Genomic DNA, 574,604 nt, shown 5'->3' with positions numbered 1-574,604 from the left:
AGCCACTTAGACTCTAGAACTTCTGCCCAGGTGCTTATCAGCAGCGTGCAAATAATCCTGCATTTCTGTGGGAATAGGCTGCACACAAGATGGAGGCTTGTGCTGACTGCAAGAAAGAACAAACTGAAACTTGTAAGTAGTTGACATGGGATGGAGTTGTCAGAAGCACATTGAAAAGAAGTAGTGTAGAGGACTGAGTGCGCCCTTATTGATAGTCTGAAAAGGCTATTATAAAAGAACAGATACCAGTTTGTTTGTTACATGTTGGGTGAATTTTTCCAAGACGGACATTTGAAGACTGTTCAGAGTAACTTCTGTTCTCTTTCTGAAAGTTCTTTCAGATTCTTTCAGAGAAAGAACACAGTCCTGCAATGCAAGCAGGTTAAGAAGGCTTAATGGTGAGCCTGTGACATAACAGGAGTTAGGGGTAATTTCTACCTGTTGGCTTCCTGGGGAGGCTGGCGAGGCTGGCCATGGGTATTAGTGAACTCAGAGCTACTGAAGTTAGAAAAGCAGCTGTTCTAAGGAATTGCTGGAGTCTGGGCCAGACATCTTACTCTTTGTGTAGTGCTGAGCTGTCTGTAGAATTTCACTGCTTGGAAGTATTTGTCCCTGCAGTAAGTCATGTGCTGCTGTTATTGCACCTAAAGTAGTATTGTTATGTATGGCATATATAGTTTACAGCTGCAAGCATTAATCTTCTCATTTATTTAATTCTCAGATTCTGTTGAAGTGTAACGAGTTGAAAATTATCCACCTTGTGGAAATACAGTGTATGCAGAACATCAGAAGAGTATATCTAAATTGAATGAAAACAACACTGATTTTTGGGGATCTGGTGGATTCCGATGGTAAGATAGAAAAAAGGAAGAACAGTTGATCAACCGAACTTCAAAACTAAGCTGACACATTTTTCCTTTTGTACTGCATACTGATATCAGTTAGGTGTAGCTAGCTATCCTTTATTCTTGATTTTGATTTTTTTTAACTCAGTGCAGATTGAACAAGCTATGTATAGCCCATGTCCATTCTTGTTCTAAGTAGAAATAGTTTTATTAAAGCTTGGTTATGCCTGAAAACAAATCTGAACAAATTTCACAGTAGTCTCTGAAAGAAAGTTATGCATTAATTCTTTGAATTTCCTCTTAAATTTACATATATTCCTATTTTGTCCTTTATATCATATGGAGAAGGTGTTTTAGAGTGCAAACAGGTTCTGGACTATAAAGACTGTAGTGCTGGATATATGCACATAGGAACTTTTCAGTAAATATATTCTTCTAAGTATGCTTCAGGGCCAGAAGAGACAGTCTTACATGTGTTTCCTTGAAGAATTTGTGAACTACTCAGATGTAATGGCACCAAGGGTATCATAAACAGGTATAGGTCAGTTAGGGGCAGAATTTTTAAAGAATTCCTTAACTGTTCCCCATGTATGAATAGACATTCATCCTCAGCAGCAGTGGAGACGTAGCTTTGTAGTGCATCTGAGAACCATACCTGTTGAAAACCTCACTCCTTGTGAACACTGGAAGCCAGACTTGGATTTTAAAACCGCCACTTTACCAGGAGATTAAGTTCTATGGGAAATTCTTCATAAAGTAAATGAGAGAGCAAAGGCACGTACCAGTTTACCTTGTGTTAGCTGTTACTGAAACAAGATCTGAAGCTTCTGAAGGTCTGGGAGTAACCAAAAGTCCAGTCGTCGTCTATGTGATCAGGGGATTCTCAGCACATTTGGCAACTTAGGTAGAATTTGAAGTAGTTAACATTTAAGGAGTGTACAGAACCTTCTGACTTGAAAGGGCTGAAGCTTCTGAGAGTCTTGTTCCCACTATTTTCAAGCTGTTTGTGAATTCTGAACATTTACTTTCTTGAAAGAATATTCTATGTCTCACTCTACTTGGTTTCTTCCCTAATTTAAGAACATTTGCATCATTAAACCCAAAGGCTGGGCATGTTACTTAAAATTGGGGCTGAACTCCTGAATGGCCAGGCAATGTAGGTGTGTTTGAGATGTAAAAAGAGCTTGATGTGGGAAAGAACTGTGTGTGTTATCTCAGGAAAGAGTGAAAATACTAACCAGTCATGTTAATATAGTGTACAACAGCAGCAGCTGTGTTTACAGTTTGAAAGTAATGTTTATATTGAATTAAAGAATAAGTATTTAAGTCTTCACCAAGCAATGAACAGGAAATTAGAATTTTGCCTCATCAGGAATGATATAATCTTATGTCATACTATTTACTCTCACTGCTTACAGTGTTTTTGTGCAGAATGTTGATATTCTGCTATACCTACTTGTTCCTTGAGCCTCAGTACAGAGGGAGGCTCGATGGCATTACTGCCATGCTTTCTCCTGCATGACACCGATCTGTCACTTTTTATTTTCCTGATAGCCTCTGGAGGGGCCTTTCTTGGCTTTCTTTAGTCTTAGAAAACTGTATGCATGTTTGCTGCTGGAATCCTCTTACTACACTGAATGAAATGGATTAGTAAAGACAGCTTGCTGATTAATGCATAGCTGCCTACTACTACTCACAGAAAAGTGCTCAGATTTGAAGAGAACATGGTGTAATGAAGGATGAAGGGAAGAATTGCTGGGTACTACATTTTTTTAAGTCTATCTATACAGTGGCAATACTGTAAATTTCAATTTCTACAGCATTGTTCATTCTTCAGTCGCTTCAGTGTTTTGTGTAGTGTGTAAAAGAGCTAGCATTAGAATCAGAAGCTATTTGTGCATCAAAACACATTGCACAGACATGAAATAATTGTGCTTGTGCCAGTTATTTGATATTAATGCTGAGGTAACTGAATCAGAGAACTGAATGGAAGATTCTAGCTAAAAGGGCTGAAAAAGATTGAAAAATCCAGGAATTCTTTACAAGATTGTGAACATATTAAGCTTCTGCAGTTAGGTAACATTACTGTAATAGTGAATATACTTAAGGTATAAATGTGCAAAAATCTTGTCTGATGATATACTTTGTAAATTAGTTGTGAAACGTTACCACCTTTGCACCAGAAGGTAGCAGCACAAAGAATTAAGCTCCAGATAGCATTAATGGAAGAGTATGAGAAGTTTGGCTAATATCATCAGAGAAATACTGTTTGAAAAGGCACTGTGGGCTCTTTTATGACTATGCAGAACAAATAGCTTCTTGTTTTCAACTGAACCTCTCGATTCCTCTATTTTAGGAGCAGGAAAGTCATGTAACATTTTCTGTTGAACTCCATGAGAAGAATTATTCCCAAATGTGGACGGTAGGGCAGTAGTGAATTTCCTGAAGGTCTGCCTTGCAGTAAAAACTGATGTGCACAACCAGATAGAGAATGACAAGTTTGTTCTGCAGTTGTAAGTGCTTACAGACATGTTTTTGATCCACATACATGTGACTGGGGTAAGGAAGTGAATTTTGACTGTTGTGACCACGCACTGGTGCCAGTGCACTGACTGATATTCCAGGAAAAAAAGGGACTATGCCCTTTTGTCTTTTTGAGACCAATTCTTTTCCAGATCTGATATGTGCAGTACACTAAAACCAGGCTGAACTAGAGGTATGCCTGGAATCCCTAGGGTTTCTTTATTAGCTGAGAGGTAACTTGGCATTCACTTGTATCTGGCAGGGAGCTAACAAAATAAACAATGGAGAGACACAAGTTCTGCCTTTGCAGGCACTAACTTATGTTCTGCTGGAATGCTGCCATGGGCTTCAGTGGGAACAGTAATTGGTCATGCGACTGGGGGAACACTACCAAGCAAGGAAATGCATTATTAATGGGACAGAGTTTGAGAAGTGGTAGATAAGATAAAGACACTAAGTCACTTTCTTGGTGTGGGCTTTGTCTTTTCCTACTTAAAGAAGTATCACCGCGGCTTCAGAAATTTTCTGCGAGCCTGAACATTTTAATATGAAGTTCAGCATTTGAAAACATGCCAGATACTCTGCTGTCCCAACCAAACATGCAATTACTAATTTGTGGTTACAGAGTTGTTCTGCAAAGAGAGGGAGTGGAGTTAAGTGAACACGTACAGTACTGAGAAGCATTAATAATAAAAAAAGCCATGCCATTCCAGGTGTGAGCTGGAGATGGCAAATAGAGCAGGAAGAGTGTGGGAGCTGGACTTTAAAATAATAGGTAACAAATGTACACAATGTTGTTTGAAGCTTCAGGCAATGGCATTGCTGGAAATGAGTCTCAGTGAGCATAAACAGAAGCGTGCTATCTGGGGAAGAGGGTCTGAGCAAATGTAATTCCATCTCAGAGGAGTTCTTGAGACTGGGAAGGCATGCAGAAGAAGAATTAAGAGATGCCTAGATCATTGCAGGAGAGGTTGAAAGGGCTTTTCACCTGATTGGGAATCACCTATTCAGATAACAGCATCTTTGTGGTTTGGGCAAGTTGCAGCTGAGGACATTTGAGCCTTACTGTGACTTGTACAACACTGATGGTTTCTATTTTATTCTCCCCTTCATTCACAACTAACCCCAGCAACTTTGTATGGCACATACTACTGAACTGTACAACTTTGGGGCTGCTGAGGAGCTTAGTTCTGTTGGTGGGAGAAATCTTATTACCAGGTAGGAAAACATGTGGTTTGTTCTGTGTCTTAGATAAGGGAGGGCTATAACAATAACATCTCTTACCAGAAATGTCCATGTCTGCAGTCAGGAAATAGACAGACAAAATATTTGCAGATGGAGTTAAAACCAATTAATGACCTGCTGTATAACTGAGGGAAAAAAAAATGGTTCAGTTATCTAAGTTTGCTGACACTTTCAAAACAAAATGATGACTAAATAGTAATGCATAATGCAAAGAATGAGTGGTACACCAAGATGAATAGGATTTAGTCGCTGTTTATCACAGTTAAGCCATAGCCTGAATGCTGTAATGCTGATTACTTAAATTCATTGTGCAGACAGTATAATCTAGCAGTTAGCAATGTGCCTGTGAGAAGGAAGAAATTGTTTCTGTCATTTTAAACTGAACTGTAGTCACAGTGATTGATGAAATTATCCTTTCTCCTATTTTACAGATTAAAAAAAAATTATAATAAGTCTTTTGTCTGAAGCAAAGTTATAAAGCCCACTGAATTCTAACGTTGTACTGTCTAAAATATTTGGAAGAACTGTGAAATTCACCACCACCAATGAACTCCTTTTCTACCTCCAGTTTTTCAGTAATATCATGGCAGTTAACCTGAAGTTAACATTTCTCAAACTGAAAATGCTTATTATTATGCTTATGATATATTGCTTATGATAATAGTAATAATAATTATTATTATTCCTGTAGATTCTAATAATAATTATTATTATTCCTGTAGATTCTAAGCTCTTCGAGAGCTTTCTGTTTGCTGGATCCAGATGATCACACAGCTCGTTCCATGGTAAATGCTCTCCCAAAGTTTTCCATCCTACTGCCATCAGATGAATAAAAGTATTTAGTGCCTTTCAGCTGCCAGCCATGGAACAACTCCTTTAGCAAAGGTAGGGAGTGTTGTTTGCCAGACATGGAAGCTAAGGCACAGAAAGTTTAAAAGATTTTTCACCCTCAATTTCTGAATTTTTTTACTTAGTCAAGATGCTTTAGAACGCGTTCTTAATTGTTTGAAAATACTGAGAAGGCATGTTTACATATGAGAAATACTTGTGGATTTTCAGCCTAGCAAGAAGAGCAGATCCTAACAAATAAGGTCTACAATACTCCTTTTGCTTCATATGCTGTTGTCTGCTGAAGTGGATCAGCATTTTTTATATACATGCAGATGGGTTACAGTGATTGCTTTTAACCTTTCAAGCAGTTTTTGATAGAGCTAGACAGTAGGAAGTATAAGTGTCAGATGCAAAGGATAGGTAGTAATGAATCTTCAAAAATAATGCTAGGTGAAAGAACTGGAATAATTTGGCCATTGCACACCTGTTGGAACCTTTTCGTGTCAGTGGTACCGAATTTCACCTTCTGTTCATAGGTGGTGTACTTTCCCTTCCATCTCCCTCAACCAGTTCCCTCTGAGTCATGCACATTCTTCTTCACACTCTCAGCAAGAAATCAGAATGGGAAAGCATAAAGTGCAGCAGTAAATCAGCTTCCTATCTGGCAGCTCTACTCACCAGCAGCTGGTTATGCACAAGTAGCACTCTTTGTTCACTGGTGGCTTTTTAAAAAACTTTTTAGATAGTGTTTGCTGTATGTACAATGAACGTAAGGAATAGAATCACATGAGAAAGTGAATTTTTTTAAGTCCTCTTTCTCATAAAAGCCACAACCATGACTTATTTGTGCTGTTTGAAAACTGCCTGTGAGGAGACAGAGACGTGAAAAGCTGTAGTGGATATGACACGGCTGTGATAATGAGAATGATTTGATATGCTCAATACAGACTTGCCTTGGAGTAAATCACCATAGAAATCCAGCTTGCGTTCAGTACTTAAGGAAAGTCCTGAAATCTTGTTTTGCTTTGTAGCAAGCCCATAGGGTAGCATTTTCGAGAGGTCAGAAGAGACAGATTGCAGAACTAAGGCGGTACTGCTGAAAATGCTCAGGAATTGTCAATTTTAAAGAACTGTAGCCATAATTTATTCTCTCTTGCTGTCGTCACTCCGAAGGGAAGGAGAAAAAATGAATTGGTTTATCTGTTGTCACAGCAGTATGGGAGGCATTAACTTCTGGAAAGCAAAAGGCAGATATAACCTTAAATGCTCCTATTCGCTGAAGTAAGGAAACAGCAAGATATCAGCTGTGCATTATTTAGCATCGAAAATCTCTGGTGCTTCTAATGAGAAAGGAGGGAAAATACTCTCAGAATAAACACACTTTTAATTCTGGCAGTAAACAAAATAACTGCAGATCAAAGACCCACAGCGAGAAGAAAGAACACTTGAGATAACAACCTATTTATAAATAACCTGAGGCAGCCACTAAAATGATGAAAAAATTAAAAAACTTTAAAAAAATCAACCCCTCCCCCCAACTAACTATTAGAAAAACAGGAAAAGAGGTATTTTGAAGCAGATTTCTTTACTGATGCTGCCACCCCTGATATCAGTGTATCTTTTTTCTTGATTAGTACATGTGCTCAATGGTCATGGATTATCCATTTGTTTCTGTATATCCCATTGGTGTTACAGATAATGCTGGTCTCAGTGAGAGAAGTGCTACCAATTTACTGCTTCATACTTCCCTGCTACATTATTTTTCTATCTTTGTTCATGTTTTGAACATCTGAGCTGTGATCCATCTGTTACAGAGATGTTTATTCTTAGTCCAAGGTGGAATTTCAGATTTCTGTTTCTTGGTTACCATTTTCCTTCATCCAAGATGTATGTATTTGGACATATGATACTAAGACATCCTGCAACTTGAAAAAAAAAGTTCTGTCCTCTGAAATAGGCCTCTGAACACAGCTCAGCTGTATGTCACAGCTTACTGGCATTTATTTCAGTGGATCTGTTCCTGCAATAAGTCATCCTTACTCTATCATCTGTATGTTCCATACACCAAATATACATTATTCATTGTAAATATACAGTACATGGGAGACTGATCGTCTCGCTTGCTCTAGTGAAGTGGTATCTTAAGGCTACCAAAGTCAATGCTCAGGCTGATTACTGAAGTAGGGCTTTTTGCCCCTGTTCTCTTGTTTGCTATGAGTCTCTTAGATTCACTTGTTTGTATGAATCATTGCAACTGATTGTGGCCTGGTCCTTCACCCAACTTACTGCTGTAATCCCAGCAAAGCTTGTTGATCAGAAGTCATGCTATACCCTTAGGCCCAGTTCTCTCTGATTTCCATCCTACTCAAAGGGAAGTCAAAAGGCAGCGCTCTTACGCATTTACAAGGCATGAATGAATATTTACAGTATTTCCTCTAAGTATTCAGTCTTACCTCCTGGGTACAAGCTTCTCTCTTCTGATTGCTCATTGTTTTGTCCTTAACCATTCCTGTTCTGTACATCTAATCTCCAGCTCCAAAAAGCCTCATAATAATGAAAGTGTACGTATGCTGTCTATGCTTTGAGGCAAGAACATCCACCAAAATATTGCTCCATGCTGGCACAGTGCAGTTCCTTTACATGCAGAAGGCACTGCTGAGGTGAAGTACTACAGAGGAGCAAAAACACATGGACAGTCATGTTTGTGAGCACCAGTGCAGCCTATACAAAGAGACAGATGGCACAGTTGCAAGGTATAATGAGAGAGAAGGAATGGGGGGAATGTCTAATGTATGCTGAGCGGGTCCGTGTAATAAAAAGTGAATCCTTTGAAATCACACTGGTAATGCTGATACAGGAGGTTAGAGAGACCTGTGAATTTCAGGCTTGTCGGTGTATTACTTCCAAAACCTGAAGTAACTGCATCATACAATGTAAGGACTATATACATTCTTCTACGCTGAGCTGCTTCCAGTTTTTATCAGTCCTTTGTTGCTTCAGATTATAGTTCTCATATCCTAATGGCTGATTCCAAGACATTCCCTTTTCAACAGCCTTTTGGAAATTCCCTGGAGTCTGAGGTCAGCCAGAGTTGTATAGTCTGCTAACACCAGAAACCTTTGTAGCTTTCTTCTTTCCCTCTGAGAATTGGCTTTATATTTGATTTCAGGCTTTCACCAGTGATACAGCTCCCTGTATAATGCTAATCCAGAAACAGCCTTACATTTTGCCCCCTCCTTTTCCTCTGGCTATTCCATTTGAGTTGATAGTGATCACTAATGGCTTAGCCTATTGCTTGTGCTCCATCAGAAGTCCTGCCTCGACAGCCACACTCCATTGGATAACTGGGGGTGACACTCACTGACAGCGTAACACCACTGGGGATTGGATTAGCCAGGCATGCAGAAAAGCAAAAGTGCTTGTCTAGCCTAATAAAAATACAACTTGGAGATGGAAATAGGGCTCAGCTCACCAATCCCAGTATACTCTTCTCTTCAAAATCTTTCCCTGCATAGGTATTGGTCATATAATTTGTTTTCATGTTATTCTTAAAAGTAAGAAAGAGGGTAGAAGAGCTTTGTTTGGATCGGCGCAGCTGATCTTCCTCAATCAGGGTATGGTGCACTCTGCATTTCTTGCAGGTGGAGGTTTGGAGAACACATTCTAAACAGGGCCGTGGTCCCAGCTGTTAGTATGAAAAGATAAAAGATTGCTCTGGGCTGGTCTATTCTGTGAGGAGTGGCTCAAGCATATGTTGCACTGCAACAAATGAGAGGCAGGATTTGCAGCTGGGCAAAAGGACTGAAGCCATTGCTTATTGATTAGAACTAGTTTCTGTCTGAGAGCTTTGCCATAAAGCTTGGGACTCTTCTATAGCTATTTAAGAGGCTTTCATCTACCCAAACTGTTCTTCTCTCACATTAAAAAGAAAATGAAAAAAAAGTCATGGATGCACAGAGCTTGGGAAATTCAGTTTAGGAGCTGACGAATCAGTTCAAGGTCAGTGTCGGGTGAATTTATTCAAGAGAATAAAATTACACAAATCAATTTAATTTATTCTTCAACCCACTTTACAGTAAACAGACACAGTGTCAGTAGGGTCCTGGAACTTAGTTATCCCTCTCTAAAAACTTCCAACTCCTTCCCTGAGGACCCACCTAAACCCTCTCTGAACACATCCTGCAATCCTGTCAGAGGCAATTGGCTTACCAACAAACAAGAGGAAGCCCAGTGTGCCACCTCGTTATCATTATGTTTTCAGGGAAACCAGGATGACTAAATCCTTCCATGAGATACTAAACTTGGAAAGTTCTTTTATTTTTAACTCCTGGTGTAGATAAATATCACGCTTTTCTCCATGTGTGCTGATTTCTGTGGCGCATGCACTGACGTTTACATAAACAGTACATTTCTGATTCTACGAGGTGGAGAATAACCTTCATCAAGAGAACTCAAATCTGCTGATGGTCAGGTAAGTGACCTCAGTGAAACATTAAGGGCTATCTCCTTCAGAAGATAAGAATAAATAAATACATAAAAAGAAACCCAAACTTCCCCAGTAACCCCTATGGCACACTTATAGTTTAAAATGAACTTGTGAGAATGAATTGACAGAGATACTTCAACTCATGGTCTTGAGTACTCTGAGAAAACTTAATGGAGAAATCCTTTTTTTGCAGATGAGCAGTTAATGAAATTGATAGATTTCCTATTTATCTTGAACTTGAACTTATTGGCCATTCCTTCTCAGTTTGTTACTTCTCAGGACTGAAGGTCCTTTGTGACCTGCTGTATGGAACCTGCTTTAGCAGAAGGCTGGGCTTGATGATCTCCAGGACTCCCTCCCAACCCCTGCAATTCTGTGATGTTTTTTTTCCTAACAAATCAGTGGTGTAGCTTGAGAAACTGAAATTGTGAGTTTAAACAAGGCGGTGTATTGAGAGCAATTGCTTTCCTCTTTCCCATCTCTGATTGCTGAAGGGAAAGAGCCCTAATCTATCAGAGCCATTTATCTCAATCAATATATGTTCCTTCACTCTCCATGGTTGCAGCATTCTGCATGAACAGTTCCCATCCAGTAAATTTCCTTGCAGCCAAATAGGAAGCCTTGGCTTTATGCTCAGTATTGAGTTGATCTCCATTCCTTACTAATTGCTTGTATGTTTCAGGCTAGGGTAGGAATGGGCTGTGAACCAGCTGCATGCATACATGCATGGGGAGAGGAGCAGGTACCCTGGGGGGTCCTGGGGAGACTCTAGGGCATGCTGGAAGCCTCTTGGGCAACATGGAAGACACATGAGAGCTCTGGGAGTCTTGTAGGGAACCTTACAGCACACTGAGCAGCTCTGGGTGCTCTGGACTGCTCCAGAGTACACTGATGGGTCCTGAGAGCCCACTAGGGCACACTGGGTAGAATCTAGGAGAGCCTAGAGGATGCCTAAGGAACTCTGAGAGTACTCTAGTGTGCCCTAGGAGGTCCTGAGAGCACTCTAGGACACGATTGAATACCTTTAGGGTACCCTATAGCAAACTGAGTTACTCTGGGTGCACTCCAGCATGCCCTAGAGTACAGTGATGGGTCCTGGAAGTACACGAGAGCACACTGGAAAGCCTCCAGGGCACACTAGAGTACTCCCAGTGCTCTCACATGTCCTCTGCGGTGCCCTAGAGTACACTGGGATGTCCTAGGAATACTCTAGGGCACACTGGGAAGCCAAGAGAGCATAGGTGTCCAATCATTAGTCTTGCCTGAGCCACACTGAGTAAAGAGGAACCGTCTTGGGCCGTACATACATAAGTTGCTCCAAAAGTAATGCTTTCTTTTTATTCCCATGGAAATTACAGTGAGCTACAAAAGGCACAACACTACTATTTGATGGAGCAAATTTTCATCTACAAAATACTGTTTCTTCAACATAGTCACCGCAGTTAGCTATGCATTTTCACCAGCAGTGAACAAGAACCTGCATGCTGCAGCAGTGGAAGTGATCCATTGTTGTCACTGATGAAATGCACACTCCCTGCCTCACTGTACTGACTCCCACTCATTTATCTCCGTACGCATCCAGCGAGTATCAGTAAACCTCAATAGTGCCATTTTTTCTGCGTGGAAGAATTTAATGGCACGCCTTTGTTTCATACATATTTCCATGTCAGACCACCCCTCTGCTGCCATCTGTCACACAGCAATAGCATGTAATGGGATATTGATGGGAAAGTTCAACCTCTATGCCATCCCGTCAATATCCAGCTCTGACATCATGGGCCAACATCATAACATAGGAGACATTACTTATGGAGCCGCCCTTGTGAAATATGCAATATCATTAATATATGTGACAAAATATTTTAGTATTTTTCATTAGATACTTTAAAAAATGAGGAAGATAAACATAAAAGTAGTGGGGTATGTGACCTGGTTTTTTGTGCAACTAATGCATCAGGCTCATTTGATGGCAGTGGCTGCTGTTCTTAATGAGCTCTCAAGGTGTTTGTCAGAAATTTTTGGTGAAATTTTGCTCTTTCTGTACTTTGTCCTTGACAATTATTCACGAGAGCACATACTGCCAAAAGTTGTGACATGAATAAGGCATGACAGTGAAGCAAAGGATATCTCTCTTTGGTTGGAGAGGTCTTATGAAAGTCCCGAAGAGGCATGATGGAGTTCTTGAGTTGCATATCTGATGGCAACTCTGTACATTCCATTTGAAAACGTGCAGGTAATGTGTATATATACATATACATGATGACAGTGTGAGAAAGAGGGTGGCAGCTCTGTGAGCTATGCCACCGTGTGGGTTGGACATAGAGCACACTGAGGAGTTCTTGGAGCACTCTACAGTACTCTAGCTGCCCTTGAGTACACTGGTGGGGGTCTTAGGTAGCCTTGAGGGCACCCTAGAGCACACTGAGGAGCTCTCACTGGGGAGCAGGCTGGGCCAAAACCTTTGGCAGCAGTAACTGCAGCCTCAACTGACTCAGACCCATTTGTGTCTCGCTGCCTCTCACATCCCAGCCGAGGTATCCTAGCAACTGTGCACCAACTGCCAGGTGGCACACAGTGCTTTTTGTCTTCACAGCACTCAGCCATGTCTCCTTTCACTGAAAATCCCTCTCAGGATCTCTCCAGACACCAGGTGCCAGATCCTGGAGATCTGCACGCTCAGCAAGAGGAGAGCACCTCCCCGCCTGCTCTAAGTGCTCCTGCTGCTGCAGCAGCTGCCCAGCTTTAAGCCCTCAGGACCAGAGTGGAGTGATGCGATTCATCAGACTGTAAGGTCCCAGTGGGACTCCCCACTGTCTTCAGGTCCAAAGTAAAGCAGTGCAATGCCAGCATGGGGTGGAGGTCTGCCAGAGCTGCCCATCGTTACTTGAGATGTCTTTTATTCTCGATAGGGGTGACTTGAATGCAGAGAGCAATTCAGATACAGCTGAGAGCCAGTAGAATCAGGAGCTTGTGATGTGTGGTGGTGTGCAGGGTTGGGCTTGATTCTTCGGGGTGCACGATGTGTATGTGTGTGTACATGCACAAAGCAGTTCTGGAAGGAGGTGTTCTGCCTAACTGGTTATCTTGAGAAACGTGGGAAATTGTCCAGGCCGTTGAAACTGCAGTGCTTCTGGAACTCAGGGTGGGCTGACTGTGTGGTGCCACAGGCTGGGGCACACCGCTGTATCCCAGCTTCATCTGCTTGCCCTGCTCCTTGAGCTGTGGGTGTAGCAGAGGACTCTGAGAAGTTGTAACTGTCTTGGACAAATGTTAGGATATGGGAACAAATATCTGGCATTTACAATAGTTTTTCTCTTGTGAACTCTAGGAGAATTTTTAGGTTGCAGGCTCAGGTCTGGGCTCTATCATGTTAGACAACTGGTAAACAGAAAAGCTGAACAGAAACAGAAATAGAAGCAGAAGAGAACATGTTTGTTCCATTAAACTTATTCAGCCAGAATCTGAGGTCTAAATTCAAAAGCATCATTTTGAGTCCTGTAGCTGGGATGCCGTTTTCCCATGAGGATCTTTCTCAAAGGGACTTCCTCCATTAAACCAGTGATTTTGTGCGTTTTCCTTCTTTTTCTTTTGCTATTTAGTTGCTCACACACTGGATAAACAGTTTCAAAGTGCTTTCAAAATCTGAAAGACGTGGATGTTATATAAGGGAATCTTGTGAAGTGAGGTACTTTCCTTCTAAAGGAATTTCTTTTTCATTAGCAAGTCCCTCATTACAGGATTAAAAGCTAAGCTCCTTCCTCCCTCCTTGCTTCCCCAAATTAGGCTTTCACAAGACCTTTTATGTGTTTTTTCAAGTGTCACGGGTCTCACCTCTGCTGGCAGAAACTTAGATGTTAGTAACACTAATTACTTCAAACCAATCAACTACATGTAGACAGGAAAGTATAGGATTCCTCTTTTTCCACTTTTTTTCCTTTTTTCTTTTTTCTTTTTTAAGCTACAATTACTAAGTGTAATTGAAGATATTCAGAGACATATTGTTGAGGAATTTCATTGACTTTAAGTCCAGGTGAGTCTAGATTTGCAGAACAGCCCTCCTCTCACCCCCAGAGATCTTGCTCATAAATTCTCGTACCAGTGTTCTGAGGAGGGACATAACTTTCTAATGGAACCTCGGGCATGTTAAATCCCCAGTTCTGCTAAGAAGTTGTCCAAAATGAATACCATATCCTCTGGAGATGTTCTTTTTATTACAGGACTTTCTGATACGGGGCCGTGGGGAGAGAGGACGTACATTCTCACCAATTATGAGAGCTCAGAGTCGGCGTGAAGGTTCTCATCCATTCGTGTTCATGTGTGGCTGTAGAATGAAATTGCTTTGTAGTACACTCTTCTTCAGCACAGAAGCAGTCAGATAAGTATCACGTCATAATGCAGAAACATCTGCTGGAAGATTAACGAGAAGATTAATGGCCATGCTCTTTCTGCTTCATTATCTCTACTTTCCATAGAAGACATCACTGCAATCCTCGTGATTTACTGTGGAGCAGAAGGGAGTCAAAAGTAGGATCAAATTATCTACACTGAGAGCTGGATCTTAGGGTCCAATCATACCTCTAGCAACTGCATGCAGGGAAAAGCCTTTTATTCAGTGATCTCTGAACATGCATGGCCACACTTATGGTCATGTTTTCTCTTACCACAGATCTCTGAAGGAACTTCTGGGTGGAAAAGCAGGACAATGGGCAAAGAGCTGTAAGCTCAAAGGTCAGCCTCTTCTGTGTCCTTTCCTTTCTCTGAAGTGTCTATATTACAGGCAAGTTGATAGATAATAATAGTTAATGTAATAATATTCTAAACTTCCTACTTACCCTTTTCCAGTCCCCACTTAAACTGTAAATGAGTGAAAGAAAAAAGAAAGAAAGACAGAAAAGAAGCAGAGAATACTCCCAAGAATAAGATCCCAAGAGTGTGAATAGCTGTTTTTATCAGACTGAATAGATACCTGCCAGATGTATAGAAGCTGGAGCGTGCAAGGTTAGGCAGCCTGGCGAGTATGAATGATGCAGAGACTGTGATGAATGCTGAGCATTTTACAGGGTCTTACACTCATAGGACAAAATATGCACAAGGAAAGAGTTTTGTGCCTCAAATGGAAACAGAGCTCCTTGTATGAAAATGTCTGAATTCCAGTATTGATGGTTTTTCTTGTATTCTGTACCTGAAAAAAAAAAAAAAAAAAAAAAAAAAAAGAGCCAAACAATGTTTAGTGCTCTTACAATTTTCTCCTTTAATGAGATAATTTCATTATTCCTTCATTTTGGATTCTAGAACAAGCAGAAAGCAGAATAACAGTTAACCTGGACTTTCTAAAAATAGACTAATTTACATTTTTATTAGTATGTCTGGTTTTCTAGACAAGGATTAACAGTGGTGATACAAATCAACACTGGTTGAAAAGCAGCAGATTCAGTATTCCTGGGTACCACGAGGATATAAAAATAAAACTAAAAAATCTGGTGTTGGTTCAAAAGTTGGAAAGTGGGTGAACAGCTGATGAAGGCAGTGAGTTGTAGTGGAATGTAACTGGTGTGCTAATGGTATCAAGTCTGTGTGTGTGTGTGTTCTGTGTTAGTGAACGTGGGGAAAAAATGCAAATGTGATGATGTAAGAGATGTGAGTCGGGGACTGCGTCAGGCTGGTGAACAGAAAGACCTGAATGACTTGAAAGAATACGCTAACAGAAACAGAGTCCTGTGGTGAGGTCTTTGCAGAAGGGATAGGGAGGTGCTAATATCATTGTGCTGTGTGCAGTTCTGACAGTGGGAATGTGCAGGATGTTCGAGAAATGTAGCTGGAGCAGCTTCAGATGGAGTGAATGCAATAATCAGGGTGCGAGTGCTTCGTGCAGGCAGATGGAACCTGTCATCCATCTGAAAAGAAACCAAGGCATTTGAAAATGTCATCTCTGTTATAGGGGTAAGCACTCGGGGTCACAGCAGAAAGAACATCCAGTTTTAGCTGAAGGATAATGCTTAGATAAGAACAGGGGTTTTGTTGGCCCAAGAAATCAATCACTTGGAAAGTGAGGCAGGGTTTGTGAACGCATAAATGATCATGTGGCAGAACTGCCTGCTGTAGCAGGTTTATTTGGATGATCAGGGTGACCTATCAACAGTATATTCCTGAGGCCCTAAAAAGAATGTATATATATTGCATATGTAAATATAAATAGGTAGGAGATGGCTAATTTACAAGCATGAGTGTCTGATAAGCACCCTGGAATTGATACACACTGCTGTAGCTACTGATCAGGAAGTTGCTAAAGGAAAAGCTGTGATGTTTGCTGAGTCCAATAAATTTGTTTGTGAAAGACATTTATTTGTAAGTGGGTTTGGTGTGTAGAACAACATTAGACTGGAAACTTCTAAGCTGATTCTCCTCTTCCTGCAAAGACAATGGAAGAAACTGAGAGATGGAAGAGCTTTTTAGGTGAAAGACCAACTTTCTACTGTTTATTTTTATACTCAGTGCCATAGGGCCCAGTTTATATGGCAATATTCCAGGTGTAGCAGTAAGGCTAACAGTTACTTTGGTATTCGAGTACAAAATGATGCTATTAGAAATTTATCAATGTGTATGTTTATTGTCTCTTTACCAGTTTAATACTCTGAGACATTAAACTGACTTATTTCTTGTCCATGACTTCAAGTTACAGCATACAAAGGCCTTTCCCTTCTTACCAGAAAAAAAAAAAAATAAAAGAAGTGCTTGGTCTTAATGGAGAACATCTAAGAAAACAAAACAAAATGAGAAACCAACCAAACAAATAGAAAACCCAAAGTGCACGAACTGCAGTCTTGGTTCTACTTGTTATTTATTATCATAATGAAAGTACAGTTCACTATTTCCTTGAAATGACTGAACTAGGTCTACTTGGGTGAGTATTTTGTGGTAGGGAATGATTTCCCTTTTGTGACATAAGTGTTTAACTGCTGGCAATTGGTTTTTGAAGAGGAGATGAGGGTATGATCAAAATGATAGATTGGAGAAGAAAAAAAAGTGGTAACTGCATATTATTGGTGTGTAAATAATAGGGTCAGAGGTGTCATTGTAGGGATAGTAAAAAGAAAATGGAGTAGGAGACTAAGATGAGAATATTGGAGATGAATTACAGAGAGGTGATGGAGGAATACTGGGAAAGATCAGTTAGGTATTCTGCAAGCAGAAGCAGAAAATGGTATTTGGTGCAGGAGTAAAGACTCAGCTGATGAGTGTCTGAAGCAGCTGATGAGAATCATTGGAAGTTTTGGAATTAGCTGTTAATAACTCATTATCACTCCAAAGAGAGATGTCAAAATGGCCAAATTATATATTTTTTAAATTGCTCAGAACCAAATTGGGAATAAAACTTTTATCATTGCTCTACAATCTGGAAAATAAGTACTCTGGCCCACAAATTTGGATAAATTTTGTCACTTCAGGATTGAATAGTAAAGCAAATGAGTCATATTCTTGATTTAAAAGAATATGAACCAAGACATTGTCACTTTCTTTGCAACTATTTGTGCAGTCTGAACTTGATGACTCTAGAATGACTCAGGACAAGTGGAGCAAATTCAGTGTGACAGAACAGAATCTACTCTGGCGTTTTCTGAGACATAAACCCAGATCCTACCATAATAACTACACTGAAACTGTATTCTGGATTCAGAGTAGTGAATAATATTATATATGGCCTGCTGACTTCTTTGCCACTGTATTTTTGATTTTGCTTGGTGTAAATAGATTTAACTATTATTGATAGATAGACTACACTTACAGGTGTAAAATATTCTTTGTGGTACACTTTGTCTTTCATTCCAAGTGCTTACAGAATGTCTTAGAACCCATCTGTAATACTGTGGGGCCTGGGGCCTCCAGCACAAGAAGGAGGAACAGGTCCAGAGGAGGGTACAGAGATGCTCAGAGTTGGAGCACCTCTCCTACGAAGAAAGGCTGAGGGACCTGGACTTGATGAGCCTAGAGAAGAGAAGGCTCTGGGGAGACCTCATTGTGGTCTTTCTCTTCCTGAGGAGAGCTTCTGAGCAGGAGGGGCAGCCAGCCCATGGCAGGGTTTGGGGCTGGATCACCTTTATCTTCCCTTCCAACCCAAGCCATTCTATGATTTGTGTTTCTTATGGACAGGCCAGAGCTATGTGCACGAGCTATCAACAGAGACTTTGTCTTTCCCCCCTTATTTCCTCAAATAAATACTGCTCAGGTTCATAAGTGGTGCAGTAATCCCCAGCCACATCGTGCAGCATTTATTAGCTCTAACATAAAATTGCTGAATGAGCAAATATGCTATGAGGAAACAAAAGATGCTGAGACTAAACAGGTATGAACAATTTACTTTTCATTTTTGAGTTCTGTAGTAGATATGTATGTTATGTGAAATAACTGTAGTAAAACTCACTAAACATCTGAATGAAACCATCAGCTGTACAGCAACTGGAAGTTAAGTTTTAGAATGATCTACACAAGCCAGCGTGTGTGAAGTTGAGGTACCACAAGTCTACTCTCTTTGATTTATACCTGTCATCTTAGTCAGTGGTCAAAGAGATTAATAAAGGCTGCCAGTGTGGGCTCACTGAGTTTTGACTGATGTCAAAATTGCTTGAAATTTACTGTTTTTTTTTTTTTTTTTAATGTCTTCGTATTAGAAAGGAAAAATAATTCTTCAGTGGGTATCTATCTGTCTTTAAAATGTGACTTCAGTCATACTGACCCATAACTTTCTGTTCAGAAATCATTTTTCCATCTATCTAATTAAAAAAATGTTACATTTTGCTTGGCAAATTCTTGTTTCCCAACTGATGCTACTAATGCTGTAGTCTATCAGAAAATACCCGTGAAATAAGACATTCAGAGCATCACTAAGTGTGTAAGAACACGGCATTTAGATGAACCAGGTTCTGAGCAAAGGGTAAGCAATTCAGACACTGAGGATGAATAGGTGGAGCGCTGAGCTCTGATCCTCGGTGCGTGAGAATATAACAAACTCCAAAAGAAAGAGCAGGAGAATCAGTCACTGGTCTCTAGCTAGATGGTTCCAGTGTGTTGCTCCTGTTTCCTACATGGCTGCTTGGTATTTACAGATCTTGATATAGCTGAGCTATTGTCTTCCTTCCCTGGGATTTAAATACAGAGGGTTTCCACTACGTTCAGTGGGTATGTCTGAGTGAGAACAACCACCTCATGATGATCATTCTGTTTAGGGCTGCTTTTCTGGATATACGTTTTGATGAAATGTTTTGGAACTTTCAGGAATAGAAAAAGAGTACCAGCCTAGCAGTCATATTTCTGGATTGGTTTAGCGGAAGAACTGTCACTTTGAGTTAATTTTGGTCTAATTAGTTTCTCTTCAAAAAGGACATCTCTCGTAGGTCTGAGTATGAGCTTTCGCTGTGGCATTTTGCATAGCTTTTCCCTTGCCTCTAAATGAAATTACTACAGTTTTTCTGCTCTATGAATATTAGCCTACGTAACTGTTTAGTTCTTAAATGGTATGGCTGCAGGAAGAGTTCAGAAAAGTGGTTTAAAATAGATCGTGTATATGCAAATAACAGTAGTGTGGAAGATTTATGACTTATTCATGCGGAATAAGAGAAGAGACAGCAAAGCAGAGCAGGAAGAATAGGAAATGTAAGAGTTTGGAACCTGACGGAGGCACAGAATTTCTGTACTTAGAAAACTGGTATCAGATGTACTGTGGGCTGAGCAGCAGCGGCAGGAGAGCTTTCTGTGAACTGGTTCTACCAACCAAGTGCAGAAATCAGCAACAGTCTGTAAGAAGTGAGAACCTTCACAAAGTTCTTCAGTATTAGGTGATGATATCTGATTGGATTGCACTTTGTACACCATCATATATATACTTGCAATCTATTAACAGAGTTATAAGCTGTTGGCTTTTTTATTTTTTTTCCAAATAGACTTTATGGAGAGCACCCGTCTGCAGGAATGACTTTATCTTCTTTTAACTGTGTGTGTTAGGAATTGCCCCCCTGACAAGAGGTGTTTCTTTCTGTCTGCCCACCATATTGAGTGTACAGCTATGAGAGCTGAACACTTCTGCTAGCAGAGTTCAGTCATTCCCTAATTCTGGCTATAAAACACTAATGTTTTAGCATGGAAACGAGGAAGTACCCCTGTTTTAAAAACATGCATCTGGTAGTCGTGAGGTTCTAAGAACCATCCTAATGTATAGATATCAGAAACTGCTTTTGAGACTGCTTGACCAAACTGTGCTGTGAGAGGACAGCCGCTCGCAGACCCCATTTGCTAACCGAGTGCCCTACTACCCCTGGCTGTGCTGATAAGTGCCCCACTGTGCTCTTTGCAGCACTGATGTCGTGCTAATGAAGGGCTGTCTCACTAATTCTCTGCTCCTTTTTCCCAACCATCTCTGAAGTAAATTAATGAAAGCAAGTCTAGACTGATTTCTTTTTAAGACTGCTCAGACGGGCTCTCTCTCTCGCTCCTGTTTTGTCAGCATCATATTTAGGGTTTTATTCTCTGCAAGTAGGGCATCTGTTAATCTGTCTTCCATAAAATCAGTCACATATGAGGACAAAACAGTCATAGCAAAGCACACCTGGCCAGAAAAACAGGAATGGTAAATTTGCACCTTTATGTCCCTGGTAACGCTATGTTAGCAACAAGTCAATTCAGATTTCTGCTACAATGATTTCCATCTCTTAGTTTTGTTAAAAGAATTTGCTGGAGAGCAGCTGCAGTTTTGTGTTTCTTGATTCCATCCATATTTATTTTGAGTAGACAAGGGATTGAAGGGCCAACACCCTCGCTGAATATGCTGGAATCAGAAGAGATTGCTGCTGTCACCAATTGCATTACAAGAGAGCAGTGTGGAATGCATGCGTTAGCACTCTTGAAGACCAGTGTCTTAGGGCTGAACTGCATTGTCTTCAACTAAAAAAATGTTGTCACATGAATTACTATTTTAATCGTAGAATTATAGAATCGTAGAATGGCTCAGGTTGGAGCAGCCTGAAAGATCACCCAGCCCCACCCCTGCCATGGGCTGGCTACCACCTACCAGCTCAGGTTGCCCAGGGCCCATCCAACCTGGCCTTGGGCACCTCCAGGGATGGGGCACCCACAGGCTGTCCCTTCCTTCTGTGGTGTCTGCTGCACCACTCAACTTGGTGTTATCAGCAAACTTGCTGAGAGTGCACTCAATCCCACTGTGTGTGCCATTGATAAAGATGTTGAAGAGTTCTGGTCCTAAGATCCCAACCTTCTGGCTGTGAACATCCAACCAGTTTTTTATCCATGTCCAGACCAGGCTGGATGGGGCTGTGAGCAGCCTGGTCTAGAGGGAGGTGTCCCTACCTATAGCAGTGGGGTTGGAAGTAGATGATCTTCAAAGTCCCTTCCAACCCAAACCATTCTATGATACCGTGACTTCAAATCTGTACCTCTCCAACTCAGAGATAAGGATGTGCTGTGGGACCATGTCAAAGACCTTGTACAAGTCCAGGCATATGACTTCAGTTGCCGTTCCTGTGTCCATCAGTGCTGCTACTTCATCATAGAAGGACAGATACAGGACAGGCTAGGCACAATTTGCCCTTGAAGCCAAGAAGTTTTTATAAATTTTAATGCCGGAAAGCATTGAACAATCTAATGTATTTTCTCAACCAGCAGAGCCTGATACACTTGAAATAAGAATAGTGCTGCTCTGACACTCTGAGGCATTATGTGGGCTAACAGGAAGCTTAAATCTTTCAAGTCCAGAGAGAGAGGCTCCCAAGATGGTAATTTCAGAGCAATCTGAGAAATGAAGGGAATAGGACAGAGATTATACAGTGCTCAAAGTCTTCAAACAAACAAACAAACAAGCCCACAAGACCTGACAATTATAATAATTAGAAGAAAGACAAAAAGGGAGACATTTCCCTTAGCAGAGGACAATTTTGTGTCTGCCCTGCTTTATGGAGGACGTGCTGCTTGCTCAGGGCTCTTTTTCTCCTCAGAAATTGAAGAAGATTCATTCTGCAAGAGACAGCAAAGCCAAAAGTAAAGGTGTTGCTGTCTGCCTAGGCAGATTTGGGGGTTCCAAAGTTCTCTGGCGGCAAAGGGAAGAGAATGGCATTTGAAGTAGAGTGGTGTTTTTCATTGCAGCTAGAACTAGCCACCTGCAGGCGGTCTTTCCTCCAAGTTGTGGGGAGAATGAGAATGGCAGTTGCTGGTTCTTTTTCTCTGCTGGATGGGGGAGAAGAACATAGAAAAATATATCATCAGAGGCAATAATCCTTCAGGAAATCATTGGAACCCCAAGTGGGAGACTTGATTTTTTAGGGAGGTTCTCTCCAAATAGAATATTTGGATTTATTCTGTACTGCTAAGTTTGCATGGTGGAAAACAAAAAGCCAAATATAGAACCGTGACAGCTTTTGCTAAAGATTTTGGAGGAAGGCAAAAGAGATAATTAGGGAACTGCTCTCAGTTTTCTCATCCAACCTGTAGCAAAATATAGAGATATTTTGGAGGTGACTGATGAAATTCAGAGTGACGCTGAGGTGCCATGGCTATCTATACCTGTACCTAAACGTGTCCTGATCACAGGTAACACATACCCTTGTGGCAGAAATCTTTCAGGCTCTTCTAGGAATGATCTTGGCTCACTTTTCTGTCTGATGTTGGCCATGTGTCAAGGCAGATGGAAATGGCCTGTTACAGGATGCTGTGATCATCCATCTGTGTCCAAGGAAGGAGACTGCTCTGAAATGCAAGCTCTTCCCCTTGGCAATACAAATTCATTGGTCCTAATATGACCCTGGCCATTATTCTGTGACTTCCATCAGTGATTTTAGCCTGGTGGGAGCCCTTAAATTGCATCCCTGGAGGCTGCAGACTGTACTGAATGTGTAGTACTGGAGCCCCAAATTGGAGACTTGTAGACTGCAGCAGTACAGATAAAGAATATTGGAGTAATAACTTGTTTTGTTGTGTCAGCTACACTGCAGAGCATTTCTATTAAGTTCCAAGTGGATTCTCCAAGCACTGACTCCCACTAGGAAAATGAAGGTGTTCAGTTTTATTAGGAAAAAAAATAATCACAATAATCAGCTGAGTTAAAGCATTTATGCAGTTAATGGTTGGATGCCAGTCCATGCTCCATCTATTGGTGTGATGAGCTTGAGCAGTCCTGCTTTTCATGGCTCGGTCTCTGGGCAGTGCAGATTTGCTGTAGTAGCTCCTACATAACCCAACAGTCAGCGTGAGAGCATGGCAGGGGCAAAGGGTTGTGACTGTTCCTGGTGATTTTCAGCTGCTCTGACAGCAGAGCGTGGCCACAGAGGAGTGGTACAATCTGCTCTAAATTGCACCGAGACTTGACTGTGGAATAGACCCAGGACTGAGGATGTGTAAAGAGCATCCTGCTGCCCTTTACCCCTCGGCTAGAGTTGAGCAACGCTCAGTGCAGCTGGACGTCTCACCCACCCAGACTGATACAATAACCGGTCTGTGAGAATGTTCATACCAATTAAATCTTATCATCAAATCATTCTGTTCCATCACTCCACTTAATTAGCCATGGTCTTTGGTATTTCAGCAATGCTGTGCCATGCCAAAAAATGAAAGTATTCCTCGTGCTGTACACACCCAACAACTGTCAGCTGGAGTCCGATCAACAAATATTTCTCCCGCGCCAGAGCAGTATTGCTAGAAAACATGATCACCCACTTCTGGTTTTTCAAACCAAAATGAGTTAAAGGCCATTCTTTTCTCATCTGGGTGATCAGCCTCTGCTGTATGAAAAGAGGCGGGTTTCTCCTCAGCTCTCTACTGGGTTTTGTGTGACTCACGACAATTCATACTCACAAATAAGACGCAGCTCCCCGAGTGTTATTCGGTAGTATAGCCTTTCTGTTTATGAAAGACAGATGCAGGAAGGCTGTGAAGAAGCTTGTGTTAAGCACCAGTTAGCAGGCAGTGGTGTGAGTCAGAACCACCACTGAGACCCTTTTCTGCAGCAGGTGCCACTGACTTTGTGAGTGCATATTAGACGAAGGTCTGACCTCATTTGATTTTTCTGTGATTGAAAACATCCAAACCAGACTGATCATCTCCCTCTGCTTTAATGGCAGAAAAAGAAAGGGGGAAAAAAAAAAAAAAAAAAAAGCCTGGTTTAGCAATCTGTGTGCTAAATGGGTGGAATTTTCTTTCTTTCCAATTGAATAGCTCTTGTGAGTAAGTGTGGTTGGAGAGCATTGTGGCCTGCAGAATCCAGCCTGGGAAGCCTGGAAGAGACAGTGAGGGGGACCATTAGGAACGAATTAACAAAGCATTGTAAAGATTAGTTCCCTGATACCCACTGCTGCTGAGATGCATTTTCACTGCCAGTGAGAAAGGGGCTACCAACCTGCCATTTGACAAGAAATCAGTTAATTCCGTGGAAATATGATCTATTTTAATAGCACCACCACAAATCTGTGCTATGCCATCTGAGGCATTTGTCAGATGTGACAAGGCACTCAGCCTATTTTTGTCATGCAGCAAATCCTTTTTCCTATTCTACTTGTGGTTAAGTCCCATCCTTAGATATGAGCTCACTCCTCTTTCACTTACATGGAAATGTTGGGCAAATGTCTAAAGGTAGAATTTGGCTGTGATCTGAATGGATGACAACAGTAATCTTCTTGGAGATAGGGAACTCAAAGGACACAAACAGGTGCTGCTGAACATCTAACCTGCATAGATGTATTCATAAATCAGTCATGGTGCTTGTTGCATCTTACAGTGCCAAGATATGTTCAGAAGTTTGTCCATACAAGGGTAAAAGTGGAACCTATTTCTCTTGATTGCCCATTTAGAACCTTAATCGTAGTGAGAGACTTTCTCTTGCCAAGAAGTCCTGTTCATGGTTTCTGTCTGCTATATATTACAGGTGGAATGTGCTTCTACTTACTTGTCTTCCACGTGAAAGCCTCTCTCTTGCTGTAAACCACAGCAGAGCTTGCTAGAATGTACATTATCAATAGTAACTCCTATTGCTATTAGGCTTCCAACATGCTTGTGGACCCATGGCTTTACTGAAAGCTATGGAAAAGCGCACATTTATCTCCACAGAGCCACAGTTTCATTTTCAGGTTGTGGACCTGAGCCTGAGATGCATGAGGCCTCTGTCCCAAGTGACTTCAAAATACGTTGGTACACCACTAAAGCAGCACTGAGTTCAGAGCAGGCCCCTCCTCTCTCTTCAGGAATTTGATTGCTTTTGCACCCCTTTGCTGTTTTTTGCTGCATAAGCCCAGCGAACCAAACCAGACCCGCATTCTCTGCAAGAATTTGCCTTCTTGATCGTTCAATCTCCAAATCAGCCACATGAGTTCAATAAAAATCCTTTTGATTTTTCTCCTCGTGATACAGGCCTCCTTGCATTGCAGTTTCATTGAGACAGGGCCGTTACGTCTGCAGTCAAATATTCACTCTTAAACCTTTCCCCTCGCTTCTCTTGCTGAGACTGCCAATGTGTGGAGATTTTTTGGACTCCCAGGGGTGATTAGCAGCTGGCACAGCCTTACTATGCAAGTAGAGTTTTGAGTTTCCCCTGCTGTTGCTTTAAGCTGAATGATCTCTGCGTTGGTTAGATAATGCGTGGAAAGACCTTTTACTCAGAAGTCAAGCTTGGTCAGGTGCAGGGTGTCCCAAACAGCTGTCACTGTGCAGAGGCTCTCATGCTTGCTGGGGCATGTAAATGTCTTCCCTCCCCTTCACAGTGGGCTCTAGAGATCTCTTCATTAATAAATGTAAGTCCAAATAATGAACGATTTTGGATGATGGATGGGCGGTGTTGTGCACACACCCAGAATATGTCATTTCCAATGAAAAGGAAAGCAATTGTTTCCATATGTTGGCACACTCGTAATGTTGGTGTTGAGCCAGTTGTCTGGCTGCGATCAGGCAGCAGCATCTTGCAGTGATGGAAGATTATACCTTAGAAGTGGGGTGCTAACTGGCCGTATTCCTTAAAAGGATATAAACACTGAACACTTACCCAGGATGTAATTTATGGCCCCAGTATGTTTTGACTTTACATAGATGAAAAAATAGCCCTTTTGTGTATGTGTATATGCATAAAAATTCCTTCCTTCTCAACCCCCCTCCCCAAAAAGGAATCCAGTAGAACAATAGCTGATGCTGCTTTGTGTGCTAACTTAGCTGCACGGGCTATTGCCTGCCAAGACTGAAAAGAATTCACCCTTTCTGAAACCAGCTTCTTGTAGGTATTTCAACAGCCATTTGACAGCAGACTCTCTGGTGGTAATTAATAGACATAATTTGATTTTTCTGAGATCTAGCCTTGTTAGGTTGCTCAGCTGAAATGCAGATTCTTTGAGCAGATTTGAGGAGATGTCCTGCACCTACCATACCTATACCATACTATACCATCTGTGTGGTTTTTATTTTTGTTTTATATTCTGTGAAATGTCAATCTAGTTGCACATTACTCCACAAATAGATTAATACAATTTTCAAACCTTAGAGATGAATCATAGAATCACAGGATCATAGAATGGCTTGAGTTGCCAAAGACCTTAAAGCCCTCCCACCCCCAACCCCTGCCATGGGCTGGCTGCCCTCCACCAGCTCAGGCTGCCCAGGGCTCATCCAACCTGACCTTGGGCACCTCCAGGGATGGGGCACCCACAGCTCTGGACAGCAGTGCCAGGGTCTCACTGCCCTGTGAGTGAAGAATTTCATCCTAACCTTTAACCTAAATCTCCCCTCTTTTAGTTTAAAGCCTTTCCCCCTTGTCCTATCTGTATCAGACTGTGTAACGACCGTCCTGCTTTAACTCCCTTCAAGTACAGGAAGGCCGCAGTGAGGTCTCCCCAGAGCCTTCTCTTCTTCAGGCTGAACAAGCCCAGCTCACTCAGCCTGTCTTCATAGGAGAGATGCTCCAATCCTCTGAGCATTGATTTCATGACTGACGATCATGAAATAACACCATGCTAAGGCCTTGCTACCTCCTGCTGCATCAAGCACCTAGAGAGGTGCTAAGCTGAAGGCTGCTGGATAGGATATCTTTAACATATAAAGAAGATCCCCAAGTGCCTACAGCTTCCTCATCCACCTCCACTGGGGCAAAGCTGCCTGATTCTGATCCAGCCATCAGCAAAGATCGATGCATCCTTCCTGAAGCGTCCACAGCAGCAGTGCAAAACATGCAGTGAATGTTGCATGTGTACTGTGTGACCCCATTTAAAGAACACTCCGGCAGGTTTTGAGAGAGGTGTGGACTTCTTCCTGTGTCCTTTTCAATGATCTCAGCATGGAGCTTAAAAAAAGGCAATCTTTCACTCTCTGAATTGCGAGCAGTTGTCAAGCTCCTAGTTCTGCAGCCAAAAAAAGCTTTTGCAACTGTGAGACACAGTGGGCAGGATCGTTCCAATCACTGCAGCAAAGCTAATTCCTCCAGATGTGAATAATGAACATATCAAATCACTTTCCAACACATAAAATACAAGGAAATGAACAGATAAGCATTGTAACTCAGTCTGGAGATGTTTGCAGTGATGTTGGAGCACCTTGGAGATGCGTATTGACTGTCCTTGTGATCCTCATCCTTCACAGCTCGTGTGCATGTGGACTACAAAGACAACTGTAGTTCTCTTCCTGAGATGTCTTGTGCTGATGTAAAACGAAAGAAGGAAGGCCAATTTGTTTTTCTTCCTTTCAGTTGAGTTTCCAGGTCTTAGGTTACTTATTGGAACTGATATTAAAGCTCTCTACTGGAATATTTATGTATTCTGAATTTATTTCTGATACCTAAAATTCTAATGGGAGATGTGAATGGATGTCTTTTTATAGAAGATTAATTTGAAAAATTAATGTAATGAAATATATTAGGTTAGATAATGCGTTTGGTAGCTAACAAAACTTATTTTGTGTCTATTTCACAGATAGTTTTGGTCTTCCATGCGGTTGTTCAGATAGTGAGGAGGAAGTCCTCACTACTTTCATGTGAGTCATATGCACACTCATAATACCAACAATGGCATTATCACATATGGTTTTGAGCAGTTCAGATTCCATCCTGTCCTGCAGAAAGACATCTTCCATGCAGCAAAAGAACAGTCTGTGGAACTGATAGCAGTACTGTATTCATAGCAACTACCATGGTTGATATGAACGTATTTTCTTCTGTTCTCCAGTATGAGAATTGAGAACTAGAATTTCCACCTGCTTTTATTTTTCAGGCTTATAAAATCTTCCTCAGTTGCATTTCTAGATTCAATTATTATACACTGCCATCAGGAATTAGATAGGCAATTTATCAAAGTAAATGCTTCCTTCTACATCCATAAGGAGAGTTAATTCCAAATGTGTGTCATTCCTGCACAGGAAGCTGTAGCTTTCCCCAGGCATGCTTCAAGCTTTTAAGGCTTCTTGGGCAGCATGAGTCTGTGTGTGTGTGTAGACCAGCACCAGAATCACAGAATCACTGGGTTTGGAAGGGATCTCAGGAGATCCCCCAGTCCGACCCTTGCTAAAGCAGGATCTCTACAGCTCTAGAATTGCCGAATGAGTGGCCCAAAACTGTCAGTGCTCTACTTGAATGTTTAGATCTGCTCTAGCTTCAGAATCATCTTAGTACCAATTAACTACTTTCAGCATATTAACTATCTTCAAACAGCGCATTTCTCAGTACTGACTGTATGACAGCCTAGCAAGCTGCACCCTGTTAATTACAACCCCGCTGGGACAACTGGTTTGCAAAAAGACTGGCAAATCCATTTCATGGAGAGGTGTGCCTGCTCCTCCCTCCCTTCTCCTGCTATCCCAGGCACTTAGGCTGCCAGTTGTGCTGACCTTGAGGAACTCACACTGAGGACCTCCGTTTCCCTATCTTCTCAGTGGCATATCTTATTTCTTCTACTATTTAACTAAGGATTTGGGGTTATCAGACTTAAAGATTTGCATTCCTGATCTGGCCTTTGCTGCTTTATGAGGCGGATGGGCCACTATTTCTGTATGATGGTGCATGTTACCAAAATAAATTTTGAATTTATTCCTTGAATTAGCTGGTTTGGTTACTGGAAGCAGTTTAGCTGTAGCAGTGGAGAGTTTGCAGTAGGCCAGTTGTGTTTCTTTTATGGTTTTGGTTGTTACTGGTTATTTTTCCCTCAGGAAGTGTATGACCTTTTGAAGCATGTACTTTTTCATAGTTAATAGTAGATGCTGCTCATTATACCCATGAACTGTTATTATCAAACATTCATTACTGTCATACGTACTTTTCAGTAGGAGTAGAACCTCTCAGAAGATACAGATCTTGGTCCAGCCTTAGAATAGCAGTAAGTCAGCATCTCTTCATGTGCTGCCAGCAGTATCCTAGGGGTGTCAGCTTGTAAACTCATGTGATTCCAGCAGTTCTCCTGCATTCAGGGCTTGTTTGTTAAGATTTTGTCTGCTAGTGACTCTAATGACTTATCTGCTACTACTGTGCAGATGGAAGAGCAGTGTCCTACATTTCAGCAGTGGCTCATGAGACAGCCTGACCCACTTGAGACTCTTGAAGGAGTCCTACTTTTTGGAAACCCCTAAGCAGTTGCCCCCCACTGGATCTGGCCCTATGCCGTGTCTCAGGCTGACAGTTCCAAACCGCTGGTCATTTTGGAGAATTTGGTGTGGGGCATTTGAATTGAGCCTGACGTTCGTTCCTGTCATCCCCTCCCCTGGATATGCCCTAGTTCAGTGTAATAGGTCAATCAGTGCTTCATTAAAAATTAACAGCGGAAAATTTTCATGTTCACTTAGAGGGCAACACCGTTGTGTTGATGGATGAAAAACTGCCTGAAATGTTGCTCATGAAGATGTGATGGGAAGTGGAACAGCATCAACGATGGTGCAGTTTCTAATTTGTCCTGCAGAGGGGGCGGGTAACAGAAAGAGGTAAAACTGCATCCCCCACTTTGTTTCCGTGGGGGAACAAAGGTACCCTAAGAAGGATAGTGCAGCTGCCAGAGGGTCTGACGGCCCTTTCCTGGCGTGCGCTTTGAAAGTGACCACGCTGAAATGCACTTCCTACACCTTCACACCTGGCCTCATCCTCACCTCAGCAACACCTCTGCTCTGCAGCCAGGTCAGTGGTGCTGCCCCTCAGCAAAGCCATGAGCTCCCATCACACACACAGCTGTGGCTGAGTATCCAACAGGCTGTGGTCGATTCCCTTTGTGGTAAATGTGGTCTTGCTGTCTGTCAATGTGCCTTCAGCAGCCCGAGGACAGCAGCTGACACCTCTTTGGTGCAGAGCATAGCATGTCTTCGTGGGTTGCTCTGGAACATGTGGTGTGAGTCCTATGACGTGGCATTCATTTTTCATTTCCATTTGCAGCTCCTGGAGCACCCAATGGCTCAGTGCAGTGGCAGACCTCCTTTTAGCTATCAATACGATGCCAAAAAACCCACTGGTGAGCCTATCTGAGGAAAGGTGAGACAATGTGCATCCTGTATGATTAATAACATCCAGGAAGGCGGAGGAGCACATTTATCCCAGAATTTCCGACTGTCTGTTTAATACTGAGATCTGTTGTCAGATGTTTTAGAATTGCTAGCAGTTAATATTAATGGCATGCTCTTTTGTCCTGCTTGTACATGCTCCATCTTTGTGTTTGTGTCTACTGTAGCACCCAAGGCTTCCTGTAGTCTTGATAAACAACAACCTTATGATAAATCACACGGTTTGGATTTCTAAAGGCTCTGTTTATGTTTTGGCTTCACTGAACCCGACCGTCTTCGCGTGGAGAAAAGCTGGAATGAGTACGATGAGAACAAGGGCGAATGTGTAAGGGTCTGTTTTGATCGTGTGTGACAGTGGGGGGCAGGCAGCCCGCAGCAGGGGGCTGGAGCACGGTCATCCTCAAGGTCCCCTCCAACCTAAGCCATTCTGTGATTCTATGAACTTCTGCCAGGCCTTGGGAGTTTGTAGGTACGGTTATGCATTTCTTAATAATCAACAACTCTACAAATACGACACCGATCCGTAGAGTGGGATAATCTTCAAGGAGATCCAAAGCACAAAATTTAGTTGTCACAAATATTTTGAGAGATGCGGGCTCTGTTTGTTTTCACTTCTGTTCGTTTGGAAAAAGAAAATCTCGTGTGTCGCTGATGAGCAAAAGCATTCGGGATGCAGTCATACATCTCCTGGCCTACAAAAGCAGCAGTTCAGAATTGTATCCATGGCAACCTGTGTAGCAAGAAATGAAATCTGATATGAATAGACTCGTACAGAGGAGCCGTATGCAAGTCACACACTCTGTGAGGCAGAGCGGTTGAACCAGGGAAAATAAGATGCATTTTCTTTTACTTGTTGCTTCTTTCCAAGTATTCCCGCCGTGCCCCATTTCATGAATAAAATGGGCTGACAAACCAGCTATTATTCCGTTGCCTTCAGCTATTCGGACCTGGTCCAATGGCCGATAGAGACGCCGAGAAACAAGCGCAAGCTTTGCCAGCACTTGAGCTAATAAATGAACTCAGCTCACAGCTGCATCTACGAGCTGCTTATGTTCCCCTGGTTAATGTCAACCTTGTTTCCCTTTCCAGCGACATGGAGCTTTTGTGTGTGCAGAGATAAAACCAGCAAGTGGTCGATAGTTCCTAAGGGAACAGAAATATTCCTGAGTGCTAGAGAGTCATGTTCCGCAGAATGGCCAAAAACAGAGAGAGGAAACTCAGTGAAAAGCCGAGTGACCTCACCCAGCCTCTTCCTGCAGAATTCCTAGGAGACGGTAGGCTCTGAAAATCACTTATCAAAACCAGACGTCAGAGAAACAGCAAAGGCATGGCCCAGAATTCCTGTGCGAGGACACGAAAGTTCAGGCGTTTCTCAGACAACTGCAGTGGATGTCTGTCCCGCTGGGGAGGAGCCCTTTGCAGTGCAACGCCCTTCGGTCCATGGGTTTCCTACTGCCCGTAAAAACATGCAGACCCTGGTAGCACCGTCAACAACTGACACAAAAGCAGCCTAGAGTCAGGCCAGTGCCTTTGCTTATTCTAATATCAATAAGGCCAAACACACGCTGACACCAGCGAATTGTTGGAGGGAACACAATACTCCTTTGACATGCTAACAGCTGCACCACACTTTGATGTTTCTAGCAAACTCTCTAAAAGTTTATCAGGACTTGTTTTTTAGCAGTGGAATTTCGCTGCCCTCTCTGGAGCATCCCCGTCTCGAGTCCTTCTTAGCATTTGATGATTTTTAAGTTGATGCTGCTGGTTAGAGATGGAACTCACTGCGATTCTTGAAGAGGTACTTCATTTTTTCAGATCATTTACAACTCTTTTTCTTTGCTTCTTGCTAGGTCTTTGACATACGTGATTTTGGAGTAGCCCATCTCTTTGGATGGGTTTCACATGCCATGTGGCGTCAGCTTGGGATAAATGGAACCTATTGTTGCTTCCATAGGAAACAATGACAGCCAAGAGGGACAATTTGCTGCAGTCCACAGGAATGCAAGAATAATATGTCACTGCTCTCTGCAGCTAGTGAGGAGAAACCATTGGAAGCAGACCTTCTGAGAAAGAAAGAATGCTTGTCTGAAACATTTTGTCTTAGAGCACATTAAACAAGAAAACAGCTAATTTACTGTAGGTTTTCCCTCCATACTAAAAGAAAACAGTTATTCAAAAGACCAAAAGGCGTATTTTATTAGCAATATTTATCCAGTATTTTTCCCTGCACTTTTCGCTGATATGCTCAACAGGTTTTTCCCTGCATTCATGTGTCAGGGATTCTCAAAATCATGTCAAAATTTTAACTTGCAGCTTTTTACAAACCCTACAAGAGCGAGTTATTGCCTGTAGCACTCAGACTGGCTCCTCTTACACACCCAAGGAGTTCATGGGTGCTCTCTGCTGCAGTGAGAGTAGAGAAAAATCAGCTATCAGTCAGCTTTCTACTCTAAGACAGGCGTAGTTCTCCTAGCCGTGGCAATCCTTCTATATCCACCTCCTTTACAAGCGTTCCTCTCAAAGTCAGATAGGAAAATAAGAAATAATCTTTGAATATATTTTTTTAATTATTTGAGATAATGTTTATTTAGCACTTTAGATCCTCTGTGCTATAGCCAACACTCAAACAAATCTATACTTCATGCTGTGATAATTCTTTACCTTTTCCTTCAGTTGACAGCCTAGTGTATGAAACCTCTCTAATTTAGCCACCAGCTGTGCAGACTCAGCTTCCAGTGGCATCGGTGAAAACTGCACTTGTTTACTAGCTGCATCTCCACCACCAACATTTGAAGGCACAGATCTTGCCAAAGAGATCAGCTCTTGTAGAGAGGAGATTTTCCTGATCCTGTTTGTTAAAACTTTTCATTTCTTATGAACTGTAAGTTTTAAAGAAACTTTAAGGTTCAGATTGGATATTAGGAACAATTTCATTTCCAAAACTATGGTCAGGTGCTGGAGTGGGCTGCCCAGGGAGGTGGTGGGGTCATCATTCTGGAGGTGCTCAAGAAATGTTCATGTGTGGTACTAAGGGACATGGTTTAGTGGGGAAATGGTGCTGGTGGGTGGACAGTTGGGCTGGATGATCTTGGAGGCCTTTTCCAACCTTGGTGATTCTGTGATTTGTATCATGTGGCAGGGAGGAGTGGTGAAGACAAATTAAAACACAGTGCAAACACCAACACAGACTTTGGGCAGGAGGAGACGGCCTTTTGGGACACTAGGATGTTTTAAATAAATGTGCAGTGTCATTCCTCACATGTCAGCACAGAAGAACATCCCTGCAGGCATTCAAGGCGTGGATGTGGCTCTGGGCAGCCTGGGCTGCTGGTTAGAGACCCTGCACATAGCAGGGGGTTGGAACTGGGTGAGCACTGTGGTCCTTTGCAACCCAGGCCGTTCTGTGATTCTGTGAGTAAAATGAGCTTGGCACTGATTTAACTGGGTGTTTGTATAACATGCACACAGATCCTAAAACTGTGTTCATGTGCCATTAAGTTTTACAAAAGACAATCTATATATGATCTCTAAAAGATAAACGCCAGAATTAAAATCAGTGGAAGAACATCCAAATAAAGCCTTTTTAGTCTCATCAATACCCAGAGCATCTTCACTGAACTACTTTGATTTTATCACCTCAGAAACACCTGAACTCCAATCCTTATCTGTAGCCCTGCACAATGCCAGCTGTGTTTTCTAAAATAAAACTGCATGAAAGGGTTTCTCTCTCATCTAGAGCTTCTTAGAGCCTCTGTCAATGCCATCTCACCTTTCTGACTGAATTCTGTATTCTGCAAGTAAAGGAAATATCATTAGAAGCATTACTTCAAATAATGAAGAAATGTCTATTATGAGATAAGAGGGCATGTTGGTGACAAATTAAATCAGAAAACTTGTTGCCATAGGGAAACCATTAGGCGTGCTGTGCTGAGACTGTGTGATATCTCTCATTAAAGTTAAAGGAAAGTCGATGTCACCTGAAAAAGAGTTGGACAATTAACATGTGTCATCAGAGGAGTCTGAAGGAAGTCACAGTCCTAAACTTTACAATGAGATGGAATCAGCAGATGCCAGCGTTAGATTTCTCCCATTAAGACAAGTATAATTTTGAAATGATCAACAGTTGTTATTACTGTCTGTACAGCAATAGAAATGGCCAGACTGCCTAAATCCTTCCCAGTATAACTGGTTCCTGCTCATGAGTAACATTGCTACTCATAGCTTACATGAGTAAATGTTTCCAGGCTCTGATTCATATTTCCTACAAGCAGTGCACGTTGTGTGGTTTAATTCACACACCGTAATCAAACTATAAATACACACTGCACCACCACCCCGAGTACCTGTACTCCAGTCTTACTGATGGCTTCTCCTCTGTATCAGACCCACATTTTGAAGACATTTCACCTGTTCTGAGCTTCTCTAGTGGATTCAGAGTAACGTACTGGCTCCTTTGAGATGTCCTCTGCTGTGCACGTGGGAAGATCTACTACCCAAGTATATTTACCTTCTCTGCTTTGTAAGCTCGATACAGATTTGTTGTTCCATTGATGCCTTTTGTTTTCATTAAGTGCTAATGAAAGCATTTCCCTACTCACTGTATATATGGAGAAATCATAGTTCCATTTCATCCATACTATTTACATAATAGATGTGTTCTGAAAATACGTATGTTCTGAAAGTAGCTTTAAGTGACATCATAAATATGCAATACTTACATGCAAATAAACTATGAGAAAACATTACTTTCTCCTAGGGTGTCTAAGAGTCAGCTTGCAGGTGAAATAACCTAAGGTGAAAATAATCTGATCTTTGAAATGAATGAGGAGATAGCTAATGGTCACATCAATCCAGACACTTTCATGACTGAGACCTGCAGGAGCTGCAGTTACAGTAAACTGGACATCAGTGGAATGAAAAATCAGTCACTGCAGCTTGGAGGCCTAAGCCAAAGTATGTCCAGCCAGAACTGCCCCATGTGCATCTCCAGAAGCTGCTCTGCTCCTCCAGCCTTGGATCCCCCAGGGGTTGCTCTCAGGAAAGTGTTAGACCAGAAGAATGCTGCAAGGAGGAATTTTATGAGTGCACTCTAGCAGAAGGCTCCTAAGCCTTCCCTCACAGATTTAGGGATGAGCGTGGGCTGTTACTAGGAAATGAAGGCAGTGTAGAAAAAGCATTGGTCTTATATCTGTCCTTATTTTATTTTATTTTTTTAATCAGATGTCTTGTGAGCCAGAGACTAAAAAAATACAGTAAAATCTTTGAAATGCGCTTGCGTTTTAGGATTTATTTTATTTTATTTTATTCTGCAGTGGATACTAGAAACAGAAGTTACTGGTGTTGCAATCTAGAATGTGCACTTGAGCCTTCAAAGTGTTCACTGACTTTCTGTGACATTTGGATGTATTGTTAGGAACTCAGTCATAAGGAATGCCCTTAGAAGCAGTGCTGCCCAGTGTATCTGGGTCATTGCTCTGGAGCTGAAGAATCCTTCAAGGCAACAGTGAGAGATAAAAGCAGTTCATTTGTTCTCACAGATCACCAGCCCAGCCTACAAGCAACCATGCTCTCAAGGTGAGGAGATGCAGATTATCTACCTCCATCCAAAAAAAAAAAAAAAAAAAAAAAAGAAGAAGAAGAAGAAGAAGAAGAAAGAAAAGTAGGATGAAGGAGAATTGGTGGCTGCATTTGTTGCTTCCACCAAATTCACACCCTGACCATCATCTGAAGTGAAATTCAGTGTGGAGAGGTGCAGAAAATCCATCTGGTCTAGGATTACTCACCCTTTAGGGACCAGATAGGCTGTGCTGTCTTTTGCCAGTGGCAAGGCTCTCATTAGCAGAGTAACTGTACAGAATGTGTACAGGCCCTACGAGGAATTTTAATGGCTAGGGATGCGTTAGTGTTTGCAATCCTGCTGAGAAGTGTCCTTGCACTCATGCAGACCACCAGCCTCTGTCGTGGTGTAGGTGATGGAAAGCAGCAGCATCTCACAGTGAACTCAGCCTACCATAGGCACGGTCCAGCACAAAATAGCAAAGCTGGTTTCTTGTGGTTTCAAGCTGTCTTCTTTGCTCCTTCACACAGCTTCCTCCCCAGGCAGTGAGAAGCTCTTGCCAATGAGGTGTCAACGTCTTTCTGAATATTTAAATATAAAAGGGGTTTTTTTGTCCTTAGTTCAGTGCAGTAGGTAGGAGGCAGGTAGGTAGATGTGTGCACCTTTGTGATGTGAGTCACCAAGCTGCCTGCACACCTGGACAAGCCGTGGTCTGTGGAGTCGGAAGGTCTTGAAAGGAAAGATGGAGGTGGCATGGACATGGAGGTGGCACAACATAGAGGTGGCAGCATTCAAGCTTTTTTACATTTGAACCACGGAAGGAAAGCAGTGAATGATTAGCTATATTATTGCTGTAGCACTGATTTAACAGAACTTGTAAGATTTGATCGATACGGTTGTGATAGTGAATTTCTGAAACCTCTTGGTGCTAACCAGCAGTTGTGTATTTGCAATAGATTAGTCTGTCACTTGTGAGTCTAAAACGTGTTGTGCTGCACTGAGCTGACAGGTGCTTCATGAGGTTGGTTTTGCTTCCAGCCCATTGGCACGCTCGTCAATTCTGTCTGTCTGTAATATGAATGCCAAAGCAGCTGAAATCCATAACCTAATGGCTTGTTACCAGACTTTATGTCCAGTCATATGCTGGGAATGGTATCCCGCCTTAGGCCGTGATTCACAAAACCACAGCACTGAGAGTGTGTTTCCAAGGAGGGCAGGCTGCTGTTTGCATCTAGCAGTGCAGGAGAGGTGAAGCTCTGCCACTAGATGCAAATAGCAGTCGTAATGGGAACTTCACTTGTGAAGAGCAGTGAAGCAGCCCAAGTGTTAGTATTCGGGCATTATGTTGTGCTGTTGTTTTACCTGCCAGCTTAAGCAGTGAGATCCTCATATTTCTGTGATGTGTGGCATTATCTGAGTGCATCGTGGCAGTGGATGGTCAGCGTGTTTAATAATAAGCAGTACTGCTCAGAATCAAAATCACTTGTAACAAACCATCAAGTCTTTCCCAGCCAATCTTTATAGGCTGGGGTTGAAGCCAATAGAAATGCATCAGTTGGAGTTGGATCAGTCCCTGTAACGACACTTTATGTTCTCATTGTCTCCAAGGGCTGTGGCTTTCATCTAGTTGCGAGTTAATGAAGTTGCAACATTGGTTATTCCAGGCTAACAAAAGAGTGGAGCCTCAGTTTGATACACATCTCTCATTTGTAATAAGTAGTGGGAGCAGGACAAAACTGCAGCCTTTGAAAAAGAACACCGTCCTGCCATTGCATTTCTTTGGCATGTATCAATGGGGTTTAAGCTGTGACCCATGGAAGTTCCTACTAGAACTCTTCTATGAATGCAATTGCTGTCGCTGCACATGAGAGGGGAAGTGGTTTGTGCAACCACAGAGTATCTATAAAACACTGTGGTTCTAACCACGGGTGAAAGTGGGGAATGTCTGGTACAGAGTGAGTAAACAGCCAGGGTAATGACTAATGAGCCTGTTAGAGTCAAGATGTGTAATGTTTGCTCTAGGAGATTATCCTGTCGAACAAGTGCTGGTGAGCTGCTCACTGTCTTGACCAAGATTTTATTTAAATTCAACAGTACCTAAAAAGTTACATTTATGGAGCGCTCTGTGGGTATTTTAGAATTCCTTCCTAGCACAGCTCAACAGTGCCTGAGCTCTTTACTCTGCCTTCAATCCCTCTCTGTTGTCCTGCGAGAGCAACATTCTTCACTGGGGAAGATATTTGTCAGAACTTGAGAGGAGTTGTGAGAGCAATGTGATTGCTAAATAAGACTAATATTTCTTCAGTTTTTAATGACAGGAGAAAGTGAAGTTTACAGAAGCCAAGCAGCAGTTCTTATGCTGCCTGAGGCTTAGCTAAGGTGAGCATTGCACACAGGTTTGGCACTGATCTCCTCACTTATGTTCCCTTTGATCTTTCTCTGTTTCTTCCTCCTTTTACTCTACTGTCTGTGGAATGTCTCTGAAGGCAGTGTGAGCACCATCTTATACAAGGAGCACTGGGCTATTGCTCCATGCTGTCTTGCAGATAATAATATGGAGAAAATAGTAAGACATTCACTGTAAAAAACAGTTAAAACATTAGTATGTTTTAAATGATTTTTATCTCTAGGCTGAGTGATTTCTTAGAACACTGCAAGCGAATGATTTTGGAAGTTTGGGTTCTCCCTAGCAGAAATAGTGGAAGGAATTTGCTAGAACAGAATGGTTGGTATCTGTATTTAAGCACTCAGCTTGGACTCAGAAAATCTGGGTTTAAAACTGGTAGCTCTGAGCTTCCCCATCCACACAGTGAATGTGACCCCATTCGTTCTTCTGAGCATCAGCATTTTGTAGGGACAATACTCTGCTGCATTGCAGGAATCTTGAGATCTTGTCATTAGTTTAAACTACCAAGGTACTACAATTATCACAGAATCACGGAACCATCTGAGCTGGAAGGGCCCTTAAAGACCATCCGATCCAACTCTCCTGCAGTGCACAGGGACACCCACAGCTCCAGCAGTGCTCAGACCTTGGCTGTCTGCGGGGATGGGGCACCTCCATCTCTCTGTGCAACCTGTGCCACTGCCTCACTGCCCTTATGGTAAAAACCTCTTCCTTATATCCAATCTACATCTCACCTCTTTTAGTTTGAAACCATTTCCCCTTGTCCTGTCACACAGTCCCTGTTGAAGAGTCTGTCCCCTTCCTTCCAACAGCCCTTTCAGATTCTGAAGGGCCACTCTCCAGTCTCCCCAGTTCCAGTAATGTTGGCAATATGACTAGATTGACTGTGCCAGCCATGCCTAGCTCTAATTAGCTGTACTGCAAATCTGCTGATGCAATAAAATGTTAAACAGAACCAAAATCTAAATCTCAGGAAGTGTCTCTGAATATTCTAACGTACATCTAAACTGCTGCCTCCCAGTCTCCTTGGCTACAGGAGCTTATGTCACTAATTGGTCAATGAGTCTACAGCACCAAGGGTGACGTGGATGCAGCTAGAAGGCAGCAATTACAGCTTCTGAGATTCTGTGAAGAAATGGGTGAGAACTGACAGTTGGGTGTGTATTCAGAGAATTGAAGGCAGGTCTAATGAAGATCCTTGTGTTTGTTCACATAGATCTGCTGCCTATTGAGGAGGAGGCCAGGGCTGCAGGATTACTGTAGGAACTGCATTTGGTAAATCAGGTGACAGAATCATTCGCACAGACCAAAAATCTTTTGGAGAAGCCAGTTTTGAATGCTAGATGCGCACCTCACTTGCATGTGCTTGCACTTTCACATGGTGCAGAATTTGTCCTTGGAGTAGAGGAGGTGTTTGCCGTGTATCCCATGAATCACTTTGTTGCTTTCTTTGTAACAATTTAAAATAGTGAGTCAACTAATTGAGCTTGGAAAACAGTTTAATCCTAAACATAGGGCATCTTTTTTTTTTTTTTTACTGTCAATAATGCTGCTTCATGTACTATTCACAGATGTTAAAAAACACATTTGTAAGCTGTCTGATCTAGGAATGTGTGGACCCACAGCAGATGAGTATTATTTTGCAGCCTCCACCCCTGTGACTTCCAATTTGCTTCATCTCTGTCTTGTTTTATTACCATCTTTACAAACCTTCAGACAGACGGAGATAGAATTTGCTGAAATGATTCTCCTTATGCAGCTAACCTGTAGCAAAGATCCGTACTAGGAGCTTGTAACAGCACAACAGTGCATCCATTTCTGTGAGACAGGGTGTTCAGAGAGAAAACAGCAACCCTCTTCCTTTGTCTGACAAGAAACTTCTAAGAGCTGAATTCGGATAGCAAGGCCTCATCAGTAAAGTTAGCCTGACCTTAGTTCAGGGTTGGGGAGACTTCCCAGAGTGAGAAGCTCTGTGCCTGTAAGGTTCTGGTGTAGGGCTCTGCTGTGGCCTTAGGGTGCTGCTTGATGGCTGCAGAGATGCACGGTGGTGAGTTCATTATTCCAGCAGCCCATGGTAAAACTCTCTTTAGTACCTACGACATTTTTGTGCCTGCTGTGTGAGCTCTGACACTGGCTGCTGTCTCCTACACTCCTGTTTCAAAGGAGGAACAGTCAAAGTCGGGTTGTTCTGTTGCACAAAGCCCTGTCCCTGCGGAGTGAGGCCGTGCACGGCACAGGATGGTCAGCCTCTTTTCTGACCTCCGTCCCATCACCTTCCTGATAGCTTTGTAAGTAGAACCCAACAGAAGGGCCCATGGCTGGCTCATGGCTGGCCAGTGAAATCTTGCTGTTTTAATCACCAGTGCATTCCACAGTTCTCTGCTGAAACAGGGGCATGCAGATAATGGATATTTTGTGTCAGTACTTTCTGCGTATTGAGCAATATATTTCCCTACTTACATGTCAGAGCTTGAAATTATTATTCATTTTTAATGAGCTATAGCATGCATAGCTAATGCAGAAGCTTAATTTTAGGCACAGATTTTAGTTTTATCCAGTAGGAAACCATGTTTCTTGCTGCTATGAGTTGGGTTGAAACAAGGAGTCGATTGTTTGGTGGTGGTTCCAAGGTGCAGGTAAAAGTAATTGTCCTGGTGCCTGAATATCAGCTGGTAGATGCTGTCACGTATGAACTGCCACATGTACAATGTAATGGTCTGTTCCACTGGCAAATTACAGAGCCTCCTAATGGCTCACACCCCTGCAAGCTGGAATTAAAAATAAATCATCTGAAAGTGGGACTAGCTCAGTTAACAAAGAAGCAGAGTACTCCAGTGTGGCTGGAGTGCCACTGTGTTCATTGACATCCTGTTATCTGGTAGCTAGAGAGCTTGTTCTAGCTGAGCTGGTTGCCCAGCACTACCTACTGAGGATTTACAAGGGCTGCTCTGACTATAATACCTCCTGTTTTATGATGTCAGTCCACAAAGTCAGAGACTGGTGCTATGGCAGTAAGGGTTGAACATTCCCACCAATATTCTGTTCCATTTTGTTGCTGTGTGACAGATGGCAGCAGAGGGGCAGTTGGACAGAATGATGCTGGTGTGGAGGTGCAGATGAAGCAAAGGTGTGAAGCTGAATTTCTCTATGGGGAAAAAAAGGCACCACTGACATTCTTTGATGCTTGCTGAATGTTGATGGAGACCAGCCAGTAGATGTGAACACAGGGAGGGGTGGGTGACACATTTCAGCAATGGTGACAGTGGGTCACCTCCACTGGCGCAGATTTTTGTGAGTGTGGCATGCAGGTTCTTGTTCATCATTGCAAACATGGATAGGTAATGGTGGTGCTTATGTTGAAAAATAGTGTTCTGCAGTACTCTATCAAACAGTGCTGTTTTCCCTTTGTAGCTGTAGTAGTTTCCGTGGAAATAAATAGGAGGCATTACTTTTGGAGTAACCTACATAGGATCTAAAGACCCTACCCAGTGGTAAATTCAGCAGTATAGTTGCCATGCTAAAGGAAAGTGCCTCCCTAGCTCAGAATTCAGCCTATTTGGTCAAAACCTGTTTGATCAATTTGTAAAACCATAAAACCTGATCTTAATGTTCCGGTGGTAAAAAGTTTTGACAATGTTGGATGAGGGGTCCCAAGGAGCACCTCAGTTTTAATGGATTCTAGTGATCCGAGTCCTCATCTGCTTCATAGCAGTTGCTATTGTCAGTGCATCTCAAAACGTCACAGGGTACAAATGTAAGAGGTCCAGCTCTCAACCAAGCCAGACAACAAGATTCTAGACAACGAGACAGAAATGCAATAAGAGGGGATTCTCCCTGCTTTGTTTTCTGTTTTCTGTTGTATCTTTACCTGTTTGGCTCACCGTGATGTGATAGTTCCTCAGTTCCCATTCCATGCTCTGTAGTTAGTTGGGAGTATAGTGTAGACTTCTCTTTGTTTCTCCTAGTTCTGTCTTTTATTTTGTTGTTTATTTTAAAATTTCCAGCAGTGAAGGATAAGTTTAAATTACTGTATTTACACTGATTGCAAGTGGCAGAGCAACATCAAGGCCTTTCTGCCCCTGGAGCCTTTTATGGCTGGTAAGCATATTTATTCATCTAGAAGCACCCTTGTTAATGCTCCCTGTCCTTTCTAGTTGTTTATTCACTCATTAAAGATGAGAAACAATAGGAGGTGATCTTACAGTAGCACCAGTGACACACTAAAATTGAAGAGCTGTGCTTCTAAGAGTTCTGCTCTCCTTCCCTAGACCAAAAAGAAAAGAAAGACCTGAGCAAACTCAGTAGGTAGGAGATATGATATGAAGCTCGTTTAATTCATGTAATTAAATACAGAGGTTTGCAAGATGAAAGGGGACCTGGGTAAATTAAAAGAAAAGCCCACGTGGAACGTATCCATCTCCTGAGCAGATTCATAGGAATTAAAATGATGTGAAGCCTTAGCATTGAAGCAAAGATAAAAATGGCTGGGTATGAGCCATTGGCCAGAACACACTTCTGGTTTGAATTCAGCAGTGAGTAAAATCTCTGTGCTTACAGCCTTACATCAATGAAATGCAGCAGTAGCTGTCTTTCCAGCATAAAGAAAATAACTGTCAAAGTCATTCAGAATCTTTCTGCTACAATTAGATGGTGCTGGATTGGGGTGAGTGTGTCCAAAAGACATGTGCCACCATTTTAGCTGAGCAGGAAGACCACAAGACACTTGGGACTGTGTTCTCGTGTGTCTCATCCCTGGAATAAAGTGCAGCAGGGTGGGTGAATGGCAGGACTTAGTGGTCTCTTCCAACCTTAATGGTTCTGTGATTCTGTGATTCAACGAATCAGAAACTTTTGCAGTGTTGAAATCAAAGCAAATAGAGGGAGTGAAATGTGCAGAAAATGAAGGCGCATTGCTGTGAGAATTATAGCAAAGACACTGAGACAAACTCAAACCTGAAATAGGTGAGGGTGATTCACATGGACTTAAGTGGCAGCTGAAGCTGTTCAGACTTGTGTAGAGATTGGGCCAGTTTAGCTTGAATTATTTTCAATGCCACACGTGAGAGCATCTCTACTTGCTCAGGGAGTGGTTTTCTTTGCAAGAAGGCTTTTGTTTTGATCGTTGGGATTTTCCACACTGCCAGCTGAGTTCAAGGCACTTCAGCATCTGCAAGGCACCATCCGTGAGTGTCAAGGAGATCCGGAACTGAGGGCAATAAGCAGATTTTAGAGGAAGAACACGTACTTGACTTTGTGCATTTTCCTTGTATCCTCCCTGCAACAAAAGTTACCGCTCCATCCAGATACACGTGCAGGATGAGCACGTCTCCATATGCACTCTGAGTTATGCTTCAGTTATGGGTCTGTACTGAACATGAAGATTAGTCCTTATTAGTAATGAGCAGAGATTCCCACGTTCCCAGGGAGTGGGACACGTTAAGCTTGGCAAAACTTTATGAAATTAAGATGATGAGTTGATCGTTAGGGTTTACTGCTAATTAATTTTCAATGTATGGCTAGCCTTGTTCCTGTCTCAAAAGAGCTTTATGTTCCCACCAGCAGCCATAATTTTCGAAGCCCATGGACCAGTGTTGTTCATTCTAATGAGGAAAGGGTTGCTTCAGCACTGACAGATACTGCAGAGACTGTGAGCAAATGTGCTCTGCTGCAGTATTTCCCCCCTGGAAGTCAGCACGTAGCTGCCTGCTGGTGAGTTTACACGCCATCATTTACATCCTTTACACGCGTTTCTTTCTCTTCTGACTGCAAGAACAACTCAGCCTTCTCCATTAGACAATTCTCAGATATTAATTGCAGGTTTATTAGCTGGCTCAGAAGTGTTCATTGGTGTGAGAGCCGTAGGGCCTGGCTTTAAGCAGTGGAAGAGCACCCCAGTGAGCTCGATATGGCTAAGCATTTCCTGAACAGAGCTGCAAAAGAGGTGAGCATCTGGTGGAATTAATGGCCTGTAATTTTTCTGGAGGTGATTGCTGAGTGAGAACTGCTGCAGCAGAGCAGAGATCAGAAGGGTGAGAACAGGTTTTCTTTTTTCACCAAAAAAATGTAAAGCGAAAAAGAAAAAGTCACACATGGAGGCTATCTTAAGACATTGATATCTCCCCAAAGTTTCAGCTGACAAGAAGAGATTTTATGAAAAATTCAGGTGGGCTTTGCCAATAAATGACACAGATACGCTGCCTGCCACTTCCAATTTTCTCCCTTACCTCAACTTCTAACTCTTGTCCTATGGATCTGTTTCAAGTTACACATATTTTTTCAGACTTTCAACTGAAGTATTTCAGCTGTTTGTATTTCAGCTGTTTCTTACGTGCATCCTATCTTATGTGTTGTTTGTTTGTTCCAATAGTTTGTTAAAATGTACTGGCATGCTGTTGCTTAGGAAGGCTGTTAGTACAGATCTGTCGCTTTACTGCTCCAGTGGAATTAGCCCAAGTTTAGTCATTACTGAACCTCAAAACACCTGTAGTGTCACCTACTAAGGAGACACTTGTTAGAGATTGCCAGCCAAGCTCAGAGAAGAGTCTGTTTGCAGTAACATGTTCAAACACAGGCACACCTGTGGGCAAGCCTCAGTACTGATTCCTCTTCCAATTGATGGGCAAAAGCTGTGAATTATAAAATACAGGGCAACAGGGTTTCCTGTCTTCTTACCAATTCCTGGGCTCCTGTACTAGCTGCAGCAAATGAAGAGAGATAGGAAGCTCATTGGAGACAGGGGATGGAAATAAGAAGGAAAAGTAATGAGAGAAGTAGGTGTGGCACTGATGGGTACACAGCTGGGATTTAAGACCAACACAGGTTTTTTGGAAAGAGTAAAATCTGGAGCCAAAGGTGAGCAAAGAGAAGAATCAAAGAAAATACAAATCCTGAGTTTGGCTATGTAAAGAGAGATTAGAAGCCAAAGCCTGGGGTCTGTGCGAGGGGTAGGAAGCAGTGGGGTATCTTTATTGAGAGCACCGAAGGCAAAAAATGCAAGCAAATGAGAAATGGTGTATTAAGAGCTAAAAGGAAGGCATGTATTAAAATGAGGAGAAAAGTATATCAGCCTGTTGCTTTTTGGGGACCATATTTCCTGGAAACACAACACTGGAGTCCAATGGAAAAATAGTGAGTAATAGCAGATAATACAAAAAAAAAAAGTCTGAATTAAAATTGTACAAACGATTGTTTGGAAAGAAGTGGGGTGTCTGCAGCTCAGGCTGCTTCTTGGGTGGAGACCGTAGGCGCTGAGAGGTGGGAAGCAGGCCTGGCTGGGCCAGGTCCCATGGCCTCTGCTGCATTCAGTCATGCAGGGCTCAGCTCCTCCCAGGCACGGCAGCCAACAGGCACCGCTCCCTTGCTGTGCCTGCAGTAAACAGCAGTGTTTTTCTGGAATATCTGCACAACTAGTGTGGGTTTTCAGAGTTCTCCACTAAATGTCCATGAAAAGATTTCCCCATTTCTGCACAAGTTGGCTGGATGTTCTTCTCAGACCTGATTGCCCACCGATATTATCAGGTCTCAGCGAGATCCTCAGCTGGAGTAAAGCTGCTCTGCTGCATGTAATGAAGTCCTGCCCACCACAGTCTGAGGAATGCCAATACAGTAGGAAAATGCCTGCCTTAGGACATGTTTTCGGGTTGGATTTTAGGGCAAACTTTTAGCATAGTTGAAGAGGTGTGTAGGAAAAGACAGGGACATTGTGGAGGCTGTGGCTGTCAAAATAGGTCTTGGTGCTGCGCTGGGACTGGCAGATGGGCTGAGCAGTCCTTTGGGATCCTTCCCACTTCTGTTTTTCTTTGAGTTCAAGGCACTGTAAGGTCAGACTCTCCCCTTTGCTTTTTGCTAATGGCAGTTTTCCAGATGCTTTTATCTATATGCACACACGAGAAAGGTTCTGTCCTGAGGAACTGAGTGAGGCTACCAAATCCAGCCAGCACTCTGACTGCAGGTCTTGCAGGGCTCTCTCTGTGATGCATGCATTCAAAGCCTGCTGTGCGCACAAACTTTTTGCAAAATACTTAAGAACTGTCCTAAGCACTTCTTCACCCAGTGTCTCCAGTGCCACAATTTCATTCCTTGTAAGTATGGGCAAGGTGTTAATATTCTTGGCTGGCTGGCAACCTTACGAATACCTTTGACATCGAGCTTGGCTGTGTTTCTTGTTGGGTCTGCCAAACGTTTTTTAGATGTCAAGCTCTGGGATTTATATGCTGGGAAGCACATGATATTCTGAGGACGTAGAGTTAACCAGTTTTGCACAAAATGTGCTAGTTACATAAAAGTCATATTTTAAAATGAAATTGGTGCCTTATGGAAAATCCTAAGTAAAGAACCAGGATCTGGAGCTCTGTTTATGCACAGTGCAGATGCATCCCTAGGGTTGGCTTTGCAGGCTTCTCTGCCCTTGTACGTCACCATGCTTCAAGTTCATCCAAGAGGTAAACAGCTAACTGAATTTCCATCTCCACTCTCCTAAAGAAAACGTTATCTGTGGTGGATTCTATTTTGTTTTCCACTCAGGATGTCTGTGTGAGGATCTCATTTCCAAAAGCCTAGGTAACCAAGTAATGCTAGGCATTTTGAAGCTTAGACTAATGGCTTTCTCCCCAGATCCCCTGAAGTTCCATTGCTTTGGGTTCGTGAGCAGAAGAGAGCTTTATTTGAGGAAGATGTCCTGCTCTTCACTTGGTCCACCCGCTCGTTTCACTGCCACTGTTGCTAGCTTTGAACTTCCAAATCCCTCCAGAAAAGGAGGTTGAATTGTCTGTCAAGAGATTGCATAAAAAAAAGACAAGTGGGCCAACGTTTTCCATTTGCCCCTTAAATTTTGAGCTTTCAGAGAGATGCATTTTCAAGTATTTTTCTACCACTAAGAAAGAAAGTAAGTGTATATAAAGTGTATTTTTTATCTGATGGATAGAACAGCATGACCTGTAAATAGAGCTGATACTCTCACACAATCACTCGGTGCCAGTAGCTGGGTCTTCAGAAGGAATGTCGAGGATCTGACAATTTCTATTAAAACTGCAAGAGCTGCAACACAGCAGCTCTACTGTCTCTGTCAGAAAAAAAGATGGCTGTGGGATAAAATGCTTATGATCTCTATTGGCAGGAGTTCTCTGTGTGAGCCTCTTCCTGGATCAGAGTCCCCACCAGAGAAGCTGCTGTTGCTCATCATCATTACATTAACGTAACATCTCCCCTGGTCCCTCAGCTTTACCTCAGAGAGGGGTAAGTCTTTAAAATGAGACAACTGGAAAACTGAATTGTGATAATACGGTCTGGGGGTGGCAAGATGTGAGTCTGTCACAGAAAATGCTGTTATTTCTGATAACATCTTACCTGGGACAAGGATCGCTTTCAGAGCCTTTGCAACCTCTTGTATGGCTGAAGTTTTCTATATCTGTGGTTTGCTGTATGGACTGCAAGGCTCGTGAAAGGCTGTGTTCAGATGGTGACATTACCTCACCCCTGGATCAGTCTCTAAGTTGTGCCAGGGGAGGTTCAGGCTGGCTGTCAGGAGCAATTCCTTGTCCCAAAGAGCGGTGAGGCAGTGGCACAGCTGCCCAGGGAGCGGTGGGGTCACCTGGAGGTGTCCCAGAGCCGTGGGATGCGGCACTGAGGGACGTGGGCTGGGGGTTGGACTGGATGATCTCAGTGGTCTTTTCCAACCTTAATGATTTCATGATTAAGTACAGTGTCTTTCTTTATCAATTGTTATTATGTGCACAACAGAAGTATATTCATTGTAACTTTATTTTAGTTACTAGAAAGTAAGATATTCCCAAACAACTGCTGAGGAATGGAAGCTCGTGTTACCATTCTTGCCACCAGCTTTTCTGAACTGCAGAGAAGATTTGATTAGAAGCTTTTATGAATTTCAGAGAGTGAAGATACATTGGATGGATATGCCTTCGCTGTGGAAGTAGATATGAGTTATTACTAGGCACGTTCCACAATGGAAAGTCTTAATTTCTAGGTGGATGTGGATTCACCCTGAACATGTCTTTGTTTACCTGTAGGATTGCTTCCTGCTTTTTCTTATCAAAGACATTCAGCTGTGAATTAAAATAAAGAGGCAGGCTATGATGTTACTGTCCTTAAGGGATGTGAGGAGGCCTTCTTGCAGTGCTCTGAAGGAGCTGAACAACTCTCCAGGGTTGTATGAAGTAACAGACTTCCTTACATAACTCAGTTGTTAGTTCAACTCCCTTGAAGCAGGGGGAATCAGAGCTACCTGACCTGTTTTGAGTGATGTTTAGCCTGGTTTCTCATAGAATTGCACATCTGTGTCCTTCTCTTCCCTAATATCTTTTGAAACTACTGGCCAAAGTCAACAGTATGTGGTTGGAAGGAAAGATTTTTTCAGTGGTAATTAAGCTCTTAGCTTTTACCTAAAAGTAGGAGGTCAGGGAGAGGGTTGGCTGGGTTTGAGCATCTACACTTCTGCTTGTAATCTTTTTACTCTTTCATTCATTCTTTTTTTCTTCTTAGGTTCTCTGAGGATTTTAATATGGTTTTAGAAAGAATAAATATCAGAATTCAACTGTTTGACTTGAAGATGAAAGTAAGGCTTAATTTGTATTCACCTGTCAAATGTTGGAAGTGAATGAAGTGTGTGCAGACTTTTTATCTCTAAGAAGGAACCACCGTGATTGTCTGGTTCCCATCACATGTGTTCTCAAAGTTCCATGAGGAATTTCTTCTTCTGGACAGAAGTTTATGCTGAGGCCAGAGGACCACTTTCAGTAATGCATTGTATTCTAAAATTTGCTAGAGACCTCATGATATCTCAGGACATCCCAAAGTGACTGATTCTAGTAATTGATTACTCCCAGAGGTAGAAAATGTGCGTTTTATTTCTAGTGAATTTATCTACTCTCAATTTCAGTTGATGGATCTTGTATTTTCCTGATTGATTTAGATCTGAAGCGTATCCTGTATTCAGTACATAGAAAGCCAAGTAGGTCATTTCTTGACCTCTGCTTGATAAATTAGATTAAATATCTTGATTTGATAGATATCATCTTGTAAACCTAGAATCATTTCACATTACTTTCTGCTCCTTTCCCCATATTCCACCTTTTTTTCCTTCAAAAGTAGCCCTCAGAAGCGGGGACAGCATTCCAGCATAGTCACAATAATGACAGAAGTAGCAGCATTCTTTCCTCCTGCAGAACAAATGAGGTAGTTGAGCCAGATCCTTCTCCTGTCATAACATGAAGGTCAGTTGTGAAGATTTCTGAATATGTGAAATTAAATAATTTAGTATTCCTACCTAAAGAAAATAGCGGTGGAACAGATCATAGAATCATAGAATCATAGAATCATAGAATCATAGAATGGCTTCGGTTGGAAGGCAGCTTAAAGCTCATCCAGCCCCAACCCCTCGCCATGGGCTGGCTGCCCCCCACCAGCTCAGGCTGCCCAGGGCCCATCCAACCTGGCCTTGGGCACATCCAGGCATGGGGCAGCACAGCTCTGGGCAGCAGTGCCAGGGCCTCACTGCCCTCTTAATGAAGAATTTCTGCCTGACATCCAATCTAAATCTCCCCCTCTGTTAATTTAAAGCCAGTCCCCCTTGTCCTATTGCTAAGATAGAGATGAGCATATCTCTATTGATTTCAGTGACCTTTATGTTAGTTACGAATTGGTTCTCTGGTAATAAAATATTTAGGTTCATCCAGGATAGAAAAATCATGAATGTTTTCACAGAAAGGCCTTCTGAGTTTAAAAAAAAAACAAAACACAGGGTAAATTCCACACTTTTCAGCATACTGCTGCTTGAAATATGAATAGCTTAGGCATCCTCCTCTGCCCCAGACCAATAAATCAAAAACAAATACAATGTTGTGAAATAAGAGCATTTGTGCCAATGAAATTATTCCAGGGAACGGCAACCAGAGACACAACGATCTTTCAGGTGAAGTGCATATATGTGCATAAAATTTTTTTGCCCCAGTGATTATACGTCAGGAGAGCACCAGAGAAATACGAACAAAGGACGAGGTTCTGTTTTTCAGCTTTGCCTGTGGAAGAATCCAAACTTTTTGTCAAAATCAGCACTTCATTACAAGCTATTGAAGCCAGTTTAAAGCTTCCATTGAGAGCCATTCGCTGAGAGCATGAGTCACTGTCTGTGTGCAGAATCATGCAGTGATTGATGCGGCCAGCGAAGGGCTGTTAGCAGAGAGCCTTAAAAAAGATGGAAGTGTAGTTTACATGTTGGGCACAATTAATCCCGGGTGTAATTCTAGCTGAAATTCTTTATCGGTCCTGAGTTGGTGGCAAATTCAAGTTTTAATTGTGCTGCTGTGATGCGTCTCTGTCTGTGGCTGTTGCGATCAAATGGCATTTTAAGGACACATTCATTGGCCTAGAGGTGTTTGCTCTGTTCCAGGCAATATGCAATGCCCTCAGCGTGTTCCTGTTGTTGGCTGCTTGCTCTTGAGGCAGCACAGAGACATCCAAATGTTAAGCGGGGTCTCTTGAAAGCACTCTGAAACACTTCTGCAAAGCCCTTGCAATACGTGCAGCACTGATTCTGCTGGCAGGGCCGGTGGTGCTTTCTGGCAACCTGCAGCACAGCCGCGGTTCTGCAGCTCTGTGAGGCTCCAGCCCTTGTTGCTGCCTGCTGAAGTGACCCTTCCCTTGCACAGCTGCAGCTCCGTGCTTGCGGCGTCGTCCCTGGGTGCTCTCTGCTCTGTGGGAACACTGCAGAGCGCAGTGATACTTCACGTCCCTCATCTTGCTCCCAGCTACATCCATCCTGCCCTGCACTTCCTTCAGCTGCCCCTCTTCCCGCTGGGGATACGCACTGATAATCTACCCCCAGGGACTCATCTGGACCAAGAATATTTAGAAATATCCGTCATCCTTTTAAGAATGCTTCTGATTCTGGAACTTGCTCCCATCTAGGCTCGCGGGGAACAACCGTTCCAAGTAGGGAACTATCGAGACTGCTTTCCAGTGTTAAGCAGTTCGAGGTTATAAGTCAGCAAACTGCAGCTACTGTAGAAGCAGTAAAGCATATAAGAAAAATGGGTAAAATGAGAACAGAGCTAAGAATAAATAGGCCAGGCAGCCTTGAGTACTAGCTGAGGAATAAATGAATTACTGCATTGTTGCCAAACCCGCCTCGCTGCTTGGGCTAGCAGAGGTCAGAGCTGCAAGCTACAGAAGATGGCAAAAGACAGTCTCCATTCATTAAGCAATGAATCTGCATTATCTCAGCTTGAACTGTCCCTTACTGTAGGACTGATTTTCCTCTGAGAGCTAAGGCCAGATTAAAGCAAGCATTTATTCATTTGCATTCCATTTCTGGATTGCATGGAGCATGCCGGAATAGGAAAGTGGATTTGTGAGGATGCTCTAGTGCAAGGTAAGGAACAATCAGGACAAAGTGAGTCTGGGAGGGAGCTGCTCACCACTGAGTGCTTCCTACGGTACCTTGGTGGGTTTTGCCTTGGTGGGTGCAGAGCATTGGTCACACAGCCTTTCTGAGGTCTGCGTCCCCTTCTGAGACAACTGGAGAACCTGGGAGGCAGCCACGAAGCACGGCGCTTTCTCTTGCTTATGTCTGATGCAAAAGCACAACTGAACCATGAGCAGTGCAAGAGAATCTTTATGTGAGGTTCAACAAATTCTGCTTTAGCTCCCATGAAAACAAACCCTGGCCCTGCAGGACAAATGTGGCACATTGGGTTGGATTGTTTCATTAGCAGAAGGACTGAGGTAACAGCTAAACTAGCAGGGCCTATCTGTGAGGCTCCAGGGAGCATGGGGCGGGTGGGCTTTTCCATGTTTTATTTTCCTATATGCTCTTATTAATATGCCTTACTCTGGCTCTCAGGGTTGCTGCTAGAACAGGAAACTCGTTCTTTCCATGGTCCCCTTGCTGGGGCCACTCGTGTTAGTTACTGTCAGTGGTCATGGTGTGTTACCAGTGTGTGGATGGTGAGCCCGTGGCCCTCAGAAGTGCTGGCTGGAGGCTGTGGCTGCTCCTTCTGATATTACTAGATTGGAATCTGATGGGTGAAAAGCTGTGAAATCTGTTTCCCATCCCCAGACCTATTAGTTGCTGGGACCCAACTGTGACTCCTTGTGAAAGGGCTTTAGAAACAAAACAGGAGTACAAAAGAGTTCTGCAATGTTTATTTGCGTTGTTGACTTGCACTGTATTCACAGGAGGAAAAAAACATCCCAGGCTTCTGCTTGAACAGAATCAGAATCCCCAGGTGTGCACGAGGTTACCACTACTAGCAGCAGTTGTGCTTTATTGCTTTTTTTTTTTTTTTAGGTCCCCTATGAATCTCTCATTCTAGAAAGAAAGAGAAAATATCCAGGCTGCCCCAAACGACTGCATTCTTATGTCATTGTCCTTTGTCATTTTCTTTCACTTTGCATATTTATAAAAACGTAACTGCTGTATGTAGATTTTTAATCCAAGTGAAACGTGTGCCCTGAATTCTTTACCTTAATTGGAAAGGTATTGATCACTTTCTCTGTTTTCACCATGGGCCCGATCCAAAGCTGGAGGAAGAACATTCCAGCAGTCATCAGCTCTGGTCTGTGTGTGACAGACACAGGGCTGGCTTTTTGCACGCAGTGGGAACAGTGGATTTTCCATTCTGTTATTTTCCTTTGTCAAAGGACATGGAGTTTATACCAGGTGATTTTTTTTTTTAAATTATTTATACAACTGTATCCTGATAAGATACAACTTCCTCCAGCTTAAACATAGCGACTGTTTGTTTCTATAGCATTCAGCAATGTTTAGGAGGCTGGGGGAGAGCTGTAACAGTGCAGTGGATGCTTTTCAAGAAATCCCCCCATTTGTTTTCTTCTGAAAATATTTGGTCAGATTCTGATCTCGGTTGCACACTAAATCAGCAGAACTGTCTCATAGCCACCAGTTGGCCTGAGTGTAAAGCAGCTGCCAGCAGTCCCTACAATAGGAGCAAGGCTGGAGAGATCACCGCTCTTTGGGAGAAGAAACATTTCCTAATGCACATTCTTTCCATTTGGATTGTATAGATGACAGTTCCTTGCACCACCAAGATGTGTTTTATGTAACCCCAGCCTTGGGTTTTGTTCAGCATTAGACCTAAACCTGGATCTAACCATTGCTGCATGCTCAAAATCTTCTGAGCTGAATCCAAACATCATGAATTCAGGTGATTGTCACAGCACTGTGTATTTTGAATAAGTAGATAGATGTTCCAGTCAGTTCCAGGCATTTCAGGGGAAAGGGGTGATAATTTATCTTTATCACCCTGTATGTTCCATCCTGAAATTCTGGCTGTGGGCTCTTGTCATATATAAATACCATTTTTCTATTCTAGGCTTCCATTTGCTAGAAATAATCGAACCACTGCAATGCATTGATTTGTAAAGTGCCTTGCAATATCTTGAGTGTGAAAGCAGCTAAAATCAAATTCTGGTCTGTCAGCACCTTAAAAAAAAAAAAAGTCATCTCTGTGCTGAGAAAATTATGATGCTGTCACCTGTTTTTGAGCTGACATCTTCCAGTGGTATCACAAACACTCTAACAGTGCTTGGGAATTGGCAAAAACACTATAGCCAGTCTTGTATTTATGGATCGTGTCCTTCCCATCAGCTTTGCAGGCTTGCCTAGCAGCCTTTTTGTTTTCTTCCCAAGATCGAAAGCCTTTTGTAATAAACTGGATTGACAGCAAAATCAGGAGATTCAGATTTTTTTCATGAAAGCCAAATTTCACTTTTACTGCAAAGGATCCCATACAGGTTTGGAACTGATTCTTATTGAGGACTAGGGTACAACACAGTGTTTTCTAGACCGTTACAAACAGTCGTGCTGAGAGCATGTTTGTAGAGCTACTGATCAGAGGTACAAAAGTGGTGCATAACCAGCATCCTTTAGGTGCATCCTTCAGCTTGGATATTGGGAGCAGTTTCATTGCAGGCAGTGGCACAGCTGCCCAGGGAGTGGTGGGGTCACCTGGAGGAGTCCCAGAGCTGTGGGGATGTGGCACTGAGGGACGTGGGCATGGTGGGATGAGCTGGGGTTGCACTGGATGATCTCAGAGGTCTTTACCAGCCTTAATGATTCTGTGATAACTTTGGATATGGCTGGTGAGGCACTTTGCATCGGCCAGTGTTACTATGGCTTACTGCAGTTTGCTCAGTGTATAAATTTTACATTTTAAAAAAATATAATATAAAATTTTACATGTTTTTACGTTAAGATCAAGAGCTTATAACAGTAACCTGGATAACAAAAAAATCATAACCTTGGAAGAACAGATGTATACACAATTAATTGGAAATAAAGGTGCCTTCCAAGAGGTGGGGCTCATGGAGAGGAAATACACAAGAACCATTACTAAGTTCTGCCATGTGTTGTTTTGATGGTTTTGTTTCTAGAGGATGAATATATTAAACAAACCTAAATTGCCATAGACTCTGGCAGTTCTGATAGTAATACACACTTGAAAGGCAAGAATAAAGCATTGTGACCTCTGGCTATCCATAATAAAGATAAGAATCGAGAGTAAGAGCCAAAGAAACTAGCCAAAAATTGAGAGTTAATTCTGCAACTCAACATCCCTCTCAGCCATCCTCTATTTCTACTTCGTGATGAGATTTCTAACAAATGCATTGGATCCTATAGGCATAGATGAGCTGTTAATATCAGAATATTAGCAGACTTTTCCAAGTTCTCCTACCTTATCTGGTGTGCTGATGAGGGAGCAATCTTCTCTCACTGCAGGTAGGGTTTGTAACACTTTCACAGGATCACAGAATCCTGCAGCTGTTCAAGGAGATGGTGAACATGGTAAAGTTAGTGTTGCCAGGTACAGCCTTGGAGAAGGAAGACCTGGATTCATATCCTTACTACAAACTTCAGATTTTTTTTTTTCCTCATCTAAAAGCAGTGTTTGGGCCTTGCATCCAAGCACGTAAATTTCAAGAAGCATTTAAAAAATGCTGCACTGATAAGGTAGAAGCAATATTTTGCTGCTTTGGATAAGGAGCAAGAATGCGTGAGGTTTCGGGTTCACTTCTTTGGGTGAATTAGCAGATTCATTACTTTGGATTTTGGCAAGTAACTATTTATAGGATGATCAGTGAAGCTGGCTTCAGACTTCATTTATAAATAGATGAGCATACATTTTCCTTCTATGCCAGAATTTTCTGAGCTGCAGTTTCATGCTTGCCTTGTTCTGATGAACATTGCTAGTGAATTGTGGAAGGGCATCAATAGAGGGCTAATGAAACTGCATTCAGCAGTAGATTCACCTTCCCAGTTAGCAAACACAGCTTATCAATTCCCATTTTGAAAGTGATGGAGGAATTGTGGATTCTGTTTGCCTGCACACAGGCAAGATGCTGATGACCCTACTGACAATGAGACTTTGGACTTCTACAATACTTAAGCATGTTTTGTGTGCAGTTTGAAAGTCAAATGTTATGAGAGGATGACTGAGAGTGGAGTTTAGAAGAAACCACAGTCCATGCTTGTAGCCACTAACATCCGGTTTTGGCTGTTTCTGCCTTTTTTGCCAGCTTCCCTCTGAATCTCACATCACCGCAAGTTCTTTGTGATCGGAGCAGTCCCATACCAGGCAGACAAAGACTGAAGTTACTGTGCTTAAACTCCTTCCATAGGATGAGAGGGAAAGGCCTCAAGTTGCACCAGGGAAGGTTCAGGCTGGCTGTTAGGAACAATTCCTTGTCCCAAAGAGCGGTGAGGCAGTGGCACAGCTGCCCAGGGAGCGGTGGGGTCACCTAGAGGAGTCCCAGAGCCGTGGGATGTGGCACTGAGGGACGTGGGCAGTGGGTATGGTGGGGTGGTTGATGGTTGGACTGGATGATCTCAGAGGTCTTTTCCAACCTGAATGATTTCATGATTCAATGATTCTGTGATTCAATTTTCTTGGTATTCATTGCTGAGAGTTCAAAATAAAGAAGGCACATGTGGTAGGCCAGTACATTTTCAAAAGAGCACTCTTTCTTGGAAGCAGGTGAGAGATCTCTACTAAATGATGTTCAAGATTTTGATCTCAGAAGAGGAATTCTTCTGATGCACGAGCACATGAGCTGCATTGACACCTTCTAGTACATAGAACTCAAAGTGCTCCACAAGGGTTCTTTTGAAAGGGAAAGGAACTTATATGTCACAGAAGTGTTCTGTATTACTTGCTCCTCATTAAATGTCAGACTTTTGGGGAAAACATTTAGTCTGTAATCAAATGTGCGTGTCCAGGTTGTACGTGCAAGCCTGCAGCAGCTCTCATTTTGCTAGCTAAGCCCTAACAGCAGGATAGCCCTGGTAGTGCACAGCTTGGTGTGCTGTGAGTGCTTCTCTGCTTTGCAGGGCGGTTTTGTGCATTGCCCTTGGGCCCCCACTGCTGCAGCCAAGCTATTATTGGTGCCTGAGCTGGCTGGCGTAAGCCTACTTTGTGTCTGTCTGTGCAGCTTCAGGCATACCTTTGTCTGCAGTTGTAGACATTCTCTGTGATAGGGTTTCTGCCGTGTGGAGCCTGCAGGTCATGCAAGTAGGTCCCAAGATACTTATTCTATTTGTTAATGTACTGACTCAAACACAATGGAAATATCTGCAGGGATGTTGTGGTACGCTGGCCCTGTGCCTCCCCCAGTTCTTGCTAATGCTTCCTGTTCCTCCCCAACGCTGCAGGCCCAGCACCAGGACTCCTGCCAGGACTCCTCCTGGACGCTGAAGATTGCTGTGATGCTGGCACAGAGTGCAGGAAGGCCATCTTCTCTTCACGCCGTCAGCATTTCCACCGCTGACTTTGGTGGCGTGGGAAGCAGAGAGCAACTGGTGAAGGCCAAGGCAAAGGTCTGTGTAAGTGCGATATGCTTGGGTAGTTTTACAGGGATTGATGTATTGCGCATATGGCAGAGCAGGCCCTAAGCACATTGGAGGCTTGAGGTAGAGAAAATGGTGATGATGGCATCTGGGTGAGGGGAGTAGCTGGTCAGCCGTTCAGGCCCAGCACGTAGTCCAGGATCACAGAGTCACAGAATGGTCTGAGCTGCAAGGGACACCTAAAGTCTATGCATTCCAACCCCTGCAGTGCACAGGGACACCCACAGCTCCAGCAGTGCTCACAGCCCCATCCAGCCTGACCTTGGCTGTGTGCAGGGATGGGGCACCTCCATCTCTCTGGGCAGCCTGTGTCTCTGCCTCACTGCAGAAGATATAGTTTTGTGAAGAAATGTGTGCAGTGGAGAAGCCATTGTGCTGCTAAACAGGCTGTGCATGCAGTGAGGAAGTGATTTTTTTTCCTTTAGGCAAATTATTGCCCATCTTTGATTTTCCTTTCACAGTCTTGGCCAAGTCTGCCAAAGTCAGACAAAGCACGAGTCTAGATCTGTGCCTTTGAGCTTCATGATGGATATAAAACAGGGCACTTTGGGTGGAGGAAAGGTGTGCCTTGTGTGAGGAACGTCTTCCTCCTCAGTCACACTGCGAACCTGTGTGACTGGAATCCAGGTAACACTTTTCTGACAACGTACTGCTTTTCAGTGGTAGAGCTGGGAACATTTTGTCGCAGGGTTCATTTCTTCTTCTGTCTTTTTTGGTACCTGTCACCAACCTGAAGCAGAATTTTTCTAGTTTTAGTGTTGCCTTCCCAGTTATGGCTCTTTCAATATGTGATCTTGATCTGCAGGTTTTGTTTCCATTTGAGATATCTAACTGCAAACTCAGTTCCCACAAAGATACGACCGAAATGCTCTAAATCCTGAAGAGAGTAAGAATCCACGTGAAGCCCTTTCAGTTTGTTTCCAGGTTATCTAAGGTGTAAGCTGCTTCAGGATAATCTCTCAGAGATTTTGGAATGTGTTTACTTTGACACACCCCCAGAGTGTCCTCCTCTCAGTGGAGGTGTTAATGTGTGTGTGACTGGTTTCTGTGGGGACAGAGTCTGACAGTGCTGTTGAGCATAGCAGCATAGTAGATTTGCAAAAGAAAAAAGGAAAGATGTGATATTTCTCCATTTTCATGTGAAGTGGTGGGGTCACTGTCCCTGGAGGTGCTCAGGAACCATGGAGGTGTGGCACAGAGGTCAGTGGGCATGGTGGGGTAGGCTGGATGACCTTAGAGATGTTTTCCAGCCTTGATATTCCATGATTCATTTGCAATAAATCCATAGCTCTATGGACAAAATGCACAAGAAGGACAATCCCCAGGCTTCCAAATCAAGGCTAACTACAAAGTAATGGGCAGAAAGGGAGTGACTTCACTTAACATTGCTTTGCTGACCCTTTCTACTTCATTTAATAATGGTTTCTAACAGTGCCACTCTTTCTATTCCTTTCAGTTTGATTAAAGGAAGGAGGGAATGTGGCCACCAGTGAACGATTTGTGTGAATTCACTTGCTGAAATTAGGAGGTGCTGGCATTTTCACTTGTAAGTATTCCCACTTTGTCTCAGCTTCATAGGTTATGGCTTTCTAACTGTGCAAGCAGAATATTCATGCTGAAAATACTGACAAATAGTTGCAGGCATTTTTTAACGAGAATAACATTCTCTCTGTCAAACCCAGAGATGCTGATTTCAGCTATCACTGGTAATCACATTTGGGGCTGCCACATTCTTTACAAAATGTGGGCACTTCTAAAGGGAGAAAGTGACTGTAAGTAACTGGGATGACTGGTTGGAGCCCACAGTATCCCTGCTATTCTGGTTTCTACTTCTTCAGGCATTCATTCCTACCCGGTTATTTCCATGATAATCAATGGCCCACCCATTTTTGAGCTACGTGGGTTAAGACAGACAGAATCTTTAAATGCACTGAACATTCTCGCTCATTCCCATCTATTATGATCTTTTTTTTCCTGCCTACCTGTATGAGAGATATTAATAGTTGAGTTGGAAGATGTATTTTTTTCTGACGTTTCTTAACATCCAAGGGGTCAAACAATTTTGTATTTGTATTTATTGTGTGTACATCATCGGGTTCTCTGAATTCCTGCTGCTGATAGCTGAAGTAAAAGCTACATTCATGCTGGATCAAAACTCAGCTGAGCGTTATCCTTCCAAGCCTGAAGCATTGTAGAGCACGTACACGCAGGCACTTGCTAGTTTTCTGTCCATAGCCAAGTTATCCAGCTTTTTTCCAAGAGCAGAAGCCTTCCTGGGTTAATGGAAATTCTGATCTGTGAAATATTTTGAGATACAGTCCACGTAATTCAAAGAGTAGGATTTTTCATGTTCCTTGGGGCAGATTCAATGAACATTTTGCTCAGGAGCAGCGCAGATCCTGTCTCAGTACCACTGGTAGGGGCATTCAGGAAGGTATGGACAAGTTGTTTTCATTTTTTTTCTTTGTGTATCGAAATTCCTCAAGTGTCTGAAGTGACTGACTTGTCCTTTGTTACAGTGGTGGATGAGAAATACTTGTGGCGGAATTATTAAGATTGTTAAATGAACAAAGGCTCATTTTATGTTTTCACTACCACTACCAAATTGCTATGTTCTCACTGCATAGAAGCAGGTACCTCCTAGTATTTGCCCAGAAACCTTGATCGTGAGCTCTGATCCTCCAAGATGTTGCACAAGCGAAGAACACAAACGTGGCCGATTTTCAACACTTGCACAAGTTGACTGAGCTGCTCTGTTCCCAGCACTAGGTACGGAACACCACAGTCAGCTGACGTGGGTGTGACTCTGGTCAAAATTCATGTAGGTTTGACAATGGTAGGATATTTTCAAGGGAATAGGGATTTTTTCCCAAGTTGAAAGGACTTGAGAACATGAGAAGGTGTGAGGTTACGTACGGTTGGCAAGCTAATGGTAGGACCAAAGTGAGATGGTGGAAGTCTGCATGAGAGCATCACATGAGGGGCAAATAAAGGGGGAAAGCCCAGCTGAGCAGGGTGTTCAGGGCAGCGAGCTGCATGACAAATGTGGCAGGCCTGCTTGATAGTAAGTTAGAGGCTCTCCCTTTTGTATGCTTTGAAGGAATGGCTGGCTGGAAAGACAGGCAAAGATTTTCACTGGGGTAAGATAACTCCCAAATGGAGAGGTAGATCCCAAATGGACAGGCTCTTTCTGAATACATGTGTTACGTGTTTTAGTTTTATGGGCTGGGTTCGCCTTGCAGTGAGTACAGAGGGAATCATGACAGTTACTGACTGGCTGGGGAACCGGGTGCAAGGAGGGGACCGGGGAAAGGCAGCCCTGGAAACGGAGGGAGAGAAAAACATCCCAAAGAGCAGGGCTGATAACGCTGTCACGATGGAAACGAAGCAGTATTCCACAGACCAGGCCAGGAAGTGGATGTCACGAACCTTGGCTGAGCGTCGGAGCCAGATAAGGGAAAGCCGAGGGTGGGCTCGGGGCGGGGGGCTGCAAGCAGCACTAAGGGAGCCGGGAGGAAAGAGGGAAAGAGGAAAGGGCGGCGGGGGACGGGGGTGGGCCGAGGCCGCACGGAGAAGGGCAGAGGGGAAGCGCGGCACAGGACTGGAGATCCAGGGACCGGGCGCGGCTGTTTGCGTGGGAAGGCGGCGGGGCCGACGCAGGGGATGGATCCGCAGCGGAGGAAGCGAGAGCCGGGCCGGGCTTCCCACGGGGAATGACAGAGCAGGGGAGCGCGGCGCCGGAGGAAGCGGATGCCAGGGGAGAGCCAACATCGTCTCCGCGATAGGACAGAGCGGCGAGGGGGAGGAGGAGGAGCGTGAAGCCCGGGGCGAGGGAGCCTGCAGATAACCGTAAGGAAAACGGCGAGGGCCGGGGCCGCGTCGGGGCCACCTGCCGGCTCCGCAGCGCTGCCGCTCGGCGCCTCCGCAGGGCCGGGACCGCGCCTCGGCGCCGCCCCACCGCCCGACCGCCCCTCGGCCCCGCCCTTCGGCCCCGCCCCTCGCCCCTCGCCGCCGCCGCGGCCGTGCGGGCGGAGCGCAGCGCAGCGCAGCGCGGGGGCTGCGGGCTCCGCCGGTCACTCCGCGCCGCAGCCGAGCAGGGAGAGCCGCCGCGCGGGCAGCACAGAGGTAGGGCCGGCCGGGCTCGCGCGTCGGCGCGGACGTCCCTCCGCCGCGGCGGTCCTCTGGCGGCTCCGCCGCAGCCTCTCTCTCCTCCCCGCCGCAGAGCCGAGCGGCCCGGGCCCCGCGCCCGGCAGCTGTCAGCGCGGAGCCGCCCCGCCCCGCCGCGGCCTCGCCTCGCCTCGCCTCGCCCCGGGGCCGCCGCCCCGCCGAGGGACCGCCGCCGCCGCGCGCCTTATTTTGGTCCGTCCCGAGCCGCGGTGCGGTTCGCGCCCGGGAAGGCGCTGCGGCACGGGCGGGGCGCGGGGCGCGGGCGGGGCCGGGCGGGCGCTGCGGGCTTTGTGCTGCCGGGCCGTACCTGCGGGCATCGGGCCGTACCTGCGAATACCGGGCCGGGCGGCCTCGCATCGCCGTGTGCGAGACGGCCCGGCGCTGCGGCGGAGGGAGGACTGCTGCGGGGGGAAACATGGCAGGCTGCGCCGGGCGCCGTAGGGTCGCGCTCGCTCGGCGCCGTCCTTAGGTAGAAAGCCTCCGCGTTCAGTGTTTGAAGCGAGACGAGCCCGAGGCGGAACGACCGTCCTTTATCCGGCTGTGCAGCGTTCGGAAATGAGTCGGGAGCTCTGCTCGCCGGTGTCGGGAATAAAACAAATCCCGTCGCCGGTTCGGCCCCGGGTGTGCATTGTCCTCAATGACGGCCGCGGAACAAAGATCCGAGCCGGGGCGATGCCGGCATTGCGTTGTGAGCTGCGCGGGCCATTGCGGAGCCTCGGCTGGAGGGTGCCCGGAGGCTCGGGGGGGGGGGGGGAGAGGGGTGAAGGTGGGGGCTCGCGGCTCGCGGCTGCGTAACGAGGCAGAGCCGGCGCGGAGCGGGGGGGGGGGGGGGCGCGTTTCGTTATCGCATCCCGGAGCGTCAGCTCGGAGCTGAAAAGGAGGTCGGCTCGGAGGAGAGGAGATCGCTTGGCGTTTTCCTGTAATGCAGGTTAAGTGCGGTAAAGGACGCTTGCTCGGCAAAGCAGGACGCGGCGTTTGGGGATGAAATAGGAGCTTGCAGCTGTTTTGATGGCCAAAAAAAAAAAAAAAAAAAAAAAAAAAAAGCATTACGAATGCCGTTTCATCCCCATTGTGGCGTGAATCCTGCGGCTGCGGGGTGGCCGTGAGCTGCTGAGCACCGCCTGCACACAGAGGTGGAACGGAGGGGGCAAAGCGCTGATGCTGCGTAGATGGAGACCCCGGTGCTGCTCCGGGCTGCTTTCAGCCGGCATACCGATCTGCTGTGTGAAAGATGCTCTGTTTTCCTTTCAACGTATAGGAATTTTCATCAGTTAAACCCCCTTTATTGGAGAGATTTATTTTTAATGGGGGTCAGTTGCAGGATTTAATATTTGCAGTTGGATTACAGCGTTGTATTCCATTTGTGAGGAGGACATATTTGGGGAGTATTTTGTGGAACGAGGCTGAGGTCTGTTTACGCAGATGCTGAGGGCTCACTGCAAAGGGTATGCAGACTGCTGATCGCTATAGGTGCCTAAATTCCTTAGTCATCCAATCTGGGCACAAGTGGAAATCCAGCCCAATAGCTGATCGCTGCTGCCCTTCCCCATGAGTCAGCTCCAAAATGCAGCCCAGACTGCTGCCTGGCTGCAGGCCTCCCTCTCTCCTGCTCGCTGTTCTGTGGTTCTGGGAAAACCACTGCAGTCAGCCGTGCTCGGGCTGTGGGAGGTGGATGGGCTCAGCAGGGCGAGGAGCCATTGGCAGCACTGGGGGCTGTTTTGGCTTGCAGTTAAATGAGGGGTTGGGAAGCAGAGTGCTGCAGGTTGTTTTCCGTGCTGTGTGATGCACACCGTGCATGGACACTTGGCCTGAGAGCAGGCTGCCTCTCAGTGATCCACGCTGCACAGGGCTGTGTGGGGCTGCTCTGAAGCACAGGCTGGTGTGTTCACTCTCCACCGATGGAGCTGCAGACCGTGCCATTGCAGTCAGCCCTTCCCTCTGCGCGAGCTCGTGGCGGTGTGCCCGAGTCAAACCGGAGGGACTCTAGCCTGCAGTTCTTCAGTATGAAAATCTGCTTGTCTTCTCTGGCTTTCTGCTGTGTTTACAACTTAGAAATCACCTTGTGTCTGGTGGTTATCACCAAGGAGCTCTTGCATGGCAAGGCAAGCGCTGGAGTGAAATGTGTGCGCTGTCAAATGGCACCGAGCTGCAGAGGCTGTTCTGCAAGGAGTCCGCATTGAGGACTGCTGTTCCCCAGCGTTGTGCTTTTCCACATGCGGTTTCCATTGCCACATCTTGATTATTACTCCTAAAATGACCTGTAGCTAATCGTTTTTCTGATGAACAAGGGTACAGTGCTGCCACAGCCAAAGTTGGACCTTCAAGGCTTTGCCTTCCTCCAGTGAAAAGAAGGTTATGGAGATTCTGCATGTAAGGGTTTTGGTTTTTATGCTCATCTTAGTAGGTCTCATCTTATTTAATGGAGTGATGCAATTAATTCTATCTATTTGAGCAGTCCTCTTTTTCCCCCCCTGATTTGTCCAATGTTATTTCTTTTTCATCTATTGGCCCATTCCACATCCAATTGGTACTGTCCATTTCTCATTAAAAAGCCTGACTTTCCATGGGGAAAACTTTCCTATGTGTTGTTGCTTGGTGGTTGAGTTCAGACCAATCTTATAGCTGATAAAGATGGCAAGGGAGGATGCTCTTGCATCTGAAGCCATTATTTCTACTATTCATAGAATCACAGAATGGCCTGGGTTGCAAAGGAGCACAATGCTCATCCAGTTCCAACCCCCTGCTGTGTGCAGGTCACCAACCAGCAGCCCAGGCTGCCCAGAGCCACATCCAGCCTGGCCTTGAATGCCTGCAGGGATGGGGCATCCACAGCCTCCTTGGGCAACCTGTTCCAGTGCCTCACAACCCTCTCTGGGTGAAAAACTTCCTCCTAATATCCAACCTAAACCTCTCCTGTCTCTGTTTAAGACCATTCCCCCTTGTCCTATCACTGTCCACCCTCACAAACAGCCATTCACTTCTTTTCTACTTATTCACTATATAGGAGAAGGTATACAGCCATCTGATCTAGGTGATCCTAGTGGTCTTTTCCAACATTAATGCATCTGTATTTCTGTAGTTGTTCTCAGGGATGGGAATGTCTTTGTATGGCCAAGGACACGTTAAGGTTGAGGAGTGTCTTGAGCTCTTCTTTCTCTGCACCATTAATATTTTTTGTGCCTCCTCTGAACAAATTTTTTGGTGCTAAGTGTGAACTCCTGAGGACGTTTCCCCTTTCTCTTCTCATTGCACAAATGCAACTATTTCCACTACTGCCAGAGAAATGCGTTGTGCTGCTGTGTGCTCATCTTCATTTCACCATCTCCTGAAGGCACCGAGCACTGGGGCTACAAGACGAGGCAGTGTGTTGGTTTGATTTATCCTCCGTGAAGGGGAGAGCAAGGAGTGAACAAAAGAGGCATGAAAGCCTCGTGCCAACAGATGCTAACACACACATGTTCGTGCTGCGAATAGTCGAGCTGGCCATACCACTCGTGCCATTGGAACGGGAGAGGTGTGCCATTAATACACAGGCATCTAAAAATACACTGCTGTGAATCTGTTCACAGGTAAATGTTCCAAATTAAGTAGCTTTTCTGTTTGCTGGAGTGCAGATCGTGTACTGTTCTTTTTTGGGAAAAAGAGGCCGCCTCGTGAAGCTGCACCTGCTGGGCACTTGACCTGTTGTCTGTGGAACACAGACAAGGAATTTTCTGACATCTCAGCTTAGTTTTATTGTAGTTTTATTATTGGAATAGCCACCACGCTCTATCATTTTGTTATTTCCAAATCAGTATTGTTGTGAGAGAGAGGAGCGATCCCTGGCACAGCTTTAGTGAAGGATGGGCAGCACTGGTGCCCTGTGCCAATGGGGATGTGGCAGGCTGCGTGCGATCTGTCAGAGATGGGTGGTTGTGTGCTTAGTTAAAAAGAGCCCATTTGGCTGCCATTAACTGCTGGGAGGTGTGACTGGGATGAGGAGATGCAGCCTAGAGCAAACAAAGCATGTTTTTTTCATAGAATCACAGAATGGCCTGGGTTGCAAAGGAGCACAGTGCTCATCCAGTTCCAACCCCCTGCTGTGTGCAGGTCACCAACCAGCAGCCCAGGCTGCCCAGAGCCACATCCAGCCTGGTCTTGAATGCCTGCAGGGATGGGGCATCCACAGCCTCCTTGGGCAGCCTGTTCCAGTGCCTCACAACCCTCTCTGGGTGAAAAACGTCCTCCTAATATCAACCTAACCCTTTTTTGTACTGCTTCATGACCGGATAGCACCGATGTTAAATGTGAAGTAGCCAACTTGAGGAGTGCAGTGTTCGTGAGTGGTTGTGGTCCCTCCCAGCCTTCATCCCTTTGGATTACAGACAGTCAAATTCTTTTTTTTTTTTTTTTAAGCTGGTTTCTCCTTGCTGGGGGCCGGGCAGCCAGCTGGGTGTGCTCTGCTATAAGGTTACACTGACTGTTGAACCTGAGCTGGAGCAGCAGCCTCTCCTGGGCCAAGCCAATAGGCATCTCTGGGAGGGCCCTCATCTCCCCTGCAGGTCTCTGCTCCCAGCAGCATTACAGCCCTACATACGCCCTCAAGGTCTTCTGCAGGGTGTTGTGAGACTCTCGACTGCCCGGCAGTCATTCAGATCTGCTTGGATATTCGGTTCCTGTGAGTTACGCTATCTGGAATTAATTCTATCTTGCTGTTGGTTGATTTATTATGGAGTGGCACAGAGTGCCTGCTTTTGGTTCCTACTTTGGCATGATGAAAGAGGGCCTTGTGCTGAGAAGAGCAAAAAGCTGTCTGGGTGTTTTGTTTCGGAGGGCACTGCTTGTGCTGGCTGGGCAGCTCTGCAGCCCGGTTTGCAGTGGTGATAATTTGTGGTTACTGCAGTAAGCAATGCAGAGCAAATCGTACTGTTCTGTGCAATGTGACCAAATGCTTATTTTTTCTGCTCATTCTGTGGATCTCGTTTAGCGCCTAGATGCCACAAACACTCCTGCTAATTAAAGCAAGTGGCTCCTCTTCTTTTTGCCTTCAAAGGGGAAAGGGTGCTGCCTGCTGGATCTATGTTGACTTGATGTAGTTGAGTTTATTGTAACACCTCCAGGTTTTTGTTTGGGCATCTGAGTTGGAAAGCATTGGCTTTTGTCTGTAGGTAAACTAACCATGAGATTTCCTTCCCAAGGGCTCTCACCGACTTCTCTCTTGGTGATACAGCTGAGGGTTTCAGGGTGATTTCCAGCCAGTCTCTGTGGATGGAATGCTTTGCGCTGATGGGCAGCTCATGGCTCCGGTATGCTACCAGCAAATCCATTTGTAGCACTGCTGGAATGCAGCATGAAGCTGATTATCTTAGTCTGGAGAAAGCACGTTCTGCCTCTTGCTACCAAGTGAGTGGTCTTTTGGTGTGCTTCTTTGAGCCTGGATCTGCCTATGGCAGTCAGCGGGCACTCCGATATGGGAATTTTTTTAATGCTACATTTAGAGTACTGCGTTTTTATTGCAATTTGAAATGCTGTTAGGAGGCCGGATCCTAAATGTGAAAGAAACCTCTGGTTGGTGTTGGTGGAGCTGTGGTGGTTTGTAGCAAAGATCTCGTCTTTGTGAGTTCTGATAGAGCAAAGGCTGGCGCCTCTTGTGTTTTACTCTTCCATGTTTTTGGCATCAGAGAAGATTTTTCTGATTGTTTTTCTCATCTGAAGGCTGATTGTACTGAGCGACTTCTCCCTAGTAAAGGGTGGGCCAGTTTATGTGGGAAAGTCTTAGTCAATGTGTCTGAGAGATTAGTGGGACTGTGCCGCAACGAGCGCTGTGCATTACGCACCGGAATGTGCTGGGCATCTGCCAGAGATTGGAAGCAGGGCTATGCGACAAGCACGGATGCTGTCACACTCTCCCTAAAATAGTACTGTGGATAACAGGAGATGTGGAAAGTTATCACTTACCTCATTTTAGCACAAATGCTTTCCTAAAAATTGATTACAGACTGAGGGTTCAGGAAGATCCTTTTGGTTATGTATTCTGTTTGCATCTCAAGAACGTTGTGGTCCCTCTCAAGCCTTTAACCAAGGGCAGGGCAGGAATGCAGGTAAGAAGAAAAAAGCTAGAAGGAAAAAAAAAAAAGAAGAAAAAGCTGGAAGAAAAAAGCTACAGAAATGAAGCACAAGCCCTGCAGCTCAGCTTGAGGAAGCTGTTCATGCGCTATTCGCTGTTCTGACTGGGAAATGAGGTGGGTTTGTGTCCTTGTGTAGGTTAGGAGCAGCATCCTCCCATTCATCTTGTCACGGCGGTGAGATGAGCTCAGAGCCTCAGACACGCCTCGGCTGCTTGGTGGGTGTGGGATTTTGGAGCATGGTGATGGATGCAAGCAATTGGAATTTGGATATTAAAACATGCAGTGGTTTACCACTGCAGGCTGCACGTGGTTTTGTTTCAGGGTAAAAATAAGCACGTTTGACTTTCAGTCTTTTGTCAACTTAAGAATCTGATCATGTGGCTTTAGCCATTGGCGTAAGCCATTTAAACTTAAAACCTGTGATGCCTGAATTAGTTTCTTATGGGGAGGAGATGAGTGGGTTAGCTTCTAGGTGGGATGGCGCAGGGAAGCGCAGGGGCCGAAGGTTTGCAGCAGGGCTGTAACGTCCTGAGTCAGCTGGTGGCTGTGCTCAGCACTGCTGGGCACCTGCTGTAGAAAAGGAAGGCCTGAAATAGCTGTTCTCTGGGTGCTTGCTGCTGTGGCTGCGGAGACTTGGCAAGGAGCTTGGTAAGAGAAAAGCAGAAATGTTGTGGAGTAATGAGGTCCGGAACAAAAAGTTCGGACTACCTCAAGCCGTGACCTTTCAGCATGTGTGGATTTCAGGCCTATGATGTGCATTGTGCTTTTAAAAAGGCGAGTGGATTACCTCATTTGTGGAAAAATACCTGCCAGCTTCTGATGTGCGCTAGGAGCCTGGCATCTGTTCAGCTCTCAAAGACTGCGAGATGCGATTCTGCCATCACGTCTGGACCACAGCTGAAATCCCTGGCCCCAACTATTAGGTCTACGTGGCCCATGCTCAGAGGAAGCAGGTCTGTGTGTTCCCCCCCTGAGCTTCGGTGCTGGGAGGAGGCTCCCTTAGCCCCGAGTGCACTGCTGCCTGGGGAAGGAGGGCTGCCCTGCAGGCCCTGGATGAAGCAGGGTGCGATGGTTGTTCTCCAGGATTGGTCTGTAGAGAGGACGTGGCATAGCAGATACACCACGGGGGGATTCCCTGACCCCAGCTGGCCCGCTAAGCCAGCTTTGCAGCTTTGCATTGCTGGAGTGTGTCAAGTAGCTTTGTTGCTGGTCAGGATGTGGCTCCAAGGAAGGTGTGCTTGCATAAAACACAAGTAAAAAAGGCAAATAAAGTTAAATAATAGTAATAAAATACAGTCCATTTGGCACGTCATTGAGATTCATGTTTTTCAGTCTTGTATGACTTCTCGTGTTGTTTCCATGTATTTGCAAGTGTAAAAAGTTACAGAGATCGCATGATTTAAGTAAGAGATGTGAAAAATGGGTAGTAATGCTTTAATCTGCCATGGGGACCTGAAAGATGCAAGTTATCTTTAGAGATCTGTTCCCATCATAAGCGAGACAAACAAGAATATAATGACTTCAAGGTGGATTAAATGTTTCTGACGAAGATTTAAATATATATGACCCAGGCAAGTGGTGAAATAACTGTTGTGCAGTACTGACTGTCAGCCAGATCGCTAATGAATTCACAACCACGTTCTTCATTTTGTGTGGCAATGACAGAAGGACCCTTGTATTCTTTTTGTAATGCTACCAGATTTTCTTTCTCTGAGATGCTCAAAGGTGAAGAGATCTGAATCCTCAGCTGTGCCAACTTGCAGAGCTCCATCCAAGCATGTGAAGCTGTGCTGATTGACACTGTCCTGGTCTGTAGATCCAGGTTTTACATCATCTTTATATAAAAAACTTCTTTACAGTGAGGTGACGGAGCACTGGAACAGGCTGCCCAGGGAGGTGGTGGAGTCTCCTTCTCTGGAGATGTTCAAGACCTGCCTGGATGCCTACCTGTGCGACCTGGTGTAGGGAACCTGCTTTGGCAGGGGGGTTGGACTCGATGATCTCAGGAGGTCCCTTCCAACCCCTACAGTTCTGTGATTCTGTGATTCTGTGAAAAAATATGCAGAGGAACACGTCTGAGGTGAGATGTTGCTCATTTCCACTTCTGAACCGTATTACAAATGTAAAGATTGCCAGAGATGCAAAAAGGATCTAGAGATGCTTGTCGAGGTGCTCTTTGGAATAGGCTGAGGCAAAGAAGAAGTTCTGTTGCCTTAACTGGGGTCGTCTTGTACACAAATGGAAGGGATGCCATGAAGTCCTAACGATCTGCTTGGCAGGTGAGGGCCACATGGGCATACCAGTGATAGGTGGAGCCGGGGCTGGCGGGGCCATGCCAGCCATTTTAGAGATGTTTCTACAGCTGTTGCCCGCCAGCAGGAAACAATGCCGGTCGCTTGGAACCGCGTTGGCTCAGCGAGCTCGGGGGGGTTCAGAGAGTCACAAAGTTCCTCGCATTCCTGGCAGAGGGCACAGGACCTATGTGTCACCTTAGGGGCAGTTTGCAGGGCAGTGTGTCCATGTTGTTGCAGCGTGCTTTTCACTGAAGAACAGCTGCTTTCATTTTTAACTTCTGCTTGTCATCAACTGCTGAAGAGCCATGGAAGAGTTTTGGGCTTGAAATTAGGTCTTGAGACTATTAAATCGGTTCCTGTAGCAGTCCTACCCTTTAAGGTTTTATGCATATTTGATATAAGCACATCTCTTTTCTGCTATTTAATAGCTTGGCTATCACTTTTTGCTCCAAAGAGAGCTGGGAGGACGCACAAATATATAAAACGAGAACAGAAATGAGGTTGTATTTTTAATGCTCTATTCTGTGTATTAATCAAAACGTTGCTCTTTATAAAAGACAGAAATGCTTGATGGTAACGAGTGTTGAAAAATGGTCACGATGCAGGCAGCATGACTGTTTTATCAGAGGGGAATTTCCAAATTGCATTCCAAGCATGTTATTAAAGGATTAGATAGATGGGCGATTCACCTTGAGCTAACTGTCCTGAAACTGTGATTATGCTCATAATTTGTATAAACAGCCATTATGCAACCATTACTGTAATAACAAACCATATTTTGAATTTCCTTTGTGCTTCACAGTGGCTTACATTCTGATCAGAAGTACTAGCAGTATGAATTTGAGAGCTCTTGAGGGAATGTGTGTGTTGGTTCTAAATGTGGTGAGGCCCTGGCACTGCTGCCCAGAGCTGTGCTGCCCCATGCCTGGAGGTGCCCAAGGTCAGGTTGGATGGGCCCTGGGCAGCCTGAGCTGGTGGGGGGCAGCCAGCCCATGGCAGGGGTTGGAGCTGGATGAGCTTTAAGGTGCCTTCCATTCTGTGGCTCCAAATTGCTGTTCTTGACGTGTCCATGTGAGGCTCATGTCTGTGCACATGGCTTGGCAGAGGAGCTCGGGGCCTGGCAAGGAGCGTGGTGCAAGGCGCACTCTCTCCCTGTGTGAGACCACGATCACCGAGCTCTTGGCCATGCCAGAGGTAGACCTGCACGTTTAACACGGCCGTGTTTGTGCTGCGTGGTGTCCCAAGAGGTCCCTGCCTTCCTAATTTGGGTGGGCAGTGCTCTCAGCAATGAGCTGTTACTGGGGCATTGCTGTGGGCTGAACCCGGGCTGTTTTCGGCTCTTTGTGCACCAGTGCTGCAAAAAGCTCTGAGTTTTGTTACTGTTGGGTTGGATTATTTTTCTTTTTTAGTAGGAAGCACAGTCCTAGTGAGTGTTCCTAAATAACTACTCGTGCAAAACTTCTTTGTTTTGATCCGGTATTCTAAATTGCAATCTTTTTTTCTCAAAGCAGAAAGTACTTTGGGTCACCTATGTAGTGGAAAAATACTCAACTGTAGTGAAATAATAGCACTCTTTTTTCTCTGGATTGACCTTAGTGTGTAATAGTAGATGGGAGTGTTTTGCATGTTGTTTCCTCCCTCGATTATGTTGATAAAATTACAAAAAGCTTCCCATTTTTGTTATTAGGAACAATAATTCTTGTTCCTTTGGAAAATCTTTCCATCCTGTTTTTGACATTCATTGACTACAGCCTGGAAAATGCTGGTATTTTTCGGAGCACTGAAGTCATTTTCTGCATTCAAGCTGAAGGGCACTGCAGCCCAGAAATGCCTTTGGAAGCGCTGGGTGTGTGTTGAAACACACGTGGGGTGGGGAGGCTCCAGTGCTTCGGATGGAGTCCCAGTCACTTATTCTGATATTTTGGGCCACGTAAATGTGGGGTCACAGCAGAACGAAGTATCTGAACCCCCTCTTGGCAGGATTCTGTGCTGACAAAATCTACTGTTTATCTTCACAGCTGCGAAACCCTCTGCTTTCAGGTGGAAACTTAGCATCCAGACTTGTTACATCCTTTTTCATGCTAACATACTGCAGTAATAGCATTAGCAGTCTGTTCCTGGTGCTGCAGCACTGATACTGTATCAGATGCAGCACACTCAATCGTTCTGCTGGAGTTTGTGCTCATGGAAGGACTGATGAGCCAGTTTCCAGAAGTGACATGCTAAAGGAGGCGATGTTTCAGGTCTGATCCTAAAGGTCTTTTCTATCCTCAATTGGTTCAATGTTGTCTCTGTTGTGGGTGACTGGCACTTGCTGCTCATGGGCCTGGGTCTCTTTGGCAATGAAAAATTCTCCTTGAGCTGTTGTACTGAGATATCTCACTCTATGGCCTGAACACAAGGTTCAGATGCTGATGGTCTGAGAGCCACACAGAGCAGCCTTAATGGGAGCTCCAGGAGATAGAGTGGCAGTGGTTTGAATGCTCAATAGCATAATTAGTATTAGCATTGTGTTTGGCAGCGTGTCGTTTAAAGCTGTGACTTTGGTGGGGGAATGGGATGGGATGTACAACTTCTACCTGAGTTACTGGCTGCAGAGGAAGGCTGCGGGCTGGCTGTGCAAAACTGACTGTGTCACGGTCTTCTCTGTGATTGCCTCCCACTGTATTGCAGTCCCACGACTTTAGGTCATCCTGAAGTCAGTGCATTGCTTAAAATAGGCAATTCCTTCCATGATTGCTATTCCAATTCCAGTACTTAAATATTAACCCTTCTCTACAACACTTGAAGTAGCTGTGAATAGAAACGTTCTTGAATTATCCTTACCAGGAAGCTACGTACTCAGGGTGCCAAATGTTTGCTCCCAAGGCTGGAGCTGTGCTGGAGTCAAACCCCCATTTCTTCAAGTCTCGTCTGCTGCAATTGCTGAACAGGCAGCAAAGATGAGTGGGAGAAGGAAAGAAGCAGAAAATGGATGAAAAGACAGTGAAGAGTATCTAAAATGAAGCGAGGTTGGGGGAAATGGACCAGGAGGGATGCAAGAGAAAAAGGTGATTTAAAATAATAACAGCAATTACAATTCATTCACAGACCTTCATTGTGCCAAGGTAGGCAGTAGGCAGCCATACAGTGCTGGCCATGCAGGACCTGCCTCTCTTCTCTGCAGTCTCAGCCCTGTGTGTTATGGCAGAATATTGCAGCAAACCACTAATTGCCTTTTGGGAGACCACTGGCAAGGGTGGGTGCAATCTGAATGCTTGTGCTTGGTAGGAAGATCAAGGGCTTGGCAAGCTCAAATGCGTGCAGCGAGCGCTGCATCACCAACCTACGTGCCATAGGAATGCATGGATGAAAGGTGGGCGTTTAGGTCTTCTTCCCCAGTGGTGTTGTATGTTAGTTAATGTGAAATGGAGTAATACAAAATCAATTTCAGCCATTTTCACCACTTTCTCAAACTTGCCTAGGTCACCTGTTGATGTAAGTGGAGCCAATGTTGAAGAAGCCTGTCTATTTGAATCAGATTTGTATCAGATCTGAGGGATTTAATACTTCTGCCTGTATTTATGCTAAGCAGAAGTACTGTCCAAGGCAACGCTGCATAGTAGATGCTGCGTACTTGTAGGTTGTGCATTTCTGTCAGTATTTGTTGAAATTTTGCAGGTCTGTTGGTGATGGATCTTAATGCCCGCTGTGCTACCAGCATCACGTTCTCTGCTTGGTTTCGTTCCTCTGATTCACTGTCATTCGAGTACACTTTTGTTCATAAGGAAAAGCGTGTGGAGGCAGTTTTCTCTACAAGCAGTGGTCAGTGTGTGCCCAGGCTGCTGCTGCTGCAGTGTCCTGAACATTTTGAATGATTTATAGAAATGTGGAAGAATTTGAGACGGCATAAGGGACCTTAGCTTTCGTGTCTGCTTCTCACTGACAACCATTAACTACGTAGCAACATGAATCAGATCTTGGGAGGCTTATTTTAGAACCAGCTCCTGTTTCTTGTCTCCTGAGCACTGATTCAATTATAAGGAAAAGAGCAGTGTAAATAACTGATGGGCAGTGTATGTGCTCTGTGACTGAAGGTCCCCCCATAAACCTCAGGCTTGCTCTGCAAAGGCTTATGGGCAGGTTTGCTGTGCTCATGATCCCGCTGTGTCTGAGCCAAGCCTCCACCTGGGCTTCTGCATGCCATGCTGAGCCCTGCATGGCTGGTTCTGCCTTCAGAGCTGTTCTTCTGCTTAGAATAGGTGCGTTGGGAGAAACACGGGGGTTGGAAGGGATTTGTGGGGATCCTTGAGCTCGACCCCATACTAAAGCAGGTTCCCTACAGCAGGTCGCACAGGAAAGTGCCCAGGCAGGTCTTGAATATCTCGGGAAGCTTTACACTGAGTAACTCATAATTTATGACTGCAACAAAGTTAACTGTTTTGAATAGCTCAAGATGATGACCAGCTTTGTAAAAGTGAGCAAAATTGAAAAATATGTAAATAAAGGTGCTGCTACTTTCTTCTGAAGGGAAGAAACCCAGTTGCTTAGGCGTATGGGTGCTCTCGGCAGGGTTAAACTGTCTTCAACTTGCTTATGAACCATTTTTATGAAATTAATAGCAGATTGTAGTGGGAGGAAGGATGGGGAGCAGTGCTGTCTTTGTGAAAAAAAATCTGCCCAGCGATAAGGCTGTAGTTCCTACAGATCTTCCAAAACATCCCTAGCTCTTGCTGATGCAGAATTTTCTGCTAATCTGTCCGTGGATATTTAAAAGCAAAGTATGGATGGGGGTCATTTTGTCTCAGTTAAAATATGTGTGGGTCTTGCCTGAGCCCCATTCTGTCTGCTCTGAGCTGGTGAGCCTTCAAAGAGCCTTGGTGGGGTGGGGGCTCTGCAAACCCTGTGCAGGGACACAGCTGCCGTAAGTGGCACTGCTCGTGTTGATGAAAGGGAAGAGCTGACAGCTGTGCCTTGGGCTCGGAGCATCACAGGCACAATTCATTCTGATAGGAGCTGTTGGTATCTAACGCCTGTGAAAATGGAGCTTCCAGTGTTATGCTGCAGGTGAGAGAGCTGCTCTGGTTTTGAGCCTCTGTACTGTCTGCTTCCCTTCTAATGAGGCACATGGAGAATTACAGGAACTGTTGCTTGGGGGGATAAAAGCATTGCTTTGATATTTTCTGCTACTTGTGTTGATGAATGATGATGAGAATGATTTTTAACCCCTCAGATGAAACGTCTGATTTAATGCTGTTCAGCTTTTGTGCTCTATGTGCAGCAGCTGTGAGGTTACTGCTCTCCATCCCCACGTTCTGGGTGCAGCAGCTCAGTGTGTACTGATGGTGAATGTGGTCCATAATGTTCATGGTCAGTGCCAGAAATGCTTATTCTAAAGGGTAATGAGCTTCAGGAAAAACAGCCTGTTTTAAATCACCATCCGTGCTCACTGTTGCTGCCATTTGTATCCACTTACAGTGCTAACTAAGGGTTTGAAAGTGCCCAGAAATGTGAGAGTGATTTTGAGTTCTGTTTACTTATTATTTTGCATAGAACATATGAAACTTTTGAATGGTATGCAGTTTGAATGCATGTGAAATCTTTGTAAATACCCAGCACAGCTCTCTTGTGTCTGCAGTTCATGGGTAGTTCAGCCATGGCAAAGTCAAGCAAGCACAAATCTCCTTGATGCTGGACTGCACCATCTGTCTAATCTATGTGTGTCAGAGATGGCTTGTTTGGGTCTTTTCTTCTACAGCCTGTTCTGGAGAGATTGCATTACAATCCCTAGTCGATGAGTATTTTCCTCTTGATGTTTGTAACTTAGATAACAAACACGTTTTTCTTGTTAGTTTTGTAAGGTGCGTTTGGTAAACAGGAATGTGGTAGTTGGTACAAACCTCTTGTGGTCATGGTTAACCAGGCTGCTTGTGCAGCTCCAGCACCTTTCCAGCAGTTGCTGAGGACGATGTTAATGTGGAGTAGCTGAATGGAGGAGTGGTACTGCCAGCTCTCTGGGGCACTGAGCACCGAATGTAGAGTGTAGGTTTGTCTGTCGCCTGGGGCTTGTTTCTGATCTGCTGCTAACCTGAGAAGGTTCTGTTCTGTTCATCCAGAACTTGACCTTGGTTGCTGGAATGTAGGAAATGAGCATTTGATTGGATTAGCTGTTTTGTTTCTGTTTCCTTTTAGCAGTTTGTGTGAGCTGTCCCTTCTAAATGCCGCAGAAGTGCAAGTATTGCAGTATGACAGAAATAAACCCTGAGTTTTGCAGGTAACCTTTTCTTCTGACGTCTTTCTTTCCAAGAGCAAAACGGTGCAGTGACACAAGTCCTTATGGATCACAGAGGATGTAAATGTGGCTGCTGTTCTACTGGCAGCTCCTGCTGGGGGAGAGGGAGCTCCAAACCATGCAAGGCCATCTCCATGCACAGTGAGAGCTCACGTGTGGCTGCAGAAGTGGGGCTGCTATTAAAGGCAGCAGATGTACAGTCTGCGTTCATCATTACCCTCTCAAGAATACCGGATTACGGAGTTTTTCCTGAGTTGCCTGTTTGTCCTTAGCTTCCTTTTCCAATCTAAAAACACTACATTTTTGTGCATTCAGTTCCCTTACTGCAGTCTACCTCTCACCTCTTCCTCCTAGCATTGATTGGAAGTTTTCCCCTTTGTTTATTTATTTTTTTTATCTTTGCTTGCATATGCTTTACGCAGAGAGATTCCTGCTCTCCAGACAGCTGAGCCTGATGCACGATGCCACGCTGGAGGGAGAGCAAGCCGTCGTCGTTCAGAATTAAAATGGCTGAATCACTGCATGGTGAGGCACTGTGTTAAGATGGAGTCAAGCAAGCAGATCGCTCCACAAATGAGGGGGCAATTTTGCTGTTGCTGTTGAAGCTCGAAAGCCTCTTTCTGTATGTTGCGTTGACATCGATGCTGTCGTGAATAAGAGTGTTTTATATAAAATTCCACTTCAGAGCTTCATTCTGTCCTGCCCGTGATATCAGGCGCTGTGCAAATGGAAACTATCGGCAGGATCCTTAGGGAAAAACAGGGTGAAGTAATGCTCGAAGGTCTGCTTTCACCTCTCAGTGTTTCACAGTGCATATTTTTTAATGGAGAGTATAATAATAAAAAACCTAGAATGGTGTAATCCTGAGGCTTATATTAAAGCTTCTTATCAGTGCATCATGCAATTCAAAACACTCCGTTCATATGTTCCTTTTGAGACCTGAGCCAATCCAGACATTTTCTGCTTTTATTATTCCGAATTAGGGTGCTTTAATTACGAGTGACCTGATTTGAATATGGACTTGGCTGATTTCATTTCAAGCATTGATTGCCACGCACTGGATGGGTCGCGTTTCTGTTCTGTGCCTCTCACAGCTGCTCTCCTCACTCCAATCTGAGACGTCACACCTCTCTTCTCCATGATGCTCAGGGAAAGAGCCTTCATGTGTGTGCTGGGAGAGGAGGGCTTTGCCCACTTTGGAGTCCGGAGTGCATGAGTGCATCCCACTGAGACTGTGCAGTGAGAAGGGCAGCCCAGGACCAGGCACAACCCACCAGGCCTCTGGAAGCCTTACAGCAGTGTTGCACCCCGCTAATGAGCCGTTACGCTGCATTTTTTGTAATGAGGAGTGTTGGGCTTCTTCCAAGTGCATGCAAGCTACAATTGTAACAGGAAAACACAGCTGGCTGGGGAGCAGGGAGAGCCAGAACATTTGATCGTGAGTAATTGTTCCGCTTGAAAGATGTCAAATGACAATGGATGTCATTTGGAACAACTGATAGGGTGACTCTGTACCATGTTGGAATTTCTTCCAGTGGCAGTAACAGAACTGGTCCTGCTGCCTTTTTGGCTGTAGAGCCAGTGGCATTTCGGAAATCCTTCACAAATGACCTTTCCTGGGTTTTGTGGAACAAAGCTCAGGATTTCCCTGGAGAAATAATGCATTTAGAGCCTGAAAAGACCACAGAGGGAACATTCTCCTCCCAAGGCTTGTTTTTCAACCCAAGATGGCTTCTAGAGTGATGTGCAGGAGAAGGGAAAAGCAAGAGGAGAGCTGGAGAGCTGCCAGACCTTTAAAAAGACACCGCAGTAAACAGCAGTTAGGTAGAAAATGATCAGCACTTTGCGACTTGCTGTGTGTTTTTTTTGGTTGGTTGGGTGTTGCTTTTTGGTGGTTAGTTTTTTTGTTTGTTTGTTTGCAAATCTGCAGGTGTAAATCTTTGGTATTTGGGAATCTTGGTTTTTACTTTTAAAACAGAAATAAGGTTGCAGGCAGTACCATTTATCTGCAAGCTTTCCTTTGTGGCCGTGTCACTCTGTCGTACTTAAGAGGCCCAGAGCAGAATGAGAAACACCTGCCTTTGTTATTTTTTGAACAATTACTGAGCCTGGCTCAGTGCTGCACTTTTGCAAGACAATTCATAAAAATGCATTTGTAGTGTCAACCTCTATGCAGTGTCTTGTGTGACAAAGAGTTACTGGCTGGTTCTTTTTACACTTGGATGTGATTTCTCATTGTACAGTGAGCTGTGATCTGGAATCATTTGCTGTCAGACTCTTCCTTCTGCTTTGTAGCTGGCCAGCTTCTACATATGCCTGCTGATGCCTTTGGGGGTTAGCATTTCAGGATATCTCCTTTGGGTATTATCCTTTCTCAAGAGTTAACGGTTAGTACACATTGACATTATTTATGTTTCCCATTTTCATCCCAAAAAATGGTTTTGTGTTTGTCAAGTCCTAGGTAGGTCTTAAGCAAGGAGAACTAGTCTGTGGTTTCTTCTTCAGCCACTCACATCCATCTGAGAAGGCAGCGTGGGGGAGAAGCTGCTTATTATGGCTGAGCAAGCAGCACACATCACAGGCTGGTTGTACGTGAACTTTGCTAACACTGATCATCTTAGACCTTTTGTCAGCACCCAGGGTGAGTGACAGAAAGCGAAGTGTGTCTCTTTCAGTACCTTCTACCTCTGTGGGAGTTGGGTCGTACGCTTCCATAACCCAAGACAACCAAATGCATCAATTTCTTCTAAAGTGCAGAGAAAAGGAGGAGGGTTTCCAGAGCAAGCCCTGAATGCAAGGAAAGTGAATAAGGAAACCATCTCTGTGGTGGAACTGAGTACTACTGGCAATAATGACCATGCTGTAAAATGGTCATCCTTGGAGGCAGTTGGTCATATTCAAACCTGATATTAACAAACATCACGCACATAGGCACGAGGACAACAGTAACATCCATCCAACCACCACTGATAAATGCAATGCCATTGTGCTTTGGCACTCCACACAGAGTGGGTTCTGGGGGCTCTTTGCTGATGTTGAGGGAAGCAGCACTATTTCTCCACAATTTAGGAAAGCAACAGAAGATTGCACTGCTTGCACACTTGGGAAAGAATCAAGCAGAACTGAACTAGCTGAGGATTTGAGGCCATTGGTCCATCTGGTGGAAAGAGCAGAAAGCAGCTTACTGAGAAGTATTCGAGGAATGGAGACAGTGTGCAGTGGAAGTGTTTCCTCACTTCATTTATTTATGAAGAAAGAAGGTAGAATGGGTGGTTGTTTTCTGAAGTGACAAACGTTGGCTTGCCCTTCATGGCAGAGCAATTCCTGATGTGCAATGGAGGAGGTTTTCTGGATTTCTTGTCATTTTTGAACCTTTCTTTTTGACATCTAGATTCTTGGGGGTGGAAAGTTTGGACAGATAATGCTGGTCTTCATGGTCTCTTCTCCATAAGTAATGTAGAGATGGGTGGCAGTACGTGGCATTGGGACATCTGTCAGCAGCCAGTTGGTGAACAGGAACAAACCCTTGAGTCTTTCTGTCTGTGTAAAGAGAATTTTTAAAGTTTTTTTTAACCAATAGCACAGTTGCAACTGATGGAGTCTATTTCAGAACTGTAGGGAGAAGCAGGAAAAAGTGCATCTCTTTATTTTTCCAGCTCTTCAAATTTACTGGGTGTCCATTTTTTTTTTCTGGAGGGAACCAAGAATCTGAATCTTTGGTGAGGCCATGGCCTTCATGCAGTATGAGATGTGTAAGGCACATCGTCGTAAAGGGTGAACTCGTTTCAGGAAGAGCTCATCTGTGCCTATGGGAAAGGTGAAGGGAAACATCATGTTATCGGACTGTGCCAGCACGTGCTTGGGGCATGGAGGAGCAGGGCTGGGTGCTTCTTACTGGGCAGCACTGGGGCAGAAACATCAACCTCTGCATCCGCTGCTGTGCAGGCAGTCAGCCTTCTTTTGTGATTTATCCTCCTTTGTAAATTTGTGGAGAGCAGCCAAATGGATGGACCGCGTTACGCCATTTTGTGCCGATGGAAAGGCAGCGCTCATGATGTAGGTTGAAACGGCAAAACCATTACAGGTCAGTCATGGAAATGCCAGTGATTTTCTTGTGTTTTTACTTTTTTTGTTATTTGCTGTTGGCTGCAGTGCTTTGCACCTTCCCAATGCTTTGTGGAATACGTTTAATGAAGCGAGGTTCAGAAGTTTGGCTAGGGTTGGGCTCCTGCTGCTTAACCTGAGCATTGGCCTTTGCATCTGTACGTCCTGGAGAAGCAGCAGTCCCCAGGGATGTGGAGCAGATGTTGGTTGCCAGTAAATGGGGAAAAATTGGTGATAACAACGAGGCATTTTATTTAGCACAGCGACCTTGGGAGGAGGAGGCATTTTATCATGAATTCTAAATGCTGAAGGTTTAGGATGATGCATCTGGCTGAGTTCTGGGGAAATTAGATAAGAATGGGGTAGTCTGATTGCGTTAGTTGCCAGATAGTGAAAGCAGCAACTAAAATCTTCTTTAAAAACAAAGTGACTCTAAAGTGGGTGCTGAAAAGTGAAGATTGTTAACAAGAGGAGGCAAATGGAGTTCAGAAGTTATCAATTTTTGCACGAGGAATTCTAGAATATTCTTCAGGGGTAGGGCACATAGTTATTATATTAAAAACTCGGAATGCAAACAGGTGATGGAAGCAATATGTAAGACACTGCCCAGTGGGTAGAGCTTGTGAGGCTTTAACATCTGTACCCAATTATTTAGCTCCTCTGGATCTTTCTTTTTTATTTTTATTTTTTGCTGCAGCACACATTTCCCACTCTGAACTAATAGTACATAATAATAAAACCTTGGGCGTTTGCCAGCACAAACAGGGCTCTGGCTAACTTCTGGAGTGTTGGTGGAAGTAGAGAAGCAATGCAGCTGTTGGGTTGGGTACGTGCCAGCTGAGGATCTATTTCCCAGACCAAAAAAAAAAAAAAAAGCAAAAACCCTCAGATCAGAGTGAAGTAACAATCAGATATTTTTTGTATGTTGTTGTTTCGTGCTGCTTTTTCTTCAGCATCTGCGGCTGCTCTGTGTTGCGAGTCCAGGGTTTGTAAGCAGGCATGGTGCTTTGCGCATGGTAACTACTTGAAAGTGAGTGATTGCAGAAGAAATACAATGTTTTTGCTTTAGATATTTCCTGAGTACTTCAGGAGATGGGGGCTAGTGCTAGAGTGCTGCGTAGCGTGGCGTTGTTTCCCTGTGAGGTCAGCGGGAGGGACCACAAAGCTCTCCAACCCAACGCTGTTATTTTTTTCTCTCTTTGCAAAGCGTTTTCCATTCCCTAGGTGCACAAAGCCAGCAAAACCTCGGTGCGCACATGACGCGGTGCTTGCGGTGCCAGAAAGCTCTATAACAAAGCCCCAATAACGATGGTTAGACATTTTGAAACTGCAATGCTGTTGTGCTGTGTGTGCCTGCTCTCCTCAGGGCGTTCGGAGCTCCGCAGTGGCCCCAAGAGGAGTACCTCTGGCTCCAGGCACCTGTCAGAGCCCTGCTTTTGGTCTGCTGCCTTTTGCAGTTATTTATTATGCTTCCCTTGCACTGTTTGTAAGTAGTGGTACTGCCTTAAGGTTTTGGGGGAAGTGTGTAGCGGTCCCAGCAGAGCAGCAGACACGGGGTGGGTGTTACGGGACTGCCAGCCCTTTGCACAGGGCGCCTGGTGCACAAGTGTGCAAGGCAGAGCTCTGTCAGCCACCTGTCACCAGCAACCTGGAAGGATTCGTTGCTGTGTCGTAGAAAATGATAAATGTCTCTGCCTGACACAAAACAACATATAGGGACCGGCTCTGCCCTCCTCAAAAAGGCAAACAAAACAAAACCCTTATCTGAAGCTGAAACATCAAAGAACCAAAATAATGACACAAGCTATTTAAGATACAACTTTTCTGGGCCGTTACTCCACATCCATCATCTTATTATTTCCCAGGGTTTTAAATTCTGGCCTCTGTGCTTTTTCCTCCCAGGATACATCTCAAATTGTTTGGTCACAAATGCCCCGAATAACAAATTGACTTAATTTAGATGGCATTAAGGCTCTTTAACCCATTTCAAAGGGCAGGGATGCACTGGAGACCTCCAGGCATGCATTTCAATTAAGGCAATAAGGATATATATTTCTTTGCCTTGCCCGACAATTTTATCTATGCATCAGATAAAAGTTGAAGGGGAAAGGTTTCTGTTAGTCTTGTCGGGAGTTGGCCAGAAAAATGTGAAGAATGTAGAAAGGAATTAACAGCTGGTGTCCATTTAAAACTTCAGAGAGGGCAAACAGAGGCAGAACACTTGGCTTTACCTGCCATCTTCCTCTGGTTTGTGCACGTGTGCTCCTCGAAGGTCAGCCGAGAAGTGAAGTGCACTGTGTGCATGTGGTGGCCTTAATTCTTCTGCCCAGGGGTGTAAGAGGGAGTGAGGTGCTTTGTTTCCCCCCCTTTGGGAACCAGCACTTGAGCCACGTGTGGTTAAGTCCAGTGAGAAATATTGTTGGCCTGGGAGGGAGCTGTGCCTTCCACTATATAACCTGGTGCTCGACTTGTGGGGCTACTGACGTTTTTCCTTTTTACTGGAGAAGGACCATTCAGCAAATAGCTTTCAGCAGCGTTTCTGCTTTTGCATAGTCAAACTCATACATGTGCACAGAGGACCTCGACTCAAAGGGGGGGGGGGGAGATGATTGCAGAGCTTTGAAATGAAGCCCTGTGCTCAGTGCTGCGACAGCTGCAGGCTCCGGGCTGTGCTGGCTGGGTTCTGTGCACAGCAGCGTGCTGCCTCTGGTGAGGAGATACAGTCAGCCTGGCCTGCTCCCTCTCTGGCCAAACCTGAGGGCACCTGTCATCCCAGTGCCATGCTGGAGAAAACTCTGTTTTTTCAAAATCTGACTGGTTTGGTCTTACAAAGTGTTGGCATCCCAGAAGCAACACTGAGTGCTGTCAATCATAATCTCACCCACATAAAAATCATCCCATTTCCTCAGTAATTCTGAGTAATTTACTGAGTAATTTACTTTCACTAGAAAATGAGAAGCTGTGACCCACGTGGTCCTGTAACAGGCTCCAGTGCTGTGCTGGCCCTGGCCAGTGAGAGGCAAAGCTTTGTGTGACCTTGACTGTGACTTGGGTTTCAACATCTAAAGGAAATGCTCCTTCTGGAGCTGCCTTTGAGCCTCCTCTGGGACCACCGTGCTGCCTGAAACTAGATTCTTTACTAGGCCAGTCCTTCATCCAGCCCCTGGGGTGATGAGCAAAGCTTCATCTTTGGTTAAAGCAGAGCCAGCAGAACTAGGGGGGTCATGGGATTGGGACCAAGTGCCAGGAGGTGGCCAGGCAGAAGTCACCATGGGACACCACCAGCTGCACTGTGATGATGCCAAGTCTCCTTTTTATAAGAGACTCAGGGTACTGGGCTGGGGTTGTCCTTTCATAAGTTGCTGCTGGAGCTTAGCGTGCTGCTGAAACCAGCTCTTATTCTAACTGCACTGCATGTTGTTGCCCTATGAAAAGCATTAGCAAATCTTTCCTGTCTCAGAATCTGTTTTTCGTTGTTGCTATTTGTTTGTTTGGTTTCTGCTAATTCAAAACCTGCTTACTGTGGAGCAGGTTATTTCTTCCAGGCTGGCCCTTTAAATTGCTTCCATGCTCTGCCTGCCCGGCTGTGAAATATCTCAAATAAACAAAGCTCAGAACAAAAGCCCACACAACAAAACATCCTCTTCTCCCTGGGCGTCTCCCTGGGTGCGGTTTCCCAGCTCTGCAGTTGGGAGACAGAGCCAGAAGAGCTCCATCTCATTCTTCCTGTCCTGGAAGCTGTCAGCAGCAGTCAGTCCCCTGCCCAGCCTCTCCTGGGAAGCAGGAGGCAGTTTGGATTTCTCCCTTTGGCTGAGAGCGATGGAGCCTTTCCCTGCCCTAAGATGAATGGCTCCAACCCAGGGGGCTTGTCAAGGTATACAACAGCATATCCTGAGGTTGCTGCCCATTTTTGTGTCCTTCCCTTTATGTGTTCAGCCTCCTGTGGCCAGGTGGGTGTCGCATCCTCCCTGGGGGATGCAAGCAGGCAGTGATCCCAGGGTTCCTACACATCTATTGATTGATTGAACATACAATGGTTGAACATACAATGCTTGTGCTGAGCTGTGTGTTATGCCCTACTGCTCCCTGGACGTACATCCAAATCTAGAGCACCATAGTCTGGTGCTAATTTTTGGTTTTTTTTCCAGCTTGATGGAATCATTATACCGCATCATATTCTCATTTCATTCTTGTTCCTGAGACAATGTCTCAGGGCTTAAAGTGCTATTTTGATCAAAAAACAGTTTTTTGCTGTCCTCCTTTTTTGTTCCATGCATCTTAGCTACAGAATGTTCCAGTAGCTGGGCAGCGGCACTGGAAAATCACATTTTACCTTCTGTGTACAGGCACTCCTGGGTCTGTGCTCCTGACCTACAGTCACCAAGTCAGCTATGCACATTTATTAACTGTCAAAGAAGTTGGAAGATATATCAGTAACGGAGTTAGGATGGGTGGGGTGGAGAACTGGAGAGGAAGAATAGAAGTGCGAGAGAGCCAGCAGTTGGCAGGCTGAATCCTCAGGGCTGTTTACTTGGCAGCCCTCCCCCTGTAAGGAGGTCAGAGCCATCTCAGGTTGCAGAAAGAGGAATTTGCTCACGGATGTCATCGCGCTGATTGCTGCAGCCAGCTTCTGGTTAGCTCTTGCGTTCACACGTTCCGAAGGTAGGCTCGGTTGTCCTCTCATTGCAGACTTCTCTTATTACCAATTAATGTAATTCCTAGGCATTGCTTCTACATCACACCCTCTTGGTAGGAGCAAGAGATGAGGCAGAAACTTCCAATTCCAGCTTTATGTTTTGGTCACATTGAACAACATCTCCAGTCCTTCTCCCCTGCCCAGCAATTTGACTGTTGCTGTCCTTAGTCAGGTTAAGATGCAAAGTTGTAACTGGTGAGCACAGGTATTCAATCACCATTATTTGATCAAGTGACCTGACTTTATTTCCCTAAGACTGTTTCCCTTTAGATTACAGGCTAGCCAGACCCTTGAGCTGCGCTGTTGCCACAATGCCCACCAGCAGCCTGGGTGGCTGGATACCACCTGGCACTGCCACTTTGCTGGAGCACTGGATCTGGAGAGCGGTCAAAACAAACAGTGATGTAGCTGAGGGCATTCAGGTTGTCTGGAGCTGCCTGCCAAGTTAGGGTCATGGCTGGAGTCAAAATGTGAAGGTTTATCCACTGTTCTCCATTCACAGACGGTGATGCCTTCGTTCAAAGAAGAACCACCACAAGTCTGACAGGCTTCAGGAAGTGAGAGCGTCATCTTTTGTGTGTGGGCTTTTTTATTTAATTTAATTTTACTTTTTCTGACACAAAAGTGTCTTCCAAAGGTCAGGGCTCTGTTTCTTGTAAGCTCTGAGTCATGGGAGGGTAGAGACCAGAAAATGGGAGACTCTTTTCTGAGGGCAACAGTTTTTTCAATGGAACTCTAGTCTGGGTAAACAGTTGAAAAATACTAAGCAGAACTCTGATCAGTTCCAGCGAAGAAAAAGGTAAATATCACCATAGCCTGTTGTCCTATATATTCACATTCTTTTGGTGAAGGTCAACCCACAGATCGCTCTAAAACATGCTAAATATTGTCCCTTAAAGTCTGTGACTTTGTAGCTTAGTGAGTAGAAGGAAGTTTCTTTGGAAGCTTCTTAACAGTGTTGCAACATGTCAGCTTTTATTTCTGCCAAATGGTGAGGCAAGATGTTCTGGGCACCCTCCACCAGATTTAAGATCCAGCAGAGTCATGCATGAATACTTTCTACTGTGTTGTTCAGAGATGCTTGAAAAATGTACCTTTGCTCTGCTTCATGATGAGGATGGAGAAGGGCTAAATGCAGAGGCTTTTAACAAAATCACAAGGCTGTTCAAAATCTGAATGCTCCTTTGAAATAAGGTCCCATCTCTGTGCCATGTCTCTGTAAGGATTTCCAACCAGGAATTCATAAATATGGAGACACAGATTTCAGAGTATGTTTTTGCCTTCCTGCCCCCTCCATTGTCACTGTGAAACAACTGAGTTATGCTTAAGCTGAAGTGTGTACCAGAATAAACATCTTGACAGTTAGAGTCTATGTAGTAAAGGGCTTTCTTGTAGTTCCAGAAGGGACCGAGCTGAGCAGGAGCCTTTCTGACTTCAACCTCCATTGATTTCGTCTAGTTGACTGCATTCTCCTTACAAACACGAGCATGGTATATATAATGAATGTGTCATTAATCCAGGCTGCTCCCTTTAACGCTGTTAACTGACTGCCGTCAGTAGGCTTAACTGTGTGAGCTGTACCAGTGGCAGCTGCTGGCCTGCTGACAATCATGTGGGTATGCCAGCTGAGAGTTACCAGTAACCCCACAGGTCAGTGCCCACAGGTGCACAAACACATGCTGCTTGTGCTGTACAGCCCTCACAGCCCCGAGGACACCATTGCAGTCGCTGTACAGAATACAGTCCCTGTTTCTGCTATTCGTTGTTCACTTCTCAGTTTCAAAGGGACCAGCTGTATCTGCTTTTGGACTGTCAACCACCAGAGCATGTCTGCAAAGTTAGGCTAACCAATTTGGCAGGTTTGTTTAAAATGTGTAAGCTCGACTTGGATTTTATTTCATGGGAGTATTTTCATTGAGCCTAGGTTTTTTAAAAGGTACCTTCTGAGTGTATGGTGTCTGGCCAGCTTATCTTACACAGCAGTACACTATTTTCTCAAAACAGAGGTGAGAGGCTACTGCCTGGGATAGCCAAGATGACCAGCAATAGGTTCAGGCATGGAGGAGTGAAAGAAACTGTAGTGAGCGGATCCCCCAGGATTTTTTTCCAGCTAAGTTATTTGCATGGAAGAAGGGTGCTCCCAGATATTTGATAACAGGCTGCTTTTAACCCGCTTAGGAAACATTCTGAAGATGCTGAAAGTGATTTTTAAAGAAGGAGGTGTTGGTTTAGGACTGCACAGGTTGAAATCTGGGGGTTTCTTTTTTGACTTCATTACAAGCAGGCAGTAGGATGGCAGTTCTAGAAAGTGCCCCGTTGATATTTTGTAAGTCAGAGTTTTGGATGTTGAGTTGCGTTCCTTTTGGCCACATTGTGTGTTAAGATGGTTTCTCAGATGGAGTGATGCTATGTGTAACCCATAGGCATCACCTGAGCAGCCATGGGCTAGCCCTAGCTAAACTGCATACCCTGTTACAGAATGACTCAATGGCATTTGGCTGTGGCTGGATTCGTAGTGGCAGTGTTCAAGGAAAACAGTAAGTCCATGAAATAAAGGCAGAGCACTCTGTGTTTCGCTTGAAAACTGGCTAATGATGTTGCATTCTTTAGGCCTTGGAGTAGCATTCACATTATGTGGAGTTCTATTGACACAATCCTGATAGAAGTTAGGTGCCTCCATGTGTAACTCAATGCAAACCACCGTCCTGTGCACGTATCTCTGTACATTTTCCTTTCAGCAGAGGTGAAAGATGGCTGGATACAAGTGTGCTGGTTATCAGAGCCTTCCCTGCTGCCTGCCCCAGCAGCCTGACAAGCTGTTCTACTTCTGCATTCCTCAGGTGTTGAGGGGAAGAGGAAGGGCAGGCCCAAAAGGATTTGGTTCTCACCCCACCCTTAAGTTCTATGTGTGGTAATGCTCTCTATGGCCTGATTTTGCACTCCTCTTCACTAACTGCTTTCAAAAATCTGCCTCTCTCTACCTGAAAGGCCTCAGTTTTCTTTCAATTAATAATTCTAGAGTCTTTAGGAAAAACTGTTGAAATCCAGGTTTGCTGGGTAGTAGATAAGGATCTGGGTGAAGTTGTGTAGACTAGAACGTGGAGAGAATCAGACTAGAAAACTGCAGTGGTTTGTGCCTGAATTGAAAGTTGTCAAATACACATTTGGTTTTGGTCTATCAAGTAAGTTTTGTTCCATGCTGGGCTGTGAGTGCTACATTTGCTGAAGCATTTGACATCTTTGTTCTGTGTGCTATACGTATCGATCACAGGTGCCACTGAAAACACCAGGGCTTCTGGTACAAAGTAAACTGTAGTTTTGTTTACAAAGAGCAGTGTGAGCACCTCTTGAAGTGATTTTGATGCCTAAGTGATGAGTCCCAGTCTCCCAGCTAGAATGTTGCATCCTGGGGACTTCAGAGGAAAACTGAGAGCTTGCAAAACTCCAAGCTCCCATCTGCTGGCTTTCAGATGACGGGTTATTTGAGATGTGGGAAGTCGACCTCACAGTGTGAAGGACAGGCTGCGTGATTTTAATGACCTTTTCCCCCTTTTCCAACCTGCATTGACAGCAGAGTCTTCAGTCTTGCTTTGTTTGTGCATTCCTGAAGTGTCTGTGCCCTACACACTGATTGTGGCATTTGACTCCCCAGTAGCACAGCCTGTCCACCCTTTTCCTGTGACCTTTCAAGGGACTTTCAGCTCTCAGCCCCCGCATCCCAGAGCACGCGGGGCCAGAGGAGTCTGCACCAGTGAGAGGGTTGACTCGTAGCAAACAGGAAGGCAGAGACATAATTTGTGAAGAGCTTTTAGGCCGGAAAATGCAGAAACACTGTGATTCTGTAAAAAAAAAAAAAAAAAAAAAAAAAAAAAAAGATGAGATCAGGATCCAGACCTTGCATGTCAGAGAGGATGTTGCAGGTCAGGGGAATTAAAGCCTTACCATAGTAGTGCCTTTATTGTTTTACAGCTGGATTAGCAGTTGAAACAAGAAGCCCAAATGTCAGCAGTTGTGTTGTTAAACCACACTGTGAGGATGAGGTCTCTCTCCCTTGTGTACCGCAGCTCACGTAACACCAAGCAGTTGTCTCAGGGCTGAGCGTGAGGACAGGATGGGAGGCAGCTCCTTCAGGTGTCAGGTTAAGGAACGAGTGGAATGGAGGCATGTGCTTTCCAGTCTTCCTGAAGTTTACGTTAAAAACCCTTCCAGTTCCATTGTTTGGTAAAGTTCTGGTTTCTGTTTTCTTTAATACTCGCAGCATTTGCGCTGTGGGGGTGTTTGGACTTCAATGCAATTCTGCACTCAGATAGGAGCTTCTCCTAATGTGTCCCTGCTGACTTGAGTAGTCCAGTTCTGTGGAAGTTAGTAATCTCGCCCTGATGAGGAGACAAGATGTATCTGGATTCTGGAAACTTGGAAGGATTTCCAGATCTTCTAGTTCAAATATGAGATTCAAAATGACACGTTAGAAATATTTGCTGTCTATTGAGCTGCTGTTAGGAGAAAGCTGAGTATTACTCAGAATGAACATGAAGTCTAGTTACTTCTTAACTAGATTTTCTTCCTTTCTATAATAATAATAATAGGTACTCCAAGTGAATTTGTTGCTTAAGAGGTGGATTAATTGCCCTGGTGTGAGTCAGCAGTGGGAGAAAAGCAGTACAGGCTGGGGCTGGAAGCATCTGGAGGTGGAAGACCTGTAAAAGGGATAATCAAATTAATTTCTGTGCTTGTCCAGCCTTAGTTTTCAAAACGTCCTACCAGAAAGGAGGCAGCTGGTGATGTTGATGTCTTCAGTTTACATACCTGGTATATAGGACGTGGGGATAAACCACTGTCATTTTTTACAGCAGTTGCTCTCATAGCCCCACGTAGCCTAGTAACCCCAAGATGCAAGTGCCTGTGTCCCCTTGTCAGCCCTTTCAGCCATTCAGTTGCAGTGCAGTTTGCCTTAACTGTCAGGGAAACTGCAATAGGTTGAACTGTGAGTTAGCCAAGGGATACACTACTTACATAAGTAATGAGAGCATTTGGGATCGCTGTTCAAAATATGTTTTGTGTAATCATAACATCATAAAACCTCCTGACAATCTGTGAGGTAATAAGGGTAATGTGAAACTAACAGCAGCTTAGAACATTCAACAGGAGAATAGTAACTCTTGAAGGAATAATGTTTACTTTAAAGATAAATGCAACTATTAAGAAGTCATTCCAGATGTGTGGTTATGGCAGAACCTTAGTGATTAGTCTTAGCCCATATAGTGGATTACAGTTCTGCACTTGAAAGTAGCCAGTGAATTTTTTAAAAATGAATTCATTCTTCAGATGGTCTGAATAAAACTATTTTGTATTATCTGAGAAACAAACAGAGTAGAATCTACTTTATTTATGAAAGTAAATACGGGAGGTCTGACCCTTGGCTATTGTCTTTGAAAACTATCTGAGAAAAAGCTTTTCTGGTAGCTGGTTCTTTCTTGAAGTCATTTATTCTTTTTTGAAGATAACGCCAAGCCTTGCACTCCCAAATTATGCAATCTATATTAAAGAATGCTTTGAAATGAAATGGTTTCATCTCTGTACTCTCATAAGATCATCTGGTGTTGTGTCAACTCAGCAGAAGGCAACAGTGTGTTATAGTTCAACGGTGAAGACAGAAGACTTCAGTTACAAAATCTTTTTGCATCATGACAGGTCTGTGCCGAGTGCTTTGGGCCTGGAGTAATTGCATGCTCCTTATTAGTTCACCTATCCCTGTAATTACCTGCTAAAGTTTCCAAGGCCTTGGTGCATACAGTGTGGTCACGTAGGTTTAAGAGGACATGGACAAAGTGGGAAATCCTAGTGCATATTTTCTGCTTTCATGCTCTGTGTAGAGGCTGTTTAGAGTGTCTATCTGAATTGTAATGAAGTTGGGACCAGCCATTTCTGGAATGCCTGGTTATTTTTTGTCTTTGTATTCTGACGGTGAGTTGGTTTGGAGTCTTCCCTATTAAGACTGCTCAGGATATTGGCAGCTGAAAGTCTTGTTACATTTGATCTCCATAGAAAACACTGTTCCTTTATTAGGTTGGTATTCCAACTTAAAGCCAGGCTGGGATTTTTAAATTACAGAAGTTGTAAGTAAGCTGGAGTGCAGGCTTTCTTCTGTCCACGTGCTTCCAGCCTGCAGTATGTATTCCATAATCATTTCCTACAAGGGTGTTAGTAGGCACTTTTCACATGAGTGGAGAGTGCTGCAGTAAGCTAATGGTAAACAGTGCAGCCCCTCTTCTTTGTGCTGACTGATCTCTGTTGAGATCATCAGGCAGTGGAAGTGTAACCAAATAAATTACAGCAGTTCAGTGCAAGTAACACGTCAGGCTTAAAAAACGTATGGATGCATATGAGTAATACATATATATGTTACATGGGCATAACTTTTCACCATATGTCTTTCAAGTGCAGAGCTAGTTTTGTGGTGTCAGATCACATATGAGGTTATTAATAGTGAACCTGGCTCCATCAGGAGCTCCAGAAAAAAGTTTTTCCCTGTAGGGCAGCTACAGACAGTGGCGGTGTTTCCATCTGTCAAATAGGCCATCCGTAACTTAAAAACAGAACTTGGTATTTCAGCTCAGCCCAACTGCAGGAGTTGCAGTTCAGCAGTGTGGAGGTTTCTGCCAGAGCTTGTGTTTGGCTCCTCATGCTGCTCCCTGCGGCACTGGGCCTTGGGCTGGACCACAGCTGCCACAGGACTCCTAAGAGGAACGGTTTTCGGCAGGAACTTAGGGCTGTGGTGGCACGTTATGTACTTGGCTTTACTTTGGAAGAATGCCTGGTGGTTTATTTCATTTAGAATTCAGTTGTGGTATCTTCCTCTCATCATTGAAGGGCTTTGCTGCAAGGTACTTATTTCTATCAGCGCACTGCATGTCTTCCACACCTCCTTGCTGTGGCTGTTTGTTCAGTTGGCATCTGAGAGAAGAGAGTTAGTGGAAACAGATATTACTTTTAATATAACAGTTTTACAGGGCCAGCACAAAAATGCAAGTTTTCTAACCCTGTAGGTGTGGGTAACAGGCCCGTTTCGTTGCTCAGTTTACCTTTATTAAGTTGGAAGGTAGACCTAAAGGCCATGTGGTCCAATTCCCCTGCACTGAGCAGGGACATCCACAGCTCTACCAGTGCTCAGAGCCCTGTCTGGCCTGACCTTGGCTGTCTGCAGGGATGGGGCACCTCCATCTCTTTGGGCAGCCTGTGCCACTGACTTTACTTGTGCCAGTGCCTTATTGTCAAAAACTTCTTCCTTATGCCCAGTCTAAATCTCCCCTCTTTTAGTTATAAACCATTTCCCCTTGTCCTGTCACACAGATCCCTCTAAAGACTCTGTCCCCTTCCTTCTTACAGCCCCTTCAGATACTGAAGACCACTCTCAGGTCTCCAGGTCCTTCCATTCTCCAGGCTGCCCAGCCCAGCTCTCTCAGCCTGTCTGTGGCTTGCAGCATCTCTATTGAACTAGCACGTGGCTGCTCCCAGTTTTTAGGGCCACTGCTTTTATTTTTGTGGTTCGAGCTGCTGCTTTTTCAGGGCACATTGCCTCCTCCGTCGAGTGATTATGGATGCAGACGGTTGGAAAGGCTGGGCCCGGCGCTACGAAACAGCCTGACTCTGCTCGTTGTTTATAGCAGGGTTACTGCACGGGTTTAATTGGAATTAACCCTGATTTCTGCCTGCGTGCAGGAATCAATGAGAGGCTTTTGTCCAGGCTGGAGGCTGGATCGGGATCAGCGCGCGAGCGCCGTGCAGAAAAACGCCTGGTGCCGGTGGGTCTCATCCCGTCCCCTTTCTCGCTCCATCCCTTTGTTTACGAGCGGCGGCCCAATCCCGTCGCAGCCGTTCAGCCCGCAAAGAGCCCGCGGTCGCGGCTGTGCTGGAAGGTGTCGGGCCGGCAGGGGGCAGCACGTCGCCGCCTCCTCGGGCCGCCGCCCCTGGCTCCGCGCCCGCCTCTGCGGGGCCTCCGCAGCGCGCTCGGGCCGCCGCCACCTGCCGCCGCCGGGCGCGTCGGGGATGGGCGGGGCGGGGCGGGGGGAAGCGGCGCGGTCCGCCATGGTGATGGCGCTGCGCGGGAAGCGCGAGGCCTGGCTCCGCGCTGAGGCGAAAGGTGCGGCGTCGGTGCAGCGCCGTGCGGTGACCCGCTGTCTGCTGGGCTACTTTAAACATCGCAGGGGCAGCGGCGGGAGTGAGAGCAGAAGGAAATAAACAGCTTAGCGGCCATTTATAGCATCCCTACTCTTCCCCTAGAGGAGGTGTTAGGCCGTCTTATACCTGCACTGCGGATGAGCACGTGCACATTCCAGTCAGAAAGCGGCGAGAGCGTGCCAGCACGGCCTGCTGCACGGAGCAGCTCGTGTGCGAGCTGTGCTGCTCGGGGGTCAGAGCCTGCTGTGTGTGTCACGGGCCGGCTGAGGTCGTGCATGCATTGCCAGGAGCAGACACACAGTGTGCGTGCAAGAAACGCTGCTTCAGGTCTGTGTTAAAAGGCTTCTGCTGGTCAAATGCTTATGCAGCTACAGTGACCCGAAAGGAGGCTGTGTGAGGCGGGGTCGGCCTCTGCTGGCAGGGAACGGCCATAGGACGAGAGGGGATGGCCTCACGTTGTGCCAGGGGAGGTTCGGGTTGGCTGCTAGGAACAATTCCTTCTCCAGAAGTGATTCTGCACTGACACAGCTGCCCAGGGAGCGGTGGGGTCACCTGGAGGAGTCCCAGAATCATGGGATGTGGCACTGAGGGTCGTGGGCTGGGGGTTGGATTGGATGATCCCAGTGGTGGGATTTTTTCCACCTTTATGATTCTGTGATTCTTGAGCATTTAGGTATTTTTTTTTCCATCAGAATTTTCACCATTTTGTTAAATTGTTGGGGTTTTCTTTGCACTTCAGGATTTTATTAGCTGACTTGCCTGTGTGACCATAAGCTTCGGCCAACAGTGATGGATCTATAAAAGACAGGCTGCTCTTGGAAATGGTGATTATGAAAGTGTCTTACTGCACCATTCAGTGTATGTTCCACTTCCATTGTGTGGAGTCCAACGTGACAGTTCTGCAAATGTCTGTGCATAGAATCACAGAATTATTGAAAGGGCCCCTCAAAAGCCATTTGCTCCAACTCCCCTGCAACGATCAGGGTCGCCTACAGCTCTATCAGTGCTCAGAGCCCCATCCAGCCTGATTTTGAATGTCTTCAAGGATGGGGCCTGCACAGCATCTCTTCAATCTCTTGAAGTTTTGCTTTTATCAATAAGCAATAAGAACCTTACGACTTACTTCCAGCGTATGTTGTCTAAATCCATCACGCTATGTACTTTTGTTTTCCAGAGGATTTTAAGAAGAATCTGATGCTGAGAATAGATTAAGAGGACTCAGGATGACGACAACAGTAGCGACAGATTACGACAACATTGAAATCCAGCAGCAGTACAGTGATGTCAACAACCGCTGGGATGTCGATGACTGGGACAATGAAAATAGTTCTGCTCGACTGTTTGAACGCTCTCGCATCAAGGCCCTCGCTGGTAAGTGCTCATCACAGAGGCGAAACTCTGATGTACTATATGCAAGTGGTAGTGCAGGATAGTCTGTCTTCAGTGCTGAGCCTTGTTGGTAAACTAGAGCTGAAATTTTCCTGAGGACAAGTGCAGTTTGACTGAAAGATTTTTGATATTTATTCCATCCAATGACATCAGTAGGATGCAGTGGTCTTATATTGTTTTTGAGGATGTGCTCATATATGATGTCTCATTTAAAAAAAAATAAAAATGCTAGAATCTTGTTTAATCTGTTCCTGAAACTACTCTGCTAGATTTTGCTGGCTGGTAAGTGCAGTATATGTAGTTGGAAGTATAACATTTCCAGTATTCTCTGAAGGTTCACATAGATAGCCATCTGTTTGATTCTGAATGGGCCCTTCAGAGGTGTTGGTGTTCTTTCAGTCAGACCAGGTGACTGCAGTGATACAACATAATTAACACTGATTTTCTCTGGCAACAAATGACAACAGTGCATACCCGAATATAAGTTTCTGGGTATCAAAATTCCTGATGGATAAGATACCAGTAACTATTCCATCTTCCTATTAACTTTCCAAATAAATTGCTTGAAATGTCAATTCCAACCGATATCATTTAGTTTTTTTGGAAGATGCGTGTGCTTTTTTTATGTTATAAATAAGCCCTTCTTTGTGTAAGAAATTCCTGGCACTTTTTTCACTGTAGTATTATATTTATAATATATTAATTATTCATATTTAGAGTATTTCACTATAGTTATATATTTAGAATTTTGAATTAGTAGCGTAATGCACATTTTATTACTCTCATCAGATATTAAATGTTTGGGTTGTGTGTTTACATTGTTTTGGTTGGTTGTCTGTGATTGGAAATGACATCAGTTTGCAAGAAAAGAAAACCTGAAGGATAACAAAATTCTGCTTCAAAATATCTCCATTTAGAGATGTTCAGAGCATCGCACCTGTCCTGAAATGGAGGAATGTGGGAGTTGGTGATGGTTGTTATTTAGTAACTAAAGCTGAAGCTATTATTTTTTTCCCCCAAGAAGCAGAGCTTCTGTAGTATGTGCTGTCATCTACTGAGTTACTCTCATGAGCAGAGAAATTAAATTTGAGCGGGTCTGCTTTTCCTTAAAACATCTGACTATTGCGTATGGAGGTTGTACATTAACCAAATTTGTTTATGCAACAAGGAGATTATGTCATGTCCTCTCAGCTCTGAGGCATTGCCCTGCAAAGCAGTTTTTATGCATTCTGTAAATGATTTCCTGACTCTTATGATAGTGTGCCCACATTCCTGACCTCTGAACAAAATGCCTCGGTGGTGTGTGGGGCATACTGTAAGCATGGAAAACGGCTCAAAATCTGCTGAGCTTTCCACTGCTGAAATTCTAGTTACAGAGTCTGTTTTAAACTCAACATTTTATGACAAGTTGAAGCAGGTTTATTAAGTTTGCTGTACTGAGACAAAGGTATCATGTGTTTAATCTGTGATTCCAATGAGACTGTCTGAAGCGTGGCGTACCCTTTCTCCTATTCTTGCCAGCTGTGGGAATGCATTAGATGCAGAACACCTTTGTGTGCCAGGCTCAGGGCAGGATCAAATTTGGAGCTGAGTAACAGGGAAATGAAATAGTTCGTGCAGGTGGGCAAAGAGCAGATCGTGTAACCCTTGTTGAGGGAAGTATCTGTATCAGCTTAATGGAGCTGCTTGGGTGTGTGTTAGTTAGGCTTTCCTATCTTAAGAGGACTTGTTAAATACACAGCAGCTCATCACAGTGTGAATTTGCAGTTACAGGTAAAACGCAAGACTTGGGATGGGGCTGTGCAAAGTGGGGTCAGAAGTATCCTGATAGATTTTTATGAGGGGAGACTGGTGTAAACTGGCCTAAAACAAGAAGAATCTTGACCTGAGTTTTGTAGTGTGACCTCGTCTCAGGATAAACTGTGTTTCACTCCTGCAATGTTAGCAGGTGTGGGCTGTATTACGTTCTTGGTGTGTGGAAGTGCTTTGGTAGGAATCTCACTCGCAGGATTCAGGCCCCACATCTTGCTCTTACTGCTGTCTGTTGTTGCACTTAATTTTACAGCAAGCAAAGCTTCCCACCTGAGTAATGAATAATAAAGATGAAACTCTTACTTTAGGAGGTAATGCAAGGAAAGTACTTGAATTATTTAGTCAGCCTAGAACAAATACCAATTTCAAAGCAAATAATTTTGCTGAAGATTTGATTCAGAGCTATATATAACCATTGTCCTAGAGTATGATGCATTTTCTTTTTTATAACTTCATGCACGACTGTTTCAGTTTGATATGCTTCCTGCCTGCAGTTCTCTACCCTTAGTGTTGATAGTACTGCGTGCTGCCAAAACATGCAGCATACTACACTGCTGCAGCACTGCTTGAAATCCTAATGATGATGCAGGGAGAGAGGAATGAGGACGGGGTTGTGCTGCACGTTGCAAGTTGCAGTTAAAGACTAAGCCGTGTTACTTCTTGCACCATTCAACGTATGTCTTCTGGTGGATAATCTTTCCTTGTGTCTCCCCAGAAGGGCAGGTGCTTCCATGTTGTAAGCACTGGGGAATTGACTCTCAGCCTGGAGCTGGGGTACTAATTATTTTTCTCACTGTAGTCTTTGACCCTTTGAGACCGACTCCTTTTGAGGTGTCTTGTAATTCAGCTGCCTGTCACTGGATCAGACACAGTAATCACTGCGTGAAAGTCTGGGCTTGTCTGTGCCGTCATTTCTTTAATGGGCAGATTTCACCACTGAGGCAGAAGTGGTCATGCACCATCTGCAGGGCCCAGAGTCTCTGAAGAACAACCAACTCCAGTCTGACTTAAAAGGACGGTGGTTCTTTTTATGTCACCAGCATCATCCAACACCCTGAGTCCCAAGGCAGCCATTTGAGACTGGCTGTCTTCCGACAACAGCAGAGGTTTCTTTCCAGAGGTTATTCTTTCCAGAGTTGACTGCCTGGTGGTGTCCAGCTCTTTCTTTTAGTATGTCTTCTTTTTCTTTAACTGATGAGGCAAATCAAAGAAACGTCCCTGTCGTGCGTGTTCTGAAGCATTATCTGATGTAGCATTATCTCCTTATCCTAGTATAAGAGGTTTCAAAATAAAAAGCTCTTTATTCCCCCATTGATAAGATGCAGAGTATAACTGCCACAAGCATTATATGCTGCCTGACTATTGACTACGTATTCAATGTGAAATTTTTTTGTTACTGCTTTAGTTTAGTAATGCTTCTGTCCACATTCTTCATCAAGCTGTGAAATGCCTTTTCTGTAAAGCTTCCATCTTGTATTAATTCTAGTCTGCTGTAATTCAAATGAAGCTTACTTCCTTTACCTTAAAGGCCAAGGATAGAGAGCAGATAAGCAAGAAGTGCGTTCTGAGCCAGAACTTGATATTCTGTTTGGCCCCATCTTCTAGCAGGATGGTGAAATATTTAAAGAGCAGTGCAGGAGATGGTGGTCAGAATAATCTATGGTCAGAACAATGTGTTGGAGAAAAGCTTAGTTAAAGCAGGTAGGATAAATAGTGATAGAGAAGCATTAATATCAGCACAGCAGCTAACTGATATTATCAAAGAGGTCTGTACACTGCGAATACCATAATGCTAATGATGGATTCTGTTTAAAACAAAGAAAATTGCCTTGGAACTCAGCTTTCAATCAGAATTCAGATTTGAAGATATACAACCAGATTGATTGCCATTCACGTTGAACTCACTCACTGTGCAACCAATATGGGAGAAGGGTAACTGATCCCTACTTTGTAAATTAAGAAACCCTACTGTAGGAAATTGTCTTTCACCTGTCCTTGTTCTCCTGGTTCTTCAGAAGGTCTTGCTGGAAGACCAGGTAATTCTACCTGCTCTGTAGAAGCCAAAAAGATATCATGTTTGTGCAAAATTCTTCATTCACAAACCTCAGGTGTTGGGTTTCGGCCATCAAGGACCATTAGCTAACAAGATTCGCTGTGCAGCACCTTGGCTCTCAGAGCTCTTAGGAAAGCCTATAGAAGCTGTTCAGTTGTTCAGCAGAATTTTTCACACTCCTTCTGGAACTGTGACATTCAGGTGCGCCGTGCTCACCATCACAGGGATGATTTCAGGCAGTTTAAGAATTATCCTCCAAAACTTTCCCTTTCTTCAGTTAGCTAATTCAATATTAAAAAAAGTCTTCACTTTTCTGCTTTTCATTTGTATTGTCATCTGTGTTCATCTGAGTGACCAGAAGGTCTGTGACTGTCTGGTGTACCAGAGCTGTCTGGTACATGGATAAAAAATAGTTTCAAAGTTGATGAAATAACAGAGGCGTATCTCCTTAGGGCAGAGCAGGGGACACTGTATGTTCCTTTTACAGCTCCTAGCTTACTGTGCATAGCTCAGGGCACTTGATAATTTTGCACTTCATGGTGTTCATGAGCCTCATAGGGGAATACAGGTAAAAAGACTGCTCTTGGAGTAGAGCTTTCCTTAGTGAGCCCTCTTATGCAGAGAAAATAGGATTGTAATTTATGCCAGCAACTTAGATTCTCAAGAAGCAAAAAGAGAAAGCTGCTGAAATTGTTTTGAAGTTACATTGTTGAAATGTTTCCTTTATAGAATAGAGGAATACCTGCTTCTTGAGGATTAAGGAAAGGTGAAGAAAAGCTGTGCTAGGTCTCACGTCTGAGACCCATTAGCCCTATCCTCAACCATTCCCCCAACAGCACCGGCGCAGAAAGTCAGCAAAAACAAAACCCAGAAACCCCAGAAAGGGAAGCTGCTGTGCACCCACTGCCCTGCTGTCCAGCATCTGTCTTTTAGCAGAGTTGTTACTGCTTCGACTGAGAGAGGAATTCTGCGCAGCCAGAATGAAGTTTTAGGTCTCAGGGGTTTTTTTGTTGGTTTTTGTTTTGTTTTGTTTTAAGATGAAAAGCGATGTTTTGGCTTTTAAGATAATACGTGTTTTTATTTATTTTTTTGGCTTTGAAGGAAGGAGCGTGCTGGGAATCAGCTCTTGCAATATGTTTCATAAATATCTGAGGTATCTAGCATTTGAAAATCAGCTCTCTGATTTTTACTAAGGATTGTTTAAGGAAAGGGAAACCTGCATCATACTGATTCCTGTCAATAGTGTGGAAAGTTGGGAGGTCAAGTCTGGAGGGCATGTGCAGGGTTCAGCTGAAACAGAAATGACCATGCAGCAATGAAACCACAGATGCGTCTCCTCAGCATGGGCCTGGATAGTGCTGGTTTTAGACATGGTTTTAAGTCCAGCTTTAAGCAGCCAAAGGCCCAGTACAAACTTGCTTTCAAGTAGGTGTGAAAGTGCATACTTTTAAAAATCTGATTTTGCTCAGAAGTTGACAAAATTATTTCACCAAAAGCTTTTGTAAGTGTGGACATCACCCAGTGCTTTCCTTCTGGATTTTGTTTGGAGCAGTTCCTCAGCTGGAGTTCCTAAGCTGCTGTACTTTACCAGAATCTGCAGGAGGCTCATGTTGAGAGCAGGAGTAACGTTTTTCATATTACGTGTCGTGTAGACATCAAGGGGGAAAGTGTGGTGCTGCTGAAGCTGCTGTAGTTAGCATGTCACTGCAGTGCTGCCTGTGCCTACTGGTGAGCACCGTGCTTTTCTCATAAAGCAAGGAAAGCTTAGCCCATCTGTCACTGGTGATTAATGCATTTGCTCTTGAAGTTGCTTGTGGAGGATTTTTCTGAAACAAATCACACAAAAAAAAAACAACCAAACAACCCAACAGATAATCAATAATATTTTATTCGTAGCACTTTAATTTTAAAGATCATGAATAGACCAATTTCAACCTGTGAAGGCATCATTTTGTCCACACAACATAAAATTACTTTCAAGTGAACAACTTGATTCAGTGATATCCCATCAAAAATGTAATCAAGTATAAGGACCATTTGTATCTCACTGCTACAGTAATATGATTTTGGTATCCGTTCTGCATAGTTTGAAGTTTTCTTCTCTCTTTGAATCAATGGGTAGTATACAAACAATGTGGAGATATTAACCAGATCTTTGCAAACTGACCAGATACCAGATCCATGGGCCAGTGGAGCTGCCTGAGCGTGGAGCTAGGCTTGTGGAGAAAGTTGTGCTGAGTGTAATTTGTGAATTATCTGGAATCATACATGCTTGTCTACTTGATGAATGGTATTTGTGATTGCATGGTAACAGAGTGATGCATGAAACTGATTGCATCCTTGTGAATAACTGATCCAGCAGACCTTGCTCAGGCAGAACGAGTGGAACTGGAAAATGGGCGTTGATCTGCTTAGGGCTGGGGGTGGAAAAGGAGCACTTGCTGGCAGCCTCACAGTGTGGAAAGTCTGACAGCTGCAATCATTTTACATCTCTGATTACATTCTTTCAAGACTAGGCAATATCCAGTCAGAGATGCACTCGGGAGAACCTAGCATCTCACCCGTGAATGAGGCTGTTCTGACTGATCTCTGAATCCCAGTAAGTCCTTGGACGAGAGCACAGGTGGTACAGTTTCTTGTGGACATCTGCAGATGTGTGCCAGACATGTATTCACAGAAGTCTGACTCTGTGCTAAGGTCAGCAATGCAGTAATTTGGCAAAATAAGGTAGAAGAACATTTTTGTAGTAAATGTAGGACATCTGACAAAGTGCTGCAGTTGAGAAGTGATGAAATAATAAAAAGCCGTCTGGACTTAGAGTAAGAGGAAACCTGATGTATGTACGCTGTGTGTGTTCATATGCATATCTACTTTTAGGATCTTACCAATGAAATACCTGTGAGGGTAATCCTGAAAGCACAGGTAAATCTGCTCTGTCATACCTTGGTGTTGGACTCGTGGTCTCTGTGCTAACCTTCATGCTGTGCTTCCTTACATGCACTGATTTCTAGGTGTGTTGCTTAACTCCCACACTGGCACGGCACAGCTCTCTCCTGTCTGTTGTAGTTTTCATCATCCATTCATCACCACAGCATTGGGAAAGAGTAAAAGCACCAGGGGATTTGCTTTTGGCTGCTTGCAGAGATGAGATGAGTGACATGCAGCGTTCTGCGTCAACATCCAATGAGCAAGGAAAGGCAGGGTAGGCTTTGTGGAATCAAACGCTGCCTACTCCAGCTGCTTAAAGAGAGGAAGCAGCCTCACTGTGAGATGCATTCTCCATAGTGAGAGCTGAGCCAGGAGCAACAGCAGAGCTGGGGCAGAGGTTGGTGGTTTGGGAGACCAACCAACCAGCTTGTCAGTTGGTACAGATTGGCATTTTCCTGCTGGCTTCTGTGAGACCACACTGACTTCCATCAGCTGGGAATCTAACCCATAATGGCCACCATAGGAAACCTGATCATTATAGTCTTTATAGTCTTAACCTTTGCTGTTGGAATCAATGCTTTAGAGATACTTAATACAGAGAAACCATGGGGTAACTGTTAATGACCCTTCACTGAGCTAATGTGAGTGTTCTGTTTATTTTGCTGCATCGTCTTATTGGAAAGGATTTCTCTCTTAAAGAAATTGTGTGCCAATAATGGCAATGTCACTTCTTTAATTTGTGATTTTAGCGGGGATGAGCTTGGTTGTGGATGCACTTCAGAAATGAGTCATGAATCTACAATGTAATAGATGTCTTTCCACAAAAGATGTGTATGCAGAAAAGAGTGTTCTTGTCTTACATCCTCAGCGCCTAACTAGCAATGTCTCTGTGTTTATTTTATTTATTCAGCCAAATCTGCAATGTGCCGTGCATTTTTCCTTCTATTTGTTGCTTGGATACTGCATGAAAGTACTCCCTGAAGTATAAATAATGTCTAACAGAGCATACTGCAAAGCAAACTGCAGTACAGGATTAAAAGATGTTTACTAATTTCTGTTAACCTTGGAGTTCTTCTAATGGAGAAAGATTAGTGATGAAATCATCCCCTCGGATCAGAGCTTTGATTCATATCTTGAAGTAATATCCTGGAGATATAAACCCAGATTGCCTTGATGGGAAGAGGCAGAATGAATAGGAACAGAGGCAGAGACTGGACTAGCACAGAGGATGAAAATTTGCTTCTGAGTGGCACTTTTTCAGCTTGTAGCATTCTTCCTATTAGCTTTGATCTCTTTCAGTGTGCAGTGCCAACCCTTTTTTTTCCTCCAATCACTTTGTATCTGTATGTTGCACAATGTGGATTTTTTTAAATTTTGTTTTACTTTCTGTAAATGTTATTAAGCCTTTGGGGTGGATGTATGTTGCACACAGCAGCTCTTGTACATGTGGGAGAATGAAACGTGGCTTGTGGAATAATAACGTTCTGTCAGACAATTAGTATTTAGTCAGTTGATCATGAAACTTTCTTTCTTTGCACTGACAGGCAGTCGCCAGATGATGAAATGTGGGTGAGATTTGCTCTTGAAAGAAGTGTTTCATTTGTGTTGACTCTAGAAACAAAGCTTTCCGCTCGTCGTTCTGCATCTGGGATTAAAAACAAACAACACCAACAAGAACACAACTTCCAAACTTCTTTTTCTAACATCTCTCCGTTTTCTCCCCAGTTTATTTTGAAAGAACTATAGGAACAGCTCATGCCTGTACCTATGCTGTTCTGGAGCTTTGTTGCTTAGGTATAAGAGGAGCTCAGGTTCTTTATGGAGCTCAGTTAGGTTCAGAGGTTTCTAGTTTAGAGGCTCGAGTTTCTCCGGTTACGGAACAGGCAGAGCAGAAAGGTGCCTTCTTATTTCTTTCCCCTGAACTTATCACCTACGAAGTGGCTGGTCACCGTTAGGATATATTTACAAGCATTAATACAGCCTCCCTGCTTTCCCTACTATATATGGGAAGCAGGGGAAATGGTAGAAATAAATCATCTGGCTTATGGAGATTTATAAAGATCAGTGTGTCCTGCTTATTGTTTTCACCCTGTTTTCATTTGGCTCAGTAGCTACAGAAGATTGAATTTGCATGCCCGAGTGATTATGGTGCAGCAACAGTGCATCTCCTCCTCTGTTTGTGGTCTAATTCTGGGGGGAAAAAAAAAGAAAACAGGACAAGTGGAAGAAAAGATCAAGGAGCGGCGAAACACTTTCTTCTCCCTACATATAAACGTGGGTGCAATTCAGTCAGAGAAGGAGAGGGGTTGAGGATTGAGGAGAGGCAATAGAAACATCACCTTTTAAAATAGCATGCTGAAACTTCTTCTCTGGAATCAAACCGAGAAGTGCTTTCACACCAAAATTTCAGAGAAAATGAGTATCTTAACTGTATGTTTGTGTGCCGTGCTTGATTTTAATAGACTTTTTAGAAGAGTTATTCGTCTAAGTCTGGTAGCAAACTGAGTGCATTCTGTGGGCCAAGGAAAACCTGCAAGTGTCATTTTTGGGGTACTTCAGGGGTTCTTCCCTGCTTTGATATGGGAAGCAATACAACTCAGAAAAAGCCATTTAGACTGGAATACACACCAAGAGAAGCCACGGCCTTTTCCAGACACGAAATACTAGAATAGCTCTTCTCTGCAGGCTTTTCTGGCAAGTGTTCCACTGGTGCGCTTAGCAAGGACATGCTCTTGCAAAAGTCATGTCAACTTTCCTGTTCATCTGGGAGTTGTGAAAACTGTTCACTCTGAAACTCGAAACCAGGTGGAACTGACCCAGTTTCAGTAGTAGGTTGACATTATGGGCAGATCTGTCAGTTTTCCCGAAGGCTTTGAGCCGCCTTTGTCACCGCATGCAGGTTCATCCTGAGCCCAGGTCTGTGCCAGGGGCCAGAGCTGAGCTGCTGCAGGCCTACCGGGCCTGGCCGGAGGGAAGTGTGTGCAGGTCCTTTAGTGACAGCAGTCTCTGCGGTCTCCTGCTTTTCAGTCTGCCCCTTTCCCTTCCACTTCGATGCCCTTGGCTCTCCCAGACGTATCAGGAAGGCACTTTGAGGAAGATTCTGTTTGCCACTGACCTAAAACTCCCTTTAAACAGGAGAATTAAATTGCAGTTCTGACATGGAAGCATTACGACGAGAAGCTCTGTTTAGTTTGTGTTCAGTTGACCTTCTGAGATAGTTGCCAAGTGTCCCAGGGAATGACAAGTTGGTAAGAGGAGCAGACCTGCTCTGCCTGTACCTGCAGTGGTACAAAATGAAGTTGGCGCAGCGACTCGTGCTCTGTGTGTGGGCTGCTCCTCTGCCTTCCAGCAGCTTGTGTGTGAACTGCAGGGAAGGCAGCTACCTCCTCAGGATTTTTCTTATGCAAATTGTCAAATGTGATAAAAATAAGTATTTCCAGAACAATCCACAGCAAAAAAAAACTAATATCTTTTTTTACTGGACCTATTGCATATGTAAGGAGAGATTCTCCTTTTACTGTGCAGACTGAGGTATTGGCAAGAGGAGTGAAGAAAGGCAAATGTGATGGGAGTTTTCAGTTCTTAACTGTGGCCTTGGAGGGGCTGTGTAAGAACTTCAGTCCCTCTCAAGAGAGAATCAAATGTTATATAGATTTTGTGGCATTTTAGATTAATAAATCATCCTTTTTATCTTGCAATATTTTTTCTAGTTAGTCGCCACACAGAGAATTTAGAAGAGCAAATAAGAGTAAGAAGGAAAGACAAGGGTGATGATTAACCAGATCTGTAATTATTGTAAGCTCTGGTGTGCACTCTGCTTTCCATTAGAAAGATAACTGTCTTTCGTGAAGTTGTAAAATCACATCTTTGTTTCAGAACACAACAGTGTAAAGCTTGCATTTGTTTTATAGTATATATATATACCCAGGGAACATTTTGTGAATTACCTTCTTGGTTTTTCACATCTGCAATAAATGAATGTATTTTGTGGGTGGGCCTGTTTGGATATTGTGTCCACCGCAAACATTGCCTTCACTGTCAACCCCATAAAGCCAGCCAGTACTGGCTGACTTTATTGGTGGAAAACAGCACAGAGTGATGGTTGGCTGAGGTTATCAGGCAATTTCTAGCGACGTGCTGCCAACCCAGCAGTTATTTTCTGCAGAAGAGTTATGAACTGGATCCTTAGCCTCAAAATTAGAATTTTTTGTCTGTACTTCTTTTGACAATATGTTAAAGGTTTGGGTTTTCTTTTGGCTGAGAAAAGTGGTGGTTTGGTTAAACCTTAGAAACATTGACAGAGATTTGAGTGGCAATTTTGCCAGATTTAATGTCTGTTATTTTCCATAGAATTGCTTTGTGATAAAAGCAACAATTCAGCAGCAGTTCTGTATAAAAACGGATCCTGGGTCAGATCCTTTTTGTTCTGGGGAAAGCACCTGCCTCCAGATGTTGCTTCTATATTCCTGTTACTGTAATCAACCTCTTGTTCTCCTTGAGGCTTTGCAAAGCTCTAATCACATCAACTAAGTCACACTTTGCATTACTGCATGTATTTATGGCTAAGTGGATAATCACTTGTGCTTTTATTTAATAACTCCTAACGAGTGCACAAGTTATGCAGGCCATCATTACCAGTCGTGCACCATGGGAGAGGTACAATTCAAAGAATACAAGCAGAAACTTGTATTTCAGAGCTGTAAGAGGAAAGTGGGAGCAGAATTTAAGAAAAGAAATCCCTGCTTGATTACTAGAAGTTAACACATGATTTCCCCCTTAGTTTTCTCCAACACTGCAATCAGTGATAAATTGCACCGTGGACAATTTCAAGCTGGGTTGATTTGATAAGCAATGGCCCGAGTGTGACTTAAGTTATCCTATTTATGGCCTTTAAAGTATTAATTCCACTCCATAACAAATAATCTAATTAGCATTGTCAAGGGCTTAGTCAAAGAGAAGAAAGAGAATGAGTGAAAACTAGGTATACAAAAGGGCCTTGTGCATGTGAGAACCTTGTAACTGATTCAGTGCTTTGCTACAAACAGCAGTAAACTGGTCGCAGGGTCACTAATTTGGAATCAACAGCAAATGACTGCATTAGGTCTGATGTTACCCAAATAAAAATGGGCCCGTTTTTAAGAAATTGCTACATACACTTGTGTAGAGTTTCACAGATACAGGCAGGTCCCCATTTTGCTTTGCTCTTGTACTGAATTAATACCAATCTGTTAAGTGGAGCCTTCAAAATGTCCACAGGAGGCCCAGCAGAGCGTAAGTAACGCTCTGGCAGATGAGTCGGCAGCACCCGGTGATTGGGGCCATCCCAAGGAGCTGATATCATCATTAATGAAGTCTGTCACATCTGTTGCTTGGGGACCTGTTGTTCTGCCCACATGCCAACCTGGATAGTAGATAAAATGAGGTCAGAATCTCACAGTGACCGATGCTGAGTTCTCCATAGCATCCTAGCATCCCTGTGTCAGATCTTGAAGAAAATATACTCGGTTCCAGCACAAATTCTTCCCTTTTCCTTTAGCTTTTCCTTTGTTTGTGGTATAGCTTACACTGCTTATCCTTGCTTCAGTTCCTTCACTTTTTCATGTAGCACTGTGTGCAGGCCAGAACTGGGGGAAGGAACAAAAATGCTCAAAATCCAACTTTTGTTCAGTATTTCTTGGGAACTGTAGGCTTACCACATTGAGCTGTCCCACAGGGGATGATCTGAGGAGTGAATTCATGCATGTGTTGTTAATGTTTTACGGCAGGGTGGGGAATGTCGCTCTGTGTTTTATATGGGTCAAAGCCAGGTGACTATTTTTAGTTTTTAATGTTTCATTTTTTGTAATATGTTATTTTTCAATATTTCTGATAATGGCCATGTGCTTTGTTGTGTCCCCTGCCAAAGGCGCTGGGGAAGCTTTCAGCTGGGGAAGAGCTTCTGGCTCCTGATTTATGGCCTTAATGATGTTAAAAACACTCCAGCTCTCCTGTCACTCTCTTGGACCTTATGGCTGCTTCACATAGCAACACCTGTTTGCTCAAGGTGGGACAGCAGTGAGCCGATACGCCTGCAGGTAGGACCTGGCTGCCTGCCTGTTCTCGAAGGGAAGGGTTTCCTTTAATTATGACATAGGTCAGACATTGCAGGCAAAACTGCCATTGGTAGAAAGCTGCAGGAAAAAATCTGCAGCTGAAATGAGCCTGTCCTCATGCCCTTGGAGCTATGGAGGAGTCTGCAGTTGTATATGACCAGCTCTGTTTCCCCTTGTCCCCCTCCCCCCTCCTGGAAGTCAGGTGGCTGGCAGCTCTCTGCACAGCTCTCTGCGCTGGGGACAGCTGGCTGCACAGGGATTAGCAGGGGAAGGTTTAGCAGGAACACGGGGCTCACCGTGCCAGCACCAGCACATTGTTGTCCCTGCAGCAGCATCCTGCCCGCAGCAGCAGCGAGTACAGGTGCTTCCTCAAATCTCCTTGTGCTTATTTGGGGGCACAAGCCTGCGGCACCTCGTTCCATTGTACAGCAGTGTTCCAGCTGTAGACGGTCACTTTCTTCTCTGGGCAGCTGAATGGGCTTTGGGTAGTACTGAAAAGGTTGGAGGCCAGCTTTCAAAAAGACCAAAATGCGTTAGGCTCTACTTGAGGCCTACTGTAGCACCAAAAGTCTCATCTAAACACAGCTATACTGTTATAGAGGGGTTCACTGAAAGATGCTGGCAGAGGCCCTTCTGCATCAATACAATAAGGAACTCTGGGATGGGAGTTAGGTTTTTGTTTTAAGCAAACCAGTGTAGTTAAAGGCTGTAAATATTTTAAGTGTATTTATGGCCTTGGGAGCGATGTGCCAGGCACTTTCAGCAGACTGTGGATTTATTATTTTTTTGGAAGCCCCAGCTTCAGCTGGGAAGTGCTGCCTTCATCCCTTCTCCCTGAATTCACGCCACTCACAGCCGGACCTCTCGCTGCTTGTTCCCACTCTCACTCCTTGTTCCCTGTCCGTCGGTGCCACCCACTCGCCTTTCCAGCTCTCACCTCTCTGGAGCCAGGGCTGCAATCAGCCCGTGGGTGCTTTGCCCACAGAAATTGTCCTCAGAAATTACTATCTGACTAAAAACTTGTGAAACTGCAGCATCAAAACAAAGGCAACATTTTGAAACATTTAAGGAGGAGATGGAGTGGGAGGAGAAGAGAACATTGATTCAGTTGGGAAGGAATTTGGAAATGCAAGAAATGAAAAAAAGAGAAAACGTTCGCGTGAATGTTTTAGCAGTTCTAAAAACAAATGGGCAAACGATGCAGATTTAGAATATAAATGCAGAACTGACCTTTTCATTTCACTCTTGTGTGTGAGTGAGGGAAGGAGCTCACGGCCCCAAGGGAAAGCTGACCCATCCTAAAGCCAACTCCAGGAGCTGCACTCCAGCAGGCAGAGCGAGCACCTGCGCTCACGTGCACGGGACATGTCAACATCTTCCACGTTGGCAGCGACATGAAATTGAGCGAAAGGAACTGGCTGCTTACAGAACCCCTTCACAAAGGTTTCGTTTGTACCCAGCATGCTGGGGAGCACGTTTTTCTGAGTCCTCTCCTCGCCTGCTGCTAAATACTGAATGAGTGCTTCTGTGCGCGTGTTGCTTTTTCAAGCGAACGGTATTGAAAATAAATGAAGAGAAGTGCCCTCCTTTTCAAGCGATAGTAATCTGAGACTTTTCCGTTACATGAGGCTCTCCACAGAAGCGTGTAATTCCACCAGCTTTGTTTAGGAAGACTTGTGCGGTGCAGCGGGGCGCGGGCAGCCATCCCGCACGCGGCCCTCGGCTTGGGTGCTGCCGCCGCGCCGGGCGCTTCCAGCGGAAGGAGCCTCCCCGGCGTCCCACCGCCAGCCCCGCTCTTCCCCAGCTCCACCGCCCCTTCGCCCTTGGTACAGCCTACGTTTCCTCCACCGTGTGCCGTATGGTAATCGAGTGACATCAGCCTCCGCCCGGGCGGCTGCTGATTATATTACAAACCAGCCGTAAGGTCTGAGGTGTGCGCGGCTCCTGGGAGCGCTGCTGGGACGGCTGCGCGTGGCTCCGGGCTGAAACGCAAGTTTGCTTTTCTTTAGGTTAGTTTCACTGGACCTGGGCGTTTGAAACCAGATTGAAGCGCTGTAGTGGAGCAGAGAAAAAAAAAACAGAACAACCACCACCAAAAAAACTCTTCCTGGTGCTTTAAGTTTGAATCTGTTACAGAAAACGTGCCGCCAACCCACACCGCTGGATTTTGAACCGGAGCTGCTATTTGCTCGGGGCTCAGTGAGAGCGTTTTCTCAGGGACCGAAGCCAAACTTCAGAGGAAGCTGGGATTTACCTGGATGTGGGGTAGAGAAACCCGTGGTTTCTTTATGCTGCAGTTCATCGTATCCCTGTGTTACCTGTAAATGGAATTACAGAAATCAACCAGTATGCCTGGGCCGTTGTCCCCAGGATACGCAGCTCAGGTGCCCTATAACTATAATCAGTTAGAAGGAAGATTCAAGCAGTTACAAGGTAAGCCCGTGCTGTTTTGTGTGTTTGTTGTTGCTTTTTTCTTCCTTTTGTAAGTGTTGCTACGATATGATCCCAGTAATATGTTAGCCTGGGCTTGTTCTCCTTGCAGGGAGGCAGGAACGATACAGAGTCCAAAAACAGTGCTACAGCACAAAGCTGTGTGTGCTTTTAAGAGCCACTGTGTGACTTTTATCCCTCTGAAGGTGTCCTCGGTCTTACACAGCGGTGCAGTGCAGTCCAACTGTGAGCACTCAGCATTACAGATGAGAAGCAGCCCCGACCAAGTCAGTCGGAACAATAAGAGGGAGAGTGAGGAAGTGGTCTTTCTGTTTGTTTTCGCCTTAAATGAGAGATAGTCCTAACTGTGGATATTAGTCGTGAAATCTAGGCTTTGTTTGGGTGCAGTGCAGCAGCTCTAACTGCCTGTGTACCTCCTGTAAAGAAGAAAAGGTAGCTTGATTTTTTCAAACCAAGGGTAGTTGCATCATTTCCAAACAAAACGCCTTGCTCATGTTGATAGTAGGTTACTCTGAAAGCTTTTGCATACTTTAATGTTCCCAGCTTCCTTCATTTTTTACCACTTTACTTTTAGACAGAGGCAGTGTTCTGCAGTGTCTTCCCATTAAATTCTCTATTTGTGTGAGAAGAGAAATCAGCTATTTCCTTTGGGGAATGGGATGTGCTTGATAGGCTAGGCCTCTGAGCTGGGCTGGAAACCCAGATTGCTCGTGCTGCAGTGGAGCAGGATTGTGCCCAGTGCATCTCTGCATTGGGCACGGGAATATCGACACCACTGTTTCTGTGCAAGGCAATTCTCAGGAATGAATGAGCTCTGGCAGTGCAGTTCAGAATCAATCAGAATTCTTAACCAAAACCAAACATCCTCCTCCTCCGTAGCCATGTGACTGTAAATAATCCCGGAGCAGCCCAAGCACAGTGAAGTTCATCCCTTCTGAGCATGTTTCTTATTTCACGCTGATCTGTACCACAAGTGTGGTCCTGTGGTTCCTGTTGGAGAAGGAGGAAGAGCCTTGGTTAGCTTGAAGAATGTTCCCAGTTGTTGGCTTAAGGAGGGAGGCAAGAAAATCTTTCATTCATAGTACTTTGTTTATCTTGTAAACTGGCTCACAGTAATGGCTGCGTTCTGGATGCAGTAAGATAAAATGACAGCATTTTAAGAGCTGATAACTGAGACATTCCTCAGGCAAGCATGGAAAGTCCAGGCTCCAAACTTACACATGAGGGAATACATACATTAGAGGCTTTATCTTGGACATCTGTCAGATCTTAGGCTGCGGTACTTGCTTAAAAATGAGCGAGGTAAGCTTGCAGCACGGGGGGAGAACTAGTGGCTCCCACCTCTTTCTGTGCTGGTGAAGGTAGCAGCCAGAGGAAGGCAGATTTTATCATTTTCAGGTCACTGCTTCAGGAATCCATTATCTGCATGTTTACATGACGTTGAAAGAAGAAAGCAAACCGCAGTGTTGAAAGCACAGAAAGTGAGTTTACCCTGCAGTGGAATGCAGTGTTGACTTTGGGGGGGAAGACTGCAATACTCCTCTTAAATTTACGGCAGTTTCCTGTAACGAAGAAGATAACACACTGTGTTCTGAAAGCATAAGGAGGGACTTTGCATTAGACCATCCCTAGCTGTTTATTCATGTTGCAGAGGGTAGACAGGCTTGAAAACGAGTGCTGACGATGATCTCCTACAGGGTGGAGCTTAAGTACAGGAAATGTTTTAAATTATGCACTAGATACTCCATGAAATGCTAAATAACCGTGCAAAATATTTCGTGCTGCAAAGGGAGTGGCCCGACTGCTGACAAAGGTGTCTTTCCTTGGATTAATAGCTCTCTGTTTGAGGAATAGCTGAAAGCCATTATTTGGGAGTTGTAGACCCTTGTGTACTTGCTGGAAGCTCCAGTGAGACTGCAGGGCACTTGTGGCACTGCAGACTGCTCGGTGCCAGACCCAGCAAGGGTGAGCTGAATACGTGTATAGTACTCTTGAACTGCAGTTTTATCATCGACTGGAAGGCGTACAAGCAAATAAGATCAAGTCACTCTCTGATTCCTCAGGTAGAGGGTTGGGTGGGTTTGGCACGGAGTTTTGCTTAGAAGGAAAAAGAAGCTGGGAGACAACGAGTTCTGCCCCCAAATGCTAAACGAATCCTGGTAAACAAGTTAGCCTGGCAGGACAAAGGAAATTCAGATGCAAATTCAAATGACCACTTAGGCACTCTTACATTCCACCTCTGTTAAGTGCCTTGAAGTGGTGATTTTTATGGAAACTTAAGAAACTTGGCTGAGGTGACAGAGCCTTCTGAGCAGATTTTCCAGCCTGCACCTGGAGTTGCCTTGCAGAGATCCCTACTCCCATACGCTCTGGGGAGGGCAGAGAGGAAAGATGCAGCAGAAGATGCCGATACAAATGGATCTGAGGATCGAGGCTGCTTTGTGTTTAAAAAAAACCCTGAAGTCTTATGTGGAGATGATGCAAATAGCGGAGGTGCCTATTAAAGTGGCTGTGACTGGAAGAGGAAAACTAGATCATCTCCAGGACTTCTGAGCATACTTAGTCCTTGTGAAAATGTCAGTGCAGGTGTGAGAGGAAAAATGCTTTAACAAGTCCTGTTGTCTTCAGTAAGCTTTGTCAGTTCTGATTATAGTTAGTTCACCCTGTCCTGGAATGATAGGTGAGAGATGGTATCAGCGGTTGCAATCGTTTAAACCTAGGCGTGGAGTTTTGGTTCTCACGACCAGTTGTTCAGTAAAAAGAGATCTGGAGTAGGGCTGCCATAGCTCTGCAAGTAAAGACAGGACCCCAAAGCTTGTTTGTGGAAAACGTGTTGCCATGTTGCTTATGCAGGGCATGGCAGTGTAGAAATTCATCCTGTTCAGCTGAGCAATTACATGACAGGCGTAACAGATAAGTTATAACTGTAAACCAAGGCATCACCTGTGGTACATTAACACTGCAGGATCCTGTGGCTTGGCGGGGATGTGGAGTTGGCAGGAAGAGGTTAATGCAAGTCAGGAATTTGGAATTAGATCCCCGCAGCTGCATCACCTTCCCCAGCAAGGGCATAGAGTGCTGGTGCTACAGGAGAGCAGCTCTCGTCGCCGCACACGGACTCCTTCTCACCTAGCTAACGGGGCTAACGGGGTGTTCATGAACACTGCTGGCACTCAGCCTTTACCAGCTCCTGTGGTGTAACTGGGAAGTTGGGTCAGAGCTCTAGGAGTGTGCCAGAGGTGCAAGATTTCCTGTGGTAATTACAGATTGAAATCCTGGGGGAGGGGCGTGAGCTACATTTGTGCTCCTGATAAACCTCCAGAGGAAGGCCGGCTCCCAGTGGAGCTCTGTGCTGTGCCGTGCAATATGTTCTGATGTGTTAGGTTATTTTAATGTTGCATTTCAGATAGGAAATACCATTTCTTGTCTGCAAGAGTCTCGTCCCCATTTCCCTGCCTATGCCCAGGGAGGACTGGGAGCTACCACTGAGATGTGACCGGTGAGCTGAAGGACCAGGCCTCGGGTGGGGCGGTGAAATCTGCTCTGCTCAGGATCCTCCGGAGTTATGTGGGTGCCCTTTGAAAAGACACTTTCAACAGTTGCGTTCTTTGCTGCAAGATTTACGTGTTAGAGGATTTCACAGTCGCTTGCTAGCAGTGACCTGCATAGCTACAGGCAGCAATTGCTGAAGGATGTCCTACTTTGTCTACCAAATTGGTCACTGGCATTTCTTGTCATGGTAATTTTCCCTAAAGGGGAAAAGGAGGAAAGGCTTAATTTCAGATGAAATGTGTCTGGTTTACATGCTTTTTTCTCCCCTCTCAGACCTATTTGAATTGCAAATATGTTCTTGTTCCTGTGGCATATTTTGCTTGATTTTTCTGCTGTCGGCAACCCTTCCAAAATCTTCGTGTCACATCATAGTTCAGTCTTCTCTTTTCAGAGAACACAGAGGCACAAGCTAAACTGTTGGAAGGTCTGTCAGAAATGCAAAGGATTACATGACCTCGAATGCGTTTCTGTGTCAGCTGGGCCCTTACTCTTTCTGTCGTAAAGTAGTTCTGCAGGCGTATTTGAATGCTGGACTCAGTTTGGGGGCATTTTAGCTATCTGTGACTTAGAAGTTGGCTGAATAGTGGTCAAAGTCTCCTTTGTCTAGAAATGTTTCAAGCAGACACTTGTTTGGAAAAGGATATAAAAAGTGTTCTTGCCAACCAATGGAGTGTATAGTTTTGGGATGTAACTTAGAGGAAATGACCCGGTGAGTGTTGTAATTAACATCTCCAGGTTCTCCATTGAGAGGCAAATCACTTGTTAGGAATTGTATTTTGTTCTTGTCACTTTCATGCCCTTCCATTGGATAGGGACTGCTGAAATCAGCATGGTCAGAAGTGAAAGCCATGTTTTAGTGGCCATCTTTGTTGCTGGTTAATTTTGTAACATGTAGACCATCTTATTTTGCTCCCACACTTCTGTAACTTTGGCTTAGGCGACAGAAAGCAAGCTCACATGGAAGGATCTGGAATAGGGTCTGTGAAGGCTAAGTTGAAAAACACCCAGGAAATAAAAACGTTTGAACACTTCACTCTCATTATTTTCCAGTCATGATATTAAAGCCAAAATAAATGTGAGATTTTTAGGAAAACTTTACAGAAAGTTCGTGCCAGAAGTTTTCTTTTAGAATGAATGTGGAGAAATCCAGTCTAAGATGTTAGTGCTGCCTGCTTTCCATTTTACAGGGTGTACAGGGCAGCATGGCAACTCCGTAACTGCTAGATAAAGTGCTGCTGCGGCTCAAGGTTAGCTAAATGAGGGCTAAGGTGTTACTGTTAGAGACACACCGAGATTTGATAATATCCCAGGTTCTGAAGAGAATGGTTGTGTCCTCATTCTGAAAGTTCTGAATTCTTTATGGCGTCTTCAAAATTTTGAGCAGTTTCTCCTTTTGATTGTAGGTTTTATGCTCGTGAAGTTGTAGAGGGCAAATTTAAACAGCACACGGTAGAGTATTTCTGTTAATGCGGTCAGTAATGATAGAGTTGAAAAAGTAAATGTTTAAATTGGATTTGGCTCCTGACTGAAATAACTGTGAAAACTCACAGCTTGGAGCTGTTGCCTCAGGTTTGTGTGGTAGTCTCTTCAGTTTCTGATTGTTTACAATGTTAGTTTTTATCTATTTGGATAAAGAACTTTGTTTTCAGCCAAACTCCAGCTCTGGAAAATAGTGGAAATTTTTGCATTATTTTTTTCTAAGTTGATTGCTGTGCACCTTTGTGGCTCTGATATTATGAAGTAAACAAAGCTTGTAAGCAGATATTGTCACACGTGACTGTCAGGTGATCTTTGAATACCACGGGGGCCACTGGTTGCCTTCTGGAATGGTAAGGTGATCTGTGGGCTGTAAGGCCCGGAGCTCTGCACATCTGGAGATACTGCAACTTGTTCTCGTGTGGGAACTGGCTTTTGTGTTGCTGCACTGACTGCCTTCGCTATGCTGAGTGCCACAGAGAATCCTGAGGTACCTTAGGCATGTTGTAACCACACAGGAGTGTCCAAGTCCAAATATTTCTTTTGTCCAGGAGCCCCATTCAAATTGATTACAGTTTTTGCCAGTGACTTCTGTGGAAAGAGAGGCGGTAAAGAAGAATGTAGGTGGTGGTGAAAGGGTCATAAAGAACCAGACCTATAGGCTTTCATTCCTCAGCTCTTTCTCAAATCTGTGTTGTGATTTCCTCCTTTTTCTTCTTTTCTTTTCATCTTTGTTTTCTGTTGGATGCATGCTTTGACTGTGAAAATGGATGAAATGCTAGCTGAGCCAAGGAGAAATGCTGAAGAAAATCAAGTTGCAGCTTTGCAGCTGACAAAATCCGAGTTTCCTATTTCCTGTAGTAAGCTGCTCTTCTGTGATATCTTAGTGCAGGACAATGGGTTTGGGCAGGTATAAGTAGTCCTTAAGCTCAGATTCTGTCTTTTCTGGGAGAAGTTGCTGTAACGTTATGAGGATGTTGATTTGAGCCAATTCATTGAAAGAGTATTTGATTGCCAACAACTCTGAAGGTCTTTCTGTTCCTGTTTCAGTAGAATGAAGAAGTATCAAGTATTAATAGTGGAGTATGGTAATGTTGGTTTTTCATTATGTGAAAATGAATTTTCTTTATTAGATGGACAGGTTTGGGAAAACTGCTAGGCCAAATTCTGGAAACAAGTCTCTCTTTAAAAGCTGCGGTGAAAGAGAGAATAAAATAAATAAAGGTTTAGAACCTACTTTTCTCTTCCTACAGGAAAACAAATATGGGATTTCATTTGGAGGTTAGTGCTGGAGGTGGGCAGGTGGCAGGCTGCTTCCCATCCAGATGGAGGGACATAAAGACTCCAGAGATGGAAAGTTAGCTACTAGGTGTTAGCAAGCAGCTCCCCTCCCAGCGTGAAATATGTTGGCTGTTGCTGAGCAGAAGATCATAGAGTCCTGGAATGGCTTGGGTTGGAAGGGACCATCTTAAGGATCTTAAGGATCATCTTGTTGCAGCCTCCTGTGTGGGAATGTCACTGGGGGGCAGGCTGCAGAAGGGATGGCCTGGCATGCAGGGTCCTGTGCTTCCCTGCAGCAGAGCAGGAGGGCTTTTCTCCTGATGTGGTTTTCAACATGGCATCCTGTTCCCATACTGAATGGAGCTGGATTAGCACCCAAAGGAGTTCTGGCCTTAAGGTCCTCTGCAATACCCCGAGTGCGGTTACGGAGGGCATGCAAGGACAGTCCAACATTGCTGGTCACTCTTAAAAAAGCATAGAGCAGAATCCTTGAATTTCTTTCAGAGGGGAAAACACAAGCGCGACGGTGACCACTCATGCTTGTGACTTTGATGTGGAGCCTGAGGTCACGGTGGCCGGGAGAGCCCACATTAACACAAAGCCCTTGTGCACTTGCTGCTGGAACGCGGGTATCCCGGGCTGAGAGCCTCCTTTGTTGAAGGGGAACAACTGTAGCCAAACTAATATTAACCGCTCTCCCCGACCGGGCTGAATGCCCCACTGTTTCACTTAGAAAGAAGCTGAAAGAAAAAGGCCCTTCAGTTTTCGGGGAGAGCAGTGCAGCTGAACAGACGCGCATGGACAAATTGTGGCATAGTCTAGAGGCCATGTTCATGGCTTCTCAAAGGTCTTGTGAAAGGTCTGACATTAGCAAGCCGCCTTTTCGTGAGATAGCTGGGAATGTAGATATAATGCCATGTTCAGTCAAGCTGGGTTTGTTCATAAACATTAGGAACTGGAAGTCTCGGAAGCATGGCCTGAGTTATGCGTACATGGTGAGTTGCTCACGGGTCAGTCCTCTATTTGATATGTGCCCTGGTAGAATAGTCAGTCCTGCACAGCAAAACTGTATCGAGGTCAGGGAGGAAGGCCACAAATACGATTTCTCATTTGGAAGTTTTGTGTATTTCCTGTGTAAGCAAACAGAAGTAGTATGGTCCGAGATGGCACTGCACAGAAATCACGTTTGTTGTTGCTTGCAGAAAGTGCCACTGCCTTGGTGATTGTCACAATGGCAAACATACCAGAGGGCTGCTTTGGGTTTGGGTGGCTGGCTTTTTTGTTAGGGATTTTCTCATGTCTGTTTTGGTTCTGTCAGAGTGGAGTTTTTAGGTAGAATCCCTAGGGAATTAGAAGCAAAAGAGACGCTGAGCAGTGCGGTGCCAAGGTACAGCAATTAACTGCATTACCTCCGCGCTCTGTTCACAAACAAGGGGTGCCCTCATGTCTGTGAGGATTCAGCAAAACAGTGAAACAGTGCCCTGTTGCAAAGAGATTAAGAGTCTGAACAAAAGAAATGCTGGCTGCCCAGATTTTGCTCAGTAAAAGCCCCTCTGCTTTAAGAAAGATATCTAAATGTATCTCGAGGGCTTGGCAGGCATTCCAGAAATCTGCAGAGCCCGCTTCTCTGTTCTGAGCCCCACTGAGGGTAACGAAGCTGCTCCCTCGTTCTTAGATAACTCCTCTGTGGGATCAGCTTCCAAGCTGACATCGTCTGTTGGGTTCAGGCTTCCTCTTCCCCTCACCAAAAAACACCAAGAGTCCAGTTCTCACTGTTTGTTGTGCCCGAGCAGTGTTTCCACGTTTTTGAATGTGATTTGTTTCCAGGAAAAACAGGAGAGTGATAATAGGGCTGTCTCATCCGCAGTCAGATAACTATAGTTTGTTTTGGGTAATTATTAATTCTGCATCTCGTTTAATATCTTTCCATGGTTATCTCCAGGGAAACTGACTTACTCTGGTAGTGCAACTGCCCTTTCTTCAGGGTGTGTTCCTCCTCTCAGCCTTTCCACTTTGCCTGGCAATATAATGAAAGTGACTGCTCTGAAATTGCGGATGTGACTGTACTTTGACTGCATGAGTAATAGTCGTTATGGAGTGACAGTTCTGTACTGCTCTGAATGCACAAGGGAGGTGTCTAGAAACGGTGGTTTGGTTCTGAACTTCTGACCTCTGCCTTGTTCTTGTGCGCTGGGAAGCTAACCCTACCTTTAAGTGCTCAGCATCACAAGCAGATTAAAGAAAGAGAAGGCCAGGCCCAGAGTACTCAGCATGTCTTCAGTTACATCGGTGAGGGATGGCTGATTGAGGCTCCAGTCTTGAGCCCAAAGTCTGAGGGAAGGGTATCAGTAAATATTTTATCCACAATGGTGGGGATCACATTTGCTTCCTTAGAGGTGAGTTGCACCCCTTCCTTCTTTGCATTCCCCACCAATTTCACTCACCTGACAGATGTGAGCTGTACTTTGTCCCCATGGTCTTACCTGGTGACGAGTGGTATTTTGCTCCCAGCACAAGAAAGCCATTGCAGAAAATTGGCAATACCTCTAGGCTATTCCCCAGCAGTGCCCCAGGTGACATCCTGGCCAGAGTCCCTTCCACGTGTGCGCTTGGTGACCCAGCAGCTTCTAACAGATGCTTGTGCAAGACATGGTTGGTTGTGCCTGTTGCTGCAGTCCTCATGCAAGCGATTCACAGCAGAAACTTGAGGCTGTGGCACATTTTGTTCCACAAATCCGTTGCTGCTCATGTATTATTGAATCCTCTTCTCTCTCCACGCCTCCTTTCCCTCCAAATAAACTAAATAAAATAAATAAAGATGCCTGATAGGATATATTATGAAGTCCCCACGGGCATGTGATGGGTGCCTTCCAGAGGGGTGGAGCACAGAGCTGTGCTGTGTTCTGGGCTGGTTGTGCTGCAAGGACCAGCACCTGCCTCTTGTAGCAGCACAAGGCAGCAGCCAAGAAGGGATTTTTCTTCTCTTTGTTTTGCCTGAGCGACTGAAATGTCACTGTGTGACTTCTGCAGCACCTGGTCACAGGCTGTCCTCCACCTCTTCTCCACTCTCCATGAGTGTTGCCCATTGCAGTTGTTTCCTAGGAGACTTTTCAGCTGTACATGTGAGCTACCTAATGCCGGAGCACCTTCTTGGGTTTGGTGCCATTGCACGTCAGCTCTCCAGTTTAGCACCTGTTGCCAAGTTTAAATACAATTCTGTGGCACCAGCTGCAGATCACTTTAGATTCAGATGTGTTCGTGGTGCTTTTTCTTGTGCACTTGAGTGAAGTTGAAACGTGCTTGTACATTTGGAGATCTGGAAAACACTGTGCTGGTTTGGGAATGCACAAATAAGGTGCATGCAATCTGCATAAGATGCCGTTGATGCATTTTCATGTTCTGTAGTCCTTGTGTCCTGCTGGATTTCAGTGAGTTTCCAGTGAGTTTATATTAGTTACATTATTTCACAGCTGCCTGTGTATACCTGCATCTCTGTGCAGTTTGCCTATGAAGGTGCATAGGATTATTTTTGGGCTGCACAGCAGTGTATTTTTGGGGAGGAAGAGGCCAGACAGAAGAGCCCACTGCAGTGCGTTGAAGGCCATTTGGTCATTTGGGGTGTTTGGGTGCTTCTTCCATTGATGGCGCTGCGCCGATAATGTTTAGCAGTTAAATGGTGCTAAAAAATTAAAGGAAGTGAAGGGAAATTATTGGGAGATAACCTACACAGAAGCTGCACCTTTGTACCTGTGCAGAGCGTTTCAGTTTGCCTAGTCAGTGCATTGCACAATCCAGAACGACTCACGAGTCCACTGTAAGACTAGAAAAACAAGTGATGTTTCTGAACGAAGATGCATATTTAAGATGTTCAAAGTAAAATTTTACTCAACTAATTCCTCCAAATTTGCGTCACTTTTTAGATCTCGGAGATCATCTAGGGTTTCAAACAGAGGGAGTTTTTGCATTTTCCTGCTATTGCTTTGAAAGTTATTCTATGGGCAAATTATACTGTACTTTATGTATCTTTTCTTCCCCCTGCTCTCGCACGACTCCAAAGACTAACGTGATTTTGCTTAAACATGCCCCATTGTTCCACCAAAGCAAATCAGTAAAGGACCTTTGGATCAGAATCAAACAAGCTGGCAGGAAAATTCTGAGGTGAGGAATTAAAATTTATGTGCAGCTTTGTACCTCAGAAGTCACAAGAAAGCAAGTATGGCACGAAAAGACAGATTCTTATTTTCTTAATTAACGTGTGGATTTGTTAAAGAAGAGCTTTAATATACAGAGTGGCTGACTGGAGTGTATGTTTGTGTTAAAGCTGTGGTTCCATTTTCTGGAGCTTTACAGGTGAAGGCACAAGTTCTGCTGTTCTCAAACAACAACCCCAGGACTCAGCAGGAGCTCTGCATGATGGGTTTGCAGATTAGAGCAAGAGAAGATTAGGGGTTTTTCCTCTAATGCTTCTTATTAGCAGTTTGTTTTAAATCTCATTAGATTTCATTCATTTTAAAAACTCCTTTCTTAGAAACAACTGCACGTTATAAATACCATTGGTTCCTTCAGTGGCACAGTAATTGTCGCTGTAATTTACCCTGTCTTTATGGGTGTCAGGCCTCCCGCTTTCCTTGTGGGGGTGCCTCTGGGATTTTAGCTTAGCTCTCCATGGAGCATGCTGAGCCATGGCCTGGCTTAGCTGTGCCACTGCTGCTTTCCTTCAGAGCCCGTCAGTGCAGCGCAGTGCGGCTGCCTCTGCGCTACAGCCTGCAATTACCAATAATAAATTGTTCTGTGACCATGGCAACTGGATGAACTGAGCACATTGTTCAGCAGGGCTATAAAATCAGCCTGTTAAACTGGAACTGTTATTAATCCCCGATCAACACGGTGGTTGTTTAAATACGTGTTCTTCTATTTAATATATTTCTGCGATAATGAAAATTGTAATTTAACAGCAACTAATTATAATGATAACATCTCTTAGCACTCAGATTTAATATTTTGAGAGGACTAAATGCATTCATCATAGATTTATTTATTTTCTATTCATGGTTTTCTGTCATTAAGGTGAAATTAGATTTAAACATGAAACCAACAAAGGTTTGGCTTTTCTTTCATCTATTCTGACTGCAGTGAGGTTTTAAAGGAGCACGGTGAAAACACAGCACAGCTTTGACATTTCACTCTATGTAATGTCTATGCCTGTGCCTCAGATGAAGGAAAAGACCCTGCAGCTCTCTGGAATCCCTCAGTGGGACTGAATGGGAATGCTAGCTGTTTGTTTTCTGGCTTGTGTTTGTTTAAACTTGCTAAAATTCACAGAATCGCAGAATTCCTTGGCTTGGAAAGGACATGAGGAGTTTTATTAGGTCCGACAAACCTCTTGAAAGCAGTGGCAGTTTGAGTGTTGCTTAGGGCCTTGCCCAGCAGGGGTGTGAATACCCCATGGCTGATGAGGCAGGGTCACGGTGGGCCCCGTGCTGCTATCTGAACACCATCCTGGCCGAAGCCTCGGAGCTCGCCTTGCCTGCACACACTCAGCCTTGCAGCAGCAGGTCAGCTGCCGTGCCTCGTGCACCCTGCGAGCTGCTGTCCCTGCTGCTCCTGGCTTTGCTCGGTAAGGGATGGGTGTCAGGATCCAGTTCCTCATCTTCACATTGAGAGCCCTGCCCTTACTGACTCACCTCTGCGTAACAGTTATAATTTCGTATTTCCAAATTCCTAGATAAGGAGGATCCCAGCCTGCCCACATAGTTGTTTTGCAGAAACAGCAGGTTACTCTCATTCTTGTGTGAGAATTATTGCATCAACCACAGCGAGGGTTAATCTTAAAAAAAAAAAACAAAACACAACACTCCTTCATCCTACCTTCATTCCTCCTCCTCTAAACAAGTAGAATGCACTGGAAAAAACACTTGCTGGGCTTGCTAGGGACAGAAGGAAATAGACGGTCTGTACTTAGTTGAGTGCCCATTGTCTTCTCTGTGTGTGCCAAGCCTTGCCCTCACCCTTGCTCCTAATGCTATTCAGCCAGTGAACTGGGCATGAATTAAAAATAACAGCAGTGCCCTCTTCCAGAAAAACCCTGGCACTTCCCTGCATTATGCTCTTAATGTTTTCTAAAGGAAACTGCAAAGACCCCACAAGACCGTATGTGCTTGAAATAGTTCCGTGACCTCAGGCTGGTCATTGTTCTGTGGGAATTCCAGCGGCTTGGGGCAGCCAGCACTTTTTCCATACTCCTGAAGAAGAGAACTGTCTGCTATGCAAAGGGAGAAAATGCCAGCAAAACACATCAAATAAGGCATTTGTGTCCTTTTATTTTCAATACAAATAACACTGAGGTATTTTTCATGCTGTATTCTAAAGGATCTCCATTCTGAGCTACATATTTGGCACTCCTGAGGCCACAAAGTTAATGTCTTTATTCCACTTTATTTTTGTTATTTTGCTGTAAAAACGTTATTAATGTACTTATCCAAATACAGCGTGAAGGTGAGGTACTGGTCTATCTAATGCTAAAGGAGCAGTTCGCTGATTTATGCCAACATACAGAGAGCGGAGCAAGTATTCTCTCCAAATCTACTTAAATACATCAATTTGATTGTCAGAATTAAAAATAATTTTAAAAAATCAGCTGAGTTTAATCTGCTAAACCCAGATGACTTTCGCTTACTTGGCTTTGGGAGCCTTCACAGCACCTTTTTGCAGATGGACACAATCGTTCTTCTACATGAATCAGAAGCTGGCTTTTGGAAGGGTTATTTCTGTACTGCTGACACCAAAATGCCATAAACCCTGTGTAAAAATAAAGACAATGGGGGGAGCTGCCCTTCCAGCCCCGTAATGCCTGGCTGGCTCCCGGACATTGTTCTGTGCATCGCTTCATTGTTCCAGGGAGGGTTAGTGACATCAAAGAGAAAACTGCAGAATTTTTTTTTCCACATGCTGCATTATGTAGCTTTCCCTTTTTTCTTTTTCAGAGCATTTTCAGCAGTGAAAGTAGTCACATGCTGGCTGTAATGTTTAATAGAGAAGGGTAGATATTTAATAGGATTTAGAAGCTGGCTGGTGCTTCCTAGTGAAAGAGAATGGCGTGTTGTGCACAGCCCTCCCCTGTGACCAATGATCTCCATGTGGAAGGGCTGGGAATGCAGCAAGGATTTTGCTCCCAACAAAAATCACCAGCTAAACACGGTACAAACAGAATCACCTCTTTGCTTTGTCATGTTTCACATTCGCATTCAAGTTCTTGTCTAAGTCATGTTCGAGCATGTAGAACCTGGCATAGTCTCACCATTTTTAACTGGGAAGTTACACTGAAGACTACTTTGCGCCATAAATAACCATAGCAAACACAGGCTACTTCCAGCAGCAGCAGCATCATTCCTCTGTGTTAAACAGTCTGACGAAAACCAAAGGAGATGCTGTTCTAATGCTCACCTGGCTCTTTCTGAGCACCAGCCCCACGTGTGGCACAGCCATGCTGCCTGCACAGGACGCAGGCTTATTTCCTGCAGGTCTCGCTCTGCACTGTTGCTTGCCTCTGCATGCTTGTGTTGTTACCAACGTCTATTTCCTACATTCATCTCCCTTCTTTCCATTTTCATCCTATCCTGCCTTCGGTCCTAACCCATGATCTGCAGCTGGAGGGAACCATCATCCACTGTTCAGTTCTGTTGCCTTACTGCTGAAGGGGAAATGGCCATTGGGCATTCAAATGTTGTGAGAAGCTCATTTCGTTCCCATTCCTCTAAGAAATTAGTAGCCCTCCTCCTGGCCAGGCGATCCTTTTTCCTTCCATCATTTTCTTTCTTGCAGATCTATTCCCATATATTTTATTGCAGACTCTGTATGTCTAACCAATACCTGACTGCAGTTCTTATGTGTTGTCCTCTGTAGGGTTCTGGCCTCATCCACCGGCGCAGCACTTAGGTGACAGAGTGAAAAGGCCATCATTCTGGGAGTGTTTCTCCAGGCAGATGTTTCTCTCCTTAGCTGCACCAGTACAGGCACACAGAGGTGTTTCTTTCCCCCTCAGTATCATATTTAGCACTGCAGCAGCTCAGCAACCTGCGGAGCCCTGCAGTCAGGCCCTGCCGCCCTGCTGAGCTGTGGGGTGCCTAGAAAGGGCAGCCTGAGAATCCCTGGCCCTCCTCTGTCTTGCACAGATATGCGAGGGATGGGAGCTGCCAATGTTGCTCTGTTCCCACAGCACTGCCGGTGGGTAAAAACCTCCAGGCTGGGATTTGTGAGACTGGTGGCTGCTGAACTCCATATCCTCATATCTTTGAGAAAACACACAGCAATATCCTGCACCCTGAAAGCCTACAGTAATGGCAACATTGTCCTGTGAAAGAAAGCTCTGTTTTTCTCTCTGCACAGTTAGCCGAGGTTACGATCTGAGGAATTCAGGGAAGCTGTGGATATTGAATATCAGCAGAAGTGGAGTGCCTGGAGCAACTCTCATCTGATCTCTGAGTCAGTATGTGTTTAGCAGTGCTTCATGTAGGGTGCACGCTGGCTGCGTTTGTTGCTGTAGTGAAAAAATAATAAGCCAGAAAAATGACTTCCAGCATGGAAAGAAAAAAGATTTAAACCTGCAGGAGGTCAAGCATTTGCAGTTAAGAATTAAAATTGATCCTTACTCTGCCTTGCTCAAGGTGTGACAGGGGCACGAACACACCGGTCCTGCAGAGATCGTGCGGGGCTCAGTGGGGACGATTTGTGGTGCCTCCAAACCCTGGGCTTGGCCAGGGCAGCGAGCACTCAGGACTGTCCTCAGCACTCGCTCTTGCTTTCGGCTTCCCTTTTATGCACTCATTTCTCTATTTATTCAGCTCATTTCAGAGCACTCCACTGCTTATCAGATGTGGTGCAGAGGCGTTTTCAGTGCAGGTGCTGGCAGGAGCTTTTGCACTCTGAAAGCTGTTTTACCTGTGCTGGGCTGGCAGCGGTGAGCACCAAACAGTTGCCATTCAGTTCTAAACGGATTCAAGGTCAGGGTGTTGAAAATGTGGTTTGACTGGTATGGAAGGGAGCAAAGTGTCTGGAGGCTGTTTATAGCAAACAGGCGGCCGCACAGGTAACCCTTGCCACGAGAGCGGTTGGTGGTGGTGTCAAGAAAGGGCTGGGGCTGATAGCGCTTTCTGGCATGCAGGAGCAGCCTGTCCTTCTCTCAGCCAGCTGTTGGAGCTATGCATTTGGCGAGGCATTTAGTACAGGTTCTCCATGATTCTGGTCCAGACCATTTTGTTCACTCAGCATGTGGAACATAGAGGGGATGGAGCCCATGGCCTGCTCTCACTGCAGTGACTCGGGTGGGTCAGTCAAAGCTGACTACATTTGGGTCAAGTGCTTTCCTCACTGAATTAGTAGAGGCAGAAATGGTGGAAAAGGGGCTTGGATGGCTGCTTGACATCCTGGCCTGGGCTGGCTTATGTGGATTTTGGGGAACAAACTCTAGCTTATTTACTGAAGTTCTAAACAAAGTAGGTCCTTGATTTATCTCAGTCACAGAGCTGGAGCTTGCAAGCTGCCATGTGCTAGCGGTATTGTCAGGAGGGTTTCCGCATAAAGGAAATTTCCTTCCTAGTGTTGCTTCAAGATAAGTTGGATTCTCTATTATCAATACTGCTGTTAGAGCCCCTTCCGTTTTCCTGCTGCGCATGTTTTGCATGTCGTATGTTTCTCTTTACCCTTGGGAAACAAATGTTTTCACAAGCTGTAGGCCGCTTGGAGCCCCACCCGTATCCTCTAGTTTTAATTAATCTTCAAAACCTAAACATGTGGTTTGGAAGGAATGAAGGACATCTGTCAAAACGGTCACAGGAGGTGCACAAATAATGCTTCAGAGCCCATCCCTGGTATCGTCGCTCATGGGTGCACCTGGCTCCTGGGGTGCATGCAGGTTTTTGTATAGCACTGTGTGTTGAAATAGCTGTAGTTGTGTTCTGTGTCAGAGCTGCACCAGCATCTGCACGTGCTATGACCTGAAATTACACAGCAGGAAAATGCAGTTGATGGGTCTGAAAGGGCTGGCGAAAGCATTGCAAAAACTTGCAGTCATTGTGAAATACTGTGTGGAAGAAACGTCATGTAGAAATAACTAGGAGGGGTTCAAACACGACCAGCCTCAGTCAGACGGTTTTTGAAACACGCTGCCTGTTCCTGCATCGTGGAAGCATCGGTGGGGAGGGCCTGGGCCCAGCACCTGACCCAGCAGCCAACTGAGCTGCTCAGGCACACGAGGAGAGGCAGCAGCAGGCTCAGCTTGTGGAGACAGTGCTGGAATGGCTGAAGCTGTTGTCTCTGAGGAGACTTGGAGGTTATTTCTGTCTGCAGCGCGAGCGGGGAGCAGGCTGCTCTGCAGAGGGTGGGTGGGGATGAGGTGTGAGGAGACCAGAGCGAGGGTGGGGAGTGGAGGGGCCAGAAAAACCAACCGAACCCGTGAACTTCTGCTGTAAACAGGAACTGGAGGCCCACAGAAAGACACACAGAGGAAACGGGAAGGTAAAAGGGGAGAGGCAGCAGCTGTATGTGAACTAGACTAAAGGAAACACGCGTAGTGGTGCCGAGCTACCGAGGCATTGAGGCCCCCCAGCTGTACAGGGAGTGCTCCCACCCTCTCCCTCACCAAGAAGTTGGCGTGCTTAAGGATGCTCAGGCAGCATGTATGGAAAGGAGTCACTCTCCTGAACTTTCTCAGGCTTTTACCGCTGAGTCCGTGCTGCCTGGAGATTGCGTGGCCATGTCCCCCCATAGGGCCGCGAAGTCATGCTGGGGTGGGGAGGTTTTGTGGAGAGCCATGGGGCCCCTGGGCCACATTGGCGCCATTCACGGAGGGACTGTCCTCCCCCACTGCAAGCACCGCCCTTGCTCAGCTTCTCTGTTGCCTTCTTTTGACTCCTTTGACAACAACAGAAGATCCTATGTTGCTGCCAATTAATGGAACGGCACCAAGGTTTTCACAACCTGACACGGCATGTCAGTGTTTCCTACGTTGTGTCCTGTCTGTTTGAAATTAGGCTTTGATCCTTCATCTTTTTATTAAAAACACATGGATGTTCTTCCCATTGCTTTTCTTGTGATCTAAAGTGAGGGGGATTGTTGGTAGCCATAGCTTTTGACCAAGGATTTTTTTTAATGGATAGCTTCATAGTGATATCTGATAGCTTTCTTGTTTATCTAATATTTTCTGTGTCCAACTTTATCTTTAGGACACTGTCTGCCCGTTTTTCTCTTCAAGATGAACGTAACCACAGGGAACTCTGAATATGTTGATTGTGCAGTGATTAAATAAACTTGCTGAGCTGTTCTGGGGCTTGCTTAATCCACTGGAGCTGGTAAAGGGACATGGTAATTTCTATTGGGATTTTCTTTTAAAGGCGCCAACCATTACAAGGTTTTTAGTTCTGTGACTCATTCATTTCAAGAAACATTGCAACTGAAAGCTTTGGTAGACAAACACTTATGTGGATACAATATTCCCAGGAATGTGCTATAAACAGCTCAGAAAGAATGTATTTAGGGTTAGTAGATACTGTATTTAAATCACTGCCTGGATAGATGACCATTTCCACTGGTCAGAAGTGCTGTTTTTTTTTTCCTTTGGTCCAAGATTGCACTAGCTGAGCTGTTACACCGCTGGTGTGAATTGCAGTGTGGTTAGAAGATGCTGCAGCTTTTATTTTAGTTTCCTGATGTATAGCTGGGTAAGAGCTGTTATGTGTGGAACAGTTTCAGTGCATTAGCTTTGGGTCACTTCCTACTACATGGCCAAGTAGCAAGAGTAAACTCAGAAATGCAAGGGAGGAAGTGAAATCTTGGGGTGGGGTTTGCATAAACCATAGGTGAAGTGCTGATCTGCTCTCAGATCCCTTCTCCTTGCCACTGTTCTACTATATTACTTCTTTCCTTACTGTTCTTTTTCCTTGGGTTAATTTCCCAGCTTTCTGTCCTCTTCAGCCTCTGTTGATGCCTTGGTCATCAGGCTTTTGTTGCTTCCCTGCAGTCCCATGAGTGGAATGCTGAAGCTGGTAAGGCACAAGCTGGGGTAAAGCCCTGCGCTTTGGCCTCAACAGCCTCACGCAGTGCTGCAGCCTTGGGGCAGTGGCTGGGAAGCTGCACAGAGGTAAAGGCTGTGGGGCTGTTAACTTTGTGCCCAGGTGGCCAAGAAGGCCAACGGCACCCCGGCGTGTGTCAGCAGCAGGAGGTGAGCGGCCCTCCGCACTGCCACTGGTGAGGCCGCACCTCCAGTGCTGCGCTCAGCGCTGGGCCCTCACTGCAGGAAAGACACCGAGGGCTGCAGCGTGTCCAGAGAAGGGCAGCGGGGCTGTGAGGGGTCTGGAGCACAAGTGTGATGGGGAGCGGCTGAGGAACCGGGGCTGTTCGGTCTGGAGAAGAGGAGGCTCAGGGCAGACCTATGGCTCTGCAACCACCCGAAAGGAGGCTGTGTGAGGCGGGGTCGGCCTCTGCTGGCAGGGAACGGCCATAGGACGAGAGGGGATGGCCTCACGTTGTGCCAGGGGAGGTTCGGGTTGGCTGCTAGGAACAATTCCTTCTCCAGAAGTGATTCTGCACTGACACAGCTGCCCAGGGAGCGGTGGGGTCACCTGGAGGAGTCCCAGAGCCGTGGGATGTGGCACTGAGGGACGTGGGCAGTGGATGTGGTAGGGGCGGGTTGGTGGTTGGACTGGATGATCTTTTCCCACCTTTATCATTCTATGATCATACCCCCCCACTCTGTAGAAGCGCATTGCAGCCGGTGGGCACGTGCTGTCTTATGAAAGAGGGCATCCACTGGAACTCTGTGCAGTCAGACATAGACTTTGCATTCCTCTGCACTGTCATTGGCATTTTCTGTGTTTGCAGCTGCACGCTCGGAGTTGACAAGTTGGACATGTTACATTTTTGTTTAAGATTTATCAGTCTGTATGTCCTGTTTCTGAATGCATCAGCACCATTAAAGAGACCTGAGGAGGTTTAGATGCTCAGCTGCTTGGAAATGCCAACTGCTTTCTTTTGTAGGTCTAATTATGGACTTAGGATTCCAAGTTTGAGCACCTGTGTTTTGATAAATTTGGTCTGTAGTAGTTCCCAGCTCAATGAAATGACTTTCTGCTAACAAGGAAAGGCTTCATCCAAAGCCCTTGGCAAAAGAATTTAACCACAAAGATGTCTAAAATTTTCTGTCTGAGAGTTCTCAGCTTGGCAGATAGCTGTTCAGGAGTTTCTGAATTAATGTGTACTATAGTGAACCTGTGCATTAAGACAGCTCTCACATGCAGTGTTTTCATGTATGAGCAGTTGTGAAAGACTCTGGGAAGAGAATGTGGAAAGAGGCCATTTTTCCATGGTTAAAATAAATGCAAGTCTACCTCAAACATGCAGTTATGGAAGAGTTCATTATGATGTTGTGTAAATACAGTTACAAATGCTGAATCTGCAACCAAATACTGTAATGGGGGAAAGGGGAAGTAAATGAGAAGTTTGTTCTCTGCTTTTTTATACCTGTGCTAATCCAAAGAGACCTTTGCTATTTCAAGGGATCTGTTGTGGATTTGACTTGTATTTGAGAGCAGAAGTTGCCCTGTTCTTCCTGTGGTGGATGGTAACTCTTGAGCTAACTACTGGGCACTTTGATCAGTCCGAAGTGGCTTTTACATCGCAGCTCTATGGCTGACCTCTTCACACCTTGAGAAAGCTGCTTACATGAGCAGCATGCAAGTCTGCAATCTATACTCCAGATTTATTCCATAGATAGTAACTCAGTAAAATCCCCAGTGATGAAATGGAATGTGATAAAACAGGGAAAAAGGTGGATTTCTGATGAGAAGTCACATTTTCTGCAATGACTTGGCAGAGACGAAGCTGGCTTCTTTCACCTAAAAGACAGGATGTGTCTGAGCATCACATTCTCATCTGGGTACATGAAATGTGATTTATTTTGAGTAACACTGTGTTGTTTTCCTAACAGATGAACGTGAGGCAGTTCAGAAGAAGACTTTCACCAAGTGGGTTAATTCCCACTTGGCACGTGTGTCATGCAGAATTACAGATTTGTACACCGACCTTCGCGATGGAAGGATGCTCATCAAACTCCTGGAAGTTCTTTCAGGAGAGAGACTTGTGAGTGTTTGCTTATTAATATTCATTGTGGCTTTCTTCTTCATTTGTTTTGGTGAATGCTTGACCCAACTGAATATTGAAGGTTCAACACTGCAAGTGTCTTATGTATTAAATGAGGTAAGAAAGGTTTATTATTTCAGGAACAGCTGGATCCAGACACCATTAAAATATCTTCCTACTGGTTTAGGTAAAAACCAAAGGAAGTCTTATTTGAATGCTTATTGCAGGTGAGAGACTGAGCATTTGTGCAGCATGTTGCTGCTCCTGTGTCTGACAGAGGCAGGCCAATAAACAGTCCTCGTGAAATGCCAGCCCAAGGCCTGGGTTATCCCTTCTCCCCTCCCTAGAGTGTGCTGCAGGGGAGTGAATGACAGCAGGTTGGAGAGGGCCAGCTACATGCTGGGGCTCATTACAGCGCTTTCACTGTGCCATCATCCATCACATCCCACTACTCAGTAATGCTCCTGGGTGTACTTGAGTTTATTGCAGTAGATAAGGCTTGGAATTTTTTTTGTTATTGTTGTCAGAGAAATACCTAAAACGTATTTAATAAATAAATTCCTTGGAAAAGAAAGAAAATCCCTTTGATATCGGGTTGTGGTGGTAAGTAAAGCTCTCTAGTGAAAAAAGCTGCTGCATGACAGGAAAACTGTGTGATGAAATGGCTGAAGAATATCACTTTTTCATTCAGTTCCTTAAAATGATGGCTGTGCTCTTAACTATCTAATTTAAAGCAATCTTTTCAAAGAAATACAGGTCTTTAGCTAAGACCTAAGGCTATGTGAGGTTGCAGCTGTGTAATCGCTTGTCATGGAGCAGTCCTATTAATGAAAGCTCCATGGGCTAAAACCCTGGGTAATGAATTGAACATATGGCCTACAATGTAGCATCTGTATAGTGAAGCAAGAAAGGGAGATTTCCAAATGCATCTGTGAGGTTAGAAGGAATCTCTGGCATGCAGGACAGTATCCTGTCCCAGCATTGTGTGGGTTGTGGTAAACAATCTCAGTGCTCTGCTATATTTTGCTCGAGATGCGTTTCTCTCTGCGTCAAATAATTAACTTTGGTGAGGTGTTAGGATTGTCATGTCACTGCAGGGAGCACCAAGATCAGGTTTTATTTGTACAACATGCTCCCATTATTTGAGGATCCTGGCAGCATTCTGGCACCTCTGTTTAGATCTCTGTACCTACCTGCCAAGATTTCACTTTCAGTGTCAGTTAGCAGCAGTGAAGCTCAGACCAGCCGTGTGACTCGTGCTGCATGATTCATTTACATTTTTTACTGCAGGTTTCAAAAATGCAAACAAGGCTTATGCAAGCTGGGTGGGAAGTGTGCAGGAGTCACCCAATGAGACTGCTGGATCTGAGTTCACATCATCCTCAGCATATTGCATTGGCAGCTGTCTGCACTACCACGAATTCCTATTTATTGTAGCTTTGTTATCTCAGGATGGAGGACAGCAGTCTCTGTTTGAACAGTGCATTCCACCACACCTTTCTCTGCAAACAAGAGTACAGATAACGCAATGCACTAAACTTTGAGACCATTGCACACAGCACAGAAATTCCAGTAGGATTGGCACATAGCATACACCTGCTGATGTTCTCCAGCCTGTTGGAATTTGTTGTGCCTGTCACTGGTTAAGTTCTGACATTGCCGTGCCACCCAAGCAGAAATGTGAAGGCAGTATCTTATGCAGAAAACTTCAAATCAAGACAAGAAATATCAAATTTTAAGGAAGCAATGAACAATCCCAGTAACTCATCTAGATCATTATTTTAATATGATGTGTTTACTGATGCACTGGAACAGGAATTTTATGCACATATTTGAGTCCAGGATTCTGGGGCTGGATCCCATGGAGCAGAGCTGCTGTGCCATGCCCTCTGGGACGCAGCCTTTCCCTCACCCCCGCCTGCCCTCCCCTGGCACAGCTCCATGCCGTTCCCTTGGGCCGTGTTGCTGTCACAGAGAGCAGAGCTCAGCGCTGCCCTGTGCTCCCTGTGAGAGCTGCAGCCCCCACCAGGCCTCCCCTCAGCTCCTCTGCTCTGTGCTGAGCAAACACAGGACCTTCAGTGCTCCTCATACGACTTCCCCTCTGGACCCTTCTCCCGTGCTCCGTAGCCTTCCTCTGGGTGCTCTCTGATGGCTTTATGTCCATTTTGAACTGCGGCCCCAGAGCACAGGCAGTGCTGGCAGTGAGGCTGTGCAGCACAGGCCCGGTGCCCCCAGGGTACGGTTGGCCCTTCTGGCTCCAGGGCACACTGCTGGCTCAGGTTCAACTTGCTGCCAGCCAGAACCCCCAGATCCCTTTGCATGGGGCTTCTCCCCAGCCTCTCGTCCCCCAGTCTGTGTGTATAGCCAGGTTTGCCTTGTCCCAGGTATACGATCTGGCACTTGCTCCTGTTAAATTTCATATAGTTATAAGTGAGCGTGAGTTACAGTGGCTGATGTGGGGCACTCCAGTGTGGCAGCAGGTACAGTGTGGGCCAAGCTGCTGCTGAGTGCAACCACACTTCCCCATGCCTGCTGCTTCTGCTGCTCCCTCAGCTCCCTCTCCCCAGTGCAACCTGCAGGAGTCCATTAAACTTGATTTGGTGGTGCCAGCAGGTGAATGGATCCAGCATCATCTCCACTGAGAGCCTCCTCGGAGGGACTGTTGCACCCAAAAGCAGTATTGGGTTCATGGAACTGCTCCCTTCCTTGACCTGAGATCCGACTTTCTCTACTCTGTTCTCCAGCCTCTGGAAGAGATCAGTGCCAACTGAAAGTTGATGGTTGCTCTGGAGCTTACTTGTCCAGAGCAGCGCCTTGCTAGCGAGCATTTCTTGTGATGTGCTGCTACTTCAGCTGCTGTTTCTAGGGGACATAATTTAGCTCTGGCTGAAACGCTTCCCCTTGAATGCAGTCTGAAAGGAGGATTTTGCCTGAACTGTTTCCACAGCCAGTTAACTACATTCATTGCAGAAAACAAAGAAATTGTGTCAGTTAGTAGTTTGTCTTTTATCTCTGGCCACTTCTCAGTGAACACGGAACAAGCTATTCATCTGTAACCCCTATCTGCAGAACAAATTTGCTTCAGTTTTCTTCAGTTTTACAGCTGATTTTTGCACGCTGCTAGCACACTCATGGCTTTTTTCATTTGCACTGGGCCTTCATAAAATGGTGTTACTTTGGTGTGGCAGTTCCTCCCAAAAGGAGTCATTTGGAATAAACTTTGAATGTTAGTTTCACACTGCTTATCTACTTGAGCTGACAAAAAAATCACTTTTCTTTCTGAGGGTGTTTTATTGACTAGCAACCATCCAAACTGGAGTTGACTTTTCAGAGATCTGCATCTGTATTTACAGATCCTCTCTGGAGTGTTTGTTACCTGTCAGCTGTCGGTTAGTTGCGTATCTTTGTAGAGCTGTCCTTTTCAGTATGGAAGAGCTTGTACTGGAGAAAAGAGCAGCTTAGGAAAATGTAATCAGTGTGGTGTGAACTTAAAACAAACAAACAAACAAATCTTCCAGGTAGCGAGTGAGTTGCTGAAGCGCCTAGGTGGAAAACATGAAGGAAGGAAGCAAGTAAAACATTTCAGAAACAAAATGAAATTGGTTGCCCAGTGTATGTGGCAGAGGTCTGGGATGTTAGCAGTCCCAGGTTAGCAGATTTGACATGTGCTGCCATTATCCTTGAGATGTACACTGGTGGTCGAATATGCAAGACAAGTGCATGCAGTGTTGGTGGCCAGCAGTGGGCTTCATGGACGACTCAGCTTATTGGACTGAAGTTACCATGCTTTTTGGTTTTTTTTAATGAACAGTAATACATGCTTTTCTTCTCCTTTGTACCTTCTAGCCCAAACCAACTAAAGGAAGGATGCGCATCCATTGCTTGGAGAATGTTGATAAAGCCCTGCAGTTCCTGAAAGAGCAACGAGTGCACCTGGAAAACATGGGATCTCATGATATTGTGGATGGGAATCACAGACTGACACTTGGCCTTATTTGGACTATTATCCTGAGATTCCAGGTGAGGATGCATGCATTACATGCATACCTGTACACGTTTGAGTTTTCCATACTTACTTGTAGTCGGTTTTATCTTGCTTTTTAAGATTGGAGCATTCCTAAACCCTTCAACATGATAGGAGGTAAAGGTGCTTGGCATCTGATGAGGCATGCTCCAGAGCTGAGGGGAGAGAGTGTAACTTCAAGATCTTCTGTGGCAATCAGTGAGAATTAGGTCAGAGGTTTCCTGTGCAGAGGGTTATACTTTTTTATTTTTTAACTTCTAACAAATATGAAGCTCCTGTCACAGGTATATAGAATCATAGAATGGTTTGGGTTGGAAGAGACCTTTAAGACCATGTAGTTCCAACCTCCTGCTACAGGCAGGGACACCTCTCTCTAGACTGCAGTCCCATCCAGCCTGGCCTTGAATGCATCCAGGAAGGGGACATTCACAGCGTGGATTCACAGGGCAGCCTGTTCAGTGTCTCACCACCATCACAGTAAAGAATTTCTTCCTAATATCTGGTCTAAATCTGCCCCATTCCAGTGTAAAACCATTTCCTTTCATCCTGTCACTACTTGCCCGTTTAGAAAGTCCCTCCCAATTTCCTGTAGACCCCCTTCAGGTACTGGCAGGCCTCTGTAAGATCTCCTCAGAGCTTTCTCTTCTCCAGGCTGGAGAGCCCCAAGGAGGTGCTCCAGCCCTCTGATCATCTTTGTGGCTCTCCTCTGGACCTGCTCCAACAGTTCCATGTCTTTCTTGTGTTGGGGCTCCAGAACTGGACGCAGTGCTCCAGGTGGGGTCTCAGGAGAGCAGAGCACCTCCCTCGACCTGCTGGTCACGCTTCTCTTGATGCACCCAGGATATACACACATATATATTATTTAGGAGGAAATGCCACTCTCATCTCTTGTGGTGATTGTCATTAACTCGTCTGACTTTGCACTGGAGCATATGAAGGGTGCCTGCAGGAATCTTTTAGCCTCTCAGCAGAAGGCAGTGATTTCTCGCTTTCCTGCAAGTTGCACATTGCTCTTTGCCTTCTGTCAGGAAAGACTGGAAAATCCTTTTGCAAAAAGCTATAGTAAACAAATACAAGCTCTTTATTTTAAGGTTTTTCAGTTTTTTTCTAAATGTTAAGATGTCTGCCTAACTTTCAGCAACTGCAATGGGGCTTCACAGGAGCTGCGATACATTTTTTAAAAAAACAGTAAATCACATCCATAACATCAGATATGTTTGGCCATATAAATGTTTTTCCCTCCTTTAAAGTAATTGAGACACAGCCTACCATCTGAGATATCTAGTTGCTACGCTGCTTCGGATGAGCACTATTCCCATATTCCTTCCAAGTGTCCAGATCCTTTTTCCACATTGTGCAAACATCCTTGCGTTTGAGTTTTTCCATGATCTCCTTGCTCATCCATGCAGATCTCCTGACACCTTTGCCTGATTTCTTTCTCTTAGGGATGCAGTGATCTTGAGCTTGGAGGAGGTGGTAATTGAATACCAACCAACTCTCTTGGGCCCTCTTACCTTCCAGTACTCTAACCCACGGGATACATCCAGACAGGTCCTTGAAGAGATCAAAGTAGACTTCCCCTGAGGTCCAGGCTTGCAGTCCTTATTGTCCTTTTTCTTCCATACAAGACCCTGAACTCCACTATCTCATGATTTCTGCATCCAAGGCTGCCCCTGGCTTTTGTATCCCCAACCTGTCAGTCTTTGTTCATAAGAACAAGGTCTAGAACACCTCTTTTCCACCACCTGCACCGAGAATTTATCTTTGGCAGACTGCAGGAGTCTCCTGGATAGCTTGCAGCTCACGGTGCTGCTTTCCCAGCAGACATCTGGGTGGTTGAAATCCCTCATCAGGATGAGAGCCTGTGAGTGTGATGCTTCTTATAGCTGAAGCAAGGAGCACTTGCCAACAGCCTTCCCTTGGTCAGGTAGCCTGTATCATTCCCCAGCCACCAGGTGTCCTTTTACTGGTCTGGTCCCTAATTTTCACCCACAGCTCTCAACCTGATCATGGCTGTATTTCGGAGACAGCTTTTTTCAGTGCATCTGCTTCTTAATATAGAATGCAATTCCCCTACCCCTCCTGCCCTACTTATCCCTTCTAAACAGCTTGTAGCCCTCAATCACAGTATTCTGGTTTGCAGGGTAAAACTATGGTGCCGTGTAGAACAGGGTTTGCCTTGGCAATTGGAAATATTTTCTGCTGAAGTTCAAACTATAGACCAAAAAAACCCAGTAATGTTCCAGTAAAGGGCATATGAAGCTTTCACTGAATATTCTTAAACAAGGAAGAGGCTGCACATTCTTTTAATGTGCTCTTTGGGTCATCATAGACTTCCTTTGCTACTTACGTTATGATACAACGTCCTTCATCATTTTTAAGAAAGAGAAAAATGTGTTTTCTCAAAGAAAAGTTTTTAAACGTCTTTGTTAATTTCAGATCCAAGATATCAGCGTTGAAACTGAGGACAACAAGGAGAAGAAATCTGCTAAGGATGCACTGCTTTTGTGGTGCCAGATGAAGACAGCTGGGTGAGTGTGGATTAAGTGATTATCTCTAAAGCTTCTACAACGTTTTGAGTTTTCATTGAAATCATTTTAAATGGGCAAATACATACATCTCCTTAAGTGGATTTGAACTGGGAAAGTGCACTGATGTTTACAAGTCAGAAAATTCTGATTTATTAGGTTAATTCTGTGTGATAAACACAAATAAGTATATAGTAAATGCTGACCCTCCTACTTTGAAGAAATAATGGTGTCAAGGTTTTTGCTGCCATCATTTCCTTTTTGCACATATAATGATATGGAGACATCAACTGTTCCCCAGCCTGCAGTGCCCTTAATGATGCAGTAGTTGAGTCCCTGGTAAAGAATGATGTGCCGTTTGCTTATATCTGGATTTTTACAATCAGAGTGAAAGTGAAGTTGATGTGTACTGGGTTTCTGCTTTTCACGTGTAGTCTGTGAAATATCTAGAAGGAACAGAACTGTTCTGTGGAATTAGTCTAACTTTCCCTTTTGATTACAGCGTGAGCAGGCTGCAGGCAAGCTGATAATTTCTGTGTTCAGTCTGTATCAGTGTATATTGATTGATTAGGTTTTTCTGAGCATAAGAAGCTGCTCTCAGCTCTGTTGCCTCTTAAGGCTTTTTTTTTTTTGATTTTTCAATGCTCAAAAATAAAATTACTTCTTGTTCAATGGCATAAGATATGGATGTGTCTCAGGTGTGCTGAAACATGTATTCTGGCCTTCCAAAAGTATTTTTGCCCTCCAGGAATAATGCTTTTTCTGTTCACATTTACTCAAATGTAGTGGGATCCACCTATCATGGTGGATATCAGCAAAGGTAGAGGTTTGTCTCTTGCCCTGGTCAAATCTTTGACTGTGAACTAGAAGCTGGGGACCCAAAATTCATGACACAGATTTCATTTTGAGAGCTGTAAGAAAAATAAACCAGTGGTAAGCTGGCTTCATGTTCTCTGAATTTACGATTTAGCCACATGCGTATAAATTCCTCTGGGCAGTAAATAAGATGCTCTTACTTGTAGTGCCTGATTAGAAAACAGTTGTGATGATAGATTGTCCATCGAGGGAAGGAATGGCACACCATCAGCTTTACAACAAACACGTCACTCCTGCCACCAGCCCTCAGCAACAGGTTGCACAGAGCTGCAGCGGAGGTGCTGTATTCATTGTGTTCTCTTTGTTCTGGCAGTTACCCCAACGTCAACATTCACAACTTCACGACAAGCTGGAGGGACGGAATGGCTTTCAATGCACTGATACACAAGCACAGGTATGTGTGGGGACATGTCCTGGTGGGTTTTGAAAGCTTGGTCTGCTGAAGAGTGCACGGTGTTTTGAAGTTACCGTGCAGCTTGATTTTAAAACCTGTGGTTGAAGAATTACTTGAGAGTTTTACAGCAACTCGCCTTTCACTTTTTCACTCTTGTGTTTGCTGTGAGCTCATCTGGGCAACAGCTTCTCATACCGCGAGTTGCGTTTTGTTTCTTTCAAGAGAATAAAATATACACTCTGTTTGGTTCTGTGACTGACTCATTGGAGGAGAAGTCTTTATACCTTACTGCGTAGCCAGTTACGAGTTCTGAATTCACAGGCCAGGAGAGTGGAATGCAGTGGCAGCCTGAAGAGGAAAAAAGTCACTGGGCAGCGATTATAGAATCTGGTGCTAAAGTTGGACAGAAATTCAGTGCCACTCATTGGTGAGCTCGGGTGGTGTCAGTGGGATGGCTTACATGCTCACCTTGTCTGGAGGAGAGACTGACTTCCCATAGCTGTCCACTTGCCTTTGTCCCTGGTAAACTGTCATTATTTTTTGTGACGCGCTAGGTTCTGCTGCCCTGCTAACTGCTAGGTGTTACTTCATTCTTTTAATTCTCACACTGAAATGCATAGAGGTACTGGGCAAGTGAAACCTTGGCAGCATGAGAGGCCAGGTTTTCTAGGGATGGCACGTTCTATGTCATTTGTTCATGGAGGGTGGAAATGCTGTGCTTTGGCAAATCTAAAGAATTTTTCATCCTGTCTAGGCCTGATCTGATTGATTTTGACAAGCTGAAGAAATCAAATGCACACTACAATCTGCAGAATGCTTTTAACCTTGCTGAGCAACACCTTGGTCTTACTAAGCTCCTGGACCCTGAGGGTAAGAATTCCTGCAGTTTTAACGCTTTGTGGGCTCTATTCTCCCACCTTGTCAGAGGATGCTGTTTTGTGATTGCTTTTTGCATTGAAGAGCAGCTAGCAGGATGCTGCTGACTCACTCAGCGATACAGCCAGAGAGGGAAGGAGAGAGTGCAAGATGTCTCCTGCAGAGGACTGAGCAGTGGAACCAAAACAGCCCTAAATTCAGAATTTATATTCCCCCATCTGACAAGATCTCTGGACTGGCCACGTATACATAAAATCATTCCAATTAGAGGCATCCTTAGAGGTGTGCTCTGAAAAAAATATTTTTGTTTCTCGTCCTGAACCAGAAGATGACTAACGTGGATTTCACCCCGTAGTGAGCCATTTCTTTCAGACTCTTGGTGAGATTTATCCCAAGCATTTGTGAGGCTGTGCACTCACGTGCATCGGAAGGAATGCTCACAACTCCAGGACAAATTTTTTCTGTTACAGGGCAAATAAATAGGGGCCATGAGTCTGGGCAAGTTTCTTCTTGCTTGTTTTCCAGTGCCTCGTAATTGCTACAGAAAAAAACCGATTTGTTTTCCATCTGTGTATCTCAGAAGATTTGCCTGGACAGACATGCCATTCGTTTTGCATTTCTCCACATAGTGATAGAGCATTGAAGATGTCAGTCAGCAATAGGTCTGCTGCCTCACGTGGACACTGGGGAGGTTGTTCAGCCGTGCAGTCTGTGTCAAAGTCATGGACTAGATGCTAAGGCCCAAAGATCTCCAGCCCCAGCTTTAGCCGTGGTCTGCACTGAGGTGGATAGAGGAATACTTCTTAGTGACAGAGTGTACAGCATTGGGTAATCCAGAACCAGTCCAAAGCTGCTGAATGTTTCTGATCAGGACATAAATCTTAGGACTTGAACTGCCACTGAACCCATCTCTCTGACTCTCCAACCCATTCTTGTTGTTATTAGCTTTGTTGTTCTAGTCCATGCGCTCCCACTGTGCTAAGACAACTTTCGTTTGCTTTGCAGATATCAGTGTTGATCATCCCGATGAAAAGTCAATCATCACCTACGTGGTGACATATTATCACTACTTCTCCAAAATGAAAGCTTTAGCTGTTGAAGGAAAACGCATTGGAAAGGTTTGCAAATTGAAGTTATAAGTTATTGCAAAGCAATTTAAATCTTTCTGATTTTAGGGTTTTTTTTTTCCTCTTGAGTGTTAAACCTTAGAGAGTCCACTGTGTGGTAGTTCTTAGTTTTGCTTTTGAAATGCATTTTGAATGTTAAATATTCCCATCTGACCACGAGGAGTACTTAATTTCCAGCTGCCTCTCATTAGAAAACGTTTGGCTGGTGTTTTCTTTTTGCTTGTTAATTTTGCATCACTGCTGCTTTGCCTTTCCCATTAGCTGCTCCTCACCCTCTGGGTCTTCTGTCTCTTCTGAAGCCCAGAAAAAGTCTCTCATTGAAAAAACATGCTGTTGTTCTCTGCCCTTTGGCAAAGCTGCCCCCATCTTCACAGCTGGCAGACTGGATGTGAATCCTGTTGTAAGCTTCTGCTCTGCCCCTCTGTTGCCTTGGGATCATGGGAATTCAGCACCAAAAAATGCAAAGTCCTTGTACCTCAGGGAACACAGGCGCTGTGGCGCTCAGGGTGAGCGCCCTGATTCTTTGAGTAGCTTGCTGGATTTGGATGACTCCGCAGTGTGCTGCCCTTGTTACTCATCTTATTTTGTGCTGCTTGTTGCAGGTGCTCGACAATGCCATTGAAACAGAGAAAATGATTGAAAAATATGAATCGCTGGCTTCTGACCTTCTGGAGTGGATTGAGCAAACCATTATCATCCTCAACAACCGCAAATTTGCCAACTCCCTAGTTGGTGTGCAGCAGCAGCTGCAGGCGTTCAACACCTACCGCACAGTAGAGAAACCACCCAAGTAATCTTCATCTTAGCTTAAAACAACAGCGGTCTTGTTTTGTTCGGGCAGTTGTTGATTTAAAGAAAATACAAACGCATAGAAGTGATTTTAATCTTGGCCTAGGAGTTTGTTTTTCTGAGCATTACTAGATATCACATTTCTAATGGGCACTGACCATTGTTACTTGGATTCTATTTGTTTTATGCTATTTGATACGCATGTAGCAATAACAATAGCAGTAATAATAATTGAAAACAAGTGTGCTGTTTGCAGGATCTCATGGTACTGGAAGCTATCACTTCACAGAGGTGCCTGTCTTGTAATGCAAGCAGTAATAGTATACCATATTGGTATGGTAATATCACCATAGCAGCATATAATACCAAGATACAGCTATTAAAAGGCTCTTACTGTTTTTCTGTAATCAAGAGGAAGTGTGTCTGGCTTCGTAAAACATAGCTATCTTGCTAAAAATGATACAACCAAAGCCATGCAGATTATTTCTGGAGAGTTTATTTTAGCATTACGTTATTACACCTGTTTAGTATTTTTGTCTAATATAAGTTTTAATGGATAATAATTACAATCAAAAACATTACAGACATCCTCTAGATTGCAGCCTGTTCCCCAGTTTGTTTGTTTCCCAGGCATACAACTCAGGAAAGAGAGTGGGAAGAGTTTATGGAGTGCAGTGGGCTCTAAACAAAACTTCAGTTTCTTGGGTTGATAAAATAGGACAGTGCATGTAATAGAGTAAGAAAATATGCAGCCTTCTGTGCCTCAAAGAGGTTTAAATCTAAACTGACAGACAGCTGACTCCTGTGAAGGAGTGTGTTTGTTTCTGCTTGACCCAGCTGATTGCAGGGGTGAGGGCTTTCACACAAGATTCAGGTGTTTATCTGAGTACTCCATTCATGTCAATATTTTAAGGAAGTGCTTGATAATGCCTTGGTAACCATGAAAGCTTTATTGTAACACTATTCCTTTGGAAAATTTTGTTCAGGTTTACAGAAAAAGGAAACCTGGAAGTGCTGCTTTTTACCATCCAAAGCAAAATGAGAGCCAACAATCAGAAAGTCTACATGCCAAGGGAGGGCAAACTCATCTCTGACATAAACAAGGTAAACTGAGGCAGCCCATCCGTTGCGACTCAGTTGGTTTTTCTTTTCAGTGTCTGTCTCTGCAGGCTTTGCGTGCTGGGACGCTGTGAAGATAATATCTGCTGTCTCCAAGGCTCACGTAGGGACTGTAAGGGATGGGACAGGTGGGGGGATCTTTTCCTATATCTGAAACTCACTGATAGGAGCTGAGTCCCTGGATGGCTTCAGTATTTCTAAGCTCTTCCTCATGGAGAAAAGCGCGCAGTAGTTCCGAGCAGTCAGTTATGGATGTAGTAGCTCTTGTTCCTCTGGGGTCCTGGCTATTAATCAGCAGATAGTAGCAGCAATATCTAGGTATTGCATCCTTACTCATTTAGTTTTGATGAGGTGTGTCCTAACAAAGCTCCCAACAAGAAGAAGGCTGTTTGAGACCCAGCAGAGCCAAGCGCAGCAGCGGGCAGCCTGTGTCATTCAGGCTTATGGAATGCTTCTGCTTTCCATGGCTCCAAGCAGGGAGCAGAACTGGCCTTTATCTGCCTCTCAGCCCTTCTGTCCACAGCATGGGAGAGTAAAGGAAGTACTGTGACTCATGTGGATTCTCTTTTGGGATTTAAGTAGCTATTTTTTTTATGCTGGTGCAGCCGACAGAACTGCAGCAGAGCTGACAGACTCTATCAAGGATAACAAACAGCTTAGAACTGTGAGCTTTCCTTATTTGTGTTTGATAATGTTTGGCATTCCCAGAGCAGCTGTTTTGGGTGTCTGTGGCTTCAATCTGCATCCTAGAGAGCAGTAAACTGCATGGCTCTCTGTTTGCATTAAGTCCTGTGCCTGTGAATGCCTAAAATACTTTGAGTTTCAGGCAGTTTCACATCTGTTAAGATTTAGCAGAATCTGGGGTAGTTTATGTTGAATTGTGGGTATTTTTGTTGTTTGTAAGAAGATCTGAAAGGTGATTAGCTGGCTTTCAATGTGCTTCTAAGACTTTGTTTTTATAGAATTAATGCCATGCATGTGAGTAACTTCTTGCTTTGGGCGAAAAAAAGGACTCTGATGCAGCAAAAGAAATTTGGTATTTGTTTTCCTTTCCAATGGGGATGTGACAACAAGAGCTGTAAACTGATTTTGCACACAGATATCTAATTGTCATTTCCTAAAGGAAAAAGATAGAATTCCTTCTTTGAAAATAGCACTCAGAAGATTTTGAAAGAGTTGTTCTCTTACATGTTCAAGTCAGGTGGTTTACCTGAGGTTCAATGGAGGCAAATAACAAATGAACTCAGGAGACTGCATCTGAGATAAATAAGGCTTATACCTCTTGCTCAGAAAGGGAATGAATGAATGGAGACCAAAGTTTAAGTCCGTATTAGCAGACAAGGTGTAAGGCCAGCCAATATAAACCAGATATTCTGGCACGTAAGTAAATCAGCCAGTTCTGTGAAACTTGATGAAGGGACTTCAGTACTGATCTCGTGTGAAGCAGACGTGATTTATGGTATGAATGTGTATTTAGGAGGCGAGTGTTTGTTTGTTTTTTACTTTTTTTTCCCTCCACATCTTCAGGCCTGGGAAAGACTGGAAAAAGCTGAACATGAAAGAGAACTGGCACTGCGAAATGAGCTCATCAGACAAGAGAAACTGGAACAACTTGCACGCAGATTTGATCGCAAGGCAGCTATGAGAGAAACTTGGCTGAGTGAAAATCAACGTCTGGTTTCTCAGGTGCCTTTCAGAAATTGTCTGTGTGACTTAAATGATTCCAAGTACTTAAAGGACACAGTTCTTGCAAAGAGGATGGTTTTTCTCCCGTGCCACTCATTTTACTGAATCTGTGTATATTTATATGTATTGCATGTCTGTGCAAATGTATTTTTAGAGTATACATTACTGACCTATCTTTAATGCATTTGACATACCAGTCTTGGAATCTATCAGTCTGTAGTCAGGAGAAGCTCGTAGAAATAAACACCCACAGTTGAGATTTTTTTACCTGAATGTTCAGGTCAGTTTAATGGAATTTGCCCAGTTGTTGTTATTTACTAGCGATGGATTTAAAACAACAACAAAAAAAAACCAAGAAGATCCTGATGGCCACTGTGATTCTTTCCCCGAAGGTTATGTCTCTGATTTTATCAGAAGAGTTTTCAGAGCATTTTGAGATCCTCAGTTGCTAACAAGTGTGTTCTGCACAATCAGAAATCCCTTAAGTTTGAGCATGCCACTGCTGTCGTTACAGGATAACTTTGGCTTTGACCTTCCAGCAGTAGAGGCTGCAACGAAAAAGCACGAGGCCATTGAAACAGACATTGCAGCATATGAAGAGCGAGTCCAGGCTGTGGTTGCAGTTGCGAAGGAGCTTGAGACTGAAAATTATCATGATATCAAACGCATCACTGCAAGAAAGGACAATGTTATACGCCTGTGGGAGTACCTCCTGGAGCTGCTCAGGGCACGAAGGCAACGGCTGGAAATGAATCTTGGCCTACAAAAGATTTTCCAGGAAATGCTATACATTATGGACTGGATGGATGAGATGAAGGTAGATGTTATCTATCTGAGAACATGGAATAAATATTCTAGAGAGGTGTACAGGTCTTTTCTTGGGTACATTTTTAATGCTCACTTTGCCTTTCTGGTTTAGTGGGCAAATTCATAAGCAGTGAACAAATTCCTTTTACCTATAAATGATGATGTTTTTTAGAAAGTGAAGATTAAAAACAGTAAGGAAAAGGAACAGGCTTACTCCTATAGAAAGCCACTTTTCATATTCATGCCTCTGTGATAAGGACTAGAAGCTTTGGTCAGGCTTGGGTGAGGGTGAAAGGGAGTTAGATGAAATATCTTCAGCACTGCGTACATGGAAATCTAGTCACCTCTTCATCACTGTGCTTTAAAAAGCATGAAATATTTTCCTGTGTGTTTTGCTGGGACCTTAGAAAGGCAGGAATTCTAACTTTTTTCTTGTCCTTCATCCTGCAGAACTTGTAAGCTGTCTGTAGTTCAGTAGCAGCTTATGGTACCTGCACAGAGTGCATTGCATTGGTCCTGCTGAGCTAACTCAGCTTTTCTTCATCTCAGACTTAGAACTGTGTTAAAGAGCACGGTCAAGTTCTTCATGGTTGTTAACCCTTTGAAAAGTGTTGGTTCAAATTCCCGTCAGTCACATTCTGCTTATGTTTCTGGTGTTACTTTGGATTTAAATCATTGTAAAAATAGCGCAAAGGAGTAATTAAGGAACAAATAGCTCATGGCCTTCAGCTCATTTTACTTGCCTTTTACATTTTGATCAGGTGCTTCTGCTGTCACAAGACTATGGCAAACACTTGTTAGGAGTCGAAGACCTGTTGCAGAAACATGCTCTGGTGGAAGCTGACATTGCTATTCAGGCTGAGAGAGTGAGAGGGGTCAATGCATCTGCTCAGAAGTTTGCCACTGATGGAGAAGGTAACTAGCAGCCAACGTGTCCTTCTTAGATGTAATTATATATGGGGTTCTCCTTGAGCCTTATTAGTTCTGCAAGGTGCATTACGTTGAGTTCAGAGCTTGAATAGGAAAATCCAGCATTATTTGTTCCTTTTCTCCCTGTGTCAAAGATTAATTCAGCCAGGTAACTCACTCGAGATTTCAGTTTGCCTAGAGTGTCACGTTTTTAACCAGCAGCTGCTGTAACTTTGTAACACTAATTCCATTTTGTGTTTCTAGTACAAACATTAAGAAATTATGGAATTGAGTAAGTTTTTGTCTTTTAGATCTTTCAAAGTTCCAAATGAAGTCTGGGTAGTTCCATTGCTTCAGGAAGCTGTGGATTCTTTACTGTAAACTTTGCGGATGGAGCTATTGGGAGTTAAGAGCTCGCATGTGTGTCCCAGATGTAGAGTGAAAATTGGTGGGACCTTGTTGTAACCTACATTCTGTATCTGAACAGGTTACAAGCCGTGTGACCCGCAGGTTATTAGGGACCGCGTCGCTCACATGGAGTTCTGTTACCAAGAGCTGTGCCAGCTCGCAGCTGAGCGCCGGGCCCGCTTGGAGGAGTCCCGGCGCCTCTGGAAATTCTTCTGGGAAATGGCTGAAGAAGAGGGTTGGATCAGGGAGAAGGAGCAGATCCTTTCGTCTGATGACTACGGGAAGGACCTAACCAGCGTCGTCCGTCTCTTGAGCAAACATAAGGCATTTGAAGATGAAATGAGTGGTCGCAGTGGCCACTTTCAGCAGGCGATAAAAGAAGGTGAAGACATGATTGCGGAAGAGCATTTTGGGTCTGAGAAAATCAAAGAAAGAATTAAGGACATTCGGGAGCAGTGGGCTAACTTGGAACAGTTATCTGCCATTAGGAAGAAACGTCTGGAGGAAGCCTCTCTCCTTCACCAGTTCCAGGCTGATGCTGACGACATTGATGCGTGGATGTTGGACATCCTCAAAATTGTCTCCAGCAACGATGTTGGCCATGATGAATATTCCACTCAGTCCTTGGTCAAGAAACACAAGGATGTTGCTGAAGAGATTGCAAGCTACCGGCCAACCATTGACTCGCTTCATGAACAGGCAAAGGCTCTACCCCAGGAGCATGCCGGGTCCCCGGATGTGCAAGGCAGGTTGTCTGGGATAGAAGAAAGATACAAAGAGGTTGCTGAGCTGACTCGGCTACGTAAACAGGCTTTGCAGGATACCCTTGCTCTTTATAAGATGTTCAGTGAGGCAGATGCTTGCGAGCTTTGGATTGACGAGAAGGAGAAGTGGCTGAATAATATGCAGATCCCGGAGAAGCTGGAGGACCTGGAAGTGATCCAGCACAGGTGAGAATGGCTTTACCAGGAACTTTGGGGAATACTGGATGGAAAGTTTGTTTGCACCAGCTACCTTTGTCAACTTGCCTATGACTTCAGTTCTCTAATGCCTTTGTGATTTTTACTTGTTTTTTCCAGATTTGAAAGCTTAGAGCCAGAAATGAACAATCAGGCTTCCCGTGTTGCAGTCGTGAACCAAATTGCAAGACAGCTAATGCACAGTGGCCATCCAAGTGAGAAGGAGATAAAAGCACAGCAAGATAAGCTCAACACGAGGTGAGTGCCAGCCTAACACTCAGGAAAATGTGACACTGCATGAATAAAATACAGTGAGGTCACTTGTATTTCTTATATGTCTTTTTTTAATATATTCTGGTATTCTTACCTTAAGTATCTTCAAAGAAACCCTTAACTATAAAGCTTCCAAAGCAAAGAGAGCTGTGTCTTTGCAGTATTTGATTAGCAGGTGGAGTTCTGCAATTAACTTTAACCAGGTCCTGTATCAGTACCCCAACTTGAGAGGTGGAAGCTTAGCATAGTGGCTGTTATAACAAAAAAGAAACCAATGTAACATCTTATCTAAATTAAATCATTTTCTGGCTTCACAGTCCACCGAGACAGTGTGTTTAGTGTGAAAATCAGAGGTAGCTAGCAATTTTTCACTAAAGGAAAAGTTATACTTGGAAGGACTCAGTGTTGCTGATACTTGGCATATTCTAATAAATGCCATAGCTTTGTTAATAGCTTTTTTGATAGAACTATTAATAATATGGAAAGAACTGAAAATAGCATGAATAAGTTAGGTTATTTCATGGCTTCACAAGCTGATTTGAGTAAGTGCTCACTCAGTAATGTTGCCGGTACTCTTTTCCCTTGGTGTACACACGTCTCGATTTATCTGCCTTTTTCTCCTCATAAATTTCAGATGGAGCCAGTTCAGAGAACTGGTAGACAGGAAGAAGGATGCCCTGATCTCTGCCTTAAGTATCCAGAATTACCACCTTGAATGTAATGAAACCAAGTCCTGGATCAGGGAGAAAACCAAAGTGATTGAATCCACACAAGATCTGGGTAATGATCTGGCTGGAGTGATGGCTCTGCAGCGGAAGCTGACGGGCATGGAACGCGACCTGGTAGCCATTGAAGCTAAGCTCAGTGACCTGCAAAAGGAGGCAGAAAAGCTGGAATCGGAGCATCCTGACCAGGCACAAGCTATCCTTTCACGGCTTGCAGAAATCAACGATGTATGGGAAGAAATGAAGACCACCCTGAAGAACCGGGAGGAGTCTCTTGGAGAGGCAAGCAAACTGCAGCAGTTCCTGAGAGATCTGGATGACTTCCAGTCTTGGCTATCCAGAACGCAGACTGCAATCGCCTCCGAAGACATGCCGAACACACTGACAGAGGCTGAGAAGCTGCTCACTCAACACGAGAACATTAAGAACGAAATCAACAACTACGAGGAAGACTATCAGAAGATGAGGGACATGGGTGAGATGGTGACACAAGGGCAGACTGATGCTCAGTACATGTTCTTACGCCAGCGCCTGCAGGCTTTGGACACTGGATGGAATGAGCTTCACAAAATGTGGGAGAACAGGCAAAATCTCCTTTCCCAGTCTCATGCCTACCAGCTCTTTCTCAGAGACACCAAGCAAGCAGAAGCATTTCTTAACAACCAGGTGAGCGATCGAGATCCACTTTGTTTCATTTATCATAGAGTCATAGAATTCTCATCAAACTCATTTCCACACGTTAGCATCATATACTGCAAGGAGCTAACAGACGAGATTGTTCAGCAGGAGAGCTAAGAACAGATACATTATTATCTTTTTTTTCTTAACTGCATTTAAATAAATTAACTGCAATTTGCTCTCTGTATTTACTTCCAACTGTTCTTAGGAGGCCTTTCTTTTGCTATGTGGTGAATCTATTTACAGAGTATACAATACAGTCTGAGTGCAGTACTTTTATCCCTCTGATTTGTGTTTTAAACGCAGGAGTATGTTTTGGCACACACAGAAATGCCCACTACCTTGGAAGGAGCAGAAGCTGCTATTAAGAAACAGGAGGATTTCATGACCACCATGGATGCGAATGAAGAAAAGATCAATGCAGTTGTAGAGACGGGCAGAAGGCTAGTTAGTGATGGGAACATCAACTCTGATAAAATCCAGGAGAAAGTGGACTCTATTGATGACAGGTAAGGTCAGAGTGATGGCAGAATGTAGCTGTTTGTGTTTCATTTCCTTTCTCTGAGAGATGGTACTTTATTGGAATCAAGAGGCAAAGCGACATGCTAGAAAATGTCTGTTGCAGACTGTTTTCTTTGTCCCGTGTAGAAGTAGGAACTGTAATGTTCCAAAAATATGCTTGGCTACCTTAATTAAATGTTACCTCTCCCATTTTCTAGAGACTTAGGGAATGAGCTCACTACCCAGAATTTGGCTACAGGAGTGTTGCCACATAGTTCTTGGAGTACTATCAGACTTCATACTCTAGTGGAAGCTGTAGCAGTAGCTATACTTGATTTTACAAGCCTTAAATTTCCTCTGCTATCTCCTAGCTGATTCAGTTACAATAATATATCCCTGTCCTTCCTGTGGGGAAGGAACGTGGCTCCTCAAAAGTGTAATTGGCATTTTATCAACCCCACCTACTTGGCTTTAATCGTGTTTTCCAAGTTGTCTGGCCCTTCTGAAATGAGATTAGAAAGCCTTGGTACAAATGCAGCTTTCATCTTAGAAAAAGGTTTTTTGTTTTGTCTCTTCAGCTGTGGTGTGACTGCTGTAGACATTTTAAGAGTTTCATTTTCTTTTGGAACCGAATGTTCAGTTTTGATGGCTATGATTTATAGTTCTGTCTTCATTTGGTTTGAATAGTAGTGGAATCTTTCAAAGTGGTTTTCGGCCATGATTATCAGAACACAGCAGTAAGTTCCTGCAGAGCTTTTATGTCAAATACTACTGACCACCTTCTGTCAGAGTTGCATCCTTCTGCAGCTAGGAAGCTCAGGCAGAAGATGTTGTACCTTTCCTGTTTCAGTAAACATTTACACCATGTGTGTACCTGCTTTAGCTGTGGCCCAAGGCTTTAAAAAAAGGTGAATGTCCCTGTCTTCAGAGCTTGTGTGAGCCCTCTGGCATCCTAACCCCTAGGATAGCTCACATTTTCATTCTTTCTCTGGCCAGCTTGACTCCCTTTAGATTCTTTAGATTCTGAACAGAATCTGCAAAGACCAGAAAAAAGAAATGATGTGAAAGCAACCTAGGATCTGAGCTTGTTCACTTACTTGGGTTTCCATCCACAGCCACTTAGATCCCAAGTCCAGGCACATGCGGGTCTCTTTATGTGACAATAACAATTTCCTTTTCTGGAAGACAATGCTCACAGATAAAGGAAGCACTTACATGTGCCTTTTGTTCAACACTGGAACACAGTGAGCTTATCCAGTCAGCACCTTTGTTTGTTCTCCATTTCCTTAAAGCAGAGATGTGTAGAGGGGCTCCTTCTGCCCGTCTCTGTGGTGCTCTGATGCCCATTTCCCAGCACGGCTTCTCCTCTGTGTCCCTGTGGCACTCTGGTCAGCCACCTGGGCTGTCCTGTGTGCTGCACGTGTGCTGCTCCCACTCAGAAGGGTGGTTGAGTCTTAGAGGCTGTATTTTATTTTTAAGCTCACTTTTGTTTTCAGCGCATTTCCTCAATTCCAAAGCTATTTATGCAGAGTGCTGCAAAAACCATCCGGTGCACTGCTATCCAGGAAATCCGTGTGATTGCTCTCTGAGCCTGTAAGGATGATAAGCCTCAAGAACAAAGCCTTAGGACTGGGTGTAGTGGGAGTGGTAGCAAAGGAAGCCTCTGGTTTAACAAAAAATTGCTCTCCCTACCAAGCTCCTGTCTTTTGTTATAACAAAAGACAAAACCAAACAAACTCAAATATGTGCAGTGGCTCCATGCTTCCTGTGTTCTTTGTAGTTTTTTATATTGTTAATAGTAGCTTTTTTTACAGTAATGCTTGCAAGCTAAGCCACTGCCCATTGAGAGAGCAGACAGCATTTCGGGGCAAAGGCTTACCACCTCAACAGGCATGGGAGGCATCAGGAAGGAGAAGAGGCTGCAGAAGCCGAGTGAAACTTTGTGGTAGGAGATGCAACTTCTACACTGTCTTTTAGTGGAGATCAAAATTAAAATAAATGGGAATAGGGACATGGAGAAAGCAAGAGAAGGAGAAGATGGGTTTGAATAAAGCTACCGCAAGGAAAGAAAGTGAATTGGAGCAAGCCATCAGCACACTTGTGGCACACAAGATCCAGTTATCCTGCCATAAAGAAAGTGGCAAATCCAGGTTTTGTGTTTGTACGACTTTCTGCTCAACAGAGAAGTGAAATAATTTTTTCTCCTTGCCCATTCAGAAGAGAGAATGCCTGCTGTTAGCTGGAGCAATTAAATAAGTTAGAACTGCCATGCATATATCTCAGTATTCTTAACAGGCAGTAGCATTCATGCTTTGTGTAAGATTTATTAGAGGCTTTGAAACCCACAGGTTTACAGTTTAACCACAAGAGATGTTGTCAGTTTTCAGCATTGTTAGCCTTCTCAGGGGCCTCTGGGGAGGCAGTCTGGGAGCACTGTGGCAACTTTGGTGCTCTGCTCTTGGAGTAATTTCAGTCAGACACATCTTCATGCTGAACATACATCATTTCCCTGTTCTGGATTCTTCATATTGTTGCCAGAAGAGGAAGACACCCCATGCTCTGTTTCCTACCTTCTGTTTTCCTTGTAGGTCTAGCTTAGCTTGGACACTTGGATCTGAGGTAGCCTCATCACTGTATACAGAGGAAGGTATCTATTTAATGTAAACCTGGACACTGCTATAATTTAAGTAACATAAGCGATTATTTACTTGAGAAAGCAGATGGATTCAAGCAGTCATTCTAAATAACTGGAATCTGAAGAGCAAACCATTCTGTGCTGGTGTGGGCTTTTCTTCCAGAAGAGTTCTAGCAGATCAGTGAGAGCATTCATTGATAACCCAGAGTACGGCAGGATTGGGGTTCCTGGCCCTTCCTTGCTGCACACCTCTCAGAAGAAAAGGGCTTTAATAGTAACAACAGCAATCAGTTGAGCAACCTTTGTTAACAGTCTGCATGCATGAAGCTTTGAGCTCTTCTCCACCTCAGGGACACTGCAGTGCTTGGGTGGAGCTGCAGTTTGGGCCATCTTGCAGCCCCACTGTGCCCAGCAGGTTCAAGAGCAGCCAGGGAAGCAGCGTGACTGCAAGAAGAGAATTCTGGAACATGTTGCTGGAACTTCTAGAGAACGACTTAGGGAAAACAGACAAGGAATTAATGATGTTAGATGTAGCCAGTCTGCGTAAGGAGAACACACTGAATGGCTTCTTACGGCCATTTATTCCCATGATGAAAAGATTCTGTGATGAAAAGATAGGAATTCCTTCCTGTTCCAGCAGTGTCCATCCTCAAAATATCCCAACCACATCTTCAAGTATCCAGTTGAAACCTTGCCGCAATTGGACTCTGTTCTTCTTCAGAGAATACTCATCACTCAGCCTCACCCCAGGCCACCTTGGACAAAGAAACAACCTTTTAGTTGCTTAGCTCTGAGCACCCAAGATCAGATTTATTTCACTGAAGAAAAAAAAACAGAAGTGTTTCATCATCTGTATTATTTCCCTGCATGTTTTCCCTTCAAAGTTCACGAAGTTTCCAGCGCTCTGTGGGAGATATTTTGGTCAGTTTTTTTAAACTCCGGATTTCTCAACACAAGAACTTGTCTGTTCATTCTTTATTCAAATCGGTGTCGTGAAAACTCTTTCAGTTTCACAACTTGTGCCCTTTCCAGAATACTTGAGTCTAGAATGTAATCCACCCTTAAATCTATGAGATCATCAGGATAGAATCACCCAAACAATTCCTTGCTTCATTTCAGCAACTGGAATAATGCACTGTATTTGCCCAAGCATATGTACATGAGCCAAGATGGAGCTGGATCAAACCCACTGATGTCAGCTACCTTGCAGTGGTTTTTCCTAAGGCACAATTTGTGTGTCCTTTCCTTTGTACTCTGATAACACCTGCCAAAACATCAAGATTACCTGGGCTTGGACTCCAGCCTCCTGCTTTGACAGCTACATGTGTCTTCCCTGCCATCTGATCTGTAACTCCACTGATTACAGCTACAGCTGTACCGATGCTGCTTGTATTGAGACAACAGAGAAGCTGTTTGCAGTCCTTTGAACAGTTCTCTCCTATTCCTCTGTCTACAGCCCTATTGCTTCTACGTAAAACTTATCCTCAGGTTATCCTTGTGTTTCTGAAGGCACTGCACTCTTCCCAGAGAGTTTGCTCTGGAGATTTGTAGATCAGGAAAAGTGGTACATTAAGCCAGTTTTGTCAACGTAATTTATGGCCCTCAAGAACGTTGTGAGCCTCTGGAGATTTCTGCTAATGTGGATTTATTTAGCTATTGCTCTTATGTTCTGAGATCATCTTATAAATTGCCACCCTATAAAATGGTTTCCTACTCTCTATCCTTATTAATCTCATTCTATTATGTAGCACAGTGGCTTTTTAAGAGCAGACACAATGAATATGATCAAATCTTACACGGTGAGCAATAAACAAAAATCATCTTCTTTACTCTGCCTCCTCCCTCTACATTGCTGTATAAATAACAAGGCTGCTGAATAACAGGGGTAGCTATTCCAAATGAAGCATCAGTCAAAAACACGTTCAGTGCTACGTGGGGAATGGGCTCATCAGGCACCATGTCTGCTTGGAGAGCCCACCGCGTCCTGTGGGATTGGGATGAGCACCATCCATCCTTCCAGGGGATGCAGTTAACAAATTGAACGTAGGGCTTTTTGTCTAACCTTTGGTTTTCCTCTCCAGCGAGTGCTAAATGCTCTGAGAAATACGTTCCAAGGTGCATAATGCTTCCATTGGCAGAAATACGTAACCGTGTCATGTCAGGTTTGTCAAGTACAGCATTTGGAAGGTTATATAAACGACTGCAGCTTTGTTACCAGAAGGAGGTGCAGAGCCATCGAGGAGGTATATTATGAAGAGCATTACAGCAAATAGGCGCCGTGCAAAGGCTCCGTAGCGTGAGGCCCCATTGCTGCAGTTTTGAAGATTGTTTTCGTATGTTTTTTGGCAAGCAGTCTGAACTTTCCTATGGTCTTGAAATTAATGCTCCAAATTCTGTACGTAACGCTTGTGAAATCCCGCTGATTTCAAAATTTTCCCTGTGTGTTTAACTGGTCACAAAAACAGATACGTGCTGAACTTAAGTAACCACACTAAATAACGCGTTCACGTCTGAACTTCAAACATGCCCTTCATTAGGAAGGTAATTAAAGGCATGCCATATGCTTATGAAACGTATGTATCCCAGAGAGGCTACAGAAATGAGCAGCCCGATTTTGCATGGAATGCCTATTTCAAGATTGCTCTTCTTTTTTTTGGCTAGGCATAGGAAGAACCGTGAAGCAGCCAGCGAACTTCTGATGAGACTGAAGGATAACAGGGATCTTCAGAAGTTTCTTCAGGATTGTCAAGAGGTAAATAATCTCCTTTCAGTGGTATCACCATTAGCTACATCCTGCGGAAAAGCATCCCTACCGCCCATATGTTTGGAATAGTCAGTATTTGGCAATCAAGTCATCCAGTGGTGTTTAGTATGTAGTAAACAATTCACAAAACAAAACCAGACACCTAGAACTCTCCACATTAACCTGTTGGTTGTATGAACTGGTTTTTCTCCAGCTGTGGTATAAGTTAACCACCCAGAACATGGTGGGATTAGCACTGAGCTGTCATGCTAAGAATTTTTCTAGGGCTTTGTATATATATCAGGCCTGATCCACGGTATTTCTTCAAGTGATTTGTACGGAATGCTAGTCAGAAAAATAGATGCTTATTAAAAAGGAGAGCAGATATAATGGGGGTAGTTTTTAAGGTGTGATTTACCTGAGAGTTTGCACGTGCTTAAGATTGTTAAGAACCACGACATTGAAAAAAAAAGTCAAAACCAGAAATCCTTTCCAGATTTCCAGGTGGCTTACTTGGACTCTTCACTCTGAAAGCAACATTTTACGGTTCAAATAGCCTTGTTCCTAGCATGAGGAATTGAGTGAGCAATTTTTAGGATATTTCCTGCAATACTGACAGGTACTGAGGATGGCACAGGCCTTGCCTGTGACATGTGTTAAAAGCTGGCTGTCTGTACCTGAAGCCTGCAAAGAAAGGTGACTGTGGGGAAAATGCTTTTAATTTCAAGTGCTACTGCATTAGCATTATGGTTTAGCCAGCCAAGGGAGAGTGGAAGTCACGGCAGTGTGTCTAACTGGAATTGCCCCACAGCTGGGATTTTGTACAAGTAATCATACAAAATGACACTCACAAACTGGGCAGATGATGTTTACTGCTTGGTTGCCTGGATGCAGTCTGTCTTCCTGCATTGCGTAAGCTGAACAGAAACTTGGCTTAAATGTTCCTTCCTTGGTAGTAAAAACATGACAGATTAGCAAAAATTCTGCTGTTATTAGCAACAGCTTCTTCCTTCCTCTGTAACATTTCTAATACAAAAATCCCCCTGGTTCTTGGAGCAGTTCTAGCTTCTGTGTCAATGTGGTGTTCCCCAGGGTTTTTTTTTCCCCCAAAGTCACTGAAAGAAAAAGGAACACATAAAAGCTCCAATGTCTGGCCACCTGAATGCCTTTTCTCGTGATTGTTTTTCTCCAGCTACTGAAATCTGGATGTCTCGACTGAGCTTTTCAAAGATAGAATGTACAATATCAGAACATTGTAAATTTCTCCAATCCTTTTTGGGAGTTTATTAGCCAAGGTGACAACTGAGTGCTTGTTTTCTGAGAGAACAGCCACGATGAGATGCAGGGTGTGTATTGGTGGGATTACAGAATGCCTACTGATTCCTGCATTGGGCCAGAGGGACTGTGCCACTTCCAGCACAGCTGCCAGCTCTGTGCCCTACAGAGCCCAGGGAGGGACGGGAGCCAGAGGAGTTCCTTCCCTTTGCTCTTCCATTACCTCTGACCAGGAAGCTGAGTGCTCAGCAGGCAGATTTGAATCGGTTCTGTTTCACTGTGCAGTGATCCCTCATCTTTTCTGCCTGCTGCATTTGGGGGGCTCTCGATGCAGGGAGAGGCTGAGTGCCTTCTGCAGTGCGCTCCTTCCCTTGGGCAGCTGCCTTCATCAACAGCCCTCCGTGCTGAAGAGCAGCCTCCTGCCCTCTGTCTCCTGCCCCTGGCTGGAAGCAGGGTTGTGGCACTTGAGGAGTGGCAGGGAATGCTCAGAACAACAGCTCAGCCGTGATAAAGCTTACCTCTGGGTCACAGGCAAAGAAAAGTGCAGCAGATTTTCGTGTTGTTAGGAGATACACTGGGACAGCAAATCGCGGGGTGCTGCTTTTTTTCTCACAGTCATAAATATGAATGTGTTAAATAAATTGTCTGAGCGAACAAAACACAGTGACAAGAGGAAATGCAGAGGACGGGGGGGATTTGAGAAATTCTGCCGTTTCATTTTTCTTGGTCTTCCTGCCATTCCACAGCTCACCTTGGAGGAGATTACAGCTGTAAGCACGTGAAGCTGAGCACTGCCTGGGCTTGTTTCCCTGGGGTGCCACAGTGAAAGCGTTAGGCTGGACTGCGCATTTCTGTCTGCCTGCTGGGTGCACCGGCTTCATGGCGCAGCACAGTGTCTGCCTAACAGCTAGCTCTGCTGCCATCAGCAGCTGCCTCATGTTTTCCTGGGTAAATGAGCACCGCAAACATCAGGCACTGTTTTAGCAAATGATTGTATAATTTTTTTAAATCCAATCCTGTTTTGAAGATACCGACTTCCAGGGACCATAGAGCGTTCAAAGTCCAGATTTTAATAGTCTCCCCTGAAGTGCTTTGTTCGTGCTTCTGTGTTACCAGAAGGAGTAGAATAGCACTGTGCCAGTCAGAGCTGAGGGTTTTATCTTGGCAGCCACCAGCTGACTGCATGCCTCCATCCGTCCATGTCTCAGCTGACCCCATCTGCTGAACAGACCTTCCTGCCTTGCTCTAGGAAGCACTTTTAAATCCTCAGAAGGCTGAATGCAGTGGCTGAGTGAATGCAAACAATGAAAGATGAGCAGTGCAGTTTTCAGTCTAGAGCAGCTGTCTTCTGGCTAGAAAGGCAGGAGTGAAGCCCCTTGTTTCAGGCTGCACAGCAGTCCTTGATGTAGCTTGTGACTGTTAAGTAGCCTGGCAGCCTGCTACCTGTAATCTTTGAAGCCTACGGAGATCTTCATTAACATGAGTATTTTTCTGTTTAGACTTGAAAGCAAAATCAAATGAATTTCTTTGATGGTTTAGGTTTTTATTTTTTTGTTGTTTTTTTTTTAATTGCTTTGATTTTTCCCTTTTTGCAGAACTCAACAGTACCTGTAAGGGACGATTTTTAAAAGTCTTGTGCATCTGAATGAATTTGTTGTCCTGTATCCTGAGCACTTAGCAGGGAACTGGCAAATCCTGCCTGTGCTCTGTTACTCTTTTTGTCAGGCTGCTTCCTCGGCAAGGCGGCATGCATCACAGATGTGCCATTCTAGGAAAAAAGCTTAGATTTGTTTTGACAGTTTGCTCTTTGGCAGGTAACTTTATATATGCAGAAATTAAATCTTTTTGCAAGTTGTGTAAACATTCCGATGAGTGTTTTTTCTCATCCACACCTCAGGAGCAGATTGAGCAGAAAGACTCATTGTAAGAGGAAATTGGATGTTGGCTGCTATGATCACTTTCTCATTCCATTTGCCCTTGGCCAATGAGCTATTTATAAACTATTGGTTTTTCCCCAGTGTTGATCTGAGAATTGTTCTCGTTGTCTTTGTATTTGAGGAAAATCAGAACGCAGTCAGCTTTGGATTTTATGTAATGGCAGAAGGAATGTCTTTAGTACCAAGAACCTTGCTGGAGGCCAGGCAAATAAACAAATGCAAGCGTTTATTTAACCTATGTAAAGAAAAGATGGTAGGGAAAGCTAAAATGTGGTGTGAATTAATGGTCTAAGACCATCTTTATTCTTAAGGCTTTTAATGCCAGTAGAACTACCGTGTTTCTTCTCATTCAGTGTTTCCATGAAAGATTTACCACAGGCTCTGTGTTTCTCCGGAGAGTGACTTTGGCATGCCACTCCATTTGTGTGTTCTTCTGCTGTGTCCTGGGGAAGCCAGTGAGGCTCCACAGGGGCGTGGTGGTGCCATTCGGGTCCTCATCTCCAGTAGCAAGCACAGTGAATGATGTTGTGAGGGAAGAACAGCACGAAAGTACACTGTGGTCACAAAGTAGGATGTGTCCCTGCTTCTTTTCCTGTTGAGCTGGCGGAGACCTGTGTGTTTGATTTTGCTCGTGATGGAACTGGTTCCTTTCTGTCTGGTCTTGGGGTTGTTTGTATGCCAGAGTTGGATGTTAGTTGTTAAGGAGGCAGATCCTTGACTGAATCCTGAGTAAAAACAGTCTGTGAATCCCATGCATTGTGATACTTCGCATTATTTCCTGCTACAAATATTATTATGAACACCTGTGTGTTTTCTTTTTCAGCTCTCACTCTGGATCAATGAGAAGATGCTTACAGCCCAGGATATGTCTTACGATGAGGCAAGGAACCTGCACAGCAAATGGCTGAAGCATCAGGCATTTATGGCAGAACTTGCATCCAACAAAGAATGGCTGGAGAAGATTGAAAAGGTGACTACAGAATGCCCAAAGTGTGCCCCTGTGTGTCAGAGGAGATCTGTTCTTCTGCAGGACTGGTCCTTGTGTCGTGTGTTCAGATGAGTCAAAAGGAGGTCTTGTTACTGTAGGATAACTACCTGTCTCATTTTGTCTCCAGCTAACCCATTTTATTCCTCATCCATTGTAAATATTTTTACCCAAGACACATTCATAGAACACATAAAAGCTAAGCTGACAGTTTGATTTTGCCTAATCATTCTTACCTGCTAGGAGTAAGGTAGAACCTATTTTTCATACCCCAAAAGTGAAGAGGGCAAATGTTGTGATTTCAGCTAATAAAGGACAAATACAGGGTGGGAAATAACTGAACATAGATGAATGTAGACACACATTCTGCCATGTTGGCTGTCATTCTTTCAGGAATTTCAGGCAGCCTTTTCACATGCCAACTTAATGTAAGAAGTAAAAGTACGGCCAGTTTTGTAATTAATTAACAGATTCACAGCTCCGTGTCACCGTCTTACTATGAAGGCTTTTATATTCTGTCATGAGCTGTACTTTTTTCCCACCAATTTCTCATGTGCAACTTCGGGAAACTAAGAAAGAAAATTGAACTGTCTTTAGTCCTGACAGTGAGGTTTCTGTTCAGTGTAAGTTAGCTTAATTGCTTGTTTCCTTTCCCGCTTTGGCACTCTGTATCCCATTAGAGGCTTTTCTCTGATCTGCAAATAGCAATACGCTTTAATGGTGTAATTAAAAGGCTGCTCTTAGTACTGGATGTACTTTTTTAGTAATGCTAGCACATCCTCATTCTTTACCTCTGAAAAATCAGATAGCAGCGAAGTACCAAAGTTCTGTATTGAGTCACAGCTGACAATCATTGTGTTAATGTTTTCAGGGTCACTGCCAGTAAGTGTTCTGTGCTGTCAGTAGTGTTCACATCAGAGAAATTCATCCGTTGTTAGCACCACCTAGCTGCAGAGGTAGAAGTGTAATGAGAAATAAAGGATTTCCAAAGCTAATAGAATCTCCTTATTGATAAAAATATATGTTAAGTCCAAGTGTTCTGCCACTATGTCCTGCTTTCCAAGGGAGAATGTTCTTCTCTGGCCCTAGCTTAAGCGCCTGGGAATTGCTGTGACCCACTGACACATTCCCCCTTAAGTCACAGAGCTCCGTTTCATGCCATAAGTTCCCCCTCCAGCATTACACTGGATCTGCAGCGCTGCCTTGGTGAGGTGCCCCAGGGAAGGCAGGTGGGCAGCTCGTTCAGCTGCAGCTCCCATTCTGTCACACAGGTGTGCGGGGCAGCCTGCCCCACTCCAATCCAAGCAGCTTTCCTGGAAGTCCCACATGGGAACATGAGTAGAGGGGACAAGAAAAGAGGTGTTGCTTGACCTTCCTGTTGCCAGAAAACTCTCTTCCTTGCAACAGAAGGATGTGGGAGATGTTGTTCTGGAAAGAGTCATTGGATAATTGGAGATAGAAAGTGAGTGGTTGATGTTGCCAGCAGATGAAAAATCATGAGTGCTTGCTAATTGGAATAATTTCACTAGCCGTCTGTGAGTGCTCCTGAAGAGAAACCATTTTGCTTGCTCTTTGCTTTGCAGGAGGGAATGCAGCTCATTGCAGAGAAACCAGAGACTGAAGCTGTAGTGAAGGAAAAGCTAACGGGTCTTCATCAAATGTGGGAAGAGCTCGAATCCACTACTCAGACCAAGGCTCAGCGCCTCTTCGATGCAAACAAGGCAGAGCTTTTTACCCAGAGCTGTGCTGATTTGGATAAGTGGCTGAATGGTTTGGAGAGCCAAATTCAGTCGGACGACTACGGAAAAGACCTCACCAGTGTCAACATCCTGTTGAAGAAACAGCAGGTAAAGAGAGCACAGGTTACAGAGCAGGCATTGAGCATCTACCTGCACTCAGAGGAGTGGGAGGGGAGATGCTTTCAGTTTAGAAAAAATCTTATTGTCTTTTCCTTCTTCTTCTTGCTGCATTTATCTTTAAGAAGAAGCAAAAACATTCAGAAACAAATCAGCCATACATTCCGTGATGCAATCTCTCCCTTGTACTTCCTTCCCTCCATACCCTATTATCTGTTACCACTGGTGGTAGTCCTCCAGTCACCAGTGCCTGCATGCTACCCAGATGTGTCCAGTGCTGGTTGGTCCCTGGTTTCTTGCAGTAAAGACAGTGAGCACATCAGGGGACAGTGAAGCTCTCATCTGCAATTAGCAATGCTCTGACATTGTTCAGTGTAACTTGTGAACGACTGATAGAAGTGATTTACCTGCGCCCTGTTGGTCAGATTTGCACAAACAGGAATGCTGGCAGGTGGCTGCAGTTGTGAAAGAGTGAATCTGTGTTTAAACCTCGTACTTTCCAACAAGAATATTACAATGATTATTAATATGATAAACCCTTACCAGCATCTGTTTTTCCTTCTTATGAAGCTATTGACATGCCCTACTTTTATAAATTGCTTTTACCCTGTTTTTGAAGCCTTTTTGCCATGTTTCTGTTTTAGATGCTAGAGAATCAAATGGATGTTCGTAAGAAGGAGATAGAAGAGCTACAAAGCCAGGCACGGGCTCTAAGTCAAGAAGGGAAGAGTACAGATGAAGTAGATGGCAAACGCCTTACTGTTGAAAAGAAATTTTTGGAGTTGTTGGAACCTTTGAATGAAAGAAAAGCAAACCTGCTGGCCTCCAAAGAAATCCACCAGTTCAACCGGGACGTGGAGGATGAAATTGTAAGTACAAAAGAAGTCTTGTTCCTCAGACATGAGGACTCACATCTTTCACAGAGCTTAGGATAAACCTTTCAATCATGTCTCAATAGCATGCTATAGTAATGCTGCTTTTTGCACCTTGTTAACGCTCTGTTGTTCTAGCTGTACCTGGGGTTGCATTAAAACAGATGTGCTCTTTTTCTCTTGCTTTCAGTTGTGGGTTGGAGAGAGGATGCCCATAGCAACATCTACTGATCACGGACACAACCTCCAGACTGTGCAGCTACTGATAAAGAAAAATCAGGTAGGTGCTGTCAGGACTCCCTACCTGTTACTTCTCCTTAGCACTGGCTACTTGAGCAAAGAAAGGCCTGGGGCAAAATTATGGATGCTTCAGTGGTGGTGTGACTGTGGTGGGGAGTGGCATATTCCAGGATACTCTTGATGGCCAGAGGCCCAGTTTAACCCCAGGATCTGAGGGTGTGTGTTTTGCTGCCCCTCTAGAGGTGAGACCTCTGACCAGCATTTCTTTTTTTGTTTGTCTGCGTTTCTCCTTTATAGACACTTCAGAAAGAAATCCAAGGGCATCAGCCTCGCATTGATGATATTTTTGAGAGGAGTCAAAACATCATCACAGACAGCAGCCCGAATGCCGAAGCAATTCAGCAGAGACTTGCAGACTTGAAGCAGCTGTGGAACCTCCTAATTGAGGAGACAGAGAAACGCCACAAGCGCCTGGAGGAGTCTCACCGGGCACAGCAGTACTACTTCGATGCTGCGGAGGCTGAGGCCTGGATGAGTGAGCAGGAGCTTTACATGATGTCAGAAGAGAAAGCCAAGGTGAGCAGCTCCGCTGTGACACTAGTTTGATTTTAATCGCCTGGCTGCAGGCGGGCAGGTGACGGAATTTAATATGTCACTAATGTAACGGTAACAAAAACAAACCCATTTCCCTTCTGAAAGCTCCAGCGATCATCTCTGCTGTCGCTTCTGACATCTCAGATAGTGTGGATGATAGGCCTTGCTGCAGAGCCCGTGAGGCAGGCTCAGACTGTGCATGGCAACTGGGAGCTTTCCTTTACTGGAAAGTGAGATTTACCAGTACAGTCCAGTTAGATCAAGATTTCTATCAGTTCTGAGTCATTGGGAACAGCACGCTGCAGCTGTCTGTGAAGCTGGCTGGGTGGTCAGTCAGCTGCTGGCCTGTCCTTTCTCCCAGCATAGTGAAATCAAAACAGCATCAGACCACACCAGACTAGCTGAACTCCTATTTTCCAATAGTGTGGCAGGTACGTGAATGTGCTGTGTTCATTTATTTGATAAAATAAAACCCAGCTTAGTATTTATATAACACATTTCCTTCTGTTAACAAAGATTTGTGTCCCTTTTTATGTTTAGGCAAGGCAAATGGAAAGGATTATTAATGTCAGTGGTTGATAACAAAGAATATTTTCCTGAAAAGGCTTATTGACGATATTAATTCACTTTGAGAGTTGTTTTTTATTTTTTCTTTTCAACACGTGACAAGTTTTTATGAGAATGCTCCCAAATGCTTTGGTGAAGAACCCTTTGGCATGAGCTCGTTAGGATTTCTTGTCTTAATCCAGGCTGTAGTTGGAAAGCCTGGCCAGTGAGGTACCTAAAACTGTTCCACTTTTCTGAGCTCTCCACTATCACTGATGCTGTGTAAACGCACAAAGAACTTCACAGAAGAAGAAATTGAATGTGCTCAATTTGCAGCTGATGTGGTTTTGTTCTGCATCCCAGAGGAGCTGTTGCAATTCACTCTTTTTTTCTCATTATTTTGCTTTCTGTGTCCACCATTTACACAGAACTCAGTTGTGAATTTACAACCATCAGAGGTTTGGAGCAGTGCTTTATAAATCCTTGTGGCTGCTGCTCTTTGCTCGTACAACAAGACGAGCTTGCTATGCGGAGTCTTTCAGTGAGTGGGGAGAATGGACCTTCATTTTCTGTCACCATTTCAGGATGAACAGAGTGCAGTGTCCATGTTGAAGAAACACCAGATTTTGGAACAGGCTGTGGAAGACTATGCTGAGACTGTGCACCAGCTTTCAAAGACCAGCAGAACTTTGGTGGCAGATAATCATCCTGAAAGGTATTAAATGCTGTTTTTAATTGTATCGTGAGTTTGTTTAGTAGTTCAGTCACTTTGCTGGCGAATTCTGATGCACAAAGACCATAATAAAGAGACAGTAACTCTGGAGACTGTACAGGAGAAGCTGAGTTGAGTTTCACTCAGTTCAGGATGCATGGTGGACCAACCTGGTTTGTCCAGACACTGGATTTTAGGAGAATCAGCATGCTGAATGCACTTTTCTGTCCTGAACAGTGTGTCCAGCTGTTGACTTCTGGGTAGAACTGCACACATTCAATAAATGCCTGTTGTGCCTTTTATACAGGCTAATGGTGTCAGGTCTGCCAGCTTTGCTGAACTGAACGGAAGTACAGCAATCCTGAGAGACGAGGATCCGTCTTCACTCTTTCAGCCAGATTTATATCCAGATCATAGGGTGACAGCTATTTGTCCTTCTGTCTTAGGGGAGTGCTCCCCAAGCTGTACTTCTTCTCTTGAAGATTTCTAAAGAATCAGACTTGAGTCTGTGTTTTAAACGTGGGCATTGTAACATCTGGGTTTTGGTTAATTTGTCTCAGCATTCATAAATGGTTTTCCCTGTGGGAGAATTCAAGAAGAGCAAGAGCTGTTTTGTTGTAAGAGCTGCAGCTAAGCGAACAGAATCCTGCTTTGGCTTTGACTATCAGGATGATTTGATGATGAGGCTGATTTGATGATGAGGCTGACATGTTTAACTGCCCTAGCTGAGCAGACAGGAAGATAGAACAACCTTAGCAAAAACACTCTCCACCCCTGGTAAAGGTTGTTATTTAGCTCAAAAGCACTCTCTTGTGGTCATCAGAATTTCCAATGAGAGTAGATTTCCTGGCTGGGCTGGTTGAGTACTGTAATAACCGAATCATCTCTATATGGAGGTGGGAAGGCAGGGCTACATGACTCACGAAAATAGGTGAAAAGATAAGGCAAGTAGAGACATTAATTGCTTTTGGAAATGCTGAGCTTTAGGGAGTAAGAAAACCATCAGTGCTTCTGAACTTTGGAGCAGAATTAAAATGAAAATGAAATGTTCCTTGACTCAGCAGCTCAAATCCTGCTTATTGTTATGGGAAAAAACTCTAGGGTAATCTGTGGTGAAACAAATGGACATCTTGGTTCCTAGCTTCACTCTCTTAGGCCAACAGACTTACATGTACATGGGGCAGAAAGAGTTCCAGCTAGTGCTATCAGCTGTTCCAGCAGAGGATCGATCCAGGGTGTCTGAGCCAAATTTCTGCATACAGTAGGCACGCTTTCTGGGTGTTAAACACCCAAGAGTGATTTTTTTGCTCATTTTATTTTTTTATTTTACTTGTTATTGGTAAGAGACAGTGAGGATTCAGTGTTCTTTGTTTTTTTTTCAGTGAGCGTATCAGCATGCGCCAGTCCAAAGTGGATAAGCTGTATGCAGGCCTGAAGGATCTCGCAGAAGAGAGAAGGGGCAAGCTGGATGAGAGACACAGGTTGTTCCAGCTGAACAGAGAGGTGGATGACCTGGAGCAGTGGATCGCTGAAAGGGAGGTGGTGGCAGGATCCCACGAGCTGGGACAGGATTACGAGCACGTAACGGTGAGTTCTCTGGATGTGGCTGCAGGTTTACCCTCCTTTTGCACGCAGCGAACGAGCAGACGGTCGATAGAACGGGTTTGAATGGTTTGCTCTGATCGCTCTGTGATTGTGACCTTGCAGGAATGTGTTTCTGTGTGTTTCAGATGCTGCAGGAGCGATTCCGAGAGTTTGCCCGAGACACTGGAAACATCGGGCAGGAGCGCGTCGACACCGTGAACCACATGGCTGATGAGCTCATCAACTCTGGACATTCAGATGCTGCCACAATTGCAGAATGGAAGGATGGTCTCAATGAGGCCTGGGCTGATCTCCTGGAGCTCATTGACACGAGAACACAAATTCTTGCAGCCTCTTATGAACTGCACAAATTTTACCACGATGCCAAGGAAATCTTAGGACGCATTCAAGACAAACACAAGAAGCTGCCAGAAGAGCTTGGTAGAGACCAAAACACAGTGGAAACACTACAGAGAATGCACACAACATTTGAACACGACATCCAAGCGCTCGGCACACAGGTGTGTACCAAGTAATAAGTCTGTCTGTGGATATGGAAGCTTGAGCTGCAGAGTGCTTCCACTGCATTTGGCCCCAGAGGCTGGCAGGCTGAGTGCTGGCAGATGCTTTCCAAGTGCATTCCTAGGGGAATTACTTCTTATGCATCATTTTCTTATCTGTTTTCCAACTTCTCTTTATTGTGCTAGGTTAATTAGTTTCCCTAAAACAGAAATCCATGGATTTCTGGACAGATAGTTGCCTCTTGAACATTATTCCTTCTCCTGCCCTTGTTTGAAGGAGAAGCAGTCATAAAAGCTTAGAATTTAGAAAAGTGCTGTGATGTCACCTGCCAGTCTCAGCCTGCTGTGTGCATAGGAATAAAGTGTGGATGTAGAGGTGTGAGGATAACAGACCTGAGCTCCTCAGAAGGCCTTTTTCTGATAAATACTCTCAAAGAAAAATCTTCATTTGACTTAGGATATTGTCTCTTGAGGCAATTTCTGAAAGTCATTGAAGGGATGTTAACTCTCTCAAGAATTTTTAATATACAGGGGTAACATGGAATACAGTTTTCAGGTTTCTCTGTTCTGAATGTTGATGTTGGATATTACTCATGTAAGTTGTGCTGGAGGCCACCTTAGGTTCACTTACTGCTTGTGCCATGCTCACCTTGGTGAACACGAGCCACAGCTGGCTGTCCATGGAAGAAAGAAGGAAGGACATGTGGGGGGCAGAAGCAAATACAAAGAGATGGGTGAACTTTCAAAACAGAAAGCAAAGCACAACAACAAGAAACAGCACCACCGACAGAAAAAAAAGCCACCCTCCTCTGCTAGGTACTTTTCCATTTTCTTTTCTGAGTGGCAGAGGAAGTCTGGATCCCTACAGAGAAGAGAGACTTGGTTATGAGTTTATGCTTTTGGACATGGATATTCTTTTTTATGATGCTTCTTAATAGCATTCTGCAGAAATGTCAAGTGCATAGTCCAAGCTAAGATTTTGAAAAGCAGCCAACCTTGATCTAATTCTTTATCTTGTGAAGCCAAGGTATGATAAATAGAAGAAGGCAGCTGTTCATCCAACACACTCAGGATTCTACACCAAAAAAGCAGTGTTCAGCTGCCAGGATGAGAATTTTGGAAAGGAACCACATGTTCAAGAAATGGGGGAATTAAGACTGACTGCATTTATCCCAGTGGGAAGGAAAAGAGAGCTTTTATGGCTGAGCTGCCTGCCAGTTCTCTATTATGTTGCAATATACATAGTTGTTTACACTAGTATAAAGGAGGTGTAGCAACCATTGGATTTTTCAAGTGTTTCACTTTCAGGAGCTGTAGATTTTATACATAAAATGAGAGACGTTCACAAAATACCAATCCTAGTCTCTCAAAAGGTAATTAGAATCAAGACCTAAATGAGGGAATATATAATGGTAGTGCAGAGCTGTGGTGAGTCACTGTGGTGGTGGCATCATACGTGTGCCTCCAGCTAGTAATTTTGCATTCAAACTTTTTCAAAATAAAAAATTGATTAGAAAAGAGCCAATGGAGTTGGGAAAACGTGTGAAATGGTCAAGAAATAGCGTCTGATGTCCCCAGAGTGTTTGAAAGGAAAAGAGTTTTCTAATAGCAGAAGGGTCTTTGCATTTCCAAACTTGCTGCTGTTTGAAGTCATTATCTACACTTTTGAAAAAGCTTCTCTGACGTGATCTGGGAGTTCCTGAGTGGCGTTCTGTCACTTGTGTGGGAGGAAGAAAACTTGATGAGGAATTTGTTCCCTTTTGCCCTAGAATTTAACAGTCACTTTATATTGGCACCCAGTTCTACACAAAGTTTAAGCAGTGGCAGATGTTTGTTATTCTGGGAGCTCGTTGACCCAACGGTCTTCTCCAATAAACATTCTTGTAGGAGTACACTGACTTAATAAGAAAATAAACCTTTCTGTATTGACAGACCAAATATATTGGCAAGGACTTCAGAAGGCAATTCAAATTACGAGTTAGCAGCTGAAACGCTCCCACAGACGTGACTCAAAAGTACCTGACACCTTTATCTCTTGTAAACACACACCAGGTAAGACAGCTCCAGGAGGATGCTGCACGCCTTCAGGCTGCCTATGCTGGAGACAAAGCTGATGACATCCAGAAGAGAGAAAACGAGGTCCTAGAGGCATGGAAGGCGCTGCTGGATGCCTGTGAGGGCCGCAGGGTTCGGCTGGTGGACACAGGAGACAAATTCCGTTTCTTCAGCATGGTTCGGGATCTCATGCTTTGGATGGAAGATGTCATCCGGCAGATTGAAGCCCAGGAAAAGCCAAGGTAATGTGAAACATCTTGTGTGACACCACACGAAAGAAAAGGCTGCGGGTCAGTTATAACACTCGGTGTCACTGAGCCAGAAATTCGTGAGGCTGGCAAGATGTGGTGGTGTGCTGGCAGCTTGCTTTTGTGTACTGCTGCCAGCAGAGGCTGGGGGTGCTGAAGTAATTGCAATGGAAAGTCGTGTTCAAAGAGATTGTTAGCAGCCTTTCCTCAGGAACAGCAGCATTCTGGTGCCAATCAGATGTCCGATAAACAAATCCTGTTTTCTGGGCTACAGAGAAAACGTATGAATTAAATTCTGTGCTGTGCCATTCTGCGTTAGATGATTTATTTGAAAATGTAACTACTTTTATGTCTGAAATGTGTGATTCTGAACCATGGGTTGACTATTCTAGGGATGTTTCATCTGTTGAACTACTAATGAACAATCACCAGGGTATCAAAGCAGAAATTGATGCCCGAAATGACAGCTTTACTACCTGTATCGAGCTCGGCAAATCTCTTCTGGCAAGAAAACACTATGCATCAGAGGAGGTATTGTGCTTACTGAATGTAACAACTGCAGTGCTGATGGCGTGTAGATTCTAGTTCAGCTAGAGAAACTGTCATTGTGTTATCTGTGGATTAATAATGCATGTTTATAACGTCATGCATTACTTCAGGGACCTTATCTGCACCTAACTGCTGATGTGAAATTAGCGTGTGATTTAATGCTGTGAATTCATGTTGGGAGGCAGGAATGACACCTAAATTTAAGGTATCAGCGTCCATCCAGGAAATACAAAGAAGAAGCTGCTGCATTCAGGTCTGCAGAGCCGTCTTTGGGATGGTCATGCTTGGAAAGGTGTTTCCTTTGAGCAAGAGCAGAGATAACTCTGAGGGTGCCTGGATTTTGAAGGGGCCTGCTAGGGAAAGGAGTAGAAAATTGTTTATGGGGGGCAAGTCCAGGGAGTGTTATGAGCAAAATGTACCCAGCAGCCTAAGGCCTTGTTTTGTTTTCTGATCTGACTAGACAAAAGAATAGCAGTTAAACCTTGTTTCTTCCTGTCTTCCTTTGGCCAAAGAAGGGTAGCCACTGGTTGTAAGACACTGCCCATGCAGGAGGGTGATATTTTCTGTGTCTTCGTTGTACGTAAGTGCTGCAGAGGAACTGGGAGGTTTTGCCAGCCAGTCTTTGCCCTGAGAATAATATGGGGCTTATGCTGACACGTTGTTGTTAGCACAGGTAACGAGGCTTTAAATAGCAATCATGGGCAGCATGTTTTGCATTTTTTCCTAGAAAAAAGTAGAAGATAAAGTATGTTTGCACCATTTGTTTGTCTGTTCTGCTCTTTTAACCAAATAATCTTGATAACGTAGTTCTTAAGAAATACTGTATGCAGATGTGGTATCTTAATAGAAACTTTATATTTATTTCTACTTCAAAAGTAAGGAAAGCTGTTACATTCATACCAAGTCATTTCCTGGCAAACTAGTGCCGTGTTTCCTTTCATTAAATGCCTGTGTCTTTTACTTGTGGTAACAGCTTACATGCTGTGGTGGGGTGAATGTGATGCCTGATGCTTATGTAACAGTCCTGCATTCTCCTCTTAAATCCAGATCAAGGAAAAGCTACTGCAGCTGACAGAAAAAAGAAAAGAAATGATTGACAAGTGGGAAGACAGATGGGAGTGGCTGAGACTGAGTAAGGACGTCCTTGGATTTCTCTTGGCAGGGCCGTATCTAACTCTTTCCTCTGTCTTTCTGAGCACTGAAAAACCTACAGCTCCTTACCTTTTTTTATTGGCCTTGCTTGAAAGTGTGCTTGTACTGTATTAACTGTAGAATTCACATCTGTTAACTGTAAAATAATGGAGAACTTGAAACAAAGAAACCTGCACTGAAGATGTTACTCTGTATGACTGAAGTCAGAGCTGGGTGAAACAGATCTAGCATGTTTTGCAGGTGCCATCTTCCAACTGTGTTTCTACAGAGGATGTGCTAACAAAAAATATGGGGAAGCAAAGTCTTGTTTCCTTACACATGTAACATACTTGCATTATCTGACACTTAATTGACAAAAGATGTACCTTCAAGCATTGCAGCATTTTCCAAGTTCTTCACCAGAAATAACACAGCTCAGAAACTCTGACAAGGTTTTCTGTAGCTCTTGTAGCAAATAGTTGCCAATTTGTGCCCTTCCAGCATCTCAAACTGTACAGTGCAGTGATCATTTGGTAGAGCTCTAGGCTGCTGTGTGTGCTTTCTTCATTCTTCCCAAGTCTCAGCAGGCTTAAGAAAAACAGTAGCATGAGGAACTGTTCCTAAGTGTTGGTGTTTGTATCATGTTCTTCATCAAAATGGTGTGATCTCATTCACAAAAGCTGCTGAAGCTTGTTTTCAGCTGGAAGGAAACCTTTAACTACAGCACTGTAGACAAGTGTGGAGTAGAGAAATACTGCTTGCTGAAGGGACTTGCAGCCTTCATCGTGTTTGGTAGGCAGGCCAGTCTGAGGAATAAACCAGCAGATAACAGAATTCCTGCTCTGAGTTTACTTGGTTACAGCAGATTAGAACCGAATAGAAACACTGGAATTAGAAAGTGAAATAATCTGTAGAAGATATAAACTTCACTTTTGTTTTTCCTCAAAGCAAAGCCAACATGACAAATTTCTGTCTTTTAAATCATTAATTTCAGTGAACTTAGTTAAGGAAAACATTTGGCCAATGCTATTTTGAAGTAAATTCAGCTACTCTGAAGTAAACTCAGAAGATGCCTGCTAACTTCATGGTGCCATTTTCGACACTAACGGCACTGATGTGTGTACATTCTTCATTCAGTTTTGGAGGTGCACCAGTTTTCAAGGGACGCGAGCGTGGCTGAGGCCTGGCTGCTGGGCCAGGAGCCCTACCTGTCCAGTCGTGAAATAGGACAAAGTGTTGACGAAGTGGAAAAATTAATTAAGCGGCACGAAGCATTTGAGAAATCTGCAGCTACTTGGGATGAGAGATTTGCAGCACTGGAAAGACTGACCACGGTGAGTGCTAGTGAAGCGTTCTACTTCTACGTATGTCAAGCAGATGAGGATGGCACTTGAGTATTTGGATAACTTGGGATGCTTTTATGTTTGCTTGTTTTGTGTTAATGAAATGAATTAGATAAGAAATCTGGACAAGTGCCAGGCAGCTGTGCCAGCACTCCGCTTGATGCTAAGGGTCTGATGCCGTGTGGCTTTATTGACAAATTTGGTGCGACGAACTTTGCATGATTAATAGTTTTAAAGACTCGAGCTTTCAAATTTAATTCCAATAAACTTTAATCTCAGGAGTTTCAGAAAAATGCAGAGATTATTCTTAATTTTTAGAAACGCACCTGAAAAATGGCTGATTTGCAGTGCTTTATGTTCAAAAATGTTTCATTTCTCAGTTGGAACTGCTGGAAGTTCGTCGACAACAAGAGGAAGAGGAGAGGAAGAGAAAGCCACCTACTCCAGAGCCAAGCCCAAAGGTTGCAGAAGATGGAGGCTCCCAGCAGCAATGGTAAGCCGTGATGCAGGAAGCTGATGTGCTTCATGCAGTTTCTTGCGTTGGAATTCTCAGGGTGAGGATGAGCTGTAAAGGAGAAGTCTGGAGGTTGCCTGTTTTTGTGATGTAACTCTTTTTAGAAGACTTCATAGATGCAGTCGGGGGGGCCACAGCTTTCACAGGCGTCTGAATTCACTGCTAAGATGAATGTTCCAATTTTTCATCAGGAAGCAGTTACTACTGTTGATGCACACCTGGCCTATACAGCCTTTTTATACAGCCTCTGTGTTATGAATTAACATTTCTACGCAATCTCGTATTTCTCTTTTAATGAGCATCAGTTACAGATAGATTTTAAGCCACGTCCGTGGAGCATTAACATTTATCAAATTACCTGTGTGATAGGAGCAGACCTTGTGAAGTAACTATCACAAAAGCCTCCCTTGATCAAACTACTTTGGATTTCTTTTACTCAGTTGGGCATTTTTTTTCTTTGCTTCCGCCACTGCAAGTGGAAATCTGTTCAAGGCTTTTACAATGCTGTCAACAAATGACTCGGCAGTTGTTAAGAACTTGCTTGCAGTTCTGAGACATGCAAAATTCAGTATGAAAATCTTGTTCAGGATTAAAATACAACTGACTTTCAAAAGCTTAATAAAATTTCTGCTTCCTCTTTCTCAACAGGGATGGGACAAAAGGAGAACAGGTTTCCCAAAATGGTTTGCCATCAGACCAGGAATCTCCACGGGTTAGTTACCGCTCCCAAACCTACCAAAACTACAAAAACTTTATTAGCAGACGGACAGCCAATGACCGATCGTGGTCTGGACTGTGACATACAATCATTTGCAGCAAAAGACACCTTTTTGTTCAGTATGGTCTACTGGTACTGGTTTAATCTTTTGGCTTCAGATTTCCCTGCTGCTTTTCTCTTCCTTCCCATCAGTTGACTTCTATTGAATTAGCAGATCCTTGGAGATATATTTGTTTCACTTTAATCCTTGTTTATTTGAATATCCCCACTGACACTCAGTTGCTTTAAGGTGACACATTTATTTCATGTTATTTACTGTGAGTTTTTCATGTTGTTAATAGTATTAAGATTTTCCAGCTAAACCATCCTTTTATGAGTAATTGAGATTTAATGAGATAACATCATAATGAAGAAGAGAACTAGAATCTGACAGGTATGACGCATCGAGTTGTACTAACAGGTTTCAGCACGGCAACAGTATTAAATCAGCTGCATTAGCAAGCAAGTTATTCACAAGGCCAAAGACAGTACCTGCAAGTGAGCTCAGTAGTGAAGGCTAGGAGGGTGGGGGGTGTTGTGACTACCAACAAATTAAAAGCCTTAAGATTAGCTGTATAACATTCCATGTAGAATGGACTCATTGACTGCAGATAAAAATAAACGTGAAATAAAACAATAAAAAATAGTTTCTAGATTTATCTTGGTATTTAGTCCTAATGAAGACTTGTGATCATACTGAATAGCTGCTTTGGGGCCCCATTTACTCTCAGTCCTGTCTAATTTATGCAACAGCAATTTTGTTTCCTGACCCTGGAGATAAAGGGGTATAAATGAGAATAGGTTGTGGACCTCTAAAGAGGGGTTGTGATGCTTTTCTCTGAAAGTGAAATAAAGTACATTGGTCTAAGATTCCAGCTCTGTATTTTCTATAATGTGGGCTGAATTGTACATTCAGTCCTTTTTGACAGAGGGTATTCCAGTGGAGTCAAGATGCATCTTAAAGTAGAAATACCAGTAAATATGTATATGTGTTTAAAGCATCAAAAGAGTAGCAAACTGGCTTTACCCCCCCATTACCTTCCTGCAAAGCCAACTTGTTTTCACTGGTGCCTAGAATCATGGGAAACATCTCTCGTGTTGTCTGTCGTGTTTTTGAACCTCACTCTCTGAGGTCACACTGAGCAGAGGAAAGGCTGCTGGCAGGCTCAAGTCAGTGGCTGCCAGAGCTCCTACCTGTAGCACAGGGGAAATATGGGTCCCAGTCTAGTACTGTGGGAAGAATGCCTTTCAGCTTAAGTTTGCCTTTCAAATTGTGCATCCCAGTGGCTTCTGAATCTGCACACTGTTAATGCTGTAGGATATTAAGCAGTTCTGCCTTTTTCTTCCTTTGGATAAAGTCTTTTAGTTCATCTTTAGTACTCGGGAGGAAGTGAGGTAACTGTTGTACACTCCAATGTTTATGAACTTGTAAGTAGTTGTGGCAGGGAACACGAGGTGGCCTGCAAGCACAGCCCAGATCGTCATCATCTTGTTGCTTATCATGGCCTTATACACCACCCGTTCCTTTCATTTTTCATTTTATTCCCATGAAACATAATGCATTTCTGTGTTAATCTTTGCCATCCACACTTCAGTCTTACAGCAGAGCTTTTTTCATTGCATCTTGTTTGCAGTACATCAGATGTACACAGCCGTGTTCTTTCTGACCTGAGGCTCAAGACATGCTGTTGGTCAAATTGTAAACTTCTGGCTGATCAGTGCAGCTCAGTTATTCTGTGTTGGCTGAGATCGTAAAGAGGGAGGTGATGGAAAGGATGTGCTTCAGTGATTATACTTTTACTGTAACTTGTCTTTCCACTTCATGATGCATGTTTTTTTTTCTTTTGTCAGGATAACAAGATAGAGATTCTTAATGCTTTTAAAAATTCCATATGAAATGATGCAAATGATCTGGTGACTACCTACACCAGTGTTGGTTCTCTGTGCCTTTAGGACTGTGACAGCTGTAGAGCAGTTTAGCTGTAGCTTCAGACACCACAGCCTGAAAATACTTCAGGTAAATTCTGGATAAAAATTAGTATGTAAAAAGTAATTTATATGGATACATTGATAGATGGGAATTATACTTTTATGATTAGGGAAAATGAATTAAGTATCAGTTAAGGTCATCATTTTAAGCACTAGGTGTGTAAGATTTCACTGATTGATTGTGGTTCTGGCTTAGAGCATTAAAAGGATAGTGAGGCCAGAACAAGATACAAGCTGTCACTTATTTACATCTGAAAAGGCAAATATGTCTCTATTATTTAAGCTGTGGTGCAGAGGCTTAAGGTGATGAAGTGAATATAATGTTGCTTTAAGCACTATGAAAATCAAAGAGATGTCTCCAGTCATTGCCACCGGCTGTTCTGTTGCATGAAATACAGCCCTGAGTTAAGAACACCTCAGGAGCAGCCCCTAGCCACTAAAGCACTTGCAACTAACCTCTCAGTCACAATTAAGACAACTGTTTCCATGTACGTGATGACTGCTTTGTTGTAACAGTACAGTTTGCTATTACTGTTTGTCTTCTGTTGCGTTGTCTCTGCATGCCCAGCGCATGTTTCCATTAAAGTTTGTCTAGCTCCCGTTTTCCTCTATTTTCATTACACATTCTTTGCAAACCTGTTTATGATTCAGATTTATTTTGCTTGTTTTCTGTTAATTGTAGATAACACATGGAAAGGAAATAAAACCCGAAAGAGCATCAATAAAGCTTTTCATGGCCCTTTTACAATCAGTAGCATTTTAAGTAGATATTACAGGTCTGATTGTGTAATTAAAGTTGGCATTTGTCGCTTAAAACCATAGGGTTGCAGATTGCAGCACTGAATTACACGTTACTTCCCATAAAAACATTTTAAGTACCTTTTGCAGTGGCTGCTGTTCTGGAACTTGTCCTTCTTTATTTCAGATTAATTGTTAGGGATACCCAAAAGTGTCTAATAATTATTTTCACATCTTGTCTGTATCAGTACAGAAAACTTTTAGCAGTGGATTAGCTAACTGGTAGTTCTGGGTAGTTTGAGGTGGTGCTGAGTTCCTGTGTCTGTGCAGCAGGCAGACCATGCGAGTGTCCAGTAATTCTGTGTGGGCTTTGTGTATCTCAGACAGGGATCCTGCCAGTTTAGAAGAGTATCTCTGAAGGGCTTTCCTTTATCTTGAATGTGGAATGTTGGGCATTAGTGATGAGCAGTGGCGATGAATAATTAATTGAGCACTCACAGGTGAATCACTGGCTGCAAATGACACAACCTGTGTTGCAGTAGCAGTGCCGGCAGCGTTTGGATAAGCTTCAGTCTCATCAATCTGTTTATTCTCCCCCATCCCCTGCCCTCCTTTAATGCAAGATTTTTGAATTAAGATTTGGATAGAAATAGCCTGGTTTGATGGTTTTGACTTACCCTGATTTTGAAGAAACAGCATCACTGATTTTTACTCCATCTGGCTAACATGAGATAGATAGATCTTCAGCGCAGGGTAGATATTTCTTCTAATAAACTGAGCTGTAAGGCGGTGTTTCTTTAGGGACAGAGTAAAATAGATATGACTGCAGTGGAATGTGAGCTGTGATTCTTTCCCTGTTTCAGTGGTGTAGTGTCTGTACTCTGGAAATTTAGATTGCTTAAAGGCAGTTAACCAACCCTTCCCATATCCATAGCAAGTTGACACTTAGATCTCTCTAGGTCAATATGCGAGGTACAAAGGTGTGAGGTACAATAACGTATACTTGGCAGGTACAAGAAGTTCTAGCAAACAGTAGCAAAATTCAGTATGTTGCATAATTCGGCTGCTTTTGAATTGTCCGGGCTATGTGCAGAAGTGGGAATGTCTAATTATTGTGCCATTCACAAATACCTGCTTGTCTGCATAAAAACAGTCCAGAACGTTTGTAATCTACTAGAGCGTTAGCAGCACTAAGCTTTAGTAACTTGCTAATAATAATAATACACACTGGTTGTGTAACTCCTGAGCTGCTACCAATGGCTCTACGTGTCCAAGTAATGGTACAAGAAAACAAAAAAACAAAAAAAACTGGGACCAAGCTGCATTTCAAAAGTGTATAGCCATTAGGATTCCAATTTAAATGATTTTGGGATGAATGGCTCCTGAAGACGTCGAAAGCTTGACCAGTCAGAGCTGCTGGAAACATGGCTGCTCTCTAGGCTATCTCGATCACAGTGCGACAGGCAACGCGATCAACAAAGCAAGTGATGGGCAAGGCCTTGGTTCTGTCTTTGTTTGGGGGTAAATAGCTGTGTGATGTTGTGTGACTGTGGTGGTTTTCAGTTCCTTTAACAAAAATCCAATCCTCCTAATAATGGAAGTCTGAAAAAGACTTCGATAAATGACGTCTGACCTCATTTCCCTTGTCTTTAAGATCGAATACCTTAACTGGGATGCTGGAGATGAAATGCATGGTGTAATCTCTCTAATTTCTGCATGTTTTGATTTTGTTGTGTCACTAGGGGAATGGGGAAAGTGGGAAAGGAGCTTTTACAGAAAGAAATTCCGAAAATTTTTGTAAATGCTCCTGGGCAGTTTTGACATATTTTTCTGCTGACTCATAGCTAATACCTTTTATAGATCTTTTATGCCCCAGTAATGTCATAAACGTATTTAAGGTGGCTGATGTGTATAACTTCTACTGTTCCTCTTAGGTTTGCAGAAAGTGTGATTGTTACTGTTCCAAACATTTGAGTAAGCAGCAGAATTGAATGCTCTCCTTTTAGGAACAACAATACGTAAAATATTATGAATTGACTAGCAGAGCAAAGCACAGTAAAATTCACACTGAAGTTTAGCAGCTCTTATATTCCTGTTTCTCCACCTGTAAAATGGGTACTAATCCATTCATACCTTCTAATTTCCTTGGCCTCCTGTGTCTCCATGAGAAAGATCTCATTGGCCTGTGTCATTCTCCAGGCAAAGCTTATACACAGCCACATTGTGCAGGGAATCAGGTTAACTGCAGAATACTTCAGTGTTGCGAGGCATCTAGCTGAACACTTTGTTCACTGTCCCTAGGTGGCAGAAACTGCAGAAACAAACGAAATGGTTAATGGAGCTGCAGAACAGAGGACAAGTTCAAAAGAGTCCAGTCCTGTTCCTTCTCCAACGGCAGACCGCAAAGCCACGGCTGCCATTCAGGCTCAGACTGCTGCTACCCTACCAGCCAAAACACAGGAGATTCCTTCAGCTCAGATGGAGGGCTTCTTGCATCGTAAACATGAATGGGAGACACACAGCAAGAAAGCCTCAAGCAGGTAAGAGTACTTGATGTTTAATGAAGATCACTGCTTAATAATGCAGATACTTGCATCCAAGCTCACTGTGATGTATGGTTCGAATTTTGGATGATCCTGGGTTGAGCCAAGAGCTCATGGGTCCCTTCCAACACTGGGCATTTTGTTATTACATAATAGTCAATGTTATCACTGCTGTTATTGTCTTCTCGCAGCTCCAAAAATATTTTAATGCTCCTGTTCTAGAGATTGCATATGCATGATTGAATAATGTATTTCATGAGGTTGCAATCTAATCATACGTGTTAGAAGATGCACTATTGGCTTATATTTGGAAGGTAGAAAATGGAGGCATGAAGATATCATGACTTTCCCACTTTGTGTGATGAATTTGTGGCAGTAGTGGGATTTGATTCCAGTTCTCTCAAGTTGTGCGTTACTACAAGAAAAGAAAAACATGTAGGTGTAAGAACAGAAATGCCCATATTATTCTGACATCTTCTTCTGTTTGCACGTTAGCACTTTCCACCTACACTGTAATCTGTTCAGAAGAGAAGAACTAGTGAAATGATTTTGTGTGCCTTAGCTGATTCTGTGCCTAAGGACTCAGTTGTGCGGTCCACAAATAAGCAGAATTTCTGAGCTTTCTGCCTGCAGTGGAAAATCACATGCTGGTTCGTTGTAACCTGAGAAAGCTCTTGAGAATAGTTGTGTGACTTGGCTGAAAAGGAAAGTGTGGACTATTGAGCTACACCAACACCTGAGGGACGTGGTCAGAGTTGAGGTGCTCAGCAGAGCTGAGTGCACATCATAAGACAAGGGATCTGCACTACAGGACTACCATTTTTCTTCAGCTAGAGTTGCTTCACACCAGAGAACTAATTTGGGGTTGCAACAGCTGCTAATACTGACATTTAGGGACCCTTATTTCTACTAACCATTGGTTTTTGTAACTGCATTAGACAATGAGGTAGATGATGTCACTAATCACTCCTGACAGTCAAGGGTTTCATATTCAATTTCTTCACTGGCTTGCAAATGAGAACTCCCTCTACAATGAAGTATAGTCATCAAAAGGTCTATCAGTTTATCTCCCAAGAATGTAAGCTGCATAGTCTGCCAAACGATCCACCCACTGCTAGGAAATGCTTATGTGCTATCAGAGAGCTCTGGAAATCTTTCATTCCATTTGGCTCGAAGTCAGGACTTCTGTCTTGAAGTAGTGCTTGTATCAGAATTTTTGTCTGCATTTTGCAGGACATAGTATACTGTGCTTCTGTCCTCAAGTTGAACTGGTCTCCATTATCTTATAGCAATCATTGTGTTCAATTTTGCCAGTTTTTCAAGCAAGAACATTAGATTTATAAGTACTTCTGTTGTTTTCTATGTCTCGAAGGTCATGGCATAACGTGTACTGTGTCATAAACAACCAAGAGATGGGCTTCTACAAGGATTCAAAAGCTGCTGCTTCTGGCATTCCCTATCACAATGAGATCCCAGTCAGCTTGAAAGAAGCAGTCTGTGAAGTAGCGGTCGATTATAAAAAGAAGAAGCATGTGTTCAAGCTAAGGTAAACCTGCTGACGTTTCTTTACATGAGAAATAGCTGTGGTGGGTATGTTCACTCTGCAAATTCACGGGCAGGATCCAGCCCAAGAGCTGATGATGAGTATTAACTGCAGTATCTGCTTTTCTGAACAGGGTTCTTCCCAGCCCTGAAATCTGGTGTGTTTATCAAAGGTAGCAATCAGTATCAAAACAGTAATGGTACTTATTTATGAGATAAGACTAGATACATAAAGTTAAGAGTCTGCACTTAAAAACCCTGAGCTTTCCAACTGCTGCCTCTGGAACTGAACGAAAAGAGCTGAGTGTTCATGGTGTTTAATTTTTTTAGTATGGATTTAGGAGACTATTGAAGACATCCATCGATCACATTTTCAGGTTTTGAACGTGTTGCAGACAGTCACTTTTGAAGTATATGAAGTATTTGTTGTTCAAAGGATATAAAAACACGGCTCTCAGTTCCAAAACTGTGTTTTACTGAGTAATACTTCAGTGCCAACAGTTAAAAAATATTGTACTATTACACAGCTGCTAGAGGACTCTTTCAAAGGAGACTCACTTTATGAACTGACTGGATTGTGTAATCTAAGATAGGTTTTTTTCCAAGTCTACACTGATGCAAGAATCCTCTAAATATAATTCTTATTTAAGGAAACTTGCTGCTAACCTTTTTAAAGACAGGCCTGCAGCTCTGTGATTCATCCTTCACACTATTAAAACATCTCTGAATTGATAATGTAAGAATAAGGTGTTCCAGATACAAACCTAAGCAGAAAAATCAATTGCCCTTCTTTCACTGACACCTGTATCAGAACTGCTTCAGTATCATGTGGCATATTTCCTCAGAGTTCACCTGCTCATTGTGGCAAAGCTCCATCTCCAGGCTGAGAAGAGCATCTGGGAGGATTCTGCAAAGGCTGAGGCCTCTGTTATGCAGGTTCACGTGCAGGCAGTTCTCACAGAAAAGCCTCGTAGTGATCTGTGGAGAGTACAATGGAAATATTTTCCTTGATTTTTTACAGAAAGCCAGGCATAGTTGAGACCTGTGCTCTCTTTATCTTTAACAGTGTTATCTTTAACAGTGACATAGATGATGGGATCGAGTGCACTCTCAAATTTGCACCACGCTGAGTGGTGCAGCTGATACAACAAAAGGAAGTAGTGCCGATCAGAGGTACCTGGACTTGAAATGTGGGCCTGTGTGAACCTAATGAGGCAATCCCAGATATGAGTACAGACTGAGAGAAGAACTCCTTGAGAGCAGCCCTGTGGAAATGGGCTTGGGGGTCCTGATGGGTGAAAAGCTGGACCTGAGCCAGCAGTGTGTGCTTGCAGTCCAAAAGGCCAACAGTGTGCTGGGCTGCATGGACAGAAGGGTGGCAGCAGGGACAGGGAGGGGATGTCCCATTCTGCTCTGCCCTCGTGAGGCCCCACGTGCAGTGCTGTATCCAGGTCTGGGGCCCCCAGCTCAGGAAAGATGTGGACCTTTTGGAGCAGGTCCAGAGGAGGGCCAGAAAGATGCTCTGAGGGCTGGAGCACCTCTCCAGCAAAGACAGACTGAGGGAAGAGAAGGCTTCAGGGAGATCTCATTACAGCCTTCCAATATTGAAAGAGAGATGACAAGTAGGGGTGAAGTCTACTTCTTATGTGGGTAAATTGTGATAGGACATGGGGGAGTGATTTTAAGCTAAAGGAGGGATGACTTAGATCAGATGTCAGGAGGAAATTTTCCAATGAGAGAGTGGTGAGGTGGTGGCACAGGCTGCCCAGGGACGGTGAGATGCCCCATCCCTGGAGGTGTTCAAGTCCAGGTTGGATGGGGCCCTGAGCAGCCTGGTCTAGCATCTCATTTAGTGGTTAGCAGCACTGCCCATAACAGTGGGGTTGGAACTAAATGATCTTTGAGGTCCTTTCCAACCCAGGCCTTTTTATGATTCTATGATAGTTACGTTCTTCCAAATGTCTTACTTCAGCTTTATGTTGTTTTGCCATTTAATGCTTCTTTTTCTGGAGAAAGATCAGGTGCTGCTTCCACTGACCCTGTTACTTGTTCAGATGCTTGATCTGATGTAATTCAGTCTTTTTTTTTTTAATTAATATATCTTCATACAAATGGTTAAATGTATCCCAGTTAAACTCTCTGAGTAAAATCAGCACAGTAATAAAACAGACGGAAGTTTCTGATCTTCATTGTGAGAAGATGCAATACTCGTGAGCCATGTACAGTATGGTATCTTGACTCATCATCACGGTCTGACAGCAGGGCAGCTGCAGAGTTTTGATGGGTTTTTACCAAAAAAATGTAAACTCTGGGTGTTGTTTGTGACTTTTGGCTTTTAAAATATCGAGTGAAGTTTTGTACTGTCATTTGCAAGATAGACGAGATCTGCCTGAAAGAGCAAGTACTGAAATAAGCCATCAGCTGCCAAATATCATGACCTGTGCAGTGCAGCGTGACATACTGGAACACTGACACTATCATAAGCATAGGGATCAGAATATAGTGTGTGTGGCTGGATCTGCATGGCAGTATGAGATACCAGAACATCAGTTGTTGGCATGTATTTGTGCCTGTAGAGATGTTACGAGTTTCCTGTATGTCTCAGTCTGGTTATGTACTGTATCTAAAAAAGCAGGAATTGAACCACTGTGACTGCTGCTAACCTTGATTTGTGATGGGTGTTTTCTCTACAGATTGACTGATGGCAATGAATACCTCTTCCAAGCCAAAGACGATGTAAGTTTGTTTTTCTCAGTCTATTACTGATGGGGATTCTGTGCTGTTGGACAAGGGGAAATAAAAATTACAACAAAAAAAACTGCAAAGAGCTTAGGAGTACACTGCAATTTTCTGGTCTCCGGTCATGTATGTATGTGTGCATAATGATTGAGGAGTCTCAGATGCAGATTGAAGTAGACAGCTCCTGCAGGTGCATAACCAGAGGAGTGCCAGATGATAGTTAGCACTGTGTTGGATTCCCCATTTCTATCCGTTCCCCATCTGCAATGCTGAATGCGAGAGGGAGTGTGGTGCTTGGGTTGTAACAGCTTTCTACCTTTCGGGCCTCTTGAAGGAGGAGATGAACACGTGGATCCAGGCCATCACATCAGCTATCTCATCTGATAAAATCGAAGTGTCCCCGACCACTCAGAGCACTCCAGCCTCCAGCCGTGCCCAGACCCTGCCTGCCAGCGTCACAATAACCAGCGAGTCCAGTCCTGGCAAGAGAGAGAAAGACAAAGAGAAAGACAAAGAGAAAAGATTCAGCCTTTTTGGTAAAAAGAAGTGAACTCCATCTCCACACACTGCACTTCTCTGACCGTTCCAGTGGAATTCCAGCATGCGAGCTCAGAACCAATACGTTACTCTCTGTGCCTCATGTTCCTCAATGTGATTGACATTTTTTTATTTATAGAGCATTTTAAAATAAAAAGCCAACAAAAAGGAATCTAAAGTTACAAGTATGAGGTGCATTGGGCAGCTTCTGTAGGAGGGGGAGGACCAGCTTTGGGGGGGTTGTTTTTGTTTGTTGTTTTTTTTTAAATGAAGTTAGTGTAGATTAGATCTTACTATTTAAACTGTTCCTCAATTTTGTGAGGCTGTCTTGGAAAATAACCCACTCCTAGTGCTATTGGTATGCAAGGCAGCGGTGCTTTCAATCTACTGTGCACATCAAAACCCAATGGACAAATTTTCAAAAATGTTCACTTCCATTTAAGGTTGTAATGCTGAGTCTTGACTAGTGGAGCCTCCCATTTCAATTCTAACATTTATTAAAATGATAGCGTATTATCTTTCCTGTAACAGAGTGCAGGTATGCATTAACTTACAGACAAACCATTCCTGTCCTGGCATTGGTTATTAACACAACCTGAAGCTTTTCTGCATCAAGTATGACAGATCAGAATGTTATCTGAGATGGATAAGCAGGCTGATACAGTTTTAAATAATCTGTAATTTCAAAAAAAAAAAACCTTTTTTTTTTGCTGAAATACATTATATTGTATGTTTCAGATAATTCTAGTACAAAGTATAATAAGACTAGATGTATAATAAACCCTTTAAAATCATTGATAAGTGTAAAAGTGGAACTGAAGCATTTACTGGAAAAGTAATGTTACTCAAATGGTTACTTGCTTGTCAGCTGCAGCACTGCGTGTTATAATTTTGCTACATTACCTTGCTCTTTGATACATAGTGTGCATTTCTCTGTCACTGTAACTATTGTAATGAAAAATTTTCATCTTACTGCACAATCAAAAATTACATTTAATAGGAATGAACTTTCGATGACTGGGCCTGTAGTCAAGAGTAGTACTGGAACTGGTTTTCAGTTGTATCGAACTGTACCTCTAGACTTTTACCCTATCTGTTAAATATATGCTATGTCATTAAATGCTTTTAAAACTAAATATGCTGGTTAAGTTTCTTATTTCATTTCTGATAATGTTAAATCATAATTTTGAAAGGATCAAAAATAAAGTTATTTTAAAACGTCTTCTCTCCTGTGCACTGAAGCGAATGTCTTAAGTTGTAATTCCGTTTTTTTGTGTGTGCAAAACTTCATACTGAAATAATTGTTATCTCTCTTCTCACTTTTCTTTATCTTCCCTTTCCCTTCACCTCCCACTTGCCCTCCCTCCCATCCTTCCCCTCGGATTGTGCCCCCAAACAAATAAAATAAAAATAAAAACAAAGAGGGAATCATTGTTTTGTGAAATAACTTCAGATGGAAAGCCAATGCAGTGCAGGCTGGTACGTTTCTAAACCAGTTCCTTGGACATCTCGTCAGTGCAGTGTCTGCATTCTTTCCATGGGGTGTGCTGGGTGTGCTGGGTTTTCTAAAATCTTGGGTTATTAAGCAACTAAATATTCATGCATGTTAGTTTTTACTCCTTTAATATTACATTGTTCCAACCTATCAGAGAGATGTAGGATGACCACCAGTCTTGTAAAAGTTTAATGCAAAAAGCTGAGGCATGATGTTAGAGTATGAAAATTGTCTTTGTTGATCAAAATACAAAACTGTTGATGCTTTACTGTGTGTCACTTCAATGAAGCTAACAAGATAGGCAAGTAATATTTAGCAGGTCAATCTTAGCTAGCTGTTGCATGTCATAGAGCAGCGATGTTTTTGATCATGCCTGCAGGTTTCTGTTTTACTTGTTTGTCTTTCCTCTTAAGTTGTTCTTGAAAATTATTTAAGTCCTTTTTGCTTAGGAACCAATTTCAAGTTCCTGAGGAGCTTGAGTAAATTATTGTAAGTCTCACCTGCTTTCACTCTTGGATGCAATTTCCATGCAGATAGAATTGGTGGGTCAGGAATAGCATCCTCTGACAAAACCAGGTCAGAAAAGGCAAGTCCTGGCTTAGCATAGTTCCCTCCTGGTTAGATTCCGAGTAGCTTCATCACAGCTGTGTTTCAGTGAAGGGGACTGGGCCCTTAACAGGGGCTAGAGCCATTGCAGAAGCCCAGAGCAGTCCACTTTCCAGCTGTGTTGCTCTCATTGTTATAAGAAATAATTCCCTAGTAAGGAATGCCTGCCCTCCTTTTCTTCTCTTGGTGAGCACCTTATACTGAAATGTGAGCCGTGTAGGTTTTCAGGGAGCTGCACCTGAAGAGTCCTTCCCATGTTCTTGTGAATTGAGCTCAAGGAGGATGAAAATCCCTAAACCTAATCTATGGGAACTAAGCATATGTTGAGTAGGAAGGTTTTCTTTTAGATTGATGCAAATGATCTGTTAACCCATCTGCTTTTCATAGAGTACGTTCTGTTGTAGAGATCCGCTCTGTATGAGGGAGATTAGCAGTGAAGTACAAGACACGTATGACTAAATTATGTTCCTGTGAAATGCTGTTTTAGACTGTTTTTCACTTCGGTGTGTTCTCTTCTTTATGATTGAGTTTGCAGAGAGTAGCCTTAAAACACGTGGGGTCTTTACAAATATGCTGTTACAATAAATAGCTTGCAGGTATGACACAACATTGCCTTTTATTTGTGGATGTTTGGGTTTTTCTACCTTGACTAAGCACAGCTGAGCTAAAACAGAAAGTCGATCACAATTAGTTGAAACAAACATGAGACACTTTCTTTCCAAATAAACAGAGGGGCATAGTAAACAGAAAGCACTTCACAAAATCAGGCTCTACTAAACAGTGTGCTCCATGTTGCAAAACTACTGAAGAAAGCAGAATTCAGCTCTACTGCAGCTCTGCCTGTAGTCTGAGCAACAGAGGGCATCCTGACAGCAAGAGGAGCTGGAGATCTCAGCCAGCTGAAGTTCAGCTTGTTTTCCTGAGGGCTGATATCAAGAACATGAATTCTGAGGTCAAGCAGAATATAATTCAGGTAAGAAGCACTGTATTCCTACTCCAGAAGCATCAGAACTGGGATTGTGCCTGTGATTACCTGCTTGCAGTCCACTTGTTTTTCAGCAAGATTGGGATTTGACTTCTCTGTTCTCATAGTCTTTTTCATAAGAAATTCCCCATGGGCAGACACGCAGATCCCCATGACCAATAGGTCTCTGTTCTATACCGTCAACCAGAACCAGCTTATTTGCAAACTCAGCTGATTTTGTAGCTGGGCAGGAGGACACATACATGTTAGGAATGGCACTAAAGCCTTTCTGGTTGTAACAATGAATGTCTGGCTCCTGTTGGTGGATTGAAGATGTTCAGCACTTGATGGTTGTATTATGATGACCTTAGTTCTCAAAATCCCAGTGTGTTGCCTGTGATGCACTTCATTTGGCTGTTCGTTTCACTTCCTCCTAAGCAGCTTGGGTTTGCAAACTTGTTAGTGACCTGGCCAGCAAATTCCTCCTTTGATTTCTTTATCTCAGATGTCCTGAGGAGCCCTAACAGCACTGAAGTCTGTTTGTTAGCACTTAACAGTTGAAACAGTAGAATTCACATACACTGTTTTGTTATTTTGAGCAGCTTGATGCCAATTTATTCTCCCCTACTCCTCCCATGTAGATTCCTGAGAGCTGAGCTGTTGCCAGGCAGGAACTGTAGTGTGGCTGTGAGTACATTAGTGACTACTGGGCTGTAGGGGAAAGCAGAACAGTAGGATTCTATTTAGCCTTTCCATCCCAGCCCAGGCAGCTCTCTTTTTCAAAGACCTATTAATGCTATACCATCACTTACCTAGTAAGATGTTGTCCCAGGCTACTTATCCAAATATTTCTATGCTACAACTGTCATAACTGGCCAAGATTCTACTCTTTTTGGGGCTTTGCTTGTTTCTGTTTCACCTCAATTTAAAAAGCACCATGGCAATTACTATACTGGTACAGTTCTGCACATTAGGCAGCAGTTGCTTTTCAACACACAGTGAAGCTTGCCAATTTTAATTTATTGTAAATTAGCAAGGAATATGAAGCTATTTTTCAGCTTCCTTAAAGGCCTCAAGTAACTTCATCAGTGGGAACTGACCATGCTTTCTCTGATAGAACTTGCTTCAATGGCAGCACTATTGTTCTGATTTGTCCCTTGTTTCACAGTTTGCCTCATGAAAATGAACACCTCTGCCTCCACATCATTGAAGTAGGAGTTGTGATGAATAACTTTCAGAATATGTGGGCAATACCTGCAAGCCCTTTGTATGCTGTAAATAATGTGGGTGTTGTTTTAGAATATTTTTGCAATTCTAGATGTAAATGAAATTGAAAATATTATGTAGTGTTTCACTACACAGAACACACAGTAGCTTTAATGACATGGGTGACGATTCCTTAAATTAACTGCTAAGATCAACAGTTAATGACATAAGAAATAGAAAAGTGAGAAGTGAAAGATATGATCTCCTTGATTCAACACCACATAGAACTACATGGGTTTTCATCAAGAGTGATTTTATTTCTTTTTAGTACTGCCTTAGTGCTTCTATTTCCTCTTACACAGACTAATGACTGTGGCTCTGTGTATCTACCTTGCAGAACTTAATGCAGTGGTTTAGGATATACTACATGCATGTCACAACGTTAAGGTACTTTCAAAATCTTTTCTGCCTTGCCAAGCTACAAGAATATGCTTTTTCTGGAAGTACAGGATATAAAAGCCCTGCCTCCATATGTTCAAAAGCAAAATACTGGTCCACAAGTTGGCTTACTGTGCTAAGCAAGAAACTTGTAGAAGGGATAGTGCTTTAATCAACTTTGGTACTTCCTTTCTTTTACCACATCTAAATAATAGAATAATGTATTCTGTAGAATTATTTATTTTAACGTTTAATTGCTTGAGTTGTCTCTCTCACTGAATCCCTGAGGAAAAACTCTTCTGCCCTTCAGGTTGTTTTTGTTGTTGCTGTTTCTCTTGTGTTATTATGATTTTTACCTAGTTTATCTGATTCTTTCTGTACAGTGGTATGAACATGCCAAGGTCGAGTTCAGGCCCTTCTAGTTCATGAGCTGCACAGAGTGCATCTGGTCCAACTGCAGAACAGGCAGAGCGAGCAGCCTTCTCAGCTGCAGTAACTTGGCAGAGCTCAGCCTGCTCTACTCTGCAGTACTCCAGCAGTACTGCTCTGTGCGGTCAGGCTTTAGCTGAGGAGTTAGTATTCAGTGCTTGAGCAAACAATCTATTTTCTGTGCTACTGCTGAATGCAATTTACCCCATTGTTAAGTTTTTTTCTCTAGCTTTGTGACAGCAACTCAATGAATATTCTAATTTTGGTGGATTATTCTTTTTTTCCCCAAGGATTGGAAACAAAATTGAAATTCAAATAAGTTGAAGCATCAAACAAAAACCACAGTTGAGTATTTTAAGTACTGCAGCGCAGGGGACAAATAATGAGAATAATGCTAAATGTATTACAATATATATCAACGAAATGCAAAAAGCAAAAAATGCTAATAGTTTTGCTCCTCATTCAGCCTGCACCCTTTGTTACTCTGCCTTTTAGCAACCGCCTAGCAGGGCTGAGATGTCTTATCAACATGTGCTAATGCTACTGAAGCAAATCGAGACCAGTTGTGTGCACCATCACCTGATATCTGAGTCACTCTGTAGCCAAGGCAGCAGAGCAGCCTCACGAAGCCCACGTGACCACATCTGCAGTGTGTCATAATGCAGCATATGCAGTGTGCACCCAGAAAACGGAGCAGCCCGAGCAGGAGAGCCTCGGCTGTCACAGCCCCAGGACAGTCACAGAACTCAGGACACCTCCGATGGTCTGCTTTGTGAGAAGCTATCAATTAATTCTGTAAGGGATGATGCAGGATTTTGTGCATAAGCATTTCATAATGAATTCTCCCTTGCTTTTGGAGCTCGGTGTGCTCATCTGCCAGCTGACTGTGAACATCAAGTCTTTGATACAGTTTAATTATACCTGTTGTTCTATGTTTGAAGTACTATTTAATTTGTTTATTAAAATAATTAATTTCACATTATCTTCAACCTTTACATGAAATTCTATGGTGGTTCATGATGTCACAGCTAGAAGATATCTAGAGCTAACACCAATTTTGTTACTGCTCTCTTACTGGTACCATTATCATCTTACATCTCACATCCAGTTGAGACAAAAAAATCCCCTTGCTCTCAGAGTACCAGCATTTTCCATGAGAGGTCACTCTATCCAGAAAGATGCTGAGCTGCAACAGACCTGCTCTTGTCTGAACAGTGCACCTGAACAATGAAGAAGTGCTTGTGAACTCACTCTGATGGCGCTGGAAGTAAATCAGCTATTTGTATAAAAGCTACACTCCACACTTCCCCAAAAATGGAAGAAGAGAAAGAGTTGTGAAGATTACTCACATCAGTCCACATTCTTTAAATGGCTCTTAAACAGAAAGCAGTGAAAAGGAAGAAAATGCATGATTTAAAACAAACTTCTTCCATGATTGTTTTTTTTTTCCTCACCCCAAGTAAATTGGAAGCTTGCACTGGATCCAAACGAGGCAGAAAACATACCATGGAAAATTAGACAAGTGATACTCAAAACTTCCTTGGTTTGTTGTTAATACAAAAATGAAATTGAACACCATACATTGTGAGTCAGCGTCTCAGAGATCATCAGTATGCTGAAGTCGCAGGGCAATAAATGATGCTCGGAGGTGGACTTTGAATCAGAGCATGTGTGTGGAATTTGGAATGTAAGAAATGTTGTAGTGGTACGTTTAGTGCTGTTGCAAGGACTTAGAAAAATTGGAGCCTGTTACTTCCTTTTAAATATTTGATATTTTTGGTTAAATCAATGCATATAGCAGATGAAATTGTCTTCAGAAAATATTTGCACCTATAAGCATTGCAATTCAGAAAACTTCATGGAAAGCCCAATGCTGGCTATCACCTAGTTGGGGAAACAGGATTTTATTTTTAGATTTTAATGCTCAGCAAATCAAAAGGAAGCTTTTTGCAATCCAGATAAGTCAGGAGTCAGTACTAGTGCCACCGGTACCAGAGAACCAAGAGGCCCTAAAGCAAAGCACATAACGCGCAAAGCTCACGTGTCTTGATTGTTAGTTCAGCATAGAAAGAAAGAATGACAAGATTTCTCATCCTTACAGGACAGCTTCCAGGTGAGATACATCACCTATTAGAAAAGAAACATATTCTAAAGAAATACTCATTAGTTGCTTATCAGTCTGGCACTTAAGTTGCTTGGAGCACCATTGTAGGCAGTGTAGAAAGGCTACCTGCTCAGCACTGTGTTTATAACTGTTTTTAAAATCCTGTGCTTTATGACAGTTGAAACTTGTAACATGGAGAGAAGGAAGCAGTGAGCCGGGCTCTAGAGCAGAAGCTCTTAGGATGGAGATATTCAGATGCCATTCCTCCTGTTACTGAGATGCTGCACGTAGAAAACAAAAGAATAAAAGTTGCCACTAAAAACCGTGCTGTTCACTGCTCCTTCTTCATTTCATAATTATAAAGAAGCGATGATGAGGAAGGACCAACATATTACAATGCTGATTGTGGTCTAGATGATAAAAGGAAGAGCCTGTATGCTTCTCTCTGGTTCAGTAGATTAAAAGTAACCTGGAAGCAACCTGTATTATCTTTTCCACAGAGACTGGTATCTTTGATGTTCAGATACTCTTCTTATCCCTTTACAGTCAAAGAAAGGCAAATTCCCTGCAACTGCCCTGCAAATAAGACAGATGGAAAAGAAAACACTAGGTCATTCTCAAAAGAATGAAGAGCTGGGTGCAAGTTCCCTTAACTTGGAAAAGAAAAGTCAGGTTTTATAAGTTATGTAAACTTGTGGCAAGGCTTGGCTCACATCAATCATCGTGGGAAGGAAGCTGAGTCAAGTCAGTGGCAGCCAGGACATTTAGCTTTAAGGCAAAGGACACCTCCATCCTTCCTGTGACAGAAAATAATGACAGCAGTTTCTGTGGGAAGCACAAGATCTCTGTGACAGTAGATTGGAATTCATCAGTGAATTCTGAAAGAATTACAGATTGCAGAAAGACAGCCCCAAAAGCACGCCTGGATAAAGGCTGGCAGCAACTCAGTAGGGATTATCAGGAAGACCCCTCAGGCAGAGGTCCTGCAGCCCGTGGCACACTCAAACAGGCTGCTTCAGAGGCTCACTGGGTCTCTGCAGATCCTTCTGTTGGCTCTGGAGCTCTGGGCTTTGAGCAGGGACAAGCACAGCACGTTAAGACAGATGGTTTTATTGATCTGTTCTGTGTGGTAGTCCTGGATTGCACTTGGACATACAGCAAAACAAATACATGATGGTTGGTTGGAAGAGCTTTCTCTCCAGGCTAGGATATGTCTGATCTTTCAGAAATTAGCTTGCTTTGCATTTGAAAATGGAAAAGACTCACTTTTAAAAATTATTCTTTTTTCCCCCGCTACTGTTTCTGAACAGATCCTAACCTTTCATCAGTGCAGATCAGTATTTCCACCCACAAGAAATAAGAGATTAGAGCCAATTTCTCTGTTATTATTCTGTAGTTAAACTGTAAAATCACTGAGAGGCATCAATCAGGACTGGATTAATGTAATGCCAGGCAAAAAAAAAACAACCAAACACAACAGAACTAGATCACAGTTCCTGACTCTGATCCTTCCTTGTGCCAAGTTCTTATGAATTTTATATTATTTAATCACAGCTCAAAAGGTACCTATTTTGGAAAACCGATTAATATGCCTTCTCAGTGCATGTGCAGTACATTCATCCATAAAAATATGAGTTATAAGTGGTATTTTGTGTAGGAAAGATCTAGGGCATAACACAGATGTTTCTGGGGGGGAAAATCTCAGTGTTCATTATTAATCACAGGCTCAGATATGTATGGAGTGGGCAGGATACAGCACAGAGGAGTAGAGTTAATACGAGACGTGATGTTTTCTGGCATCTATACAAGGCATGATTTAAAAGAAACAATCAATCAAAGGGAAACAGCTCAAACCCCTCAAAAACAGCAGCAGCAGCAAATGGTCACTTCAGCAGACTGAATACACTAAGTATTACTTAGGCAATAGCCATACAGAATGCTGCATTGGTCATATTTCATCTAATGATAATGATAATGAAGTAGAAACTGGAATAAATAGAAAAAGTCACCTACCTGAGCAAGACAAGAACAGTCTCTCATGAAGAGGGAAAACTTGGAATATATTTGGAGACAAAAATGTTGGATAGTTAATGTGCCCATGCCTGCTCACCACCACAGTCTTCAGACCTTAGAAAATATTAACAGAAAACAAACAGTAACTGCTTTCCTCAGTCTGCCACACGAGTGTGTAGAGCCTCCACATGCATGTGGAACAGCTGCTCTCAGGCAGAGTGTTTTCTAAGCATCGAGGGGCACTTAAAAATTAGCTGTAAACATGGTTATATGCAATATTGTAAATATGTTTGTTAGATCAAAACTTTTAATTGCTGCTGCCCACGTGTCACCATGTCCTAAGTTCTCTGCAGGGCCTGCAGGCAGCATTTCCTGGCAGTGCTCACTTTTCCAATGATACTGTTCTTCTGTAGGTAAACTGGAGGCTCTGCAGCCAAGCAGAATCTGCTTCTGATAGCACCTGACTCTTGGGGTACCTTTGGTGAAGGGCCTTCATCCATTCTGAAACAGTTCTTGGCAGCCTCCTCACCCCCCTCTGCAGGGGACAAAAGCAATGATTGAGGGTGGATATCCTTTATATTGCCTTCTCGGAAATCCTGTAAGTGGAAATTAAACATTAGATTAAACACAACTTCTTTACTACCTAACCAAAAGGCTTAATAAATATTGCTTCCTTAAGCTTACTGTACTTTGGCATAGCAAAGTTAATTTGTGCTACGTAATCCTGTTGCTGTGCAAATAGTTTGTTTTTACATTTAAAATGAAAGAAAAAGTGTATGTAAGGAGATGCATGTCTCAGGCTAGGCTAATATGCTCTTGGTACAAGGAAAAGCAGTGTTGGTCTTTGAAATTTTTTATTCATCTTTTCATTACATTCTTAAATATGTTTTAAAGTATTTATTTTTATATGACTTAAATTAGAAAACTTTCAGACCACGAGGGCATTTGGACATGGATGCCCTTTTTTTTAAAAGCTGAGGATCACACTTGCCTTAGTTCATACTTCTCAGCTTTCCTAGTACTTCTGATGCAAGAATTCCAGAATTCCATGCATGCTTGTTGCAGCTGCACATCTAAAATAAAGCTTATATTATTAGGGCTCTATTTCAGGAATTACACTCAGACTTACACACAGTATGAACACTGAAGAGAGACCTTGAAAAACATCGGTGAGGTTTATGTTGTACTGACAACGAACAGCAGGTTGCAGTATTGAGGAACACTTTTAGCAACGTGACAACTGATAAGAAATTAGCGAACTTTTTTTTTTTTTAATTGAAACAAATTACACAAGGAACTCACCAGGCAATTCAATCACCAGAATGAAATCATGAAACCTCTGTTAGCATAGATTATATGAAAATGAGAATGAACTTGTAGTTCCTCATATTTAAAGTTTTTCTTCTTTTTTGTTGTTGTTGTTGCCTCATAACTAGCATGATTCACTTCTACATCTTTCCTGTTTCATGTATATTTAGTAAAGCAATGTGTATTGCTTAAAGCCTCCACACTTTGACCACACTAGATATCACAAACAGAAAGAGAATATGCCAAGTTTTACTGAAGGATGAAATATGAAATTCAACTAAACCACTGTTGCTCAGAGAAAGGTGGCAGCCTTGCAATCAGAGACTTAAGTTTCTATTTGCCCTTGCTAGGTAAAGTAAAATGTAAAAGTAAGGTGTAAAAGGACCTATTTGTCATATGTATCATTTTAGAAGGTGTGTATACAACACAACAATAACAACATATCATTAGATTGTTAAGATCACATGGAATTGATTCCATTGGATAATACAGAGATGAGATAGGATGAAGAAACCAAGCATTCCAGGTTAATGATTAGAGTATGTCAGTGATCAAAATGTGACCTCAGCAAGAAAAAGACTTTCTTTTGTTTATCATTAATAGACCAAGAGAAGGCAGAACTGAAAGTGAGTGAAAGGACATGCAAATGTAACAGGACTGATGGCACACTGCAGTGGTAGCATATGTAGGAATGCTCTACCTATCTTGAACAGCCATGTGCTGTGTCCAGTAGCCAAAATATTACTGACCCCTGAGACAGTTTTTGACATTCATAGTGTTCTATATGAAAAGTGGAGAGAGAGAGATGTTTGTTTTTTGTTTTTTAAATAAAGAATAGATAGGGGCCTTTTAAACTGGGAGTGAACCCTCTGGTATCTCTCACTGCAGTTGATGCTCAGGAACTATTCAGCTTGAAATCTTTAAATTTTTTTTTGCAGCTAAGCAGGGAATTAGGAATTCATAATTCATTAACCATCTTACTACATACGCACATCCACTGAATGACTTATTTTTATATTTATTTTTTAAATTACGGTGTTTCAGATCAAACAGAATAATGAGATTAAAACTGTTTCTGCATTGCTGCATGGAGATATCTCACCTAAACCTCCAGTACAAGCAGGTTTGCACACATACAAGTAATGCAATGGGTAGCTGTCACAATCAGAAAGATCAACATGGTGGAACAGTGATAAGGAGGCATAATGACAAAGGGAGCAGTACGATGGAAAGGTGCTACAAAGAAAAAGGAAAGTGTTCATCCATTTCTGAAGATCTAGGCTCCCAGGGGAAACCTCCATAAGGAGAAAATCTCCAAACAGAAATCCCTCCTCAGTGACAGCCCTTCAATGAGGTCTAAGAGAGGTGCAGCCAGGCTCCACCCCTTCTGGTCACACAGCTGAATTGCCTTCACCTGTGCACCCAGGGCTGACCGGGTCCTTTCCTTTTCCTTTTTTCCCCAGGTGCTCCATTAGTGGGTCAGGCTGGGACTCAACAGTTCCCATACAGCAGTGTAACACACAGCCTCCTAAAAGCTATTCTTGTTTTTGTCCTGATGTGGCTACATAAAGAGCATGAATACATGAGATTGTGAAAGGCTGTAGCAGGTGGCTCTTGAAAGACAAAGGTCTTGCCTGCTTATTTGGAGAGGGTTCAAAGAAGGGCCACAAAGGTGCTCTGAGGGCTGGAGCACCTCTCCTAAGACAGGCTGAAGGAGTTGGGCTTCTTCAGCTTGGAGAAGGCTCCAGGGAGACTGCAATACAACTTTCCAATATTTTAAGGGAGATAATAAACAGGAGGGAAAACAACTTTTTGCATGGGTAGATAGTGATAGTTCAAGGGAGAATGGCTTTAAACTAAAGGAGGGAAGATTTAGATCAGATACGGGGAGAAATATTTTGTTGAGAGTGATGGCACAGGCTGCTCAGAGATGCTTCAGATGCCCCATCCATGGAGGTGTTCAAGGCTGGGTTGGATGGGGCTCTGGGCCACCTGGTCTAGTGCTTGATCCAGTGGTTGGCAACCCTGCGGCAGGGGGGTTGAAACTGGTGATCCTTGAGGTCCCTTCCAACCCAAACCACATATTTATGTTAAGACTCCATTTTGTTGAATTACATGAAGTGCAAATATTCATTCCTAAATACAAGGTAGCTTAGCTGCTTGACATTCAAAGATAGTGAATGACCTCACTGTTAATGCTGCTAATGCCAGAAATCTTCCAAGACGATCTTTATGGGACAGAAACTCGTGCTTGATATTACACTATTTGGTCTTAAGACAAGATAATAATGATAATAATAATAATTTATTCAAAGCCACTACAATATTATCCCAGAAATAAACATTGTAACAATAAAATCTAAGAAAGTGAAATATCTTAAGCCCTTAAGAACTTATTTTTGTTAAAACTTAAATACATTGTCATTATTTTAAACACATTCTCTAAACATCTTCAAGGAGGGCAGGAGAGAAAGTTGATTTAACAATTGCTGTAAATTTCAAAGCTTCTAAGTGGATTTATCTCAATGAGTGAAAGGTAGTCACAAAAACAAGCATAAAAATACTAGTCCTTACATGAATTTGAAATACTTTAAATAGTTTCTGAAAGCATTCAAATTACATGCAGAACTGATTTTAACAAGGGTTAAAATACAGTGTAGGTAACAGCCTTAAAAGTCTTTGCAGCTACATTCCTCGAGGACCACCGGAAAATATTTTTTTGTGTGTGTTTATTAATTATTACATAATATTTATTATGTAAATATAATACATAATATTTATTATGGTGTACAGGTACACCATACACTCTGTCCTGAAGACCTGACATGGTACCAAGGGGAAATTAATTCAAAACAAAGCACTGGTGCTATGAAAGCTCATCTGCCTTTTCTGGAACACTCAGTCTTAGTAACCAGCAGCAAAAGAGTCCCAGCAGATTTTAAACTGCAGAGCTCAGCTTGCAGAGGTTGCTGACTTTTTAGCCAGTCAGTGAATTAGCTACATATAAAACAGTTTATCCACATAGTCACAGAAACGCTTGAAAACTACAGTTCAGAAATCCCAAATGAGGTATTCTAATAGCATTTCTCTTGAAATGTTTTCTTTTTTTTTTTTTTTTTTGTTATTTACACAGTTTGTTTTCCTACCTGCAAACTGCATTTGCTGTTCTCTATTTTCAGCCACTTTTCTGGAAAAGGGCTTTGTAGTAACAGATTGAACACTTGGCAACAACAATCATCTTAATGTCCGTATATGTTTGTACAGAACAGGATGTATGTTTTGCTGTGTGGTTCCTAGGAAGGCTGAACAGGTTAAATGTTGAAAAGACAACCAAAATTCGAAGGGAGAACCAGCAACAGAACAAGGAGTAATAGCCTAAAACTGGAGCATAGGAAGGTCCATACTAACATGCAGAGGAATGTCTTTAAGGTAAGGGTGACAGAGCACTAGGACAGGCTGCTCAGAGAGGTTGTGGAGTCTCCTTCTATGGAGATATTCAAAACTCATCTGGACTCCTACCTGTGTGCCCTATTGTAGGGTACCTCCTTTAGCAGAGGGGTTGGACTCGATGATCTCTTGAGGTCCCTCCCAACCCCTGTGATTCAGTAATTTTTTTCTAAATTAGCATGAAAATTCAGATGTAATTGTAAGCTGAAAAAAGAAATTTGTTTTTTATTATGTAAATTTGCACCTGGCTTATGCAGCAAGCCACAACATTTGAGAGAAAGATGGATGCATTCCAAAGACTTGGGAAAACCGTACAAAACATTTTATGCTGTTTTTGAGATTGCTGAGGGAAATACATGAAGAAACTAACTCATGAGGAAATTATTAAAGAAATACAAGGCAGCATCATCCCCAGTACCCAACTTGTTACATGGAGAAGGCTGGCAACGTTCTACACTTTATTAAACACAACACTAAGCATAAATAGTGCTTTCAGCTGTGAGTGGTCTCATCACTGAGCAAGAACGCCCAGCTGGTTCACTCACCTGCGTGTGCCTGGGGCTACCAATGTGAGCACCCTCAGCTGCCAGCTGTGCACCTGCCTGGAATATCGGCTGTCTGCTAGTGGCGATATTTGGACCTCATCCTGGGAAGGAAAGCGATGCCCGTAAAGTGAAAGATCGGAAAGGCTAATGACCACAAGCATTAATTAATACGGCGGGCACCCGCTTTCCTACACCTCAGGGGCGCTGCCGCCCTCCACGCACGGCTAAGCCTTCGACGCCGCGTTGGCCTGAGGGGCGCAGCGAGCCGCCGCCATCGCGCCTCCTCCCGCGCCGCAGGACTGTCACCACAGCAACCGGCGGCGCGGCGCCGCGCGGCATCATGGGAGATGTAGTCGCAGTCGGCCCGTTGCCTCGCGGCCGCTCGGCCGTACTAACTCGCGTTCCCATGAGGCGCCGCGCGGGATGAAGGCGGGCGGGAGGGCCGAGCGCGGCCACCGCCCCTGGGGCCCCGCCTCGCTGAGGGGGACGCGCCTCCGCCCTCACACACCTCCCGGGGCGCTGTGCGGCAGCGGGCCGCGAGGGGCGGTGTGACCCACGATGCTTGGGGTGCGATGCCGGGTTTCGCTCTCGGCTTTGCGGTGTCACCGCGCCCCTCCTCGGGCGGGGGGTGCCGGGTGAGGAGGGGGGAGGGGTTGCCTGCACCTTCGTCGCCTCCGATGGAGGGGCCGAGTTTCGGAGAGGTTCGGTGTCGCTGGGCGATACTACGAAGCGGTGGATCGGCGGCACGAAGGGCGCCCGCGCCCCGCTGCTGACGGCAACGCGAATCCCGCTGAAGGGGGAGCGGGAGGGCAGCGAGGCAGCGCGCTGCTCCTGGGGAACATCGCTCCAGAGAACGACAGCAAATAAACACTAATAAAGAATGCAGCAGTCCAGTCCTCCTGCCCACGTATTCCGTGGCAAACCGCCCCGGGACACGAGAATTGTTTGAATTGCACGGTAGACGCGAAGAGGACGCGTTGGGTCAGCGGGGAGCAGCACAGGACAGGGCGGAGGGGCCGGGAGAGCCCTGAGGGCAGGGCAGGGAGCCGCCGAACGGCTCAGCGCAGCACGGGCTGCAGCCAGGCAGCGCTCCTCCACTGCGCGTCCGCTACGCGCGCATCCCGCCATTCATAAACGCGAGCCGTTGGGTTTTTTTTCCTCGTGATTTTTTCTTTCTTTTTTTTTTTTTTTTTTTTTTTTTTTTTTTTTTTTTTTTGTCTCCTCTCAGCTTTGACCCAAAGATAGAAAGCTCAGCGAGGAAAGCGGCCCGAGGAGCGCCGCGCGGGGAAAGCAGGCGGGAACTGCGGCGGAAGAGGCGCGGGCGGGCAGGCAGGCAGGCAGGCAGGTGGCGGTGAGGCGCGGGAGCGGTAGGGCCGTGCCTGCGGCCCCGCCGGCGGCGCTCGGCCGGGTCGCGGCGCGGCGGCTGATGGTGGCGGCGCAGCGCTGACCGCCCCGCGCTGCCGACGCGTTTGGCGTCGACTACCGTCGCCGCGAAGCGCCGCCACCTGAAGATTCGTCGAGTCGAAAGGGGAAAACCCCGACGGGAGAAGGAGGAGGTGGGGGAAAGGAGGGGCAGAGCCGCGTTTCGTGCGTGCCAGTGGGGAGAGGGGATTGGTTATCATGGCGGATCGGACGGCTCCCAGATGCCGGCTCCGTCTGGAGTGGGTTTACGGGTACAGGGGCCACCAGTGCCGCAACAACCTGTATTACACGGCGGGCAAGGAGGTGGTCTACTTCGTGGCCGGAGTCGGCGTGGTTTACAACACCCGAGAGCACAGCCAGAAATTCTTCCTCGGGCACAACGACGATATTATCAGGTGAGGGGGTGACTTGTCTTTGGTGGGGTGGGGTTTAAATGAAGGGAGGGGAAAGCGGGTCGGCACGGTTCCCCCTCCTCGCTTCTCGCGGCTGGACCTGGCGTCGTGGAGCCGCTCGGGTTTCGTGCCGGCGGTCGGGGTGAAAGCCGGCTGTCTGCAGGTTGTTGTGATTGTTATTTCCGTGGCATCGCTTCGAAACACTGCAGCGACGAGATAGAAAGCTTTTTTTTTTTTTTTTTTTTTTTTTTTTTTTTTTTTTTTTGTGCCGCACCAAATGCGAAACAGTTTCAGCGTGGCGATGCAATGGGAAGATCCTGATGCAACAACGAGCCCAGCACCTTGCTCTTCCCAGCGCTGGGACCTCATCTCTCTCATTCTGTTGCCTTACAGCAGGCAGGCGCAGTTCCCTTTACACCCTGCACAAGTGTGCTGTAAACTCGGCCCGTAGATCAAACTGATCTATTTCTATCATCCTGAAAATCTTACGCCAAGTCAATTTTAGCTCTTTGTACTCAAGATAAAAAATAATCTCAGGTGTGCTGGTGCAAGATGGCTACAGGAGGTCTTGCTCCTCATCTGGTCAGTTTCTTGTATCTTTTTTTTCACCTTCTTTCTGAAGAGTGACTTTAACTGATGCTGTTGTATTAGAGAAATACAAGATTTAATGCACCACACAAAGTAACAAAACTGTGGTTCCAGAGTTCTAAGTAGCCTTTTAAAAAAATCTTTCCAAAACACAGAAATTGTCAGTATGTAGAAAATCAGAGTTACTTCTGCTCCTACTCTCCTCCTGTCAGATATCTGAACCTGGAATACCCTCATAAAGGCATCATTGCACAGTATGATGCCGAGCACAGCTAACTGCTGCCCTCCTGATTCACCTGAATTCAGCATGAGTGAGGCATTTTCCCAGTGATCAGCACAGACCCAGGAGACTCATGGTGTGAGTGCAGGAACACTTGCTGAAGTCAAAGTTGGGACACTTGCTAACAGAATCACGTAGCTGTCATACAATCATTCTGGACTCTTGTTTACAGAATACTATCTGCTTTCCCCCAGGGAGAGCTTTTGGCTGCTCTGTCCCAAGTAGCGTTTTTCTCCTCCCTTTTATAGTCCATGATAAAGCAATAGCATTTCATGAGATACCAGGGATTGCTTAAGAATTTGTTATGGTTTTAAAGGTAATGTCACTTCCAGAAGGCTGTTCAAATAGACTCTTGTCTCCTCAGATTACTAAGATAAGAATGACTATTTTACTGAATCTGCAGTATCATGGAATGCAGGTTTTTCTTTCCGGATAACCTGTCAAGACACAAGTGCATATGCTCACTGCTTCTTTGGTTTGACAGAGATGCTTTTATTCTCCTTCCCTCACCTGCACCCTCCCTCTTTAATATCCCATCTACTAGGAAATAATGTCCAGTTTATTATACCTGACAACAGTTCCTGGCCGAAGTTGGCTGTGTTGTGTGACTTCTGTGCCTTGTCTTTTAAAGCACTCTTTAAAAGAGAGACCATTTTTGGCAGTCTCTCATTTAGAGTGTAAAAGGGGACTAGGAAGAACGTGAGTGACTGCTGTTTGTACTTCAGGTGCTGCTCTGCCTGTTCTACTTTTTAAAGAAAATGAGTAATCACTTGTTCAAATCAGCAGGTGTTTTGACGACTCACTGTCTGCTCAGCTAATTTTTAGCTTGTGCTTTTGAAAGGTGAAGTTTGTTCCTGTTCAGAACGAGATCAGAATTTTGTAGGATGACCATAATTTCAGCAGAGGATGAAATGTTTTGGCCCAGAGGGTGAAAGCAGGACTCAAGATATCGGATGATTTGAGCTTTTAGTGGCCTAGAGAAGTTGTTGTTATAAGTGTTTTAAGGGAGGAAAGAGAGCTGTTGTTTGAGTCTCCAAAATGTTGTGAAAATGTTCCATCTTTTGCGTCCATCAATGGTTGCCTTTGCTACCTTTGATGCAATTTGTAGACATTGAAGAACATCCCATCGCTGCAATACTTGCAAGTAGATGGTTCCTTGCATGAATATAAATAATGGAATTGAAATTAGAATATTTTAGACTTCACGGCATCCCACTGACACGAATGGGCTGACTGTAATCCTTCAGTTTTCCTTGTTTTGTTGGTACTTATTTCCCTGGGACTAACTTCTAAACAGTAGTGTGTATATTTGCAGTCCAACAGGTTGTAATTTTTAAGGAGGTTTGAAACATGATTAAATAAATGAAGCTTGCAGACTTCGGAAAATACTGCACAATCATTAAGACTGGAAGGCCTTGAAGAGGGCAGAACTACTTCCAGGGGTTGCCATTAGCTCCTGCCATGTTGAAAACATTCAGTAAATACAGCTTTTTTTGGGAGGGAGAGGAGGAAGAGGAACCGAGAAATGTTTCCTCGAAGTGTTTGTTAAAATCATGAAGGTGGATATTCTTCCTTGGTGAAAAGGTTGCGTGATTAAAAATGTACGCTTGCTTTTCATCACAATTTTAATGGTCTTGTCTCTTGCTTTCTGTCAAGATAATTCGGTTGGACATAATTTAGTTGTGGCAAAAATAGACCAGATTGTACTGGATTAATGAAGAAATAATTTGTTTTTTTCCCTTCTAAAATTCATATTTGAAAAATATGTTCTGCACTCAGCTGTAAAGTAGGTGTTCAGAATATGGACAAAGTGAGTTCTGAAGTGTATTTCTGTGCAAAGCAACTACAAGGTGCTGTACTTCTGAGCTCTTCTGCCTCTTACCTTCTCGTGAGATGGGTTTCTGAGTTGCCTGGTTGAGCTCTGAAGTGAGCCCAGCTTTGTGGATGGGTTGCTCTGGGTGCCCTGCAGGGCTCCCTTTCAAGGCTACAGCAGTCAGTGATTTTTTGTTACTTCCTGTCGTGTAATACCATTCTTCTTGCATGTCATTTAATTGAGGAATAATTAATACTATTGATTATCAAGTTTTGTCTTTATAAAGCAGGATGAACACTTGGTTGAAATTAATAGCATTGGTTTTCTGAAGATCGCTGGTGCATTTCATTTGGAGCCCCACAAGACGTGCAATTTATGAAGTTTACAGTCAAAGAAAATGTAGCATACAGTATTCTTCACCCTCCTTTCCTTTTTTTTTTTCCTTTTTTTCCTTTTTTTCATGTTCATTTCTTCTGTTTGTTCTCAAAAATGATCTAACAGCTGAGGGGTGTTGAAGGTCAGAATAATCCTGTTTCCTCTGCTCTGCAAGCCCTGTAGTCTGCCCTAAAGTCTGTGTTCCAAGTATCACAAAATGTAACTCTGCATTTGAAGTGTGATCTACCTGAAGCATGGTAACTCAGGTGAGGGAGCTATGTCAAACATTTTAATGAGCAAAGTGTCATGTAGGTTATCATGAAGCACGTAGCTTTCTTTCATTGGATTTGGTCATTTGTGCTTTCCAGGACTAGGTTTCGGAAGCTGTAATAATAACGTATGGGTATTGTTTTCCTTCCTGAGTAATATTAAAATAGGTTTTTGAAGCAGGTAATGGCTACAGCTCTAAGTCAATGTGTTGACGAGAACATTGCAGTTTGTGTGTTGTCACTGCCTTGAGTGAAATTCATGTGAGTGTGGGATTTACATTGACTACAACCAAAGTGGTTTGTGAGTTTTGAAGGTAACTGAACACTTTCAAAAGAAGATAAGGTGTTTGTATATTGTGTATTCCTTGTGTAACAGAGAGCAACGAGATCGCTGCTCTTTTCTCTCTTAATGAAATGTTGGATGGGGGGGCAGTTCTTTTCTGTATTTTTTTTTCTGCAATTTTGCACGTGAAAGTGAAACAAAATGAAACTAAACAAAAATCAACCCAACATTTGCTACGGGAAACAGCGAAAACACAAATACGATCAGTTAAGGTACTTCATTATACTTAAAATGCAATTTCACTGATTTACTTTTAGAATTCATTTCTAAACAGAGATTCCTAACCTTGAGAAAATTTAGTGATGATTTGGTGATAAGTTTGTCTGCCTGCTTTTATTTCCAATAATTTCTGCAATATTGAGCAGTTTTTCTGAATATGTATTGAAGACTTCATCTGCACTTTTCCTATACCACCGTTTCCTAACATTATGTGATGTCTGCATTTAATTTGGCAGATACCTCAATGTATCTGATATCTTGTGGCATCAAGCATTTTAAACAAGCACATTTTGCATTCTGCTGCCTTTCTCAGGAGCCTCTGCAGTGCTTGCTGCCTGGGCACACTACCTGGAAAGCCAGCCTATTATCTGTGGATACTAAAGCATGTCGTTTCTGTAAGGCTGCTTACAGTGTAATAGCAATGTAGGATTAATCAGAATATTGCTGTAAGTATGCGGGTGTGCTGCTGTGCTGACAGATTGAGATTAAAAATGTGGATGTGCGGTGGTGATGGGATTTACTGAGCTGTGAGAGTGACAAGGGGCCTGCCTTATTCGTTTTAGAGAGACCTTTTGGAACACAAATACTTGTCTTTGTCTTTCTGTCTTTCTGCAGCTGGGGAAAAGAGAAATATGTTTGCCTCCAACAATGTTGTTGACTGTAGCAAACATAACTTTTGAATAACTCAGTTGATGGCAGAGATTTGCAAATCAAGACCCTGGAGTTAAAATATCTAAATAGTAGTTCGATGTTTTTATATAAGTCTTACGTATTATTTCTGTTTGTAGAGTGGTGTTATTTGAATGGATGCAAAATACTCCAAATTTATACATAATTGCCACCTTTCTGATGGTAAGGCACAGCATTCGTTTGCTGCAAAATAATATTCAACTTACCATTCTTATTTTCTGAAAGTGTATGGAAAATGGAGCTGTTTGTAGCTTGTACATAACCTGAACTTCAGTCACAGAAGATGCACATGCAGGACTGCTGAAACAGCCCCTGGGAAGACAGAAAGGTAGCAATGAAGTATGAAATTTCCTGCAATGGAATGTCCAGACCTGCTTCCTGTGCCAGTGCCGTGTAGGTTCCTAAGCAAAGCCAGTACACCTTTAAAGGCATGACTGTGGAGCAGCTAGGATGAAGGAGAATCTGGGATCTGTGTGTACTGAAATGCTTTGGGAAGTGTTTTGAAACTGGAGGTTGTTGAGGGAGTTTCATATTAAAGAAATCCATTCCCAAAGAAACTCATTTTGTCAGCTTATGTCTTCTTTTACTTTCAGTCTCAAAAAACAAAAAAAAAAAAAAGGAGAAAGCCATTTCTTCAGGAAGTTATGGGGGTCATTCATGTCATTTTTTTTCCCCATGACTTTCATTAGCTTAAGTTTTAAAATTCAAGATTAGCTTGATTTTATTTATTTTACATCTGCTCTGCATTAAATCTTCACATATAATCACAGAATTGCAGGGGTTGGAAGAGACCTCAAGAGATAGTGAGTCCAGCCCCCCGCTAAAGCACGTACCCCATAATAGGGTGCATGGTAGGCAACCAGATGGGTCTTGAATATCTCCATTGAAGAAGGCTCCACTACCTTTCTATGGGCAACCTGTTCCAGTGCTCCATCACCCTTACTGTAAAGAAGGTCTTCTGTGTATTATATTCAAGTTTTAGATCATTATTCCTTGTCCTATTGCTGCACAGCACCAAGGAGAGCCTGGCCCCGTCCATTTGCCTCCTACTTCCCTTTAGGTGTTTATTAACATTTATCAGATTCCCTCTCAGTCTCCTTTTCCCCATGCTGAACAGACCCAGGTTACTCAGCCTTTCCTCTTATGGGACTTGCTCCAGGCCCTTATAATCATCTTTATGGCCTTCTGCTGGACTCTTTCTAGGAGATTCCTGTCTTTTTTAAATGGGGAGCCCGAAAATGGACACTGTAGTCTAAATGTGTCTTCAGTAGAGTGGAGAAAAGGGGGAGAATAATCTCCCTGCCCAGTGCTCTTTGTAATGCACCCCAGGATCCCATTAGCCCTCCTGGCCACCAGGGCATACTGCTGGCTCATGGACAACCTCTTGGCCACCAGGACCCTCCAGCAGGTCCTTCCACACAGAGCTCCTCTCCATCAGGTCATCCCCTAACCTGTACTGATACATGTGGTTATTCTTCCCCAAGTGCAAGACTCTATACTTGCTCTTGTTAAATCATAGAGTGGTTTGGGTTCAAAAGGACCACAAGGGTCATCATGTTCCAAGCCCCCTGCCACAGACAGGGCCACCAGCTTCCATTCCTGGTACCAGACCAGGCTGCCCAGAACCCGACCAGCTTGGTCTTGAACACCTCCAGGGGTAGAGCATCCACAGCCTCTCTGGGCAGCCTGCTCCAGTACCTTACCACTCTCTCTGTGAAGAACTTCCCCCTGACATCCAGTGTAAACCTTCCCTCCTTGAGCTTAAAACCGTTCCCCCTTGTCCTGTCACTGTCTACCTGAGTAAGAAGTTGGTTCCTCTCCTTTTTATCATCCCCTTCTAAATACTGGAAGGCTGCAGTGAGGTCTTCTCACAGCCTTCTCTTCTCCAGGCTGAACAAGCCCAGCACACTCAGCCTATTTTTGTAGAAGTGGTGCTCCAACCTCATCAGGTTCTTCTCTGCCCAACTCTCCAGACTACCCAGGTCTTGTTGAATGGCAGCACAGCCTTCTTGTGTCTCAGCCGCTCCTTCCAGCTTTGTATCATCAGCAAACTTGCTGAGGATGAACTCCTTTCATCCAGGTTGCTGATGAGGATGTTGAACAAGACCGAATCCAGAACTGACCCCTGGGGAATGCTAGTTATGGCCTTCAGCAAGCCTCTGCACTGCTGATCACAACCCTCTGAGCTCTTGTCAGTTAGCCAGTTCTCAACCCCCCTCTCTGTCTACTCATCCATCCCACATTTCTCAGTTTCAAATCAAGGATGTTATGGGAGACAGTGTCAAAAGTCTTGCTGAATTCAAGGTATACAACATCCAATGCTCTCCTCCTATCTACCCAGCCATGATGGCATCATAGAAAGCTATCAGCTTGGTCAAGCATGATTTCCCCTTATTGAATCTGTGTTAATGTCACGGTTTTATCTCTAGATCTGTGTCCTTTTCTAGTCCTTTTTTTGTGGCGTAAGAACATGAAAGTGTGGTACAGATGAGGCTCTAACCTACAATTAGAAATACCAGACTAACCTTGAAGACGTACTCTTGTTTGGGCTTGCAGTGGTTATTTCACTTTTCAAGTCAGGAAAGAAGTTCTGCGGAGCCGTGTTTGAGCGGTTACAGAACACAGCAGAACCCTTTAGAATCACAAATGGGAATATTACTTTCTCTTCTAATACCGTGGCAGATAAGCATCATTCATCAAGTGAAGAAGTAATAATTAAGCCTTTTGTAAAAATGCAGGTCACGATTATTACTACTTGTAATATTGTTACTTGCAATAGGTGCATGTATTTTGTAGGTGATGTGTTTTCACAACAGGTTTTCTGAGAACATGTTCAGGCAATGCTTTCTTATGGAACCTGCGGATGTATCTGCTTGAATGTGGGCAGCTACAAGAAATGCAGCATGCACTGAAGTCCATCACAGATGTGACATTCACAGTGGTGGAAAGGTTGGTTATCCAAAAGCTTACACGCAGCCTTCCTGGATACCTTTAGAAGATTAAAGACATAGGCTCCAGATATAAATGTTTTTGCACTTTGAGAATTGAAAAGATTTTTCTGTCCTTAGAGTTGTTAAATAATGTCCTTAACAGAACGTCAGTATTTTTTAGGTTTTGTTTTATGCATTATTTGATAAATTATTATTTATGCTACATTTCCAGTGCTTTGTTATTTAATGAACTGGTGCTGCTATTTGCAATGTAATTCTTTTTATTTTGGGGGTTTCTTTTGAATACAGGACTCTTTTGCATATGGAATTTTGGATATAAATTATATCACAGATCTCAGATGAGAAACTTTCAAATTTATTTCAACTGAAAATTTGACATTAAATGCTGTGACAAGAAGTATAAATAAGGAGTAGAAGTAGCCAGGGAGAACTAACTCTCTTTTACTGGGGCATTGGTAACTCTTCAGATGAGTCACTGCTAGTATTCTAAAAAGCAGCCTTTGCACATGCTAAACACTTAATTCCAAACTGGAAATTTTTGAGCAAGCCACTTGTAGGCCATACCACTGATCTGTGTCAAGGGATGTGCTGTCTGCAAGTTTGATCTGCCAAGGATGAGCTTGGAATCTTTGCTTTGAATAGTTTGCTACAAAATCAGGAGAAAAAGAGAAATAATAGGCAATGGAATGAATCACAGTGCTTGCATAAAAAAGGTGAAAAGCTTTCATTTTGTGTTTGTTCATGTAAGTCCTGGTGTTAGTCTCACGAAAGTTTAAAAGGAATCCTTTGGATAACTAGAATCTCTCTCAAATACAGCCTTTGGTGTATTTTGGTGGTGTAATAACTTTACAACACAGTCCGTTTCATACATGTCTGTGACTGGCTGCACATTCATTAGAACAGGCAAAATTAACAGCATATGGGTAATTAATAACTGTATCCTGCATGAAAAGTTTTGAATAATAGAAGGTACCCTGTCTTATGATGGTGCTCAGTGCAGCTGGCAGTAACGAAGAATCCCTAAGCTGAAGCAGTTTGTAACTATCTTTTTAAACTCACAAGCTCAGTGCTTCTCTCAAACATGAAGATTACTGAACAATGCAAAGAGCTGTTTGAGATTTGGGTACTTGGAAGTGGATTGGAAAAATACACAGGTAGATCCAACAATGCAAAATGGATCTTCCTGCCTAAATGGTCTGTTTTGAGCTGTTTTTTTGGTTCCGCCAAAATGAAACTATCTACAGTGGAATAGTGTCAGATCCAGAACATATTTATGTGAAAGCATTACATTTTGGCCTCAAGCTGCACCAGGGGAGGTTCAGGTTGGGTGTTAGGAACAGTTTGTTCTCTGAAAGAGTGCTCAGGCAGTGGCACAGGTAGCCCTGGGAGGCGTGGTGTCACCATCCCTGGAGGTGTTAAAGAGATGATTAGGTGTTGTACTGAGCGATGTGGTTTAGTGTGAAGTATTGGTGATGGGTTCACAGTTGGACTGGTTGATCTTGGAGGTCTTTTCCAACCTTGGTGGTCCTATGATTCTATCATTCTTTGTTATTTAGCAGCCCTATATTTCACTGGGTTCCAGTGGGTTCCTCAGCACTTTAACAGTGACAATTAATTACTTGGCATTAGTATTTATTTGAAATTTACTGAGTTTACATTTTATAACAATTCATTTTAAATAAGCAACAAAGCAGCCTTGTTGACACAGCTTACCTCATGATAAGTTACTGTCAAGTCAGTTGCTCAGGAACCTGGTGGGTTTTGAACAGTCTGCTCAGAATTTACATAGTTCCTGTTGGTCACCTGGTAATAACTCACTTAACACATGTTTTGCAGCTATCTGTTTTGTGGCCAGCACGTAGGGGAGATATCAGATTGGAAGAGCATGCTGCATTTCCAAACTCAGTCTTCAGTTTTCGCAGCGTCTCTCGTCTTTCTGGAGAGTGATCACAGGCGTGTGCTTTGTAGTTGTAGTGATGGCCCTGCAGGCACTCCCTTATGGGCTAACATATGAATGACTCTGTTAACACAGATGGAGCATTTTAAAAATTTACGAGTAAATTAATCTTCAATGGGTATAATTTCTGGAAATATTTTCCAGGACTTGTTCACATGTGGAGGGAAATAGGACATAAATCTTTACATGTGAAATACTAACAAGAAATCCAGATCTTTGCATTTGTCAAAGATCTTTACAATTTACTAACGTAGCTCTGCTCTAATGTAGACTGAGACTTCTTGTTTATATTTCTGTGATTCAGTGGGCATCGAGCCTACCTCTGAATTGCAGGAAATGTGTATTGGTGATGAAGCCGTTCTCTTGGAACATCAGCATGTTTGAAGCATCGTGATGTCATTGCAGTTAGATTGTGTTCATGATGGAAGTATGATTTGGAGAGTAGCTGGGAGTCCTGGTGGATGTGAAGATTTTTGGTTTCCCTTTGTATTCTCTACCTCTGAATGTGTTTGTTAGCATGGACTGTCTGCATTTCATCTTTGCTGTTCCTAGAACAGCTGAACTCAGCTGTTTAGGCTGAGCTCAAAGCCCTAAAGATGATATAAACTGACATGCTAGATTCTGGGGAAAGGAAAAGATTGACTTTCCACAAACTGGTCATGGGTGTTACTAACTATGTTGAGGAACTCTTAGAGCTCCATAGAAGTTTGATGTCACCAGTTCATTTTTGTAAATGACTACCATAAGAATATTTTAGTCTGGATATACTGCATTTTTCTATCAGAGTTGACATAACATGAGACATAATACCATTTTTCTGTAAGACAGCTGAGAAAACAATGCCCATTTATTGGAGCAAGGAATGTTTTGGCACTTGTGCCATCGGCATAACTTTCACAATTTTATTTCATTTAAGTATTAGACCTGGTGATTGGTCATTAGATAAATCAGGAATAATGGTGGAGTATTATTTTTCAACAGAGGGCAGATTAAATGAAGTGTGACTACACTGCTGTTAAAAAGACAGCTCTTGAGAATGTTCTGTTCCTTGTATCCCTGCTGTATTAAATAGTTATTTGATGGAATTATTCTGAGTGTGCTCTGAACACAGCGTATTGCATTTCATATTTTTCCTGGGGTGTGCTTTATTTTTGCATTTTGAATCTGTGGGTCTCCCTTCTGCCCAGAGGTAAATGTTCTTTTACCTCGTCAGTTAGTTTGGGATGAATTGCTTTATGAGTGATGACAGTTAAGTGCACTGCACAATTTTTTTCTGCCTTCTTCTTCCCTCTCAGATGTAACTATTTAATCAGCCTTTCCCCTCTAAACAAGCAGTTCCTGCTGCTGTCACAGGTTATTACCAGCTGAGCTAGAGTTGGTGTATGATCCACCTGTCTGCCTCAGAATTTTGGTAGGATTGCATTCTGTTTTCCATGGTGTCTTTTGTTGTTGTTTGTTTGTTTTTTAAATATATATTTATTGGAGTGGGTATACAGACATGTATTTGATGTCAAATGAACTGTTTAGACCGAATGTTCAATAATTAAAAAAAAACAAACCAACAATTGGTTTCTGTTCCGTAGTATAATTTCCTGTATGCTTTGTACTTGTGGACAATTGAGCTAAATCGCAGCCACAGTCTATGCAATTATGTGCAGTTTCTGTGCAGTAAACAGGAGTATGTTTCTCTTGAAAGGTGTGTGTGCTTCATCGAATTTGACTGGGAGCACTGCAACTGTTGTGAAGCTAATTCACTGCAATTGCAGAGCAACTTCTTATGACAGAATCACAGAATTGTAGGGGTTGGAAGGGACCTCCAGAGATCGAGTCCAACCCCCTGCCAAAGCAGGTTCCCTACACCAGGAATCTTTATCTTTAGCCATAATCCCCCTTATCTTTAGCACAGAAAGTAATCAGATTATCAAAACCCTAACCCTAGCCCTGCACAAATATTAATGTTGATTGTACCAAAAGATCTCCACCAACATGCAGTGGTTTTCAGCTCAGTGCTGCTTCATTGTCCAATATCACACCTAGAGAATTTAATTTTAAGACTGGTAAAGAATTGGAAATTGAACTGTCATTTTGTAGAAATAGAACAACTCATTTTCATTCATGTTTCCAACTATTAGGATATGATTCTAGTTTGGATTTTGCCTTCATTTAATGTGACATGAAAGCGACTGAATGAAGCTTCTGCTACAGTAAGAAATTTCAGCCTATTTTTCCTGGCGTTATTTTAAATATTCCTAATCATTATTAGTGCCAAGTTCACCAAAGTTTTGGCATTCTCAAGCTTACTCACGTATATTTTGCTACATTTTTGTTGTGTCATAAGTTTCTGTGCTTTGTAACAAATTAGGATTACTTTACTACAGCCTGCTTGTTCCATTCCTGAACCAAGCTGTTTATCAAGATTATTAATTTCTTTCTGTCACATCTTGAAACAGAAGAGTTTCACATGTTTTCTTTCCTGGATATTTGATGAAGAAAGTACGTAAAATATTTTCGAGAAACTCAGTGATAATAGATTTAGCAGATTTAACATGTAAGTATTTGGCAGTATGGGGATGGGAATTCCCTTCCTGGATGAGATGTTCCTTGTCCGTATAAAGTATTGTGCTGCCTTTGATTGGCCTGATTTCCTCAATGAGCACCAGTCCACCCCTGCATAACTCCTTTACTTTCAACGAGCTTTCACATCTGTCTTGGTGGCAGTTGTGATGAATAATGCTGTCTGTTCATTCACTTTATGCATGTAATGTGCTTAAGCCCTAGATTGCTAAGCAGTTAGAATTAAACAGGGATTTTCGATGTTGATGAATCTGAGCCTTTTTTTCCTGAGTTTTCTGAATTTTAGTCTGCTAGAAAACATTACCTGCAAAAAAAACAAGTCTAGGGCTCTGACAGGAAGGTTTGTTTTCCTCTCAACTCTGTGATATCAGTTACTTTCCAGATAAGGGCAAAAAAGTAGTAATCACAACCACGATTCATTCTTTGTCGTCCAAAATGACATGTGAAATGTTTCTAATGACATGTGAAAATTATTGGTCATACTGTACACCCTCTTTAGATCACAAACAGATGAGCTTCAGTGCATTTCAACATAAACATCAGTCATAAACATCAGTTGTAAGCATTAGGTGTCGTCTTTTGCTCAGGTGGTTGCAGGGATTTCTACCTCCTCATTTCTTTCTGAAGACAGCTCACAGCATTCTGTTGTACCTGCTTTTCCTCCCTTCACGACAGTGCACTCTTTCTAACATGTCACACATCAGTTGTTCTTCTGGCTCCCACAACTCAATTAGGTAGAACTGTTTTCCAGTTACCACCATCCACCAACCCAATGGATAGAAATAAAACTTAGGTAGAACTAAAGACAAAGTAAATTGTTTTGTGGTTGCAGTGCTCACTGATGTGAGAATTCTCAGCCTGAAATGTAAAATATGCTGGAGTGTTTCATAAGCCTATCTTGTTTTTAAAATATTAGCATATGTCTTTGATCAGCTGTTACAGAAACCAGTAAGAATACACTGAGGAATTTAGTTCATAGAAAAAAATTGGCAGCAGATCCTAAGTTTTGAACATTATTTTGTTGTTAGACATTTAATCTTCATTTTCTTAATTAGAGTCTTCATTTATGTTGTAAACTTCTCTTTATTTCATCACTTTTCCTTTTTCTCTCCAATTTATAATGCAGTTCAGTTTCTTATGCTGTTGTCAAAAAAAAAAAAAAAAAAAGCTCATCTGACACAGTGAATAAAAATGAGTGCTTTTGGTCAGCCTTTAGGGAGGTGACTTCATAGTTATCAATCAAACTCCCATGCAGCTGCACCAATCTGCTTTGACTGATGACCCCATGGTGACTCCCCTAGAGGCTGGCTAAAGGTCTCTCTTCTCTGCACTGACTTGGAGACATTCTCTTCTGAATATGTGGAAAGTTTCCTAGCTGCATTTTGTTTTCATCCAGCTTGCAGCTTTTTTTCTGTTCTGTTTTCACTCCTCTATGTTCATCCAGATATTGATGTTACAGTTCTTCTAATCAGCATAAAGTGATGCCCTTTGGGTAAAAATCGTGTTACAAATCTGCTTTTTTGTCCCCAAATCTGTGAAAGTTAGGTGCTGATTTACACACCTAGAAATGTTTGTTTATTTCTCTGAAATGAGATTCACTTAATTGTAATCTTTTGAAATTAGGAATGCTGTTGTTTCAAGGTACAACCGACTTCTCCACTAGGGGCTAGAAAATTGATTCTCTGGCCTTGAGACCAAATGTCATCATGCAACTTGCATGGTTTTCTTCCCTGAAAGAGGGTGGCATCATTCAGATAACAGGAACTGCCTGTGCTGTGTTTTGTCTTCCAGACCTTGCCCAGGCGTTGTGTGAGAAAGCACTGAATACCAAAGGCTGAACCTACTGATGTGTCTGTTGCTTAGGTGATAGGTGACCAGTGTTGAGTCTGTGTTCTGAAAGTGGTTTCTGAAGGAGCTGGGAATGTTCAGCCTGGAGAAGAGGAGGCTCAGGGGAGACTCATTGCTCTCTATAACTTCCTGAAGGGAGTTGTACTGAGCTGGGGCTCGGCCTCTTCTCTTGTGTCATTAGTGATAGGAGCAGAGGGAATGGCTTCAAGCTACAGCAGGGGAGATTCAGGCTGGACATGAGGAAGTATTGCTTTTCAGAAAGGGTGGTCAGGCACTGCAATGGATGCCCAGGGAGGTGGTGGAGTCACCGAGCCTGGGGGTGTTCAAGGAAAGGCTGGATGTTGTGTTGAGGGACATGGTTTAGTGGGAGCTATTGGGAATAGGTGAACGGTTGGACTGGATGATCTTTTAGGTCTTTTCCAACCTTGGTGATTCTATGATTCTATGATTCTTTGTTAATGTTAATACAGTTTAATTTGAGTTAACATAGCTTAATTTGAGGGGTTGGCAATTAAATATTCAACTCTATGTAGCCAAAGACAGTCAGGAAGGAGATTACTGCAAGATCTTTTTTTTAACGTTATTCCAGTTGCCTACATACTGCAAAAATAAAAGCAAATCCATGCAAAATACTTTGCAGAGATGGGCACCTATTAAAATTCTAGTTGATTCTCAACAAGCCAAATCTGATATTTTTGCAAGAGAAGGATGTGGCTGATGTCTCGCGCATTGGTTGGACTTACTAATCTTTTGCTTTCAAAAATAGATGTATCAGAAAATATTCTCTGCATTGTTGGCTGAACTGCAAGCATTTTATATTGCAGACTGTAATATCTCTGGAGATACCAGTAACAGTCTGGCTGTGGTTGCATGGAACTCAAGGGCAAACTTACCCTTAATTTGGTTTTTCTTTCTTGTTGACTTTCCAACAAATCAGATTTCCCAGCAAATCTGGGTGTTCTGATACACAATTACTTTCAGTTTCATCTGTTTGCCTGTACTGAGAGCATTACAGGAGATACGAATACCTGAATCCACCAAGAAGTGTTCTGCAACACAATCCTAAAATCTGTGCCCTATATGTGCAGTATATCCGAAATGTGCTGTAGATGCAGTGATTTATTGATGTGTTCTTAAAAGCATTCTCACTGTGTGAAGAATTATTGTTAAAACAGCCTTTAGGTTCATTTTACTTTTAATAGTGGTATTTGTTTTCATAAGCTTTTGATCTGAAGCTAATGCAGAATGAAATCCATACGTAGTTCTTTAAGCACGGTAGCCAAAACTTGGCACACGTTAAGTAAGACAATCCTGTATAGCATTTTCCTTTAGGGATTTTCACATTTGTGAATGCAGTGCCAAATCATATATTTGCCTTATGTCTTGAGAAGGTGGAATAGGCACTCTCATGTTGTTCTTTGACTTTTTCTGTTAGAATATGACTGTCCACATGACATAATCCTTAAATATAACCACATTCACCTTATAGACTGGGTAAATTTAAAGTTCTTGGAGCTACAGCTAGGTAAGTTAGGGTTATGGCTTTAAAGTCCATATTTCTAAGAACATTTACACCAACCAAAGCTGGTACTCAAGATGAAGGCCTTTAATGTTTCTTCAAAGGTGAAATTCTCAAATTTTATTTGGAAGCAGGATGGAGATGGCCATTTAATCCATTTTCTTGCTTTATGAAGTCCATCATAAGTCCAAGATGTGCATGGCTGATTCAATCCTTAGGGAGATACAGCCATTATGCAGCTGTCATGTATGAGCTAGTGCTGCCAGTATACAAGGAAACCACTGATTCAAGTATCACACTGGTTAGTTTCTACAAGATGCAGAACAAAATGTGATGATTAAATTAAAATACATTTGTATGAAATTACTACGTGGTTGAAGTTGCCACAATGAGTACAGTGAAATCAAATTAATTTGTAATTTGAGTGGAAGTTTTCTAATTTGCTCAGAGCGATCTCTTTAGCTATTGCAGATCCAATACTGCGTTGATTTTTTTCTTTTACAATCAATACCTCTTTTATGCAAGGCTGGTTTGTGCATTTCAGATGTCTTAACTGCACATGGCATAAAATGTGAGGATAAAATTGTAATAAGATTTGTGGAGTGTTTTCATTTGTACACAGATCATCTGGGTTAGTCTTCAGGCTTTTGTTTACTGCTGCTCCTTACAGCACCGTTAGCACGCCCAGAATGTCCAGTCTTCATTTATATAATTCTGTTATTAACTGTGCTAATCTCACCACGCAGGACTAAAGTAAGTAGTGGAATCATTTAAAAGAAATTGATGAATTGTTTAAGGCCTCGTGCTTATCTCTGAAAGAAGGGAAAGAGTCCTATTTTCTGTAATATGTGGCACTTGGAAATCATCAAAGCTTTATAGACTGAAGGTCTATAGGTAGACTGAACCTGAGTCTCTTCAAACTTTCTTATCTGGGATAACTAATACTTTTACTGACACTGATTTAGGTTGCCTTCCCTTGCAAGATAGAAACGTTTGGCAGAAGTAGCTCCTGCTGTCGTCAGCAGCACAGCTGGTGAATCGTGGTGGCAGAGCAAAGAGGATATCTGATGCACCAACCACATCAGGATGCACACTGTTGGCTTTCTTAGAAATTTACTGTACTCTAGCTTAAATTAGTATACTTTTTTATGATTGTGCACATATATATAGTTTTCATATAATAGAATCACAGAATCATTTGAGTTGGAATGGACGTTAAAGAGACCTTTAACAACTGTGTCGTCCAACTTCCCTACAATGAACAGAGACACCTGCAGCCTGATCAGGTTGCTCAGATCCTGGTCCAGCCTGACCTTGAACATCTCCAAGGATGGGGCATCCACCACCCCTCTGAGCAACCTGCTCCAGTGCTTCATGACCCTTTTGTAAAAAAAAATAAAAATTAATTAATCCAATCTAAATCTTCTCTCTTTCAGATTGAAACCATTTCCCCTTGTCTTATCACAACATGCCCTGCTAAAGATTTGAAAATGCATTACAACAATGTGCTTTCCAAGAATATGCTTTCCATCAGTGCTTACATTGAATAGAATACCTGTATTCTTCCTAAATTTCATTAAAATAGTATGTTAGTAATAACTCCTGCTTTTTGGACTTCTAATCTCAAGAATAAGATTTTGTATCACAGATGCTTAATAAGTAATTTGATTTTCTCATCTGATGAACTAGAGTTTGTCATCTGAAAGCACTGCTCATGCCCACATTAGTCTGAAAAGCACATTCTTAGAGCTTGTGCAGTTTTCTGTGAGATTCCAAGAGGCAGAAGGAAAGAACAAAATTACTTTGGCTTTTGTAATTAGTGTTAACATTTACATTTCAAGCTGTTTCTTCTTTTTTTTTACTTTGCTAGACTGGACTGATGGAGGTAAAACTTTTTCTAATGGACTTCCCAACTCCTCAGGCAGTCTGCTTTTGTGTGGGCCACTAAGATGAACTTGAAGTACTGAGTAACTAATAAAGCCCTGCTTTTTTTACAAGGGAAGTGCTTACGTAACATGGTATAAATGATTTAGAGAAAATATTCAGTAATAACACAGGAAAATTTTAAGAGTTAAAAAGAAATTGGGGAAAAAAAAAAAGCGCTTTTTAGTGACTACAGAAAGTTTATTTTAATTTTGAATATTGTAATACTATGCACGTAGAAAAAAGATTAAAAAAACAACAGACCTCTTGCTGATTATAATTTGTTACTGTTAGCTAAGTTCTAAAAATGCCCAGTATGAATTTCTGTCTTTCACCAGATATGAGAGAAAATTATTTCACTTAGCTTTGGGGTTTTACAGCTCTATGGCAGAAGGTAAGCTTGCACTTTTTTAGTGATTTCAGTAAAGATAAATTCAGCAATATTTCTGTGTACTACATGGAAGATGATTTTTAAGTGCTTTCGGTGTGTTTATGTAGCCCTTACAGTATTTTTAGTAGTTTTAATAGGAAATGTGGCTCTCCCAGTGAAGTGTGGGTTAGGATGTTTTTTGTTGGCGAGCATCTTCAAATACAACTGCTACAAAAACATGGCAGAACCTGACTCTTAAGAAAAGTTGAAAAAATGACTGCGTGTTGAAATGGTTCCAAGTTACAGTTCTCAAATTGACAAAAGCAATGGATTACATGGCTTAGACTTAGTCAGCATTTACCTTCAGACTGTGAAGAAGTAAGTTTAGGGTTCCTTTCATTTGGTTTCCTCTGTTCTTTGTGGTGGAAAAACACTGTGTGAACTGCTGTTAGGAGGAAAGGGTGCTTCCTTTCTTATCATGGTGAAGAGGGAGACACTAATCTAACTGTACATGTTTTGTTATCTTCTACTGAGGCTTTTACAGCCCTTTAACCTTCACAGTGCTTTTAAGTGAATAACAGCTAGAAGGAGGTGAGATAAGCCCTCTGCTTCCATCTAGTTGGTAGCAGCAATGTGTAGCTGGAGAAATTGTGAGTCCACTATCTAGTTTGAGAATAAATGAATCTTGGTAGTCCTAAACATTTCTCTTGCTACTGCAGTCAAAATCAAATTGGATATTTTCACCTTCTGTCCCCCTGTTCTCAGTTCCTGCATCCTGTGTAAAACCTAGAGAGGGAAGGAGCTGTGGTTGCTGATGTCCTGATGCCCAGGAACAGGACCTCCAGAGGATCCCAATGGCAGATAGATATGCTTTGATGGTGATTTTCTAAGACATGTGAGTTGGCTGTATATAGGTGTATTTTCACAAGTGGTGCAAAATAGATACGATCTTGAAAGAGTAGCCTTGGATAACTTCAGCTTGAGCAACTGAGTTTCAGAAACATTTTGAGTAAATACAAGGACAGTGCAGACATTGCAGACAGTGCAATGAGCCAGAATTCCACTGTCTTCCACTGTCAATTCTGTCGCTTGCTTTTGATTAATGATTTTAATTCAGCTTAATGCTGAATGGCTACCTTTCCTTAGAAATCTGAAAATTTCCACTTGATAATAGGGAAGTGGGCACTGAACTACGTGAGATACTGAGTAAAGTGCATCTTAGATACCGGAGAGCCCATAGGGGAAAAAAAAGAACAAAAAACAGCAAACCTAGCATATGGAATCAGCTCTGTGACACTACACTGATGTGGACGTGAGCTGGGTCTCTTCAGCCTGGAGAAGGCTGTGAAACTATTAGCAGCTTTTCAGTATCTGAAGGGGAGCTGCAGGAAAGGAGGGGACAGACTCTTTAGAAGGGGTTGTGGTGATAGAACAAGGGGAAATGGCTTCAAGCTCAAGGAGGGTAGATTTAGGTTAGATACAAGGAATAAGTCTTTCACAGTGAGGTTGGCAAGGCACTGGGACAGGTTACTTAGTAATGCGATTGATGCCCCATCCCTGGAGACTTTCAGGGTGAGGCTGGATCAGGCCCTGGGCAGCCTGGTGTAGCTGTGGTGTCCCTGTGCATTGCAGGAGGGTTGGACAGGTGGCCCTCAGAGGTCCCTTCCAACTCTGAGAATTCTGTAATTCTATTGAATTCTAGCTTTTCTTCTAATAAAAAGAGCTCTGTCCAGTGAGGATTTTCTGTATTTTTATATCACTGAAGCACGTATTTTACTTCAAAGGAATATTTCACCTCTACTTAACCTGTTGAAGTTGAGAAAATAGAACTTGTAAATGGGATTGGGCAGTTAAAATACCTGCTCCTGGACTTGCCAGGTTTGTCAGTTTGTAACAAATCTGAACCAACTGGGAGAGGAAGGGGAAAACATCTTAGGGTTAGATGCAGGATTCCGTTGCCAGGTTGGACACGTGGAAGCTGCTTAAGGGAGTTGTTAAGCAGTTGTTAGGCTTATTGATGCTTTTCCAAACTCTAGAAAAACTGCCTTAAACATTGTCCAGTTTTGTTTGGTGAAGAAGTGGAAAAATAGTTTCTCTTTAGTATTTTTATCCATTAAATGTATTACCTATTCCTAAGTAGTAGGTCAGTTTTTTTTCTTGGTTACATTGCAGTTAACAACATTCTACTTAGTTTGTGTCAAATCATCAGTTGCTGAAATCAGCTGAGTTACTGTGACTGACAAAACCTGTCACAGAAAAGTGAGAAGGCTAAATGGATAACTTAATCACTAGGAATATAGCAGAATGTGGTGAAAACAGAGCTTTCTTTTTTATATATTGAGCACCTCGTTTAACTGTGTCCCTATTCATTGCAGGGAAGTTGGGCTAGAGGACCTTCAAGGGCCCCTTCCAACTCAAACGATCCTATGGTCCTATGAAACATAATTTTTTTTTTAGAAGAGTGACATCCATCTGCTTCTAGTTTATTAACAGGCCATAGCTGGTGACATGCCTTTCATATCTGCCAGTTAGAGTAGGCTCTACAGCTTCACCAAGGGCAAATCCTGTCTGGCCAACCAACCTAGTAGCCTTCTATTCAGTGGACAAGGGAAGAGCCACTGATGTCATCCATCTGGAATTCAGTAAGGCCTTGGTCCACATAGCATCCTTTCTGTGCAAGTTGGAAAGGTATGTATTTGGAGATCTGTGATGGGAGGTGCAGTAGGATAGAAGAGGACAGGCTCTTCAGCAGGGTCCATTCTGAGGACAAGGAGAAGTGGTTTCAAACTAAAAGAAGGGAGACAGACTGGATATAAGGAAAAAGACTTGTTTTGTTTTGTTTTTTTAACAAGGAGGATAGTGAAGCACTGGCACAGGTTACCCAGAGAGGTGGTGGATGCACCGTCCCTGGAGACACTCAGGGTCAGGCTGGATGGGTCTTTGAGCAACCTGATCAAGCTGTATTTGTCCCTTTTCATTGTAGGGGAGTTGGACTAGACGACCTTTAAAGATCCCTTCCAACTCAAGTGATTGTGTGACAATAGATAAATTCATTTATGTAATAAGTTTAGCACGTGAGTGCACTTCTAGATTTATTCTAGCTGCATCTTGTGGTGCTAGTTGGTAATTTCACTTTCTGTAATCTCATACAAAATAGTCACTTGATACTTACAATCTTCAAGTTGTTTCAGACAACATAGAATAAGCTCATAAATGTCACATTTATTTTAGTAAATGCACTTCTTGAAAAATATTTGTTTTCATAGACTTTCATAGAAACTTAAAATGTGAGCTGGTAAAACAACGGAAAATTAAAATATGTGTATTTTGAGAGCAGTCTTCAAGTTTTTAGAAATAGATTTTGTATTTGTATTGTACACAGCTAGCTGGTGAAAGAGAATTTCAGGAGCCCAGCAAGAGTGCTCATAAAACTGATATTTCTGACCTTGTGACTGATACACACACTGTAACTAGAAATGTAGATGATGGACCCAATTTGATGTTAAATGTGGATACTCTGCTATGTTTTCTGTTTCAGTATGTAATTTTTGTTATAACTTATTCCAGCAGACCCAACGGGGAGCAAGGTTTCTATACAGTCATACTGAACTTGTATTCCCATTTATATGACAACCTCTGAAATACAGGCAAAGATAATTTCTTTGGAAAGTAGGAGAGCATGAGCTTTCAACTGACTACTGCAAACAGCAGGAGTAAAAAGCCTTCTTGAATGTCTCACATGGTCTAGAATACCTAGAAAACAGTATTTTACTCCAGATACATTTAGTATTACCACATTCATCATTTCTGTAAACATCTGAAAGAAACTGGAGGCAAACCTATGCGAAAAATACTATTATCCCAATGTAAACTTTTTAACAAGATTCTATGAGTTTTCTCAGATCATACAACTTGTCATAGATGTGAATTCACCCAGGGATTTTCAATCAGATGAGATGGAATCTGTTAAAAAAAAATTGAAGTGGGACTGATCCGGAAACATTATGCATAATGGGTTTTTATCTTGTTCTCCCACTTCTCCTTGGCTATTCTCTGCTAGTCTTCGTTGTTCTTACTGTGCCTTCTCCAATGTTTTATTCACTTTGTATCTCCTTTATCTTTCTTTTCAGTAATTGTCTCTATTGTGTGCCTTATTTCCAAGATTTCTCTAAATATCCTCTCTTTCTCAGATGTATCTTCAAATATTTTGACTTGGATTGTGTGTAGAGTGAGCTACATAGTTCTGTAGTCTCTGATGACTGCTAACTGCAGAAAGTAGAGTAGATCCAGGAAATCCCAAAGCAGTTAATTACTGAAGCAGCCTCAGGAACAAATACCTTCAGCTGTGCTGTCAAGCGTAAGACCCATCTGCAGTAACCATAATGCAGCTTGATTGACATCATCATGCTGTGGGCAATTAATTAGTGCACAGATATTTACTGTTCATTGTGACCACCAGTTTTAGAGCTGACTGGCTTAATCTTTGCCTGAATTATGATCGCATCTGTACATTTGGGAGAAAATGCACAGCTAACATTCAGTCCATTTTTAGTCGTTTCAGCTCCAGACTGTGATGAAATCAGAAAAATAGGCAATTTGCTAGCAGCGTAGCACAGTTGGTGTCATCTGTTTTGTCTGAGCTTTGAATCAGTATTTCAACAGAGTCAAACTGGAACAGGGTGAACATAGGAAATAATGGAGGCTACGGTGTGTGACAGTGGCCATGATAACTTAACTTACAGATTTTATCAGATGTATAAATTGTATTTGCAATCAGATTGCTCAGAATGACCTAAAATTGTTAATACCAGATGAATGTGAAGTTTTTGCTAGTTTCTGTTGAGCAATAGGAAACTTAGAACAGTGTGTAGCTACTGTGCCACATATTGCTCATTGAATTAACCTGGTAATCTTTGTTGCACCACAGACTGTATTTCTTTGCAGTGTTTTACTGTTCATTACAAAACATTCTCCACTGTCCATGTAACTATAATAAACATTGAATAGGCAAAACAAATAAAGGCACCCTCACACAACAAAGTTTCATTTCAGACAGGTAAAAGCTATGTAGCTGTTTTGGCTGAACTGCACACGCCTGTGCAGCTTTATCCAGCTCCTGACTGTCTAGCAACATCCCTACTTCTTTCAGCAGGGGCCAAGACCCTCTCTGTTTGGTATCTTTAGCTCTTTCTGAACAGGTATTCATAGTATTTTGTATATGAAAAAATCCAGTATTCTTATATTGATGTCACCAGGGTAGTTGTTTTCAGATATTTGCAGAATGCTGCAGTAATCAGTAGGAATGCAATTATAATCACACTCAAAATGGAAACTCCATGCATGTGAAAGCTGAAGTTGTACAACACTGTGTGTTTGACCTAGTGCAGCTAATAGGAAATAATGCATATTTTTCCCTGATCGCTTGTTCAAAAAAACACAATTCATGAGGACATCAACAGTAGTTTACCTTTCAATGTCCTTGAATGTGCTTTGGGTACATAAGGCTCATTCTGCTGACAGAAGCTTGGAGTTGCAAACTATCTGAGAGTGAGTATATGTAAAATATATGCGTTAGATAAAAACCACATCAACTTTGTGCTTCTGCAGCAATGTGTGCTGTAGAACTGTGCTGCAGTACCATTCCTTTTATTAGATCTGCCAAATCTTATTGCCTGTACACATGCATGGGTCTGCAAATCACAGCTGGTCTCAGTTAAAGTGCAGAACAATTAAGTCTAACAAAAATAACATTTTAGAGTTTTCTAAGAGTTTTTCTCATGTTTCTTTTCCCTTCTCTTGGAGGAAATTCTAATCATTTGGTCAAAATTTAATCTTTTCATATGGCCTGACTGTGAACCCAATGCAACTCTGTGCTACAACTGCAGATTGCGCATTTCTGTGATGTTGCTTTTGCCACTTTATGGGCCTGATCTGTCAAGACATCTATTAAGCACTGAGCAGCCAAACAGACTACTGGAGTGTGATGGAATAACTCTGTAGACTTGAATATAACCACTGGCACAGAGAACCGTTAGCAATAATTCCCCAAGAACAAAGTGGAGTAATTCAGTGTGGCAGGAATGTCCATAACTTTGGAAGCTGCTGCAGCAGTTATATCCCACATTACTTCTAGAAAAAAACAAAAATAAAATCCTGTCAGAATGCCCCTTGTGTTTGCAGGACACTTTCAGTGGGGTTAGCATAACAGCCATTAATGTGCATGCTCTAGAGACCTTTACCAACGCCAATTGAACTGCATGTCTACTCTATAAATGATCTTAATATAAAAAATCTTAGGCTCTGTTGGTGGCCAGGACCATTTCTGTATGCTAACACTGATTTTTCAATCAGTCTGCATCAGCTTCATTCAGCACTGTAGGTGTTTGCTTCCTCTGACAACCAGATGGTTGCTGTCTGAGGCAGGCCCCCAGATTCAGAAGCTGCTGTTGGAAAAGTTAGCCTGCAATGACTTGATTGAGGTAGGAAGCCAGTGTAGAAGTATGAGTAAATTCCAGAACAGCTAACTACATCACTCTGCTTCCCACACATCACATGAAAGGAGAAAGCAAGCATAGCAGTTAAGAACTTAGGCCTAAAAAAATAAAGTATTTGCCAGATGCTCTGAAATGAATATTACTTGGTGGTGTTTCTATGAACATTTATATTATTTCAGGTCACACGTGTTCTGTACCTCAGCTGTTTGCTGTAAGTGAGCGGCAATATTTTGTATTCTTCAAAGGTATTATTACAGCTTTATATTCATGTGTAAAAAGTAGTTAAATTGTACCAAGTCCCTTTGTTCTTCCCTCCTTCTGCTTCTTTTCTCCAGGCCCCCCCTTACTTCCTGCAGGTCACCACATTTTCTTCTACTTAACTGCTGGTATTCCATTGCTTCTTTTAATGAGAATTGATTTTGATTTATACTGTATTCAGGAATAGAGGTCAGGCTGCATCTTGTCTTATTTTTCTGATAATACTGATCTGTCTGTACAGCACGTTACAGTCTTCTGTTTTGACCCTGCAGCTGAGCAGAGAAACTCATTTTGTTCCATGAAATGAGAAATTCCTGAAAGACCATTTGTTTCCTTTGCTGACATGTGAAAGCAGCTCCATCCTTTGCACTATATGAGCAGAAAAATGAAGCTGAAGAGATCCCTGGTCTTCAGACATGCCTGCTGGCCTGTCAGGATCTTGAACGTGTCACTTCATTCTGCACTGAGAGCTAGCAGTGCAGAGCAGAAGGAGGCAACCAAGAAGAAAATACCTAGTGGCACGTAATGGCCTATTTCAGGACAGGCTTGGAGCTTCTTGAAGCATTTTGATTTTTCTTTATTTCCTCAGAGATGTTTTTGTTACAGAGAAAAAGTCTTATGAAAAATGGTTGTGTTATTTATGTGTCTGCTATTCAAGCATAGCACAGGCAGTGCCCTCAGTACCTCCCAACAACTTTGACCTAAATGCTCAGGATAAACCCGCTATGTTCTCTGTATCTGTAAGCTGTAGATTTTGTAGCAGATTTTGAGCCAGAAAGTATCAATTCCTTCATTTATTTCCAGTAGTAATTAATCATATACAATCAGTATCAGTTTTGCTGGGGAATTTGATTTTAAATTTACCATACATTTCTCACCGAATCTTCACTACATAGCGTTGCATTAACATAAAGCTGCCAAACTCTTTAAAGGTTTGTCTGAGAATTAAAGTCATTCCAAATGTAAAACAGGGTTAGTTTCTAGTAGAGAATTATTTATAAGGGTCTAACTAGCTAGAGTTATTTTAGAATAGCATCAGATTTTCAGGCTTCTTTAGTGTGCAATAAAACCTTAGCAGTGAGAATGGTCTGCATTGTCAAGAGATGGGTGACAAGACTCAACATCTTTCCAAGAGCAATTTTTGTATGTTAGGTGGGGGCCATTCCAGGAAGTAAATGTAGTTTGTATGGAAAGTGCATTTGGTTGATTGGTGTTAATCAAAGACTAGTTAATATGATGGTTCTAGAAAAGTTTCAGTTCATAAATAGTAAATACATTGAAAAAATTATACATCCATAAGAATGAAGAGAAATGCTCAGCCTTTGGCTGCTTCAGTGAAAGAGTGTTTTGACAGCCTGGTGAGGTTTGTAATAGTAAATTAAGGATAGTGAACTTCAGATGTTTATCTTTTGTTTAAAGCATCCATTTCAACCTCAGTAAGCCTGTCAATGTATGTATTAAAGATAGCAGGAGCCACTTTCCTTTGGCAGTGTCAACTATCAATTTACTAATGCAAGTAAAGTTCTCTGAGCCAAAATCCATTTTTACTTTGATTGCCTTAGCTTTCTTGATATATTTCAGTATTTGGGATTATAGAAAATCTAGTTTTGAAGGGGCTTCCAGAAACCATCCAGTCCAGTCCTGACTTTCTCCTGAGAGCACAGGAGGTCAGGTTACCTTGGGTCCTGTCAAGCCAAGGAAGTCTTATATCATTTCCAGCAAGGGGAATCTTCCACTTTTCTAGGCAACCTACCTCTTCCCACAGTGAAGAGCATTTTTCTAACGTCCAGACAGGTTTTCCCATGAAGAAACTTGTTCCTCTTGCCCTTTGTCCTTTTACCATCTTTCTTTGTGACAAGCATACCTACAGCTTCTGTACAGCTACCTTTGAGGTGCTGCAAAACTATCAGATCCACCCTGAACCTCCTCTAATCTTTCTGAAGGACCTCGTCCTTGACTGCCTTCAATTCCCCCATCCCCTTTTCTGTTCTTCCTAATCAGGCTTGGGGCACAGTGGCGGAAAGACTGGGGAAAATGGAGCTGGGGGTGTTGATCAGCACTCCTGTGAACATGAGCCAGCAGTGTGCCCAGGTGGCCAAGAAGGCCAATGACATCCCTGGAGGTGTTAAAGAAACATTAGGTGTCGTACTGAGGGACATGGTTTAGTGGGGGAATATTGGTGGCGGATGAACGGTTGGACTGGTTGATCTTGAAAGACTTTTGCAACATTGGTGATTCTATGGTTCTGTGATTCTTTGTTTCAAGTCTGTAGTTCTTTGATTCCTAGACTGTGCTCTTGTTGAAGATCAAACATCTTTGCTGGTGGTTTGGGAATAATTTAAAGGCAAACGCTTCAATTTAATATTCAAGGATGTTGAAGTAGTTTGCATTCCATAAACTTTTCCACTTAGTTCAGTTTTAAACTTACATATATGCCTAGAAATCTAGAGGAACTGTAAAGAAAACAAACAAACAAAAATGCAATATGGACAAGAATCAAATACTTTCAATCTTGTGAAATTCTAAATTGTTATAAAAGCAAAAGAAAATCTTGGAGCAGAATATGATTGCAACAGCGATTGCGGAGGTACTAAGAGCTTACCATCTGGCAAGGCCCTCAGTCCAGATGGATCCACTAATGACTTTTATAAAGCATTTCATCAGACTCTGCTGGAACACGACTGGCGTCTGTAATTATCCTAATTTAACAGGGTTCCAGCCTTCGATGCTAGGTTAATAATCATTGGTCTTGGAAGTGAAGAAAACGTTCACTGAAATCTCTTATTAACAAAAGCATGGATTAGGAAGGAGGTGTAATGTTAAAATGCTGCCTGGAGTTCATTGGTTCATCTTAAATGGATTGTTTGATTTTCAAAAAAGTGTCTGTGAAGTGCCATGCACTTTTGTTGAAGACCTTCTCTGCAGATATCAGCACGCTTGTGGAATTCTCAGTTAGCTTTATGCTCCCACAAAAGCATTCAGCTGCTGGAAGGAGCAGACTGCCAGAAATCCCTTCACTTTTTTTTTTGCCTGCCCTGGAAGGAGGGGAACTTGCAATTCCCAAGCAATTGATCTCTGCTTCTTACCCTACACATGCAACTGCTGCTGTTACAGTTCTCACAGACAGAAGGTTGAGAAGTGTGGGGAAGTGACTGCCACTACTAGTAAGCAGTGCCAACAGCAATAACTGCTACTTTTTCCCCTTCTGTTTTCCAGCCTAGCTAATTGTGTGGTGTGGAAGAACTGCAGATAAGGCAAGATAAATGTGAATTCCTTTTCATACAAACCTGGAAAATAGGGAGAACTTTTCTTGTGAAATTTCTGCTGCCCATCTGCCTAGATCTTGTTGGCTGTACCCTGCGCTGCGATCACTCTGCCTTACACTAATGAATCTCAAACAGCTATCTGCAGCCTTATTGCCCGTGGCTTGCAGAAAATTGCCTAGTTATAAGAGAAAGACTTTTCTGTTTCTAGCTGTTGTTCCTTTTGGAAGGAACAGGAAAGATTCCCCAGCAGTGTTGTTCTGTACCATAAATTGCTGTTGTTTGAATACATAATCTAATCATATTTTTATCCTTCTTCAATAATAATATTTCAGTACTTTCCAGTGTAGTGATGTGATACCACAAATCGTTTAGATATAGGATCTTTGCTTAGAAAGGTTGAAGATACACACCTATGTGCTGGAAGCAAAACAATGAAGTTTATACCCGTTTTTAGAGTGTGGAAGGGCAGAGAAGCCATGCCAGTTAGAGGTCTTCTGGTCTGGAGACAGGAAGCAATCCATTTGCAAACACATTGAATAGTCACACATGCAGTTTTGCATTTTCATTGACAAACATGGCTGTCATGTATGAAGGTATGCAGACAGTCACCAGGAATTGTTGTTGAATTTAGACTCCATTTCCTCACTCCGTAAGCCACCGTTCTGTCTGCCAAAAACAAACCCTTGGTTATCTAACAGCCAGACTGAACGTAGGCAGTTGTAGTGCATTATTGTATAGGTTGTGAGCAGGAAATGAATGTCCTTAGTGGTTCTGAAAAATCAGGCTACTTCTTAGGTGCCAGAAACTGATACTTGGTCCTAACTTTAAATGTGCCATTAGTGGACTTCATGCATTGAAATGGATAAAGCAAATAACAGGTATGTTCACTATTTAGGTTGTAGGAAATACGTTGTTCATACATCCAGGAATGGAGATGCTGAACATGGGGAGATCTAGTATGTGAAAAGCAAATTGTACAGACCAATGGTAGATGTAATTAAGCTGCAATTGTGTTCAAGCAGTGAGATAGGTTGCTTCAATTAATCTTTTCCATCTGGTTTTTATGTTTTTATCACTGAAGAAGAGTAATCCAACTTCATTGTAAATGTCCCATCTTAAATATGGTGAAGTTACCCTTTATTTGCCTTACAGGTTTACAATTAAGGTGACTAGCTGACACACAGCAAACTTTAGAATCCAAGCCTGAGAAGAAGGAAAAAATGAGCAAATAGGAGAACTGATAAAAAAAAAAGTTTCTGTGGAGTGTTCTGCTGAACTTATTCTTTTTGCAAGAATTGTTCCTTAACATAAGAAAATTGTAATTTTTTTTTAACTTCCTTAATTTTTTTTAATGAATCCTTTTTAATAATTAGTATTATCTACTCCTGGGATATTAAAATATACTCAGATGCCCTGAGCCATCTGTTGAGTGTCAGTTTATTAATAGGGTACTTTTCCTTATTCCATCTGTAGCTCGCATATTTAGACATTATTCTAATTTGTTTCGTGGATAACAGTGTAAAACTGTCTTTGTATTCATGCTACCCTAGGGAGAGGATTTTTATTATTAACTTCCCCAGGCGAGATTTTCAAACTAGATCCTCTGGGCTTTGTCAAAGAGAATGCCTCAAGGAGTAAAGGACAGCTTGACAACAACTTGGAATCATTGCAAAGAGCACTTTTTGGTACCGTGTCAGCTACTGATAGCCTGCATTGCTCTATTCTTAGTATGGGATAAAGTTTGTTCAATGATGGCCTTCTGTCTTTCTGTGTTACCATGAAAATGTAAAAAATATGTTACAAGGAAAATACAGAATGCATTTTTTTTTTTTCCTAAATGGTGCTACTGCTTCGTTCCAGAATATGTTTGACATCTAAGAGAAACGTCCCAACACAATATGGAAGTAAACATTAGAGTTCACACTTTGGCATGGAAGAGAAGGATACCATGGGCAGTCTGGTAGAGATTTCCATGTCTGGAGAGATGTGCACAGAGATGGTTTTTGATTCTGCATTAGAGTGGCTTGCAATAATGTGCCTCTGTACAGAGACTGGAGGGGAAAAAAAAAAAGTTGAGAGGTCTGTGTTTAACAGTGTGTATAAGATAAAGTCAGTCAAAACAGTTGTACTATTGGAGTTATTGGAGTAAATCACTGGAAACCAGGGAATGATTTTTGAAACGTTAGCATTTGCTTGGATTTAAGTAAGAGAAGTCCTGTTTGTCGTGAAGGTTTTTATCAAGGTGTTATTTCTGATTGGCTGGCAGAGAAAAATGAGATAAACTAACAAAGAAGCCTTTCCTCGGGCAGCAGTAACTAAAAGCATATCTGAAAATACATATAAATAAAAAGCCCATATAAAAAGGTTCTGATTGTACTTTTCTTACATTTTCTAGTTAAAACATTATTACATGATAAGTTGTATTCTGCAATCACCGTGTCAGTCTCAAGCATTTTTTCTTTTTTAGGCAGAAGGAAATAATGGGATACAGTAAGTTTTTATGGCGTTTGATAAGGTCATTCCAATAAATCAAAAGGAGCTGTTTTTTTAAGAAAAATAAATTATTTTTTCAGTTTCACGTTTGCATTTTTTGCTGTATTGAGAAAATGTGTTGTAACTTAAACTGTGTTCTCTTTCAGCCTTGCAGTTCACCCGGATAAAACTTTAGTAGCTACAGGGCAGGTTGGAAAGGACCCTTACATTTGCATTTGGGATTCCTACCGTGTACAGACTGTTTCTGTCCTTAAGGATGCACATACACATGGAGTTGCCTGCTTAGCTTTTGATTCTGATGGCCAGGTTTGTATATCTTCTTTTTCAATGTTTTCAATTTAGTTTGACCTCTGAGCCCAAGAGACATCACTTTGAAATATTTTATCTGTGCAGATAGGTGTATGGCTGTACTTAAACTACTATTATGATTAATTTTTTTTTAATGCAAGGACTGCAAATGTAGCTTTTTCAAAAACCAAAATGTCACCAAGAATTCAGTTCAAGTAGATGCATTAGTTACTGAACAAATGTCTATAAAAGAAACTGCCCTCCTCGGCTCAAATGTAATAGCTTCACTACATACTTATCACTTGCTGTTCAAGAGACCATTTCCTGGCAGAGTCCTTGCAATCCTGCAGCTCTTTTGGCAGAGAGACTCCAGTAAGAGTCTCATTGGCTAAGGCGCACAGTCAGTTTAATTGAATAAAGGGGTTAGGACACAATATGTTATATGATTATCTGATATTTTGAGGCAGGATTAAAACACAAGTAAGTGATGAGCTGTTCACGTCTAAACACATGGATTTTTTTCCCTGCAGGAGAACTAGTAAAAACATTGAATTGTAACTAAAAAGGGAGAAAAATAGATTAATTATGTGGATAAAACTGAGAAGTGTTTCATATTCAATTTTGTCCTTATCAGTCAGTTTTCAGTTTTCTGGTATAACACTGTGGTCATGTTTTATAGTTTGCTGCTGAAATTTTTTAGGACTAGTTAGAAAGTAAGCTGATTCCTGGATTCTTGCACAGATCTTCCTTGTTTGCTAGTGAATTGCATCACAGAAGGACAGATTTGCCTTAAAATGCTTTCCTTAAAATAAAGTCGTAGACAGCTGTCTGTAGAGCTTTACTATCATATGCCTGATCACTCTGCGGCTGATCACAGAGTGGTTTTATTCCACTTTCTGAGATCAAAACCAGACATACAATGCCTAAAAATGTGTTCTCACATGAAACAAAAGTACTTTCTATTGTGCGTTATCTTGTGTATATTCAGTTTAAAGATCAATGTAAGTTAAAGTACACTACCACAAGCAATTACCTGTAACACATATTCAGAAAGCTTTACTAGGCAGCACTGTGGCATGTATTTCTTTTTTAGAAATTGGAGGTAACTTTCTATTTTAAGCTTAGTTTTCAACTATCTCCTTCCATTTTTATTTTTTTTTAAAGTAAAACCATTTCCTCCGAAATCTCATGTGCCAACTCTAATTAAAGAAAAAGGTGTTCCTAGGAAATGTGCATTAAAAAAATCAAATGAGAGCATCCCCAATTCACCAGAAGAAAATTTTGAATGATATAATAACCTTAACATTATTTTAATTCAGAAATAAGTATTCTTAAAATTTTCTCTTGTTTCTAACTTCATGAGAATGGTGGGTAAACCTTTAAACAGGTTTAAATCCCTGTTTAACACATGATAAGGATAAGCCCAGTCCATATGAGTTCAAGATGGAGACTCTTCTGAAGATGCTGCTTGTTGCCTAATGGTAATTAAAAACTGAACTTATTGGTGTGCTGACTTTGCAAAACAGTGGCATTCTTTTTCTGGAAATGTTAGAGAAGTTGCAGGTATTCTGGAATGAAGATTTGCACAGAATGCAGTTTATATCTGGAGAAGGACCAGTGCTGGAAAACATAAATGTGGATGATGCATCTTGGCTTTTACTGCTCTTTCTGGTTTACAAAAGAAGGTGCTGTGCTGAGCCAAAATTAAAGAGCTTTGACATAACTTTGAGTATGTGGAATTCAGAGCTGCTTCCATTTTATATAGTCAGCACAGTCACCTGAGGGAGGTGGCATCTTGTCACAAAACGGGCTTCATGTACATTGCTCATGTCTTTCCTTCAACTGCATACATTTCACTCATAGTGTCTATTTCTATCCTGGAAAGATTGATATTTTAGCCTCAACACAAACAAACAAAAATTCAATAGTAACATAACATACAGGTGCAAATAATTGTATCCCTACATACTATTTTCTCAAATACCTGCTATTTTCCACTTTTAAAATAAGCATAGGCTGAGGAAAAGCCCAGGTAATTCTGCTTCTCTACCTGTGCTCAGTTCCCATAAAGACAACTCTGCTTCCTCCCACTCTGCTGCACACAGCTTCTGGTTCCGAGGGCAACCACTGTGTTGAGTACTGCACAGCCCCAGTGTGAGAATTTAGTGTGGGTCCCAGAATGGTGACACTGCATTTATATTTCGACCGATTTAATTAGCTCTTCCTGTATCAGAAACTCTGGGGTATTTTCAAGCATTCAAATGAATTAATTCTGAAATATTACTCCCTGCTAGACTTATTCCCAGCTGGCACTGCATGGAGACAGCTTAGGTGTCTCTGCAGTGCTTCCCTGGCGTAATTAACCACAAACTGAGTAATGGAGAGTAGAAAGTATTATTTTCTGATATACAGAGGAGATCAACAAGCAGCTTAAATCAAGGATAGTTTATTTTATGTACTTTCAATAAGCATTTGAAATTTGAAGATGAATATATTTTAAGGAAATTTTCTGTTAACATTCTCTGTAATTAATGTTGCATTTTAAGAGTGCTGAAGGCAGTTAAATTCCAGCAGAGCAGTTGTTATTGAAAAATACATATTTTAGTTTGTGATTTTTCTGTATGACTGGGAGATGACATTTGTAGGAGGGAAGCTGCACATTGTTCAAACGTTTAATGAAGAGCTGTCAGTTTGCCTATGAATAAAAACTTACTCTGTTGAACCAGGAACTAACTAGAGTTTGAGAGCACCAACGTCTGCCCTTCACAGAATTACCTACAAGGCTGATGTCTTTTTTATTAAAGAATTTCCCTAATGCTATATATTTCAATTTCTGTTCCAGGTTGTTTTTTAAGGACCTCTTTTGTGGGCTTTCTTTAAAAAGAGTAAGGAGGGCATGTGTGCATTTCTGAATTTGGCGTTAGGTTGCGGTAGGCTACTTTAGCCAGATCTTCTACATCTGTGTAGACTTAAAAGTAATTGTTTAATTATGTGCATAAGATACTTGGCAGATATTTTCTTCTGGTGATTCTGTAAATTCTCTGAGCAGGATGCTATCAAGTTCCATTCCAAAAGGAATACTAAAAGTAGAAGCGTTTTAACTTAAAAGGAAATTCAGCATTTATCACTCTTGTGCCAGCAGGACACCTTCCTCAATAGATCTAAAGGGAAAAAGAAAATATAAATCATTAGCTAACACACTCTAGAAATATCACTGCCCATCTACTCCACTAATGGTAATTTCTTGTCTGGGAGATGAAGTCTGATGTTGTTATAAGTCTAAAAGGTACTGTAAGTACTGCCATGGTTTCCATGGTGAAGAGAACAGTATAAAAAAGGCGAGAAAATGTTGGAATCAGTGATGGTTCCGTGAAAAAATATCTGGTGTTTTGATCAGTGCGTCCAGCCTCCTGGGTAGATGTAGATTACTCAAGAGCAAATAAAACATATGCCACAATAATAGTCCTTTCTTAAATGCATAAATATTTTGATCTTGGTGATTGGCGGGAGTGTGTTTGTTCTTTCCCGTATTCTATTTTCCTTTCATTACCATTCAGTACCTACCTTTCCTGTTTCAAAGGCTCGGATGTGGGTAGATGCCAAACAGATTTTGGTGAAATATATTACACTGAAATCTTTTCAGTGCTTGGTGTCCTACAGGTGCTTCTGCTAGATTTTATGCGTTATTCACTATGCAGAGTTCAGCTGTTACGTGAGGTTGCAATGTATGTTGTGTCGGTTCCCAAGCAACCAAATGTAAAAGGGATATATTTCATTACTCTAAAATAAAAGAACTGTAACTATTATGGATAGTGCAAGGTGCATGTGTACCTACTGCCCTTAAGCCAGAGGCCTTTGGAAGTGGCTCACTTATTCAGTGGAAGATGTACACTATGTTTTTGCTCTTGAAAATGGCATGAAAAGGCATAGAATACCTTGTCTGATTAATTTTGCTACGGACTGAAAACTGGAATGCTCTGTTTCTTTGTGAATATTGATTTCACTCAGCTCTATAGTAATTGGTAGTCTTACAGCAATTAGTATTTTTTCTAACAAAGTATTTTAGAGGAATTTTTTTGGTAAAATTGCTCTTGTCTTTGCTGGTTCAGTTCTCTAGTATTAACTCAGAAATTTCCAGACTTTAAACAATTTACCTGCTGCAAAGCCAAGCCAAAAATAACAGACATGTAATTGAAGGAAGCATTCAGTACAGAGATTCAGTTTGCAAGTCATCTTTAAGTAATTCTTCAAGGAAAAATCTGGTTCATGTCAAATCTGAAACATGAGTCCATTTGGATCAGATGATTCATCTGCTCATCTTCATCTTTGAGGCCAAAATAAGGTTTCATTTATTGCATGTTCGTGAAATGTAGGCTTTCTTGTAACAGAGCAAAATGTGTAGGAGCTTCAGTTGGACTCTTCAGTTTGTAGATAGGGCAATGAGAAGAATAAGGGACACAACAGAACGTTACCCAATTGTGTTGCCAAGCTAGGTGGCTGTTTGCCGTGAAAAGTGTCTCTCGGTCTCTTCCCACAGTGCAAGTTACCCAGGCATGTTCCCTTTACTAACATATATTGGACATATCTCTGTCCAACATATGTTATATCCTGTCCTATCCTATCCTATCCTATCCTATCCTATCCTATCATATCCTATCCATTTTGTACAGTTGCAGTACATGTGATATCAGTTTCAGGCTGTTATAGGTCACAACAGTCTCTGCTCCATCAGTCTAAGATTGCTCATCTAATAAGAAACTCTGATGGAAATCGTGTAAAGTTATACACAGTGAGCACAGTCACTGGGAGGTTATCTGATACACTGATTTATATAAAAGGCAGTTATTGAAAGTGTATCCAGTTCAGATTCTAAACCTCAACTAAGTAAACATAATGAATAAACGTGTGTTTGTGGATAGTGAGAACTTCTGTTTTCCATTTGTTTTTACTGTCAGGTTAATAGATCAGAATGCCAGAGTGCAGTGCTTCTGATATGATCATTACAGTCCTTCTGTAATTATATTTGAGACATCAGTAACCTGAAATTAAAACCTAACTCTGTAGAAAAGATTAGGCGTTTCAGTGCTTTCTCCAGCAAACAGATGATTAACACAGTTATCTTGACGATGCCTTTAGCATTGTGGTTCAATCACAAGTCACATGTGGGAAGCTCTATTTGTTCAGTACAGTAAACTGATTTTTGAGTTGATTAACTGTTAACTAGATTACTATTGTTTTTCCTTAGCGTTTAGCTTCAGTGGGACTGGATGCCAAAAATACAGTGTGTATTTGGGACTGGAAGAGAGGAAAGCTACTGGCAACAGCTACGGGCCATTCAGACAGGGTAAGTGTATTAAAGAAATACTTTATTATTTATTATTTTTTGTTTATCAAAGGTTAACATAGAGGTAATTTTGTTCATTCTGTGTAGCTTTTAAAATACTGAACAAGGTATTTCTTTCTTCTCATTCTACCAAACAAAACACAAAGCACTGTGTTAGCACATGATGTGTTCTTGAGCTGGCTGGCTTGCCTGAGGAGGAAATACTTTGTAATTACACACTGATGATGATGATTTATAGCCCTTTACATGAGATGTGAAATGCTAGCTCAGTGGACAAAGATAATGCTCTTTCCAAATGCATCAAAAAGACATTTTATCCTGAGGGGAAGTTTAATTATTTCCTTTTCATTTTTGCTTAAAATAGTTACCTGCAGGTGAGCTAAAAGTCAGGATAAATATTCCTGTTGTATCTATTAAATTCAAGCGAAGAATCAGAATAACCTCAATAAATAAGAGAAATTAGGAGGTCTGAGTTTAGAATATTATTCAGGATTACAAAATGTTTAAACAAGTTTAGCATCAGCAAAATAACTCCCCGCCATGTAAGCATGCATGTGTTAAGTTTTGGAAATATTCTGACAGCTTTTTTCTTAAGTATATTCTGAAATTAGAATGCCTTCATATTGAAATGTTAGAAAGTTTTACTACTAATGGGGGAGTATTCATGATAAAATATATAGAAGCAGAGCAGCAGACTAAACCCTTTCTTCTAGTATATGTGTACATATAGTCCACCTGCATCTTACGTATCATCTGGATAAACTATGGAATCATAGAAAGGTCTGTGTCTGAAGGGACCTTAAAACTCATCTAGTTCCAACCCCCTGCCATGGGCAGGAACACCTCACACTGGGCTGTATTGCTCAAATCCTCCTCCAGCCTGGCCTTAAACGTTTCCAGGGATGGGGCATTCTCAACTTCTCTGTGTCAGTACCCCACCACCCTCAATCTGGTAGCTCATTTTTACTTAAAATATCCACACCACAGCAGAATCTTAGTCTCTATTCAAATTTCTTCTTTCAGAACTGATTCACTTCCCAGTTATGTCAGTGGAAGTTTTGCTACCATCTTGTGCTACCCACCTCACTAGGCACAAGATCAGGTTTTGAATTATTTGAAGACTCCAGGACAGGCAAGAAGTACTAAAATCTTTGTCTCCTTAAACTTTCACAACCAGAAAAAGCAGATTTTGCACTGAAGAAGGAATAGGAAAGAATATGTATCTATTACTGCCACAAATTATATTGATTTAGTGTTCCGGAAACATACAGCACTTCTAAAATAAAATATCTTGTGTTTAACAAAATACAAAGTACTTGAACTACTGTAAGTGATGGTTTCTTAAAGAAGATAAATATTTTGTAGGATGGCAACACTTTGTAGCATATAAAATGAATGATGGGTTTGCTTAGCATAGTAAGTTCCTGTAGGGTGCTGGAAGTTTTCAGAAGTACACGCACTTCTTGTATGTGTACAGTGTTAAGATGCACTTGTTAACAGCTGCAGAGCTGGAAGTAGCAAAAAGTCCCATTATCTTTGGCTACAGACACAGGTTTCCTGCAGTAACTCATGATTGTGGTAACATCATAGGTTTTCAGCTTGGCCTTTGAGAAGCTGAATGCCAGAGATGAAAAGTGTGAAAATGGCTTGCTGGTGAAAATCTGGGCTGAAGTAGGAACTTCTTATTTCCAAACTTCGTGCAGTATTTTTCATTTGACATAATCTCATAGTTGTAGATTACTCTGTAATTTTTTTTCTGATAATGGGGATAGGACCTGATGCTTAATTTTTTGATGCATATTGTTGTAAATTTAGCAGTAATCAACATGATTAATGCAATTTTATTTCTGTAGATTAATTCAAATGAATGATACCTCATTTTGTCACATTAAGTCTTTGTGATCAGCTTAAATTAACTACTGTACCTTTTACATAAAATAATAAGCAAAGATAAATGCACCATTCTTTCATCCCTAAACTTAAGGAACATTGGCTCACCACGTGATTCCCATTTTATTTGAGATTGTTAGTGTTATTTATTCAAGAATATCTCAGAGCTGGAATAGATTCCTAGTTTGAAGGCAGGAAAGAGGTGTCTTGGCAGAGCTGGGTGAGATGACCTTAATCTTTATACAAAGAGCTCCAGTTTTACCTAAATATTGTGCTTTGATTTTTAGCAGTGCTTTGCAATACTTATGCTTAAAAATTAGTAAAAGCAAACTGAGTCTAGATTCAATTACTGTATAATTTAAAATATCAGCTTACTGCATTTCTTAACAGATATTTGATATTTCCTGGGATCAGTATCAACCAAACAGAATTGTCAGCTGTGGAGTAAAACACATAAAGGTAAATATCTTTTGTTTGCTGTTATTTTTGTTTTTGAGTAAATAGGCATTGTGAAAGAAGTTTGTCCTGTGAAATGATGAGGCTTTCAATATAAGAGATTTTCCATTTTTCTTTTTTTAATCCGTCAACATTTCACCAAAATTTTTTGTTGGAAGCCAGTTTAGACATTAAGCGGATGCAGATTATCAAGTGAAGGTCACTTGGTGTAATTTTCATCACTATACACTTCTAATTCTGGGGTTTCCTTCTCCCTGTTTGTAAAAGTCTTCAGTGATTTTTCTTGTTCAGTGTCACAAGTGGTCACTGGGCTGGCGTAGGAGTAACTAAGAAGTATGAATTGAATGAATTTCTGTCTGACCTACTGTGCTACCAGCATCTGTAGTGATGCTGTAGAGAAGGTACCTAATACCTGTGGAGATGAGCAGATTATAACTCCATTTGGCCTACCACGCTATTGGCAATTGCGGTGATGCTGTAGGGAAGGTATGCAATGCCTATGGAGATGAGCAGATTAGAACTCTAGGATCTGACTATTGGATCCCTCTAATTCATCTTTTCAAGAGCTGACATTCCAACGCTTATAAAAATACTTAGAGAGAAATTCTCATTTGCTAATACTCCCTGCAATTTTCTTTTTTCCTCCAGTCTCATCAAACGCATTCCTAACAGATGGTAATTATTTCACATGGCTGAGGTGGGAAGAGCTTTAACTAGAAGTTTAGGAAACCAGCTAATATCTCTAGTTCGGGTTACTGAGAAGCTTTTGCCCTTGAAACCACCACTGCTTTCAAACTGTGGGTGGTTTTGGCAGGAGTGATACCATCTGTTGTATTCTGCAAGCTGTTTTCCAAAACCTGTCTTTATTTGGCACCTGTGTTCTGTTTTAATTGGCCATAATTGCCCCAAACGTGCATAATACCAGCAAAGTATGCATACGGATAGAGGCGTGCCAAGAAAAGAAGAAAAAAAAGAGGGACTGGGGGAGTGAGTTGGAATGCTTTCTCATTAGATATTCCCCTTCAGTGATGCTCAAGCAACGCTCTACGTAGTTGTCAGTCATTGTATGCCTGTGGAAATGTGATAATCAACTTGCAAAGAGGGATAAGAACAGCTCTAAAGCAATTGTAGCACTCTGAGAGTAAGGACTAGTAGTTAAGAATAATGCTGTTTCTTCCTTAGCATTTCAGTTCTGCTGGGTCTACTGGGTAAGCAAAAATTAAAAGCTGTGATAAGGCTTAGGAGCTAAGCCTCCATGCCCCACCTACTTTCTAATGCTGCCCTGCTCTCTTTACTTATGGTAAAAGACAACGGGAAAAATAATTGAATTAGAAATAGAGAAAGATTTGAAATAAAAATCCTTGACACAAAGATCTTCTGGAGTTCAGCTTATGGAAACTTATGGGAGCAAGAACAAGGAAAAAGACATGAAAATTGTTTATAACCACAGAAAAGATGTAGGCATATGAAGTGAGATAGGCATTGTGCTCCTGTGTCAGGCACCTCAGCATACCTATCCAATCTCTGAGTATCTCTTTATTGTGAAATGAACCACTGACCATAAATGCCCATTTCTGCTTGTGCTGCCAGGCCTGAGTATTTCAGCATTTCTTGTCCACATCTAATTGTAATCCACTTTATAGTCCCCAGGAGGTCTGATCCCTGAGCGGGCGCTGCGTTGCACACTATTCCGTCTCCTTGATAGAAATTATGTCTATTTAGAAGAAAAAATTACACTCAATACTGATTCCAAAAGAAAAAAGTACAATTCCATGATTGTATGATTTTTCTAGCCCAGCCCTAAGGATGGCCTTCTATTGTGTTTGTGTTCTCTTGCTCATTTCCTTTTCCTCTTTGCACAGTGTTACTGTATCTATGTGAAAGTGAAGAAAGTCTCTGTGCCACACCTAGAAAATCCCATTACTTCATACTCAGAGCAAGTTCAGTTTCAGGTATAGGTGTCTGCAGTCCTCCATCAAACCTCTGTAAATGTGGTTTTGAGGAGCATATTTGTTTCAGTGCACTGGGGAAGGGCAGAAATGTTTATTCAGCTCATCCAGAAGCTTAACTGTTTTATTACTTCACAACACTGTTGACACTGTTTTGTAGGGATGTACGTCTGTGAGATCTGCACATTAACATGAAAAAAAAATGCAGAAATTCTTCCTGATAATAGCATTTACATTTCAGTTTTGGACTCTGTGTGGAAATGCATTGACAGCGAAAAGAGGAATATTTGGTAAAACAGGGGATCTGCAAACTATCCTTTGTTTAGCATGTGCAAAAGAAGACATCACGTACTCCGGTGCTTTAAATGGAGACATCTATGTTTGGAAAGGGCTAAACTTAGTTCGCACAATTCAAGGAGCACATAGTGTAAGTTGTATTTTTAATGTCAATTTCTGAAATGTCTTGTTCATTGGCTTGAAAACTTTATTGAAGACCTTTTATTTCAGGTCAGAAGAGCGTTGAAGGCAGTTCGTCAGTTAAGATCTTATCTTTAATTTTGTACACTGTTTATGTTTTGTCAGCAGATGCTAGCTGCAGAACTGATATTGACAGAACAGATATTGTTAGCACAGATTTAAGCAAGCAGACTAAACGTAAATTTTCTAAATCTAAAGTTTCACAGATTATAGCTTCAGGTATGATCAGTTTTAATAAAAATATTTTGTAATGATCTTATTTCAAATTAATTTTACCAGTAAAATTCCCAATATCCGAGATTGGTTCTTCACAGAAGCCTCAATGTAGAGTAGATCATTTTAATCTATGAGTGCACTCTGACCATATTCCAGAGGCTCTCAGTTTACTCCTTTCATAATAACACCCCCTAATGTGGAGCCCTTAAAATTACAGAGAGAGAAAGGAATGTACAGGTTTCTGCTGGCTTTCTAACCACTTGAATTAACATCAGAAATACACGTTTCTGTTGTTGCTGCACTAAAGGCACGGTAGGATTTCCATGTCTGCAAATACAGGGTGGTGGTGGTGTGTTTTTTTTAATCTCCCCAAATTCATTATATTGGCAGTGCATCAGGATTCATAGCAACTCTTCTAATTACCTAATCCCTAATTTGTAAAAGCTGTCTGACTGAAGACAGTGACATTTCTTACCTGGAGAACTACCATGTAATTGACAGGTTGTGATTATGCACAACTGCATGGAACGTGGAAATCTCTGAGCTAAGCAGTAACTCTGTGTAGCACACTTCCTTGAGTTTATATATGGATTCATTGGAAAAAATAAATTCTTTCTACACAATATGTTCTGCTTTATTTTTACACATGATGGAGTTTCTTCGTGGCTAATTCATATTCTCCTGCCCACTTTGTAACCTCTATGTAAATATTCATTAATTAAGACTTTGAACAAGGCCACTTTGAAATCAGAGGTTTTCCCTTTCATTGTGTTAATTTCTGTACTGTTGAACTTGGCTTTTAACTGAGAGGTCTTCCTCATAATAGCATTCTGATTCAGCGTGTGTTCCATGAGCTATTCCAATACTGCGTAGCACAGTCATCAATAATGAGGCATTTTCAAAAATGAAGGAATTCAATCTGTAACAGAACTTTTTCTTTCAACAAGGAGAATGAATTGACAATCTTTCAGTTCCTATTAGATTCCAGATGATGTCTGCACTGAATTCATGAAAGAATGTCTCTATCATCTCCACACCTGTAAGAATATTTGTATGGCTTGTTTGCTTGTTTTTCTTTATTATGGGTAACTATTTATTTTAAGTGTTCTACTATTTGCTTAGTAGTTCCAATGATAATGCTAACCTAATCCAAATTTAGAGTTCTGCAAGTGGGCTATATCACTATTATTTGTATGAAAACTTTTACAAAAATTACTTGAGGTGAGAGCACTTGAAATAAAAATGTACCTCTGTGTTTGCTGGCTTGCTTTCTGGATGGACAACAGTATGCTGCCTAGCAGTTTCTAGCCTTTAATAAGAGTCTTTTCAAAAAGGTTTGCTTTGTGTGTTTAAATCAGTTGTAAAGAACCTTAAAACTTGTTATAATATTGGTTAACAGGCTGGAATTTTTAGTATGTATGCTTGTGAGGAGGGTTTTGCCACTGGAGGAAGAGATGGTTGCATTCGGTTATGGGACACTGATTTCAAACCAATTACTAAAATTGATCTCAGAGAGACTGAGCAAGGATACAAAGGTAATGAGCTACTACTTTACTGGTTTTTCATATATCTAAATAATTGTGGCACCACTGCATTCAACGCATTAATGTCTGTGTATACTGCTGATTTTTTGCTTAATGCCTGTATTTACCTCTAAGATCTGTGTTCTCTTTTTACTGAAAATGATGCTGCCTGATGAAGTTTTCTGTGCTTCATTATATAAAAGGAGGGATATGGAGTTGCTCCTCCCCCTGATGCAAATACGAGAAAATAAGTAAAACTAATTAATGACACAGGCAGGTGAATTAAGCTAGTCCATCTCTAAGTTATTATTTGCCAATTCATTTAGTTATTTGAAATTTTTGGAACCTGATATTAAAAGATGCTGAGCATCTCAGTACTCCACTTAGGTTCATTTGGAATGGTACCACTTGGCGTATTTAATATAGAGGTTATTAATCTTTTGACCATCATGTTTATTGAAGCTAGCAATGCTCCCTATGAATCATCACTTTTCTTTGATTAGATTTTCAGTTTGCTTATGATCTCTATAGATGCCAGTGTATGATTTATGAACAACTCAATTTTTAGGGAATTCTGCAACATCCATTTAGATTGAGAAGACTGATTGCTGGCCTCAAGTAGACTTCTGGCAGGCAGTTCTGCAATGGTTAGCTTATGGTTTTAGACAATTTTCATATTAAAATTGCCTTTGGAACACTTAGAAGACAACTAAAAAGGATAACATTTTTTTCCTCAATTATGTATGTTTCGGTCTGTGATTTAGTGACAAGCTTGTTGTGTTTATTTTTTTCAACTTACTTGAAACCAGATTGGCTAATGATTTTAATTCTTGTAAAATACAATATCAAGGCTCGTCCAACAAGCTAACTACTTTGAACACTCAATGAACAACTGCCCCACCAGTTTGTCTTGCTTGTTGATGTGTAGTGCAGTCAACACATCAGAGGGACAGGATGCTATCCAGACAGGCTAAAACAGTGGGCCCAGGAGGTTCAACAAATCCAAATGCAAAGTCTTGCTCCTGGGTCGTGGCAACTCCCACTATCAATACAAGCTGGGGAACAAAAGGATAGAGCACTGCCCTGCTAAATAGAACTTGGGTTACTGGTGGATGGCAGCTGGACACGAGCCAGCACTCTGTCCTCACAGCCCAGGAAGCCAACCATGCATCTGGGCTACATCAAAAGCAGCACGACCAGCAGGGTGAGGAAGGTGATGGAATTCTTAGAGTGTGTTCAGAGAAGGACCACAAAAACGAGGACAGCCTGAGAGAGCTGGGGCTGTTCAACCTGAAGAGAAGGCTTCAGAGAGAGCAGTCTTTCAGTATCTGAAGAGGGACTACTAGAAAGAAAGGGACAGACTCTTCAGCGTGATCTGTTGTGACAGGACAAGGGGAAATGGTTTCAAACTGAAACAGGGGAGAAGTATTTTCCTATGGGGTGGTGAAGCATGAAAACAGGTTGCCTAGTGATGTTGTGGATGCCCGGTCTCTGCAGACACGGTCAGCTTGGACGGGGCTCTGGGTAACATGATCTACCTGTGAATGTCCCTGTTCATTGCAGGGGAGTTGGACTTGGTGGCTTTTAAAGATCTCTTCCAACAAAACAGTTGACTTTCAGTTGACTGCAGTTAACAAAACTTCCACGGAAAATTTTAATTTCGTACTAGTAACATTTTACAAGTCTGTAAATATTCAAATACTTACAGGAGTTATCTAATCCTAGCATGTTGTCTGCAGAAAGCAGCCCTTCTGCAGGTTAGCTGCAAGGGAATTTGCCTCTTCGTGGAAGTTAAGCTCAATCAAGGAAGAACTTAGTGAAGGAGAATTCCCATTAGACATTCTGTTGAATGAGTCTAAATTGATGCCTTTATTTCTATCTGCTGAATGATAGAGGAGACAGAGTTCTTAAATGAGTGCAGCTAAGCAGAGCCAGGCACCATAACAGCAGCTGAGACACAGTCAGCAGACGATTTTGTTATATTCCTGCATGGCAAAAGTGATAAAAATAAGCATTTTTAGAAAGTGAATTGCGTTGCTATTTTGTATATATTTTATATAAATTAAAACTTTTTACAAAAATTGGTAACAGATTTCTTTAAAACATTGTCTAAATCTTGTCTTGAAAACATTTAAATCTTTCTGGTTTATCTTTGTTTGTCAAAACACTGTCTGCATTAAAGGCAAGAAACTGACTCAAGCAAGTCTGGAAAATTTCACAGAGCTTAGCCAAAAACGGTGTGCCCGTGAGCATAATCGTTTAGACAAAGTAAAAAAATACTATGATTTGTATGTGAAGTGTTGTCTGACTTCTGGTCCTGCCGTAACTACAAAAAAATCAGGTCCTTGGGGATGACTGCAGGTCATAAAACCCAAGCATGTACTTACTTCCTTGTCAACATCTTTTTCCTTTATCCTATTCTCTAGGCTTTCTTCTCTCTGTTTGGTGTGACACAAATCATGCCTGCTTTGTTTCTGTTATGCCTCTGTACTTTTCTCTTGTTACTGTCCTGTATGCCACCTACTGATGATCACTTCCATTTAGTTCTTGCTACTAAGACTGTAAAAAATACGTTTTACTTTCCATTATCACAGTGGCTAGTTTAAGTGTATATGTGACTTGAAGCAATACCGGTAGCCTAATTGCTTACCCATGCCTCCTGTTCCCTTTTTTCTTTTTCAAAAGCTGTTCACAAAGACATCAGAGATCAAACTTAAAGCTCCTTTCCCAGGTGGTAGGAAGATTTTTGTTCTGCATATCCTCATTCATTGTTCATCCTGTACTGAAGTGTACCACATACTTTTAAAGTAAGATGCGTTGCCAGTAGCCATCTGATCATAGACTCGGCATTTATTTATTAAATACACGTGGATATCAGTAAAATTTCTGAGAATGGATCATCTTATGTGCAGAAAAAATTAGGTTTCCCGCATGGGAAGATGTAATTAGTATTCTAAAACTTAACACCAATTTGCCACTTCTGAAGTTCAATCATTGTGTGGCATTTGCTGTTTTTCAAGAAGGCGTGAGTCAAAAGTTCATTAGAGTCTCAAAATTAAAAGGTACTGGAGCTGGACAAGACAATAAACAAAGTTTAATTTGCCCTTCTAAAAAGATGACACAGAATGCTTGCAGTATGTTTTATTTATATGTTTGGTAGTTAATTGCATTGTGTATTCCATTCCAAAAGATATAAAAATCATGATGCGTTTGACCTTGACTACATGGTGAATGAATTTTTAATTCATTCACATCTCATAGAATCTAGACCCATTATTGAAACTTCAGAATTTCACATTTTCATGTAATTCGTTGGACAGAAGATAGAAACCCTGCGAGCAGTCAAGAAGAGAGTGCCACCAACCCATTAATCTTTTGGTTTAAAGTATTCAGCTAGGGTCACAAAACCAAATTCAGCCTTAGAGCCACTGAACTTCTTTACTTTTTGAGTGTTCTTCAAATGGTTACTACCAGATTTCCCTACTGTAAAAGGTATTTCTGAATGCAAAACACTAGTTTTGAAATGCAGTCACCTACGTTGAGGCAGTCAGTGCTGTCATTCATTGATAAGAGGATATTTTTAAGCATGTTGTTAGAAAAATTCCAGCTTAAAAATTATGGATTTTTTTGGAATAAGATCAAGCTCTCTAATATGTATGAAAAGCAAAACTCTAATTTTTTTTTTTTTTTAATAGTTTGGATAAAAGTAGAGAAGGGTGATAACTTGCAACTTAAGATCATCATTAAAATTTTATTCACTGTTTTGTTTAGATATGCAAAAACGTAAAGTACTGGAAAAAAAAAATAAAGCTTCAGAAGAAGGAATCTTACCTATTCTAAAATTTTTATCTTTAACTCATGTCTTATTTTTATTTTATGTAAATTCTGAAGATGCAAGCAAAGCAGAAGAACTCAATCCCTTGGCAGACTGACAGCAGACAGCGTTTTCCCAGAATTGAACCCTCTCTTTTTCTGTGTAATGGAGATAACTTAGGAGAACTGTTTTGAGATTCAAACAACTGTGATATAAGGCTTGTTTTGAAAATGTGATGATTGTTGTAAAATTCTCTTGAAGGCTTAGTGATCTTCACAGTACTATCATTTGGTCTTGTCATTGCCATTAATCTGAAATTCTTCTGTCCCGTCAGGTTTGTCCATCCGAAGTGTCTGTTGGAAAGCAGACAGACTTCTAGCAGGGACACAGGACAGTGAAATATTTGAGGTGCTAGTAAGAGAAAGAGATAAACCCATGCTGATTATGCAGGGTCATTGTGAAGGGGAGCTGTGGGCCCTGGCAGTCCATCCAAAGAAGCCTTTAGCAGTCACAGGCAGTGACGATCGATCCGTACGGTAAGGCTAGATCTTGTGGTTTTTTTTAATATATTGAATCACATACATATCATTTTTAACCAGTTTCAATTTGATGTATTTGTAAATGATTTATATTTTGGCCTTATGTTAAGAGTCCCATAAGGCAACATTCCCCCCACTTTCTTTTTCTTTAGCAGCTTTTCTTTCTCTTTTCAGTCCTTGTATGTGGGCTTCAAACATCATGTGAAATTAATCAGAATATGTGTTCAAATATTTATGTTTAGCGCATGCTGGAGGACTCTGCTTTAAGTACTTATTACTGTTCTGAACAACAGTTTTAATTCTAATTCTGACAGTGGCCTCCTGCTTCTCATCAGTTAGTACCATGCAAAAATCAAAAATCTTAAACACTTTTAACTTAATTTTTGCACAGCAAGAGTCTGAGCCAACCATGAGTGTTTAGAAAATTTAATCTAAACCCAATTAAATTAAAATCCCAGAAAACGAGGCTGGATTACTCTGATGAAAAACACCTTTCAGGTGTTTACTTGTAGCAGGTACACCTGAAGTCTTGATAACAACGATTTGAAACTTTGTACACGTGTTTGTGGAGGTTTTGGTAAAGTCAAGGATGTTTCTTTTCTTCTCGCTGTTGAGTTTGACCAAATGAGAAGCTGATGAAAAACCTAAGCTTTTTTTGTACTCTTAGTAAAACTTACTGTAAAGCATGGAAGTTAAGCTATATTGATAGCCATACTGATAACAATGTCAAACCCACACAGCTGTTTTCTGTTACATCATCTGGACTTGAACAGTACCCACTGTGACTGATTACTTACCTGAGATTAAAGAGAGTCAGCAAAACTTTTCTCAGCCTTCTGTTTTCCACACAGGGAAGGATACCTGTCAAGACTGGATTGACTTTTGGGAAACCAGATTTTATTACGGTGTTTTCCTGAGACTTTCCTCAAATCCTTGTTCTCTCAGTCCTTGAAGCCCTACACTGCACACAGTGTAGTTCACAACAGTGTGGTTCCTCAAGCTCTAGTTTTCCAGGGGTTTCTCCTGACCTCACTGTCCTAATTTCTAACCTGTCCATTCTCCAACTCTACACCAAATAGATCATAACTGACTTTCATCTTACATAGATAATTTGGTCACATATTTTCAGATCAACCCTTGGATGTTACCAAACAGATTTTCAGTTCTGATGGACTACTAGTCAAGTTATTTCAGAAACGTAACAGTGGGTTCTACCATTCGGACTTGTTTCAGTTTCCTGTCATACAGACAGTTCAAATTTGTACTCCTTCAGATTTCCCATTGTGGATTCACCTTGGCCGTGAAGCTTGATGGTCAGTTGGAGTTTCAGTTTCTTTCCTTTCCTTTCTCCGTTTTCACTTGTATGGCTTCCTATTCCTGCCATTCCTCATCTCTTTCTAATCAATTGTGAAACTAATGAAGCTCCACTTAGACTCTACAATCACATTATCTGCATGTTTCCTACACAGCAGCATTATTTCAATTTGTAAAATGCAGGAATGGTCTCTTCTGCTTGGAATTTTCTGCACAGCTTTATAGGCAAACAAAAATTGACACTGCCTGCATTCTGGTGGAATGTGAGCCCATTCCCAAACAAGAGCTGCAATGCTGAGATTAGTGTAGTACTGATCTCAAACTAATAAGCCATGCTAAGATTATGGACTTATTATCTTGGACTCATCTCTTGACTTAGCTTGGTAGTACCACTCTGGTTTGGCATTGGATGATGTGTTGTAGAGTATGTGAGACAAACTTGTGCCCATCTATGAAAGGCTGTTAAAGCATGTTCCCTGTGCACAAAATCTTGTTGAGTGGTGCTCTTATGATTACTACTGCTGTTATACTTGTTGTTAGATTATTCATGCCTTTGAACATCACCATTCTTAAAATATGCATTTATTAACATTGCAGGTAGTCTTCTGCTCTTCTGTACATTTCTTTAGCTCTTTAGGCACTAGAGAATGGGGGATTTGAATTCTAGCTCAGGCAGTGATACTTATTTTTTTAGTGTGCTAATGCTTCATGTGAGGAATTCCAGAGGAATGTATAAATTCTTGTGTGTTTTTAGTGACATAAAACATGCACAAAAGGATTTTTCCTATTAGTTTTTCATTATATTTTTTGATCTGTAGGCTTAGGCTGATTGCATGGTCTTAGCCACAAATACAAAAAAATAAATGAATAATTTTGGAACTGAAAGATAATTCTGCTGGTAAAAAGATTTCCACAATGGAAGGAGATTATCAGTCCCAAACAATAAAAACCAATTGTGGCAGGGAAATTAAGCACTTTGTGTTTGTTTACCTAGAAAGTTCATGCATTCCTAGCAATGTCAGAAGAGTTTTAGTAATGATTTTGTATTAACAGGAGTGTTTCTATATTGCTATTTCCTTTATTGCATAATTTTCCTGTTAGTTGAATAGAATATAAATCTAAATTGTTTTACAGATAAAATTATCTAGTGAGCTGGATTATCTCTAGATTTTCCCTAGGACAGCTGAGAGAAGACTGGCCAAATACAGGATTCCTACTCTTAAAGCGTCAATGTCCTGTCTATTAGGAATGCTGCTTGCTTCATCATTCTTATGGCAAGAACCAGGAAAAAGCATCAGCCTCATCTGAATACTAATGGAGGCATAAAGAATGATTTATTACAGTTGTTCAGTGCAATTAATACACGTCTTTTTACAACACACCAGTATAATGACTAGCTGCAGGACTACAAGTAGCTGACGTTCTGTCAGAACATCTCTGCTCTGCTGGCTGTCTTTCTTGAGTGATCTATTCCTGCATTTGTAGAAAGATTGATGCAGAGTCTTATTTTTATACAAATTATTTTGAATGTATATGTCTCTGATTTATTTATTCATTTATTTATTAGTGCAGTGTTGTTCTGCCAGAGCCACCATTTAAGTTGCTGCCATCAGTACTGGCTGTTTCTGAAAACAAAGAAGTTGCTAGTAAGCCTCTTGAGAGGCTGTAATCAGTATGTGCACCAATAAACAGTGAACTCTATGTCAGGTATGTGACGGAAAATATTGGAATATTTACTAATAAAATGTTCAGATTGGAGCTTCTAAAACTCAGACATTTATACAAATGTAGAGGAAAGTTGCTGAGGAATGGTGAAAACACATCTTTGACTTCTTGGAAAACAGAAGCAACTTTTATACAGAAGTGGTTTATTTATTCAGCTCTTTCAAAAACAATATGCAGAAGAATTTGCCAGAAAAGATTACCTTCCTTATTTTCATAAGCAAAGCCGGGCCTTTCATCTCTGAGTTGTGCGTACAAATGCTTGCATGTGTACAAAATTACTGTTTTTATTAAAAATGAAAAGGTAACATCTGGAATTATTCTTACATTAAATTTTGGGGTTTTGATTGCATGTTACTAAGAAAATTGAATTATTCATCTTGCACTGCCATGTACTGCAATTACGCTCAAAATGTAAGTGATTCATGTGGAGGCAAGTTTTGGAGGCATACTGTCCTGGTGTTTCTTTTGCAGTCTTTACTGTTTCTTCCTGGTTCTGTTCTCCCTTACATGGCTCCTAAGAATCTTGCATCTGATTCCTACTTCTATTTTGTCTTTGAAACCAGTTCTAGCGTTCTGCATCTATTTTTCACCGGGAGCCTGTACTTGCTGTTCTTTCACAGAAGAACCTTTCCAGGTTTTTTTTCTCATCCTTGAATTTTCTGAGACTAAGAAAGAGCCAGCGCCATTTAGGGGCGTTAATTCTGGATTTACCTAACAACGTTAACGGGCTGAGTCCCAAAGAGTTTCTGATTGAAAGGAAGTGCTGAGTTGACAGGGTACCACTCTTTCTCAATACAGGCAGTCAAATGCTCTATTTCTACAAAATTTATCAAACTCGATCTCTTTTCTCTCCTTTTACTCATACTGCAAGGCTGCATCTAAATGCTACTGCTGGTGTGATCATAAACTTCCTTCTATTTGAACTAGATTCATGTTCTGTTTATCCTATTTGTTCTAGTGCCAACATGATCCTTCCACATAAATTTTTCTCCTTCTTTGATGTTTATCCCACTGATGCATTTTTGGAAGCAACACTATCCCTTTCCAGCATTTGTTTCACCAAGGTATAGAGGTTAAACTCTTTTAGTCCTCTTCAATGTGATACAGTCTAGATTCTCTTAATCATCCTAGTAACCCTTCACTGCATCTGTTCCTGTTTTTATTCAAAGTTCTTGAAAGACTTTGTAAAGAGCATGTTGGATGAAATGACTGTGTGCTGTGTGCTATTGTTCTTGTGTACCTCCTGGAATAGCAGCCAGGATACATTTTACGATCGAATTTCCTTTTCCCCATCTGTAACTCACTCATGGATCATTGTCATTCTGTACTTTAAAGAATAGTGTGAGATCTTACTTCTTTTTGCTAGTTCCCCTTGTTTCAAGCTTGTGGCACAATTTTAGAGAATAAAACTCGCAAATATAGCTTCTGGTTAAGTTTCATTCCATGTCTGTTTCATCATCAAGAATCCTGTTTCTACAAATATGATAAATCCATCTCTGGGTTCGCAGTGCCTCCCAGCTTGCTGTCCATAGCAAATTTCATCAGCATTCTCATCTTTTATGTCAGTGTCTTTAGAGAAAATATTGAATGTTAATATTCCAAAGCTTGAATTCTCAATAGAAACTTCCATCCAGCTAATTGTTTCTTTCTGTAAAGCTTGCATAGAACTTTTTCCAGTACAGTGTACAGTTCTTGTGTAAGTTCTCATTTTCTTGAGTTTGGCCAACAGTTCAAATATTTTACTTAATATTTCATAAGTCTTTACAAAATATATTAGATCTATGACACTGTCCTCAAAATCCTGGTATTTCTAACTGGTATTTCTGGGTATTGCTGACTTAGTTTATCTACTGCAAAAGATCTTTTATGCATCTTCTTCCACGTTTTATTATTCTTTACTTTTTATTTTTTTCCCTAAGTCTTAGATCTCAGAATACTGAGATCTGATGAACTAGGTTGAGGTGATTTAGGAAACTCCCTCCATTCTTTCAAAAAATATAGGTAACAGTGTTTGCATTTCCCCATCTTACAGAATAACATATTTATTGATTCCTTTTTTTTGAAGTGTTGCAAATCAGTAAATCAGCTTGCGTTATTGTTTACTACATTGATTGAAAGTAATGTCTCCTATTTGTTTTCACGTAAACCACAACAGCTATGAAGAGCACAATAGCACTACTTGATTGAGCAAATTCTTAGCTACTGTTTTTCAACATAATCACCACCACTAGCTATGCATTTTCACCATTAGATAACATGAGACTGCATGCCACGCTTCTGGACATGGCAGTCCAGAACATAGCTTGTTTTTCATGTCGCTGTCATCACTGCTGAAATGCACCACCCACCATGGTGCTGACATCCAGTGTTCGGTCTCTATAGATGTTCAGCAAGCATCAATGAAGGTCAGTGGGTATAATTTTTTCTGCGTAGAGGAATTCATTTCCACATCTTTGCTTCATTCGTGCTTCCGTGTCAGACACCATTTTGTCACACAACCCCTCTGCTGCCATCTGTTTTGAGATTTTAAAAACTACTTAACTGAAAGTCTGTTGGCTCAAGTCAGTAAAAATATCTTTGTTCCATAGTTGGGAAGGAAATCAGTGCATTATAAAATCTTAACATAAGGTGCATATGCAAATAGGGCATTATCAATTCAGTTGGACCTTTCATTTTCACGCTTGATAATATTGAAATATTGTGGAGTTAGGAAGAAGTTTCTACTGCTTTCAATTTCCTTTGATGCAGACTATGGAGTCTTGCTGACCATGCCTTGATAGCTCGTTGTAACATGGAAGAAGCAGTGCGGAGTGTGTCTTTCAGTCCTGATGGATCACAGTTAGCACTTGGGATGAAAGATGGCTCCTTCATTGTTCTTAGAGTAAGGTAAGATGAGAAAATATGGCATTCATTTCTCAGGTTTTCTTTTTTTTTTTTTTCTCCTGAGTAACTCAAAACCTTTTTATAAAGTCTTTTATTCCTGTTCATCAGAAAATGAAAGTGAACAGAAGAGAGTAAAAATTGACCATATCCTTCCATAATATTACTTTCTGTAGTTCGGCAGCTCGAAGCAAACCTATGGTTTATTCAGGTCATAAGATCAGCTCACAGTAACAAGATCGATGAAGTTTATTTATTCTGAAATGGTGCAGATGTTTAGGGAAATGTGTATTAACAGCAATAACACAGTTTTGAGAGGAGTTTCATTGATCATATTTCTGCCACATATAAGAACAGGCAGTATCAAAATAATCAGTGATTGGGCATTTGCTAACCATATGCAAATTTCCCATTTTTTAATAGATGACAAGCGTGTTTTGCATGAATGCATCTTACCCAGTAGGCATTTTCTGTCTGGAGTAATATATGGAAGATAGAAGTAGACAGATAAAACATGAAATTGACCATGGAGTGAAATATCTAGCCAACAAAAGTAGCATGAGTTCGTAACACCATAAACTATTCTAAACGATACTTGGAAGAGTTTACTACTTTCTTACTATTACACCATTTTTTAAAGTGAGTTTTAGTAAATTCAAAAAACTAACTTAAAAAACTTTGAACTTTGAATTTACAAGAGGGAAAAGCATGGAAGGTTCTTGTTTTGAATAATATATACTCAGTGACATTAATTTTTTTATTTTCTTCTGAGTTCTTGGCCATGGAAGGTCCTTCTCAGATGCAATATTTACCACTATGGAATAGTTATATTGCAGGTTTTTAGAAAGAAGGTAGAGCTAACAGATTTTGTTTGTTTGTTTGTTTTTGTTTTGGCCAAAATATATTTAAAAGAAAAAAATGCCTGTGAGTAAATAAGAATTTTTCCAACTAAATTTCTCCTGTCGTTGACATTTTGGAGCTCCACCATTTTAAAGGAAATTCCTAAAGGAAATATATTTCATCAGTTTTTTTGAAGAATTCTGATCATCTGTAATATTAACCTTTTGATTCATACCAGTCTCCTCAGAGCCCCTGTCTGTCTTCATTGTGGGTGATTCTGCATTACAGTTCTATGAATCTGCATTTTTAAGAAACTTTAGCAAAATTCACTGTTTCTTAAATGGTTTTGAGCCTTTTCATAAATTTGATGCTTCTAGCAGAAATTGAGGCAGAAATCGGAAAAAACGTTTAAGAAAACTAAAATGGAAAGTAACTGAGGCATGACATTTGGAGCAGACTCCTCCTCAGAACATTGCCTTACAACTCCAATGTGTGATCTGGTATGAGTTATCTTCATAAATCCAAAAGTAATGGCAATAGGACTTGCTTCATCATTCAGTCAACTCGGGAAGATATATTTCAGTTTTTACTTCTAATTTATTCTTCATATCCGTAGAGTTTGGGAAGCCTCCTTGCAAAACCTTTGTCTGCTTTCAAGAGAATTGCAGTTTGAGATTCCTTGTAGGGTTTCTATTTCCACAGAAAATGGGTTTGTATCAAATATAATTTGGATAGGGGAGAGTTTTTCAGAAGATGAGACTGCATCGTGTTCTTGATTTTTTTTTTAATTTGTAATTATTATTATTTTCTCAAAGCTTCATGCAAGGAATTATCACAAGGATGTTTTAGGTCCGCTGTGTCCCAAATACTGTAGCTAGCTGGTCATTGCATGGGAGAGTAATCAAATCTAGCTTTACCAATTTTAACTCATAGCCACTAATCTGTTTGTCTGTCTCCCCAGAAGAGTCAGTGTGGAGAAATGGTGATCTCCTAAAGTCCATTCTGATACGTTCTTGTGAGGTATAATAATCACTCCTTAACAGAAATCTTTTTTTCAACTTTTTCAACAAAAACACAATAGTCTAGTGTAGACTACACAGCTAACTATTCCGCAGCTAAAACTGGACAGTGGAGTGAAAAGTGTCATCGACAGGTTGTTTCTATGTGCTTATAGCCATGGAAGCAGTAGGAGATTTTTTTGTGACATCTATGTCTCCTGTACAAGATATTTGTTGCCATGCTTGTCTTAAATATTTATAGGCTGCATGTTCAAAAGTTTACAGTCACGTTTTCACTACTGTTTCTTGCAGGGACATGACAGAGGTGGTTCATATTAAAGACCGAAAAGAAGTAATCCATGAAATGAAATTCTCACCCGACGGCTCTTACCTCGCTGTGGGCTCTAATGATGGCCCTGTGGATATCTATGCAGTTGCTCAGCGATACAAAAAAATAGGAGAATGCAACAAATCTTGTAGTTTTATTACTCATATTGACTGGTCTGTGGATAGCAAATTCCTGCAAACCAATGATGGCGCAGGAGAGAGACTGTTCTACAAGATGCCATGTAAGTTTACAAGTATGAACATGGAATGAGCAAGTAAATTTCTGTGTTGATCTGAAGTGAACGATACAGATACTATATATATAGTGCATTTGCAAGCAGATTTTTGTGACTGGAATTTACAGAATGCTACAGTTCATTTTTACACCCTTATTCTCAGCATATACCCACCTTCAGCTTTGTTTAAGTAAAAGCTGTCTCTCCTTTTATGTTTACACAAATTGTATGCTTTTAGGTAGCAAACTTTTACAGGTTGACTCACTGAAGAACTAAGTTTTGTTTCACACTACTAAAGCACTTCATTCCCTGTTGCATTTCCTTCATGATGAATGATTACAGTTGTAGTGATTAGAACATTTTAAAGAATTTAATTAGTAAAAACAGAAGAGCTGGTTTCAATGTTAAAACATGTTATTAGAAACAGTGTTCAAAGTGTCACTGCTAAACTTTGGCAGAGTAATTGAATACCCCAACAGCCCTCATCCATGCATGGATTGTACCAGGGAGCATTCAGCAGAAATCCAGAAGGCAGTTGGTAACAGCTGAGGCTGAAGTAGCACAGCCCAATTTGCAGGAGATGATTGGGAATTGTTTAAATAAATAAGGGATGCCACAGTGTGTTATCATCCATGTTACATCAGTACCTTTCCTGTTCTTGCAATAAATCTCAAAATTGTAAGAAATACTAACAGTTTGTGATGGCAGTTCAAAATGAGCTTGGAAAGTGGAGAATTCACATTCAATCATGGGGCAAGATTTATATTCATCTCACCGAAGTAAATAAATTAATTTGTGCTAAATGTTTAATTATCCTTTTTACATTTTGTTAGGGACCTCAGCTGCGTTAATGTATATGCCCTGTCTTTATCCTTACAGTCCAACTTACTTGTCACCTCTGAGGATGACTGTCCTGTAAAAATAGTTTTAATTCTTCCACTAGGGTATAATTGATTTATTCTAACTTGTAATTGAAAGTGCTTTCTGATATTCAGAAGAAATTGTCAAAGAACAGAAGAGAACTTTTGGATAAGATTTTGTTCTCGTTTGAGCTAGTATGGCGCCCTTCTTAATGCAGGGAATCTAGGCCATATTTTTCTTACCTAGATTTGTCTGGAGGTCAATTTTAAACTCAGCTGACTGGGGCTGTATCATGCCTCTTTGAAAGGTAGCTGCTCCTGGCTCTGTGCAAATACTCAGTTGCAGTCAAAATCTGAATTTCCACTGCCCCTGGGGGAAATATCTTTATCAAAAATAATGCAAGAGTGTTTTAAGCCTTATTTATTTGTATTTATTGGTATTTACTGTGATAATTTATATGTAAACAGTTTGAGTTCAGTTGAATTCAGTTAAAGTTTCCAAACTCATCTTTTCCCTTTACCTTCCTCTCTTTAACGCACATGAATAAATGCAGAATACATCAACTTTAAGAAATGATGATGGTTTTGATGACTGTTAATGAGTAGTGCATAGATAACCCCCCAGGCTTATCAAATTAATCCAATCCATCACATTTTTAGAATTAGAGTCTTTAGCTTTAGGTTAAAAAGCCTGGGATAGTCTAACCAAGAAATCCACTGGGCTGTGCATTTCTGATAGCTTTGTATCATTCTAGGATGAAAGTTAAAGATGCTCTCTATTTTTAGCAGTTATGAAAACAAACCAAAAAAATACAATTAATTTCAAATATTGCCTGTACATTTTCTTAGGCCTAGCTATTTAAGCTACATTCCTGCTGAAGCTAACGCCTGACCCAGTTCAAATTGCACAGCAGTTCAGTTAAATTTCTAGATGAGATATCGGTTTCTTTTCAGTTGACATCTCTTGACATACTTAAAATTTCAGTCTCGGTGTTCAGTTATGTTTGTCCCATGGAGCCACTAAATTGACAGTTCCAACGTTTTTCATAATGCTTTTCTTGAAAGTCTTTTGTTTTAAACACGATACTGTGGTCAGTTTCTGTTCTTTGTTGCTGGTATATTAATACTGCTAATAATGTTTTTGTCATGAAGCAAATCGTGTACATGAAATGTTCATCACCAGTTACGTTCATTTTCCTAGCATGCACAAAAGATGAAAAAGAGATACTTACACAAATAGCACTCAGACTTATCACAAAGTCGGGCTATATCCAATAAATTATGAAGCACTCTCTGTAAATGAAAAGTACCACAGAATGATTCATTGAGTAAATATACGAAGTTCAGTGACCTACTATGATTAAGGCAAACAATTGCTACATAGCTTGCACATGTGGCTTTATTTTAAGATTTGTATTAGTGATCTCATAGAACTTGAAAGTACTCTAGGAACACATACACATGCTTTGTATTGAAGGCATTTCTTTGGTAGAAGTGATGTGGAGTGATTACTTTTTGACCCTTTTATATGTTTTTAGCTTTATATGTGTGCAGCTGCATTAGAGCTTGTAAGACATAGGATGTCCCCAAATGCCACAAATACAAGACCATGCTTGTTTAAAGAAAACTGTGAGTCTTTTCAATTTACTGAGGTTGAAGTCTAATCCCAAGGAGAATATAAAGGTAAATGTGATGAAAAAAAAAAAAAAAAGAGTTTTACTGAAAAACAAACGATATTCACTTGTGTATTTTCAGCTGGTAAGCCTCTAACTAACAAAGATGAGATCAAAGGAATTCATTGGGCCTCGTGGACCTGTGTGATAGGATCTGAAGTAAATGGTATTTGGCCAAAGTACACAAACGTGACAGATGTCAACTCTGTGGATGGTAATTACAACAGCTCAGTGCTGGTGACTGGGGATGATTTTGGGCTGGTTAAGTTATTCAGATTTCCATGCCTAAGGAAAGGTAAGACAGTATTTTCTATTTCTGAAGAATGCGATGTTTGTTTAGTTCCACAGCAGTATATTTTCTGATAATGGCATTAGATTCAGGTATATAATTCACATTTCTCTGTGAACAACTCACAATTAGTTTTGTTGGACAGAATGATGAGATTTTAACTGTCCTATTTAGCAGTTCCCTGACAACGTATTTGCACTTGTTTGAAAACCATTGAGAACATATCATTTAACCATGTAGCTATTCTGATACTACCTTGTCATCCAAACCTCAGCAGGGTCTACTAGAACGAGTCAGTATAGCTCTGGGTGAGTTATTTATCTTTGGAGTTGGCTGTAGTTTATTTCTTTTTTAACATAGTTTTTTTCCTTGGCATCTACACTGTAATACATATAATGTATACACAACTAAAAGTAACAACCTTTTGACTTCCCGTGTTCTTTCATGTTTAAGTTGAAATCTGTATATTTTCTGACTCTGCACTTGAATTATTGTGTATTAGCATGTGTGTAATTCACTTGAGCATTAATGGCCATAGTATAAATAACTAACCCTATCTGTACAGATACATATGGCTGTTTAAATATAGATATAGATATAGATATAGATATAGATATAGATATAGATATAGATATAGATATAGATATAGATATATAGATATAGATACTTCTTGCCAGGATTTAATTACTTTTTTCTGAAAACTGAAGTAAACCTGTTTCTTGAGTTATTTTATGCCATTTATTTTTCTGTGATTGCTATTAATATCAGAATACCCAAGCAGGCATTTAAGTATTTTTGTAACTTTCATTTGTGTTTCCTAGGAGAAATTAGATCTTGTTTCTTTTGAAAGACAAACTTTATTAGCTATCATGGTTGCTTTTCTTTATTCTTCTATATGAGCTGTTCTATTTGTGCCTTTTAGGAGCTAAATTTAGAAAATATGTTGGCCATTCAGCACATGTAACCAATGTCCGATGGTCCCATGATTTTCAGTGGGTTTTAAGCACAGGAGGTGCTGATCACTCTGTTTTTCAGTGGCAATTTATTCCAGAAGGGATAACAAATGGCATCCTCGAAACAGCTCCACAAGGTAAAAATAGTGTTTTTTGAGTTATTTATTGAATGAAATCAACAGAGAATTCAGCAATGATGAAATGTATTTTACTGAATTGAGAAAATAGTTTTGATTCCTTGGTATGCTGTGCACTTAAAAGCCATACAAACTACATAATGTCAGTTGCTGAAAATTTTGTTCCCTTCAGTAAAAGGGCAAAAAATCAGTCAGTACCTGCAGAATTGGCAAAATGCTTTTGTTATAGCAAATCTTCTTAAACACAGATAATGATCACGCTGGAAGTTTTTATTTACCATTTTTGTATCATCACTCCAAAACCTGTGAAAAAAGCATTACTCTCTCAGATGATGGAAATGTACTAAAAACTACTTAGTTATTCTCTTCCCTCTGCCACCATCCTGCCCCAGGCACTGAAAAAGGAGAAACAGAAATTAAACCTGACACATTCAGTCACCTCCTATGATTCTTACAAGCTGCTTTTGATTCCAAAGTTGTCTACTACCAAATCATAATAAAAGCATTGCATGCTATTTCCTTGTAATTAGGTGTCTGCTATATAATGATTATTTTTATGCAGAGGGTGGCATTGATTCCTACAGTGAAGAATCAGATTCAGATTTATCTGATGTGCCGGAGTTAGATTCTGACATTGAGCAAGAAGCTCAAATCAACTATGATCGTCAGGTGAGTCAAAATTAATACACTGTGCCAATTATCTGACAAGTTATCCTCAGTATTTAGTAAACATAAGCAAAAGAGGTTTCCAGCTAATTCATCATCCTTCTCTAAGAAGATTATTTTGACAGTATTCAACTGATTACGCAACCAATATACATAAAAACAGAGTTTACTTTAGCTGCAGATGGGAATTTATAAGGGCTTTAGCATATCTGTATGTAAAACTATCTATTGAAATAAGGAATATGGCTTACAGAGCAAAGTCAAACATTTTGCAAGAGCATATTGCTATCCCCATTCCCTTGATACGTGTTAGAAAAGATCATTCTGTCCTATTAAATTGAGAAACATAATTTGTAAAATAGAGATCATGGATTTTTTTTTCTATGATTTCTGCATATTCAGAGCAGAATAATCCTCTTAATGAGTGTAAAGCCTGCATAATACATTTATTTGTGACAGATTCTTCTTTATTACCAATGATAAAACTTCCAATAATTAAAATCTCTCTGATAAGATCTCTCTTATATGAGATCCAAGTAAAACTGATTTCTGATGGTCACTTAATACACTTTATTACCTTCCTGTTTTCAGTACAACTGTGTTCTAAGGTAAATTTAAATAGATTGCTTCCATGCTAGAAGGACAAAATCAAATGACTGTTCTTTACTACGCTGATTTTTTTTCAGGAATTGTAGTACACCATTTCACTCTTTAATCTCATCTTTCAATGTCAATCTATGAGAATTGTTCTGTTATTTTGATTAAAATAAAAATCTAATGAGTATCCTTTCAGCTTTAATTTTTAAAGTGTTTAAAATTCTATTCAATTTTAATGGAACATCACAGAATGATTTAGCCTGGCTCATACTCCTCATATTGTTTGTGCATAAGACTGATTCTGCTTTGGCCAGTGTGACTTAACATCACTTAGAATCCTTTTGCTTACTGCCATAAATAGGAGAAGCAAAATAGAGTTTGAAGTTTTCTGATTCAGATCCATTTATTTACAAAGTTGAAACACAATCTTCTTTCTTTATGAAAACCTATTTGAGATATATCAGTAATATCTTCATTTCAAGTTCTACTCAGTGAATAACAAAAAAGCCCTCTCTGTTCTCTTTCTCTTGTGAGCATAGCCCCAGTGCTTCTCTTGCTTTTTCCTTGGACTTCTTGCAATTTCTCTCTGCTGATTACTTCATCAACTTCTGAGCTTGCCCTTGAATGTCTTTTCCACAGAGAAATGCAGTTCTTTTCACTTGAACTCTATCCTTACTGAAAATTATTTTGTTACATAGCTTAGCTTCTGCTGGTTTCACATGAGCTATATGTTTTGAATAGCAGGTTCTATATCATAAAAATGTGTTTACACTCGTCCTGGCTAAAAGACATCTCTTATGCCCTTCAGCTCTGATGAAGTGCTGGGGTGCTGCTGTCATGCTCATGTCTGGCTATGGACCCTGCTGATCCAGACTTGTTTTGGGTCTGTCTTGGGTCTTTTTTTGATTTTGGACCTGCTTTATCATATTTGCCAGTGTCTGGCAATCACGGGTGGCTGGTTGAGAAACTTGCAGTCAGTCACAGTAACTATCCCTTATTGCCATCTTTGTATCAGATTCTGACTTGCTGACTCAGTGTGCCAACCTGACCTTGCATCTGTTTGGTTGCTATGGGCTTGTCAATATTGTGTGCTCATGATCACTGAACTTTATAACAGTCTATGATGTGGAAGGGTGCTGTTATCTTTGTTTGTTGTGAAGGCAAAGGAACATCAACATCAAATTCTGTTCTCTCTCTCTCTCTCCCCTGATTTTGGCTTCTGGTTTAAAATATCTGGGGCTTGATTTTTGGAATCCATTGTTGTGAAGAGATTACTATTTGTCACCTTGACAAGTTACCTGAGCAATTGCAATGGTCAAAGGTCAGAACTACAGACCAGACATAATCTCATGCTAGGTACCTGAGAATGCAAAATGTACAATAAGCTTGGTTCAAGTTAGTTTGACTCACTTAGTGGCAGACATGAAGTTTCTTTCTAGAATGCTGACAGGTCACCTCTAACATTCCATGCGTTAGTGAAGGACTATCCTTTGTCTTTTCTCTGCACATTACAGATTCTGCATTAAGTGGCTCAGGTCCTTCAGCCAACAGCTTATTTTACCTCTTTGTTATGGAGATCTATTGTGTTTGCCAAATGAAACAGAGATTTTGCAATATTTGCTCCCTGGCCTTTCTTTTACCCCAGAACTGTCTGGTGTACTTGTCCCAGCCTCCCCCTTCTCCTTATTCTCCCTCTGCATGCAAATCAGACAGCATCCTCCTCCACACTATGCGTCAAAAAGAACATCTGGAATTAAAAGCTGAAAATGAAAAAATAGTTTTAGGCAGTTAAGGTGAAACGTATCAAGCAGATTAATGTATGGCAAAGCTAGAAGCAGCATGAAATAGAATCTTAGACAGGAAATATGAGACAACATCAAGCATATAAAGTACACGTAGAGGAAAATCACTTGTTAGAGGAAATTATAAAAGCACTTGGAAATTTAAAACCATGAATCTCATTTTTAGAAGTGGGTATGGCTTTTTGTAGTGGAAATGCAGAGTCAGGGCCTGAACCAGTCATTGAGCACCTGGTGGGAAGGCAAAGCCAACCCAGGGAGCTCAGCTGCACGCAATGCACAGAGCGACCAGAAGGGGTGGAATCAGGATCCACACCTTCCCAGACCTCATTTAAGGCTTGGCAGGGGTGGGGTGGGAAGGGTGTCTTGTTGGGGACCCCTTCCTTCTTGAGGCCTTCAAAGGTAAGCAGCTGTTTTCCTTCATTTTTGTGTCTATAGCTGCAGTGTTTGGATTTGTCCTTGTTTGCTGTCGCTTAAGGCTTTGCCTCCCTGCTATTATCAGGGTACTTTCCATTGCATTATAGCATTACTTTTTTTTTTTTTCCTCTGAGTTTATGGCCGAAGCAGTGTAGGGATAGATATTAGATAATATAGAGATAAGTTCTTAGATATTGAAGTGTATTAGAAAACAATAATCCTTGATTCTTATTCATTAGCAGCATTCTCTGGGGAGCAGAGTAGATAGTCAAGAACGCTCAGGACAAAGTAGAACCCATATGAGTGACAGATAAAGTGTGTTAAGGTCTACTTAGTTACCACTATCAAAAACTCATCTCAAGTTATATGAACATTTTACTTGTATAAATCCAGTGTGTTGTCTTTGAGGACAGACACAGTTCTACGGCACTAACGATTTAATTGTCCTTTGTGGAAAAATGAAAGGAATGACAAGAAATGTAGGTACAGTAAAAGAGAAAAAAAAAATAATAATCAGGCTCTGTCTCCACACTGTAACAAATGTAGTTTAATGCCACTGCTTTCAAGAGGCTTCAAACATCATCAGCAATCCCACAGAGTTTCAGAATTCCTGAAAGATTTTAATGCATGATGTCTGTATCTGTAGCATTATCTATGGAGATTCTCTTTTCTGGTTTCAGATGTATTGGCAAATCACTTAGGTACTAGGCACTGTATGTTTAATCATGATATCTAGGCAGAATTGGTTCATTATGTTCAGCTCTGATTGCATACTCTGAAGTACATTTGAAGTTAAAAAGATGCTTAGAGACTTGATGGTTTCAGTCAGTATTGTGAATCCTTTTCACTGACAGACAATGGAATCTCGTAGGAAAAATGAGCTCTGCTCCAGAGTAATGCAGTGTCCTTCACGTGTCAGGAGACTCCACTGTCTGGAATAGATTTATTATCATCGTTAGGAGTTCTGCAGGAATGAATAGTGACTTCCTCTTTCTTGTAACTACTGACCATCACTATAACAGTGTATTAAGTTGTAAAACTTGTATGAAATGGTGTTTTTCTTGCATGTACACAAATATTCAGAAATGTTTGGAGCTGTGCTATTAATGTTAACAATTATTCTTCAGGTTTACAAAGAAGACCTACCTCAGCTGAAACAACAAAGTAAAGAGAAAAACCATTCTGTTCCTTTCCTTAAAAGAGAACGAGCGCCTGAGGACAGTCTAAAATTGCAGTTTATACACGGGTAGAGCAATATTAAATAATGCTTTCTTTTCCTTTTTTTTTTTTTTCTGGTTTTTAAAACATCCTAACAATTATACTCAGTATCAGAGCTTACTCACAACTAATTTATTTGTCACTGCTGCTGTAGATAATTTATGGAATATCAACCGTAGACTTTGTTTTCTTTCAGTTGTGTTAGGTAAGGAACAAGAGAAGATTGTAATAATATAGCCATATATTAAATAATACCCGAGCAGTGCATTTCATAAAATTACCTTCTGTTGACTCAACCGTATGTATCCCAGAGCAAAGATTCTGTTTCTGATAGTTGTGATTTGTCACATTGCCTAACAGCTTTGTTCTTGAACCCAAATCTCTGTAAAGCTGGCTGTAGTTCTGTGCACTCTACATATTCTTTCCTGTGATGTCAGTACTAATTTAAGAGTTTACTGCAAAGTAAACCATGAAGATTGATGACTTCGGTAGGAATAGTGTCTCTCTGCCTATGTGGTGAGATAGTTTTGAGACGGGAGGGTTGAAAGCCCTGCTGTACTATCAAATTAATTTGCACAATTTGTTACACAATGTACCAGAATATTTTTAAAACAGAATGTAACTTGTTTCATGTTTACTTCAGTTATAGGGGCTATGACTGTCGAAATAACTTGTTCTACACACAGACTGGAGAAGTGGTGTATCACATTGCTGCTGTAGCTGTTGTATATAATAGGCAGCAGCACTCTCAAAGGCTGTATCTCGGCCATGATGATGATATCCTCAGCCTAAGCATTCACCCAGTGAAAGACTATGTTGCTACTGGGCAGGTAGGTATTTAGCAGAGATGATTTTAGAAATCCATGGAAATAAGATGCCTTTATGATTTATAATTAGGAGAAATATAGATTTACTATTTTACATTCACTTTGAATTTCTGCTTTTATCTGTGAAGTGTATTTTTATCTACGTCCTAGGTATTTTTGATGTATTGTTAGTCTCAGTGTAGGGCAAGCTTAGAGAAAGGGGATTTTGTGCATGGATATATAGATATATAGAGAAGGGAAAGGAAAGAGGTGAGAAAACGAGAAGCTGAGGGAGAAAGTTGTGTGGACTTTTATTTCTAATTAAACTAGGCATCCCTGAGAGAGAAGAATGAGGGTATGTATAACTGTGTGTAAAAGAACAAGTAAAAAAGTTTTAGTTTGGAAAACTGTCTAAGTTGACCGATTCTGAGATCCAGTTACATAGAGGCTGACATACTTCTCATACCACAGCTAATGAGGCTGTGAACTTCTCTCAAGGTGAGAATGGACTTTTCCATGAATGCAGTATATCAAAGTTCCACGCTCCAGTGTGCCTGAAATGAGTTGTGATACAGAAGAGAAAATAGCATGTGAAAAAGATAAAATGCAGCAAGGAGAAAAATAGTTACCTCTGGAGTGTTTTGAAGATGTGATAGTGCTAATTACTGATATTGGTGTGCTTTGAACTTTATGAGCAGATATTCCAATTAATTCTCTGATTCAGGTTGGAAGAGATGCTGCTATTCATGTTTGGGACACACAGACGTTGAAGTGTTTATCATTACTCAAAGGCCAGCATCAAAGAGGAGTGTGTGCACTGGATTTTTCAGGTACATTGCTCTAAGTGATTAATTAAAAAGCAATCCTCTTGGTGAAACTTTTATTTGAATAGCTATGACAGTTAGTTTTGTTCTTTGTGTTAAATGACCATTTTACAGTCAATACAAGTTTTACATAAAAGCCTTTCTGACAGTTTTGATAAAAATTGAGCAATGAATCAGTTATAGGATTCTTTTACAATCCATCACTAATTCTTCTTAATGTCTAATTCATAATACCGAGTGTACAGCTGGGACTCAAATGGCTTTCTACATGATGGCATAATAATTTAAAAGGAGGCAGAGTGATCACTTCAAGTATACAAATGAGATGGTGTTGTGATCTCCAGGCTCATGCAGTTCTTCAAATTTGCTAACGTTTTTCAGTGAGTTTATAGAAGCAGATATGATAAACAGTTGTCTGCTGTTTCTCCTACTTGCCTTTCTGGGATCAATGACCTGAGCTCTCAGTTGTCTAAGGGCAGCTCCTTCAATTCTAATTCAATTTTAAATCACTCACATGATGGTGATTCGCACAATTTCGTGTTTTTATAAAATCTTACCAATCCATTACTCCTTTCTATTAAAAAAAAAATATTGAAGTATTATTTTTTTTATCTGTCTACTCCTCCCAAATATGAATGAGAAAGAGGGAAAGAAACACTACTCTTGGAGTACCAATCTACTCTTCCTTGTTTACAGTCTTGCTAAGAGTCTTAATCACAGTTTGAAAAGTGACTTGAGCAGTTAGTCTCAGATAAGCCTAACTTTGGAAAACAGGACAGAAATTATTTGGAGCCTTTAAAAATTTTTTTATTCATTTGTGAGAATACAGTGCTTATGGATAATATATAGCACAGGATTTAAGAAGTGATTGCAATGATTACTTTGAGCCGGAAGACTTATGGAGAGTGCTTGAACAGTACTTAGAATGCTATGCATTATCAGATTAAACATTTATGGATAGTTAATGAAACAGTGCCTAACTCCTGTGTGCTGCTAAGCAGGAATAGGATCTAAATTACTCAGTTTGAAAAGAGTGGGGCACATCCAGGAGTGCACATAGTCACTCCAGTATGCTAAGGGTGCCCAGAGAGGATGTGGAGTCTCCTTCTATGCAGATATTCAAGTCCCATCTGGATGTCTATCCATGCTAACTATTGTAGGGTACTTGCTTTATCAGGGGGGTTAAACTCACTGATCTTTTGAGGTCCTTTCCAACCCCTACAGTTCAGTGATTCTACCAGTATAAAAATTCATCAGGAACTCATGATCTCAGAACAAAGTAGAATTCTAAAATTCTGCTTGTCCTTATGCACTCAGCTCTTCTCATAGACCTGGCCCTTGGTGTGATACATCCATTTTACCTTCAGACAAAAGCTGTCCTACGTCACACTTAAATTATAAAAGATTTTGAAGTCTAACAAATATTGTGGCTGCCCACTACTTTACCTTAACTATCATTTTCTGAACTCAGATTTTTATGTGGGCTTCAATTAAGCATGATCTATTTCACATTCTGCTCTGTTGTAATGTCAGAATTCATTATGACACGTTAGATCACATTTATTAGACAGGACCACATGGAAGAGACTTCCACAAAGATAAGTCTGGAACTGACTCATATTCCATTATCTGAAGAGGAGCCTTGGTGTTCATCCAAGCAATGTGAAATTGCTGATACGCTGCAGTGTGAAACCTAGTAAAGTTGGTACCAGGAGAAGGGGAAATGGATAGAGATGATCTGATGGACACTGTGTGTGTAGATGTTAAAAAAAGAAAAAATGTCATTGAGAACTGTATTTGAACAAAATACAGTTAGGAAATACGTTGTGATCTATGTTCTCATTAAAATTAGATTTCTCTGCAGTTACTTATATTCCATGTATTAAAATATATATACCTTCATAAAATCATATTGATCACATACTCTGTGGGCATTAAATAATTGTTTTTTAAGAAGTAAGAATGACTGGCATAATGACAGTGTTGCTTTAAACCTAATCCTGAAAAAGCACATATTGAAAAAGTCTTCATTTCCTACCTAAATGGCTTTAGTTTAGGTTCTTGACACTGAATGGAACAGATACTACAGGATCAGAGGGCTGGTTTGGCCCTGTGAAGGCAATTTTCATTGTGTTACTAAGAGATATTTCCAAATTAGTTACAGGTTGCACTATGTAAAGCTTTTAAAAAAAAAAAAAGTTGCCCTGAACCCCAAAGATGCCTTTTTTCTTTTTTCTTTCTGTCTTAGTTGATCTGGTGGCTAACTTTATACTACCCTTCCTCTCTGCCCATACTTTCAAAAGCATCTGCTATTGGCCACTGAGCTCAGTGTACAGAGCCAGATTGCTTTTGTAGGGCTGTTTTGATCATCTTATGATTCTGATGTTATAATTATGTTCATGCAGTGTTTGATTGTGCCCTCTGGTGGTTATTAATCAGAATGTGTAGCCTAAATTAATGCATGAAGCCTGTTTGATGTGAATAAAGTTGTAAAGTTGTATTCTTAACAAAATATTTTTTCCTTGTCTTATTTGAGTTAACTTTAAAAATAATTATCATTATTATGATATTATGCATCTTTCCTAAAGAAATAATGCATGTCACTGCATATTTACTTTTTGTATCAGCTATATTCATAGTGGTTTTGCTCATTAAAGCTGTTCTAGAATGGTTCTTACTGTCTCCTTTGGTTTTTTTTCACATTAACTTTTTGTCTCCTTGTTTGTATCTTTATTTTCTTTACTTTTTAAAAACTGTTTTGGTTCTATTTCTTGTTTTTTAGCTTCATCCCTTCCTTCTTTCTAAGCCTATGCTGGATGTTGTGTTGAGGGACATGGTTTAGTGGGAGCTATTGGTAATAGGTGAACGGTTGGACTGGATGAGCTTTTAGGTCTTTTCCAACCTTGGTGATTCTATGATTCTATGATTCTATGTTCTTCAACTGTGAGCTCTAGTTCCCCTTCTCCTCTTGGGCCTGTTTTTCATAGAACTTAGTCATGTAAGATGCTGAATACTGTGAGGCCAGTCCAGTATGAGAGTCTGTTTGGCCTTGTGAACCCTGAAGTAGTTCTCGTGGAATCATTTGTACCCATGACATGCTTTCTTTTCTTTCATTTATAATATCACTTGAAATTCAGTTTACAGTGTATTTGTTGTGTCCATTCCCTGCTGTATGTTCAGTTAAAGACTAATCACCTTTAACATTAAGTACTGCTTTTGTACAGCTGATGGAAAATGTTTGGCATCTGTTGGGCTTGATGATAATCATGCCATTGTGTTTTGGGACTGGAAAAAAGGAGAGAAGCTAGCGACAACCAGGTAAGAGTTTCTCAGTGTGTGTCCTGTGATTACATTTTTTGGAATGTGGTCACCCACGCGTGTTACTCTGGGAAAACAAACAGCACACCTCTGAAAACAGGATGGTGTTTCAGAGCGATGTACCCAGATGTAGTTCCCAAGCCTTTCCGAGTTATTGTGTGGAAGTCTTGTGAACTTTTTCTATCAAGATTTTCCTCACCTTTCTGGTAGGATCATTATGTTGATATTAAAGTTCACTTACTGATTTTCTACTTCAGTTAATTTTTTTCTCCTCATTTTCTGAGTCAGAGCAGAGCTTATCAAAAAAGTTGTGTTCATTTTTGTGTTAGTTTGTGTGCTGGGTTACATTGGTGTAAGATATATCTGCAGCTCACTTTTCTAGAAAGAAAAATGGATTCTGTCTGGTATATGTGGATTTTTCAACCTCTACTGATTTTTTGCATTCTTTCTGAATCAGCTCTTTGCCTCATTGGAAGCATAGTTCTTTCACCTGCAGCAAAGAAGCTTTTGCAATTGCTTCAAGAGACCATTGTTGGGAAGAGGACTGTATTACAGTTTGTGTTTGCAATTCAACCTTTCAGAGGAGAAAAGTAAAGTTTTCTTTGTACTGAAGAAGTTGCACAGTTTAGTATGAGAACTTGGTCTCACCTCGGGTAAACCTGGGGTAGCTCTGAGATCAAAATATTGGAATTGTGTAGATCTAAGAATGCACATACATACCAGGAAGGCAGGGAGTTCATTTCATCTGCTGTCTACAACCATGCAACGTACAAGTCACTTATTACTTGAAAAATACTAGAGAATTGTGAAATAATGCCTGAGAAATATAACTTAGTATTAAGCTGTGACTTGTTCCAGAATAAATAAGTTTTTTTTCCTGGCAGCGCTGTCTGCTAGTAGTGTACCACAAAGAAATAACTTTTATTCCAGTGTGCATATAACATAATATATATATTGACTATATCACTTTCTCTCATTATCTTATTAGGCACCAAATTTTAAATCTTATTTAAAATCTGTGATGTAGGGATTGCTTAGCAAAATTGTTGTCCGTGTTGTAAAACAGTTCATTTGCTTTCCAGTCCTAGTTTCACTCTCTCCAGACCTACTGCACTTCAGACACACGAGTGTAGAAATACCTTATATATTCCCATGGGGACCTTCTAAGCTTTTAAAAACAAGATGGGTTGGCCTGTAGCAGCTGCCTGTCTTGGGGAAAGATGCAGAATCACGTGCTTGCGTTCTTCTCAGTGTAATTATTGATGTTTTAGCAGTGCCTACAGACCAGTCCCCACTCTGAGCACACCAGGACATATAGGAAAGAGGAGGAGGGAAAAAAAAAAAAAGACAAGTGTTTAGATGTGACTCTCACAGGGCCTTGGCAGGCAGGAATAGAAGCGTATCTTACTATTGTATTGACCCACATCTAGAGGACGAAGCCTGAAACTGTACATTCCCTGTTTACAAACGTTCATTTTTTTGTGTGTATTCTTGCTTGTTTTTTTTAAAGTGTGATTTATTTCCTCATGACTTCTGTTTTCTTCTGATGCCACAGTATACTCTCATTTATATGTTTTTGTTAACTGCATAAGTTATATAGCTTGTTCCCCTATCTATCTTAGCTTTACAATGTTCTGTCTACTTTAATTAAAATCCTTTTTGAGTAAGCATATGGTGTTAAGGCGTATCAGAGCTTCTTTCACTCTTATTGATGCTGGTCCTATTTGACTGTAGTGTTTTGTGTTAGTGGACTGCAGTCACTAAGGGAGCTGAGGAGAGCACTGTCAAATTTATCTATGGTCTGAATCAGTGACCACTGTACTCCTAGAACTTCATTCTGTAAGAACAAGTTTCCCATGTCAGTTTCTTGAATCACAGGGACACAAACTGCACAGGCCTGGATACATGTTTTGGTCTGACCTTTGTGGGTAATTGGGGTCCAAATCTAGGCCGTACATTTGCAGCATATATCCAGTTGTCATGTGCCAGCACTATGCATCTTATCACATGGTCAGACATACTCATATCATTTGATGGGGGACATCTGCGCTGGCATGCAATTACTTTGATTTTGGACGTTTTGGCTGTGTGATAAATATTTCTAGAAGAGGCAGTATGACCTGACTGCAAAGAAAGGCATCACAATAGCAAAGTGACAAATCAGGAGAAGGGAGAATTCCAAAATGATGTTCTTCAAATGTTGGTGAAGTAAGACTTTTTGTTTGTTTGTTTGTTTTTGTTGTTGTTGTTTAGATTGATTCAGCAAAAGAAAATACTGAAGCCAAGATTCTCAGAGTCAGATGTTGGGTTTTTGTTTTGTTTTTGTTGTTTTTTTTTTTTAAATTAGATCTTCTAAACCGGTCTGACAAAAATCCTGGGTCTAATCATAGACTCATTTGAGGTGGAAAGTACCTGTAAAGGTCATCTAATCCAACTCCCCTGCAATGATCAGGCACATTTAGAGAGATATCTGGTGCTCAAAGCTCCATCCAGCCTGATGTTGGCTGTCTGCAGGGATGGGACACCACCACCTCTCTAGGCAACCTGTGCCGGTGCCTCACTGCCTTTGTTGTCAAAAACTTCTTCCTTATATCCAATCTAAATCAACCCTCCTGAAGTGTGAAACCATTTCCCCTTGTACTGTCACAACAGACCTTCCTAAAGTGTCTGTCCCCTTCTTTCTTGTAGCCCTCCTTTAGATACTAAAAGGCCACTTTCAGGTGTCTCATAGTGGAGGTATTCCATTCCTGGGCTCGTTTTTGTGGCCCTCCTCTGGAGGTGAACCAACAGGTCCACATCTCTCCTGCAGTGTGCACTCCCTATCTACAATACACAGTGCTCTATCCCTACCCTACACAGTGCTCCCCTCCCCTGCCCTGCTGGCCATGCTTCTTTTGCTGCAGCCCAGGATGCGGTTGGTTCTCTGGGCAGTGAGAGCACACTGCAGGCTCATGTCCAGCTGCCATCCACCAGTACCCCCAGGTCCTTTTCAGTAGCGTTGTGCTCTATCCTTTCATCTCCTAGCTTGTATTGATAGTGGGAGTTACCATTACCCAGGGACAGGCCTTGCACTTGGATGTGTTGAATTTCATGGGGTTCTCCTGGACCCACTGCTTGAGCCTGTCTGGGTCTCTCTGAATGGCATCCCATCCCTTGGGCATCAAGCTATAAAACCTGGATGTTCAGGTTGAAAAAAGTAGTAGTTTTTGCTCCTAGTGCTTTAACATCCTGAAGCAGAAATGATTGTTACACTGAGACTCAGAATTTTTTTTTTTGTAATGGTGAAACTTAATTTTACAAATGTCCGTAAGTACATGCTCAAACAAGAGTACCTTTACTGAAGAACTAAATTTGAAGGTATATTTGAAGGTTCATTTGCTAAATGAACTGTTTTCTAGACTATGATTTTATAATTTGAGTTTTCCTCTTGAATCAGGTTTAAGACTTCCTTGTGGGTTTTTTTTAATAGATAATTTTAAATATTTATAAACCACATTCTTATTCCTTTAAATATTTATGTTGCCCTTTATGCTGTCTTTTAATTGCATTGAACTTTGTTTCCTGCCTCTTCATCATAACGGAACTGAAATTCAGTGAGAGATGGTTTTTATTCACCTCGTTTCTGTAGTCTAATTCATACACAGCCTATAATCAACTACATTCTTCTCTTTTGGTTGGATTCCCAAGGCTAAACCTTTGAAGATTAGGAGTATTGTTCTCTCTTTTTTTGTTAGATAGGATAACTGTGGCAAAGAGAACTTTGGGATGTCTCTGAGAGTCATCTGCCAGTGATGGTGTTAGTGATCCCTGTTGTTGTTTTAGCACCAAGAGTAGAACAGTTGTGACAAACAGATTCTTATTGCTAAAGACTGTCTTTGAATTGTCCAATACTGTGAAATAATTACTTGAAACAGACTACTTTGAAATGTTAAGTAATCCCTTAACTTCCTGTTTTTAATTTTTATTACAGGGGTCATAAAGATAAAATATTTGTAGTAAAATGTAATCCACATCATGTAGACAAGCTAGTCACGGTTGGGATGAAGCATATCAAATTTTGGCAGCAAACAGGTATCATACCGAATACTTTCTATTTACATTATTTGGGGATTTATACCTATTTAATTTAGGGACATCATGTTTTCTGTTTAATAATTTGTTTTATTTGTAAAAGAGCATTCAGCAAATGCCACAATATTCCTTTCTCTTTGGAGAATGTCATTTGGATGTAATTTCTAGCTCATTGGTTCTTTTCATTCTAGTCGTAGTATTGAGAGTTTCTCCTGATTTGGCTAGCATCTTGGTTCCCAGAAAAAATACAGTCCCCTTAATTTACTCAGGCAGTATATGACTCTTATTGTGAAAATCCCAGCCAGTGGCACACTGCTAAAAAATAAATAAACAATAAAAAAAATTAATTAGATGACTCTAAGAAGTTCCTATGCTTACACTGTAATTTACAAGGTTCAAGTGCCCTCAGCTTAAAAATTACTTTTTTTCCTGCATTTTTAATGTCTAGGGTATTTTTGTAATAACTCAATATACTTTATTGGTGTTTGCCAAAGTGTATTACATTCATTTGCATTAAGCAGTGTTTTACTCCAAGAATAATCTCTTTGCAGTAAAAGAATGATGTCCTTTGAAACACAGTTGTCTAGAATTGACTGAAGCAAGGATAGCATTGCATGTATTGTTTTGTAATTGTACACTTATTTTTGCCTATATGATCCCAATTCACGGGTGGTAATGGCATTCTAAACCAAAGTGAGTAATGCAGTTGTGGCACAGTGAGGCTTTTTGGCAATCTAGAGACATAGAAGTCCTGCCATTTGTTCTGCAAAACTGCTGTCAAATTTTTTATTTGGGCCAGTAAAGCAAACCTCTGTCTTTGTTGTGATAACCTCTGAAGAGCTTGGCAGGCTGTTCTGTACAGAAATGTTCTGCCTGCCCCTTGTATTAATTCTTCTATACAATTCATTGCCAATATTAAACAACTGCTTGGAAGTAATGACCTGAAAGATACAGTCTGTACTGCTTTAAATCTCTCATTGCTAGACTGATTTGCCCTTATTGTGTTTTTCCCTTGTGCGCTGTGTTTTCAATATTTATCTGCTGTGTCTTAGGCAGCCATAACAGATGATGAAGTCGAGACTTTTGTCTTTTACAGCACTACGACTACAAACTGAAATATAAAGGACTTTTTTTTATGTTGCAGGTGGAGGCTTTACGTCAAGACGAGGAACATTTGGAAGCAGTGGAAAATTGGAAACTATGATGAGCGTTTCATACGGGCGAATAGAAGACTTGGTTTTCTCTGGTGCTGCTACTGGAGACATTTTCATCTGGAAGGATACTGTATTGCTCAAGACAGTGAAAGCCCATGATGGACCTGTATTTGCAATGCATGCATTGGATAAGGTATTTGTCTTCTTCTGTAATCCATGAATCTTTATTATTTTTATTTCTAAATCCGTATCGGTATTATCACCATACCTTAGGCAAGCAAGACTTCAGGTATGCAAAGGTTTTATTTTCTGGAGTTGATTATTCCAGATATCAGTATTATTTTCCTTCAGATGCAACAATAAACTTTTAAAGAAACTGAGGCAAAATATGTCACCGATATCACATCAGTGAACTAATGAGCTTGAGAGACTAACTTTTATTACTAGAATCCACTCACAGTTTGAAGATGTTGATAATGGAACATTCTTTTTCATATTACAGTTTCATCTTTGAAATTATACCACGAGGAGAGGAACACTACACATAAACCTTTTGTATCTGTTAGGAGCTTTGTAAATCCCTCTGTCTCTGTCCTTTCCTGCCCTACTTGATCGCTCCTGGCTTTCCATCAGTTTTTCTATTTGATGGCATTCTATCTTACGAACATCCTCTTATGTTTATGTTGGTTAGTGATTTATGCTGTGTTATGCACTGTCTTGGCCCAGGCAGAAGAATCTACCAAGGGAATTGTTCAGTCAATTCCTATGCATCATTAGAAAGCCATTTCAAACATCAGTTAATTTGCAGTAACTTGAGAAGCCAGTATTTCCACCTTCTGCCTTGCCAAAGGATGAAACACTTATTTTTCCATAATTTATTTCCACATGGAGAAAAATATTATGGTCCAACATTACTATTTACAGTAGTAGGCATTCTGTATAGTTATCAGTCTGTGTAAGGCAGAACCCTAGAGAAGAAACTCTCAAAATCTTCTCTTATAGGTTTTTATTCATAGGAATAGGCTCCAGTAGTTTGATTTAGACACATTCCAAGGACACAGGAGGATTTCTACTATATTTGTACGTGTCTTTTTATATGCCAATATCAGATTGCTGACATTTATCTATGTCTTTCATACTGTGATGATACAGGGTTTTGTAACTGGTGGAAAAGATGGAATTGTGGCACTTTGGGATGATATGTTTGAAAGGTGTCTGAAGACATATGCTATTAAAAGAGCAGCACTATCTTCTAGTTCCAAAGGTATTGTTTGTCACTGTGTTTTAATAGGTACTGTATGTATGAAGGCTGGTAAAATGGCAGTAATAAATGTCAAATCTTGCCGGAACACAAAAGGAATGTTACTGAACTACTTGCTATTCCGTGCTAGAGTCTTCCTATTTGGTTGAAATATCCCAGTCTTTGTCATTTTATAGTTTGTTCTGATATTTCCTCCTCTATTCCTTGACCTTTAGCTTTGTTTTCACTAAAGAAATGATTTTAGGAACAAATATCACAAACCTGTGAGTTTGGGTGTTCCAAAATATGTGTAGCAATTGGTTTCCACAAGTGGCTATATTTCCTGTAGGAGGACTGTGGTCCCTGTGAATTGGAAAGACCTGTTGTGTACTTCCCCACGCGTCAGGATGGAATTCTGTAAAGTGATGTTCATAGATGAGCACAGAATTACTGTCCAGATTGCTGCAGCTTGCAGAACTGCTTGTATGTTAAAACAGTAAAACTCCAGTCGTTAATTGCCACAGTACATACTACCACAAGCTCCTCTCCTTTGAACTGTTAATGAAAACCATGGATTATCTAGTATTATGATTATGTAAATTTATCTCATGTTTCATGGTGGATTTTAAACAAGTTTTAATTATATAAGCTGTATAAAGGTGAAATGAGGCTGTTTTTGGTTTCTCACACGCACACAAAAAAACCTAAAATATCCTTTTATTCTTCAGGTTTACTTTTAGAAGACAATCCCTCTATTCGTGCCATCAGTCTAGGACATGGCCATATACTCGTGGGAACTAAAAATGGAGAAATACTTGAAATTGATAAAAGCGGTCCTATGACTCTGCTTGTTCAGGTACAATATGGGTCTTCCTATCAAAAACGTTCCCTGCAGAAGTACAAAGCATCATTGGGTTTCCTCTGTCTTTTTCCTTCTCTTTTCATTAATCCTGTTGGCCACTGTTCCTTTCCTTGCACAGACAGAAGCTGATTCTTTGTTCTGTAAGTGACTTAGAGAGTCACTGTGGATTACGTAATTCTGAAGTAAGAGTCCATTAAGTTAAATTGGTAGTGAGACTTGCAAAGAATATTTTAGGCTTTTTAGGACCCAGTAGAGAAAAAGGAAAATTAGGGGTAGAGCTAACAGAGTTTATTTGACACTGTTGACCCATTTGCTTTGACTGAGATGATGTAGTCTACTGTGAAGGTTCCTGTATTGGTGAAAGATGTTTTAGAGCCATAGTATTTTTCTGCAGCGACGTGCAGTTCTCATTGAATGTGTTGCAAAGGACAAAAAGATTTCTTCTGGCAAGGCAGAGGATTTTGTGAAGTTTGATTTAAAAAAAAAAAAAAAAAAAAGGTTCTTGACATGAATATGTCGATTTATGTGTGAGGGCTGCTCCAAAAGTAATGCCTCCTATTTTATTGTGTCGGCCCATGACATCAGAAGCAAACGTTGGAGGTATGGCTGTAGAGGTTGCAAGTTCCCAATGATATCCCATTGCATCTTGTTGCCATGTGACAGATGGCAGCAGAGGGGCACTCTGACACAGTGGCATGTGACACGGAAGTGTGTATGAAGCAAAGGGTTGGAGCTGAATTCCTACATGTGGAAAAAATTGTGCCTATTGACACTTGTTGATGCTTGGTGAACACTGATGGAGATCAGACAGTCAATGTGGGTGGTGTGTTTCAGCAGTGGTGACAGCAACAATGGGTCACCTGAACTGGTGCAGATTGTTATGAGCGTGGCATGCAGGTTCTTGCTCACTGCTGGGAAAAATGCATAGCCAGTGGTGGGGGCTATGTTGAAAGATAGTGTGTTGTGCTGAGAATTTGCTCTGTCAAATAGAATTCCTGTGCTCCTTGTAGCAATTTGTATTTTCCTGGGAATAAATCAGAGGTGTTGCATTAAGCGTGACCTACTTATTTCATGTTGCTTTGTTTTATTGTCTTTATTAAGCATGATGTCAATATGTAGAAATTTGTGTGCATCTTTTACTGAGGTATAATTTGTCAAATTTTACCTTATATTTTTTGTAACTGACCAAATTATTTTTCACAAAAATATTTGATATTTACTTTGTGATCAGAAGTAGTTGGAAAGAAAATCTTCCGGATTTGTATTGTTTTCATGACAGCATAAGTAACATAAATGTGAGAATTTTTATTAGTAATTTTTAACTAGCACAGTAATTTGGAATTGCAATCTTATCATAGGGGCTATAAGAAAGAATGGGATAGGCTTTTTAGCAGGATCTGTTTTGACAGGACAAGGGGAAATTGTTTCAAACTAAAGGAAGGGAGGTTTAGATTAGATTAAAGGAGAAAGTTTTCAGCAATAAGGGCAGTGAGGCATTGGCACAGGTTGCCCAGAGAACCTTGCATGGGAGTCTGAGCACCAGATCAGTCTGTAAACATCCCTGCTCATTGCAAGGGAGTTGGAGTAGATAATGTTTAAATGTCCCTTCCATCTCCAGCAGTTCTGTCGCTCAATAATATAGTTCACATACCTTGTGAGTTTTATGATAAAGAAAAGTTTTATAAGTGTCATCTGGTTTAAATTGTATGTTTGTATGTATTAACTTGAGCAAAAATACATACTCAGGACACCAAGACAGTTCCTTCCTTTCCTGTTTTATCAGTATTTTTCTGTTTCAACAAACAAGGCAGTTGCCAAATTGATATCCAGACTGAGAACAGTAAAAAATGATTTAACGTTGAAATGATGCCTGCAAGTTATATGCAAGTTGAAGAAAATACAGGGAGAGTAATTAAAATTTAAAAACTGAGTTCTGAAGAAAGACTAGAAAAGCTAAGTAGGTGTACATTGGCCAATGTACGAGTTCTCCAGAATCTAAAAAGTTAATAAACCTTGCAGACAGACTAGCCCATTTTAGGATTTCAAGAGAAAGGCCTACCTTGGGCTTAACTATTTCCTGTTCAGTTCAAGACTGAAAGAGGGAGCATTGCCTTAATTGCCTTAATAATAATTACAGCTAGCAATTGTGGAGGCAACTAGGGAAGAGTGTATTTCAGATGGTTACTAGAGGAACCAGACCAGGCTTTCATGTTTTTGTGAATATAGAAAATTTTTGAGAGAAGATGGTAAAGATGTGTTGTCTGAGACTTGTAAAAGGAGGTAGGGCAAGTTCTAGAACACATTACATAAAGGCAAATGCGTGACTTTCTCGTGTATTAAATGGCATCCTCTAGGGACATATGGAAGGAGAAGTATGGGGCTTGGCAGCTCATCCTCTCCTGCCCGTCTGTGCAACGGTGAGTGATGATAAAACACTTCGAATCTGGGAACTTTCATCCCAGCACCGCATGCTGGCAGTGAGGAAACTCAAAAAAGGTAATCCTCGTTTGGTGATACACTGTGATAACGACGGCGCTGCTTCTATAGCGCACAGCATCAGCGTTAAGGGAGGAGGAGGAGGACAGTCATCAGGAAATTGGATGCATAGGAAGTAAATCATCTTTGGCAAGTCCGTGATAAGGGTAGAATGAAGGATTATAAATCATTGGAATGAATAATAATAAAAATAATTTAATGTGTTTTACTCTGATTCCAAGGGGAACTCAAAATCATTTTTGTTCCTATGAATGCTTAAGATCAGCATATTTGTTGCTGACATTAAAATACTTACTTCTAAAGACAAATGTAAAATTTTCAGCATGTTAAGCACCATCATCATTCAGTGACAACGTGAACTTTTCACATTATGCTAGCTTCTCTGAAAAGGAACGGTTGTCCTGCCCTCTCTTATGTATAAAAGTAGCTGACGTACGCTGAAATACTGCTGCCTTCTTATTTTGTACACGTTCATAACCTTCAGAAAATCTTATGGTGTAAATTCAGTATGCTTCATTTTTGGTGACAGATCCAGAGCGCAGGAACTCTAACTGAGGGAAAACAGAGTTGAATGTTTTGGGGAAGTGAACTCAGGGGAGGATGAGGATAGCTGTATGAGAATGTGGTCAGAAATAACGTTGGGGGCAAAAAAGGAAGTGGAGAAAATGTAGTGCATCTCTGTTTCAAATGTGTTCTGCCTGAGCACATTACTGAGTCATGGAACAAAGTGTAACATCCCTGAAAGACATGTCTGAAATGAGTCTTTAAACTTTTTAATCTCAATTTCCTTTCTATATTTTCTTTATATGAAACGAAGGTGCTTAAAATGCTGTTGGCAGGTGATATTTGGACTGATCAAATCATCTTGTCAACTCAAGAACAGCCCATACAAAGAATACATTCCTATTTAGGAAAATACTACTAGCAGTTATCACAGAATATACTTGTTTTAATAATCAAGAAATCTATTGGTGCAGAAACCTTTCAGTTGCAGTTTTTCTCTCTTTTGGGGAGGGGGTTTCTCAATCCCAAATTCATAAACTTCAGGTTACACCCTTTGATCTTCCTTTATAGGTGGACGTTGCTGTGCCTTTTCTCCTGATGGAAAAGCCTTGGCTGTAGGATTGAATGATGGGAGTTTTCTGGTGGTAAATGCTGACACTGTGGAAGATATGGTATCTTTTCACCACAGAAAGGAAATGATCTCAGATATAAAATTTTCACGAGGTATAACTAGATAGCAAAGTGAAAGAGCGGTGTTTATCTTGAGTTTGTTTTTCTGCTCTAGCCATAAGTTTGAATGCTCAGAAGGTAGATTGGCTTTATGTGTCCTCCATATCTTTAAATACTTTACAATTCTTTATAGTTGTTTACAGCCTCATACACTGGGGTCCCTTAATTGAAACTTCTGGGTGCACTAGAGTAATAAAAATGCATAACAATGTATGTCTTTCATAACCTCAATGTCTCTTCTTTACAGAAACAGGAAAGTACCTTGCTGTGGCTTCCCATGATAATTTTGTAGATATTTACAATGTACTTACCAGCAAAAGAGTGGGCATTTGTAAAGGTGCATCTAGCTATATCACACACATTGACTGGGACTCAAGAGGTAAAATGTTTGACCAGAAATACAGATTTAAAATTCCTGCAAGAGGGAATATCAGATAATTGTTCTCATAGCAGTAACTGAAAATACTGTAAGACTAAACTGTAACTACTAATGCAAATGTTTTCTCAACATCAAGCAGATGTCCACCAACAATAGCATATGACTAAAATGTTACTTAGGAACATAATATTGCTTTTCTTTGCTCTTTTTTTTTTTTTCTTTTATTTGGGACTGTGTGGCACATTTTCTTCTTCATCTTTTATGTTTAATTTCCTTTCCTCCTTGCTGAGCATTACTTGGCAATCACTGCTGTGAAGTTAGAGAGCCTTACTGTCACAACTAATTAAGCCTGGCAGGATTGATAATGAGCTTATGCAATAAGCCTTCCTGGATCTAATATGATTCTGCATGGAACCACCTGTGTGTCTGAGCCCTGCTTCCACTGTTACACTAGTCCCAAAGTGTGGTACAAGTTAGCTGACAGTGACAGCACCTAAACTCTCCTCAGAATCCATTTGGGTCTGGGTGCCATTCTTGAGCTATTAAGCCACACAGTTTCTCAGCTGGCTCTGGGTGCTTGTTTACAATGCCAATAATCTAAGTACTCATAGTTGTACCCATAATAATAGCAGTTTGTCTGATAAGTCCCTGTGTATCTGTATTAGTTAACTAATGGATGTGTTGTGTGGGTAGATGTAAAAGATGAGAAAATGGAAATTCTGTAGTATTCTTAATTGTATTTTACCAAAACTAGACATTAGTGATAGGACGAGAAGCCCCAAGTTGCACCAGGGGAGATTCAGGTTGGATGTTAGGAACAGTTTCTTCTCTGGAAGAGTGCTCAGCCACTGAAACGGGCTGCCTAGGGAGGTGATGGAGTCAGCATCCCTGGAGGTGTTCAAGGAACGTGTAGGTGTGGTAATAAGGAACGTGGTTTAGCGGGGAAACATTGGTGGACAGTTGGACTGGTTGATCTTGGAGGCCTCTTCCAACTTTGGTGATTCTGTGATTTGGAGAAGCTTCTTCTGTTAAGATGTCTTACATACAGGCTTAGCTACCTTTTATTTCTTGCTAGTTATTTTATTCCCCATTTCCTGATTGTTCTTAGTGGATGACTGTATCCCTTTCTTTTGTATTGCTTGTGTTTTTCCCAGGTTTTATGTTCATTTCTTTGTTCCATCTCTGCTTCTGCAGTAATCACAAATGCAAAAGAATCTCCAGAAAATATTTTCTATGGGGTGTATGGTTCATTTTCTTCTCTACAACATAATAGCACATGGCAAATAGTCAAGAACAATAAAATAGGCATATGGGCATCGCAGGTGCTGGTGGTACAATGAAACTGTAACTGAACTTCTAGCTGTAAAGGATTAATGTGTGATACAGGTCAGATAGGAAGGCCACATTACTCCTGTGGTCTTATATTTTACTTTTTGATTCAAAGGGGCTCAATATAAATCAAAAGAAAATGGTTTGCTGGAAAACCAATTCTTCAAGGATGCTGAATCATGTTTAAAATATTACTGTGTAGTGAATCAAGAGTGTAGGATTCTTCAGGAGTGATCATAAGCATCTTCTTTACTTTTGCTATAAATAACTCTGTGGATGATAATTTGTTAACATACTTCTTCATTCAATAAAAAGTTAATAATATTCATAATGATGAATAAGATCTGTATCAAATTCTTATTTTCTATCCAGGAAAGTTACTGCAAGTCAATTCTGGTGCTAAGGAACAACTGTTTTTTGAAGCACCAAGGGGGAAAAGGCATGTCATAAGAATTGCTGAGGTATGAGTTGTACTTACTGTATTTCTTTCATTGTGACAGTTATTTTTCTAGACAGCTCAAAGTTAGCATATGTTTTGTTTAAAGGTTTTTTTTCCTTTAAAAATACTATATTTACAGTGTTTAGATTTAGAATCATTTATTCCTTCCAGGATTTGTAAATACCAGGATGTAAAGTTTTTTGTTTGTATCTCTACATTTTTTTGTTGTTGTTGTTTAATAGTGATGGTTTCCCATAAGCTCCTATCCAGAACAGCCACCTGTTGTCTTTGTAATCAGTGTGCATACAGGTTTAAAATCAGCTTTAAACAATATGACGTGGTTTTTAATGGTATAATTTGTGATACATAAGTGTTGTACAGAGCTGACAGCATTTAATGTCTCATTAAAAATTGAAGGAGATTTGTATCTAAATCATGCTTACCTTTGGGAAGTGGGAATGTTTGAAGTTACTTCTAAGGCTTTTGATGCAGAAGTGTAATTTGTATTAACTAGCTGGAAACAGTGAAAAATCTCTAAAAACATATAAAAAATTAAATTAATATCAGACACTGGAGAAACATAAACATTAGAACAGTGTGTATCAGGTACGTATTAAGATGACTTCTTTGAGTGAAATTTTCATTGCAGTTAGAGAAGATTGAGTGGGATACCTGGACGTGTGTTCTTGGTCCTACTTGTGAAGGAATTTGGCCCATGCACAGTGATGTCACTGTTGTAAATGCTGCTACTCTTACAAAAGATGGAACATTACTAGCTACGGGAGATGATTTTGGTTTTGTGAAGCTTTTTTCATATCCAGTGAAGGTAATAAGTGTGTTTATTTGCCTTTTTAGACACTAGTGGAGAAAAAATTAGGGAAGACAGTGTTGGTGACATATCAAACTGCTGATATGTGTGTTCTTTGTACAACAGGGCCAACATGCAAAATTCAAAAAGTATGTGGGTCACAGCGCACAGGTAACCAATGTCCGGTGGTTACACAATGATTCCGTGCTGCTGACTGTAGGTGGTGCTGATACAGCTCTGATGATCTGGACCAGAGAATTTTTGGGCATTCAGGAGAGTAAGCTGGTTGATAGTGAAGAATCGGACACGGATGCAGAAGAAGATGGAGGTAAAAAAGATGATATAACACACATTCTTAACTTAGTCTTTGTTCCACAGGCCTCACACGTGTTTAGGTTGAAGTGAGCGTGATAAAGTTCAGCATAGGGAGAGCTTGGTAGGATTGTTTTCTTCTGTTGGTGTTTTGTATTCCTCCACCGTGAGTCAAGGGTAATTTGTTTTACTCTGCTTTACATTTTAAGGTTATGATAGTGATGTTGCAAGAGAAAAAGCAATTGATTATACCACTAAGATCTATGCGGTAAGCATCCGAGAAATGGAGGGGACAAAACCACATCAACAGCTGAAGGAAGTTTCAGTAGAAGAGAGGTATGTCACACGGGGCGTTCATTTCCAAATGTAGATTGCATTCTTTTGAATCTCTTTTTGCTCAAACTGGTCTTTAGAAATAAGACAGGAATTTTGAAATTCGTAAGATAGTATTGAAAATGCTCCTGGTCAGTTACAATATGTTGGTGTGATGGCTAAAAGTATGTATGTGACTAAAACACCTGCGAGTGTAGTCTTCTCTCCTGTTCACATTTGCAGTTATTTTCGGTTCTGATCAGAGCACGCGGGCATATGTCTGCAGCAAGGCATTTGGGAAAGGAGGAGCCTGTAAATCCTGTGTACTTGAGGCTCTTGGTGACATTTTCATGAGAAGATTGTCAGTTACTTAGAATTTTGTCAGGCTGTTACTACAGCACATGGTATTTGGGGAAAACGAAACAGCAGTAAGCTGGAAAACATTAGTGGATGGGAAGAGAAGACAGTAAAGAAAAGAGGTAATAATAAGTGTAGAGAGTGGGGTCCAGTTGTCTAGGGGAGTGGGTAAGTAAAAAGTCTGGTTGAGGCAGGACTGCTGGGACAGGAGAGGAGGATCTATAGCCAGTAACTTGGAACTGGATTCAGGCTCAAGACATCTGTACAGAATGCTCTCCCATTGATCAAATAGCTGTGGCATTTACTGGTAACAGTTGTATCTTACTCCCCTTTTGGGATGAAGTTGTCTGAAGGATTAAGGTCTGTGAATACTGGTGGGTACTTCCTCAGTTCTTTACTGTACACCTGCACAGTAGAGCTATAAGTGTGTATCTAGATGATGAGTCAAAGTGTGAATCTGTGCAGTTGGAATCTTTTTTTTTATACACAAGTATAAATTTGGTGTGAGTTTTCTTGCTTTTGCCTCCTTGGGGCAAAAATTAATAACTTTGCACTCAGTTTAATAATATGAGAAGAAATGTTGGGTGTGGAAGATGAGATATGTTGCCCCCTTTCAGTTATTTTTTTCATGGCAACATTTCAATAAAGATGTAGCATGAATCTTAATGTTTTTTATTAAATATTGGTCCATAACCCATTTGTCTCCCCTTCTTCTAAAGATATTTCTTTCAACTTGTTTACTCATGTGAAGTCTCTTCTCCATTTTTCTGTAAAAAGGCAGTTTATTATCTACCAAACACAGATGTGCTGAGAATGAATTGGAAAGAGAACTTAAAATTTCCATTTTTGGGACATACTGCTAAATTATTATTACACGTGAAATAACAAGTGTCAATAGTAGGATGGACAAATGTTTTACACCAAAAACTTTTCTACCTTCCAGCTGCTTTATTCAGCCTTGATGCAAGAGCAAATGCAGAATGAGTGTAATTGACCGATTAAGCCCGGCTTACAATTGGTTTGTGCTGGTGAATTACCAACAATATAAGCATCAGGTTTTTTTTTTCTGCAGCTTTTCAGCACTACTTTCAGTCTAGGACTGAAAATCACCACAGCCCTCAGGAACTTTTCTTTCTCTGGTACCTGGCCATGTGTTTGCTGTCAGATGCAAGCGAGTGCTCTGTTTCCTGGAGACTGCCTCACTCTGTCACATGTCCTAAAGGCTTTGTAACTTTTGAGTCTGTCCACAGTCCTACACTGCACAAGCTGATCTAGCTGAACATGCTTTGTTGCTGTGGAAGAAGGCACCCTTTGAAATGAATGTATCCACAGAGCTGCGTGCAATGAGGAAAATGAAACAGGCTTCCTGTTTGCCACACACTCATAATCCACAGTGCAATGGCAATGTTCCTCATGCTATCCAAAACTGTGAAGTCTCACTGGAGCAGGAAGCTCCTCTACTATGGCCAACTGCTTCCTCGCTGCCCATCCTGATTATAGCTGGTGGTCCTAAATGGGTAGACACCTCCTCTGTGGTGAGGTTGCCTTACACTTCCATAACGGTTTTCATAATGCTTGTACATAAAAGTAAAATACTGTAGTATTGGAAGGAATTATCCATCCCATAAGAGAGCAAAAAGGTAATTTTTAATGTTCTCTGTATCTTTTTCCTTCATACTGTCTCTATATAATCAACAGGTTTGTGTAGTACATTTTAAAGTAGCTGGGGAAAAAACACAGAACTGTCTTTACCATCTTTTCTCCTAAAGAATCACAACTATTCTCATCTTTATATATAAACTCTTTTGGTTTCAGTTACTTTAATATAATGGCATTTTCAGTATTTGGAATTTGCTTTTCTGATAAGTTTGTCAGAAATCCCCTTACCTTTCATATGTGGCTCATTAGGAAAAGAATCATTTGCTTCCTTCTCTTCATCCCATTCGTATAAATTACTAGAATTTGTTGCCAAATAATTAGAAGCAGAAAATTTATGGTGAAATGTAGCAAAACTGCAGTTTCTGGACATATTGTGCTGGGATAAGGCTTTGTGGAAAGTGGTGGGTTTTGGATGCAGAAAGATGAGATTAATGTGTTGGCTACTGCGTTTGCCAAAGACTTCAACTATTGACCACAGCTGTACGAATTTGTGCACGATTTATCCAGAATCTTGACACTCAACTCTGAGTGCTTCAGGGTGAAGCTGACTTTTCTCAAAGACATTTGAATGATGACTTAAGTTTCCTAACTGTGCCAGATTTCATCTTTTCTGAGGATACAAAGAATGCAGCAGCTAATGAAATATGTGTCCGACTGTGTTCCAAAAGCTTCCTGAAAGCTTCTCCTTCCCCCTATGAGGGTCCTAAGTGAAAGCTGAGCCAAACAAAATAAAAAGCCTACAAATACTCAGCTGTCAGTGTCCAGGAAAGGTTCTAAATCAACAGGCCTTCAGGACATGGAGTCCTCAAGTATCTGTGCGCTGGGTTGAGTGAGATGGCATCAAGTAATATTGACACCAGTTTGCAAAGCTTTACTTTTTCTGCAAAGGCATTGCTGAAAGTAGCCTTTCCCAGTTCCTTCAGATGTGAAGAAGGGGACCAAGAGGATGTATACCATTCTCTTTCAGGCAGCTATGTGGGAAACCCTGGTGGTCTTTAGAGGGGAAAAATTGTCTGGAGAAAATATCCCAAATCCAAAATCTTTCTTCTTCATAATTGTGTCATATGTCTGTATGAAGACGCCAAAATGAGTCTGTGAAGGTGGTGAGAGGCTGAACAGGCTGCCCAGTGATGTTGTGGATACTCCTTCCCTGGAAGCATTCAAGGCCAGGCTGGATGGGGCTGTGAGCAGCCTGGTTTAGATGAAGGTGTCCCTGCCTATAGCAGGGAGTTGGAACGAGATGATCTTAAAGGTCCCTTCCAACCCAACCCATTCTATGATTCTATGAACCAAGGATTGTGCATCTGTTGGGCCCCTAAGCAAAGTCAGCGGAGAAATCTCATGATTGTAAAGGCCAAAATACTCAGAGGTGACAATTGTGGGGATAATGTTAAGGAGTTGCCCTTAGAAAAGAAAATGAAAGCTCTTTATCAAATGTACTTCTCCTGTCTTATTTATTTATGTAAGAAAGTAATGATCATTCTGCAAATGTCTCAGAGGGAGGTAGAAAGTACACAGTACATCTTGCCTGCAGAATTTGAAATAAACTGTGGTTTAGTATTTTTGTGCCCAGCTTTGTCATCGCTGCCAGGAGTTACAGCTTTAGGATGGAAAAGAAACAGGAGACATGAGTCTGAGTGACAATATCTAAATGTGTTGTGGTTGTATTAGTTGGTGCATTTGGTTAAGATAATTAATTGATTGTTGTTTCTCTCTCCCCAACCTTCTTGTTTTTCTTCTTCTCCCTTTCCGTGTCTGTCCTCCTTTCCTCCCCCACCCTTATTTTTCTCTTCCTTTCTTGCTCCTCTGATTGGCATTCTCTTCCTTGCTCCACCTGTGTGATACAGAAGTGGGGTGCCAATGAGAGGTGCTGCAGGAGCAGTCTCACGGTGTGGGAGCTCCAAGAGCAGTGCTCCCACACCGCGGGACCCCTTGGGCACTGCTGGGACTGTCCCAGGCAATCCAGGACAATTGTAAGCTATACTGTGTGTTATGTAGGAATTGTGCTTTATTTCGTACAAAGGCTAACTTTTGAACTGGGACCCTTTTAGCTGGCTAAGAACTCATGAAAAAAGAAGTAAAACAGGCTTGCATAAAGACTGTATTTCTGTTACTAATACCAAAGGCAAAGATTTATTTGCATTTTGCATTCTGCTAACCGCTAACATCTATCCTGTGTTTGCAGCTTTCATTTAGTTTGATTTGCATGACTCTACATAAACTGAAACCTCTTGTAACATACCTGGTGATGGGAAACCCTGTTAAGCAAGTTGAATGTGTAGAAAACAAAAAGCAGCATTAGCATGTTTGTCTACTTTTCGGTTTTCTTAACATACGGTGTCTCACTTCCTGTGAGTCACCTTGTCTCAAGCCTGTTCCCATGTGCTGTTGCGCATCGTTTGTAATCATATGTTCTGATCTGAAGAATTCATGTTTTCTTTCTTCGAACTCTATTGACTATTCATTTCTTTGCAAAAGCATGAGCTGACTTATAAGCTTCCAAAGGAGCCCCCACAAATGACAAATACTAGCTTTTGTACCCAAAATGCAATTATTGGGCATATGGTTACAGAATCTGCTCGTGCATTTTTACATGCACACTTGTATGGGTGCAGTGTAAAAGCTTGGAGTGTTAATCTGCGTTGTATTGATGTGTAGGTGGGAATAATTCAAAACGTTTCTGGAAAAACACGTATGTGAGGTGAGGAGAACAACAGCTGGCTTATTTCAACAGAAGTCTGGTGCTTGTGAATGACTGGAGTCCTATAGAAAATTCACTTTTACTTTCTCACAGGATTATGTCAAGTTAATGCATCCTAAATGTATTTGGCAGCATGCTGGTTTCATCACAGTTGTCCCCAGGGCTTGAACACATTGTGACTGATAATTTTGCTGTCCCTGCCAACCTATTGAACTCAGAGTCAATTTCACTTCTCCCACAGGTCAGCACAAAGCTGGCCCAAACGTCCTTTGCATGTGTGACTCTTAGTGGGTGTGCAACTGTGGGGTGGTGGTGGTGCTGCTGCAATGCACATCATGCGATGACCCTTCTCTGTCTGAACTTGAGAATTGCTCTGCTCTGAGATGGATGTGAAAAATTCAGGTGTTTGAGAGCTTTTTGCTGTGTGGGCTGTATTCCAGGAAGGATCTAAGAAGTATTGTTTCTAATACAGCTTAGATTTTGTTACATGGGGAAAAGATGCTAATGGGCCTACCTCTGATGTTTCTACCTCCAGCCCCAAAGTTCTTAGTATACTATTGGTCAAATGTTTTTACTTACACAAAAAGCAGAGCTATAAAATGTCAGAATTTATGTAAGGAATAATGAAAAAAGTGAAAAAGCCTCTTCCTTTCAAAGATGCTCATAAGGAAGCCTAAGAAAGGAGAAACTTTATAGAATGTCCTAAGATTAAGTTAATAGTAATGCCTTGATGTATATGGAGAGTTTTCCAGAAGTCTCATGATTTCAGGTATTTTACACTTTTTTTTTTTAATCTAAGACAGCAAATTAGATTTTGCCTCAAGCATGGTGCAGCGTGTTCCTTGTTTTGGCAAACAGGGTTTGGCTGAGAGGCCACGTGGACAGTGCTGTCTGAGCAGTGCGCTGTGTGTGACAGTGAACTGCAAGCAGGCTGTTCTACAATGGCCGTTTACATTACCAGCTTTATGAGACACTTAGAACAACGAACTTGTTCCAAAATGAAAGCCTTTAGATTTCATTCGGAACTGATCACACTTATTAACCTGCTTTTCTGCTCATTTCACATTTGGAGGCTGACCTCGAATGATATGTGAATGCAGTGATACGTTCCCTTACAAGAATATCAAATTGGCTATCACCACCATTTGTTCTGCAGTGCCGTTTTGTTTTCTTTTTTTAAAGAGTGCATCAGCATACATGTAGAAGCATAAATAAGGTTTAAAAAGCAACTTAGATTGCAGTTTATATCTCCCTCTGCTTTTGTTTCAGTTTTGCTTTGATTCGCTATGTGAAGAAGTAGGATATTTTCAAGTTGTCTGCAATATCTAAGGGAGAAGTAACAGCAGGAAAAGTGGTATACAGAACTCCTGTGTATGTTGGGATGGGAAAATCCAGAGGTTTAGAATTCACAGAATCGCTTCTTACAGCCAGGAGTTTCACAGCAGTTTTGGGGCTCTTGGGAGTCCTTTTCTCGTCAGCTAGTGAAAATGTACTATTAAAAACCACTTCTGTGTTTTTCCTTCTGAAATGAGCAGTTTGGTTGTTTTTTTTTAACCTTGGGCTTTAAATCTCTTGTCCAAGCAAACCTCACAGTATTAAGTTGTCCTTCCTCATTTTGACCTTTGCCTTCCTCTGGGAGCAGTCCGTGCTTGTTTTTACTTTTGCTTGGCATCCAAGTATATTCCCTCCAGTTAGCAGCCATCCCCATGCACATTAGCCTCCCATTTGGACTCTCTTCCACTCTGCTGCTCGCTCCTGTTGGGCCCAGCCTTCACCTGTTCTCAAGGGCAGGATGTTTTTGTCCATCTATCAGCTCTCCAGCCCTCAGTGTTTGTTGCTTTCATGCAGCATTGTTTCTGAAGATCCAATTCTGTTCCCATTGGCCTCAGAACAGTGTATTTGCATTCTTGCCAACTTGTGAGGGATGCAGACAGTGTGTCTCTTCAGAAAGCAATTATGCCATGTGCTCTAAAAACATGAGCTGCTCATCCCCATCCCATGGAATATATCATAACGATTTCCTGGGTCTTCTTTCTCTCTCCTGTAATTTCTATCTAAAGGCACTTGACTCCTTTACTGCAGGGGGACCCTGTTCTCTAAGATCACCGCTTCCTCAAGGTGCCCCACTTCTCATCCCCTCTCCCCTCCCCCATTTCACCCAGCTTCTGCTGTGCCCATCTGCTGCTCTCTGTCCTCATGCTGCTCATTCACCCCACCCAGGATTTAGGCTCCTGGTCTTGGCCATTCCGTGTAGCCTTACTGGGAAAGTGAGAGGTAGGGAGTTGTCACTTGCACCTTCATACATTCTGGCATTAAGGCCCATAAGGGGAGAGGGTGAGATTTGGTCAGTTTCAGTCTGGAGTTAGCTCACTGCTGCGTACCCGTGGATACCTGTGTAAGCGCATAATCAAGATAATCAGCAGTAACAGAAACTTTATTTGCTGTATTTGCAGTACTTTGAGAACTCAAAGCTCTCTAATGTCTGACTGTGTCTTATCTTCCCTGGAACTCGTTCATCCCATAACGTAATATAAGCGCATTTACTTTACATCACTGAAAAGAAACCGTTAATACTTGTATTATGTTTTAACTTGCTTTCCTTTGGAGGCAGGGAATTGTCAAGTAAGTACTAACAACACAGCACAGAAAAAGCACAGATTGCTGTGAATGTACAGTGCCGATTGCATAGGCCATAAAGGGTAAATATTTGTAACTTCCTACAGCACGAATTTCTTGTCTTGACGCTGCCATCCTATGTATGAAAATAGATTAGGTGTAGTCATAGATTTGTTACAAATGAAAATCAAATTGGTGCTGCTTTACATTTCTTTTACTGAGGTGATTATAAGGCAACGAATGCATGTGTATATATACATACATATATATGTATATATGAATGCACACAACGTTTGTGTTTGTGTGTACTGTGAACAGTTATATATTCAAGTACATGTGTGTATGTGTATGTTTCCAAATTAAATCTCATGTTTACTATCTAGTGATTATCTGTCATGTCATAGTGGTAGTGTTCTCTGCTTTCATGAAAAAATTTGGCTTGCTGTTGTCATAAACTCTAGAAGATATGCCCAGGTAAAGAAATGTAGAAATGATCCATCTGAAAATTACGCTAAAACAGAAAAAAGAGCAGGAAGCATACAAGAAAACGATTGATTCTTTTCATAAGGCCTGATTCAAAGGCCTTAGTAAATCTGGGTTGAAGTGGTGTCTGCTTTTCTAGCATCACATAATGTTTTTATTTGGTAAGACAATTGAGTTTTGCAGTAGCTTCCTCCATCCCTTTTCTATGGTGATTGCACTGCTATTGAATCCAATTACCACCGATGGTTACGTAACAACTTGATCGACCACTCAGAGAGAATAAAGGTACTTGTTTCCCTGTGAACAGCAAGTACAAGCTGTCCTGTACATAAGTTGGCCTCCCAATGAACAATTATTAGGCTAAATTGCAAGTTGAGCTAGGAGAGAAAACAAGCATCCATTGTGTGAAACTTAACAGTGCTTATGAAGCTGCTGAGTTTCTAGCAGTTTCCATCCCTGTCAGGTACCTGAAAATAGAGAAACTCATGGAATCACATTCTGCTTCAGTATAAAGTGAGCAAGAAGCAGTGATGTAGCTTCCTTTTTCCCCCCTGTTCTGTAGGATCTTGAGTTAAGAATATAGCCGGTAATGCCAGGGTATGGTATTCGTGAATTTGTAGACTGGTGCACTCTTTAATTTCTGTTTTAGTTTTTGCTGGCATGCTTGAATAGCGTGTTTTGTGCCACGAGGGAATGACTGATCAACTCTAAAAATGCTTGTGCATGAGTAAAGTGGTCAGAAATATGCCTAAACTGTATTAAGTTTCTTACTTGGCTTTGTTTGCTGCTTACAAGGGGATCAAGGTAACTCTTTTACTCTTTCAACATCACAAGATCTAATGTACTTTTCCAGTATTAATAAGTTTGTTTGTTTGCTTGAGAAGCGAGTTGGTTTGTTTATTTTCGGTGTGCTCTGTCTTTTTTAGAGCCCAGCTTTTCATGCTACTTATTCCTGCAAAATAAGCCGTGTAGCAGTGCGTTCTGGCTATGTGTTTCATCAACTGCTGTCTTTAAGAGCTTTCATAAAAGTGCAATTCCAGATAAATCAGCTCTCATTAAGCAAAAGGGATTTCATTCCTCTGCAGTCATTTTTGCAAAACAGGAATTAGTGAGAGTCACAGTAAAAGAACAAACCAATCTAATTTTTTCAGCATATAAATTTTATATCAATTTTGTTCATTTTTGAAATCTTAAGCTATGAAAATGTTTTCCAGATTCGAGCTTAAATAAACTGAGGCCAGGTTTAACCCTGCCCCCAGAATCTGCTGTTAGTGTTTAATGGCGTGAACTGTTTTTGTGTGAATAACAGCAGCCATTGAGTGATGTTTTGGAGCAAGCATTTAACCATAACATCAGTTTTGATTCTTTTGCTATCACCTCTTCTACCCTGACCTTCTCACCAGACCCATATTCTAGCTAAAAGCTGATCAAACGTGATGAAGGCCAAATTTCTTGGGGTGATTTTGCTGGTAATCCACTGCGATGTTTTGGGTCTGTGCTGTTGCCAATAGGGTTAGAATTTAGCTCTCCTTAATTCCTGTTACCTGAAAGGGATAGTCATTGTGCCCAAATGAACCTAATAGGCATCCTGAGTGAACCCAGTGCAACAGGACTGTGTTGGGTATGAACTTCTATGGGTCCAACACGCTCTGCTCCTCTTAGGTTTGTGACTCTTCTTTTTTCTTAGAAGGATCAAGTTGAATATCCCCTTTGCTGCCTCCCTTTCGTCATATGTATGTTCACTGTAGCCTCTGGACTTGCAGTTAGAGCATCTCATAGAAGTAAATGTTCTCTGTCTTCAAAAAGACCATTTACACAAGTAATTTTTTTTCAGTCCATGTTTCCCATTTGCCTTTTTAGTTACTTTCAGCAACTGTAGTTATGTAAAATGCTTTGCTGCCCTTAGCCTTCCTCAGATTCATACAGTAAATTACTTACACAGACTAAAATGTAATACTTTTATCTTTAATGTGATTTTGAAATGATTTTAATACTGCCAAGTCAAGGTTTTGTGATGGGATTTCTCAGAAACAAGGCTGGGGAAAGGTCAGCTGCCAGCTGTAGAAGGTCTTTGAGATCATTCCTGAAAGCAACAATGTACTGTCAGCCAGTACTCAGGGATTTTCCAAAGGATTTAAATCATTAGAATTTAAACAGTCATTTTCAGGTGGTCTGTTCTGCCACTCCTCCCCGAAATCAACATGAGTGTTGTTTCTGCTCTCCCTATCAAAATGCATATGATTGCTATGTGTGTTATAAAATGCTAAAAGCTTGGTATCAAACACACATAGTTGCAATTGGCCACTTTCTGTACTTAAAACATATGCTGTGGTTTTGCTTTCAAACATATTGATTGGCTTCTCTTTTAAACGCGTTTCTTTCAGGCCACCAGTTAGCAGAGCTGCTCCTCAGCCTGAAAAACTGCAGAAGAACAACATCAACAAAAAAAGGAAACTGGTTGAGGTCAGACTTAGTTGTATTTTTCTTTTCATTTGCTTTAGAAGTAATGTGTGCTGGGTTAAACTCATCCCTGTTATGAGGGTAGCTGAAGTTGTGTTTAAGTAAAAGAGAAGGGGAAGAAATTTCTACAATGTGCTCTCAGCACTCCTAGCAAACACCAGAAGACATGATAGCCAGCAACCTGTGGCAGAAGGGGCTTCAGATTCAGATATGGCTGACCTGTAATATCAGATCTCTCCAAATCCAAAATCTGTCTCTGGATTTGAAGAACACTTACAGCTGAGATGTATGTTTAACTGCAGCAGAACCCACTAGGTAACCCCAGTGAAAATATATTCAGAAATTGCATTTTGCACATGCACCATTACACACATTCTTTTGGATGATGAGATTTGCTAACTTATTTTGGAACATACCCTTTCCTCACACTGTAGGCCCTCTCTCCTCCCCACCTGTTTGGAAATGTGCTGAGAAATGAATATTCTGTGGATGATGTGGACCGTTTGCAACAATTGCTTGGTCTGTCACTATTAGTCAAATTGTTCAAAGCAAGGTGGAATTATGTTAGAGACAGATGCATTAACTCTGTCTTCTGGGCTGGAACAGCAGCTTTAACAGCAGTCCATTACCCATCACTGTTTTCCTAGAGGAAATCTCTTTGACAGTTGCTCTTTGTAAGATGAAATGTCCAAGACGCCTCCAATTAATGTTTTAATGATGAAGTTGCTTGTAGCCTGCCATTGCCTCTTATAAGGACCTTGGTGTCAGAATTTGTTGTATTAAAATGTGACTGTTTATGAGAATGACTTTTGAAGACTCCTAAAGTAGAAATAAATGTATTTGCAAATAGCTGCTCAGTGTAGATATTAAAATGTAACGGGCAGATTCATAAATTGGACCTTTGTTAAAGTTGCATGTATTTCGAATGGTAATTAAATACTATTTTCAGATCTGGTTGAATTATTAAAGAAATAATAATGCAAATGTGTTGCCTTACTTGACCGATGACAGCTTTGTATGTAGCCCATGAGAATGTCATGCCTCAGTAAATACAGAAAAGTAAAGAAAGAGGGACGACTGATTAATTATTGTTTAATTATCCTGTTGCTTGGACAAGATGTTTGTGTCTTGTGTAATAATTACCTGAGGTCTTCACATGCATGATTCAAACTCTTTAACCTCTTTCTTTGTTCTTTATTTCACTCTTGTTCTTTTTTTCTGCTTTGCTTGACTAGGAGCTGGCTTTAGACCATGTTTTTGGATACAGAGGATTTGACTGTCGCAACAACCTTCATTACCTAAATGATGGTGCTGATATTATTTTCCACACAGCTGCAGCAGGCATAGTGCAAAATCTTTCTACTGGTAATTCAACTTGCAACAGTACTTTGAGATTAAAAATTACTGTGGAAGTGAAACATTTCTGTAAGAAAGTCAGGCTTTTGTAACATTCCTGCAACTCCTTCGTATTTTGTATCTTCTGAAATAATGCAAAGAAATTTAGATGGCTATTTTAGCAGACTGTCAAGTCCTCTTATTAAGGTCATCTTGTTAAGCCACCCGACTCATTTTAGTAGGTATGAGATTCTGTTAGGAAGCGTGATACTAAGCTGTTCTATTTCTGCAGCTGTGCCTTTCTAAACTCCACACTGAAGGCATAGGGATGGTTTCTCAGGTTGCATGGGATATGAAATGTCGAGCACTCCTCACGGTTTTAGGAGCAGTAATTGTTCCATTTTGGGTTATTTTAGCAAAATCGTGCTCCAGGGAAGGATCCATTTCTATGCAATACGATGTGAGTAAATTGCTCTTCAGGAGTAGAAATATTCCGTGCTTTTTGGGTAGTGATAAAAACCTGCCAACTTATTCTGCCCCGAGTTGTAGCTCTCCACATAGCTTAAGAAACAAGCCAGGAATTAATGGCAGTTCATTATTCCCTCTTGGTCCTCTGTGGCACCAAATAGTGACAGCACTTCACTCAGCTCTGCTGCCAAGGAGAGGCAGAGATAGATGGTGTCACATCTGCTGACTTCAGGGGACTCCTTGCCCTACACAGCCTCTGGCCCGTGGAGCTGGGAACGCTGCCCCAGCTGCTCTTCCTGGCCTTCCCCCTGGGAAGATGGTGCAGAGCAGAAACTTCCCAGGGTTTAGCTTTCTGCTTTGTTTCCCGTTGACTCCTTTGATTAAGTGGGAGAGCTGGTCTGTGCATTTGGCAGTCCTGCTTTTTTCTTGTGGTGGTTACAGATGATTAGAGGATGATTCCTGGGCTATGTCCTGGTAGCTAGTTGACCAATCCTGCTTCGTGTATATGCATTAGTGGTTACTCACAGCTTGTTTGGAAATGGTGCCTGGAAGTGAAAGCAAAGCAGCTCTCGGCATACTTATTGCTCTCCCCCACGCATCCCCTAGAGCCCAGCATGAGCGTACCAACAAGCTGATTAAATATTCTTTGCTTCAGTTGTGGTTCTTTCTTTGAGACTGTTGTGAATAAAACCACGTTTGAATTTTATTAGGAAGTCAGAGCTTCTACCTGGAGCATACTGATGACATTCTCTGCTTAACTGTGAATCAGCACCCAAAGTACAAAAACATTGTGGCTACCAGCCAGATCGGTAGGTGACTCCATGTACCAATGTCTTACTCAGAAATTGTCAGGGGCACTGATTTATTTTGGGCTTATCTACACAGAATTTTTACTGGGATTTACCACTGTCACTTTTTTTTTTTTTTTTTTTTTTTTTTTTTTTGATCTTGAGAAAATCCTGAAGCTTAATTATTTCTGTCATTTCAGTCTATCTACAGCAGTTTCATCTCTGATCGTGTCATTGGATTTTAGAGTTAATTGTACTGTAAGGATATTTCAGAAAACAAGCGTTTTTGAACAGCACTAAATCTTCTCATTCATATGTAATTATAAGCTTCACAGGATTTCCTCTTTCTTTCCAGTATCCAAAGCACTGTTTAGCCATAAAGCACTTAGCTGTGAAAATAGAATAATGACCATTTCCCTTGCAGAAATTCCAAACTAATACAAAAAAGGAAAGGGTTAGAGTGGAACCTCAGCAGAAGTTACGATGCATGTAAGGCTGATCCTGAGACCATATGTATTGATATGTTATTTACATGAAGAGTCCCATGAAATTACAGAGTTCAGAATTGTAGGGGCTGGAAGGGACCTCTAGAGATCAGTCACCAGTGCCTTTTGGAGAAGTAAAAGCTGTAGGGAACATCAGGACTGTTTGTCCCAGGCTTACGGAGGGATGTGTTGCTTTTCACTTATACCAGGGTAATGCTGGAATAATCAATGTCATGAATAACAGAGTCATTCTCATTCATTTCAGTCTGAAAGCAGTGACTTCTGTAATATATAACTTTATAACAAAGCTGGAAAGTTGCAGTAGGTGAAGGCCTTGGCAAACCATCTCTGCTGCCTGTACGGAGCGTTGTCTTTTCAATTGGAATGTTGAATGAAAAAGAGAATGTATTCATACAGTCAGAGCCCTGGTCCAGAATACTGATTTCTGTGACCCAAAGCAGGTGACATTGAGCCTGTCTTTTAATTCCATCAGTAGGAGCCCATGAAATCAGTGTTTCTGATTTTGGTTGGGATTCTGGATCATTGTAGATTCATATTAGTTTTAAATTTAGTAATCTTTAAAAACTGCATGTCTTTACCATTTCTTTTAAATACCATTTTTAAAACCGAGAAGTACTAAATATTGTTGCAATATTTGTGTATAAAAGACAATATACTCAAAATTAAGTTCAACAATATTCCTGCTTATTTGTTTTGTTGATTTAATCCATATCCATTTTCAAACTTTTAATTTTTTTATCTTTTTTTTTTTTTTTTTTTTACTTCTGGTGCTGATGCTGGCACTTCAGCATTAGAAACATGACTTACTTCACTTATTGTTTTCCCTTGGTGCTTCCTCATTTGCCATTGCTCTCACAATGCAGGTGATATGACAGAATTTTCAGGTAAGGCTGATTCGTTTGTGAATTCTAGTCAGCAGAGTTATGTAAAAGTTTCCTGTTACCTCACTGTATCTGTGTCAACCGCGGATACAAGTGGAACATCTACAGATAATTTCTTTTGCATGAAGTTCTTCATAAATGTTGCGTTGTTCTTTTGGCATTTGTCTTCTTCCATGAAATGCAATAATTTCCCTGGTTTGTTTTTGTTTGTTTTTTTTCAAGACATGATTTTTTTGAGTACTTTTAATCTTAAAAAAAAAAAAAAAAAAAAAAAAAACAACCAAACTTAAGTGTCTGTTTAGGTTCAATGTTCTTGAAAAATGCATATTTTGCACTGAAGCTTTCAAGATGCTGAATTAATTTTCTTTTAATACATCTTTTTCCGTGTAGGTACGACTCCCACAATTCACGTATGGGATGCTATGAGTAAGCAAACAATTTCAATGCTACGTTGCTTCCACACCAAAGGAGTCAACTACGTTAACTTCAGTGCAACGGGCAAACTTCTGGTTTCGGTGGGAGTCGATCCAGAGCACACCATCACGGTGTGGAGGTGGCAGGAAGGTAACTGGAAAACACGTGTTCCTTCAGTCTGGCAGATCTGTATGCAGTTATTTGCTTTTCCTTTCAAGTCACTGGCATAGGTTTATGTTCTTACTCTGAGTGAAATGGCTCCCTGCAGTCTCAGAATCAATTGCAGGAAGAAAACAAAGCGCAAGAAAATATCGATAAGAAAATAAGCTTAAATTTCTCTTGTAAACAGAAATAAGGAGATTACATTCAACATATAATTCCCTGAAATTGAGGGAAGTGTTTTCTTGCTATGCTGAAAATGCTCGGATTTGAAATTGTATGCAGTGCTTAGGCCTTTGAGAAGTCATTTCCAGACAATGGTTATCACAATCAGGAATTGAGGGGAGAGTGTCTCAGTTCTCTAGATATTTTCCTGCTTTACTTCAAAACGTCCCCAGATTTTCAGTTTTCTCTGCACACACCTGTGCTCAGTGCCTGTCTCCTGCCTCCTCCACTGCAGGAGCAGGCATTGCATCACCCTGATTGCAATTACGTCCAAAAGATGCGTAGAGAATATCTGACATCCCTGCACAGAGCAGTTGGTTCAGGAAATGCAGCAGTCCTGCTGTGCTTTAAAAGTTCACTAAGAGGAGGCACTGCTCATCTTTTGCGTAATGCAACTTGTTGATGACACTCAGTGTTTTGATGGTACTTCAGTACCTGGGAGACAAATCGTGCTATTAATATCCTCAAACTGTCAGCTGTAGTGGAACACCCAGGGACCTAGCAGGCTGCATGAATTAAAATGGTTGCTGCTTTAAATAATGTTGGGATATGCTTAGCTTTCGGTATCTGGGACAGAGTTTTCCAATCTAATACCGAGTAATTTTGTTTTATAAAATCAACCCAGAGCTTAATTTGGCAGGTAGATCTAACTGTATTTTTATGCTTTCCTAATTAAAACAGGGGCTAAAGTTGCTAGCAGGGGAGGACACCTGGAGAGGATATTTGTTGTAGAGTTCCGCCCAGACTCGGACACTCAGTTTGTGTCTGTGGGGGTAAAACACATGAAGTTCTGGACATTGGCTGGCAGTGCTTTGCTGTGTAAGAAAGGAGTCATTGGTTCCATGGAAGATGCCAAAATGCAAACCATGCTTTCTGTTGCCTTCGGAGCAGTGAGTTCAAGTTACTTGCTACAGAATTTTATAACACGTTTTTACTGAGAGATCCAGCACACTGTGAATGGTGCAAGAACGTGGAGATCTTGTGGAATAGTTGAACCTCTAACGTGAGACTTGTGCATCTTTAGATCCTCATTTAATTTTTCTAAATTGGGCTGGGTTTCTCTGTCACTGAATATTTTTTTGTTAATTACAGTGTAATTGATACTATAATTGTGTAACCTCTTTTTCCACTGACAGTGTTGGGTATGACGTGTGATTCAGCTCATGTTGACAGTACATAGGATTTTCCTGTATGTCTATTAAGGAGCCATAGCACTGTGCTTTAGACTTCATAGTGGAGGAAAACAATCTGTTCAAGGCACAGATCAACTTTTGTTTTTTAAAGTGATAAAACTAACGTGCTGTGAGGAGAACATTCAAAACCAGCAGATGAACTCCACTCCGTTAGCACACGTCATTTGTTCAGGATGTTGTTTTCTTCCTTAAGTGTGTGTCACTGAATCCCACTGGCAATAAGAATGCATGTCACAGGAGCATGAGTAAGTTATCCTGAACAGAGGAGGGGCTGAGCACGTTCCCTCTGCTCCTTTGTGCATCCACGGGCTTTTCTCATCCAGGTCCATCTAATGCCAAAGGCAGCAGGTCATGCTGGCATGCAGCTACACTACATTTTTGTCTCTAACAGTAGCAAATTCATTTGGCGAATTCTTTCCACCAGTTTCATCAGTAGATTCTTCTCCTGTTTATTGCAGAACGTGAAACTTCCCTGTGAGCCCTTAGCAAAGGGTTCTCTAACATTTTTTTCCCTTGTATCTATCAGTGAACTTGAAGGTGATGCTGTATTTAGTTCTTTATGCTATCAGGACATGGCAACTGGGAACACTTTTGCTTCTTCCTGCCAAAGAGGAGATGAGATGCTTTTCATTTACGTGGAATTTTTCTGTATTTTTCAATACAGCTAAGCCACTTTTCCCCTTTACAGTCACTTAGGGATCATTCAAGATGTTTAAAAGGCACATACTGTTGCTACAGAATCCAGTGGGATTGCAGTTGTGCCTTTTCACCTGCAGCAAGCCTTTCCATTTAGCAGAGCACACTCCAGAAGTACATTTTCCATGCAGAATGCTCACTGCTGTTTCCCGTTCAGTTGTGCAATTGCCATGGTGCTTCAATTAGGTACAAGTTCTGCACTTAGTCTTAAAGCCTTTATTTTCAGTATCTTGAAGACAGTGGGATTTCCATGGGCACGTACTCAAGAAAGAAATGTCACCTGAAATTCAGTAGTGATAACCTGCTGTCCTTGTATACAGCAGGAGATATGACAGTACATGCATGGCAAAAGCAGCACATGCATTGGAAATTCCAGGTGAAATGCATGAAGTGAATGTGCCCTACACTCTGGTCTATGTTAATTATGGTACCTCAAAGAGACACCATCATAGCACAGTGATTAAACGCATTATTCTCAGTGTGTGTGATTTTAATTCCTGTGGTCATTGCATGGTTGATTTTCTCAGGAAATGCAGTACCTAAATAATTTTAATTCAAGCTGCACAAAGATGCTGAGATATTAATCACATCAGAGATTGTTCCTATCTGTTGCAGAATAACCTTACGTTTACTGGTGCCATAAATGGAGACGTCTATGTCTGGAAGGACCATTTTCTGGTCAGACTTGTGGCAAAAGCTCACACAGGACCGGTGTTTACGATGTACACCACCCTTCGAGATGGACTTATTGTTACAGGAGGCAAGGAGAGACCGTAAGACATATTATACTCTTCCTAAAGCACACAGCTTTCTTCTTTCTCACATCATTTTTAATTCATCAATACAAGACATACTGAATGGTTGTGTTATCTGCCACCTTTTTGTTACTTGCTTTACATTACCCTATAGTGTAGTGAGGTGTCCTTAGTAAGAAGGGATGCAGATTGATGTGTGGGATCTCTGGTAGCCCACGCAGGAGACATCTGTGTAACACAACCTTCTGCTTTCCAGCACTAAGGAAGGAGGGGCCGTAAAGCTGTGGGACCAGGAGATGAAACGGTGCAGAGCCTTTCAGCTCGAGACAGGACAGCTCATCGAGTGCGTGCGCTCCGTCTGCAGAGGGAAGGTGAGAGAGCCAACGTGGCAGGCTTCACTGCGTGGCATGTGTTGCTGCGTGCTGTTGTTGGTGAAGATTGGACAGGAGACACAAAGGAGGGGACTGTTCTGAACCAGGGCTTTGCTGGAAAGGCTCCTGTGGTTCAGACCGTGGCAGTCCAGCTAACGTAGGTGTGCACCACACTGGTCTAACTGATAACACCTGGTTTGACGTTTATATTATTGTCCAGAAGTGACATTAAGTCACCTCAGCGGTATGAGAATCATGCTGTCCCAGCCTGTATGTAAACACTTGGATCTGAATGCAAATGGCAAGGGGGAGGTCCACTGCCACCACTCAACAGTAACACCAGCATACGATATCAGATCTCCAGGTGTGAATCTGTCAGTGTTTTATCTCCTGTTCTTAAGATTCTGCATGGATGACCACTATAAATTGGGACGGGTTATCACAGATATTTCTATAACACTTGGGTATCTTACTGTGTGTTATGTTATCTGATTTATTTATTTAGTTATTTTTTAATACAAACAGGGGAAAATTTTAGTGGGAACAAAAGACGGAGAAATCCTGGAAGTAGGAGAAAAAAATGCTGCTTCAAACTTATTAATTGACTGTCACATGGAAGGGGAGATCTGGGGCTTAGCGACGCACCCCTCAAAAGACTTATTTATCTCTGCCAGCAATGATGGGACGGCAAGAATCTGGGACCTGTGTGACAAAGTGAGTATTGCTCAACTGAAAATAATGCAATGAAAAGTGGTAATTTGATACAGCCATGCATTTTTCCAACTGCACAACATGCACTGCTCCAGCCCTGTGTGCACCTTTGAGCAGCCAAGTAAAACAACAGTTGTGTTTGTTGTTCTGGTGCGTAGCATTTCCTGCTGTGTGGCCATGTGAAGAAGCAAGGCATTGCTGAAGTACCATGCTGCTCTTCCCAAAAGCAAGCTACTTGCAATGAGATGCAGCTGCATAAGTTTGTGTTAATGGCGTGCCTTTTGTTTTGTGTTATTTCTGATATAACATTGTAAAAAGCTTAGATTTGACCTAGAAGTGCAGACTGGTGCAGTAAGAAAGCATTTTACTTCTGTGCTGACACGGATCCATGGCTAATATGCAGATCCTCCCAATAAGTTTGCCTCACTGGCGAGCATGACTCCAACACTTTTAGAGCCTTTCTTTACAATAGATGAGATGGCATATATGTAGATCAGCAGTATTTTTTTTCCGACGTCAAACTGCATTAACCAACAAGAATATTAAAAATAACAAGGATTTCTGGTTATGCCAAGCTACATAAATTTTTTCAAAAGCTAGTTACCTGAGATAGTAGGCTCATTTTTAATGTCAGAAATTATTAGCATTATTAGTACACCCAGATAATGGAAATGGCAAAAGTGTTTTGCTATGTTTCCGTATAGCAAATGGTAAAATAATAGAAAATATTGCTCAGAAATTGTAGAATAGCCCTCTGAAGGCAATGGGATTAAAAAAATCCATTTCCTTCTTTGATAAGCAACATGCTTTGCGATTCAAAGTTGAAGTTCTCCTGCAGCAAGATAGCTGCGAATGTGGAACACCCATTTTAATTGCACCTCCATTTGAAGCCTGTTTTGCAACATATGTCTGGTGGGTGTGATTTTCATGTGAAATTTCAGATTTCTATTTAGAGGAAACTCTACAGAACTTGTTTTTAATGAGCGGCTTTCGTACTCAGTGTTTGGAAGCTTTCCATTTGCTCGGAGGCTTTCCACAGGGAGGTTTGTTGCCGTCGCTTTTGTTCACGCAGAAACTCCTGAACAAAGTCAACCTGGGTCACCCAGCAAGATGTGCTGCCTACAGTCCTGATGGAGAGATGGTCGCCATCGGCATGAAGAACGGAGAGTTTGTGATCTTACTGGTTAACAGCCTTAAGGTGTGGGGCAAGAAGCGAGACAGGAAGTCTGCAATTCAGGATATTAGGTATGTCCAACAGGTCTGAGCTCTGCAAGGACACAGCCCTTCCTCTGGAAATAGTCCCATAGGGCCAACTTCATTCATTTATTTATTGTGATTAATTCATCTCTATCTACCAGTAATTTGTACACTGTGGAGTTACGATTCTGGGAATGAATATAATAATGCATTATAACATTGCAAATCCTGTTCCTTTCTCACAGAGGATTAATGTTGTTCTTCATATCATACTGTGCACTCTATACAAGTGCAATGTTAACCTCAGTTAACAATATATGATGTCATCTGCCTATGAAGCACCAAATTTGGTTTGGACTGAATTGCCCTATTGATACAAGGTTTGTCTTGTTTTCCAGTAAAATTGATTTGCCCTCTTGTGTTATCATGGGAAGCAAAAGCAAATCTTGCACAGAAACAGTAAATTATATCCTCATTCTGTATCTTGTTGTCTAGGATCAGCCCAGATAACAGGTTTTTGGCTGTGGGTTCCCAAGAGCATACTGTAGATTTCTATGATCTCACTCAAGGTACAACCCTAAACCGAATAGGATACTGCAAAGATATTGCAAGTTTTGTCATCCAGATGGATTTTTCTGCTGACAGCAGGTACATTCAGGTATGCCGTGTGTGGGCAGCCTTGTTTCTGTTTCCTGTGACTGGTTATCAGGCATAATGGTAAGATGGCAAGCTGAATTTATGTGTGAGTCACTTCCTTCTTAAATTTTCCTGATCTAGTAAAATTGGGTTGAGGTAAACTAGAGAGGATACAGCTGAAAGGAAATCCATCCATATGCATTGAAACACTTGATTCACTTGTCGTCCTGTCACTATTATTCCTTTATATTACATATCAAGAATTATAGCAAGCTAAAAAGAAAAATGCATCCTAGATGTTTATTTCCTGATATTACTATTACTACTGTTACCACTGCAGTTCTTTACAGAAGAAATCAGTGCATTTACAGTGAAGTTTATAGCTTTTCCTTTCCTGCGTTCAGGTATCAACCGGTGCCTATAAGCGTCAAGTCCATGAGGTGCCACTAGGAAAGCAAATAACAGATACAGCCACGATAGAAAAGATCACATGGGCCACGTGGACAAGGTAAAAAAACAAAGCAGAACAAAAGCAAACGCTGGAAACTAAAAAGTTCTGCCTGACTGGGGACAAGTACAGTGGAGAATACAATACAGTGCACAAGGTCGAATTGTGTACACCATACACATAGAATATCCCAGGGTTTGGCAAGCCTGTAAGAGAGGGGTACACACTCCACTTCCACAGAGGCCTCTAACGCATGTTTTTCAACACTCTTGATGTTGCTTGGTGTCATGCTCTGTGTAGTGTCATTAATGCTGTCAGATATCCGTGCTGATTGTTGCCATTTGTTCCAGATTTCTATGCTGTTACAGCTTTACTTTTACTGGCACGCTAGGATAGGTTGCTACCTTAACCCACAGTGAACACGAGCAGCATAGGAGGTGTGGAAACATGAGCTGATTGTATAGAAGGGGGTTGTGGGTACCGTTAGAACATATCTGCTGACGTGCATTTATATAGGGCCCTCCCCACACCTTTACAAATCCGTGGCTGTGCTCATACTGTAGAAAGTGGAACAGGCCAGGAGCCCATCTGGCAGCAAACAGTGGGATGATACAGGCAGGCTTTAGGATAAGGTAAGTGAGAATCCTCCCACTCTTACTGCTCTGCCATGGAGCAAGCTGAAAAATCTGCCCTGAATTTCTCATTTCTAAGGACTCTTTGGACAGATTGTGGGAATGGGGCAGAGGCATCAGTATTTGGGTAAAACAGCAATAACTGCACAGAACCTCAACTAAGGGGAAGACAGCTCCTCTGAGAAATGCTCAGCTCCAAAGGAGCATTCATTCATTCCACAACCTTAGGGTAAGAGAACATCATTGTAAAAAGCTCTGTGAGCAGTTACGTACGGGCTCACAAGGACAGGCAAGGCCAGAGCTACACAAGCTGCTGCTGCAGAATGAGAGGAGTAGTTTCACAGGAGATAAACCTCAGGATGTGTGGTTAGAGCTGGTTTTGGAGTCACACAACACAGGTGCATTGCTGTGATGGGCTCCATTGTGGGGTTTAGTGGGAGAAGGCTTGCTTGTAAGGAACAGTTTTCTATCAGGATGCTCTGCAGCAACAAGAAAGTCTTATGGTCTAACATTCTTTTTTTAACTTCCTTTTGGAACAGCATTCTTGGAGATGAAGTCATTGGAATTTGGCCACGAAATGCAGATAAGGCAGATGTCAATTGTGCATGTGTGACCCATGCTGGCCTGAATATAGTCACAGGGGATGACTTCGGTCTGGTGAAGCTGTTTGATTTCCCATGCACAGAAAAATTTGTAAGTGGAGGTTTTGTGTTCCTTCACTCTAAGCAGCTTACTTTCCCCATGTTCACATTCCTTAGCGCGTGGCTTTAAGGAGAGCGCGATGCAGTGGGTCAGCTGCAGGCTGCTCCTGGCTGCTGGGGGGCATTGCTGCCTTCCGGCACTGGGGAAGGTGCAGTGCTCGGAAGCAGGTGCTGAGTTTGGATAGAGAAAGGAATGCTCACAAGTCAGCATTGGTGCTCTTCAGTGCTACGATGGCGTAATGAAATCCTGAACTTTTTTTCTTTTTCCACCAGGCCAAACACAAGCGGTATTTTGGGCATTCTGCACACGTTACCAACATACGCTTTTCTCATGATGACAAGTACGTGATCAGCACAGGAGGAGATGACTGCAGGTATTATTTATTTTGATTTATTTTCGTGATGAAGAATTAGAAAATTCACTGTGCACCTTTGCGTGCCAAATCTGCAGCAGTGCATGCACTGCCCTTCTGGGCTCAGGCTGCATTCATTGCTGCCTGCTGAAATCTGAGATTTGTTTTTCTTAGTCTTGCAATGCTCTATTTAATGCTTGATTTTGGCTGATTTATTCCTCTGCTTGGCCTGGAGCCAGCTGTTGGATAAAGCTCCTTGCAGTACCTTGCAGTCTGATGCTTTGCCTTCAGCACCCAGTGCCTGCACCGCACTCCCTGGCTCGCTGTCTTCCTAGAACAGCTGGCTCAAGCAGAGCTTGCCTGATGCCAATACAGAGCTGGGAGCTGCTGGAGGACTGGAGGTGGCTGAAGGAGCCCCTGCTGCTGGCATGGAGCCCCGTGTGGGTCTGAAGAGCACTGAGATCAAAGACAGCTGGTGGGGATGTCAGTCACACCAAAATAACCGCAGGGTTCCCACCCAGCAAAGGGTAGGACAGGAATTCCAGCAGAAGAAACAGCACAGCAGATTTAGAAAACCATTCAAACAGAGGAGCCTGCCCAAAAGGGGTCTGAATTTAAAGAGGGGAAAAAATTCAGGAAGTGTGTGTGTGTGCAGGGAGGAGGGGTAGGTGTCTGTCATAGTGTTGTTCTGTGCAGCTATGTGACAGGAGCAGTGTGTGTATTAGCTCTGGGTGTGCAGCTGTATGTGTAGGGATGTGTGGCTGTGCTCACTGCAGTGTAGCTGTGGTTGTAGCTGTGTGTGTGGGTGCGTGCAGCAGTGCATGGCTGTGGCTGCGTAGGGCTCCTGAGGGCTTTGTGTGCACACGTGGCTCTGCATTGGGCTCTGGCTTTGTGTGTGGCTGTGGGAGTGTGCACGTGCCACGTGTGAAGGATGTGTGTGGCTCTGGTAGCTGTGTGCATGCTGCTGTGTGAGAATGCGTGTCTGTGGTGCGTAGATGCCTGGCAGTGTGTGGCTTATTGTGTCTGTCTGAGCGTGTCTCTGTCCATCCATGTCTGCACACATCGTGGGTCTCGATGTGCCCATCTCTGTGCATCTGTGTGTACACACATGGCTCTGTGTTAGTGTGCCTGTCCACGTGTCTGTGTCTGCAGGTGTGTGCACACATGGATGTGTCTGTCGGTCCGAGTGTGTCTGTGTGCAGCTGTCTGTCCATGTGTCTGCATCTTTGAGTCCATGTGTTCATGTGTCCATGAATGCACGTGCATGAAGACAAAGCCCTGGTGCTGCTGGGGAAGGCACTGCAGTGTGTTTCTGTTCTGCTGGGCTCACCTCTGCCTCACCTGGAGGCGCGTGCTTCAGTGTGCACTTAGTCCACCACTCTCTCTTACAGAAGAGATGCTGGAGGCGACTTCAAAAAATATCGGTCAGTGGTACCAATCAATTGATGAGCTACCAATTAATTTCTTTGCAGTGTGTTTGTGTGGCGATGTCTCTGACAGCTCCTGCTGTGTTGCTGCCACCCCAAGCGCTGGCTCAGGACCGGACAGCCATGGATGCCTCTCCCCCTTCAGCTGCTGTGACTGCTGCCTGATGCTGCTGGAGGATTTCATCTTTCCAGATTTCTTGTGACTGTAGTGAGCATCAATGTGCTCTTGTGTCTCAAATACCAACATCCCAGAGCAGGGAGCTGAGGTTTGGAAGAGAAGTTTTGTAGGCGGGGTGGGCCAAAGTGAACAGGTAACTGCCTAATGCTGTATTATTCAAACCGTGTGGGAGAAGGGAGGAGGCGGAGAAAAAATGCTGGGCCCTTTAATTGGTGTAATTTCAAAATTCATGGCTCGAACATTCACAAATGTTTTCACCACACCTGCTTCAAATTCAATCTCAGTGCGCTCAATAGAAGCACAGGCTGCTAATGAGGACACTGGGCTCACACTGCAGCTGTCTGTAATCAAAGAAGTGAAGTATAGCTCTTAAAATCCTTTTTTTTTTTTTTTTTTTAAATATGTTTCTTTGGCAAATTTTTCTATCCATTAAGTGCCTTTGAACGATATTTCTCGTAGTATGGCCTATGATCTTGCCTCCCTCCAGTCTGCTTTCAACATATGGTGCTAAACTTCCACACAGAGGAGGGCTAACCACTCACACCCCTTCCAGAGGTGTACTTACGTTATCCCTGTGTACTGCTTTGGTTTTTCATACCTTTAAAAAACAAATTCCAGAATGTTTCTGTGAGCAGGAACCTATACAAGCTGTAAGGCCAAACATTTCCTGCCATGCTGTTCACAATTAGCTCATGCTGGGAGGTTGGCTGCAGCTAGAACTTGAAGCTTAACCTAAAGCAGAGCCAGGAGGGGGCAAAAAGGAAGGTTTTAAACACAAGTAATGAGGAAGTTATTCCTTGAGTGTTCCTGTAGTCTCTCTGGTTGCAGGAAAATGTACTTCATGTTTAATTAAACGCTGGCCCAGGCAGTGACCATCAAATCTGTGAAAGTATTCTGAAAGCCACCAGGAATCAGTGCTCCCCACTCTGCCACAGGGATCTCCTGACCCTGGGAACACTGCTGGCCTGGGCCCTTCAGCAGGCAGCCAGCCCCATGCTGCCTGGTCCCAGAAAACACATCATTCAGGTACCCAAGAAGTGTTCCTGCCCTTGAGAAAAGCATTGTCTGCGCTCAGTTTGAACTCCTCTTCCTGTCATTGCTTCTCATGCACCCTCTGCAGCAGCCTGAGCTGTGACCACAGGCAGGAGGGCAGCAGCTGCTGCAAGGAAATGAGAGGTGCTTCCACGTGGAAGTGGAGACCAGGAGCAGATGCTCACAAAGGACAAGCAGAACTGTTCAACAAGTGTTAATGAACATTTTTGCAAGACCAGAAACCAAGGGACAATGAAACTGGAGAAAGAAAAGAAAGTAATTAAGTTCAACAACTTTTTCAAGTGAAACTTTGAAAAGGAACAGAAAATCTGGGCACTGTGAAATGATAATGGAGATAATGGACATTCAAGGAGGTTATTCAAGAAGGATGTGGATGCCCCAGACCTGGAGGCATTCAAAGCCAGGCTGGATGTGGCTCTGGGCAGCTTGGTCTGCTGGTTGGCAGACCTGCACATAGCTGGGGGTTGAAACCAGATGAGTATTGTGGTCCTTTTCAACCCAGGCAATTTTGTGACATGGGAATGACTTTGTTCTTTTAGGATTGTTTTTTAATCTAAAGAATTCAAGGCCAAAAGAGAACGTTCTGACTTTAAGTGATGTTAAATAGTGCTTTAGTCCCAGTTCAGCTCAATGAAATGCTGAGCTGTGGAACTGTCCTGCTGTGCCACTTCACACTCCCACACCAAGCTCTGATAGCAGCAGTTGGACACAGAATATTGTAGTGCTGACCACTGAAACAAACCGCTGTCCCAGTCAAGGAGCAGATCTATGTATATTTAACACACAAAAGTGCTTCAGCAACCTCAAAGAATCAGCTTTTTTTAAAACTGAATTTATTAATGCCTTATATTACTATACAGAAGATCAGTTTGTCAGATACACAGTAAGAGTCCCTATGCAGTTTTTGTTTTGTTTTTTAAGGAATCCTTTTGGATCACATGGTGTAATCCCGTTGGGTGGTGATGTCAGTGAGCACCTTCTTGGCCTATGTTGTCATGTTTGCCTTTCGCACTGATTGTATCCTGACCAAAAGCAGCTGTGCAGCAGCAGGAGCTATCGACAGCAATGCTACCACTACCTTACAGCAATAGCATCTGTCAGGAAAGCACTTGCAAATTTCTATGTTTATATCGTTTGGCTTTATCTGTAAATGTTCAGAAGTGAGGATGTATTATACTGTAAATTAATACATTAGTGCATGAGTTTATTTTTCAATGGTCAAAATGCCATTCATGTAACATCTGTGTCTCTAATAAATTTGGATACCAGTTTTCAATGTCCAGCTCTCTGACTCAGACACCGAAAACAAACCAAACATCTGAAAAAACACTGGACTGACTTCTTTACGGTTCCCCTCAGACAAGCAGCGGGCTGCGTTCTCTCTTCTACAGAACAAGCAGCCAAGGACCCTGAAACTCTTTTAGCAGACTCCCATCTCACCTCCCTAAGGTTCAGTGACAGCTGAGGACCGACTGGGGGTGGCAGCGCAGGGCCTCCTGCTGCTCTGTGAGCCACCACAGCTGGGGCTGAGCAAACTGCTTCATGCTGCACAGACGGAAAGAAAAGGTACCATGAAAACTCCACCTACTCACACTGCTCGAAATCTGACAAACTATTTCTACCACCATGTACAATGCATGTTTAAGCACGAGGAACTTAAAATAAACACAAATATATTAAACTTACCTCAAGAAAGCAAAATGCCGGTATTATTTTAAGTCTATAAGCTTTATTGATACTTGGGTTTTTTTGTTTGGGGTTTTTTTTTTGTTTTTTTTTTTTTTGCTTTTTTGTTGATTTTTTGTTGTTTTTTTTTTTGTTTTACATTTCACAATGCATTCCACAGACTTAGTTCAATACAGCTTAAACTGCAAGTGTTTATATTTTCATTGACCATTTCTTGCATAACAAGGTTTGAAGTTCCCAAACAACATTTGCAGCATGAGATATTCAGTCCACACATGTTCAGAGTTTGAGAGACTGTAGAATTATTTGCTCAAAATTAACTACTGTACGTTTGCGCAACCAAGTGTATGCTGTAATTTCAATTTACGTGGAGGTTCCTTTGTTCCTTACTCTTTTTTTGCTTCTTTTAAACAGATGCTAGTGTTTACAGAGACGTTTTAGTTTCTCAAGCTTGTGTGCTATGGAGCTAGTCCAGAATCAGTCAGTTCTCTGACGTATGAAGCACTGTGGAGCAGCTGAAAGATCTAAGCTTTGTGAAACACATATATATATATATATATATTGGCAATTGATAAAACAATAAAATCACAATACAGCTATACTCATACCAAAAAGGCAAGATTCTTCAAAACTTGCTAAAATGGTATATTCTTCTAAAACATCTCATTTTAGAAAATCTGCATCAATCTACACAGACCATACACAGTGCACAAACTGGGAAGTGTTCTCCTCTGCTCCACCTGCACTACCTCTTCTGGAACGCAGCAGCGCCTACCTCTGATAAGCAAAATGTACAGCTTTCTCAAATCTTTTGTATTAGCCAGTGCTGCACACAGGATAAAGAAAGATGATTAGTTTTAAATCCATACATAGCAGCTTACAATACTTAAGATGATGAAACACATGGCAGTCAAAACAGTTATTTTTCCTCAAACACTGCGTTGCTAAAAAATAAAGATCTGTGAAATTGCACTGCAATGTCAAGGGCTTCGCTATACCCTGACCCTCCCCATGTAAATCCAAATGAGTATTTTCCCCCTTAAAAGCTGAACTTCCTATCCATAAGTTGCTTCGGGCTTTTTACTCGGTTTTGCGCTTCAGCCCAGGGATCTTTGCTTGGATCCTGCAAAAGGAATGGGAGAGGAAAAAGAATGGCATTGGAGAAAGCAAAAAAGAGGAGGCAGAAAGGTATTCTTAGGGATGTGGAGGTCATTAGCACAGCAAACCAACCACTACCCTCAGGAACTGGTACAACTGCTAAATTCCTCCTCATGTGCCCCACAGCTGCAAATGCTGAGGGTCTGTGGTTCTACTGGTAGCTTCAATCTGTACATTTCCATTAGAAATCAAACTGGATGAACTTAACAGCAACAGCAAGAGGGGAACAGACTTCACAACCACTCTGTATTTAACCAAAAGACTTTCTCCTCCCACAACTTGCAGTATGGGGCATGTAGTGTGGGCTTGCTGTGCACATTATTTATACAGAAAGTGAAACAAACAACAAATACTCACTTTGCCATCGCGTCCTTGACATTCTTGTTCACTAGTCCCAAATAATGGTCGATCTGGGCCTAAAAGGTAAGATGGGAGATGTTACAGATCAACTGCTGGATGGCAGCATTACAGCAGGGCACCAGGATGTGCCTCACAGGATCAACTGCTGACAGAAGGAAGGAGCTCAGCACTGGTTATTCCCTAGGCTGATGCAGCCCAAGCCCAGCTCCCTCTCAGTCACCTTCCAGCGCAAATCCCTCCATCCTGTGACTGCTGACCAAAAGGCAGCGGTTTCTCCAGGTAGAAGATGCTCACTGGAGCCCACTGCTAAGCTGAGCATCAGCAGGAGATTGCATTTTTAAACACAGGCCTTTTTCACTCACGCCTCTTCTTGAGGCAGCTCTGACAGAGTGCACCACCCAGGAGGTGGTGAGGAGCAGTCACCCCTGGGGCACCCAGAGAAGGAAAGCTGCTTTGGTGGGCTGGGCCTGCTAAAGAGCTTACGCCCTCGGGGAGCAGCCTTCAGCTCAAGAGGATTGAGGAGCTGGGGTTAAGCCACACCACTTGTCCATCAGGTTTCCTCAGTGCTACAGGATTTCCTTTTGCTGCAGAGCACGTTTGCTCGTTTCTAGGTTCATCTGGGAGCTCAGGGAGGAGCCCAAGAGGCTCTGCCATCTTCTCAGCGCTTCTCTTCCTCCTTTCCCAAATTGCAGGCTGGCCTCTCTGAGCGGGGTTGTTTTTGAAAGAGGAGAAGGAACTGCTAAGCCAGCATTGGCTTCCCCCCTCCTCCTGTAGATACTCCCTGCTCCAGCTCTGCTATTATTTCACCATATGCATTTTGCTTTGGGTTCTTCTTACCTCCTTCATGTAACATTAGTCTGTCAACAGGAGAAGTATCAGAAGCATCTCCCATCACCGGTTTTTGTCGGAACTACAAATTCCATGGGGATTTGGGACACAAATCCTGAATGTTATTAGCTCCAAAGTGGTTTCTTCAGAACTCACATCAAGAGTAACACCCCCTGCCTAATGCTGCTGTCATCCTGACCAGATCTGAACGAGAGGACAAAAAGGCCTCCAGGTTAACCATGACCGCTTCATAACTGTTTGGGGGGGGGCAGCCCTCTTAAATTCCACCAAACAGGAGGGGGGGAAGCACACACAGTTTGGACTTCACAGCAAACTCTGTTCTCTGGCACTGGCTCCTGGTTAAAGGCCTGTGCTTCAAAGGCTTCAGAGTTCAGAAGGATAACATTTGGTTTTATTCCTTCCTGGTTTTGTTTCAACAGAGCTAATCTCACAGAGTGCTTAATGAATCCTATTAAAAACTCACCTGATGTCTCTCATAAATAACAGGAACACTGAAGAGCGAAATCAAAGCTGGAAAAGAAAAGATCACCAGTATAAATACTGACAAAAGAACAGTGCTCTGTTTAACGGAGGCTAGTGTTCACCTTGACCCTTCTTTCAAAAAGCTACAGGAAAAAGCAATAGCTAAGCTACATACAAAAATCATTGGTCAGTAATTTCAACTATCTACTAAGGAGTTGGGCTGCTCTTCAAGTCTCATTAATGGCATGGTGCATCTGATCGCAGCTCACTTCTGCACTGGGTTATACACATTCTTCAGACCCCAGTTTGCTTCTGACAGCTGCTCTGGACTACCAGAATCAAACTATCTTGAGTGGGAGGGGACCAGATCTGCTCCTGCGCCTCCACCAGTAAGTTACAGTATAGCAACCATGCTAAAGAAAAGCTAACCCGGACAGATAAGCACAAGGGACCATGCTTCTGAATGATACAAAGTCTGAAAAATCAGCAAATTCAGCAGCACAGTTCACAATTATCCCTCTGCAGTGTTATCAGTGCCCTAGAAGGACACACAACTGCATCATTTCGATACACTCTCAAGAACCCAGGAACAGCCTCGGAATACCAGGCAGACCTCAGTGCTTTTTCAGGGTTATTCTGTCATGCCAGCTATTTGACACAACTTGAAACACTCACCCAGTATCAGTAATGTCAGACCATTGAACAAGGCACCAACATAAGTGAACACCCACATCAACACTGCAAACTGTAAAGGAAAAAAAGCACGTTAGCCCATGATGCGTGGTACAAAAACATACCAGCCGTAACACTAAGTGAGAAAAATTCCCAAAACACACTCATAAAGCTAGAAAGCATCAGACATCACCGTGCACGTCCCATGTAATTATAGATGTGTGACGAGATGGCTGAAGGGTTCAGTAACAGGGTATGTGGCCCCTTGTGTCTGGGTCATCGGGCCGAGCGCAGTGACCAGGAGTGGTCGCTACCTGGTGGCTGCCCAACGCCCTGTGCACTGATGTACTGCTTCCAGCCCAGCATTCAGCAACAATGGGCAACCAGTTCCCACTTGCCTCCCTTCTAACACACAGAGCAGGACAGGCAAGTGAGTGGCTGGAGCAATCCAGCACCCGGGGATGGAGCCAGGAGCCAGCAGCCACCTTGCAGTATGCCTGGCAGCCCAGCAGCCCGCATCCAAATGCATCAACTGCAGGGCTGTGCTGCATATGGGGATATGGAACTGCCCCAGCCGTGCTTCAGTCTCTGGGAGCCACCAAGTGCCCTGGGCAGGGGGCTGTCACATCGCCATCCTTTGCCCACCGCTGCTCCCGCACAGACCCTGTCCTGAGCAGCCCCAGCAGCTCTGAACAGGGCCGTCTGTCCTCCGCCAGGTGCAGTGTCCCAAGCACACCTCTGACCTATACGGGGTGGGAAGGGCCAAGGCTGCCAGCTCTATTTCTGTGTCAGCACCTCCCCGATCAGCCGCTTTCTTCTAGAGTTGCACAGCCCATAAGGAACGGAGCAGAAGCCAGGACTTGGGTGTCAGAGCAAGGGCAGTTAGCAGTGTGTATCTCTAAGCAATGACTTGTGCTTTGGTGAGATTATCAAGAAAAACAAAGCAGATTTCTCCAAACTCCCTCTTGATTCATTCAGACCTCTGTTCTGCTCTGCAGCGCAGTGGTGGGAAGTGGCCGGCAGCCTCTGCACACAGTGCTTTAACAAAGCCAACAGTCTGCTTCCAGCACGGCTCTGTCTGTGCAGCACGTCCCCCTCTGCACAGCAGGAGGAAAGCCAGGAACTGACACTGCAGCAAAGAGCCCCGGGCCTGGGATCATTTCCATGACTCACAGCGCGCACTCAGCACCGTAAATCCTCAGGCTTCAAGCAGAAGCAGCAAAGAGCTCCAACAGCCACCCGAGCTCCTGAGTTGCTGCAGGGACAGGCAGGGGAGCATTAATAACAGTGCTGAGGACTATGACCATGTCAGAAAACCAGGCTCATGTAAGCAGCAGGTAGCAGGATTGACCTATCAAGATAATGCTGTTCTTCCCGCAAGCTCAGGACAGGACAGAAGGAAGGCATGGGGCCCAAGCTCTCTGCCTGCACGTGACAATGACATGCAAGCCAGCAAAAACAAGCAGTGTATCTGATGGACTGAATGGAGTTTCTGCCACCTCATTCCAATGACTAGTAGCTCCAGTGCTCAAAGCGAAAGGCAATTTAACGGCAGATCCAGAAATGCCTATCCTTCAGCTTCTTTACTGTGAAGTGTTCCAACACAGCACGGAGCTCTATTTCTCAAAGCACAGTTGAGCAATGACAAACTGGGAGCTGTGTGTCCCAACGTCCCCGAGGAGCAGCTGCTGCTTGTGCAACTCAGTGCATGGCAGATCATGGTGCACTGGGGCCAAAGTGCAGCTTCTCCTGGGCCTTTGGCAAGGGCTCTTCTGGAGACCCTCCTGAGGAGCATCTCTTTGAGCAGCATAAACACTTAATCCATTCTAAGACTTCCACCACTGAACAATTGTTAATAAAAACAGAAAAACTTCTTAACGAGACAGATTTTACAGCCAGAACTATTATGCACAATAAGCTGACCTGCAGACATTTTCTACAACAGAGCTCTTCAATTATACACAATCCTGCTGTTTCCTATAGTGAAGATGTTTAAACTACACAAGCCAAGAATTGTGTTGGGTTTTTTTTTTTTTTAATATAAAACCAGAGCCACTATTTACATAATCAGGATCTCTGTGTTCTCCTCGAGCACAAACTCTTCAAACCAGCAGCTGAGAGCAGCGCTGGCATTTACTGCTTTCACAGAGGGCTGCTCCCAACTGCCATAAATTAGACTAATTAACCCACATGAAGTGCCTTAAATGCCAGAAGAGAGGGGACATGAATTACTTCAGCTGAATAAACACCTATTCCCCACATACCACACTATTTTAAAGGTGATTAGAGGGCCCTGAAGACATCCCAACTGGAGTCCATTCTATTCTGGTAGCCCTTCACGCAGTGCTGACCAAAGCAGCTGTTGGCCATTCACCATTTCCCAGTCCTTACTGCGAGGGACTGCGATCTCCAAACAAATGGCGTGGAAATTCTCCTCACTCAGAGGAAGGAACACACTGCAGGGGCCTTAATTCTTTAAAACATAGGGACAACCTTGTGACTACAATGTGTTCTGCCATGTACCCTGTTGTTTCATCACATCCAAATAGGCCTTAAACAAAATAATCTTTTTCTGAACACAGACTCAATGCCATTAGGAAGCACAATAGACAAAGAGCGTGTTCCTTTCCTCCCTCAGACACCAAGTTATCAACATGCAATTCCAGTCACGTCAGAACCTTCCTCTTGGTGAAGGCCACAGCGCTGCAGAGATGATCCCCAAGGACTCGGCCACTGAACGAAAGGCGAGAGCCTCGTACAGACCGAAGGGCAGCGGGCAGACATCAGCCATCCCATGCAGCCAAGTGGAAACACCAGCAAGGCACAGCCAGGCCCACCTGAGCCCTGCTGCCACAAAAGGCAGCAGTATCCACTGTACGTGAAGGCACAGCCCCATCATACGAGTACTTTCACTGCACAGCCCTGCAGGAGCAGGAAGATGACGACACAAAGCTCTGGGCTAAGGCTTCATCTCCCCTCTCCCTCCTGAGAACCTCGGTCTTCTCACAAGCAGCAGATCCCAGATGACCTGGGGCCTTACAATCTTTTTTCCAGAGGGAAAAGGCTCTTCCTATGGGAGATCTGCACAGCACTAACTACAGCATTTGCAATACCAGCTCTTGACTGTGTTGAGGCATAATGAGAAACAGGATCCACAACCACTGGTAAGATCCTGAGGTCTGTCTCTGGTTTCTATTCCACAAGCATAACAAAGACTTTCACAGCCTTCCTCTCTTATTCCAAGTTTCACTGGAAATCCCTTCCCTCAGCCCCACAACAGCTCAGAGGGCTCACTAAGCACTTTGCGAGGAAGAGATTTACTGGAGGATAAATGCAACTTTGCTTCAGAAGATTTAGCAAACTGAAAAACAAATGGACAGCAAGCTGCATTCAATAAAGGAAACAACAGTTTGAAAGACAAAGCCAGGCACTAGGCTTGAAAGGAGAGAATATAATTCTCACAGAACAAAACTGGATTTGCAGCCATTTTTCTCTGTTTTTTCACTGTCAGTTTTGCTCCGCCGACTTCCAATACTGTCCATCCAATGTGAGATACCTGTCTGGAATGCTTTAGGCAGCTGCTTACAGAAACGGTCAGTAATTTGTATTACTAAACAAAACAATGATGCACACAAAAATCTAGTGACTGAATCAAGCATCCACCTTCCTACAAAAACAAAGGCATCATTCAGTCCCCATTCTTCCAGCAAAAGAATGGATACAAAGCTCCTGCTATTCAAGGCAAGGGGTTGTAGATTAACCGCAATACAGAAACAAACAAACAAAACAACATAACCACACTCTGTCAGTCCAGCCCTAAACTGAGGTTTTGTTTTTAAGGAGAGGTAATGGTGCATTCTAACTGCACACACAGGAGAGAAGCACCTTGTTTTCTTAAAAGATTTCCGCTCTTAAGCGCCAGGTACAGCTGAACTGCATGCAACCAAAGCCAGTTTCAGTTTTCCACTCAGTTTTATTGTACTGCCACAATGCAACCCTGTGGCCGCATTTGGTGCTTTATAGGCAGCTGAATTACTTAGCACTTCCAAGTGGAGCCAAACAGAAATGCGAACTAACAATTGCATCAGGACAAGTGGGCTTTGCTACTCTGGGTCAGCAAGGGTCTATCTGGGGTCTGTCTGCACAGTGCTGGTGTACCTACAGCTGGAGTAAACTCACCTTCAGAGAATCAACCAAGTCATCAACGAGGAAGAGGCGTCTCAGCTCCTTGACTGTGCCGTTGATGTGACCAAGCACAACATTGCTGTATTTCTGAATCAGCTCTTCAGACACAGCTACATCAGACTCCAAGTAAGCCCTGAAAGAAAGAACAGCTTGTAAAACTTTACTGCGAGAGTTGCACTAAGCAGTACCAACATAGAGCACGGTGTCACCAAGAGACAAACCTCACAACACGCAGAATGCAAGGAGGACAGAACAGAACCAACCTAAGCTGTCTTAGGAAGGGAAGAGCAAAAATCAAGCTGTGTTGTGCTCCTGTACTTAACTCAGACATGCACACAGCCTGGCCCAGACCGTGCAGAAGGCACACTGACCTGCACACGGGGCCAGCGAGTAGCCAGACACGTCCAGCATCTCTGACCCATATACTGGCATCTGTCACAGTCAGAAGGCCAGCGGGTATTTAAAACAGGAGACACAGATGGAGAGGCTGGCAGGGGACAGGGGGATCGTTCTCTGGTTTTGCTGCTGCATTAGGAAAAAGGGAATCCTTAAGGCAACCTCATATCCTATGGGACTTGAGATTCCTACATTTCTCAGAGAAAGTCCTATGAAAGCTGCGTATCCACTCTGCTGGAAGATGCTTTTGAAACACTGTGACAAATACACCAAGGCATGGGAAAACTGGCAAATTTTTCATCAGTTCATTAAAAAAAAGATACAGAAAAAAGAAAACCACTTTCTAGCAATTACTGACAGCAATTCTTTTAACACAAGTGTGTGTATTTACACCCCATTAAAGGTCCATTCCCACTGCACTCCAACTTTTGCCTGCATTAGTTGGGACTGTGGCACATGAAGAACAATATATTTGATTTCCACCTTAGAGAGAGGAGCAGTGCAGCTCCATCTGTAACAGGACATCACTTTACATCTACTGCTGCTAACTAATTAATTTTCGGGGGAGGGATTCTGCTGTAAGGTGAGGTGCTGTTTTCTTTAATTAAATAATTATTTTAAACCCACCCCTACCAACATATAGTGGAGTCTCCTGTGTGCATGGGCTCCTACTGTCAAAATTAACAATTATGTGTGGTCAGGGAGAAATAAATTTGGGAAAGCTTTTGACTATGTTTACTACAGATGAGAGGAAGAGAAATAGAGTAACTGGAAAGCCCACAAAGTTGTTAGGGGGCTGCAAAGAGGAGGCAAGCAAGATTTTCTGAAAGGTGCAAGGGAAGCTGAGATTGAACCACTTTGCTCATTAAAAAAGGAGAGAAGCAAGAGCAGTGTGGGATGGGGTTGGCATGGAAACCAGAAACAAGCACTCTCAGTAATTACTCTTACACATCAGTGGTTTTATTTCTTCTAAGATGCAGCTCTGCAGTAACAGACAGCACTGCAGTCTACATAGAAAAGAGCATAAATGCCAAGGATACTGCATTCCTACCCTGCAGGGAAGTGCACACATGGTACACCACAAGGGCTGCTTTCATTACTTAAAAGCAAGAGCCTAAAGAAAAACATAAATCCTATCATTTAACTGCTCTATCCTTAGCGTTCTTCAGAGTCCAATCTTCTGAATTTCTTATCTGGGTAGGCTACAATGAACCTGGATTCTCTGATCACAAAGCAGATTTGCATATGAGAACACAGCTCTGCTGCTATGTGCTAAAATCTAAGTGCTAGGAGTCTCCTGATGTCCCAGTAAGGCCAAAATCCCCCCTGCTGCATCTATTCTGACTTTCTTTAAATAAATTGCATTGGAAGTGCTGAAATGATCTTTAAATTTTGTACATCATCTCTCACTGGTTCACATTCTGAAGGCTGTATCACACTAAAATGCTTAGCCATTAGATTGGGGCATGGTCTGTCATTTTGGTTTCATTGGCTTTTTTTTTTTTATAATGCAAGTGAATACACTCTAGCATTACCATTTATTTTCTTACACAACATATTCATGCACGTGTCATTCACCACCTCTACCAGCACCAGAAGCACCGCTCCCAAAAACACCACGTTTTTCCTTAATTAAAAGAAAAACCTCACCTAAATGGGTGGCCTTCGTCGGACTTTTGGATTGCCTGGATAACTCCCTTGTATATCCTAAAGCTGATGGTCACAGAAAGCAGGGCCAAGGCAATGTAAGCTGTCACGCTCACGATGCTGAACACTGTTAATGAGAGCAGCAGGAACAAGCTGGCACCAAACACCACTCCTGTCTTCTTAATGTCTCGCCAGTAAAGGAGGTCAACAACTAAAAATTTAAAAAGGTGAGAAATTAGAACAAGATACTTTTTGCATGCACATGAAAACAGAACACGATTCATTTGACTGCTGAGAGTCACCAAGAACAGAACTCGTGATCTCACTGTCAAACAAGAGCTGAAATGACAACTAGAAATAGGTTACTGTAGCCCTGACTTTGCATCGGGCTTCAGATTATTGGGATTATTGATGTTAGGATTAGCTCAAATGTAATTGCTGAATTTTAAGAACAATCCTGCCCTTCAGCGATGTCAGAATTAATCTCTTCAGCTACGGTACTGTGCTGTGCACCACAACCACAGCACTTTGTGCTTTATTTCCTATCATCTTGGGGGATCTCTTGAAGACCACTTGCAGATTTCCCGTTGGGATGAAGGACAAAGACATCAACAGATCTCTACTTCTGCAAGTCCAAAAGAGGCAAAGGCATAACGGTTTGTTTTCTTCCCTTTTGACTAAAGTCATTCCTGTGGGAGCATATGAAGGCGATTATGGGTGCCAACACAAAATTCAATTCAGGCTAAATCTGCTGGGTTATAATATAAAATATTTCATTTGTAAAGCAGGTTTACTTTTTTTCCCATGACACTCAGCTAAGAACACAACATGATGGCATTTTCAGCATGCCTGTAAACTACACCCTTGTGTAAGTTTTAGGAAATGGCTTAGTGTGTCCACTACAGTTCTTTCTGGTTTGGGATGGTGGGCTGTTTTGGTGCTTGCCAGGAAGGTTTTTTGGTTGCTTTTTTCCCAAACTATTAGTGAAATGTGACAAACATCATTCTCCATTGCTGAGCACACAACTGTGCCAAGCACACGGCCCAGCCTAGTCTAGTTCTGTATCACATGGTGAGGTGCACAAAAACATTTGGCCTTCGTGGTTGTCATTTCCACAGCTGATGAGGTTTTCACAAGAATAAATTTCTCCTCTGCATCAAAACTGCTTGGTAAGAGAGGTAACGTGAGAGTTAGTAAGTGCAGAACTCAAATCGTGGACAAATTATTCCTTCGATCAGACATGGCTGCAGTAACCCTGACCCAGACAGTACAGAATGTTAGCTGTAACACTGCATATTACAACTCAGCAGGGAAACCTTACTCTAAATGCCTGTAAAAGAAGTAATTCAGTAACAGTACAGCTGCTATTTTGTCCTGGATGGAAGGATGGTAATGCACCAGCATTAAGTAACTTCGTGGCCTCCGTAGGGCAAAGTCTGCACGATCCTTCTGAAGGTACAACATGAAAATGCCACTGGAGCAATTTCACACGTTTCAGAAGCTGACATCCTGTCCTAATTATTTCTTTAGGGAAACCTAGCAGCAGGCACCGGAAAATTGAGAACTCGGGTCAGAAACATAAAAGAACCCATTATTTCCGTAACGCAAAGCATTCTATCCAAATATTTAATTCCCATAAGCGTAGGAATTCCTTCGAGCTCTACAGAGTCACGTTACAGTTACACGAACACCTTAAATGTGTAACAAGTCACAACTGCTGTTGAAAGAAACCATCTGAGCCCTCCACCGCTCGGTGCCATTACATTCCTCAGCACAGCCGTACAGAGCCAGCCCAGCAATCTGCATGCAGCCCACACTGAGCACGACCAACACACAGCCCGAGCACCCAGCCAGATCAGGTGCCGGACGGCGTTCTCTGTGCGGCTCCACCAACATGTGGGGTGAGAGATAGAGCAGCCGACCGAGGAGGTGACGCTCCTGCCTCGGAACAGCGCGAGTTCCAAGTCCTCGTGGAACTGCAGCCTCTCACTGCGCCCTGCTGAGCGGTTATTCCTCCTCATGTTACAGAGCTGCACTGCTCGCTTCCCTGGCAAACAAGCAACGCGCTGGGCCAAAGATAAGCACGCCTTTTCTTTACTACTTGCACACATCAAACAAACAGAAATTAAGGCATGGCTGAATTCCTCTTGTATGAGCTATAAACCCTACATTAACCAACATCATATCTGGTTTCTTTGGTTTTGTCTCCAATTACAGAAGGGTCTCCCGGTGTCTCTGCATGCCTTATTAGCAAGCTGACATGCAGAAGGTGGCAGCAGAAGGGGTGAGCTTCACCTACATGCACTGCAAACAGAGGGCTCTGCTCGCACTGAGCTGCACCTGGGGGAGATTTCCAAAAAGGGCAGTGGGCCTCTTGTTCCTCAATCACGCAAAGATCTTTGAAAAGCCTTACTTTTTGCTTCAGACACTGAAACCACTTTTATTTTTACGCCCTGCAACTGCAGCACCCATACATTACCACACGGATGACTCTCATGTGACACTCAGCACGGCCCTACTGCTCCTCCTGCAGCCAGCATCAGCTCCGCAGTGAGACAGCCCCTCCTCTGCATTGCAACGTTAAGCATCCGCACTGACAGGGGGTTCTTGCTGCTCCACAGGAAACCACGTACCGCAGGCAATAGCACCTCATACCTGAGCCTGGCTCTAAAAATGAGAAGGCAGCAAGCCACCTGCAGGGCAGGCTCCAAAACAGGAGGAACACATGCTGAAACCAAAGCACAGCACAGACACCAAGCACCCTCAGCAGCCCACCCCAAGGCTCCTGCTCTCAGCAGTGAGAGCCCCCGAGCCGGGCCCTCCCACACCATGCTTCAGCTGCACAAGAATTTTCCCTCGCTGTCTCTGCTCCATTTGGAGAAGCACCCCACCGACCTCGGCTTCATGACACGGCTATCTTGTTTCATAGTAAATTCTTCAAAGGGAAAATCCCACGTTATAAGGCATCTGAAACAGCGACTTGTAACTTTTAATCAGGGAGCAAACGCTGATTTCTCTTTTCCAATTGATCAGAACCAGCTATTCACATTTGCTTCTGAAGTGAAAGGGAAGGTTAAAACACTGCTACCAGCAGCCCTCTGGGATGAACTCGAGCACACGGCATTCACAGCAAAGCCCACAGCAGCCAAATAAGTGCTCCAGAACAGCGCTGCCGCTCAGCACCTTTCCTCGACGATCTGCTGTAAGCTTTCCTTCATACAACATGAACTATAATCTCCTGCTTTTAGAGCAAGTATTCCGGGCCTATTTCACAGCAAGAGCAGCTGTCTACATTTGGTAAGCACGAACTGTCACTTGGCATATCTAAAAATAGTACCACCAGCATCCGTGCCTTACATGCAGAACTCATCCAATTACATTTTGCCTTTAAAGCAAAGCGCCGTTACGCGGCACGAGGTTTATCACCGCATTTTTCTAAAGACTCTTCTTTCTTTCGCTGACATTTAACTTAAAACCGAGCAATTTAATGCAGTTTCTGATGACAAAAAACAGCGGTTCAATATATTTAACCCGATAATCCTCTTTTTCTTTTAAAAAAAACCAAACAACCAAACCAAGTAATCCTCTCCTTTTCAGACAGAGAAATTAAAAGCCTCGAGATCTACAATAGTTTAATTCACAGACACTCAGTAAAAGCGAAAGAGAAGGGACTAACCCATTTTGGCATCCATCTTGAGCGTGCCTGCATGCACCAGCCTTGTGCAGCTACTCCCAGCGCCTTTCACTTCCTGCTGGGGCAGTGCTGGGGCAGCGCAGCGACGCAATGCCTGCCTCAGCCCGCAGCCAATGGCCGCCCCGGCGCGACGGCCGCGGGACGCAGCTGTGGGAGAGCCCGGCTGCCATCAGCGCTGCTCGGTGCCGGGCACGTGCAAATGGACACACAAAGGGGCTCAGCCCAAAGAAAGACCCTTTGTGTAACAGGGGAGTGAAGAGAAAGCAAGGCGGGTGTGATTTACAGAGGCTGTGCGCGCAGCGGCCATGACACAGAGCCTTTCTGCGCTCTGAAACGTAAACAGAAATTCCTTCTGTTCCTCAAACAACAGTAACAGCAGCTCAGGAGCACAACTAGAAGCCTTTTCTGGATCAGATTAAGAACAGCGTGGTACTGACACAGAAATTTAACAGAATTACAGAGATGGAGCTTTTAAAGGTCTCTATGGTGTAGAAGAAAACTGCCATCATGGCCATTAAGACCACAAATAGGTAAATTGCCAATTTCTTTTTAGAGGGGCACTTTCCGGTCAAGCTAATTAAACTTCTTAATTACTCATGACAGTGATCTTCACGGTTTCCACAGATCTTCTGTAGAGAGCATCTGACAGCCCAGACCCAAAGCTGCAGCTCCCCTTCCCAAGCTCGCTCAGCCCTCATCCAACTTAATCCGACCCCAAAGCAAAGCCGCACAGCAAGGAGCCGGCACAGAGCCTGTCTGCGCCCCACAGCACCTGCCTCTGTAGGCAGCTCTGCAGGTGGGCAATTCATTTGGAGGGCCTACATGGAAAGATGTATGCCCAAAGGAAAGCAGCCTTCACTTTGTGTCACCATGGCTGGTGGCCGGGTAGGACGCAGTTGCTGGGGATGGAGCTACGAGAATGTCAGGTGGAAGCTGGTTTAGAATCATTAAGGTTGGAATTAAGCTCCAAGATCATCCAGTCCAGCCATCAACCCACCCCCACCATACCCACTGCCCACGTCCCTCAGTGCCACATCCCACGGCTCTGGAACACCTCCAGGTGACCCCACCACTCCCTGGGCAGCTGTGCCACTGCCTCACCTTCTTCTTTGGGAGAAGGAATTGTTCCTAACAGCCAGCCTGAACCTCCCTGGTGCAACTTGAGGCCATCCCCTCTCATCCTGCAAAAGAGGCTGACCCTCCTCACTACAACACCTCCCTTCAGGTCACTGTAGAAAGCAATAATGCCTCCTGTAAGTCCTCCCAGCAGCATTCAGTCAAAGCAAGCAATGTGCTACCCAGGCAGCCAAAGCACAGAATGCCCTGACCTTACGGTCCTGCCAAACACTGCCTACAGACTGATCTGCCCCACTGCATCTAAGCACAAATCTAGTCATACTATAGAGAAATCTGAGAAACGTGGTGGTCCAGCACATAGGCAAAGCCATCCAAGCACAGGCACCATTAGCAGGCTTGGGCTTTCATATTTTAATGACTACTTACATCAGAATGACATGGTCCCACAGTGTGTTTCGTATGTTTGTTTTAAATCGTGGCTGACACTGTATGCAGAAGCAGTTGCAGAGTGGTTTTACCCCACTCAGATGTGCCAGGAGCCAGCTGGGTTCTTGACTGCCTTGCTGAAATTCACTGAAACAAAACAACCTCAGGCTGGAAAAACAGCAAGTCTGTAGCTGGACTGCACGGGGTACCAGGCATGGGGAGCCAGCAAGAACCAACAGAGCCCTCCCTGTCCAGTGCACGCAGGAGGATGGACACACTTGCCTAGCTGGACCCCGCCAAGGTCTCAGAGCCAATTTGGAGCCCACAGGTTTCACACCTGGCACACCTGCCCACAATCCTAGCAATGAAAAACCAACACCGACTCCACAAAGCACAAGCTAGAACTAAAATGAAGTCCAACGCTTCCAAGTTATTCAAAAAATGCAAACACTAGGTAACAATTCTTAATGTGCCAATGCAGTATCTTTTCTTTTATTTCTAGTTCATCATGTACGTGTGTGTGCACTTACTCACAGTGCATGAACTCAGGAAACCGTTCCAAAGTCCTGTTTGCTCATTAGGAAATTTTCAGATATCAAGGCCTATTCTACCACTTCTCACACCTAAGCCAGAACTTGGAGATATTTTCAGCACATTAATAAAAAAATGAAAATAAATCCTGGGGTAGCCTGGTAGTATAGCTATGGCACTCATCTTACCGTTACTCAGCCATCAACTCCACATTTCATTGAAATAATTAAAACACAAATCACCCATCTTAGATGCCTCACTACTGATTACACCACGTGGGCCTGGCCTTAAAAGTGCTAAAAATAAAAGTCATGCCATCCCCTGGGTAATCTGGTTTCACCCCGCTTATCTCAGAGATCAATAACCGCAGGTACAGGGCTTTACCACTTTCACTGCACCGCTTTCTCAACTCCTATGGCTGTTCCAGAAGAATGTGCCACATGTGCCAAAGCAAAACGTAAGATTATTTTCCAGCAGGAAATAGCACCTCAGGGGAAAAGTCCAACTTTTGGTCCCCGTGCGATTTTAGATTTGATTGTTCCATTTTTCTTTAGTTTATGTTTAAGCTCAGAAACAAGCATGTTGCAATATTTGCTTCTGTGCTTATTAAGGGGCAAAACGAATCGTGTCATCGATCCTTGAACTTTAGCCATTTTTTTTCATGCTGCTGAAGCCTTACACGCTAAGAAAACATGAAAGAAGACTGCCACATCTCCTCGTGAACAAACTCTAACAGAGAGCACTCAAGGATGGGCATGACTGGCAGAGCACAGTCACAAAAGGAGGGGAACCAAACTGTTCTGCTTCCCCAAAAAACTTCTTGCTTCACCTTCCATTTTCTTATAAATCATAAATTATACCCTAATTAAATCGCAAGGCAGCAGGGACTTCCTTGGGAGAAACAGGCATGAGAACAGCTTCCTCTACCTGATGGGATGCCTCCTGTAAGAACAAAGGCCTGGGAAAGAGGAAATTGAGCCACCTGGCACAGTACACAGCACAAGATCTACATGTAGGACAGGCTCAGGTTTGCCTGGTCCATCTGATACCACCTCCACTCCTTGCTACCAGGCCCACTTGCATTGAAGCATGCAGCCCCAGGTGCCCTGCCTGCAAGACCCCACGCTGCTCAGTGCCTGCAGCTCTGACAGCCTTCAGTACTCTCCTGGGTGAGAAAGGCAAGCTCCTGAGTGGAAACTCATTAATCTCAATCCAAGAATGACTCCATTATTCTCGAGGCCTCAAATTCAGGGTTGGGAAATGTCTGCTCTCAGGGGCAGTGAGGGACAGACTGCAGCCAATGCTGCTCATTGGGTTGCAAAAGCCAGCCTGAAGCAGGGGCTCCGAGCACCAAAGGTAACTAACCAACCTGTTCACTTCCACACACACCCTTTCATCTTTTTAACCCTGAGAATTTCAGGCCTGACATACAGATACTGACCACATAAAGTAATGACACATTAAGTACAGGTGACTAAGCGCTGCAGGTTATTTTTTTCTGCTATCCACCTGCCTTTAACAAAAGCTTACAACTTCAGAGTACTCTGCAGGGCCAATTTTTGCCCCATGGCATTTTTTTTTTTGCTAAGTGGATTCTGACAGAGCATTGTGTGGATCCCACACAGCTGGCAACTCTGCTCCACTGAAGAAAAACAACTCTGAAATGATGGCTGAAAAAAAAAAAAAAAAGAAAAAAAAAAAAGAAAAAGAGGCAAAGTTCAGCAGTACCAAGCACTGCAGGGACCTTTAACAAATTCAGTATCCAGAGATTATGACATTTTTTTTTCCAAAGGTTGTCCTGCTGATAAATTTTGGAGATTACGTATCTGGTAAGGCTTAAACTCTTACACAGTGAGCACTAATAATGATCCCCAGAGATTGACAACAGGGATCTCCCATTGGCGGCCGCAGGAACAAAGGTCAGCAGCACACTAATTTAAGGCTAGCTTCTTATTTACCACCCAGCACAACACCTCTGCATTCTGGACACCAGGCACAGGTTTACCTAGAATCCCACAGAAATATGGGCAACTCTGAGCAAGCACAATTAAGGGAAGACCCCAAACACACCACAACCAAGGGAGAAACAGGCAGCCTGCTGCAGCCTGCATGCAATGTCGCCTCATAAAACGACTGAACCACACGAACCGCAGACATGACATTCTCTTGAGTTAATGGTTAATATTTTTAAATTATCAATAACACACAAATTTTAAAGGAACATGAAGTACATTTGGATATGGTGCTATTTGTGCACCACATACCCACAGGAGCTCTTCTTAGCAGGCTCAGTGGGGCTGCCAGAGCTCTGCAGTGCCACACAAGCTGCTTCACCAACATAAATTATTTATTCTTTCTGCACCGCTTGCATTCATCTCTTCTAATCCGCAGCCTTTACCGGTCTGCATGCAATGCTAATGTATGTTACACCTCCACATTCGCCCCACAATCAAACGCATGCTAAAAATACCATTCATTAAAAGCAACCCACAGCATCTTTAGCTTAAGGAAAAAAAAAAATAGAGAAAAAAGTTGAAAGAGCAAATACCCTTATTCTTCCAACCGCTCGGCTGACTGTCCATCTCTCCACACGCAGTCTACCCTCCAGCTGCAGTTATCAATTATGCATACCAACAGGACAGCTGCAAGAGGAGAAACCTACAGCCTGGGATGGCAAACATGGGCTTCCCCGGCCGCGTCTGCAGCCGCTGCTGCACTGGTGCTGCAGGAGGCGGTCAGCTGACGGCGCGGGGCGTGGAGCTGACGCAGTGCCGGCTGGAGGCAGCCTGCTGCTGCGCCGACACACGGCTGCACTGCCGCCGCAGCCATTTGCTGGGAGGGGGCTCAGAGCAGCGGCTCAGCCGGCAGCCTGCAGCAGACTGCTTCTCAAATAAGGGCTAAGACACTTTTCTGATGGTACACAGCATCCTTACGTGCTGCTGGGCCGTATTTATTCGTTTTAAAGGAGCAGAGATTGAGAATGGTTATCTTGCACACTACCCCTTTCCTGCAGCCAGCACCTCCCTCTGTATTTTTCATCACCACCCTGCGGTGCCAGCTGAAAATCTGACAGTTCCCTCTTCACTTCAACAAAACAAGGACAAGCCCGAAGTTTATACAGATAACCTTTAAGAAGCAACTTACAGAAAATACTGGGCAGGCTTGAGACCAGACTAGAAACTCAAAGCCTGCAAGAGCTGTGAGAACCATGCCAATCGATTTTCCGCTCTTGCTGAAAAATTTGTGACTGCTCTTTAATATTAGTCTCCCTAATGAGAGTCTCTGTTTCCTACCTGGGACTGGCGCAAAAAAAAAAAAAAAAAAAAAAAAAAAAAAAAAAAAAAAAAAAAGCGAAGTGCTTCCACCAGTGCCCTAAAACTTCTTTAAACCCCGACACGTTAATTTATATAAAGACAGATTCCATTTGGTTTTGAAACACAAATCAAAACACGTACCGTGGGGTAGAAAGGCAAAGGGTATGCTCAAATGTTGGAGTGCAAGGAAACTCACTGAGCTGCACTGCATGGAAGTACCAAACATGTCTGAAAATCTCCATCTGCCCCTGACCTGCAATTCTGAATAACTGGAAGCCAACAAACCCTGTACTTCTCTCCTCACCCTTTGGATGACTGCATTGCTACCAAATTAATAACAAACTATGCCTTCAGCAAGTCCTTCCCATTAACTTCCCATACTGCTATAGACACACAACTGAAGGCAGTTTAGACGGGTTACCAGCCCATCTCCCAACAGCAACAACTCCACCAGCAGGAATTTCTCCATCCTCAGGATTCTTTTCTTCACCCTTTGCATGTTTGGTCTCCCTTCCTACCACCCTACAAATGATCCCAAATGAAACCTGTATCCCTCTTCTTTCAGGCAAGACTCACCCACATCATGCTATTCTATGTGAAAACCAAGTGCTGGTGGTGTGCCAACAAACTTCTGTGTGAGCTTTATCGTGTCATTACGGAAACACAGATGTTTCTGTACCAGCATTAAGATAAAGCTTCCAAAGGGCTAAGTGCACAGTGATACCATCAAGCGACCCAGACAACCAAAAGCAATGCAGCCAAGTTCCCAACTATCCTTTGCTGAAGGCACCGCTCTTCTGAGGGGCTGCACGCCTGCAGGGAGCAGGCTTTACCTGCTGACTTTCCACTAGCAGCTGGCTGGAGCTCTCCTGCCTTGAGGAGGAGCTCTAGATGAGAACCAGCTCTGGTCTAACCCAGCGTCAGCTGCCTATTGGTGCTTCTGCCACAGCTGATAACTACAAGCACTCCATTCTCTCCACAATTCTTACACGCCCAACAGGCCTCATTTGCTGTTTGCGGTCTGAACTTCGCCCAAAGCCTCTCTACAGCAGAGCTCCAATGGAACACAACAGATCTTTCCCTCAGGTACATTTTGCTCCAAGTGACTCCTTTAATGTCTCTTACTCCTTCAGATACTCCCAACACTACAATATAAGTCTCCATTTATTACTTACTAGCATAAAAGAAGACCTGAGCAGACATGCAATTTGAGAATAAAATCAAACGTAATTGAATCAAGATTCCACGTTGAATTAAATGGTATTTTATAAATACAACGCTCCTTAAGGAAATTGCCCAGCATCATTCCAGGCTCTTTTTCCCCCTCAGTGAAACACAACAAAACCAAAGCACTTCTCGCTGGCTGTGCAGCTCTACTTAACCAACCGTTTTTTCAATATGGAAAGAACCAGGAATGAACCAAGGGGATGCGTTTTGTACTTCATATAACCACAATGTCCTGGTTTGCTGTTACAGAATGACAGGAAGTGCTTTACTTCTGCTTCTAAGACCGCTGGCACTAAGAAAAAGCTCCAACATGAATAGGGCTCAGCCGCCTTCTCAAAGGACGCTACCTGCTATGAATTCACCTTTGCATCTGCCCCCTCAGGAAAATTTGGGAAATAAGCTATCACGCACATCTCTGTGTTTCTGTAATTCAAGTACTGAGCGCTCTGCAGCTTACATGAAAATGAGAGATGTGTTAGCCTGTGAGGCTGAAATTCAACCCCAGCGCACTCAGAAACAAATGTCAACAGACTGATCTTCAGAAGCACCATCAAACAGGCTTCCTGCAAAACTCAAAACCATTTTTAAGCTTCCTGCACTGTTCAGCATGAATATCTGGAGTAATTTCAACTGTCTGTGTGGTTACAGCATAGCATACAACTTGACATCATGATGAGAATCATCAGCTTGGGGGACCCCGCAATGTACTTTGACTTTGTAAGCTGGCACCACGAAAACCTCCATCTGCTAAAATAAGCTTATGGCAAGATGGCTTTCTGCCCTATTTGTGAGAACTAATGATCTCTATCCACAAGTAAAGAGCACACTGTGAGTGAAGCAAGCATGTACAACAAAAGGAGCAAGATATGTAACCCATTTATCTTCCGGGAATGTTAAATCAAGATTTCCCAAAACCTTGGATATCATTCTTTGGAAGCCATGTTGCACTTGAGTCAGTGCTCATTTACGAGCACTAGATGGCATCAAATCCTCTTTTATAAGTAGGCCTTAAAGCAACTCCAACAGTCACTGCTGCCTGCCCACACCCTGAGGCTGGAGCCATGCCTGCTGTGCCATGGTGCAGCATCACAACAAAGCCCATACTGAAGTCAACCTTCGTACACAGTAGTTTTATGAGGTCAGAAATGGGTTTTAAAGTCCAGTTGGCATGAGAGCAAAGTAGCAGGGCTATCTGCTAGGAAGCCAAGCACAGCACATACTGAGAAAGGGACAGGAAGCCAAGTACAGCATATACTGAGAAAGGGATGGGAAAAAAAGGCACAGCTGGCAAGATCTCTGAAGATGACGTGCAAGTGTTCAACAGCAGCAGCTGCTGGTGTTGCAAGGTAAAAAGAAGCGGTCTGTTGAAACTGCTCTAAGTTGGAACTACTTACATGAGGACGGGTTTCTCCATAGTTAAACCCAAACCAATTCAGAACTTATTTTTGTTTGTTTTCCACATCTGTGCCACCGTGAAGTACGAGGTCCCTGTGGTCTGTCACCCTCTTAAAACACACCAGGCTACCTGCGTATCCACCATACAGCATTAAACCCAGATCTGCCAGTGAGGTTGCTTAAAGCTCTGTTTGCTTTATTGGAGTCATGGAGTATATTTAATAACTAAATAAATCTGCAACCATTTCTTTTGTCTCCCTGCAGCCTCCTGGAGCTGTCAGAAGGTACATTTTCAGGTACACAGAGGTATGTTTGCATTTCAGTTGGCTTACAACAAGCAGCACCACTGAGTAAGTATTTGAGGACAGCACAAAAAAAGCAAGGCTCAGAAGAACACACACAGCACAAATCCACTGCTTGGCCCTGTGATGAATTATCTGTCCTTTCTCAGAGTGAAAGGCAACTGCCTGTTAGTTCTTTGTTTCATTACTCTGCCTGCTAATTAGGAAGTAGTTTGGCAGTAAAAGCAGACAACTGATTTTAATAATTGATTTATGTCTTGTTAGAATCTTCAGGCACATCACAGAAGTACAACTCTGTTCAGCAGCAGAGTACCACAACACCAAAAAGCAAAGTACTTCTCCAGTCTACAGGAAGCTGGAACTCCATTATGCGTACAGTTTAGAATGAATTTCTTTAACTCTCTTCTTCTTAAAATAGCACATTACTATCTGAAGAAAAAATAAAGCAACACTGAAATGCAAGTTCCATTTGGAAATTATCTGTGCTGTGTGTAAACTGATCTTAATGGTTGCAGGATACTCAAGTTCTTAATGGTCACTTCCCTACTAAACTGAGCACTTAGCTCCTTTGTGCACTATTTATTTCTGGCAGGGATCTACTACAAGCCATAAATCAGGTGAACGGAGCTGTGCATGTTCTTTTCCAGGCATAAGCTGCAGGTACCACAGAAGAAAAGCTTCAAAGCCTGCTGTTTAACTGCTGTGAATTCTGCATGAAAAAGTAAAAACGCCTCTTGTGCATGTGGAGTAGACTGAGACACCACCCCTGGCTTACTATTGTGTACAAGCAAGTCTGGAAGGCGTCTAATGCTCAGCTTGTAGACAGTCACAGAAGAGCTTACAGTGAGTAGCAACTGATTTGTGCACCGACAGATCACCAGCAGGAGAACTGAAGACAACTGAAGACAGTGAGTCCACTCCTGATAAACACGATAAAAAAAGTACTGAAGCAGTCAGAATGTGAAAAAGATAGAAGTGCAGGCTCTAGCATTATTTTGTTATCCTCTGCTTAAATAGGGAAGTTTACAGAAAGTAACTTAAAAAAAGAGTAAGTCATGGCATGCTTAAGTGTAGCTAAAGGTTATGGAGATTAGTGATCTGCAAGACAGTGTACACAGATTACCTGAAGATATATTCAGCTTTGCTGAAAAGACTGCAGTAGGTTTTTCCTTTTCTTTAGCAGAAGCAGCTCCTCTCTCAGCTTCCTTCTCAAAAGCTTCTGGCTTTCCTACACTGACTATTTCTTTTTCAGTAGGTAAAGGTGAGGTATCTGTGGCTGGTAAGGACACCATGGATACTTCAGGCACTTCTCTGTCCATAGCCTGCAAGGACTTTTTCAAGGCAAGAGCATCTTCTTCAGTTTTCACTTCCACATTCTTTACAGACAGATCACAGGGCAGCTCTGGGCAAGGCAACCGCCTCTTCTCATCTCTGATCTCATTACTGATCTCTTCGCTTTCATTTTTGCGCACTGTTTCTCTGTCGGTGACTTCTGCCACAAACTCAGGACCACTTTTAGGATCAAGCATCACAAAGTCATCTTCTACTGAGACAGGAGAAGAATCAGTAGGTGAGAGACCTTTGCCATCTCCTGGTTTTGGCTCTGTAGCAATAGATGCATCAGTTGAATAAGCCAGAGCGTTCAGCTCTTCCATGTGGAGTGGAATCTTCTCTGCCTTGGCTATTTTTGTAGGTGTGGGCTCAGATGGCTGAGTGGTAGCAATTTTGGAAGAGTCTAGTTCAGCTTGGAAAGACTCCAAATAGGGCTTGCCAGTAGCAGCCAAGGAATCTACCAGTCGTTCCTGTTCCTCATCAGTTTTAATATTCTCAACTGATTTACTACTTAAGATGAGAGTCTGATCTTCGCTTTCTTTCCCAGGGAAGTCAGGTATCACCTGGAGATTAAACAAGTCAGATTTTCCAAACTGCGGAGACAGTTTTTCAGCAAGTTCCTTGTGTTCAGGCACATCCTGAGAAACATGTTCTGTTACTGGAGTTGTGGAATAATCTGTTAAGGACGGAGCAGATTCAGAGACCTTCGTTTCCTTAATTAAGTCACATGCAATAGATATATATGGGGTCTCTAGATCTTCAGGACTGGTGCTACTCTCATGATCAGGTTTTTTAAGTGTCAGCTCCTCTTTTGCCCCTTGGGCCTGTGTCAAAGGCATATTCACTGCCTCTTGGTACAATGGAGGTTTCTCAGCCTCTTCTTTTACATTCTCGTAACTAGCAGTGGTAACAAATGTTCCTAATTGAGAAGTTTCAAGCTGCACAGTAGATGCTTCTGCACCAGCTGTCCCACTGCTCAGTGGGGCTTCCATGACAATATCAGGCAATACTGGTGATGGAGCAGCTTCTGAACCTTCAAACGAGGGGCAGAGCTGTGTCACAGGTTTCAGAGTCTCTTGCACCGACTCGGAGGTTTGAACTAAATCAATCTTTGTCTCATAAGCAAGTTTTGTACATGCCGCATCGTGCATTTCACTTTCATATGCTTCTTGTACTAGATCAGGAGTGAGACCTTCAGGCATACTTGCTGCAGTGTCAGATAGTGGTGTTGATACGCTATCTGTTTTAGCATCATCAGCTTCCAGGCCCTCCTGCTTGCCAACTGCTTGAGAGCTAAAATCACCTTGTTCTGTGTTCTGAGCTTTCATTTCTGCAATTTTTTTCTCGTCATCAGTTCTATTTTCTGAAGCGTCTTCCTCCATCGGGCAAATAGATTTGACTTTGCTACCATCAGGAGTTACAGAGGATTCAGATTTAGTACAGGTGATGTAATTCTGTGAAGGCTCTTTTACAGCTTCTGGGGTGCTCGGGAAAGACAGATCTTCAGCACTGCCTTCACTGTCTCTTTCATAATCCTTCAGCATTGTCAGCTTATCTACACCATATTTCTCATCTAAACCGGCTTCCAGTTTGCCATCTATTTTACTTCCAACATCCTCTCTCAAGCTGCTCAGTCCATGACCAGCACCTTTTACTTCCCATGCAGGCTCATACGCTTTGAAGTCCACATACTCTTCCCTTCGAATAGCATCTTCTTTCAATGCCTTTTTGTCATCACGATCACCCTCTCTGCCTTTGTCTTTGCTAGAAAAGAAGTCTTCCTCATTTTTCTCAAACAAATCTTTACGAGTTTCTGGAGACATGCTCAGAGGCTGTGCAGGCATTTTCTCCAGATCACATAATTCTTTAGGGCCCTCTAGCTGCATTTCTTCTTCAGCTTGAAATAAAATGGCTGCTTCTGCTTTAGTAAGTGAGGGTTCCATTTCTGAGTATTTCATCTCGGAAATGTCTCTCTTATTTTCCTCCGTAAGGAATGGATTTCTTACATTTTCCATTGTTTCTTTACAAACCTCACTTGCACTTTCTTTGTAAATGCCTCTTGCAGGTAATCCATCTGAGAATGAATCAAAGGCTGTGTGCTCTTTAAAGGGATCAGCTGAGAGAGGAGAGAAGGAGAGAAGAGAAGCAGCAGGATCAAGCGGGACTGCAGTAAAATCCTCTTGACCAAGTGACTTAGTGCTACCTGGCTGCTCCTGCAAGTCCACAACTTTTTCTGTGACCATGGGGACAGAAAGGAAAGTTAGAAAACGCAGGTGTTCTTAAAGTCAATGCAAATTTTCATGACAGGTTTTCACATGGTGTTAGTTATGAAGAGGCACTTCTGAGTTCTATCCTAAATACTACTAGCCAACAAAACAAAGCATCAGGTAAAAAATGCTACTCTATTTTCTCTCTTCTAGCAGAGAAGTATGGGAAGTTAGAGAAGCAGCAACTTTTTGCATTGCAAAGATCACAGTAAAGCTGAAGATGCCAGACAAGTACAGAGCATCCAAGTACAGCAGGCAACATTCCCAAGGTGGGGGGAGAAAAAAAAATAGATGAAACAGAAAGAGGGTATGTGTATATGCTTGCACATTAATGTATGCACAAGCATGCATGCCTGTAAGAATTCTTTTTTTTTGTCCCCCCTCTTTTTTTTTTTTTTTAAATAACATGAATTTGGTGGACAGAGTAACAGAAACCACTAACATGTATGTACAGATTTCACTTACATCAAGTACTGCAGAAAGTCACTACACATTAAATCTTTCTGCTAAATGTGTAAAAGAGCTGTGCTTTAAAGTATTAATCTGTTAACAGTACCAACTTCTCTCTTACATCCAGGGTCCAAGAATTCACAGATGGCTGTAGTGTGTTTATAAAACAGTTTAATGCATAAAGGAATGAACGGCCATTAAAATCTTGAATGGATCAATTGAAAATTCAAAACTGAAAACGAGAGAAGCTATTCTTGGACCCGTGCTGACTTTTAGTAAATGAAGAGTAATCAGAAAGAGTTAATGAGATCAGAAATGCAGGATGTATTCAGACAAAGGTGAGCAGAAAGAACTTGCCTGCAGAGGAGTGCATCAGAGGCGCAGATGTAGCAGGAAGAGCAAAAAGGGTCTCATCTGAAAAACAAACAAATAACCTCAGCAGAAATAAAGGCTAAATCGTCGAAGGGGAGGGCGGGGAAGGCAAGCAAGTACTCAGTTCCCAGTAACTAGACAGGGCCAGAGCCAGCATCTACACCCACAAAGAATTTTAGCATAGATATAAGCCGTGTGACCAGGGAGTGTCAGTGCTCAGAGTTCTTTATTACAACAGGACCTTTACTGAGGGATCTCCGCCCTGCCATCCAAGGCCCAGTTCAACATAAGCTGCACCACAAGAACATTTCATTCTGCACACAACTGAGAAGCTTCTGTATCTCTTGCATAAGGAAAAAAATCACCTGCCATTGATGTCAACACACTGTCCTTTATGTGGTCACTTTGTCAAAGCGTTTCCAAGCTCCTAATTTGTGTGACAACAGCAAAGATAATGAGACTCAACACAGAATTCTACAAGATGACTGAAGTAAGCTCTGAAACCCTCTACAAGGAGAGCTGCCCAGGCACGCTGATACTAACCAAGCTGGAAGCAGTAAATGACTGTACCCTCAGTTACTACCTGCCTCTACTATTCGCACTATGCTGTAACACAAACTTCCAAATGAAGGCATTATTAAATCCTTCTTCAGCATGATTCAAGAAACGTGTTTTGCTTTTCTGAATTTGTATTAATCGCAGTATTTCAACAGAGAAAATCCCACTTCTCCAATTACAACCCAAAGAACTAAGAACTACTGCAAGGAGGGACTTCCTTCTGCTAAGCTAAAATAGTCACTCTAGTTCACAAACACACAATGGTGAGAAGCCAGATGATCCCGGAGTTTCAGATTACACAGAATGAAGGCAGCAGCTAAAACACTTTATTAAGCTGCACAAAAGCCTAGCTGAGCAGCAACAATGCCAACCATCATGAGGAACCAAAGAAACTGAGACCAGTCCTACTCCACACGTGAGCAGACAGTACTTTCCCCAGGTCTGTCATGGCCTGCTGGCATTATGCTGATGGAAAAATAGTAATATCTTTTGTTCCAAACAGTGTGTAAAGTTTCCAAATTAAGCTTGTTAAAGAGGATTTACGGTTTGTATTGATTGTATTAGAGGAATGGAAAATCATTTTTGAGTATTTCAATTAGATTCTGAATTACCAGTCTAGACAACATCAACAATCTTGAGTTTTATTCGCCTGGATAAAATCAAGTATTAAAAAAGGTTAAGAGCTTACACTGTAATAGAATCGATTGCTTTCAAATGATGAAAAGCAAGAAGTGAGAAACATGATAGGCCCAGCAGTGCACACAGAGCAACCTAATGAAGACGTCAGAGCCATTTTTGATCCAGCGTTGAACCAAGACTTTCTGCAACTGCAACAGCATCCTCACGACTCTCTTGCCTTACTCAGGTTACTCCCACCAGCGGCTTTAAGTCTTACAACCTACATTTCCCATTACAACATACAGTTGGTTATTTCTGTTTTGTAGAACACTTATCTTCACGTGATGCTTTATATGTCCCAAAATCTGGCAAGATATTAGAGTAATAATTAGAGTATAGGACTCAGTATTTAGAATGACTTCCTCAACCTCTGCCAGGCTAAAGAGGATCGCCTGCTTTCTGGAAACTACGTTTTTCACATAGACTGAAACCTCAATTCCAGATTTAGAACTTGTTAAGACAGTGCTGCAGTTCAGTGGCAACAAAAGCTTTTAAGGACAAAAGCCACACCAGAGGACAACAGATCAATAGGTGACACTGCAGCCCGCAGAACTGCAACGCTCACCCATCCACTGCCAAGTGCCATTGAGCATCAAGGATCAGCGTTGTGCACTATTTTCAATACTGCATAACCCCAGAGTTTTCTGTTTCTGTTGGGGAACACTGATTTTAGTTGTGTGAGCACTGGTTTCTTAGTGCTTTGTTAAGCCAGCACAACCCGGGAGCTCGTTCTCAGGTTTGGCTTCCATTTGCTCAGTACAGAAACACACAGCAGCTATGCCAGTCACTGAGCTCCCAGATTCTCTTAATGGAAAGATATGCCCACACCCATACTTTATTTTTCACACATCACTGGAGTGTGACAAAGAATTACATAAAAGCAACGTTTCCTAACCAGCCAAGGAGAGCAGCCCACTCTCCCTCCACCTACATCAGAGCAGAGCTCTTCCTGCTGGAAGGAAGGCAACCAGGACCTCTCCTGCTGCTGGCACTGGGTGCTTCCCCCAGGCAAGTGGGGGGAACAGAGCAGCACCTCCACAGCTCCCAGCCATGGGCTAGAGCTCTGTGCTGCTGCCCAGCATCAGCTGAGTGAAGAGCTGGCAGCGACCCCATCAAATACACTATGCAGAATGCACTTCATCAAGAACAACTTCTACATGTTAATTTCACAAACCTGTAAGGAATGTTTTTAAATAGGAGGGAGGTTGAATCAGACTGGGAAAGCCTTCCAAGTGCTGGTTTGTCCGTCGCACCACCCTGCCTCACGGGTGGCAGCCACAGAACAAATCAACAGCACACAGAGCTGCTGCAGGGTAAGAATGGCATTCTGTAGGTCAAATGAAAGAGAAAAATACTACATTTCACTACGTGCATATGTACCCTGACAAAGACTCCTATGTATTACAGTTTCATGCAAGCTTCAGTGTGGTAAGTTTTGTTATAGAATACCACTCTTAGCAGGACATCATTCCTCATTTATAAAAGAAAAGCAAATAGGATATGCATTGGAGGATAAATCGCTGAGGGTGATCCTCTTGACGCATCAGTGGAAGACACTGGATGATTCACAACAAAAAAATCAGCAAGTTAACTGTTTGATCATTGTTTCCAGCAGAAGAAATATTTTGCTTCCTGAAATACAACAGAACGAGACCTTGAAGTTAACACTACCTTTCCAGAAGTAAACCTCTACTGCAAATGATATCTGCCAAAAATCCAAACGGTTAGTGATTTACTTGCAACATTACAGCTGAAAGGATAAAAATAACAGTTGCTTTCATTCATGCCATTTAGCAAAGCACTCCAATTGACATTTCTTTCATTAGCACAAACCCTCCTACCTGAGAACTCCGTGTTTTGTTCTGTGCTAAAACCTACGTCCCACCAGCAAGAAACCCACTTCTGGTTTGTTTAAAAACAGATAGCAGCATAACTAAGCATCGTTTTAAACCCCATTCTGATTTTTGCTAGTTTCCCCATTGCTGCTGTAGTCATAGGAAGCTGGTGTTATCAGTTTAACTTCAAATCACTGCATGACTAGTTAGTAGCAAACTTATGAATAAAGACCAGAGAATTCAATGGAGTGAAAGATTTCTGGAACAAGAGAAAGCTAGCTGCAAAAGAAAGAACATTTTAGATGGAAGAATACTAAGCAGGCAGTCCCACTGACAGCCATCTCTGAAAAAAACAACTTTCTTCAACATTTACTTGCCCAGGATTTCAGTCTAGTCCCACAGCATAAGAACTGAAGAAAAACATGCTCAGCCCTCATCATGACTGGATTTTGGCTTAGTGATGCACCCTTCCACCTGCTCTCATGTGTGACCATCCAGCCACGCACAGCAGGTTTACAGTAAGGCAGGTTTGTTGTTCTGATCAACTCCTCATTTTGAGCTCAGTATTGCACAACTATATATATATATATATATATGTATTTTTTTTTTCCTTACATGTAAACACAGTCAACTTCCTCCTGATGAACAGCTTAGCTTTGGCAGGGACTGTACCAGGGAATTAGCCAATGCTAGATAGCAAGGGCACACAATTGCAGAAGAATCTGCTGAGAAAAGCAGCTGCCTACACCAACTCCACTTCAGCTGTTCTCCTTGTTATGATGCAATTGCTATAAACACAGCATTTTCCACCAAATATTTAAGCAACTCAAGATGAAGATTCAACGACTAACAGCATATTTTCACATCATTAGCTCCAGATGCAGAGAGGCAGCAAGCAGCTAGACCTTCTCATTGGGTTCTGTTTAGTCTATAAAGAGAAGCCTCGAGTTTAGTAAATTCAGACTGCGGTGTACTTAAAAGTCCAGGAGGGATACAAGCCATACACAAGACAGAGACTGATGAAGGTTCAAATGAAAACAGGAGCTCTGTTTTACTCATCTTGATGGGATAAAACGATGGAGGGACCTAAGAACGTCATCCTTACCAAAGGCAACAGAGGTCCTCAGCTCTTCAGTTACTGCCAGCAGGCATCATGCACCAACCTGCACAAGTGGCACTACAGCACGAGGGAGATTCCTAATCTTATGTTATTTGAAATAGGTGAAGAAAATGAGTTCAAAGCAAGGACTTTGAATCTCTGCCTATCTTCAGCTATTCTATCTTATGGAAACAAGTCTCTAGCCAGAAGCAAGTGTTGTCTTATCGTTTAAGCAGAAATCTATAACCAAAGTGATTGAAGCATTTTTTTCTCCCCTCATATATCATGTTTTCACAGCCCGATAATGACATCCTTTCTTCTTCCGGAGGAGTGGCATTTGAGGTGAATCGCTCAGGAACGCAGCACTGTCCAGCCTACAGTGGCAGGGTAAGGTATGCCATCTCATCTTCTGTTCAGCTACAAAGGAAGAAAGCTCACGCAGTTCCCCCACAGCGCTCAGCTCCCAAGCACAGCAGGAGCAGGCACACTGAAGGTGTTAACTCTGGCTGTATTGTAGATCTCAGCCTGTTAAAACGAGTGGCCGTTAGGAGAGTGGTACTTGGGTTTTTGGTTTTGTTCTGTGCTCTTTTTCAAAGGCCACTCAATATTGTGATACAGCTACCAACCTCATCTCAGTCCTGCATCAAACGTTTCAATTAATAATGCTATGGACAAGATCCAGTTGGATATTCAGAGACCCAACATTTAAAGATTTAATTTATTGTAACACAATGAAGAAGCAGCAGTCTAACCCATTACATGCCCAGCTTCACACAGAGTCATAGATACTTGCTCTGGCTATACTTCTAACAGCAACAACAGAAAAAAAATCACAGCTCAACATAATTTAACCAAAATAACTCTTTCTTAAGATCCAGACTCTTTAATCATACATTGAAATACCAAACAAATTTGGGTTCTGGCAGTACCACAAAACAGAAAAATATAATAATTACACCCAAGCTCATTCAAAAGCAGGAGGTCTAAAGAGCCATGCAAACCCTATCATTATGCAGACATTACCCAATTTGATTTCAGAGATTATACCAATCGTAAGAGTCCCTTTCACTGATTTGAACAGATGGAATTTTTCCCTGCTTGCTCCATGATTAAGATTTAAATTAAAATTAAACAATATTTAGATTAGCTATTTCATCATTGCAGAATATATTATTAGCTAAATTAACAGGGAAGAGATGTTACCAATTTCTTCCAGCACTCGTTCTGAACACATTACCTTGTGTGATAAGCCACTGGCGTAACAACTTACAGTCTGTAAAATAAAAACAAATTGGTGCATAAGATACCTTCATCTCACAGGAGGGAAAAAGAACACGATATTCTGAGGATTCTCCAGAGCCATTAACATCACAGAAGAACAGCTTTTAATGAAATGGATAAAGCAGCATCAGACCTTCACACGTATGCTATGCTCTAACATTAAGCAGCACTGCACTGCCTGGCGTGCAATAATCTGTGCTCACTGCAGGTTTTAACTGCTCACTTTTAAGTCACTTTGACAACCTGCATACACAGGATGATGATTTTCTCATCTAACAATGAGATCTGTTACACAACACTTGGGTTCAGAACACCCTTTGAACAGCATTTCTGGAGCTGAAGGCATGGGTGCTTGAAGGCTAGGCCGAAGACCAAGAAATGGCCTTTCTTCCAACAATACCACATACTTCGTTCTCCTTCCCCTGGATCTCAGTTCCTTTCCCTTCCCTGCTCCATCTACCCCACTTGCCAAAGGCTTCACACAAGCTCTACTATCTGTTTTACTTGCCATTCATTTCCTTATCACCCACAAAGGAGGACAGGCACTCCAGACTTCTGCCTTCTGTGGGAGAGGGGCTGGAGCAGAGTTCAACCAAAACAGTCGTAAAACACTCACGATGGACAAGCAGTAGGACTTTGACACCAGAACAGCAGCACCCGATAGGCCAAGAGCATTTTTAACTGGAAATAGGAAAGTTTATATTTATCTCAGTCTGGTGTCTCATTTAAAAACTTCTTAATTAACACATTCTTCCCAGCTGATGAAGTTGATGACATGATCGCTCCCATTCATTAAAAAGCTGCAAGTGAAAGTTTATTTTACAGTACATTCCTAAGACACAAAGCAAGCCTTCCAGCAAAAATACAGAAGGTCAGAATGGTACTAACGTGCCTTGTTTATACACTGCAAAGCAATTGAGGCAACGCCATGGAGAAGAGCAGTCATTCAGAAACACCTCTAACCGAAATCTTCTCATTTTGACACATCCAGTTAGCAGCAGATTGATTACTTCCACTTGAAGGATAAAAACATTCCACTGAGATAATTTGCTTTTCTCACTTTATGAATATTAATCAGCTCATTACTTTATCACTATCATAGTAGCTCCAGACGTGTCACAAAGCTGCAGTTCCAGCAGTCTCACACTACCTGTACCGCACTGCCCTAAAAGCAGTCTCAAAAGTAGAAAACCTTACGTAGCATTTTAAAGTGTGAAGAGCCATTTCCATCTTAGCCCATAAAACCAGATATGAAAAATAAATATGAAAATATTTCACCATTCTGAGCTGCAGTTCTTACTCTAAGCAGGTGTGTGGTTTTTTTTACTTAACTATGGCTTTTCTTTCATTCCTAATGCAGCTCATTCTTACTTCATGCACGAACATTTCTGAACTCCTGGGGACAATTTACCTGCAAGTTACATGTTGCTTTATATTTTCTAGCCAGCAACATGCCAAGAAACAGTTCCTTGCTTACAAAGCATCTAGAACCTGAAAAGCATTTTCAGATTGAAACTTGTCTCATTTTGTATCACTTACATAGCTACCACAGCAATATACAAGCTCAAAGAAAAAAAAAAAGGCCACTTTCATCACTTTCATTCAAAATACTCTTTAAACAGAAAAAAAAAGATAAGCATACTAAGATACGCCTCAAGCCATAGGCCAACAGCCTCCAGCTACTCTAATGCCTTCTCAGCAGACAGAAGTCAGATTAAGCTGATGAAATCATCAAGCTCTTCAAACAGCCATTGAAAGACACAAACCTATAGCTCTTGCCCAAATCCAGTGGCAAGCATCAATACCTCCACAGAATTCCAGCAGTATGGAAAAACTACAAGAACAAAGACTGTATGGATGCTGCTAAGTAGCCAGGCTCCAAGCTTGAGTGCTCTCCAAAATCAACATCTTTCCCATCCTCAGCACTGGAAGAAGGAAAAGGCAAACCAGCCTCCTTACAGAAGATCAACCAGAAAGTTATATTAGAAAAACATACATCAAATTACTGAAATAACAAAATGCATCGTGTTGCTCCAGGAACAGCTCTACTTTATGACTTGGCTGTCTTCTCACCACACCAATTGCCAACAGCCACGGGTATTTCTGTCCCTGGGAGCTGCAAAGTTGGAATCTCCTGACCTTTATGCTCCAGCTACCACTCACTCCTAACCCAGCAGAACAATCGCTGCAGGCCTTGATGCTTCCCTAGCAATTTTCTACCTGCCAGTAAGAGAACAGTAAGAGAACTGACCAGGAGGCTTGGATGTTGCCCTGAATCCTTTGAAGAAGGGCTGGCATTAGTGGCTATCCAGGTGATAAGGAAGAGGTTCAGTGCTCATCAGCAGTGACACAGAAGTGTAGATGAGAGCTGCCCCTTTGTAGACAAGAACTTTCCCAAGATCTACATCACTATATGGCAGCTGGAAGCTGTGTGGTTTTATTCTAGAAAGCAAATCAAAGGATACACACACCAAGCAAACATACTACCAGACTTGACAAGCCCATCCCTGCATACACTTCTGGTTAACAGGGGAGATGGCTTTTTTTTTGGCTTTAGAATCTCTTGCAGCAGCTGAACCACAGGAGCAGGTCCCACTGTGCATGGCGCAGTGCCTAGCACAGTGAGATCCCCCACTGAACTCACTTAGATGGGGAAGATGAAATACAAAAATGAAAACACAAGCTTTACTGCACCAGGCGAATTGCTGGCTACTCTCCTCTATATGCCTCTACAACAGAATGAGTAACAGGAGAAAGCCACATTCTACCTTTAATTTACACAGGTTATGGCCACCTCCCTTATAGTTCTACTGCTGTTTGGGAGGGGGGAAGGGACAGGGCCCCATCCTCCAACGAAACACTGAAGATCAGCAGGAATGGATTTTAGTAACTGAAGGATGCAGTGAAAGTCACCTGTGGCAGTATTCAAGGACAGCTGCGCTTTTTCCATGTCATGCTGCATTCTCTCCATAAAACCCAAACAGCTCCTCTGCATGATCCTATGCGTTCACAACAGCATACCAGAAAAAGTCATCGACACAGAAAAATAAAACAACACACAAAGCATATGTGCTGCTTTACAACGGGTATAAAATGCAAGCCACAGACTCCAGAATATTTCTGCTGCAGGATAAAATGTACACAGCGAGTAGAAGCAGGTGCAGCCCACTACATTTAACTGCCTTCTGCTGCAGCTAGGCTCAGGTTGGTGAGGGTGAGCACTAACACAGAACAGTGTGTGCACTGCTGCTAGCTGGAGGCTACAGACAGCATCCCTGCTGACCTCCACCTGACACAGCCCTGCATACGGGCAGAGCTTGTATGAAAACTCTCCTGAACCACCTATGAACTAAAAGCAAGCCCTACAAAATTAATTAAAAACAAGACTAATAAACTGGCACTTCAGAACATTTGCACGCGCACTGAACCATGGCTGGATTGCAGGCTGCTGAGCCACAAGGAGCCGTCATCTATTGCTCACTCAGGCTACTGGCCTGCCATTCCACGTGACCAGCCTGCTTGGACAGCACAAGGGTTTCCCATTAAGTGTAGGGTTAAACGTTGTACTGCAGCTCTGCCTTCCAGCAAGGCGATATACAGCCTGCAGTTACAAGCAGCAGCCTGTGCTGATACCATCTAGGGCTGTGAAGATGAAAGGTGGCATCTCCTTGTCATAATTTACCGGTTACTCTTAACTGGAACAGCTAGGAGAGGGGGGAAAAAAAGAAATTAAAAAACAAAACCACAACACATCAGTGTTACCAGGGATGACCACCTAACGTTTGCCTTTTTTCTTCCCCCCTCTCTCCTCTCCCCCCCCACTGTATGTAAATTTAAGAAATCAAGATTACTTCTTAAATTTTTCAAGAACAGTACTTTTTGCTACTCGCATACCAGTGAACAGGAGAAAAAAAAGAAAAAAAAAAAAGGTATCCAAGGCAGCTTAAGTTTTACTGGAGCCCTTTTTCTTGTTTTCTTCTTCTACAAATATTTATATTCGCTCTTAGGAAGGGAGAGCCTTGCCAGCGACTTGCATTACATATAATTATGTCACAACCTCTTGCAAGAATGGTACGGAATACTTCTAAGCATGTAACTGATACTAATTACAAAGCTTTGCTTTTTAAAGCTCCTCCAGATATAAATAATACCTTTCACTGGGCCAAGAAGTTGTCTGCATTTTTCTCCATTGTTTTACTGACAAAAAGCAGCACCAGAGCCCACAGTTGCTGGTGATAGAGGAAACCCTACTATTCTTCACACACTTACCATAGGCACTACTCCTTCCAAATAAGACTTCAAAGCTATTCATCTCAAACCATCACTGAATCAAAGCCTTAGACATTAAATACGAAGAGAATCGAGTCTTTCTAAATTATCGATTATGAACCACAGTCTTTCACTTAAACCTTAAGCAGAGCTGACAGGGAATGAAGCCATAACCTTCCAGAAGAGCGGCAGCCATCACGGGCTGTGGCTATCATTCCACAGGCACCCTGCCACCAGCTGCAGGCATCATTTGATTTTGCCAGTTTCACAGCAAGACTGGGAGTGAACTCATTTGAAGTTAAATCATCAAGAGTTGATATCCATTCAGACAGCAGGTGGTTTTTGGTTTTATGTCGGGTGCCTATTGCTGAAACAAAGCACTCCCACACTCGAGAGGACCAAAGCACTCACATAACATGTCCAGACAGTGCTTTTATCAAAATGATGTGCTCACATCTGGATTCCAGTGCTTAAAACATAACCTGTGTTCCAACTCATCATTAGATGAGTACTGTACCTGTCACACTTTGCCTCTGGAAAGCAGGCCTGCTAAAGATGCCAGTCCTTGCTTCAGAAACTGAGCTCATCATCAGTGATAGATCCTGTTCCCCCACAAGTAGGTCTCGTAAAATAAGTCTGGCACCACTTCTCAGATACAGCACCCAGCTCTCACGGGGTTCTCTCTCCTCTGCTTTAACAAAGGAGAAACACTTCAGGTATGAACACGCTCCTCATCCTTCTGGGGTCAAGGAGTAAAAACGCTAAAGCAGCCCCAGAAATGACACTTTTATCCCTGTTTTCCAAGGAACAACATGAAGTTGGACTTGATGAACTTCACGGGTCCCTTCCAACTGGCTATTCTATGGTTTGATTGACTCATTAAGGTTGGAAATGAGCACCAAGATCATCCAGTCCAAGCACAGCAAAGCCCACTGTGCCCACTGCCCACGTCCCTCAGTGCCACATCCCATGATTCTGGGACTCCTCCAGGTGACCCCACCGCTCCCTGGGCAGCTGTGTCAGTGCAAAATCACTTCTGGAGAAGGAATTGTTCCTAGCAGCCAACCCAAACCTCCCCTGGCACAACGTGAGGCCATCCCCTCTCGTCCTATGGCCGTTCCCTGCAAGCAGAGGCCGACCCCGCCTCACACAGCCTCCTTTCGGGTGGTTGCAGAGCCATAGGTCTGCCCTGAGCCTCCTCTTCTCCAGACCGAACAGCCCCGGTTCCTCAGCCGCTCCCCATCACACTTGTGCTCCAGACCCCTCACAGCTCCACTGCCCTTCTCTGGACACGCTGCAGCCCTCGGTGTCTTTCCTGCAGCGAGGGCCCAGCGCTGGGTGCAGCACTGGAGTTCGCACAGCTCGCACTCCTGCTCTGACCCAACCCGTGCTTTTGTCCTTACCTGCGGCCCCACAGCAGCCATGCGCATCTCCCCAGCGCACCGCCGCACACGCAGCTCAGTCAGAGGGGCCTCACGGAAGGCAAGAACCACAAAGCCCTGTCACGGGTGCCAACAGAACGCGCGTTAAACCTCTCGTACGTTATGGCTCCGGCTGAACGCGGATTTGGGGCAGTCGCTCTCGAACGCCGCGTTCACCGGCAGCTATGCGACTCCTGCAGATGCCATCGCGCACGCGAGGCACAACGGCAGCTACGACACGAGGCAGCATCGCGACGCGAGGCCCTCGGTTTGCCAACGTTTATTGTTCCGGAGGCCGCCGCCCGCCCCCCCCGCAGCGCGGCCCCTCCCTCCCTCCCCGTGAGTAACGTCAGCGCCCGCCGCGCCGCCGCCGCCGCCGCCTCCCGCCCCGCTCCCCGGCCCCGCTCCCGCCCCGCAGCGCGGCCGTTGCCAGGCGGCGGCGGGTTCGCCCCCGGGCGGCCATGTGCGAGGCGGCCGCCGCCCCTCCCTCCGCCAGCAGTATAAGAAAGAGGGGAGCGGAAAGCGACTCGTTCGCGAGTATAAAAAAATTAAGAATAACAATAATAAAAAGAATTAAAAAGGGGAAGGGGGAAAGGCGTTTTCCCGCAAAAGCTGCGGAGGGAGGGCGCGGTGCGGCGGCAGACAAAGGCGCAGAGAGGCACTCACCCGCCGAGCCGGAGGAGGACCCTCTTCTGCGAGGCTCCGACTGGGGCCGCTCGGGGCCGGGGGATGGCGTGCTGGCGGCGGACGAGGAGGAGGAGACGGCGGGCTGCGGCGGGCAACGCGCGGGCTGCGGCGGCTCGGGCGCGGGCTCGGGCGCGGCGGGGCGGGGCGGCTCGGCGGGGCTGCCGAGATCCTGAGGCGGCGAGGGCCGCTCTTGCGGGGCCGCCACGGGCTTCCTCTCCATCACCTCCAGCTGCTCGTCGAAGTCCTCGTCTTCTTCTTCTTCTTCTTCTTCCTCCTCCTCGTCCTCCTCCTTCTCGTCGTCCAGCACGAACTGGTAGTTAAACTGGGGCTGCTGCGGCCGCGGGGGCCCAGAGGAGGAGGAGACCAGGGGCGACTGGTCCAGCTCGTCCATGGTGCCTGGAGCGGGCGGAACAATGAGCGCGGCGCCGGGGCTGCGCCTCTGCCGGCTGCGGGGGGAGGGCGCGGGCTGCGCTGCGGGACCGGTTCCACGCCCTGGTGAGTCACGGCCGGGGGAAGGAGGCGGGGCCCGGTGAACGGCGGCCGCGCGGGCCAATGGGACGCAGCGGGGGCGCGGTTCCGCCAATCAGGTGCGGCCGCCTCATGAATATGCAGCGTGAAGGCGGGGCGGGATGGCGAAGTCGGGTGAAGTTCTGCGCGGGGCGCGGTCCGGAATCCGCGCTGCCCCGATGGGCCGTGGCGAGGCGCGGGGCGCGGCACGGAGCTCGCGGCGGGCAGCGGACGCCGGGCTCTGGCGGCTGTGACGTGCTTTCTCACCCGCCGGGCGTGATGCGGAGCTCCGCAGTGCGGAGGGGCCGCTCCTTACGGCTCTGCGGCGGTCCGCGGGCGGAAGCATCCCCCTAGGGAGCGCGGGCGGCGGCGGTCAGCCCCTGCCTTCGAGGAGGTGGGGGCGGGGCACTAGATGGCAGTCGGAACGGCGCGCGAAGAGCCTAGCGTGGCTAGGGAGCAATAAAGCCTGCTGGAATCACGGCGTCCATCCAGGGAGGAGACATTTTGGGAGCGCACCAACTTGTCCATCCCCCGTGACGCTGCAGCAGCCACGCAGACGGGCCCGGCGGTCCCGTTGCTACCCGAACCGGGCGGCTGGGCCGGTTTTTGTGCCCGAGCCCGGCCTGCTGCAGGCTGTGATGCGGGCCTGGGCCGTGAGGCGACGCCTCGCCCCCCGCACTGCCGCCTTCCCCCGCCTCCTCCGGGCAGCCTGCACCTGGCCCGGCCTCGGGTAGTGCTGGAGGAGGCTCGCGCAAGCGGCACGAGGACACGGGCATTCCCTTCCTGTTGCAGGCAGCAGGCACGCCTAGAAGGACCACAGAAAGTATTTTCACAAAGACGACTGTTACCCTACGGGGATACAAAATCCTTCAGCAGTGAATGCGAACTTAGCTGAAGACCTGCAAAGTCTTTAGACTCTGTTCTCTTCATTATTTCTTCTCCCTCTTAAGATTTCCTTGTTGACAAACAATTCGCATGCGTTTCCAAGCCAGCCCTTTTGGCAGTCATATTTGGCTTAGTGGCGTGGTGGTGCTGGGTTGGTGGTTAGACTAGATGATCTTAGCCAACCCTTACGTTCTTTGGAGGGCTGTGGTTCACCCATAATTCTGTTATCCCCCAACCAGAGTTTTGCTCTGCTAGAAGTGCTGTGTCCCAGCGTGGAGGATCACAGCCCAGAAGCAGTGCTGCAGCTCCACTAGCAGCAATTCCTCCTCACTGTGCCAGCAGTTAACGTGGTTTGGGATTTATTACATGATTCCCTTACCTATAGCTATTTTTAATACTTTGTAGGTTCTGAGTACAGACACAGCAGTGAAACCAACTTGAACGTCTTCAGCCAGAGTCATTTTTGGTCATCTACGAAAAGGAAAATCTATGTAGAATTCAGATGACGCTATCAGAATGCTTCAAAGTGAATCCATCATCAGTTAAAGAGAAACGAAAGGGATTTTTATTTAGAGAAAGGAAGTGACTAAAGGTCTTGGAGGGAAACAGGAAGGGAGTTCCAGATACCCCGAGCAAGTCAATTAACAAGGGAGAGGAAAACACAGCTCTCCAGTTTTGGACATACACTGCAAAACACGCTTTGGTTTAGCTCTTAGAAAAATATTTTATTCTTGTATGAAGATTGTCAGCAGGTAGGCGTACTTTGCAGATATTCAGTAAGTTAATTTACAGACTTAGTTTTCATGAGATGATTTCGCATCTTAAACTTAGGAAGAAAACCATTCAGTACATTAAAGAGAAGCAGTTAGTCTGCTTCTGAATTTCTGCAATAGCACTGATAATGGTTGTATGTACTAGCTGCATTTTCTCTGTCCACTGTGACCTGCTTGATCTTACACAGAAGATATCACAGCATATCATAGACTGGGAACATCATTGTGATGGAACAAATGGTAGTGGGTTCAAACAGGAATAGCATTTAGTCTCAGCTAGCAATTAAAAAACATGGAGTTAGAATTGCAAGGATAGTTGGATTTCCGTCCCTCATTAGGCTAAAACACAACCCCCAGATTTCAAACATCATGGTTGGTCTCTGGAAGGAAAAAACTCTGCCTTTGCTTTCAGATTATGCCATTGCTACAGCATGGTGGGCATTGGGCATGGTTACCTAGCAGGTTTCTCTTGGTTTGAATGCCTTCTGTTCAGGCCCTGTGGTGAGGTAAGAAAATCACTCCTTAATTTGATAATACAAATGCAGAACATCGAGGAAAAGAAGTGTTAAAACAGTGTTACAGAGAGATTATCATCTTTTAACGGTAACTGGGACAGGTTTGTTTCATAGAATCTTCTCCAGGACCTGCCTCTCAGCTTTGTCCTCTGCAACAATTAACATTTTCTTGCCAGTCACTTTTTAAACCTTTTATATTCGTTTGTGTTCCAGGCACTTCCTGTTCCGGACCTGTTTCTAACGTCCCATAAGAGTTTGTGTGGACCGACTTCAGCTGAGCCAATTTTTCTATTTTTTCCCCTCCAATATCATCTTGAAAAATCAAACCAACGTGTTTTTACAGTAAGCATCCCAATAACCATGCTGGTATGCAGCACCCTGATTCAGATCTGTCACAAAACAGTGTTTAAAACTTCAGCCAGCCAGCAGGGTGCTGTGCCACAGCATCTGCAGGGATGGGGCTGGTTTAAGGACAGCTCCAAATTACATCAGCTGTCGTGAGGGCAAATTACCATCAGCTGCAGCTTTGAATTCCCACATCCAGTTAATTTCTTCCTAGGCTGCAACTTGGTTAAGCTTCCATTCAAACACCTGAAGCACATGCATAACATCACAAATAGCTTTGTAACAGAGAACAGGTATATACTTGCTCATCATTAAAACACACACGAATATGAGCTGAACCAAATCAGTGATAACACGCAACGTGCTCTAGCAAATGAGGCTGCAATCTGAAGAATTCACCTCGCTAAAACTGCACAGGAATTCAGTTTTAATTGGATTTTGGTCTGACCACTCTTCCCCTTGGAAACAAACCAAAGATGACACACATTTAAAATGCCAGTTTTGTGTCTCACTGATGCTGCGGAGCCCTAAGCAGTGGGATCTTTCCATACCAAAGAAGGCATAGTTTATATAGAAGACAGACAGGACTTGTGTACAAAAACCTCAAAACCGTTGCACTTCCAAGTGCCTGGGTAAGCTCCCATCTAAATACTGACCTCGGGTAAGGCTACTTAACCTGTCTGACTAACAGGTTCCCAACAAGCAGGTAGTGTGGATTTACAATAAATATCTCCTTTGAAGTCCTACCCCCTCTGTTCAATGGGAGGACACTTCAAGGGAACGTGCTGCAGCGAATCAAAACAGTCCTTAAATGAAAATAAGGACTAAAAACTTTTCATTGTCATAATGAAGCAATACGTTAGAAAGAAAATGGAATCAATAAAAATATATATTCACATCTTATTAATAGAGTATTAGAAAAACAAATCCAGGGAAATGTGGTGGAATGATGTACGCTGAATGATTTCAGTACCACTTTCAACATTCACCAGGTCTCTGCAGAAAGTTTCAACGTACAAAAATGTGAAGTTTTCTGAGACTGATCTTAGAATGCTTAGAGAATTCCTTAGAGAACCAGAATGATCAAATGATACAAATAATTCCTCACTTTAGTGTTATTTATACTATAGTGTTATTTAGTGTATTGCTACTCTTCAGTCCTTCACTTGTATAAGAAGTAAAATAATTCACTTACCATTTTAGCCACAATAGTTTACACTCCTGAGGAACACGAGGACCACCAGCTTCGTTGGACCTGGACACAAACATTCATTCACTGTTAATGCAGATCAAGGTAGTATTGTAATTGCTTTTTAAAATGCATGATCCCCCCTCCTACTTTTAAGCTTGAATGCATAGAATCAACATCAAGTTTAGATCTCAGCATCACTCATTAGATTTGTACTCATGCACATGTCTACATTCAAATGTTTCAGCTGCAATACCAAGGGTGTTTTGTTTGTCTTTTTTTTTTCTCAGGGTTTTAATATGACTTTGTTCTCTGTAAAACATCCCACGTATTGTAATTGAAGTAATGAACCAGCAGCGTTTGTTCCCTCTATGCCTGGGGATGCAATGGGAAAAAGAAGGTCCAGTACGTTTCAGGTCTTTTGGGTTGACATATTGTGATGTCCAATTCCCAGGGAATGAGAAAAGGAGAACGTGCTCACTACATAATGAATTAGAGCACAGGCAGAATGCTTTCACAGCTACAAGTGTAGTTTTAGAGCAGATTACTGGCATTGCTACCTTAACTTTAAACCTTAAGTACGCAGGGAAAGCTTGCACTGGAAGCAACAGTAGTGACATCAAATGCCTCAGATTTGAAAGGTCCCAGCATGCCATCTTGTCACACTTTGCTCAGTGACTCGTGCACTGTAACTGCTTGTATCAGACTGGAATCTTCACACGAGTTGCAGTGGTGCTCTGGGGTCTCCGTGCACTTTGACTTTCAAAGACAGCATAGCACCTTTGGTAGACAACAACGACCCTGCGACTGCTGCATTTTGTCCCAGCAGTGTTTAGGGAGCTCTTCCTTTTATCTGGGTCAGATAAAGATAGGACAGCTAAAAAAATTTCAAGACGGCTACCCTGCTTTCTCAGAAGCACACTGAGCTGGTTGCATCCTGGAGCTCTCCATCTCCCTCACCTTTTCTCACACAAAACAAAAAGCCCACCGCCACCTCCTCAAGCTTTTCAACACTTCAGACGATTTCAGTTAACTTTGGCAGTGGTAGAAGACTCAAGGATATTAAAGTCCTGATAGTTTTGTGACAAAGAGCAGCTGGGTAACTTACAGAAAGCAGACAAGCTCTTCTGTGGAAAGCAAGGTAGGGAGAAGGTGGTTGTTGCCTGTTCTGTTTGACAGCCATCAGCTAGAATGAAGCTCTTATGAGCACGTTTCTCTTCTACCAGATGGCAAAACCAAAAAGGAAGATAAGAGGCATGTAGAGTAACTGCAAACAGCAGTGTGCACTGTTGGACCTGAAGCGATAAAAACCTGAATTTGCTAGTTTTACTGGTTTTAGAACTAGTTTGTGACTGTTGTAGGCAGGGATTTATTCTAAGTGAGCCACACCAGAGGAACTGTGGCTAAGACTACCCAGCTGCAGCCACTGCTTTGGCAAGGGCAGAGAAAAATGGAAGGTAAATCTTGCAGACTGGTTTAGTTCTGATATATGTGAAGGGGTAATATATGATATATGAGGGTAATGAAGGGTATATGTGATATATGAGAAGGGGTAAATGCACAGGAAAAGATCTGGAACAACAGCACATGAGAACGGTTACGTATTTTACTGCGGAAAGAAAATCAAGGCTCATCAAGTTTTCTAGGGCAGGATGCCATGCAGGCATCACTTATTCTGAGCTGCTTGTTTAGTCCCCTCATTGTGACTTACAAAACATGTAATGTATTTCAGTAAAAGCTCACTACTTGAATACCATATAACATCTATTCAAGGAATAATCCTTCAGTACAGGCTGTTAGCAAATTAACTGCTTTTATTCAGTCAGATGGAGTCAAGCTGCTAAACATTTTTAATATATGAGACTGAAAATGATTATAACCTGACCATATGTGGAGCAGAAATACCTGGATGTATTGGGAAAAATAAGTTTGACTTGAGAGTCAAAGATTTGCTTCTCATCCAAATCTTACCCACTTGAAGCTTTAGTAAATGAAATCAGAATTTAGAGCTAGCAGTCTTAAAGATTTATCCAGCTAAATCAGTTGGATGGAGCTCCTGTCAGTTTTGCATCGTGCCACAGAAACACTGAACAGGTCTCTCTGATGGAGCACAGTCTTTCTGAAGCTAATATAGATGAACTAAGATGGAAGGTTTGCCTACCCTCAGAAACGTGTTTCTTTCCCCATTTCTCTTCGCTTACAACTTTGATTCTCCACAAGAGTAACGACATACTTAATTTTGTTAATTTTTTCCCAGAATGTCACCTGGCAAATCAGTTTCCAAAGACTGCTGCTGAACGAATAAAATTGTGTCATGCTTCAGCTGAGAAGTATGCTGTAAAACCAACCTCACTGAGTGACGGCAAGCAGCTTTTTGACATTACTCTGTTAGCAATTTCTTTTGCCTAGACTACAATCTCAGGAAAGAATAAGTTCATAAGACATACATGTTGTATTTCTACAGCATAAAAATGTTTTCTGAGCATCCTGGTTAGAACATTAAATGAAAACAGGCCCACCAATTGCCATTTCCAATAAATCCTTTCCCTGAAAAAACAGCCTGCTTGTTCCTTTTCATTAAACCTAAGAATTCATCTGTTCTGCTAAATTGTGTAATATCAGATGATAAATAGGCAATTTCCTCCTATTTTGGCACACTTGTGTAACTGATAGGATGGCAAGATGTCCCTCGTGAGGTCTTTTTCAGCACCCAGTGAAAGTGCCAACCTCACCTTTTACTCCTTAGAGAAATCCTCAAACTCAGTCTGCTTTTAGCCACTTTCCCCCAAAGATTATTGCTGGTGTCACACTGCTTCTCACCCGGCTCAGTTTAGCCTTTCTTATAGCCTGAAGCTCAGACAGATCTTCAGTAGTTGTAGTGAACTCTGTATCTGAAGCAACATATTTTTCTTCCATAGCAAAAAGAAAGGACATAAGGCACATAGATGTATCTGCGCTTCATATTTCTGACATGTAACACTTCCATCAAAATGTCCTGGCTTCTCTGCAAGGACGGTTACAACCTCTGCAGATTCAGCCTCTCTGCCATGATCTAAAGCACTTTTTATATGAAAATCCATTTCTATGGCCACCCCAGGACGCTGAATCTGTAAAAGTAATTTATGCATCCTACTGTGTGATAAAAAGTAAGACAGCTGGGAGGAGACAAAAAGGGATGCTGAAATGGACAGGACCTCCAGCTGCTGCTGCACAGAATAGGAAGATCAGCACTCACACTGGCACTGCCTAAAACTATCTACTTTAGTTTCCTCAGACCAAAACAGCCCAGGACTGGATAGTTCTTACTTCTTCTTACAGCATACTTCCAACTGCAACCAAATAAAAATGACAGTATTATTCCTAAAAGTAGTACAGGATAGATCATCTCCCAGAGTTTTCAGAAATAGTAAGTGCTATTTGAACTGCTTTTTAACAACATCAGGTGCCCCCATATAAGTACATAATATAATATATTCGTTACATTCTAGATCACTTTATGGCAACTGAACAACATCCTACAAAGACATAATTTTTCAACAAACTATGTTAAGGATTTTGTCTACCTCTCTGCTTGGAATTTTCGGTTCAGATCGTGAGTATTCCTTTCTGTAATGATTTATGCACTTGTAATTGTGTGTGAGATATATATTATATATTTATAAATGCATATGCAAGTGTGAACCAGCTGAGCTAAGTATGCAGTCTTGAACCTGACGGGCTGTTTGATTTTGTTTAAGAAGGCTCATGTTTGCTGTTACAGAACGCCTAGGCATCCCTGTCAAGAAGCAAGGCTCACTGGGTTATGCAATGTCCTGGCACGTTAAGAAGTCATTACCTCCTCCTACACACAGTTCACAAGACACAATGCAACAGGTGGATGAAAGACATGTTATGTGGGGGTGTTTTGGAAAAATGAGGCAACAACAAACCAAAGAGGACAGTGGAAAAGCAGCAGTCATTGCGCCACCTGCTTTTATTGGAGAGTTGATTTTTCTGGCAGATGTTTGGGATTTGCTTGGATTTGCAAACCACATCTACAAGCAAGCAAAAAACATATATACGTGCATTGAGATTAAAAAAAAAAAAAGGGTAAGCAATTGAACCTCAGCAAGCAAGGAACAGTATCCCATAATGGTACATTTGAGTATGTGGGTAGATCATAACGTGTAGCCTATACAGGCATTCTATATTACATTATAGCTAGTTGCACACAATTCTGTGCACTCCCTTCTGCTGCAAGCACCTAAGACAAAGGCTACATGAACTCGTGTTTACAGAGCACAACACAGAAACCTACAATCCCAATCAGTCCCTGTATGATACACAGACATTATAGATACCTCCTGCCAGGCTGGGTTGATGTTTTTCTTTTAAAATCAGATTTCTCACAACTGCACAGATAGGCCAAACATGTCAGCCGAAAGCACGGCTGAAGAGGTGCTGGGAACCCACACGGCTTGAAGTTGAGAAGAATTGCTGTGCTCAGAACTCGCAGAGCCATTTCATTTCCACGTATGCAGCTCCACGTCGCGCTGCGTGTCTGCACATGGCTAATTGGTTTTTAAACCCTGAGTACTGGCAACAAACAGACATGTGGAATACGTTCATGCAGTGTGCGTTGCCATATCACCCGGGGCAACATCACATGGGATTTGACACTGTGGGCGGGTTTGGGGTTTGGCAATCCTTGGATGAGAAACCCACAAGATCCTGCAAGAGATAAGTTTGGGTATTTGTGCTCTCAGTGCTGCTACACAGAAACTCAGATGCCACCATAAGCCCTGTAGCACTCTTCCAAAATTAATGGCCATCTCATCCAGTGAGCACGAAGAACGGCTGGCTGTTCCTGTCCCTGTGCCCCAATGAGGTCACTGCCTCACAAGGAGCCGTGTAATGCCACAGCTCAGCATCTGGGGGCTCGTCAGTGACAGCTTGGTGGGGAAGAGTGTGAAATGGTGGGTAGGGAAGGTGGGAGTTTGTGTACAGAAACTGTGAGTTCCCTGTGCCTTGCTGCCTGGAGGGGAGGACAGGCTGAGCAGTGCCAGTCAGCATCAGCTGGAGGAAAAAAGAAGGCAGAACAGAACCTGTGTCCTGAGGTCTCTGAAAGAGCAACGTGAGAGGATGAGGAGACAAAGGCTGGAAGGAATCACAGCCACAATATGCAGAGATTGTTAGAAAAAAAAAAAAAAAGAAAAGAAAAGAAAAAAAAAGAAAAAAAAAGAAACCCCCTTTTCTATTACAACAGCAGAGGCAGAAAAACAGTGAAAAATCTAACTGCAGGTTACCTTACCACACTGAATTTATTTCTGGTTTGACTCAGTTATTGTAGATATACATTTAAGTCCAAGTTGTCCCCCACTCTTTTTTCTCATTCAAAGCTAATTCCTAAAGACCAGCTGGTGCCTCACTACAGTATGATGCAGTTGTTTATGGGTTTCTAAAGGCAGGAGGACTAAAATATCAAGTCTGATCAAGGTGAATGCAGTGGCAGTAGTTACAGTGGCATGAGGATTGTCTTTAAAGCCTGACCTTCCATTCTGCTCATTCTAATTATATAATGCTGTTAAAATCAGAAGGCATTACACTGTTAAACAATATTCTGAAACAGCCATGTTTAGTGAATAGCCAGTCTGAATCTCTGCTTTTTTTGCTCTCACGGGTTAAGTTCCTTGTAGACTGAGAATGAGCTAAAAAATGCCCCAACAAATATAATCTGAAAATACATTTGAATGTATTGTAATAGTAAACAAAACCTTCATCACAAAGTTAATGTAATGGAAGCATTTTAGAAAGATTCCACCTAAAACGTAGAAAGCACAACAGAGCTGGGAAAAAAAAATAATCAAAAGGTATTTAAACTAGGAAACAAGAGGTTCAGGAGATGCAGCTATTTAAGTCAAGCAATAAGATCTTCAGATGAAGGAAGTATGACTTCAGTGCAGCCACTCCAGACCCAGAGGCTGACGTGATGAAGAAACACGAGTGAGCTAACCTGACAAGAGTGTGGGAATGTGAGCAGCAGCAGGAGAAAGGACTCCTGAAGAAGAAACTGGTTTCGTCCCAACACAAAGTTACCGATGCTAATATAATCCTCAGTGCTAACGAGGGTTTGATGTATAATGAGGATAGAGCTGGAGCCCTGCTGCATCAGTCTGAGACTGGGATCGCCAGCTGAAGCAGCCCTGCAGAAAACTGCTCCCTCACACTTCTCCAAAGGGAGCAGCTCTTCAGCACAGCTGTGCAGTGGAGGAGCACAGCTTCATCCTGAGACCGCCACAGCACTTAGTGGCAGAATTACAAGTTAGGGACATCTGCAGACTGCTCTGTTTTTGAAAGATAACCCTGGAAATATGTGAAGTCATGGACATGTGTATTTACCTTGAGAAAAAGTGAAACGATCCTTAATTTTTACCAACCTGGATAAGAATCAGCTCCTGGCTAAAAAGTGCTATGTATTTAAGAGAACTGTCATTTAGAATCAGCCTTCCATGCAGAGTCATTGGATGAGCTCCGCAGCTCACATGGAGCCGGGCTGCTTCTCTCACATCAGTGCACTGCTGGGAGTTCGTGGCAGCTGAGAATCCAGCCTGCAGCTCTTGGGCTTAAGTAGTTCAAAATTAACTGGGGATACATGGGCTCCACGAAAAGCATAGCATCAGAGGATATCTCTGTGCATTACAATAGCAGTCCCAGCATAAGCCTGATACCAAATTCACCATACATCATCAGAACATGGATGTGCATTGGACCATCTGATTCCCAATGGTTAGCCTGAGAAGTCAAAAGCCCGCCCACTCTTCACACTCCCATGCACCACAAGCTCAAACACACTTCCCAATGCCCTACAACAACCTTGCAGCCCACAGCAAAGACTATCAGCTAGATTTTTTCTTTTTGAAATGACTGACAATAGTTCTCTTTGCAAATAAACTGTAGAAACACTCTACCTCCAAAATTAGCTGCACCGTTTTCTATTATTGTCTCTAATGCTCTACAGCATTCTTACTCTTTATATTTGAAAAAGCAAAAGCAAATTGGGAATACTGCTATTGTTCAGACTTGAAAACATATTCCCACTACTTTAGTAATCCAGTTGCTATTTGTTTTGGTATGCAACACTGACACCAAAGAAATCAAGAGATGGATTTAGTAGGACCATGCTGTGATCTCAAGGCTGACAAAGAACAAGCCATAAAAGGGCTCTGTAAAGTCTAAAAATGCATGAAAACAAACTTAAAAGCAACTGTGACTTACAATTTATTTAGTTATTTTAAGAACTGCCTGCTAGTTTTAGAGTGATGTGAGGTGTCTGATGTCTGGCTTTGCTATTAACTTGCCTAAGTGAGTGCTGACAGTCTCTGTATTTTTCAGAAACTGATGAAATGGGTTGTACCCATAGAACAAACTCTAATTGCATTCATTCTCTTGTATCAGCAGATTTCATCTGGTTTTTGTACTTGTTTCTCGGCTGAAGATCCTCCTGAATAAAGTCCACATATTTGTAAGAACAGGCAGTTCGGATATTTCTATTCTAGTTATCAGCCATACCACTAGAACCGAAATAGCATCAATTAAAATTGTCATTGACCTCTTACAGAGCACTGATAGAAGTGCCATTCTCCCTGTGTCCCAGCTGCTTTTTATACGACGGGGTATTTCATTTCCTCTGAACACTGGATAGAAAGATGAAACTGTCCGATGTTTCCAATTAAAAACAGTTTGTGTTCTACAATGGCTTTAACCACTTCATTAAATCGTTCTTTATGGGTTTTCTCACAGTTTTACCTTTAATTTCTCTTCTAATACTACAAATTGTCATCTTTCCTTCAATCTGTACACTTTTCACTTTTGGATCTAATGAAATCATCAGGAAGCTCAATTTTCTTTCATTTGCTAAAATCAAAAAGATGTAATTAAAAATCATCACCTCTATTCCGTCTGCCACTTTTGTGAGCTGTCAGTGCACCCAAGTCGTCTGTCTGCAGTGTTAAGAAGTCTGCAGATGTATGTATGTAATCTGATCAGAGAAAATTAGACACAATTTGAACTCTGCATCTATTGTAAAAGGTCTCCTACTGCTCTTTCTCAGCCCTAGGAATCCAGCTGCAGTCCGGCCCATGATGCGGCTTCACGGGAGTGAAGTGTTTCCCCACTCTTTTTGGGAATACTGCCAATACACTTCCTTGCCTCATTCGGATGTGACTGTCCTTCACATCCACGTTTTGTTCCATTTAGATCAGAGTAATGCTAGATCCTTTCTGCTGATGTGTATGCATGCAGAATTAATAGACTTCATCTACCACAAAAAGACGCTGGCAGGAGTTTTGTTGGCAGCAGGCAGAGTAAGCACATAACTCCCTCAGTGGCTTAGTTGCCCTGGTTGCCAACCACATTCAATATTGGCCTCAAGGTGCTTCCTCTTGACCTTTAAAGCCTTGTGGAATCTCAGCCTGAGCGCCTTCTCCAATGCAGAAATTCCCTCACCTTCCCAAGTACCAGCCAGGCTTGCCTGAGTCCCTGTTGTCTCACCAGCAGGTATCCAAATGTGCTCAGCTAACTAGCAGCTAGATTGCATTGAGCAATTTAAAGCAAGTTACAGTCAGCTTTTGTAAGAGGTCTAGATTACAATAAAGACGTGTCAGTTACCTGAATGTCCTTCCCACCCTCTGGTCCCTTTGGCCTTTGGGACACTTACCTCAGTATAGTAACAAAGAATAACAAGGGACAAAGTTTACACCTATAGTCCTAAATGCATCAGCAACACAGCTGTATGCAAGTCGGTAGCCACAATACTGTTTTGGAATACTATTTGAAATAACTTGCTCAGGCTAACAAAAAGATTGTTCAAACAGCAAATATATTCACTAAAACGAGAGTTCTTTTCTCTTTGGTTTAGCTTGCAGGGAGTTTGCACACTGCTCCCACAAAAATGGTTTTTATAGATAAAAATTAGAAAAAATTAAGCTTTTTATCCAGCCCATCCTTCAGCTTCCCAACAAAAGTTGGGCTCCTCCACACAAGCATTGTTTCCTGAGAGGCACAGAGTTGTGCTTGAATTAGAGGGCACCGCTTGTGTTTTTAAAATCCTGCTTATACTTTACAAAGCACTGATAAGGGCCTACATTGCAGAAAGCTTATTTCAGAGCATTAAAAGACAGCAGAAAATGAGAAAGCTGATCCTGGTCTCATCTTACTGGAAAGTCTGGCTCAACTGCAGTCTTCCCTCAGTGAAGGTCTACGCTATGAATTAACAAACTGCTTGTCAGTATAAGAAAACAAAGTTATTCTGCCACTTTACCTTTCCAGGCTCATGTTCCTTGTGCTCTGTTTCCCAATCCTGCTCCACGTGGCAGAGATTTGTGTGACAGTTGGATGGTAACACAAGCGAGTGCCATCAAAACCGCAAGCAATGCCTTTGCGGTAATTGCCGCTACAGGTACGCTGCAGTTCCTACAGCCAAGCAATCATCTGCATCACAGTGAAAAAAGGTACCGTCTAGTTGGTGCTTGTCAGAGGGTCTGTAGGAGTTCTCACAACAGAGAATCAACAGTGCTTTTATTTTAGCAACAAGAGCTGTTCAAGTGATGGTATTTAAGGAATGAGGTCACATATTCAAGCTGTTTAGATGTAACAGCGTTCGGAGATGTCAGTCAGGCTCCAGGCAGATAAAAAGTGCATCCTCTTATCACCCAGGCATTTCTAGTGCTGGTGTGCTTCTCACATTTAATAAAGCACAGGATGGAAAATGAACTCTGTCCTGGCACAGACGGATGCTTCTGAAGCCGTTCACAATATATAGCACTGCTGGAAAATATGAATTAAAAGACTTTGTGCACTTCGTGATCCGAGGGAAAAATCCATGTTCATACCTGGGTTGGTAGTTTTTTTCTGTGTTAGGTCAGGTTTCAGTAGGATGGATTTTGTAGCAGAAATCCTAGGCAACAAAGCACATTTCGATTACTGCATTGGTAAAACTTACTCAGTAGTGTAAAGCAATAATCTGAATGTATAACTTCATCCAGATACATTTAATTAACATGGAGGATTTGGCCCAAGGGTTTTGGACAATGGCAGAATATGTCTGATGTTCTCATGCATCTACAGAAAGATCAGTGGTTCCTCTTAAATTTTTATGGTACGTTTCATTCCGAATAAATTTCCTTCGACTGCTTCAGTGCCAACCAGCTTTACCCATACACGTGAGCAACTTTTACTTAATGAAATATATATGCCTGTGTTACTTAACAATATTTATATGCATAAGGAATTGGCTCCAGAGAGATGACCTGAATGAACCCTGAGAACATGCTTCCACTCTAGCTCCCATTATTTTTGGGCATCCCTGAGGGACAGTAAGACTAGCCCTAGTAGGAGGCCAGAAACCCAAGAAGAATTAAGTACGACTGAAAGACATCACAACTTCATACAGTTCCACATGTTCCCCTACTTAACATTTCTTACATTAAAGACAAGTAGAATAAGATGGACAGGAAAAAATACTCAATAGGGACTGGATTCACAGCAGTCATGCATCATACATGGTAAAATCCTTCATTTCCCACTAAACCTGGGAGTTATTACATTAAAATCTGACCAAGTATAACAAAGAGTAGAGCAGTTCTTGCTCTCCTACTTCTAACCACCTGAACTGTGCAATATTCAGTATTAATACACCCTCAGCAAGCTTGCAGATGACACCAAGCTGAGTGGTGCAGTTGACATGCTGGAAGGGCAGCCATCCAGAGTGACCTGGACAGGCTGGAGAGGTGGGCCCATGCCAACCTCATGAAGGTCAACAAGGCCAAGCGCAAGGTCCTGCATCTGGCTCAGAGCAATACCAAGCACACAAATACAGGCTGGACAGAGAATGGCTTGAGAGCAGGCCTGAGGAGAAGGATTTGGGAGTGTCGGTTGATGAAAGAGTCAACATGAGCTGGCAGCATGAGTTTGCAGCCCAGAAGGCCAACTGCATCCTGGGTTGCATCAAGAGAAGCGTGACCAGCAAGTCGAGGGAGGTGATTCTGCCCCTCTGCTCTGCTCTCCTGAGACCCCACCTGGAGCACTGCATCCAGTTCTGGAGCCCCAACACAATAAGGATGTGGAGTTGTTGGAGCAGGTCCAGAGGAGGTCAATGAAGATGATCAGAGGGCTGGAGCACCTCTCCTATGAGGACAGATTGAGAGAGCTCGGGCTCTTCAGCCTGTAGAAGACAAGGCTCCAGGAATACCTTATAGCAGCCTGCTCGTACCTGAGGGGGCCTACAGGAAAGCTGGGGAGGGACTTTCTGTAAGGGCAGGTAGCAACAGGACAAGGTGAAATGGCTTTAAACTGTCAGAGGGTAAATTTAGACTAGATGTTAGAAAGAAATTCGTTACTATGAGAGTGGTGAGACACTGAACAGGCTGCCCAGCGACGCTGTGGATGCTCCCTCCCTGGAAGCATTCAAGGCCAGGCTGGATGGGGCTGTGAGCAACCTGGTCCCTGCCTATAGTAGGGGGGGCTGGAACTAGATAACGTCCCTTCCAACTAAAACCATTCTATGATTTTATGATTTATCATTACACAGAAAGAAGAAACCTGGAATACCTGCCTGCAGAAATGCTTGGTGAAAGCACTGCCATAGACAGTGAGTGTACTGAACAAACAGCCAGAACGCCACCTGAGACATCACGTAGAGCCAACTGTTTTCTGCTAGAAATAAATACTTTCACTGACATGACTAAAATTATTCGTGTTTGTTTCTGCACTTTATCAGTTGTTCTTTTTTTTTTTTCTTTCTGCCCAACAACAGCAGACATAGATAGTTTTTGTTCTGATCTCATTACAAAATAAAATTAAAGCCTCTCTGAAAAAGACTGACTTCTCTTTTGGGAGCTTTCATGTTGCTGCTATGGCACTGTTTGTTCTCTCCTTTGTTTAGTCTGCGTATGGGAGCTGTTTACCTGAACCTGCCCAAAACAACTATTAAGACTTAGGCTAAACACAGAAAGCAATTTGTACCTCATCTCCCTGACAGAAGAACAAATTCTTAATCTTCATTGAAAAAGAGGAAAACGTTGCTAGCTACTGAAGATACCTTGCCATAGGCAAACCTGTCTCCTCAGGCACTGAGTCCAGGCCAGCTCCCCACTCTGAAGGCACTCACTGGATAGTTCCCTTTCTTTGGAACTCTCCCTGTGGTGGAAACTGGTGCAAGGATGCACAAGGAGCATTGCATTTGCATTGGGTGTACACAGTAATTCCGCAGGAAGGCAAACAGCAGTGAGGCAGTTCTTCAGTTAAATAGTAAACCAGGGCTGTTTTGGTTGGTTGGTTTACCTTTTATAAGCCCTGTTGATATATGACAGGGTAGAGGTGATGAATGCTTAGTTTCTGTCACTCATCCAAGCCAATGGTTTAATCTTGCAGAACTGCATCAGTGCAGGGGCTGTGTTTTTCAAGCTCAAACTGGACCACCTTACTAACAGCATCAAGGACAGTAAGGATCAAGGATTAATAAGGATTCTCATGAACTTCTTTCAAAGTCTGTGACCAAAACTTTCCTCTCTGTACAATCCAATAACATCTGAGCAACTTCCCAAGCAAATTAAACCTACCCAAAGCATTCCATTAAGCAATTTCCAATGTAGGCCATGTACTGCCATTATAATCAATTTGTAGGGTGCTAAGAGCATTTCACCACTTCATTATTTCATGTTACCAAGTTGCAGAGTGATTCATGTTGTCTGAATGTCTCATTTCATGGCTTAACAAAAGCTATCACAGCCACTTTATGAATCTGATTCAGAAAACCTGTCATTGCTTACAGATGGAGTTCAAATAGAATAATTGAGTCTATTTCAGTTATTTAACAAACATACTAGCAATTACATTATGAAATAAATGGAGGAAATGTTTCTAATTTTCTGTTACTTGAAGGTACATTACAATTATACTACAGGTGAGAATAAAGCAGCAGACCTCAATTATATTAATTGACTTTTGCTAATTTAGGCCAACTGAACATAACTGTCAGGATTCTTCTAGTTTATGTGCTTGTGCATGTAATCTGCTGGTTCACTGTGACGAGGCTGAACTATTAATCATATGCAAACAGAACAAAGTTCAAAACATTGAGCTTGTAATCACTGCCTTTCTCTGCTGTTATGGGCTGGACCTCACACATCAGCTTTAGAAATACACCCCAACTGGAATGTGCTGTCATCTTTCAGTGAGCTCTAGCATATATTGCCTCCCAAACCATTCCTCTCATTGACAGGCTGTGCAGAGCCATCTCTGGCTCGAGCCTTTGCCAGCAGGTCTCTGAAAGCAGTGTCAGGGAACTGATTTAGCAGTCACACAATGCTGAGTAACGCTGATCCTCACAGGGAATAATTTCTGCTGCTGTCACTTCTGAGTCATTACATTTTTTGAGGATGGAGCCTTGTTTGCTACCTCAAACTTTCCTTGATGCACGAATGCTGACTCCAAAGCTCCATAGCTCCATAACTTCTTACAATAAAAGCCGTGCAAAGAAGTTCCTCTGTGGAAGGATCAACAGTCAATCCCCAGCCATGACTTCAAAAAATACTTCTGCATTCATTTCCTTTTTTTTAATATACCTCCACATGCTCAAATCCTCAAAAGGAAGCCTTTCTCAGAGCAACTACAGCCCCCTCTGCCTTCTTTCCCTTAGATACTCCTCATCTTTTCCCCTAGACACATTTCCACCTGTCTATGGTTGCTTCCTTTAAACACTTAATCTTCACATAGTTTTTAATTTTAAAAATCCTCTTCCAAATATTTAAAGGAGAAATAGTGAGCAAGTGCATTGCTGGAGAGTAAAGAGGACACAGAGCTTTGGGGTAACAGCAAGACAGCCTTAAGCTCCAGACACCATCACCTCCTTAGGGCATCTTTCTGCTGAGTTCAGCAGACACTGCATCTTCAGAGCCTGGCTTGGCCGTGTTACAGACATGCACAAGGCATGACTCTAGACCACAACACACTGTTCTGTTCCTTCTGGCTTACTTTTAGAGTAGTCAATAGCAGGATTCATTTTGTATCTACTACTTGTTTTCTTTCACAAACACAAAAGTAACCTCCATATGTTCCCAAGTTAAACCAAATCAATGTGCTGTTTATTTTCGGACTTATTCAGTGCCAAGAGAGATGATAATGAAGAATCAAACTGCCCTGTATGTATAGGCACAGCTCCTTCTATGTAGTCTGCCAACATTTGTGTTCTCAGACTAATGAAGCCTTCAAACCATAAGCACTAGCATCGGAATCCTTTAAAACAAGGATATATAGGCACCAGTATCCCACATAAGAGGGAATATAAGCCAAGGAAGAAGCAAATACAATAAGCTTTTTTTCAGCTCTGAAAACACTAAGTCATGCTCAGTGGACTGCTGAAATGACTTTTCTCTGTACCCAGCTATGTAATGCCTTTGCAACACTGCCAAACTGCAGATGGGCTTTCTATAATGGCTCCTCTTTAAAGCTTCACAAGGGTTTCCCTGCCTTAAATCAGGCCTTATTGCTGCACCAAAGTAAAGATATGCTGTTAATATTGACAGGTTTTGTCACCAAATTATATAGCATTGTTGTTGTTCTCCTATGCAGACAGCAAGCAGTGTTCTCAGCTCAGGAATCTTAACCATTCTTCCTCAGCACAGCAGAAGCAAAGCAGTGACCCAGCCTGCTTCCTGCAAACACTGCGACATCGCTGTGCCAAGCTCTCTGCAAACACCAGACATCAGGGAACTTACTCCACAGGTTTCTCCTTGAAGTTGGAATTACTTACCAAGCCTGAAGCATGAACTAAGTTTTTACATTCTTTTTTTTTTTTTTTTTTTTTTAATATCCCTAACAACAACAACAAAAAGCTGCAATTTTTACATATTCCAGATTATGAATATCTGGAAATCTGGAGTGTTCCAAAAACGAGGCAGCTGGCCTAAAGCAATGCAGTAAACATGAGGTTCTGCAAACTGCTCTGTATCCTTGAAGTTCACACAGCTGATGTGTGAGTATGCACAGATGCAGCTGTTTAAAGGGGAACCAGGCAGCCACGGTGGTGGCAGGAACTCAGTGTCCAGAGCCTGGTTGGTGACAAGCAGTGAAGGTACCCATGTCCTGTGATAGCCTTCAGGATGAACAGCCCTGGGGCAATTTTGTCCCATAGACATCCCAACAGGAATTCTGATTCGGTAACTGAAAGGTCTCCTTGTTACCTCTTGGTCTCACGTGGTTACAGTGTGAGAGCTGAGCAGAAATCCTAGATATGATGACTGATCATCTAAAGAGATACCATGCTGATTTTCCCAGTGAAATGTGACGGCTACGGAAAGTCCATTTGCAGTCTGTCAAGGACAGTTGAAAGAAAGAAAGAGAGATCACAAAAGCGATAATTCTTCGTCTCTCCTCTTGTTTAGTCAATAGTAGAGCCCATTAGAGCCAGCTACGAGCCCCCTGTTCAAGACAGAAGACCCCTACAGACATAATGGGGAATGTGAATGGGAGGAGACCCCTCGCAGCAGTCTGTGCACTGCCAGCTGCCCACCCCCAGCTTGGTGTTGATGAGGCTTCAGTGCTGCAAACAGCTTCCATCAGGTACCTTGCGCCAGCTGTGCCCTCTTGGTTGATGTCTCCAAATGTGTCACTGCAGCAATACAAATATAGCCAGTCCATTACTCTCCAATTGTTTGACTAAGCAGTTTTTGGCTGAGAAAACACTGTTATTTCACCACTGGGACCAAATTTTTATTTCAGATATATTCCTGCAGTCGTTGCATTTCCTGGCTAGGGCTGCACCTCTACAAACCCAAGGGCAGAGCTGGCCTTGCTGAGCAAACAGCTCTGACAGGAACCCACACTTGAGCCTCCTGTTTTTCCATCCTGAGTGTTGATTAAGAAGTGACAGGGCACAAACAAATGGACAGAAAACAAATTGTGAAGGATACTGGAGGATCACATTCTATTCTCAGTAAAACATTCACTTGCTAGAGAAGTTTACTAAATCTCGTACTAAAACTACTTGTCTTTTCAGGGGTATGGAGAGCTATTCAGTAACTGTGAGTGAGGTGCTCCTGGCTAAAAAGCCATGTAACTGAAAGCCTGCACGCTGTGATTATTGAATAAAATACTGAATCAGTATTTTGGATCACAACTCGTAACTTAACGTCAGCTTTTTATATACTGGTTAAGAACACAGTCTTCGAGGAAGCCTTAGATTAATCTTCCTGATACAACGTATTAGCTGCAGGAAAGTTGCTTCATAAGCACTGAATCAGATGCCAAAAAGTACCTCTTTGTGTGCATGGAAACAATGCAGCAAGTTCTTCCATGCTGAGTGCAGCTATGGGCCTCTCTACAGTCTGGGCACACTTGGCTCTATAGCGCATGAGCTGTTTTTGTTTGCAGATGGCAGGGTTTCTCAGCAACATAAGAATGTGAAGCACAAGTGGCATGTGTCAATAAGAACAAAGCAAAAAGTCAGGCTTGGCTTCCTTTCACAACTGGGTAGTTCTCCTTTCATGCATTTCCCCTCCTATGCTTTTTGCCTACAGGTTGCCCAACAACCAGAGCTTGGCCCAGGTGTGCTCCTGCTGCACACACAAAAATGGCCAAAAGTAAGAGGGAGAGAAAGGGCATCAACATAAGTATAGAGATGAAATGTTTTCATTGCAATGCAACATCGTAATGCATGCTAATGCAATGAGGCCCGCGCTGTCTTTATTTTGGGGTGTGCTTAACAGCAGGCACAGTATGGCAATCTTGTGCCCTAAATGGTGGGACTAGATGATCTTAGTGGTGCTTTCTGACCTTAATGATTCTGTTATTCTGTTCTATATTGCTGGGAAATTCTCCAATCTTAGGTAGTTTTAGATCTGCTGATAAGCAGAATTACACCTTAATTCTCATCCCTCCAGAGTATGGTGAATGTTTCACAATAAACATACTGATTTCATCTGTCCCAAGAGCAGATTAAAAAGTAGCTTTGGCTATCAGTTTTGTGTCTCTGGGAACACTGGAAAGCATTTAAACTTCTTTGTTCTTGTAACTTTTTTTGATTATGTCTTGGAGTAAAACCATTGGTCTCTTTGGCCACGCTGGTATGCAAATAGCATCCTTCAGAACTGATGTCACCATACTAATTAGCCCTTAAATGAAGCCCTGTGTCACTGAGAGCTTTTACACCATCACTGAAATTGATTATCTTTTGTATCAAGCACCAGGGTGATGGACATCGAGGTGCACTGCAAACAAATGGCCCAATGTTGTCAACTCCCGCGTGCCCTCTGTCATTTATGCAGTCCCTCTTAATCCTGGAAGAAGCAACAGGCACCTTAAGACCCATTCATTGCTTTTGGCAGGGTCCAGTAAGCTAGCTGAACTATGTCCACTTCACTAGCTTTGTCTGCAAAAGTTGAAACCAAGTGGAAAATAGCACCACCAGCTCCTCGCTGCTCAGGTTTGCCCCCGATGGTTCATCTTGGCAAAGGATCGAAACTTGTTGCTGGACATACTTTCACCAAGGCAGTGCAAAAGGAGGGGAGTCATGTCTCAACTGCGCCGTTCCCAGAGAGCTAATCTCCTGCATGCTGTCAATCCAGTCCTGAATTTCTATGTCCCAACCAGTAAACAGACTGTGTTCTTTCACGAATCACCAGCCAGTGTGACTGCTCACAGCCAAGCAGCTGCTATTGTTCTCTGCCATTTCTAAGGGCTCAACTTTACACTCATTAGACAAAGATCAGGCTAAACAAGGCCTAAAAGAAACCAGCAGACAGATTCATCCACAGTTACAAGGGCATAAGAAGCAAACAGGTTTTTTTTTAATCCAAAGTAGTATAGAGGAGGAGTTGCACTGGAAGATCCCATGGAAATGACATTAACATGTTCATAACTGAGTGTGCAAAAAGGGTGGTTTGAGCATCACAACAGGAACAGAAATGACATTTAGCCAGCCACAAGCCTGCCAGCTTGAGGAGATCTAACACTGCCTGTCAGAGGAGATGATGGATTTCAGACAGGAACTATGACAGCATTTCTAACACACTGAGTGGCACCCTGTGAGTGTTCATCTGACGTGTTCACCACGTGACACAGAGACTGGGATGGAAATTCCCCTTGTAAGTGCAATTCCTCTATTTTGTCATCTCTTAAACTGCCATATGACCAGATGGGGTAAGTGCCCAAGTATTAAACCTGAAGTCTCTCTCCCACCCTTTGTAAGAAAACTGTGGAGAGTAAAAAAATTTGATAGTAAACTAAAGAAGGTTAACTTGTGAAGAGAATCGCAGAGCTGTTCTGTGGGCTAACTCTATCTGCTTACAGCATGGAGCCAGAATCAACTTCTGTGAGTAATTTGTTTCCAAAACTTCTCTCTAATTGAGGCAAATTACTTACATGGGATGGTTCAATTTTATTTTCATAAACCATCTTCTGAAATCTGTAGGGAACTTCCTTGTGATTCGAAGATGCAGGATTCTGGCCAGTAATATAAATCTTTTGATGTTAATTTTTTGTCCTCACCTGGGCTGTCCACACACTTTCTTATTGGCAGTGACACTATCAAAACTGATGAACACGTACTCATCTTCCCATTCTTTAGCAAGGTCCAAGACCGATGACAGTGGCATTTTCACAGAAGCATGGCTCCAAAGTGAAAACAGAACAACTGTTCTGTTCTTGCTTTGTCTTGTTTTTTTTTTTTCATTATTCTTTTTTGAAGCCAATATGAAGTCTTGGAATAAGCCTTTGGGCCGTACTTAGAACAAAAGTTAAGATTAGGAGAAGAAAACAGCTGCTGAACATAGAATAAACTGTAAGCGCTTTCCAAAGGCGATGGAAAGAGAAGTCTAAAGGATAAATCTTTCTTTGTTCCTGCTTCTGAAGCAAGAAGAAAAATGGGAATGAGTTCAACCTACTCCAGATACTAGATGATGCATAACAGCATGTATCCACATGGTAGCATTCCCAGAGGTTGCCAAGACTCATAGGAGACCACAGCTGCTTCTGCAAATTTCACCAGAGGCCTGGAGGCTCTGCACCAGAGCAAATCAGCTCTGCAAAGCCCGGTGTCTCTTTATTTGAGAAGAAATCTCAGGCACAAGGGTCAGATACTACAGGGTCCCTAAAAAGGACAGACGGACAGAGACAGAACTGGAAACTGTTCAAGGAAGTACTGAGTCTGTAAAGGTGCTTTAGTAAATTTAGCCAACTTAATTTCAGAGTGTCTGGTTAAAAACAAACAAACAAACAAACAGACAAACAAACAAAAAGAAAAGAAATATCAAAGAGAGACAGATTCCAACCATACTGTTTGTTCAGCTCCCCATGTCTTCTAGCACAAGCAGCATTGCAGTGTGAGGCTTCAGGTTCAGTTATGCATGGGAAACCTCTCATTTGGGTGCTACTGAAATGAGAGCCATCTCTGCAGGCAAAAGAGGAAGAGAGCTCTGTCACATGCAGTGTCATACTGATGAAGTCATGCACTGGCATAACAGCAAGTGTTGTCAGTTGTCAAAGGCCATCTGTAGCCAGCAGACTTAAACTGTCATCCTGGAAAAAGATGCAAACAAGCCTAATGGGAGATTGCTTTATCCTCTTTCTGGCATTCAATCAATGTTCCCAGAACAGATCTAGAAAACAAAGGATCACATTTATTATTTTTCTTTTCTAAAGAAAAACGTTATTTTTTTGGCAGTTGATATGTTTTCAAAATGACAGGAAGAATAAGAAGAATCAGAGAAAACTCCATAACCAAGGGGTCACTCGTCAGCTGCAGACTGCATATAACTGCTGCTCCAGGGAGAAAAGGATTGCTCCACTGCTTGCTCTGCAGAATAGACTCACAGACTTCTGAATCATTTATGGGTTTGCTGTGTAAGTAATTTGACTCTACTTTTGTGCTTTCTCTCTTTTTAGGGGGAAGGGGAAGAAGTTATTTTTATGGTACCAAACCCTGTGGAAACTGCTGGAAAAATGTAGAAAATAAGAGATCCATTCCTTGGAGCAGGAAGTGGATACCCACTTGGATATGATACATTAAGCATGCCTTACAAAGCGTAGCGATGGCTCCCTGTACACTTCAAATGTCCTCCAGCAGGTATCAGATCTCCAAATCAACCTGCGACTGAAGAGAGGAGATGTGCCAGGGGAGAGGAACACCTTCCATCACATGCAGGCCCCAGTGGTGTAAGGAGGGAAATGCTCCGTTCCCTATTCCTGGAGGCAAAGACTAATGTGCTTGTTTGGTTGGTTCTAGCATGGGCAGGATCCAAAGAAGAAGAGCACTGAAAAGTGAAAAATGACTCGGGATCTGTGCCTGGTACTGATGCAAATGAAGGTGAAACTATACAAACAGCAACACAATTGGGCCATTCATCATTCCTTCATTAGCAGCTTTTCTTCGCAACACCCCCATCAAAGGAAGAAAACCTCCCTTCTTTTTATTAAAGACCAAGAGGATTGAAAAGAAGGCCTAATTGGTGAATGTGCACCATGTGCACTGTTTTAAGGCCATTTGTTAGTGCAAGTAGGATAGCCCTGAATCCATAGGTAGTGTCAGTGTCATTCAGTTTACACAGCTTCCATAAGAAGGGCACTTACTGTGTCGTATTGAATCTCAACCTATGGCAAAACTGGTGTTTGCTATGAACATAAATGCTTCCAGCAATGGTGCTAAGCAGGTACATCTACACTCCAGGCATAATCCCAGACCTGTTATCTTGCTCAGATTTACAGGAAAGCTCAGATTCCAATAAAGCATGCACATCAAGAGCACTAGTCTTGTGTACTCATACATAATTACAATTGCTATTAGTGAAAAAGAGTCACATTGTTTAAAAATATTTCATGTTCCTTTAACAGAATAAGAGTCTTTTGTGTTCTGTTCACTTGGATGATTGAACATCAAGGTTCTGTTTACATATATATGTGTGTGTGTGCATCATACTCTAGGCTGACGGAATTCGATATCACCACAGCTGCCTGTCACTTCCCATTAAAAAAACTTGACTTCAGCTGCTTATAAACCTTTCAGTCAAAATTTTCCATGCCAGTGACCAAACATTCGGAAAGCATCTCCGCAAGAAATGATTCAGCTGTTTTCAAGAACTCAGGTGGACAGTAAAATACATTGTCATTCTTATGTTAAAAAACTTAAGGTGTTTGTTGGGTTTGTTTGGTTTTGTTTGTTTTGCTTTAATCCCAAAGAGCATGTGAGCAGTAAAGCATGCACCTTGCTATCCCTGAAAGACAGTGTTCCACTTGTTGCAGTTTCTAGGATTTGAAGCTACTCCCTTTCAGGAGATCGCAGTGCCCATTTGCAGAAGTGACACCCAGGGCCTCACAAAGCCTCTCATCTGCAGTTGCTGAACCCAGACACTAGAAGTCTGGACAGAGAAACCGAGGGAAGGAGCTCTCCCATCTTCCCCAGTGACCTGTTCCTCAGCACACAATCAGAATGGCTTGTGCTGGAAAGGAACATCCGCTTCCAACCCCCACCAGCTCAGGCTGCCCAGGGCCCATCCAGCCTGGCCTTGGGCACCTCCATCAATCTGGGCAGCACTGCCAGGGCCTCACTACTCTTTGAGTGAAGGATTTCTTCCTAATCAACTTGGAGAAGGTTCACATAGGACACAAGGATTGATGGAAGGTCATTCTGAAAGAAATAAACCAAATGGGACAAGATATCCGCACAGCAACAAATGCCTGGTTCTAACTAACAAACAGCTTAGCTACCAAAATACCAGGTTACCTACAAAGATCACCTTTGGGTGCTTTGGGCAGCACAGCTCATTTCTGATTTTCCCTGTTTTGTTCCAGTCATATCATGGGTATCATTTATTAACACATCCCACTGTAAACTGTTGATCTGTGGCACGATGATTCTAGCAAGAATTCTGTGCTTTGTTTCCAAATTTCAGGCAGAGGAGACATGCAGTGACATGGAGGCTGCATGCTCAGCCTGGCCTCGTTGGAGGAGTGCCTTGTATTGCACTGAGACACAGCCCCTGCACTGCCAGAGCAGCACTGATGCAATTCACAGTCTGCTAGGATGTCAGCTGGAAAAGAGCTCTGCAGAGTCAGGATCATGTGAAATTAATACTTCCAAAAAAAATTGCAACAATACCAACTTCCCGTAAATGGTGTGAAGGAAACTCCTTCAGGAACAGCAGCAGAAATATCATTTAAGTCTGTAAAGGTGTAAGAAGGCACAAAAGAAACCTGCGCTAAAAAGGGATTAAGCCTCTGGAAACAGACCAACAATCAATGATCCTTTGGATTTAAGGTCAACTTAGATCCTGGCTGCAATGCAGAAATTGTAGCTGAATAGATTAGAATAAATGCAGATTTCAGCACTGTGGTGCCTGAACCTCAACGCTTGCCAGCCCAGTCCTTGATTTGACTTCTGCTTAATTCTGGTCTGAGTCAGAAGCAAAGCAGTGCCAATCAGTAAGGATCTTTAACGTGTGTATATTACCCTATTATAAAATATGCAGCACAAATGACTGAATTACAACAGGAGATGCACGAATTCGTAGGAAAAACAAAGGTGAATTTGAACATACAGAATCATAGAATCATGTGAGTTGGAAGGGACCTTTAAGGGTCATCTAGTCCAACTTTTGCATATTTGACACTGATTATGGAACAATATCATATAATACTCTATTAACTTAAGCATCTTACAGACAGCTGCCAACATGGACATGTATGCATTTCTCCTTGGATCCAGAATTAAGGATCAGCAAATGGAAAAGATAAATGGAAGCTTGATTCTATCTGGAGGTCATCTCAGATGTCTGCACCAGACACAAAAGCCAGAGCAGCTACAAAAAGATGACCAAGAATTCACAAGTTGCTCTTTCAAAATATCTTTTCACTTTGGAAGTAATTAATTCCTTTCAAACAAATGCTGGGGATATACACATTAGCAAGAAAGAAAACTGGAGAAACCCATTTGTGATGCTTCTAAAAATGTAAACAGCTTTAAATGGTAAGTTGTGATTCTACCTCAGGTTAACGTTTGGCAACCTGGATTTACTTCTTTGTTTTTACAAAGTATTTTACAACAAATACTTTGTTTTTACACTCACTTCTATGTGAAAATATCCATTTAGAACAACTTAAAATGCACAGCCTGAAAGGTTCAGGAATGGAGCAGGGTGCTGAATGCTGAGATGTTCAGTTCACTTTACAATATAAGCCCTTTTGAATTGGAATTCTATGCAATGACTGTTTTGTGAAGAGAGGAGATGGGAGAGATCACGGAGCTCTGGACCACCCTCACAGGAGCTGCTCCTGAGGAACTTTGCAAGCCAGAATGAGGCTTCAGATGGCCTGAAAAGGTGAAAGCTTGGGGAAAAATGAGGGAGATTGATGGTCCTGAGTGTTACTCTGAGTGTTTGCTTTAATGTTTCAAAACACAAGTCCTGAGCAAAGGAAATAGGGCTTTGCACAAGTTGTGTCAAGGATCTGCTCACCAGCTTGCAGGGTATGGCAGGTACACAGCAACCACCCTCAGAAGTAATGGAATTAATTTACTTTGTGTTTTATAGAAGTTTATTTACAAACATGTTCTCGGGAGGAAAATAGAAAAGGTCACAAAGAAAAACAACGAATTTTACTAACAGATGTTTCAACCTCAGAGAGCATTTACAGAGAAATACATGAGAGGAGAACATGGCCACCTTTGCTCTTTGAATTGCAAGTAAATGCTAAAGCCACACACAAACAGAACCGGGTTTAAAACTGCATGCCTAATTAAACCAGATCAGATCAAGAATTAAAATCCATTTTTTTCCTCGTTCATCGTTCCCACGAGCTTAGGTTAGTAGTTTATTTGCTCCACAGGAGAGTTATTGCTATTGCAGTGCAAGTTCAGCATCTCTTTCAGAAGAATGGATGCACGACACCCCCTGACTTCAGCAGCTTTCGTGTCTGGCTGCAGATCCCAGTACAGCCCTGAGACATGTAAAGACTTTCTACAAAAATGACTGATCTCTCCTAGCATTTGTTACGTGCTGATAAAACTTTTCCTACTGCACAAAGCGTTTCACTAGATTAAAGAGGAAAGCCAGATCCTTGCTGAAGCAATGTACAATGTACAGAGACCAAAAGCAGTTTTAAATGAGCCAGCTTGCATGGCTGAGACCCAGCAGTGCTCTAGTTCTGTACAGACTCTGCCGTGGGCTCATTTGCTGTTCCTTGACAGTCTAGTTTAGGAACAGGTTGGCTGCCTCTAAGCTACACAGCAATCTCCAGTGCAGACATGTCCTGAGGGAAACAGTGGCTTGCCAAAGTGATAAGCTTACATGCATCAGGACCATACTGTATAGGTTATGCTGCACCTTGATTCATTTTTGCTTTTAAACAGTCTTTTCAGATACCACGGCTCAAAAATTAAGCGAAAGAACAGCAGCAGAAGATGGATGGGCCCTAGGCAGCCTGAGCTGGTGAGGGGCAGCCAGTCTATGGCTCTCTGAGGTCTCGGAGGCCCCTTCCAACCTAAGCCTTTCTATGATTCTACACTCAACAGCTCTTATTTCTACATCCTTAAAAACAAAAAGAAACTTAATTATTTGTTAAAAGCTCTTTTTAAGGAGCCAATAAGGAGTACTGATTGATAATCACTAATACACACTTGAGATACTCCTAAACAGTGGCCTAGACGAGCTACCTGCAAACAAGATGTCCCTCTGGCTGGATGTTAGTCTGCTAGAAGAAACCTTAAAGCAAAGGTATAACATGACAGTTATATAATGATGCATTGAAAAGGAAGTGGAAGAGAGTATAATCTCAGATGCCTAGGAGCTTGCTATCTGTGCTGGTTACTGTAACAGGAAAACCCAGTAACTCAATGCAGCATGAGATATTTCTGGAAACCAAATTATTTCCATGCATTCCAGTCCCCACTTTCCCTGAATGAGGAATAATTTATTACATAATATTCAGGAACAAGAACGTGACTCAGTCTTTCTATAAGACTATATATATGTATTTTTATATATATATATATAATTTTATCACATGAAGGTATCTGCTGTGCCCTTGTCTACAGCCACACTGCCCTGAAATGGGGTACTTCAAGAAGTGTGAGCAACACCACGCTCAAACCAACTGAGTGGGTCTCCTGTTCTCGATGGGAAAATTCCACACCTCTCTGCACCAACCTCACACACAGGTAGAGCTGCAGCAGCAGTTATCAAAACTGTCAGAACTCTTCTCCTCATACCCAGCTCTTACATTAAGGTTACTAATGGTTACGTTATCTATGGCTGAAAATGAAAGCAAGACAAATGAGTAAAAAGCAATGAAAAATCAAATATTTTTCTATTTACAGGTAAGCTCTTTTAGAAGTTCAGGTTAAGTGAATCACAGATACAATTAGCTTGTGGCAACACAGGAAGACTGGAAGGGAAGAGCCCAGTATCTACCTGCTTATTTTGAATGCCAAACACAGACAGTGCCTTTGTCAGCATATATACAATGTCAAGCACAGCCAGCTGCTCTTACTCTACCATAAGAAGGATTAGGAGGTACTTGTGTTACAGCACTGTCTCAGAGATAGGGTAGGATTTATTCTTCCAGTTTCTTCTAGGATAAGTGCAATTATTATTCTAATTTTACACAGGGGAGAATGGCGACACAGACAAATCAGGCCACTTAATTGGCATCCTTTGAAAATGTGACATCATAGTCCCAGCTTAAAACTTAATATTCTCTAAGCAAATATATTTACTCATTGTTTATCTCTGTGTTTATGCCAGGAGACACAAGCAGCTCGAGAGGTATGTCAGAAATTGCCACTGCTCTGAATTCAGGGCTTCAGCAATTGCAAACTGAGCACCCACCTGAACAACACAAAGCTGTGGCAGTAAACAGATATTAAAAAAGGATGTTTTCAGTCAAAAGCAATATTGTCAGCTCCTCCAGGGTACGGCTTTTTACAGCCTGCCCAAGTAATGTTTATAACCACCGACTTCAGAAGGGAAACACACTTAGCTCCTCAGGGTGTCAGGCCTGTAAAGTAGGTTTCATTTTCTCTAGCTGCAAAGCAAGACCAGTCTGTAGCGCAGGCAGCTATTGCAAAGGTTGCATCATGCTAGCACAGTGCTGTGAGCACTAGATGTGCCTACTGCTGTTAAATATGTGACAGATGTACCTGCAGAGAACTCATTAATTCTAATTTCTATTCCTGTTAGTCTAGAAATACCAGCATGTAATTGTTAGTTTCTAAAATATTCTGGCAATTTTTTCTTTTTTTTTTTTAACTGGAAAACTGTGTCAGCGTTTATTTTGGACTATCAGATGAAGCTTGCTCTCTCGTGTGCCCCTCAAATGATTTGTTAGGGTAACTTCAGCCACCTAACAGGAGGGGTGAGAGCTGCAGCAAGAATGCTTTCTGCAATCCTGTAAGCACTTGGAGTAACTGGGAAACTTCTTCCAAGGAAAGTTGAATGGAGAAGCCTTCTGTGACAAGAAAATACACAATAAACTCTCATGAAAATGAAAACCAAAACCAATGCATGTGTGATACACAGATGGTATGACAATAACACACATATTTTAAGGTTACATTGCAGTGCCCATCAGGAAGCAAAAGGCTGAGTGAAGAACAGGCCAGCAATCACATGCTGTAACTGCAGGCTGACAGGAAGAAATCCAAAGGAACTTGCATATCTCGTTTTCCTGAAAAGCATGCTAGTTTAAGTAACGCTGAGTTTCTCTCTTCTGACATATTGTTTTTCCTAGAGTTCTGAAGATAAGTTCATTTGACACCGAATCAAAGCCTGGAAGTAACTGCAAGCTAACTAGCTGGGTACAAAGGCATCCATGCATCTTGGCGATAGAAAGGGCTCACACACATAAACTGCTTCCCTGTGAGAATGGGAAGACACCACATGTATAACAGCACACGGAGACCAGAAATTGATGGTATGCATCCCCAGACTGCAGCTGTGGGAGCAAAATCTTCTATCAGCCCAGACTTCTCAGCCTGCCCAAGGGGACTTGAAAGGCTGACAGAGGAAAACTTCATTTAAGCAGTGATATTAAAGACGTGGGCAGATAAAGCACAGTGGTGTCTCTGAGAGGAAAGCCACAAGACTCCAGAGGAGAGCCACAAAGGGGGCTGGAGCACCACCCCTACAAAGACAGGCTGAGGGAGCTGGGCTTGTTCAGCCTGGAGAAAAGAAGGCTGTGGGGTGACCTCATTGCAGCCTTCAGTACCTAAAGGGAGCCTACAAACAGGAGGGGAGTTAAGTCTTTGAAAGGGGAGATGACAGCAGGACAAGGGGAAATGGTTTGAAGTTGAGGGAGGGAAGATTGAGGTTGGATGTCAGGGGAAGTTCTTTACTATGAGAGTGGTGAGGTGCTGGAACAGCTGCCCAGAGAGGCTGTGATGCCCCGTCCTTCCCTGGAGGTGTTCAAGGCCAGGTTGGATGGGGCCCTGGGCAGCCTGGCCTAGGCTAAATGTGGAGGTTGGTGGCTCTGCATGTGGCAGGGGGTTGGAGATTCATGATCCTTGAGGTCCCTTCCAACCCTGGCCATTCTGTGATTCTGTGATTCTCTGCAAATAATACACAAAATTACCAATTATTATGTATGAAAAACTAGACTAGAAAAAGAAACGTAGCTTCAACTCTTTCATAATACTTCAGATATGCAGCAATTACTGCCCCAACCAATAGCAAACTAGAAAGTAAACACAGTGGCCAATGGATGTTTGCAGGAAATAAGCTGTTAAATTATGCAATTGCTTTCAGGGAAAGTTTAAGAGACCTGAAATGCACGAAATAAATGTGTGGGATTGTAAAGGCTTGCACAGCATGGAACTACAAGCATGGACAAGGCACTGCAGAAATCACGACACAGTTGTGCTGAGCTGTTTCCCACAGTACGTGATTACATGATTGCAATCTATGTAATAACCATCTACGAGGGAAGGTAGACTAGAATTATGTAGGCAAATTGGGGCAAATTTCCCTCTCCGCTCACTCATGCACACCTTGTTTCTGAGTTTGTTTATTTCGTTGTTTGGGTAACCTAGAACATAGGTCTGTTTTACCAAAGGTCAGGGTTATCACTGGGTGTGGAATAATACCATGGAAGAACCAAGGTTGGGAAAGATCATCCAGCCCAACTGTCCACCCACCACCAATGTTTCCCCACTAAACCACATCCCTCAGTACAACACCTAAGCATTCCTTTAACACCTCCAAGCACAGTGACACCACCACCTCCTGGGCAGCTGTTCCAGCACTCACCACTCTTTCAGGGAACCAATTTTTCCTTTTATTCTATTTTATTACACAATACCATGCACCACAATGCTTCTTCTAGACACTCTGAAAGCATCTGCTGCTCAACAAAATTGTCCTGCAAACGTTTCTCCAAGTTGTGCACAGCAAGCTGCAACACTTTGCATAGCACCTGAAATGTTTCACTGCTGAAGTTTTGCTTTAATTCCTGGTAAATGTTCACAGATTACACATCTACCTCTGACTTCTTTTGCTTGGTAGGTGTTTTTTTTTTTAATCAGCAGCATAGCATTTTACATAGTAATTGTGGAAAGAAGGGTAACGCTGGATTTCTGCTATATATTAAAGGCACATAAATAGTTAACACACTACATACTATAATACACTGAGGACACATTTTAAGCAATTTATGTTCCATATACTACACAGGAATTTGTCTGTAGGACTAATGAAGGGTATTCAAGCTACTCTGTCACAGTAAAGCTATTAGTATAAATGGGACCAACTCCTCGTGTCACAGACAGCATAATGCTAAAAGGTTTAATAGGCTCTTTGGCAGGAGACAGACAGAATAGATTCAGCTGCTAAAAATCGAGACGCTGACATTTTGCCCTTAGTCACCAGTGTTATCTTTCTCCATAGAAACCAAGTGTAGGACAGTGTACATTGTCACTGTCACTCTCTAGTCAGGCTGTGTCACAACAGCCCCACTTCACAAAGAGAAATTTAGTTCCCAGGAATATTTGTAATCTATTGCTGTTATTACGACACTAAGCAACTTGCATGCATTAGGTGTTCTGACTACCTTCCATCCCCATCATTGAGGAAACACACAATAACAAATGAAAATTGATGTAAAAGATATATACATGCTAAGGACTCACTCTATATGGCACTGCCATTTATTCCAACAATAATGTTCTCAAACAACCTCTCTGCAAACAGGCAGAGAAAGCTGCCCTAGAGAATAAATTGCCTGAAACTCAAACATTTTATTGTGATAGGTTGGAACTACACAAAGGTTTGAACATTGTTTTATCAGTCACGGTTTTATTTCCAGTCCTACTGACATTTTAAGGCATTTGGGATACGTCAGGGAAGGATGTCTGCATAGAACTGGGGAGATAACCGAACCAGATGGAAAGAAAAGGGGGGGGAAGGAACAAAAAGAAAGCTCTAAGTCAGGCAAAAGCCATTGCAAATACTGTGCTTATCCAAATGTGAAAAAGGGCTGGGCTGTTTTTTTCCCACATCCTTCACAATTAGTAGGCCAGAGCACTATTCCCAGAGTTCTCTGTTCCCTCAGGAGCGCTTATTTAATCCATTTTTAATCTCTCTGTACGTTTCATGAGAGTGCTGAGAGCAAGAGAAGCAGGGATAAGACAGGATATTTTATTCTCTCCAATATTTATGAGGGTAAAAGAGTATGTTTGAACATATGTTGTGAAGCATGACTAAGCAAGAAAATTCATTCCTGACATACCATTCCAGCTAGACCCACCCAAGACATTATTTGTAATTAACTGGTCTTCTGCAAAGCTTTATAAGGGCTTTGTTTGCTATTCACGTTGGTTTCAGAGAAGTCACTGCACTGAAGCGAAGCCTCATCTGGAACAAGGAAGGGATTTTTTCCTCCAGTCGTGGCCGTTCCCTCTGGAATCCTGCAGTACTGCAAAGCCACTTCTCCCCACAGCCAACTTCCAGACAATTTCAGTTCTTACACATAGCAATCAGTGTTATCAATCGGATGCACCTCTTGCTGTTCTACAAATTAATTTAGGAAGACACGCTGTGCAGAGATTCTTCAAAGATGCGTGGAGGACGCGTGCAGGAAAGCAAATGAAGGGGCCCTGCTGGCTCTGCTCTCAGCATTCGTGGGCGCCATCTGCCGGTCCGTTACTAACTATTGCCATATTTTGTGGTAACGTCAGAGATGTTAAACGCCCAGATCACAACGACTTGTTCTTGATGGTGAAAATGACTCTAAGCTTGAAGTCGTTCTGGCCAGACTGCAGTCCACCTTCTCAGTATGAGCTAAAAGCATACGTGGTGTAAGATCTGGACTCCCAGCCATGAGTCCCTGCTGCCCTGCGGCTCAGAATATGGATGTGGGGTTCCACTGTATGCCAGCCCCTGGGCTAGACTTACCCCCCCGTGCTGATAAGGGAAGCACATTTCTAGAAAGAACAGGCTGCTGGTTGCACAGGTCTCTGTCAGCCAAAACCCAGCGGAATAAAATACCTCTAGGAGTCAGATAATCCCATTGGGCTCTAGAGAGCTAAGGCATTTTTCATGTGTGACAAACGGAATCTAAATTTACAAATGGATGAATCAGGGGGATTTCCAGAACCATTTTGGAACAGGAAGACCACTTAGCTGGCCTTCTTCAAACAGAACTTCTGCCACATGCGGGCCCTGGAATGAGGAAGAAATTCGGCTCTGAAATTCTCTGCCGATGACACAAAACTCCATTTGGAAACAGTAGCTAATGAAAAATACAAACACGTTCCCACACAACCACAGCTATGAAGACAAATCAAGTATACTCACTGAATGGAAATTAGAAGTATTTTTAATAGCTGGGTGTAGCAGCAGCACGTGTACAACTATTGTGGGATTATATCCTCCCAAATGTGTTTTTACCAAAGGGTCAACTCCAAGAATAACTAAAACCAGCACTGCATGCATCTCGGGGTAAAGAGGATTTAGGATGTGCAACTCATAAGAGATGTATAAATCCTTCTGCACAAGAATACTTACGCCCATACTTGGTGCTGAAGGATAATTCTGAATATAACCTCTCTATTCAGACAAGCAGCTGTCAGATCCTCATTGTACTGCAGATTCCAGCCTGGAATGCTTGGATTCAAATTCACACAACATCACTTCTTTCTGAGCCTAATTTAAGATACAGACCTACTGCAAATGCAGGGAAAGCAGTGCTTTCATAGCAACGCAATGGTTCTGCTGTGCATGGTGCAGCACTGTGGTTCTGCATCACCCACGCTCACACAGCCAAGACTCTCAGGTATCACCAGTCCCCTTTCTGCTCTTCTGCCCATCTCAGGTACAAATATCCCAGAAGACAAAAATTTAATATCCCATGGGCAACACTTTCCCCATATTCACTCTGTTAAGAAATACCTCTACACAATCAGTGTCATTTATTTTTCTCCTGATGCTTCAATACTGATATGAGCGTAAATAATTCCACTCATTCTTTGGGTATCCATACCTCATTTTACTGAAAACACACAGAAAAAGGAAACATACTTAAAAAAACCCACAACAGCAACAACCAGGACTCCCTTCTTCTAGATATTTGCCACATCACTCTTTGAAAGCACCAACAGCAACTCAAAATGAAACACAGAAAAGCTATTACATCCATCACTCGATGGGCCACTGGGAGGCAGTCTTTTCTACCTGAAGAATAAAGATGTTTGCCTTCTGACACTCCTTCAAATATAGTGGCTGTTTTCCCACTGCTTATCCAGAAACACCCATTTTTTTATTATTACTTTTCCCAGCTCAATTTTTTTCTGTGCTTCCTTAAATTTCTTTATCTTCTATCATTCTACGTATCTCACCTTTGTCGCTGTTCTGTTGCAAGCATGTTCAAAAATACTATTAAACTTCATCCTTATATCTCCTCCTTTCTCGCTGCCATCAAAGCCTGTTCTTTCAGCTTTTCCTTCTGTCAGTTTTTTTCTCCTTATGTGCAGTATTCTCCTTTGCTGTTCCTTTCCACGAGCCACCCATTCTTTCACTGTCTAAAGAGGTAACAAAACAAAAGCAACAATTTATGTATCTACTGTGTGAAAATTGCATTCTTACGGAGTAATCTCTCACTGGCAGCAAGAACTGGCAGCAGCTTCTCAAATATGAAACCCTGTATGCTCTACCATAACACACAAAACCTCAAGTAACTGCTTCCCTTTTACCAGCTCTCACCTCCTGTTCTTCCCATAACACTCTCACATCAAAACTTTCTCAAAACTACTATGAAAACAAGAAGGTTGACCCAAACAATACATTGAAGAACAAAAAGAGCCATCTAGGGATCAATAGGATCTCTGACCACAATGCAAGTTGAAAAAAATAAAACACTTCTTTTGCATATGGACAGTGTTAGACAAAGTACAGCTTTGTGATGCGTGTGTGTTTGCAAACCAGCTAACAGAGAAGCAGTAAGATATGCATGAAGTTAGCCTTCAGGTGGATAAGCCTGCAGCCTTTATTAGATGTGATCAGCTTGGCAGATTGGCAGCAGTTCATTGGAAATCAGAATTGCAAAAGCAGAAGAAGGGCAGTGAAGCCTACCTTGTGTTCATGTTTGGTTAGCGATGAAATAAGAATAATTATTAAAAATGGTGGTGAAGAGGAATATTTAAAAGTAAGAAACATTTATTCTTCGTTGGTGTTAAGTTTAAATAAATTTAAGTAATGACTCTTCCCCTTTAACACTTTTGATAATGATACTGATACTGCAAATGCATTTGTAGAAACACTGATAGAAAGGGTGTTCTTTAGTTCTGCTATTATTATTTTCTCTGCTTCTAAAGGACGATCGCAGCATCGCCTTTCCTTGCCTAGCAAGCCAGTTCCCAAAAGCCTTCATGTAACAAGAGCTGTAAGGTGCTCCAGGTGCCAACAACAGCTCCTCCATGTCTTATTTTTCCCCTGAAGGATGCAAGGGTATGCCTGAACAGCCTTGCTGTCGGCTCAACAGAAACCTCAGCTTGCATTTGACTAGATCAGATGATTCATACTAAGTTTACCAGTAAAGGTAACTAAATGACTTGTTAAGAAAAAATACAGGGGAAAATTCTAACATCTTATCTCTTGCAAAACCCAGGAGAGAGGAAGAAAATATGCCAAATGGGAGATGTAGAAATAAGCTCAGTTGAAGTGCTTTGAAGCAACCTCTGATACCCTCTTTTTCTCCATTGTCTATGCAATAATAATGGCAAATACTTTCTCCAATATCTACCTTCCCCCTCCTCTGTCCTCCACCCTTTCTACATCCCTGGGAAACCTCCCTCCTTCCACTCCCACAGTTCTTTCTGTGCCTGACTGACCTTGTTGCCTGAGCAACTGCAGTGGAGAAGAGAGCTCTCACCAGCTGAGAGCTGTCTGCAATAGCACTGCATTCTAACCCTGGTGATAGCTACGGCAGCAGGCACAGCGAATTAACAGGTGAGCTGGGTTAGGTGCCTCCAGCTCCTTGCAAGGCACAGGGGCATCTAGCAGCCACCTTACATTTTTGTTCAAGCATAAATAAAATAGCCCAAAACATAAGATTGCCAAACAAGTAGCTGCTTAGCTTACCCACAAACCTGGACTATATTCACCCAACAGCCATCTTTCTTGCTCTTTAATTCCAGTCCTAACAGACCAAATGAACTCAAAGAGGAACTGAGGTGGTCTACTGGGACTTCTGCAAGGCTTTTGCTATGGACACACACCACATCCTTGTCTCTAAATTGGAAAGATATGGATTTGAATACCCTCTGTTTGGTGGATAAATGATTGGATTGTCACAGCCAGAGGGTTGCGGTCAACCGCCCTACATCCAGAGGAGGGCCACGAAGATGCTCAGGGAGCTGGAGCACCGACCACTCCTATGAAGAAGGGTTGAAGGAGCTGGGCTTGTTCTGCCTGGAGAAGGCTCCAGGGAAAGCTCACTGTGGCCTTCTTGCACCTAAGGGAGCTTCAGGGGGGGCAGAGAGGGGAGCGACTTTTGACATAGTCTGATAGCAATAGGACAAGGGAGAATGGCTTTAAACTAAAAGAAGGGAGAGATAGGGTAGATGTTAGGGGGGAATTCTTTACTCAGAGGGCAGTGAGGCCCTGGCAGTGCTGCCCAGAGAGCTGTGGTGCCCCATCCCTGGAGGTGCCCAAAGCCAGGTTGGATGGGCCCTGGGCAGCCTGAGCTGGTGGGGGGCAGGCAGCCCACAGCAGCTGGGGCTGGGGGACTTTAAGATGCAGTCTATGAACTGTGTTTCTATGAGCTGATAATCTCTTGAATCAGAATACTCCCCTCTAAATGTTTCAACTGATATCAACACATCACTCTCCCTTTGCTTTTTTCTTTGTTTATTTTAAAATTCAGAAGAGTAACCAGATCAAAAACATCTATCAGTGACCTTTCCACATCCTTGAATACACATACTTTGTTTTCTTTTCATCTCTGCTGCCCGTCTCCTGGTATTTGAGCAATAGCTGGTAAAATGAGAACGTGGTCACAGCACTACCACAAATACAAGGACTAATCTTTGCAAGACACCCAGCAGAGATTTCTTTTCTAGTACTGTCTTATTGAAAAAGTTTATTTTACTTTTTTAAATAAGGCCTTTACTTTGATAAGGCCTCATGCTCCTACAGTACATGAAACACCAGGAGTTGCCTCCCTGCTCCCAAGATGGTTTATGATCCAAACAACACTAAGCAACTGCTTGCAGCTCCACTGATTGCAGGAAGGAAAGCTGTGCAGCATTTCCTGCACTTGTGCCAAGTATCACCTTGAGCACAGAGCACTGCACTTCTGCATTGATGCTTCTTAACAATCATTAGAACCACACAGTGAACAAAAATCATCAGGCCTAAATGACTGCAGCCACTGTGGCACTCCAGAAGTAACAGTAATAAGAGAAACAGCATAAACACAGTTAGAAGTTCCACTTGCATCAGGGGCTAATGGTGAATTACTGAAAAATGATGTGACCTTTTAAATTTGATGTCACTTTCATTGTGATCTTCATTCAAAATCTATTTATTCCAGGTTATCAAACCTACTTTTGGCATCTGTATGATACAAGGATATAAGTAGTAGTGCCTGGGAGAGCTCAGTTTGTTGGCTAGGTAAGTCCACAGCTGCTTTTCCAATGGCTCTTACTTACTAAAGGCTTCAGTCATGGTGCAAATCAGGAAACTGCTTGTACAGCTCTGAAACACAGAAGGGAGACTCACAGTCATAAAATTTAGTGAAGGAGGAGACATAAGGCCAAGCATTCTTAGTGTGACTCATAGGTTCCAATGGGACTGCAGCAGGATGGAAATAGACCTGATTCACCGTATTAAGTCACAGTGCTAATATCATTCATCTTCTGCCAGGGTAGGATTGTTCCCTGCCTTCTATCATTTGAGGTATGAGGATAATTGGGCTGAGGGAATACAAGAAAGCAAGAAGAAAAGCACACAAAAAAACTTACCTTCATTTTTAGCCATCTCCTTTTCTCCATAAAACTTGCTGGAGAGAGATCAGAACAGACCATCTCACAAAGACAAGAATGCAATAGAAATTGTATTATTAAGCCCTCGTGACATTTCTCAAAGGAGTTTGGAGCAAAACCAATTTATTTGCAGTAAGGGCACTCACTTGGCAAGTGCATCTTGGAAGAGCTTTGTATTTTTTCCAATGAGCTTTTTGCAAGAGAGAAGAATTCAACAAGGCAGAAAGTGTGGCTTATCATTTCCTCCTTCCAGTAAGAATCCTGGGTGCTTGGCTCTGTAACTGAACTCGTAACATTTCCTCTTGTTCTCACATCTGTAATTTGAAATCCTCTTTTACACAAGGGGCCAAAACCAAACAAACAAACAAAAAGAAACCCACAAATGTGGCACCTCTCCTGTAAGAGCCTAATTTCTTCATTAAACTGATACATATACCTATGGCTGACCCATGTGAGGTTTGCATTTGGAGGGGGGCAATGCAGCACACCAACCAACTAGGGATGTGATCGGGTCAGTTTGTTAGAGCTTGGCAATCAGCAGCAGAGGTGGCTTTTCCCTCCCCAGAATGAAGTAACTGAGAATTTTGCTGAATAAAACACATAGATCTAAATCACTTTAAATCCAAAGATATTCAAAAGCTTTATTCCTCACTTTATTTTATCACTATCACCTCCTACTTCCCCCTTGCCTTCAAACAGAAATTTATTAAATGCCTTTTGGCATTCAACATCAATTGAAATCCATTCACAGCACAGCAGGTGAGCTACAGCATGTACAATATTAGCTTAAATGAAATGAAATCCTACCTTGGAAAAGATGTAGTCAAAGGCATCCTAGCAAGGTCCTGCTTCCTGGGGACACAGAGCTGATGTTTTTCCCACAGCACTGCAGTACCAGCCGCTAGGGTTAGCATTAAGGTTCAAATCTATCAAAGACAGAAAGAAGTTCTAAGGTTCATTACAAACAGCATATCTCTAATGAAACTTTCCTAAATTACAAGCTCTTCAGAGCAGTAATAGGTCACAAGGATTTGGAAACACACTACAAAGGGGCATGCATTACTTATGAAAGCTTAATGCTAATTTAAACCAATCCACACCTCTGACACTTACAGACTCTGTAGACTTTTAAGTCTTTTCTTTTAAAGGAAATTCTCCTGTGAATCTGAACTCTGCAAATGCATCCACACAACACCTAATGCCCAGCAACTTTTAAAAAAGGCTAAAACATCAAATAAAGGAAAAACCCAGCAGTAGTTAAATCTAGCTTAGATATAGAGACATCCGTTATTTGAGAACACATAGCACAGTGGCAGCAGCAGATGACATTCAGTATTCTTCCTGTTTGTACTAGGAGCAGGCTCTGCCAACACGCACCCAGTGAATCTGCTGGCAGCCGGTCCAGGCTAAGACTTCCAGGGCTGGCTCTCACTGTGCAATATGGTCCTCAAATCACTCAGTTCCCACAGGCATCCAAGGAGCAGTTGGATACACGTAGCCAAAGTATAGCTTCATATGTTAAAAGACTTTGTTAGAAGATCATGATAACCTCATCTGTACTACGACTGTAGCAACAGTGACCCTCCTGACCTACCATCAAAAAACAACACAAAGGCCAAAGCATTAGGGCGTGCCTATACTGACAATGCCCTGTTATTCAGAACCTTCAGAATAAGGAGGCACTTGCACCAGTTTTCCTTAGCCAAGCCAATGCTAAACCCTGAGCAGTACCTGCCTGCAGCACCATACTAGAGCACAGGTATAACATGCAGAAGCTGGGAAAGCATGGAGAAATGTGTGCCATTACCATCTACCATTCCTGAGCGTCATGTGGCAATTTCCTTCCACACTGAGAACACATTTCCAGGTAAGCAAAATGCTGGCACGTAGACGTTCTCATATACGTGTACTAAAAGGGACCAGCGGTCGATACTCGATGGTAAAAGAATTCTCAGCACTGTTTCTGCACGCCTGGTGTTTGCCTCGATTCATACGAGGATTCCTCCCTTGACTGTGCTGAGAGCGCCATCTGCTGGCTGCTCTGTGTCACTGCAGCTCCAATCCAGAGCCATTGGGAGGAGCCGCCACAGCCTGCAACGTGACACTAAATTATTCATAAAAACTAGGAATTATGTTAAATTAATCATAAAGATGATATCCTATGATTCTCAGGGTGGCCATAAGGCACGGCTTGTCTTATTACTTCAAGAACAATACCAGTTTTGGCATGCCAATAGAGGAGGTTGGAAAGTTCAGGGAGTATTTTTTGCATTAGTAGGTTACACACAGGCTAGAACTAAGACAAAGAAGTGGCATTTAGATGCTGACACAAGATGGTTTGGAATCTGAATTTAAAACTAAAATTTGGGCTAGTGTTTGGTTTAGTGGGAAAATACTGGTGGTAGGTGGATGGCAGGATGAGATGATCTTGGAGGTCTGTTCCAGCCTCGGTGATTCTGTGGTTCTGTGATTCAATGAATGCTGTTGCTCTTCTCAGACAGCTTTCACCAGAGATAATTTGATTCCAGGCTGTTCTAGTGGGATTTTCACTATTTCAAACCAATCTAATCTGGATTACTAAAACATCTCTCTGAGAACTGATTTCTCCAAACCAAAAAGTAGAGACAGACACAGTTCTAGAAATTCAAATATCATTTTGTCCTGTCTCCATAAATTAAATAACAGAGATTCAGTGCAGGAATAGGGCTTACAGTTTGAAGATGTTTTTAGTGTAGCTGTGTTCTAAACTGTGGATCTGGCACTGGCATCAACAATAAAGTGAAAGAAACTCACCTTTCAGCAATTCCGTTTTTCACAGTAAGGTGTGCAAAGATTGTCTGTACGGATTTTAACTACAGCAAAAGAGAAGGGAGACTGAAACAAACCTGCAATGCTGCAAGAAAGGTTGACAGCAACAAAACAAAAAGCATTTCTCAGCAGTTGCTGTTGGTGTCACCCATCTGATCTATGCTCATATTGAATTTAACAGTGGATTTAGCATCAGGAAAAGGACATCTATTAATGTATCTTTATTTGTGCTTTGTTTTAAAGGAGTTAGTTGAAGAAAAGATGAGTTGGGCAATAAATCAGATGGATGATGTACTCTTTGTTATTCTCAGAGCAGAAGCACATAGCTTTGCTGAGTAACCCAGTGTTCTACAAGATGTGATTGCTTTTCAGACAAAACACACTTTTGGAAGGTGTCCAGCTGCAGTACTTGTGTCTGTGGTGTCAAAATACTTCAACCAAGATAGATTTCTTCCTTTAAGACAGCTGAAGTCACTGGTTGAACACTCAGAGAAGTAACTTTACTATTTAAGACTACCTAAGTCTTAGCCTTATTTTGCTGATACCCACCAAAAGCCTCTGACATAACTCTTACTGAATCTTCTGTGAGGTTAAGTCATGTCAGATGCCATGTTAATCACTTGGAATTAAGGCTGCTCAGAACTGAAGGCACAGGATTCATCACAGCATTTAACCACGGAGAGATAATGATAAAACTCACAGGGATACGGGCGAGTCTGTAAGCCAGACAATTGATTTTTTCAAGTAAAAATACAGGAAATGAGATTATGAATGCCTAATTAATGCCTTTGGGACACAACATCTTTTGCTAAGACTACTTAGTTTTTGAAGTTTTTAAATTCAGATCCCAAATATTAGCTTTTCAGTTATCAGTGAGCGCCTTCAAACTTGAATGGAAGCCCATAAAAAAAAGCGTTCATCTTGTCAAGTGCAGCCATGCCCTCCTGTGGCTCCTTTCCAGATGCAGGACAATGTATTCAGCTGCTTCAGTCTCTGACACCGCCAGTAACACTGAACACTGTGTTAAACTAACAGACAGGTTTTTGCTCTTCTCTCTTACACGCAGTCAGCAGAAACAGAACAGTTTCGGCACTGCATTAGAACAGCTTTACACTGAACATTCAGACCATCCCTGTCCTCCACTAAACAGCGAGGGTAGAACAGGGATTTACGCTCCTGCAGACTTGGAGCCCCGAAGTGATTTAAAAGCCCTTGTCTAGAACATCGGGAAGCCTAATAGCTAGTGATAATTTCACCAGCCTAACATTTTTAATTAATAAAAAAAAAGCTGCACATAACTGTTTATGTTCCACTATTTTCCCCAACCTACATCTTATTCCAACACCACTCCAACAGTAAGAAAAGCATAGCTGTGTTAGCTGTCTCCCTTTCTGTCTCATAGAGTGTGTCCTTAACAGAGAAGAAAGCACAAAGAAAGTGCATTACAGCTTTCTTATATTCAGTTTGGAATTTTAAATGTAAACTACTGAACCCAACAAACAATTCTTGTTCATCCCAAATTCCTAAGCACGAAAGTGGCTTGCTTGACACTTACTAAAATCTATTAAGAATGGATCCAATTATCAAGCTCCAACATTGGAAATTCTTGAGAGCTTTGATGCCCAGCAATTAATTCAGAATCTTCAGCAAGCCGACATTCCATCTGGGGAAGGTTGTTTTCCTGTGATAAGCAGGACATCTGGAGCCTAGAAGCAGAGTCTCAGCGTTCCACAAGCTGTGGAGATGTACACCGTGCCCTGCTTGGGCTGGTACTACAGGCACCACAACATTATAATTAGTCAGCAGCCAATTTCTGTGAGTCGTCTGTGACCAAATGAGGGTTGTGACCTATTTAGCTTACGACCTTTTGGCTGGATAGCATCTCCCAGTTGAACCCAACAACCACCCCTTGCAAAAACCCCGTATTAACACAGTGCATGCGTAGTATTAGATGTTAATATGGATAGCAATTCTTGGAATTCACAGAAAATGCATGAATATTTGCATACTGAATGTATCTGTGTGTTTTTTAGCTCCTGTGAGTGCATGCAAGGAGAGAGATCCCGTGTGCACTCAGTGCTGCAGTAAGCTGCCATCAGCTTTCATCATGAAGGTGAGTTGACAAACCAATCCTGATTTTTTAATAACAAGGGATTATATTAGAGATAAGATCTGCACATAAACATCTGCATCAAATGCAAAGCCCAGTAGGGTCCAATTTCCTTCAGGTATCTGGATGCTTTTGAAAAACCCCCAACTTCATCAAGCCTTCAGTTCTGAAGGGCCAAGGTAGACATTGGGAAGGTAGATAAAGGATTGATTTATTGTCTGTGGCCACATCCCAGCGCTTATTGCATTTATGATATTAACTCTGATCTTGTGAACTGCTAACTTGGAGCACCATGACAACGTTCTTCTTACGTTTCAAAATATTCAGGTGAACGTCAGTGGGTGCAGTTTAGTCTCATTACTGTGGTTGATCTCAGTCCATTGATGTAGCCTATCCATACCACTCTGCAGAGCCTTCCTGGTTTCTGCAAACTTACTGAGGGTGCACTCGGTCATTCACTGTTAAAGAAAGCTATATAAAAAATGCTTAAAATACTAAAAAAGAGCAACAAAAACGTCACACCAGTAGGATATGTGACCAGGTTTTTGTGACACTGCTGCATCAGGCTGGTTTGATGGCAGTGGCTGCAATTCTCAGTGAGCTCTGAGGCATTCATCAGAGATTTCTGATGACATTTTACTCTCCCTGTGCTTCATCCTTGAAAACAGTTCTTCTCAAATGTCTGTACTGCCAGAAAGTGATGACTTGATGAGGCAGATTGTGCAGCGAGGTGTTTCTCTCTGGTAGAGAAACATGATCAGATTCTTGAGTTGAATATCTCATTTTCTCTACATTCCATCTGAAAATTCACGGATTCATGGTATTTATGTCGACTGAAAATCGAGTCACAAATATACCCAAAAAATTGATTTTTATTTTTTTTCCAATCTTGACACCTCTTCTCAAATTCCTTTGTCAAAATAGAAAGCACTGCTGCATGTTTTTCTCAGCTCACGGGCTCCTTTCACTCGCTCTTTTATGGACAGAAACCACTAAAGCTGCCTGAAGACAGTAATACAGGCCCTACCTCAGCCACTGGCAGCTTCTCACAATAGCAAAGACTTTCTGAATATATTATTCTTCTGGTATAAAACTCCCTATTTCTACTGGTTCAGTGCTCTTCTACATTCCAGCAAAGGGATATGCATCCTACAGGTACAGATATTACAACAGAATCATAGAATCATTCAGGCTGGAAAAGACCTTAAAGATCATCGAGTCCAACCACAACCTAACTATACTACCCTAACTCCAACAACCCTCTGCTAAATCACGCCCCTGAGCACCACATCCAAATGGTTTTTAAACACATCCAGGGATGGTGACTCAACCACCTCCCTGAGGAGCCCATTCCAGTGTTTAACAACACTTTCTGTAAAGAAGTGTTTCCTGATATACAACCTAAACCTCCTCTGGCACAACTTGAGGACATTTCCCTTCATCCTGTCACCTGTGAGAAGAGACCAACCCTGCTCTCACTGTAAGCACCTTTCAGGTATTGGAAGAGAGTAATAAGGTCTCCCCTCAGCCTCCTTTTCTCTAGACTAAACAGCCTCAGCTCCTTCAGTCTCTCCTTGTTGTTGGATGCCAAGGGCAGCTTGGTGACCAAGGATAAGGACAAGGCTGAAGTACCTAATGCCTTCTTTGCCTCAGCCTTCAATAGTAAGACTTGTTACAATGCAGTGATTATCACTGTTGTTGTTATTATTTGAAAATATATATATTGAACACGGAAGAATGGCTCACACTACCAGAAAACTGGATTTCCCTGGGATGGACTTAACAGCACATAATATTTTCTCTTAGATGCCAAAGACTCAAAGGGCCTCTCCCTTACAATTTGGGCCTTTAATACCGTGTTTTCAGTTTTTGCAGAATTCTTCTCAATAGCTTTTATTCTGAGAAAACAACCAAAGAAAAATCCACTTGCTCTGACAGCAACAGAGTTGTGGACTCAGATTCCAGGACTTTTTTTTTGTAAAAGTGGCCTCACCAAGGCAGGTCACCTCCCTCACCTGCTGCCCAGCGCTCTTAGTGACACACCCCAGGATCCCACCAGCCCTCCTGGGCACACTGCTGGCTCATGGACCGCCTGCTGGCCACCGGGACCCGCAGGTCCTTCCATGCAGAGCTCCTCTCCATCAGGTCATCCATCCCCTAACCTGTACTGATACATGTGGTGATTCCTCCCCAGGTGTCAGACTCCACTCCTGCTCTTGTTAAACCTCATCAGTTCCTCCCTGCCCATCTCTGCAGCCTGTCCACGTCTCACTGCACGGCAGCACAGCCTCAAACGCCTCATATTCCTGCTGGACTGAAGTCAGGCCGTTACTCTCGTAAGCCCTATGAGGTGAAACACAATTAGTAAACGCTCTGCAGACTCATTTTAACCCTCAAAACATCAAACTACCTCACGGCTCAGAAGCAGAGGCAGCCACCTTCATCCCTATCTATCTGGAAACGTGGGTGTTTCAGTTACACATTCACACACCGCACCTTCCCGTCTGGTCCAAAAGACACGGACAGAACCGGCCCCGCTCCCTCACGAACTCCAACTCCCGGCAGCCCTCAGTGCGCCCAGCCCCGCCCCCCTTCCCGCCATCCCGCCCCCTTCCCGCCCTTCGGCCGGCGCTGCTGAAACCCCGTGCGTGCGGCCCAGCCGCTCTTTCTGCACGCCGCCATTCTGCGAGCGGGACGCGGCCGAGCTCCGCTCCGTTGCCGCGCGTGGCCCCGGCCCGGCCGCCCCTCACCGCCTCTCTCCCGCGGGTGCCGGCCTCGACATGCAGATCTTCGTGAAGACCCTCACGGGGAAGACCATCACCCTCGAGGTGAGGCCCCGTAGCGCCGTGCCGGCTGAGGGCGGGCGGCGGCCCGGCAAGGCCTCGCTGCGGCAGGGCGGGCGGTGCGGGCCGGGCCGGTTGGAGGCAGGCTGCGTGCTCGGCTTGTTGCGGGCTTTTTTTGTTTGTTTGTTTTTCTCCATCGCTTTGTTTCACCACAGGTCGAGCCCTCTGATACTATAGAAAATGTGAAAGCTAAGATCCAGGATAAGGAAGGTGAGTTGAAGACGCTTCTGGCATCCCGCTCTCACTCAGATCCACGTGTGGTTCGCGTTGCTTATCCCCTCTCGCTGTGTCTCGCTGGTAGGAATTCCTCCTGATCAGCAGCGACTGATTTTCGCTGGGAAGCAGCTGGAAGATGGCCGCACGCTGTCTGACTACAACATCCAGAAAGTGAGTAGGAAGCGCTGAGCTGAGCCACGGGAACGGGCTGTGTCTGTGCTGCTCTCAGTGCTCCACCCACACTGAGCCTCGCTGGCACTCCTGGCTTGATGCAGCCCGTAGCTGCAGGTCAGAAGCAAAACGTTTCCAACAGCTTGCATTGCTTCTGCTCTGTCAGCCCTGGATCTTGGTGCTGTGACTTTAAATTGCTGCACAGTGCTGCCAGGTTAACCTCACTGTGAGGCCAGGTGAGCAGTGGTGCCACTAAGAAGTGGAAGAACAATTCACCATTTTCAGCAACAAGTCAGCTTGGTTGCATCGTGAAACTGTTCTGAAGTTTCAGATAGAAATGAGGAATGTAGACACAACAGATTCAAAATTATTTAGCCCTTTTGGGCTTTGGAGTGCAGCAGCACATGGTTCTGTGGAGCAGGTTCGTTTGCAGACTAAATGGCAAAAAATCCTTTTAGAACTTTCATAGTTAGCTGGAACTTGAAATCCTGCTACTTAAATACTCTTGTAGATGAAAGAAAAAACCTGCTTAAATACTATTGTGCTTGAGAAAGCGTTTTGTGTATTTCATAAACAGGAATCAACTCTTCACCTTGTGCTGAGACTGCGTGGTGGTGCTAAGAAAAGAAAGAAGAAGTCTTACACCACCCCCAAGAAGAACAAGCACAAGAGGAAGAAGGTTAAACTTGCTGTGCTCAAGTACTACAAGGTATGTAGAGCTACCTCTTGAGGAGGGTTGGCAAAGCATAGGCCTCACTGCAAGAGGGACTGGTTATAGCATGTGAAGCCTGTAACTAGCCTGTGTGTCACCAGGTGTATTTGAAATCCTATTTGCAACTATCCCATCTGATACACTGACTGCTACAGTCAGGCACTGTTGAACTTTGCTTTGACAATTCTGACGGAGGAACATTTACAGAAAATACTTTGTAGAAGAAAAGTACTTGAAAATAACTAGTGCTGAATGTGGCAAGTACAGGTGAGGTGTGGCCTCTTTGTCCTTGGCAGGTGGATGAGAACGGCAAGATCAGTCGTCTGCGCCGAGAGTGCCCTTCTGAGGAGTGCGGGGCAGGAGTCTTCATGGCCAGCCACTTCGACAGACACTACTGTGGCAAGTGCTGTCTGACGTACTGCTTCAATAAACCTGAAGACAAGTAAATGTACTAGACAATAAAAATCTCAAATTCTAGACTGTGTGAGGATTTATTTCTGCATGGTGTTTCCTCTCTGCTAAGCTAGAAGGGTTTTAAATTCTGGATGTCGCTACCACCTCCAGTGAAGTCATTTCAGTCTGGAGCTGAAGCACCAACTTGATGAGTGCCTTTGAGTAAGATGTTTTTTGTAGCTCTAGAATGCAGCAATATCGTAATGCTAGATTATCTTCCAGAAAAATTTTCCTCTCTAAGTCATTGAGTAATCCTGTGACTGGAGAAGACATAATACAAACCATTTTTATAGGCTACTTATTAACCAAAGGTGGTGGTTTGTCAGGTAAAACTTGTTGCATTTTTTAACTCATATTTAAGATTGAGCTATAGTATCTGCTGCATGGAATATATCTGTGTGAAAACACCAGCTCTTAAAAGAGCAGAGTGCTGTTTCTTTTTATTTACATTTTACTCTATGCCTTCTCAAGGTAAGTCTCCCAAAAAAATGAGATGAAATCCTGCAGACTTCAGTGGCCAAAGTCCTGTCCATCTCTACTTGTGTGGCTCATCTATATACTACTTAAGATTCAGTATATGAAATACACATTTTGGAAACACTCCTACCAAAATATTCTTTCCTCATTTCTGGTCAGCTCTGACAGTAATTTTTTACCTGTTTTTCACAGCATCTGCAAAATGTGAGTAAATTAGTCCTGGAATTGGTTTTGTAGGGGCAGAGTGAGTTTGCATTTTATAAAGAAAGATGGGGTAGTGGTGACAGATGAGAAAAAACTTCTAAGTAAGTGGCCTGTTAAATAGGAACTGAGAAGACAGATGGTACTACTGCAGGTCTGACCAGGAAAATCGTGACTTCAATTTTTTTTTTATGTCCTATTTCTGTGCTAGGCAGAGGGCAGACCTCACAAAGCTGACAACATTCTGAAAAATGGTACAGAACCAGTGTGGGGGAAGAAGGCTGCTCAGAAACCTAGAGACAAGCATCAGAAATAGCTGTACCTTGTTTCACAAACATGAAGTGCTCGTCACTAGTGTAATCTTGTGTTCCAAGGACATAAACTGACTGGTGGATGAGGTTTGAGAGTGGAACAATACAGAAGCAGCAGGTACAGGGACACAGTTTTTTCCATAACTAAGTTCATTTAATGTTAAAGAGTTCAAGGCAGGAACAGGACACGACCTTTAGCGTTAGGTATCCAACCCTGTTTTAAAACCCTGGATTCCAGGAAGTTGTCTGTTGAATTTCTTTTTCTTCATAACAGATGATTTCATCTCCAATATTGAATTCCATATGCTTGTCCAAACTTAATCCACAATCCATACCTGTTTTTATTACCTGGACATCATCTTTATGATGCTTCAGTGATGATAAAGATCCTAAAGAGAAAAGGAGAGGCAGAGTCCACTAACAGCATCAGAGCATGGAGATGCTTGGTGTTCCCTGTCTTACCTTGTTAAGATTTTAGATGTAGCTAGAAAATGAAAGCAAGAAATCCTAGGGATGATGAGCACGTGCAGCTAATGGAAGTCAGGCATCAGAGCTTTTTAGTGGGTGAATCTGGGCTGCTGCTGATTTTCTATCAGGCATGCTGGCTTGGAACAGGTATGACAACCACCACTTTCCTGTACTTGGAATAATTCCATTCTGAACAGCACATCTGACAACTACAACTAGATGCACACCTTTTACACTGATTTTACAGGAACCAGTACTTGTGGACAGGGCCATCCTGCTTACCTTTCCAAATAACATTCCCTTTACGGATCAACTTAAATTTCATCTTCTTGTCCAGCTGCCCTTTCTGTACTCTGCACCCAGCTACTGGAACTTTGGTTTTTCCTACTGTTACAGAGAAGATGTCAAGAACAGAAGCTTCCCCTTAAAAAAAAAAAAAAAAATTAAGTAAAACCAAGTTACCCTATTCCACTTACCAAAGCTCTTTACCAAAACAGGAAAACAGCTATAGAGAAGTATTAAATATCTGATAACAGCAGGAACATTTTATTGGAGAATAGATGTGAGGCTGCAAAAATGTAATTGAACAGTCAGTGAAAACTCACCTATTGTGTTTTCCACCACAGATGGGGGTAGTCTGCTACTCAGCTCATCTTTCAAATCCTCAATAAGTTTGTAGATTATGTTGTGAAGTTTAATTTTTACTCCCTTTTTAGCAGCCATCTTTTTAATAGTTTCATTTGCTTTCACGCTGAATCCATAAACAACACCTGTCAAACATAACAATCAGCAACTGATCACCAAGAATGACTTTTTAAAGTGAGTGAAAGCATTTGCCACCTCCTGAATGTCAGACTTCAGTTTCTGCTAACTGTAAATTTATCTTTAAACATACACTCACCATTAAATGTTTCAGCAAGGCTTAGATCAGTTTCACTGATATCTCCCATTCCAAAATGAATGACATCCAATTTACACTCATCATCTGCATCATAGCTGTCCAGAACATTCAGAATAGCTTCCACAGATCCATCCACATCACCTGTGTGTGTAAACAGCAGTGCTGCTGACCTCATATAAACAATGTGGTACTGGAGAATTAAGGCAACTCTACATTGTGCAAAATAACCCACATCTACTTAGTACTCTCTTCATGTTTCTTGCAATACTTTAAAGCACATCTGAGAAGTCTCTTCATTACAAAAGTGGAATAAATATAATAGGGCCAGAAGCTCCACACCTACTGTTCAGGTCAAGTTTGTGCAGTTTCTCAGCTGTTACTTTTAATGCACACACAGTACTGTACAGGTGGTCAAACCGACTAATACGTAGCTGTTCTTTTCCTCTGGTCTGCTAACGCAGTACTGCTGCTCAAACAGCCTGCTTACACACACATGCATGTGCACCCACAGCACTTCCACTGACCTGCTTTCCTTACTGATGGATGTTCAATACTCTGTTCAGTTTTAAACTGATCAAACTTCTGGTAACTGAAGTTTTGCTAATGCTTCAGAACTATGCTGCAGACTGAGCATCTGAGAAGCACAGAACCAATGCAGTAGTAAACAGAACAGGAGAGCACCTTTAATGATTATGGACAGCACATTTTCGTCTGTTTCTGCTCTCTCTTTCGGTTTTAAGGGCATGAGATGCTTGCTGGCCTTGTACAGGGCTGCCTTTCTCTGTCTCCAGGTCAAATGGGCTAAATTCTGTAGCTTCTTCTCATATTCCATTCTGTGTTCCTTTTGCTTTGCTTCAATAACTTCTCCGTCCTTTTTCATCTTCTCTTGTTGTTCAACATATGTTCTCCAGGCCACAACTTCATGTGCCCTTTGCTGGGCACGAAAAAAATAAAAACATCACCTTTCAAATCACGGCACTGAAAATCTCCCCCTTAACCCCATTTTATCCTTTTGTTTCTTCTGTCAAACCAGCTCATAAAATTACAACACAGATACTGTTCAGCACTGGATTGTTCTCCAGGTAAAGCCACATCATGGTCACATAAAAGAGAAAACAGCCTTTCTGAAAGCAGAGACACTAAACATATCCCAGGTTAACTCTGAAATAGCCCGACTCAGGCCTTAATGCCCATCTTTCACCAGTTTATGCTGGGTGTTTAGAAGACGGATATATTTTCTGAATATGTATATTCTACATACAAACACAGAAAACCCTTATGTCCTTCCTTCTCATCTTTCTGCAGTATGACTTTCCCATTACACAGTTCTTTCTGTACCTCAGATTCCACTTCAAGGATTTCATCTCCTGCTGAAGGAACTTCCTTCCAGCCCATGATTTCCACTGGGATGCTGGGAGAGGCTGCATCCACAGCTTTGCCATTCTCATCGAACATGAAACGCACTTTTGCCCAGCTCTTCCCTGCAACCAGAACACAGCCTTTCCTCAGAGTTCCTCTTTGGATGATGGCTGTGGTAACTGGACTAGCGGAAAGCAGAGGGGAAAAAAAAGAACAGACCAAATTCAAGTAACTCTCCATTAACTAAAGTAGCCAGGGTTATCACAGGTAAGTCAGCATAAAGAAATGTTTTGGTGATCGACCACAGGCAGAACATTGCTGTGACACCTTCTATGAGCAAGCTAAGAAAAATTTAAAGTGACTTGTAATGATAACCAAACCCGGGCTGCACTCCTCATTTCTGCAGATTAACACAAGATTTGACATCTTCAATCTTTCAGTAACTTTGCATGAAGTGAATCCCTGCTCCTCCTCACTCAAAAACAAAACCAACAAAAACCACCAAACAAAAGCCAACCCAACTTCTCAGCCTTCAGTTTATTTTTAAAGAGGGGAGAACACACCTTCTTAAAAGAGAACATGCAAAAGGACTACAGCAGTTCGAAGAGCAACATGTCAGACCTTTTTTTGCAAATTGTGCCATATTCGTGACATTATAACTATGAACACTGACAGCTCTACTTCTCAGTGATGCTGAAATGCTAAAACAGATGCATGTTTTGAAAATATTTCCTGAACTTACAGGATTTCATTTTAGTAATACAACGATTTGTGCTCAAGCACTTTATGAATGCCTTTTCTGTACACGATGCTGTAGAATTATGATTTCATTAGCTACAGTTTTATGCGTTTTGTTTTAAGCACAACTTTAAACCTAAAAATTGAGGTAAAGACCACCTACACAGTATTGATGCACTGTTACAAACTTCTTCATTGAAGTTGTAAAGAACACAGATAACTTACCCTTTCCCTTTGTCTTTGCGAGACTCAACGATGGTCCCCTCTACCAGACCTGTGTAATCTGCCTTCAGTTCTAACATCTCAGCCAAAGCAACGGTTGCTTCTGCCAAAACTGTCAGGTTGTCACCCTGTATGGGACAAAACAAAACAGAAGTAAGGTAATGCACAAATTAAAAGGATCCAAAGTCGAAATCAGCACTACGATCTGCCATTCAGTTCAGAACTTGTGACAACACAGTACCAACAGCACAGATGGCAGCAAAGTAAACAATGTGACAGGCTGCTCGGGCTGCTGCTCCATTCTGCAAGGCACATTAGTAAGCACAGTTTGCCCAAGGAAAAATGAATCAACGGTGATCGCTGAAGATCTGAGGTTCAAAATGATGCTGAGAAGAGGCAACAGCTCATGGTAACGTGTCTGATACCAGAAAGACAAGCATTCATCTTCCAACTGTCAAACAAGTGTATGGATGCAGGTGTTAGACATCCATCAGTGGTTGTTTGACCAAAACTTTACCTTGAGTGCAGAAATATTTACAGCCTGAACGTCACCTCCAAACTCCTCACAGACCACATCGTAAGCCAGCAATTCCTTCTTCACTCTTTCAGGATCAGCTTCAGGTTTGTCACACTTGTTAATGGCGAGGATGAGGGGAACTAAAATGAGAGAACAAACCCATCATTAAGCTAACAAAAACTCACTGCTACCAGCACAGTTACAATAAGAAGTTAGAACAGGTTGTGACTACTCAGAACAAATCAGCTCACTTGGTATCTACTCCCTAGGCAACTTTAGGAAACCAAAGGCAACTGAGCTATCTTAAGCAGGGGCTTGGAGGAACCACAGTAGTAAAGAGAGGGAAAAAAAGAAAAAAAACAAAGCTACCTACAAACTACACATGTTTTTCTGGCAAATCTGCAAATCCTGAAACAAATATTTCAATATCTTTCGGTGTTAGTGTAACATTCAGCATATTTTTAGACACCTTCCCCATGGAGAAGGCAGCAGGACAAGGGCAGTTTCTTCACAAGCATTATGGCTCTAAATTCAAGCAGTTTCCTTTGAGAGGTGAATAAAGGTGTGCAAGTGCTCGGTACTGAGCTGCACAGCAAGATTACACCCTATATATTAACTCCGTGGCTTGCCACTCATTTACAAATGTAACATTAACAAGTTGAACACAGTACCTCCTGCATTTTTAGCATGTTCAATGGATTCTATAGTTTGCTGCATCACTCCATCCTCTGCTGCTACAACCAGGATGATGATGTCAGTCACATATGCACCTCTCGCTCGCATGGCTGAGAAAGCTGCATGCCCAGGAGTATCAAGGAAAGTGATCTTTTCCCCAGAAGGCAGATGCACTGTGAATAAATGATATATTTTATAATCAGCATTTCACATAGCTTTATTTGACCTTTCGTAAATTAAGCACTACTCATTTGAGGACTTACAGGGGGAAAAATAAAAGACATTTTAGGCAGACAGGTGACTGTTGTCATGGAGGTCAAGAGTGCTTTTTCTTCTTAGAGGAGAAAAAAAGACATCTTGGAATCTTTCATAATCCAAAACAATCTAATTTCAACTGCATACATAATTCACTTCAAAGTTTCATCCACACAGTTACATGGATTTGTCTAGTTGAGAGAAAAGCAGACCAATGTGTAATCTGGTTGTTCTCTACAATTTCCTGAGCAAACAGAGAGGGAAGAAAGGTCTCTTGTCACTGCTAACCAACAACAGGAAGCACAGGAACGGCACAAAGCTGTGCCAGAGTCCAGACTGGGTGTTAGGATAAACGTCCTCATTGTGAGGGTGGTCAAGCCCTGGGTAAGCTCCTGAGACAAAAGGCTGATGACCCAGGTGTCTCAGTGCTCAAGAGGCACCTGGATGATGACCTCAGTAACATGCTTTGACTTCTGGCTAGCCCAGAAGTAGCCAGCAGTTGGATCTCTTGAGGTCTCTTCCAACTGAACTATTCTATTCCAGTTACAAGTTATGCTTTCCTTTTTCATTGCTTGCATATAAACTGGATATGCTGCAACATTTCCTCAGTGACCTGTCAGCGAGTCAGCCCGCTACGTAAGATAAGTCATCGTACACACACACACACACACACACACACACACACACACACACAAGTACACTTGGATCATACCAAGAAAAGCACCAATGTGTTGCGTGATGCCTCCTGCTTCCATGGCTGCCACCTGAGTTTTCCGCAGGCTGTCAAGTAAAGTTGTTTTCCCATGATCAACGTGGCCCATTATGGTAACAACTGGGGGCCGCGGAGTTAAGAGTGCCGGGTCTGCAGGAGGTCTGCAAGCAAGACAAAAGATGTTTCATAAACATCAAGACAGTTCACCACGCCACCCCGTGCCCCCTGTGCCTAACCCAGTGCCATGTGCCAGCACTGCAGAGGTAAGCCTAGCTTCTCCCCACCGTAACCACAAACCCAAGCTACATCAGAGTTTGCCCTCCTAGCATTCCATCTTCCTGCTGCATCAATTAGTGCAGCAATTCAGTACCCTGAAGAAGAGTTGGCTTTACTTCAGAGGACCACTTAGAAAAACACCTAAAACTAATCAATCTGAGCATCAGTGTCACAGGTAATACCTGTGGCACTATCTATAGTGCATACTTCCTGACTATGACCACATCAGGTACCATCTACACACTGCTGGAAGAAAACACAGTACACAAACAACCCTTGGAGAAGCAAACAGGCTGAAAAGAACAAGGAGGAATGGTTCACAGTTCACCGTTTCACTGCATCTTTGTTTTCTCTTTCTTTTTCCTCTCTCAGTTTTGCTGACTTATACTTCATTCCTGATTTTTTAACAATCAGCTTGATAGAGTCTTCATATAAAATGGAATCTGGTTCTAGGGAATTGACGTCAATATCTGAGTACAGCAGGGCTTCATAAATATGATCTGAAACAAAGAGAAAGACATTTAATAATCCCATAAAAAAGCATGTGGGACTGAAACACACAAAGATCATTTGTCTGTGAGCAGCTCAGATTGTACGAACAAGTTTCACTCACAAAGCATTCTTGCTTTAGGCAGATTCATCAGGGAATAACTTCTATCTAAAAACTCTATGGAAAGTGACCACCTCATGTGATATAAGGAAGAAGGAAATCTGATAAACGTGCTCATATGCCACTCTCTCTGGTAGTGGATATACAGAGCATACTGCAATAATCAAGAACTGTTACACGTGGACTTCAGCATCATTACAAATCTCTCTGAAACGCACAGAGAGATGCGACAGACTCTTGGTTCTCTCTTTGTTTCTGAGAGGGAAGTTTGCAGAAAGGTATTGAACTGGATAAAATAGATTAGGAATTGCTATTACGAAGGTGTGTAATTATTTCAAATGTCAACGGTCAAAGCACGTTAATAACTCCTTAGAACATCCTTGAAAAATGATTAAACTGAGCCACAGCCAGGAATGGTTCATGGGGTTAAAAGAAACAAGCCTATTTCTGCAATCCAGCTTTAGGGAACTACCTAAAGAGGAAAGTGCCGTGGGCAAGTTCTTAAGCCACCACAAATGACTGTTTTAATGGAACACAGATTGCTCCTAAATCAAACTTCCTGCTCCCAGGCAGGGATCTAAGGGCTGGACCGCAGGCAGATGCTCTTCTGCTCCTTCTCTCCTTAGCCCTGAACTCTGAACTCACAGGGATCCATCTTCAACAAAGCAGGACACAATGTTTCTCTTCCCACAATATAACTCAGCCCTCTGGGAGCACAACCAGAGAGCAGCCTACCCAGACTGAAGCCCATCTGCTGGAGAGCAGAGTTCCGGCTTCTTTACACTGAAATGTCCTCCCTGACAGTTTGGATGGCCTGGCATTTTTAACTCTTCAGCCTGACATCATGCCTACCAACACCTTCCTCCTCTCTGGTTAAATAAATTTGATGAAACAAGTGATTTGGTACAGGCCTACGTTGGAAAGGGACAAACTGGTAACCACTGACACCATCTCAGAATATCTTTGACTTCACCATTCATGAAGGTGGTACGAGTGATGGACACACCACAGTGAAACGCATCCTGAACAACAGAGAGGCTCTCACCTATGTCTTTACCCATTGCTCTTGCAAGTTCCTCAACAGTCATCTGCCGCCTTATCTCCACTTCCCCTTTGGTCATCGGTAATTTCCTTCTGTCCTTTTTCTTCTCCTACATGGAATTAGACATGTACATAGGAACACACAGCTGGCATAAACTAAGTAATAAAAACAACATTAAAAAGACAGTGGTCTCAAGCTGCACGCTGCAAACAGTCCTTCTATCTACAACACTAAGATAAATGAAAGACTTAAACATCCTACTGAACAGTTCACATGTGTATCCACACTGCCTTCAGTCGTTTCTAATTTTCAATCGTCCAAAACAAGGAAAACAAATCATTTTCTCCTGCCTTTGAAAGATTCATGATGCTGCTGATAAAAGTACTTCATGTCAATATTTGAGAATGAGTCACGATACAGCCTTAAATAAGTACATTTTGTAAAAATAAAAATAAAAATTAGAATAGCTCCTGTATAATCATTAATAAAGCATCCTTGTTTTTTGTTATTAAATGCCCAGATTGATTTCTTGCACTTTGAAATTCCACATCAAACCAGAGATTACTGGGTTTTGTGAATTACCTCCTTAGTAGCTAGATATCTGCATGGTGACGAGGCAACTCTGACCAACTTGTCTCCCTGCCAGCACTGTGGATATGGATGAACGGAACGCGTGGGACACACAGATGACTGCACAGGCTTCCATTGTGCTCTGCAAACTCCCCTGCAGGGAAGAGTGTGCAACTGTCTGCAAGCACCACGGAAATGGATCAGATTTTCAAACTTCAGTATCAGCCTTCGATTCATTTCCTCACTGAAAATGCAAGAGGACACAATGAAAGCTGCTCTCTGCCAGGATAACGCTCATAGGAACAAAACACACAAACATCACAATCATACAAGCATAGAATTGATCGGTTTGGAAAAGACCTTCAAGATCAAGTCCAACCGTAGGAACATTTGGGTTTGTGTTGAGGGACATGGTTCAAAGAGAACTACTGGTGATAGGTGGATGGTTGGACTGGATGGTCTTGTAGGTCTTTTCCAACCTTGGTGAGTCTGAGATTCTGTGTGACCGCAAATGCTTCAAGGCAGGCTTTCTGATACTGACAAAGTTGAACTACTTTGTAACACTGTTCATTTTTGGCTTTACCTTCCAGCTCTCTCACTATCCTGTTTCAAACTTGGATTTATTAATATCACCACAACTTAGAAGCCTTCCATCCATCCCTACTGAACTTTAATATAAACTACTAAAATCACGACCCCAGGTGACACGACCTAAAAACAAAGGACATTCATGCTGCATTAACAGTTTCCTTCCTGCAACCTAACTCCCCCCATCAGTAAAAGCAATCTGCAAAGTGCCACCTCCAAGAGCCACACCACTGCTGCAGGACTGCAGCCCCATCGTGGTATTAGTGTTGTCATATGCACACAGTGACATCTTGCAAGGCTAAGCCTGTAACTTTCCAAGATTACAGAATCATAGAATGTCTTGGGTTAGAAGGGATCATTGAGTTCCAACCCCTGCCATGGGCTGGCTGCCCCCCACCAGCTCAGGCTGCCCAGGGCCCATCCCACCTGGCCTTGGGCACCTCCAGGCATGGGGCAGCACAGCTCTGGGCAGCACTGCCAGGGCCTCCGCCCCTTCTGAGTAAAATTTCCTCCTAACGTTTAACCCCATCCAATCAATTCTTCCTCTGCCAAACGGCCCACCCCCTGAACCACTCCTCCCCAGCTCAGAGACAAGGACGCGGTGCGGGCCCAATGCAGAGGCCTGGCACAAGGACTGGCAGCTGACACCCAGATGCCTCTGTCAGACACCGCACGTCGTTTTATCCATCCGTTTCGCTAACCATCCCGTGTAACTCTCCTATTTAACCGCTCTTCCCACTCAATCTGCTATCCGGGCACCCACCTGCCCCGCAGCTCCCCTCAGTACCTCGGCTATCTCCCCTCACAGCGGCTCCGCACCATCCCCCAGGCAGCCCCCGGCGAGCTCACGGCTCTCAGTCGTCTCACAACGCCTGCGGTTCCGTCAAGAACTCAGGAACCGTCTCACCCCGCGGGCGGGAGCCGTGAGAACACCGAGCTGCCCCAAGCAGCACCACCGAGCGCCAGCCCCGCCGCCTCTGAGGAACGCGGCGGCCTCCCACTACCGCCCCGCGCCTGACGCCAGCCGAGCCGCTCTGCGCATGCGCCGAGTGACAGGACTCGCCGCGCAGGCGCAGCGTCCACCCGGTTCTCGGCCAATCACAGCGTGGGGCGGGGCTTCGTCTCACGGCGGCGGCGCCACGTCGCGCCTCAGTGCTTCTGCGCGCCCGGCGGGCGAGAGAGTGGGGGTGGTGTGAGGGGCGGCGATGGCGGCGGCGCCGGGGCTGCGGGAGGCGCTGGAGCAGAGACTGCGGGACTTGGGCATCGCCGCCACCACCGCGGAACACCCGGAGGTGGGGCCCCGCGTCGAGGCTCTGGCAGTGCTGCCCAATCCGTGGCCGCGGATGGGCTGTGGGCTGCGTGAGGCGGGGGACGGGCAGCCCTCGGCACGGGCGGGGTTTTGGGGTCCCTTCCAACCCACCCCGCTGCACGTACAGAGTGACTGAGAGAGGCGGCGGGAGCAGCACGTCATTTTATTCGTGTTCTTTTAGAATTCCTTCATTAAAGGGTACGGTTTTGAGGCTGAGCATCGCACTGGGTATTTTCTAAGTGTTTAACTACGGACAGCTGCCAGCACGCAACGGGAGTCCCGCGGGGCACAGCCTCATGCTCCGCTTACTGTGTTTTCCAGGTGCTCACTGTTGAGGCAATGATGGCCCACGTCCGACACATGAAAGGAGGGCACAGTAAAAACCTTTTCCTTAAAGACAAAAAGAAGAAAGGGTTCTGGCTGGTGACCGTCCTGCACGACAGGCAGGTGGATTTAAACCACCTGGCAAAAAAACTTGGCCTGGGAAGCGGAAACCTCAGATTCGCCGATGAGAAAGCCATGCTGGAGAAGCTACAGGTGGGCCAAGGCTGTGCCACACCGCTGGCTCTGTTCTGCGACCACGGAGATGTGAAGCTTGTGCTGGACGCCGGCTTGCTGGAGGGCGGCCACGAAAAGGTGTATTTTCATCCAATGACAAACTGTGCCACCATGGGCTTAAGCCCCGAGGACTTCCTGAAGTTTGTGAAATCGACGGGTCACGATCCAATCGTTGTACATTTTGATGAAGATGTTAAATAGGCTTGCGTGGCTCGGCATTGATTTTATAGTGTAAAACCGGTGGGAGTCTCGTGATAAATACAGCTTGGAAAAACAGACCTGCTCTTTTGTACATTGTAACACTCAGTGGAAAAAATACTACGCTCAGGTTATTGAAAATTCAGCAGAATATTCTTAAGCTGTTTGCAATCTGCCAGCATCCAGCAGGATGAAAAGGCATTATATAAATAATAAAATGCATGAAGTAGAACTGTGTGTGGTACTGGGCTTGAAGGTCTAAACATAATTTAGTAATAACAAGTTAACTTAAAAGGTCTAAACTATCAACACGCAGTACAGAAGTGTCTGGATTTTTTTTTTTCCTCACCTGTACCCATTTCTCTCCTGCTCTGTTGCTTTTCTTTCTTAATTTTCATCTAGAAAATAGAAAATTAGTTGCACTACAGAAATTGTACTTGATTGTCTACGTTTTTAGCTGCATTTTCATTTCACAGTCTCCTCCCTTTGGGAACTAATCATTAAGCCTTCTGTGTTAAGCCCATTAGGACAGTGTGCCTCCACAAAAGTGGCAGAACATGAAGGAGAACTGAGAGCACACAGGAGCAGTGCAAATAGCCAGGACTAGAGCTTTAAGGAATAACACAGCTTCCTGCAGGGGTGTGGCATCTCCTGCTGATTCCTGGAAGGAAAGAAGATACCACCTGGCACAGGATTAGCTTCTGTGCACAATTTCTTCTGGCTCATCAACCTGTGGAGGGTGAGCATGTTCCCTATTCCACTGTACCCTTGTAACCAGTGCCATGTAAGTGGAAAGAAGGGTGTGACAGTGGACAGACTTGAGTTTCTCCCTTTAGGAGACGGGGAACCGAACACACAAATGTCCAGATGTTCAAAAAGCTGTGGGGAGTCTGATTTGGCTTAGGATAGGCGATATATTTAGTACAGAAAAGTATATGCTATCACAGGAACCAGACCAACATGTTCTCAACATTGAATTCCTAATGAAATTACTTCTCCTCTCTCCTTTCTAAATGAGTAAAACCCCTTTCCAACGCTTTCTTAAGCAGAAAGTCCATGAAGTCCAGCAGCCAAACTGGTCACAAGTACCCAGAGCCAGGAACAACATTTGGAGATGAGAGGTAAAAGGGCTTTTAAATATTGCCTGAGGAAGATGGCTGTGGTGTGAGAAAAACACCCTAAGGCAAGCAGCAGGATGAGCACAGGTGGAAACAAGCAGAAAAAAAGAAGAGTGAAGAAAACCACAGAAGGACTTGTGGTACTGATTAGCATTTGCTGCTGCATCTTGCTACAGGATGCACTACTAACAACGACAAAGGGGACATTTTAAATACACAAGGAAACTGACTCAGTTTCATGACGTATGGCCAAGACAGCTCTGGGAGCTGAGGAACACCATCAGAGTTTATTTCCCCCCAATTTTATTTTCTTTTTAAGTGAGCTGATCAATGAACTCCAGGTTGACAAACACGCTTCTAACACAGGCAGATACAACACAGTCTTCTGCACCTTTAAAAGTGAAATCTGTTGTGCCCTCTGACTGCCACTCTCCCTTCCCTTTATTCCTTGTGGCACTCATGAATTATCACTTCCAAAAGGGGGAGTAAAAAGCAACAAATTTAGCTGGTCAAGTTTTTTAAACCAAAAAGCTTTACATGTGAAAGATAATAAGTTGCAAAGATGTGCACGATAGCAGATTCCTACACTTCTCACAAGTCTGAAGATCTGCAAGCCTAAAAATTAAACTATCTTCACTATTAGAAGAGCTTCTGAGTCTTGTTTCAGCAGAAATAACCAGCAAGCAAAATCAAAGCTCCATAATCCTGCGTTTGGCAAACCTGCCAGGAATTCTTAATGTATTTACTATGAAATTAGTGTCTTAAAAATAATATTAAAATAAGGGACATTAAAAGCTACACGAGCCTTTACAAATTAACAGCACGGAACAAACTACGCAGCGCCCAGAACATTTCTGCTACAGTTTTATAGGTTTCCTTTCAGAAGAAATACTGAACACATCACCAACCGAGCACAACCACCACTGAACACCAATATCCTTCCAGTAACATCAGTTTCCAGAACATGTGTGTATCAATATATATACACAAAATAAGGATAAAAATTATTTGGTTCGGTATTTTAATAACATCATTAATAAATGTATACAATGGCAAACATTAAAAAAAAAAATCAATATGTAAAGGAAATTACAGTTTTAAATAAGAGCTTTTTAAGTTTTGTTTCACACCTAGGTACATTCCTTTAAGGCAGTTTTATTAATATCAAAGCATTATTTACATATACGTTATCATCTACCTCTAAGAATCATCCGTGAGCTCTGGTGAGGCTGCACCATGTCTTGGACAAAGTTGGGAATGTTGCTAAATAACAGCAGACTATCAGCAAAGCAAATGGAAATTCTACACTGTGCGGTATTAAAACAAACTCTGTAAGCTTGAACTCACAGTGACACATTTGGCAACTCAACTCTTGCTGCTAACAGTGATGTGCTCTTCTTGTGGGCTGCCCCACAGCCGCTGTGCTGCGCCCTGGGAGGCTGTGTTTCAGAGAAGGGGAGGTGGCCCCCGAATTACATCGATAGTTTGGTTTTTAGTCGTATGGAAAGATGAGGTGCCTTACAGAGGTGTTATACCAGTCTCGAAAGGAAAGGCATCAGAGTACAGAGCGCTTCCTGACTGCTCTTCTGCTCTGAAATGTCTCCACACAGTAAGCACTGGGAGTAGTAGGATCTGATCTCAATGAAAATGTATTCCTGGTGCGTGCTGCTTTGGTGTATCTTGGTGAATACAAACCAAATCCCCCTGTGGTCTCTGTCCTGATGCTGGCCCAGCAGCTCAAAGCCTGCCAAGAATGGTGCAGGGCCACCAGCCAGCACTTTGGCACACAGCCCTGACCTGCACTAGTGGGACGAATTCAGCTGCCACGTCCCCACCGATGCTCCCAAACAAGGAAAATTCACCGAGGTTTTTGGACAAAGGCTTTTCACCTTCCATACGTGTTATGTGGTAACTCTCACATTTGTGACTAAGCATCCCGGCCGTGATGGGAAATTCTGGACAACTTAATGAATACAGAAAAGAGCCCAAAAATGATAAGTCAGGGGAGCGCCCATGCAGGAATGACACAGCCACGTGTAGTGAGGGCAAAAGGCTGCACGTGCCTGGCTGTGTGCCACACGTCAGCCATGGCAATAGTCCCAGGTCTTCGAGTATGCGGCACGCCAGAGCACACACAGCTGCACAGATGCTGCAATACAAGCAATGCTTGGCACCATGGGTTAATTCAAGACACACTGAGTTCTAGAAATAGTGACACTATGAATTGGTTAGGTTTAAAAGTTTCAAGTGCATCAGTCCTCTGCTGTCAAGGAGAGGTACTGGGAGAACGCACCAACACTCAGGCCCTGAAACAAACCTGAGAGTAGCAAAATGGAGAATCAGTTTCCTAGTAGTTACTTATTTCAATTATCTTTCCTAACAGCTATGGCTAAGAAACTCTGTAAGGCAAGCTTTCCTTCGGTCCCTATGGCTATGCCTCTACTGCAGCACAGGAATGGCAGAAAAAGCTGGCCTGACATCAAGTTTTTATTGCTTAATAATTTTCTCTGAGAGCACACCAGGGGTCTCCTCTCTGGCTCACTTTGTATTGAGGAAGAACCTCGGTAATCACCTGAGCTCTGACTGCACACAGGGACACAGCAGTACCTGCAGTAGGGCCTGTGACACCTGGAAGCTGCCGCTGCAGCCTGGAGCACCCCGACTCCTTCCCTAAGACTGTGCTATCAATTACAGCACAGGAAGTTATTCCACGTGCAACTGACCTCAGACTGCCTGCAAAAAATGTTGTGGAACTGGATGTGAGGAACGCTCTGGGCTTCAGGTCACTCCTGGAATCACTGAACAATGGCAACACTCTGCAGGCAGCAATGGAAATCTTGGCACTGAGAATAAGGGGACCGGAATGAGACACTTGTATGAGTTCATGCTGAAATTCAGCTAATGAATTCAAATACCAGAAACATCATCAGAGGAAAAAAATCAAACTCCTCTAAGGTGTAGAGCTGCAAAGTTTGTCCTAGTTTCACTCAAGTGGAAAAAAAACCTTTAAGTTCTCTGTGGAAAAACACTCAGGCTGAACAAGGCATTTATGTTGCCAGACTCTGATGGAGATCTTGTAACACACTCCATCATAAAGAAGTAATTCAGAAGGAAGTCACTTTCAGGAAAATAAAAGGAGAAAATTTCCAACTCTAAACTTACTGAACTTTCTTTTTCTCTTTTCCTTTTTGACAAAGTTTCTGTAAAATAAGAAACAACTTGCCAGTACATTTTAAATCCGTGGAACTGCGTTCTCTCTCAGGTGGAAAATGATTCTGTTCCCACTGTCCCTGAAAGCTTGAGACTTCACACATGGCAAAACCTGTACGCCTCAAGAAAAAAGAGGAAGTGAAAGGAGCTGCAGTGACCGTACGGCAGTCTGAGCAGCAGCGTGATCCTTCTACAAGCACTGCAGCTCCAGGACTGAGCCGTGCTTACTTTATGTGAACAGAGAGCTGCACTGGAAGATCAGGCATGAGGTTAAACAGCTAATTTAACCCTTGAGAACAGAAACATGAATGTGCCTACTGTTTAGAAATAAAAAAGGATTACAGTAACGTTAAATCTGCTTCTAAGTTCAGGTACACTTCCTTTGAGCTCACTGCAAATGCTTCTGAGACAACCACTGAATGTACCAATTACACGTGTTGACTTTAATGTAAGTCAATAACCAACAAAATGTATCTTAGTAATACAAGATAACCTTAAGGGGAATTGATTGTGAAATGCACACACGTTATTTCCCTTTTTTTCGTTTTTTCTTTTTTGCCGTCAAGAAACCACCTAAGCTGCAATCAACTCATGTCAGAAGACAAACAATGAAAGAAGAAATCAGTCAGTACACAAACATGGCAGGACAACCCTCTCCTGGAAGTGCCATTTGTTGAACACAGCCTTATGCTGAAATAAAAATTACAGAGAAATCATACCTGACAATTTCCTGTCAAAAACATCTGAACACGGATATGCAGAACAACTCAGGAATGTGAAGAACACAAACATTTCCTATATCATACGATTATCCCATGAGCCCCCACATTTGTTAGTGATCAAATGTTTTCATGTATGTAAACAACTGTTTGCAACAAAAAGAAATCAGCATAAATTTTATAAGAGCCATTCCATGCAGATTATGCTAACCGATAAGGCAGGGAAGTGCCAGTAAGCTGAGAGGTCTTTGTGTCTGTATATACAGTCGCTTTCAACAAAATACTACAGCATTTATTTTACATTTACAGAAGTAAATATAAACTGCAAGTTATGGGTTGGGCTTTTTTGGCTAAGTATTAGCAGAAGCTTAAGCAAATCAGTGGCTAATTTCATAAACAGAAGCTGAAAGAAGTTGTTTGCTTTTTTTTTTTTTTTTTTCCTGGAGTAATTCTTGAGACCTTAAAATTCTTGGTCCTTAGGGAGATGAGAACTGTCCTTTATTCAGTAGATCTTAACAGTGCAATGTGCAATAATTCCTAAGACCATCTACAAGTTTTCGGCAGCAGACTCCAGTAGAGCTCCTTGATTCAAGGAAGGAAGGAAGGTAGGTAGGTTTTTATTTCTTGCCTGCTCTAGTCACGAAGAACGTAAAAAATTCCCTTAACATTTATTAATGATTCCTACAGTTGCTGTCTTGTTTACTTCAGAAATAAAGGCTTCATACTGAGACACTGAAGGACACTTTTCTCTCTGTGTTGAAAGGCAGAAAGGTAGAAAGAGAAAAGAACGTAAGAAAAGCTTAAGCGTAGAAGTATAAAATACAGAGTTAAAGCACTAACAGCACTAACAGCACTAACAGCACGCATCAAGGATGTTCTAATCACATCAAAAGGAGGACAGAATGCCAAAGACAAGCTTTACCAAAAGGCCGTTTTCTTATACGATGGAAAACTTGGCAAAACAAAATTGTTTTAACTGCTCTTTTAGATTTACCTGTCCCTTTCTCAGAACTGACTTCAGTATTAGTGCTTCGTTTGCCTTCGTTGTACTCTCTCCTTCAAGAGAAACTTGAAAACTAAAAACAAATGGCATTTTTACAGGCAAAAGAAAGGCTCAGAGGGATGCAGTCCCCTACTTCCACAGGCAAAATAACTGCACTAAAACAACACGTTCTGGCTTAACTAACAAGCAAGATAAAGCCAGTTAAGCAAGCAGTATTTACATCTGGTTAATGCTGTGCGCTTGTTCTTACATGTAATGCTGTTAGTTTGTTGTAAATGAAATTAATCTCATTTACATTTTGGGCAGAAAACTCACCACTTGGCCCACATCTCATGTAGTGGGTAATAGATTTAGGAGCTTTGTTGCTCCCTAGACCTGCATTTTGAATTTCTGCTTTCTGGGATAGCTTCCACATCTGCAGAGAAAAGCATTTCAGATTATTCATCACATGGATCAGGACAAGAAAAAACCCTCATGCATACATACATTCTACTTATTAGTAGAGCAAAAGGATATAAAAACATTTTGAGTTTTTGGAGAGAACAGAGGAGAGGGACAGAAGAAACTCACGGAGCGCCTACTCAGTGACAGTTCATCTTAGCATTCAGAATAATAAGGTACAGTTTTCAAAGCCACAATCAGATATGTTCAACTTTTATATAAACTAAACCTGTAACTCTGCCTGTATGATGAGAAAACAATATCATCTTTTATCAAGGCTGACAACCTCATCGAGAACTTCACTCATCTTTTCATTTTTGTTTTTTCCTTCAGCCTGGTACACATTTACAGAAACGTTCACACTGAATCCTGCTAAGCAGGAAATTATCTTTGCATGCAACAGCTTGAACGTGCAAAATGCAGTATCTTAGTTTGCTATTCTCTCAAAGCAAAGCATCGAGCAAACACTTAATGGCAAGCAAATCATCAAACCTGAACAACCACCCCTTTTTTGGCTGGCAGCCACCTCTTAGTGTCTATAATGACCATGCAGAGTTCTACCATCCTATTTTAAAGGCAGCAGGGACAGGAAACGAGCGAGTGCACTGTGTGTTTGACAGTCAGCCACCCCGATAACCAAGGAGCAGTAATGACTGCATCTGTAACCAATCTCACAGCTCCTTCTACTCCTGGAGCACAAACCAACACTGACATTCACGACACACGTACTGCTAGCATGTAAGGACCAAGAAGTGTTTATAAAAAGTTATATTAAGTTACATAGCAGTTCCTTTTATACATATGAACATTCGTTTCCTTTCATAAACTAACAACTTTTATTACATATTTTTTTCAGAGACATTGCAAAATGCCCAGGAGCATGCTCTTCCTGCTGCAGTGAGCCCAGTGGAGCAAGAACAGGAGCACAATAGCCATCATCTTCAGAACTGAGATTTAATTCATTACAAGGTTACGGAAGAATGCAAACTAGTAGCTTGGGTAGGACAACATTGTCAGAACTCCTTGTCTGTAAGGATACAGACACCAGCCAACTTCAGCTGCTCTGAAGCCTTTTGTCTTAGTGAAAGCAGCTGTTTCAGTGCTGCTCCCTCCTCTTCAGAATAATGCAAAACACAGGCCACAAAGCATTACGTATCAGGTATAAATGCTCACTATCAGACTGGTTTTGTATGTGAAAGTTACTCGCTGTGGGAAGAAACCAAGCAGTGCAAACTGAAGTGCCCCACGGGCAGCGGCTGGAAAAATGCTTCTTTTGTTCCACTGAAAGCAAGCTTTAACTGCACTCCATGGGGGAAGAACCTTTAGAATTTCTCTTTAGAATGGCTTCCCTCATTACAATCACTCATTACAACTAGGGACTAGTGTTTGTGCAGGTAAGTTTCATAACAAGCACGTATCTGGAGACAATACTGCTATTTTTCACTGTTGTGACAGTCTCACAAGGTAAGGCTTCCACACAAGAACTAACAGCATGTCTGAAACCTTACCAATTTCTCAAACAGTGACAACTGGATCTAAACAGAAGATACTGCCTCTAGCTACCAACCTTGTTCTGATCATAAAAAAGCTTTGCTAAGAGACACAAGCTTGCAATCAGTTAAGAAGAACAGATACTGGAGACACAGAATGAGTTCACACAAAGTACTGGCAATGCCACAAAGATTTTCTCTAATTCCTCAAATAACTTCCAGCATATACTATGCACGTTGCTTCAGATAACACTATTCTCAAAGCTAATTCAAACACAGCTCTGAATTAACAGAAATGAAGATGAACGACGAGACTTAAGATCAGAACACAATGTCTAAGAGTGAAGACTAAGATGGGTATGAAATTAAGATTCTTCTTCAGATTTTAGGTTGTGTTGTTGTTATTTCTGTTTTGAAAGGTGAAACAATTTGAAGGTGAAATACAGCAATGATTAGCACAGCACACTGTGAACAACAGTTAGATGAAAAAATCATCAGCCCAATAATAACAGATGCCTGCAAGCATGGTAAAAGGGGGCTACTTTATTTTTTGGAACAATTGTCTGCTCCACAGAATGTCTTTAACAAACACATTTATCCCCCTACTCCTTTTCCTCTGGGTCTGGATGCCCTCACGTGTGCAGAGGGAGCTGGCAGAAGTGGTTTGCAAACTACTCTATCACCTATGGAAGGTCATGGAGAACAGGAGAGGTGCTTGAAGACTGGAGGAAAGCCAGTGTTACCCCAGTCTTAAAGGGCAAGGAGGTCACGCAAAGCTACGAGCCAGACAGCATCACTTCTGTCCCTGGAAAGCGAGGAAACAACTTATTCTGAATTTCACCTCCAAAAAAGGGGAAGAAAGAAAGGTTATCAGGAATAGCCAACAGGGGTTCAGCAAAGGGAAACCATGCTTGATCAATCTGGTAGCCTTTTGTCATGACCAGCTAGGTAGATGAGAGGAGGGTTGTGATTAGCAGCCCAGAGTCTGGTCAAAGGGAGTAGCTAGTGGTATTCCCCAGGGGTTGGTACTGGGTCTGGTCTTATTCAGTATCTTCATCAACAACCTGGATGAAGGCACAGTCCACCCTCAGCAAGACTGCTGATGATCTGAAGCTGAGAGGAAGCTGATCAGTGGCACCAGAAGTGCTGTGCTGTCATTCAGCAAGACCTGGACAGGCAAGAGAACAGCAACCTGAGGGTCAACAAGGGCAAATGTCCTACATCCAGGGAGGAATAACCACACACATCATACAGGTTAGATATACGTACAGGTTAGGGGATGACCTGCTGGAAAGGAGCACTGCACAGAAGGACCTGGGTGTCCTGGTGGACAGCAGGTTGGCCAAGAAGGCCAAGGGGACCCTGGGGTGCATTACAAAGAGCACTGGTCAAGGGAAGTGATCTTCCCCCTCTACTCTGCCCTGGTGAAGCCACATTTAGAATACTGTGTCCACTTCTGGACTCCCCAGTTTAAAAAAGACAAATCTGCAGAGAGTCCAGCAGAAGGCCACAGAAATCATCAGGGGCCTGAAGCATCTCTCCCTTATGAGGAAAGGGTGAGAGACCGAGCAGTGCTCTGTCTGGAGATAAGGCTAAGAGAGGATCTTATCAACACTGACATGGAAAGGGCAGGTGTCAGGAAGATGAGGCCAGGCTCTTCTGGTGGTGCCCAGTGACAGAACAAGGGGAACAAGGCACAAACTGGAACACAGGAAGTTCTGCCTGAACATGAGAAAGAAATTCTTTACTTTGATGGTAAGAGAGCACTGGAACAGGCTGACCTGAGAGGTGGCACAGTGTCCTTCCCTGGAGATAACCAAAACCTGCGTGGACATTTTCCTGCAACGTGCTGTAGGGAGCCTGCTTTAGTTTGACTGGGGGATCTCCAGAGGTCCCTTCCAACCCCCGTGAGTCTGTAGAAGAGCTACCTCCACATTTTATTAACAATTCTCACGTATTAAATGGAGACTTTAGAGACCAACACATGGGATGTCTGCTGCTTTCTCTGAAGGAACTGTATTTCTGCATCACTTCTACTCCTCCTGACTTAAAACACTGAGGAATTTAAGTCCAGCTCCCACAGCAGCACCATGACTGGCACAAAACTGCTGACAAAATAAATTCAATTGGAAAAATCAGAAAAGGTTATTCATTATTTTATGCATATATATGACTGTATATTTTTTATATATTTTACATATATTTATCATTACAAAGTTTCAAGAAGTTGCTTGAAACCATGGTTCATTAAGACATCACTTTTCAACCTTACTGTTCAGCTGGTTGTCAGGAACTTAGTGAGTTACACACTTAAATTTGTAAGCAAGTTCCGAATTACTTGCCTTCTGCAGCACTAATATTTAACAGTTTTTGTTGCTCTGTGACACATCTTGGTTTCTATTACATGAGTGTTACTTACATTAAGAAGAAAAAATGAATTTCCACCATAATCAATACAAGTTTATTACCGTACAACACATGGATTCTGAGATCAGTGTTATTTGATCACTAGAGAAACAGCATCCTGTCCTGCACCACATTTGCACACCAGATGTGGAAAGACAACATATATGAATGGGAAGAGGTGGAAAGGCTCATTTTTTCATTGCTAGTGCTGCATGTTGTTCCATTGTTACCTCTTAATAAAGAATCATCATTTGAGGTTTAGAATTGTGAATGGTAATTTTAATTCCTTACTAAAATATTTAAACATAAATATGGAATGTGAATCATATCTTTGTGCAGGACAGTCACTGAGTTACTGGATTATAAGTTTTGTTTCTTGTGCAGAGTGACACACAGGAGGTGGTAAGGAACTGAAATCTCTCTAAAGGCTTCTTCTCATTGGTATTTCTTTAAAAAAAAAAAAAAAAAAACAAGGAAAAATGTATTTGTACTCCAAACACAGAGTCAACATGTTACTGACAAACTGGAAGCACAAGCAGAACTGAAAGGCACAGACTTTGTACTGACAGTGCTGTAGTTCACTGCCATTCCTGGCAGTGCAGCATGCAATTGCTTTAACATGCGTTCAGTTACGTACAGATAAAAAACAAAATATTTATAATGGACAACAAATAAAAATAGAGCTTGCATTATAAAGATTTTATAAAGCATGCAAAATATATACAGTGCAATTAATGTTTCATGCAAACCTGGATGAGGTTACAATTTTACATTCGAACACATGCTTGAGTACACAACTGTATGCCACTGCTCTCAGGAAAAAAAAGAAAAAACAACCCACAGATCTAAATGAAGTTACTTTTTCATTGTAGTGAAATTCTCTCTAGGGCCAGTGGACATTCAGCAGAGCACCTATGTGTCCTACATAATTATATATTTAATAATGCAGTGTTCTTATCACACACAACCATACTCATACCACACGGTTTTATTATCCTCAGAAACAAGAAGCAGGGACTCTGCCTCGCTGGTGTTCACACAGCTGGTAGGAACAAGTTCACTACTCAGTGCTGGCTGTGGGTCCCTATGAGCAGATTTCTGATTGGTAAAAGGCTGTTCCTGATTTTTTGGTACAAACTCTGACAGGTTTGCCTGATCAGCTTTTGATGCAGACCTTGAAGGCAATCCACTTATATTACTAACTAATTCAGTGTTAAGCGATAAAAATGGCTGCACCACAGTAAAAGATCCTGTGTTCTCTCTACCAGATAGACTGACTTTATCATTAAACATATTTGTGCTTAAGAAAGTTTTCTCACAAAAATTTGACCTTTCCATCCTTGAAGTCTTAGGCACATCAGAGTTGCATCCTAAATTACGTGCTTTACCTGTATTAGTTGCATTGCTTTGCGGAACACAATCTACTCTGTAAGCCACACAGTGAAAAAAATGAGAGGATAACTGGTGTGCTGAGTACTCACTAGATGTTGCTGGAGCACTTCTGTCAGCGGTGGATGTTGCTGGATCACTAGAAACAGGCTGCCTAACGTCCTTAGACAAAAAGTCATGAATGCTTGTCCTTCGAGTAGTTCCTTCTGCTGTAGAAATCACACTGCTCGCACGAGGTAAGGTAGCGTAAGGATTGCAATCCCTTGATTGTCGCTGTGATGCAGATGTTTGCATCTTTTCTTTCACTGATTTGGCCTTCCCTTGAGTGCCCGATGTAAATTTTATTGGGGAGCTAGTGAAATAGGCATCTTCTGTTCTACGAAGGCTGGGCCTTACGAGTTGTTCTGGTTTAATGGATCGTCCATCTGAGAAATCAACTGGATTTTTTACGCTCAGTGACCTCACAATTCCACAACCAGCAGATGCCTTTCTTAGCTTTTCCTTCCCTGTCAGCTCAGATGACTCTGATAAACTTCTCATTACTTCATCTAAAAGATTCTCTTCACTCCCAGATTTCATCTGTCAAAAACATCAAAGATATTGTAAATGCAGAATTTGTAATTTTTACTTTTTCTTAATTGATCTTGGAGGACACAGAACAATTCTGAAAGTGTTTTCAAATATAAAATCTTAGAACTGAAAGTGCTATTGTACACATGAGTTTTCTGCACAGTTACTTACAAGCAAGTTAAAAACGAGGCATCATGGCAATCACAGCTACTTGGAATTAGCACCCATAGCACCAAACAGTGCAAAAGCCAAAAGCTGGGAACTTCAAGCTCATCTTCTCATCCACTTGCTGTTTGCACCTGACATCACTACTTTGCTAAGCAATTTCACATGATCTATCATCTTAACTTACACTGCTAATATGGAGCTAAAAGCTTACCACCTCCACATACTCAAATAACGAAGACAAGAATCTCAGAAAACAATACAGAGCATACAGAACTTTGGTGGCTGAATTTGGATGAGTTTCAAATAGACTTAAAGACTTCAGCATTTTTTGAAACAGTAAAGGAAATAATTTGGAACAAATCTTTAAGATGAAAGCATTAAGGAAAGGCTCTCAAGAAGGCCAAAGGGAGAACTTCTGAGGACCCTTGCAGCCTGAGTTATTCTGTGATTCTATGAAACGGATTCCCTGATCCCTGAGCAGCAGTGGATTAGACTTGATGACTCAGGTGGTCTCTTAGTTCTATTTCCAGAACATTCTCTAACGTTTTAAACAAATGAAAAACAAACAACAAACCTAGCAACCACTACAAACAAACAAATATTGCCAGAGAGATCACAGGTGTAACATCATTGTTAAGTAGCTACCAAAAAATCCAGGGATTTATTCCAAATTCAAGTCACAGACTACTCCAATTCAGACGTGAATCTGTACGTTTCCATTATAACTGTGTAACTAAAATAGATGTAGGTTGGTCCTTACCCTTGATAGGCCCTAGCCAGAGTAACTGCCTTGCCTTACAGTCTAGAAGACTCCTAGGCTTCAGACAGATCTATGTGAGCGATGAAGGAATTAGAACAGCAGCAGGGACAAGAGTGATTCTGTGTTTCTAACAAACTGGCACTGATTTTAAATAACATCCTCTGCATCTTACTCCTAGATTTCAGTGAGCTCCAAGGCCGGGTGTTTTGCCCAGTGGTGTTAAGTTAGTAAGTAAACATGAAACCACCAAGATTCTCTCCTTAGGGACTGAAGTAAAGTATCTCCTTTGCTGTTGATGCAAGACAATAGCTCCCACTGAAGACAAGAGATGAACTGGAAGATAAACAGCAAGTTTTCTTTGTGCTTATGGTCTTCCAGCTAAATTCTGATGAGTGTACCACACATCAGTGCACCAGATAATTGTGTGCAGTAGAGTTTGACTTTTTTTTTATCTGCCTCCTAGAGTCAAGCAAAATACAGCAAGTACAGTATATCAGGATACAGCCCACACTACAAAACATAGGCATAACCAGAGTTTCCACAAAGTTCTAAAGCAATTCTATTGTGGTAAATATTCTACTAACTCTGTCAATTGGAGTAAATTATATGGTGTAATACATAGTTAAAATATGTTTTGAACTAACCTCACTTGAGGTACTTTTGTTGCTTTCTTCTAAGAACTGCTGCAGGGTAACAACCTCACTTCCAGGAGAATCAGTTTTGATCCATCTTCCACCACGATCCAGTGTCTCAGGTGTTCTTTGCTGAAGCACAGGACTGGACCTTGTATGACCTTTCAAATACTGAATAGGGCTGCTGCTGCTGCTTGACCAAGCATCGTGTTCATGTAGCATGCTGAATTCTCCGCTGCTGTGACTCTGAGGTCTGCTTTGATTGTTAACCACACCTGCTTTTGGGGTAAACAGTATTAAATATTCCATCACAAAATATACAAAAGCTGTTAAAACACTGTAACCTTACTCAAACTTGAACACTTTCACATTCGGTTCTCAGTAATTCCACTCAGAATACTGAAAAACATAGTTTCCTGCATTGCTCAAATCAAATACAGAACAATCTCACTCCCCTGACTTACCTCTCATGGCTTTCTAAATGGGGCACAATAGCTTGTGAATTAAAAACCACCCTTCACTTATGATCTGCACCTCTATCTACATAATGCTGTTTTCTCAGAGACTAAAGATAGGCCTCTGTTCTTGCCTATAAAGCACACATTTTAATTTACTACCAGTGAGTTCTACGTTATACAGAATATCAGAAATGGAATGGAAAAAGGTATTTTCTCCAACGTAGTTCAGAAACAACAGTTTTGGAATGCTACTTCTCCAGGATGGTGGTACATATGCCAAGTTTGCCTGCTTTGTGTTGCACACTATATAGCATCACAGCAGCACTGAGCAGACAGTTGGATGCTACATGAAAAATAGCAAAGTAACTCAAATATCTGTTAAATAATATATGATTTTAATATAATTTGGGGAGAATATTTATTTTGCAAGATCATTAAATGGGTAAGATTTGGTTTAAAATAGTCTGAAACCTACATATTAGTATCACCACTTAAAAATCTATTAAAAATATAAGTTCTATTAATACTTGAATCCTTTCCTGATTTGGGGAACAAAGGCTGATGTATGAACATACCTACAGAAAAGCATGCTGCGTTGCTGGTTTTGTTTTAGCTTTGTTTTCAATTCAAGCAAAAATTCCTACAGAGAAAATAATGGCAATGAAGCACGTATGTAAATTCGCCTACAGCATACCTTTGACTTCATGGAGTGAAGCATTGTTATTGCTATTACTAGTGGATGTTCTGCCACTATCAAGGCTGGCTGGTCTGGAAGCTAATTGGAAAATGAGGAGATAGCATGATGAACAAAATTTTAGCAGATGACAGGGCACCTTTACATTCTGATCACAGAATGCTCTGAGGCAGGAATCATGCACTTCACAGGCTTAGCATGCCCACTGTTAACAAATTGGTTTCTTACAGATCAGAAAGCGAAGGGATTTCCGGGCAGTCCAAGAGGACGCTTTAGAAAAGGGCACTACAGGAATAGTAAGGGACAAGGGAGAGGAAGAGAGAAACAGAGTGCATGTTTAGAAGTGGAACTGAGCGTGAGTGGGAAAGCAGGACTGTAAGATGAAAGGAGTGGCATGCAGGAAGTTGCTCGTGATTAGGTCACTTACAACAGATCTGACAGGGAACCTTGCACATTGCTGAAATGCCACGAACAGGAGGAGCAAGAGCATCTGCACAGTTAATGTCCTGTACTCCTATCCAATACAAGGGAAATGCACTGTTATTTTGTTAGCTTCCAACAAGTTCACACTAATTTTAAGTACTTTCAGAAGAGTTACAATCTCCCCTTCTAAATAATTTCTCACAGCTCTCAATTCATACCTTTGCTTGAAGAAACCTATAATGATTCTTTATCAGGTATGTACACAGCACATTTACATCTCACTATACAAGAAATATTGGCAAATCTGGCCAGATTTGGATTTGGTTTTTTTTTGTTTGTCGGTTTTTTTGTTCATTTGTGATTTTTCCTGTTCGGTTGGTTGTTGTTCTGTGGTTTTTTTACTTAGGATTGAGATTATAACAGCTGCTTTTATTTTGCAAAACTCCAAATACAATTTTTAAAGGCAAAAAATTTTGATCCTGTTCAGATGCACTTCATACTTTCTAATAGAGATAGAGAATATTTTATCTGGTAGTGTTTGAAGAAAAGGATAATCAGAAGAAACAATACTGATGCTATGCATTCAAGAGGTATGCAAATCACAGAAAGCATGCTCACTTGTAACCGTGCCATTCACTGTTTTGGGGGTGGGGTTTTGTGGTTTTTTTTTTCCCAAACATTGTTAACACTCACATAATACATCCATAAGCAATTCAATTAAAATTTACATCTTACCATGAACTCTTGATCCTGTACTAGAATCATCACTAATACCTTGTGGACTTACATCTTCAAACGACATAGCATCTAAACACAGAGACAAAAGAAGATGTGAAATGAAGTGAAGATCATAGATGCACTTATCTGTAACGTACAGTAATCATTTTCAAATCAATCCACTTTAACTTATGTAACATTCTGTATGCACAATCCTGACATTTTCTAGTTATAGTTATTAAAGCTATTCACCTCCTCATCACCATAACTCAATTACTCAGGTTGCTTTTTGCTGAAAAAAAAATATATAAATACAAAAAAATATATACATGAAATTGCTGTCACACACAGACACATCATGGTGCAAAGAGCTTCTACCTATACCTTTATTATTTAGCAACTGCTTGGATCTGAAGCCTGCAGAAGAGTTGACAGTTGCAAAGTTGATAGCTGTAGTAGAGAAGGCCATAGCTCCCAATTCTTTCCTCCTTTTACCCGCAGATATATCATCAGGACCCTCCAGATGCTCAGAACTACCTGTCCACTGTCCTCCTGCTAGGACCATGGACTGCACCAGGTCATTCATGGCTGGGATGCAAATGAAAGCAAATGATCAGCATGGTCAATGTATTTGCTTTTGTTCTCATTTTATACTGCAAAACGTTTGACAGTTCTCTAAGCATTAAAGTGCATTGAATACCAGAAGGTACAAACACGAGATCATCCATGTTATGACATGCAATCAGCTCAACGAATGAGAAGTATTGAAAGTCAAGAGACTTCTCTGAACTCTGTATGGCTCTTAAATCTGATTTTATTAGCTATAATCGCCATGCTTATGCTGCAATGATGTGTAATATATATGTTAGAAGCTTTGATATGCTGCTTGCAATGATAAAATGGAATGAATAATAAACGGGCAAGGTGCTGACACAATATAATGCCAACAGTGACACGGGATCCTCGTACAGTGCAGGATACTGCAGGCAAACTGTACTTCACATAGTAAAAGGATCTGAAAACGATGACTTCTGATGACATTCACCTTTACTTGGCAAAGACAGAGAAACTTCTCCACTCCTCATGAAAAAGGAAAATAAATCAATACAAAATTTTGGCAACAACAAGTGATGAATACTTGAAGAGTGACAGACCACCATACAACCTTGCACTACTTTTTCTATACTCACTTTAAACAAAAAATTGCAGCGATTTCTTAATAAAAGGCTTATGAAACGTGTAATTTAGAACTACTTATGCTTACACAGTGCACTGTAAATTTATATACACATGCAGACATGTGTATATAGACAAATGTGTATACAAGTATATGTAATTGCGATGCACTGAATATATATATATGCGTGTGCATGTCAATGTGTTGTGTGCACATGTGGACATATATAAGGTATTCAGTGCTCAGGTTGAAAAAAAGGAAAGAGAAAAGGCTCCAGCTCCTTGTATAGTAGCAGGACTTGCACACTGCAAAATAGGAGGAAAAATACAGCGCAGTCCAGGGAGAGGTTAGTGAAAAATTAGTAATGGAAGCCAGTGTAGCCATTTAAAGAAGCTGAACTGTCATAAAGTCTTACACATGGAGCGACGATAGAAGGCCTTCATTTTGTCTTTTTCCTTCGGTCTGTTCCTCAAAAAGGGCAGTCTTTTCAGTGCAACCACTTTTATGTCATAGCATGAGGAAAAACGGAAACAGGGAAATGAAAGAAAAAAAAGGGAGAAGAACAGATGGAAGTTAAATGCTGAAACTAAGGACAGAAATGAATGTCTGAGTTTAAGCTATGCTATGCTACAAACATCACTCTCATGCTTCTGTGTGATAATGAAATATGAAAGCTACACCAAATTATGGAAACTGCACTATGAAAACCTTAATATATGCAGAAATGCACCAAAAACAATGGTGAAGAATGTATCACAGTCTGAAAGCTCTAACTGCCACCTCCTGGAAAACTACATGGAACGTCTTTGGAGATGGCTATAAAAATTGATAATAATACTTTTTCTTTTAAATGTGAAAAACACATTTATTAAACGTAAACAAAAACGTGAAGCACAAAGCTTTAAATGGGAGTAATTAAGTACAGTGCCTACTTTGACACATGTTCTGATCATTATCTTTTGAAAACAATAACTTCTGTAACTTTTGCCCAATGTCTACAGAACAAAACAATCTTTACTAATATTTCTTGCTCACCAATAATTTTGACTACGTTCTAGAAATATTAGCGGACCTTATATTCAAGCAGCTACATTTATATGTGGAGTGATGTTAATACTTTACTGAATTGTCTGTAAATTAAGATGAATCTGTAGTTAGAAAAATTAAATCAATATTTACTGGCTGGAACAGTAAATACTGAATCTTTTGGCCGGAAAAACCCCAAAGATTCAAAAAATAAATAAAACAGCAGAAGAAAATACAGATGTGAGCATTGCTGTGGTATTTCAGGATAACATACTAAATACCAGGAAACAGAGTTAAAATTACAAATAGTATTTAAAGATGGGGAGGAGGAAAATGACTTATCCTTAGATTCAGCTATTGTCCATTAGTAACTGATTGCTATTCACTAATTACTTCACCTTGAAGCAGCAGATAAATGCATCAGCTGACTGCGAAGCATACAGGAGCCACATGCAAACAACTAGATACAAAGATCCAGAAAGAAACATCATGGCATCACTGAACGTTCTTGCTTATGCAGATGTGAAAGCAGTGCAGAACATTCTGTCAACCCAAGATCTGCTTATTTTACCTCTCTAGAGAGGCTTTTTGAGGTGCATGCTTTGTCATTCACCTTGTTTTTCTGCTAAGCCAGTAGCTTGTTATACATCCATTCTATTCTATATGTACACATATACATATTTCATATGTATTTTACATGTACATATATACATACACACTTACAAGTGCATGAGAACTAGCCTGAAACAGAAATAAATCTCTTTCTGTTGTATTATTTTGTGTTTGCACTTAGAGCAGTATGTCTACAGTGCTCTGCTGTCTTCAAACAGCACCCAGCAGCCCAAGTCACAGACCAGAGCAATTCTAACCTGGGTGGTATGTACTTACAGGGTAAAAAGACTGGGGTATAAAGACTGTTTCTAACAAAAGGGAACAAATGTAAACTGAAGAAGCTACAGGGGACACTATGCAGTTAAGATCTGTTTATAATCCTTTCTACAGAATGCTTTAGATTATTTTACTTGCTGCTTCCTGCAATTGGTATCTTCTGTGAAGTCCTTTGCATATAAGTTCCTTGGAGCCTGCTTGTTTTGCCTGAAAGAAATGTCCTGCAAAAATTCTGGAACAGCAGAGCTACAGCAAAAGCAAATAGAAAAGTTCAGATGAGTCAGCTTTAGCTCTTTGCATATTTATTCCAAAAAACTCCAAAAAATTGGTGATGGTAGGAGGAATATCTTATTAATCCTCTCTATATACACTATAACTCTAGTTATAAGCATTCCATTTGCTTTCTCTTTTGAGATTCTGTGAACACAATCTTACTTCCTGAGTTGAAAATGAACACTGTAGAATTCTCCCACTCAAACTCAAAACCTTCCAGTTTGCCATCCCACATTTGCCAAAAACACCATGGAGAGTTCTGTATGGACAATGTTACAGTCCCCAAGTTTTGTTCATGCATGCAGGAAGACCTTTGGGCAGACATCTTTAGTCAGCACGGGTTCACCAGGGGGAGGTCATGTTTGACCAACCTGGTGGCCTTCTATGATGTTGTCTCTGGCTGGGTGGATGGGGGGAGAGCAGTGGATGTAGTCTACCTGGATTTCAGCAAGGCTTTTGGTACTGTCCCCCACGACATCCTTATAACAAAGCTGAGCAAGTGTGGGATAGATGAGTGGACAGTGAGGTGGGTTGAGAGCTGGCTGACTGGTAGAGCGCAGAGGGTCGTCGCTGGCGGTGCAGAGTCTGGCTGGAGGCCTGTAAGCAGCGGTGTTCCTCAGGGGTCGGTGCTGGGTCCGGTCTTGTTCAACATCTTCATCAGTGACCTTGATGAGGGGATGGTGGCCACCCTCAGCAAGTTTGCTGATGATACGAAGTTGGGAGGATTGGCTGACACGCCTGAAGGCCGTGCTGCCATTCATCGAGACCTGGACAGGCTGAGAGCTGGGCAGAAAAGACTGAGAGGGGACCTGATCCAGGTCTATAAGCATCTAAGGTGTGGGGGGCAGAATGGCGAGGCCGGACTCTTTTCAGTGGTGAGTGGAGACAGGACAAGGGGAAACGGCCGGAAACTGCAGCATAGGAAGTTCTGCACCAATGCACGAAGGAACTTCTGTACAGTGAGGTGACGGAGCACTGGAACAGGCTGCCCAGGGAGGTGGTGGAGTCTCCTTCTCTGGAGATGTTCAAGACCTGCCTGGATGCCTACCTGTGCGACCTGCTGTAGGGAACCTGCTTTGGCAGGGGGTTGGACTCGATGATCTCCGGAGGTCCCTTCCAACCCCTACAATTCCATGATTCTGTGATCTTCAAAATGGAGCATGATTTATTCCTGGTACCTCCACGATAGTAATACATCCGCTACTGGGACTACTGTTTAAAGATGGCAGCTTAGTAATAGCCCCGATTCCGTGGATGCTGTTCCCCCCAGAGAAGAGGCTCCACACAACCACATATCAGATCTGTGCTACTCTCCAGACTCAACCACTGAGTACAGATGTGAGAAGTGAAGGCCTGTGAAATCAAACAAGGGATTCAGGCTCTCTGAGTGCAGACGAAAATCATCCCAGCTGTTGCTTTCATTTTCAATCAGTGGCAGTAGCAGAATAATTCATTTTGGAATTATTGTCTCCGTTTCTCCGGCAGGATATGGAAGCTCACAGGTCTCAAGGATCACTGGAGGACACTGTATACAAAATCCTGTGAGAGCATCCCTGATTTGTGCCAATGATGGCAATTTGGGGAAATCACCTTCTCTCACCTTCTGAAGGACACTTGGGAGGGTTTTTCATTTTCCTCCGGGATCACCTCCTTTTACAAACATAGGGGAGATCAGTGGGGCTGGGGACAGGACAAGTTCTGTTCCACAAATGGCCTTCCATTGGCGTGAAAAGCTACAACACCACGTATAGACAGAAGACAGAGATTTTTTCTCCTGTATTTTCTTTTAATGGAGGCCAATACTGCAGAGTCACTTCTTTGAGAATAGGAGGGAGATGCAAAAGTTATTTTGGTAGGCTGCAAAACGTGCACCACTACCGGTGCTTCTCACTGGCATATTCTGATCTTAGTTTTGTGCATCTCAGTAAGATTGTCAGCACTGAGCTGGCAAACAATTTATCCAAATTCTATCAAAAACGATGGATGCCATGTGTAACGGAGGAAAGACAGGATTCAGAATTAGATCAGTCCTTCCAGTTTGTGGATAAATACACTGCAATTAGAAGGAACGTGAATAAGATCCATGGATAGAAAACTAATGAGATCTGAACAATTTCAAATCTCTTTTAAGGATCAGCCACCCTAGTTTCAACCTCGGCTTCATGAGGAGTGTAGCAGCAGCATGCTAACACCACAAGGTCCCAAGTGTGAACACGAAAATGCACACAGAAGAGCCCTTCCAGAACACAGAATTACTGTGCACCCACTCTGAACCAAAGCATGCACACTTGATTCAACCACACGTGTAAACACATCCACTGTAGCTTCACTCAGTCCTGAACTCTGTAAGACTTTGAGCTTGCATTCCAAAATACGCTTTTTCAAATTTCAGATACCCGTTTTGAAGCTTTAGAAACTCTTACATTGAGAAATCTGAACTCCCCAAATTGTCAATTTAGCAACCAAAGCAATGAAGCCTACCCTCAAATTCAATATTTTACTATTTTTAAAAAATGATGTAGCCAATTGAAAACTACCATGAAATAGTGCCTGTAGAGCTTTCAACTTCAGCTAAGTTTATGTAGTAAGCTCAGAAAAAAATCTCCATGGCAGTTTCAATTATTTTGAACACAGGAAATTCATAGCTGGCATGAAAGTGGAATATCCATCTGATGTATTTTGAAACCCAAGACAAAGAACGTTTTTAAAAATTAAAAAATGATTGTTACTAACCATGTATTCTAATGTTTTTAAATGTACAGCCAAAAATGCTTTCGAGGTCTAATTATTAAATACAATCACTGCAACTTGAAAACCTGTCTGTAATGTTATCTCTGAAGAAATTGGACAGTTTGTAATTGATGCCATTAGTGGATGACAAAAGATACTGATATATCAGACGCAGAACCTGGTCGTTTATATGGTGGTCATCCTAAAACAGTGGGTGTCAAGCTCTTTCAGTGTAAGGAAATCTGAAATATTTGATCCTCCCACACTTTTGTGATGCTCCTCAGCTTCCCTCTTTAGTCTTTTAATTTTAAACCTTCAGATGAGTAACAAGTGGTTTCGTTTTGTTGCTGCTGTTTGCTTGTTAAAAAACAGTTATATCCCTATATAATGCTTCCCATTGCATATTCAAATGCCAGAAGTCTTCACCACTGATTCTGTGAGATGCTGGAGGAACATCTCCAAACAAAAGATCTATTTAGCAACTGCAGGTTAGCACAGCCACAGCTTGCAAAGCACTCACAAAGATGAGGGGAAGGATTCATGCGAGGACAAAAGCAAGAAACAAAACATGATCCTGTGATGTTATCTAACATTATACCTGAAATTCTGCTTTCCTGACCCAATAACAACATTCACTTAATCTTTCATCTCAACATCTTTCATTTAGAGCTACAGAAATGCTAAAAACTACTACCTGCCCACTAAAAAGATCTGCGTGAAATCTGTAAAAAAAAATAATTTAACTAATGAAAAAATTCAGACTCACTTCCTAAAGACTCTACGAATTATCTGTAAAAAAAAAAAAAAAAATCCTCTATAATACAGAGGTTTAAACTGACAACATCTTTATTTTTAAATGCATTAAAGAGAGGTTTCATAGTAGTAGTAGTACTCACTAGTACTCTTCTTGGTTCCCAGGACTTGTCCATCTTCAATGGAGTTTGAGCCCACTGAGGAGCTATCCTGACTGTCCTGGTGGGGCAGCTGAAGAAATCCTTCACTGGATTCTGAACGGGTAGGTGTAGGGGTTGCAGACTTCTGACGTTCTCGATTAACATCCTTCTTGGATTTCATCAGTTTCCTCATCTTCAGTGTAATCCAGTTGCCCCTTCTGTTACCAGGAACACAATACATTTATTTGCATTTGTAATGTATTACTTAGGTCTTCATACTTGTCCTATGTATGAAAGAATACAGATGTGATTCTGTTCCTCTGAAGCTTAAAGAAATCTCTCGTCTTTCAGTTGGAACAGAATGGATGTGCTGTCGTAGATATCTATTTTATACCATATGGATCACTACCTTCTGGGTGGAGATGGCTCATAAAATTTATATTGATCCATTATCTTCTCCTCCAGTTTCTCCTTCTGTCGCCTTAATTCATTTAGCTTGTCACTGTGAACAGAAATTAATGATAGCGTATGCTTGGAAAATGAGCATTTAATGAATACATAACACACAAGTAGCATGTTCCTCTGGACATCAGTTATCTGAGAGCTGACAGTTTTGTGGGAAATTCTTATCTGACACTTGTTTCTTATTAAAAAAATATCAAGACAGTGAAATGAAGAAAACAAGCAGCCTTCACTACGATAAGGACATCAGCCTTTTGTAATACACACAACCTCTGCCCCCGAAAGGTGTATGTAGGTCATACCAGGATCATTTACACAAGTTTATTTTCTCTTCTATCAAATTCACTGAACAGGCTGCAGTTTGCAAACAAGTCTGGGATCTTTGAATGAGGAATGAAGGACATTTTAATTAGACATTTTTATCACTAATAACGAAAGCAGTCGCACTCATCTTTTACAGTTAAAAACAAGTGTTCTTAGTTTTAATCAGCTACTGTCCATATTTGACTTAAGTTTTTGTTTTTTACAAGAGAAAAACATGCTACTTATGATATGTTCATTTCTGTACACAACAAAATGGGTATTTAAAAAAATGTAACTGCTCTTATCACAGTAATTTCACTGTTTTCAAAACTCACATGTACTGCCTTTGCTCTACATGGAAGAGATCCTTGCTTTCCATATTCTGCTCAAGTAATGTTCTATTCTGTAGCATTAATGTCTGAATTTGATCTAGTAGATGTTTGTTTTCCTCCTCCATATTTCCTTTAAGCTGGCTAAGCAGCTGTTAAAATAAATGGAAATTTATGTGCATACATATACGAACCTATTTTATACACAGATGAGATTATCAAGAAACAGAGGTCTACAATTATTTATTTCAACAGTCAAATCAAACAAAACTAGATCATGATACAACTGATAAGAGCTTTAAGTTTCAATTAATACAGTTTACCTAGCAGGAGCCCATTTTTTTGACTGCCTGTACAGCAGGCAAATTCATTTGCCTTCAGACCCATTTCATTATCTACAAACAAGCGTTCAGTTCTCAGGCACCTCATTTTATTTTATGAATTTATATGTAATGTTACAGCGATATTGGTCTTAAAATATAGTAATTTTTACATACCTCACATTGGTTAGTTATTTTTGTACATTTAATATCCAGCAGTTGGTACTCCTCTCGGAGTTTAGAGAAGTCAGCTTCTAATTGTGTTTGTCCCAGCTTGGAACTGTTCAGTAAAGTCTTCAAATTCTTATGATCAGTTTGCAGAACTTCATTCTCTTTCAAGAGTTGATCGTGCGTATGAGCAAGCCTGGAATTAAAAGATAACAGAACCGTACATGCAAGTTTGATATCAGGCAATGTATTTGCAACTCAAGCTGCCTCGAAACACTGAGCTTCCATGGCTTGATGCTACTCTCTCAGAATAGGTATAAAGTTCCCTTAGTAGTTCTCTCTAAATCTGATTTCCCACAGATGTGTTGTGCAGACCTTCACTGCCCACATCATTTCTACCCCTATCAGCAGCAACCTGTCATCCCGCCCCTTGAGGAACTCACGGTGGGTTGCTCTCTCTACAGTCCACATCCACACTGCACAGCACTTTGTCTGGCATTCTTGTGCTGCAAAGTGAAATTCAGTTTAGTCAGGATAAATAATATTCTTTGTGCATATCTTTTTTTTTCCCCTGTTCAGCCTTCCTATTACAGAGCAGCTTCTATAAGGCATGGATCATTTATGTTCTGGTCCATGGCATCAGGTGTTAAGAAACATGAGTGGATGCAATACTTGTTTAGACCATGCTGGTCAGCACTCAGGGCTCCACCAGCACACACACCAGACTTCTGCTTTACCTTGCATTTTCATCACGAAGTTTCTTATACTCTGCTGCCACAGTCTCATGTTCTTCATTTTGCTGCAGAATTTTCTCCTGTTCTGTTTTGAGCACTTTCTCCAATTCTTCCAGCTGTGCTTTCTGTGTAAGCAACTGATTGTACCTGCAAAGAAAAATCATATTCAACTTTCTTTTCTACAGAATAAGAAGAAAAAATGGAAATTTTCTTGAAATGGTGATTTTTCAAATTCTGAAGATCTTATACCTTTGAGTAAAGAAAATTTTATTCATACTAAGTACACAGCACTATTTGCTTAGAAAAAAGTCTTCTATTTTTAACATGCACGTCAGTATTTACCTATCTTCCAAGTCCTTATGCTCCACCTCCAGATTTTTGTGTGCAGATTTAAGACTTCCATGTTTAGCAATCAGTGACTCATACTCAGAAGCTTGGCGTTCATGTAGGTGCTCCAGTTTTTCGTGGTCTTTGAGAAGTGAATCGTACAGTGACTTCAGATCTTCCAGCTCTTTGAGCACACCTTCCTTCTCATTTTCTAAAGCAGACTGTTGAATCAACAGTTGTGCATTCTGATTCATTAGAGATGTACTTTGAGAATTAAGGGTAGAATTTTCAACCTGCAGTCATGAATATGTGAGGAGAGAAGCAAATTAATTTCACAGACTGAATCATGTTGTCTGAATCCTCCTATTAAAGGGTTTTTGAGTGTTTAACTTTGAGTGTTTAACTGCATCTGTCTGGTTACTCCATTACCTGACAACCTTTAACAAGAACACTTTTCTTCTTCTATCCTAGTAACTCAAATCTGTACACCCTTAAGAATATTTTGGATCATCAGTGATCCTCTAGTCATGTAAATCCAATCTGTGACACTACTAATATCCAAGTTCCTTTTATTTTGGTGCAACTCTTCTTAAAATAAAACTCTTTCTAGTACAGAATCTCTATTGTTTCCACAAAACCTTGCTGTATCCATGTAGACTTCACAATCAGTCTTAAAACATTACCATCCATTTAGCAGAGAGAAAGGGAAGCTATCAAACTTGAAAGGACCTAGCCAGATTCTGTTTGACTGAGAAGCTGCCAGTTACTGTTCTTTTCCCATCACAGTAAATGGCAGCAGCTGATCACCTTATGTGCATGTTGAAGCAGCTGACAGAAAGCACTCCTGTGGAAGATCATGTTTTAAAAACTCTGTCAGAACAGTATTGATGTCCATTATACATTAAAGTATTCAACATAAGACAAAAATCTTTACTTTGCCTATAAAAAATTAACCTAATCTAATCCTTAGATGTATTAAAGAATTGAGGATACCTAACATTCTTGTCACCTGAGCTGTAATATGCTCGTTTCCTCCTCTTTCTTCATCAAAAACAAAAGCAAATAAACACATTCACTAACTGACTGCAACTTCTAATACCCTCAAGGTATCTGTTAAAGTTAAAAACAAAACCAAGAAAGTCTGTTGCTGCAGTACATGCTATTACTGAGGAGCAAATCCCTTTCTGTTGGAACAGAAGCATTCTTTGCTGCAGATGACAAAGCTGAACCTTGACTGGAAATGAAGTAACATCTGGCAGCACGTATATGCTGCAAAACTTCACAGACTGAATTCAAAGTTTGATTCGGTTCAGAATTCCCAGTTATTCTTTACTGCGTCATTTTTCTGATATGTTCTTTAGGGTTAACAGGAGGAATACTAGATTTACAGTTGCTTAAGAACAGTTTCAATGTAGTCAACATAGATCAGGCTAGTTTCTATTTCTGGTTAATAGTTACTTTAATTTTCTTGAGCATGCTTCAGCTTTCATTTTGATTTAGATTTACTTGCTCTCCAACAGATACGAGAAAAACAGCTGAATTCTCAAGGAAGAGGAGGAACTCCCTTTCTCAAGCTGGGTGTGACATTCTCCTGTCATTTCCAGCTATTAACATCACATTGCTTAGTGAAGCTCACAGCAACAACTACACTGAAAGTGAAAAATACTTCTTCCAACTCATTATCACAGTACTTGAACTTATCTACAGTTATTATCCTTACTTGTCAGATAGGAAAGGCTTGTGGTGATGTTCCTTCATGCAGCAAAAAGGAACTGTGTAAGATATTCTTGTTATTTTGACAAATGTTATTACAAAACAGCAACAGTCCTGAATCCCAGATGTACACCCCTACTTGTCTGAAATGCAAGATATTCCCATGCCCACTGATAGTTTAAAATCTAGATGAGACACACCATGTGCACAAATACTCAGTTTTGTACACAGGCTGGCCTGCCACAAAGGGGAGCACTGTGCACTCATTAGATTTCTGTGTGGTAGATGGAAAGTGCATCTGTGCTACAACAGCAGAAGGCAGAATGATGACTCAAGGCATTCACAAAGTGCATTAATTTTTCCTCGTTATTTTATTCACTCACATAAGGATTCCTTCACTCACTGACTTCTGCCCACCTTTTGTCATTTTTTCACATCTATTTGTGCTGCACTTCTGAGTTTGTATTTAATTTTCCCATCAAGTAGTTTTGATTTATAGAGCTCCAAAATCCAATCCGTAAAGAAGTGTATTTTATTTACCAGAGGAAAAAACCCAAGCATGTATTTAATAACTAACACCTTGCTTTTTCTTTTAGGTATGATTTTTTATTTACTTATTTTAAACTCCAGCTATAAAAACAGAATAACTTCTTAGTCTCTGTGGATGTACCAACTGCTTCCCTGACCTAATTTAGAATTAAAAAAGAAATAATAATAATAGATAGAAGAAGAGAATCGACTCTACTCCCAGTTATAAAGCCACAAGTTTAAATAGGACAAACACAAGGGAATAGAAGCAACTTCCAGAAATTTTGTTCTTGATCATCAATCACTAAATCTCATTTGATTGTGCTTATTGCATATTATTTCCACATTCCCTTCTCTTCCATACGCGCACCAGAAACAAAATGTGACTTACATCACTGTAGTTAGCTTTGAAAAAACCTCTCAATTACATTTGTTTTTAAAAAGAAAATAAGAAAGCATTACCTGAAGTTTGGCATTTTGAGTCTGTAGAGTTGTATTCTGCTCCTGCAGAGAAACAGTCTGTCTCTGAAGTGCGAGAATCTGAGCCTGCAGATTGTTATTCTGTGTCTCAAGCTGCTTTAATTGTGTTTTCAGTGCTTGCTTCTCTGCTTGAAGTGTAGCATTCTTTGAACAACAACAAAAAAGAAAATTTGAGTTCACAGGCTTTTATGGAACTTTAGAAACAACACTTCCTCCAAAGCAAATAAAGCAGCATGATTTACACTCCTATGATCCTTTGTACTTCAGCTTCAGCAGCAAGAAAGATTGACAACATTCACAGATATTTACAGAGTGTAACAAAACTGTGTATCACCTTATATTACAGGAGTAACATACAATGATATCACTACAGTTTATGACTGAAATAATGGCTAACTAGTATTTTACCTATGGAGAAATGGTAAAGAACTCTCACTGATGTGTATACAAACACCATGTGAGTCATTTGTGAGATATCTGTAGATTCAAAAGGGAAAAATTCAGGTTTCCATTTTTTTCCTTTTAAATGCCTGTCAAGTGCTTTACAGCATCACAAGATCCAGCTGTAAATTAGGTGATAAATTGCACACTTCTTTAAGAATACCCTTATTCACATTACTGGAACAGCTTATGACAGCTATTTCAAATGAGAATAACAGAAAAAGCACATCTTACATTCCTTTCCACTTCAATTAATCTATCTTTAACTTTCAGTAATTCTCTAGTCGTTTCCTGGTTTTCTTTCTCCCACTTATTGACAGACTGATTTTCTTCTCCCTTTCTTGGAGGAGGATTCTGAACCATTCTTTCCTCTTCTTGTCTTTGTTTGAGAGCTTCATAGTTCTTTTTCACCTGAAATTATTCAGGACAATTTGCATTCAGTTTAGTAGTTTTCATTTTCTACACCATACAACACCATATGACTGTACCACTTTCCACAGTACAAAAAATGCTCTATACTATTCCATCTGTAAATTTGCTTTCTTTATCTCTGATGAGATACTGTAAAAATGACATATGGATACTGATAGCTCAACCATAATAAACACTTAGACAGTATGACTGTGAGCCAAAAGGAGACTTCATTTTATTCCAGTCCTTCCAATTGTGTCTCTTGACTTCTATAACAAAATCCAACAATCAAGGAGACTATTTCTTTTTTTAACTAGCCATCGAGGCTCAAAGCAGATCAGGAAATGTAACTTGCTAAGAATTGACTGTTTTGGGCATCCCAAGTCAAACAGACTTCAGAACGTTTATCTACCTGACACATTCAATGATCACCAACTTCTTTTCATGAGATTTCAATTCTGGACCTCTATTACACCAGTTTTAAAAAGCAATTACACCTTTGCCCTGCTTTATGCTACCCCAAGGTTACTCATCTTTTTTGCTGCCTTAAACAAAAATACCAAACAAAAAGCAGAAATAACAGTAGCTGGAATACGATTCATTTAACCTTATGCAAAAAAACACATCCTTACTGTTTTAAGTTCCTGACGGAGTTGCTGGTTTAAATTTGTTGACTCTTCCAAACGAGCCTCCAAAGCAGCAATTTTCTCTTCTTTTATTTCAAGAGATTTCTTAAGAGTGGATTCCAATTTTGACTCCAAAAGTTTGTACCTATTCAAAGGCATACCACAAAGAAATGCTTTTCTTTCAACAATTATTTCAGGTTATCTAAATTTCACCCTGCTCTGAAGCTGTACGCCCGGGAGCTACATTCAAAAACATCCACGTGCTAACTCTAGTCAAAAGCATGAAGACGCCTTGGTGATAACATCAGCTCTCTAACAGAAATGGAAGGTAACAATCAAAACCATCTTTAAATCCTTCTTTCTCTCAAAACATATTAGATATACAAAAGAAATACTCAGCCACAACAGTAGGGTGCTGACTTTACAGGGAGAATTAAAGCGCGTGCTGACATCACCCTTCTTTCTGGCTCCACTCCAGCAAATGCAGCAGGGACTGCAACTAAAATCAAATGTGAAGTATTTGGAGAGCAAGATTTTCATCAATTTCCATTTCCTGCCTGCTCAAATAGAGGAGGCATTAGGGATGGAGAACAGTTCTTTGCAGGTGCATGCTCATTTGATGCATGAGTGTGTGAATTGCTCCCTCAGCCCAGCTGCTGCTATTTTAAGACTGTTACCACTCCTGACACATGAAGATTCCTTTTTTTTTGCTGTATTTAAAATATTGTAGGGCACCTAAAAAAACAACCACGTTTTGGAGAGGAGGGACCAGATTTAGGATATATTGCTTTAGAACAGTATTTCCTGAGACTGTCAGTGCAGGATATTCTAATGCATTATTAGATCTTTCAGAATAGAGGATTTTAGAAGGCCACACTCCACTTTTCAACTGCTCTGTCACTGTACTTGTATTCAGAATTTGGAAGACATCCCACTTTTACCAGCTGTAGGATAAAATAGAAGCAGCCATAAATTCTTTCCTTCCTAATCTCAATTGCTGAAAAAATCTGTCAGAGTGAAGAGAAGAGATTGCAAGAGACTCCTGAATTGACAACAGCATTAGATCCAGTCAGGAACTGGAGCAGAAGACCAATGGTAAGAGAGTTAATAAGTAGAAAGCTGTCCAAAAACATCATGTAGTAGGATGAGAATTCTAGATTCTGAGATACAAGGAATAGTTTTCAGGCAGTCTGTGAAAAGTAGAACAGATAGCACTTTGCCTTTGTGAGCTGAAGCATATATTCAGCTACCAGTAAGTTCTGTTATTACAAAGTTATACAGTTACTCCTTTTCCTTCTTCTTTTTGTGTAATAACAGACTCAATCTCCAGCATCCTTTTGAATACTGAACAACAAGAAACGGTACAAATTTCTGACCTCACTACCATTTGGGTATTTCAGGTTCAAGGTCTGAATCTACAAATGTTTGCCTAAAGACAGCTGCTGTTTGAAAGGTTGGACAAAATGGCAAGGAATTCAAAGCTAATTTATCAGATGGGATCAGCTGAGCCCCAGATAGAAAAAAAGAGATTCTTCTCTAAATAAGGGTAAAAAAAAGTGTGTTTTCACTTTGCAAAATAAAAGGCAGGACAGTTGTAAAGCACACAATTTCCAACCAAACAAACTTTCCACATTTCAAACAAATATTTCTCATTCACGATCCTCCAAGCAGTTTTTAAAAAGTTTTGAGATTCTTCTCATTCATTCTTGAACGAGAAGTATCTGAAATGGGAAAGAATATGATTCTGTACAGGTGTTTTTGGAAGCTGTACTACGTGAAAGGGTTTAGGATCTGCTTAAATAGACAAAGTTCTAAGGACTGCTCTTGACAGAACTTCTTATTTTGCGAGCTGAGAGAATATGACAAAGGACACCAGCAGAAAACAAGAGATGGCAATGGCTCTATGGCACCACCCCACTAAATCAGCTCTGGCATCAAGAAAAGGAATCCGAAGAAGAAGATATGTCATTTGGTTTTCTTTCAGTATAAAAGGCCCTAAACCAACCTATGTGTTCATGAGAACCACTGATAATAACAGATGATCACGACAACACCAGCTATTCCTCTCCCCTGCTTCTGTTGGTTTTGTTGTTGTTGCTTTTTAAGAAAAAAAACAGCATCATGAAGGAAAGACTGGAAAGACTGGCCAGAAGCCCACACTTGTCTGCTTTTCTTCTGTCACAAGTTTTCCCTAAATCCCTGCAGGACAAGACAGAACACAACGTACAATAGAGGAAACTGAAGCAGATATCAGCTAGCAGCTGCTTTATGCTGGCAGGCATGGAAAGCATTAGAAATATCTTAGTCCAGATAGGAAAGGAAACAAGCAATTACTTTTTTGATAGATTTTACAAGAAAATAGCAGTAGGCAAAGACAGAATGTAAGCTAACATGACAAAAGTGTTAATAACATTTCTACCAACCAGAAGGGGAAAATCTTCAGATGAGCATACTACATTTTACTGTCACTGTTTCCACTACCAATTAGAACATTGGCTGTTTTAATTACACATTAACCACATCTTCTGACATACTTCAAAAAATTTCTTAGTGGCAAAATTAGTTAACTCATTGCCAAAGGAAGCCAAATACATCAACTACCTGATTCATACCACAGAACAGCAAGCTCCATTTTGTGTGTGTTACCGTGCATTAAAATCTGAACACGTACAAAATGCAATCTATAAAACCATTTTATCTTTATGAATAAGACAGACCCTCACTTCTGTACTGTTTTTTGACTGGGCAAGCCAATACCCTTCTTACCTGTCATCACTACTCTGCTCATCACACAAGAGACGCTCCTTGTTCAAGCCTATTTTTTCAAGTTCATGGGAAAGTTTTTCCAGATCGTTATTCATTTGTTGGGTCTTCAGTTTTTCATTCACCAAGTCCTTACACAGAAAAAGTTAGTGTTATCATACAGATAAAATATCTTAGCTTTCCCTATGGGACAAATCTTCTATTACCAAAGTCTAAAATCTGTCTGTGCCATTAACTCCCTTTCTCCCAGTTGTTAGCTTTTCACTGTATCAGACATTCCACTGCAACCAGAAGTAGGATTTCATTTTAGTTCCTTCACTCCCTTCCTTTCTAACTTGGTCTTGAACATCAGAATCAAGGGGTAATGCTGCAGCCCAAACAAACACTAAGATGAAGAATCTGAACGACATCCATTTAACAAAGGCTCTATAACCGTCAATAAGCACCCTTAAAGATTTCAGTGTAAATATGACTGCATTTATTATTATTATGCACCTCTGTCCCTACTGCAACCCCTAAAATAATGCTAGCAGTTTACAGATTGAAGCATTCTTTTTTTTCCCCCAAAACAGAAATATTAGTTCTCTATGCTATCAACAGACTACAAGAATGGTGACTACTTCCTATTTACCTCTCGTAAAGTGACAAGGGTTTTCTTATCAATGCTAGCTCTCTTCACAAGCTCTTTATTTTCCATTTCTAGCTCTTTCAGGCGGACACATGACTCCTTGTAGACAGCTATTTGCTTAAACAGAGACTTATTTTCCTTTTCCAGATGGTTAATTTTGGCATTGTTTTCTTCTAAAGTACTGTCTTTAATTTCTGCTTGTTGTCGAAGTCTTTTGTTTTCTTTTTCTAGCTGTTTCTTATCTTTTTCCAGTTGAGAAGTCTCCTGTTCTAACAGCTTATTCTCTTTTTCCAGTTGCTCCAGGCGCTTACTAGAAATAACCAACTCCTCTAAGTTCTTCTGCAGAGTTTGATTTTCGGACTCTAAATCTTGCAATTCACTTTCTAATTGCTGAATTTTCTTATTGCTGTTCTCAAGGGCTTTCTGTAGTCTTTGGTTTTCTGTGTCTAGACCTTGGTAGCTGACTTCCAAGCGTTCATTTTTCTTAAACGATGCTTTCATGAGTTCAAGGCTTTTTTTAAGCTGCTCCTTTTCGTTCTCCAGCTCCTTGTTTTCTAATTCTAACTGTGCCATTTTAATGCTTGCACACTTTGAAGATTCAATCCTTCTTCTCAACTCTAAGTTTTCTTCATCAAGTTGTGAGTTTTCCTTTTCTAAGGACTCCAGTTGAAACGAGAGGTTTTTCACACTATCCAAAGCTTTTTTCAGCTTTCTGTTTTCCATGTCCAGGTCCGAGTTCTCTTTTTCTAAGGCCTCTATCTTCTCACAAGTGATATTTAAGTTAGCAATTCTTTTCTGCAGAGCTTCATTTTCCTTCTCCAGACGATGCATCTCATTCTCAAGTTCTTCTGCTCTCTCTGCTTTCTCTTTGTAGTGTTTCATTTCTTTCTGGACTTGTTTTATTTCAAATTCAAGTTTATTTAATTTACCGCTGTTTTCCTTAATGGACTCGTGAAGAATTTTGTTTTCATTTTCAATTTCTTTCATTTGTGCTTCAGCACTGATTTGTGAGCGCTGTCTTAAGGAAGCTATGGTTTGATTTGAACATTCGTTTTCTTGTTCTAGGAGTTTAATCTAATTTAAGGAAAAACAAACTTTAGTAAGCAACATGTCAACAAATGATTATTCCCATACACACACTAAGATGCTAGGACTGCATCCTATGGCCTTTTTACAGTAGGATTTTAAATGATTCTTATTCTACTGATTATTTCTTTGCAGCCTTACAGACGGTGCAAATGTACATGGGTGAGAGTTTGACAAAAAAGCTCCTCAAATATTTTCCTCTTGGATTTCAGACAGTACAAAAATAAAGCACACAAAAAGCCACAAAAGCTGTGTTTTATTTCTTCACTTCATTTCCTTCTCATTTGTTTAACAAATCTAGTTTGTATTTTCCCTAAAATCTGTGATTTCCAGACAGCTTTTTGTAGAAAAACATAAACAAAGTATAAAATCGCAGTTGAATTCTAAACCAAACTTGAGATGGAAAGAAGTGGGACAGATATGCGAGTGTCTTTCTTCCCCTTGGAAAAAGCAGAACTGATCTTTGGGATATGAGGGTGTCCTCTTTACAGTCAAATCCCATTTTGGGAAGAAATATCAAAGCTGCATTAATTTTTCAGTTAAAAAGAAACGTTAGGACACATTGCTCCAAAATGGCCTACAAAGAAAGTCACTGGTAAGATTAAATCATTTTCTTAAGGAACGTACTCTCAAATCTACTTCAAGAACAAGGATAGCTTTTATATCTTGATTTTTCTTCTTCCTCCCCACTTACTCTGTATCAATTTAACTTACTAACAGACTACAAGACCCAGAAAGCTATTTAGATCAGCATTAAGAAAAACACAGATCACATTCCATAAGGGATGTTTGAACAATAAACCATCTAAGAGAAATGCAAAGAAGTGCCAGCCACAATAAAAAACAGAGCCAGTGATGTGTTCTTTTGTACACAAGTCTAAATACAACTATTAATTACAGGATCTACATTACTTCAAAGCAGAAATAGTCTCACAGAATTATCAGTCCCACTTCATCACAGAAAACAACGCGTGTACTCCTGATGGTTACGAAGGGACTTAGGGCCTATTCCAGAAAGGTTCTGCATGCTCCAAATACAATGCATTGATCAGTTATTGTAACAAAACAAGATAAGATGACACCTTTGCTTTACAATTATCCCCACTTATCTTAAATGAAAGTACAGGATCATGCCAAGCACAGTGGTTGGGATTTAGCTTCCATGTCTGGAATTTGATGTTTTGATTAAACAAGGGCTGTACAAGCTTACAGAACTTTTAGAGTATCCTGTACTCCAAAATACTGTACTCTGTAATTTTCAGTTAAACCATAAAATCTCATTAAGAACTAATAAAAGATAACCACAGGTCTAATTTTGAAGGACTTGATTACTAACAACGATTTCCAGAAGTCTCCATAGCTTGTCTCCTACTAGCTGCCTCCTACCAGCCTTTTGAACTGCTCACCAAAAACCTGCAGAAGTTCTGACAGTTCCTGCACCCATAAGATAACATCAGTACCCTTCCAAATACAGCCCACGTCTTTTACTAAGACACAGACTCCAATTTCTAGCAAGCAAAACAAGAAATTCTGCCATCATTTTTGAGCTGTGACTAGCTGGTAGTACTGGTGCAAGGGATGTTTGGAATGCGGGGCAGGATGCATTGTATCCAGATAACTACAAAGGTAAGTGACAGCCTCAGCAGCAGAGCAGCTCAGATACAGGACCCTGCAAGAAGTGGCTGTACAGTTCTCAGTAGTACTCCAACACTACTCCAAACACTGACCAGCCACCTGAATCTTGTTTTTCTCCACTGAGAGGTGTTTGGCTTAACTCCAAAGTTACCCATTTCCTATTCTGGCTGAGCTACACCCTCTAATCAACCACAGCAAATACACAGCCCACGAAAACTCAACACTAAAAAGTCCCAAAATTAACAGTAAAGACTCAGCTCAAAATAAGTCGTGACTCTCACTGACTGCAGGTCTTAGACAAGTTAACTTGCTGCAGGTATTGCTACATCTACAACTCCTTTATGCCTATAGCGAAATAAAAAAAGAACAATACAATGCATTAAGACCTTTAATTCTGTTACTCACTTGTTGTTCTAAGTTTCCTCGAAGTGTCTCAAATTTCTTTTCAAGTTGTACTTTTTCTTTCATCAAATCCTTAGTCAAGTTTTGATTGATCTGAAGACACTGTTTCTCTTGGATAATTTCCTTTTCCAGTCCCTCAATCTAGGAAAAAAAAAAAAAAAAAAAAAACTTAAAAAGTTAAGCCTCGCCTTTACTCTCATATAGATGAATAAGGAGAGTTAGAGTAACTTTCTGTTTTGTATGCAAAACAATTCACTTCAATTTATTCCTCAATGACTTCTGACAGACATTCTTTTATGTTAGCAGAGAAAACGACCTGTAAGCTACTTTTTCATAAAAAGTGCTGGTAATATTATTAGGCTTTGGATATTTCCCCAAACACCCACTTTTATTTTTCTGAAAGTGGAGTTTCTACTGCCCCTTCATCGCCTGTTCATCTCAGACTTCAGTAGAAATACTTTCAGAAACCAATTACCTGAATCACACCCCTACTTGCTGTTAAAAATAGTAAGGAATAAAACAATATCACAGGAGACCAGGGAATAACAAATTCTGTTCTACAAAGCAATTCAGTGATTGGAAATATGCAAAAAGTGTGACATCAATTAAATCAGAATTGAATTATACTTCTACTTTGGATGAGAACACTAACATTTGACCAGCCTTCTGTTCATTTTCCCTCTGAAATTAAGACAGTCCTGATCCCTAACTTAGCAGAGCAATGCATGTTTTATGAGGATGTTGGCACTTTGCAACAGAGAAGTAACTGGCTCAGTCACCTCAGCAGGAACAGTCAGGTACCACCTGGAACCAAATTTACCCATAGCCTGCCCAGCTGTCTCAGCAGGTCTGTGCAAACTGGGCACCAAGAGTGGGGTTGATACAATCACTCAGTCTACCTGAAAGCATGTCTAGATAGACTACGTATAAAATATCTGTAACAAATATTCTGTTCAGCTTCACTCATTTTTCTGAGGTCACTACAATTCACAGCAGTGCTCTTAGAGTCAAGTGAGAGAAGAAGGACGTGCTGGCAGACATCAGAAGTGGTAAGAACTCTAGCAGACAACAAGGGATTCCTTTCTCATTCTTTTCCCCCAACTGTATCTTACCTCTTCTCTCTCCAACACGAATCTCTCTAATGTCTGACATAGCTATTACAGAAACTTTTAGACATTTTGTTCCACTGTACTTAGTCCCTATTTTTTTCAGTTTTTATTCCCTACAATAATCACTAAGTCATTTGATGTGTATCATTTGTAGAGTAAAACTTTGTAGATCAGCACAGATAAATCTGAGTAACTTCTCTCATTTCACTTGAGCAGTTCCTTGACTCATCATCTCTTATTTTCTCAGTAATGATCAAGAATACATTATCAAGTTTTCTGCACATGTGAAGAGAGGTTTCTCTCTCTATATACACATACTTCCCCCTGTGTAATAATTACAATTAAAATAACTTTTATCAAGAATCATAAAACATTTTCATTACGTCCCAATATTAACACACTGATTTTCCTCCCTACTGTGAGAAGAGTCTTCTGAATAAAATGATCCCATTTGGAAATTATTAATTAGGAAAAAAATATCTTTCCATCTCTCCTGTAAAATTGTCTTCCTTACCCTAAACTTACAAGCACCATACCACTATTCAGACACTACCAATATTTACTTTTGCCAAAATCAGGGCAATGCTTATTATGCTATGCCTTAAAAAATAGCAAGTAAAATTAGGCAACTCATACACAACTCAAAACACACTGGTGACTACCTTTTTGTTCAGTCTTTGGTTTTCTTGTTCCATTTTCAGAATCCTTGAACTATTGCCTCCTACAGAATCATCCATTGTGCTCCGTAGTTCTTCCACTGTTTTCAGTAAGGTTTGGTTTTCCTTTTCCAATTTCAGTAATCTGCTTGATGTCAGTTCAGTTACCTCAAGACCAAGTGACTTATGTGACACTGTGACAGAAAAACACAATTAAAAAAAATGGTGAAAAAAAGGTAATTTGTCATTACCTGGAGTCATTCAAGGACAGACTTGGCATTTTTAGATTTAGAAGCCTATGATTATTCTGCAGTGCCTCCTACTTGAATAGAGCATTAGTGACTCATTTTCCTTATTCAAGGAGAACACTACAGATGCAAACAATAAATGTCCTACATATTCTATAGTGCATCATCATGATAGAGATTTCCCCAAAATCTCCTCAAATCCTTGGTATGTGATCCAGGAACATGACCAAGCGTTCTTATACCAGAAGAATCAATATTCTTGCTTCAAGAATTACTGTAATTACTGAGAAACCTTAGCAAATCTCTCCTAACTTTCGGAGTACCAAGGCAGAATACAGACGTTTGAATGCCAAAACCATTTAACTCCAAGGTATTTATGGGTTTTACCCTTTTTACCGTTTTAACACACGGTTGCCTCTGCACAGATATAGAGGCCTGAGTTTGAAAAAGGAGAAAAAAAAAACACCAGCAATAACTAATCAGGATTAGGAGCTTTAATTTCTTAATAGTACTCTCCCTTCCAAGCCTTCATTTATCAACTCCTTTCCAGTTTGCAAATATTATTAAACTTACCTTCAGAATGATCAGTAAACCTGCTTATCTGCTCAAGTTCCCAGCCAAGATGTAGTGATTCATCCATACTTCGTTTCTGAGCCATTTCTAGAGCCATGTTTTCCTCCATAAGTTCCTCAATCTTCCTTCTGTCCATATCATGCTCCTTAAAAATTATTTCATGTGTAACTTTAGAAACAGTTACGTCTCAACATGCACAAAATTACTGACTATCAAGTACGCAACAGAGAAATGCAGGGTCCCTTTTCTGATTTGCTAACGCACAGTGAGACAGGGAGGAACAGACAAAATTACGGAGGACACAGAACAGAAGTGTGGCAAACAGCAAAGACAAGTATAATACCTCTTGTCAAATGACAAATACATTTTCTTTTCTCAACATATCCTATGGCCACGACTCAATTTATTGTTTTTCAAAGTTCACTTCTCTCAGAATATCAGGAAAGGAAGCATATGCGATAAGCACAGCTTGTGTGCTCACAACAAACAAGAGGATCAGTATTTGCTTCTCTACTATAAGATCACTTCCATGCAAAAAGCTGTAACAGGAATGGGTCCACAGTGAAAGAGTCTCAACAGCCTTTGCAAGTCCCCCTCTCAGCACATTCTACTCTTGTAGGAAAATAAAGTGCAGCTATATCTCACTATCAATTTCTGAAAATTTTCAGATTAGAAGGTAAACTCCTGCTCCTCAACGAAAACTGAAAGCAAACCAAATAAACCTGCAAAACGGGCAAATTATGATTTTATACTTTACAGTATTTACTTTTGAGGGAAGAAATGGTTAAAAACAAAAATTATTTTGAGAAAAACCTTCTGGAAAATATGTCACTTTATTATTCTAGAAGTGGAAACACGAACCACGTACTGATCTAAGTACTTAAGAGACAAAAAAATACTGTATCATCCAAAAAACATATATCCTATCCTCTTACTAATGAGTCTCATCAGCATAACTTAAGCTGATTAAACATTTTGGAAGAGTATTGCTCTTTGCAATTTTTATTTCCCCAAGCAGAATCAAGACTACTGTAGCAAAGCCCATCAGAAAAAGATCAGTAAATCAAGACATACCTTCCTTTTCTCCCACACCGTTCTGACAGGAAGGTCTTTTATTAAAAGTACAAATAGAACTCTAAGATTTTTAGTAGGTTTTTTCGTCATCCATTTACACTTACCAACTCCATTTCATGTAGTTTAGCTTTTAATTGGAGATTCTCTTTTTCTACCACGTGTAATTTATCAGAACGGAACTGCAATGTCTTGATTTGATCCTCAAACATTCTCTTTGTTTCTAGCATCACTTGGTTGTCTTCCATTAACTCCTACAAAGGCAAGAGAAACAAACAGGATAAAATTACTGTGCTACTAATACAACTTTGATACTCATCACATCTAGCTTTAGAAATGTTTTAATGTTGAACATTCATTTGAGAGCTGTAACAAACCTCAGAAACAGATTTACAGCAGTTACACGTAACTGAGCGACACACAAAAATTTTCAAACTTAAGTGTGCAGTGACCAACTATATCTGAAAAAGAGATCACTGAATATAATAAATACCTTTCAACTCCTACCTACTGAAATGTTAACTTATTACGGAGCAAACCAAACTAATTAACAACTGTCCATAACCAATTATGCCTGAGAGAAAATAAATCAGACAGATGGCAGGCCATAGAACATGTAAACAAATTTTAATTTTTTATTAGCTTAAAATGCACGTGAAAATGAAATTCCTCCTAGATGAGGACGAGGTTTAGTTTTAGGAATCTAATTCTAACAAAGATATAAATGAGTACAGAACCCAGAGAATGGAAAAAATTACCTTATAAGGCAGAACGCTTTCGGGCTGTGGAGCACAAAGAACTATGACAGAACGTGTGATATGTCACAGACTTTAAAGAAGCAAAAGACTGCCATGAAAGGCTGTGGACACTTTACCAGTCCGGTCTTAAAGGATGGATGAACACCAAAGCTTTGTTTGGAGTGGTATGGAAATGTAAGAAATACTCGGCACGTTTACAGTGGGGCTGAATGTGATCCTGAGATTCCCATCCAGCTCTGTGATTTTAAGAGTCTACATTCAATGAAGAAATAACATGGAATGACACTGTGCAACTGTGTAGTTTAGCCTTGTATCTTGTTGGCTTTTTGGTCATTTTTACTTTAAAGAAAGGTTTTGAACTAGTATCCTAATTTCACTTTTTCAAAATAAACAGATCTTCACTTCCATTTTAGTTCTTTCTGCTTTCCTAAGAGTTATGTTTTTTAATGCCCACCTTGAAATCTTCTTAAAACTTTAATTAGCTTTGACTCCCATATGTGATGATTTCACTCAAAAATTCTGCCAACTTTCTATTTGCCTTAGAAATTTGCTACAATGATTTGATTTCTAAACTAATTCTTGCTAGAAAAGTAGGTGCCTCCAGCACAGTGTCAGTGAATCTTTTTCAGTGCATTTTATCCATGGAATCTTGTCATCTTATACTCATTTAGCATTTACTGTGCCACCAGTATTTCTTCAACACTTTACTTAGAAAAGTACCCTCTCTTTGGAGATTTACATGGGAGAAAAAAATTACTAAATTACTACACTTTTAATATACTGTTAATCAGCTCCTCATTTGAGTTTCTCAATAGCTAATACGTATATCCTAAACAGTCCTTCCTATTGGTCTTGAGAGCTTGAAGCTATGGTGAATACTACTGACTTGAAATCATAGAATCAACCACAGTTGGAAAAGACCTCCAAGATAAAGACCTCCAGTCTAACCATTCACCCACCACCAATGTTTCCCCACTAAACCATGCCTCTCACCACAACACGTGAACATTTCTTGAGCACCTCCAGGACAGTGACTCCCCCACCTCCCTGGGCAGCCCATTGCAATGCCTCACTGCTCCTTCAGAGAAAGAAAAGGTTCCTAACGCCCAACCTGAATCTCCCCTGGCACAACTTAAGGCCACGATGAAAATGTGGAATTAAACACAGGGACTCTCGCATAAGAGCTATGCTTTACCATATAAGACTGAGTACTATGTATCCCAGAGCAAAAAGATACAACATTGCTCCACATCTCAATGTTTAAGTGATCAAAACAACTTCTAAAGAACAATAGCAAACAAAAAATGATGGCTGATCAGTATTTTCCCAAGTTATCATACCTCCATTCTAGCTTTGTAGAATTCCATATCGCGCAGCCTCTCTTTGTACCGGCCGACTTCACTTTCGAGCTTGTCAACTCGAATTGCCTTCTCACGAAGAATATCCAATTCATCTCTATAAGCTCTGGCAGCACGGGCATCTGAGAGTAAATTCTTATTCTAGAAAATGCAGAAATTACACACAGTATTAAAGGACACGAATATTTTTTTCCCTACGTGTTGATTCATCAAATATGCTACCAAGTTGATGTATCCCAGTGAGGCCATTTGTTATTTCTAATCTGTACACAATTCAGGAATCCAGCCACAGAATGCTTTCACAAATGCTCTTTGCTCTGAAAGGAAGATGACCGCTTCTGACTGTTCAAATCTCATGTTCCTAGATGGACAAATTCTAATCTCTGGTTGTGAGCAATTAATGTCTAGCATTGAATTAGAGACCTGAATCAATATTTATTTGCCAAAATAAACAACTGCAGACTGTTTATCAAATTGCTGACGAAGTTATAGCTGGTGTTTAATAAGGCAATTCACAATAGAGGCAATAGCAAAAAACAGATGTCCAGTGTGCACTTTTTACATAAACTCTCCACAGTTTATGTCTGTTTCAGAATATGTACCAAAAACAGAGAAACAAACAAGCTTTGTTACTTCACACATTTATCATAGCTACACGAGCAGCAAACATAACAGATTTCCAAGAGAACTGTGCTGGCCTTTTCCAAGCTTTTCTAAGTTTCAGAACATTCCCTTGACCAGTAATATTATCAAGTGGTCCTCAATAATTACATAAACTCAGATTTTAAGAACAAATGATTTTTATGCTTTCCTTCATTATCAACCTAGATTCAAGGTTTAAAGAAAAACAGTCAAAATTTGAATGTGCTGTTTTTGAGGAGAAAACAATATCAGAAATTCAGCACAGCTACTCTTTAGTCCTCAGCACAGGACATATTAGTTGCAAATATCTTGAACGTTGAAGTGAAAAAAAATCATCAGAGAAGAAATGGTAAACTAATGCAGAGTGCTTTACCAGCACAGCAGACCCAACAAAGAAGCAAACTATTCATGTTCAGAGCGGAGCTTAAACTTGACAAAGCCCATACCTCTTGCTGAAGCTTCCTTAACTCACTTTCCACCTCTTCAAATTCTTGTTTATAGTCAAGAAACTGCTCATTCTTTTCCTCACTTCAAAGAGAAAACACAAAACACAGTTAAAGATGACTGCAGAACTTCAGAGTTATCACCCTGAGAAGCAGATGCTAAGATTTACTGATATTTCTGTTATTGATTCCAGTATCTCATGAACACATCAGAGTGTAGAACTTCAGTATGCCACTATGCTTCTGGTATTCTCCAGCTCTTAGACTGCATTTAACCTTTTTTATTTGGGCAGGCTTTTCATAGTTGTTAAAACCTTGTTCACTGAGATCTCTTACTCATGCAGGGCAGAAAGATTAGGGGATAATTTTCATTGTAATGCTTGTTGGCATTTTTGTTAAAAAACAAAAAAGGGAAAAAGATAGTACACATTTTTGTACAAATAAGAATTGAGGTTTTCATATGCCTCATATGCCATTACTCACTAAAAAAGTTACTACTTAAACAATCTGGTATTATGGAAAGCAGCCTCCTGCATAATGACTTTTAGTTCTATGGAGACAATGCAGTTCTTGCTTTAGTTTATTCAGAGGCTCATAACAAAAACAATTTGATTTAGAACACTCCTCTTCTTATAGGACTCATTCTTCACTTCCAGCTAACACTTAATTTTCAGTGCTCAAGAAATGAGTTCTTTGAGCAATGAGTAATTGAAAGAGAAATCTCATTTTCTCAGAGATACAGAGTACGTAATGCTCAATATTCATTTCTGTCTCAAGACCAAGTGTTCACTACTGAAAAAATAACCAAAAAAGTGCCATTTCCCAAACTGCCCATAGTTAAAGGATATCGCATGTTCAAATGCGTTCCTGTATCATTGAGCATTTTGGAATTCAAATATGAAACAGAAGTATAAAGTGGGAAACGAGAACAGACTGAAATGTACAATACAGTCTGAAAATAATACTGGAAATTAATCCTCACTTCTGTTTCTATAAGAACTACAATGCTTGCTTACAAAAACAAGTAAATCTCACAGTGCATGACCTTTTTGCAACCACACTTTCAAGAAGGTCTTTCACAGGGGTTCATCTTATATCACCGCAACATCAGACATCAAAGCTTTCCCATCTACATAAGTGTCCAGAACCCAGACGGAAGTACAAATGTATTCCACATTGTTAGGTTACTGTCACTTTACTATCAACATTCATATTCCTGGTATTATTGTGCTACATGGAAATATGGAAAATCAGGTGTACAGCTTTCAAGTCTGGAGATTCTAGATCACATGCCTCAAATCACTCTTTGGATTCAAATGTTGGTATATGCAGAGTAATGTTGGTACTGCAGAGAAAAATAAGCTTAGCAGATCTCTTGCATGAAATTCTGTTTGCTACCGTGTATATTAAACCAGGTTCACTGCCAAAACCAGGTTATAAATAAATTCAAAGCTTACTATTTTCAGTCCTGGAATGAACCCAGTTTTAAGCTTATCAGCAGCATTTAATAACAAATGCTATAGATAGAAGTCAATTTATCCAAGTCTAGTCTTTTAAATGTCCTGCTACTTGTAAAGGAAATTTATTGAGGAATTGGAGTGCAAAATGTGAAATATTCTGAGCCATTGCTGCTGTCCTAATTGCATGCTTCAGCTACAGGCTAGAGAGGATTGTACTAAATTATACAGAACATACCAGTGTTCACTGTTTAGGCTATCTATTAACTGTCAATCAAACTAATAACAGCAATTTTTTCACTAATTTTCTTGGTGCAGCTGTTTATAGAATATCCTGGGCGGGCTCGTTTCACCAGGCACATAATAATACAGGCATCAGAGAAGGGGGAAAAAAAAAAAAGGCACATCTTTTTGTCCTCTATTCTTCACGAAAGCTGAGATGTGGTGGGGGAAGGGCTTTCTCTGCGTAAATCAACTAGATACTTAAGCCAGCCAGCTAGAGATAATCTGATCAACAAACTCTGATAAAAGCAGACCAGTGAGCTGTAATTTTGACTTATGTTACTTTCAACTCTATTTAATTTTACCTGTCTCCTCTCTCCACTCGATGTGCAAGATTACAAATCTCTAATTACGCCGTTTCCATGAGATGCAAATTACTTACTACACGTATTAAATCTCTACAAATTTAACATCTGCAATTTTACGTTCAAACTGCACATATTTCATTCCACAACAACACAGTGCTGTACGGAATCACATACTCCCCCTGGCCTGCTATTTTTCTCCTTATGTAACCTGACTACAACTCAGATTTGTTCCTAGACTCTAAGGACAGTAGTTATCTCTTGATAAGTACTAAAACAGTTGTCTTTCATGAAAAAAAAAAAAAAAAAAAAAAAACGCAGATCTTTGCTGCAGTTGGATTGATTTTTATTTTATTTTTTTTTTTACATCACTTGGACCAGGTGAAGGAAGGGGGAAATACCCTGCAGCTCCAGGATCACCACCAGGGGGAGAAGGCAGCACTCCCCACCTAGATGAAGGTAACGACTTGGAAACTAAGAATCTTTATTGACCCAATCTGTATTTTTACTCACATCACAAATTACATCTTTCATAGCCATAAATAACCACCTCCTGCCAGTGAACTGACCCAACAGGTCAAGAGACTTACTGGAATTTGGTTTGCTTTATTTCCTCTACAGTCTGGCATTGCAGACAAGTTATAAGGAACAGTTTTAAGAAGCATGAGCAAACAAATGCTGTGCAGACAAACACACAGAAAGAAATTCTAATGAATGTTTTCTTCCCATCTCCAACGAATCACAGATGACCATTTCTTCCTGTATTTCTAAAAAGAATGAGTTAATTATGCTACAGATAACACTGCAGTGATTCCCTATCTCCTTTTAAATGCCATGTTTTGCCACTAATCCTCCAGTAATCAAGGACACAGCTCTTACTTCCAGATCCTAAATGTCCTCCCCATGCAACTGCAGCTGAGGCAATTTTAAGCACGTCAGATTACTCTCTCAAAAACATGCATGAACACACATACGTTAAAGCCACACTCAGGCACAGATTATTGCTCAAGAACAACAGAGAAAGCATAAAGAAGTTGCCTCAGAAACTATACTACAGACACAACACGTAAAAGAAAAAAGCAATGCAGTGTTAGATAAGCTGTGCAATGTTAAGACACACACAGCTGAAAAGCTGTGTTTGTCCTGGTTGTGCACAAATATGTTTATGTGCTAGAAATATGCTCCCTGGGGTACAATAGCTTAAAAAAGGCATTTTAAACTGCATTCTAACATTTGAAAGAAAGAATTTGCACACAGAGTGCTACTATCATGTGACATCAAAAATGATTAAAAATGAACAACTTTCAGCACGTAACTGCAGCCTACAGGTACTCACATCTCTTGCCTAAGCCTTCTTATCTTTGCTTTGGCATCTGCTAGCTCAACTGTCAGGTGCTGTTTGCTTTCAGTGTCTTTCAAGCAAGGAGATCCACAAGGTGATTGTGCTACTAATGTCTGAGGTTGCAATTGGAGAGAGTCCCGTTCTTCTGAGAGTTCTATGATAGTCTAAGAAATAAAGTATAGGAAAAAAAAAGTTAAGCCCTTTGCACACCTCTATACCTAAAGCAAGTTATGAATAGTCACAGTTATTTAACAGTATTGATTGGCTATTGCAAAACTACTCAGATTTAGACTTAGGTGCACCAAAATAACAGTGCCCAAAATGGACAGGATAATTCCTCATGAATTCCTCAAAAATGAGGATAAAAATAAGCCTGTAAAGAAAGTGGTGCTCTTTATTAAGCAGTGGCATCCCTGCCAGCTGCATAAACAATGAATGAGAGCTATGGGAGCATTCCTTTTTGACTGTTAAAAAAAAAAAAGGTGTTATTTCAAGAGGAAGATCTCTTCCACAGTAAAGCTACTTCTTCCTTGCTTTCCAAAAAATGATCACCACATACAGTCTCCCCTCAAACTGCTCCTTTACTCTTACCAAAGCTGTGAATGGGACACAGTTGGTGACATTCACAGGAACAATTGCAACATCATCACATTCCCATGCTACTGAGGGGCAAATCTGGTATCCTTAAGATGATTCATAACTTGCATTGTTTTTTAATACACATCTATTTCTCATTCTCACACTGTGCAAGCAGTGCTTCATAAGCCTATAAGAACTCTGCTCCTGGGTTCTGCTCCAATTCACTCAAAACCATATGATACGTGAATGCAACAGACACCTTTCAGTGACTGCCATGCACACTCATGGGTTACTGATTCCTGGAGACTTTACAGATGCAGCTCTTTTTTTTTTTCTGCTTATAGCTGTAAAAGAGCTCCAACATTCATGTAAACTGCCTATATGATAAAGATCAGCTGCTACTTTCCCCTCAGCTTCGTCACAGTATTCAACAGAAAGTATGCACGTTGTAACCACTTGAAGCAACATTTTGGCAGTAAGGAGTCCTTGCTTTTGTACACTAACTGAACCTACATTCAAGTGTTCTAAAAACAGTAACCATCTCCATTTTCAAAAATCATTTCTCATGTTTTGCTTAAGCAATAAAGCACATCTGTACCTCTAAGTGCTCATCTCTTTCATCTACAAGTCTTCTCAGATGTGATGCCATATTTCTCAGAAGAGGTTCAACAGAGTCTTGTGTAAATACAATGACATCCGTCCACTGCAGATCAAACACGTTCTCCTGGTTCTGAGTTACCTACAAAGAATGAAACAGAAGAGAAAAAAGGCACGGCCCTTTAAATTATACCAGTAAATAAAGAAGCATAAATAAAACAATGCTGAAACTACATGGGCTAAGTTGTCACAGGACATTAAAAAGACATGAATGCTTAATATACATTAAGTTGTATGCAATAGAATGGCTTCCCACCTACCTTAACTTGCATTTCTGACAAAATAAGAAGCAAAAAGTGTCTATGACATACTGCAGCATAGGAGATTCATCTTTTATTTAGAAATTTGTATGTGACATTCTCATTAAGCTCAGTTTGCAATACATCTAAGAATTTCTTGGAGCAACATACTTGCTTCTAAGCACTGCTCTCACAATGTAAGGAATTTGATGACAAAATCTTTTTCTGAATTAAGCTAAAATATGAAGACATTTTTTGCTCCCTAAAAACAGTAGATAGACAAACTTTCCATTTGATTTTCCTGCTTTTGAACAAACATAATAAAAGCTCTTACAAAATAATCCACCTCCAGAAAATGAAGAGCATAAAAACAACAACATACCTCTTGAATATGGGCTGCAACAGCTGCTTTTGTGTCAAAATCCAGATGTTGGATTCTTTCAATGAATTCTTCCTTTTTCTGACACTAAAATATATATATACATTATATACATTAAAGCACGTCTATATATAAAATCACAAGTATTTCCATTCCTCCTATGTATTTTTAAGAACAAAGAGTAACAAAGCTGAAATTTCAGTAATTATATCACTAAATTATTATGCAATAATTTCCTTGATCAGTAAGTACTTGATTTATGCTATAATATATATAATATATGCTGTAATAATTACAATAACTTTCAACATTAATAAAATGATAAAGAGCAGCTACTGCAATGGGGGCAAGCAAGAAGTTTCTTAAAGCAGCTATTTGTTCAAAGTTCCACAAGCACTTCCTCAGTGTCCTCTTTTTAATACTCACATCGCTTACCTAAGTTGTTAAAAATACACAATTAATCTATTTTTTCAGTTTAATTAGCTGAACGGTGCAAGCCTCCTTAATGAACTGCAGCCCATTAGAAGAATATTGAATACGTGATCACAGGAGCAGGGTATCTTAGAAATACTTCCACCCTGTCATCTGTCCTGCACTATTCTTACTCGTGCTGTTGCCAGCTCAATGCACAAAGCAGCTGTTCTCTTAGTGAGGGACCTAACCTTGCCCATGAACCAAGAGCTCCCAGGAGACAACTTGATACTAGCGTACATCTTATCTGCCTTGTAGCCTACTCACTGCCAAGCCTACCAAACACATCCCTCATGGAAAAGCAAATCTTCAAAGCTTAGGTTAGAACAGCCTAGAAGGTAAAGGTCGCGCAGTTACAACCTGTAACAACTCTGACAGCAAAACTGTGCAAAGGGAGACAGTGCTAGAAAGATTTACACATCCTTGCTTGACACGACACGTCTGAGTAGCGCGACTTCCCTCACTCATTTCACCCTGCTTAGTTTACAAATTAATGAAAATTAAGCAGAGTAGGCAGACTGAATGCAAGCCATTTCAGCAAGATATAACTAAGGCAACTCTTCATTACTTTATTTATCATTTCCTTTCTTTACAGTATCTAAGGTGAGTACAGTTACAATTAATGAACCATTAGAAACCTTACAAAGTTTGCCATATGCAATAAGACATAGGAGATGCAGAGCTGTAGCCACTTGAACTGTCAGAACATCCTGATTGTCAAGGAGAGCAACACCATCATCAGAAAAATGAAGGCTACAGTTACATACAACTTCAGGTATTGAAGTAGTAGGACAAGAATATGTTAACACAAACTATTCCACACAAACAAACATTATTTAAGCTTACCTGAACAGCACAACCAAGCATAAGCAGGAGTATTTTATGTATTTCATTAGTACTTGGCTCTAAGTAGAAAGAAAGAAAAAATGGTGAACTGAAGCTCAGAGAACATTAGCTTTTCTCACTATTGTCTTATAATTTGCATTATCCCAACTTAGAAAACAAAGGCAAAGAAAACCCCTTCTTTCCAGCTTTCAACTTTGCCCTTTTTGCCATTTAACTGCCAACTTAATGCTTACAAATAGCTTAACATGCATGATAGAAAAAGCAAAGTTTCAGGCCTTCACACAGCAAAACTGAAGTGATGTTTTCAAGTGTTTTGGACATGACCAAGTTTTCAGCTGGAATCTCAGCTATCTCAGCATGCTTGCAGAAGCGTTCAAATCGTCTGTCACCCCTAGGCTATCAACAATTAAGAGGCAAATTAAATAAAGCTTTATGAAATAATTAGGCAGCACATTAGATATTCATCTCCACATCTAGAAACCAAACTGTATTTCCAAATCTGGCCTTAAGCATCTTAATTTCTTTTAAAAAAATTATAAAAAAAAGCTTAAGATCCCTGTTTACAGCTCAGTAAAGATATATCTCCCTTCATACAGCCAGAATTTCCTGGTCCTGCTACTAAATACACCACATCATGCCACAGAGTGAACACTTCAGGATGGCAAAATAGTTTAGTCTAGCTGGATTAACCTCTGCATGGCCATACATCACTTTGCTTTACTGAAACAGAAAAAGTACTTCCTATTTCATTCCCAGTTTTGGGAACAAAAGAATCTCGATAGCATCCTCTCTAAAATATACTCAGGATTTCAGCAATGAGTTCATTTTGTTATTAGCTAACCAGACAAAAACTATGCTGTCAAACATAATAATGCAGGCTTGGGATAGAAATCTAACCTTTATTCCACAAACCCAAGTTCTGTAGCTGAGCTGGTATAACTACCACCAGCAGCAGCATGTTCACTCCTAGGCCAAATAAGGAACACTACAGGCAAAGTGCAGGTTGTGGTATGATATGCACAACCCTTCTTTAACCTGCACCAAAATTCCACTTCTAATGGATTCAGTTAGTAATCACAGATGACCTCTCGTGATCTTGAGATGATGATAAGCATCTAATAGAAAACCAGAATCATCTCTTTGAATAGCACAGACCACACACTTCCTTTATATTGGACAACTACTTTGATCTACTTTGGATAAACTCCCATAAAACAAAGATGTAATCACTCAATTACAACTGCTTGAAAAATCAGCCTTTGTTTTTATCCACTGAAGTATTTGATAAGTGAATCAAATTTAAAATCCTTAAAAAACTAAACAAGGTAATCTTGATTAAAAGAAAAGAAAGTAGAAAAAAAAAAAAAAAAGAGGGTGCAAAACTGGGAAGAGAGCCACTTCCAGCACTTTTCTGTGCACTGCAGTATTAAGTAGAGTGCCTTTTTCAACACCGATTCAACCTGCTTCTCTGAGAGGGAGAGAAGTACAGCCCCCACTGACAGGTAAAACATTTTTCAAAGCACAAACTCGAGTGGGAGATTGTTCTTCACTGCAGAGATTTCTTGCATCCCAAAAACCTGAGCTGCAGTCTCTTATGCAGTAACAGAAAACATCAGTGAATGCATTTCATGAGGAGCATGTCATCTCAGCTAGAGAACAACAATTCCACCTGGGTGTCTATTTGAACCAACACCAATTATACAGAATATTGTAACCCACTCCACTGTCTCACACTGGAAATTCACTTACTCCAATAAACTCATCAGACTTCTCTAACAACAATCCCCAAAATCCTCTGGAGCTCTCATCTGCACACTGGTTCAGCATCTGACTGATGCTCCTGAAAACCTACCTGGAGATTGTTCTCATGCCTTTTCCCTACATTCCCTGATGGAACATGGCAAAATACTGAAGAACCTTAGCTTCTCACTACTACCGACTGTCCTGTTTTTGTTCCTTTCACTCCATCACAGATACAGAAGTAGATCACTGAAGCCTCTGTACTAAACCCTTCAATGTGCTTCTCAAACTTGGTCCCTTATCGCATCCACTGATCTTCCCTGGGCTCCCTCTTATCCTCAATTTTCACATTCTCTGTAGCCTTCCATCATCCCACCATCCCCTAGCTTGCTACCTCAGAAATATTAAGTGATTTTAATCTTTCCTCTTCCCCCATTTAAAGAATATTCGCCTCTTCATCATCTCCTTCGTCCTTTTCCTCTTCAATTCAACATTTACAACCACAGCCTGCAGCTCTTTGCATTGAGGTTTTTCCTCAAACTGGCCTCCTGTCAATTAGCATAACCAAAATGTTTCTTTATGATGAAGTCTCTGATGATCTCTTTTAAACCAAAGACCAAACCCAGAATTCTACCTGCATTTTCCTTTATTAACCAACTGCTTCTGCTACAGCCAAACATGTTCTTTTCCTGAAATCTCATCTGTTCTCACCTTCTTCAAATCATCATCTTCAGGAATTTCTCTACTTACCAACCACTTCTTATGTGCAAAGCACTGCAAGTGGGAAAAACTGGGATACATTCCAAAGAGAAACCACAGCTGCAGCCTAAGCCTTACAGGGTGAAATCCTACTCACTATTGGAGAATCTGCTTTTGCCGTGCAAGATTGCCCTCATGCAATCAAATTTGCAAAGCAAGTCTCTCTAAAGGTCACAGAGGTTTGATTTTGCTACATTACCCTCCCCCACACTCCTCCTCCATCAAGAAAAAGGCTTTCAGCTCCTTATATATGGGATGTGGTCCTCTTCAAGAGAACCGTAAGAGCAGTATTTAAAAGGGCATGAAATGGAGAAGCTTTTTGGAGGAAAACAATTTCAGATACAGGCCTGTAACCAACTTCAGCAGGAACCTGAAACATCTTCAAGAATCTCGTCTGTATACCAGAATGTATTTTAATCCCTGGGCTAAGCTACAGTAAAGTCTGTATTTTCTCTCAGATACAATAACTTCTCCAGAAGAGAGCAATACATGTATTACCAGAGGGTCCAGATGCCAAACCACAAAAGCTGAGGTCCCACAATAGGAAGAAGCTTCCTTATTAAGCACTAAAGCATAGGCTTCTGTGTACATATTCAAATACTACATTTTCTCTGTGGTTTTTCATAGTGCATTTTTATTGCAATTTTCTACCATGGTACATAACCTTAAGCCCTTAAGATGTACTTTGTCTCACTATCTTAAAGAGAATAAAAAGCCATCACTACAAAAACAACATTACGACCTGCTTGGTTTTTTTTTAATCTGCTTCTCCACTAAATCTCATTTTTAGGCAAATCCATGGATTCTTTTAAAAACCTTAGGAATGTCTGGAATCAAAGTATAAAAACACAACGTTGGAACAACAGTGACCACGTTCACACTTAACAGTGCATGTGACAGATTATAGTACCTACACATAGAAAAACTTAAAACGCCATGACCTCAGAAGCAAAAGCAGCAATCATCAAGAGCCAAACGTAAAACTCAAGAAAATTAAATCAAGATATCTACATAAATGGTGTATATGCAGATGGGATATGGAAAGTATCAGAGTTATGAACCCTGGAGTTGAAATGAGAGCTAACGCAGATGGCTCTTCTTGCTAACGAGAAAAACCTTGTCTCACACACACTGATGCATGGCATGTAAGACCAAAAAAAAAAAAAGAGGAAAAAAAGCCAGGGGAAGCTACACAGCCTGTTAGAGTAGTTCCTAACCTCTCTGCTGAGGTGCTAGAACATCACAGGTATTGGGACACATTAGACCCAAGGAAATTAATTCTGCCCAATCCATAAGTGGCTCCATGCAGGCCAGGTGTATCTGCTCCGTGCTTCTGGAATTGAGAGCATGGTGCAGAGATTCCCAAGTAGCTGTGGATAGTCAGCTGGGTCCATACAGGCTAATTTTCTCGGTCTGAAAATTTCAACTCTCAGAGCTGGAAGCAAAGAAGGTGGGAGCACGGAGAAGACAGCGTCAGTTCAGGGGAGAAAGAAAGAAGGTAACTGCAACATTTTTCAGGCAACGATGCAAGAGAGTTTGGGGGAAGGAAAAAAAAACAAACAAGGATTAGGTTTTGGACCAAGTGAGATGCACCAAACCTCCAGTTTTCTCAAGGATGGCTTAGGTAAAAGCAGCTGAAAACATACCAGCTGGGAATACATGAAACGTATGTTTTGTCATATCAGTGGCTCACTGGTTGCTGGAAAATGCACGTCTGTGTGAATTCAGTGTTGAGGTTTGGAATTTTTGTCAAGTATGGACCCTTGGTGTGAACAAAGAAAGTGTTACTCAGTAAAACAGCTGCTAACAGCAGCTATTTATACGTGAACAATATTTCCAGTGAAATAACAAGTTATACCGATACCGATTTTCATCTTTGTTAAAAATAAACTTACCTGAGAGAGGATTTCTGCCGATTATTAAGACATTTGGCAAAGCCATCATGATCAGCTGCTGCAAACATTCCTATAAAAGTGAAAATATTTTCACAGTTGATGTACTGAACAAAAGTACCAAATGCTGACCAGCACTAAGATGAAATTAGTATTCCACAAGTAGTTCTGAATTATATACATCTTAATACATACACATACAATACTTATTTGCACTCTAAACAGAGAGCTTACAACTGAATTTCTGCTGCACAAGCCTTGTTTTGCTAGTTTGCAAGATCACCTCAACACAGTGAAATCCCCATGTGGTAAGGAGGTGGTTTATTGGTTTTGTGCCTCAGAATGCAGCAAAATTCCTGGTAATTATTAGTGTTTATGTTTCTCTGACTAGCTTATGTTTGTTTGCTCAAAGTTTCAATTGAACAACGGAAGATGAACTTCCCTGAATTTATGACCATAGTCTTAAAACCTAAATACCTAAATAAAACCTAGAAGTCACAGCTTTTCCGATGCATTTATGCTGTGGCAATCCTGAATATGAAGGCAGAAAATCCTATTTGTCTGATCAAACAGAGTTTTAGTTTGGTAAGTCCCACACTCACGCAGCAGCTTTGCCTATCTATTCCACAGATTGTATCAATGGATAGTTACTGTCAGCCAGTAATGGCTGTAATCAGGTCAAATCCCCAGTCTAGACAGAGCCTAATTCTTCCCAAGCAGAGTAGTCTTCCTCCTATTCCCAGATGTTTATTCACAGATGCAATCATATCAGCAGCTCTGGAGTCATGCTTTTTGTTTTTCCACAGTAAAACAAATGAGAAGATGCACTTGTAATCTAACTAAAATGGCACAGAAAAGAGGCACAAAACCAATAAATCTAACTAAATGGCACAGGAACTAAGAGTCCTAATTATAATCTAATAAATGTGGGGTTTTTTTGAATGATATATTTTTTGGACAAATACATTAGCAACACCTCAATGCAATTATTTGCTGTGTCGAGAGAATGCATCTCATAAATTCTATAAAACCCACGTGCAATAAACTAACAGACAATTTCACAACAAACAGTTCTTGGAGTTAAAATAAACTAAAGCTAAAAATTTAAAAAAATAAATAAAAATCCATGTCTTATTCCCAGGTAACACACATTATTGTATGGCAATACAGTGAATATTTTCCACTACTCCCAACTCCAATGCATTCCATTCAGAACACACCAAACACGACGCCTGTTCAGAGGGCTGCCTGAGCCACTCAGATGAGAAGCCCCCAAGGCTCAATACCAGTGCATCCATTAAGCACTTGCTTCTCTGCTTTGGGTAATTCCCCAGGTGACAGGAACTGCAGTACCCTCCCCTTTCTGAAGCTGAGTTTGCTATGCTGCCTTGCTAACCCACACACAAGGCTGTAGGAAAACACCAGCTGTTAGGCTGCACTAGGTTTGAGAGGGAACAAAACCAACAGTCTTCAAATCCCAAACAAATCCTGGCATTAAACAACCCTCTTTCTGGAATTATCCTCAATGACCTCGGATGCAGGAAGCTTTACAAGTGATCTGTGTGGATACACGCAGATGGAGTTTGAGATATTGCGATGCCTGCTGCAGCCCACAGCCCTGTGATACCTGGGCAGCCAGACTGGAAAGCTGTAACCCAGATATCTTAATGGACTGCATTGTTTTATGATTTAATCTTTGTTTCAGTTTTGTATAAATCAAATCATTTGTTCACATTCAATTTACACACACTTAAAAGGAACTGCTTGTTGTTTGAGCAGGAACAGAAGATGACACTAACAAAGGGAGGGAGATAACTTGGAAGGTTCTCCTGACCACCACTGCCCCCATTCTGTGCCCAGGTAAATAAAAGCACTACTAGTCTAGGTCCAAACGCTACACTGAACAGAAACTTCAAGCAATAGAAGTAAACTGGAAAAAGGGATTTGAAAATATATATATATTTTTTTTTTTTTAACTCAGGTGGTATTTTTCATTCAGAAAAAATATCAACCATCATTAACAACCCTTTGTGCCATGTGGCTTTCCAGTACATAGTGAAAAAATCCTCAGTGAATACTGTCACCAGGCTATGTTATTAAAGATACAGTAATGAAAAACAACAATTTGGGACAGAAACAGAAATCTGTATGTTTCAGCTGGAAAGAATAGTGTAGAAATACACAGGGTACTGACATATGCATTACTTTCCAAATCATATAAAATGAACTCCTTCCTGTGAAAGGCTGTGTTTGCAAGTGCAAACGCAGATACATTTTTTATCAGAAGCAATGAAAGTCAAAATCAACCTGGCTTTGGCAATCCTAGTGATATCAAATTGGCTGTCAAAAAACAGAACAAGTCTGAATATACAAAAGCATGTACATAACAGTAAGAAACTTTCCTATTTTTTTGAGGCAGATATTTTTGATTTTTTTCTGAATTTTTAACGCAGATACAGTTTAAAGCAGGGACATTTGCAACATACACTTGTACTCTTCAATACTTTATGTCTTGATTTATGTACAAATCAATTCCAACTCACTGCTTACTCAATGTGGCAGTCCACAGGCAAAATAATATTATAATAAAATATTATTGGTTAACAAGGACCAAAGGCCTAACCCTACAACTGCAGTGACAACATCCTACACTGCAAACAGAAGCTTACCTGCTTATCTCATCGTGCTGTGGTTTTGTGGAGCTATATGGTCACATTCACACTGCTCTGACATCCCACACCTGAGGACTGCTGCACCAGCACTCATACTGCATAGATAATCCTGCGCTTAAAAATGCCCAGCAGTCCATTTAGCTTGCTTTCCTTCATTGGTCTTTTCTGCCCTTTCATCTGCACCACATGTACTGCACAGCAGCCTGCTATCCTTCTACTTGGACACCCTCAACAAGTGTGGCTTACACTGAGGTCACAGGGCTAGCAAACTTGTCCATCACCTTCCCACAAGTTGTGCATGAGCATATGTCAGTACCTAAGAGGAAAGGGAAGCAGCATTTACCCATGAGCTTAATGCTCAAGCCATTGCCTGGGATGTGACACACGTCTACTCGGGAGCATAAAGGAGGAAGTGACCATTACCAAACATCTCTGCAGGAATGAAATCCTGAGCAGGCTACTCAGAGCTGGAACAGACAGGAAGGAAATTTGTTGGTACCCAGCAGAGTGCCATCCTTCTTGCTGCCTCTTATTGCACCACCTTGCCAAATTCCCCCTTCTTTAAGAAATTAGCAAACAAACTCCACACAAAAATAACCTGTTTCTGAGAAATATGCTCTACATTAAGAAGAAAGGATCTGAGCAGTCAATCCTTCCAAGGAACAGAGACTGGGAAATAGGAAAGACAGACTTCCATAAAGCCCAGCAAAGCTGGCAAATCAGAGAATGACCACAAAGGAGGCAGGTAAGGCTGGCAGACTGCTGGAAGCCACACTGCTGAGCGTAACATTCAAAGATGAGTCTGATGAGTGCCTCAGGATCCTGCCAGGGGGGAAGTGCATACAGGGTCATTGCAAGATTTTCAAGCTGCAGCATCAAATTAGGAAGTAGATGAATATAAATGATCAATGGTTGTGTATCTACAACCCATCTTCTAACATTTCCCTCCAAACCAACCGAGCACGAAGAGTAAAGCAAGTGTAAATTTGAACAAATGCTCCAGTTCGGCTACTAAATACTGTTAGCCCCTACTAAAATGCCAGACCTTTGATGTTTGCAAGTTCCCTCACTTGTACTGTACGGAGGGACTGGTATCTCACAAGGCCACAAATGTGAAAGACTGGCATGCAAAAGGGGAAAAAAAGGCACAAGCAGTTCTATACAGCTTGCACTTCAAGAGCAGGGGTTGAACGATTAAAGGCATGACGACTGAATCAAACATTTATTGAAGAAAAATACTTTAAGACAAAAAAAAAAAAAAAAACAAACCCAAAAAACAGCTTTTGTATGTTATTTCTAAGACAAAGGCTTGGATCAACATCCAAAATCCTGAATCACACTGAGACAGATCAGTGAAATGGAAGCAGTTTGGCCTCACGCTTCTAGTGGAACAGTACCATGCACAAGAAGCACAAGGATTGCTTTATTTTCAGGTAAAAATCATTTCTATCACTGTTGTTGCACCTGTTACCTGTAGCACTGATACCTGTCTGCAAACAACTACCATCAGGAAATGGAAATGCCTGAGTATAAGCCAGCAGCACTTACACCCACATGTAGTAGCTGCCATGTATCGCTGCAGTAAGCATCAGCTGGGAATTCTCACTATATTTTGGAGTTTTTAAAGACAAAGTGTGTATGTGTACACATGAGAAAAAGCTTACAGAAGTACAGATACCGCAGTGATGAAGTTAGAAGCAGATAACTGAGATTTCCTCCCACATCTGGGCTTTCCTGCTTGCCAGAGCATTCCGAGGAAGTGGGAGGAGACACTAAAATACACACTGTGAAGTATGCTGGTGGTATCCACAGCATCCTGCTACAGTCTGTCCATGTGCCACCAACTCAAATTAGAAAGCGTAGTATTAACTCTTACCTTCTGCACAAGATGAACACACAAAAATTCAGTAACTGTTCTACAGCTCATCACAATGTTTACTGCTCGTCCCTGTTAGGTTTTTATTTTTCCTAACAAAAATTAAATGAATTCTAAACACACAGATGCAGTGTACTTACAAAAATGTTGTTTAGTCAACTAAATGTACATACAGCCATTTATCTCGGGCACAGAACTTGTCTCAATTCAGAAAGACACAGATTAAGGTACTAAATGAGCAAAGATGCAGGATATTCACTATATGAAACAGAACATCTTTCACAAACGAGTGCTTTTGGACTCCTCCTCCAGCTGTGAAACTGGTGATGAAGAATTCTGACCAGATTTATAAACAACAGACTAATTACACTGTTTTCACAAAATATTACTCTTATTGTTATTACCTTTAAAGGTAATGAAAAAAATGCTCAGAAAGAACTACAGGCAGAAGGTATTGTAAGAAACAATTACTGACCTGGTAGAAATATTTTATTTTCTTCACCAAAATAGACAAGTTCTGAATCCTTAATGATTCATCATTGTTGACTCTCTTGTTTACGTTCCGATTAGTGGACTTCGGATTGCTGCAAGAAATAAAAAGAAATAAACACAATGAAAATCAACCTTTAAACACATCTAATAATGCAGAATGTAACTTGGAGCATCCATCGCAGCTACAAGAAAAGGAATATAAGAAGTTACAGTGATTGACAGTCACAGATTTGCACTTCTCTATAAGCAGCCCCATCCCTGTGGAATACAGAAAGCAGAACAGGGCTGTAATGTAAATATTCCAGCACACACTGCAGACATTAGTAATTATTCCTGATTGTGCAGACAATTATGAATAACAGAATTCAGACTAGCTGCATTAACCAATGTCTAAACTAAAAAGCTGCACAGTGTTATTTCACTACCATGAGGCACAGAATCAGAATGAGGCTTCTAACTTTTAGAACAATATGGAATACGAAACACATCATATTAACACACACTAAATTACTTTAAACTTATTTACAGATAGCTGAAATCTGTCAACAAAGGGATATTAATGAGTGTTTGTCTTGTGTTCTCACATGCTACCAGATTTTTCTCTGGTTTATCTCTGCTTCAGAGAGGAAATCAATCCCTTTTTCCTTCCAAAAGTTTTAAGGGTCTGAGAAACTGCAGATGAGTCATTCTTTTTCAATACCTCACAACATACCACGTTATTAGCCACATACAAGAGAGTGTAACCAACAGTCATTGTGATTTTTCCAAGGAAAGCAACACAGAATCAGTGCAACACACCCACAACGCCCTGCAAAAGGCCTAGAGAATTGCTCAGAGATGGCCAGTGTGAACTTTTACAGATACTTGATGCAGCTACACAATGCAGCTTCTGTTATTTAATGGTATTATTGCATTGTTCAATAATATTACTGTAAGATGAGCGTGCAGCTAGCTGGAATGCTGCACTCAACCAAACTACCAGCTTCTCACTGGAGGCTCCTGCAGGGCCATGTGTCTGCTGGGTCTGCTTTTATTCAACACAGTCACTAATGATTTAGACAATGGAATACCAGAGCTGCCATCGGCAAAAACTGGGGGGGAACAAAAAACACTTCAAACAACACTATGACAACTGAGCATGATCCTGAGAAAGTGCAAAAGTGCCCAGATAGCAATAAAACAACATTCAATAAATGCATGGGTAAAGGGTTACATTTGGGAGTCAAATGCAGAAAGAGGAGTAACCTTCTCTAGAACAGAAATGAGCTGAATACTGTAGGAAATACAGCCAAATACTAGCAAAAGAGAAATAGATTCTTTACTTCTTTACAGACAAGTGCTGTCTACAAGAGAAGTCATCTTATCCACAGCACAGCTGATGCTGCAGTTGCTATGATCACCCCTCAGGACAGCTCTGCACTTCAGTTTTTCACAAGGTGATCACAGAATCATGGAATCATTAAGGTTGAAAAGACCTCTACGATCCAGTCCAACCACCAGCCCGCTCCCACCATGCCACTGCCCACATCCCTCTGTACCACATCTCCGTGTTTCTCAAACACCTCCAGGGATGGGGACCCCACTGCTCCCTGTGCAGCCCATTACACCACCTTACCACTCCTTCTGAAGGGCAGTTTTTCCTAATATCCAACCTGAACCTCCCCCGGTGCAACATAAGGCCATCACCTCTCATCCTATCAATCACTGATTACCTAGGAGCAGAGGCCGACCCCAGTGGCACATCCTGCACACAGAGCATTCCTGAAGAGTTCCTGAGCAGCCCTGGGTGCAGTGGCTAAGAGCTGCACACCAAGCATCCTGCAGGAACCAAAGACCTGGACACCAGGTGCTATCAACTCTTGGAAAGGGTTGATAACTGCAGGACGAGGGGAAATGGCTTGAAGTTGAGGGAGGGAAGATTGAGGTTGGATGTCAGGGGGAAATTCTTTACTATGAGAGTGGGGAGGAGCTGGAACAGCTGCCCAGAGAGGCTGTGGATGCCCCGTCCATCCCTGGAGGTGTTCAAGGCCAGGTTGGATGTGTATTTACACCTTTTCTTCAGTTAATTACTATCAGCATCTCCCAACTTGTAAGCATGGACACAAATAACATAAAAATACTGCTACAAAAAGCAAGTTGGATCTTTTTTACAATACACCTCTGAAACCGTCATTCTTAGGACAGAAAACACTACATAAGCACTACTGCTATTTTCTTGTACATAGAAATCTACAAAAATTCAGACACAGATTTACACAGGGGTAATTGCTTCACTACTAAATGCTCATCACCACATTCCAGAAAAAGCTATAGACAAAGTATGCCATAGAATATACCACCAAAACTATGCCACTATGTCATTCTGGGTTTATTAATTGAGTCCACCTGAAGTTACTAAAGGAAACAAATGGGCTAAAAAAGATTATGCTTTACAGACACGCAGAACTGAACTCCTTTCTAAACTGAATTCATTCAGACTCGTTAAAACCAGAAGAGAAAATGCAGGATAAATCTTGGTGATGGAATACAGAGACCAACTGGAATCTCCTACTCCTGCATTCATATCTTCAAAAGGCTGATCTGGTTCTTTAATCTTCACCTTTAATCTTAAAGACGATTACCTCCAGGCTTTACCATCATCTTCAGCTGCACTTCTAATGCTACACATTTCAACTGAGTCTCCCTTTAGAGAAGCCTTAACAATGTTTCCTGGATATCATAATAGCATAATCTTTAGCACCACCACTAAAATTCACGTGCAGTTACACATATTCAAAACACAGATGTCAAAAGCTCAGGCTGTGATGCAAACCTCAATCTTCACAAACTTGTAAGGCAAATTAATTATGTCCATCCCAAAACTACAACATGCAGACAAATTCCTGAACAGCAGCAGAAAAAAAAAAAAAAAAAAAAAAAAAAAAAAATCAGCACTGCAACTATGTGTGGGGAGGAAGAAAAACACAACTAGAGCCCAAGATTTCTTCAGATGCAGGTGCTTTGCTGCAGCCATGCATCAATCCTACTATCTTTTTGTTTTGTAAGATAGCATTTCACTGCTGGCACTTACACACACTGTAAGACACGGCAAGTGTGCTTTATGTTTTATTGGAGGATATGAAAACACACTTTTGAAATCAGGAGTCATAACACTCAGGCATGGTGAGGACCTACAGAGTCATCATACCTGTCCCCAGCTCCTGCATACTCCTGCACAGAAATACTGCTCATCCCTCACACCATATCCTATCAGATTCTAATCCGAGCATTATCAGGACATCAGCAGATACTTTGTCAACAGTACTACAACAAAATCATTCTTAAGTTTCATCCTCTCCACCTTAATCCTTACAAATCCAACAACGTATGGATCAACTCGGGCAAGTTAAGCCTGGACAAAGATGATCAGAAACTGCTTGTGTTAATCTTGTGTCAAAGTTAGTGTCAGTGAGTGCCAGACGTTTTCTGACTTGTTCACTTACATTGCTTCTGAAAGTAAGGCAACATCCCTTTGGATTTGTTTCCAACAGATCACCCTGTTTGTCCCTCTCCTTTACATGTTGCACATCTTCATCTCTCAACACCAACTTAATGGCTGACACGCTCCTTGCACTTTATGAAAATACCTGGCTTCTTTTTTGATAAAAATTATACTATTTGAGGTCAAAAAGTTTCATTCGTTGTTCTTAAAATCCAGTGTTAGATGTGAGGAAAATTCTGGCTTTCAAAGCATGCCCCAACTGCACAACAGACACCCAAGGACACTGACAGATCACTGTCTGCACTGAATGTCACCAGAAGAACTGATGAGGCCCCTCGGAAAGAACTCCACTATTTTAAAAAACAAAACCCCTTCCCATTACCAGCAACCAGGACCTGTTATCTAGAAACCACCAACTTTAAAACTCGCTGATCTTCCTGAACTACAAACCACCATTTTACATCATCTTCATTTAGTCAATATAGTCCTCAGAGGGGCAGCTGGAGTATTAATTCCTTAACTTGCTCCTTTCAAAGCACAAAACCACAGCTCGATGTTACTTAGACTTTCCGTTATATATTGTTAGTATAGACGTATTCTGTCAGACTGCTACATGCCAGAGTTACTTTAATGTTCCTATCAAGCATTCTGAAATAACTGGGAGACTAATGAAATAAAATATGCAACATTTTTCCAAGCAGAAAGATCATATTCTAAACACAAATCCCAGAATTTGTATTGCCTTCAAGAGCATGCATCTTCAAATTTGTTTGTATTTTGTTGCAATTTATTACGGTTATAAAAGGTTATTTACACCAGTGCTAAGTAACTGTTAATGCTAAGAAAAACCTATAATAAATTTAGTAATTCTAAATGCTAACACTTATTAGAATACAGTCGGTCCAATACCAGTGAAACAAGATGTGCTGTTGGGAACGTAATAAGCAATAAAATAATTTTAAAAACAATTTCTAAAATGGATCTTTTACAAAGATGAGCATTATAAACCGCTTTTTAGGAAACAGAAGGTTCTTGTGGCTGCTGCCCTGTTTACACTGGGAGCTTTTTTAACACAACACGCTCTGAACCGGTCCCTTTATTGGGTGGAGACACTGAACTGCTTCAGTGGCAAATAGCCTAGCAAAATAGGGCAAATCTGTCAAGAAGTCAATAGGAAGCAGAGCAGTAAAAGATACCCTTAAGCAGTTTTGCATTTAAGAGCAACCTACTTATGACAAGATACATTAATCTCAATAGCAATAAAAACAGACAAGAGCATCTATCCCAATAACACATCAGTTGAAAACTACTGAACACAGAGAGAACTTCAGTGTTTTTGAAATATTACCAGTGCCACGAATTACAGCTTGAGACCTCATATAAAATTGGATTGTCTTTAATTTTTCATTGACCAAAAACCTATCAGAAAAGGGAATGTGATAACTTAATGGCTTCATGGTTAAACCTCTGCAAGCTGCAAACCAGTTGTGTCCTCTCTCACCATCTGTTCCTCGTTGGTACTTAATCATCAAGTATTATGCCACACCCCAATTTTAAATTTGCCATTGAGTGAATATAATTGTTGCACATCTTGAAGGGTAATAAATACTGTTACTCTATCAGTAGAGCTCTAGGGTACTGCAGCACAGTATTCATTTTTACATGTAAACGTTGCTGAGGCTGCAATGTATTTATAATATTGGCAATGCACATATGACTACTACAACTAGACAGCTGCAGCCTGACTTGCTAAAGAAACAAGCTGTGTATGATCTGGAGTGGCTCAAGTTTCACTTCTGAATCCTGCTTAGCCTTTAACTTCGTGCACTTCTGTAGGATCCAGTAAAAGGATGCTCAAATCCTAACGTGCAGCAACCAAGCACTAACCACTCCTCTGCCTTTTTAGTGAGTGGTTATCACAATCCACCTCTTGCAAAGCATCTGTATTTCTACCCTCAAGACAACACTTTTCAAGCAGCAATCCAGGCACAGCTAAATGCTTGTGTAGTTCTCCAGATATCTGCTCAAACATCTGAAGATATTACAACAAATACCACGTTATCTTTACCCCAAAATAAGGTGACCATCAGTACCTCAGTTTAATGATGCTTTGCTAACTCTGCATTTAGCAAAGATTGACTACATGTGCAAAAATATCCACCAGCTGTATCAAAGGCTTTTTGCCTCATCCCAACATGAGCTTTAGGACTAGCATCAAAAGTGTTTTGCTCCTTGTACAAAACTCCATCTCCTAGCCATATGTCCAACATCATAAACTGCTAGGAGGCTGAAGCTCCAAAGCTTTTGCTTTAAGAAACACAACCAAGTGGCCTACAACAAATTGACTACTTGGTGGGGATCCCAGGGATCAATACTGCCAACCTACGTAACCAGCTTCCCTACTCCCAGCCTGAGCTCTGCAGCATCTGAGCAGGCTGAACTACTCACAAGGCAGCTGCACAGTGCTTAAGCTCACAGCAGAGGAGCTGTCAAACTACTCAAGGTGGAAATATGCTAGAAAAACTGCACGTGAAGCAGTGCCACAAGCCTTTGTGCTGAGCAACCCAGTATCTCCTTCCTCCATCAAAATGAACCTGCTGGCCTCACCATCTCAGGAGCAGTGGTATGATTTGCTAGAAGAGGCATCCCCTCATATCTGTATTTTCCCAGGTTTACAGGTTCATGTGCAAACAGCCAGACAAAATCATCGCGTATCAAGATCTGATGTCTGATGTTTCATTTCTTCCCACCTTTTGAGGCAACAGTATTTAAGAAAAACTACAGATGCAAAATAAAGTTAGTAGTCAGAAAGCACCTTTGGCACCAACTTTGCAGGCAATTCCTTCGTGTGATTCACTCACTGTGAGGGAAGATGCTCTGTGCTTCTGTGACAATAATCACTCTGAACTGTCTTCATTAACATAGCACCACATTAAGACAACATGACAGCCATTCTGAATTGCCTTCAGTAAGGAACACTTAAGATTTAAAAAAAAAATTAAGATGAAAAAAGCAGCCAGAGACACTAAGAAGGAGAAAAAGGAAATCTACCCAGTTAAACTCAGAGGAAGTAAGGATGACCAGTGCTCAGTGGCATTCTGACCACTTAGTGCAGGAACAGATGATGAAAAAACCAATCTTAAATCAGAACATTATCACTGTGTAGCTGTATAAAAATATTTGCATCAGTTAATATTCTGCAACAAGTGTTCAGAAAGTACACTCCCACTCGCTAACTGTAACTCCCACCCAGTGCCTGTTCTGTTATTTCAAGTGCTTGAAAATATCACTTGTGGGGAAAAAAAACCCCAAAAAGCCATAACACCCAGACTGATTTCTTCCTGTATCCTCATTAATAGCAAAGATGCATGCAGGTGATCAAACTGTAGGCAAAGAAAACTCAGGAAACAGAAGTTTACCTATCATTCACTAGGCACACCTCTAGCACTGCATTAACATCTCTGCAGAAAAAAAAATAGAACAGTAATAGCTGCCAACCTTACAGAGCAACAGCTGTCTTTATCATACAAAAGGAAGCAGCTTTAATACTACTGCTTCAACGGAACCATCAGATAGACTTTCCTTATCACACTGAAAAGTTACTGTCTTAAAAGAAAAGAAAAAGCAGTTTTGAGCCAGCAATTCAGATCAGCAAATCCCTACAAGCAGCAGCAAACACCCAGCAGAGCTGAGGCTGCCTGGCCCTGCTCCTCAGCTGGCCTCCAACACATCAGAGCTCCACTAACAGAAAGGATGCTGTCACACAAAATGAGCACTCCTGGGTATTAAATGATTGCAGACTTCTAGAAGAAACAATACAGACAAAGCCTCCTTTGAGTGAACAGATGAGAACCAGAAAGCTGACAAACACAGGCCTGCAGGAGAGGTCACCTCAGGAAAGAAAAAGGAAATGCACAGGTCTGCCTCTATCTCTCCATATTCTTCTCAGAGCACTTTGCTAACAATTCATCATTCACCTTCCCACCACTGACTGTCCAACAGTCTACAAGAAACAAATCTGGGAGACACGTTAAAAAGGCTAAAACTAGAAGTATATGCAAGTTGAATACCATTGATTTTTCAGTCCTCATTTGTACAGGCTTTTTCTGAAACACAAAAGGTGACAAATCCTCTAGAGCAACTTAAATCACAACAAGAGATTTCCTTTTCTGTGCTCTTCAGAAAGAAGTTCACTGACCTTCACACACACAAACCACAGCATGCAAGAAAAATGACAAACAGTAAAGCTAAATCCTTTATCACAAAGGCCTGGATTCCGAATAGGAATGGAAGCAGTATTGGTTAAGAAGGTAGAAAAGCACACAAGTTTTTCCCAGCTCCATGTCACCAACCAGTGCTGCTACAGGTCCATCAGGTTGCTCTAATGCTTGCACTGTGCCACTTCCCAAATTATCCCAGCCAACAAGGCAGCACAGGCTGTAAGAGCACCGACTGGAATGAGAGGGCAAGAACAAAGATGTGCACTGCAGTGAAACAAAGCTCTCAGGATAACAAACAGCAAATTCTCCCTTTGCAATTTTGAGTAGTGTGTTTTATTTTTTAGGTAAGGGTCAGCAGATTTTAACTTCTCTCAAATGAGTTCAAATGTTAAGAACTATTCCAGCTAATAATACTGAAAGGGAAACAAAACTACCTAACTTTCTGATCAGCACTTCTATGGAAGTGGCCATGGAAAACACCACAAACGTTCACATCCACAACAACCCCATGACAACAGCAGGACCAGCTGTTTTCAGTTATGTACTTTCAGTCAGAAACCATGATTCTACAACTCCCTTTACTCTGAGGAAGAATAATGAACATTTTATAAGTAAACTAATAACAATAAAATATACGTCTGTGAAGAATGTAGAGCTTTACTCAGATAAACACAGCTTTGCTTGGGATAAAGATCCAAATGTACCTATCCTAAAATGGAATCCTGGCCAAGATTTTACTTTTACTTTTCGAACAATTTCGGTAGGGTAAATATTTAATTCCATGTCTGCATTCAGATTATTCAGATTTAAGTTTAAAAAAAAAAAAAGAAAAAAAAGAAAAAAAAGGGAACAAAGAACAGTTCTACATTCTGCCAGAGAAATGCAGAACACAGCAGCAAGTTTAGCTTCTTCTGCTCTCCTCTCCCTCCCAAAAAAATCTGCCAGTAATACTCCCATGCAACATGGAAAAATATGAAATCCTTACCTTTTGTCATACTGATTTTTAGGCTAGCAACTGATGTATCCAATCCTCTGTACTCAATCTTCCAGAGAAGGAAATAAATTCAAGTGCAAGGCTCTTGGACGTAAGGGGATTTCCCAAGAAAGCACGTTACATTTGTTGTAAGGATTTGGTGGATGTCAGCAACTTCCCTGCTTCATCTCATTAACGGAGACACACAGTAAGTTTTCTGTGCACATCAATAAATGCACAATCCCCTACTGATTTAGATATAAATAGAGCAGTCCACGAAGGAGCTTACCCCTGTTAACCACACAAAGCTACAAGATCAGCATATATATAAAGGGTCTGTAGAAGAGCTGCATTCTTTTCATCTTTAAACATTAATATTAATATCCTTGCTAAGATGCAAACCAACATTTGTACACATGACATTTGTCTATATCTTATCATACATCAGCTAGCATGTGTATTTTATTTTTGTTTGCTGTACATGATGCTCTAAATGTACAGCAAGCATCTTCCCAAGGTATCTCAAAATTACACCAGACGTTTTTTTGCTCAAGGGTTTGCTAAGGGAAAACAAAAATACCACATAATCAAAAAATAGAGCAAATTTCTCCCTTAGCTTAAAAAAAGACAAAACTCTACAATAAACCTAAGTGACCTCTGCTCCCCTTGCTGCAGAAAAGGAAGCAAACTTTCAAGTCTATCCAAATACACTGCACAGATCCAAAGATTCAGTGAAAGCCAGGAATAATACAAGCTGCTTATGAGTTCATCCCTTGCTATTTCCCAGTCCAAAAATACAACTTCAGATAATTCTTGCTTTTTCCTTGGAGTGAGCCAACAGGAAAGCAGACTAACCAAGTTTAGGTCAAGCAGTACCGCTGCTTCAGTTTGCTGCCTTAGCAGCAATTACTCCAACGAAACAAAGGGGGAGCATTTTGTTAACACTGCTTAGTAACAACTACTGAAGAGGCATGCAAATAAGGGCCGTGCCTCTTTGGAGCATCTCGAGGCACAAGTATAGGACTCTTTAAAAGAAAACAAAACCAGGGGCTTCCACATAGCTATTACCAAATAATCTCTGACCACCGAAGTCACATGTTCTAACAAAGCAGCGTTCTGAAAAATGTCTTGACCCCTAAATAATTCCTTACACGGGGAAAAGCAGTACAGTATGAAAAGACAAGGAAGACAAAAAAAACAATGCAGTTCAGAAATAAAAGAAGAGGAACCAAAAAAAAAGAGGAACATACAAAAGAACACTAAGCTAAAAAAACCCTTCCTAGCAGAAGAAACAAATGAGGAAAGTCTACGAGTCAGCCTCCCAAATTAAGTGTAGGATGAGGAGATGCTTGATTTTGCAACCAGTTTGTCAGTTACCTAGATTAGTTTTCGAAAGAAAAATCAGAGCGCAGCAATACTTGACAAAGGCTTGCAGTGCACAGATCCCCACACAAGCCATGGAACCAACACAGCCTTGCCAGCAGCCAGTCAGCCCAGCTAAGACATTTCTGACTGAACTAAAACTTTGGTATTTATTGCTGCCACGCTACCATAATGCTGCAGAGCCGCTCAAGGCACCCTGGCAACCTGAGCAAGCTCTTCATGCCACAGAAAAATCACAGCAAAACAAGTCTGTGCATCACCTTTCCTTACTACATGGGGAGCAACAGTGGCAGCACAGGAGAGACGACGGAGCAAAAGGAAAATCAGCCCAGTGCCAGAAATATGGGCAGCCACAGCTGGAAATGGAACCTGTCATCCATCTACATCTGAACCACTAAAACACACAGCACAGCTGCTAGTGCAAAACCTGAACAAGTATTCCTCTGGCACACAGTCACACTTGTGGCATTCTCTGTGATCGTGTGACCTCAAGTTAAAGCCAACTTTGCTGTGCATAAGAACAGCTCTATTCAGGAGTGCCATGCTGCGCTCTCTGGGTGCGTCTCCTCCGTTAACTTGCTCAGGGATCTCTGCCCCAAAGCCTTCACAAAACAGCCTTAACTGAACTGTGCCATAGGAGGAGATGGTGTGTCAGTGTACTCTTACCTTTCCTGGCAATCAGGAGATAAATTACACACTTACATAGCGATTGCTAACTTATCTTCGTACAGTGCTTTCAAACAGCACATAGTGAGCAAAATGAAAACCACTCTGAAAGTAAAACTAAAAAGCCATAATGGATAGAAGCTGTTTCCTTGCCAGAACTGTTTCAATGCTGAAACAAGCTATTTTGATCTTAGATATTTCAGATAAAACTGCCATTTGTGAAACACACAGATAAACTTAGCTTTTAGACTTTGGTCTCAGCTACCAGCCACACCAAGTGCATGGTAGGCAGTAGAACAACAGAAGAAATAAGAAGCCACAAGCGAAGGATACTTAACACAATACATGAAGAGCTGAGAAGGACATGTATGTATGCAGGGGACGATTAGACCATTTGCTTCCTAACCTTCAAAGTTGTAGAGTGAACCACTGAATGGTTTACCACACAGAAATAAACTGAAGGAGACAGGATGAAGGACACTGGACATCAACAGCGGAAAAAGACACAAAGAACTCAAAAAATGGAGATGTAGCCAGAAGGTCACACACTCCATACATTCCATATCCAGCCTACAATCTATTTCCCCTTTACCTATCAAGAACTCAAGCACCTCAGAAGCACAGGTACCAACCTACATTCACCTCAGTTGCACGACTGAAGCTGGCTGCAGGCAAATGTTCAAGCTAAAATTCACCACCCTCACTCTAACACTGCATAAAAGTACCTTTTAGTTTTCGTAATGTAAATGTTTCAATTCCAGCAATCTTGACTGCAGTGCACATTCTGCTGCATCGCTTCTTGAAGAATTTGCTTCTTTGCAGAAACCATCACAAACACTGCTTTCTTTGAAGAACACCTTGCAGAAAATATTCCTGCAAAACCACTTTTGAGAGCAACTCGAAACTGCTAGTGACATTTACCTACATCATGTGAGCCTGGCAGAGTGAGCTTGAGAAATGTGAGTCAAATCCATCCACTTCAACCAATGAGAATGGTACAGGCTTCATTTTATTTGCCACTTGTCTAAAATATCACGTGCGTGTAGTTTTGCTGCCAAACTCACCAATTTAATTTTCCCTAAATCATTTTTTCCCATCCCTTTGCCCAGTCAAAACCTGACCGAAGCTGCCTCTTTGGCCTTCACGTGAAAGAGTTAATTGGATTGGAGCACACGTCCCTGCTCTCTTTCACAGAGCCAGGCAGCTGGCCGAAGCGCTGGAGATGGAGTCCCGTTTTCAGAAAAAGATATAAGCAAGCCAGAAGTATGGGCTGGCAAGCTCAACTGCTTGGGAGAAAAAAAAAGCATGCAACTAAAGACTGAGAGCTCAGAAAATGAGTCAATGAAGCAGTCTACACATTCAAGGCACATACCACCACAGTAGTGGAAGAAAACTGTCAGCCAGTCCACCTGGAAAATTCTATGGGTGTGGAAGGTCTGCACGCAGAGCCAGACTGTGGAAAAACTGTGACTGAACAGCAAGAATGGAGAAAAACAGGAGAAAAACAAAATGCTCCTTCCTTTGAAATAGTTCTGAACACGTTCTGATGCAGTAACTAATGCGGGCAGTACCAACGGATGTATTCAATTAATGCAGTGGTTAGGAATGGAAGATGGACACAAAAACAGACGGGTTCTCCAGGCAGTGCATCGTTAGCTCAGTTCCAGAGCTTGGTTCTTCACATCACTCATTCTGAACATGCTATTCGCCCAACAGTTGCACTGAAACAGATCCATTTCCACAAATGCAGAGTTAGTAAAAAAAAAAAAAAAAAAAAAAAAAAGCCATTAAAACTAAGCTACAGTTTGAATCTTTTATCTTTTTTTTTTTTTTTTTTTTTTTTTTTTTTTTTTTTTTTTTTTTTTTTTTTACATAAACAAATATTCAATGGCGCTGCTAAATGGAAAAGAAGTCCCAGTCTTGTAATTACTTAAATAAAAGTACACAACTGCAAAGTCTCACAGGTTGCTTGAGAAGAACAACTCATACATCCCTACCCAAACAAGTAGGTATTATTTACTAGATGTGCAAGGGCTGACTAATCTGCTGAACTCTATTGCTTCATTTTAGCAGCACACAACATACATCACTCAAGCACCTGCACATTTCCTAACATCAGAAGCCTTTTGACATCAAAGCATCCCTGCAGGCATCCAAGGCCAGGCTGGGCAGCTTGGGCTGGTGGTTGGTGACCTGCATACAGCAGGGGGTTGATACTAGATAAACACTGTGGTCCTCTTCAACCCTGGCCATTCTATGATTCTATGATTCATGGTAAAGGTAGGAACTATTGTGGGTAGGCTTGTCCACCTCTCTGTTATGGCAGAACCCCACTGAGGAGATCCCCTGCATGGCGATTTACTTCCAAGATACATAACTCCTTTCTGTACCAAAGAACACAAAGATGAAGGCCCAGATTTAGAAAGACAGATGGGTTTCTATCCACGTATCAGACACAGACTGCTCCTAGCAGAAGGTGGGTAAATGAATACTTTTGAAGAAACTGACCTAAATTTAAACAGGAAATGGGACGTTCTCTCAAGTCAGGAGCTGATATTCTAAGATCAGAACTCACCTTAAAAAACAGGAAAGCAAACAAACAAAACAAAAGACAGCTTGCCTGTAGCATCTCCAGTAAAGGAAGAGCTCTCCAGATCTAATCAGACCAGTGGAATCCATGCAATTTTCACTTGTTCTAAAACTTTCAACAGCAAAAGGCATACAAGAAATGTAACAAATTTGTTTTTCTCTTCCTGATGTACTGGGTACCAATAAAGTCAATTCCAGCAGAAAAACAAATAAGAAACCCAGCCATCTCAGTACCACTGCTGAGAACAAAAAATTCTGCTATGGAATGAAATAACTTTGTGTAATATGTAACTGCTTAAAACATGCCTGTAACTTCCCCCCCAGCATTTGGCAGAACTAAAATACGTATTCAAGAATCAGAGCAGCAAGACCACAACACCTCTAACAGCCTCCACTTGTTCATATCTTTAACTTCCTTGAAAGCATCTAACGCAATCCACAGCAACAACACACCACAGTCCTTACCCAGCAGACGGTTGATAGCTGTATCCTCACACCAGAACACCAGCATCCCATGCATCTCTCAACTAACGTAAACAGCAAGTACTAGATGACATAACTCATATCAAAAGCAACTTCCACAGATGCTTTCTAGGCACTGCACTCCTGATCACTTCTGCAAGAGCAACACTATTTCTCTAGAATTACTGCGTCATAACCCGTAACTATGGACCTCTATGTCTAACGTGAAAAAAGTCAAAACGTAAAGAAATTCCAAATATAAAGATGATTTTGAAGTTACATTTTCTGCTACATTTCCTCAACGTATGGTAGTTAAGACCAAAAGGACAAAAAGAAAAATCCTAATAAAATGGAAAATACTGAAAATCTGATTTCAATGGTTAATTGAAGTTACATCTTTAAATGCTTTTTTTTTGCAAATGAAGATGAATTTTTAATATGTGGATCTTCAAAGGGACCAGAAGCTAACAGAGCTTTCCACTGACTTCACCAGAGGTGGAATCTGTCTGCAAAACACGAAACATTTTTTTCCTCTTTCAATCCTAGCAAAAGAAAAACAAACATATTCCCCTCACCCCTCCCCAAATAAGAATACGGTTCTGGAAGAAGTTTCATTTCTAAGTAGTAATCAATCTTAACATATCTTAACTCCCCAAAAAAGTATTTTAAATTAAACACACCTTCCAGAGTAGTTACGTATTTGTAAAACTAGATTTACTGTCAGCGCTTGTACAGCTTCCTCTAATTTAAGGTAGTTTTCAGTTGTTCCAAGTGCCAAACTTTCTTTCTTTGCCTCCCTCCTGTGTTTACACATCTACACACAACTCCTTCCAAGTAAACTACAGTCATCCCAGCATGCTGTCAAAGCCAAATTCAGTGCTCAAGCATGGGATTGTTCTCTCCCTGCAGCTTCCCATGTTACACAAACGTTCACCACATACACATCAATCAGGTTACACTTTCTTAATATTGTAAAAACTTACCGAGAAAGCTCAATTTTGAAGTTACATTCTTCAAAATCACTTTGTTCCAGTACCAAATTTACCTTCTACTTCCAGCTGTCAAACATTTTTAATCAAACAGAAGCTCTATATGCTAAATGCACAGTTAAAATTGACCAGCTATTTCATGTATACACAGTCCAAGAAAAAATACATCAGTTGTAGTGACAAAGAAGGCATTGATTTCAAGAGGATAACAATTCAAATTTAAATGTGGCAAGTAGAATTTTGTTACACAGGTTATTCACGTGAGCTCGATACTAACAGAAAAAGCTATAAAAGTATGTGTGTACAAGTAAAACTGTAAGTGGAGTAACAGGATGCCCATCATGAGTGCAGTGCTAAGGAACAGCTGTCATCACAAGCTGCTCATGTGCTGGTTTATCTATCTCATCATTCATAAGCCCATATTTTTTCGTACCTATGCAAATAGATTTGCTGTCTTCCTCTGTAAATATAAAAAAAAAAAAGAGTATTTTCTTCCATTATTGACATTATTAACTTACATCACTACGCTCCTCACAAAAACATTACACTCTAGTATTACAATAGTGGGCAACATTTCAGTCAAAACTATGCTTAACAAAAAATGATAATCACAACACACAGTTGGATATGCTGATATTTCTCTGACTGGAACTTTTTGAGCTATATGTCTTCTAACTAGCAAGCTACGCATTTATTCATGTGTGATTTTATGCCATCTCATAATGATGGAGTTGGCTTTTTAAAGCAGCATTCAATAAACAATTGAGAAGACTATGTAAAAACAGCTCTTCTGTGGTTCGTGGCCAAAAAATGCTCCCCACTCACAGTTTCAGCTTTACTGCACGACTGCTATCTACTCAAATTCTGAACTGTGAGAAATGAAGCAGAAGGCGTTGATGAGCAGACCACTCCACTGGCAAACAACGTGATGTGATTGGTAAATCCTTAGGAGGTACGGTGCCAACCAAGATAGGTATCACAATCTTACTAGCTCAGTGCATTTATTCAAAACCTTGTTTATGATCGTGACTTGACAGCAGAATGAACCGTTATGCTTCTCATGGAAATCTGGGAAACCACTTAAAGCGATCTCATTTTCCAGCAAGCTCCAGATTGCATGATGAGCCCATCCTGGAATCACATCGCTTGGATGTTACACCATCGTCTGAGCAGATGAGAGCATCTGCTCTGCTCCAAAGTCTCCCTGCCACCCACCACAGGACTGCTCAAGCCACCCAAGACAGAAGTTATTTACCCACGCTACTACTGAAGGAAAGAAAAAAAAAAAAAAAAAATGCAGTTTTGTTAAGAAAGCCCAACGTTCCAGACAAGGAGAGGGACAGAGGCAGACGGCACGGGGCCGCACACACTTACATCTGCAGCATGACTTCGTTGAGAAATACGCCATCCACCAGCGTCAGGTATTCCTCCAGGCTGTTGCCATTCTCTTCTGCTAAGGGTCCAAACGTCCGAACCTGAAAAGCAGTAACCGGATGATGACACAACGCCAACGAGAAGGAAACCAATGAATGACAGGCGAGCAAAAAAAAAAAACCAACGCTTACCCATGTGACGAGAGGGCTGCGCGTGAACTTCTTCAAAACGGGGGCGAAGACTTCGTTATCCATTTTACACGCGACAGGCCGGCATCGGCGTGCCTCCCTGATGCCGGAACGGTTGAAGCCCACGCCGCGGCAGCTCCCGGCAGCGGACGGACTCAGCTGTAAGCAGCCAGCCCCATTTCCTCAGCGCGGCGCCGGCGGCCACGATTAACCTTCCTCCTTCCAACGGCACCGCGTCCGAAAGGCCGCCCGTGCGAATCGCGGCCCCTCTACCGCCGTCCTCCCGCTACATGCCGGAGAGGCGGGAGGCGGGAAGGGAAGAACACGGGGAGCCTGCCCGGCTCCCGGGATTTCAGACAAAAGCGAAACAGGCGGAACAAACCCTCGCTCCTCGGGCGGCGGAGCCCCGCGTGGTCGGCGTGCGGCGCGGCTCCCAGTCGCCAACCGCCCGTTCCCCAGGCTACCGCACAGTGACGCGGGGCGGTGACGCCGCCGCCACACCCCGCCCCGCGGCCGCACCTCGCGGCCTCGCCCTTCCCCCGCGCCGCCGTTCCGCGCCCCCGCGGCCCCGCCGCCGCCGCCCCCCCCCCCTCTCAGATAACGGCCGCCTCGCCTCGACCGGCGGCTCCGCGCCGCATCGCCCGCTCCCTCCTCCCTCCCGCCGAGCGGCTCCAGCGTGCGGATCCCTCCGCCCCGCCGATCCCTCCGCCGCTCGGCTCGGGTCCCTTCCTCTCGCCGGCCGCCCCTCGAGCCGTCGCCGTTGGATGGCGGCGCGATTTGAGGAGGGGCGGAGCCGCGGCGGGACAGCTGCGGCAGGGCGCGTGCCCGCGTCTCCTGAGCGCGCGCACGGCTTTTGCGGCGGGGCCGCGCCGCCGGGAGGGGGAGGACGGAGAGATGCCCGTGTGGAAAAAAATCGGCGGGGGGGGGGGGGGGGGGGGGGGGAAGAAAGAAGGTGGGGAATCGCGAAAAAATGCCTTCGCGGAGAAAAAATGGGGGATGAAGCGCTTCCTCAGGAGAGGTGCGAGGAGGTGAAGCCCGGACGCGGCCGCGCCGCCTGAGGATGCAGAGGGGAGAGCGCGGGGAGCGGCGGCGAGCGAAGGCGGCACCGAGCCATTGTCCTGCGCCGCCTGCTGCCGCCCCGCCGCCGCACTCCTCGGGAGCGCGCGGGGCCGCGGCCGCTCCGTACGCGCTGGGCGCTGCTGACAAAGCGCGTTACCGCCGCGCCGCACGAAACGAAGCCGCAGCGCTCCGCCGGACGGCCTCGGCTTTACGCACGGGCATCGCGGAGCGCAAAACGGTGCGGCGGAGGACCGCGGTCCCGGCGTGAAACAAAGAACGAGCAAGGGAACATCCGCAGGCTTGGATCGGAACGAGGACCTGGTGATCCATGGGTGGAATGAATGCCAGCGAACTACCAGCCCTGCAAAAGAGCCACAAAAGCGTTTCTGTAAAAGCCTGAATAGCCAACTGCTACGTCCCCAGTCTCTGGCGGCAGCCTGCAGTGTGCACTTGTGCGTGCAAGGCTATGGAACTTCCCTGGCTCATCGGTTTGTTTCTTGTGGGCTCTAATTAGTCAATAATGACTTCGGTTAGAGCAGTTGCTATAAATTAGCGACTGGTAGAAGGAGTTGGTAGCCAATATGGCAGTCATATGTTAATAACACCAGCTGGTTCCTGAATTCCTGAACAAGGTTTTTATACCGAGTTTGCACAACGCTGAGATAATGGTTTGGTTAAACACTTTTGGAACGTTTAACTTAGAACCATAGAATCATAGGATCACCGTGGTTGGAAAAGACCACCGAAACCATCCGGTCCAACCATCCACCTACCAGCAGTATTTTCCCACAAAACTTTGTCCCTTAGTTACAACGGCTTTATGGTTTCTGTAGCTTACATTTTGTCAAGCTAAGCATGAGAGTATTCACCTCTTTTTCAGGTATGCGCTGCAATCACAATGAATTGCTGACTGGGGAGCTATTCACCGTGTAGTAATAGCTACAAGAAACTGGATGAGCTAGCAGCTCCTCAGTTCATTCATTGTTCATCGCCTGCATTCCGAGCTGTTGGGTACCAGCAGGATGCCTGTGGATGTTAGGAATGCTGATTGTACAAACTGGTGTAGCCAGGCCTGACCCATTTGCAGCTCTCCTGGACAAGCTCAGTTATTTCCTTCTGTTCAGATGCCGTGATGCAAGCTGGTTATTTAAAAGGCAGCCATCTGAGAAAGGGGAGACTGTTTGTCATCGGACAGGAAAATGTTTGCTGAAGCCTTTTCTTCTATAGGCCTCACTTTAAGTTAATTTTTTCTTTTGTTTTCTGATCCCAAACTGAGTATGGACAGCTTCCGTTTTAGCCCAGCTATCAGGATCTTCAGCAGTATTAATCTAGGAAATTCTTAGAAGTCATGGCTCCACTTCCATGGGCTACTCAGCATCCCTGTTATCTGCAGCTTGTATTTCAGTCTGTATTGCTTTACCGCTGTTTATCTGGGGACACATACAGGCAAGTTTGATGACAATAAGATGAAGTCATAAATCCAGGAATTTTGTTATTATAGTTCAGTGCTGACTGAGGAAGTTGGCAGCTTGGGTTATCTGACCCAAAAATAGAGAAGCCTGGAAGTTGGTGGCTGCTTATGTCTTGAAATGTGAGCTGACTGAAAACTGCCTCCCTGCACTGCTCCTGTCCCCAGGATGGGTCTCAACCACTGAGAGAGGTATAACTCAGGCTGGTACCACTCCCTCAGCAAAACAGTAGGCCACTGAAGGTTGAACCCATCTTTGCTTATCCTGTCAACTCTGTACACCTCCTAAAGACTAGGCTCCAAGCTTTCAGCTTAAACTGGGACGTGTACAGCCTCCTTAACTAACTATGACTGAGTTGGAAATTTCGTCTCAATCTTCTCCTTGGAAAGTAAAATATATGTTGGCTACAGTAGATCTGGTAAGATAGTTTAAATGATTATTTGACTTTGAGAGAATAAAAGGTAAAAATATTAAATTACCATAGTTAAATTGATTGAATCTTTCCAGGAGTATATGTGCTAATATTTTATATTTTGGAACTGTAAACATTAATATTTTTAACAATATGTCCACATACACAGAGAGAACAATCTTGTGTTTCTGCAACTCCATCCTCTGAAACAGACCCACCAGCGTTTAAATGTGTGTGCAGCCCACTACATTTGAAAGAACAGATCTAGAGATTAACCTCTATGCTTGAAGGGTACTGTTTGTTCTTGTACAGGTAAAGTATCCCTGTCCCACTTATACTGCATCTCCTCTGGCACCACATCAAAGATTCTACACTGAGGACACTGAAATTACAAAAATATCTGTGTGTCGACCCCAGTTCTGCAAGTTCTGCAGTGTTGTTTCACGATGTGTTGATTTTTTTTTTTTAGCTTAATCTACTATGGGTGCTGTTGAAAAATGAAAGAGGATCAGGAACACAAAGTGAGGCCTCAAGTCTGCAGCAGACTGCATGATAGCCTAACTATCTGCTCACTGCCTTGTTAACCTTATCAGACTTCGTCAAAAGATTTCTGATGGGTCCTGCCCACATTGAACTAAGGGAGGGGACTGCTTTTTGAGAAGAATGTAAACAACCTACTCATCTTCAGCTGAAGCAAGAGACAGTGGTTTTCTCTTCCTCTTGTGCATAAGCAAAGGAAGGAGGTGGCAGAGAGCTCTCACTGCTGCTTTCTCCTATGGATCTGCACTGCCGGGTTGCTACACCTTTGCCTGACCTCACAAAACTTCAGATTCAGGCAATACAGAAGCCTTAATCTGAGGAAGCAAGTGTGCAAAAGGAAGCAAATGTGGATGCTGAGGCCGATTTAGTAGGACTGTGGCCATTGGACATTGGAAGATAGTGAGGACATTCACCTAGCTGGTTCTCAGCCTTGTGCTCAGAGAAATCTGTTACCCTATCAAAGCAAGGCTACTGGAACAGGTGGGACAACACCATGAAGAGTAAGGGCACAGAGGGGTTGAGTCTGGCTAGGGATTCCCAAATATGGCTAGGGATTCCCAAATATCCCAGAAACTACACCAGACTAAGTTGTTTTCACAGGAGTGGAAAGAAGGGGAAGTCCTTCTGTGGCATGAAAAATGAAGTGGAAATTCCAGAACAGTTCAAGATTTTGTATCTTTGAGTGACCAAAATTCCTGTCAACTCTAAGGGAACTTTCCAAATAAGAACTGTAAAGTCACCTCAGAATGATGGTATTTTGAGTGAAAACTGAAAAATAAAACAGGAGGGGCTTGAGGAGAATGACTGTTGTCCATTTTATTTATTTGTTTTAGAACAGACATTTTACAGCTTTGTCTAACTGTACCAGCTGGCAAGAAGTAGGTATCAAAATGGCAGTCAGAGAAGATTTTGTTAGAGTATCTGCAATAAGAACAGTCCTCTGCATCAGCCTCAATATGGATGCCTAAGACTTTCCATGGGGCAGAATGCTAATTGCAAAATATGATATTTACCATTTCCAGACATTTGTAGGTAACACATCCAGATCAATCTCATTCTCTTTTAGTCACGTGGATACTGAATCCATAATTTCATACTGAATTACAATTAGAATTTTTTAAATGCACTGCATTTAAAGAAAATCAAGAGAACTTAATGCCATAGGTTGTCAGGGAGAAAACTGCAAATTCAGAGCCAGATTTAATGTCAGCTTTAACTCACTGAACGGCATGCTGGACTCTTTATTTTATCCTTTTAACTATCAATTTACTTAAGCTACGTTGGTATTTAAACTGCAGAGGGGTTGGTGGAAGCATTATATTTAATATTGTCGTTCATCTGAAGAGAGGCACTTAGGACTTTTTGTTCCTGTTCATTTGGTTGGACTGGCAGGAAGGATGTTACTGTGGCAAGTCAGCTGGTCTGATAGCAACACATCTCTGGATTTTAAAATTGCATTACCGTTTGTAGGTATTTCAGTAGGCTTAGACAGCTAGGAGTGTACAACAAAAATTACCTTAAAATTCAGTTAGAATTACATTAATTCAGGTCTTTTTGTTGTTTAGCCAATAAAACCTTTATCTGTGAACATTTAGACTTTTGTCCAACTACAAGAACGTCTACTAGTGTCATCTACGTTCTTCCCTTTGCTGTTTACTACACGCAGAAAATACTTTTTTTTTTTTTAAAGTAAGCCTTAAGCATGATGGCAACAACAGCAGCTATCAAGACAATGGCTTTGGTTCTAACTTCTGTTGTGGCCAGTGGAGTGAGACAGAGCAAAGGCTCTTGCTGATATGCCTTCTGTCAAAGAAGTTCCTGCCAGTGCAAGCGGGGTTTCTTCTGAACTGGGTCAGGAAGATGAATTATAGGGCATGCTCTGCATCCCCTCTGAGAAGCAGCAAAGTGCAGCCCAGTCTCATAATTGTTAGCAATTACCGCTAGTGCATGCAGATAGGTAGCTAGAAAAGCAAGACAACATAATTATATCAGCAGCGCTACGCCATTTTAGATCCCTAATGCACAGAAACATGGGGCTGATTTGCTTCTCTAGTGCTTTCCTTCCATACAGAGCACTCTCACCATTCAGCTTAACAAAACAGAAGGGGTTTTGTATCCCCTGTGAAAGACTTATTTACCTCTTCAAAATCCATTTACCTCAGTTTCATTTTATTATGACATCGTTTACTTTGCTTCATCCAGCACCACGTTTCTGGTAATTGCCTCCCCACCCTTTGCCTTGGACTCTTGCTGGTGCCTCCTTTCTTTCATCCATATTTTTGCAGCCACAGTGTCACTTGACCCCACTAGCTTGGGCAATGCTGGCGTGAAACCCATATTTATCAGCTCAGCAGAAGTTATTAGCTCCATCTCATGCAGAGCCCTGGGTCACCTTTCGTGTTAGCATGTCTCATTAGAGAGGCATTCCTCATCAGCTGAAACTGGTGTGCAGGATCTTCCCAAGGTCAGTAAATAATGAATTGGATGGAGTACTTTGTGCTTGATTCATTTGCTTTCAGGCTGAGTTATGCACATAAGAATAGAAAATACATAATGCTAAGAATGTAATTGTTAGTAGAATAATACTCTGTCCAAATCTCTTCTTTCAGCTCTTTCCTCAGGATTGTCTATTCATTTTCATATCTGATTTTACCCCTGGGTATATGTAAAATTATTTACCTCTGATAACATCTTTTCTCTGTATGAACTACTTACGAAACAATTAAAAGCTTTTAAGAAAGACCTATTTTGACTTTGGAAAAATCTGTCAAGGTGCTTGTGGATCAAGAAAACACAAGTTACTCTTTTCTTTTACATCACTACTTTAAAAAGGCAAATAAAGTGTCAAGAAAAATACTGTTGGAAAATAATAATAAAAAAGGTAATAAAATTACTAGGTAGCATTCCTGATAAAGCTTCTTGTAAGGGTGGGAACAGCCTGCTCATTCTTGCACTGGGAGCAGCCTGCTCATTCACACCTTTTTCAGAGGCCACTGTTAGCTGCAAGGACCCTTTGTTTGCCTTGCATCCAGATGGTTCAGTTCACTGTGTCACCAGTTTAATTGTGAACTCTATTTAATTGAAGATGAATACAAAATTGGAATTCTTACCTATTTCTGTCCAAGTCTGGAAAATGTTATGCCACAAAGGTTTGTAAAGGCACCTCAAAAATCGAGATCGTCGATGCAGAGTAGGTTTAGTGAATCACAGTCAGTGCTGGGGCTGTTTTTTGGTCGCACACAATTAATGGCACATTCATATCTTGTCTTGTATTATGCCTACTAGTGGTATATAGTTATTTTCTATAAACTATGACTAGTCTTGAGAGGGAAATCCAAGGGTTCTATTGTGTGTGCAATCAGTGCAGTATCTGCCATTACACCATTATACTGAATAGAAAAATGATGTTAAGCAGAAGCAGTTAACAACAGCACGACCACTGCCATATGTGAAAAACAACCGAACTTCATAGCTATTCCCCTGTCACATATCTTCTGACATTTTTTACCCATTTAGTTTTAGAAATTGTATCCAGGTAGTTTCCATAGGAGCTGGTTTTCTTCTGCTAACCTACGGTGATGTATTTGCTTATTTTGTTCACACTTTTCTGAACCACTGTGTCAACAGTTGATTCCTGCATATTCCTTTCCAAGGTCTAAATATTTTTCCATCTTCCCTGGGAAGATTCTTCTTGCGGTGCCTGATATACCTACAGAACTCTCCTTATATTTTGTAAGTTGGCTATGTAATACCAGGGTTCTTAAGGATATTTAAACAATAACAAAATGCCTGAGGTTATCTGAGTTAAGGCCATAGCATGGTGTGCTGGTGGCTTAAAGGTCAGAGGACGGTTAGGCCAAAAAGTAATTTCTCCTTGTAATTTTAGGATTTGAGGCTTGTGTTAAGCTGACAGCTTTTTGGGAGCAGGGGGGCTGTAGGGGGTGTTATTGTAAGGCAATTTCACCCACTGCTGATTTTGCAATGCTTATAGTATTAGCAAATATCAAGGTTTTTTGTTTGTTTGATTGATTGATTTTTTAATAACCTGGGTAAGGTTATACTTTCAATGTACGCGCTGTTGTGTGGGCCAGACAGGGTTTATTTTTGCTGAAGATTACGATGTTAATAGCAGGTAAAAAGTGTAAGATATAAACCACGAGCAGGAGGATTTGTAGCCCTTCTCACAGTTCTTTTCAGAACATTTTATACTAAAAAGGATGGCCGGTTGGAAAGAACTATTGCTTGTTCTTTTCTGCTGTTCTCAGCTGTAGGGTGTTTTTGATCACAGATGTAGTCCACCTTAACAGTCTACCTTAAAAGGATGAGATTATTCAGCTTGTTAAGTCTGTATCTCTGTAAAAGGAAAACACCTTAACAAAGAATGGTTTGTTGCTGACCTGCAGCTGGTTATGGTATTTCATCTGAAAGCCTATTTAAGTCCTTAATGGTAACATTTATTCCCTCTCCCTCAGAAGAGTATTTTACAAACAAAATTAATTAACAAATGGGGATGGCCAATTCTGTGCTATAGTTTAGTGCGACGGTCCCCCCAGAAGGGGTGTTGGCACTAATAATAATCATTATCTCCAAATATCAAGAGGTCTTCTGACTCTGATGAGATCTCTGCTGGAGCTGAAGCCTCCATCCCCAGGTGGTGCGTGAGCAGCGCGGAGCAGGCGGCAGCTGGCAGAACAGCAGAAGCTGTGGCAGAGGGCACAAGCACTAATAGTGCAAATAGCATACAAGTAACCTCTGACACAGGAATTATTAGCAGCCAAACCCTTGATACTTTATCCAATTTATCCATAGCTTCCATTAAAAATGACTGACGTGCCTCCAGCTTGTGAGGCTTTTTTTTTTTTGATACACATTTCAGAGCTGATCCTTTTACACTCAGTGGATGTACACTTTTGCAAATGATTCGAGCTGACTTGACTTCACCCCTGCTCTGCTCTGGTCTCAGATCTTTTGCTCCATCTAGTTCTTTCTTTTGCTGCCTCTGTCTTCCCTGATACAGTTAAGCGGAAGCAAATAGCAGTGGAGTATTAGAATTGCTGTAGTTCTCTTTATAGCGGAGTGAAGCGTGTTTAAGAAATTAGTCAGGCATTCAGAGACTGCTAATCCTTTTTGTGAGGAATACAAGGCTTGGTTCTTCGAAGGAATTTCTCACTCCAGGGCCCAGGATGTAGTTCAGTCCTATCCACTAAATCCTCTTGCAGCAAGACAATCATACAAAAGTAAAAATGGGGGTTAAATGTGACTTTTTCTTACTGCCATTTTTTCCTTGGCTTGCTTTCTCATATCATCATATTTATATGCCTTCTCTTTGAAGAGCTAATAATTAGCCCAGTGCTTAATAACAATACAGTAATAGAGAAATCCAGCTGTTCCTCCAGAAGGCATAAGAGAAATTTAGTAGCGTATGGGTTTAGCGATAAACTGCAGTTCATTTAATTATTGTGGGTTTGGGAGACTGGGAAGATAGCAGACAGGAAGCTCTCTGTGAATTGGAGATGGAATCTCCTGAGAATTATCACATTTGTCACTCTTAGAATGAATCTGCTCAACTTACGTATCGTGGTCCATAACAGCAGGAAATCCATGATGCATACAGTGACAGTTGATTTTATTCGTGCAAATTTGACACATGCACACAAATAGTAGCTGCAGAAGAAATAAGAAGGGCAATGAAACAGGTAAACCAAGTAAGTTCCTGAATAAACAAACCTTTTTCATTTAATATGGTCCTATTTTATATTAAATAATATAAAATATTATTTATTTTATAATATGGTATCTATTTTAAGTGAAAGTTAACATGCTGGCTGTAGACATTAAATATCCAGTTTTACTTTATACTAAAATTATAGAACCGAAGATCCTTTACCTTCTATAGCGTTTTAACTGGATTTGAAAATCATTTAGAAGGCTTTTAAGCTTTCGTGTCAATAGACTACAAAGGAGAAAAAAATAGATGAAACTGCACCTTGTATATCGTGCTTGAACCAATGGTGCCCTCTGGAGGAGATTCTTTTACGTGCAGAAGAGTAGCTCATTCCTAAGGTAAACTGGAAACGCAGGTCCAGTAAGTGGCACACATTCACAGTATTTCTGCTAAGCTACCTGCATGCAAGCAAACCTTTTTGCCCCCAAACCTGTCTGTAATTTTGCCTATAGCTAGATGTGCATTGTTGATGTGCATGTGGGACAATGTCGTATTGAAGATGATACTTGTAGGACCATTAGTGCAGCCAAGATGCTCAAAATGAAACCTCTGCAATTTCAAAATTCTGAGAAAATGCCTTTACAGTTTCCGTATGCCTTGCACTATGGCCTGCTGGTGCTGAGGCTCACCTCACCCCAGGCATACATACAGCTGCCTGCAAACCCCAAGTGTGCCTACAGCTCAAGAATTCCGTCCAGCTGGAAACCAATAGACCGGTTATAGCATTAGCAGCACAGCCACAGTGACTGTGGATTCATCTGCTGAGAGCCCCTGCTATGTTGCATAGCCTGCGCTGCTCCAGCTAAATTTCTACTCCTATCTGAGCAGACTAATTGAAACACATCTCCCTAATACGTACTCAAGCTATAATTACCTTGCCAAATAATTGTGTATAGACACTATTAGAGGAACACAAGGAACATTTAGAAGAATCATTTTTCCCCCATTTGCAACGTTTGCCATGCCGAGAAGTGTAAGACCTAAGATGAGAGAAAAAAAAGTACATTTAAAACAGCTTTGGAATTAATAAGCATCCTCAAATGCCAGTTAAACAGTCAGAAAAAATTTGGCCAATTATAAACAAAAATAATGACAATGGTTTGCAATAAAGAGAAATAGGAAAGCGCTTTTCTCCAAAGGATTAGAATGAGAAGAAAAAAAGAAATATCAGAGATTTGGTCAGGTAAGAAGGAGGCCAGAAATAGGCAAGATTGTAATTAGAAAAAAGCACGCTGCAGTTTTTTGACACTGGAAAACATACAAGAGATGCATGCTTTTGGTAAAAGCACACAAATTCTGAAAACATCATCTATATAAACCTTAGTGAGATGCAGCTGATTTTGAAATCAAGAGAAGCAGCAATTACAGGGTGTGCCTTCATAAGGGAATGGAACCAATTGTTTGAACTAAGTTTAGTTACTGCTTACTGCAATGGTCTGCATTTTCATGATGCAAATCTTAGTTTGCAGTAAGGGGCAAGATATGTTGCATGTGTGTTTCTTTTAGAAAGTAGTTGTTTGACAGCACAGCAAGGCGGTGCTAACTTTTGTGCTGATGCCTCACAGTCTTCCAGGTGCCTTCCCACACGTCTTGCCTTTTCATAAAACCATCTGGTTTCCTTATGAGATCTACCGTCGTGATTAGAGCCCTGCTATCTTTTGTGCTTGTGGGGCTCCTTAGATTCAGATACCAAGAGCCTGACACCCAAACATCCTGACCTAAGTTGAGACCTTGGCTTGTTGGCATTTATCTTTTTTGACTTGTTACACAACACACATCTTAATGACATATGGGTTAGACATGAGTAAAGGCTTTATTTTTTTTTTTTCCTCTCCCTAATCAGGCATGCAAAAGTGGTGGCTGCAAAGGATTCTGGTTAGAGTCAGTTTTATTCTGCATATCTGGACTAACGTGCTCCTAACCTACCAAAACATCACCCGTCTTGTCACAATGTATTACCTTATCTTTTTGAGCTCCCTGTCCCAACTTCCAAGTGCCAAACCTACTCACTTGTGATGTATTCAGTGGTGAATGAATCAAAGGCCTGTCAAAAGTAAATAAATAAATAGATAAATAAGTATATCACTATTATCTTCAGGAATAAATAGCAGCTATTGCTTAGTGACTCACTCAGTCAGTGTCCCATCATTTCACATTCTGCTACTCAAAATACTTCTCTTTCCCATCAAAGATCTCCTTTGGCATCCTGGATTTACAAAGGAAAACTCTCCCACCAAAAGGGCTTACTGGGTGTATGGCAAGGAGCTAAACAGTTTGGGAAGTTCAGTCTGAACCACTGTCATGTTACAGATTGGGATACAGCACAGAACACCCCATGAGGCCTTTTGGAGGCCTTTTCCAAGTGAAAAGTATTGCTTTTCATCTGTATGAAAGCTTTCGAGACATATTTTTCTCGTATAAAATTATTCTGGCACAAAAATACATGCAAACAGCAAGAAGCCGATAATATTAATACCAAACATGTTGAACTGTATTTGCTTCACAGAAAACCATGTGCATTCTGCAGGGAATGTAGAATTGAATTTTAAGTACAGGAAGCGCTCTATTACTTCTCTGGCATTACAAAGCAATGTTGCTTTGTTTGCTCTAAAATAGTAAGCTAAGCCTATCCAGCCAAAGCGTCAGGAAGGAGTTCTGATCTGTAGCAGCAAACTTTACCTTTCTGTTCCCCTGTCAGCCTTCCTAAACAAGCACTTTTTCCACTTTATCACACTGAACACAAATTGCCAGTATTAAGACTCCCGGCAGAGTCTCAAGTGCTGTTTCCAGCCTCCCCCCAACCCTTCTCCTCCATCCATCTCTCTTCATAGCCTAAAGTCCTGCCAAGATTTCTGCTAGAGTGCAAAAGCAGGAATTAGCTTCACCCCATGAGTCTCAAAGCCCTGCTTGCCAACCCATAATGGTAATATGCAAAACAGCAGCAGACCGTAAAACCTTGCAGAGCGCCAGCTACTACAGCCAAATCATTGTTAACATCTTAAGAACGGATACTGAGCTCGGAGTAACCTTGCATGTGAGAGTACTCCAGTATTAGGACCCAGCTAAGAAAACAACTTGAGCACCCCTGAGTATGTGGGAATGGAAGGAATGAGTTATAAACGTGGTCTTAATACAGTCAAAGCCTCTTCCTATTGGGAATAACAGTCCCAAAGACTGTCCAGTGAGCTTTTCTTCCTACATGCAATGGAAAACAAAAACTAGCAGCAGACCTCTGATCTCCTCAGCTCAAAAGGAGGGCGACTTTCAGTCTTGTGCTCTTAAGAAAGTGCAACTGTGAGTAGAAACAAGAGAAGGCTACAGCAAAAAGCTTACACATCTAGAACTTCACACTGCCCGATTTGTGCTGTTACACTTGCACAAAACCACAGACTTATGCATTCAACTTACTTTCTTGTCTTTATTTTCTACAAAATCTAAATACCCTGCTTGCCCACTCCTTTGTAAAAGCAATGATTATGTACAGTAGATTTATACACTTGTCATACTACCGAAGTTTTATAAGCCTAAAGAAGCGTGAATAAGACAAGCATTGGGTCAGAAAAGCCCTATATAATCACAGTATAGGTCTCAGCTTTCAGTCCTACTATGAAACAACCCATGATAGAATACTGTAACCTACAGCTGCAGACAGAACCATTTGACAGAGAACATTCCATAGGAGCACAGTTTCCAAACTGTTTTTTGATGTTTCACTACTGAAGCACGATTAAAAAATCCCATATCCTGAATATACAGCCCACAAATCTAAACTAGTTAATAGACAACTTATGGGACCTTCACAAAACCCAGCTATGAAAATTTACACAAAGCTTAATGAAAACCATGGATGCACTGGAATTCAGCACGCAGTCTATCCTCCAACTCGGAACACGAGCGACTCTGCTTATGCTGCTATCATTTCGTCTGCTTTGCAAATTGTGAAAGGCTGCACTACATCTTCCAGCTCTGCTTTAATGTCAGTGCATTCATTGAAGCATTACTCAGCAGCTCCTAGCCATGTATGGCAGCCTCATATCTCCCCTGTTCTTCTGGTATAAGCCTCATTAGGTGACACCTTAGCAGAAAATGAAAGGGATATTGGGCAACAGTGAAATTGCAACATGACAGCACATTGTTATTATTCACCGTGCTGTTTGTGGTGACATTTTTTTTCCAAGGATGCCAGAATCAAGTAATTTTTTTCTCAATTGCCCTTATTTGTATTAGATGATCTGGTCTCATGAGTAAACTTTGCCAGTGCAGAATAGCAATGCAGCTTCCCAGCTTGCAAATTCAGAGGCCTAACATTAATACTACAATAAGCTGAATGAGGAACACCAGTTTGATCTTACAGAACTTGTTACAAGTCAGATATTGGAAGGACTGTGCAAAGTAGATTAGTAAATCACAAGTTCTACACATCTGAAAAGAGAGTAAAAAGGGCAGACTGTGTACAAAACACTTCCATCTGTATCTCCACTGAAGTATTTCTGAAGTATCTCTCAATTTTTCTGTTTCAGAAGTATAAAGCAGAGAGCGTTACTGTAAAGATTTCTAACTCATTGTCTTTGTTTGGTTTTTTGGATCAACAGTATGATGTGATTGGCCGCAGATCTTGGGGACAACATGCGAATAATAAAAATCAGAAATGCAAACTGTGCTTCGGTTCTTCCCACAGCCCCCAGGACCAGCACTTCTGTCTGTGTGGTGCTAAATGCCTTCTTGAGAGCCAAGCCCTGCAGTAAGGCTAAATGGCTCAAGACAAATGAACCAATGGTCCTTAACCACTGCCTCTAAGATTCTTCACACTATGCAGACAAGGAAACTTCAAGGCTGGGCAGCATTCAGATTTACTGTGAAGTTTCACTCTCCTTATATTCTTAGGTAACACTTCAGTGCTCCTAATATTGAGTAGCCTTTTCCTTAGGGAGGCTCTGAAAAGAAATTAAAGTGCACCTTTCCTAAGTGTAAGGAACTGAAGAGGAAATGACACTTGATGTAAAGGAAGTCATTCTGCTTAGCTTGTGTGACAGTTGGCTGAAGATGTTACAGAGCTGGGACTTGTATAGAATGTTTCTCAGTCTCAAAAGCAGACACGATATTACCCAAAAATCCACATGACTCCTAAGGCTACACTTTTTCCATTTTAAAAAATTATTTTTATAATTATTATTGTTAAAGACTTGTGGTGATCGTGTTCTCTGAGCTTTTCCTGCTATTATTCTGCAAGAAAAATGCCCTGGCAGCTGGCAATGTATTAACACATTCTTTATAACTGAACTTAGGAGAGAGTGAGAGTTCGATCAACTTGGATCAATATATCTTCTCTTAAGGCAATTATGAGAACAAGATTCATAGCTAGGAAAAAAGTAAAAAATAGGGTCATATCCCTCAGCTTTGAGGGAGTTTAAATATTACTGTGTTGTCAGTAAGATTCACAGCTCAGACTCTGACCAAAATGAAAGCTGTATTTGTTACATATTCAGTACAATAGAATAAAATCAGTAGGTGCTGAGAGTACCATACATTAAGTTCAAGAATTGTAGCTGAGAGTAGCTTTAGGCTGGTCCTCTAAACCAACTCACAAACGGTTTAAAGCCACCCCACGGAATTGCCATTGTTTGGGAACTTTTTAGGAAGTGGAGGCTATTTGGCGCTCAGCTGGGACAAACTGCTGGCTACCTAAACAAGGCTGGAAATTAACTTCAAACTACATCAATCCCTTACACAGAAGGAACTCAGACAACACACGAGACATGCTCATGTGCATCATACAAGTATCAGAGAAGAGCAATACAGAAGTGTGTACTTTTCCACACCAGAGTGGAAAAAAAAACCCCACAGTACATCTTCACTATTAAAAGAATTCTGGAATACAATAAACAGGGGGCAGAGACCTGACCTGACAAGGCACAGTCCTACAGAACTCAAGCACAACAGTTTAGTTTGATACTTCAGGCAAAAACTGTAGTGTGGACAAGATATTAAAGTGTTCTAAAGTGTTATGTTCAGACTTTAAGGTTATAAGGTGAAGGTTATAAGGCTATCTACATCTTTGCAGTATGCTGAACTAGGCAGTCAAAATTTCTTAATCATCAGAACGTGATAAATTGCTGTTTTATGTATCTTTGTGTGTATAAATATATATTATGTATACACACTGTGCTATATCCAGAGACTGTTGAACTCTATGCTGATCTTCAGCAAAAAAAATTCCTTCCAAAACTGAGTCAAATCATCAATCACAGTGGAGAAATGATGCCATGAATAATTTGTATCACTGTTTTTACATAATCTCAGGATTTTCATTTTAATTTTTCATTAAAAGCAGCAAAATAGTTTGAATTTGCTGGAACAGTATCATCTTGCTTCCACTGGATTTGGGACAGACCTGTGACTTTTCAGGTCCTGGATTCTAAGAGGCAATTCTTACTGAATGCCTCTTTCTGCTGGAATTCTGACTACCCATTCTGTGGCAGAGAAAAACAGGTTCTCTCTCCCAGACAGACAAGTTCTTGCTGACAGAAACACATCCTATAAGAAGAAAAGCACCCTATTTGAAATTTAAAATGTTGAAGTCACAGATAGCATTCATGCTTAGGATTTATTTTCAGCTCACAAGGAAAATGACAGAACTCCGGTCAGAGCGATCTTCAGAGCCCTTGACCCATTACACAGTAATCAACCTTAATCTAATTATACTGATCATGTGAAATTGCTGGTGAGACTGAAACACAGTATTACCTTACAGAGAAGTTCGACACTATTTTACAGCAGCTCAAAGCATGGAGAGAAATAGTAAATGTCAGGAGTTCCTTCAGTACCCCTAGGTACACTGCTGCATGTTACGAACCTGTACCGACCACTTTAAAGTGGGTGCAGAAGATGCCTCTGCTCGTGAGACACAAAGGTGTGGCTCAGGCCATGCAGCTTTGTTGCTGAGGTAGAAACCTTCATGCAATCAGCAACAACCTGCTGACAGACAATTCTGACCTCCTCTTCTACCTGTGGACTAACTGAGGGTCGTGCCTTTCTCTGCAATTAAAAATGGCGAGTCGTGCTGAAACATTTCCTGGCTTTGTGGATGTCTGACTGAAACGAGTTGTTGGCTGAAAAATTAGACCAAGAATAACCTGTGCACAAAAGAATCGCTCATGAGAAGAGTTAAACACTTCAAAACACTCAGAACTATTACCACAATAAGTTTCAACACAGTGTTTTTTTGGAATTTAGATTTAGACTTGGCTACGATTACACACATAGTGAAATATTTAGACTGGAATATGGCAACAGTATAAAGCAATGAAAGAACAGTTGGAAATTTTGTCTGATTTATAAAACAGCCCTGTGTCACAACTGCAGGGTCAATGATTCACTCTTCGGTTCCATTCTTGGCTCCTGGTTGTAATTGCCCATGTGCCAGCTTCCACACCTTTCTCCCTGCACTGTCATCACTGCCTGCTTCCATCGGAAGAAGTCTTTGACAGTTTAAAGAATCATTTCTTAACCTTTCATTGAAACAGATAGAAGATAATTCATTTGAACCCCGTACCTTCAGCAAAGTGGATTCTGGTTTGGGATGGGGATTTTTATTAAGATAGGTGAAAGATCCTATCTTATTGGTAACAACATAGTCCAGAGCTGCAGGAAAACAGCTTTCCTAATTTAGTGCAGGGGGTTTGAACAGCCATGTCTCAGAACTGTGGGACTGTTGACTGTGTTTGGTTGGGTCCTTCCAATTGGCTTCCCTGACTTGGCTTACCTTGTATAAACGAGTATCAGCTGAAGTGAGGATCGAACCTTACTCTAACTGTCACCTTGAAGGTCCTCGAATTCTTCTGAGCAATTTTAAAACATGAGTCTATAGCAATATAGCGACCTTTTTAAAGAGTTCTATTTCTTAGGTCTTCCTTTTCCAGCACTGGTCCATGTCAGAAGTTCGTGCATGTATGCGTGTGCCAGGTTTTGTCACTCGCACAATTTCCCAAGCCAGGTATTTTGCCCTTTTGTCTTACAGTATGGATTTTCTGGGAAGGAAGAAGAAATGGAGAAGGCAGAGGTCATGAGAGAAACGGCTTGTTTTGTTCTGTCATTCACATGTCAATAAGTAATTGCAAATAAAAAAGCTCCAATTAGAGTTTTATCTTTTCACCTTCTATTCAAAAGCCAAATTTAACACTACCTATCAGATTGAAGAATATTACTGGAGAGAAGATGAGAATGTTCATGTGTTAAATGAGGTGCCAAAGGCATCTATTGTACAAACATACTGATATTGGCAAACAGCTTAATTAAACACTTTATGTAGGGACAAAGCACTTTCCTAAGTGCATGTTAAATGATGCACACAAAACCCCCCACATCTGCTAGAACATACTCTTTCTTCCTGGTGCAAAATATGAAAGAATAAAGAATAGAAAACCAAACATTTTTACTATTTTTTGCCTATGTTCCTGGGTAGAAAACAAATAAACAAACAAAACCACACAACAACCTGAGAGTGAAAAAATACGTGCCAGGAACATGAGACCTATATATGTAGCCTCAAGTTGTGCCAGGGGAGATTCAAGTTGGATGTTGGGAAATAATGCTTCCCTGAAAGAGCAGTCAGGCGCTGGAATGGGCTGCTCAGGGAGCTGGCGGAGTCGTCGACCCTGCAGGTCTTCAAGGAATGTTTAGACGTTGTGCTGAGGGACGCGGTCTAATGAGAGCTACTGCTGGACAGTTGGACTGGATGACCTCAAAGGTCTCTTCCAACCTCGGGGATTTTATGAGTCTATGACAAAAAGGATGTGGACTTTAGCTCTGACTATAATGTTTGCCCAGTGAACCAAAATACACGTGAGTATGCAGTGCTTGGTAGATAGCCTTTTCATTATTTTATACAAGAATGGACTCTTTTGGAAACACAGTCTTGCTGTCATAAGACAGACTGCCATGCCTCTTCTCTATGCACTGTAAGTATTTTGCAGCTGGTTGGTCAAGAAGCAAGTCTTGATTGAGTTCTCAGACAATAGAAATGCGCTACTCTTAAATCCTCTGGCTGCTGACTTCAAGCTGCTTCTCTCTGGAGAAGTCACATAGAAGGTAAAGAACATGCAAGCATGGAATCTGAGTGAGCAAGCTAACAGTCATACAGCATTACAAACTAATGCTTCAGAGCTGCCTCACTGTCACCACAAGCTCTGCTCCATCTTCTCTGGAGTAAAAACAACAGCTTAAATATTTTGAGCCGCACAAATATAGAAGCCGTAAGAAGTTGCAGTTTGAGCTTGAGTTTCCATGTAGAAATTTAAAAAGTAACACAGGAGGACATCATAGTATTTTCTGTATTTTAAATGCATTAAATGTAATGCAAAGAGACAGACAGCAACAGATATGTCAAGATTCAATCAAAACTGCTAACCGAACTGATTTTCTCTTGGACTTACAGCCTTTATTCAAGGCCATTTTTTTTCCAGAGGAAAATATTTATTAGGTACAAGTAGTGCTACTGCATTTTTTTATTTTTATTTTTTAATGCAAGAGAGGAGTTAGTTGAGCCACTGAATGCAGGCTTCAATTATACCCACGAGATGTCATCTAGTAACATTTCCATGGATCAGACTACGTTCAGATTTGGACTATATTTTGACTGTAACTATTTACTATTTCTGTTCTAAAGACACAAAACAATTGTTGATAAGCGTACAGGGTAAGAAATTACTTCAAGGAGCCATTAATAAAGTAATATAATTTGCATATTCTTCACCAATATGCATGAGAAAAATAAAAACGTGCAAGAATTCTTCCACTAAAGAGACTGAAGAAAAGATGTTTTGGGCACTCTGTGATTCACTGCATTGTGCATATGAGTGGAACCTATTGAAGGTGAAAAGAATTGGGTGACATAAAGAATTCAGTGGAATGCAGAGACTGGAAAGGCTTGTCACATTTGTTCACCAGTGTATATATAACACAATGACCCGAGAGTATGTCAAAATGTCTTCCAAAGCAATGCGTACAGAGGGGACAGATAATTAAGCAGTAAGTGCTGTTTTGTGAAGCAGACAGGACAGCATTTCCTCCTCTACCTTTCATGCTATCAACAACAAAAAACCCCAAAATAGAGTGCTCCTCTGAGATCTGAAAGCAGAACATCACATTTGGCAGTTTCACGTGAAGTGCGAGAATGGTTTTGATTACAGCGGTCAGAATTCCCTCATACTCATTACTCAGCAATTTCCAGAAATGCTTTAAATGTTATGCAACAAATTAAAAGTGAAAAATAAGATGACCTGTGCTGAAAGTATAAGCATTTTTTTCCCACCGTCAGAACTGTGTGTTAGAAACATTTCAGCTGATACAAGTAGAGGCAAGCATACTGTTAACAGAAGCAAGAAAACACATGTTTTTGGCACGTCATAAAATTCACCCACGTGCACTGATATGTGCACAGCTCTGGGATGCACACAGTGTATTTGTTTGCGCCTTCTGACATCTCTATTACAATTCATGTCAGTATCAGTAGCTTTTTGAGAAATTATGAGACTCGCAAGATTTCGAGTTAGTTCTGATATATGAGATAGACTTTGTGAGCTCTCTGATATGATGGGCAATTCACTAAGTGTCTTGAAATATATACTGCACTTTTTGCAAAGTCACATCTGAATGCTAGATAATGTTGAGTTTCCAAGTGTACATTTATGTTATGGGTTCTTATCTACATCATTTGAAGGAAGATAAATACATAAAATTCCAGGCTATTATGGTCTGAGCCCTACACTATTCGATTTTGCCAGTTTTGTTTCATGTTGGGTGTTCACTGCCTCTGCCTTGCAAAAGTTGTCATCAAGCATCAAGCAAGGACTTGTCAGCACCATGTGGGTGCTGAGAAAGGCTTTCAAGAGCTGAGCTGGGGATGTGGTGTCACATTGTCCATTACCTGACACTGGAAGGGCCACCTTCATCACGGCCTTGGTGGGGATGCTAAGGGAAGAAATCATTGCAGTGAAGGTGCAACACACTCCTCATAAAGCAACTTATTTTCTAGAGACATTAGTTGCTCAGCACTGCAAGACGCGGAAAGGGCTTTAGAAAAAAGCACAAAAGACTGTAGAAAAATGACAGTGCTCTCTATTGGTGTCAATAGAGCTAACATAAGTTGGTCTAACACAGGTGACTGCTGGCAGCTACTGAGCAAACTTAAAACGATGCTACTCCTATACAGCGGGCTGTATGTGCAAGAAGTGAACATACTGTACAACCATGGAAGTCTGAATTAGTAATCGAACCATGCCAACCATCAAATCTGAAGTGGCTGTCCTACAGGAGGCAAGCTGTACCTTTATGTTACACATGGCATCAGAGCACAGAACTGACTGCAGAGATGGAAGCACTGGTGGGCTACCATAAAGGAGCTTTGTGCACCACATCAGGTAGTGAGGACAGCATAGAATTGTTCTCTCTTATAGATGGTAATAAATTAATTGGCACACAGCATTGTATCTACCTGCGGGTAAAATCTCATCAATGTCTACAAGAGATATTCTTAATTAAGAACAAGAATAGCGCCTGAGGCAACCAGGATGGTGACAGTACTTGAGCAAAAAGCAAAAGCGACAGATAAATACACTTAAAATAGGCGTTTGGGTTTTAAAAACAAATCTCTCGCGTGTAAGAAAACATCCCAACTTATCAGTTACGTAGAAGCCACAAAGCATCGGGAGGGGAATACATTTAAACCCTAAGGAGGGCACTCCAGCCGTTCAGACGCGCCGTGGGGGAGGACAATGGCTGAAATTAAATTAATGTCGCTTAAAGAAAAAAAAAGCGGGCTCAGAGCTGGGGGCTGAGGCGGCGGGAGAGCGCGCCCGCCTTCCCGCCCTGCCGTCCCTCCCCTCAGCCCCGCTGCACGCGCAGTCTCTTCAGCGATCGCGGCGCCGCTTCGCGGCGACCTCACTGCAGGCCTCGTTTCCACTCTATCTTTTAATGCCGCCGCATTTGCGGCTGCTGACCGCCCCTCCCCTAAAGCCATGATCTGATTACGGCCGTAGGTCGTTAGGGCAGCCCTCTGCCCTCCACCCTCCCCACGCGCCTAGCCCCGCTCCCCTCCGCGGGAGCGCGCGGTGGTGCCGTGACGCCAGTTGCCGTGGTGAGGCGTGCGCGCACCACCCGCCCGACCCCCATCCCCAAACCCGGCGCCGCTCTGGGCCGGCCATGGCGGCGGAGGAGGAGGAGGCCGACGTGGAGTGGGTGGTAGACAGCATCGCCGGGTTCCTCCGCGGGCCCGCCTGGTCCGTCCCCGTGTTGGAGTTCATGGAGCAGAAATGCGAGGGTGAGCGGCGGGGCGCTGAGGCCCTTCCTGGCGGAGGAGCCGGGTTGGCGGGCGGGCGGGACGGGCGACCCCGCTTCGGTGCGGGTTGGTGAGGTAGGCCGGCACGGGACCCCAGCGCTGAGGGGCTGAAGGCATCGCTCTGTGGTACGAGGAATAAAATGTGGTCCTTCCGGGTCGCACCCGAGGAGCTGCCGTGCTTAAGCTGCGGCTCGCTCCAGTCAGCTGTATCTAAGAACGGGGCGTTTTTAACCAGGAGAACGATATGAAGGAAACCTAACACATATTAAGAGGTTGGGAAAGCTGTTGGAGGTTTGGGTGAACGGGCCGTGCTTTGTCACCCCAAAGCCTCAGCGTCCTGGGTGGGATGGGGAGGGCTGGGTGAAATACCTGCTCAAGCAGGTGTCAGATGAGTGTGGAAAACCCCCAGTGATGGTGAAGGTATTTATAAAATAAAAACCCGGTTACAGTCACCTATCCTGAGTTACTCAGCGTGCAATAAAAGGAATGCTTTGATTGAGGAGAATCCTTTAAGCCATCATCGATGCATTTTAACACTGAAACACTGATATTATGACACAAAGGCTTCCCGGCGCTGTCACCTTGTGCTGTGCAGCAGCTCATGTCGAGGGCTGCTATGAATCTGGAAATTGTTTCCACCCTTCGTGACCTCTGAAGATCACTGTGGGCGCTCACACCTTTCCCTGATACACTGGTAAATGAGAAGGTCGGGTAAAGTTACCAGTCTGCCACATGGAAGCAACAGAGAAAGCGTGGCTAGAGCTTTCGCCTCAGTGTCTGCTCAGACTTCTTGCCATTGAGGCGTTTTGATTGCCGTGAAGTGGGTGGGATAGGTGGGAGCTGCCTCTCTTGTTTTAGGAATCAGGGTGTGCATTATCCCTCTCTGTAGCAGTGATCTCTCCTTAGAAGGTTGAGTGGAATTTACTGGCAGTAAGAAGATTTATGGAACCTCTGTAAATTTCCATGAAGCGGGCTTATATAATGGCCCCCTGCCAGTTTGTTGCTGTGTAAGAAATTAGAGGAGCAAAGTAGAGAAATGGGAGCAAGTGGTGTTCCAGGGTTTCTTTGGACAACTCCCAGCAGCTATTGAGAAAAAAGAAAAGGCTGAGGAAGTGTTGCTGCAGTGTTAGGGTTGCTAAGAAGCACAGTTGAAGAAATGCAAACTTTTAATTGCCGTTCAGCGCTTGTTTGCTTTTCCTTTCAATAAATGTGCTAATTCTACCACTGTTACTGAAGTGTTTTGTTGGGGCAGAATTCTTTTTGTTCTCAAAATGTCCAAAGCCTTCGGACTGAAGAAAAAAAAAAAAAAAGGCATCATTTCAATTAAGTGTCAATTTCTGATTAGTCAAAACTAGAGTTCAAGCTTTAGTAATGGGTGTGCAATTATTTTGCATATTTAGTTGCATATTACTAAATTTTGCATGGTTATTTAACATTGCATTTAGTAGGAGTGATCCTACTGTTATATCTGTTGCTAATTGCTTGTTTTCTCTTTCCCTCTTTCTGGGGACTTGACTAATTTCTCATGGCTTCATTAATTTCCATTTCTGTGGCTTCAGAACTCAAGCTCAGCCTGTGGGCATGCCTTAAAGGGTGGGGGCTTTTCTGTTTTACTCAGATATTCTAAGGTATAAATTGAAATATTACTTTGTAAATAGATGAGCTTGACAATGATGTTGAAGACTGGAGGGTAAAGACAGGGTACAAAAAGCAGCAGCAGGTGACTGTGACTCCTGGTTGGGGGTGGGACTGGGGGTAGGAACAGAAGAGCTCCTGTACTTACTGGGTCTGTGACTGCAGATGAGTCAGCTCAGTCCCAGCAGGGAGGACTCAAGCTTCACATAGCTGTCATCGTGTTTGAGGAATTTGCTAGCAGTGGTTTTCAATTTTAGCAGGAAAATGCTGAGTTTGTCTCCCAAGGACATCTGGGTCTCCCATCTTGTCCTGGTGTATTGGGTTCTTCAGGTCTTTCCTGTTTGGTGACCAAAGACTCAGAGCCAAAACCTAGAGGAAAAAGATCACAACATGATTTAGAAGACAAAACTTGAGAAAATCCAGGATCCCCATTCAGACACAGTATTCCTTAATGCAGTTTAACACAGGAGGATGTTGACCTCACTTGGTTTATTTGACATTTCACTTCATCCTTTTTGTTCAGACTCTGAAAGCAGCAGTTTGTGGAAGCTTTCCATTCTGCTTTCCATGTTGTCCTGGAACTGTGCAAGGAGAAGGACCTAGAGTCCCTTTGGTCCTTTTGCCAGCCCTCCTGGGGTATTCAGAGGGGTAAGGAGCAGGAGGGGGTAGAAGGGCAGGGAGACATAAAGACAAAGGTTAGGGCCTGCATAGGCTAACACAGAGATCCCCAGAGGGAAGGAGATGCAGAAGACAATAGAGGCAGTTAAGAATCTTCACCATCTTGGGTTTGTAATGTGGTGGTTAACATAGAAGCTGTTTTGTTTTAAGAGTAGGATTTATAGTACTATTTTTGTGAAACAAGCATTTTCTACCATTTGTATGTATTGCTGTATACTTCTAAAACCTTTTTTTTTTTTTTGTAATGAAATGATATGGAAAAAAACATTTTCCTAGGTGGAGAAATGAAACAAAAGCAATTGCTGGCTTTCCAAATTCTATCTATTGAAAAGCAAGCTTCCTTGTGTTATTTAGAGGGCCAGAACTGTTTGATTAGATATTTATATTTGCTGCAGGTTGTAATGAATTGATGCTAGCTGTTAGGAACGACCATCTTACAGTCTGGGTTCTGACTGATGTTGCCTCAGTGTTGTTGCAGCTGGAAAATGATCTTTCCAAGAGTCACTCTGAATTACTGGGAGGGTTGCACTAGTTCTGTCACACAAATACCGTCACCATTGCGGATGGCACATGAAAAAAAAATCGCACCCGCTCACCAGTTTGTGAGCAGAATTCCTATTCTTCAGATGACTTCAAAGCATGCAAATGGGCAGTGACTTGTCCAAGGTGGAGCGGCTAATCTTGAGGGGAACTGACGATGTCTTACTAATAAGCCTCTGCTTTAATTGCTGGGTTTTACATGACTTCTGTTCGTTGCTGACATGATAAAAATGCAAATTGTAAATGTGAGTGTAAAACCCCCAGTCTTCCATTTCTCTTGCTTTCTGCTGCTTCTATTCTGTGCTACAGAAATCATTAGCTTGGTATTTCCCGTCAAGAGTTGTTAATGTGAGTCTGCATGGATAATAATGGCACCTGCTGCATGGATTCCTGTTTTGTCTGGACCATGTTAGATAAAATGTTACCAAGTAACAGTAAATGACCAACACCAGATCTTCTCTTTGGGACTCTCTCTCAATTGTTTTGCAAGCACGATCTCTCTTTCCTGCATCACACTGTCTTCTTGTTAGTGAACAGCATTTAAAATAAAAGTTCAAGTCATTAGCACAGCCTTCATTTAAATGTATGCAGAGACAAATAACCTGGTTCAGTGTCATCTTCCGTATTAGAACAACCTCATGCAAGTTCACATGGTAGTTCTTACATTAAATCTTACTTCTTAATGCATCTATCTGCCAAATCCTCGGCTTGCTTAGGAATCTCCTCTGTTGTGAAAATGCATTTTTCTAGTATTAAATTAGCGGTGTTACGATAAATTGCCACAAGTACGTGGGTAGCCTGAATGTGTGAAAAAATAGGTTTTTATTACTGATCGTGTCTTGTCACATGATGAAAAGTATTAACTTGTAAAGGTCGGTCTTACTCTAAATGGAAAATTAATTTGTGGCACTGGTATTGGAAGTACAGGTACGTGAAACACTGACTCAGAGATGTGTGTTTTCCAGTTTTTGATGATGAAGAGGAAAGCAAGTTGTCTTACACAGAAATTTATCAGGAATACCAAGCACTGGTGAGTGTTATTCACTGCCGGGGTGGAATTCTAAAAAATAATGTGCACTGTTGAAGTAGTATGTGGATGAACTTCTAGTTGTGCTGTATTTGTTATTCGGAATTTACTAATGCTGCATGCCATGAGTGTTATTTAGGTATTCTTTGAGTCATGCTCATCTGTGCATTTTTAGGCATAAGCACAGATATACAGAAATGTTATTTTTTCTTACACAGCCTTACCTATTTGTCCTTAATGTGAGTGCAGTGGCTAGCTAGAATGTGTTATGGGCTGGAGAGCCTTCACATGTTGTGGAAAGTTAATGACAAACAGCACAATGTTAGAAAACTTGTTTCCTTGTGAGATCGGTAAGCCTACTGAATTATTTCAAGTATCAGAATAAAATACAGAATGTTTTTGGAGCATGCTGAAAATACTTACAATCAATGCACACAGTTTTCTAAAACGTCTCCTTATAACAAGGCTTGGTAGTTCTTGATGTCAAGAACCACGAGTGGAGTGAATATAGGCCAGCAGTGATTTCTGCTGTGATCCTGAAGATGGATCCTTGGATGCACAGACTGGCCAAAAAATCCTTTTACTTAATAAGTACAAATGGTGAGGAATATCAGCTGATTTAGAATGGCTTATAAAAGCAAATAAGCCAGAAGTATCAGAGAAAGCAGTGATGTTATTGCAGTGATTTCTCTGGGAGTTTTAAAAAAAACACAACAGCAGCAAGAAAGAAGATAGAGCTATGGGCAAAAAACACCACGATTCTTAGGGGAAGATCTCCTAGAAAGTAAGGCTTATATTTCTTACAGGTCGAAAAATTATTAGAAGGCTATCTTACAGAAGTTGGCATTACTGAAGAGAAATTTCAGGAAGCTTTTTCATCTCCTCTTGCAAAGACTCACACTTCGCAGGTATATTTTCCTTTGCTAAGGAATGCATAGATCTAATGTTTTAGCTTTGTCTTTCCACAGATGCATGTTTGAACATGCAAACATACATGTTGGAAAAGCTTTCTTTTTAAAACTTCAACGTTCTAAAACCTATTGTGCCTGTTTATATTGTGAACTTTGAGCAGCAAAACGTGCATCTTTGAAACAGCAGCGGGCACTTGTGTGCTGTCACTCTTTTGAGATTTCTCTTCCATGCTTTATACTTTCTAAACCAAACCTCTAAGCTTAAAGGCATGTCTGCCACCTACCTTTATGTGCAGATTTGTCAGCTTTATGGTGGCATTCAGTCCATTTGTAGTAGCAGAAAAACTTGAGGATTAAGAAAAACAGACACAAAAGCAAAAGGTGTTTTCCCCCAATTTTGTAATAAAACAGTAAAATCTGTAAGACAGAGATTGCCCTGGGGAGACAAGGCTTGATTCTGTACTGCTTCACCTGCTGGAAGCTATCTTTAGGAATTGTCTCAGGTATGTGGGGCAGAGAAGTGGGAGCTCCTCCTGCCAGTAAAGTGCCTTGTTGAAATGTCTCCTCCAGCAAGGTTTGTCAGGGCTCACATTCCTTTCTCAAGCTTACAGATTTGTTCAAGAAATCCAACAAATTGTGATTATAAACTTACACTGGGAAACCATCCGGGCTTTATGATAATATGTAGCCATGATGATCCAAGGGCAATAAACCATCAAATTCTTTTCTTGCCTACCAGCTCAACTTATATAGCTAGAAAAAGCAGACAGATAAAAGGATGAAATAGAGTTATTAACAACAAGTTCCACAGAATGTAAATTTTAATATAATTTCAAGCAAACTGAAAAGGTTTTGATTTCTGTATTTTAATTAATTTGCATATGCCTTCCTCCCACAGGCCATTTTGCAGACAGTGCTGGCAGCAGAAGATTTCAGACTATTTAAAAAAATGATGGTACAGAAAAATATGGAAATGCAATTGCAAGCTATAAGAGTCATGAAAGAAAGAAATGGTAAGAAGTAGAAAAGAAAAAAAAAACCCTCACATTTACTTTTTTTTTTTTTTTTTTTTTTTTTTTTTTTTTTTTTAAAGACTGTGTAATCCAGTTATAAATGAAAACAGAGTGCTGGAGTTGAAGTTAAGGGAAAACACTGAGCTGATTTTACTGAGACCAGGATTTTAGTTCTTGGATTATATTCTCAGACACAGCAGTTTATTTTCCTTTTTCAAGTAACAGATGGCGAACTCTATAAGATTTTGGGTGAAACTTGATCTGTTTTTTGCTAGAGAATTTTGCTGAGTGTTAATTGCATCAGTTCATCAGTAGTGATAGTGCTCTGTTGCAGAGCTGGGTGCAGTCTGTCATGCCTGCCCTACAGTTCACACTGCATTTGCACATGAAAAATCTATGGACAGAGTAGAAGTTTGGCCTTCATCATTGTAATAGATAAGTGTTGTAAAAGAAGAACTTTACACCCAACTCTACTGCTCTGCTGATGTTCCTAGAAGTTTTTTTTTATCTTCTCCCTCTTTTCATCCATGTCTTCTGTGTTATTCCTTTGTTTTGTCTCACTGGGTGCGTGTTTTTTTTCCAGAGAATACTTCTTAAGTTTAACGCAACACCTAGATTAGAAAATGGTTTAATTAACCATTTGATTTGTAGTTGATTTGTAGTCTGCAGGAAATACCATATAACCATCAGTGCAGACTGTGCTGTATGTTCTGCCCTCAGATAGCAAAGCCTTTTTTATGTCAGAGACTTTTGCCTTTTTGCTACTTGCAACAAGGATCTAGAATCATTTTGTAAACAATTTACAGTAAGGAAGGATTAAGTATATTTTTTCTTTCTCTCCTTTATCTCAACAAGATTTATTTCTCATCTTTGTCTGAACACTGATTCCAGTGGAGTTCGAAATAACTTTCTTTAGAGTAAAGCATGCTTTTTGCATACTTTTATTTTTTGGTAGGTGTGTTGCCTGACTGTTTGACAGAGGGTTCCGATGTATTCAGTGAAATTGAACAAGAAGAAATGAAAATACTCAGGGAGGTTCTAAGGTAAAATAAGAAATCAGTCCTACTTTCCACCTTCCTTTAAAATAAAAGGATATAGGACCTATATAGCCTTTATAATGAAGGATATAGACCTTCTAGCCTTTTCTGGGAAACTGCTTTCAGATGGCACAAGAAAAATGAATTGTGCTGGACAGTGGATGTGATCAAGGCTATCTAAAGACATAAGAATTACCACTCTGCCATGGTGGAACCATCTTGGTGATTCATGAAATGATGTGCAGCCTTAAAAGCCCCACTGGTTCCATTGTCCTCTGAATCTCAAGGCAGAGCTGTGTCCAGTGACTTTGGACAAAGGAAGCTGTAAGCTGTTCTATGAGCACTCTTAACCCAGGAGTGGAGATATACGATCAACACTGCTTAAAGCAGCTTTATTACTCCTTAACGAGGATACCATACTTTGTTCTGTGTCCTTCAAAGCCTTAGAAAGGCAAATTCTGCTTCTGCAGTAGTCCTTACTCATTTCCACAGCCTCCTCCTTAGTTGTGTTCAGCGTGTCCTGCTGTCATCTAAGATGCATGAGGACTGATACAACTTCTGTAGATTCTCCTCCACTCCCAGTTCACCCATATAGAAAGAATCATAAACAAATAATAACATATTAATCCATTTGGGTTATATTATTATATTTACCCTCTGTGTTTCTACCTTTAGCAAATCAATCAGTGGATAGATAGATAAGCCCTGGAAATTCATATGCAATTATTTTAGCTCAGGGAAAGAGAGAGGACTGAGTTCTGCATGTCTATCATGATTTTATCTTTCAAGAATGCATTTTCATTTAAGTCATGAAATATGTAGGCTGCTCTGGAAGAAATGCCTGCTGTGTTATGATGCTGGCCTACAACATCACAGGCAGATGGTGGTAGTACAGCAGTAGAGGTCGAACCTTCCCAGCAATATCCAGTTATATTTTGTTGCTGAGTGACAGATGGCAGCAGAGGGGCACTCTGGCAAGATGGCACTTGATACAGAAGCACATATGAAGCCAAGGTGCATCCTTGGATTCCTTTATGCAGAAAAAAAATTGCTTCCACTGAAACTTGTAGATGCTGGCTGAATGTGTATGGAGACCAGGCACTAGATATTAGCACAGTGAGTTGCTTGATGATCAGCAGTGGTGTCAGCAGTGTGGAAGGCAAGCTGTGTTCTGGACAGTCATGAAGTCTTCTAGGAGCACTGAACACAAGCTCTTTTTCATTGCTGCTGAAAATGCTTAGTGGTGATTGCATTGAAAAATAACGTTTTGTAGCTGAGAATTTACCAAATTGTGCTGTTGTGCTCCGTTGTATCTGCTGTCATTTCTGTGGAAATAAATAGGAGACACTGCCTATGTATTTTGGACACTTGCTCACATATCCAACAATTGATTTGATAGTCCCCAGCTATTTAAGCAGTGCTGAATTTACGTAGAAGTCATTGGTAGCAAAGAAGTCTCGACTTATGTCTTGTGTTACAGGAAATCTAAGGAAGAATATGAAATAGAGCAAGAAAGGAGACGGATGGAAGAAGTGAGTATTTTATCTTTCTAGATGGTTTATGCTGAGGATTGAGAAATGCTTTGAATATTCTCGTCCCAGGCATCAACTGTATCACTCCAAGGCAGCACATGCCACCTAAGCAAATAAAAGCTCTGTCAATAAGGTCTTCATTTTGAAGGGGCTGTTCTGTTGTCCACATTTTTCTTGATGGTATCGTTGACATTAATGCCATGTATAATACCAGTATTCACCAATCATCTGGTGCAGCTCATAAGCATATTCCTTTAGCACCTGAATTGTAAGATTCTGGCAACGGGTGTCAGCCTTTCAGATTTAGAGAACATCTGAATTACCAATTCTGTCAAGATCAAAGAAACTTCAAAGCATAAGCTTCTTAGTGACTGCAGCATTCCTAATCTCTCAGGAATGTTAAGGATTGCTTCGTAGACACTGTAGTTATTCATTAAGTCAGCCCAGCGCTGCCAGAACCTAATCACCAGGAACTAGAAATCCCTTCCAAGTGAAACCATCGCTCAGGTAACTGAATGTATGTGGGGACTGGCTGAACTGCCAGTCATTAAGCAACTGAGAAGCAGATTGAAGTCTGAGGAAGGCTTCTCTGAGGAAGCAGCAGCAGCTACAATGACTGTAGTTTCTACAGTGAAAATGTGTCAGTAAATCTCCTCTTCAACAGGAAAATATATTTCAAGTATACAAAAAAGCTCAAATTGTAGGCCGTTTAAAAAGGGAGCAAAATGGCTTCTCTGTTCTTTTCCATCATAGGAAATTGAGCCTAGTAAATTTGAAAAGAGAAAGCATTGTGTATTTCTTCAGCCTGATTGACAGAGGAAACTACCTGGAGGCCAAATATAACTACTGCAGAGGTCTCCACTTTATTTCCAAGCTTGTTCCTTAGGTCAGACCGTGATACATGCAGATGATAGTCATGTTACTGAAATTCTACCAAAGTAACCTCTGCTGTCCTCTGACACTGCAGAAAAAGGGTGAAAAAACATTGTTTCCTATGTTACAATGATGCATTCCAGGAAATGAGTCACCTGTTCTACGAAACCTAGAAGCTCTCTGTCTCATTTTAACAAATGATATTCTAAGGTACAGGCTTATCCAAATCCTTACAGGCCAGCCAAGAATATCAGTATTCTTGATAAACGTGCCAGATTACAGCAGTGTCTCATTTTTCAGCCTAGCCACTGAACTGTTTCTTCTTGGAATAGAAATGCATGCATGGAGCTGTACCTCGTGAACTGCACTTGAGAGTTTACAGTATCTAATTCCATTTAGTGGTTCTTTTTGAAGACATGTAATTCTGTCAGCCAAACTACTTACTTATTGGAAGACTTCTGCATATTTCATAAAGATAAAACTTGGTACTTCAGCTCTATTTGCTCTAAGATGGAATTCTTAAACCTTCTTATCCATAGAAAACTGTAGCAAAAAGCACGTGGAAAATACTATTTCAGCTTACCTTAGCATGACTGATCCCATTGGGATGCCTACTGCCACTTCCTTTCAGTCACAGGACCAGACCATAAGAGTTTAATAATACAGAACTTATTTGGAAGGCATTGGCAGGAAGTCTGGCTACAGAATTAATAGAAATTCACTCAATTTAACTCAACAGAAAAGCACGAATCAGAGGGCTGATGAATAGTAGAAACATTTTCTGGGCAATTTCCAGCTTTTTCAGGGGTGGATTGCATTGTCAAGATTTCTCAGATAAGCATAGAGGTAAAGCAGCATCAGAAATCATCCAACCTGTTACTTCCATTCAGGTGATTATTTATATCTAGCTTCAGTGCATGCTCCTAAGTCCTCTTACTATACGACATGTTTTTATGGTGGGTGGAGGTCTGTTGGAAAGTCACAAGCAAAGCACAGTATAAAAAACCCCTAAGTCACCCATTTGTAGCTGGGAAACAAAAATGTCAATTTATCTAATGTTTTCAATTTGACTGTTGGTTAGAGAGTAAGTTTTGAACTAAAATAAACAGAGAAGCTCATAACTATAAGCCAGTACAAACATTCCTACCAGTAAAACAAAATAAGCAGTTTGCTTTGTTCACTTTGACAATGCAATATGGATAGTGTAAACAACACCATTTTAATTAGGAGTTTTCAAGAGTTTCCTGTGTATTGGAAGTTTAATGCCTGGGATACAGTGGTGGGAATTGTAATGCTTGGTTTTGTTTGCTGTTTTAATTTAAGGCACGTGCTAAATGCAAATCATCAGCTGTGACCAGTTCTCCAGGAGATTCAAGAGAAACTGTAAAAGTTAAGGAGTCTACTGAGGGAGCTGATGGTTCTGAAGATACTCCAAAGTTATCATTAGGTAATTTTATGAGAAAGCTCAATACTAGATGTGCAGCACACACACACAGGTGATCCTCAAGAACAAGCATTGTATCTCAGTGGAATTTATTCTTAAAGAGAGTTTGTGAAAAATTTGTAGCTTGATATTCTGAGATCACTTTCAATAACACAGTTCCAACTTTTGCAAGTCTGCACTGTCCTTAGTTATTTTTCCATGGGTCCATTATTCATCTTTGTATGCATTCACACTAAGCTCTCATATCACAAGCACTTGAGCTGGATACTTTTAGCCTTTTTAGTACCTGTGGGGCATCCTTGGGCACTTCCTGTTTTGTGGCCATTAATACATGAAGTGGTTGTAGGACCCTCAGTTCTTTAAAACTGACTTAGTGTCCTTCATGTTAGGAAATATAAAAGAAAAGAGTGTCACCTTACAAAATATCTTTTTCCCTCATCTTTTCTGCCTTCTTGGAAAGTTTTGTTACAGTTGTTTAAACTCTGATTCTCTGCTTTCCACTCTTGGAAGAATGCAGGAGGCTTGCAGGTGTACTTGTATTCTTCTCTTAGCCTGATTTGATTCCTCTTATTTTTGCATAGTTATGCCACCTTTCAACAGCACCGTTAGATTACTCATCTGCAGAACTTAATCTGTATTTGAGAGACAGGGGATCTTGGAGCCTGGGATCAGAACTTGTTTGCTGTTCTTGTGCCTGTTCAGCTGAAGCTGAGCATTTCTATGTTCCTTAAACACCAGAGAAGAGAAGTCAACAGACAGCTCTTTGAGAATCATCTTGCTTTGTAGAGCTGGCATCATGCAACACATACCGGTTCCAAAAGGCTACTAAGAAAGCTTGTCTCAGCTTATCCTCCAGTATAACCTTAGAAAAGTGGTTTCAGTTGGTGGTGAGGGCTAAAATAAAAATCAAGGAGCGCGCATACTGTGAATCTTCTTCCAGACTACTCTCATACAGAGACTACTTTTCAGTCTCTTAATACCTCACTCCAGAGCACGGGCTCCCATCTAAAGCTCCATCTTGGATAATGGGGTCATAACCACAGCTTGAGTCTCTTCTGCATAGTACCACATGCAACGCTGGGAAGGAGCACAGCACTCTGTGCCTCTGTCTTTCTTCTCTGTGTGGTTTGGTCCCAGACCCTCGCTGCCCACCACACCTGTTCTCAGATCCTGGCTGTATTCTCACTTGAAGAGTCACCTTAGCACAGCACAGAGTAGCTTGCCTTTCTTACCTGAGAAGAGGAAGTATCCCATACCAAGGGAGCATCAACTTGGCAGTGTGACCCCTTACACAAAACAGTCCTCAGTCAGGGAAATACAGCACCCCCACCTTTTGTCAGGCACATATTTCTTTTCTTTCAGCCACGTGCCTTTTCATCATCTTTTACAGTTTCACTTTAAGATCCCAAACTTCATTTGGCGGACCTCTAAAAGTTTTCTACTATATAATGAATTTGAAGCTAATGGCAGTTGCTTTAGCTTTCTTAGTTTCAGTTTGGTGAACCCTGTTAGTGGTTCACAAATGAGATTGCAAAACCATTCATCCTGTGCACTGACCACCCAACTTCTTGCACCACTAGGAGATAGGAAGGAGAGTTTCATAGTAACAGTCACACACAGCACCTTGGAGTGCAGGTGGCCTTCCTACCATTCCTCAAAGACACCCCCTTCCTTGATACCTGCCAGTTGTGTTTGCACCCAGCACAGATAAGGATGCAGCACCTGCTAGAGTGGCCCTGGGTTGCTTTTGAGAAGACTGAAGTATTTGCCCACATCAAAAAGCGTTGCTTAGCTTAGTCACCCACAGTATGAGTGTACATACAGACAAATTCTCAGAGGAAAAAACAGGTTATATGCCAGTGCAGTTACAGTGCTTTGAGACGTTGTCTCCTTGTACGTCTGCCATCGACCCTCCTTCCCTTGTCTCCTTAGTGTCTTTTCAGGTTCATGGGTTAAGTGAAACTGAGGGTCCTATGATCACACCCTACAGGTACTGCTAGGACACAAACATCTCCAGCTCGAATGTTTGCAATATGGACAGCAACAGTGTAAATGCACACACACAGCACATTTCAAAGGACTACTTCCTGGTAAGTGGTTTCCCTTGTTCATAGTGTTGGTTCTGGTGTTCGGCATGCACTGTGTGTTCTTTAGGTCTTTTTTTCCTCTGCTTTTTAAAGAAGGCAGCTCTGGTGTGAAGATTTTTTTCCTAGCACTTTTAGCTCTCGCAGTACCTCTAAGCAATTTATCAAAAAAGATGGACATATTTCACTGAAACACAAGTTCTTCATCTTTATTCTGCATTTCTTACTTTGTTTTCTGCGCTGTGAGCATTCTCTCTCCTTTGCTTTTCCCGTTGCTTTTTTCAGTTATTGTCATTTTCTGTACTGAAGAAAGCAGCAGCATTGAACTGAACTATTCCATGCTTTAACTTAAAACAACAGCAGCCTCCTGCAACAAAAAACCCACAAACGACTGAGGGAACAACAGCTTGCTCTGCACTCGGTGTCAGTGAAGCTAGGCTATGCCATCTCTTACTGTGCTTTGCTAGGGGCCAAGGAAACAGCTCATACTTTAATACTAACATCACTTGTTTCTAAACGTTACTGAGAAAAACCCACAGTGCATCACTGCAGAATTATAATTCGCTACATTCAGTTGCGCATCTTAACTCAGGGATCACACATACACTCAAAAAGACTGCATGCACTAAAATTCTTATTGTACTCAGTGTTTTTGCATTGATACCAGTATTTTCAGGTTTATTTAAACAGTTCTAAGACTCTTCATTTTTAATAAAAATGTAGCAGGGGCAGCAGCTTACCTTACTCAGAAATAGTTGTAAGTCACTTTGGGAGAAGTCTTGGTGAAGTTCTAGAGACATAGGCTGCTCTGCAGCTTGCTGACTGGAAAACTTTGACTCTAGCCTCAGCAGCACACAGTGGAGTTCTGTGGGATTGCAAGGCAAAATTATCCTTTGTATCTGCAGATATGAAAAGCACAGCTGGAATCAGCTGAAGGTTTGTTTGTCAACACAGGCAGCACTTGTCCAAGAAAAAGCAGCTAGAGCTAAGCAGGGTGGCATGCAGAGTAGCTGCTTTGGGCAAGGTGAGGGAGCTGATTGAGGAAGGAAGGCACTGGGGTCACCTGAACCTTGTTTGAACTTCCTTGCCCAGAGCTCCCCTGGCAGCCCCCAGCCAGCCCACCTGGGCCTCTGAGCTCTGCTGATGTCAGGCACAAAGCCAACTTCTGGTGCATCCTCTCCTAGAGAGGAGATCAGTTCTGAAAATGAGATCTTGAGCTGTGGGTCTGAATAGGTGACCTTCCAGTTCTGGGGCCTGCATAACACTTTGCACCTTGAGTATTTGCTTTCTTCCCTCTTCCCTACAAGCTCACTTAAATACTATTGTCTGATTCTGTTCTTCAAAGCTGAAAGCTGAAGCAGCACTCTTGTATTTGGAGTTGGCTGAAGCATGCTGTGTGGGCTGCTGATTACTAACTCCTAATTAACACAGAGAATGAGGGCATAATCTTAATATAAACCATCCACTGGAATATTGCATATGAAATTACATTCCAAGCTGTAGCAATAGGGCAGAACAATAGGATGGGAGAATTGGCATGATAGAAAGGTGCTATAAGAGAAGGCAAAAAAAATTGCTTACCCATATCTGAAGGCTTCAGGTCCACAGGGGAAAGCTTCACCAGGAAGAGACCTCCAGAGAGAAATCCTTCCCCAGTAGGGGTCAGCCCTTCAGTGGGGTCTAAAAGAGGTGCAGCCAGGCTCCACCAATTCTGGTCACACAGCTGAATTGCCTTCACCTGTGCTCCCAGGGCTGACTGTCCTTTCCCTAGGTGCTCCATCAGTGGGTCAGGCTGGGACTCAGCAGTTCCCATACACAAGCATTGCACAGTAATTCATAACAGCAGCAGTGGTGCTTTAATGTAAAGCGTTACTTAGTCGTGTAAATACGGTACTTACCAGTGGATTTTAATGGTAAGTTTTATGAAAAGAATATCAAATCACATTTCTCCCCTTCTTATTAAATCTTCCACTTCTTCAGAGGAGAGATCTGGATGTTAGAGGAAACCCTCCATTTATTTTTTATTTGATGTGTTACTGTTCTGTTTTTTTTTACGTGACGTTGCTGTTTAGAGGAATCTCAGCAATCCGCAAGGGCAGACTTAAAGCCAGTCCGCCCGTCACAGAAAGGCCCAGAGCGCTCACCTCAGCCCACCAGAGGGAAGGAGGACACGAAGAAGAGAGCGTCTGCAAAACGTGCGGAAAGTGCAGCACAGAAAGCTGTGCCAGAAGGACACGTAAGTTTAAAACAACCAGCAATGCCTTCTGCCCCCGAAACAGAAACTAGAATGACAGAAAATAGTGTTACGTTTATAATCGCGGTTTTTATTATCGTGATGCATTTCTTTTAACCAGCATGCTGTTTGTGGTATTTAGCACTTTGATTTGCTTGGAGTTCAGATCACCACTCTGTTTTTAAGAGTAGAATTCTAGAACTTAGCATTCAGCCTTTAACCTTGTGATAAGTTCTTAGTAAGACAGCTGTGGCTCACTTGGCTTCTGAAAACAAGCGACTAAGTTGAGAGGCAAAGTTGATGTAAAGGCTTTTATTTCATGAATACATAACTTAATTTTGTTATGTGTATTATTTCCAAATGTACTTCAAAAACATCCAGAATGCACCAGAATTTGACGAGCAGCAGCTGAGACAACGGGAGGAGTATCTTAAGAAGAAACGAGATATGCTGGTAGCTGCAAAGAAAGAGTCAAGAAATAATATAATACCACCCACAAACACGGAGCAGAAGGAGGAGGAACCATCTCCTAAAGAGGTAGAGGGTTCGAATACCTAAAATCATCCTGATGGCTTTATAACAGGCAGGCAGTTTCAGTGAAGGCGTGGCTGAGTGTGGTGGCAGTATTAAAGGACAAGTGGTGGGAGTAGTGGAACTATTGTCAAGTCACTGGTTTTGCAGAAGAGTACAGGCTAAAAGTGTTAATGATTAAGTTAGCATTTCACCTCTGTATTGACAAATCCTCTTGATTAAGTTTATGAACTGTTAGAGTACTGGCTTTCTTTTAATCCTTGGACCAACTTTTTGGGGGGGGGGGGGGGGAGGGCTTCCTTAAATCCCTGTTTTTGGGTTTTTTTTTTTTCCAGCTAAGACAGGGAAAAAATATTTTGCAAAGTCCAATTTTACATAGAAAAGCTTGCTTAGTTTTCTTGATCTCAGGGGGTTTTGCTCCTTTTTCAAATAAATAAATCCCTGGTTAACAAATCAGCCACTGGAGTAGAAGTGATGAGATAATGCAATTTAGAAGGACAAGGCACTCTGAGGAATAGATGCTGCTGTCATCTATCTGGTTGCCTCCAATACAAGAAGATACTTGTGGAAGAATTAGAATTATAAGAAAGGGAATGGTAAATTTGTAGAGATACAAGAGATATTCCATTCTTCATGGTGTCTTTGTCCCACATACAGTCGTGAACGGTCTCCTACCCATGTTGGTCGGTAGCTACAAACGTGTTCTCTGTTCAGCCATGTATCAAGGGCAGGGAGAGCTCTGTGGGATAGTTCTGCACCTCAGAAAGAAGATTGAATTGTGACTGTAGTAATAAGGCTGTGTCCTCAAGAGATCCTCATCCCATTATTCTAGTTGGTAGACACTGCAACGCAGCAGCAGTGGTTGCCTTGCGGCGTGTTGCTGCTGGTTCAGCTGGTCATCCTGTCACCATCTTGGTTCCATCTGCAATAATGACTGAAGCATTTGTCACAGTCTGACTTTACAACTTGGACAGTCAGCAGATCTCTCTTAAAGAGGGCTTTGTCCTTGCATGTGTAGTGCAAGGAGGTGAAACCTGTGATGGTAACAGCAAGTGCTCAGTGCAAGGAAAGTCAGTAAAGCAGAACCACTCTTGTATCAAATCCTGCTTCCTTAAGGCACAGTAGGAAAAAAGAAAAAAAAAAAGAAAAAAAAAAAGGCTTCTGCTGCTTTTCAATCTGTTAGGCAAATGCCATGTATAAAACACACAGTATTCTGGGCAGGGCAGGGAGATGAACTCAAGGACTGACTGTCAGTCAGTGAATTAACCGATACGCTCCTTAGCATGCAGGAGGTGCTGCGATCACAGAAATCCTTGTGATAGAAAATCACATCTGGGAAAAACAGTCAGCTGCACCAAGGAAAGCAGGCACAGCCATAAAGACTGGCATCCTATGGCAGGATAAAGCAGTCAGTGTAGGTCAGACTTCAGGAGAAAAGAGCCTTCTGCTAACCATTATTATGGTAATATGATGTGTTTGTTACAAATAACAGGTCTGATAAACACTTATGTGAAAAGAAATGCTTAAACTCTCAATGTGGATAAGGGGGATAGTAGAAAACCTTAGAAAAGAATGCTATTAAAAAGCAAATCGCTGCTCCTTAGCAAAGAGAACCCACTTAAGATAAGAAACTTTGTTGTCTCACGAGTGCTTTGTAATTGCTGAGCATTTTAATGTGCTCAGGATGTGCCCTTGGCGTTGATGGGTGAACTCCTGAGCAGCACCGGTAAAGTGAAGACACTGCTTGACCCACTTCCCAAGAAATGAAGAAAATTTTGCATCATTTTGGGTTGCAAGCGAGTTTGAAGGGGTGGGCTTGCAGCATCAGGTTTGAAAGTGATGCTCTTTGGCTGCTCCTTGTTAGGAAAAAAGGTCTCTGCCAGCACTGCCTGCCGTGGCTCACCTGCCTGGGTAGCAGTTAGCATTAGAAGCTGCAGTACGCATTAGGAAGTCGTGCAGTTTATTTATTGCAGTGTTGTTTTTTTTCCCCCCATTTTGTTTGTAGGAAGTTTCAGAAGAGAAGCAAAAACTACTGCAGAAGAGGAAAGTGCTTGCAGAAAAACTAAAAGAAGAAGTTATTAATAAGCGGTAATTGTGAGAAGCTCATTGCAGACCTCAAGAACATAGGCATCTTTTAGAATAAATTATAACCAATAATGGAACGGGTTTGTTTTCAAGTATCTCACACTTGTTTTTATAGAGCTTTCGGACAACTCATTCTGTACTTTGTATAAAATATTTGAAGTTGTGCTGAAATACATTGGAAACGGATTTTCCAGAATGCTGGAAGCTCACGGATTTTCACTGGAATGTGCTCAGCACTGAGGCAGTTTCACAGCCTCACCCACTCAAATGTACAACAAATATTCATCTGTTAAAATAATAGCTAAAAAATGTGAACAAACAGATTTGATTAACCTTAATTTTTTCTAAAGATTATAGAACTTGGTTCATTAGAATATCAGAAATAAACTACTATTTCGGGCTGTAATGAGTCTGAGTTCACATGGAAGTGCTAATGTGACCATCTTGTAGTTGAAGGAGCAGCTCATGCAGCATGAAGTGAGGAGAGCTGCTGTACACACCTTCCAGGCAGCTCACCTGTATCTTAGATCCAAGTTTGCTATGAATAATTTAAAGAACAAAGCGAAAGTAAGAACTAGGAACATCACCAGAGCAATTTGGTTCCAAAGTCAAGTCTTTAAACAAATCATTTACTGGTTTGCCTTTGGCAGACTTAAAATGAAGCAGGGGAGAGGGTTGAGGGTTGACTGTAACTCTAACTGATGTTAAAAGAAACGGCCCAACCACTTCAAGTTCGTGTAGCTTTTTATTAAAATAGCATTTATAACTGATACATGTTGGCAGATGTTCTTTACTTTTCCAAAAGGAGTGGTAGTGGAAGGGCCCCGGCAGGATCCGTGCAGGGGAAGCAGCTGTGGGCGACCCCTGGGGGCCGAGATGCGGGCTGACAGCCCCAGCCGTGAGCTGCTCCGTGTGCTGCCTGCCGCTTTCTGCAGGAACCTGGAGAGGAATGCGAGCAGCACAGCTTAATGCCCCTTTGTACAGTTTTTTAGTAGCTGTAAAAGTTGGTGATGTTCTTGTTTTTGCTGTTGGAGGAAGACTCGTGTTGGTCTGAAGCATTTTTTAAGCTCCTGACAGCACTTGAGGAGAGAGCTGACGTGGTGAGGAGCACTGAAACGCTTCAGTCAGAGCCTGAGGAGCTGCCTTGGGTAGCTGTTCAAAGAGCATCAGGACAGCCTGGGTCCACGGGCCAGGTAACAGTTTTTCAGCCTTAGGTTAGTAAAGGCACACGGTGCAACTGCTGCTTGAGTAGCACTGGAGGTGGTTTATCATCTTTACTGATGGAGAAAAGACTTGAGAAGAAAAAGAGACGGCGGTCAGCGGGAGAGCAAGCATGCAGCAGCAGTACTGCAGGCAGCTCTGCTTGGAGCAGTGAGGGAAATTCAGATCCTCCACGTCCAGAGCTGAGGGCTCAGCACCGCCATGCCCAGGTCCACACGAGTGCCATCCAGCTGCACCTGGCTCAGAGGTGGGAAGAGCTTGTCCCCTCGTAGCAGTCACTAACACAACGGCACAACAGCTATTCTTAACGAGTGTTGGAAGATGACCGCACTTAAAATCCTGAGTGAACTTACCGTGTACAACAAACCAAACAAAAGCAGTAATTATGGAATTACAGGGTCACATTTTAATTCCTGAATTGTACAGTTCAGCATTAATATCACCACGTGTATACAAATGGTGTAAAACAAGTACAGTGGTATTTTTAATACAAAATAAACTTCTGTTTTATGGAAAAACTATACTTCATATCTACACAGACAGCCCATCTTTTTCCAAACGATAGCTAAAATTAAAATTAACTACAAAATCTCCAAAACAGAGAAACTGCTTCAGTTCAGACTATTCCAGGAGAAATGGACCCATAACACATTACAAGAGTGATCTACGTGGTGGACTGCAGCTGGTTTCGTAGCTCATTCTTTTTTTTAAACATTTCTGACATCACGTGCTGGGAAGTTTCCTCTCCCTTCTTCGTGATCTCAGAACACATATGGGCAAACTAACATTAAAATATTTACAGTTCGCTTCCTGTTCTTGAAATAAAACCCTGGACCTGGCCTCTCTCAGCTCACCTAGCTTGGCTGCGCTTCATTTACCTACGTGGAATGTACTTTTATTTTCTATCTTTAAAAAGCAGCTTTCGTCTCGCACCCAGACCGAGGTGCTGCCTGCTGATTCCGCCCCAAAGAACTTCTGCTCCTACAATTCCACCTTGGTCCACACAGACTTTGCTGTTAAACGCCACTAAACCCGTCGCTAAGAAAAACCCGTTAGTGTTTCTTAATACCACCTCAGCTACGCAATTTCAAGTTGCAAACAGGGAGATCTGCTCTGAGAAGCTGCAGCTCGTTTCAACCAAGCACAAAATGATTCCGATTCCGCGTCCTCCACAGCATGAAGCCCACAGCTGTGCGCGTGCTGTGAGCACAGCAGTCCCTGCAGATGTTTGGGAAGCAGTCAGTCCTTGGCTTAGTTATTACTGGATATCTAATGGGGGGCTGGGGGGAACAAAAAGAAAAACAACAACCAACCAAGCAGAACCATCTATTCTGCATCCAGCTTCCGTTTTATCCTCTTGGAAAATAGAAATTAAAACTGATTTTCAATCGTTTAAAAAAACCAAAACCAAACCAACTCAGCATGCACTAAAAATGCAGTGTCCCTCCCTCCGACCGCGAGAAGTTTCATTCGTAATAAATGGTCCCAGAAATCTAGATTGTTCTTATGCAAATACAGTTAGTTTTCCCTTATTATTTTTTTTTTTTAATTTTTTCAGTTTTTTTCTTAAAGAGGCATTGCTAAAAGAACACAATGTGACAGCACCATTACAAAATTAAGATTACCGGGTTCAAAATTTAAGCTTGATTTGTTTTTCCTAGTTCTGTTAAACACTGGGGAAACCCTGCAATAGTTTTTTTTTTTTTTAGAAATCGTTCCCTTCCCCCCCACGCCCTCCCAACACCTGAGACTTTCCTTGCTGAGAAGCCATCATCCAGGTTCTGTGAATACTAACCCACTTCTTTTTTCTTTTTTTTTTTCTTTTTTTTTTTTTTTTCTTGACAGCCTGAACGGCAGACTCCTTACTTACTAGAAAGACATTCAGTTCCTTGGAAGCCTTGTGTTTACAGAACTAACCCTTTCTAGCTCACAGACCGAGTTTCTTTTGCTACTCCTTGCGTTATCTCATGTACTCGTGGGAGAAAGCTTTCTCAATCAGATTCTTTTTAGCTCTTAAAACAGTTGCAGCATTTGAAACCCCGTAATAAAAAGTTTTTATTCCAAAGTTTTGGTTTCCTTTATGAACCCAGACGAGATCTTTTCCTTGGAGACGTCTCTTCCTCTTCGTCGTCGTCTTCATCGTCAGGATAATCCACCAGGCCAACTAGACTTCCCTGCCAAGCCAAAGAAAAAGAACAAATCTCACATTGAAAAAGCACCCAGCGGAGTGACATTTTTAGAGCATGCCTCCCCCAAAGCTCATCCAGGACGCACGAGCCTGCAGAACGCCAGGCTTTTCTTAGGATGGCGCTCAGATCTACCAGTGCTTTACAACTTTCTGTGAAGTTCAGTAATTCTCCTCTAAGGAGTTACAAACGCCGAGTGCTATTTGCAAGCTGGGGATTGCCTATCTCCTTGGTGATGCCTTTTCCATTCACAGACCCATTTGTCTTCAGAGTGTCTTTCAATCTCAAGGGCAAAAAAAAATACTGAAGCATCCCTGCTCCTCTGCATCCGGCCTCGGAATTATTTCAGATCTCTGTAAGCTCAAACCGTTGCTGCAAAACCTAACGTGTACACGCACATCTTCCTGGTAAGGCTCAGCAGTGTGCAATAAACATTTTAGCACACTCATCTCCAACCTCTCCTGAGCTTTCAGGCTGACAATGCAAACAAAGCACGGACAAGACATACCAGATGCATCAGCTAACTTCCAAATTTCATCTGCTTAAAAGCACTGAGGCTCTTGACAGTGCAGCCCACTGACGTAATACAGGGGGAAAAAGTAAGTCACCCACACAAAGCAGGAATGGACTCGGAAAAGCTGAGGGCTGGGAGCAGCGGAGTTACGCAAAAGATGAGATGACAGCCCGGTGCATGAGCAGCAGGTTCCCATCCCCACGCACTACTTCCAACCTTCCCCAAAGCAGCAGGCAGCAGACAAATGCACACTGCAGTAAGGCACCACCCAGAGACCAGCGCCGACCTGCAGCTCCGCTGCCCTGCGTGAGGGCAGCTGCTTTCACACACATCTCCCACCTTTGTGGCTGTCACTGCTGTGGTCAGGGTGGCGTTCTTGGAAGAGGAGCCATTGGAGCTTGCTGGTGATGTCTGAGCTGCCACAGATTTGCTGTTTGCACCGTTTGCACCATTGGCTGCGCTGGCTGAGTGGGAAAAAGTGAACTTGAATCCCCCAGCTGAAGTCCTTTTGGGAAGATTCTCTTTATCTTCACTTTCCTTAGCTGAGGGACAGAATTTTCTCGCGTAAGTATCAGCCGTACCCCACGCAGCACAATCCACATCACTGCATCATGGGGCAGAAGCAGCCTCTTTCTAAAATTCTGGTTTAAACGAGCAGCTTGCTCGCCGATCTCATGCAAACAAAGCGTGCCAGCACTACAAGTGAGAACGGCACAGCTTTGGCACAGGGGTGCTCACCCAGCACACACACAGAGACATTTGGTTTTGGATGCCAGTTAAAGCAGGTGCACGTGAGGAGCAATCGTGCTTGTTTTAATCCTCACCTGCCTCGCAAAGACACACCGGCAGTTCATCCCTCACTGTGGAACACCTTTCCTCCTGCTTGTGACTCAAACCCCAGGTGTGAGCACACAACACTCTGCATGTCTTGCACAGAGTAAATATGGTGGCAATGAGATGAAATACCTTTTTTAGTTTCCATAAACTTTTCGTAGCTGTCTGGAAAATCATCCTCTGGTTTAGGCTTCTCAACTGGAGGTACAACAGCTTCACCTTCCTCCTCTTCATCTTCATTGAACCACATTTCTTCATCCTCCTCTAAGGCTCTTGCATCTCTGCGAAATCTATTGCTACGCAATATAGATGGAACACTGTAAGAGACACACAACGTGTGGTTCAAGTGTCAGGATCCCACAGGACAAGAAATGGCTTCTGATGCCTTAAGGCAAACTGTTCTGCCACCAACAGTTTGACCAACACCACAAGTGGCAAGAAGGCAGACTGAGGCCCAACTTGGAATGAAACCGATTCTGCTCTTTTAAGCTGAATGTCTTCTGGCTAACATTTAGCGCGCTCACAAACTGAACTGTACAACAACAGGCCAATGATGAATGCCAGACGTAGGTTTACTCTTAATGCATATAAAAATACACAGAAGCTCACACCTCAACCACAGCTTCCTGTTTTTTCTGACATTTATGACAGAATTAAAAAAAAAAACCAACAGCAGTAAGCTGATACCACATGACACTAACAGTAGCATTGCAAACTATAGTTATTACCTGTTCAGTTTCTGGTTTTGCCGGTCTTTCTCTTGCTCATATTTTGTCTTCAACCCCTTGAATGTCTGAACATATTCGATAGATTCAAGTGCATTATAAAAGTTTTCAACTATATGTGCAATAAGCGACTTAATATCTTCCTGCATAAGAACAAAGCAATATTTAAGTCTGCAGAAGTTCAGAAAGCTTTACAATTAATTTTAGAAGTAACTGATGAGTTGTCCTAAGTGAATTACAAATTATGTGGCCAGCAGGGTCGGGGGAGGGTGGAGTGTCCACCTCTGCTCTGCCCTTGTAAACTTCATCTGCAGCACAGGAGGGATGTGGAGCTGCTGGAGAGGGTCCAGAGGAAGGCCACAAAGATGCTCAGAGAATGGAGCACTTCCCTATGAAGAAAGGCTGAGGGTGCTGGGGAGACCTCAGAACAGCCTTCCAGTACCTAAAGGGGGCCTACAGGAAAGCTGGAGAGGGACTTTTTGCAATTGCATGTAGCAGTAGGACAAGAGGGAATGGCTTTAAACTAAAGGAGTGGAGATTTACGTTAGGAGTTACAAAGGAATTCTTCACTCCAAGAGCAGTGAGGCACTGGCACTGCTGCCTGGAGAGCTGGGGAGGCCCAAGGCCAGGTTGGATGGGCCCTGGGCAGCCTGCGCTGGTGGGAGGCAGGAGGGTGGGTAACTGTGGGTGGGGGGAGAGGGGGAGAAGGGACACTTTAAGGTTCCTTCCAACCCAAGCCATTCTGTGACCACGATTCTTGTAAAAAGCATAAAAATCAATTGCTGTTTTTCACAGTATTTCTCAGATTAATAGACAACGCTCTGTATTTTACCAACCCTATTTGTTGTATTTTGATTAAACCATGATACTCACTACCCCAGACTAGGCTTAACTGAGGAAAAAAAAGTTTCATTAGGCCCTGCTCTCCCCCTAAGTTTTACTTCTCTTTATAGTTCTAAATAGCTGCATGTGCACATGTGGAACATGGCATCTTTTGTTCAGCCGCCCAACCATAAGCCTAATTGTGTTGGGTAAGCCTTAACACTCAGACCAAAGGGCAAAAGACTGAAAAAAGGGCAAAATCTGAAAATACAACACACTTCCCCTTTTTCTGGGAATGACAGCAACTACAACACCCTACATCTAAAAAGTGCCTTCATTTTCACAGGCCACAAAGACTTCTGAGAAGACTCCCACGCCACCGTGCTCGCAGCACACAGCTCAGCACCTGTTCTAAACCCTTGTTTCCTACCCCACAGTACAACAAGAGGCTGCTCCTGCTCGTACTGCCTGTCCTGTCTGTGTGCTGCTGGTGGAAGAGCCATTGTTTCAGAGCTGACACCATCTCAGAAAGGACAATGATCTTTTCAATTTACACTCAAATCGGTCTCGTTTTCCTCACTTCCAAGTCTGCTCTCAAACAACTCAGCCACTGACAAGAATTTTGTCTCCAGGATGCCATCTTCTACACAGACATGGGTATAAATAAGGCTTCTACATTTATCTGCACAGAATGATCGAGTAAAACAAGCACGCAGCAGCATACCGGCTCCTTTCTATTTTTAATCTCTCTCTGGGATTTTAATTTGTGACTTTAATTACTATTAAATATTTAATTCCTGTGAAGTACGTGCATTTTGTTCTGCCTGGGGTGACTGGTGTGCATATATATACACACACACAAGAGCTGCAGAAGCTGCTTAACCACGTACCACTCTGATGAATTCAAACAGTTCGATCACAGCAGAGTTGAGCAGATTGTATCTGGTTCCATTATCCAGCAGAGCATTTATAACTGGCTCAAAGAGATTCCCCTTGGTGATGTAACGGTTGTAAAATTCATCTTTCAGGCCAATTATCCTCCTCATGAAGCGAAGAGCACCTATATGAGGAAAGAAATGAAAGAGTAACCCCACATCCAGCCTCCAATCTGCCCCTCTTGGCAAGAACTGAAAAGACAAATTCAAATCAAACATCTGCAGACGGTTAACTTGCTCTCCTCCTCCATTCTCTGACTTTCCTCTATCTGAATGCCATCAGGATCCATCAGGTTCTTTTTGAAGTAGTGCAATAACAAACCTCAGTGAATGCAGAATTAAATTAGTTCATTCCCATGCTTCTGTGTGCACCTTCCAGAACCACGTATCATCCAGTCCGTTTGCTCCCCAGGTGCAGCACCAGATTTAGGAAGTTACTTAGAAAAGACAGGACTTCCACTTAACACACAAGATCACAACAGATCCCTGCTACCACATCACCAGCTGCAGTCATTCTCCCTCCACCAGTCCAGTTAACTCCACTAACAGATATCTGCCACTTCTTTTTATCAGACTCGCTAAACAGCAAGCCTGTAAAAACAGAGATTTACCCCAGTTCTGTACTTAGGCTTATCGTTTTATTTACAACCTATCCCATGCAGTACAAAAAACATCCTGAGGAAGGAAACTGTGGCAGCTCCATACTCACACAAGGCCAGAAAAGTGTGTTTTGAATTCATCAAAACCAGCACCCTTCTTAGCAAATCCTTGTTCATAATGTAGTTCTTGATGTGATACGTGTGGTGCTCCACACAGAAAGTGAGCAGCTCCAGGATTAAGGCGAGCAGCTGTGCCGTCTGGTAATTATCTGCAAGAAAAACGTAGACATGAACAGACACTGAGGAGGAGGATCTTTCAGAAGCAAGAGAGACCGGAAAGGGGAGAATTAAAAACACAGCTCCTCAGAAAGAGATGAAAATGTTCTTCCAGCTTCTTGCTAGCTCAAATGAAACCCAGCACCCACAGCTCTTTAACAGTAAGTATTGAAGCAACAAGATGAACTTTCTTCTTTAAATGAAGATGTGCATGATACAGAACAAGGTTCAAAACTCAAGGTCAGTTAAAACTTACCAGGACAAATTGTATTACTCTTAGTGGACCCAACTACCGCATCTGATAAATAGAAAACAAAGCAAATGTAAGAAGAAGTCTTCAAAGCACTGCAAATACACGAAAGATAGGGATAAGTAGTTCTAGCAGCTGTTTGAGCTTTTAATTTAACCAAAACTGAGCTGCAGGGAAGCAATCACATGCAGAATGCATGCCAGCTGACATCTCATTTATGTCACAAAATTTCAAACGCAAGTAGGTGGAAATATGTAATCTAACACTGAGGAATATTATTCCTACACAGCTAATTCTATTTTCTTCAAATATCTCCAAAGGAATGCTCCAGATATTCTATTTCTGTTCCCAGTTAACACACATTTGTTTTTTTTCACTCAACCACGAGAAAATGGGTACCACCAAATCAAACACATCTGCAAGAAAAAGTGCTTTAAAAAAAGCCTGACTCAGAGGCTGCCATGACATTAAGTGTCTGTGTAAAGCATTTAACTGATGTGAGTGCTAATTACGTAATGAAGTGCCCATTCGTTCACCACCACCAAGTCAGAGAAAAGAAGGAGGAGCTCCACAGCTTTCCTTCAGCATTTCTCCACTGTTGCCTAAACCAGGCTTCAGTCAATCGCCTGAGCTGACAGGAACTTCCCACACCATCACAGCATCTCTGCACCTGCTCTTCCAAAAGCCTCCCGTGAGCTACAGACAGCTTTATGGCAAACATCCTCTTTTACTGCCTGGCTAACACTGGCACACGTGAGCAGGTGTCTGAGAGCACAGACCCGCACATCGCCATGCAGCGCTGCAACGTGGGCTGTGAATGCTCTGTGCTCACAGAGGCCCAACAGTTTCCAGGACACACATTCCCACCTTGCATCACAGGCTTATTGCTGGTATTTCCTAAAGCTCAAAAAAACCAAGATTTTCAAACCAGAAGTAACATTACCTTTTTCACATTTATCCTCTGATGTGTTCGCCAGAAGTGGAGCGGTAAGAACGTGCATACAATGGTTGTAGAAGAAGTTGAGGAATTCACTTTTTTCTGTTTTCTAAAACAAGCAAAACTTTATTAAACATTGGCAACTGCACGCATACTCTTAACTAAAAAGTAGCAGCAATGGAGGTATCCTGCAGAGAACTGCACCCAACCCCCTCTGGTCTGCCTGCATCTTCTTGTTTGCACCTGCAATGTTAATCTCTCTCAAGGTGTATTTCTATAAGTGATCTGAGACACCAAATCAACTTAAATACCGATAGAAAAAAACACGGTGGATGCAAACACACTGAAAAGACTGACTGTGCTCTCACTGCTTCACAGAGCTTGCTTAAACCACTCCTGAGGGCATTAATTTTACCCATAATCACCTGCAACACATCACAACAAGCATCACCGTGTCTATTTCCTTACATCCTATACAGCGCATGCCTGCCAACACACAGCGTGCCTTCTTAAGGACAACACACATTAAATATGCTTTGCATTTAGGAGGAGGTTTTTCACACAGAGGGTGGTGAGGCACTGGAACAGGCTGCCCAAGGAGGCTGTGGATGCCCCATCCCTGCAGGCATTCAAGGCCAGGCTGGATGTGGCTCTGGGCAGCCTGGGCTGCTGGTTGGTGACCTGCATACAGCAGGGGGTTGGAACTGGATGAGCACTGTGCTCCTTTACAACCCAGGCCATTCTATGAAATACCCTGGCATGCTGCTAGCTGCATTGAGCCACTGGTATTAAAACAGGAACTTGGTATAACTGGACTCTCTCATCCATGTATCATATCTCATATCATGGTAGCTGAGCTACCAGGAGCTACGATCAAACTGGTGCTATTTCACTGCAGCCTTCAGCAGTCTGTGTTACCAAACCCTTGGGCAACGCCATATCCACATGTTACCAAAGGAAGCTTCAGTTTCTCTTACAGCTTGTTGAAACTGACGCTGTAACAAATATTCTTTTTTTAATCCTCTGATGAGAACAACAAGACGAAAACCAGTTTCTTATTTCTGCTGAGCTGGTGAAGTGTCTTCACCCCTCTGCATTCCCTTACATTAGCTGTGGCCAGCATGTTCTCTGGGTCTATCAAAGTGCGCAGGAGCCCCATCAGCTGAACAGCCCCGCCGAGCTCAGGATCAGTGTCACAGATCATCTGCTCAATGACCACATTGATGAGGAGGATGTCCTGAAAAAACAAAAGCTAAAAATGAGGCACGGTTTCAGGAGCCCAATGACTTCCACAGCTCACACATCAGGGTGCTCTTTTTTCCCCTCCGATAATGAAGCAAACTGTGAAAATGCACAGAGCTGCACTTAAACACTGGAGGTTCTGTCATGCAAAACCCACCTCAACTAAAAATCACTGCTAGAAAGAATTATGAACTTACTGCTGTGAACATGCAGGAATCCACCATACTCAGAAATGTTTGCATCTGACATCTATTTTTCCCTATGTTTCTGCCATCTACATTTCTGCACTAAATGCATCTCAAGTGCCAGGGAGGCTTTCAGTCTGTGGGTTTTTTTGTTCTGTTCCCAAACGAATACATTTAATGAACTCAACGGACTTTACAACATGTTTACTTACATCATCACTCTGCTGGGCCTCTTGCATTACAAATTCTCGGACCATGGATGGACTAAATTCTACCAGATAAGAAAATATATCTGTAGCAGCAGATCTAACTTGCAAATCGTCCATTCCCTGGGAAAATGAGACCAATTTAGCAGGGAGTTACAAGCTTTGAGAACACGTTATCATTAAGATTTATACGGCAGCAGAACAGTGACAGGAGAAAGAAGGGATTTTTTTCCCCATCATCTCCATCCTTTAGAAGATCACAGGGATGTCTGTTGATTTGACACCTCTAATTTAGGCAATAAATGTTTTATGGTGTTATTCCCTATGGCACTGAAGGCTAGTATGCAGAGTTCTGCAGAAAAGAACCAACTGCATGTTTTAGTATAAATTCATTTGTACCTCACTCAGACAACAAGAAAATGTGCAGTTTCTAAGCTTAGAAGATTAACAGGATGGGAAACACTTGAAGCAGTCTACATGTGGACAAGAAGCACAAGATCAGAATTTGTCCCATCACTTACATTCATATTGCTTTTACATTTGTACACAGTTATCAAAGAACGCTGACATCACAGGTTGTTTCCCAAATATTAAAACAAACAAATAGTACAACAGCTTCCAGCAACAGCAATGACACACAACTTGTAACATCAAGCAGCAACAGATGCTTCAACCAAAGGAGTGAAAGAGCATGTTTTCACATTGCTGATTAAGATGGATTAATCTGCTTTATACCACTGAAAAGGCAGGATTAGGATAGGATAGGAACAGATAAGAGGTCAAGATTATCTAAAAATACTTCTTTGGTCCTATTCCAACTACAACAACAACAACAACACTGAGCTGAACCATGAAAGAATCCTTTCTGAATTTTACACTTGTTGTCAAGAGCACTGCGCCATCACACCAAGCCAGAGCAGTCACTGCAAGCAAGTGGGGCCACTGCTACTTTCAGAAGAACAAAGCCATCCAATGAAACTTACAGAAAGGCATCGGGCAGATCTGCTGAAAGGTCACACATTTTCCCCCCTTTTAATACAAACAGTTCTGAATTTTCACTTACCATCACAATTTCAAGAGCTGGAAGGATTCCCAACTTTGCCAAAGTTTTGAAAAACGCGTCTCTGTTCTGAGGTTGTAATGTCTGAGAAAATGCACAGAACTCCTTGAAAAAGTTAACCTGTAACACAGGGGAAAAATGAGCATTTGATCCAGGAAACTCAAAGTATGAAATGGTTGTGATTTGTATCAGTTTGTGTACTGGCTGGGCTATGCCTGCCTGCGAAAGGGACTGCTCTGCTCCTCTCCTCCAATGTTCAGCATCAGTGAGACAACATTAAGGATGAAAGGAAAGCCAAAGCAGTTAACAAGATCTGTTAAGAGGCTGAATTTACCTCAAAGAAGGACAGTCATCTTGCAGCTATTTTATCACATTTACCATGGGAAGGATTTCTATTTCTGCAGTTTGCCTTCTGTTAAAAGAACAAACACGTTCTCCCTTGCTGAAAACAGCCACTCTAGATTTTAGTAAGGCAATTTAAGCTGATAAAGAGTCAGAGAGAAACAGGTTGCCCAAGGAGGCTGTGGATGCCCCATCCCTGCAGGCATCCAAGGCCAGGCTGGATGTGGCTCTGGGCAGCCTGGGCTGCTGGTTGGTGACCTGCACACAGCAGGGGGTTGGAACTGGATGAGCACTGTGCTCCTTTGCAACCCAGGCCATTCTGTGATTCTGTGTTTGTAATACACACAATAAGAGACCATCGTTAACCCTCAGCCCCAGGGCTGAAACGTTAACCCTCAGCCCCAGGGCTGAAACAATGAGACTGAGCAAAATACAGTGAGAAAAAGCAGTAACTGTATGGTAAGCCTAAGGGAGACAGCATGCTGGAGAGCACTCAAGATCATTCACATGCCAAGATGGAAGGGACACACAGGGATCTCTGAGTCCCATCCTGGATCCAGACAGCACCACATGCAGCTTGTCACCGACCAGTGAAGGAGGTGCATTTTCAAGCTTAAGACTTAGCTTAGCACCCGCACTTTCTCAGTTACTGAGAACAAATAAATCAGATTCTTACCTCACACCCAATATTCTTCTAGTGAGTACAAAATCAAAGACAATGTTTCATTAGAAATGGTTCCTCTAGGGTTACAGAAACACCTGACTGGAGGCAGAACTAGAACAGCTCCAGTGTTCCTGCTTTGTGCCTGAAGATTAAAGCACTCCAACAAGTCCCCAGCACAAGGACTTACCAATTCACATCGTTTGTCATCATCTGTAGCTTCATCTGTTAGTTGTGCAAAAACTTCGGACAGAAATTTTTCATCTTCCTGCATAACACAAAAGGAAAACAACTTACACAGGACAGCTTACACAGCCAACTGGCCTTTACAGGCTGACACTACAGAGTCAAACTTAACTACTTGCTCACTTCTTAGAAAGGAAAAAAAACACGCGCTTGTAGATCTGGTCAATAAATACATACATTTTATCATTAAAAAGGGAAAAGCAAGAATGCAAGTTCACAAACATCACTTCCAGTGCACTCTTTCAGTCCTCACGCTGTGCAGCAGCGCCGCACATGAAGCTGAGGACGGGTGAAGTGATCAGACCTGGCTCCCAGCAGCAGGACTCAGCAGACCTCCCCTCTCCCTGCTCTCCTCTCCACACCTCACAGCACCACAGGCTCACTGTGTGACGTCCTGCTGCCAGCAGGCAGCACAGTGTCACAAGTTCCACTTCTGTATAGGCCACTTTATACTCCAGGCTCCCTCTCTGTGCTGCATGGGTCCTTCCTGTTGGGCTACAACTGCACAGCCCTGCAGCAAAGCTCTTCTCAGCAAGCCAAGCTCCCCTACTTGTACCAAGTTCAGTTTTCGCCCATCTGGAAAACTTCTCTTCCCCACACTCCTTTACATGGAACAGTGCTGGTGTTCTTTCAAACCAAACTGCCTGTTACTCTCCAAACACAACACAGATCTTCAAGCCAACGCTAACGTTACGCTTTACTACGAGTGATACCTGAATCAGCATCAGATGGAAGATGACCCGCACAGACTTACTGGTTTATTTTAAGCACTGCTGGCCTTAACAGCTAAATTAAGCCTGTTAAAAAAATCGTATCACAACAAGCAGATTGTGTAAAGCTGCTGCAGCTGTAGTCCTCACATCCTGGAGCGCAGCACAGCTCCAGGCTCACTTTCTATTCTCGCTCTGCTTCCCACCCATCAGAGCCCTGCTGCTGCACAACCTGTTACTCCTATCGGCCGCGTTCCCCACTGGTGTGCCTAAGGCAGCAAGATTTCTAATTTCTACACCAAACCCAGAGGAGCTCCAGGATTCTTATGCCACACAAAGAAGCTGATTTACACCAGGAAAGTGGGAAAAGTCCTGAACCTCCTCTTAGCACCACCGCGCAGCTCCCCAGAGCTACGACAGCCAGAAACTTCTGCCTGTGCTTTCTGCGCCACCCTCGAGGCAGGCTAACTGATGTAGGTAGCAATGCCACCTGTAGATCAACGTGCATGCCTCAATTACACTGCTAACACCAGATAAACTGTGTGCCATCCACTCATCCCAACCACAGCCCAGAGGGCAGTGACAGAGAGCACAGAACTGCCACAGTCCAGAGCTTCACTGAAGTACCAGAGAGATGAGCCAGGAAGTGGGAGTTTCCTACTAAGGTACAATTAAATGTTCAGTGCAGTAAAACTTCAATGGAATATGAAAACCTTTTCTTTTTTCAGTCTCTCTCTCAATGGAAGTAGGACTGCGGCCCTGGGAAAATGACACTGAGTGTATTTTTACATTTTAAAAAGTGACTAATGCAAAATAATAAAATGGGAAAGATTTCCTGAACCAAATCATTCTTTTTGCAAGAGAGACCTACTTTGCTTCTTTCTGCTGTTCAACCCAAGTAAAAAGCAGCCCCCAAAGCTCATCCACGTAGCTGCCTTTTGTTGTTCCTTTGTGTTTGAGTAGTTCTAGGTTTTTGGGTTTTCTCTCTCCGCTCCTCTACTGCAGTCCTTAGAAACACCCCTCATGGCAATGTTATTCCTCCACTGCCTGCTTCCTTCCACAACTTTAATATTCTTTCCTTCAAATGAAAACTGACACGTCTGTGAAGTTCTGCTCCACACATTTCCACTGGAAAATGTGCCATATTCCAAAGCAAATGGACCACAAACAGAACCAAACCACTCCGGTAGCCCTCAGTCTGCACAACAAAACATGAACTGAAAACACCCAAATCATCACCACATGCATGCAGAGCACTTCACATCTAAGGCTCTTTCCATAGTCCACTTTGTCTGCGACCATCAGCTGCTTTTAAGTCTATTTCTGACTGTGAAATCTTCAGAATATTTTTCAGGACCTTGGAATTGCAGTATTTTACGTGTTATTACTGTGGGATATCAGCAGGAAGAGAAAACCAGTGAATCAACTGCTTCATATCACAACATGAGCATCAGACATCAGTACAATGAATTATTTACAACATATTGAAAGCCTGTTAATCTGAAGTCTAATGTTTTTAAAAATCAAAAATAAAATTAAGGTATCAGAAATCAGGGGAAAACATGCAACTACGTTACACAGTGAAGAGCCACAATCAGTTTTTGCAACTAGATCAATTGCAAATTGCAACTAGATGCATCTACACACCAGGAATCCATAGCATATTAAAAATCACTTACCTGCAACATACTGACAATCTCAACTTTGTTGAAGAAAATAAAGGAAGTAAGGGTAGAAAGAAAATTCTCTTCAAAAACCGATGGTGTCGGCAAGATGATGTCCTGAATGTACTGTACCCTGTAAGTCTGATGGATTTTTTGCCTGAGTTCAGAGTCTGTGATAGGAATAACCTCCTTAAATTTTGCTGTTTTGGTCAAGAACTCCCTGTGCCGTTTTGGCTGAGCCAAAGAAGGGTCATACTCAAGGCATCCAACAACATCCATAATACACTCATCAGAAAACATCACCTCAAACAGAGTTGCTTTATTGAGGAACAAAATTCCTCTAATAATTTCATACAAATGATGCAAGCCTTCTGTGTTCTCTAAATTCTCGCAGACTTGGAAAAGCTGCAATAGTTTTTTAATATAGCCTTCGTTCTCCAGGGCCAGAGCCAGCTTTTCTCTACGGATGGGTGAGGAGAGAACAGAGGTAACAAGGTCAGCAATCTCTTCAAGTTTGTTGAGTTCACAAGAAGGAAGGTCGATCAAAGGACTGGTTTCGGGCATTTCTTCTATGTGCTCCTCTTCAGACTCGATAAGGTCCTGTGTGACTTCCACTGAAGGATCCTTACCCTGAACCTAAAAGCAGTGCACACAGTTAACTGTCACATCCCAATACGTACGTAAGAGTAATCAAGCAGAGAACGTACATAAATCCTTGCATGCCTTCAGCTGCCTGGGACATTTCTGGCCGTGAGGAAAAATAGTCAGCTCTGCTGCCTGTGAATTCTACAGAAGATGCTGCCATTACCTCCAGTAGGTATTTGTCAAAAATCAAACAAACAAACCCACCAAAACCTAACCACATCTGTGCAACAAAGAAATCTGAAGCACCCTGAAGATAAAACAGAGAAAGTAGAGAAGGGCATAACAAAGCCTTCTTTCAGTATCTCAAACAGAAGGGAAGACTAGGGTATAAAGTCATGGCAGGAGCCCACAGCTATGCTAACGTGATGTGAACCGTAGCAAAAAGACCAAGAACAAAGGCATAAAGGTATAATGGATGCCCAAACTGAATAGGGAAAGAGGGATGCAGCTGACCCCCACTCCATACTCCTGCTCTGTTGAGCATGCTCCCCTCTTTCCCCCAGCCTACTCATACACCCTGCACTTTTTCTTTCCTGTACTCATCCTAAGATTCATAAACTCCTATCAGACCTCTCCCACAAAGGATCGCCTCCCAGAGGGGAGTCTCCAAGTGCTAAGAGCTCTGAAATCCAATGAAAGAACTAAGGCTAATGGCTGGCACCATCTGATCACAGGAAGACCTTCCTTTCACACTGATTATCAGATCAGCCCACACAGGACTAACTGAAAACCTGGACTATGTATGAGACATATCTGCAGCCACTAGCATCAGTTCCTTTCAGTATTTCACAACTGACTGAGAAGATTCAAACTCAGTATGCTTTGGAGTATGAGAAAGCATCTTCATCAGCTATTTTGGTTCTCAGTTTCTTTAGTTACAGCTTTATGTTTTCCAGAATCTGAGACAATTAGGATCAACTCTGACACAAAAGTCTGGATTGCTTCTGTGAAGTACACGTAGGTGTAGTAACTCCCCTCATCTGTTATTAGCAGAATCGCAAGTGTGAGACCTGAACTCTGTTACCTACTAACTCAGGGCAGGCTGAAATACCCCCAAGACATGGTGAGTAAGACTCAGGCCTTGATGGAAACATGGCTGACATCCTGAGCTCAGGCAGCAGTGCCAGCAGTGCCTCTCACTGAGGGAGAGCTGGGCCCATGCATATTGCAGCTGATTACAACCAGCAGCTCCCCACTGGACGGTTCAAATCCAGCACTTGAGGTTTTTAACCTAAAAGAAAGTCAAAACCTGGGTTTCTCTCGCTGATTTTAAGAGCAGGAAGGCCAACTGTGAAAAACACAAATTTTGTTCTAAGGAGTGGCAACTTAAGATTTGACATAGAAAAGCCACAGAAAGCAATGACAAAGACATGCTTGTTTTACAAATAGGTTTTAAAAGTACAACACAAATACATGAGAAGACAGAAGACACCAAAACATCTGCAAGAAACAATAGGAAATTTTCATGTACCTGGCAGATTTTTTCCCAGATTTCATCACAGCCAGCTTTTTCTTGAAAACTCAGTGCTAAGTCATAGTTCTCTGCTTCTGACCAAACAATCAAGGTGTCCTGTGTAAGACAAGAAAAACCAACAACAAATGCATTCATTGCCCAGACAGTTCAGATCTTCACCAGGGATTTAACTGTACTCTGCTGAATCACATCTAAGGAATAAGTAATAATTTATGTTACCTTTGTCAAAGCTTTAGTCACTGAAATCTTAACTTCTCTGTTCTGCTCTAAAGGACATCACTTTTTTTTTTTTTTTTTAAATGAATGTTCTCTTGTATATTCATCTTTCCATATTGAAAACATTCATAATGGCATTTCTCTGCAACATGCAGTAGTTCTGATTGTGCACATGAATGCACACAAAAAGTAAAGTAAATCTGTAACGTAAATATGAAAAACCTGAAATTCTTCTCAAGCTGTGGATGAAAGTAAAAGATCATAATTTCCTTCTCAGAAGGAGTTTAACACAGCTGTAAGGACGTGAGAAATAAAGCCTTGAGTATCACAAACCTAAACACATGCAGTGTGTTTTTCTAAACCACAAGACATGCAAGTTTTACGTAACCTAAGCAGTAAGTTACTATCAAGCCCACAAACACCTTGGCAACAGATATTTTCAACTGAGCCAGTTTTCTTTTCCTCTGTAATTAATTGAATAATAACTGAATAATTAATTTCCACCTCTGCTAATTGAATTTGTATGTTTGAACAATAGATTTTGCATTTGAATTTTGGCATAGACTACAGGAGATCTTTTCTGGTGAGGTTTTGTTAGGTGACGTGCTGCTCTAAGTCACGCATTCCTCTTAGCAGGCACCTAAAACATCTTCTGACTTATCTCACTATATGACACTACCAGTACAGTCTTTTGTTTTGAAACAAGCCCGACTTCCTCATTTAGGGTAGAATATTTCCAAAACAAGGCCATTCAAACACATACTGAGCAAACTTGCAGAGCAAAGCTGCATTAATGTAACTTAATTCAGAGTGGCTGAGAATTTCAGTGCATCAGGCTCAAAACATGCAAGTTACCGGGTCTGCAGCAGAGCTGCCAGGTCAGGAATGAAGCCTGTGCTCCGACACCCAAACATGCAGCTCTGCATCCCACAATAAACCCCTCTGCACATCAAAGTGCTTCACGCCATCTGCTCTCTGCTGGCTTTGAGAGCTCCAGCAGAACAGTTCAATGCTGTTACGTCTGTTGACTTCCTGAGCTGCTACCACAACTTGTTTTAGCCCCAGTAAACCCTCGCTTCATGTCAATAAGGCAATTCACTTCCTACTTCTGCTGAGGACAATATTAAGCACACAACTTAGGGAGGCCCGCAAGTCTTGACCCTTCACCTTGTACTTTTGTCACAAACAAAATACCTGAGTGACGTTTTCAAGTTCAGCAATCAGACCCAAGCAAACAAGTGGGGGGCTTACAGACACCCAGTGTATTAGAGGAAAGCAACGGGCAACAACGAGCAGAGGTCCCAGTGCCCTCTCTCTCGCATCCCTACCCCAAAGGGCTCTCAACCCTGGCCCATCCCACGTCGAAGGGAAGAAGCCTTCTCCCAAAGGTCTCAGAAAGGATGACTGCCTTCCCAGGTGATCCCCACTGCTCCCACCCCCCTGTCTCACAGTCAGTGTTCCTTCATCCTCCCTGACCCAAGCTGGGTTAGCTCAGATCTGCAAGCAGAGCAGGCAGCAACTGGAGGGCAGCTCAGGGAGCAGAGAGCTGACCTGCAGCTGCACGGCTCACAGGGGGCCTCTCCTCCCACACCGCGTGCCAAACAACTGCTGCAGCTCCACAGCCAGCAGCTCTCCAGGGAGCTTCTGCAGCGTCCTCGCAACAGCCAAACACGCTGCTGCGCTTCCATCTTTGCTCCTCAGGCACACTACTGCTTCTCTTATGGCAACCTTGATGATGAAGGCCTACTACTAAATCAGCTTCTGTATTCCACAGGAAAACCACAAGCCACGCTAAACAACAGCAATTGTACAAGCTCAGTATTTCTCCCCGTATCTACTTTTCCTTAAAGAGAAAGGTCTTCCCTAGCAAAGCACTGAGCTCACTGCAGTGCTCACAAGAGCTCTTTGTTACCACAGTGCCCTCATAGCACACTTGCACTTCCCTGCTACGTTTTCCCCGCTTTGGGGTTGACCCACGTGTGCAAACAGCACAGCTTCCCAGGCTGGCACCACTCTGCTCACAGCTGTTGAGTCTCGTCTGCGGCTCCCGGACAGCTCAGTCCATGCTTACAGTGAGCGTGACATTGGAGAGAGAGCAGGGAACTGGCCTTCAAGGAACAGCAACAGCTGGAAACTGCAGAAACTGAAAATCCAGTCGGCTCCCGACTCGATTCCAACTGAGCTGCACAGAACCCAAAGAAGAACACAGCAGAAAGAGGTCTCCCAAGGGGGCACTTGGCCTTGCCAAAGAAGCTTATTTGCAGGAAGTGAAAACAATATGTAGGCTTTTGTACCAAATGCATTAGCAATGATTTTGATCAATAAATTTGATATAGGCTACCTGAAAAGAGCTTGGAATCACTTTCATTCAAGTACATGTGTGCTGTGGGATGCCTGTTACGACCTGAAGACATTTTACAACATAAAATCAGTCAATAGTGTAAAACAGAATGCTGTTTTAAACCTGATGCTGCAAATTAATAGCATCAACTTGTCTTTCCTGTAACATCCTCCCTTAAAAACACTTGTCTGTTACAGACCAATTCAATTAAAGAGAATTCTTAAGTACAATTTCTGGGGAATTGCAAAAATCAAAATGGGAGAAGTACACCTGAAAGTGTTCTGTGAAACCCCAGATGCCCTAATGCTCACAAATCAATGCTGCTGCACGTAAGCTGAATCCCAGAGGAAGCTTAATGAGCACAGGGTGAAGTCCTGCTCACAGCCCAGGATCACACAAGTACCAGACACTCATCAGCGACTCCAACGACTGCCTGCACCCACAGACTGTGCTTGAACGTTTGGTGAGAATTCTGAGTTACTGAATGGTGCCTGCTGCACTCTGCAATGCCTGCACAAGTTCTGTAAGTTTCTCCAAAAATATTTCCAAAGGACTTTAAGACATAAACTGTCTTAAGTGCTTCCAACAAATAAGCACAGAGAAGAACCGCAAGGAGCAAACAGGATCCTTCCTGCTCTCTTTAAACACTCCCACTCAGCTCACAGGCAAGATGCTGCCTGTTGTCTTCTTCAGTTTCATCAGAAAATAACTGTCCCACACTGAATTTACCTGTCATCCCTATGCTTCCTGCACGACCTAAGAGCACCCAGCATCACAGACTGACTGACACATCCCAGGCCCAGCTCCTTCACACCAACACTGCTCTGGCACGCTCAGATCAGCAGCAGCAATCTTCCTGAATCCACTCAAACGATACAACACAACACAAAGCAAGAAAAAGAGTAATTCAGATCAACATCCTGAGCTCTAAAAGAGCAGCTCACTCCCTCCTCACTGTCAGGGCAAGATCATAAAATGCCTGCTGCTCCCTCTCAGTGTCTCCAGGCCAGCCCCTCGCCCTCCTCCAATGCTAGCAGTGGGGGAAAGAGGGAGGTAGCTCAGCCAGCAGAAAGAGATGTTTGGTGGGATCAGCTCCTACAGCTGATCTGCCAAGCAGCTGCATGGATGCTCATGCTAACTGCTCAGCTGCCTTCAGTCCGTTGTGGTTTAACCCAGCAGCAGCTCAGCACCATGTGGCCGTTCGCTCCCTCCCTCCCCTCCCAGTGGAATGGGGGAGAGAATTGAGAGGAAAAAAACCCTAAAAAACACAACTCATATGTTGAGATAAAACCTATTGACTAAGAGAAAAGAAAGAAATAGCAGTAATGATAATTATGTTTACAGAAGAACTGATAAACAACACGATTTGCTCACCACCCACAGTCCGATGCCCAGCCATGCTCACTGGCTGCAAAGCCCCCCAGCCAATCCCCCATCTTTATAGCTTTCTATGTAATGCCACACGGTGTGGACTATCCATCAGCAGTGCTGGTCGTGTCCCTCTTGGCTCCTTGTGCCATCCCAGCCCCTCGCTGGCAGGACAGTACAAGAAGCCGAAATGCCCTCAGCTGGCCCTGTGCAGCACTACTCATCAACAGCTCAAATGTTGGCATGTTATCAACGCTATTTTTCTCCCAGAGACACAACACAGCATCACAGCAGACACCATGAAGAAAACCAACCCTGGCCCACTTGAAACAAGCACAGCGTTGCACCACTGGAAGCATACTGAATCCCAGCCTCAAGCAACTCTGCTGACTTTGCCTGAAGCAAATTGCTCTGATGTCACCCGAATGACAGCAACTGTGCTTCAAGAGCACTCCTCATCTCACATCTGAAAACAGGTAATGCTCCTTTCGGGGAGCTCTACCATCAGAAGGCGCTGCGCACAGTGAGAATTTCTGTAGCAGCTTCAAGGCTTAAAGCCACACAGCTGCAAACGACCGCCCTCAGAGCCGCTCGGCAGGAACAAAGCAGCACAGCCATCTGATCTCACTGCAGCACTCATCCACCCTTCTGCCAGCCCTGCCAGGGAACAGTAACCTCAAGCAGAGGGTGGAACAACAGATGGGTGCGGCAACAACTTCTGAAACTGCTCCTGCCAGAGCCTCCGGAGCACATCTGACCCTGCCCTTTGGCAACCACCCGTGCTCAGCACTGACGTTTTGCTCTCAGAGCCCAAGCCCCAAAGCAGGATGACCTAAAGCTCTTAGGGTGCCCCTTGCTGTTTGCAGATGCAGAATCAGAGACTCTTTCAGGCTGTGTGCTGAGCAGCCTCCTCCTATGTCATGTTTCTTGTGAGGAGAGGTCATGACTATTGCTTGCTAAGGCTGTGACAGAACAGAACCCTGCACAAAGCCAGGCACCACAAGCGGGATTCAAGAAGGCAGTTTTGTTTACAATTAACCAATAGTTCTAGTACTACTTAGCACAAACTGGGAATCGTATACTCATGCACAGTGATTAAATATCAGTTTTTTTTTTTTCCCCACCCACAGAACGATGTTATGCAAATCACAGCTGAAGCAACAGCTACTCTGTAAGTGGATTCAAGTCATTCACAATGCGTAGGCAGGGCAGGCTTCCTCTCTGTCAAGGTGCACCATCTTGTGGCTTCCCCCAGAGCCACGGTGAAAGGCACCTCAATGAAATCTGCAGCTGAACTCTGACACCACCTGAAGTGCCTGGCCTGGACAGACAGGCACAAGTCCTCAGGCTGCCTGCACAGCAGACCTCAGCCAGGGTGCTAAAGAAAGACAATCCATGTTCTTATCTGGTCAGCTAAAATATTTTGCCTGATTCTTCCCACCGTTTTAATAACATCTGCTGAGAAATGGACTTGTGAGAACTACAATCTGAGCTGAGACTGAAGCACAGGACAGCCAAAAGTTTGGCTCTTTGCAATAGGCACATAAAAATTGAAGACAAAGCGCTAGTCAAATAAAAGCAGCATGAGTTCAGAACTGAGACAAATCTCCAACCTGTCTCTGGAAAACTCCCATCGTAAGTACTTAAAAATAAAAACAAAAAAATGAAGACTTCCCCAAAAGAGTGAGAACCGAAGCAAACACTCAGCCACAAGGGCAAAGAAGCATTAGAACTGACAGTAAGAGCCAACCCAAACAAACTTCAGCCTAAGATAAAGTTTTTAGAACTACAGCCTAGATAGACAACAACAACAAAAAGCCAACCACCTAATTAAGTCAATTGAGACTTCTCTCAGTTAAGTAAAGAAAGTTTTCAAACAAGCAGCTGTCTGAGGATTTCAGAGGACAGGCAGCAAAAGGAAGCACTTCCAGCTTCGCAGCAAGGCAGCCTGCACTGGTGTTTTTGTCAGGCGTTAGCTTCCTGCACCAAACAGGAAGCAGCTCAAGGCCTTTGACTTGCAGAACCCTGCACAACTCCCACCAGTATCTCCTGCCACCCACCCAAGAAAAGCCAGCAAGCATCACCTGACTGAATACAGCAACATCTCACCAGAGAAAAATGGAAACCACAGAAAGAAGCGTTCTGAGAAATGAGCCTAAGTCTGCCTGCAGCCAATCTGCACGAAGGCCCCTCTCCTCAAATCCTCATAACGTAACTTGTCATCTGCCTTCTGAAAAAATCCAAAGCGAAACACTTCAACAGGCCCTTAATGATTTAGGAAGAAAATCAAATTGTTTTCTAGAGCTGAAATGCTTCTGGACAGCATAATGATGAAGAGCAGTATAAAACACTGAACAAATGAAACAGAATCCACTGCAGAACAAAGAAATAGACAGAAAAAAAAGAAAACCAACACAGTACAAAACCATGAGAACAATGGAGGCAGAGACATCAAGATGGAACACAGAAAAAGGAAAAAACGCAGTAAAAGCAAGAGATGTGGTAGACTGTTTCAGTGTGTTAAACAAAGATGACCTAATAACGTAGCTCCCAACTGTTCTGCTCCTTTGTGTTGCAGAAGCCTTACCCCCAGGAAAGGCAACTGTGCAACTAAGTCCCCCAGCTGCAGGCATCTCACTGAGGAGAGCAGGGGGTTTCAAAGCTTAAAGCACGAGGTCAACAGCAACAGTAACAAAGCCCACAAACTCCTTCGTATTACTGTCAAAGAAAGAATGGTGGAAATAAACACAGCAGAAATCACAAGGCAGCTGAACTGTTGCCTTCCTCATATGTCAGTTATTTCACATGTGCAACCCCTGTCTCCCACCACAGGCTGTATGCGTTTCTAACTAATTTTCCTGTAACAAGGGCAATATTTACCCAAATATTACGCACAGATCCTCTTCAAAGCCTTCATTCCAAAAGGCTTTTTAGGAGACAAAATTCACGTTTCTAGAACACAAAGCCAGACAGCACCTATAGGCTCCTAACTTAAGTGCTTCAGCTCTACGAAAAAGCACCACCACCAACTGCACATCACACGTATCTCTTCCTGCAGGACAGTCAGTCTGAGCATCAGTGATCAGAGAAGGTGAAGCCTGGTAATGATACTTACCTGCTGCTTTTGATATGCAGTGTTTGGATTTATCTTCGATTCTAGCAGTAGTGAACCTGAAAAAGTTATGAAGACATTGAGTTTAACAAAGCAAACATTTCCATGGATCTTACATTTTGAGCCTAAGCCACATCTTCCAGGAAGTCCTACAGAACAATATTCTTTTGACATAATTCTAAGTAAGCCAGATAAAACAAGATTTAACACCTACAGTAAAACTCTAAATTCTCCACATCACGTTTTCCCCAGGGACCCAGTGTGACAATTCCCTGCTTTAAGGGCCCTGCATCAAACGCATACAAACTCACAGCAGGGAACACGCTGCACAGAATGAAAACATGTTTGCCCACACAAGCCACGTGGGGCCATTTGCTTTTATTTCCTTCAACTGCCCTTCACAAGTGAATCATCCAGATAAACCCAACGCTCCACACTGTGTATGTGAGCAGTGTATGTATCCTGGCAACAGCTCCAGCGCAATCCGTAGGCTCTGAGGTGCTTTATTCAGCACGCTGGCACCTGTTGGCTGCTGAGCGGCCGGAGCATGCCCTCTGCCAGGCACACAGCCGTACAGCGACTCTAGAACGTAAGGCAACAACACACAACACGACCTGAGCCCTTCGGGATAGCATCAGTGAATTCCCAGGGCGGAAAAAGCCCTCCTAGAGCACCGAGCAGGGAAAGCAAAGGGCGCTCCAGAACCGAAAAGCAGCCTTTGCTGGAGCCGAACAAGATGTCGTCACGTGCAGCAGCTCCATCTGCCCTCGGCCGGGGGCAGGAAGGAGCAGCGGGCGGGCAGAGCAGCGCAAGGCACGCGGGGAGAGGCCCGGCGGCCTCCGGACCGCCGACAGGGAAAGGGAAGGGAAAAGGGGAGCCCGGAGGAGGCGGCCCGGAGGAGGCCCAGGCCTCCGCGCAGCCCCGGCCACGCTCTCACCGTCCGACTCGGCGCGCACCAGCAGCGACATCCCCTTGAGGCGCTCCACGTAGGTGGAGGAGACGTGCCCGGTGCCCCTGTCGTCCCATTGCCGATCCTCGTTCAGGGTGTAGACCTTCACCCGCCGGCGGGTGTCCGACATGGTGCGGCCCCGGCCTCGGGCCCGCGCTCCGGCCCCGGGCCCGCTCCGCCTCCGGGGGGCGATGGAGCCGAGAGCGGGCTTGGAAGCGGGGCTGCGGCCGCTCAGGGGCAGCGCGGGGCCTTTAACGCGCCGCTTTTCATGGCTCCCCGCCGGCGAGAGGGCGACGCCGCGCCCCGGCTCGGGCCTCCCTGGCGCCGCTCCGCCGCCTCGGCAGCTACCGCGGCGCCGCCGCCATCTTGTAACCCGACTCTCGCCGCCTTTCTCTTCCTCCCAGCCCGGCCACGGGCTCCCCTCGCAGGGGCTACGGCGGCCGGCAGTTGCCTCGGCGCCGCAGCCGGGACGGCGGCAGCGGGCGGGGCGGGGCTGTGGCGGGGCCCGCCCGAATCCTCGCGCCTCTCGGGGCCCGAGCCGGGCGGTTCTGAGCCCGTCGAACCGAGCTTTTACGTCTTTGTAGCACACCTAATGCCCACCGTAAGTTACACACAGCACGTCCCTAAAGGCCGGCCCCAGGGCCGGTACCCGCACGAGGTCCATCACCGAGTCCTGAAAGCAAAGACTGACGTTTCGCTCACAAAAAACACCAGGATCGGTCTGCAGCATCTCCTTCTCCACCCACCCTGTCACAGCAGCACCGCCAGCCGACACTGCGATGTGCGTTTTGTTGCACTCCCACTGAAAACAAAATCCTTACCAGCTTTTGCAACAGAGATACGCCTCTGTGTGCTTATGCTGAACATCCTTTCTGTGCACATCTTCTAAGTATGGATGAGCAGGTTGGTAACTCTGTATAAAGGACTGCTGTAGTTTGACTAGCCATGTTAGGAAGAACACACAAGGCAGCTAGCTTCCCAGCTTCTACTTGGTGGATATTTCTATATTATATGGCCTGATGCCCTCAAAGTTTTACATATCAGGATTATTTCTGCTCAAGTGAGAGCCCAATAGAAAAAAACACACTAAAATAAGCTCAAAACTCAAAGGTTACAGCATGCTGCTGCCTCAGGATCCCTGCCACTCCCTTCCTCCCTCTGCAAGACATCTACATGCACTCACCCTTCAGCCAACGTGTAAAGTGAAGGATGTCCTCTCCTTCTAAACTGGGGGTTGGATGGAGTGTTAGCAACCATAACAATCTTATTTAAACCACTAGAAATCAAATCCATCTTTAAAAGTTTTCACCAGTTACACAGTACAGCCAAGTACCGTACTTCCACTGTATAGTTTTTGCCCACTTTCACTTTCCATAGCAATTCTTCTCAGTGGCCCCATTTGGGATGATGGATCATTAAAACAGCTGATTATCTACATCAGCACTGACAAAAAAAATGCATATATATCACTATTTCAAACATGAAGAAATAGACACCTGCTCTGTGATCACAGCCAATAACCTGAAGGGAAGAGCCAAGCACCTCCAGCCACAGCCCAACCTGCTGCTATGGGCAGCTCCAAATGCAGCCAACCTGCCATCTCTCCAGGAGGGTTCTCATTTACACACTTACTCTGTTCCTGGCTCCAACTGAGCTCCACTCCTCGAAGAAGAGCAGCTGGTCTGTGCTCCTCCCTGACACTTTCCAAGCAAAATTTCCTTTCACCCCTTCCCTTTGAGCCTGGAACTTGTAACGAGTGCAGAAAGTCAGGTTGACTGTAGAGGTTTCACCCATGGAAACTTACACATCTTGCCCCCCTCCACTGAACAAACAAATTCCCCAGCACCCCCACAGTTCAGTTAGTGAGACCACCACATGGACAAACATAAGCCATCAATACTGCAGGCGAGAGTTTCAGGTTTTTCATTTTCAGACTCAAATGCAAGCATCTTATTGGCAAAGTACTAACTAAAGAGCTCCTAAGTATTTTGTGTGGTATTTTAGTAGCTGTCCCACTACAAAAAGGAACTCTACAGAAAGTTTGCTATAGTAAAGGGAAGTACATCTTGAAAAAGCACATCATTTCATTAACACTATCAAGAACATTATCTAACAACTAGGATACCAGTCAAATTAACTAGCTTATGGTAAGTAAAGGTATTAGAATTCTTACTAAGAAATATAAGCATACAGCCCTTACAGACGACTGTGACAACTTAATGAAAGAATGACAGCTACAAAAGAAGTAGGTGAGTCGTTTTCTTTAATATTTTAGGTTAGAGTAAAAAAAGCAAAACTTTTTTTTTTTTTTTTTTTAAACAATGAATTCACATTTCTCTTCTCCCCAGTTGTTTTTCTTGTTTGTTTGTTTTTTTTTCCTTCAAAAGCTCCAGAGCCCACTTGCTGTCAGAAACCTGATTTTCCTATGAAGAATATCTACAAATTTGAGTACATCAGAGGGGATCTCTGTTGGATTTTTAAGATCTGTATCTCACCATAGAAGAACAAGTAGTTCTAGGGAGACCCTTGGAAATATCTTGAAATTCAAAGGATCAGGAAGCCAGACAATAGAACATAATTTTAGCAATTCTGAATCCTATGGCAGTCATCAATTTATCTGAAACAACATCAGTCATGATAAAGGAGATCATTTTTAAGTTTACACATTTTGCCCAACATTTCTATCTTGTACTCTGAAAAGCCAGCAGAAGTTGGTCTGGCCAAGTATGCCTCAGCTACTGACACTGACCAATGTACAGGACAATTCCTTCTCCCAGAAGCACTTTTTCAGCACTTCTCATCTTTACATTTCTATCTTGAGATGACAGTGAGAAAGAAGTCTCGAGAACTGAAGGGACTGTCAGAAGAAAACCAAAACAATCCGCTCTTCAATCTGCACAATTCCACATTCCTAGATTCTCACCACGGTACACAACGTAAGAGTGTTGCTTGTTTCTGTTTTTCTTTTGAAGAGTGTTTTAATCAGTGTCAAGACTTTGAAGTTCCACATCACCTTTAACATGAACAGCATGTGTTTTAAAAATATGGTTCACTCCCATCCATACACAGATTCCTGTGAAGACATCTGCAGACTCAGGTGAAGATGGATCAAATTTTCAGGAAGAAGCCCTGGTAGATAATGGAAGAAATAGAAAATACTCTGTAACCTAATACCAGGGCACCAAATTCAGAAGCACTTTCGGTGGCAGGCTAGAGGAGATTGAATACTTAAAGAGATGTTTAAGAGGTAAAATGGTTTTGGAGAAAGTACACTGTCTAGGAAACTGGAAACTGTTGAGACATTTGAACCCACTGTACAACATCAAGCCCCTTATGAAAAAGTTGTAACGTAGCTGGCAAGCAGTAATCCCACATTGCTGAAGATTAACTGTACAGAAAGGCTGATAGAACTCTATACAGTACTTATAAGGAAGGTACAGCACAGAGCTGTCTCTCATGTTGCTGGTAGCCTTACTTGTCACTGCGATGAAGACGACGACTCTGGAGCAGTGCCTCCCAGGACAATACTGTTTTTGTCTGTAAGGGTTTTAAGCACGGTGGTGGCTGGTGACTGCAGAACTTTGCGAGAAAGCCTCATTCTACCATCAGTTGGATCACGCCCAAAGTATTTAACCTGTTAAGAAAACTTGCCACTTTAAGATCACCACAATGCTTCAGACATCACAAAGTTAAACAACAACGCGAGAGCGACCAACTTAGAGAGCTAGAGCTGGCATTTTCCTTCATTTATTTTTTTTAATGTGAAGAAAATGGCAACAGATGCTCTTCAAGTCTCTACTGCTCAGTCACATTCATATGCTGCTTAGGATAGCAGGAATATGACAGCAAAAATTTGGAGATTTTTTTTTGAAATCATCAGGCATTTAAAGCAGCACAGCAAAATAATCTGACAGCATTTCCTTCATAAACATAAAATAGAGAAATTCACACAAATACTAATACATGAATGGCAGGCAGTTTGTTGTCAATTTCAAGTCCATAAAATTACCTGGATTTCTTGTCCAACTTCTAATCCCAGGGCACTAGGATGTTTGATCTAGAACACAGTATTTTTCAGAAAAGAAAAGAAAACACTTTAATCTTACAATTTTTTAAAACAAAACATAAAAAAAAAAACCCTCCTTTAGGGATTCAGCACAGCATAAATCCTTTAACTACAGTAGATTCTTTTTCTGTAAAAATACACCAAAGAAACAGTGTACAGTCTTGTATTATGAAAAATGAAAGATAAATGCCAAGTAACAGTAGCTGGAAAAGAAATATTCTCTCATTGATACAAATCATTTCAGCAACAGCAAAGGAGGAATTCAGACCTGCCCTGTCTCACCAGTTGAGAATGAAGAATAGTTATATGCTCTCTACAAAGCTGATGTTGTTTTGAAGTACATTGACAGTGAACTGCAAACCACTGCGAGGTGCCTGAAACAACAACCTGTCTCTTGGAAGAGGCAACCAGCTGACAGAAGAACAAGGGAGAAATCACAGGTGCATTTTCCTCACAAACAAGGCAGAAGGACAGCTTCTTAGCAGTGCACCTTGCAAAGGACTGTTGGCTAACGTACAGAATGCATGAGAGCAAGAAACAAAAGAATACCAGTAGATCTATTTATTGCTTGCTACCAAGCCAGAGACTGCAGGAACCTAATTAGCGGATCGTTTATATAGATTAGACATAGAGTACACTATCAAAAATGTAGCTGACAGCTACATTTAAACAATTACTACATCCTCCTCCATCTGCATTTGTTAAAACCACACTTTCAGTTTCTTAAGCCACCCCCTGCTCTTCTGTCAGCAATACATGCAGGTATTTTTCCAGCGCTGACCAAATCCTTTCTTCTATGCTTTCCCCTGTCACTAACATGAATTTCTGCTACCAGTTCTACACCAACATAGTTTTCAGGAAGAAAAAAAAAGAGCAAAACAAGAACAATACATTTTTCTTCATCAGGCAACTTCACACAGACCTAAGTGGCTCAATACAAGCTAACGAGCAACTGCTGTGTTACAGAGGAAAGGGTATTCGACCTAAAGATGGTGGTGTGCTTAATGGCATCAAGAGCAGGATCACAGCACTCAAAAGTTAGATTGCTTGCAGCTTAATGCAAGACAAAGGTTAAACAGGAAGTTGCTGCTAGACTAAGACTCCAAAACTCCACCAGCTGTGCAGACTAGGTAATACACACAAGGTTTAGTGAGAAATGATGTGAACTAGAAACTCTTAACTGTTTGTCTTCCACTTGTTTAAGCATTTATTACCTTCCTTTGATCAAGCTGTGAATTATGGAGTAACACTGGTGTCATGTTTGGGTACAATTTTACCATCACTCCAGAATCTCTGAAACAGAGAACAGCACTGTTATCTCAAAACACTGGGAGAGAAATTTGTTTGCAACTTATTTTGTAAACTGATTCCAACACAAGATCTGGTAAACTTCTCATAAACAAGATTTTACTTATCATAAAAAAAAACACAAAAAACAAAATACAAAACCAAAAAACCAATTTTATACCAACCATAACACACCTTTGCATTTCTCCTTAATTGAAAGTGGATGGAAATTATTAAAATACATTATTAAAATGTATTAAAATACATTGCTCTGCAATAAGTAGAACATCCATAAAGCACATGTAATTTTCACACTAGATTTGTTTGTCCTCACAGAAAAGTAAAAAGCAGGCTCCAACCACCTCTTACATACAGAGGCAAAAGAAGACCTTACGGTTTATAATTTGAAGAGACATTCTAAAAACTAAGTAGCAAAAATAAACAGCCTTATTGAGAAGAGAATGTTTTCAACAGAGCAAAATATCAGGAACAGTGCAAGTGCCAAAGTCACCAACATGAGTTTGGTATCCTTTAGAAAATCAATTTTACCTCATGTATCAGAAATATGCCTAAGGACATAAACTAAATTCAAGTTCACAGCATTCTTTGTACCTTATTTCAGTTATTGTGGCTGTATAAATTGCACCAAATTCCAAATTAACTTCTTGCTACAGGGGAAAAAAAAGAAAAAAAAACAGTAAGACACATGCTCACAAAATACAATCTGAAAAACAACAACAACAAAAGTTTGTCCTTACATCATCTTTGCAGAGTTCACCAATAAATTCTCTTGCCTCATGCATAGCACTAGGTGTGGGAGCAAACATAGAATACGTCTCTTCATCCAGCTGACTTAAAGTTACACCTTAGAAACAGAATTCATTAATGAAGAGATGTCAGTGAACATCTCTAAAATTCCATCAAGCAGAAAATTCACACCTAGTAAAGGCTGGCAAAGCAAAATCACCTTGCACATTTTGACAGAGATCTGTTATAATCATTTCAAATATTCTTTGCAACAGACAGCTTTTCTACAGCAACCACGTTACTGGCATGCTTGTCAAATACTTGGACAAACTTGTGCCCCACATGGAATCATTCACATTGGCAGAAGTCTTTATTATAATCTTTTGTAAGAGGAAAAAAAGCAACATTGAATTAAACCCTGTCAAGATAAGTGTAAGAAATTAAAAACTAATTTAATATCCATCTTAATAAAACTAAAGCTTTCACTAATGGCTGATAGAAATTAAAGTGCTTCAGAGCCAGAACACAGTAAATTGCACAGTAATTCTTCACACCTCTAGACTGGTTTTTCCACCCAAAGGGAAATTTTTTCCTCAATTTTTTTTCAGCTTGTCTCCTTAACAAGCACTAAAGAAGCCAGCCAGATTAAGCATTTCAAGTCCACAGCAGCTGAATCAGAACATCTTCTAAATCCATGTTTAAAATATCGGGCATTTTAAAGATCTCTATAAGTAGCCTTGTAGAACTACATTAACTACATAAAAGAAGGAAAGTACTCAGAAAAAGACTGATGTGTCTTGAAGTATCACAGCAGAGATGCCTCTGTTGTGGCTGAATGTTGGTTACAGTTATCTTGTTACTAAGTGGACTAAATCTAGTTTCACTGATGTCAATGATATGGACAAAAGTTGTGGTTTTTCATGTGTGAAGCAAAATAGCTCTGTTCTTCTCACACTCACAGTAGCACTTTCTGAAGTCGTCTTTAAGCACCCATGATTGCAATGATTCACTTCTTCCAAGAAATGCAACAAGCTCAGAAAACTCTCACACCACTTGTTATCAGTTGGAGCCCTGGTTCAGACCACTCCTCTAATCCCTGCACTGCGATGCCGCGCTGTATTTCTAATGTATCCCAGCATGTTAACAATATATACAAACTCTTCACAGCACGTTAGCAAAACAATGCATGGACACTGTAGGAAGGCCTCAATACCCCTTCTTAATCACAAAGCTTTAGTCCATAGACAAAGTAGCTGCATGTATTTTATCTATCCTGAACACTTTGGTAACACATCAGCCTTGCCTGACTTCTCTGCTCATTCAACATTATCTAGAAAATGGTCCTTGGAAAGATCTTTAACCACCTCTCATGTAAGCCCCGAGAAACAATGCCATGTGTGCATCATACTTCTGCAAATTCCTACTGCAAGATGAACTGCAAACAGCTCTAAAGAGAATCTACACATTTGAGCTCACTGAAGCGAGTCTTAACATCACAAAACACAGGCATACCTAGCAAAGATAGAGGAAATGCTTGATTTGTACCAAGCACTGGAACAGCTGAATGCACAAGTCTGAAAACTATAAACCATGACATAGCTTCACAAAGTACACTTTTTGCTCAACAGTACTTCTTGTGTATTTCCTAAGGTGTTCTTATTGGAGCACAAAAGTCACTTATAGTAAATAAAGTGGGAAGCTTAAGCTTCCCACTTTTAAGCTCTTAAAGGACAAAGGAGAGCATTAATGTTTAACAGTAGCTGTGATAACACTATTTGTGCTACCAACATCCATTAATTAGAACTGTACACTAATAACTTTTGTATGGTGAAAAAACACTAAGAACACATTAGGATAAATTATCACATTAAACAAGGATGTCTTACCCGTCTTAGCTTGCAGCTTCTTCAAATTATAGGCCCCAGGACCAAGGAATCTTAGCCTTTTTGATAACGGAACATGGATAGTTTCTGAAAGAGCATGTAAAGATACTCTGAAATGCTAAATATAATCCTGAACACCAACACAGAAGTCAAGTCTAATTCATTTACATTTAATTTTTATTTGTACTATATGCTGATCAGTGATTAAATTACATTTAAGAATTAAAATAAATGAAAATATAGAATGTAAGCACCTAGAGCATAAATTACCACAAGCTGTTCCTGTAGTGACATTTATATCTATTTTGATTTCATGAGTTTCACACAGTTTCAGCTCAATTCTGCTTTCTGGTGTCAAGTAAAATGGTACAGTACTGTCCTCAGGGCAATAAAAAGCAAAAATCCACCTCAAAGCACAAAGCACAAAGTATCCCCAGTGGAGCAGAGACAGAAAAGTGAGACATTTGTTCATAAAAGCTGTTTTCTGTAACAGCTTAAAAACTAGGAGACGCATCAATCCATATCAACGTATAACTAATATTACCTACAACTGGTCCACTTTCTTTCCTGTTAGGTCTGGGTTTTGCCAGTGTTTCATTCATAATTTGTAAAATCTCCCTCTTGGCAGCTGCGGGGATTGGGGAAAAGGAAGCAGTAGTTTTGCATGAGATTGTAACAAACCCAACAAACTGAAGAGCAAGTTAAAAGCAGACAAGCATCCATCCATAAAACCTACCTTCTGCCTAATTTAAAGTATCATAGTACCTTAACACAACTTGGGTAAACCCCCTCCTCCCCATCTCACCAACATATGATCTGAGTACATGACAGTTTTTATTTATTTATTTTTTAACTGACGTGGCTCAGTAGAATTGAATTTGTTTGCATCAGGCAACTCCAAAATACTGGAATCAAATACTTCATAACACACACCACCACCTCGATGCTGTGCTTCTGTAAGTGATTTTTCCCCCCAGTCTGCTGCTACAAGTTTCAATGCATTTTTTTTTTTTTCCCAAAATGCAAACACTGCTCCTACAATAGTGACACCAATTGCATTTTTTCCTTCCTTCTCTTAGTTGAAAAGTAACCTCCAGAATTAGCACATATTTTCATTGATACTATGTACAATGATATGAAACAGTGCACTGGGAAGGGTCAAGCTCTGCAGAGGCTGAACTCTCCTCTAACAAAAACATGTAACCATAAAACACTGGGGGAGAGGGGTGAAATCTTCCTCTTTTTCCCCAATCCGAAATAAAAATAAAGCGCAGCTTATAATTTAATACATTTTATAATAAAATGGATGCAAATGTATGCACAAACCTGTAGCTTGTTGAATAGCTTCCATGATAATTTTTATTGGTATTCCTGGTAGTTTTAGATCAACCTAATGTGAGAACAGTTAAGAGACATCAACACGTAGGGAAAGCTTTTCTTTTTTAGAGAGAATCCTCTTGAAGATTAATTACAGCAGTATTTTCTGTTAGCATACCTGCAAGGCAGTTACTCCTTTACTTGTACCTGCCATCTTGAAGTCCATATCACCATAATAGTCTTCAATTCCCTGTCAGTATAAGCAGAAAAAAAAAACCAAAACAGATTGGCCTAAATACATCCCAGTGCCAAAATTCATTATACCAAAAGCACACTCTAGGTGTCAAGAAGCCACAAAGTGGATCTGAAGCCACTTACAGTGTTATCACTTTTCAGATTTTTTGTTCCCCCCCTGTTCAGTGAATCTTATTTCACTGTTCCTAATGCATACGGTTTCTTTCTCTCCTTATAAATTAAGAACCTTTGTGGACTCATTTTCTGAACTAATCTACAGTTGACTTGGTTCTACCAATGACTGCCAATGGAAGAAGGATGATAACGTGCATTCTTTCTCCCCAACAACCTTGCCAACAGCTCATTTTCCTCCTAGTATATTGTGCTTCTCAGTACACAAAAAAAAAAATCCAACAGTTATGAACTGCTGTCTTCCAAAATTCAGTGAAAAGAGAAAACTTCTAAGAGCTTAAAAGAAATAACAAAGCAGCACCTAGAATTACGTGGATAAAACATTACAGAAGAAAGCTAGAAGCATCAACAGAAACAACTGTGCCAGCAACACTCACCAGGATGTCTGTCAGCAAACGATAATCCTCAAGATCTCCTCCTTCCGGATCGTATTTGGTAACGAGACCTACTGCCACACCTGCCACTGCACTTGATACAGGAACTCCTAAGAGTGGTAATTAAAAATACAGTTTTGTAAGCTTGGATCATTTCAAAATCCTTTAATGTCCTGCAATATGCAGTTTATCTTCGTAAGTGCTACATTTTGTACCTGCATCCATCAATGCCAGACTCCCGCCACATGCAGAAGCCATTGATGAGGACCCTAAGGAGTTAGAATACAGGGGAAAAATAGCATTAAACATTGGTTAAAAGCACCTGAAATAAAACCTGCCATTTATGTTCTTCAGTGGCCGTCTGGAAATTGACTCCGCTAGCCAGAAGATACATTACAGCAACACTCATACCATAATAACTAACAACACTTAGCCAGAAGGTTTCTACAGAAGAAGCACTTCATAAAGAAATGGGTAAGACTTTGAATATTTCATGATACTGGTACCAAAAAGAAACCAACAAGCATCATAACTGATACTAAATATTCTAGATAAGTAAGCTAGGGGCTTAGTCAACTGCAGATGGGACTTATTCCCTTTCTCCACTAATTCTTCCTTCCAGGCACCAGATCTCACAACACTAAGAAATTGCTGGTGGGCCTCAAAGAACTCCTGGCCACAGAAGGGAACCTGCAGAAAGGTGAAATCAATAGCTTTCTCCCAAATGGGGAAATGAGAACAAACAGACAGAAGTTATCTGTAAGCCAGCTGCAGTTCTACACTGAATAACTGGTCTCAGCAGAAGCCTTTTTATTAAAAATCATATTTGAACTCACATTTCATAGTGATACTGTGCTGTAGGTTTATTACTCATGACCATACGTATTCTTCCCACTTTAAAGCACTTCAGATAATAGAGATACCAGATTTTAGAACTTAATTAGATTTGTGGCCTACAACAACGCCCACGTCTCAATGCTTCTTTAAGAGCCAACCTCCATCCATCTCTCATTGCTCAAAGAAAATCACAGTACCGTTTGACTCTAAGACTTCTGAAGTAACTCGTATTGTGAAAGGGAAATCCTGGGGAATAACTGGTTTCAGTGCTCTCTCTGCCAGTGCACCTGGTCAAAAAAAATACAAAAATTGAGCCGTAAATAAAACCAACCAGACAGAAATATTAAAGCTTAGAGCATGAGACAACTTCTGTAGCCTTATCTTACCATGTCCAAGTTCTCTTCTATTCACACCAGTAACTTTGCCAATCTCATTAGTTGCATAAGGAGGAAACTGCAGACAAGAAAGAAATTCCAAAATATACGTACAGAAAACTACTATTTTTTCCACTTCAAAACACACACTTGGAGGTTTTGGCACGTCTCAAGGTGAAAACAAAGCAGAAACAAATGAAACAAAAATCTAGCAATCAAACAATATCAGTCACTTAGTCTGCAAGTTGAGATTATCTGACATAGAGTTTATTTTACACCTGCTTTATTCCATAGGAGAAAATAAAACAGTTGTAAGATAGCAAAGGAATAAGGCAACAAGCTTACTCTAAGGAAGCTTGTCAAACAACACGTTAGAAATGTTGTTTCTAATCTAATCTTGTCTTCCAGCAAATGCAACACATGCCTCTTGCCCATACAAAATACCACGGGTAAGTTTCAAAGCTTGTGGAAACACTATTTAGTATTGCTGCAGAATGGCAGCTGGAATGTATTTATAGTTAACTAGAAATACTTGAGCAGCTTCATCCTGTCTGCAGTAATAACTCGTCCCTAAGGAGCTGACAAGTGTTAAACTACTAGAAAGACTGCATAAAATGGCAACTATTTACCTACTTAACAGTACTTTTGTTCATAAACTGCAGGATAAATTCACATATAAATTGTTACTTATAAGTTCCAATTCAGATCTAGAAATAATTAACATCCTTGGAAGGGACCAATTTCACTTTTAAAAGCAAGACCAGAAGCTCTTACACAAATCATGCACAGCTGTGACAATATAACTCACCTCATAGTGAAGCATGAAGTTCTTATCTTTTATTCCACTATTAAAGACAACAAAACACAACAAGAACACATCAGAAGAACGCTACAGGATGTAAGTAAGGAAGTAGTTAGTAAGATTATATTCATCTATGCTTACAAATTGACCAAACCAGCAAATCTACTGATTCACTATTTGTCTTTTTTTTTTTTTTTCCTTTTCTAAAGATTAGGTTTTTTTTTTTTCCTAGTAATTCTATTAAAACTGTGGTCTACAAAGAAATGAGCATCATACGTCAGCTGTAGCCATTTAAACAGCCTTCCTAGTTTTATGCTCATTTTGATCCATCAGGTGATAGACAAACTTCAAGAACCAGTGTTTTACTGCACACACTTCAGTAAGGGCTAACAAATACGAGCACTCAGTAGGAGAAAGTCAAAGTCTGCAAGATTACTCAATTCACTTGAAAGATGCCTACGGTCAAACATTTTATTGCATTATCCCAAGAACTGATACTTAACAACAAATAAAAGTGCTGATCTACAAAACTCAGCTGTTTTAGGTCGAGACTTGTTTCACTGAGCTCCACCATACAGGCAGTCTCTCTCTCTTGTTTATGAAAGTCTACTGGCCACTAGTTAAAGAATACTTAGCATAAACTGAATTCCCAGAACAGTAAAGTTAACAAACACAGGCAAGCACCTCCAGGTCAAAAATAAAAAAGCAAATGAATAAATAAACAGAAGGAAAACAAACCTGACACTACTATGTGAAAGCTCCTACACTGATGGGATGAGATCACTGAACTGCAGCTTTAAAAGGAAGGATTTTCCTCTTCCCAACAAGTTAGCTCTCAGCAATAGAAAGTTAATGGCACAAGGGCTTGTTTGCTACACCGCAAGTTCAATTTTCCTTACTCCACTAAAAAAAGACCACAAACACTCTTTTACCCTCTGAACATTTCTATTTTTGTGATAAAATATTTTAAAAGGCTTATTCAGCAGGGACAAAAAGAACCAGCTGCTTTTTGCATGGGAAACACTTGAACCAAGATTGACAAACACAGCAGTGCTTCGTGGGCAGCATGTATCAGACATCAAGGAAACACTCCAAAACCTATGAGAAAGCAATGAAATGACTGGAAGACATACCAAGTTCCAAGTATGATGGAACAAAGAGAATCAGCTTTGATATATACATATATATGTATTTTTACCAGGAGACCTGACATATTGATGCAGTTTTACAAATGCAAAATTCATTTGCTATTTTCTTTCTCTCAAAACCAGGCTGGACACAACTTGCAATACCCTTGAACTTCAAATGTGTGTCTGTGGAATTAATATATTCTTATCAGACAGGTACTTTTAAGAAGGTGTTTACGTTCTCACTGCTGACAAAAACACGCTCAAATATACACGTACCTCACAGCTGTTGAGATAAGATCTGATTTTACACTGGATTCTATGGAGTCAAATGTAACAGTGCAGAGAACCTGGAATAAGAAAACAAGGTAAACAGTTTTTTTCATACTACTAGAAAAAAAATATAAAAAAAGAATGATTACAGCAACAGATAGGATGGCATCACCTACCACTTTTTCCCACATCTCAAACATTCATGACTTGTAAAGATTGCATGATCTTACAAGCGATCACATCTAAAAATACCATTTTAATATTTCCTAGCTTGTCAGAAGCCAACAGTATGTTCTGTAAAACTGAAGTAGCTCACTTAAGAATCAAAGGTCAAAACTGTGCAGACAATGGTGGGCCAAATAGCAACGCACAGACTTCCAGCACGCATTATTTTTAGGAGGATATGCAGGACCCAACAATCAGGAAATCAGCAAATCTGTAGTCTTTGTAGCCACCCACATACCCAACAGTGAGGCACAACTGAATCTTTCAAGAAAAAACAGATGTTTAATACATAATAGGTTGGACTTGATGATCTTGTAGGTCTTTCCCAACGTTGGTGTGATTCTGTAAATAAATAACAGACCTGATCACAGAATCACCAAGGTTGGAAAAGACCTCTGAGATCATTCAGTCCAACTGTCCACCTGCCAACAAGATAACCATGCTAAACTTTGATACCACATCTACACATTTCTTGAATGTGCTCAAGGACAAGAACTCAACCACCTCCCTGGGCAGCCTGTGTCAATGCCTCACTACATTTTCAGAGGAGAAATCTTTCCTAATATCCAAACTGAATGCTCTTGGTCTTCTTGGCCACTTTTGCACTCTGCTGGCTCACGGTGAGCTCAGTATCAGCCAACACCCCCAGGGGTCCATTTCTTCCCCAGTCTTCAAGCCACTCTGCTCCAAGCTTGTAGCATTGCCTAGGGCTGTTATGGCCAAAGTGCAGCACCCAGCACTTGGTCCTGCTAAATTCCATTCCACTGGCCTCAGCCCAGCAACTCAGCCTGTCCAGATCACTCTGTAGGGCCTTCCTACCCCCAGGCAGATGGACACTTCTTTCCAGTTTGGTGCCACCTGCCAACTTACTGAAGGTGCACTCAATCTCTTCATCCAGGTCATTAATAAAGATATGCAACAGGACAGGCCCCAGCATCGACCCACGGGGAGCATCACTTGTGATTAGACACCAGTTGGATGTAACTCCATTCTCCATCTATCTATGGGCTTGGCCATCCAGCCAGTTCTTTACTCAGTTAAGAGTGCACCTGTCCAAGCCACAGGCTGCCAGCTTCTCCAGGAGAATACTGCAGCAGACCGCATCGAAAGCTTTGCTGAAGTCTAGGCAGACTCCATCAACAGCCTTTTCCTCAACCACCAAGCAGAGGTCACTCAATCATAGGAGATCAGGTTGGCCAAGCAGGACCTGCTATTCATGAACCCACGTTGGCTGGGCCTGATCTCCCAGTTATCCCACAAATATTGCATTAGCTCATTCAAGACAATCTATTCCATAACCCTTCCAGGCACCGAGGTCAGACTGACAGGTCTGTAGTTCTCCAGACCCTCCTTATGACCCTTTGTCTAGACCCTGAGTATGATCTTCAAACCTACTCATCTCACACTTTTGGAAAGGAATTGAAAAAACCAAACAGCTCATATCATACTAATGTAATTTTTGGTACTATTTCCTTTTTAATCCAGTTATATTAAAAAAATACATGAAGTTTCATTTAGAGGATCTCATTATAGACACAAGTTAACATTGCCCTACATATAAAAACCCCAATTAAGCAGATGCTAGAAAAGTTAGTCACCCAAATGCTTTCTAAATATGAACAACACTGTATTTCACACAAAAACCTTCTGTTTCAACATCTTTTTAACATAAAAATATTACCTGCGTTTGACCTCTCTGAAACAAGGCTGATCCATGAAGCATTTTAAACATGTTCACTTCACACTTAATATCTCTGAGGGAAGTCAAATCTCTCCCATCACACCTGAAGTGAGAAGCAGAAATTATGAGATCAATGAAATATAGTCTTAAATTAAAAAAAAAATAAAATTCAGAAGTTACTATTCAGCATGGAGTTTGACATGCTTACCTTCTGTATTCACTCAGAATAAGATTTCTAAAGATATCCTTTGAGACTGCATTGAAAGATTCCATGATTTCATATGGTTCAGCCTCTGGAAATTTTTCTAGGCATAAAATAAGTAAGTAAATAAAAAAGAAAGAAAAAGCAATTGCAACTGAAACTAGAAAGTCAATTACAGACAACTACTAAGATAACCCTACAAAAAAAAAAAAAAAAAAAAAAAAAACAAAACAAAAAACCTAACAAACCCTATACTATACTATATTTAAGCAGTGTCATTTAAGCTTTTCTAAATACCAGGAAAGCAGAAAATAATACCTTTCAGCTGCTCCTCTGTTTCAAGTCTTATTTTGTTAATTGCTTCATCTCTAGAAATCTGGAACACAGGATTTGCAATTAGTCAACTCTACACAGCAGAACAAGGGAAATCTGGGCTGTTGTTGGGTTTCTTTTGAAGTTCAAAGTAAAAGTAACAGAATCTTTATGTAATTTCAGAGAGATTGACAAGTGCTGCTATAAATTAGTTCTGGTAGATAAAAACTTACAAGACAATTTATTATTACTATTCCATACATTTCAAAAGGAGAACAAAAACTCAATCTTACTAGCTTTATTATATTAAAAATAAATCACATGGGAATTGTACTTACTTTATCATGGCTAAAATCTGTGAACACCGCATAGATCTTGTTAAAAGCAAGTCTGCAGGAAGAAAAGAAAGAATTTATGGTTTAAAGTACAACCATGTGTTTTCATGATTGTTTTTTAACTTTTGGAGATGGAACATTTTTATGAGAAGCATGAAAGCATCAGACTTCCATTTCCAAACATCACTAGCCCCAGCTGTCCATCTTACATGCTCTTGTTCCTGTCTCCTCCACAATAAAGCTCACAAAAGCCACACAACATGGGTTTTTTTTGTGTGTCACCACTTCACAAGAATGGCATACAGCTTGCACTGACTTTTCATGTCACTTTCTTGTTCTGCCCTGCTCACTAAGCATGAAAACAGAGCTGAAAGATGGGGTCCCTAAGTTTCACTCGAAAATGCTGCAAGAAACTCTGAAAGCTTAAAAGATGATTTTGTGGAACAATGCTCCATGCTTTTTGGTCACAGATGATTAAATAATCTTTAAGTATATATTTTTGAGCCAGCTAATAGACATCAGACCAAAACTGTTTGTTCCCAACTTACTTCTTGGCACATTCCACAATCTCTTCAGGAGCAACAAATAATTTCTGAACAGTTCTCTTGACAACACCACGTTCTTTCACCAGCTGTTGAATTCCTTGAATTATGTGCTGGGTTTGCTTCACGCCTACTTTGATAGCATGACAGAAATCTTGTTGCAGTATATTCTCAGCAGTTGCTTCCAACATAACTATCAATGCAAAATTAAAAATTATTGAAAACAAACAAACAACCCACAGAAATTCACTTAATCTATAATTTAACCAAGGAAATACACGTTACGCATCAATGGCGTAAATACAGTGGAAATTATTTTACCTTAAAGTTTCTTATCAATATTGTCTAAAGATATTTTTCTGATCTCTGAAAATTCTATCTGTAACGAGGCATTCACTTCATTTTCAAACTGAACATTCAAGAGATATTAGTTATTATCTACTTACCCACTTGGTTTTGTGGGGCTGCAGCAACAACTAAATTCAAAGCGCTAGAAGACATTTGTTTTCGAGTTGGGTTGATCACAGTTTCTCCATCAACCAGTCCTACCCTGACTGCACCTAGAAGAAAACTCCAGAAAATTATTATTAAAATAAAAACACATTTTTTTAAGGCATCATTTTACTTTGAGAACTGTACATTTAAAAACAATAATATTTCAAAATGAATCAAAATAAATTTTGTCCAGGAAAAAACCCAACGATTTGAAGTACTACAACTTTATTCACCACATTAAACAAAAGATAGCAACCTCCACATTCAAAGTTTTGTTAGAAGAAGGCAACTGTTGCCTAATTCTTCCATTATGCTCAGGCCACCCATGATTTCAAAATATGTACTTACCAACAGGACCATTCCATGGGATATCAGATAAAGCAAGAGCTGCAGAAGCTAGAATAAAAAGATAAAAATTCCTATTAGCACAAAGAGATTACATTAAAATCATGAGCGATATGTTGCTGACAGCACTCTTACCTCCATTAATTGCTAGAACATCAGGATCATTGACACCATCTACTGCTAAAAGATTACAAAGGATCTGGCATAAGATAAAAGACAATAAATAATTTTGACCTACACATCTGTATTAGCTATCACAAAGCTAAAGACAAAACAACAAAGCATTTCACAAACTTATACAGCATTAGCTACAAAGGAAAGCCAGTTCAGGTGCGTAAGCCAGGAGGTTAATGCTGAAGAACCAGAACACTAATGCTAAAGCAATGTCAGGTAACATTATTTTTTGTTTCCCTTGCTGTACTCAGTGTTTTTGAATTTGTCTCCGCACCTCTATAACAAAATTTGAGAACCAGCATGTAATAAGAATTTAAAGACACAAAAATGAGAAACTAAAAAGCAGAATTACAGAATCAGCCTGTTTTCCAAAGCGTAAGCCCAACCTTCATGCTAACATAATTGCTTTTCCTAAAGTAGTTTCTACATCACGTGTGATTTTCTTCCATTCTAAAGGCGAAGGACTGTGACTTACCTGTGTATCATAAAAGTAGCCTACTGGAAAGAGCGGTCTGATTGACCTATCTGAAAAAGAAACATCCAAATGTTCAGTTTTCAGTAGCCAGTGCCAGCTCATCTTCTCATAAACTCCACAAGAAGCTGACAAGATCATTTAAATGAACAACTCAAGCAAACAAGAAGAGAAAAACCCAGGAAGAAATGCAGTATGATATATAATCAATGCTAAAATTCCATCAGCACTCAGAGAAAATAAGAATATGAGTGAGTGCATCCATCACCATGAAACACAGGATAAAAACACTTTTAAGGAGTCTTCATGGTTTGTAATGGTTATATGGTTATAGTCTTCTTACCAGAAATGTTTCTAATGAAGGGACATGAAAAAGATACAGACCTCAAGGTGAAACAACAAAAGCATGTTGGTTACTTCCAAGATGCCTAGAACTCTTAATTTTATCTGCAAACTTTTAGAACCCAGGCCTTACAGTTCTTCTCAACTCAGAAGTGCAGTCTTAAAATGCTGATGCATTTGACATCAGCTTTATGTAAACGTTGAATTTCAATTTTACCCACAAAATCATTTTTATCCATGGTAGAAATGACTTTTTCGGCAGAAAAAAGAGGCACAGACTGAATGTTGGTGTCTCAGTTCTTTTGAGTTTACCTTGTTTGTTTTTTCAGTCTTTCCAAATAGATGTGCAACCGGAGAGGTGACCTCTCATTAGGATGAGAACTTAGGTACTATAATCTCAGAGGTGCCAACATGGAAGTTCAAGATCCAGATGCATAAAAAAATATGTGCAAAAAAAAGCCCCAGCTGACATAATTTTTTAAAATTAGCCCTGTTAAACTTTACATGAGCAATTTTGCTTTTTTTTTTTTCCCTGATATTACTGCAGAAACAATCAACTTTGCAAGACACAGCTATAAATTACTGCCTCTTTTCAAACACACATGATGTGATGAAATATTTTTAAGTACTGCCAATAAAATGAATGCATCCTACCTATTACTCTGCTTGTGAGAATTTCTTTATCAGTAGTACCAAGTTCTCTTCTTAGATAGTTTGTTGGAATCCTTCCTGCTGCTGCAGCTTTCTGACGATAGTCAACCTTTCAAAAAACAAAAGCAGGATTCTTAAAGACATCGGACCACTAATTTCAGAGCTACAGAATCACTCAAGCTAGAAGGGATGCTCAGAGCAAAGTCAGTGCTGAATCAACTGCACCCTGAGTGATGAGTGTTAGTTCCAGCTCACAGATACAAGCATCAAACAGGCAATGCCCCAGGATAGACCCCCTGAAAAACGTACTGTTAATCAGCCATAAGTTAGAATATGAATCCTTAACCCCTAATAGCCCTTCAAGAGTCACAATCCAAACAGCTTCCCCACACATCTAAACTATAATGTTTGAAGTCTGCTGTTGCAGCACGCATCCAAATCCACAAGGCTTTTGGTAGGTAGACAGCATCTATGGCTCATCCTTCATCCATAGATGTAATAATTTGATTGTATTGTTTTATTCTGAAACCCAACTTTGTACTCTGCTTTTTGCCTTCTTTGCTCCCCTCAGTATCTTCAGCTTTTTGTTCAATGACTCGTGCAGCTAAAGGCTGCTAATGATCACTAGAAAACAACTTCTGGCATTAAAACTTACCACTAATGGCATGAACTGAGACGGAGAAGGTTTGGTTTTACTGACTGCTGTGACCATCACTGCTGTGTCACCTAGCTGGATCAAGGAAAAACATACTGTATAATCAATGGATATCAAGATGTTACAACCACAAAATAAACAAGAGAATTAGGCGAAGTGGACTATGATAACAAAAGAGAATAAATGGAAGGCTTACCCTTATGCTGGGCTCACCACAAAACACCAGAAGGAGGGATCTCCAGACAAGATCCTTCCCCACTGGTAGCCAGCTCTTAAATAGGTCTAGGAGGGGTGGAGCCTGGCTCCACCCCTTCCAGCAGCACAGGTGAAGGCAATTCAGCTCCTCCAGCTGACTCATGGCTCACCTCAGGTCATCAATCAGAGGTTCAGGCCATGACTCAGTAGTTCCCATACACATACTGAGATTATCCACCAGATAGCATTTAAAGCCCCAAACTTAATATTAAAATTATAGTTCAAGACATTCCCTATAGAAAAAACTCACGTAATTCCACGGTTGCAGCAGCAGCCATTCAGAAAGAAGGGCCTGCCCCCACCCTCCCCATAGGGCATATATTGCTCCTTCAGGCCCATTGCTCCTCTGCACGCCCCGATGTCCCACTAAGATGTGAAGTTTCCCTGGGGCCGTTTTTACCTGAACGACAGCAGCTCCATCAGCAAACCTGGCAAGTTTCCCAGAAGACAGTTCCATCTTCCTGTTGGAAAGAAAGAACCCCGTACTGACATCAACCGCAAATCCACGGCGCGTTCACCTGCGGCATCCATTCGGAACGATGTTCGTGCTGATACCTGAGGCCTCATGACGCACACAAAAGCCCAACGCCTCGCTCCAACGCGCCTTTGCCTCACAGCTCTTCCAGCCCACAGACCCGGCCCCGCGCAGCGGCCGCCGCGCTACCCCTCACCTGCCCCCGACGTCCACCGTCACGGCACAGCTGGGCCCGCGTTCCGCCGCCGCGCTGCGGGCGGACACCAGCCGCGTTCCGCTGCCAGGCAGCAGGAAGCGCCGCCATCGCGTCACGGCCCGACCGCCGACTGCTCCGACGGACAGACCGCCAAGTGCGGCGCGCCGACAACTCGTGGCGGCGGCCATCGCGCCGACGCTGGGCGGGCACCTTGGCGACAGTCGGCATCCTATTGGCTGCTGGAGGGGCAGGGGGCGGGCCGCCGCGCAGTAAGCTCGAAGCGGATTGGCTCTCCACCCGGCGGTTTCGTTTCGATTCCGCTGTGTGAGCGGAGCGCCGCGCCTCCTGGCGGAGTCAGGGCGGGTACGGCGGCCGGGAAGGGCCATGCGAGGAGGCGGGAGTGTCCGTGGCTTCATCCAGATCCTGAGCACAGCGCTGCGGCTCTGTTTTAGTATCAGAGCACATCAGGTGGCAGAGCAAGAGCGTTCGCCGGGCTTTCCTGCGTTCACATTGGCTTTTCTGTCGACTTCTTTGAATGATTTTTGTCATTATTACTCATTAAAGCTGCTATTCTCATAACAAGTCAGCGTTCAAAGCTCTGTTGTGTTATAATAACATAAAGGACAGAAGCAACACAATCTTTTGTTCTCCTAACTTCAGTCATCAGTCACATAACGGAGTTGAAACTTGTATCTGTAAGAAAGAACAACGTGAGAATGCAACAGAGCTTTTAAACTAAGGAGCAGTCACGCAAACTTCATGCTTCAAGAAGAAAACAATAAATTTAATTTGACTTACAGTAGCATATATGCCCCCCAAGAACACAGATCACTTCTAGCTTCTCCATTCACATTTCCTCAACTAGTTTGGGATCAGGACAGGAGATATGGCTTTCTTCCAGGTCTGTGGTTACACACTGCAGATGCCAATAAACCAGAAGTAAGCCTGTATCTTGCACTCTACCTTCAAAACTGTAGCTCCTGAACCACACACCAACATCCTAGAAGTCAAAAAATACCTACAAGGTATTTTTTCAGTCCTGTTTCACATGATTCCTGTTTTCATATTGAAGAGCACTGCACATAGCACTACACTAACAAGATCACTTTATAAAATTAACATCTGCATTCTGTCATTCAGGTCTCACCTGGGAAAACCAGTCTTTTCTGACTATGTAACCCATTATTATCTTCCTAAAACAGCATAGCATGGCAAATGGCTGGTCCATACACCATGCTCTGAAGGCTAGCACACATGGACCCCTCCTCATCAAGAGGAAATAACAAGCTCTAGAGCCAAAGAACCACTGCTGCCAATGCCCTACCCACAGATGTTCAGCAGTCATAAATAAAAGCTAGTCTCAGCTCCACTGACAGCACATGTGGAGATAGATTTCTCTTTGCTATTGTATTGTAAATGTGACCATCCAGAGTCCTGACAACAACTCAAAATGCTAATTAAAATTGTACACATCAGCCTTGGAAGTAGACATGCACTCCTTTTGTCTAAGACTAAAATCCTCTCCCCCCAAAATAGATTCATTCACACACACTTATATATCTCACCCAGATTACCCGGTGTTTCTCTCTTAGTAACCTTGCCATTAGGTTGGCCAGCTGTCCTTAAATAAGCCCCCCCCAAGAGTGAGGTTAGAGTGAGAAAACACATTGAAATTCTTCCTTGAGCTGTTGTTCCCATCATGCCATCATACCACGCACATCTCCACAGAGCAGAACATTCAAAATCCACTCTTTGCCACTCTTTTTTTTTTTTTTTAATGGTATTTAAGAGTGAGCATTGCTTTGTTTCATTTGAAAAATTTGCCTCCGTAATGTGTAGAAATGTAACTACATTGCTCCTTTAGAAATTCTTTCTTTAATTATTTCAAAGTCTTTCATAATGCCTGCACTATTTACTCTGTCCTGTAATTATAAATGCACTGATAGTAATCTGACATTACATCCTAAAGAAGCCATTAGCAACTTCAGGATGTATGCATTTCCTCTGCTCAGAGATCACACAGTTGCTCCTGCAGCACAAACCTCAGCCCATCAGGAAACTCCCCACTCTGATGGTTTCTCCTCTTCTTCACCCATCGATTTGGCAGCACTGAGCATGCACTGTCTCAGACATTTCAGCACAAGTTTTGGATGCTCAGCACTATCAGGAGTCAGTGTGAGTGCTACAAGGAGTTACAGTTGAAGAGAATGTTTTTTCCCTGACTGTGTACAGGAATTGCCTGTGTAAGGATATTCATTATTAAAAAGGAAAAAGGCATCTTCAGTGTAAATGCCATTTTTCTTCATCTGCCAGCATGAATTTGCAGCTGGAATGTTGGCTATCACAGTGCTTCAGGCTGCTCCAAGGTCTCAGCAGCATCTGCAGAGTTGAGGAAGAGAAAAGCAGAATAAAGTGCTGCTACTCCTCCTTTATACCTCCATCAACAACAGTAGCACTGTAAAGATCAAGTAGGACCTAACAGCTTGGTTTTCTAGTATCGAGCACCAGCAGCTGCCACCAGATGCTTAGCATTAATTATAATCAATTCATTACTTAATTCATGTAATTGTACATCAAACCACCAGGCGGGTCTCCAGGGAGAAGCATTTTCTATAGTAAGAAAACACATGAGGCCTTTAATGCTCATGAAGATTTGTATGAGTAAGATTTCACCACCGCAGATGATAAAATGTAAGTCCTTCATGCTAGGTGCTCCAGTTTCTATTTTGCACACATGCTTTTACCAGATGCCTTCTTATTGTACTACTTTCCCCAGGCTTACATTTACACGCTACAGCATAAGATTAAACTGAGCTTCTTAAGTAATTATTGCATGAAATTATATAAACATTTTTTTTCCTTCTTGAAAGTCAGATCCTTTGCAGAAGCCTAGCTGTATGAAAGCAACTTGTGGGGAAAAAAAAGGAAAAACCAACAGAACAACAAAACCAAACCAGAAGTATTGCTTACCTTAAGAGAAAATCCACAGTTGCAGATCAAGTTCAGTTAAGAGTTGAGCCATGCACGTAGATAGGCACATATATAGTCTCTGTTTTCATAAGGTCTATCATATAACCAGTGTAACAGATATGTGTAGTTTTTCATACCTTTTCTGCAGCCTGTTTTCAGCCTGAACATCCTAGTGATGGATGTGACAAGGGGCTTTTTCAACAAAGGGCTTTGAAATAGGCTTCATGGAAAAGAAACAAGCTAACCTGAGCATCTGTGTCTGTTGTCGCCTTCTGGTGACAGAACGAGCTCAGCAGAGGCATATTATGAGAGTGATCTTTCAGTCTGAGGATGTCTAGTGAAAGCTGGTATTCTGAGATGCAGGGGCTGTGCAGCAGCATGCTGAATCTCTCAAAAACGTGTGAATGTGAGATCACAGCTGTGGTTCTGTGGGATGACGGGGTGCCAGGCTTGTGCTGACAGAAATGGTTACATGTACTTGTAGAAAACAGCCTCTCTGCTGTTTGGAAGTGGACTTGCTGTTTGCAGTTCTTTCCATAAATGAATAAACATCCATTCATGCACAAGCTGCTGAATTTCAGTGGGGTTGTAACAGGTTCTGCTAGCTGTGGGTTTTGGCCCCTTGGCAGCTGAGATTCCCTTAGTTCACTTAATCTGATGCTTTGAGAGACATAGCACCAGTGACGACTGCTTGGTTTTGAGGTGGTGGGTGAAATATAATTGCTGCATGTGTATTTACTTACTAAATATACTTGTAGGCAATCCTTGATTTAGCATCTGCAAAGATTTCTGTTGGCTATTGGTAATGTCTTGGGTGTGGTAAGCGTGCTTAGAGCTGTGGAAGGAGGTTGGGGTTGGGCTGAGCACAGCACCAAGTAGATGGGCTCCAGGCACTTTTACCACGTTTGTTGTTTTGTCACAGAAAAGGGCACTTGAGTTGGGAAAAGGAGGTATGTCACAGAGTAGGGAGGAATGAATGTGTGTAATAACTTGTGAAAATCTGGGCAAATCTCACTAACTGTGAAGATGGGAGACTAATTGTCTAGATCTGATCTGAGCTGGAGACCCAACCCCTGCAAGCACCAACTCAGTGTGGCCTGGCCCTATAGGTCTCAGATTGTGCCATCGTTCCTGTTTTGCAAGTCCCTTTCCCTTGCTCTTGCAAATTCTGGTGGAGAGAATGCCATGCAGAGATCAGAGGGGCTATGAAAACACCCTTTTGTGAGGAGAAGGTTTCTCTTTCCTGAAGATGTTACTTATCCACGATGAAGAAACTGAGAATACCCTGTGATAACTTGCAGAAAGCTCCCCGGATAGAGGAAGACAAATGAGTTTTGCGCACCTTCGTCTATTTAATTTTCTGCCATGTGATGGCACTGGTTAGCTGACCAGAGGAGCTGGTGGTGTACAGACCAGGCCCTCAGAGCATGGCTTCTGCCCACATGTCCCCACCGCAGCTTTCTTGGAAACTTGGGGGTGCACCGAACGTTTGTGGAATGAGGGAAACCAACAGTTTGCTTTTCATTATATGTTACTTCATAGGTCTCTAATCCCTGAGATGAATCCACAGCTTGCCTACTGAGTACTGTGAAGCAAAAAACTCATGGGTAACTTTTAAGTGGTGGGGAAGGACGAGTGGCACAGGAAAGAAAAGTTAAAAGATCTTTACTTAAAGAGAGAGGGGGAAAATCTACACAAATGGTAAAGCTTACAGTAGTTACAAGAGATGGAATTAGTCTCTTTTGCGTCTGTGCCCTGGGAGTGCTCAAGAGCTGCTAGCTTAAAGGAGGACCTAGAGGTGTAATTTTAAGCCCTGTCAGGCATTTAAGTGAATTCTAAGCACTCAGTGCATTCTTCAAATAAACAAACATCAATGCCAGGAATCAAAAGCAAACAGCTAGAATCTAGCAGAAGCACAGAATCCTCTCTCAGTATGGATGATTGTAGTTACCTGCTCTCAAAACTGTATTCGTGATGCTTCTAACAGCAGGGAAGACTTAGCTTGCCTCCAGATGGATGAGTGAAAGAGGTGGGTGGCAATTAGACAAGCTGAGGGAATGGAGGAGGGCAGCAATGAGGACTGATGGTGTGGTTCAGGTTGGCAGTGGAGTAGGGGTTGAACGTGAACTGCGATTGATCTGTGTGCCAGATGTTGCAATGAAAGCAACCGAAGGGATAAAGTCAGAACTTTTCTAATCTATGTAGTTGAAAAGCTAGTTATGAATATTTAGTTGTGGATGTGGCATTTCAAAATAGCAATTTAATAATTACTGAAGCTTTCATACCAGGCAGGAGTACTTGAACTTGATGGCTTTTATTTTTAAGGCATCTTAACCATTGAATCATTTTTATACTTGCTCTTTGTAAAATGCAAGGCAAGTCTTTTTTTAACTGGCAAGACTGAAACTTT

General features: G+C 42.1%; 9 protein-coding genes across 15 annotated transcripts; 4 read left to right on the top strand and 5 right to left on the bottom strand.

Annotated features, from left to right (window-relative positions):
• Positions 1 to 94,307: 94,307 nt before the first annotated feature.
• Positions 94,308 to 182,125, top strand: SPTBN1 (spectrin beta, non-erythrocytic 1; the record flags this gene model as incomplete). Of its 2 annotated transcripts, XM_079550772.1 has the most annotated exons (35): positions 94,308 to 94,455; positions 130,097 to 130,248; positions 134,095 to 134,268; positions 136,712 to 136,803; positions 137,990 to 138,070; positions 138,825 to 138,940; positions 139,952 to 140,064; positions 140,676 to 140,863; positions 141,849 to 141,966; positions 143,509 to 143,667; positions 144,182 to 144,484; positions 145,236 to 145,389; positions 145,871 to 146,741; positions 146,871 to 147,008; positions 147,658 to 148,414; positions 148,733 to 148,935; positions 154,224 to 154,314; positions 158,341 to 158,487; positions 160,086 to 160,349; positions 161,003 to 161,227; positions 161,421 to 161,510; positions 161,768 to 162,046; positions 163,195 to 163,325; positions 164,705 to 164,909; positions 165,053 to 165,427; positions 167,480 to 167,724; positions 168,123 to 168,261; positions 169,327 to 169,411; positions 170,548 to 170,744; positions 171,134 to 171,246; positions 171,916 to 171,979; positions 177,053 to 177,291; positions 178,667 to 178,840; positions 181,530 to 181,572; positions 181,910 to 182,125. In XM_079550772.1, the coding sequence occupies 35 exons, from the start codon at positions 94,308 to 94,310 to the stop codon at positions 182,123 to 182,125; spliced, it is 7,089 nt and encodes a 2,362-aa protein (XP_079406898.1). The 2 variants fall into 2 exon arrangements, with proteins under 2 accessions (XP_079406898.1, XP_079406899.1); XM_079550773.1 differs by lacking the exons at positions 94,308 to 94,455; positions 177,053 to 177,291; positions 178,667 to 178,840; positions 181,530 to 181,572; positions 181,910 to 182,125 and adding an exon at positions 109,683 to 109,791 and having other exon boundaries at positions 171,916 to 172,066.
• Positions 182,126 to 198,287: 16,162 nt separating this feature from the next.
• Positions 198,288 to 305,961, top strand: EML6 (EMAP like 6; the record flags this gene model as incomplete). Of its 3 annotated transcripts, XM_079550662.1 has the most annotated exons (42): positions 198,288 to 198,484; positions 228,858 to 229,017; positions 234,245 to 234,343; positions 236,624 to 236,692; positions 238,880 to 239,065; positions 240,731 to 240,866; positions 245,003 to 245,204; positions 250,995 to 251,132; positions 253,277 to 253,533; positions 256,143 to 256,355; positions 257,272 to 257,439; positions 258,002 to 258,108; positions 262,046 to 262,164; positions 262,780 to 262,966; positions 263,667 to 263,772; positions 266,991 to 267,084; positions 271,055 to 271,155; positions 272,300 to 272,502; positions 273,462 to 273,573; positions 274,278 to 274,405; positions 276,766 to 276,907; positions 277,982 to 278,134; positions 278,388 to 278,519; positions 280,221 to 280,309; positions 280,937 to 281,113; positions 281,222 to 281,423; positions 281,617 to 281,743; positions 291,920 to 291,998; positions 293,231 to 293,360; positions 294,509 to 294,607; positions 295,956 to 295,976; positions 296,364 to 296,537; positions 297,453 to 297,661; positions 299,276 to 299,433; positions 299,672 to 299,786; positions 300,312 to 300,500; positions 301,570 to 301,742; positions 302,190 to 302,352; positions 302,735 to 302,838; positions 303,950 to 304,103; positions 304,385 to 304,485; positions 305,937 to 305,961. In XM_079550662.1, 42 exons carry the CDS (start codon positions 198,288 to 198,290, stop codon positions 305,959 to 305,961), a joined length of 5,898 nt encoding a protein of 1,965 aa, XP_079406788.1. The 3 variants fall into 3 exon arrangements, with proteins under 3 accessions (XP_079406788.1, XP_079406789.1, XP_079406787.1); XM_079550663.1 differs by lacking the exon at positions 295,956 to 295,976; XM_079550661.1 differs by lacking the exon at positions 295,956 to 295,976 and having other exon boundaries at positions 281,617 to 281,773.
• A 3,927-nt stretch (positions 305,962 to 309,888) lies between these two features.
• On the bottom strand, positions 309,889 to 347,143 carry RTN4 (reticulon 4; the record flags this gene model as incomplete). Of its 3 annotated transcripts, XM_079532468.1 has the most annotated exons (10): positions 309,889 to 309,931; positions 310,324 to 310,382; positions 311,639 to 311,685; positions 312,313 to 312,382; positions 316,489 to 316,627; positions 318,541 to 318,748; positions 331,627 to 334,068; positions 334,910 to 334,966; positions 340,332 to 340,367; positions 346,732 to 347,143. In XM_079532468.1, 10 exons carry the CDS (start codon positions 347,141 to 347,143, stop codon positions 309,889 to 309,891), a joined length of 3,513 nt encoding a protein of 1,170 aa, XP_079388594.1. The 3 variants fall into 3 exon arrangements, with proteins under 3 accessions (XP_079388594.1, XP_079388595.1, XP_079388596.1); XM_079532469.1 differs by lacking the exon at positions 340,332 to 340,367; XM_079532470.1 differs by lacking the exons at positions 331,627 to 334,068; positions 334,910 to 334,966; positions 340,332 to 340,367; positions 346,732 to 347,143 and adding an exon at positions 326,814 to 326,847.
• Positions 347,144 to 396,981: 49,838 nt separating this feature from the next.
• On the bottom strand, positions 396,982 to 405,344 carry MTIF2 (mitochondrial translational initiation factor 2; the record flags this gene model as incomplete). The annotated part of the gene is made up of 13 exons (XM_079532495.1): positions 396,982 to 397,151; positions 397,513 to 397,653; positions 397,836 to 398,000; positions 398,132 to 398,272; positions 398,813 to 399,065; positions 399,470 to 399,674; positions 400,454 to 400,578; positions 400,968 to 401,107; positions 401,639 to 401,815; positions 402,610 to 402,770; positions 403,214 to 403,385; positions 404,541 to 404,646; positions 405,120 to 405,344. 13 exons carry the CDS (start codon positions 405,342 to 405,344, stop codon positions 396,982 to 396,984), a joined length of 2,181 nt encoding a protein of 726 aa, XP_079388621.1.
• A 1,556-nt stretch (positions 405,345 to 406,900) lies between these two features.
• LOC306959076 (prolyl-tRNA synthetase associated domain-containing protein 1-like) lies at positions 406,901 to 407,763 on the top strand (the record flags this gene model as incomplete). Its single annotated transcript, XM_079550764.1, has 2 exons — positions 406,901 to 406,987; positions 407,326 to 407,763. 2 exons carry the CDS (start codon positions 406,901 to 406,903, stop codon positions 407,761 to 407,763), a joined length of 525 nt encoding a protein of 174 aa, XP_079406890.1.
• An 11,341-nt stretch (positions 407,764 to 419,104) lies between these two features.
• On the bottom strand, positions 419,105 to 483,538 carry CCDC88A (coiled-coil domain containing 88A; the record flags this gene model as incomplete). The annotated part of the gene is made up of 31 exons (XM_079550680.1): positions 419,105 to 420,115; positions 421,679 to 421,944; positions 422,819 to 422,899; positions 423,977 to 424,048; positions 424,343 to 424,546; positions 425,551 to 425,634; positions 430,949 to 431,163; positions 431,355 to 431,447; positions 432,046 to 432,191; positions 432,537 to 432,723; positions 433,265 to 433,408; positions 433,604 to 433,881; positions 436,292 to 436,453; positions 436,985 to 437,161; positions 437,794 to 437,932; positions 440,554 to 440,681; positions 441,182 to 442,252; positions 444,305 to 444,442; positions 446,073 to 446,260; positions 446,888 to 447,032; positions 448,066 to 448,212; positions 450,057 to 450,215; positions 451,163 to 451,244; positions 454,540 to 454,709; positions 455,723 to 455,863; positions 456,403 to 456,486; positions 457,717 to 457,775; positions 462,111 to 462,180; positions 467,131 to 467,239; positions 483,285 to 483,385; positions 483,476 to 483,538. The coding sequence occupies 31 exons, from the start codon at positions 483,536 to 483,538 to the stop codon at positions 419,105 to 419,107; spliced, it is 6,114 nt and encodes a 2,037-aa protein (XP_079406806.1).
• A 21,337-nt stretch (positions 483,539 to 504,875) lies between these two features.
• CFAP36 (cilia and flagella associated protein 36) lies at positions 504,876 to 522,641 on the top strand (the record flags this gene model as incomplete). Its single annotated transcript, XM_079532991.1, has 10 exons — positions 504,876 to 504,993; positions 508,830 to 508,894; positions 509,698 to 509,799; positions 510,701 to 510,815; positions 511,771 to 511,858; positions 513,333 to 513,384; positions 515,581 to 515,704; positions 519,858 to 520,021; positions 520,400 to 520,555; positions 522,555 to 522,641. 10 exons carry the CDS (start codon positions 504,876 to 504,878, stop codon positions 522,639 to 522,641), a joined length of 1,071 nt encoding a protein of 356 aa, XP_079389117.1.
• Positions 522,642 to 525,933: 3,292 nt separating this feature from the next.
• PPP4R3B (protein phosphatase 4 regulatory subunit 3B) lies at positions 525,934 to 548,484 on the bottom strand (the record flags this gene model as incomplete). Of its 2 annotated transcripts, XM_079532457.1 has the most annotated exons (16): positions 525,934 to 526,029; positions 526,895 to 527,097; positions 527,522 to 527,706; positions 528,118 to 528,257; positions 529,827 to 529,996; positions 530,581 to 530,739; positions 531,003 to 531,044; positions 531,940 to 532,042; positions 533,039 to 533,170; positions 533,573 to 533,689; positions 534,630 to 534,746; positions 535,820 to 535,897; positions 538,265 to 538,885; positions 540,366 to 540,464; positions 547,409 to 547,464; positions 548,343 to 548,484. In XM_079532457.1, the coding sequence occupies 16 exons, from the start codon at positions 548,482 to 548,484 to the stop codon at positions 525,934 to 525,936; spliced, it is 2,460 nt and encodes an 819-aa protein (XP_079388583.1). The 2 variants fall into 2 exon arrangements, with proteins under 2 accessions (XP_079388583.1, XP_079388584.1); XM_079532458.1 differs by lacking the exon at positions 530,581 to 530,739.
• A 3,348-nt stretch (positions 548,485 to 551,832) lies between these two features.
• PNPT1 (polyribonucleotide nucleotidyltransferase 1) lies at positions 551,833 to 569,427 on the bottom strand (the record flags this gene model as incomplete). The annotated part of the gene is made up of 28 exons (XM_079532703.1): positions 569,225 to 569,427; positions 568,954 to 569,014; positions 568,299 to 568,373; positions 567,647 to 567,752; positions 566,654 to 566,703; positions 566,140 to 566,203; positions 566,008 to 566,055; positions 565,611 to 565,724; positions 565,171 to 565,357; positions 564,626 to 564,677; positions 564,294 to 564,351; positions 563,982 to 564,078; positions 563,774 to 563,876; positions 561,874 to 561,944; positions 560,474 to 560,510; positions 559,678 to 559,744; positions 559,489 to 559,578; positions 558,670 to 558,723; positions 558,458 to 558,564; positions 557,833 to 557,904; positions 557,664 to 557,727; positions 556,882 to 556,965; positions 556,341 to 556,424; positions 554,466 to 554,572; positions 554,320 to 554,375; positions 553,635 to 553,713; positions 552,364 to 552,411; positions 551,833 to 551,988 (listed from the first exon to the last, which is right to left on the bottom strand). Exons 1-28 carry the CDS (start codon positions 569,410 to 569,412, stop codon positions 551,833 to 551,835), a joined length of 2,379 nt encoding a protein of 792 aa, XP_079388829.1. The 5' UTR covers positions 569,413 to 569,427.
• Positions 569,428 to 574,604: the final 5,177 nt, after the last annotated feature.

The sequence above is a fragment of the Tetrao urogallus genome, assembly GCF_951394365.1.
Source record: "Tetrao urogallus genome assembly, chromosome: 2".
Taxonomy (NCBI): Eukaryota; Metazoa; Chordata; class Aves; order Galliformes; family Phasianidae; genus Tetrao; species Tetrao urogallus.
This window is presented reverse-complemented; position numbering and strand designations above follow the sequence as displayed.